Genomic DNA, 576,716 nt, shown 5'->3' on the forward strand with positions numbered 1-576,716 from the left:
GATCCCTAGGGTACTCCTCATAGAAAGCTCTTGCAGAATCCTCTCATTCTCAGAGTCTGCCACATAGGGACCTGCATCACTTGGTCACTTCCTCAAGTCCCTGTCCACCTTGTGTGGCTGGAGCAGTGCTCAGCATGATAGCACCTGTAGTCTTTATGGGGGTTCTTTCCTTCTTCCACCTTGTTCTTCCATCTACATATCATAATGGCTGCTTCCTTGCTTTGTGTCTGTGGTCAAAAGCCCCCTCATCATGGCCTCCTTACATAAAATGAAAACCTTGTGCTCATGACCTTATTTTATTTCCCACAATTCCCAAAACCATCTGACATAAATACTTTCTAGTATATTATGTCTTCGCCTACAAGTATGTAAGTTCCATGGGAATATTTTGTTTATTACTTTCCCTAGTGTCTGGCACAGAATAGAAACCAAATAAATATTTGTTGAAGGACTGGATAATGAATAAATTCTATTTGATTTTGATTCCCTGTTCTAAGTCTGCAATGACTGTCTCCTCTTATGCTTTCTCTTGTTTGGTTGCAGCCAGATGGCTGGGATTTCCAATGAGTGGGAACACACTCAGTAGTACCACAGGATTTCACAAAGTTCTTGAAAAATGGATTTTTTTTGACAGGCAGAGTTAGACAGTGAGAGAGAGAGACAGAGAGAAAGGTCTTCCTTCCATTGGTTCACCCCCCCATGGCTGCTATGGCTGGCACACTGTGCCTATCCGAAGCCAGCAACCAGGTGCTTCCTCCTGGTCTCCCATGTGGGTGCAGGGCCCAAGTACTTGGGCCATCCTCCACTGTCTTCCTGGGCCACAGCAGAGAGCTGGACTGGAAGAGGAGCAACCAGGACAGAATCTGGCACCCCAACCAGGACTAGAACCTGGGGTACTGGCACTGCAGGCAGAGGATTAGCCTAGTGAGCCACAGCACCAGCCAGAAAAAATGGAATGTAAAGATGAATTTGTTTTGGTATGAAAAAAATTGAAACCATACATGGATTTCTTTTTTGTTTTTTTTTTTGGGTGAAAAATAAACCTGCCTTTTAATTCCATTTTCTGTGAACTTTAAAAATTATTTGAGAAGCAGAGAGACAGCCTCTCTCTTTCCCTCCCTTCTCAAGTACATGGGGTTAGGAGGGTCCTACCTACCGCTTTACTCTTCAAATGCCTGCAACAGTTGTGGCTGGGCTTTGGCAGAAACTAGGACCTAAGAATTTTTTAAAAAGATTTTATTTATTTTTTTGAGAGATAGAGTTACAGACAGTGAAAGGGAGAGACAGAAAAGTCTTCTGGCTGCTGGTTCACTCCCCAGCTGGCCACAACAGCCAGAGCTGCACCAATCTGAAGCCAGGAGCCATGTGCTTTCTCCTGGTCTCCCACATGGGTGCAGGGGCCCAAAGACTTGGGCCATCCTCCACTGCTTTCCCAGGCCACAGCAAAGAGCTGGATTTCAAGAGGAACAGCTGGGACTAGAACCTGTTCCCCATGGGATGCTGCGCCGCAGCTGGAGGATTAACCTGTGTGCCATGGTGCCGGCCCCGGAAACCTAAGACTTTAATCCAGGTCTCTCATGTTAATGGCAGGTTCCTGATTATTTAGGCTGTTAGCTACTGTCTCCCAGGAAGCTGGAAGTCGAGAGCCAGAGATAAGTATAGAACCTGAGTGTTATGATATGGGACGTGGGTGTCTTAATCCTTAGCCCAAACACTCACCCCTCCATGCACATTTTGAGGTACCTTCGTATATTCCTGACTAGCTGATGTAGCAGTTGGTGGTACATGAAAAGGAGATAGGAGATTGAAAGAATGCCTAGAAAATGACCATTTTCCCACAAGGGAGTTGGAAATAATCTTCTGACTTCTTTTCTTGCTTCTTCTGTGCTCTATTTGAACTGTCATATTTCAAAGCACTGGAGACTGACCTGTGTGTCTGTGATGACTTTGTCTTAAACCTTGTCACTATCATGTATGAATCACAAGGGGAGGTACTGTGTGGTCTTCTGTGGTGATCAATAGCCCTTTGCTGGGTCATAGCATTAGAAACTCTCACTTCAGGGGACCAGTTAGTTTACTTGATCATGGATTCATGCAAACATACTGTTCTGTTCTGTAAAGTTTTAAAATCCCCATTCCTTAAAAACAAATGAATGCAAAACCCTTATTTCAATTAAGAGAAATGAAAACAAATAAGTCTTCAATTTGGACTTACCTTGTTATTAAGGTTTTCTTTTTAAAATTTTTTTTTCCCATATAGGAATATGAGGTGTGGGCATCCTTTTCTGTTGAGATGAATTTGAAAGAAGTCATTCAGCCTGATATTGGGAAGTTATTAATTGTGAAAGGCTCTTTGTAGACCCTACTGGATAACCCAGGTGAACAGGCAGGGACTGATAGAATTAACTGATAAGAATCTATAAGCACAGGGGACCAGCATTTTGGCACAGTGGGTTAATCTGCCTCCTGCAATGGCAGTATCCCCTGGCTGTTCTCCTTCTGATCAAGCTCCCTGGTAATGCACCTGGGAAAGCAGCAGAGGACGACTGAAGTACTTGGATCCTGCCATCCACATGGGAGACCTGGAAGAAGGTCCAGGCTCCTAGCTTCAGCCTGGCCCATCCCTGGCTGTTGAGACCATTTGGGGAGTGAATTAGCAGATGTAAGATCTCTCTTTCTGTCTCTCCCTCTCTCTCTGTAACTCTGCCTTTCAAATAAATAAATAAATCTTAAAAAAAATTATCAGCACATATCCAAGAACACGTGGCATTACGTATAAATATCCACCAGAGTAGCTGTTACTTCTTATTGGAGAAAAATGAGAATCCTGTGTGCCATAGTCCAGAAGGGGGCGACAAACACATTTAAGGGACGATTGATTCTTAAATGTCAAAGGGCCCTATGCGGGTAGCAGTTTGTGAGAAAATCCTCTAATTGGATGGTTTAAGAGCAGAGCCCAGCCTTTCTGTGTCCAGCAGGCCAACCCCTTTGAGAAGGTCAGGGCATTCACAGCCTGCATATTTTTCTCTCCTGTCCAGAGTGGCAGGAAGAACTTGGGCATGGGAGTCTGGCATGACTGCCTTTCAGTTCTTGGCTTTGCTGTTTATGAGCTGTGTGGCCCTGAGCATGGTATTTAACCTTGGTTTTGCTCAATATAATTTAAGATTAGTAAGCCCTCTGTCATCAGGCTTTGTGGATGAAATAACGTTCAGTGTGTTCCCTGTTGTCAGGTCTGCATAGCTCCTGTTTGTAACGAAGAAGGGAGCTGTTCTGGGTGATGCCGGCCCCTGGCTTGGCAGGGCAAGGGATGAATGGGCCAAGTACTGATGTGGCAGCCCTGCCTCTGCTCTCTTCACCGACCTTACCTGGGGACCTGTGAGCTAGAGTTTGTTGGTCATTCAGATACCACAGCTTGGCAAGCCATTACTTCCCAGGAGATGGGGATAGGCTTGTGTGCAATGTTATTTGTTTGGAAGGAGGAGAAAAGGAGATACCAAGGTAGGCTAAGGTCAATGCTCTTAAAATGGACAATAAATGTGCTACAGAGCCAGATTAGGAGGAAAAATGCATGCAAAATGAGCTAAGAATTCTTAGAGGTCTGAAGTGGAAGCTTAGTCTCCCAAATAGGACATTTTACCGCCTTGGGAAATTGGATTTGTTACCCTTTGGGACAGTGAAATTCCTGGATAACTTAGCAGGGTGTCTAGAATGTGGGCTTCCTTGAATGATGCTTTCGAGCAGCAGGGCTCTTGCAGTGGGGCCATGTTGCCATGGAAACCCAGAAGCTGGAAGTTCCTCCATGCCTCCCGGAGGATGTCAGTTACATCCAGAAACTTGGGGAGCATAATGAACACAGACACTTGTCATTTTTCTAGGCGCCATCTAACATTCTATGTATTTAAAATATGCCTGTGGAAAGAAAATCCTGTGGTTGAGCTGTTTATTTTAAGAGAATTCCCTTGTGTGGCTTTGACAGGGCAGATTTCTTCCTGTCTTTGCATTAAAGGAGAAAGTGAAGCCTTCCGGTGGTGAGTGGAAATGCAGTTAGGAGATTCACTTATGGGGGTCCATTCAGGCTGTTACATCACTGCAGTGCTTTGTGGTCCTCCTGGTCCCCTCACATCACGATTCTCAGTCCGGGTCCTGGAAAGCTATGGAACTGTGCACCCACCCTGGTTGGCCAATCAGCACGTTTGTCTTAATTGAGCAGCGCAGGAAAGAAACCTTCATTAAACAGCACTCTCTTCAAATGTCAGTTGTTGAGAAGTAAGAATCATACTTTTCTGCTTAGATCAATTTGCTATCTGAGGCCAGCTGTTAGGATCTGACTCTGAGAACACAAATCGAAAGTCTGCATAGAAAGCAGTCACGAGGAAGCTGGTTCAAGATCAGTTATTGCTGTTCATTTTCAGTTGAATGTATGTGTGATGGTTAATTTTAGGTGTTAACTTGGCTGGTTTAAGGAATACATAGAAACCTGGAGAAGTGTTGTTTTAGCATGTGAGTCTGAGTGGAGTAGGCAGGAAGACCCAGCCTCCATGCAGGTGGGCATGGGGGTCTGAAGAGACTAAATGGGTAGGCGATCTGGTCTCTCTCAGAAACAGCTGGGGCAAGCTCAGCTCCCACTTTGAAGGGCAGCTGCTAGTCTCTGGACTGCAGGACTTATGCCTCTATTCCCTTGGTGGTGTTCAGGCTCTCAGCCTTGAACTGAGACTCACACGTGGGGCTTCCCCTTGTACTGAGGCCTTTGGACTTGGAATGAGCCATGCAACTGGCATCCCAGGGTCTCCAGGCTGCAGATGACCTGTCATGGGACTTCTTGGTTGCCATAACCATGTGAACCTAACAAACATCTTTCATATACCCACATACCTATGCTATTCATTCTGTATTTCTAGACACTACAGACTAATACAATGGAGTAGGTATATGTGTATGGATTTGTTTGTTTTTACCCAAACATGCCATTTTTAGTTAGAATTTGCAGAAGAAGCACTTGGACCTCTTACCATGGACACAACTGACCATAAGATGGGAAGGCTTTTTCAGACGAGGCTGGGGATTGGTAAGGTCAGGCATGTGCCAAGAGGTGAAAGTGCATATTTCATCAAGTTTGTCTTTGTCTAACCCTTTACACAGCCACATGACAACTGAAAATCCAGCTTCCCTAACTGAGAACCAAAGACCGTGTCTCTTTGACTTCTTAGTTCAGGGCAACCTATTCTTTTTACTTTGCTTTTAAATGTCAAAATCCTAAGTAGGTCAACAGAAACTAGCATGTTGTTAGTTCTGTTAAGATTGGTTCATGAAAGTACAGCAAACCACTACATTTGGTTTTCAGGAATATTTGAAAATTGCATTTTATGGAGTGGATCTGGTTGCATCTAGTAATTATCTGCTTGTGGCAGAGAAGCTAACAGTATTGATATAGAAAGGCACAGATATTACTTGGCTTCCCTGATTGAATTGGGGGCAGTAATTACACAGATCCCCAAGTATGTATAACATGTGGCCCTGGACAAAGATTATTTTAGGAAACATCTTCTTGGTATACTTACTGGGATTGTGGTAATTAGCACAATAAAAACAGGAAAGAGCAAGCTGAGTCTGAGATCTGTCCCTACACAGCTCTTTCCTCCAATATCATATACACTGCAGATGGGGAGCTGGCAGAATCATTACACATATCAAGTGTATTAAAGCAAGAAGTGTGGCACAGTGGTCACAATTTAAGACTTCACATGGGCTTTGCACTAATTGCTAGTCTGTTCCTGGCAAAAATCACTTAAGCAGTTCTCCCACTTCATATGTTATAAGAAAGCCAAACTGAATGAACACAAGGTTTCTTTTTGTTTCTACAGGAACATAGTCTGCTATGTGGCCTGCAGGGGCTGTGCAAATATCTCTCTCCTTGATGGGCAGGAAAGGCACAATTCCCTGGTCAGCAAGAATTGTGTTACAACTTCCCAGCCCTCAACTCCCAGCCCAATGCTGAGGGCTCCAGAAGACTAGAACAGTTGCCCTACTTTTGCAGTGTCAGCAAGAGTCTAAACATCTAAAACAGCCTTTGAGATGCTGTGTCCCACATCAAAGTACCTGGGTTCAACTACTGGGTCTAATTCCTGCCTCCAGCTTTCTTGCTAACGTGCACTCTGGGAGAAAGTGGTGATGGTTTAAGTGACTGGGCTCCTGCTGCCATGTGGGAGACCTGGATTGAGCTACCAACTCTGGGCCTTGGCTCTGGCCCAGAGTAACCAAAAATGTTGCAGGACACAGGCACAAGGGGTGCACAGAAACAGGGGCAGAGGATCTGAAGCAGTTTGCAAGTGCATGGTCTCCTGAGCCTGCTTCTCAGAGGATGTTCCAGAAAAGCTTCTTTTGCCACATTTGCTCATGGGGGCCAGACCTCCACAGACAAGGAAGCTTCAAGAAACCAGTGTGAGTCAGGTTGTTTAAAAAATTATTTTTTATTCATTCATTTATTCAAAAGGGGAGAGAGAGACAGACAGACACCGATCATCTACTAATGTATTGCCCAAATATCTGCTACAGCCAAGGGCTGGGAAAGGTTGAAACCAAGAGCCCAGCACTCAATCCAGGTCTCCCACGGGGGTGGCAGTGATCCAGCTACTTGAGCCCCCTGCTGCCTCCCAGGGCATGCATTAGCAGGGATCTGGAATTGGAAGCAGAGCCAGCACAGGCACCCAGGCACTCCAGGAGTCAGAGGTTTGAATGCAGTGTATGAAAATGTGTGCTGTTTGGGCAGGAGTAGCTCTCTGGCTCCCCTTTTTCTACATTCTGGACACTCCTTTCCTCCTTGCTATAAAAGTCCTGGCAAACTGCTTCTTGGGAAGGCACCTTCTTTTCTGTAGAGAGCTACACTTTCTCACTGTCTCCTTGTCACAAGTAAGTAAAGCTTTCCACTGAGCAACTCCCACTTGAGGCTGATTATTTGGTGACACTCCAAGTGAATTGACCTCTTGTGTCCACTAACACCAGTCCTATTCATTGTGGGCATCTGGGGAGTGAACCAGTGGACAGCATCCATCCATCTCTCTCTCTAATAAACATATGAAAACTACTTAAAGGTAAGCATCTCTCTCTAGAACCAACAGCAAGGGTTGCCCAGGGAGTGCACTTCACCGGCATGCTCCCCTACACTTTCCTGCATGAGAAGTAGAGATGATGATGACCCGATGGTGGTCTCAGTGGTGTTTATAGGATTGTAAAGTTGTAAATCTGGCAAATAGGAATAGCTTACAGTCTCTTAAATTTTTTAATATACTACTTTATACAAAATTAGAACTTTGAAAAGAATACAACCTTGGTCACCTTCCCTGTGAGCACTATTAATGATCATAATTTTGTAGAGAAATTGCTCTTCTCTGGGTGGTGCCTCATCTGACTTGAGGCCCTCTGCAGCAGAGGGTAAAATTACCACAATAACAAGCCTCCTTGTGGCTCTAACCCCCGAATGGACCCTTTGAAGGATCCTGGATTGTCTGAGTCTGTTATCTCTGCAGGGAGACCAGCTGTCTTCAGAATTGCTTTTGGGGCCCCATCATGTCATTGCAAAATTGCTGTTAGTAATCTTGCCAGCATTTCCCAGATTTGTTTCAGATAAGCTTGAGCACATGCAACTCCCTGGCTTCCAGTGTTATTCAGAGACTTGGTGGAGGACTTAAAGCACTTACTTTCTTCAACTCATTTCTCATCATAATCCATCAATATCACAGTGTTTTTATTCTCCATTTCACTTTTATATGATCCTATTAGTTGAGAGAAACCCAAGTGATATTTTTCTTTACTGTGGCCTTGTCTCCTCCTTGCCTTTATTAGAACTCAGGGATTATATACCTGTCACTAAATCAGAATTCAGCCATTCGCTTAAACAATTTTCAGTGGATTTCACTAGGGTTGGAGTAAAGGTAGCTCCTTCTTCTCCATATAAATGATATTTACAACCTGTCTCTCTGTCTCTTCGGAGACCAGTGATGCTCCTCCTTGGTTATTGAGGCTGGTAGCTTGGTTATCAGGGAACTGTCCATGCAGTACTCCTGGTGTTTTGGGCTGTGTTTATCAAAGTTAAAGTGAGACTTTGGATGGAGTGGAGAATGAGTCAGGCTTTAAGCCTGAAGCAGCATGGCCCTGTCATGACTCCTGCATGTTGACTCAGCAGAAGCTTGGTTCAGGCGTGTGGCAGTCGTCATTCCCAGGTTTGGGGCTGCATGTCATTAGATTATCAGGTGAAACCAACATTCCATGCTACTGTGGAGCGGGTGATGCTGAAGGAACTCTTGGAGAAGTGGCTGCTTCAGGAGCACTGCTGCCCTACATTGCTTGTTTCTGTGGGGCCCCTCAGTAATGATATCCAGCCTAGCAAAGTGTACTTTATCCATTCGTGGTTATTTAAGTAATGCAGATTCCCCTCCCCCAATGCACTCATATAATCAAAATCCCCATTCATCTGTTTAATTTGACAAAGCACTCACTGACAGTTTGTAGCACTAGGAATGGTGAGAGGAATAGAGGTGAGACAGTTCCTTTGTATGTGGTGGCTGAGTTGAGTGGATTTGGTGAGAGACATGTTGTGACATAGTGACAGGGTCAAGGGGGAGGGAAGGAGTCAGGGCTGAGACTGGAGAAATGACCAACTGGGGGATTTTCCTCTCTAAGCAGGTGACTTCTACTGCACAAAAGCTGCTCCAGTACAATTCCTTTATAAAAGGGAACTTCAGAAAGTTTGTGGAAAGAGCATTTAGCCTAGCAGTTACGGATACCCATGGCTCTCTTCTGGAGGTCTGGGCTCAAGTCCTGCCTGTGGATCCTGACTCCAGTTAGTGCACGTGATGGCTCAAGTCAGGTCCCTGTCAACCACATGGGAGACCTAGCTTGAGTTCTAGCTCCTGGTTTTGACCTGGCAAGTCCAGCCCTGGCCATTGCAAGCAGTTAGGGAGTGAACCAGCAGATGGGAGCTCTTCTTTCTCTCAAATAAAATGAGATACCCTTGGAGCCATGTTGCTTCCTGTCTTTCCTTCACACAAGGTATCCTTTCTGTCAGGGAATGATGCTGTTTCTGGCTTCCAAACATACCAAGTTAATGCTTCTACCACCTCCCTGATATCACTCTGGGATGTGCCATCACCATCTCTAGCTTGGACTACACCAGTACTCAAGCTTACTTTCTCACTACTTCTTTCCCTGCTTCTGTTTAATTTGTGACACTATAATCAAAATAATTTATGCAACACATAAGCCAGATCATGCCACTGTTTAAAAGCCATGAAATGACAAAATTTCATTTACAGCAAAGGCCTCAAGTAATGAGCACCTACATAGTCCAGCCGTGGTGACCTCTCAGACCTGACGTCATCGTGCCCAGAGGCAGGAAATAAGTTGAGTAAAGTGTAGAGGTGGGAGAGGTAGGAATTGTAGCAGGCTGAGGATGCTGAGGAATTCATGATTCAGGCCCAAGTCTGGCAGCATCTCTTCAGTTCCTGTGGCCGCCATCTTTGAATATGGGCATTCTGTATCATGTGGTCTTTTTTTTTAATTTTTAAAGATTCATTTGTTTACTTGAGAGAGTTACAGACAGAGACAGGGAGACTCAGAGAGCTCTTCCTCCTACTGATTCACTCCCCAGATGGCTGTAAGGACCAGAACTGGGCTAAGCCAGAAGTCAGGCACTTCCTCCAGGTCTCCCATGAGGGTGCAGGGGCCCAAACACTTGGACCATCCAACTTCTCCTGCTTTCTCAGGCCATCAGCAGGGAGCTGGATTGGAAGTGGAGCAGCTGGGACTGGAACTGTCACCCCACATGGGACACTGGCACCGAAGGGGGATGCTTAACATACTATACCATAGCACCGGTCCTCTTCTTTTTGGTTATGTTAAATCTCTTGAATATTAAATGTTGGTAATAACTTTCACTGATGGTTTTCCTGCTTCCAGTTATCTGTACACTCTGTGTCCTTGCTTCCTGCTAGTGCTCACTCAGTGGCTGCCTCCATAATGTGGCCTGCTAAGACCACTGTACTTTAAATTTCATCTGCACCCTTCCCCATCCTCCTTCTGCAAGCATTCCTGGTTCCCTCCTACCTTGCTCAATATTTTCTTCCTAAGCACAGAAAATGCCCCTTTCCAGTGGCTATTTTTTCACTTACTTACTAGAATTACGGTAGTAAATAAACTCTCCCCTAGTGGCCAACTAGAAGGTAAGGTCCATGTGATTAGGAATTTTATTATATTTGTTCCCTGTTGTATCCCAAACACACTGAGCAGGGTGTAGAAGATGGGGTGCCCTCAGTACATTTGTTGAATGAATGAACCCAGCAGTTCTACGCCTTCTCTCTGTGTATTGGTCCCAGGTACTGGGAGATTTTAACTCTTTAATCTGAGAAGGAGTAGCCAATGGAATCATAAACCACTTGCTGGTTTTGCCAGAAAACTCTGGGGTGTGTTTTGTTATATTCTGTAGAATTTAGGTAAGATTGAAAAAAATGACTCTGCTGGTCCCCCACATCCTCCCCCACACCATAGAAGAAAAGAGGTGCTTCCGAATTTGGGGATAGCCAGATTCTTGACCGATAACTTGCACCACACTCTGGCCCTCTTAAAAATTCCTGGGTGTCTCATTCTCCACATGAAACAGAAGCAGTGGCAGCCTGATGTACAGGTTCAGTCTGTTCGAGATAGCTGACTCTGTCACTGAGATATGTCGGCTGAGTGCCACCTGATGCCACAGCAGTCATCTCCCTGGCATTATCAGTGCCACGAGAAAGCTGCTTTCTTGTCGGAGACTTGTGTGAGCATCCTTCTCCTGGGAACGCGAAATCGTACATCTTGTCCATTTCTTCCTGGAGAGTAATAAAAAGGTGTGCACTGGGCAGGGGTGAGTTGGGGGAGGCCAAAATGATCAGATCTCTGTTTTCTTCAACAGTGAGTCAAGATCAAGAGATAACATGAACCCCACCCTTCTTCTCTCTGAGCCTAAAACAAAGTGAATAAATTCTTGCATGTTGCAGCACACTTAGGGGGCACTCCATGGGGGATACTTTCAAACAGGAAATGCTTTCAGATTCACTCATGTTTTGGCACTGTCCAGATGCCTTTAATTATTTTTAACTCTTTGGCAACAGGAGGACAATTGGTTTTGATAGCTATCCTCTAAACCCGATTGGCTTAACTCTTTGTATCTTCTGGGAGTAATGAAAGACAGAAAAATGCATTGCTGATGGCTTTGCAATGTAAATAAAAGGAGGAGAATAAAAGAACAAGCCCTTCCTGTACTCTCACTCTGGTTTTCCCAAAAAACGTTTTTGTGATTCCTAGCAATCCTCTCAAGACAGGGAGACAAAGATTGTATTGTAGATGGAGCAGTCTTAATTAGTGAAATTGACAAGAAAATACTTATCTCTTCATACTGAATGACAGCAAAACACAACTTAGGGAATTTGTCATTTATGCAAGACTAAAAAGTGATTTTGTTGTATCATGTTTTCTCAACCTGATGAGTTTATGGACAGGTTTTTGTGTAGCTTCCTGGATCATGAATATTCTGAATTCTCAGCTTTTCTTATCAGCAAAGAAAAAGCAATTTACTCCATAGGGCCTGAGCAAACAAAGTACTTCAGACTCTTTATATTTCTCCTTTTATAGAAGCTAATTCTCTGCTTGAAAGGGAAGTTGACTATTTTTTCCTTATATATTTCTTGATCAAAGAGAGGCAATTTTATTATTATATATTGTAATTTTCTTAAGAAAAAAAAGCCATGTACTTTTGAGCTCCAAGGTGCTAAATCCTAGACACCTTTTCTATCCATATTGTGTCTCATGAAAGAATCATTTGCTAAAACAACTGTCTCTTCTAGTAGAACACAAATATTTGTCAAGCATTTTTCCATTAGAAATAGTGCACAGCTGTGCCAAGAACCAGTTCATCCTCTGTGAGTCAGCAGATTCTTCCAACAGAGTGAGAGGCATTGCTGCTGTCCCACAAGCCAGGGATATTGTGGGGAGTTATTTGCTGTGCAAAATTTGCCAAAATCCTGTTCTGATTATCTCTAAGCATATTTATCATTGAATTCTGTGTTAATTTCATGAGTAGTATCAATAAACAATATTGTTTATATGAGGGTACTTTAAAAAGTTTGTGGAAAACAAAAGGTAAGTTTATTTTGGTGCAAAAAATTTTGAAATCCATGAGTATAAGGGGTTTTCAAAAAGTTTATCGAAAGTTCATATTGTAAAAAAAAAACACAAGGATTTAAAAAATGTTTTTGCACCAAGATTTTTTTTTCTAATTTTTACTAGCCTTTTGAAGTATGTTAGTGAATCATCTTTTCCCTCACATTGCACACACCTTTGAAAATGCCTCTTTTTTTTTTTTTACAGGCTATGGATTAATTTTGGAAGACTAGAATTATTATTTTTCCAGAGAAGACATTATGGCTTCTCTGAAAAAGAACCCAACCCCCTAGCACTGATGACTGTGCTGCTAAGCCATGGGTTTCCTTACAGCCCAGATGGCTACTCTGGGTTCCTGAGAATCCCGGAAGAGGGGTGAGTGCTGGAGAGGAAGGCCAGTGCTGGGGGCCTTTCACTCCTTTCGCTGCCTGTTGATGAGGTTGAGCCTTGGACATCCAAAGCCTTGCGTAATTGGGTTCAGGTGCAAGGAACATTTTTTCAGTGTGTGTTTGCACAGATTGGCAATATCAATACATCAGCCAAAAAGTGGTAATAGCCAGAATTGGCTTCCTTATACTTTGGCTGGGTGGGAAGGTTGGACCCCAAGAACAAGGGCAGAGCCCATGGGGAAAGGCTCTGACTGTTCTGTCTGGGGGCACTGCCATGCTGCTTTTGGGGCCTGTATCCTTTGACAACAAAATTAGGACTTTTTATAGGTGAGTGGGGGTGTGAATGTGTGGTGGCTGTTCACAGTTCTGTGGATGGAGTGCTTAGTTCAACAAAGTCAAATTTCCGATGTCCATCCTTGTGTTATCTAGTCATATTTTATTTTTTATGCTCCTGCTGACTCACTGTGGATATAGATTCACTGGCAGTGCTATGTCCTGTTACATCTTATTCATGTTCACAACATCATATTGAGGCATATTACATCTTTAAGCTTATCAACTTTACTGAGGCATTCTTGATGTTCAATCAACAGCACACCTGTGAAGTGGACAAGTTAATATGTTGCATATAGGTGTCACCCAGCAAGCATTTCACAGTCAAAATCTTGTCCTTCAGTCCCAGAGGTTCCCTTGTGCTTGCTTGTAACTCTGCCTACCACATCTCTGACCCTCTAAGGATCTGCTTTTTGTTGTTGTAAATTTGTTTTCATCTTTTAGAATTTAACGTCAGCGGAATCAGGAAGTATGCACTATTTTTGGTATGGTTTCTTTTCTTTCTTTTTTTTTTAAAGATTATTTATTTATTTATTGACAGGCAGTTAGACAGTGAAAGAGAGAGAGACAGAGAGAAAGGTTCTCCTCCCAAATGGCTGCCACAGATGGTGCTGCACCAATCCGAAGCCAGGAGCCAAGTGCTTCCTCCTGGTCTCCCATGCAGGTGCAGGGCCCAAGCACTTGGGCCATCCTCCACTGCCCTCCCGGGCCACAGCAGAGAGCTGGATTGGAAGAGAAACAACTGGGACAGAATCTGGGGTGCTGGCACCACAGGTGGAGGATTAGTCTAGTGAACGCGGCATCGGCTATTTATTTATTTGAAAGTTATAGTTACAGACAGTGAAAAGGAGAGACAGAAACGTCTTCTGTCTGCTGGTTCACTCTCCAAATGGCCACAATGGCCGGAGCTGCGCCGATTCGAAGCCAGGAGCCAGGAGCTTCCTCCAGGTCTCCCACGTGGTTGCAGGGACCCAAGCACTTGGGCCATCCTCCACTGCTTTCCCAGGTCATAGCAGAGAGCTGGATCAGAAGTGGAGCAGCAGAGACTTGAACAAGTGCCCATATGGGATGCCAGCACTACAGGTGGAAGATCAACCTACTGCACCACAGCACCGGCCCCTGATATGGTTTCTTTCATTCACTCTAATCAGTATGATTTTCTCCATTTTAATTCTTGAGTACCATCCCATCATGTGGACAGCTAGCAATTTCTTTATCCTATTGCATATTTGTGTTATTTCAGTTGTTGGCTACTGCAAACAAAGCTACTATTCATATTAACACACAAGTCCTTGTGTGGTCATAAGCTTTTATTTCTCTTGGGTGAATGCCTTAAAGTGGAATGGTAAGTGTGTGATTAATTTTTTATGAAACGGGCCACTTATTTTACAAAATATTTGTGCCATTGATATTTCTGGTTGTCCTGCCTCCTTGCCAACAATCTTTTACTTTTAGAGCTTTTAGTAGGCTATACAGTGGAATCTTACTGGGGTTTTGATTTTCCATTCCCTGATGACTATTGATGTTGTGTTAATGGGTGATCTCTAATGGATATGCACTTACTTACAATCCATGAATCTATTTGGTAAAATACTTATTCAACTATCTGGCCTATTTACATTGTCTGTATTATTTTCTCTTAATTATTTTAGAGTTCTTTATGTGTTTTGTTTATAAGTTCTTCATCAGATATATACTTTGCAACTATTTTTTCCCCTATCTGGTTTGTCTTTTAATTATCTTAATGTCTTTGGAAAAGTAGAAATTCCTAATTTTAAAGAAACCTAATTTATCATTTTTATTTATATTTTGGATTGTAGTTTTTGTCTGTGTCTAAGAAATCTTTGCCTAACTCAAGGTGACAAACTTTTTCTGCATATTTTTGTTTAGAATTTTTGCAGTTTTGGTTCTACATTTTGGTTTGATAAATTTTGAGTTAATTTTAGTATAAGGTGGGAGGTTTGGGTTTAATCTCTTTCGCTCTCATTTTCCACACACACACATTCACATGTTCCAATTGTTCTTCATCTTTGTCAAAAATCAGTTAATTATATATGTATAGGTCTATTTCTAGACTCATTATTATGTTCAGCTGACTTATTTGTCTAATTTTGCTCTCTTATACTTTAGTTTTTTTGGGAGGGTAATCTGTGTCCTTTCTATTTCCCTATGAATTTTAGAACAGTTTGTCAATTTCTATTTTTAAATAGCTTGCTGGGATTTTGATTGGAAGTACATTGAATCTATAAATTCACTTAGCACTAATTGACATTTGAAGAATATGGAATATTCCATTCCAAGGCATAGTATTATCTCTCAGTTACTTAGATTTTATTTTTTTTTAGTTTGTAGTGCACAGATTTTATAGATATCTTGCTAAATTTCTCCAAAAATTTCATTTTTATGATATTGTATATTGTATCTTAATTTCAGTTTCCAGTTGATTGTTGCTAAGACATAATAATGCTCTTGATTTTTGTAAACTAACTTTTTATCCTGCAATGCTATTTAACTTACTTATGAGTTACAGGTGCTTCTGTGTAGATTCCGTAGAATTTCCTACATGAACCATAACATCTCTGGCTAATAAAGACAGAATCTACCTCAAGATGTTAATGTCATTTTCTTAATCTACTGAACTACCTAGAGCCTTCTGTATACCGGGAAGTGATCTGAAAATAGTTGTTCTCTTCTGCTTTGGTTGCTTTTCATTTCCTTAATTGCCTATTGCATCAGCTGGAAATCTTAGCACTATGGGGAAAGTGGACATCCTTACTTTGTTCCTGATTTTAGACACAGTTCTGTATTTTCAACGACAAGAATGATAGTACCTGCAGGTTTTTAGTATATTTCCTGCTCATATTGAAAACATTTCTATTCTACTTTGCTGAGAGTTTTATTAGGGTTGAATGCTGATTCTTTTTTTTTATTTTTAATTTTATTTAAATTTATTTGAGATGTAGAATTACAGAGAGTGATAGAAGGAAAGGTCTTCCATCTGCTAGTTCACTCCTCAAATGGTTGCAAGGGCTGGAGCTGGGCTGATCTGAAGCCAGGAGCCAAGAGTTTCTTCTGGGTCTCCCACATGGGTGGCAGGGACCCAAGCACTTGGACCTCCTCTAGTGCTTTCCCAGACCACTAGCAGGGAGCTGGATCAGAAGAGGAGCAGCCAGGACATGAACCAGCATCCATAGAGGATGCTGGTGCTGCAGACAGAAGTTTAGCCTACTATGCCACAGTGCTGGCCCTTAAATGCTGATTCTTGTCAAATGTTTTTTCTGTATATATTAAGTGATTTTTTAAAAGTCTGTTATATCATGAATAACAATGATATCATATATATAGATCTTGTATTCTTGGGATAAACTTCATTTGGGCATAACATGTTTTCTTGTATGACATTTTAAAAAATTCATTAATGTGGAAGGCAAGGAATGAACCAGAAAGAGAGAGAGATCTTCTATCTACTGGTTTACTCCCCCAGTGGCCACAATAGCCAGGGCTGTGCCACGCTGAAGCCAGGAGCTAGGAACTCTGTGTCTCACATATGAGTGGCAGGATTCCAAGTTCTTGGATCATCTTTTGATGTCTTCCAAGGTGCATCAGTAGGAGGATGGATTGGAAATGGAGCAGCTCGGACTCAAAATAGTGTGGGGAACCACAGGCTGGCCATCTGTGGGAACTTCCTCACTTTGCTGTTTGCATGGCCTGTTGTAACAGCTTGTGCAAAACAAGTTAAGGAAGTGCTGGCTGCTGAGCAAAACAAGTCAAGGAAGTGATAACCACAGGATGTCCTGAAGACACACAAACAACCCCGATGGAGCAAGATGAACTTTCGACCTGAGGCACTATGTGCCCTTCAACTTGATTGGACTGTGCCTGCATGGACTGCATGTGAACAGACTTGCCATTGGCTGGGAGCATCCTGCTAGGGGAACCTTGGTTATATAATGGGGATAGTATTGTGTAGGGGTGCGGGGGCTTGGCTTCTTTTCTTTCACCTTGCACCTGGATGAATAAAGTTCGATGAGAACTGAGCAAGCAGCGATCGTGTCTTTACTACACTGGACTCTCGCTGGCGAATGTCCGGCAAAATAGAATTGAAATGCTGGCACTTCAAGCAGTGGCTTTAACCTACTGTGTCACAGCACCAGCCCCTTTTTGCCTATCATTGTATGTACTTTGCTTAAATTTTTGTTAATAATTTTGAATATGCATTTATTAAGGCTATTGGTCTGCAGCTTTTGTTTTCCTTTTAATATCTCTGTGTGGTTTTGATGTCAAAGTAATGCTGAACTTGTAGAAAGTGATAGGCAGTATTTCTTTAAATTTCTGGAATAGGTTATGTAAAACTGTTATAATTTCTTCTTTGAGGTTTTCATAAAATTCATGGGCTCATCAGTTCTTGGAATTTTTTTGTGTGTGAAGGATTTTTAATTTTCCTATACATTGAGTTTCTTTAATAAATATATGGTTTTTCAAAATACATATTTCTTTTGTGAGATTTGGTAGTTGTGTCTTTCAAGGACTTTCTCTCATCTTATAGGTCATTGGTTTCCTTGACATTAGCATGTTAAAATATTCTGTTATTATCCCTTTAATGTAGGCGTGTGCAGGGTTTGAGTGATGTCACCGTTCCCCACTCTGAAATTGGTGATTTGTGTCTCCTTCCCTTTTGTATTCCCAGGCCAGTATCACCAGAGGATTATCAATTTTATTGACTTTTTTAGGGACTCTTGTAGGTTTTTCCTCTATTGTTCTTCAGTATTCATTGATTTCACCTTAAGTTTCATCATTTATTTCTTTGCTTTTGATTTATTTTTATTTTTCTAGTTTTTTTTAACATAGAATTTGTTGTCATTGAATTAAGAACTTTCTTTTTCTGAAAAAGTCAGCATTTAATGATAAATTACCCCTCAATACTGCTTTAACTGAACCCACAAATTTTTATAAAACTGAATGTTATGGTGTATTTTTAAGGTATACAACATGATATGGGATGCAGTTAATAATGAAAAGGTTGCTCTGGTGAAGCAGATTAAAATATCCATTCTGTCTTGTAGTTACTTGTGTTTTTTGTTTTACTGGCAAGAGCAATTAAAATCCATTCATTTAACATGAATCCTCAATATAGGACGCTTTTGTTACCTGTAGTCCTGGCTAGGATTTGGATGTAGTTTGAGTGTCTCCAAGGCTTCATGCATTGAAATTCAGTCCCATTGTACAGTATTAGAAGGGTGAAAACTCAGCCTGACTGTGGTGTCTGGTGGTGAGGCCTTGAGGAGATTGTTGGATCAGCAGAGCTCATTGGGGCAGGGCACCCAGGATGCGGTCCCAGTGGCTTTACCTGGAGAGAGGTCGGACACAGAGCTCCGTGCTCCCTGTCCCTTGCCCCGTGCTTCCCCAGGTGGCCTTGGGACTGACTGCAGGAAGGCATCACCAAATGGGGCCATTCGACCCTGCACCTCCATCACCTCTTTATCATGTGGCTGTGTCAGGTATTTCCTTGTCATAATGCGAAAGTGACTGGTATGTCCTCATGCTGTGCATTAGCTCTCTAGAATTGTCCATACTGGGTTTGCTGCTTTGTGTCTTCTGACCTTCATCTCTCCACCCACCCCCTTGGTGGGTCACCACTTGCACTTGGTGACCATTGTTTTACTCTCTATTTCTGCATACTTGAATTTGGATAGTTATTAATATTGCACGTGTCTTTAACTGAGATCCTGCAGTCCTTACTGTGTTTAGCTCATTTCACTTATCATGATGTCCTTTAAACTCACATATCTTGTGTCTTCTTTTCTGTAGCTGAATGGTATTTGTGTGTGTGTGTGTGTGTGTGTGTTTCTTTGTCCTTTTGTCTGCTGATGACATATAGGTTGTCTTCCTACCTTAGCTATTGTAAACAGTGCAGTACTGAACATGGGAGTATAGATATCTTTATGAAGTGACTTCTGTTCCTTTGAGTCTATACCAAGAGGAGGGATTGCCAGTCATAGGACAGTTATTTTTTTGTTTATTTGACATGTAGAATGATAGATAGTGAGAGAGAGACAGATAGAAAGGTCTTCCTTCCATTGGTTCACTCCCCAAATGGCCGCTACAGCCGGAGCTGTGCTGATCCGAAGCCAGGAGCCAGGTGCTTCCCCTTGGTCTCCCATGTGGGTGTAGGACCCAAGCACTTGGGCCATCCTCCACTGCCCTCCTGGGCCACAGCAGAGAGCTGGACTGGAAGAGGAGCAACCACGACTGGAACCTGGCATTTTTTTTGGCAGTTTTATTTTTAATATCTTTAGATACCACCATACTGTTTCCTGTAATAGTTATAATTTGAAATACTTTGTTTTCATTGTTGTTCAGTTCAAAATGATAATTTCCCATTTTGATTTATTGTTTGACTCATGAGTCATTTAAAAAGCACAATTCAGAGAGAGAACTAAATGAAAATGAGCAAATAAATACCCAGGATGGAGCTTGCTCTGGGAGTCCATATTGATCTGGACAATTGGGTAGAAACTGGTGAGAGAGAGCAGGGTACTGAGGGCCCAGGAGTGGTGGATGCTGGCAAGCTGACCTCTAGAGACAAGGCTTCACCCTGCAGGAAAAATACAGAATTGGGTCTGGAGTCCTCATATGCTGGAGCATTGCTTACTTAAGAATTTAAATGGACACATTTGAAAGTGTCAGGACCAGAGAGGCTGTTGTGAGAAGGCCCTGTTTCTGTGGAAGGGAAGGGGGTGGAAGAGCGCGACAATTCTGGGTGGGTTAGTGGTGAGAAGATGGCAGGTGGAGGAAGTTAACAGTGCTACACAGACTTCAGGATGGCTGATTTAGAAGAGAGAAATCTTACTGTGTATTGAGAGACAAGGATGCTCTGGAACTGTGGAAGCTCACGGACTGTCCAGATGTAGAAGGGGACCAGTGGCTGATCTGGAAAAGTAGAGGACTTTTGTTTTTAAATCTTAATTTTTTAAAAGATTTTATTTATTTATTTGAGAGGTAGAGATACAGACAAATGCAGAGACAGACAGAAAGATCTTCCATTTGCTGGTTCACTCCCCAAATGGCTGCAGTGGCCAAAGCTGGGCCAATCTGAAGCCAGGAGCCAGGATCTTTTTCTGGGTCTCCCACATGGGTACTGGGGCCCAAGCACATGGGCCATCTTCTACTGCTTTCCCAGGCCACACCACAGAGCTGGATCAGAAGAAGAGCAGCCAGGACACAAAACAGTGCTCACATTTGTTGCCTGTGCTTCAGGTGGAGGCTTACTATGCCACAGAGCTGGCTTGGTAGGAGACATTTTTAAAATAAAATACAATGAAATGTAGAATTCACCCAAAACAAGTACAAATGGTAAATAGAAAGTGGGAATCAATGTCAGGCTAATAACATTTCTCTACAGTGAAAACCAAGAGCCATAACACAAACACTCCAGCAGGAGTCAAGTACTACTAAATAAGCACTTGCAGATACTAAAGAATATCTTGATTCAAACTTTGAGATACATCCTGGTGAAACATTTAGATGTTAAAATTAGAGAAATCCATACTTGATGTATACTAAGCTGATCTTCTGTATATTAAGATAATCAAAAATGAATCTTGATGTGAATGGAAGGGGAGAGGGAGTGGGAAAGGGGAGGGTTGTGGGTGGGAGGGACGGTATGGGGGGGGAAGCCATTGTAATCCATAAGTCGTACTTTGGAAATTTATATGCATTAAATAAAAGTTAAAAAAAAAAAAAGGAAAAAAAAAAACAAACATACTGTGGATTGGTGGTTGAATCCTTCTGAATTTAAGTATTTAGAGAAGGTAAATTACAATAAAACTTTATTATATCAGTTCCCTAGATTTATTGAGATACAGTTGATGTAATTGTAATTGTATATGTATTGAAGGATATATGGCAGCAAGTTTGAAATACACATACATTGTGAAATGATTGACAAAATTAAACTAACATACCCATTAAAAAAAAAAAAATTAGAGAAAGATAGTGTCATCTGGGTGCACAGGCCTAGAAGACCATCCAGGCAGCAAAGAAAAGAGGGAGTCAGGTAGGCATCTGATTGCTTTCCAGCAATCTGCAGAACAAGAACAAGGAGGAACAACATTTTCAAGAAACAAAAGTAGTGGCCGAGAACTGTGTCCAGACACACTGTCCTCAAAGTGTCAGCACAGCAAAACAATTTTAAACATGCAAAAGCTCAGGACTGCTGTCTTCAGATCTTTCCCAGAAGAATCCATGAGAGAAGAGCTTTGCCTGCATTAGGAGTGGTGAAGCAGCTTTGGCAAAGGGCTGGGAAGATGATCACCATGAATCATGTGTGCTCTTCCCCTGTCCCAGGAAGGGCAAAGCTGAGTGCTGCCTGGCCTCCATCCCAGCCTCACTTGCAGAAACATGGCCTCAGTGGGCTGATCTAAGATCAGCCAGGCAGAAATGTTTTCTAGGTCATTCTTGGCTGCGGGTGAACGTCTCAATCCTTTTTTAATTTATTTTATTTTATTTCATTTTATTTTTAAGATTTATTTACTTCAGAGGCAGAGTTACAGACAGAGAGGTCTTCCATCCACTGGTTCATTCCCCAAATGACCACAATGGCTGGAGCTGAGCTGAGCTGACCCAAAGCCAGGAGCTTCTTCTGGGTTTCCTAGTCAGGTGCAGGGGCCCAAGCACTTGGGCCATCTTCCACTGCTTTCCCAGGCCATCAACAGGGAGCTGGGTCAGAAATGGGGCAGGCGGATACTTAACCTGCTACACCACAGTGCTGGCCCCACTTCTCAGTCTTGATAAAGAAATGGAAAATAGACCATTTATTTCAATAAATATTAATGTAAATATTAATATAAATAATAAATATTATTTCCCCAACTGTGGTTGCCTAAGGTCAGAGACAACCCAGAGACAGCACTGTGAAGCAGCAGGGGGCTGGAGGCTGCAGCCTGCCCATGGAAATGTGTAGAGAACTGGAGTTTGAGTCATACTGGCAGGGGCAGACTGTCTTGCACAGAGGAAACAAGCAAGGTGGAAGTTCTGATTGTCTCCAGTGGCCTTCCATTGGGTATTTGAATCCTTGTGTTGGGTGACAAAGACTGTTCAGTCCCCTTCCATTTCATGTTAAATGTGCATGTGGAGAGGGAGGGATGTTATCTTTGTTTCAAAAACTCCTAAGCCTTGGTTCCAGAAGCAGGCGATGGGCATCCTAAAGTGTTTATAAAGGTTTCCTTCTTCTGTTTACTTTCCCTGACTATTCAAGATGTGTTCCTGTACTAGCAGTAGCAGCATCATTGGCAGCTTGTTAGAAAGAAGTACAAACTTGTGGCCAGTGCTGCGGTTCACTAAGCTAATCCTCCGCCTGCTCTCTGTTGTGGTCCAGGAAGGCAGTGGAGGATGGACCAAGTGCTTGGGCCCTGCACCTGTATGGGAGACCAGGAGGAAGCACCTGGCTCCTGGCTTTGGATGGGTGCAGCATGCCAGCTGTGGTCGCCATTTTGGGGGTGAACCAATGGAAAAGGAAGGCCTTTCTCTCTGTCTCTCTCTAACTCTGCCTGTCAAAAAAAAAAAAAAAAGAAAGAAAGAAAGGAAGAAAGAAAGAAAGAAAGAAAGAAAGACAAACTTGTATATGTTTCTAAACTGAATCTCAAATTTGAATAAACACACACATTATGTGGGAATCTTATTAAAAACCTAGACTTAGGCCCCACCCTAGGCTTCTGAACCAGAGATTTTGCATATCTTGCAAGCTCTTGGGTGATTTCAGTGCTGCTGGGCCTCATGCCTCGCCCAGGTCACTTAGGCTCAGCTCCTCTCCTAAATACTTGTGAAGGAAATCTTTCTGATAGCCCCATTTTCCCTATAAACACAAGTGTCCCGTGTTTCCCTGTAGATATCTAATGAGAGCAATATAGCATTCTAGGTGGAGAGAATCTGCTCCTCTTTGGAGGACCCAGGCCTCGGTGTTGTCTGCTGTGGTTGTTCTTGGCTGGATTTCTTTTGGCTGACATTATTAGGAAGCTGCACAAGGGCTCATGAATCCCAGTTGTGCACAATTGTCTTGAACTTTTTCATGATTTCTTGCCCATTGCACAGAGGGCTGCCCCTTAATGTATTGGCAAATGTACTGTGTAACACATCAGTAGGATGAAATCCAACAAATAGTAAACTGGTGTTATTTGATTTTGATTGATCATAATCACATGGGCCTTTTAAAGATACAAGATTCATGGGCCTTACCCCAGAGATACTGAATCAGAATGGAGGTGGGACAGGAATCTGCATTTTTTTTACACAAAATTTATGGGTGATACACTGCTCTGTGTATTCCTACATCTGACAAATAATTTCCCTAGAGTTGTGTAACCTGGTGATAGGAGGTCAGGTAAAAAAATGAGCAAAGATAGTAAGAATACAAAAGATTTCGACAAATCAATTAACCAGCTGAGTCTAATGGAACACTCCATAATTGGAAAATACACATTTTTTAGAACACATAAATAGTAATTATCAAAATTGTCCATGTAGTAAGATTTAATTAAGCTTCCAAAATATAACAGAATGATTTATAAACAGATTATATTTTCTAACAATATTAGGTTTCAACAGAACACTTTTTACTTAAAATGCCCCACATGTTCAGAAATCTAAAAACTCACTACTAAATAATTTATAGGTCAAAGATGAAGCCATAATGACTATTAGAAAATGTTTAGGGAAAAATAATAAAACCACTATTGAAATTTGTGGGATGCAGAGAAGTGGTAATTCAAGGGAAGTTTAAGTGGAAAGGATAAAGAAAATGGGAAAATCTATAAACTGAGAATCTAATTTAGGAAATTTGAAAGTGAATGTCAAACTAAAGACAAAAAGAACTGCAGAAGAATATAATGCAGAGTTGGCTTTTTGAAAATATCATTTGAAAACTATTCAGAAAGATTGAATAATGATTAGAGAAGAGATAATAAGAATAAAGAAGACATACATAAATATACAACAGAAATTAAAAACTAATACAATAATATATAAATGGTACTTGCCTATGAATTTGAAATTCAAGATTATCAAAAAATATGGTTTATCAAAACTGAGCCAAAAAGAAACAAAAATCAACAAAGTTAAACCAATGGCTCTCCCATTTACATAAAAATGAAAAAAAACAACATCAACAAAAAAGTCAAGATAATTTTACATTTGAATTCTATCAAAAGTTCAAGTAATAGACAATTCTCATAGGAAAAACGTGTACCAATACTACCAGAAAAGAAAACTTTATTTTATAAGAATAATAACAAATCTACATGAAAACTACAAGAGCAATAAAATTACAGGCCAGTCTCACTCATGAACATACATGCAGATATCTTACGGTATCTGTCAAATAGGTTCGTACTCTATGAAAATGGTCGTGTGTCATGACTGATAGGAGTTATCCCAGGAACACATGGGTGCATTCACAGTAGAACACCTCTTGTTAGGTATCACCATGTTTAGAGGACTTGGACGAAAACATGTCCACAGATGCAGAGTCTCTGTACAGAGTACTTACAGGTAGTCAGTAGTGAAAACTGAGAAGATTGGTACTGGCAGGAAACTTCCTGAATCTGATAAAGGGCACTAGTCAGCAAGTAACTGTGTGTGACCTGTTCAGTGGTGGAAACCTAGAACCAGTCTCTTTAGGCTCGGACGCTAGGTAAGCAGCAGTGTTCTTCATGGGGAGGTCCTGTGCAGTGTAGCCAGGCAAGACAAGTAGAATTTATGGAGGCAGAAGAAAACTGTTGTTATTCACATGTGGTATAAACACAAATATGTGGAAACTGCAAAAAGTTCATGGAAAAATTGAGTTAAAAGATAAGTTTATTTTGGTGCAAAAAATTTTTGAAATCCATGTAGTTTTTTTTTTTTTTCATGTTTCCATGAAATCTTTGGAGACCCCTGGATATCCTACCCTAATATTCCATAAGCAGATACTTATAAACAAGAATGAATTCAAACTCTGCTACACAAATTCTAGATCTGAAAATAAATTGTACTTTACTTTTAGTATTTAAGAGGCAGCACCGTGGCTCATTTGGTTAATCTTCTGCCTGCGGCGCCGGCATCCAATATGGGTGCCGGGTTCTAATACTGGTTGCTCCTCTTCCAGTCCAGCTCTCTGCTGTGGCCCGGGAGGGCAGTGGAGGATGGCCCAGGTGCTTGGCCCCTGCACCCACATGGGAGACCAGGAGGAGGCACCTGGCTCCTGGCTTTGGATTGGCACAGTGCTGGCTGTAGCGGCCATTTGGGGGTGAACCAAGGGAGGGAAGACCTCTCTTTCTGTCTCTCTCACTGTCTAACTCTGCCTGTCAAATAAATAATTTAAAAAAGAGAGAGAAAGTGAGAGAGCTCCCCAAATGTCCCCAACAGGTGGGGCTGGGCCAAACTGAAGCTAGGAGCCAGAAACCATGTGGGTGTCGGGGACCCAGCTATTTGAGCCATCACTTGCTGCTTCTCATGGTCACATTAGCAGGAAGCTGGAATCAGGAGTGGAACCAGACATAATCCCAGGGACTCTGATAAGGGACGCAGGTGTCTTAACTGGTGTCTTAACCATTAGGCTAATGTGTGCATTAGGCCCCAGATGGTACCTCTCTGCTAGCAGCAAGGAATAGAAAAATATCATTATTTTAAAAAAATGGATTTAACAAAGTGCTAACAAAAATGTAATGAATGAAGGAATACCTGTAACAAACTTAATGTCCCTATTGAAAAAATATAAAATTCTGGGGCTGGTGCTGTGGTGTAGCAGGTGAGGCCACCATCTGTTGGCTCCAGCATCCCATGTGGGTGCTGGTTCGAGTCCCAGTTGCTCCAGTTCCAGTCCAGTTTCCTGCTGTTGCACCTGGGAAAGTAGCATATCATGGCCCAAGTGCTTGGGCCCCTGCATCTACATGGGAGACCCAGAGGAAGCTCCTGGCTTCAGATTAGCCTAGCTCCAGCCAGTGTGGCCATTTAGGGAGTGAACTAGTGGATGAAAGATATCCCCCCTCCACTCTACCTTTCAAATACATGATTAAGTCTTTTAATAATATGAAATTTTATGGAATAATATTAAAGAACATTTGAATTAATGGAGAAATATAACAAATTTTCATAGAGAGCTACAATACTTTTAAAATGTTAGTTCTTCCCCAAAGGACTCACAGACTTTTTGACTAGAGTAATAATCCTAGCAGTTTTTCTTGGAATCTGACAAGGGGAAGCTAAAATTTGGTGAGGACAATGTTAGATGGAGTCAAGAAGAAGGAAAAAATAGATAGAAAATGCTCAACTAGATATCATACCTTAATAAACTAATAATAAACTATATTATTATTTATGAGAGAGACAACTAAACCAATAGAATAGAACTTAGAATCCAAAACAGAAGAACTTGAGCTATGAGGGAGCCAGCAGTACAGACTTTCAGATAGGTACTTAAAACTGTTGCCGGCGCCGCGGCTCACTAGGCTAATCCTCCGCCTAGCGGCGCCGGCACACCGGGTTCTAGTCCCGGTCGGGGCGCCAGATTCTGTCCCGGTTGCCCCTCTTCCAGGCCAGCTCTCTGCTGTGGCCAGGGAGTGCAGTGGAGGATGGCCCAGGTGCTTGGGCCCTGCACCCCATGGGAGACCAGGAAAAGCACCTGGCTCCTGGCTCCTGCCATCGGATCAGCGCGGTGCGCCGGCCGCAGCGCGCCGGCCGCGGCGGCCATTGGAGGGTGAACCAACGGCAAAGGAAGACCTTTCTCTCTGTCTCTCTCTCTCTCACTGTCCACTCTGCCTGTCAAAAAATTAAAAAAAAAAAAAAAAAAAAAAAAACTGTTGTGTTGGGATGGTTGCTTTTACATGGAAAGTGAAGTTAGATTATTATATTTTTCAGTTCACTAAAATTAATTCTAGGTGGATTACACACTTTAACTAGAAAGGGAATCATTTTAAAATTCTAGTAAAAATGGTAAAATATTTCTGTGACTTTGAATTAGGGAAGGATTTATTAATCAAGATATAAAAAACAGACTGTGAACCTGATTAACTTGCCTGAGGTAAAATTTAGAGACCTGAACCTCAAGAGACCCTAAAGAGCCTTAGATGACAAGCTTGAAGAGAAGCTGGGAAGAATTATTTTACATAGAGACAACTAGAAAGATGTTAGTGTGCAGCACATACAAAGAACCCCCAATTCAAGAGAATTGGTAAAAGAAGCCTGTAGAGTAAACCAGTGAACCAAAGACATAAATAGCCATATTTCCAAAAGGAAACACACATGGCCAATGACATGAAAATACACCCAAACATGTTAATACCACAAAATACATATTAAATTACTACACAGCTGCGTTATGTGTAGTTTCAGAAAACTGCCAAGAAATGTGAGCTGAGAGGAAGATGGAAAATAGTGTGATGACCCGACAAAGAAATACTATAATACAACACTGAGAAATGAGTGTATTGCCCCAATGAATCCCAAAGGAAGAAGGGACAAAAGGTTCAGAAGTCATGTTGAACAGGGCTTTTATAAACTAAAAAATAAGAAAATATTTCACCAGTGCTTATGCATTAAAGCTATAGAGAAAAGCAAAGGAATGATAAATAAAAAATACCAGAATGTGGGGATGTGGTTATTTGTTGGTGGGGGGCAGAAGGATGTGATTAGAGATAATAATGGGAAATATCTATTTCTTAATTGGCATAGTGAGATCCTGGGTATTTAACTGCTGTGTTTCATATCTTACATATGCTAAGTCATTTAAATATTTGAAGGTAACATACTTAAAATGGATGATTCAGTCAAATATGTTTTTCTGTATCAAAAAACAAATACAAAAAAACAACTCTGAAGGTAATGCAAAACTGTGTGCTTGCAATTCCTAAGGCAGGTAGAATGAGTCAAAGGGTAATGTTCTTGCCTTTACCTAGAAAATAAATCCATGAAATATTTAGTGTCCAGGCTTTCAGCAGTCCACATTTTAGTTAAATCCAGTCTTCTTGCTTTTTATAATTTTTTTTCTGATCTCTGAGTCAAAATTCTTTGTCCTAATCATTTTAATTTGATTTCCTGTGAGATTTTCTTTTCTTTTTTGTTTGTTTCTTGAAAAGTTTTCTTAAGTATATTTAATGTAATATTTAATGTAATATCCAATGTAATTTTGAGATATGTATAGATGATAAAACAGTTACTGTGGTGGAGCAAATTAAGGAAAACATATCAGTTTGGCTTCTAAACAACACTCACATGGGTTTTCTGTTTGTTTACCATCTCAGAATGTTTTTCTGGCTTCCTTTATGAGACATGGACAACAGAAACACACCAGGTTTTTCAGTAGAGAGGACTTAATGGAACGTGTTACACAGGCATTTAAGAAAGCAAAATGAGAACACAGCAACAGAACCTGATACCAGCTAATGATGGGAAATGCATGGAAGATGACGGTGTTCAGAAGTGGAATCTTGGAGAGGATTCCTGCAGTCCAGGCTCAGTCTTGAGAAACATGGATGCTGTTTGGCAGCTCAAGGAGACCCCTGACAGAGCAGGGCCCATCGCTAGGGAGTACTGTTGGTTATCAAGGCGAGGCGCCTCCTGGTGCTTCTGAGGCTGCACCTGCCAGTGGGAAGTACAAGGAGAGTGCTCCTTTCTTGCCTTCAGCTCTCCAGTTTCCTTCCAGAGCCCCCATTGATGGAGCTGAAAGGAAACAGCTGGCCAAGAAAGAGAGCATTTTGTTTCCAGGATTCTAACTTCAGCATCACAAAGCCAAATAGCAGAGGGTGGGTGTGAGGCTGTAGCTTAATAACTATCACTCTGCACCCATCTTTGGGCTTCAAGTATTGGAGTGCCTCAGGGCTTCTTCCTTAGTCTGTTCTTTTTCCTGTCTGTACTCTCTGGCATTACATCCACTCTCAAGCTTTTTGTGAGTATATCATAAAACTCCCAAATGTGTTTCCCTGGCATTCACTTGAGCTCCATGCTTGTATATCCATTGAAGTAACTTGGATGCCCCCAAAGCAATTGCAGACTCACTCCTTGCAAAATGGAGTTCTTGCAATTCAGAACTCCTTTCTCTTCTCAGTGAACCTCATCACCAGTCATGTAGTTGTGCAAGCAAAACACATGCACATACTTCTTGGTTTCCTCCTTTATATTCACCCCACTGCTTATGTAACCATCAGCATTTTTGAGGTTTGGACGCAGTTCTCTCCTTTTCACCTATGTCCTTGGCTGTGGCCATGGCATGATTGCTTCTCACCTGGGCCACAGTAATCGCCTTTCAACATCTCTTCCTTCTTCTGTTACTCGTTCCTTTGACTCTTGACATAATAGCCTAAATGATCTTTAAAAAATACAAATTATATCATGTTAATCTTCCATCCTTCAAAAATTTCCATTCATGGAGCAAAAAAGACCTCTGTGACCACCTGACCTGGACTGCGCCTCTTCCCCACACCTGACACCATTCTTCCTGAGCACTGCTCTCTGGCCAGGGCAACAGGCATGGTTGGCTCCTGTCATCTTTCACATCTGAGATTGAATGTGACTTCTTTGCAGTGGTCTTTCCTTGTCGTCTGTGTACAGTAGCCTGCTTGTTTTGCTGCTGCACTCTGTAATTTCTTACTATTTATTTTGATATTAATACTTGCATTATTTTTTTTCACTTGTTTAATAGGTGGGCTCTAACATTTGTGTTTTAAGACCTTATCTTTAAACCACTGTGTCTCCAGGAGCTACCACAGTGTCTGCCACACAGTGGCTTTCAGCAAATGTGTGTTGAATTATTGAGGGCTGTGAGAGCATCTAAATTCCAGTTATTTCCATATGTATTCATCTGGGTGAATTCAAATAAAAAGCAAACTAGCATGCAAGATTAAGCTCTCTTATGTCTAGAAAGTAGCCTAGAAATGTTTGTTTTAAAGGTAGCACATCCAAGAGTGGCACCAGCAATCTCCACCTACCCAACCATTTACAGCTTCAAGTTCCTGCTGGGCCCTTCTGCATCCAGAATTGCTGATGATGACCAGCTCGCTGGCCCAGGTTGCCTCCCTGCATCTGAGCAGAGTGCTTAGTGTCCATTTGATTAAAAGGGGCCACACATCTTACCCCATGGCCAATTTTGACATTATTTTTTAAATATTTATCTATTTACTTGACAAAGTAAAAGAGAGGGAGAGATAGATACAGGGATACTTCCATCCAAAATGCCCACAACAGTCAGGGTTAGGCCAGGTTGAAATCATGAGCCATGAACTTTCCTTGGGTTTCTTGTGTATTTGGGGCTTCATCCACTGCCTCCCAGATACACTAGCAGGGAGCTGGATTGGAAGCACAGAGTAGCCAGGACTCAAGCCTGGGAGTCTTTTTCCTGATATGGGATGAGAGCATCCCAAGCAGCAGGTTAACCCACTACACTAAAAAATACCATACCTGCCATGACATGAATTTTTATCTTCTTTTCCAGCTGGCAGCTTAGAACATGGTGCAGGGGAGAAATCTTGGAATCCAAGAGATTCAACTTAGATCTGTTTTTCACACTACTCACTTTATTGACATCTCTGACTTTTAGTTTCCTCATTGTAATGTGTTATGTGTAATATTTGTATCATAGGATGTCTGTGAGGATTAACATAAGTAAAATGTGTAAAGTATCTTAAAGTGTGTGGTACAAATTTCCAGGAATTCTGTGAAGCTGACCTTGTGGTGTTCAGAATTTAGGAGAAAGCTGTCAGCACAAGCTCATTCCCTCTTCTTCCCTCTGTATCTGTATTTGCTGGATAGGAGTCATCCTCCAGCTCTGGGCTGCCTTTCCTTTCCTTCCCAGGATCCTTTCTCTGCTCTTGTCCATTTTGCTCTTGGCCAGAAGGTCCACCTCTGATTGGGGCCCATGAGAAGCACTGGTGGAGTTAGCAGGAGCCTGTATTCCTGGCTGCCTCCCTGAGAGGCTGCCAGGAGGGCCTGTGTTCCTCAGCTGGTGGTCTGAGCTCTGACAGAGACCCTGTGAAGGGCATCCTCTCTGCCTCTGGGCTGCTGTAACTGATCTTTGCTCTCACTCCTTTGAGGAAGGTGATGACTCTCTGCTTTACTCAAGGTACCGGGCTTCCTGCTGTGGGCCCCTGGTATCCTACTCACCCTGTTGTCAGTGGTCCCTTTGTTAAGCTGTCTTTGAACTGTTCTAATTTGGGTGTGTCATCTATTTCTGCCTGAATTGGCCTGATCTAAGTAGCCAGTAGTGTACTCTCAGTCCTGATCCACACTTTGTCCAGCTTGAATACACACACACACACACACACACACACACAGATGTGAGTCATATGCTTGCTTCTACCATTTCCCCTTGTGGGAACCAGGGAGCACTGCCTCACTACTGTTTCACTCTAGATGAACCTGTCTGGCCTGTGGCAGCCATCAGCCATCCCAATGGGCCCCGGCATCTCTCTGCCAATACACTCCCTGCAAAATTGTGACTGCTCTCTAGTGATTGCTCCTGTTGGCCATCCCATCAATGTCCTAATCTGAGTAGGTGCTTTCAGCTTCCCTGGTCTGGGAACAGTGCCAGCACTGTGGGTCTCTGACACCTGTAGAAGTGGCTGTCAGCTGTTGTCTCAGCTGAAACACTCCCACAAGATCTGCTCCCTTTCTCTGTTCACCTCTGCCAGGATGGGGAGCAAAGTGTTTCCTCATGTTCTGGCTGCTGCACAGCCGCCAGGTGTGTGGAAGCATCAGGACTGCCAGGCAATGGAGTGAGTGGCAAAGAGGCTAGCATGGTGGAACTGTGGTCCAGCTCTCTGGACTACATTTAGGCCAGTATTTTTGGTAAGGGCCCTGGGATGCTATTGTTTTACAAATCAAGAATCCAGCTGGAGACAGCTCTGATGCTGTGGCTCCATGCTTTGTTCATACTTCCTTACAGATCTCAAGTTGCTGATTGTTATGATGTTTGAAACAGATGTTAAACTTACAAAAGATTTTCCTTGTTACTACCAAGGCACACTTCTAGCCTCTAAAACACAGGGTGAAAGGATAAAATCTGCCTTTCCTGGTGTGACTCACTATCTTGCTTCCTTAACTTGAGTCAGAACTTTATACACTTGCCCTAAAGTCTGTCAGTCAAAGCCACACACAACTGCTGACCCTCTCCAGGCTTACCCACAATGCCCTGGGCATGGAAGGAGTGCTGTGAGTTATTACATATTTTAAGATTTATTTTATTTATTTGAAAGGCAGATTTACAGGGAGAGGTGGAGAAAGAGAACTTACATCCATTGATTCACTCCACAAATGACCCCAAGAGCTGGGGGTGGGCCAGGCACATACAGGAACCTGGAACTATATCCTTGTCTCCACATGGGTGACTGGGGCCCAGCTACTTGGGCCATCTCCTACTGCCTTCCCAGGCCCATTAGCAGAGAGCTGGATGAGAAGCAATGCAGGGCTCCAACCAGTGCTCTGATAGAGGATGCTGGTGTTGCAGGTGGTGACTTAACCTGCTGTACCACAAAGCCAGTCCCTACTTTTATCTTTAAAGCTCTGTCTTTGAAAGGACTGGTGAAGAAGAGAAGCATAATAGACAATTGCGACCATTTGAGATGGTCCTTCTTGACAATATGGATAAATAGGAGTGGGTTCAGACTGAAATTAGTGGCATCGTAACTGGTGACCTATGCTGGCAAAGGCTGTTTATTAATAACAAGTCCATGTGGAGAGAGGCTTCTGAGAAGCTGCTCGTATGTAATACTCCCTCATGTCCTGCTCAAGACCCTCTCACAAAATTCAGTAAAGATCTAAAAAGACTACTTATCGATATTACTTATGACATAAAACTAGGCCATATAGAAGGCATTTGGGTGGCAAAAATAGGATTCCGATGCTCTCAGTTGTTAGGAAAAATGGGCTAAAATTTGCAAGGAAAAATCAGAAAAACTCAGAGCTACACAGACACACACACACATGCAAAGACAGCAGCTTCTAATAGCAGGCACTATCTGATGGGAATTTCCACCAAACACAAAGCAAAGCAAACTGTTTTTGAAAAGCTCCTACCCAAGTTCAGCCTCAGGATGCAACCACGTGAAAACAGCCGGGAATACCATTTATCCTGCCTCTGCCATCTGCTTCCTCACTCTTATCCTGGGTTTGGCCAAAGCTGAAAACATAGCAGCATTCACCGGCAGTCCCTGTAAGGAGGCTGACTCCAGGTGGTCCAAGAGCCTGACAGGACTGCCTCAACCTTACATTTTTCTATCAGGAGCCCCTCACTGGAATAGCTCCAGGGTCTAGCCGGGAAGTCGGTTGAATGAAGTGTGGGGGTGGGAGAGGTGGGACTGTAGTGAGCCCAGGATGCTGAGGGAATCCTGATGTACACCCACATCTGGCAGCCTCACTCAGTTCCAGCTGCTGCCAGCTTTGACGGGAGCACTCTGTCACCCTCTGGCCTCTGCTTTCAGCTTCTGTTAAATCTCTGAGTTAGTTAACATTGGCACTGATTTTTCTTTTTTCTTTTTTGTGGTATACCATGTGCAGCATAAAGTTTACCGTTGTAACCATTTTCAAGCACATAGTGCAGTGGCATTAACTACATTCACAGTGTTAAGCAACCATTATCCCATCCATCTCTGAAGCATTTTCATGTTCTCCAACAGAAGGCCTGTCCCTGTTAACAATAACTCCCTGTGCCCCACTCCCTTTCAGCCCCTGGCAAATTGCATTCTAGTTTGTCTTTATGAACTTGAGTAACCCAGGTACCTCATCTTAGTGGAATCATAACAATAGTTGTTCTTTTGTGTCTGGCTTACTTACTTAGCATAATGTCTTCAGGATTCAGCATTGTTGCCACGTATGTTAGATTTTCACTCTTTTTAAAAAATTAAAAAAAATTTTTAAAGATTTTATTTATTTGTTTAACAGGTAGAGTTACATTCAGTGAGAGAGAGACAGGTCTTCCTTCCATTGGTTCACTCCCCAAATGGCCGCAATGGCTGGAGCTGTGCTGATTTGAAGCCAGGAGCCAGGACCCTCCTCCCGGTCTTCCATGTGGGTGCAGGGGCCCAAGCACCCAGGCCATCCTCCACTACTTTCCCAGGCCATAGCAGAGAGCTGGACTGGAAGAGGAGCAACCAGGACTAGAACCAGCGCCCATATGGGATGCTGGTGCCGCAGGTGGAAGATTAACCTAGTGTGCCACGGTGCCAACCCCTTTAAAATTTTTATTTTTCATTATGGTAAACATAAAATTTGCCATCCTAACAATTTTAAGATTTATTTGTAATTATTTGAAAGGTAGAGTTAAAGAATAGATCTTCTATCCACTGGTTCACTACCTGATGAATGGCTGTAGCTGGGCTGATCTGAAACCAGGAGCTTCTTCTGGGTTTCCCACATGGGTGCAGGTGCCCAGGCACTCAGGCCATCTTCTGCTGCTTTCCCAGGCCACAGCAGGGAGCTGAGTTGGAAGTGGAGCAGCCAGGACTAGAACCAGCTCCCATATGGGATGCTGGTACAGCAGACAGCAGCTTAACCAACTGTGCTACATCTTAACAGTTTTTTTTTTTTTTTTTTTTTTTTTTGGACAGGCATAGTGGATAGTGAGAGAGAGACAGAGAGAAAGGTCTTCCTTTTGCCGTTGGTTCACCCTCCAATGGCCGCCACGGCTGGTGCACTGCAACCTGCACACCGCGCTGATCCGAAGGCAGGAGCCAGGTGCTTCTCCTGGTCTCCCATGGGGTGCAGGGCCCAAGCACTTGGGCCATCCTCCACTGCCTTCCCTGGCCACAGCAGAGAGCTGGCCTGGAAGAGGGGCAACCGGGAAAGAATCCAGCGCCCCGACCGGGACTAGAACCCGGTGTGCCGGCACCGCTAGGTGGAGGATTAGCCTATTGAGCTGGGGTGCTGGCAACATCTTAACAGTTTTTAAAATTACAGTTCAATTGTGCTAAGTGTGTATTCACATGGTTGTACTTTTTTTTTTTCTTCGAGACACTTTTTAAGGCTAGATCAGATTTCCATGTGTATATCACATGGGTCTCCATCTGTTGTAGGCCCTTAGGATGCTGCCACCTTTTGGTAACTGTGGGTAATGCTGTGACTAACATCAAGGGGTACATGCTTGTTTCAGCCCTGTGTTTGTCCAGAACTGGAATTAATGGGTTGTCTGGCAATTCTGTGTTTAGTTTTTTGAGGATGTACTGTTTTATTCAACATTTTACATTCCCACTGGGAATGCACAGGTTTCCAATTTCTCCACATCCTCACCAACCACTTGTTACTTTCTGTTTTGTTTGTTCACGTGCTTTTATAATAGCCATCCAAATGGGTTGAAGTGGTATCTAATTATGGTTTGATTAGTTTTCCTGTAATGATCAGGGTGTTGATTAGTTTAGTTGTGTGTTTATGCTGCCTGTATATCTTCTTTGAAGAAACATCTGTTTAAATATTTTGAGAATTTTTCAACTGGGCTTTTCATTTTTAAACTATTGAGGCATAGTTCTTTGTACATTCTGGATATCAATGACAGAGCATAAGATTTTCAGCTATTTCGATCATTCTGTGTCGTCTCACATTGTTGATAATGCTGTATGATTCCTAAAAGCTTTTAGTTTTGATGAAATCCAACTAGTTTATTTTTCTTTTGTTGCATGTGCTTTTGGTGGGTATCATATCCAAGAAATCATTGCCAAATCCTAAGTAATGAAGCTTTCTCCCTGTGTTTTCTTTTAAATTTTTTTTAAATAAAGTTAGCTCTTATATTTAGATCTTTGATGAATTTTCAATTTTCTTTTCTTTTCTTTTCTTTCTTTTTCTTCTTTTTTTTTTTTTTTTGACAGGCAGAGTTAGACAATGAGAGAGACAGAGAGAAAGGTCTGCCTTCCTTTGGTTCACCCCCCAAATGGCCACTATGACTGGTGTGCTGCACCAGTCGAAAGCCAGGAGCCAGGCACTTCCTCCTGGTCTCCCATGTGGGTGCAGGGCCAAGGACTTGGGCCATCCTCCACTGCCTTCCCGGGCCACAGCAGAGAGCTGGACTGGAAGAGGAGCCATGGGGACAGAACTGGCACCCCAACCAGGACTAGAACCCAGGGTGCCAGCACTGCAGGTGGAGGATTAGCCTAGAGAGCCACGGCGCTGGCCTGATGAATTTTCTAAACATAATTTTTCGTGTGTATATTATTGGCATAAAATATGATGTGTTGGAACACATATAGATAGAAAAAGCTGCCATAGTGAAACATTAGCACCATCATCTCATATAGCTACCTTTTAAACCTTTTTATGTTATCGGCAACAGTGTATTTTCACTTATTTAAGTTTAAACATCAAAATATTTTATTAGCAATAATTGTATGTATTTATGAGGTATAAGATGGCATTTCAGCACACATATACAGTATGTATTGATCAAATCAGGGTGATTGGCATTTCCCTCTCTTTGTCATTAATTCACAATTAGTGTCTTGAAGCCTCTCTCCTTTATTTGCTCAGAAACTGTATGATAGGTTGTTGTGACCTGCAGCTACCCCATCGTGCTGTGCAGCACCAGGAGCTTATTCTTTTTGTCTAATTCTGACTTAGTACTGATCTAGTTCCCTCTGTTTCCCCACTCCAGGCTCTATCTCTATGCTCAGATTGAGTTTTTCAGCTTGTGGCTATGAGGAAGAACATGTAATATTTGTCTTTATGTATCTGGCTTATTTTACTTAACATAATATCTTCCAGCTCCATTCATTTTTTTCTGCAAATGACAGGATTTCATACTTTCTTACGGGTAAAGAATACTCCATTGTGTACATATGCCACACTTTCTCTTCCCATTCACCTATTGATGGATACCTTGGTTGATTCTGTATCTTGGCTGTTGTAAATAACACTGCAGTGAATGTGGTGGTGCAGGTCTCTGATACAGTGATGTCGTGTCTTTGGGATATTTACTCAGTAGTAGGACTGCTGGATCATTTGGCAGTTTTATTTGTGGTTTCTTAAGGAATTGCCAAAATGTTTTCTAATTTTTGTTTTTGTGGCACATGTAGCTAAAATCTTATTCATTCAGCATGAATCCTACATACAGTCGATTTGTGGCTACTCTATAAAGTATGAAGATCCAGTTAAATTCTTTCGCATGTAGAGGCTGGGGCGGTGGCACACTGGGTTAATCCTCTGCCTGTGGTGTCGGCATCCCATATGGGCACCGGGTTCTAGTCCCAGTTGCTACTTTTCCAGTCCAGTTCTCTGATGTGGCCAGGCAAGGCAGTGGAGGATTACCCAAGTGCTTGGGCCCTTGCACCCACATGGGAGACCAGGAAGAGGCACCTGGCTCCTGGCTTTGGATCAGTACAGCACTGACTGTAGTGGCCCTTTGAAGGGTGAACCAACAGAAGGAAGACCTTTCTCTTTGTCTCTCTCACTGTCTAACTCTCTCTGTCAAATAAATAAATAAAAATCTTAAAAAAAATTCTTTTGCATGTCGACTTCAGTATCCCTGATGCCATTTGTTGAAAGAATGCTATTTTTCCCACTAAATGGTCTTAACATTCAACCTTATATTTATAGAAGGATTTATTTATGGACTTTTTATTTCTATTTATTTATTTCAATTTGTAGTCAGTGTATTTCCTTTTACATTGGTCAATGTGTCTGGCTTTATATTTGCACCATTAAGTTTTATTTTTTTTTAGGATTTATTTATTTATTTGAAAGGCAGAGTTACAGAAAGGCAGAGGTAGAGAGAGAGGTCTTAAGTCCACTGGTTTACTTCCCAAATGGCTACAACTGCTGGAGCTGCTCTGATCTGAAGCCAGGAACTTATTCCTCGTTACCCACATGGGTGCAGGGGGTCAAAGGACTTGGGCCATCTTCTACTTTCCCAGGTGCATTAGCAAAGAGCTGGATTGGAAATGGAGCAGTCGGTACTCAAACTGGTAGCCATATGGGATACCAGCACTGCAGGCAGAGGCTTTACCTGTTACACCACAGTACTGGCCCCAGTAGGTCCACTTCTAAGTGAAACACACACACACATACACACACCCCTGTTAGTATCTAGACATAAAATAACAATAGATTACCACAAAGAAACAAGTCTCAGGCTACCCTGATTCTATCCACATCATTAGAATCTGAAATAACATAAGCAGTGTCTAAAGATGATTGATGAAAGAATGTATCTTTATCTAAGAACTTCAAACTGAGTAAAGTTATCTGTTGATAGCAAACAGCAGACATTTTCAGATGTGTAAGATTTCAGAAAACTTCTGTATACACAGTTGTCTCTTGTTAGCCATAGGGGATTGGTCCCAAGATCCTTGGAAGATAGCCAAGTTGGCAGATACTCATATAAATCATGCACATGATCTTATACTTTAAATCTTGCTAGATTACTTATAACCATCAGTACTGTGTAAATTCTATGTAAATAGTTGTATACTGTATTATTTAGGGACTAATGACAAAGTGAAAATTTTGTACATGTTCGGTACAGTTGTGACTATTTTTAAAGCTTAATTTTGGGGGGGGGGGCAGAGCCAAGATGGTGGAATAGTGAGGGCACACACCGATAGTCTGGTAAAATTTAGTTTAATAAAAGTGGAGTTACGGTAGCCTCAGAAAAAGGATCAGGAAAAAATTGCAGAGGAAACTCTTCCAGATCTAGTGGCTGTGACTCAGAGGACCTACTGGGAGAACAAGGTCGCCCACCATGCAGAAGCCAAGCCACGGGAGCCACAGGGTCTGCGCACCAGTGCAGGAAGGGGAGTGGATGTCACACAGACACCAGCGGGGAGAGTTGGGACGCCCAGGGCTCAGAGTCCACACATCGGCACTGGAAGGGGAGTTGAGCTCAGTAACCCGAGACATTGGTGGGGAAACAGCAGTCAGAATCTAGAGGGGAGCAGGAAAGTTCACCAGACTGACTACAGGAGAGAAGGAAAAAAGGTGGGGGGGGTACTGGTACAGAGGAGTTTCTCTCTCTGCCAACCTTGCAAAGGTTGCAAGGATGCAAGGTTTGCAAGAGTTTGCAAGAGTTTGCAAGGTTTGCAAGAGACAAAGAGCAGGCCCCACTCTGGATTTACATAACAACAGGGAAGAGCTAAGGAACTGAGTCACTATAATTCAGTAGCCTAGGCAACCCAGTGGGAGTCCAGAGGAGAAACAGAGCCTGCACAGACTCTTTGGGTAGAAGCCAGAGATCGGAAGCTAAATACCATCAATTCTGCACAGCCGTGCGGTGCGGTATTACTTACCTCCTGAATAAATAAATAAAATAAATAAGTTAATTAAAAAAAGAGAGAGATTTACCACGTATGACCTGAGGGTGTCACCTTTGCACACCCGTAACCCTGAAGAACCAAGCAGAGCTCTCAGGCCACACCCATCTCAAGCCTCCAAGGCTCCTCCAACAGCAGGCAGTCCACTTAACACAAACATAGTATAAAATAAAAAAATAAAAATAAAAATAAAAAAAAAAACGCACAGTGACAAAAGAAGAATTAACTATGCCAAGCAACAAACACAGAAATCGAGGGAACAAGATCAACGATGACACTATGATGCCTCCAAATAAACAAAACGCCCCAAGCCAAGATTATGAAGATAAGGAGATAGAAGAAATGCAAGATAAGGATTTCAAAAAATTTATGATAAGAACATTTAGAAGTTTTCAAAAGCAAATCCTTGAACTACAGAAATCCTTATTGGACAGGATTGAAAATCTCATGAAAATGAAATTTTAAGGAAGAATCAAAATGAAACACAGAAACTAGTAGAAGAGGAAAGTGTGATAGTGAAGAGAAATCAAAATGAAATGAAGAGCTCAATAGATCAAATGACAAACACATTAGAGAGCCTTAAAAACAGAATGGGTGAAGCAGAAGAGAGAATATCAGACTTAGAAGACAGAGCACAGGAAAACATACAGTCAAACCAAAGAAAAGAAGAGGAAATTAGAAATCTAAAAAATATTGTTGGGAATCTACAGGATACTATTAAAAAAAACAACATTCGAGTTCTAGGAGTTCCTGAAGGCATGGAGAGAGAGAAAGGATTAGAAGGCCTTTTTAGTGAGATACTAGCAGAGAACTTTCCAGGTTTGGAGAAGGACAGAGACATCCTAGTACAGGAAGCTCATAGAACCCCCAAACATGACCAAAAGAGATCCTCACCACGACACATGGTAATTAAACTCTCCACAGTGAAACATAAAGAAAAGATCCTAAAATGTGCAAGAGAGAAACATCAGATTACTCTCAGAGGATCTCCAATCAGACTCACAGCAGACTTCTCATCAGAAACACTACAGGCTAGGAGGGAATGGCGAGACATAGCACAGGTGCTAACAGAAAAAAATTGCCAGCCCAGAATATTATATCCTGCTAAGCTCTCATTTGTGAATGAAGGTGAAATAAAGACCTTTCATAGCAAACAGAAATTGAAAGACTTTGTGGCCACTCATCCAGCCCTGCAAAAGATACTTAAACATTTGCTACACTCAGAAACACAGAAACACGGCCATCAATATGAAAGAAGGTAAAGGAAGAAAAACCACCAGTAAAAGAGCATGGGAAGCTCAAAGCATATACTAGAAAATATCTCCGGGAAAATGGCAGGGCAAAGTCACTACGTATCAATAGTAACATTATACATTAATGGTCTTAACTCTTCAGTTAAAAGACACCGATTGGCTGATTGGCTCAAGGAACACAACCCAACTATTTGTTGCCTACAAAAAACACATCTCTCCAACAAAGATGCATGCAGACTGAAAGTGAAAGGTTGGAAAAAGATATTCCATGTCAACAGAAACCAAAAAAAAAGCAGGTGTAGCCATATTAATATCAAACAAAATAAACTTTAATACAAAAACTGTTAAGAGAGACAAAGAGGGACACTATATAATGAGTAAGGGTTCAATTCAACAGGAAGATGTAACTATTGTAAATGTATATGCACCTAATTACAGGGCACTGGTCTATTTAAAAGATATGTTAAGGGACTTAAAGGGAGATTTAGATTCCAATACAATAGTACTGGGGGACTTCAATACTCCACTCTCAGAAATAGACAGATCATCTGGACAGAAGATCAACAAGGAAACAGCAGATTTAATCAACACTATTGCCCAAATGGATCTAACAGATATCTACAGAACTTTATTTTTTCTTTTTTTGTAATATACATTTTTTTTAACTTTTATTTAATGAATATAAATTTCCAAAGTACGGCTTATGGATTACAATGACTTCCCCCCCATAACGTCCCTCCAACCTGCAACCCTCCCCTTTCCCACTCCCTCTCTCCTTCCATTCACAAGATTTTTTTTAAAAAAAATGAAATTATCAATTCCCAACTTGACTCTCACTGGGATTAAACATGACAATAGGTCTGATCTGATTTCATCATCATTTAAAAAATCTTCTATTATTTTTCACTTTATGTTTCTGTGTGGGAGCAAACTGTTGAAATCTTTACTTAATGTATGCTAAACTGATCTTCTGTATATAAAGAGAATCAAAAATGAATCTTGATGTGAATGGAAGGGGAGAGAGTGGGAAAGGGGAGGGTTGCAGGTGGGAGGGACATTGGGGGGGAAGCCATTGTAATCCATAAGTCATACTTTGGAAATTTATATTCATTAAATAAAAGTTAAAAAAAAGCTTAATTATTGAAAGGCTGAGAGACACAGAGACATCCCATCCATTGCTGCACTCTCCAACTGCTGACAATGGCCAGGATTAGGCAGAGGCCAGGAGCCCTGAATTCAATCTTGGTCTCCACTTGGGTGGTGGAAACCCAAGCACATGAGCCATCACTGCTGCCACTCAGGGTCTGTGTTGATGGGCTGCTGGAGTCAGGAGCTGGAGTCAGGCATGGAACCCATTTGCTCTGATGGGGAGTGTGGGTGTCTTAAATGCTGTACCAAACATCTGCCCACATATGTGGTTGCTTTCTTGAATATTTTCAGCCTCTGATTCTTTAAGTCCATGGGTGTGGAACTCACAGAAATGGAGGGCTGACTTTCTGTGTCTAATTTCATGAACAATTATTTGAAGACAAACTAGAGTGTCCTTAAAGATTAATCAAAATGAGTTTCTCCAAAAAGTGAAGAGATCATTCTAGCCGGGGTGAGGTGAAACCTCATTGTGGTTTTGATTTGCATTTCCCTGATTGCTAGTGACCTTGAACATTTTTTCATGTGCCTGTTGGCCATTTGGATGTCCTCTTTAAAAATGTCTATTGAGGTCCTTGGCCCATCTCTTAAGTGGGATGTTGGTTTTGTTTTTGTGGAGTTTCTTGATCTCTTTGTAGATTCTGGTTATGAACCCTTTATCTGTTGCATAGTTTGCAAATATTTTTTCCCATTCTGTCGGTTGTCTCTTCACTCTCCTGACTGTTTCTTTTGCAGTACAGAAACTTCGCAATTTGATGCAATCCCAATAGTTGATTTTGGCTTTGACTGCCTGTGCCTCCCAGGTCTTTTCCAGAAATTCTTTGCCTGTGCCAATATCTTGAAGGGTTTCTCCAATGTTCTCTAATAACTTGATGGTGTCAGGTCATAGATTTAGGTCTTTAATCCATGTTGAGTGGATTTTTGTGTAAGGTGTAAGGTAGGGGTCTTGCTTCATGCTTCTGCACGTGGAAATCCAGTTTTCCCAGCACCATTTATTGAATAGACTGTCCTTGCTCCAGGAATTGGTTTTAGATCCTTGATCAAATATAAGTTGGCTGTAGATGTTTGGGTTGATTTCTGGTGTTTCAATTCTGTTCCATTGGTCTATCCATCTGTTTCTGTACCAGTACCACACTGTTTTGATTACAACTGCCCTGTAGTATGTCCTGAAATCTGGTATTGTGATGCCTCCGGCTTTGTTTTTGTTGTACAAGATTGCTTTAGCTATTCGAGGTCTCTTGTGCCTCCATATGAATTTCAGCATCATTTTTTCTAGATCTGAGAAGAATGTCTTTGGTATCTTGATTGGGATTGCATTGAATCTATAAATTGCTTTTGGGAGAATGAACATTTTGATGATATTGATTCTTCCAATCCATGAGCATGGAAGATTTTTCCATTTCTTGGTATCCTCTTCTATTTCTTTCTTTAAGATTTTGTAATTCTCATTTTAGAGATCTTTAACATCCTTGGTTAAGTTTATTCCAAGGTATTTGATTGTTTTTGTAGCTATTGTGAATGGAATTGATCTTAGAAGTTCTTCCTCAGCCGTGGCATTGTCTGTGTATACAAAGGCTGTTGATTTTTGTGCATTGATTTTATACCCTGCTACTTTGCCAAACTCTTCTATGAGTTCCAATAGTCTCTTAGTAGAGTTCTTTGGGTCCCCTAAATAAAGAATCATATCACCTGAAAAGAGGGATAGTTTGAGTTCTTCCTTCCCAATTTGTATCCCTTTAATTTCTTTTTCTTGCCTAATAGCTCTTACTAGAACTTCCAGAACTATATTGAATAGCAGTGGTGAGTGGGCATCCCTGTCTGGTACCAGATCTCAGTGGAAATGCTTCCAGCTTTTCCCCATTCAATAGGATGTTGGCTGTGGGTTTTTCATAGATTGCTTTGATTGTATTGAGGAATGCTCCTTCCAAACCCAGTTTGCTTAGAGTTTTCATCATGAAAGGGTGTTGTATTTTATCAAATGCTTTCTCGGCGTCTATTGAGATAATCATATGGTTTTTCTTCTGCAGTCTGTTAATGTGGTGTATCACATTGATTGTTTTGCGCACATTAAATGAGGTTTCACCTCACCCCAGTTAGAATGGCTCACATACAGAAATCTACCAACAACAGATGCTGGTGAGGATGTGGGGAAAAAGGGACACTAACCCACTGTTGGTGGGAATGCAAACTGGTCAAGCCACTATGGAAGTCAGTCTGGAGATTCCTCAGAAACCTGAAGATAACCCTACCGTTCGACCCAGCCATCCCACTCCTTGGAATTTACCCAAAGGAATTTAAATTGGCAAACAAAAAAGTGGTCTGCACCCTAATGTTTATTGCAGCACAATTCACAATAGCCAAGACCTGGAACCAACCTAAATGCCCATCAACGGTAGACTGGATAAAGAAATTATGGGATATGTACTCTTTAGAATACTATACCGCAGTAAGAAACAATGAAATCCAGTCATTTGCAACAAAATGGAGGAATCTGGAACACATCATGCTGAGTGAAATAAGCCAGTCCCAAAGGGACAGATACCATATGTTCTCCCTGATCAGTGACAACTGACTGAACACCAAAAAGGAAACCTGTTGAAGTGAAATCGACACTATGAGAAATGGTCACTTGATCAGCATAGCCCTGATTGTTAATGAACAACTTAATACATTATCCCTCTTAGTAGTTTTTTTGTCTGTTCTACTTAATATGACTGGTTTAATTCTGTAATTAATACACAGTTATTCTTAAGTGTTGAAATTTAACTGAAATGTGATCCCTGTTAAACATAAGAGTGGGAATAAGAGAGGGAAGAGATGTACAATTTGGGACATGCTCAAGCTGACTTACCTCAAACGGCAGAGTTAGAAATATACCAGGGGACTCCAATTTAATCCCATCAAGGTGGCATGTACCAATGCCATCTCACTAGTCCCAGTGATCAATTTCTGTTCACAATTGATCATAATGAAAGAACTAAGAGTCAAAGGGAGCACATAAACAAGTCTAGTACCTGCGAATACTAACCGATAGAATAAATAAAGGGGAGAGTGATCCAACATGGGAAGCAAGATACTCAGCAGACTCATAGAATGGCGGATGTCCTAAACAGCACTCTGGCCTCAGAATCAGCCCTAAAGGCATTCCAATCTGGCTGAAAAGCCCATGAGAGTATTTCAGGCATGGAAAGCCAAGACACTCTGGCAAAAAAAAAAAAAAAAAAAAAAAAAAAAAAAAAAACAACACCTAAATGAAAGATCTCTGTGAGTGAGATCCCAGTGGAAAGAACGGGTCTTCAAAGAAGGAGGTACCTGTCTCTGAAGGGAGGAGAGAACCTCCACTTTGACTATGACCTTGTCTAAACAAGATAAGAGTCGGAGAACTCAAGGGGCTTCCATAGCCTTGGAAACTCATGACTGGAGCATAGGGAGATTACTGATGCCATAAACAGGAGTGTCAGTTTGTAAAGTCAACAACAGGAGTCACTGTGCACTTACTCCTCATGTAGGATCTCTGTCCTTAATGTGCTGTACATTGAGATTTAATGCTATAATGAGTACTCAAACAATATATTTCACTTTGTGTTTCTATGGGGGTGCAAACTGTTGAAATCTTTACTTAATGTATACTAAACTGATCTTCTGTTAAAAAAAAAAAGAAGAAGAAATTATCAATTCCCAACTTGACTCTCACTGGGATTAAACATGACAATAGGTCTGATCTGATTTCATCATCATTTAAAAAAATCATCTATTATTTTTCACTTTATGTTTCTGTGTGGGAGCAAACTGTTGAAATCTTTACCTAATGTATGCTAAACTGATCTTCTGTAGATAAAGAGAATCAAAAATGAATTTTGATGTGAATGGAAGGGGAGAAGGAGTGGGAGAGGGGAGGGTTGCGGGTGGGAGGGATGTTATGGGGGGGAAGCCATTGTAATCCATAAGTCGTACTTTGGAAATTTATATTCATTAAATAAAAGTTATAATTTACCTGTAAAAAAAAAGTGAAGAGATCATAGTATGGAAGTATCAGAGGAATATCTGACTTGGAGCAAAACCAGCTGGCGTCAACAGGAATCATCACACAACCAGAGGGGCCATTGAGAAAAAATGGGCTCAGTGTCTTCTGTGGAGTGCTCCAGTGTTCTCCAGTGAAACAGAGAGACGCTGCCTTACACAGCACTTTTCTGAGAAACCTGGGTCCATGTTACATGACTGCAGGCTGCGGCAGAGAGTGAGATGGTGAAAGACGGCCAGAATTGCATCTGAAATTCCTTATTTGTGCCACAAGGCTAATATTTCAAAGTAATTTTGGTGGAAAAATACAGAAAATGATAGTGCCTAGTCAAGTGCCTCTTGCATAATGTACTAAATGAGGTCAAATGTTAGTTGAACTGAAAACATTAAGTAAACATTTTTAATAAATCATGAACATTGGGCAGTTGTTCAAATACAGGATGTAAGAGAACAGACTTGTCAGCTTGTCCTAGGGAGTAACCCAAGGCTGATCGCACCTCTTTATTTGAAAATTTGAAAAGGTTGCTTAAGAATTGATTGGATTCCAAGTAGCAAGATAAAAACAGAGGATTTATAAACAGAGAGGAGGTGCCAGGGCTGTGGCACATAGGGTTAGAGCCCTGGCCTGAAGTGCTGGCATCCCATATGGGCACCGGTTCAAGTCCCGGCTGCTCCACTTCTGATCCAGCTCTCTGCTATGGCCTGGGATAGCAGTGGAAGATGGCCCAAGTCCTTAGGCCCCTGCACCCATGTGGGAGACCCAGCAGAAACTCCTGGCTCCTGGCTTTGGATTGGCACAACTTTGGCCTTTGCGGTCATCTGGGGAGTGAACCAGCAGATGGAAGACCGTTCTCTCTATCTCTACCCTCTCTCTGTAACTCTTTCTCAAATAAATAAAATAAGTCTTTAAAAAAAAGAAATAGAGAGGAAATGGTCCAGCTTTTTTTCTTACCTGGTGAAATTCGTCTGAACCCAGGATTCTGGACACAGAATGTGGACACAGTGTCAGGATTAAAGTTGGGCTGACAGCAGCACCACACACCTCCCTTGTACCAGGGAAGTTTGGAATCTGCTGTATGGCCACATCTTCCGGTGAAGGAGAGTGAAGTAATTTCTAATATTAAGACTAGATAAGATGCAGGGATTGGGCAATAGGTGGGCCATTACAAGAAGGAGTGTTTTTAATTTTTTTAACTCATTTATCGAGAGGTGGGGGGGAGGATATGCTCTCATCTGTTGGCTGACTTCCCCAAATGTCCACAGTGACATGACTGGAGCTGGGCTGGTGCTGAAGTAGGGAGCTGGGAACACAGTTCAGGTCTCCATGTGGGTGGCAGGAACCCAATCACTTGAGCCATCAAAGTTACCTTCCAAGGTCCTCATTAGCAGATGGCTGGAGTCTGGAGCTGGGGCCAGTGATTGAGCCCACATTCTCCAATGTGGTCCCCGAGTCTTAACTGCAAGGCTAAATATCCACTCTTGGAAGTTGTGGTTTTGATTTTAAAGAAGGAATATTAAAGAGAAGGTTTTATTTTTAAATTTTTATATGATCATACATTTCTGTGACATTTATTGTGAAGTTCAAAAGTACCTTACCCAAATGAGTCTGAACACACTCCATGTCTCTGGATGTGTCTGCCAAATGCTTCACACAGATCTGGGGTTTGGGTATGTCCCAGGCCCAGGAAAATGCTGGCATGAAACTGATATAGAGAATCTCGTCATGTCTCCATGACTATCAGAACTTCTTTGGCATTTTTCCCCCTGGCAAATTAAAGAACACAATTTGATTTTGATACCAGACCTCACACTCTAACACACTGCAAGGTGAAGACATTTCTGGTTTTGTAGTGTGTTGATTAAATGTTCATTCCTTGGGTCATCTCTGACTACTCCCCTGGAAGGTTGGCCCATTCAGATTACTATAGGAGATGATGATTCATATTTGAAAATTGAGTCGAGGAGTACACATTTGGCCTAATGGTTGAGTTTCACATCACATTCCCTATTGGAATACCTGAGTTTAATGCCCAGCGCTGCCCCTATCTCCAGCTTCCTGCTAATGCAGACCCTAAGAGGCCACAGTGATGGCCTGAGTGATTATATTCCTGCCACCCATGTAGAAAACCTGGATTCAGTTCCAGGTTCCTGACTTTGATTCCAGCCATATGCCATTGTGGGTATTTGGGGAGTGAACCAACAGATGGGAGCTCTATTTGTCTTTCTCACTCTCTTTACTTCTCAAATAAATAAATAAATATTATATAATTTATATGTATTTTATATTTAAAAAAGACATGAATCAAGGATTTCTGGAACAAGAAAAAATCCCCCCCATTCAACTTTTAAGGCACATGCAGATAATTCTTGGTGATCTGATTCTGGAGTTGTCCTTTCTCCTAAGCCTTCTTTGCATGGTCAGAATTGGGAATATCTATGAATGAGATTTAAATGTGGTTCCCACTGAGTGTACCACTTGAATGAATTGGTGTGTATATTTGCTGAGGTAGATTCAGCAGCTTTTGTTTAGGAAGAGAAACCCAAGAGAGCAGTGTGAAAATATTTCTTGTGTCCCTATGAGACACCAAGTGCTTTCATTTATCAGTGTTTTCTCAAAGCAATCCATGGAGGCATAGAAATGTGTATAGTTATGTGGCTCAAAAGTGGGTTTGAACCCTGGTCTTAGCCACTGCTTTGCCCCAGAGGTGTAGGCCGTAGAGGGAAACCAATGGTTTTGCTCTCCAGGCCCCACTACTCCAAGGGCAAACCCTAGTCCAGAAGACTCTGCCTTCAGTAACATTTCCATTTCCTCCTCCTGTCTCCTGGCCCAGTGCTCCTACCCTGATCCAGGAGCTCGCCTAAGGGCTCTGGAGTAAGACCATGCTAAGGGGATTCAGTCATTTTGATTTTATTACTTCATTCCATTCATCTTATTCCTTCATTAGTACTCTTTTTCATTCATCAAGGTGATGATAGCCCTTCTGAATTAAACATGGTTTCTCTTAGGAGAGAGCTCAAAGGAATCATGGAAGTCAGACAAAGTGACACAGTAGCTACTGGCAGAAGGAAGCCCACTATAGGCATTGGCAGGTGATCCCAGCATCACAGCAGAGCCATGTGGAGGCAGATTGCTGTGCACAGAAGTTATGTGATCCTACTGGGCTGAAGTTCTGCCCTGGTGGCTCAGGGTGGAGGTTGGGGTGGCCCCAGTAGCATTTAAAGAGCAGACAGGACTCCTCTAGAGAGAAAGAGGCTGATGTGAAGATGGCCTCTCGACATGAGCTGGAAGGCCACAAGGTTTGAGAGATGTCATTGTATGAAGCCTTTTCCAGATGGTGTCCAATAAGATGTCTATCCTCTGATCTGGACAGAAGTCCCAAGTTTCTTGAGCTTTCCAGTTGAGTTCAACAATCTGTTACATGCAAGATTCGATGCTAGGTACCAGATGCATTGGTTTCAAGATTCCTTCATGTTCATAGGTCAGCTTCTATATCCAGCTGCAGGATCCTCCATCTCCTTGCAGCCACTGAGAATCTGACAGGGGCGGTGTAGTGTTTGGCCACGTGGTGCTTGCACGCCTAGGGCTCTATTTCTGTTGCTCCCCTGACGGTGCTCTCACCATGGTGACTCACGGTGTCTGTTCACTATAGCTGCTGGGACAGTGTAGTTCTGTCTTCCTTTTAGCTTCCCAGCAGCAGCCACACAGTGACCATGGACTCCCTGAGCTATCTTTCAATTTTATTGCCTAACACATCCTGGACTTCCCTACTATTCAAACTCTCTCAAGTAGCCCTTTTTAAAAGAATTGTTTTAAATTTGATTTAAAGGAAGAAAGGGAGGGAGGAAAAGAGGAAGAGAGAGACATGTAGCTTCTCTTTACTAGTTCATACCCCAAATGCCCACAACAGCCAGGGCTGAGAGAGAGAGAGAGAGACAGAAATATTGATTCAGAGAGACAGATCTCTTCTCTGCTAGTTCATACACCAGATGCCTGCAACAGCCAGGACTGAGTCAGGCCAAAGCAGGAGCTGGGAACTCAACCTGGGTCTCCCATGTGAATAGCAGGGACCCAAATACTAGAGCCACCACCTGCTGCCTTCCAGGGTGTGCATTAGCAGGAAACTGGAATTGGGAGTGGAGCCAGGATGTGACCCCAGGCACTCTAGTACTGGATGTTGGTATCCCAAGTGTTGCCTTAACTGCTGTGTCAAATCAAATGCTCACCCATCTTAAATAACCTTCTAACAATTTCTTTCTCATCCCTTTTTCTTTGACTGCTTTATTTCTAGTTTTCATATTCTTTGAGTCATGATAAAAATGAAGTCCATCTATTACAGTTATTTCATATGTCTCTTAAATCTCTTTTAATCAATAGATTGGAAGACATTTTCTGTAAATGGCTGGATAATTAATATTTCTGTCTTTGAAGGCCAGATACTCTGTCACAACTACTCAAGTCTGACATTTTACCATGAATTGACATGGCTGTGCACCAGTGAAGCCTCATTTACAGAAATGGTTTGGTGGCTGGATGTGGCCCATTGACCATGGTTTGTTGATTCCTGTTTTAATCTATACATGCTCTCTTTCTCCTGTTTCCCCTGTGATGTTTGCTTGTTGAAGACATTGTGTCATTTATTGCGTGGAGTTTTCCACAGCCTGGATCCTACTGATCGCAGGACCCTCTGTGCTCTGCATTTCCTGTAAGTTTTTATGGATCTACAGGAACCATCAGACTCAGTTATGATGTTTTAACAAGAAGCCAGTTGTTTGCTCTTCTGTCACCCAGTGCATACGGTGAAGTTGACTGTCCTTTTATGATGCTGGTGATGACCATTGTGTAGATCTGTTAGTCCATTAGGATGGTGTTTGTAATTATGCTCTCCCTTCTCCTTTACTAGCATGGACCTTCCTAGAAAAGAAATTTTCCCTCATCAGCTGTCTCTTACCCGGGTATGTGTTTTCTATAGGAGAGGAAGGAACAGTGTTTGATTATTTCTCATTACTTGCCAGCTTCAAAATAGTGAATTGGTTACCCAGTATCCTCCAAAGTCAACCGGTGAGTCAGCACGTGCTGCTTGTGTGTGGGGGGAACTTACTCAAGGTGTCACTGCCATCTTCAGGGAGTCCCTCAGGGGGGTGACGGATTCTTTGCGTTCAGGTAGAAAGAGCTATTTAGCACATATTGCGTAATTCCTGCTCTGCATGGTTCTTTTCAGAGGGACACAGTGTTTAGAGAATACAACCTGGAAGAGAAGGTGCTCATGGCTGCTTTGCTGAGTCTATCTTTATTTCTAGGCTTTTGCAGTAAACAGATCTAGGAAATGGTGTTTTACAGTTAAAAATCACTGTAGGTTCATATTGATGCTTCCACTCAATAAGAGTGTAGGATCCTAAAGGTTTTATTCAGCGTTGTTTATTTTGCATGCAATAGAACACTTTCTCTGCGTGTGCTGCCACCATGTGGTGACACCCCCAGTTCAGCAGAGAGTTATGTTCACTGGCTTCATTTATCTTTCTAGTTTTAAAAGTTTAAAAGTTACTTTTGTTTTATAATTCTGTAAAACATTTATAGAGTTCCAAAGTAAAGTTGCAAACTTGAGAAGTATAGACTTTCTCCTTGATCTTGCCCTTCTGTTTCTTCTCACCATCTATTGAAAGCTATTTTTTCTACTTTAAATAAAAAAGCAAATACTTGTATATCTGCATAACATTCCCTTCTTAGAACACTCATAAGCTAAAAATACTTTTGATACATTGCCATTTCACTCAATAATATATCCTGGACACCACTTCATAGCAGATATAGAAATCTCCCCAAATCCTTGTATGTTTATTTTTATTAAGGCAGAGTGACACAAAGAAAGGTGGGGGTAGAAAGATCTTCCATCCTTGGTTCTCTCCTCAAATGCCCACAGTCACTGGGGCTCAGCCATGATGGAGTTAGGAGGCAGGACCTCCATCCAGGACTTGCTTTGGCAGTGGCCCAATTACTTTGGCCATCATCCACTGTCTCCCTGATGTATTAACAGGAAGCTGTTTCAGAAGCAAAGGAAGTACTTGATCGTAAGCACTCTTGTTTTGGGATGAAGGGACAGCTGAACAGTGTGTGTCCTAAGGGACAGCTGAACCTGCTGTGTCCCAGTTCCTGTTCCCTCCCCTCATTATTTTAGAGCTACCTGGTTCTTCATTTTGTGGGTGTGCCAAGGTTTATTCAACCACTATTTGTTGTAGGCTTTTGGCTTATTTCCAGTCTTTAATTGAGCAGGTATCTCTGCACTTAACTTATGCAATGGTTTTGTATTTTTGCTACTGTGTCATCTAGGTAGATTCCTGTAAGTTGGACTGCAAACTGAAAGGGGAGAAAAGCATGTTATTTTTCTAGATATTACCAAATTTCTCTCCATATTGGTTTTTACCACTTGGTATTTATAAAAGCAAATTTCTAAGAACATAATAGACTTTTTAAGAGTATGTTGTGAAACTTTTTGTATGTTGCCAAGTTGATAATTAAGAAATGTTACTTGGTATAGTTTTGATTTTCATGTCTTATTGTGAGTAAGACTGATGAGCCACTTAGCTGCTGAGGGGCTTGCCTTACCTCCTGGAGCACTGCTGTGTTCTCCATAAAATGGGGACAGCGCTCATTGCCACACAGGGTTGTTGTAGGGTTTCAGTGAAACCACTGGTACAGAGCACATTGTCCAGTGCTTGACCCTCAGTGAAAATTTGTGTCTTACCCTTTGTATGGTTGCATGTGCAGATGACAGTTGCAAGCTCTTTTAAAGGCAGGATCACTCCATGCAGTCAGAAAGCAGCAACAGAGAGGGCTTTCAGGGGTGGGGTTCCTGTCCTCCAGAGACAGGTGCTGTCTCCTGGAGTTGAACAAATGGAAGCTATGGCCCTGGTGCTGGGTGATGGAAGACAGGCAGCTTGAGCTGGGCCGGAGGAGGAGACCAGTCCTCCTGGGGCTTCCATGTTTCAGCTTGTGTCCTTAGAATATTTTCAGAATCCCACAAGCAAAACTAGTCCTGCGACTCACACTCACCAGACTCCTCAAAGACCAAGGTGTGAACCAGAGGCCAAGTTACTTGTGTTGTGTTGGAATTCCTTCCACCTGGATCCCTCTGCCCCACCTATCAGTGAACCTGTGAGTGGCAGGACTCACCATGGTCATCCTCAGTACCATGAGGGTCCACTCTGTGTGGAGTACAAAATCTTAGGCTGGGTTCCCACAAAGCAAGGCCAGAAACCAATCTTGCATGCAGTTAGTTTATTTTGGGATGTCAGCAGGACTAGGAGGCTGGGGACAGTAAGGGCAATTAGGTCTCAAACCCACTGGAGGGCCTCTGGGTTGCAAGTGCTTCAGAGTCATCTGCCCAAAACTGAGGAGTGTTCATTCTCTGATTTCTCTCTGTCACTTGTCATACCTTATCCCAGAGGCATTAACTCCTCCCAGCTTCTGTGTCTGTGCATATTCCAGAATGGTAGAGTGGGCTCCTCTAGGCATTCTCCAGCCAGGGCACAAGAGGTCTAGGGCAGAAGGAGGAGATGGCTATGTATAGCTCAGCTGAGGTGTTCAGAAGCCACCATCCTGGGATACCAGTTGTTATGTGAGAGGATGTGAAAGTAGGTGTGTGAGAGTCCAACACAGCCTTGACTCCATATAGCCACTTCATGAGGTAGGGAATCCTGGGATCACTTCGCCATGGAGGAGCTGAAGAGTAGAGCAAGGAGACAACTTTCTTACAGCCATGTAGCTCTAACTGGTGGGTCAGAATTTGAAGGTAGGCTTGAGTTAACCTTACAGCCTATGCTAGACTTCTGTGTTATGACATTGCACCAGAACTCTTTCCTTTGTCTTTTGAGGTCTCCCTCCAGCCCTGTCAGCCCTGGGACAATGATCCATAGGGATTTTATAGAAGTGCTCTCTCTCCCACTGGTTTCTGGTGTGGGAGAGGGAGAGGGGCTGATCAGGTGGTTATTTGTTTGGACTCCCTTCCTTCGGGTTGTGTGAGGCAGGCTCTGTTTCCAGTTGGAAGAGGGCGGCTCTTCCTGGGAGGTGCCCTTTCATGCCTCTGTTTCTGTCTTGGCCCTCATAGATACTCCCCTATTCTTGGCTCTGCAGTCCTGGGGTGGGAGGCAGTGTTACAAGTCTCATAATTTCCTTGTAACCTGCTCACTCCTTTGTAAACAGTCACTTAGGAAACATCTTCAAGTTGCCTTCATTTGAATGTTGCTTTGTCCCTGATAGATGGGGTCACCTCCCAGGTGCAGGGCCTCATGTGGGCTCTGGGTAAGTCTGTCTTATCATCATGCACCCATAACAGAGAGCAGTCTCTCCTGTGGGTGACCAAAGGCAGCTCACAGGCTCAGCCTGTCTCTCCAGCTGCAACACAATGCTGAGCGGCATCAGTACACATTGCTCACTGTCTCCCCTTATCAGTGCTCCATTTGACAGATGTCTTCCACTACACACAATTTCTCTCCAGTCTCTCCAGGATGGTAATAATTTAACAATAATAGCTTAACCATGAGCTGTGCTTTGCTTTTTTTTTTTTAAAGGCAGAGTTTGACAGTGAGAGAGAGAGAGACAGAGAGAAAGGTCTTCCTTCCATTGGTTCACCACCCAGATGGCTGCTAAGGCCGGCGCACTGAGCTGATCCAAAGCCAGGAGCCAGGTACTTCCTCCTGGTCTCCCATGTGGGTGCAGGGCCCAAGGACCTGGGCCATCCTCCACTGCCTTCTCGGGTCACAGCAGAGAGTTGGACTGGAAGAGGAGCAACCAGGACTAGAACCTGGGGTGCTGGCACCACACAGGCGGAGGATTAGCCTATTGAGCTGCGGCACTGGCCTGTGCTTTGCTTTGATGTCCAGACCCTTTTCAGCCTTCTTTGGCTGGTGTGATCCCTATTCTTTGAGGTGTTCCTGTGTGTAGCTCATCTCTTTAGTTCTGGATGGATTTTGCTCATTTTCCTCAGGGGGAGTGGACTGTTTGCAAGTACTTGGTACACAGAGAGGAGCCATGTATCAGTTCAGTTCATCAGGTGGTGATGGTGTCAGGCCGACACACTCCCTCCTTTTGCATCCCAGAGCAGCGTCCTTTCTGTCACTGGGGCTGGGCCAAGAAAAAGAGAGGAGAGAGATGCCTCAGCCTCCTCTCTGCAAATTCAGACCCTAGTTTCCTGCCTCTTGGCACCTCTTGGTTCTCAAGAGTTCCTTGCATTGATTGTGAACAAAGAAGACCAGCTCTGAATGTGAACAAACAGGTTTTTATCTAAGGTTTAAAGTCATTCTTTTGTGGCTCCCCTGCTGTGCTTCTGACTGTTTCCCTTTCTTGGGAGCATGAATGATCATTTATTAAACATAATAATAATAATAATAATAATAATCAAGTAGAGGCAGGGTATCTTAGCTGCCATTAGTTCAGACTCCAATTCAGTCTTTCCACAGCTTCACTTCATTACAACTCTGTTCGGTTGCATATTCCATAACCAGCATGTGTCATGCGGAATGCAGTCAGGCTTCAGAATCACATGTCAGTAACATGATTGTTCCTGGAACACACAGGGCCTGTGGTCTATAATTAAATAAAAAAGAAAAAAAAAACTACTTGGCTCAAAAAGCAACAGTAAGAAATTTGCTTCATTGCTTAGTACCCAGGAGCTTTGGAATAGCAAAGGCTGACTTCCTGTGCCAAGGGACATGCCCCTTTGAATGTCAGGAGTGGGAGTGACGTTCCCTGACATCCTAATGGGGTGAGCAGGGCTCATTGGGATCCCCGAAGTGCTCAGAGGGGCATGAGCCTTTGCTACTTTTACTTTCAGAAACTGCTTAGGATGATGAGAGGCATCCTCTTATTAGTGATCTGACCTCAGCCCCTGCAGCTCTCAAGCAGGAGTCCTGGTAGCTGTGTCTTGTAACTGTTGTCAAAAGTACATATCACAGGGGGCCGACCCTGTGGTGCAGCAGGTTAAGACACTTTGCATCCCTGGCATCTCATATTGGAGTGCTGGTTTGAGTCCTGGCTGCCCAGCTTCCAGTCCAACTTCCTAATAGTGCCCCTGGGAACAGCCAAAGATGATGGCCCAAGTACTTGGACCCCTGCCACATATGTGGGAGACCAGGATGGAGTAGCAGCCATTAGGGCATGAGTTAGTGGATGGAAACTCTTTGCATCTCTGTCTGTCCCTCCCTGTATCACTCTACCTTTCATATAAATAAATCTTTAAGAAAAGTATTTCAAAACATGGTATACTACAAGTGACATGCAGAGTGCCTAGCATATAGTTGGTACTCAAGAACTCATGGTTCTTGGTTTCCCGTAGGCTGGGCTGATAGTAGGCATGGAACAAAGATATATTGGTTCTGCCAATGGTCTTTTTCAATAGGAGCCTTTCCCCAGGTAGGCACAAGGCCTCTTGGCAAGCAAGGGGAGAGTGTGACTTTGTGTAGCTCCCAGCTTCTGACTGTGGGTGTTCGTAGGCAGCTGTGATTGGATGACACATGGGATGAAGTACCCAACTCGCTTTCCTTCCATGCAAAAGTCTGTTTGAATCAGCATTCATCCTCCTGGTCCTTCAGAAACCTCCAGGCTTCCTGTTCACAGAAGGGCCAGTGATTGGGTGACTCACTTTTCTCTCTCTGGTCCCCACCCCTGGTTCACTGTGACTACTGATCTCATACTGTGTGCAGTCCATCATGGCTCACCATCTCTCTTTTGTTTTGTTTTCTTTCTTCTTCCCCTCCTTTCTCTTTCCTCACACTCATTTTCTTTTTCTGTCTACCACCTCTTGTCTTCTCCTCAGTCATATATTCTTGGGACTACTTGGGTGTAGCTTTAATTGTAGTCATCATTCAATTGATTTGAAGGCTCCTTCTGATATAAGACAACCCCCCCCCCCCAAATCCAGAAGCAGACATTTTGGTACCAACACATTTTTCAAAACTTTTCATAGGTATTTTAAATAATTGATTTTAAAAATTGCTCACGGTATCCAAAGGAAAATATTCAGTGTACTCACTCTTTGTGACATCTGATAGAAAAACTCCCTGCTTGTTAGAACAAACAAAATAAGCCTGTCAATGATTTCTAGAGAACTTTGCTATTATTTTCCTTCTACACACAATGCTATAAAACATTTTTTGGTACAGCAGCTTAAAATAAGAAAAGATGTTTGAGTGGATACAGCTATCTTATTGAATCAGAAATCATTTTTCTACTCTTCAATTATTTCCGTTCTGTTGGTCTCCTCCAGTGTTGGGAAGCAGGGAGGTAAAATGCTCTTTGCTTCAACCTATTCTGATAATTTAGATAATGACAATAATTATAAGACAGGAAGAGATTTTTATAAAGTAACCCTTTCCCAACTTCTATAGAAGAGCTCAAAGAGAGCAAAAGGAAAAGAGGGCAAATTATTTCTCCAAGCTCTGTGGTGAATGTCTTACAACACCTTTTATCTAGTTGAATCCTAGAAGTTCTCTACAAAACATCCCTGCAGATGGGTTCAAGCACATAATTATCAGCACACACATTCACCTTATTGGAAGGGCTTTAAAGATGTGCCTTGGGGCCAGTGTGGTGGCACAGCCATTGTGCTGCTGCCTACAATGCTGTCATCCCATACGGGGCCAGTTTGAGTTGTGGCTGCTCCACTTGCAGTTCAGCTCCCTGATAATGTGCCTGGGAATTCAGTGGATAATGACACAAGTGCCTGAGCCCCTGCCACCCATGTGGAAGACCCAGATGAAGTTCTAGGCTCCTGGCTTATGTCTAGCCCAGCCCTGGCTGCTGTGGCCATTTGGGGAGTGAATCAGCAGATAGATTCTCTCTGTCTCTGCCTTTCTCTCTGTAATGCTGCCTTTCAAATATATAAATGAGTAAATTTTTTTTTGACAGGCAGAGTGGATAGTGAGAGAGACAGAGAGAAAGGTCTTCCTTTGCCGTTGGTTCACCCTCCAATGGCTGCCACGGCTGGCGTGCTGAGGCCAGCATACCGCGCTGATCTGAAGACAGGATCCAGGTGCTTATCCTGGTCTCCCATGGGGTGCAGGGCCCAAGCACTTGGGCCATCCTCCACTGCACTCCCTGGCCACAGCAGAGAGCTGGCCTGGAAGAGGGGCAACCGGGACAGAATCCGGCGCCCCAACTGGGACTAGAACCTGGTGTGCCAGTGCCGCAAGGCAGAGGATTAGCCTATTGAGCCACTGCGCCAGCTTAAATGAGTAAATTTTAACAAAATGAAGTTTCTTATGAGGCTGTAGGGGATTCCTTAAGGCAGAAGCATTTCTAGCTTGGGGTCTTGGAGGAGGCTGAGTTTTGGGTATTTGCCCAGCCTTTCCCATTGGGTTTCCACAACTGTGAATAGAGATGCTGGAAGAGATCACATCACTCCATGCTTCCCTTTGCTGTTGCTACTGATGGGGCAGAGCTGTCGTGGAGGTCAGGACTGGTGTAATGCAGGCCCTAAGTTGAGCCTGAGGTGCAAGACACAAACCCAGGGATGGGGCAGCCTTTACCTCCAGCTCTCTGGCAGAAGGTCATTTCCTTCAGCTGCAATTCAGCAGACAGAAGAAGCAGAAGCTTGTGTTAATATCTCATGGTAGAGGGGAGGCCAGGAACAAGGCTCCAGTCTTCCTGTGTGGGTAAGCCTAGTGCGGATAATTACATGGGCCACTTGCAAGATCACAGCTCTCCTCGGAGCCCTTGGGAAATGAGACTGCAAACAGCTGTCACCTTGTTTGCAGGGAAGTAACCCGTTGCCCTCTCCATAAGCTACATGAAAAATAGGGGAGGGGAGAACCTGTGACCAGATAGGTGGTAAGTGGAAGGGTGATACAAGAGGCAAGGAAGCTAGCAATGGTCAGAGCCCCATCCTGGGGACCTTCTCAGGATGGATCCATCTCCTCACAGAGAACACTTCCAGTACGCTGTGCTGTGAGCCTGGGTCCACCTGGCTCCACTCGGCCCCAGGAGCATGAACCACCACACTGAAGTGAGTGATGAATGGAACAACCACTGCTGGAGGGGCTCTGAAGATGTGAAGCCAAGGGGCAGGAGGCAGGAGGAGAGGGGCAGCATGGGGACAGGGAGAGTGTGGAAGGGAGAGACAATGAAATGGGAGTTAAAGGGAAGAATACAAAGAAAGGGAAGTGAAAGAAAGGCAGAGAAGTAGCACAAGAATGTAGAGAGGGAGCTTGCTTTGAGAGGTCTCAGTTGCCGGTGAGGGCCATGTCTGCCCACTGGATACAACGCCTGTAACCTGGCATACACAGACCTCTTCCCTAAATCTTTCTAAGGCTGGCTTTGGTTCCTGCAGGAGCAAGAATGCATTCTCTGACTCATAGAGACTATAACTCAGAGACCAGTGACCTCGTTAAGCTCATAAGTGGCCCCAATAAGAGGCTCTGTGCACATGAGGCTGAGCCCAGGGAGCTTGTAAAGTGGCACAGAAGGGAGCTGGTGTGGCCCCAGGGACAGCATGCTGCTGCAGATGTAGTTGGTGACTGGCAAGTCTTAGGGAAACAGCCAGAGCCCAACTCAGCTGACAGTGGCATCTGAGTCACTCTGGTTTCTTTGGAGAGGCAGGGGTACCAGGGCCTTAGGAGTTACAGCCCAGACATGGATCAGGGCCCAAGAAGGTGATGGGATAGTAAAGGACAGACTGTCTCCTGTCTTCTCATCTTTACTCAAGAAGGGCCACTTCCCTGCAATCCTTAATTCCCTGCCTGCTACCTCTCTTCTGAGCAATTTTCCTCCCAACCATTATGGGAAGGAACTGCTATCTGAACCCAGGGCTGTGTGAGACCAACACTCATCATCTCCTTGTTGGACAGGAGACATGTCCTTATGGTGGTGAACTCAGCATCACAAGGGGGATAAGGAGGGTAGGGGTGGGGATGCAGCACAGGGGCAACTTGTGGTTGTTCCACATGCTGGGTGGGTAGTGCATGTGGAGAGAGGGTGCATCCTCAGCATGGAGGTGATGAGGGTGAGAGGAGGGAGCTACAGTGGAAACCAGAATCCAAGGCACCAGCAAATAGCAGTGAGAGCCCTGAAGCTCACACATCCCATTCTCAAGGGAGGAGGCACATCTCTTGTTGAATCAAATTCATCACCTCTTCAATTTAGGACTCCACTCCGGAATCCTGAATCCACTGTGCCCCCAGGCCCGGCTCAGCTACTTGCCAGGAACGTGCCTTTCTCCTGCTACCTCTTTAGACACTGGTGGCCTCCTCCTGCAGACCCCATCAGGACTGAAATTACCTTTTTAGATCAACAGTTATCTGTTTCTATGGAAACATGTTTGGGAGGAGGAAGACAAGGCCCAGAGAAGGGCCAGTAGGTGCTGCAGGCTTGGGGAGAAATAGTATAGTGGTTTATTCAGTTTGCTCTCTGATTCATGATACAAATGAAAAACCTAACTGGAGTCATTAAGACCACATCCAGCAGCCTGGGGCCCATTTGAGGACCAACAGTGATAAAAGCTGTCTTCCTAGGAAGAGTCTGGTCATGAGTAAGCTACACCTTACCCTTGGGTTAAGTGACACTGGGAGCTGAACACAGAGAACCCAAGAAGTGGCCTTGCTGAGGCTGTCCTGTCAGCAGGTGTACGGGAGTGGTTTGCAGGGGGATGGCACATGCTTTAGTTTCATGAAGATCTGCTTTTTCCTCCCTCCTCAGTGTCTGAGTGCCCTCAAAAATGTCATTTACTCTCTTAGGTCTCCCTGTTCCTTATTTCTAAAGCAGTTCTATAACAACCCAATATATCACATGACACTTAGTATTGACAGTTATTATCAATCTATTTAATTCTCTGAGCTTCTGTATGAGCTTATTTTTAGAGAGACATTGGATAGGCCACCATATTCATGATTTTTTTTTTTTAATTTGAAGTGGCTGAGACCCAAGTTGACTTAGCTATCTTATTAAGGGCTCTCCAGGAAACTCTTTCGGAGTCCTGGAATCTCCCAAAAAATGTCATTTTCTAATACAACTTCTTTCTAGTGTCGGAATTTATTCCCTTTTTTAAAAGAATTATTTTATTTATTTTGAAAGACAGAGGAATTAGAGAGAGAAGTAGAGCCAGAGACAGGGGGAGAGAGAGAGAGAGAGAGAGAGAGAGAGAGAGATGTCTTCCATTCTGCTGGTTCACTCCCCAAATGACCACAACAGCCGGAGCTGAGCTGATCTGAAGCCAGGAGCCAGGAGCTTCTTCCAGGTCTCCTATGTGGGTGCAGGGGCCCAAGGACTTGGGCCATCTTCTACTGCTATCCCAGGCCACAGCAGAGAGCTGGATCAAAAGAGGAACAGCTGGGAATCAAACTTGTGCCCATATGGGATGCCGGTGCCCCAGGCTGGGGCTTTAACCCACTGTGCCACAGTGTCAGCCTCAAAATTTATTCCTTAAAGTAACTGTATTCTGTATACCTGAAAGAAATTCTGAGCTGCCTGATAACCATGCTGTGAAGGCAACGTTCACATCAGAAGTGGCAAAAAATGATGGCTCGGGCAAGGTCTGAAATTATAAGAACTACATTTTACATGTGCCTTAGAAAACACACATGCACAACTGAAATAAGTCTTACAAAGCAGTATTTATCTTTTCTATCTGCATTGTATCATAATATACTCATATCTTTTATTTCATTTTATTTTTTCCCAAATGCTAGTCATCAGTTACTATTTTTAATGGTCTACTAGTGGGTTACTTACCACAATTTGGACAGCATTCCCAATCTAGAGCACTACTTTGACATCTACCAAACCCCAGAACTTGATCACAGTTTACATCCCAAAATTCTCAAGAAAGAAAGAGCATGTTTAGTTTTGCTTCAGTCTGGGGTCTCTTCTTGTCCTAGCCAACAATGGCTGGAGCCTACCCATGGCAGCTCTTGCCCATGTCTGTCCATCTTTGGGCATTTTTATATTTTGGAAACTGGACAGACACTTTGGATACTGTCCATGACACCTGGGTGTTGGGAATTGAGACACAGAGCCTGAGCTAGTCAGATGGTAATGTGTACCATTTATGGTCAAGTACAGCTGGGGCCAGGGCCAAAACCACAGCCATCCATTTAGACACTTATGTGGGAGGGTTTTGTGGGGAAACAGAGGTGGTAAAAGAAAAGACAATCTGACAACTACATGACTCTCCAGGCTTGCTAGAGGCTGGACTCTACTCATGGAGTTGATCTCTGAGGTTTCCCTGTTGGAGTGGGAAATTATTTTAGGTATTGGATCATCTTTTTTAATGCTTGAATGTATGCGTTGTAGAACCTGAATTATACCAATACAGGAAGCCGAGCTTAAGACCTTCAGAAATCAGGTGGGAAATCGTTTCAACTTGAACTTACATTTTACCCCCTAAAGTTGGAGAAAGGGACTCTGAAACTGTGAGAGATGAGAGTGCTCAGCTCTTTTTTTTTATTAAATTTTTTTTGACAGGCAGAGTTAGACAGTGAGAGAGAGAGAGAAAGACAGACAGAGACAGAGAGGAAGGTCTTCCTTTTTCCATTGGTTCACCCCCTAAATGGCTGCTGCAGCTGGCACGTTGCAGCTGGCACACTGCACTGATCCAAAGCCTGGTCTCCCATGTGGGTGCAGGGCCCAAGTACCTGGGCCATCCTCCACTGCACTCCCAGGCCACAGCAGAGAGCTGGAATGGAAGAGGAGCAACCAGGACAGAAACCAGTGCCCTGACTGGGACTAGAACCCAGGGTGCCAGTGCCACAGAAGATTAGCCTAGTGAACCACAGCACCAGCCAACTCTCTTGTTATCTTGACCCACTGATGCTTAGGGTCACCCATCCCACAGCAACATCTGTGCCATGTAACAATGACCAAGTATATCCAATACAAGTTATCATAGCATCAGGACCCTAGAGGAAACAGAATGAAATACCCTAAATAGCTTTAGTGGTGGTGGTGAAAGCAGAGATAGAAGACAGTATTGGTTTCAACAAAGTAGAATGAACATAAAATGGAGTACTCTCCCACGATAGAAGGAGTGAACTGTTGAGCTACTCCAACACTTGCATGAATCTTAAGTGCATATTAATGAGTGAAAGAAGCCAATCTAAAAAGAATGCATACTATATGATTCCATTGGCGTGGCATCCTAGGAAAGGTAATACCTTAGAGAAGTCTTGGTTTAGGGAAGGGTATGATCAATGCATACATTTGTCAACTTAGAGAACTTTACAACATGAAATTATTCTTAAAATGTTACAGACATGCACAGCTTAAGACAGGAAAGGATGAGAAATAGCATAAGGATTGTGTAAGAGGTTTATGTTCATCCCAATCCTAATACAAATATTACAAGTTACATATCAATATCTCCATAGATATGAGGCTTAGGGAGGCCCAAGATGGATCTTTGAAGTAGGAGGACTTGGTCTTTGAAAAGGAAACATTCAAAGCATCTTCCATGACTTCTTCTGTGCCAATTGTAGAAACACTGAAGTCCTGAGCAGAAGAGTGAGAAGCTCAGTGGGGCCTTGTCCTCCGAGAAGATGCTGTCATGTTGGGAAGGCAAATGCATGCCCTGATTTCCTTTACATGAGTGCAACATACTTTTGGCCTTGTTGTCAGATTTTGCAATGTTTAACCCAAAAAGAAATTATTCTCCCTGTGTGTCTCTTAGATCATGGAATCTTTATTTTCATATTGTTTTAGCTGGATTTATTCCTTCTATCAAGTACCTACTTGCTGAATATGTAACTAGCATTGTCCCTTTCTTCTTACCATTATATACTAACTTCTTTATCCTAGGTTACCATGTAAACTGCTGCTGTCATTGTTCTATGAAATCTAACTATTCCCAGTCCATATCAGCTTATGGAGACAATAGGATCACAATTATCAAGTTGTTTTAGTTATCAGTCTCAGCCTCTGAGGAGTGATTGGAAGCTTTACCCCATTCTCTCTCCCAAATCTACTCCATTAGAACAGACTATCCAGGAAGTGGCTCACATATGCTTGCAAACTTAGCATTCCTGGTTCTAGATGATACTTATGTCTTCCCTCTCTCTGTGTTTGGCCTGTAGCTCCCTTCATTTCAGGAAGATTCATTGGGTGATGTCTTTGGCTGTTCCCATGCAAGAGTGCCTCCATTTAGTCTTGGATTCATTCTCAACCACCACCTGCCATAACCAGAGTAAAATCGAGCCTCTGTGTACAATGAGCTAGGGGTGCAGTTTTTACCCAATATCTTAAAGAGATTTCAGTGGTGTTATTTTATGGTTTCTACTCATTCTAAATTTAGCCTGTTTTCAGAAAGACTAGGGTCTTAGGAGATGTGGGGTGGTAGAGAGTGGAAAAGCAGCCACTTAGTAGAACTCAGGATTTTACTTTCATTTCATCATGTGGGGACTTGGATCCTCAAATACTTCAATGTCTTTCTACCCTTAAGCAAGCACTTCCTAGGAGGCTCTTGGCACTTTACCATTCTTCTAGGATATCCACACACAAGCACATACAAAGGCTCAAAATTATCTTTCCATTGTCCCATCTAGTTTTTTTTTTTAAGTTGTTTACTTTTAGTCTCAAAGTATTCCAAACTCTATTGGAAACATACTAGAAAGAGACCAGTGAGGTCTCATAGCAGTAAGGGCAAGTATACACTTGTGTAAAGAGGCTGTATGTATCTTATCTTTAAGTTGACATGTAATAACCCTCTAGAATACCCTGCATGGGTCTTTATTTTCCTGCTAATTTGGAACAGTGACCATATGAAAATCAGAGGTATGCTGGACCTGCACATTTAAATTTTTATTTGAGAGGAAGAGAGAGAGAGCTCTAATCTGCTGGTTCATTCCCCAAATGGCTGTAGTATCTAGAGCTGGACAGAACCAAAGCTGGAGCTAGAAACTCAATCCAGGTATCCCTCATGAGTGGCAGGGACCTAACTACTTAAGATATCATCTGCTGCTCTGTGAAACTATCCTTTAAAAGTGAAGGAGAAATAAAGTATTTCCCAGATAAGCAAAAACAGAATTTAACACCAGATTGCCCTTTAAAGAAATTCTAAAGGGCATCCTGCATTAGAAGTAAATCATGAAAACACATGACACTACCAAATTTTATAACAGAGCAGGTAGAATCATTATCCAGTGAACAAAATGGCAGGTCTTTGTTCTTATCTAGCAATACTAATCTTGAATGTAAATGGATTAAATTCACCAATCAAAATACTTAGGTTGGCTGAATGGAAAAAGATACATGGCCCTCACTATATCTGCCTACAAGAAACTCAATTTGCAAACAAAGACACACACAGACTGAAAGTGAAGGATTGGAAAAAGATATATCAGTCAAATGGAAACCAAAAGCTATCAGGCATAGCTATTCTTATATCAGATAAAATAGACTTTGAATCAAAAACTGCAAAAAAAGATATAGAAGGGCATTATACTTTGATAAAAAGTTTAATCCAGCAAGAAGACATAATAATCATAAATATATATATACCCAACAGAAGACCACCAGGTATATAAACAAAATACTATTAGACCTAAAGGGAGAGATAGACTTCAATACAATGATAGTGGATCGGCTGGCGCCGCGGCTCACTAGGCTAATCCTCCGCCTAGCGGCGCCGGCACACCGGGTTCTAGTCCTGGTTGGGGCGCCGGATTCTGTCCCGGTTGCCCCTCTTCCAGGCCAGCTCTCCTGTGTGGCCCGGGAGTGCAGTGGAGGATGGCCCAGGTGCTTGGGCCCTGCACCCCATGGGAGACCAGGAAAAGCACCTGGCTCCCGGCTCCTGCCATCGGATCAGCGCGGTGCGCCGGCCGCAGCGTGCCAGCCGCGGCGGCCATTGGAAGGTGAACCAATGGCAAAGGAAGACCTTTCTCTCTGTCTCTCTCTCTCTCACTGCCCACTCTGCCTGTCAAAAAAATAAAAATAAATAAAAAAAATAAAAAAAAAATGATAGTGGATGTCTTCAAAACTCCACTCTTATCAATGGACAGGTCATCCAGACAAAGACATAGAAGATGCATCAGAGTTGAAACATACTATCCAGCAAATGGATCTAAGAGACATTTCCAGGACATTTCTCTAAACAGCTACAGAATACACATTCTTCTCACTAGCACATGGAACACTTGATAGGATGTACCTTATATTAGGCCATAGATCAAGGCTCAGAAAATGTAAAAATACAGAAATCATATCATGTATCTTCTTGGACCATAAAAGAATAAAACTAGAAATCAACAAGATCAATAGAACACTCTTGAAAATTAAACAGCATGCTACTGAATGATCAATGAGTCATTGAAGAAATTAAAAAGGAAATAAACTTTCTTGAAAGACACGAAAATGAAAACACAACATATCAAAACCTGTGGAATATAGCAAAAACAGTATTAAGGAAGTTTATACCATTAAGTGTTTAAAAAAAGAAAAATATCTCAAAGATCTAATGATGCATCTTGAGGACTTAGAAAAGCAAGAACAAACCAAACCCAAAATCAGCAGGAGGCAAGAGATAATAAGGATCAGAGCAGAAATAAATGAAATTTAAACAAAAAAATACAAAAGATCAACAGTAAAAGTTCTAGCCAGACTAACAAAGAAGAGAAAAAACTCAAATAAGAGATGAAAAAGTAGACATGACAACTGACACCACTGAAATAAAAAGGATCATAAGAATAGTTGGAAAACCTTGAAGAAATGGATAAATTTCTGGGTTCATATAACCTCTCAAGGTTAAATCAAGAAGATATAGACAATCTAAACAGACCCATAACAAGCAATGAGATTGAAGCAGTAATCAAAAGTCTTCCATCAAGGAAAAGTCGGGGACCTGATGGCTTTACTATTGAATTCTGCATAACATTCAAAGAGGAAGTAATTCCAATACTCTTCAAACTATTCCAAAATATTAAATAGTACAGAGGGGGCCAGCACCGTGGCACAGTAGGTTAATCTGCCACCTGCGGGGCCGACATCCAACATGGGTGCCGGTTCTAGTCCTGGCTACTCCTCTTCCAATCTAGCTCTCTGCTGTGGCCTGGGATAGCAGTAGAAGATGGCCCAAGTCCTTGGGCCCCTTAACCCATGTGGGAGACCCAGAAAAAACTCCTGGCTCCTGGCTTCAGATCAGTGCAGCTCCGGCCGTTGCGGTCTTTTGGGGAGTAACTAATGGAACGAAGACCTTTCTCTCTGTCTCTCCCTCTCACTGTCTATAACTCTACCTCTCAAATAAAGAAATAAAACCTTTTAAAAAAATAAGCCATATGGAATTCTGCCAAACTCTTTTTCTGAGGACAACATAACTTTCATATGGAAACCAAGCAAGTAGACGGCATGAAAAGAAAACTACAGACCTATATCCTTAACAGATTCTTAATAAACAGACACATTCTCAGCAAAATGCCAGGCAGATCAAATGCAAATCAGAAAGATAAAAAAACCAAGTAGTATTTATCCCAGAAATGTGAGGGTATTACAACATTTGCAGATCAAAAAGTGTCATAAATCACATCACTAGAATGAAGAACAAAAACCATTTGGTCATCTTGGTAGATGCAGAGAAAGCATTTGATAATATTCAGCACCACTTCATGATAAAAATCCTCCATGAATTAGGTATAGAAGGAGCATTCCTCAAAATTACAAAGGCTGTATATTACAACCAACAACCAGTATCATAGTGAATTGAGAAAAATTGAAAGCATTTCTCCTCAGAGCTGGAACAAGACAAGGATGCCCACTTTTATCACTGTTATTCAACATAGTACCAGAAGTTTTAGTGAGAGCAATTAGAAAGGAGAAAGAAATAAGACATAAAAATTGGAAAATAGGAAGCCAGATTATCCATATTTCCAGATGACATGATGCTGCACATGGAGAAACCTAAACACTCTACCAAAAAGCTGATAAACCAATCAGGAAAGTTGCAGGTTACAAAATAAGCATGCAAAAAACCAGCTTTTTTGTATGCTAATAATGAATTCACAGAAATCAAGAAGGAAATCCCACTCACAATAGCCACAAAGAAAAATAAAATATTGAGGAATAAATTTAACCAAAGGAGTGAAAGATCTCCACAGTAAAAATTATCAAGCATTGATGAAAGAAATCATCCAGGACACAAAAAATGGAAAGATATTCCTTGGTCATGGATCAGAAGAATCAATATAATCAAAATGTCTATTACCTACAGCAATTTATAGATTCAGTGCAATCTCTATCAAAATATCAATGGCATTCTTTACAGAGTTAGAAAAAAAATCCTAAAATTCACATAGAATTGCAAAAGACCCCAAATAGCCAAAGTAATCCCAAGCAAGAAAAAACAAGGTGGAGGCATTGCAATACCTAATTTCAAAGCATACTACAAAACTATAGCAATTGAAACAACTTGGAACTGGCATAAAAACTACTACTAAGATCAAGGGAGCAGAATAGAGAGCCCAGAAATCAATCCATGCACATACAGCCAACTGATTTTTGACTGAAGTGGTCAGATGATACTGATAATCTCTTCAACAAATGGTGCTGACAAAACTGGGTATGTATGTATATATGTGTGTGTATATATATATATATATGGATGAAATTTGATCTGTACCTCACACCATGTACAAGATCAACTCAAAGTGGGTCAAAGACCTAAATTTAAGACCTGAGACTATGAAGTTGCAGGAAGAAAATGTAGGGGATGACTTCTTGGTCAAGACTCCAAAATGTAGGTAACAAAAGTGAAACTAAAAAATAATGGGTCTATATTGTGGCCAGTACTGTGGCATAGGCAGAAAAAGCCACCGCCTGCAGCACTGGCACCCCATATGGATGCTGGTTTGAGTCCTGGCTGCTCCACTATTTTTTCTTTTTTTAAAGATTTATTTATTTATTTGAAAGGCAGAGTTACAGAGAGAGAAGGAAAGAGAGAGAGAGGTCTTCCATCTGCTGGTTCACTCCCCAGGTGGTCACAATGCCTGGAGCTGTACCAATCCAAAGCCAGGAGCTTCTTCTGGGTCTCCCACATGGATGGCCACTCCACTTCTGATCCAGCTCTCTGCTATGGCCTGAGAAAGCAGTAAAAGATTGACCCAAGTCCTTGGGCTCCTGGGTCCTGGCTTCGGATCAGTGCAGCTCCAGCCATTGCGGCCATCTAGGTAATGTACCAGAGGATGGAAGACCTCTCTCTCTCTCTGCCTCTGCCTCTCTGTAACTCTGCCTTTCAAATAAATAAATCTAAAAAAATGGGACTTTATCAAACTCAGAAGCTTCTGCACAGCAAAGGAAATGATCAATAGAATGAAGAGACAACTAACAGAGTGGGAAAAAAAATATTTGCAAACCCACCTGACAAAGGATTAATATCCCAAACATATCAGCAACTTAAGCTCAACAACAACAACAGAAAACAACCAATCCAGTTGAGAACTGGGCAAAAGACTTCAATAGACAGTTCTCAAAGGAAGAAATACAAATGGTCAACAACTACATGAAAAAATGCTCAATATCACCAGGCTTTAGGGAAATGCAAATCAAAACCATCAAGTGAGATAATCTCACCCCTGTTAGAATGGCTAAAATCCAAAACACAAAGGGTAACAAATGTTGCTGAGGATGTGGAAAAAGGGGAACACTTATATACTCTTGGTGGGAATGTAAATTAGTGCAGCCACTGTGGAAAACAGTGTAAAGATTTCTTAAACTAGAAACAGATTTGTCATATGATCCAGCAGTCCTACTAATGGGTATATACCCAAAAGGCTTCAACAGAGCTGGTTCTGTGGCATAGTGGATTAAACTGCCATCCACAGTGCCAGCATCCTATTTGGGTGCCTGTTTGAGTCCCAGCTGCTTCACTTCTGATCCAGCTCCCATCTAATGCCCCTGGGAAGGCAGTAGAGGATGGCCTAAGTCCTTGGGCCCTCATCACCCATGTGTAAGACCTGGATAAAGCTCCAGGCTCTTGGCTTCAGCCTTTCCCAGCCCTGGCTGTTGTGACCATTTGGAGAGTGAACCAGCATATGTAGGATCTCTCTGTCTATCTCTCCTAAGTAACTGTGATTGCAAATTAAAAAAAAAAAGACTTGAATACAGTGTATCAAAGAGATAGCTGCACCGCCATGGCTATAGCAGCACTGTTCACAACAGCCAAAATTTGGAACCACCCAAGGTTTCCATCATCAGATGAATGGATAAAAAACGTGGTTTATATACACAATGGAATTGGAATATTATTTAGCTATAAAAAGAATGAAATTCTACCATTTGCAAAACAAGAGATGCAACTGGAGGACATACTGTTGAGTGAAGTAAGCTGGAACCAGAAAGACAAATACCACAAGTTCTCCCTATATTTGGGAGCTGTAATTTAAAAAGCAAACAGAAAAGAAAGATTTCTGTGTATCAGTGTTGCTGCAAATATGGTTGAATAAAACATTGTTTTATCGCTTTGTTAAGGCAATGGTTAAGAAGTTATACTATGGTCCACTGCTGTGGCTCACTTGATTAAGCCTCCTCCTGTGGCACTGGCATCCCATATGGGCATCGGGTTCTAGTCCCGGTTGCTCCTCTTCCAGTCCAGCTCTCTGCTGTGGCCCGGGAGGGCAGTGGATGATGACCCAAGTGCTTGGGCTCTGCACCCGCATGGGAGATCAGGAGGAAGCACCTGGCTCCTGGCTTCGGATCAGCACAGCGCTGGCTGTAGCGGCCATTTGGGGGTGAACCAACAGAAAGAAGACCTTTCTCTTTGTCTCTCTCACTGTGTAACTCTGTCAAAAAAAAAAAAAAAAACTTTAAACAAACCAGTAAAAGAAGTTATACTAGAGTTTTATGATCTGTGATTATTGTAAAATTTATGGTATATGGGTTAAATGATCATTTTTCCATTCAATTGTTAGTTATAGCTGTGTTCTATAATCTCACTAAACTAGGGCCTTTTTACCTTTTTACTTGTTCAACTTCTTATCTGGTGAAGTATTAAGCCTTTTTACTATAATGTAATTTTAAAATATATTACCTCAAAAACTAAAAAAGGAAGGAGGGAGGGATGGAGTCAAGAAACATCTTTATCATTGTTACAACTGTATCTACAAATCAGATTGAATGTTAAAAAACTAATTAAAACTGAAATAAATAATAAAAAGAATAGCTTGATCAAAACTATGTAATTTCTACTTCCCAACGATGGTGATTGGCAAAGATGGCTACATAAGGAGATGGAGACTTGCATTTAGGAAAGAACTCCCAATATAGTGTTCTTGGTCTGATTTTCTAATGCAGCCAGGTAATCTTGACATTTCTGATAGCTGTCATTTAAAGGCAAAGCTGTAAGCCTCTGAAACAATACACTTTCATAATTAATATTCCACTTCCAGGATTGTTTTGGCATAAAGATTGTCCCAAAGAAGAACATTTTGTTGGCTCTGAAGTAAGTAATAATTTAGTTTAATTATAGTCAGTTTTTTTTAAAGAATTTTTTTTTCAGGGCTGGTGCTGTAGCAAAGCTGGTAAAGCCACTGCCTGGAGTGAGGCATCCCATATGGGCACAGGCCAAATCCTGGCCACTCCACTTCCAATCCAGCTCCCTGATAATGTGCCTGGGAAAGCAGTGGAAGATGGCCCAAGTGCTTGGGCTCCTGTGAACCCATGTGGGAGACCCAGATGTGGCTTCTGACTTTGGATTGGCTCAGCTCCAACCATTGCAGCCATTTAGGGAGTGAGCCAGTGGATGGATGACCTCTCTTTCTGCCTCTGCCTCTGCCTCTCTGTAACTCTGCCTTTCAAATAAATAAGTAAATCTTTAAAAAATAATTTTTATGAAGTTATGAATATTTTTATAGGAACTAGAATAGAAAAATATAGGGAGGATGTCCTATAATCATATAATCAAGGGATGGTATGACTGCTACTGGGGAATATTTTATTACTTCAAAGTGTTCTGACTCTGACATTGGACATCTTTGGTGGCTCTCAACAGTTATTTAACCTTTTCTGAGACTTGTTTTCTTCATCTTAAAAATGGAAATAATAGTGAGCTAACTGAAATCATAGAGTTGTGAGCACTGAGTGAATCCATGTATGTAAAGCATAGCAATGGCCAATACTCAGCCAATTCCTCATAAGTGCTGGTTCTTAACATTACTGCCATTCTTATCATTATTATGGTCCTTATTATTTCTTCATAGTTTTATTCTTTTTTCTACATATACTTTTGTACATAGTTAAGTTCATTCTGTCTATGTAAGTTTGTGGCTGTTAATCACGTACATTAGAAAATGAACATTGCCCAAAGTTATTGCAAACCTCTGTACACATAATTAAAAAATAGTGAAGTAATAGTTTATTTAAATGCCAAACCTTAATTTACTTAACTATTGTTGGATATTTATGTTATTCATATTTTTCAGTATTACAAATAATGAGACACAAAACATCTGTGCAGAAGCTTTTGTGCAAGTGCTTAAGCTTATTTCTTTTGAATGGAAATACCAGTTCAAAAGTAAAACTTGGAATGCATCTGGTAAAATTATTTTCTAAAAAGGTTGTGACAAATCATATTTCCAAGAGCAGTGTACAATTGGGCATATTTTGCTGAACCATTGGCAGTGTATGAAATTCTTGTTAAGATTCCTTCTGCACATAGGTGAAAGGGTGTTAATTTACACAACACATTTAACTGAGCATACTATGTGTTAGACATTATGCTGGGCTCTGAGATAAAGGGGAGACATGATAGAATCACTCTCCTCTTATGGAACTCTTACCCCTTGGGCTGATACACACAAGAAAGAAACACAATTCCTTCACTGCATTCTAAGTATGATGCATGCTGTTAGGGAGAAGTAAATGCTGTTACGAGAGGTTAAGGAGGAAAACTGTCATAGTCTGGAGCGATCAGGAAGGCTTCTCTTAAGAGGGTAAAGTTTCATCTGTTGTTTATAGAGGATAGCAGGAGTACCTGAGCAAAGGGCAGGTACCAGGAAGGGAGTCCCAGGCAGTGGGAGTGAGATGTGTGAATGTTTATTATTTTTATTTATTTATTTTTTATTTTTGACAGGTAGAGTGGACAGTGAGAGAGAGAGAGACAGAGAGAAAGGTCTTCCTTTTGCCTTTGGTTCACCCTCCAATGGCCACCGTGGCCAGCGCGCTGCAGCTGGCACATCACGCTGATCCGAAGGCAGGAGCCAGGTGCTTCTCCTGGCCTCCCATGCGGGTGCAGGGCCCAAGCACTTGGGCCATCCTCCACTGCACTCCTGGGCCATAGCAGAGAGCTGGCCTGGAAGAGGGGCAACCGGGACAGAATCTGGCACCCCGACTGGGATTGGAACTCGGCGGAGGATTAGCCTATTGAGCCTCGGTGCTGGCCTGAGATGTGTGAATGTTTAGAGAGGACAGGAGCATGACTTTCTGGAAGAGCTATGAGATAGCCATTGTGGGAGATACAGAGGGAATCTGACAAGACTTGGCTGAGGGGTAGGGAGAACTCTGGGCTCAGTCCACAATGGACACTGAACAAGTCCACTTGACTGCATTGACAAAGATTCAAATTGACACAAATGAGCCCCTTTCTTAGAGAATTCCCACTAAACCCTGAAATTCTTGCAGGAATTAAACCAATTATAGAAGATTAAGAAAAATCCAAGGATCTTACAGTGTCTTGCACCAACCCTTTAGCTCTCTTGGTCTTCCTGTAGTAAAACCTAATGGATGAGGCTGGAGATTTGTACATACCTCAAAGTCATCAATACTATTGGCAATTCTGTGACACCTCATCATTCCAAATCCCATACTTTGTATCCCATTAAATGCATTTTTCAGTGATAGACTTTGTAGTGTGTGCTGTGAAGTCCAAGAGGCAATTTTTATTTAGCTCTATGTGGGAAGAGCAACACTGTGAATACACCTGGATGGTAGTGCCTTGAGGATATACTGAAAGCCCCTCACAGATGCTGAAGGCAGGTTGGATAGACACTTCTTTCCCTTGGGACTGACTCTCTTGTAGCACATTGGTGAGCTCTTTGTTCCTCTTCTGAAGAAGTCTGTGAACATGATAACATTCCTTCCCTTAAACTTCTCCCAGACAAAAACCACAAAGTTTTCAGCAAAAAACTGCTATATACCCCAGAATATTTAGGACACTGGATATCAAACCAAGAACTTGATTTGGATCCTCATACACTTAAAGGCATAGTAAACTATTCTCAATCTCAGACCAAGAGATGATTACAAGGGTTTTTGGGCCCTGCATGATACTGTGGAAATGGGATACCCATGTTTGCTTTGAAAGTTTATCCCTTTAACACCTCTCTGAAAGATAACAAACCAGATCCCCTGGACTGTGGAGAGAATGCCTGTATAGTCTTCTGACAGTTAAAAGGACTTTTATGTTCTGCTGTTGGACACTCCTAGTATCATTTCCTTTTCTTCCTTTTTGTGCATCAAAGAGAAAGAAATGCACTGGGGCTCCTTACTCAGAAACATGGAGATCAACACAGGCTCCCTTAGGTATTACAGTCAGCCATCAGATTCAGTAGCTGAGGGACTCCTTTACCTGCCTAAGAGCTGCATCAGCCACAGTGGCTTTAACTACATCCACAGAAAGGCATTCATGGGCTCTCACTAACTATGCACTTCCTGAAGCTGTAGGAGCTTTATTCAACTCTTGTCAAATGCAACAGCTTTCTGCAAGCAAATTCACTTCCTATGAGATCTCGTTCACCTTCTCATGCAAGCATACTTTGAAATGCTCATGGAAGATGGAATTGAATGATAAGTTTATTTTGGTACAACAATTTTGGAATCTGTGTTTTTTTTTATATATTCATTTTACATCAACTGTTAGAAGACTTATTATTCTTTCCTGCTGTGGTAAGCTTAATCCAACAACCATCTTTCCTGTACCTGATGATAAAGTGCCTCATGATTGCCTAACTGGCTACCAAAACCTAGAGTTTATTTACATAAACCTCCTATCTCAAACACATAATGTTTGTGGTTTAATGGTGGATCATACATGGCAGATAATGAAGGAAATATTACCCTGAATGTGCTATTAGCACCTACCTTTTTGGAGTAGTTGAAGCAACCCTGCTGCCAATGGCTACTTGAGCCCAAAAAGCAGAACTCTATGCCTAACTAGAACCTGAAAGGTAAACTAAATATTGACAACATAGCAGTTATGCCTTTGGGCATGTTCATGGTGTTGACATGCTTTGGAAACAGAATTTGTGCTCTCTAGTGGAAAGTAAATTAAAAATAGTACATTTGTTGATAATTTATTAAATTCCATTCAGCTGCTCTCTGCTTTAGCCATAATCAAATTTCTGGGCACTAAAAACTGGAATCTGATGAAGCTACAGATACAAATTGGCTGATACAGCAAAAACATCTGCCTTGAGTTCCAGTATGGCTGAAATCTTGTAGGTATTATTGATCATGCCTTTCCCAATGTTTAAATGATGTTAAACATGCCCAGTCTTGATCACCACATAAAAATTTTATGGGCCAGCATTGTGGAATAGTGGATAAAGCTGCAGCAGTGTCCCATATGGGTGCCAGTACATATCCTGGCTGCTCCACTTCTGATCGAACTCCCTGCTAATGTGCCTGGGAAAAGCAGTGGAAGATGGCTGTAGTGTCTCTCCATGTGGGAGACCCAGATGAAGCTCCTGGCTTCAGCCTGCCCCACCTGGCCATTGAGGCCATCTAATGAGTGAACCAGCAAATGGACGACCTCTCTCTCTGTGTTTCTCCCTCTGTAACTCTGACTTTCAAATAAGTAGATAAATCTTTGAAAAATTTTTTGTTTCATGTGATTGATGATTGCATTTTTGCCCGACCACAAATTTATGGTGTGGTTCCTATAATAAACCAATATTTCCAGAATCTGTGAATAAAGCCCTACCAAAAATGACACATCAGATGACTCATTGGGCAAATGATAGACTAGTAAGTTTTATGAAACAGTGTTGGAGGGGAAACATTTCAGAGGCTGTCAGAAAGGCACAGCTTTCTTGTACTACTTGTCTATAATTCAACTAGACAAGACAATCAAGACAGTTCAGGTCATTTTGACCTGCCTAATAGGCCCTTTTAGGTTTGGCAAAGGATTTCTGTCCAGCTGCCTCCCTCTCAAGGTTGTAAATATGTTTTTTTTATGAGTTATATGTTTCCCATTGGGTAGAAGCATTCCCTTCCTGGTGCGCCATTGCCTCAGCAAAACTGTTATTAGAACAGATTATTTCTACATGGAGCATTCCTTCTGAGTTACACAGTGACTGTAGAACTCACTTCACTGGCCAGGTGATACAACAAATGTGCAGTGTTTGGTACATATTACAATGCTTACATTGCAACTATAATCCCTGTTCTTCCAGATTGGCAGAGTAAATAGCATCGTCCAAATTCAAGTGACAAAATTTATGTATGCATTAAAATTGCCCAGCCAAAAGCACTGCTTTTGGTTCGATTGAAACTAAGGATCATACCTTTTGTAAAATATAAGTTGTCACTTTTTGACATTATAACTGGATGGCAGATACATTAACCTGCTCTGCTTTTGAGAGCCACTTGATTAAAGGAGACATTCTCTAGTATTTCCAGGGAATAAATAGGACTACAGATAAAAAGCCACTCCTTGGTAAAACAGTCTTTTCACAGTGAGCTCATGGGGAGATAAAGAAACCAAACATCCTGCCATTCCATTTGGTGATTGTGTCTATTGGAATGAGCATTTCTAAGATTTCCACCCAGTGTGATGGAAAGTACATATCAGGCCCTCTTCACCAACCCCTGTGCTGCCAAACTAAAAGGTTTTGATTCTTGAATGAATGTTGCTCATGTATAGAAAGCTCCTAGTCCCTGCTGGAACCCAGAAACTTGAAGCCAAACTGACCGAGAAATAAAGCAGACAACTGCAAAGTGGAGACTGCTCACCTCAGACCTCCAGACCAGTGTCTGATTAATCTCCTGATGGAGTTGGCCTTTTATGTGTTGCCTTCACTACAGTCTTAGCTTTTGCCTTCTAGTCCCTCACACTACAGTTACACTGAATTATATCTTGGCAGAGTGAGCAAATATTTGCACTGTAGCCAATATCTCCTGTTACACTTGGATAAATATTTCTGACAAAGTAGACACTGAGTTGGAAAGAGTCTATGCATGTGCTAATTAGTTAAGTAGAAGCACTATTGGATGTTTGACTTTCTGAGTTCTTCAGCTAACTGCCTTCTAAAGTCAGAATGTGGCTAGCATTGAGTCTTCAACTTTTGTTACCCACTGTGTTTATTGGAATGCTTAAGCTACTCTTGTCACTCCTTACTCAAATCTGCTTAGAAATAAAAGTTTCACCAAGGTCATATAGTGGTCAGTCAAGCTTACGATTCAGAGAAGACATCAGTATGGCAACTTTTTTGGGACCTAAGCAGGCTTGAGAGCTCTCTTCTCAAAACCTCCTTGTTGGTTGACTGTGGCCCTGTCTAGCTCTTCACTTCTTCAAACCATGAGATCCTCTCTGAGGCAAGTCCACCCCTGTGATGAGGACAACTCAGATGTGCTGGTTGATCAGTGATGCTTTCTAGAGAGAAATCTTGATCAAAATGGGGAAGTGTGAAAGAAAATGAGGTACCCAAGACTAAAGCTTTCTAAAGCAGGGTCTGGAGATGGGGAAAGGATTGTTCTCCCCTGCTAAAGTTAAATCCATAAACATAGGCAAGCAGCTAACATAGGTATTCATCAGCCTTTAATATCTCACAACTGGCAATGCCCTAGCACACTAACCAATCAGCATGGGTTTGTGATTTAGGATTTCTGCCAAGCCAGCAAGCTGCCTCTGAAATTGACTTTTTGTGGAAATTCCCTATAGGAAAAGTTCTGCTGTGCTGCCATTGGTCAATTCTAGCTGGTGGTCATGTCTTTGTCATGTCTTTATGGGGATGTTAACTTGCCTACTCTGTGGTTTTCATTCATTTTGCTTGGCTATGTACAGGCATGGAGAAAGTGCTAGGTTCATCTGTGATTGCAGTTCTGCCAGGTGACTTGGTCAAAGGAAGGAAGAGGAAGAACATTGATTGGTTCTATGAGCTAATAGTGGGCTGTGGACTCTATGGTGGATCAGGAGATGGAGGAGTTGGGTTGGCTATCATGATGGAGGTAGAGGATGGGCAACATGTGGGCTGTTGAAGAACCGGTGGGAAGGAAAGCATAGACTTTTCATTAGATGCCTGTTGTTACAGGAAAATGAGGGTATATTTGAGGCCTTTCAGGATTCTGAGTGGATTGGTAGAGGGTGTTTTACAGAAATAAAGAGGATGAAGAGGTGAAAAGCCATGGCCTTCAGTAATGGAGCCCTAAGAATGAGAGTTGTTAGGAATTGAACCAGAGAAGCAAGTAAGCTGATGTCTTTGGGAAATCATGAGTGTCCGAAGATGAGAGTGAAAAGGAGGAGAGCATGGTGCATCCATACTCTGAGCTGCATTATTCACTGTGTACACTGTCACATAGTGCACTTGAAATGTGTGATGTCTGTATATCTCAAAGGTTACCCTGGACTTAAGGGTTCCAATTTGTTTCTTGCTCTGGATTTGACTCTTGTGACTTCTCTTTTTATGACTTTCCCCATTTATCTATTAGAATTTTAGTTTTTTCTTATTTATTAGACAAGTAATATATATATTATAATATTGTTTTCTTCTATCTGTTGCAAATATTTTTTAAATTTCTAACGATAGTTTAGGGGGTTATGGTAACACAGAAATTAGGACCATGTATAGAATCTATGCATTTTTTTAGATTTGTTTATTTGAAAGGCAGAATTACAGAGAGAGAGAGAGCCAGAGCAAGGGTGAGCAAGAGAGAGAGATTTTCCATCTACTGATTAACTCACCAAACAGCTGCAATGGCTGAAGCTGGGCCAGGCTGAAGCTAGCAGCCTAGAATTTCATTGGGGTCTCCCACATTGGAAGTGGGGCAATTGGGACTTGAATCTGTATCTATATGGGATGGCAACATTGCAGACAGTGACTTAACCGATCACTGCATCACAGTACAGGCCCCAAATATGTACATTTTTAAGTATGTTATCTATGTTTTTTCCTTTATTAATTTGAAATTTAATACATACTCTAAAACCAAATATTAAATTAAAATTGGTAATATTTTTATCATATACTTTTAAAGTTTTGACAATTGTTTATTTGTTCCTCTGAATTTTCTGAGGTAGTTTTCTAGAATTTTCTTTCCATAGAGTCACCTAGGAGGATTTCATTTCCCTTTGCTATGAGCTACCAATGTGACCTCAACCAGATTACAGAATCCCTGACATTTTAACCATATGCTCTCACAAGCTGTGTGCATGGCTCCGCCGCATCCTTGCTTCTCCTTCATGGCTCTGCTCAGAGACCTTCATCAAGAATCATCTCCACTCTACTTGCCCTGGTGAACTTTGGAATCATGTCATCAAGTTCCCCTCAAAACCGGTCAGTTTTACAAGAATAAAATTAAGTCCATGCATTATTAAAATACTTAATACAGTATGTATTAAGCTTCTCTATTTCAAGAATGTTTTTTTAAATTTGAGCAATGTTTTAGAGTTTTTTTTCATATAATTGTTTATGTTTGTCTTCCTAGGGTATTTATAATTTTATTCCTTATATATTATTTATGTAATTTTTAGGAACTGATTATTCATGGATAAGTAAGTAGATTTATATGAACTCACTTTGAGGGATCAATGTTTAGAACATCATTAGGGAACTCATTAGTGTATCATGAATTCAGCATTCACAACATTCTTTTTTGTTTTAAATGTTCTTATTTTTAGTTTCGGACAAGAATGCACTGTAAAACCATAATGGATAGCTCTCGTGTACTTTCACCTTCCCCAGGGATAACATCTCACACAGCCACAGTATGTCCTATTTAATTCATATTGGTACAACTGAAGTAGACACCCGTTTGGGATTCACAATCAGTATTCCTTTAAAAAATGGAGCCCAATGCTGTGACACAGCAGGTTAAGCTGCAGCCTATGATGCCAGCATCCAATGTGAGCATTAGTTTGAGTCCCAGATACTTCACTTCTGATCTAGCTTCCTGCTGTTGCACCTGGGAAAGCAGGGGAAGATGGCCCAAGTGCTTGGACCCCTGCTACCCTGCTACCCATGTGGGAGACTCAGATAGAGTTCCTGGCTCTTGGCTTTGGCTGCTCAGCCCTGGGCATTGTGGCCATTTGGGAGTGAACCAACAGATGGAAGGTCTCCCCCCTACTTTCTCTCATTCATTCACTCATTCGCTCTGCCTTTCTTTTAAAAAATGAAATATAGTTGGATTATTGGAATAGTGGTTATATCCCGAATTCCTGGGTTCAATATAGCCAACTCCAACTCCTGACTTCAGCTTTCTGCCAATGCAGACCCTGGGAGGCAGCATTGGTTCCAGACTCCTGGCCATTGGAAACATTTGGGGAGTGAACTCAAAGATTGGAGCTTGCTCTCTCTTTCTCTCTCTCTCTCTCTCTCTCAGATAAATAAATAGTTAGAGAATAGAGTGAACTGGAAAGAGCATATCAGGAGGCATCATGAGGGGTATTTGACATGTTATGTGTATCACAGCAGTTTAGACACTACTTGAGATGGCTGCATCTCATATTAGGGTGGGGTCAAGTCCTGGCTCTGCCCTTGATTCCAGTTTTGTACTGATTTGCACACTGAGAGGCAACAAGTGATGGCTCAAGTGTTTTGAGTCCTTGCCACCCATGGGAGATAGAATTCCAGCTTCTATCTGGCCCAGCTCCAATTTTGGAGGGCATTTGGAGAGTGAACCAATGGATAGGAGCTCTGTCTGTTTCTTTGCCTTTCAAATAAAAGGAAAATAAATCAATTAATAAAAATTGTGAAAAGAAGGCTTCATGAGTTATAAGGGTATTAGGTGTGTTTATGAAAGCTTTGTTTTACTCTTGCTGGGTTAGGATATAAAATTTCAGGTCTGTGCCCAAAAAGCTCAAAAAAATATTGTGCTGGACCTTTATCAATTGTAATAAACTTTCCCAGTGTCTGCGTAGATTTAGAATGAGGGCACATCTTTGCCATTTGGAAAAGAATCAAAATTAGGACTCTTTGTTATTTAAAAGGCATGAACCCTGGGGTAGGGGGGAAGTCACTTCCTGGCCACAAACCCCTGCATCATGTCACATGCCTCACCAAGTGTTATTTAGATGTCAAGTTTCATTGTAACAGTGTTTTCCGCTTCAAATGTCTTACACACTGGGCAATTAGGATAATTATTTCAGAATATATTAATTTCAGAATTGGAGTATCAGTGAGCAATTTGGACAGAGAATTGAGTAACTGGCCAGTGTTGGGGAGGTCTTTCTGATTCTGAAATTCACATTTTTGCATTTAACCATGGTGTGATGGAACTGATGCCTTCTCTGCTTTCCGTGTGTGAGGATTCAAGGGTAAATAGTCCTTGATTTGCCCTTCTTGTGGCTCCTAGTGGGGAAGGTGTTTCTTAGGTATGAAATAATGGCACTCTGTATTTCTATTGGCATGATAAAGGGATTTGGATGGAGCATGGTGTAGGGCATCTGGGGAGAACATGTGGTGACCTCACAGGCAGGCAACAGACCCCTGTCCTGAGACTTGAAGGCCATGGAGGGATTCTTGGTGGATGAGATGTGGAAGGCAAACTGACAAGGAGAGAACGGTGTGATACACACAGCAACCAGAGGTGGTGGCATTGGAAAATATAAGGACACAGATTTTCCTTCTCTTCTTTGGTGCATTTTTTGGGTAGGGTGGGGAAATTAGTGAAGAAAATACATAATTCTTGCAGAGGCAAAATGTAAGAAAGCCCTGGAGATCAGAAGAGAAGGTGGGCTGAGGGAGGGGCTGCCCTTTGAGGCCTCTTAACAGAGCTCTGTAATTAGCATTGGGCAGGAACAAAGGCAGTTCCAGGGATGCAGAGAGCCCATAAGTCTCAAAAATCTGAAAAGTGAATCAGCTCATCATCATCAAGTACTTAATTGGGCGCCTGCCAAGTCCACACGTGGAGTTCTGTTCCTCATGGCAGAAATATATGCCACTGAGTTTGCATTCACTCTGCTGCCTCAGTCAGTTGTTTCACAGCCAGCATAAATCAATAGCAACCACCCAGGGTGCAGTGATTGTTGGAGGTTCAGTTCACAATGAAGGCAGAACAAACCCCAAACCACAGGCATACCCACTGCCTGGACCCACAGGCATTGCTGAGGCCTGGGAAGCCAGGGAGCCATTCCAGCCCTCTGAGAGGGCCCTGGGTTTGGAATAATAAATAGTTATTCACTGTTTAATCCTTCACCACCTGCATCCTCTGAAAACCTCAGGCAGTAAAGGGCAGCTTGTTTGGGGCTGGCGTGGGAGGAATTCCAATGAAGCCCTGTGCCCAGATCTGTCCACCTTGCTGTCACTGTCTCTGTGCACCCAGAGCATAGAGTATGTGGATCTAATGATTTGCCAGCTGACAGAGGGGCCCAGCCAGACACCATCTGACTATGATGGCCACTAGAGAGCCTCTTCCTCTTCACCCTCTCCTGGAACCCAACCCTCTTCAATCATGGGATTGGAAGTTTTTGTAAAGAAATACCAAAGACTTTGATTCTAGTGAGTATTGTTTTTACAGAATTGCTGGAAGAGAGCTTGCAAATGCATAGGAACTAAAAATACTAGACATACCCTCTTTTGGCAATGTATTTGGGGAAATAGGACCTCCCCCCCAGATTCTGGCAGCAGGTTGAGGACCTGGTAGAAGGAGTGCCGAGCTAGAGGTGACCAACAGCTTCCATGAGTCCTCAGTCACCAGGACTCCAGCACTGGAGGGCTTAACACTTCGCTCCTGGGAAGTTGACCCAGGCTAAGTCAGTACTGAGGAGAGGTTTCCCTGCACAGCACCTGAGGCTGCAGATGGGTACCTGGGAGCACACAGAGCATCACTGAACAGGAGTCTTCCCCTGCAGAATCTGGGAGAAGGAATGGTAGGGCCAAGTCAGAGAAATTGAAGGCTTTGGTGAGTCCCTCATCTCTGCTTGGTAATGTGCTCTTAGATTTTACTACCCAATCTTGAGTTTTTGTCATTTCCCTCTCCAAGGGTCAGCCCCATAAAGTGACATACTTGATTCTTTGCTTTGTCCTGTCTGGAGAGCCATTTCTCTAAAATGAAGTTTTTTTTGTTTTGTTTTGTTTTGTTATTTTTTTTTTTTGAGAGGCAAGGAGAGATAGAGGGAGAAAGACATCAGTCCTGTCTGATGATTCACTCCCCAAATGCCTAAAACAGGCATTACTGGGTGCAAGCTGAGAGCTGGAACTCCATCCAGGTCTCTCACCTGAGTAACAGGGACCCAACTACTTGTGCCACCTTGAGGCTTTCTAGGATGCTCATTAGCAGGAAGCTGAAATCAGGAGCAGAGCTCAGACTCAAACCCTAGTACTGCAGGGTGGGATGTGGGCATCTTGACTGATGCCTCAACCACCAGGCTACCTGTCCATCACTATGAATGGAAAATCTTAATGTAGTCTGGGGTGAGGGTTTCTTCATGAATAGCACAAATATTTTGTTTATAGCACAAATATTAGAGTCTGGGATCTTCAAAACTTCAGCTTTTGAAATCCGTAAGCCTCTGTTAGAGGCTTTAATTTGGTATCATTTTTCTCAATGAAGCAATGATGCTGCTGATTGAAGGCCATGGAAAGTATAAGGAGTGCAAATGCCTGGAGAGAAAATTTCTCCAAATACCATCCATGGCACTTATTGGACAGAAAGTAACCTTCTATCTGCTTGGATTCCCCCAAGCTGCTAACAGTGTTTTTAAATTTCTTGTAATAAGACATGAAAAAAGAAATGAGATGTAAATAGTAAAATAAAACAATTGATGATTTTCTGGTTACATGGGTACTTAGAAAATCTAAAGCAATCAATTCAAACACTATTATTGTAGTTCAAAATGTAGAACAGTTGCATGATAAAAATAATATATCTGTGTATATAAAAATCAGTATGCATTGTTGTGATTGTAGTGACCTCAAAATTTTTAGTCCTCCATTTTACTGAATATCCTATCATAAACTTGTTTCTCTGTTGTAGGGTGTTCTAAATACTATCTTCAGAGTTGATAGATTTTTTTCAATAGAATTCTTAAAATCAATGTTTTTTTTTTTCACTCAATCCATTATTGATAAGATGTGAAATACAAAAAAAAAAAAAAATCTGTCCATGATGATCTACTTTCTCTAACTGAAGGTTTTGGGCTCTCATTTTTTTCCTGTTATCTATCATATGGCATACATAATATTATCATCTTTATTTTCCTAAAAAGAATCTTGCCTATCAAAAGCTACCCTGTTACTAAATTTCCATGCAACCACCATAATGCAGTCAATACAGCAGAATCTAATGGAGCAAACTTCTTTATAGTAGAACATAACAAAATCAAGAGGAAAATGACTTGTTTGTGTCAAGTCTGACAAGGAGAAAAGATGCAGAGCTTATTCAAATGCACATGCACTCTCAAGAATGCAGTGTTTTACTGTGTAAGGGATGTGAACAAAAAAGAGCATCTACGATTAGCCAAGGATTGATTGGAAGGTGTCCATCATTTTTAGTATTCAAAGAACTGCTAATGTGCACTACCTGTAAAAGTCATTTTGTAGATGCTAAGCAAAGTGAAATATTATGATAATGGAACTTGAATTTGGCGGGTATATGGTCCTATTGACATGATTATTCATGACTGGTGAGGCTTGAAGTGGGAAGAACTCCTTTCAACAATGTTGTGGAAATATTTAGTGAGAGACATAAAGGTCTTTACATTTTTCTTGACCCAATAGTTTCAAACTCTAAGAATTTATGGCAGTGTTTTCCAGGATAGAAACTCCACATTTGCACAGATAAATTTGTTGCAGCAAAAGAAGGGTGTGGTTAGTTAATGTGTGCTCTGACAGGTCATCGATGCTCTTGGACTTGCTCATCCACAAGTCTCTCAACAACCTGGTGACGTTGGGCAAGTGACGTAACTAAACTGTGTCCCAGTTTCTTCATGTGATAATCGTGATGGGGCCTAAATTATGAGTTGTGGTAAGGATCAAATGAGTTAACAAAAGAGAGTAATTTTAAAAAGTGTAGAACATTGTAAGCACTCTCTATAACAATGATTATGAGAAAAATGTTTTTAAGATATCAACTTAACTACTCAACAATAGGAGAATTGTTTAAAAGTTATGTTACTCTGACATGATGCCGCTTCATAAAACCATTAATATGGTATTTTAATGACTCCAAGACAGAAAAACAAAGTTATGGTAGAATATTGAGCATAATGGAGGGCAAAAATTTCTGAGGTTCCTAAGGTTACAACCATGGAAAATATGCATGAAGGAGGGAAGAGGAAAAGCATCTGTTAGTGTGGGGTAGTTGGATCTGGGTAGTTTGCAGAGCAGTTCCTTTCTTCTTGTGTCACCTTTTTAATTTTAAAAAAGTAAGCTATAACATAAATGAAACCAATTCCTTCTAAACACTGCCTTTGGTTTTGGCTGCTCAGGTGTGCTAAATTGAGAACTTGGAATGAGGTCGTTCATGGAACCTCAGGGGGTGCAGATGCCAGACTCAGCAGCAATAGCAGGGGGTGCACATTGCCATGCCCTGCAAGCCCTAGTCCATTCAGTAAGTGGCTCCAGCCCACTCTGCATGGCCCTGGCCCCTGCTGTGGGAGGCAGGTGATCCCATCCAGCCAGATCATCTCTGTAAGTGAAATTCTTTGTTCCATTTTTTCTGTTGTTTTCTTTTTTTATTAAAGAGTATGGCGACTTTTTTAAAAAATACATTGATTTACATTATACATATTGTACACTATTGAGGTATAATTGGCCCACAAAAATCTGCCCATACCGAATGTGCACAAGCTGGTGAGTTTAGACCACCACTACTACTTTAATCAAGGTAATAACCTTGTCCATCACTTCTGACAGTTTCCTCCTGCACTACTGCCCCCTTTTATTTGTTTTATTGTGGTAAGGACAAGAGAGAAATGGGGCATTGTTGTTTAACAGGCATAATGGTTTCAGTTTTGCAAGAGGAATAAGTCCTAGAGAGCTTCTGTATGTCATAGTGCTTGGAGTTAACACACATGTAGCTACTTGAGGGGGACTTGGCTTTATCTGAGAAGATGCTAAGGGCCTCAGCATATGCTGCCGTTAGATGGTCCAGGGAAAACATTTGAACAGCACTTCCTGAGGAAGAATTGAGCAGTGAGGTGATTGAGTTGCTGGGAATTTGGCCAGCTCTTGCCCTTGCAGGGATGAGCCTGTACCAGAATGAGACTAGGAAAGGAGGACTAGTTTATAAGAGTATTAAAGGGGAAGATAATCTGGGATCCTTGTCCAAATGCTGGTGCCTTGGATGGTAATGGTCCTGTACTGCTATGATATTTAGATTCTGGCCTTCCAGAGATACTCAGACTCTAGGCAGAAAGGTGTGGCTTGAGGCCAGATCACTTCTTTGTTTTGCCACTAAGATGACATCTGTGCATCATAGCAATACACTGCAGTGGTGGGCCTTGTGTTTACTGCTTGATGTGTTAAGAACAAGACTCATGGGCCCAACAAGACTGATTGTATTGGCTCATTCATTTTCTTAAGTAATATTTGAGGTCAACTGTGGGTCAGACACTATTCTAGGCTCTGGAGATATGTTGAGGGCAACAACCAATCCATGCCCTCAGAAAGACAATGTTCTCTCTGTACAGATGACAATGAATAGGTTGGCAATGGCACATATCATTTCATGTGCCTGAGATGACAAAAAAAAAAAAAAATAAAGCAGGAGAGAGTGGAGAGTGACAAGTGTAAGAGGACCACTTCAGGTAGAGTGGGGGATACTTCAAGGGAGTTACATTTGGTCAATGGGCTAACTGCAATGAGGAAGTGAGATCTGAGATCTACATGAAACATAACAGGAAATTTTTTGCCTCTACATAAATATACGTAGAATCCAGACACTTCTCCCAGTCTTCACTGCCAACTCTCTGGACCAAATCACCATTAATATTTAATCCTCCATCACATCTGGTCTATTCTCAACACAGCCTCTAGGGTGTGTTTTTAGAACTCAAAAGTTGTACAGTGCAATTTTAGTGCTGAAAGTCATGAATGACTTCCCATCTCATACAGTCAAACTTCAAGTTCTTATCATAGCCTTCAAGGCCTGATGTGAGCTGTGTTTGTCTCCTGTGGCTCTGTGAACTAGGATGAGTGCTCTGCACAGTGTGGGCTAAGGCCTTTCACCCCAATTATCATCCTAAACCTGGAGGAACAAAGCCTTCTGTCACTTCCCTAGGCCCATTGTTGACTCTGGACAGCTCCCAGGAGGCTGGAGACAATGGAGACTGCAAGAGCTGAGGACTAAGAGGGATTCCTATCTCACAATCCCACTCCTAGAAAACAATGAGAGAATTTGGTCAATGGCAAGGGCTGAAATCTATTGTGTTTAGGTAACTAAAATACACATCACCAATCTGGATATTTTGACAGTGAACTTTATCTGTGCATTGAGGTTGCATTCATTTTGCTAGTTCTGACATCTGATGGAGACCAGAGATTCTTTTTTTCTAGTGGTCTGAAAAAAGAACAGGTAAAACGCAGTATTCTGGAGGCTGGGCCTGAAAGGGGCACACATCAGTTTCTACCTAATTCCAATGGCCAGAGCTGATCATAAACCCCTCCTGGATACAAAAGGATAGGCAGATATTTGCCTGTGTGCCAGGAAGAGAAAGGTTTGGAGATGATCTGGCCATGTCCTGCCACACCTGGAAGAGCTGGCTCCTGTGCATGAGCTGGGTCTCAATGTTGAGAATTCCAGGCAGGTGAAATGACATGACAGGCTGTGTTCACTCTTCTGGCAGAACTTGGGCCTTAGTCAGCACACCTAATGCTATGGCTTAAAATAATATCTCTACTCAGGCACCCCAGGCATTTTTATCTCCAATTCAGACCCCCTTCTGAACTCCACACTTGAATGTTGTTATCCAGCTGCCCACTGCAACTCTCTGTTTGGGTACTTAATGTGTCATTCAAAAGTAATACTTCTAAAATGGAACTCCTGAATTCTTCCCTGTCTCTCCAAACTTCCTCTTCTCAATGAAAAGTAATTGCATCATGCTAGATACTCAGGAAATGGCTTCTACAGTAATTTAGCTCTTTGCTAATATATCTAGCTCATCTACAAGTTCCTTTGGTTCTATCATCAAAACAGCAGCATTTTCCATAGATTTTCTTTCTCTTTGCTAATGCCACCTTTGACTTAACCACCATCATATTTTGCCTGGAGTTTTTGCAATGTCTTACTGGCAGATTTTCCAGCTTTGTTCCTTGGCTCTTGTTTCCAGACATTCAAATTTCTATGAAAATGACAGATCTCTCAGTAGAATCTTTTGAAAAAAGAAATCCCATTTTCAGAGGTCCATGGTCCCCAGAACTTTTCCAGGACCACTTCCACTCTCTTTAGAGGTACCCAGACCTGCAGGCTCTGTGTGGAAGAGATTTACACTAAGCCCTTGGTCTGAGTAGGTTGGAAGCCAGTGTCAAACAGATAAAGTCTTTCTAATTCAAGGCGTATTTTAGGAATGGTGCACATCTCGGAGCTGTCCGGATACCTGTTGTTGTCAAAGTCTACCATCAGAATGTAAAATTCACACTATACAAACTAGTGCTTAGAGTACAGAAGGTTTATTGGACAGAGTAGGTGGTCGTGAACAGAACAAGGGACATACAGAAATGAACCGGACAGTGCCCCTGCCCTGTCATCTCTTCCACATGGACAGAGAAAAATTAGGCTTGGAGAGGTCCCATCACATGCAGAGGCTCACAGAGCACAGCTGGGCTGGTCTGGCCCCCAGGGCCAGAGAGGGGCAGTGCCTCCAGTCTATGTCACATAGCTAGAAAGGGGCAGGTTGGTGATGGTAGATGAAATGATGCTTTTCCTTTGGAATAGAGAGGGAAACTCAGCCCTCTGGGGAGCCAGGGAGTGTACGTAGAGGTGGCCCAGAGAGGGGCAGGGCAGCATAGCCCTGTCTCAGTGGAGGTGGTGCAAGCTGTGGCAGTTCCCCTGATGACCTGGAAGCTGTGCATGCAGGGCAGGTGGAGCTGGCAGGTGGGCAGCAACCCAGCACAGGTGTAGCTTGGTGCTTCTACAGGTGACTAGAGCACCACAAAGCCTTGTTGCAGGTGCTGCATATGAAGGGCTTAGTGTGATGCATGGTGGCTCTGCAGCAACAGAGGACTGGTGAAGACACTGGTCCACTTAGGTAGCTGTAGCTCTAGTGAGGCTGGGACTCCCTTGACTGCACAGTGCACATGTAGAAGACCTGGCTGGCACTGGCAAACCTTGTGGTGGAGGGAGGAGTGGAAGGAGAGGCCTTGGGGGGGCAGTAAGATGGGGGTGGAGATGAGGGCCAAGGTGGGGGGACCATGGTGGCATCTTAAGTGGCAACTGAGGAGAGGAGAGAAGTTAAAATCACTTCCTTCCCTTTTTCTCACTGCTTGTTACCCATTTCTAGGCCTTATTTTTTTTAAAGATTTATTTATTTATTTGAAAGAGTTACACAGAGAGAGAAGAGGCAGAGAGAGAGAGAGAAAGAGAGAGAGAGAGATAGGTCCTCCATCTGATGGTTCACTCCCCAATTGGCTGCAACGGCTGGAGCTGCACTGATCCAAAGCCAGGAATCTCCTCCAGGTCTCCCACATGGGTACAGGGGCCCAAGGATTCGGGCCATCCTCTACTGCCTTCCCAGGCCACAGTAGAGAGCCAGATCAGAAGAGGAGCAGCCGGGACTAGAACTGGTGCCCATATGGGATGCTGGCACCCCAGGCCAGGGTGTTAATCCACTGTGCCACAGCGCCGGCCCCCTTTCTAGGCCCTCAACTGACCTTACCTCCAAAATGAAAACTGACTCCAGACCAGGTCTGCAGATTCCATAAAGATGCTCCTGGGCCACCTCCCACAAAACTCAGCAAGACTGGGGGCAACCTGTCCTTGCCCCTGAGTCCTCCACCAGGCCTGCTCAGAGCCTGAGTGATGTCCTCCCTCTTCACTTCCCTATCCTCTGTGCACCAACAGCAATCAGTTTCCAAGTCAGTTTCCTTCTTTTATCTTCTCAGCCTCCCTGTCCCACAACTGGGGACTGCCTGGCTCCTCCCCTTGGGCTATGTCTAAGCCTGGGGGATTCTCCAGACACCACCTGGAAAGCATCCCTTCTCTGCAGACATCTCTACCTGTTGATTTCACCCCTGGGATTTCCCCAGAACCCCACTAACCCAATTCCCTCCACACCTGTAGGCCTCTCCATCCTCCTACACTATGGAACCCTTCTTGCAGATCTTTGGGATGCCTCAGACACCTTCCCTCTCAGCACTCCAGGGCCCCTGTGTCCTGCTGCCTGCTTTGTTATGAGGCACTGATCTTTACTTCTCTCTGTCCTCTCCTAGTCCATGTTACACATACCAGGACAGTTGGGGTCCCTTTGCCAAACTGTACTTCAGCAGCTCCCTTTTGATAAATGGCTGGCATCTGTTTCACTTCTTTTCTACCTCCTCAGCCCCCTGCCCTGCCCCCATATGCAGTAGGCCCTTGTACCTGTTTTTGGGTCTGTTTCCCAAACGGCTTCTCTGGTCCCCTCCCTTCTGTAAGCCCCATCCACATCCAGGCATCTCTGCTCCCCAATCCTGCCACAGCATCTGAGGGCCTACTCCTACTCCCCTTAATTACCAAAGGAGCCCTGCACCTCTGCTTCCTCCCTTGGCCAGCCACGTGGATCCCACCTTCCCCTTCCTTGCCACACAGCACACTCACCCTAGTGGTTCCAGCCCACACCCCCGGCTTTAGCCCCAACTCAGGCTCCTGCATCCCTCTTAGACACCATACATGCTGCAGTGGCCTCTCAGTCTGCAGGGGCTGCCATAGTCCTGGGGCTTCCCCTGGCAAGTGCACTCTAATGCCTATTTTAAACTTGAAGGTATCCTTGGAAAGATAGAGCAGCCATGCCTCGTAAGCTAGGTTTATATTGATGGCATTGTTTTCTAGAATGGGGATTGGGACCAAGACTCAAAAGGAGTCACAGAGGTCTGTGTTACCTTGAGCTCACCCGTGCGCCCCATCACTTGAATGTCCCTTTTTTTCATTTGACTCAGAATCAAGAGCACTTTCTGGTCTTGTTTTATTCTGTGGCTGAGATAGAACAAGTTGTTCAAGTGTCTTGGGATATGTTCAATTAGATTAAGAGGCAAACAAGAAGTCACAGGTGAATGAGTGAATCAGAAGTCATTACTGGGGCCACAGGAGCAGGGTTCGTCTGAAAAAAAAGGAAAAGAGAAAGAGTAGGCCAGTAGGTCCATAGAGCACATGTGACCAAGTGGAAAATGGATGGGGAATTTTGGACATAGGGGAGAGGGATAAAACAGAGCCCTGGCCAGAAGGGAGAAATGGGGGCACAATTCTCAAAGCAATAACCCAGATCTAGACTCAGAACTCAGACTGGTGCAGCATCCATGCTTCCTTGTCAGTGAAATCCTTAAGCCCTTTAATATTGCACTCAGGTCGGTTGTTCAGAAGCAGCTAGGTGGGAGCTAGGGCCTGCAGCTGCTCATCTCCCTGTTTCAGTTGTCATCTCGGGCAGGCACCTGAGGGACAGGAGCCAAGAAAGAAAAGGCCCTTCATTTCCTGCCTGGTGTTCAGTGCTGTGCAAGCATTTTGTCATCGATTCTTTAACAGCCTGTAGGGAGAAATTATTACTCCTATTTCAAAGGAGGGGGAAATGTGATCTGGTGACATCAATTATTATCATTCATAGCCAAGGGATCTGCAGAGTTAGGGTTTACACCTGGTGTTTGTGACATCTCAGCCTGTGCTCTTGGATGTAGCACTGTCCTCTCAACCATGAATGTTGGACTGCAGGACAGGCCATATCTGAGTAATGGACAAGTGATGCTCGAGGGCAGGAACCACTTGTTTTCATTTCTGTGTTAGGAGCATCTGTTAGAGAACTTTGAAGATGCGTGGTAAAAATACATAGAACCGGGCCAGCACTGTGGCCAGTGGCTTAATGATTGCAATGCAGGCATCCCATATTGGAATATTCATTTGTATTCCAGCTGCTCTGTTTCCAATTCAGCTCCCTGCTTTCCATGCCTGGGAAGTCAGAGAATGATGGCTCAAGTACTTGAGTCCTCCACCATCCATGTTGGAGACTTGGATGGAGTTCCATGCTCCTAGCTTCAGCCTGGCCATTTGAGGAGTGAGACAGCAGATGGAAGATCTCGCTCTCACTCTTGCTCATGCTGTTAACTCTTTCTCATGCTGTCACTCTGCCTTTCAAATATGTAAACCTTTTTAAAAACTAATCACCCAAAATGGGCTATTCAACAGTTATCTTCTGTTATTTATTTATTTATTTGAAAGTCAGAGTTAGAGAAGGAGAGGCAGAGTTAGAGGTCTTCTCTCTGCTGGTTTACTCTCTAATTGGCTGCAATGGCCAGAGCTGCTCTGATTTGAAGCCAGGATCCAGGAGCTTCTTCCCAGTCTCCCAGGCAGGTACAGGGGCCCAAGTACTTGAGCCATCTTCTACTGCTTTCTCAGGCCATAGCAGAGAGCTGGATTGGAAGTGGAGCAGCCGGGACTGGAACCTGCGTCCGTATGGGATGCCAACACCGCAGGCAGCGGCTTTACCAGCTATACCACAGTGCCAGCCCCAACTGTTATCTTTTAAATAATCAAGCACATAAAGCAATCTGAGCTTCTAAGACACTAGGAAATAGAAGTTGGTGCCTCAATTTTTACCAAGAAACTTTTACTTCATTGAGCCTCCCAGTATCATCCTGCACTGTATACTTTATATATCTCCAGCCACCTGCCCCTTACGCATATACTTCAGATGGCCAGGCTTGCTTGCTTTCAGGCAAAATTACCAGGCTTGTTTTCACTATAACTAATATTTCTCTGAGCATCAACTTCCATTGTCTTGGTAACTGCGCCTCTCCTGCTGGGCTTTGTGTCCATAAAGGCACAGGAGGCTGGGGGCAAGGCTGTGGCTGGTCGTAGGAAAGCTCATTTTGTTACACTAAAGAGTCACTGTTGGGAAGGAACTAGCTGTGTGCTTTAGTATCCATGATCATCCACAAGGCATCCCTCCCCTATCTTAGAGAAAGAAAAGGAGCAGCCTACTGGAATACCAGCCTTAAAGAAGTGCTTCATGGTGCTGTGAAAATACACAGGGGAGCCCCACAGAATGCAGATCTGATCTTGACTCCAGGGCAAATGGTACTAATGTGAGCTCAATGCCATTTCACTGGGCCTGGGAAAAATGCAAAGCCCTTTGCCCTATGCCTTCTGAGCAAAGCTACTGAGCCACTATTCCTGCTTTGGAAACTGAAGATGGCCAAGCACTTTGCACCAGTATCTGAGTTCTCAGGGTCTGCAGGTCTCTTCCTTGGCTAGGTGGCTTGAGGGGAAATTACCCCACCTCCAGTCCTTTTCCCACAAGCACGTGCCATGGAAGTTGGGTTTCTCTTTTGCATCCAGCAGTGTTTCAGGGCACCATGACCTCTTCTCGGGAGAGTTCTATGCAGTTTCCTCCTCTTAACCCACAGTTTCCCCTTTCTCTAGAGACCAAGTCCCCTTTCTTCAGAAGTCAAGCCTCTATACAATATTCTCAAAATGTGTTCCCAGGACCAACAACATCAGCATCAGGTGGGAACTTGCAGGAGATGCAGATCTCTTGTACCCCAGACCTGTTGAATCAGAAACCCTGGGAGTGAATCCCAGTGAAATTCTGATGCACCTTAAGATTTGAGATCCACTATTTTCAGCCGCAAGAGAAGCTCATTTTGTTGTATTGAGGATTTCACAATAAAGAAGGAGGCTGGCATTCAGTTTTTGTGGCAAAATCTCTTTGCACCAGTCATCACCCTGCCATCCCTGCCAGCAGCATTGAGCTTTTGAACTGAGCCTCACCCTTTGATGCTCCCTCTGCTTTGTTTCTCTTTGAGAGATTCATTCTCCTCATTGTAGGTGAACTCTGACTCCTCTTCACTGTATTGGCAGGTCCTTGACAGACTGTAAACATAAGGGACTTGTCTTTGAGGCACGATGTGCAGAAGTAGTCTAGACAAGGGCAGGAGTGACAGTACCTACAGTTTGGGCCGTAACTTGTTCCCTATTTGTGGGCAGTGGAGTGAGTGTATATTCAGGGTCCATGAGGGGTTAGTCCAGAAACAGGTGGTTGCAACTCTTTAGGGTGGGAAGCAGTAATGCTGCCATATCTGGGGACTGGATCCCTGGAGCAGAGTTTTCCTGGGCAGAGGGGCACAGAGAAGATCATGGTTGACAATGCATGCTTAGGAAGGGCAGGCAGCAAGGAGTTTGGACCCAGGTGGCTGTCATGGGAAGCTGCAGAGGAGAGTGTTCTGGAAGGGCGTCCATGGCACTCATCAGCAGGCTGGACCAGCTTTCCTCTGCTGACTCTGCTAAAGCCTATAAAGGGCACTCACTGCACATCTAGCATCTCAGGGCTCTGTACAGGCAGGCATGGCATTAGTAGGACCAGGAGATGGGGTCTCCGTGAAGGAAGGAGAAGAGGCACCAGGGAGAGGTGCATGCTTTGAGAGACGCAATGGAGTGTAAGCGCTGCAGCAGGGAAGGGAAATCATTCCACTAACAGGAGCTCTGATCTTAAGTGCTGGGCATATGTCCTTCCAGAAACTGGGAACCAAGAGTTCTATGTCTGCCCGCTCCTTGTAATCCTAGCCTGCCCTTTTCTTTCCCCTACTCTCTCATATATTCTGGGTCAGATCTTGTGCTGCAGATTGCTGTAGAATGAGGAACCTCTTGTCAAGCTGAGGTTTCTGTAGAAACGAACAGACACCTTGCTTTCCAAGTCTTGCAGGGAGCATTTCTGACAATTTACCAGAAGTGGAAGTATGTTTTTTTAGGCAAGGTGTCTGCACACCTCGGAGCAAAAACATAATACACAAAACATTATGTTAGAGCAGAGCTGTTCTGTTTTATTTTTTGGATTTTTCCTTCTCCGTCATGCCTGGCTCTGCAAATAGACCTTTGAGTACATCCTGGCATCTCGTGCCAAGATAGCTTGCAGTCTGGCTGATCTCTACCCAGTGCTGGAGCTGTCTGAGCTCTACCACATACAGCCCTGAGGGTGTCTCAGAAAAGAGTAAGAGAAGGTGGAGAAAAGCACCATTGAGGGCCTTTGTTGCAATAAATGGAGAAAGTGAGGGTTAAGAAGACTCAGATAAGAACAGGGATTGTGCTGTTGAAACTTTTGGTAGTTTGGGATCAAAGCTGCAATGCGTTGTATGCTACAAAAATTTGAGGAACTATGATTCTTAATTTTTTAAAAAAGATTGATTTGTTAGAGAAAGAAAGAAGGAAGGGAAGAAGGGAGGAAGATAGATCTGTCTCTTCCATACTCAGGTTTGTTCCCCAAATGGCCTTCAATAGCCAGGTCTGAAGGAAGTCAGGATCCAGGAACTCCATCCTGGTCTCCAACATGGATAGCAAGGGCACGGGTACTTGCATCTTTATCTGCCACTTTCCCATGTGCATTAGCAGAGAGCTGGATCAGAAACAGAGCAGCCAGGATTCAAAATAGCACTTGATAGAGGATGCTGATGTCACATCCAGTGGCTTAACCTGTTGTGCCACAACACAAGCCCCAGTGACAATTGACTTTTGATTGAAATATCCAAGTAATGGTCAAGAGTGTGGTGTGAAAGTAACTGAATTTTAGAGGAAAAGTCAATATCAAAAGATACTACAGATTTTTTTATTTTTTTAAACTTTTATTTAGTAAATATAATTTTCCAAAGTCCAGTTTATGGATTACAATGGCTTTTTCCCCCCATAACTTCCCTCCCACCTGCGACCCTCCATCTCCCACTCCCTCTCCCATTCCATTCACATCAAGATTCATTTTCAATTATCTTTATATATAGAAGATCGATTTAGTATATATTAAGTAAAGATTTCATCAGTTTGCACCCACACAGAACATAAAGTGTAAAATACTGTTTGAGTACTAGTTATAGCATTAATTCACATTGGACAACACATTAAGGACAGAGATCCCACATGAGGAGTAGGTGACAGTGAGTCCTGTTGTTGACTTAACAATTTGACACTCTTGTTTATGGCGTCAGAAATCTCCCCAGGCTCTAGTCATGAGTTTCCAAGGCTATGGAAGCCTCTTGAGTTTGCTGACTTCGATCTTATATAGACAAGGTCATAGTGAAAGTGGAAGTTCTCTTCTCCCTTCAGAGAAAGGTACCTCCTTATTTGATGGCCTGTTCTTTCTACTGGGATCTCACTCGAAGAGATCTTTCATTTAGTTTTTTTTTTTTTTTTTTTTTTTTTTCCAGAGTGTCTTGGCTTTCCATGCCTAAAATACTCTTATGGGCTCCTCAGCCAGATCCGAATGCCTTAGGGGCTAGTTCTGAGGCCAGAGTGCTGTTTAGGACATCTGCCATTCTATGAGTCTGCTGTGAAGATACTACAGATTTTACAATGACTGTGTCAGAGGGCTTGAAACCAGGACACCCCATGACAATTGAGATGGTTGATAGTATCATGAGCCCAAGTTAATAGGAACAGGGCTGTAGTCAGCAAGTATTGCAGAGTGCCTTGGCCTTTATATGCAACTCCTTTGTGCCTGGGGACACTCTTCACTAGCCCACATTTGTTTAACTGTGTATGGGGCCACTTGGTGACAATCCACAGCCTCTCTTATTGCAGAACCCATTTATGGCTTCCATTTGTGATGGAAGCAGAGCTAGATAGCTGGTGCTGGGATTCTTGTTATTTGCATATTCAGTGTGTGAAGTTAGGGGAGTTTGATGTTAATTTCATTCTCCAGTGTGACTGTGGACATGATGAAAGACATATCTGTCTGGACCCAAGCAGTCTCTTTAGCAGGAATACCCAGCTGCTTCAGAGGTTCATCTGTGGACCTCTTTCTAAAACTGATGGGTGATTTATGTAGGTAACAAAAGGTCTCAAGGCCTCATTGTTGGTCATGATAGCTACACACACACACACACACACACATACACACACACACACACACTGAGGATCAGTGTCTCTCAATTAGTGTTAAATTTTGATTATTTTGGGAGGCCTTGAGCATCCATGTCATCTGGATGAAACCTGCTCATACTATGGGATGGGTTTCATGCAGGGGATGTAAGGAACTAAGCCCAAAACAGATTTTAAAAGATGATACATACCATGTGGAGAATCATCTTAGCTAGCTTAAACATTTGTGAGTTTCACATACAGGCTTGAGAGTTACATTGCCTACTGCTGCGTTTTCAGAAGGTGATAAACTACCCAAGAATGGGGGAATCAGAGTTCTTTGTCTTCAATAGGTTATCCTCATAACTCCTGGGGCCACAGCTAGTGCAGGAGTTTTGCGGTATTGATGATACAAGAAACACATGCCTTTTAAGAAAGGAGGAAGAACTTCAGTTGCGTACCATTTTCCAAGTGAGTACTGGATGTTGTGGATTTTGGGATCCACAATAGGACTGCATATTCTTTGACAGTTTTCTGACACTGTCCCATCCTGTTGAATGTGGATGGGTTTGTGACTACTTCACCAAGAGAGTAGGGCACAAGGGATTCTGTGTGACTTCTGAGGCTAGATCAAGGGAGCCAAGCAGCTTCTGCCTGGTTTTCTGGAATTCTCACCCCTGGAACCCTGAACCTCTGTGTGGTAAGTCTGACAACTTATGGTGCTGTAATGGAGAGGTCACATTTAGGTACCCTGAGCCCCCCTTCTACACCTTTGAGATAAATCTAGCCAAGCCATTTGTAACAAATCCATGCATTCAAGTCTTTCTGGCTGGATACCTAGACCTTGTAGAGTAGGTTTGAACCATCCCTCATCTGCCCAACCCAGATTTCTGACCCACTAAATCTGAGAGAATAATAAAATGATGTTCTGTGACACTGAACCTTGAGGGGGTTGTTGTGTAGCAGTAAATTAGAACAGTAGGTAAGACTAGAATTAACATAGTATCAATAGCTACATATGGTACTATTCTTGTTCTACATATGGCAAAATAGGTCAAGCCAAAGTATTTCTAGTTAGCTGGGGTGGGGATGGAGTAATAGCGCTATCATATATAAGTATACCTTTATTTGAAGACAACCATGTGTCTCTTTGAGGAAGTACTCCCCCAGAGAATTTGCAGGTTTGGGACTGTTCACCCAGGCATAACTGGCTGGTTGGTTTCAGGTGAACCATGTATGTGTCAGCATTCATGACCTCATTGGAGATCATTAAGCTGTCCAGTTCCCATTGGGACCCTGTGGACAGGAATGGTTTTGGTGTAGTAGCTTGTTAACAAGGAATTATTACCACAATAGTGCTGTAGAACATGCCTGTCCTCCCCCCAGTGGTTTAATGAAAAAGCATTGATTTAGCTCATGAGTCTAGCACAGAGATCTGAAGGAGAAGTCTCGAGGACTTTGCTGTTACCTGCAGCATCACCACTTGAGCTGTGCAGGGGGTTGTCCTGCTGCCAGGGCATCCCCATGTCAGTGCTTCAGCCACCAAGGAGGAAACTGCTGCTGCTGATGGTGCTTCTGATAGTGAGCTGAGAGTGCTAAAAGATGCTGGAGTAACAGCCACAGCTCTGCTCCAGGTGCCAGAACTGGAAGCAGGAAGAGTCCTTTCTTTCCTTTACCTATTTCTAGTGTCCTTCCTGTGACTCAGTGTTAGCCCAAAACTAACAGGAAGGAGTGACAAGGGATTCTGGGCTATGTAGTTTTTGAACTGCCTACTCTAGAATCACACAGCACAGGGAGGTGGGTGGGGAGTGGTTCCAGGGCTGAGAAACAGTAGGCAAATAACTGACACACTTGGGAATCTTAATTCTTGAAAACTTCAAGAAAATCTTTCAAAATAATGTTGACAAATCACAATAAATTAGAACTCTTTCTGATAAGAAAAATATAATATGGGGCCAACATTGTGGCACAAATGGATTAAACCACTGTCTACAACACCAGCATGCCATGTAGGAGCACCAGTTTTAGTCCCAGCTGCTCTGCTTTCATGGCCCAAGGACTTGGGCCCATGCCACCCACATGGGAGTTCCTGGCTTCTGACTTTGGCCTGGCCCAGCCCTGGCTATTGGGACCATTTGGGGAATGAACCAACCGGTGGATGATGTCCTTCTCTGTATGTCTCTCCCTCTCTGTCACTCCACTTTTCAAATACATAAATCTTTAAAAAATATATAATATGAACACAAGCCAACTTAAGAAAAAGCAAATTTTGACACCTAAAATTGAATACTCAAAAAAAAAATAGCTAGATTTATATACAGGATTAAGTGATGTCTTCAGCACTTAGTTTCTCTCCATCTCTATCTTCTCACTCTATTTTCTTTCTTTTTTGCTTTTCCATTCTTTGGCAGGATCTCTTATATGGTAACAAGACTCTCTCAGCAGATTTGGTACAATAACTTCATAGCCATGAAAATAATGAGGAAGGGGGAGAGGTGGGCATTTGGCTTAGTAGTTAAGACTCTGGTTAAGATACCAGTAAAGATGCCTGCATCCCATATCAAAGTACTTGGGTTTGATTCCTGACTCTAACAACCAATTGCAGCTCACTGCAGACCCTGCAGGATGAGGCAGGTGAAGAGATAGCAGATGATGGCTCAAATAGTTGGTTCCCTGCAACTTTGTGAGAGATCTGGGCTGAGTTGCAGGGTTCTGGGTTCTGGCTCCAGTCTGGCTCAGCCTTTTCTCTCTCTCCCTCACTCTGTTTCTCTCTCAAATAAATAAATAAATCAGATTTTACACTTAATAGAGATTCTTCCTCTCCCTTTTAGTTGTTCCACCCACATCCTTGAGCCACTACTGATTGGTTCTGAAATGCCATGTGCTAGATTGTGCTAATTCAGCCACTTAAACATAGATGGAGTTCAAGGATTGGCAACAGTGTCAACTTGGACTCAGTTCAAGTGCTATTTCCTTTGCTTTACCTCCAAAATATTAGGTAAGTGGTGCACAGCTGAGAGGAGGATGCCAGTGTGTGCCTGGGGCTCCCGTTACCTTTCTTGTTTGGCTCGAAGGAGGCACAAAGTCTTAGCAACTCATCTGGAGAAAATGTTCACTAGGTCAGGGGTCACAGGCCTTTTACTCACCCAGCCAGCCAATTCGCCATCCAGAAAAAAACCTCTACCATGATACATGGCATTGATTGCACTACTTAGCAAGAAATGACCCAAGCCTAACATCTGGACCTTGAAGTTTCTGTGCTTTAGCAGTAATCCAGCAGTAAGTTCCTCCTTTCCTGCAGTAAATAACAGAGCCTAGGGAGTTTTTATCTACATCTTCTTGGGGTCTGTCCATGGGCAGACCTGGTCATGGTTTATCACCTCTGCACCAGTTATGTCTGGGTGCCTTGTATGCCCTAATTGCATGGTTTAGGGTTCCACAGTCATCACTGGACCCATGATGATATCAGCCCAACTCAATATATATTCAGAAGCAAGGAGGGAGGGGCAATCCCACAGAAGAAAGCACTGGGTGCTGTGATCTGAAGAGACTGGGTAATAGGGAGGCAAAAGCAAGGTCTCTCTACTAATGGTTTCCTCTAACTATGGGTACAGGAGACTGAGTCTAGGTCTACTCTTCCCAACAAATTGGATTCTGGGAAAAGATACCACTGTAGTATTTTCTTTCTAAGTCTGGCTGCTATTTTGCATCACAAGGCATGGTCTGTCCTTTCCCAGTTACCATCTCTTCACTGATGCATGGTGTCAACACCCCTGAAGGCTATGCCTGCATCTCTGGCTATTGTTCCTCCATGCTTGGCAGCTGCACACTCTTCTCCAGCATCTGCTGCCATAGCAGTGTTATTCTGAGTGTGTGGAGACTTTCCCAGGTTGGTTTCTGCTCTAGCAGGGTTCTGAGTTCTTTCCAGCTTCTGTGTTTTCCAAGATGCCATCATTCTGCTTCTCTGCAGTTGGGGAGTTCTGTCTAGCCAAGAAGTATTTTTTGTTAAGTCATCCCTTCCAAATGTTTTCTCTACAACCACTATAATGAACTGACAGATGGGTGTCTCATCTTCAGGAGATATAATGAAGATTTATTTTCTAAATGGCTAGGACAAGCCAAGGTTATCATACAAAAAACCAACACACTGCGAATTGTACTTGGTTCAACTAAAGAACGTCAATTTCATTGTATATGACTTTCCCTCTGAATCTTGTTCATCCAACACCTATATCATTATGTAGACAAACATTAATTTTGAGAAGGCAAGAATTTTTATTAATTCCACCTTATGATATTTAGAATAACATTTTAAAAATGTTAATTCAGATAGGATAGTCTTTCTGGTCATTTGATTATCCTGTGTCCATCAGAAATAAATGATTTGGGTTCTTCGTTTGGGCAACCTGAAAAAAAAAGTCCATGTGTACAAGTCCATTAGGTCTCGTTCACACCTGGCTACAAACAATGGAGTTCTGGGATTAGATCTACTACTCTAGCTTTATTTAGATAAGCACATAATTCTTCCACAAAAAAATTCCACTTTTTGGATTCCTAAATGACCTGCTTGGTATTTTTTAAAATATTTTAATTTATTTATTTGAGAGATAGAGTTATAGACAGAGGGGGAGATGGAGAGAAAAGTATTCTATCTACTGGTTCACTCCCCAAATGGCCACAATCACCAGAGCTAAGCTGATCTGAAACCAGGAGCCAGGAGCTTTTTCCAGGTCTCCCATGTGGATTCAGGAGCCCAAGCACTTGGGCCATCTTCCACTGTTTTCCCAGGGCATAGGCAGAGAGCTGGTTCAGAAGAGGAGCAGCCAGGACATGAATAGGTATCCTTATGGGTTGCTGGTGCCACAGGCAGAGACAGCCTTCTGTGTCGCAGTGCCGGCCCTGACAACCTGTGAACTCTTGCTAGTAACTAATCCTGGAGCCTGCTACTTGGCTTTTGTAAAAGACTCCATTCTCTTGCCCTTGTAGCTTCTTCCTTTGCTCCTTACTAAAGGGCCATTGCATAGGAGTCTGCTTAGAGGTTGAACACAGCTGTATTCTTGTGGGTTGTTTTTCTTTCTTTCTTTTTTTTTTTTTAACATAACAGGCAAATACAACAAAATTAGTACCACAAAATATTTGGCCTCTCTGCAGGAAGTCTACACAGAAGTTGAAATGCTATTGCTTTGACTGTTGAAATCTTTACTTAATGCTAAACTGATCTTCTGTATATAAAGAGAATCAAAAATGAATCTTGATGTGAATGGAAGGGGAGAGGGAGTGGGAAAGGGGAGGGTTGCGGGTGGGAGGGATGTTATGGGGGGGAGCCATTGTAATCCATAAGCTGTACTTTGGAAATTTATATTCATTAAATAAAAGTTAAAAAAAAAGAAAAAAAAAGAAATGCTATTGCTCTGTACCCAACAATTCACACTGAATGCTGTTGTGGGAAAGTTGGCTCTATACCCAGAGTGAACAGTGGAAGCAAACCATAAAAATTAAAATGTACTACCACCAACTGACATTATGGAAATATGACACTGGCTGGCCAAAAACCACAGTGTATCAATTAGCAGGATCTTAGTGGTTGGCAGGAGAAACTCTTGATTCTGGAAACAGAATGCTACATATTTTATGCAGTTCTATAACATTTCCCTTGTATTCAGACAAGATATACAACACCTGCAGTGTGTGTTGGGAAATCTCTGATGACTGTTCAAGTTGCAGCAACTGTGTCCAGAGACTGTCAGTTATATCTGGTGAACACAAGGACTGCTCTGAATGGACCACATAGTGGATCAGTGTGCTTTTCTTCCCACAGTGCTCTGTAGACATTTCAAGGCCTTGACTCCCACCCCCACCCCCTGTCCATGCTGTGGAAGAAAAACTATCAAGAACATTGATTGCCTGATTGTTTGAAATGGGACCTCACAGGACAGGTGAACTTTGGAGTGGGCATGGTGACGAGTATGTGTGACAGTTTTCAAAGTTCCTGGTTGAGTCTGTCAGTCCCCTCAGAGTTGAGAGGTCCTGGGAAGGAGTTTATACCAACCTTGAAGCTAGCGGGAGCCCGGCCATGGGTTATTGCATGTGATGTGTGTTTGGAAAAGCCTGGCCAGAACTGAAAGTTGACTTTGGGAAAGTGCCTTTTCCTTTCTGAATTTAAGTTTCCTTGTTTGGAAAATATAATTATTGCTAGAATGAGGAATAATAAATGAAACACAGAACCCTACTTGGCATACAGTGATTGCCACTCTAACTACAGTTATTCACTTACAGTAGTGGCAAAACAAATTGGACACAGGTCTGCTTAGGAAGGTAAGATTGCATTTTGTCTCTAAAATTCAGAATGAAGATCTGCGATGCCTTTAAGAAGAATTCATGTAAAAAAAATTTTTTTTAATCTAAGGCACTGTCACTTTCACCCTGGATTGATCTGGGATTAGTCAGATCTTACTCTGTGTGGCCTTTAGAATATTCCTGGATCTGCCCGGGCCTCAGTTGCTCTGCAGTACAGTGGATGTAAGAATCCTGATTTTCTGGCAGTGCTTTAAAGATTAAATATTATAATATACATAAAGCATCTCCATAGTACTTGTACCTCTGTAGAATATATGTTACAATGTAATAATTAATACATATTAGCTTCCTTTTCTTCTTTCAGTTCCAGAAATGACCTTTCTTGGTATTTCCCCTAATTCCATGGAGACCCTTTGCTGGTTCCAGGTACCAGCTGGACCACTGTCCTGGCATATACCTGCCTTGTACCCTTACTTGAATGCCCCAGAGAAGAGAAATATGACTGAAGGTGAAGATTCGCATCACTGGCTGACCCTCACTTTCTTGCCTTTGGCTTTGATAAGAGTCCCTGAATTCCATTTCCTTTTCTTAAATCAGTGAGAATCTTCTGCATCCTGAAGGTCAACATGGAGAAGCTGGAAGAAGAGCAATGTAGAATTCAGCATTAGCTTCCTGTATCAGTTGTTGGCTTTCTACACTTGCAAGTCACCTCAGTGTGCCCTCTTGTATTACTTTTCCATTGTTGATGTAGCCACAGAGTTGGCTGCTCAAACAACACAAATGCAATGTATAGTTCTGCAGGTCAGGAGCGTGGCCCGGGTCTTGCTGGGCTAACACAAAGGAGTCCACAGGGCTGCATTCTGGGTGCTCTAGGAAATGATTCATTCCTTGTTCACTTGGTTGTCCATAGAATCTAGTTCTCTCTCTCTTTTTTAATTTTACTTTTTACAATTTGTGATCGATGTGTAATATTTGTATACCTTTATGGGGCGGAGTACAATATTTCAGTTCGGACATACAATGTAAACTGGTCAGATCTTCTTTCAGCGTCCCTACCTCCTCTTCCTTCCCCTCCATTTGTAGCTTACCAGCTCTCTCCTCTAGCTCTTCATGCAGTCTATGGTGCATGACTGTGACCTGCAGGGACCCCGCTGTGCTATGAGCACCTGCACCTGTTGCTCCTATTGGAATGTGTTTTGTACCTGTTATCCAGTCTCCCTCTGTCCTCTAACCTCCACCCCTCCCAGTCTCTAGGAATCAGCTATTTCTTCCACAAAAGAGAGAGAACATGTGGCATTTGTCTTTCTGGCTTGTTTCACTTAACCCAGTTCCTTCCATTTCACTGTGAATGTCAGGGTTTCATACTGTTTTATGGCTGAGTGATATCCCATGGGTTTATATACCACATTTTCATTATTCAGTTGGCCACCCATAGATACCTAGGTTGATTCCGTGTCTTGCTATTGTGAATAGTGCTGCAGTGAGCATGTGAGGCCATATATCTCTTCTGTGCTGACTTCATTTCTTTCAGCAATGTATGCCAAGAGTTGGGGCAGCTGACTCCTGTGGCAGGTCTATTGTTAGTTTTCTGAGGGACCTCCAAATCTTGTCCATGATGGCTGTCTAATCTGCATTCCCATCAACAGTGCAGAGGGTTCCCTTTTCTCCATATCTCACCAGCATTTATTATTTTTTCATCTTTTTAAAAATCATAGCCACTCTGAGTGGTACAAGATGATACCATTCTTTGGTATTGCAGAACCCAAGTCCCCGTTCTTTCTGGCTCTAAGCTGTGGGCAGCCCCCAGCTTCTAGAGTGCATCTCCTGCTTGTTCAAAGTCAACACATCCTTCTGTGGTCTTCAGACATAGTAGGGGCTCCTTAGGATTAGATTTGGCCCACCTATCTCATCCAGAACCATCTTCCCCTCTCAAGGTTCATACCTTAAGCACATAAGCAAATTCCCTTTGCCGTGTAAGGCAGCACATTCCTAGGCTCCAAGGTTCAGGAATGGAAATGTCATTGTGGTGTGAGTCTGCTGACCTCATCTCTAGACTGAGGGGGACAAGTAAAGGAGCAGAAAGTGCAGTCTCAGAGATGTGGTGATTTCACTGTATGTGACTTGAATGTTTCTAGGAAAAGCACAGCAAGTAAAGACTGTAGTATATTACAATGGAGATATTCAAAAAGGCAGAAGAAATATAACCCAGACTTTCTTTTTTGCTTTTTATTTATATATTTTATTTAAGTTACACAAGTTTCATATATTTCCTTTATACCATTTTAGAAACATAGTGACACTTCCCCCCATCCTCCCTCCCACCCATGCTCCAACCCTTTCTACTCCTCCCTCTCGGACTCCCACTCTTAATTTTTACAGTGATCTTTTTTATTCAGCAAATTTAATGATTGTGTAGTTAACCCTACCCTAAGTGAAAGAGTTCAACAAATAGCATGAAGACAAAACAAAACACTGTTCCTTAACAAATGAGACAAGGGCTATAAGCAAACATCACCTTTCAAAATGTCTATTTCACTCCAATATATTATATTTTAGGTACTGTCTTAGTTACCTCAGATCAGGGAGAATTATGTTATCTGTCATATTAGGACTGGCTTATTTCACTAAGTATAATGGCTTCCAATTGGGACCATCTTGTTGCAAAACACAGGATTTCACTTTTTTTTAACAGCTGAGTAGTACTCCATACTGTATATGTGCCATAATTTTTTTTATCCAGTCATCAGTTGATAGACATCTGGGTTGATTCCAAATCTTAGATACTGTGATTTGTGCTGCAATGAACATGAGGGTACAGATAACTCTTTCATATGCTGCTTTCTTTTAGAGAAACCAGACTTTCTAGTACCTAATTAGAGGTCCTGCTGGCCACCGTTTGTGTTGTTCTTTAAGGAATTTTTGACAGGTTGGTAAATTACACCCTACACAGCACTAATTGATTTTGTCGTATCTTCAACTGACTGAGATTGCCTGAGTTTCTTTCCTTCCACATTTTTTTTTCCCTATGGGCTCTGGATTTAGTTACTCTCCCAAGAAAATTGATGCAGAGCAGAGAGAATCACTTTGTTTTTCCCCCAGTCCAAGGCTTACCTGAATTAATCAGTACACAGAAAGATGAGATGGGTTATGTTAACCTAGGGTACTAACATAGTGCACTAATGTGGGCAACACAGTGGGATAATACTGCGGGAGCATACTACATAACTGTAGCTTGAGTAGTTCTTAGGATCCAAGCTCCAAAAACCTACACTTAAGGGCATGTTCTAGGATAACAACAGCCTAGGAAAAGCTGAGGTGGCACAGGCTTGGAGACCCAGTGGCAGGTCAGGAGAGAGTGACACTAGGACAGCTTTTCTCAATACTAGCTACACCTTAGGACCTCCTAAGGGGCTTTATGAACATTCAGATACCAGGCTCCCAACCTTGGAGATTCTGATTTAATTGCTGTGGGTTTTTTCTTTTGCTGCTTAAACTCCCCCAGGTGATTTGAATATTCAGGATTGGAAACCCCTGCATGAGATTGACTTCCATGATGCTAGCAACAATTGTCAAAATCCCTTTGACCAGGCATCAAAAACAGAGCATTTTCCAAACAGAAGGGCAGAAATCTGGTAGCAAAGTTGGCTGAGGCTGGGGTTTAAGGAGCAGTGGTCTCTAGGCTTAGCCTCTCTGTGTTCTTGACATCCTTCCTCTCATGTGTCCAATCAGATGGATCCTGGGTTTCATGACTTGACTAAAATGTCAAAACTGGTTTCTGTTTCCTAGGAGCATGGGTCCCGGAATGCCTCTCATTCAGTTCTAAAAGAAAGGTCTCCCACCCGCCTCTCACTGTCACACCTTTATAGGAGAAAGTGTGAAGGGCTAGGCTCACTCTAACTCTGTGATGAAGGTGGGCCCCTGCACTCCTGACTTCTTCCCCTCCCAGGGTCCTGCCTGGCTTCCGCAGTTCAAGAGTCAGCCAACTCATCTCTCCAGGTCCTGAGACTGCTTCCTCCCCACTGCCAGCCTCATGGTCCCTCCACTGGTGCCATTTGTCCTTGTCCTGGATGTGAGAGCTGATGCCTTGCACCCAGATCTGGAGGGACTGGGTTTCTATATCCCATTACTAATGTGCCCATCACTGACATTGCACCATATCCCCTGGGGAGGGGGCTAGGTTGCTGGAACAGAGTTACAAAAACTTCATGAGGATCTGAATAGCAAGGTTCCTTTTTATAATAGCCTTTCAATTATAACTCTCTATTTTCTTCTTTCCAGTTATTTTAACCTTTCTTCTTCACTGCCTGTAGAACTTGGCACAAGATCTAATAAGGTTAAGATCAGAGAAGACTGTGTGTGACCCTGTCTCCAACATTACTGCTTTCAGCCACCATGCCTGGACTGAGTGGTGATTTTTCTCTCATACTTTCTGTCTTCTGTAGTTCATACAGTAGGAAATACGTGATTTAAAAAAAAAAAAAACAGAAGCATTGAGGGGCAGAGAGACAGAACTAGAGGAAGAGTGCTCTCATGTGCTAGTTTATTCATCAGATGCTTACAATGGCCAGTGCTGGGCTGAGGCTGACGCCGGAGCCTGGAGCTGGATCCAGGCTGGGGATACCTTTTGAGGTGGCAGCAGTGTCATTCTCTTCAGGGTACCTGGTAACCTATATCCCACAGCTTTAACAGGTCACAGACAAATTGCACAAATTCCACTATACAAGGAGTGGGAAACAGTCTGCTGGAGGTGTGTTGCATGCTGGGAGGCCTAAACATCACGAGTGAGTAATGCTGTGTTCCCCAGAACAGTGTAAGAGAAGGCAGTGACTCCTGGAAATTATAGAATTTCCGTGTAATCCCTTAGCTCCTGAGTCTCTGCCACATGACATCTCCTAGTGCAAGCCTTTTAGAACAGAGGGTGTAGTGGCCGGCCAGGTGCATTGCATTTGGGTGGTGAGTGAATCCCCAAATCCCCTTCTAAGATCTGGGGCTGGAATAAGGTTGAAGAACAGCTGTTAATATTTTCATGTTGGGATTTCTTTTTCTACTAATTCCTTTTTCCAACCTCAGCATCTCATACAATAAAGTAGTCAAAACTACAGTGTCAGTCACCATAGTTGGATATCACTTTGATAACAGTGTCCACCAATAAGTATCCACCAATAAGTATCCTTGGAACCCTATCCCTTATTTACAACACAAACATGGGCCACATTTCCCAGAATGCAGCATCGGTTTCATCTACCCATGATATCACATCAATATTTTTTTAGAATTTGCATATTTTTTTGCCCTATGTGAGTTACTGGTCTGCATGAAGGAAGATGGCATCAGTGTTCAGCCTATTTCACAGAGCACCAGTTTATGTGGGAAGACTTGGATCAGTCCCCAGTTTTCTGACTGTATTTAGGTCCTTGAATCAAGTGACAAATGGTGGAAGGCACCCTTCTCTCCTGCATTGTTGAAGGTGGTCTCTCTTTCTTAACATTATGGTGGAGTTTCCCTCCAATGAGACCCTTTATAGGATTTTCTCAAGTCAGCTTTATCTACATCAAAATTAGGATCCATTATTGGAGTCCAGCACTGGTCCCTGTGACTTCATGTCCCACTCTGTTTCCATGTTTTTTAGCTGTGTTTTAGGGAGAGGTTGAAAGATTCTGCCTCCAGGAGCTGCTGTCAGCCATTACTAAGCCAGCTGTCTCCAAGGCTGCTTTTCATCCTCCTCACTTCAAACCACCTGGCTCAAATGTTGTACTCTCACACTCATCTCTCTGCTTCCATATTCTGCAGGGTGAAACTGTCATAATTTTTGTGGTTTATGTGAGCTGTGACTATTGATGATGGAAGTGCTTTTCTGCTTACAAAGGTAGTAAAGGTAAAGTGGGCTGTTTTTTCACCAATAAGATAATCTAGTTCATTCTCCACCATCCTGGGCTGATGTGAGGACTCTGACACCCCTGAAAATGACAGACATTTTAATCTGCCATTCAGATGTCCCAGGAACCCCTGGAGAACTGGGGTCTTGCAGGGCAGGAATTATTCAAGTTTCTCCTTCAATGCTCAGATACCTTGGAACCCTCCACCTGGATAGAGGTGTTTTTTGTTGAGCAGTGTGGTCTCCATGGTAGAACACGTGTTTAAACCCTCAATCTTTAGACATTTGCACAGAAGGAAATCTGGGTTGAGTAGGAATTGAGAGTTTCTATCTCCATTGAAAGAGAGAAAGGAGTAGAGTGATTCCAAGTGAGCTGATGTGATGGAGAGTTGGGGGTAGGGCAATGGTTGTGTAGCAAACAGAGGTCAGCAGGGAGCAGACAGGAGGACAAGGCAGGATATGAGGATGGAATGGCTACTGTGTGGCTGGGAATAGGATTCTGATTTGGAAGGGCTGTCAGGGCAGGGAGGTGGAAGGCCAAGAGAAGATGAGAAAGGGACTGTGCAGACAGGAGGATGCTTCTCTGCCTGCCTTGGGCACAGGTCCCTGGGTGAAAGATCCTGAGAACCAGGGAGGCTGCCAGAGGAGGGAGTCCTTTGCCATTAGGGGCTGGCCAGGCAGAGGTGACAGCTCTCTGGTCAGGATATCCTTAGGCTACTGAGTCTGTTGGGCCTCCAAGGGCTCTTTGTCACATGCTGTCCATGTTGTACAGTAAACTCCAGGACCTGCAGGGTCAATCCAGTGCACTGGGGAGTTTGTCCTAGGGAACCGTCACACCATTCTTGCAGAACCTGGGCCAGGGTGGAGCCCTGGATAACTCACATTCTGGTGCTGAACTCCCCTCCCATTCCAACCAGGAAAGATCAGATCTACCCTGTCCCCAGAGGACACCTCTTTCTGCAGCTTGAAAATAACCCAGTTGAAGGCTCCTGCCTGGGGCCTGAGGTGAGTTCTCCATTTTCTTAGGCCCCACATTGGCTGCCCACACAGATGACTTCATCTTGCAGAGCCGAGGAGCCTGGTTCCCTTGTGCAGGGAGGCTTGGATGACACAAATGCCAGATGGTATCCCCATGGAGGCCATCCTTCCATTGTGCATTTATGCACACCTCTCCCCCACCCCATCCCATCCCACCAATCTGTAATATTTAAAACACAGCAGGCCACGGAAGAATGTGCACAGGATCCAGTTCTGCCTTTGCTTCCTAAAACAAAATAAATCTGCAGAAAGAGAATCATATTTCACCAAAGTCTCTCACTAAATTAATCATAGGCAACTATAATTCATCATATGTCCAATTAGCAATTAATTATGTACAAGAGAGACAAATGTTTTATTGAGACCAAGCAACAACGTGTATCATCTGTCATGTGGCGTTTTCTCCTCACATTGTAGGGAAGGGATTTATGGGCTGCAGATTGCATGAGCTGGTTTTGCTCTGGAAAATATGAACTCACCTGGACTCACATCAGAATGACAACCTGCCGTCAGAAAGACTCTGGGTCTGGCACAAGGAGATTTTAGCTCTTGAGCATGATTCTTTCTTTTATTAATATTATTAATTAATTTATTTAAAAGCATTACAGATAGGGAGAGGCAGAGGCAGAGAAATCGTCCATCCAATGATTCACTCTCCAAATGGCTACGCTGGCCAGGACCAGGCCAAGCCAAAGCCATGAGCTTTATCCAGGTCTCTCACATGGGTGCAGGGTCCCAAGCACGTGGACCACCCTTCACTACTTTCCAGATGTATTGGTATGGAACTGGATTGGAAGTGGAGCAGCCTGCACTTGAACCAGCACCCATATGGGATGCCAGCATCACAGGTGGCAGCTTTACCTGCTGTGCCACATGCATGCCCCAAGCATGCTCCTTTCATACCCCAGAAAGAAGGCCCTGCACGTGGGATGTACATAGTCCCTGTGGAGACCTCAGGGCAGAGTCCCTTCCCTCAACACAACACTGGGGTGGGTTCTGGTGTGGGGAGGAGTTGGTGAGCAGGAAGCAGAGGCAAGGGGCACCCTTGCTTCTCTGCTGATGCAATCTGCACATTGAGAGGTGCCCCCAAGAAGGTGAGAAAATCTCTTGTTCCAAGTCAGACCTTTGCAGCTTTGTTTTCACCTGAGTGGAGTTCGGAGACAGCTGGGGAGGTGTCTCCAGCTCAGCACAGCAGGATGCCAGGGACTTCTGGGCACTGAGAATTTCACTTCTTAGGGAATCTCAGTTGCCTTCCTGGAGTCCATTCCCTTTCTGAGAGAGCCCCTCATTTCCCAGCCTTGCAGGAATCACCCTACACCAGCTTCAGCTGTGGGCTCCGAACACCTGGAGCCAATCAGTACTCCCTACCTTTAGGGCCCTGTGCTGTGTTCATGGACTATGTAGGGAGCTCAGGAACCTCAGGGAAAGCTGGGGCATGTATTCTCTTTGCTGTGCTTGAGTAGAGAACATCACTATTGTTAAATCCACTATTGCAGCCATTGCTGGTACTACTATTAGTGTGATTACAAAAAAAAATACAGTGACACTTGTAGAACTATGTTATATATAAATAAATATATATGTATACATGTTTATATATATACATATATATATATTTCCTCACTTAGTAAAACAACCCTGTGGGATAGAGATCATTACTGTTCTCATTTTAAAGAAAAAATTCGAACCAGAGAAGTTAAGTACTTGCCCAAGGTCACAGAGGTAAAGTGCTGTGGTTTGGATTTAAAACAAGGTACACATGTTCTGCTTTGCAAAACTTGTAACTGCTGAAGACCTAAGTGGAAGTCTGAAGGTAGTGGGAGGCCACGATGTGGCACTGAGACATGCACGGATGGAGAGGAAGCAAAGGTGCTGTCTTGCATGGCCGGTATCAAGTTCTTCCTGTAGCCAGAAATACCTAATTCTGCTCTTGTAAGTTACATGAATCAGTGGATTTTTCTGTATGACCTCAACCCTTGTGAGACAGGTTTCTTTGCCTTCCAACTGAACAAAACCACATGCAGAAGCTGGTTCCAGGGAGCAGAGGTTGACAGTGCTGGACACTGATGTGGCATTGACTGAGCTGATGTGTGGAGAGGGGTAATGAGAGGAAAGCCTCCACTGCAGGCAGCAGGATTAACACTACTGGTTTTGCTGCAGTGCGTTAACTGCTCAATCGCCCCCTGTTGGTTTTCAATATTCAGACCACTTATCTTTCAAGCTGTAGCATTAGGGGTCTTGGAGAAAATTAGGATGTTGAAGTTGGCCACTTGTTACAGCCTCCAGGAAGGCTTGCTCCAGTTATCTAATGATATGTACCAAACCGCTCCGAAATGCAGCGGCTTAAAACACATTTATTATGAGCGTTCACAGTATGTAGGGTGCCTGGGCTCACTCAGTGGTCAGCGCCTGGAGCCCGTCATGTTGCCGTTCACTGATGGACTAAAGAAAACTCAGCTGGGTTGGACGTGCAGACTGGTGCTCTCACAGGGCAGGAAGTTGATGGTGGTGGTCTTCTGGGAGCTCAGTTAAACTGTTGACCTGAGTGCCTTCACATGGTATCTGCAATCATGGAAGCTGATTTTTTGGGTTAAGATTTATTTATTTGAAAGGCAGAGTGACACAGAGAGGGAGAGGTAGAGAGATCATTCATTCACTGGTTCACTCCCCAAATGTCTACAACAGGCTGGAGCTAGTCCATGATGAAGCCAGGAGCCCAGAACTCCATCTGTGTCTCCCATATGGGTGGGAGGGGCCTAAGTACTTGAGCTATATACCACTGCTTTTCCAGGTACAACATGAGAGAGCTGGATTGGAAGTGGAGCAACTGGGACTCAAAACAGCAGTTTGACATGAGATTCTGGTGTTGCAGGCTTAACTCACTGAACCAAAACCCTGGGCCCTAAGCTCTGTTTTGAGAGGCCGTGTCCTGGGCCAGCACTGTGGTGTAGCAGGTAAAAGCCACTGCCTGCAATGGCAGCATCCTATATGGGCGCTGGTTTGAGTCCCAGCTGCTCCACTTCTGATCTACTATGGCCTGGGAAAGCAGTGAAAGATAGCCAAGTCCCTGGGCCCCTGCACCTGCATGGAGACCCTGTCTCCTGGCTTTGGATCACCACAGCTCGGCCATTGTGGCCAATTAGGGAGCAAATCAGCAGATGGAAGACATCTCTCTCTCTCTCTCTCTCTCTCTCTCTCTTTCTCTCTCTCTCTCCCCCTCCTTCTCTCATCTGTGCAACTTTGACTTTCAAATAAATCAATCTTAAAAAAAGGAGTGTTGTCCCAAGCATTCAAAAGGCCTGGATTTTAAGCTGAAAGCCTTCTTATCATGTTGGAAGCATTCTGTCACTTATGAGAGAATCGGATGAACCCATTAGTTTTCAGAGGAAAGAGTCACAGAAGGGCAGGCATGCTGGGAGGTACAGCTTTCTGGGAGACCAATTTGGAGACAAGCCCCAGAAGGCCTTGCAAGAAAACAGGGTGCTTACTTTGGATCTGTCTGGAAGAGAAGCAGGGAGAAAGGCTCTTTCAGTAGGAAGCCTGCAATGCAATCAGCCTTGCAAGGCTAAAAGAGCAGATCCCCAAGCTACACAGTTAGGCTAGGCTAGCATGTGGCAAAGAGGGTAACACCGGGGTGCAAGGGGATCCTGATTGCCTGTTCCCATCCCACAAGGTCCCACTGCAGCTCTTCTCTGATTGACTCTGCATTCTCTGGCCCCAGGAAGAAGCCTACAACTATGCTTCTAGGCAAGGGGAATATTCGCAGTGCCTGCCCTCCCTAGGCTTGTGCTCCACACTCTGCTGCCATGGCGTGGAGTAGAACCTGAACATTGTGGCAGAGAGTGATGGACAGAGCCCCAGCATCTAACACCAGAAGGCCATGTCCCCAGGCCCCTGGTGTTGAGAGATAGGGTTTGTCGGGGTCCCTGGCTGAGGGGCTGCTTCATGAACTGGTTGGAAGCACAAAGAGCTGAAATCCACCGAGTCTTTCAAAGAGCTTTCCCCACAAACAAGCTCCCGTTCAGCTAAATCAGTCTGTGAGGGCTCAGTTCTAGATGAACATGGAAATATTTCTTGTTTAACTTGTATTTCCTTTACTCCTAGTGAGGCCAAGTATCTTAACTTGTCTGTGAATTGCTTAGATTTTCTGCCAAAATTTTTACCTGCAATTTGTGTTTCTATTGGGTTGTCTTCCTGTTAAAAACGTATGAAATTTTGACAGAATGTAGATACTAATCCTTTCTCATATATCTGTGCTATAAATAGTTTCCCAATCCTTTATCTATTGACTTCATTAATGATATCATTTCCATTATAATATTTAATAGTTGAATCTGTCTTTTTTTTAAAAAAAGATTTATTTATTTATTTGAAAGGCAACATTAAGAGATCTATTCATAGATTCACTCTCCAAGTGGCCAAAATAGCAGGGACTGGGCTAGGCTGAAGTCAGGAGCCTGGAACACCATCTAGGTCTCCCACATGGGTGCAAGGGCCTAAGCACTTGTGCCATCATCCACTGCTTTCCAGGAGCATTAGCAGGGAGCTGCACTGGAAGTGGAACAGCCGGGACTGGTGCTCATATGGGCTCTGGCATCACAGCTGGCAGCTTAAGCTGCCGTGCCACAATGCCAGCCCCAGTCCTTTTTTCTTTTTAATACATACAACTTTTGGGTTCTTCACTTTGTTGAAATGTATACTGTGTACACTCTGGAAGTTCCAAAAGGGCCGTTTCATCAACTGAGTTGCCTCAGAGCCCAGGTCCAAGGAGCTGCTCAGAAAACACTCGTGGGGAAAGGAAAATGTTGAGCGGGCAGCTGGCCTGAGTCCACCCTTGGCATAGCTGGGAAGCAGTTTTTGTTGGCAGCTGGAAGCAAGGTTCACAAGGTAGATATGGCTCAGGAAGGTCATAGGCCTCCTCGTGTGACATCGCAGAAGTGCACTTTCCCTTGACAGAGTACATACAGAGGGTGAGATTTTGGGCTAAGTGAGGAAGGCCCTCGCTGAGGAGCCCCAGTAGATGACTTCACTCTGTTTCCTTCCTGGGTGTCCACCGATGTTCCTCCTAGCCTCTCCTTCCACGTCATTCTGCCCCCTTAGCTCCTGCTGTTCTGCTGTCTCCTTCCTTGAGTCATCTCCTTGTGGGCTCCAGATTTGGGAAGGATCTGAGGAGCAGTCTTGGGGCTTTCTCAGATAAGAGGTCAACTCCTGTTTTTGTCTCGCAAAGGCCGCCACTCCATCTTCTGCAATCAGCATTGCTCCTCTGTTGGCAGGCTTGGGATCTGTGAGGTGGGGACAACATTCACATCTTCCTTTGAAGAAGACACTGCCATGAGGAGTTAGAACTTCCCCCAGGCAGCACAGTTGTGATTCCACCTCCCCCATGCACACACACACACACACACAAACACCCAGACGTGTAAGCAGGCACACACACACACATACCCAGACACGTACACAGACACACACACACACACAGGCACGTATGCAGTCACATAGATACACAGAGACATTACACAGGTACGTACACACACCCAGACATGTACACAGGCACACACACACATACACACCCAGACATGTACACAGGCACACACACACAGACACGTATGCAGGCACATGTGCACAACTGCAGCAGGATTTTGATCTCAGGTTCCTGGCAGTTAGATTGTGTACTGAGCAATGAGCTGAACAGGAAACAAATTATATGAATATGACAATAATTATTCTTCATTAAAGTGGATAGAGTTAGTCACTACCTAGTAAGAAATAATTAAGGGGCTCATATATGGGCCTTTTTTCCTCAGTAGAGCTCCTAAAACCCTAACAGAGGGACCCAGGTAAAATCTTTCATTCTGATGTTTGGTCTTTGATCTCAGTTCCTGAAACAGAATTCCAGAGAAATAGGATTGGCTGTTCCTATATCCTTTGGATTGTCTTGGGTCATAGGAGTAACAGAGCTGACAAGGTGATTTTAAAGTTCCATTCCCTGACTCTAGGGAGGGGAGAGTTGCTGCATTCAGGTTGAGTTGACTACCAGTGGCCAATTATGTAATCAGTTGTGCTCAGTCAATGGAGCCTCCATAAAAACCAGAAACAATGGGGTTCAGAAAACTTTCAGATGGCTGAACAAGAGGAGGTCCCTGGAGGGTGGTGACCCAGAGGCAGCAGGAAGCTCCATGCCTCTTGCCATTTGCCTCGTTCTCTGCAGCTCTTCTGGCTGGGGTCCTCTGGGTCTCTGCAACATGTATTACAGGAAATGGATCAACATGAGTTAAGGACTTCCCTGAATGCTCAGAGCTGCATTCAACTTCTGGAGCCTCCTGTTCACAGCCAGTTGGTTAGAAGTTCTGGAGGCCCAAAGTTGCAGTCAGCATCTAATGGGGATAAGCAGGGATCTGACTACCTCCAAGTAGGTAATGTCAGAATTGAGCAGCATTATAGGACTCCCAGCTGGGGAATTGCATGATGTGTAGGAAAGGGAGGGGAAACCCGTATGAATTCTGGTGACCAGAGGTAAAGTATTCTGACTACTCTGTGATGTGTGAGTTTTCTTTTTTTTTTCTTTTTTTTTTTTTTTTTTTGACAGGCAGTGTGGACAGTGAGTGAGAGAGAGAGAGAGACAGAGAGAAAGGTCTTCCTTTACTGTTGGTTCACCCTCTGATGGTCACCGCGGCCAGCGTGCTGAGGCCGGCATGCTGTGCTGATCCGATGGCAGGAACCAGGTACTTCTCCTGGTCTCCCATGGGGTGCAGGGCCCAAGGACTTGGGCCATCCTCCACTGCACTCCCTGGCCACAGCAGAGAGCTGGCCTGGAAGAGGGGCAACCGGGACAAAATCCAGCGCCCCGACTGGGACTAGAACCCGCTGTGCCGGTGCCGCAAGGCGGAGGATTAGCCTAGTGAGCCACGGCACAGGTGCTTTGTTTTCTCTATTTACATCCTTGCTATGTAAGGAAATTGATAGCCATACAATCAATTGTTTGCTTTACCATTCATTAAGCTCCCACTTGGACTTAGGTCTGTGCTAGGTGCCGAATACTATATATGCATTATCTTCAGGCAAAGACAAGGCACAAGATCTACTGCAAAATGCAAAATCCCTCGGGGTAGAATATTATTAGTGTGCAAATGGAAACATTAAGAATTGTGGGAACAGAATAAGGAGAGATTAATAATAACTAAGGAAAAACACTACTACAAATAATAGTAGTACCATTACTAGGAGTCAATATGAGAGCACTTTAACATGTTTGTGGAAAAATGGAACCGGATGGTATTTATTTTCATGCCAAAAAAGGTTAACATCTCTGATAACTTCTTCATAAAGCACATTTTCCATGAACTTTCGGAAGATGATATGCCTGATTTCTGACATGTTTCTGCAGCATAATGAACATATCTCCCTATGCCATTTTCCCTGAGCTTATGAAGTCCCCTCACTTTTTTGAGTGCTTACCATCTGCCAAACACTTCAAATGCATTCTCTTAGTTAACTTTCATGACCAGTGTGGGTGCTCTCAGTACTTTTGTGTTTGCATTTTCATGAAGCTAGAACAAAAACAAAAATCACAGAGATGCAAAGGGAGTAGCTCAGTTCAAAGGGGAAGAAAATGGCCAAGCCAGCATGGAGTTTGATCCCAAGTGTGCCTGACACAAGATCCTGGTCTCTGGAGCTGTTTTCTCAGGAAGGTAACATTTGAACTGCACGTGGAAGGGTGGAGAGGGTTTTGAAATATGGGTTTAACAGCATGGTAAATGGAAAAAACAAAAGCCAATACCCTGAAGATGGTGAATACAGAAAGTATTCTATAGCTGTCCTAACGGAAATGGTAATCACCTCCAAACCACATGAAATAAACATGCCGTGCTGGCCTAGGAAGTGATAAGTCAATGGAATGAAAGGGATTCTAGACACTCCTGGATATATGGGGGTATCAGTTTGGAAAAGAATAGCCTTTAAAGTCAGTGGCTAAATGATTGATTCTAAAATAAATGACTTTAGACCATTTTGAAAAGCCAAAATAAAGTTATACCTCAACCTCACTGATTATTTAATTCTGTATATGAAAAAAAGAGATGAAATGACAACCTATAAAAAACTATGAAAATGTTTTTTAACAGATTGATGGTAGGCAAGGCATTATTAATCTAACTACAGAACTCAAAAGCCATAAGGAAAAATCTGTACATTTAAATCTATATAATTTGAACTACCTGAACAGCAAAAATTACTGAAAAAGTTATTTTAAAGAAAATATTTGCCATCAAAATACTAGAAATATGAGTCACATCCCTAATATACAACATGCTGTTAATCTATAAATCAGCACAAAATAGACATCAGTATAATAAAAGGCAAAAGATGAACAGATATTCAAGTAAAAAAAGTACAAATAGATAATGCACATTTAAAGGAAAAAGGACAACTTTATCCATGATGTAGAGTGTGGGTTCAATTAATGACAGGATTCCATGGATTCCATGGATTTCTTATCACATGGGTAATATAAAACACAAAATTGACCTGGCTGGGCTGGACCAGTGATGGTGGGTGTATGAGGGAGGGACACTGGGGAAGAGATGCATTGCACTGCATTTGGTGGTCTTCCCAGCACCTGCTCTGTCTGGGATGCTGCTCTCCTTTGCACCAAGCCCTGCGGCACTCATTTTTCACTGGGTCTTGCCCACCCTAGAAGCCAGGGACATCCGAAGGGAAGGATCAGGTCTTTTTAGTTTTATTTTTTAATGGATATTTGGAGATACAGATAGATTCACAAGCAATTCTAAGAAGTAGTAGAGACAGCCCCTGTACCCTTTACTCAGCTTGCTCCATTTGGCATCATCTTGTGATAGAAAACACCCCAGTGAGGATCATGGACAGTGATGCGGCTGAGACACAGAACATATCCACTCCCTCAAGGTCCACTCCTACTCCCACTCCTGCTCCCTCTGTAGGCCCCAGCCACCATTTGTCCGCCCTCCATTTCTGTGACTATGTTGCCTCAAGAAGATGACACAAGTAGGATCACCCAGTATGGAACTTTTGGGATTGGCCTTTTTTCACTCTGTGTAATGCCCTGGAGATTCATCTAGATTCTTATATGGATCAGCAGTGCTTTTTTATTGTTGTTGCTGGGTAGCAACAAATTGCCTTTGAGCAAATAGGTTGTTTTCAAATTTTGGACTATTATGAATAAGACTGCTCTAAGTTTTTATGTAAAGTTAAATTTTCATTTAATTAGCATAAAAGCTCAAACGTGGGATCACTGAGTTGTCTAGCAGTCACAGGTTTATTTGTTTTTAGAATCTGCCAAACCATGTTCCTTAGTGGGTGTGCCATTTTACAGTCCTGTAGTAAGTGCTCTGACTTCTCAGCATCCTTGCCAGTGGTTGGTGTTGTCACTTTTCTTTATTTTGGCCACTATAATATGGTGCAATGATACCCTGTGATTTTAATTTGCATTTCTTTAAGGACTCATTTTGTTGGGCATGTTTTCATGTACTATTTGATTTTTTGTGGGACTGCACTAACATTTTATATTATCCCATTTTGTAATACTAGTTTTTGAGTGTGCATCTTTGTATAACTTGTTCAGTGGTTACTCCAAAGATTATATATCAAACATTGTTGTCTACTTATTTCACTGTTTTACCAGTGTGAGGGAAGTCTAGGATCTTTACTTCCCTTTTAAAGAAAGATTTACTTATTTAATCAAAAGGCAGAGTGATGGTGTGTGGGGGGGTGGGGGTAGGAGGTGGGGAGAGAGAGAGAGAGAGAGAGGGAAAGCGAGCGAGAGAGTAAGAGTGAGAGATCTTTTATCCTCTGGTTTGCTCACCATGTGGCCACAACAGCCTGTGCTGAGCCAGGCTGAAGCCAGGAGCTAGGAATTCCATCCTGGTCTCCCACATAGGTGGCAGGAACACAAGCACTTGGGCCATTGTCTGCTGCTATTCCAGGCACATTAGCAGGGAGCTGAATCTGAAGTGGAGCATCTGGGACTTGAACTGTGCTCCAGTATGGGTTGCCTTCATCTCAGTGGCAGCTCAACACATTGAGCCACAATGCTCACCCCACTGTCTCTCTTTTTGTGTTTTTATTTTCCAATGCTTATAATTGCCTTAAGTATTGCATCTACTTACATTTAAAACCACATCAGTGTGTGATAATTTTTGCTTCAGGAGATAGCTTTTTGGCACAGTGGTTAAGATGCCATTTGGGATGCCCACATTCCATACTGGAGTGCTTGGGGTTGAGGTTGAGCTGTGTTTCTGATTCCAGCTTCCTGTTAATGTCCACCCTGGGAGGTAGCAAGTGATAATTCTAGTAGTTGGGTCCCTGCTTTCTTTGTGGATAACTGGGATTGAGTTCTAGGTAAGCTGACTTTGAGCTGGCCTAGCCTGCTCTGGCTGTTGTAGGAGATGGAAGATCTCAATCTCCTTCTTCCTCTCTCCCTCTCTCCTTCTCAATGTCTGTCTTTTAAACAAATTAATGTACTTAAAGCAGTAAAATCCATAAGTCTACCAACTGATGACTGGATAAATAAAATGTGATATATACACATGATGGAATATTACTCAGCCATAAGAATGAAATCATGTCTTTTGCAAAAAATGGATGAAACTGGAGACTATTATGCTTAATGAAATAAAGCAGTCCCCAAAAGATAAATATCATGTGTTCTCTGAAATGTGATAGTTAATCTGGAGTGCAAAAAACTGTATAAGAATGAAACTGTCTGTCCCTGTGGAACTGTGGTCATCAGTTCTTGTGGAACTATTGTCTATTCCTGTGGAACTTGTTGGGTATTATATTGGTGCATTAAGACTGTGAGTATAAAGTATATTGAAAGTATTTTATTGCAAAAATTAAAGGAAAAAAGAAGAAGGAAGGAGCAGGTATTTAGGGAGGGAGGGAGAAAGGAGGGAGGAAAGGATGATTATCTCCTTTTTTTTTTTTTTTTTTTGACAGGCAGAGTTAGACAGTGAGAGAGAAAGACAGAGAGAAAGGTCTTCCTTCCATTGGTTCACCCCCCAAATGGCCACTATGGCTGGCGCTGTGCAGATCCGCAGCCAGGAGCCAGGTGCTTCCTTCTGGTCTCCCATGTGGTTACAGGGCCCAAGCACTTGGACCATCCTCCAGTGCCTTCCCGGGCCACAGCAGAGAGCTGGACTGGAACAGGAGCAACCAGGACATAATCCGGTTTCCCAACCAGGACTAGAACCCAGAGTGCCGGTGCTGCAGGTGGAGGATTAGCCTAGTGAGCCATGGCGCTGGCTCAGGATGGTTATCTTCTTAGAATTGTATTTAAGAAGTACATGAAATCTGTTCTCTTCATGTTAATAAAAATTTTAAAAACTTCAACTGTCAAACACAATTCAGAAAATGCAAAAGAGGAAGGGAAGCTCATTATATTGACCGTTACTGTGTGTTGTCTTCCTTCTTGATCTTCTAGTAGTATTTCTCTAATCATTTGCTTTCAGCTTAGAGAACTTCTTTCAGCTATTCTTCCCTTAGGTCTGCTGGTGGCAGATCCTCCTTGTTTTCCTTCATTTGAGAATGTCCTGGTTTCCTGTTTATTCCAGAGGAATATTTCCAGTGGAGTGGGGTTCTGTGTTGATCCTCTTCTTTTTGCATGTGAAAAGTGGTTTGTCTTTCCCTTCTCACCTGAATGGCTTCTGGTGGTAAACCCATTGTGTTTGAGCTCCCCCTTTCCCCTGTAAGTAACCTGTACAATCTGCTGTTTTCAAGACTTTACTCCTAGTCTTCAGTTTAACACGGTTGATGGATTTGTCTTGGTTTGGATTTTTTTGAGTTTATCCTAGTTGAGGATGGCTCAGCTTCTGGAATTGTAAGTCTATGTATTTTGTGAAATTCAGGAGTTTTTCAACAGTCAGTCTTCGAAGTTCATTTCCAGGTTACTCTGTTTCTCTTTCCTTCTGGGACTGTGATAACACAAATGTTAGATGCTTCATTATACTCCCTCAGGTCCTGAGACTCTGCTTGTTATGTTTTTTTTCAGCCTCTTTTTTTCTTTTTTTTTTTTTTAACTTTTATTTAGTAAATATAATTTCCAAAGTACAGTTTATGGATTACAATGGCTTCCCCCCCCCCATAACCTCCCTCCCACCCGCAACCCTCCCATCTCCCACTCCCTCTCCCATTCCATTCACATCAAGATTCATTTTCAATTATCTTTATATATAGAAGATCGATTTAGTATATATTAAGTAAAGATTTCATCAGTTTGCACCCACACAGAACATAAAGTGTAAAATACTGTTTCAGTATTAGTTATAGCATTAATTCACATTGGACAACACATTAAGGACAGATCCCACATGAGGAGTAGGTGACAGTGAGTCCTGTTGTTGACTTAACAATTTGACACTCTTGTTTATGGAGTCAGAAATCTCCCTAGGCTCTAGTCATGAGTTTCCAAGGCTATGGAAGCCTCTTGAGTTCACCAACTCTGATCTTTTTTAGACAAGGTCATAGCCAAAGTGGAAGTTCTCTCCTCCCTTCAGAGAAAGGTACCTTCTTATTTGATGGCCCATTCTTCCTACTGGGATCTCACTCACAGAGATCTTTCATTTAGGTTTGTTTTTGTTTTTTGTTTTTGCTTTTTTTGCCAGAGGGTCTTGGCTTTCCATGCCTAAAATACTCTTATGGGCTCCTCAGCCAGATCCGAATGCCTTAAGGGCTCATTCTGAGGCCAGAGTGCTGTTTAGGACATCTGCCATTCTATGAGTCTGCTGTGTATCCCACTTCCCATGTTGGATTATTCTCTCCCTTTTTTATTCTATCAGTTATTATTCACAGACACTAGTCTTGTTTGTGTGATCCCATTGACTCTTAGACCCAGTCTGTTTTTTCATTATTCAGCTTGGATAAGTTCTTTTGTTCCATCTGCTTCTTGGATAACTTCTTCTGTTCCCTCCCTTCTGCTGCCTGGCTCTCCATTGTTTTTTTATTTCAGTTATTATATTTTTCTGTTCTAAAATGTATACTTGGTGATTCTTTATGTTTTCTCTTTGCTGAGACTTTGGGGTTTTTATTACATTATTTTCAATGTTATAATTTTGCAGTGAACCCTTTACATATTGGCTCATTACTGTGTCAAGAAATTTTAGTATTTCTGCCACCTTGGTGTTGGTATCTATTTATTGCTTGTTTTCATAGAAATTTGGATTTTCATGGCTCTTGGTATGATGAGTGGTTTTTGACTAAAAACTGGACATTTTGGATATTGTGTTATAAGGTTCTGGATCCTGTTTAAGCCTTTCATTTTCATTTGGCTTTGTACAACTCTGGCCCAGCCAGGGAAGGGCATGTATGGTATAGCTGCAGTGAAATTAGAGAAGTCCGAGTTCCCTACTCAGCCTCTGCTAATGCTGGGATGGGGCTCTGTGTTACTCTGCATGAGGCTGCAGCTTCCAACATGACTCCTCTCCGGCCCTTAGATCATGCCACCCTGGCTGGGAGGGATAAGAGCGCCCACTTCATGCTCCCTGAGTAACCTCCCTGAATGCTCTGGGCTGGGGTGGGAGATGTCCTCTTTATATCCAGTCAGGAGTAAAGTCTCAGCTGCCCACATAGACAGCACCTTAGGGCAGAGCATGGAGTGTGGTCATTACTGCCCATAGGAGTGCAGGACAGGAGCTCAGTCCTGTCTGATAACCATAGTGGGATGGGACTGTTGGGGACCTTCTGTCAGACAGAATACCAGGTTCTCTGCTCAGCCTTTCCTGCAGGGTTTGGGATGAGTCTGCAGTTGTCTCTGCGGTGTTTGGTGGCAGTAGAGCAGTTTTGTGGCATGCTTTTCTGCTTTGCTAGGCTTCCTGTTTCCTGATCCTTTAAGTAGAGAACTTTTGAAAGGTGTTTTGTTTGTTTGTTTGTTTTGTCTATGCTAATTGGCAGTTGTGGGCTACTGTCTTCTCCAGCACCAAGTCTGGGTAGATGAAGCAAAGAGAAAACCCAAGGAACTCTGTTATTCATTGGGAGCAAAAGTCTGTAGCCCATCTGCCTTCTTTTCTCCAAATTTGAGAGTCTTCTTGTGTTTTCTTTGTATGTAATGTGCAGGACTTCTAGTTGTACCTAGTGGGAGATTAGGAAAAATTATGACAGTGTCATCATGCTTTCTGCATAGTGACTTTATATTGCATTTTAACATCTGATCCACAAGGTCTCTCATTAGTCTTTTTTATGCATTTCTTGAATACTATCAGCCTGTTTCATATGTTCTGAAGGATCACTTTATCTTGTTTCAAAGAACAACCACAAAATTGGGACTTCAATTAGAATTGAGTTAAATATGTTTATATATTTATATCAATTATAGGAGGAATCATGGTTTTGTGATCCAAATACATGCAATGTTCCATTTCTTCTTATTTGATTTTATGTCCTGTAAGATCTGGTAGTTTTCTTATGTTAGGTTGAATACATTTTATTGTTAAACTTGTTCCAAAGAAATCTATTATATTTATTTTCACCATGAATTGATAACAGCCATGCATCATTTATAAGTAAGGAGGGGTTCTGAGAAATGTGCCATTAGGAGTTCTGGTCATTGCGTGAACACGGTAGAGTGTATTTACACAAATACGAGATGCATGAGCCTGCTGGCAGCAGAGCATGGCCTGCTAGTTCACAGCAAATGTTGTTTATATAATTAGAAGGAGTGCACTCTAAAATAATGATAAATAGTGCAATATAGTAAATACATACAACAGTGAGCTTGTTGTTTATTATCATTATCAAATATTATGAGCTGCCAGAAGGGGTTTCAAAAAGTCATAGACAAATTGAATTAAAGGAGAATATGAATTTTCCATGAACTCTTGGAAGCCCCCTCATACATGATTGTATATGTTATACTGGCAGTGCAGTGAGTTGATTTACACCAGTGTTACCACAAACAAGTTAGCGGTGCTATGTGGGACATTACAAAATCTACAATGTCTGTAAGTGAAGGAATTTTTCAGCTTCATTATAATCTTAGGAGTCCATTGTCATCTATGCAGCCTATTTGATGGAGATCTCTTTATGTCACACATGATTGTGTTTTCTTTCCATTTATATCTACTATAGATGCTATTTGTTTTTTTAAAAAATATTTATTTACTTATTCAAAAGGCAGAGTGACAGAGAAGGAGGGAGGGAGGGAGGGAGGGAGAAAGAGAGAAAGGTTTCCCATCTCCTGGTTTATTCCCCAAATGCCTGTGACAACCAAGGCTGTGTCACTGAAGCCAGGAGCCAGGAACTCCTTCCAGGTCTCCTACATGGGTGACAGCCCATGTACTTGGGCTATCACCTGCTGCTTTCCCAGGTGTGTTAGCAGGGAGCTGGATTAGAAGTGGAGCAGCTAGTGCTTGAACTGGCACTCCAATATGTAATGTCACACCACCCCTTATGCTACTTATTTTGTATGCATATCTTATACATGGCCATCATTAACAAATACCCCTGCCAATTTTATTGGCTTTCCATATAATTTTTGGAATTTCTAGGCAGGCAATCATATTATCATTTTAATCATTTTCTTCTAATATTCATAGTGGTGTTAGTGGTCAGACAACTGAAAAGAATGCCTGTATCAGTGTGGGAATGGTTGAATAAATGTCGATTGGTCTATAAATGGAATGCCAACTGCCTGTGGAAAGCAGTGAATTTGGTTAGATTTCATCTGTGAAGTGCAACATGAGAAAAGCAACATGAGAAAAAGCAAAATGCATCAATATGATCTCATTTTTTTCTGGAACGCTGGGAAAGTACATGTGTGCAGTTGTATATATAATATCTGTCTGTATGATTATATAAACAGAGGGGAAGCTAGGAAATGATAGCAGTCAGTCTATCTTGGCAGTGGTTGATGAGAAGAAAAAGAGATAAGCAGAAACAACATAGCCTGTCTTGCCATGAGCTGGTTCTCACCATGGAAACAGCACATATGATAGAGTCCCGTTCATGTTAAATCACACACAGATTTAAGAGAGCCCTGAAGTGATGGTCAAAGCAGCGTCAGGGTGCTGGTGCTTTCTGGCAGATTTCATATTTAATTGTCATTTTTTTTTGGTTTCTATGAATTATTCAAAATGTTTAAGGTGTATTATAGAATCCTAAAATACAAGATAGTCTTCTTTTTTTTCATGGTAGAAATTTAACACACAAAAGCAAAGTGCCATAAGGGCATCTCTGTATAAGAAATCAACCTGTCCCAAGAAGGGATAACGGGTCTGGGAAGACAGGAAAGAAGTGAGGGATGTCTGTATAGGGGGTGTGCAGGTCGCCTGGGACAGGGTGCCTGCAGCCCAGTCTGTGTCCCTCTTGACTTTCTCTTTCCTTCCACGTGCACCAGGGGCCGGCCGCTTTCCTTTCCACACCGCACATTTGCAGGACTCCTTCTCCTTCAGGCCTCACTGACTCTGCCACTCTTCCCTGCACATCCATCTTGCTCGTGGGAGTTCAGGTTCACTTCTTCCAGTGGACACAGTGGGACAGCAATAAATCAAAATAGAGTAAAAAGATGAAGATGCATTATAAACCATCTCAGTAAAAGGGATAAATGACCTGAAGAAAGTCAGGTGTAAAGAAGAAATACCACAAAGAATTCAACTTTCCCTGGACTACCACTGGGCCCTAGGGAATGCTGACAATGGAACTGCTGGATGCAGGTCTTTATCCCTGCTCCTTCCTGGTAGCAGGTGGAGCAACATCTGCTGAGCCTTGCACTGACCACCCAAAGAAAGTCAAGGGGATTTTAAGAGAGGAAAACCTCTTGACATGGTCGGGGTGCACAGGTGAGAGTCCTGTTTATCAACCCAGATTGACTTAGAGCAGCACCATTTATTCTCTCCCAGATACCAGTCTGCTGGAGTAAATGAATCTGCCTCTTACCTCAGGTGTGCATGTGACCTGGGGCACCTCAGGTGTATTCCACTGTGGCCCAGGAGGCAGCCACTAGAGGGAAAGTTTTCTTAGGGAAATAGCACACATGGGAGAGGGGGACCCCACCCAGGCCAGCACCTCTCAAGCTGTTGTTTGCAGGGCATCTGCTAACAATTCATTGGCCAAGAGCTGAGCCCCTTCAGGGCACTGGGTGTTCCCACTCCCAAGAAGGTTGGTGGTGGATGTTTTTGAATAACATTAGAAACCTGAGCTGCACTGGGTTAAACTGCTACCTGTGGCATCCTATATGAGCACTGGTTCAAATTTGGCTGTTTTTCTGATCCAGCTCCCTGTTAATCTGCCTGGAAAAGCAGTGTTGGGTGGCCAAAGCACTGGGGCTCCTGCCATCCACATGGGAGACCCAGATGGAGTTCCAGGCTCCTGGTGTCAGCCTGGCCCAGCCTTGGCTGTTGCAGCCATTTGGGGAGTGAACCAACAGATGGAAGATCTCTTTTTGTCCCCCCCCCCACCTCTAATTCTGCCTTTCAAATAAATAACTCTTAAAATAATCAAAATTCTGTGCCTGCAGAATCTTACCTGGGTGTGTCTGGCTTAAAAGGGAGAAGTCTGGATCTGCCTGTAAAATGTTAACCATCATTGTCGTGGAGCAGCAGCATAACACATGGTTGGGATTTTCTGTTATTTTCCACATTTCATACACTTATGATGTCATATTTTCATAATCAGAACACACATGACAGAGAAAATGCCATCTGAGAAGCCTTGTCCTTCTCAGCTGAGGGAAACAAGAACAAGACAGCCTCAATGGAGGAGATGAGGGCTGGGACTTCGGTTTTTAATCCCAGTGGTTTGCAAAGGAAAAGCGAATGCTGCAAAACCCGACTTGTTTCTAAGATCGTTCAATTCTGCGGTCAGGGCAGAGGCTAAAGAGCTGCTGTTTATAAGACATTGACTTTTATTCAGGGGCCAAGTGACAGGAAACTTTTGGAGGAATGAATGTCCATGCTCTGTCCTGTTAAGAAGGTGATGAGTGCCTGGGTCAAGGATGCTCACTGTCTTCTCGGATTCCTCTGCTCTCCCTGTCCCCATCTGCAAAATGCCAAGGCTGAGTGCAGTGATCGGTGAGGTCCCTTGCAGATGTCACTTCCAGTAATTCCAACATTCCTCTAGCAGCTCAGTTATCTCCAGATCTAATACTTTAAAAGACGCACCCCAAAGGAAGAGTTCTAATTCTCTCCCTGGCCTTGTGCTGATGTCTTTATGGTAGCTCACACAGAAGCACATGTGGGAGTTTCTTTTATTATTGTTTCCCAGTTGCACAAATATTAATAGGTATTGTGGAAATTTAAAAACACAAAGAGGATGGGCATTTGATGTAGCAGTTGAGACGCTCGCTGTTTGGGAGCCCTCATCCCATATAGGAAGACCTGGGGTGGAGTGCCCATTCCACTTCTGATTCTGTCTTCCCACTAGTGCACAGTAGGCATTAATGGGAGCAATCAGTGGTGGCTGAAGTGCTTGGGTCCCTGCTACCCATGTGGGAGTCCTGAATTGAGTTCTAGGCTCCTAGATTCAGCTTGACCCGGCCACTGCTATTGCATGCTTATGAGGATGAACCAGTGATGAGAGTTCTCTCTGTCTGTCTCTCTGCCTTTCAAATAAAAATGAAACATTAAAAAAATTAAGGGCTTAGCCTCCATCTACCTTAAAAAATAAAAATACAGAGAAAATAATTTACTTGTAATTCTACCACTGTTAATTTGTTAACTTTTTTTTTTTTTGACAGGCAGAGTTAGAGAGAGAGAGAGAGAGAGAGAGAGAGAGAGAAAGGTCTTCCTTCTGTTGCTTCACCCCCCGAATGGCCACCACAGTTGGCACGCTGTGCTGATCCGAAGCCAGGAGCCAGGTGCTTCTTCCTTGGTCTCCCAAGCGGGTGCAGTACCCAAGCACTTGGGCCATCCTCCACTGCCTTCCTGGGCCACAGCAGAGAGCTGGACTGGAAGGGGAACAACTGGGACAGAACTGGCACCTCAACAGGGACTAGAACCCGGAGTACTGGCACCTCAGGTGGAGGATTAGCCTAGTAAGCCACAGCGTGGGCCCACTGTTAACTTTTATAATACATTTCCAGTATTTTTCCATTGCATGTGTACCAGAACTATTTTGAACAACTATTTATTTATTTGAAAGGCAGAAAATGAGAGAGAAATAAATCTTTCATCCACTGGCTCACTCCTTAAGTGCTTGCAACTTCTGGACATGGGGCAGGCTTAAGCCAGAAACCAGTAACCTATCCTGGTCTCCTGTATTAGTGGCAGGAATTTGAACCATCATCTGCTGCTCCCAAGGTGTGTTTGCAGGGGGGTGGATCAGAAGTAGGTAGCCAGGACTCTAATAAGCACTCTAATAATCAGTTGCTGATATCTCAAGTGGTGGCTGAACCTGCTGTGCCACAATGCCCTCCCCTGAACTGACCTCATTTTTTTTTTTGCTTTATAAGTTGTGACATTTTCTGTACAATTGTCTTCTAATCTATTATTTTTAATAATTACATGAGATTTAATAATTTAAAAAATTTCCTTCATGGATTACAGTAGCAGTAACCCATTTTTGACCTTTATGTGTTTTCAGTGTGGGGAATTGATGAAGTGTTTGAACAGCCTGAGTTTGAAATACTGGATCCAAGATTCCTTACAGAGTGTGTGACTGGCCAGAGGTCCTGACACCTTTAAGACTCAAATGGAAACACAGCATCTACTATCTATGGGAGGTTTCTTGTGAAGATGAAATAATACTGGTTATGACACAGGTCAGTGTCCCAATCATGCATCCCATGCTTGCTCTCCACCCTGTCTTCTGCCTTCATCAGTGGCTTCACTTTTCACAGAGGACCCTCCAACTCTCTCTGTGGAACCAGAAAAGGAAGGCTGCAAACACTTGGCAATTAGATCATAGTATTTCTTATTTAAGTAAAAGATATGTATACATACATATACACACACACATATATACATAGACATATATATTATAAAAGGTAAATTAAGTGTGTATATATACATATATGTATATATATATTCATTCTTGTGAGGTGATTGCTCTTGTCCCCAAGCTGGGTACAATACAAAATGAGCTAACAAGGTGTTTGGGTATCCCCAGCACCAGACAACCCTGTTAAGTCATCCAGGGGCTATGAGCCCTTTGCATTTCTCTATGGAGAGGACATGCAGTAGATGAGGGGACCCAGAGCACCCATGGATCCTTGTATTAGGGACTCTTGTGTCCCTAGCTGCTCAGCCTCCAAATGACCCATCCTTTATGAACAATACCCTGTAGGGCAGCCTAGAACACATTTGAACCCTAGGGCCCTGTCCCTTAGAGGCTGGTGGTGGCATGAAGGACAAGCTGTCCCCTGTAAAGGAGGGGGCTTTACAGAAACAGCCCTGTTCTCACACAGAGCAGAGCTCAGCTGTGCTGCACATACAATGTCTCTAACAGAGCAGACGATAGGCTTAGCAAGTAACATCCTGCTTGGAACACCTGCATTCCACATTGGTGATCCTGGGTTTGTGTCCTACTGATGCAGACCCTGGGAGGCCACAGGTGCTGATTCAAGTAGTTGAGTCCCTGCCACCCACATGGGAGACTGACATTGGGTTTCAGACTGCTGGGTTTAAGCTGACCCCCCCCCCCCCGGCTGTTGTGAGCATTTGGGAAGGCAAACGATGAGTAGAAGAACTCTCTTGTGTGTCTATCCATGTCAGATACATTTTATGAAAACCTACTATGGTGCCTCATAGTGCAAGGGCTCAGTGCACCTGAGTACAAGATGGTGGTACTAGATAATGACTAAATTAAGCTAATGAACATATCCCTTAACTCACTTACCTGTCATTTTTTTTTTTTTGTAGTGAGAAAATTTAAAATCTATGATCTAAGCAATTTTCAAGTAGGAAATAATTTCTTTAAGATAATTTCTTACAAGTATAATTATCCTTTTAAGTTTGGGCAGGTTTTTTTTGAAATAATTTTTTTAAATTTTTATTTAATTAATATAAATTTCCAAAGTACAGCTTATGGATTACAATGGCTCCCCCCCCATAACGTCCTTCCCACCCGCAGCCCTCCACTTTCCCACTCCCTCTCCCCTTCCATTCACATCAAGATTCATTTTTGATTCTCTTTATATACAGAAGATCAGTTTAGCATACATTAAGTAAAGCTTTCAACAGTTTGCTCCCACACAGAAACATAAAGTGAAAAATTCTGTTTGAGTACTAGTTATAGCATTAAATCTCAATGTACAGCACACTAAGGACAAAGATCCTACATGAGGAGTAAGTGCACAGTGACTCCTGTTGTTGACTTAACAAATTGACACTCTTGTTTGTGGCCTCAATAATCACCCTAGGCTCTTGTCATGAGCTGCCAAGGCTATGGAAGCCCCCTGAGTTCACTGACTCTGATCATATTTAGACAAGGCCATGGTCAAAGTGGAAGTTCTCTCCTCCCTTCAGAGAAAGGTACCTCTTTCTTTGATGACCCATTCTTTCCACTGGGCTCTCACTCGCAGAGATCTTTCATTTAGTTTTTTTTTTTTTTTTTTTCCCCAGAGTGTCTTGGCTTTCCATGCCTGAAATACTCTCATTCTCATGGGCATTTCAGTGGGATCTGCATGCCTTAAGGGCTGATTCTGAGGCCAGAGTGCTGTTCAGGACATCTGCCATTCTAAGGGGCTGCTGTGTATCTCACTTCCCATGTTGGATCATTCTCTCCCTTTTTGATTCTATCAGCTAGTATTTGCAGACACTATTCTTGTTTATGTGATCCCTTTGTTTCTTTGTCCTATCATTATGATCAATTGTGAACAGAAATTGATCACTCAGACTAGTGAGATGGCATTGGTACATGCCACCTTGATGGGCTTGAATTGGAATCCCCTGGTATGTTTCTAACTCTACTGTTTGAGGTAAGTCAGCTTGAGCATGTCCCAAATTGCACATCTCTTCCCTCTCTTATTCCCACTCTTATATTTAACAATGATCACTTTTCAGTTAAGTTTCAGCACTTAAGAAGAATTGTGTATTGATTACAGTATTCAACCAAAAGTATTAAGTAGAACAAACAAAAAAAATACTAAGAGGGATAACATATTAAGTTGCTCATCAACAGTCAGGGTGAGGGCTGATCAAGTCACTGTTTCTCATAGTGTTCATTTCACTTTAACAGGTTTCCTTTTTGGTGCTCAGTTAGTTGTCACCTATCAAGGAGAACAAGTGGTATTTGTCCCTTTGGGATTGGCTTATTTCACTCAACATAATGTTTTCCAAATTCCTAACAGGGATCACTTTTCAGTTAAAATTTAAACACCTAAGAATAATTGTGTGTTAATTACAGAGTTCAACCAATGGTACTAGAACAAAAAATACTAAAATGGATAAAGTATTACATTGTACATCAATCGTCAGGACAAGAGCTGATCAAGTACAACAAAAACAAAGCTAGAGGCATCACAATACCAGATTTCAGGACATACTACAGGGCAGTTATAATCAAAACAGCATGGTACTGGTACAGAAACAGATGGATAGACCAATGGAACAGAATTGAAACACCAGAAATCAATCCAAACATTTACAGCCAACTCATATTTGATCAAGGATCCAAAACCAATCCCTGGAGTAAGAACAGTCTATTCAATAAATGGTGCTGGGAAAATTGGATTTCCACGTGCAGAATTATGAATCAAGACCCCTACCTTTCACCTTACACAAAAATTCACTCAACATGGATTAAATACATAAATCTATGACCTGACACCATCAAATTATTAGAGAGCATTGGAAAAACCCTGCAAGATATAGGTACCGGCAATGACTTCTTGGAAAACACCCCAGAAGCACAGGCAGTCAAAGCCAAAATTTACATTTGGGATTGCATCAAATTGAGAAGTTTCTGTACTGCAAAAGAAACAGTCAGGAAAGTGAAGAGGCAACCAACAGAATGGGAAAATATATTTGCAAACTATGCAACTGATACAGGGTTGATAACCAGAATCTACAAAGAAATCAAGAAACTCCACAAAAACAAAACCAACAACCCACTTAAGAGATGGGCCAAGGACCTCAATAGACATTGTTCAAAAGAGGAAATCCAAATGGCCAACAGACACATGAAAAAATCTTCAAGATCACTAGCAATCAGGGAAATGCAAATCAAAATCACAATGAGGTTTCACCTCACCCCAGTTAGAATGGCTCACATTCAGAAATCTACCCACAATAGATGCTGGAGAGGATGTGCATAAAAAGAGACATTAACCCACTGTTGGTGGGAATGCAAACTGGTTAAGCCACTATGGAAGTCAGTCTGGAGATTCCTCAGAAACCTGAATATAACCCTACCATTCAACCCAGCCATCCCACTCCTTGGAATTTACCCAAAGGAAATAAAATTGGCAAACAAAAAAGCTGTCTGCACATTAATGTGTATTGCAGCTCAATTCACAATAGCTAAGACCTGGAACCAACCCAAATGCCCATCAACAGTAGACTGGATAAAGAAATTATGGGACATGTACTCTAGAATACTATACAGCAGTCAAAAACAACAAAACCCGGTCATTTGCAACAAGATGGAGGAATTTGGAAAACATCATGCTGAGTGAATTAAGCCAGACCCAAAGGGACAAATATCATATGTTCTCCCTGATCAGCGACAACTAACTGAGCACCAAAGGGGAAACTTGTTGAAGTGAAATGGACACTATGAGAAAGTTTGGGCAGTTTTAAGGCTTTTAATAAATATACCCTGCTTTGCCCTCAGAATTATTTCAGAAATTTACACTCTGTTTTCATGTGTTTTTACCAAAATTAGGATAAAATACATAGCTAAATTCCAATATTATGATTCTAAAATTAATATATACATGCTTACTGAAACAGCACCCAATTTTTTAAAAAATCCAGTGCATTTTTCAACAAAATGAGCTCTGCATCATTATTTTTAGCATTCCATGGTATTGTAGTGTTTGATGTAGTCAGGTCTTTATTAATTAGGTTAGATCTATTATTTTGTTATTTGCTAAATTTTACAGTGAGTCTTGAACATACATCTTCATAAATTTGTTCAATTATACCATCAGTATAAATTTTAGAAATGAACTTGCAGAGTTAAAGGATAGTCAAGGGGCTGGTGTTATGATGCAGTCGGGTAAGCCACTACGGGCATCACGCACTGGAATGCTGGATTGAGTCCTGGCTACTCTGCCTCATCCAGCTTCCTGCTAATGTGCCAAGGGAGGCAGCAGAAGAAGGCAAAGATGGCCTAGGTGTTTGGGCCCCCCACCAGCCATGTGAGAGATCTGCATAGAGTTCCTGTCTCCTGATATAGCCTGGCACACACTTCGCTTCTGTGGCCATTTGAGGAGTGAACCAGTGGATACAAGATCTCTCTCTATCTCTCTCTCTCTCTCTGCCTTTCAAAGAAATTTTAAAAAAAATAATCTTTAAAGATTAAAAATAGGCTGGTGCCACAGCTCACTAGGCTAATCCTCTGCCTGCAGCAATGGCACCCTGGGTTCTAGTCCCGGTTGGGGTGCCCGTTCTGTCCTGGTTGTTACTCTTCTAGTCCAGCTCTCTGCTGTGGCCTGGGAAGGCAGTGGAGGATGGCCCAAGTGCTTGGGCCCTGCACCCGCTTGGGAGATCAGGAGGAAGCACCTGGCTCCTGGCTTCAGATCAGTTCAGTGTGCCAGCCATGGCGGCCATTTAGGGGTGAACCAACAGAAGGAAGACCTTTCTCTCTGTCTCTCTAACTCTGCCTGCCAAAAAAACAAACAAAAAAGAATAAAAATAAAGGATAGGCAGTCTTAGAACTTTCTGTTTTAAACCTACTCATTATCAGCTCTCTCCTAAAAAGGTTATGCTAACTTTGCCTCCCACTAGGAGTAACCGATTCTGAATGACATTGATGACATTGATTATTGTTATTTTTCGTTTTGCTTTTTTTTGGATCAAAAGGTACAATATTTAACAACACTTAAATGTTTATATTGCTATTTTTTTCTAAATTATATTTCTTAATCTGTTGATAAATTTGGTATGTTTTGTTTATAAGCCATTAACATTGGTCTCCTTGGGGATTTCCTATATTTTTTGCTTCTTTTTTAACTCAGATTCTGTTTGGTTTGCTGTGTATACTATTAATATTGCATTAATAAGTATATATTATAAATAATAGCACATATTAATATATTGCTATGTATTATATTATTTTTCATATGTATTTTAATTTCACGAGTTTTTCATGTGACTCTTACCTGTCCTTTAGATGCCAAGCTCAGAATGTTCTTTTCCCTAGATTATAGTTTTTCAAGTTATCTTAAAATTGTATTTCCTTTATTTGAATCTTGAATTTCTCTGGAATCATTTAAGTGGAAGCTGGAAGATCAGAACCTAATTTTGGGGGGCATTTAATTTAGTAATTTTATTGAAATAAAGGTGTGTCTGTTTACACTGAAAAAAAAAAAGTTCTCGTTGGCACTTTGCTGGGGACAGCACCTTTGAAATTAAGGCAGTGGTGCTGCTACGCAAACAGGCAGATTGCAGTGCCAGCCTCCTTCTCATGGAGGGATGCCTTCTCATGGCAGATGGGGAGTCCTCTGTGCTTCGCAGAAGCTCCCACTTGTGCTCGGGCTTCTTGATCCTCCTGGGAATGCCAACTCTACCCCTAGCTCTTCAAATCTGGAGGGACAGTTTCTTCATTCAACAGTTATTGAGGTTCTGACTGACTTTTTAATGTTAAAAAGGAGTATCTCAGGTGCCCTGCCCTGAGATAGTTTACCACCGAGAAGGTATCATCTCCACCAGCTCACATCCCAGTGCAGGCAATAGGTATATGACTGACAGCACTGACTGGCACTCGTCATCAGGGCCAAACTGTAATAGCTGCACACAACTGTGGGGTGCATCAGTACAAACCCCCCAAAACAGGGAAGGAAGAAACTGTATGATAAATGGAACATTCTTCCATTGGATGAATCTAGGTCTGCAGTGGAGACATGCTGAAAATGAGGGCGATCAGCAGGGCAGCATCGTGCAGAAGCACTCCGTAATTCCCTAGCTCCTTGGGTCTCTTCAATACAGTGAAGGTATCATTCAGGAACATAAAAATACAGTGTCCAGGTGAATGGCAGGAGCTTCTCTGTGGCCCCACCCCCACCCCCCCATTGTGTTGAATGGTTAATCAGAATCTAATTTCATTTTGTCCAAATTTAGCCAGTTTTCCTGTCACCAATTATAATAAATAATACATTGTTTATACATATGAGATTTGCCTGTATCGTAGGCTACGTTCCATTTTGTCTGCTTTAGAAATCTGAGCTCATGTTCTTTGCCCCGTTTTCAGTGTGTATACCCTGATTACTTGGGTTAAATCATTGAGGCTTTTAATGTGGCCTGAAATATGTGCTCTTTCATTATTCTTTCTGAACATTTCTTCTATTATCATACAAATAAATGTGATTCCAGTACAAATCAATATCCCCATTTTAATGTTGTTGAAAATTATGATGAATTTATAGATTAATGTAGGAGAAAATGACATTTTTGCAATTATGTCTTTCCTTCTAGGAACATGCAAGGTCCTAAAATTACATTCGTTAGACATGTGTCATTTCTTTCAGGTAAGTCTTGTTAAATTTATATTAGGCCATGCTATTTGTTGCATAATATCAAAATAACTTTATTCTTAATAGTGCCAGTTTGTGAGTATTGATATAAAAGCTTTTTCTTTTGTAAAGATTACTTTTTGTAACCTACAATGATCCTTAATTGTCTTCATACATTTTAAGCTGCTATTTTAATTTCTTTTTTAAATTAAAAAAAAGTAAAGGTAAACACATTTCATGTATTTCATGGATACAGATTTAGGAACACAGTGGTAATTCCCACCCTCCCCTCTCTCCCACCCATGCTCCCACTCTTCTTCCTCCTTCTTTTCTTATTTCCTCTCTTAATTTTTATAATGATATACTTTTGATAAGTGAATAGTTCAACAAAAATACGAATTACACAAACGCTGTTCCTCAACAGTAGAGACAAGGGATGTAAACAATTATCAAATCTTAAAATGTCAGTTTCACTCCTACATGTTACATTTTTGGTACACAAATGTACACAGATCTGGTAAAATATATGATATTTGTCCTTTTGGGACCAGCTTATTTCACTAAATATAATGGTTCCAGTTGCATCCACATTGTTACAAAAAGCAGGATATCATCCTTTTTATGACTGAGTAGTATTTCATAGTATATATATACAACAGTTTCTATCCAGTCATCAGTTGATAGACATCTCGGTTAATTCCTAGTAAGCAATCATACTTTCAAACCATGATAATTTGGGTCATTTTAGCTTCTAATTATACATTTTTCCCCTTTGAGGCATTAGTTAGAGGTTCTAGGACAAAAAAATTATGGTGATGCTAGGGTTGCTTCTTCCTTGATTTATTAGCATGCTGCAAAATATGAACAATATTTTCTATGGATTCTGATTTTCTTTATTGACATTTACCTATTTCTTTCCCAGAATCTACTGAGGGATTCATGCATTTTTTCTTCCTCTTATATAATGAGTTAAATAATATATATTTCTGTTAAATTATCATTGAATTTCCAGATAAAGTCTTCATTATTTTTTGACTCTGTTTTATATTATGCCACAGGATTCAATTTTATCAGACTTGGTTTATGATGTTTCAGCAATTTCACCATTTTACTCCTCCTGTTCTTTCTCCTCCTCCTCATGCATGAATAAGCATTATCAGACATAAGCTGAAAGCATAAAATATCTTATAATGTACTTACATAATTTTTACCTTTAACATTATTCTTAAGGTATATGTCATTATTTTACTTCAGGAAAATGATTTAGAATAATTAAGTGTCTAAGTCATACAATATTTCTTTGCAATAGAGCAAGAATTTTAAAGTAGTTCCAATTAATTTCTAAGCCTCTGATTTTAATCATTTTATGTATCCTTTATTTTTAGTGGAAAGATTGGTACATAGATTATTTCTTAGTGCTCTGTTTGTCAAATTTTATTATCAGGGTTGGGCTTGTCTAGTAAAACAAGTTGAAATGCCTTCAGTCTTTGCAATGTTATTAAATATTTTAAATATTAAATTAAATTTTCCCCTATATCTGAAAATATATTTACTTTATTGTTCCAGAAGTGTATATTTTCATTTTTCCTGTATCAAACTTGCTTGATTTTATACATTTTACTGGCTTTGTAAAAGAAAAACTACTCTATATATCAGTTATACTGTTGTTCTCAGTTTGCTTTGGTTTAAGAATTACATCTTAGCTTCTTGGATTAAATACCCATTTCATTAACTCTCTAAAATGATCATGAGACCAAACAAAGCTCATGTTTTTATCCTTCTTTCAGTGTCCTACTGAAAAGACCCTACTCCTGTAGCAGGGATAAATACACACAGTCAATAAAGCACAAAATATGTAAGAAATTCAGTGATCAAGGGAGCATGTAACAGTAGGGAAGGGTTAGTGAGTAGGAAGGAATGCCCTCTAGGAATTTAGAGGAAGGATTCTACCCTACCTCACACAATTGAACATGGACTACAGAGCAAATGCATTAAACCATGACATAAATGTTCTCACATGTGTCTCTTAGTACCACAAGATTTTTGACAATTCATTTGTCCAGAGAACAATATAAACAATGAGAAAAGTGAACTCAAGAAAACAGAAATTGAAAAAAAAATTAGTAAATTTTAAAGATCAGACTACCATTAAAAACATTTGAGAACAACAACAAAAATCCCACAGATAAAACAATGATCACTTAAATTAAAATTTCAGCAGAAGTAGTGGGTATTACATAACCAAACCAAACACAAGAAACAAAACACAAAGGATAGAACTGCATATCTAGCCTAATGTTTTGTTACTCCTATGCCAAATATCCTCATTCCTCTCCCCATGGGCCCTCTGCAGATTACTTATGTAACTTGATAATACTTTGCCTGTCTGACGAATGCCTCTCTGTCACAGACAGGCACTTGATGTACTTTGGTCAGCAAAAAGTGAGTGAGTGGACTTAACGAGTATGATGCTGAACCAGGACTTTGACCAGCTGTTGGGCCCCACTCTCTTCTCTTTGCTTCTCTCTGAAGACAGTCATGGAAAACCATATGGGGCTGCTCATTCAGCCCAGGGCCTATCTACAAGTAACCTGGGGCAGCTGATGCCCACATAGCACAAGGGAAATAGAATCCTTTCGTATTAGAAGCACTGAAATGTCAGGATTGTTTCTTAATCCAATGTTTGGTAGTCAGCTGGCTGATTCTGCAAGCTTGAGTAATTATTCCAAATTCGGGGGGAAGCATAAAAATGAATGAATATGAATTTTAAAGATAAAACTTAAAAGACAGGTGGGATAAGAATCCAGAACACATGGGGAAGGAGTTCAAAAGCATATTGGGATTAAATTGGAAGCACAAGAAGGGTATGATTCGATCAGGGAATGATTACATTCTATAGAAGAATAAATATTTCTGTTGTGAAATGTGTCACTTATTGTTCCTTTATTTTTTATTCAATGCAACTTTGCAGATTTCTTCTTTCAATTCCAGAACATTTTTCTTGATTACCTCTAATCCTCAAGTGTGTAGAACAATGATTGATACCAAGTTAGTTCTTCTTGAAGCATCTAAAGAAAAATGACTATTTTTCAAGATAATTCTGAGAAGTGCATGGAGATCATTCATCTCCTTTCTGTCTTATTGGTCCCTTATTCCTGGCAGAAAACCAAAGGCCCCTGCTCTGTTCTGAATGTGCACCCCCCACACACAAGTTCCTCTCATGCTTACCATGTTGGAAGTTAATTGCTGATGTTGTAATGTGAAGAGGTGGGCCCTTAGGGTGTGGTTAAGTCCTGATAGTGAGGCCCTCACAGATGTGGACCTCAGGGGTGGAGGGAGTAGGTGCTGACTTTTCCCACCCTGAGGGCACAGCAGTGAGGCATCGGCCTGCAAACCCATGGCAGCCCTCACTGGACACACCAAACCTGCGCTGCCCTCACCGGTGCTCACCATGCTCCAGCACTGTAAGGAGTGAATTTCTATTTTTTGTGAATCACCCACCCTCAGGCATTTTATTACACCAGCACAAGAAGACGAAGCTGTCCTTGGTTTTCTGAGTTGGAAGGGGTACAGGAAGAAACTTCAGAGCCTTGACTTTCTCCAGAGAAACAGGCAGGTTCTTCTTCACTCCCTGCTGCCAAGGCGGTAAAAGGGAAAGCTCTTCCAATTAACTGTGATTGAGAAATCTGTTCTTTTGCTTTCTGTAGATACGTTGTAATGCATGTTTAAAAACTAGTTATTTAAAAGTAAAAACCAAGGCATACTAGAGTTCTTGTTTCTATTATTTCAAAGTGTAGCAGAGTCTGTGCTGTGGTGTAGCGGGTCTGTGCTGTCGTGTAGTGGCACCTCCTGTAGCGTCAGCATCCCACATGGGCACCAGTTTGAGTCCTGGCTGCTCAACCTCCAATTGATTTCCTTGCTAATGTATCTGGGAAAGCAGCAGAAGATGGCCCAAGTTCTTGGACCCCTGCCACCCACGTGGGAGACCTGGATGAAGCTCCTGGGTCCTGGCTTCTGACTGCCCCAGCTCCGGCCTTTGCAGCTATTTGGGGAGTGAACAAGTGGATGGAAGACCCCTCTCTCTCTGTCTCTCTCTCTCTGTCTCTCTAACTCTGCCCTTCAAGTAAGTAAATAAATCTGTAAAAAAATAAGAAAATGCGTCATACACCATAATCTCTCAGTTGATAAGGAAAAAAAAAAGAGCACTTGATTTGTAATATAAAAACACATTTCATTTTCTCCTAAGTAGCAAACATATGAGGGCACTTCAAAAACTTCATGCAGGGGCCAGCACTATGGTGTATTGGGCTAAGCCTCTGCCTGCTGTGCCAGCATTCCATATGGGTGCTCATTCATGTCCCAGCTGTTCCTCTTCTGATACAGCTCTCTGCTGATGGCCTGGGAAAGCAGTTGAAGACAGCCTAAATGCTTGAGTGCTCAGAAATCTGTGAGTGATCAGAGCCTGTCACTCTAAGCCTCTGCCTCACAGGCAACAGTTGATGATTTGGGGAGAGAGAGCTCCAACAGTGAAATGACAGTGAAATTGCAGGCAACACAGCAATGCCTGGTCAGCCACCCCCCAAATGCCCATAAGATGAACACAGATGACCTCAAGGTAATAACCCACATGAGGTCATCCCATCCACACCCAGTGAGAATCCCTATGTTTGTGGCAGTCCCCAGGTACCCCAGGCTCTCAGGCAGCCACTAGACCCCATCCCACCTGCATGTTTGCCATTAATATAGGAGCAGACACAGAATTCAGACCCTGGATTCCAACACCTGTAGAAAGGCTTCTGCTAACCAAGGGCTGAGGATATGCTTGTGTCTTTCCAGAGAATGCAGGACAGCCCATTTGGGTACCAGCCAGACACATCAAGCCTGCAACTGACTGTCAACCAGAACCAGCTGAACAACACTGAGAGCCCATCTTGTTAGCAGATGCACCTGCCCTATCATCCTACCCTGAGGAACTGCCCATAGCCACATCCATTACTGGTTTATATTCCACTAGCTCTGGTCAACCACTCCAATGGCCCACAGTCTGTGTGTGGTCATGCCATTCCTGATGACCATTGTTCCTCATTCCTACCCCTTCTGAGCAAGCACTCCTGTGGTCTCCCATTTTGAGTGCTGGTTAGTCAACAATGGGTAAGATCCCCTGGGGGACAACCTAAGACAGGCACAGCTGCGTACGGAGGCCACAAGGAAATGGGGTCAACAATGATATGGCCAAGAATCATGCCTCCCATTGCTCAAAAATAAATGAAAAGGGGGAAATGTGGTGGAATGAGAAGGCTATGCCAAGATGGCTGCTGGCAAGTGAGCATCAGTTACTCAGAAATGGCTTTGAAGCCCACCTGGCAATGGAGCCTGTCTAGCAACAGGCTGTGATTGGATGGTTTCAGATACTGCCTTGCAACAGGTTGTGATTGGTTAGGGCATAAACTGCCCCTTGACTGGATTGGCAGCCTTGGCTATTTAAGCTGCTGCAGCAACTGAAATAAATGAGTCTGCAGGCTGCTCACCTCTGGCCTGCTTTCACCCAGCTCCCGGGGTCTGTGTGGTGACTCCGTGCCTCTTGCCCCCACCATGTTCCTCCTCTCAGAACGAATCCACAGCAACACCTTCCTACTGTTTACATGTCTCAATTGGACATAACTGTGCTTGAAATCAGACTCCTCCTTGATAAGGTGTTAAATGGAAGAATCTATGAGGAGAAAACTGAGAAGAAATTTGGGGAAATATCTAGCAAGCTAATGCTCTGGTTTTATTTTACTTTGTAAGATTTATTTTCTTTATTTGAAAGAGTGCAATGGAGGTCGGGAGAGACAGAGGAAGAGATCTCCCATCCACTGATTCACTCCCTAAATGGCTACAATGGCAGGGGCTGTACGAGGCCAGAGCCAGGAACTCAGAAACAGAGCTTCATCTGGGTCTCACATCAGCAGCAGGTACCCAAACACTTGGGCCATCTTCTGCCTTCCCAGGGGCATTAGTAGGATGCTGGATTGGAAGTGGAGCAGCTGAGTCATGAACTGGCACTCTGATATGGGATGCCTGTGTTGCAAGTGGTGGCTTATCCCACTACACCACAATGCCAGCCCTCAACTAATGCTCTGTTAAGGGCAAGGTTTTCCTTTCTGAAATTTCACTGAACTTGGATTTTATGTAGGATATATTATACTGAAATCTGAGTAATGGTCTCCAAAGATGATCAGGCCCTAATAGTTGGAACCTGTGAAGGCAGTCTTACATGGAAGAGGGAAATTCACATGTGTGATTGAATTAAGGGTCAGGTGTTGGGAAGATTGTCCTGGATGTTCCTGGTGGGTCTTCGGAAGAGAAAGGTGTAAGGAAACTCTACAACAGAGGAGGAGAAAACAATGCCATGTCAGAACAGAGATTGGAGTGGTGCATTTTGAAGGTAGAAGTTAGGGCCCAAACAAAGAAATACATGTGACACTTAGGAGGAGCAGCAAAAGGCATTAGAGAGCGTGTGGCCTCACCAGCACCTTGACTTCAATCCAGTGAGACTCACTTCAGACTTCTGGTCTCTAGAATTGTAAGATAATACATTGCTGCTGCGTTAAGCTACCAAATATATGCTGATTTCTTACAGCAGCCGTAGGAAGCTAATACTGATAGTACCTGGCAAAATTGTTGTAGTTTCTGAATTGCCCTACATATTGGAAGACTCTGCTCTGAAAAAAAAATCCACAAAATTTTGTTCAATATGTAACATTTGGTTTATTAGATTTTTTTTTTGAGAGGCACATAGAAAAAGAGAAATCTTCTATCAGCTGGTTGACTCCCTAAATGTCCACAAGGTGCTGAGCAAGACAAAGTCAGGAGCCAAGAACTCAACCCTGGTCCCCCATGGGTGGCAGGATATACACTTCTTTAAGCCATCACTACTGCTTCCCAGGGTCTCTATTTACAGGAAGCTGGAGTCAGGTGCTGAGGTCTGGGAATCCACCACAGGTATGTGATTGGAACCCCAGGTATGCTAACCCCTAGCCAAACACCAACCCTATTGAGTTTCTGTAGACCTAAATGTGCCCAAGCACTATTCATTTGTGGAAATTATTTGGGATGAAGACTAGGAATGAAATCTTTCAGTTTGTTAAGGATTGAACTGTGGCTGCCTCGAGGTTGTTGATGTTTTAACCTGGAGTGGCTGTGAATACAACCCTAATTGTAGTGGGGTCTAGTTAGATGATATAATTAAGATGATGCCACAGAGTGGGCTCTAGTCCAACTGTATTGGCATCTTTAGAAAAGGGGGATTTTTGGATATGGAGGCAGACACATACAGGGGAGGATGAGACAAAGACACAGGATGACAACGTCTGCAGATGGAGAGCACCTGAGGCTGCCCGAGCTAGGAGAGGGGCAAAGAACAAGTTCCCCTCACAGCTCTCAAGGAACCAGCCCTGCAGGCACCTTGCTCTCCACCTGAGCCTCCAGAACTGGGATAGTGCACATTACACCCCTGATGCTCCAGCCCGTGGTCTGTGGGACTTTATTTGGGGAACCCTAGGAAATGAGTACACAGCTATCACCAAGGTTTTGGGCATTGCTGCTTTTTTTTTTTTTTAAACTGTCCCATGTGCTACTGCATTCTCATGCCCTCTCATTCATTACTTCTATAGGCTACAGTCAAGCCTTCCCACTAGGAGTTGTTTAAATCAGGTTTTGTTTTATTTTTTTTTTTTTGAGTTTACAATTAAATTTCAAATGGATGAATTTCTAGGTAGCTAATTCTGTGTTTACATTGGCAAGCTGCCTTACTTACAAATCTGAGTAACTCTCTGTCCCTTGTTCTTTCTCAGCTACAATCATAAAGGCCACATTTCATGGAACATGGCATGGACAGGATTGCTTATAACCTAAATGGATTGGGATGGTCTTGAGCTTCCAGGACCCAAGGGAGAGCAGAGTTCTGCAGATAATCTGGAGATCAGGAAAGACTGGGTAGGGAGTGGGAAAGTTCTTCACCCCACCCCCAGTTCCCATTCATCTGTAAATGAGTCCAGAGGCCAGAACCCAAGTGTGCTTTTCCACTTTAAGTGTCTGAGGGCTCTCTGGACTCAGGTTGAATCTGCTGGCCCACTGAGCATTAATGTTGTTTCTGTGGCTTAAGCATAAAAATGCAAACCAAAGATTTCACTCCTTGGAGATCTTGAATACAGCTGCTTGCATAGTAGCTGAAGGGATGCAGACATCCCCAGGGTTCCTGATAGGGACTTCTCTTTGGGTTATGCATCTTGAGTCTGTTCACATGCCATTTCCTCATCAGACACCTACCTTCTAGGGAACTGGGCAGGGCAAGAGAGTGGGTGTGAAAGCACAGTGCTCAGATCTGTTTCCTCTCTGATCCGTGTTGAATGGAGTTGGGTCCCTGGACCACCAGTCAGGGTGGGGCTGCCTGCAAGGGCTGGCTTTCCTTTAGTCTTAGCTTGGAGAGTTTATATCTGACATGGGAGCTGGTGAAATGATCATGGATGCAGTGGAGCTGAGCTAGTGCATGAAGCAGAGGTGCTTCTTAATTTGGTTTCTCTGACTTGGAGAATTGTAGATCGGAATATTGTAAAGTTATTGCCACCAGTTTTAGTCACACCTATTGCTGAGAAGTGATATTTGGGGAGAGTTTCAAGAATAATTTGATGGGAATTTAGAACAGAGAAATATTCGCATCATCTTGCTGATTCTACTACTGCTCAGAAGTCAGAAAATCATAATAGCTAATCATTTTCTAAGAGTTTACTGTGTGCAGATCCTATCCTATGCATTTTTTCCTGCAATAATTCATTTAATCCACAGAAGAACCTTTTATGGTGGGTGAGAAATTGAGTGGAAGGTTCGAGTAATCACTGAGCCAGCACATCAGAAGCAAACATGTTTTAACAACTTGGCAAATAGGAAAATGATGTTCACTTGGCTTTAAATACTGGGAACTGGTTTAGAATATGTTTAGAATATGCTGAGAAAGAAGCCTGCAGAGAGTGCTCTCCCTGCCTGCTGGGGAGAATACTCCCTAGAAGTTCCTTCAGGACCTGAAACACTGTTACATGTTTCCCACACCTAGAATTCTGAGTGTGTGTGTTTGAATCTATTCATGATTAGTATTATAACAAGTTTGTTTTGCTGTTTATATGTTTTTATATTGAACCTCTTTGTGTAAATAGGATGATTGGTTGATTGAATAGTTCATTATTTGTTGATTGAACACACCTGCTGTGTACCAGACCCTGGGCTAGTCGCTGAGAACACACAGAGAACAAGATACCCATGTTCTTTGCACTAAAAATATTTATGATCTAGCTCAATTTTTACTGTGCCTCCTACAATATTGAGGCAAAAACCAACATTTAAATTACCCATAAAAAACTAAGAGGGAAAGATGGGACTATAGGAAAAACAGAATCCTTTAGGTGAAGGGGCTCCCTAAACCCCAGAAGAAGGGTCGGGTTTGCATCCCAGTGGGTTAAGCCACCACTGGGAATGCCCACATCCTATATCAGAGTGCCAGTGGAAGTCCAGGCTACTCCACTTCTAATCCAGTTCCCTAATAATCCTTGGGAAGCAGTAGATGATAGCCAAAGTAACATGGGTCTCTGCCACCCAAGTGGGAGATCTGGATGGAATTCCTGGCTCCTGGCTCAGCCAGGCCTAGTACTGGCTATTGTAGCTATTGAAAAATTGAACCAGGCCAGCACCACAGCTCACTAGGCTAATCCTCCACCTGCAGTGCCGGTACTCTGGGTTCTAGTCCCAGTTGTGGTGCTGGTTCTGTCCCAGTTGTTCCTTTTCCAGTCCAGCTCTCTGCTGTGGCCCAAGTGCTTGGGCCCTGCACCTGCATGGGAGACCAGAAGGAAGCACCTGGCTCCTGGCTTTGGATTGACGCAGCCCACCGGCTGTAGCAGCCATTTGGGGTGGGGGGTGAACCAACAGAAGGAAGACCTTTCTCCCTGTCTCTCTCTCTCACTGTCTAACTCTGCCTGTCAAAAAAAAAAAAAAAGTGAAGCAGCAGATGGAAGATCTCTCTCTCCACCCCCACCCTCTCTTTCTGGCATGCTGCCTTTCAAACAAAAATATTACAAAACAAACCCAGAATTCAGGACAAGGGGCTAACCTTGGTCTGTGCCAGTCTCAACTGTTCTTTCTTCTATTTCCTTCTCCCTCTTCAGCAGAATGAACAGGTGCCAGTAGCCCCCAGTTAGCTTGGCTGGAGGAATTCCCTAAAATCTCTACGCTGTGGGGAGCAGAGGCTGTGCCTGTCCATTGGTCACACACTTCATCCTCAGCTGTAACCATTTGTTTGCATGAATGCATGGGGTGATTTGTCTTTGTATTTTTAAATTTTTTTAAAAATGATTTTGTCTCTGTCCTCCATTGAAATAAAAAGGTCAACCAAGGATCATGAACAAATCGTGCCTGGGGTGGTGGAGAGAAAGCAAAGGGAGAGGGAGTGCTTTGTCTGTGGATCAGCCTGTTTATGGCAGAGGTAAAAAATATTGTGTTTCAAGCCAAGTTTTGTGCATTTGTCAATAAAACCAGGCTTGGAAAGGGCAGAAATCAGCCCCACTTGTCACAAAGTCCCCCATGGGTAAGAGTCCATCCCTAGCAGAGGGGCTTGCATATGGTGGTGGTCTTCATCCTAATAATAGTCCTGCTCTGGCCACCTGGAGCTGGGCCTCAGCAGACTCAGTGGTGAGGACTTAAATACAAGGTATGGCCCCAGGATGCTGCAGTATGCGAGTGAGGAGTGCACAAGGACAGGAGGGATTTGATGTAGGATGCGTTGGTGAGCAGGCTGCTTTCACAGGCAAGTGGGGAAGTCAGAGTTTCCCAGAAAGTGTGTGGAAACTTTCACATTAGTTTTCTTAGGGACGTGGGGAGCTTGCAGCTGGGCAGTGCCAGGAATTTGTAGTTCAATAGTTTAATTCTCTCTCTCTTTTTTTTAATTCTCAGAGTGGTTGGGAACAGTGGTTATTGTGAGATCAGCATCTTTGCATACAGACATGCTTCAAACAGAGCAAGTGAACTTCACGATGCAGCAGCCTCCCTTGCTTATGGAGAGCCTGGACTGTGTTTAGGCCCTGACAATGCTCTGCAGGGCTAAGCAAGGCCCTTGCAGCTCAAGGATGGAGGACAGGAGCAGCAAAAGCAGAATGTTCCCTTCAGCCATTAGGACCCAATGGGGCCTCCAGATTCTCTCAGGCTTCACCTTGTGCAGTGAAGTAAAAAGAAAAGACTGAAATGAACTGGGAAGAAGAAAGAGGACTCATTGGGTGTGAAGACAGTTGTGGAAGATGGAATTCTGTTTGGTCTAGCAGGTGAAGAAAGAGGTGCGATTGAGACTTGATGTGTCCAGGGCTCCATGACTTGGGGGCTGCGTGGTCTACTTTTGTAAAGATGTTGCAACACTGCTTATACTGCAAGATACAACAGCACCCCTGATTGTCAAATAGGCCACATCCTAGGTGGGAGGGTATGCACTCAACAGGGCACATGTGGGAAACTCTTTCCCCAACCTCTCCCACACTTTTAATATTTTCCCAAATTGCTTGATGTCAACCATGCTGTAATTTAATCTTCTTGAAATTAGCATATTTCACTTTGTTTTCTTTGCTCACTATTTTGAAGACAGGCTGGTTAAAACCTTCCCACTCACAAAATCGCTAGTCAAAATATTTTAGGAAGGAAGCACAAACATTCATTGCCTTATTAAAAATTAACACAGGCAGATAGAGAAAGACTACAACATGTGTGCTTGTCTCAGTCCTACTTGTGGTCTGTCCCTGTCCTCATCTGGCACATGAGGTCTCAACTCAATATTCTAACCCCACAAGGTTGCAGGAATACAGGAATGAGACTGAGGTTAAAATATCTTAGGGTCACACCAGGGAAGGAAGTGGAGTCAGAGCTGGAGCTGGAGATGTTTGGGTCAGACCCATGTTGCCCCTGAAGCACTGTAATAGGGCAAGAAGAAGGTGTCTGTGTTTCTTGTGCATAACATAGTGAGAAAACTTGCCTGCTCTGAACTCCAAGCAGCACTTCCCAAAGAGAGCAGAAATTGTTTTTGCATTTCTGGATACTCTGCCCTCCAGATATTTTTGAGTCTCTTGCCTATGAACTCCCTTGGATTCTTTAAGTCAGTCAGGCATCTGTGTCTGTGAGTGCTTTTTGAGTCGTTCCCCTGTGCCAGATGCTCTCTTGGGTGGCGTAACAGAGAGAATAACTTGCCTCCTGCCCTCTTCAAGGCCGCGGTCTTGTGGGGATGTGCTCCATAAGAATCTTTGGCAGTAGGGGAAGTCCTCTGATGAGGCCAGTGCCCAGTATTCTGGGGGTCCATGGGAGGGGCACCTGGTGGCCTAAATTATTCAGACACCTATGTTTGGGAGCACAGCTGTCATCCTTATCTCTAACAGTTTTCCACTCCAGGGACAACAGCCCTAGGATGGAGGAAAGCCTGGTGGAAAACAAACCTTCTTTCTCTAGCCAGGGTTGGGCAAGCTGCCTCAGGTCGCTCCTCACTTAAAAGCACAGTCTCTAAAGTGGGTCACAGCTGAGACCCATGAAGTAAAACGTTTTGTAGGGAGATCAATCATGAGAAAAAACAAGTGGTCCTTATGGTTTCACTGTAACCTACAACTTTTGATCAGAGCGGCCGTTCTCCATTTTATTTTTCATTATCTGAAGACAGCATTTAAAATAATATTTTTTTCAGAAGCAGAGTGATGGGGATAAAAGTAAGGGGAAGTGTGGGGTAGTGGAAAGATTATCCATTTGCTGGTTCACTTCTCAAATGCATGCAACCTCCAAGGCTGGGCTGGGCCAAGCCAAAGCCAGGAACCAGGCACTCCATCCAGGTCTCCCACTTGGGTTGCAGGTGTCCAATTACTTAAGCTATCACGTGCTGCTTTCTAGGGTGTACATTAGCAGGAAGCTGGATCAGAGTGGGGCTTGATCTTAGGCCCTCTGATATGTGAAATAGGCATCCCAAGTAGCAGTTTAACCCTGGGTTAACCCACTGTGCCACAGTGCCAACCTCAAGGACAACATTGTTTTTAGGTGCAGTGTTATGTCAGGCATCTCAGTAGTTTGACAGACTTTGTATCACTTAATCCTCCTAACAGGGCTCTAATTGGGTTTTAACATGTTTCCACATTGCAAAGAACCTGAGACAGACAGCAATTTGTTGACTTACTTAAGGTCACACTGCTTACCAACTTCTCAACTGAGGGGTGGAAGAGTGTGCAGGATCTCATGGGGCCAAGAGCAGGGTGAAACCTAAGACAAGCCAGAACCCACTGAAATTGACTGCAAACTGTATTCCCTACAAACACCAAGGAGGGACTGTGCTGCCATGAGTTGTAGTTGTTGAGCAAAGAGTATGATGCAGTTGTTATGAGCATAATAGCAGGATCCCTAGAGTGTAGGGAGAGGTGGCAAGAAGATGTGGAGACTTGATCCCACAAAGTCTGCTTCCATCAGAGAGATACAGACTCAGGCTTGCCCTTCTGCTGGGTCAGCAGGATGGGGAGTTCAGTGAAACTCAACAGGACAAGGGGCTTGGCCAAATATTCAGAACAGGGAGTCAATACCAGGGTACAAACCTGGGGTGTCTGGTCCTTCTGTCTGCCACAGGCCCACTAGGAATCAATCTGGCTCACCTGTTCACAGTGAGGAGTCTCTAAACAGACAGCCATGCCTACCCAGAAATTCATTTTAATCTTTTAGATGTGAAGCACAACTTGAACTTTCCATTCTGACATTGAAGCAGGCTGGGGCAGATTACAGGTGCCGGGCCCTGAACTGTTGTGAGGCAGAGCTCAGCACCCCCTTGCAGGCAATGACCTTGGCTGGCCACTGCTTGATGGTTGGGACCCCTTGTGGTTCAGTCTCCCACAGCAGGGGCTCTCCCTCTCTCAGACCCTCTGCTTTACCAAAGCCATGGCCTCAGAGCCCCTCTGGGTTCCTCACAGTGAGCCAGAAAACACAGATTTGCAGCTGTCTGTTTTATACCCTGTCAAGCTCCCCAACAAGTCTGCTCTACATCTCTAATCAATAGGCTGAGCTGCAGCACCACTTTCCAGCTGTGGTGGACCATGAGCTATGAAAGGCTCACTCCAGGACTTGGAGTCTGTCACTCAGGTGTAACCACATAGACCTAAAAATCAGGGAAAGACACCGAGACACAATGAGAAACAGGGGCTGTGTGCCTGCCTGAACCCCAAGGCTCTAGTTCTCTGCCTGCTCTGCCCCGCCTTTGTGTGGACACCAGGGAGGACCCCACAGACCCTAGTCCAGGAACATGCTGGACCTCCTGGCATTGCAGGGATGTCCCTGTGCCAAGCAGAGAATGCGCTCTAAGACTGCCTTGGAGAACTGGCCCCTCTGTCATTGGCTTGCATTGTCTTCAGATGAAATTCCTCTCTCTAGTCGCAGCTTCTCTCCACGCTCCTCTCTGCAGCAGTGAGTCCCAAATACTCACTCACCCTGTGTGTGTGCTTCAGGCCCCCCACTGCCATTGCTCACACTGTCCTGGGCTTGGAAGGCCTACACATTGCCATTTCTTGAAATTGCCCTTCCTTCAGAGAGCAGCCTTTACAATAAAACTTTCTTCTATGCCTCCCAGGAGACCAGGAACTTATTGTCTTTCCTGCTCATAAATCTCTGCAATAAACTTTTATTATGCCCCTTCTGAGAGTTGGCTTTTTTTCCCTCTAGGAGTCTCTCTCCTTAGATCAAGAGCTCCTGGAGGGCAGGGGCAACACTGATTTATTCTGCGTCCTGCCCAGGGCACTCATGGTGGTGTCCCCACACAGAAGGACCCAGCAGGTGTCTCAAGGCTGCAATGATAACCTACAGTCTGTTCTTCTCAAGCAGCTTCCCAGGCTGCAGCCAGGGCATGGGGCAAGGTCACACACGCTTGGTGTGATCTCTCACTGGTTTCATGATAGTGATCCCCCAAAACTTTCTATTTCCTCATGTGGAAGGTAGGATTATAATTACTTGATGACAGATAAGGGCAGAATCTAGATGTCCACCTACTTGATCCCAGTCCCCATATACTCCTCACTTGGACAAAAGAGCATAGGAAGGACCTATGTACCATAGAGGAAAACCCACGATACAGTGTGTACTTTTTTTTAAGATTTATTTATTTGAAGGAGTTACAGAGAGAGAGAGGCGAGAGAGAGAGAGACAGAGAGAGAGAGAGGTCTTCCCTCCACTGGTTCACTCTCCAAATAGCCACAAAGGCCAGAGCTGGGCCAATCCAAAGCCAGGAGCCAGGAGCCTCCTCTGGGTCTCCCTCATGGGTGCAGGGGCCCAAGGGCTTGGGCTGTCTTCTACTGCTTTCCCAGGCCATAGCAGATAGCTGGATCAGAAGTGGAGCAGCTGGGACTCAAATCAGCACCCATATGGGATGCTGGCACTGCAACACTTGCTATGCCACAGTGCTGGCCCCAGGAACACAGAATTTCATGAGCTTGCTGATCAACAAGGAATTCCGCTGGTCCCTCTACTCTGTTTATATTGAGCCTCATTTGTGTGCTTTGCTCTGATGCTAACCTCAATACTTTAACCATCTATGTAGTATTCTGCTGTATGATTAAACTTGGATTTAGTCAGTTCATCACTTATTAAGATGGCCCAACCACTGGGGCCATCTTCTACTGCTTTCCTAGGCTGTAGCAGAGAGCTGGATTGGAAGTGGAGCAGCCAGGACTCAAAATGGTGCCTATATGGGATGTCGGCACTGCAAATGGCAGCTTTACCTGCTACACCAGCCCCTTTGGGCTTCTTGCAGGGGTTACACTTCCACGTGCCTCTGTGGGTCCTACATATGGACTGAGCAGGGGAGCTGTCTTCTCTGTCCAAAATCAACAGTTAGAGGCAGCCTTTAGAGGTTTATTGTAAAAGGTTTTTTTCTTCAAAGTCTCTTGACTCCCCCTGGTCTTACCAAGACAAGGTGGGAGACTGTCACAGGTTCTACCTTGCTTACTTGAGTCAGGAAACAAGACCCCTCTCTCCCCCACCAAAGGAGGCTTTTCTGAGTCTGGTTTTGTTAATGCACCATTCAGTTTCTCCACCAGGTTTCCTTTCCTGTTGGACCAGCCTATTTCACTAATTCCATCTTCCTGAGTGTGCTCTTTTATCTTCCACACACTTCAGAGTTCCTCCATGCTAGTGAAATATTATGCATGCAGCTGTTTTGGGGGATTCCCCTCTTTGTAAACCCATTATTTGAATAACCTCATGGCCTAAATTAGGCAGAAACAGAGTGGAAACATTGTATACTGATGTTGGTATCAGACTTTTCCTTCTACCTTGGGAATCATTTTCTTCTGAGCATCAGTCATAAGATAGAGATGATCTTACCTACCCCAGAGGGCTGTTGAACATCAGATACCATGGAGTGTGTTCAGATCCTGCCACAGAGCCAGTGTTTGGCTCAATGGGTTAAGCTGCCTCCTACATCAGAGTGCCTGGGATGGAATCCTGTTTCAGCTCCCAGTCCAGCTTCCTGCTAATGTGCCTGGGAGGTAATTAATGATTCAAGGACTTGAGTCCTTCCCAGCTATGTGGGAGACCTGGATGGATTCCTAGCTCCTTGATTTGGCCTGTCCCAGGCTCAGCTCTTGTGGAACTTTGGACAGTGAACCAATGAATGGAAAATCTCAATTCTCTCTCTCCCTCTCCTTCCCTTTCTCCCCCCATCTCTTCCCCTCCCTCTCTCCCCCTTTCACTGTGCCTTTCAAATAAATGATGGTTTAAAAATCCTATCACAGTAATTGGTTTAAAATAGGTCTTTGGTACATGTTGGTACATTTTTAATTCTCTCTTGAAGGTTAATTCAACAAGATGCTTTCTCCATTTGACTACCTGAAACATTTCCTAGGAGGGAAGACTTGGAATTCAGGCTTGGCCAACACTAAGTTTATTACCTCATCACTTTCTGTGAGCAAGAGAAGAACAGTGTCAAGTGCAGTGCAGTTATTGAGAATGTGGGTTCTGGAGTCAGTTCTCCATAGCTGTGTTTCTGAATCTGCACAGATGTACATCCATGGTCCAGATGCCAAGCTTCTCCCTCATCCACTTGCATGTGGACATAATATTGCAGTGGTCACAATAGTATTCAGGCTGGTGCCATGGCTCAATAGGCTAATCCTCTGCCTGCAGCACTGGCACCCCAGGTTCTAGTTCTGGTCGGGGTGCTGGATTCTGTACCGGTTGCCCCTCTTCCAGGCCAGCTCTCTGCTGTGGCCAGGGAGTGCACTGGAGGATGGCCCAAGTATTTGGGCCCTGCACCCACAAGGGAGACAAAGAGAAACACCTGGCTCCTGGCTTTGGATCAGCGTGGTGCACCAGCCACAGCGCACCGGCTGCAACAGCCACTGGGGGGTGAACCAACGGCAAAAGGAAGACCTTTCTCTCTGTCTCTATCACTGTCCACTCTGCCTAACAAAATCAAGCTGACTTGCCCCAAATGGTAGAGTTAGAAACATACCAGGGGATTCCAATTCAATCCCATCAAGGTGGCACATACCAATGCCATCTCACTAGTTCAAGTGATCAATTTCTGTTCACAATTGATCATAATGAAAGTTCTAAGAGTCAAAGGGAGCACATAAACAAGTCTAGTACCTGCTAACACTAACCGATAGAATAAATAAAGGGGAGAGTGATCCAACATGGGAAGTGAGATACTCAGCAGACTCATAGAATGGCAGATGTCCTAAATAGCACTCTGGCCTCAGAATCAGCCCTAAAGCCATTCGGATCTGGCTGAAAAGCCCATGAGAGTATTTCAGGCATGGAAAGCCAAGACACTCTGGCAAAAGATCTCTGTGAGTGAGATCCCAGTGGAAAGAACAGGTCTTCAAAGAAGGAGGTACCTTTCTCTGAAGGGAGGAGAGAACCTCCACTTTGACTATGACCTTGTCTAAACAAGATAAGAGTCGGAGAACTCAGAGGGCTTCCATAGCCTTGGAAACTCATGACTGGAGCATAGGGAGATTACTGATGCCATAGACAGGAGTGTCAATTTGTAAAGTCAACAACAGGAGTCACTGTGCACTTGCTCCTCATGTAGGATCTCTGTCCTTAATGTGCTGTGCATTGAGATTTAATGCTATAACGAGTACTCAAACAGTATATTTCACTTTGTGTTTCTATGGGGGAGCAAACTGTTGAAATCTTTACTTAATGCATACTAAACTGATCTTTAAAAAAAAAGAAATTATCAATTGCCAACTTGACTCTCACTGGGATTAAACATGACAATAGGTCTGATCTGATTTCATCATCATTTAAAAAAAATCATCTATTATTTTCCACTTTATGTTGCTGTGTGGGAGCAAACTGTTGAAATCCTTACTTAATGTATACTAAGCTGATCTTCTGTATATTAAGATAATCGAAAATGAATCTTGATGTGAATGGAAGGGGAGAGGGAGTGGGAAAGGGGAGGGTTGTGGGTGGGAGGGACGGTATGGGGGGGAAGCCATTGTAATCCATAAGTCGTACTTTGGAAATTTATATTCATTAAATAAAAGTTAAAAAAAATTAAAAAAAAATAGTATTCAGTCCACATAACTCTGTAGATTAAAGAAGAACATGTGTGTGAAATGGGGGTATAGATTTGATACTACACAATAAGTGCTGCAAACTACTTATATGTTCAAGAGTCTAGAAATTACTGACAAGAATCCAGATTGGTTTGGATCAGATTGACATATTAAATCAAGGTGATAATACTTTATCTGGGGAAAATATTATTAGAGAGAAAATAAAGGAGTTTCCCTATTTAAGCTACATCAAACTTTAAAATTTAAACTCCTAAGAATAATTGTGTGCTAATTACAGAGTTCAACCAATGGTACTAGAACAAAAAATACTAAAATGGATAAAGTATTACATTGTACATCAACAGTCAGGACAAGAGCTGATCAAGTCACTGTTTCTCATAGTGTCCATCTCACTTCAACAAGTTTCCCCTTTGGTGCTCAGTTAGTTGTCGCCAATCAGGGAGAACATATGGTATTTGTCCCTTTGGGACTGGCTTAATTCACTCAGCATGATGTTTTCCAAATTCCTCCATCTTGTTGCAAATGACCAGGTTTCATTGTTTTTGACTGCTGTATAGTATTCTATAGAGTACATGTCCCATAATTTCTATAACTTAATATGTTATCCCTCTTAGTATTTTTTTTGTTTGTTCTACTTAATACTTTTGGTTGAATACTGTAATCAATACACAATTCTTCTTAAGTGCTGAAACTTAACTGAAAAGTGATTGCTGTTAAATATAAGAGTGGGAATAAGAGAGGGAAGAGATGTGCAATTTGGGACATGCTCAAGCTGACTTACCTCAAACAGTAGAGTTAGAAATATACCAGGGGATTCCAATTCAATCCCATCAAGGTGGCATGTACCAATGCCATCTCACTAGTCCCAGTGATCAATTTCTGTTCACAATTGATCATAATGATAGGACTAAGAACCAAAGGGATCACATAAACAAGAATAGTGTCTGCAAATACTAGCTGATAGAATAAAAAAGGGAGAGAATGATCCAACATGGGAAGTGAGATACACAGCAGACCCATAGAATGGCAGATGTCCTAAACAGCACTCTGACCTCAGAATAAGCCCTTAAGGCATGCGGACCCAGCTGAAAAGCCCATGAGAGTATTTCAGGCATGGAAAGCCAAGACACTCTGGGGAAAAAAAAAAAAAAAAAACTAAATGAAAGATCTCTGCGAGTGAGAGCCCAGTGGAAAGAATGGGTCATCAAAGAAAGAGGTACCTTTCTCTGAAGGGAGGAGAGAACTTCCACTTTGACCATGGCCTTGTCTAAATATGATCAGAGTCAGTGAACTCAGGGGGCTTCCATAGCCTTGGCAGCTCATGACAAGAGCCTAGGGTGATTACTGATGGTGATTACTGATGCCATAAACAAGAGTGTCAATTTGTTAAGTCAACAACAGGAGTCACTGTGCACTTACTCCTCATGTAGGATCTTTGTCCTTAGTATGCTGTACATTGAGATTTAATGCTATAACTAGTACTCAAACAGTATTTTTCACTTTATGTTTCTGTGTGGGAGCAAACTGTTGAAAGCTTTACTTAATGTATGCTAAACTGATCTTCTGTATATAAAGAGAATCAAAAATGAATCTTGATGTGAATGGAAGGGGAGAGGGAGTGGGAAAGTGGAGGGCTGCGGGTGGGAAGGACGTTATGGGGGTGGGGGGAGCCATTGTAACCCATAAGCTGTACTTTGGAAATTTATATTCATTAAATAGAAGTTAAAAAAAATTAAAAAAAAACTTTAAAAAAATTTGCCAATCTGATTCCCAGACTTGTATTTACTTTAAAAATATAAACAATTTTTAAAAATTTGAAAGGCAGAGAGAGAGAGAGAGAAATGGCGCTCTCCCACGTATGTTTTTTCTTAATGTCCCAATAGCCCCCAGCAGCCATGGCTGGGCCAAATGGAATTCAGGAACTAGGAATTCAGTCCACATCTTCCACATGAGTGGCAGGGACCCAAGTACCTGATCCATTGTCTGCTGCATCCACGAGTGTAGATTAGCAGCAATCTAGAATCGGGCAGACATGGGACTTAAACCCAGGCACTCTAATAGGGGATGCAGGCATCCCGAGGGACATCTTCACTGCTACCCAAATGCCTGCCCCTTGCATCTCCTTGTTGATCATTTCCAGTTGTCTCCTTGATCTTCCCCAGCACCTTGTAGAGTGAGCTCATCAACTCAGTGAGACAGCTCCCTTCCCTTAGACAAAGGCAAGGCTTTCCTCACTTGCCATGGTGGCCCCCTTCCTGGGCTATGGGCCCTTCTTGTCCCCCTGTCTTTTGTTCTTCAGGTGCACAGAGGAGCACAGCTCATTACTCACACAGCATCCCAGTCATATATGTGCATGTGCATTTGCCTCCACACACAAGAGCACATGAATACTCAAGAAATGCATCCGCAGATAGCCATACAAACATATGCAAAGTCAGATGCACCATGATAAACATGAATACACACAGAGAAACAACATGTGCTAGATATGACAAGCAGTACTTGGCAACACTCTGCTTGCCAGCTGCCTGCTCTCACACCAATGAGCACATGAATACCATGCACATGTGTACTCCGTTCATGTGACTGTTCTTTGTGAGCATGGAGTACACACAGTGCAGATGGGTTGTCCTTCTTGTGCTAATCACATTCTTTGTATGAGGAGCTTTCTCTAGATCCCTAGATCAGCAGGACAATCCTGTATCCTATTACAATCTGCCAAGAAGAAATAGATACGTCTATTAGTCTGCTCTTTGCTTGTTTCATCATTGTGACAGCCTCTCCTCGGTCCATATCCATCAGTTCCCTACACCACCTGTCAGCCGAGTCTCCACCACTGAGCTGCAGGTTAATAGCTCTTTAATCTCTATTTAATTGGTCATTAATAATTCCAATAGCGCTTTCCTCTGTTAATTGATTAAAAAACACTTTCAGTGGAAGTGAATAATGAAATTCATAGCAACCAACTATGGAGTGAATTTGCTTGTCATCAAGATAATCAAGAAGAAACAGCGACCAAAACACTCTGCTCCCTTTGCAGACTTCTGGAATGCTAGGACTGGCAGGGCCTTTGGAATTGTAACACATCAGTATTTCCCACATTGTGATCCACAATGATTAAGCAGTTTTCTAGGGAAAATAATATTCTGTGATCAAAAGAAGTCTGGCAGACATGACATTCAAATCCTTCCCAGGCTTTGGAGTTTTAAGTCCACATTAGAATGTTAAAAGCTATGCAACTCCATAGTTTGATAAACTTATTTACAATTGTTTAGCCAATCTTCACCCAAGCTTACTTGACAATAAAACCACATACTTTACTGAGCACCCTTTGAGTTCTCTAATGCTGCACAACAGATTGCCTCCACATTTAGTGGTTTCAGATAACAGTGAAGATGTATATTTCAAAATCCCATGTATTTCCTGTTCTGGAAGGTGGAAGATGCTGTCCCAGTTGGTGCTGTCTGGGGTGCCACTTCTCTCATGTGATTTCTTGTTTCCAGATGGCTTTCTTACAAAGGTGTGCTCAAGACAATGTTTCAGTAGGGCCAACCACAGAACCATTAGGCAGCCAAAGGCCTAACTCCTGAAAGTTGGCCAACAGCACTTCTGCATATCAGGTAAAACAAGTCACAAGGCCAGGCTGGACTCAAGGGATGTGAACACTGCTGTTCCTCTTGGTGGGAGGCCAAAGTCGCATTGCAGAGGGTCACTGAGAGTGGTACAAGGAAGTGCCATGGCCATCTTGGAGTACAATCTACTACTACACACAGAACACAGTTTAGGAAATGCTAATATAGAACAAGTCCCACATTTTCTGGGTTTGGATACTGAGATTCACAGGCATAGATTGGTTTTCCCAAGGATACATAGCTGGTAATCCACAGAGTTGAGGTTACACTCTGGTCCCCAGACTCCAGGTTTTCTTACTTTACCATGTTGTTCCAGAGGATGACTGATTGTGAATGATTTCAATGTTGTCCAAACTCTTCTTCCCTAAATTTTCAGGGTCCAAGAACCTGATGTTGGCCTTCTAAGCAAGTCTGGTTTGACTGTTAAATCAGGAATAACTCAATTCACCAAGGACTTGCTTCCTGTCTCTCCTTTCCATTTAGGATAGGTTCTGGTCAAACTTGGTGATTTTGAACAGCATGTGCAAGGTGAGCTGTCTTTCAGAAACCTCTTGTGAGATCACATAAGCAGGGTCTTTTTCTTGCCAATACTTCTGCTGTGTTTCCTGGATCTCTATTGAGTCCAGCATGTTTACAATCCACAGTCAGATCCACACCTAATCCCCCATGTCTCTTAAACCACAATCCACCCCGTGCTAGTCACATCAGTGAATTTACTTAATGCTTATCTGAAATGGCAACTTATCCCAAACATGCCTTTCATGTTATTAAAATGCTTAAAAGCAAATCCAGAAATAATAACCCCTCCATGAGTATTCCCTAAACTGATCAAGACAACCATGAAGGCCGGCGCCGAGGCTCACTAGGCTAATCCTCTGCCTTGCAGCCCCAGCACACTAAGTTCTAGTCCCAGTCGGGGTGCCAGATTCTGTCCCGATTGCCCCTCTTCCAGGCCAGCTCTCTGCTGTGGCCAGGGAGTGCAGTGGAGAATGGCCCAAGTGGTTGGGCCCTGCGCCCCATGGGAGACCAGGATGAGTACCTGGCTCCTGCCATCGGATCGGCGCAGTGCGCCAGCTGCAGCACGCCAGCTGCAGCGCGCCGGCTGCGGTGGCCATTGGAGGGTGAATCAATGGCAAAAGGAAGACCTTTCTCTGTCTCTCTCTCTCTCACTGTCCACTCTGCCTGTCAAAAAAAAAAAAAAAAAGACAACCATGAAAACCTAACCCAATTTTTATGTCTACAAATTCTGCTCAAGCTCCTTCTACTTAATTTTTATGATGACCCCTTATTTTGCATGCTCTGTGAGATTTTTATTGACTCTACTCAAAGCATGTTTGGGGCTTGGACATTTTCTACCTAAGTTCAGTCTTCTGTTCATGTATAATGTGTTTGAATTTTATTTTATTTTATTTTAATGCCAGCAATATGACTTAGTCTTGAATTCTGTGCTTTCCAATGGAGGAAGACACATCTGAATTGCTCTTTGCAGAAGCCCAAGGTCATATCTGCTGCCCCAGTGCCTGGGGAATACTTGGTGACAACAGCTTGGTCAATGTCTCCAGGACAGGGACTTCCAGCCACATTGCTTAAATATTTTCATGAACTTGACTTTAAATGTCCCAGCTTGCTTTGCTCAGGAAGGCTAATGAAAAAGACACATTAAACAAAGGTACACTTTGCAGACAGGACAGGAGACTGTGGCTTTGTATTCCTTTTGTATTAACATTTATTGTGAACAGAACCCAGCCTCTCTCTAGATGGCATTTTCTGCTCATGTGTCACAGTGTGAAAGGCTCTGAAGTCTGCATCTCCTTCCCATTCTTAGCTCATTACAAGGCGGGGTGAACAGAAGGATGAAGGGTTTTGTGGCTGTGATTTATACATGAGGAGCAGAGGTGGATGTTAAGTCCCTCGCCTGATATTTAAATCTAAGGCTACCAGGGAACTAAACAGGAGAAAGAAAATAATAGGTGACATTATAAACATAGCCAGTATCAAATAAACTGAAAGATCTTTCTGGAAATGCTGTTAAAATGCAGATCAACCCTTTGTTTATTTGGTTGATTTTCTCTGAGGCTGAGGGTGCAAGAAGCAGGAAAATAAATACATCACGTGATGCCTGTGTTTGAGAACTTCAGAGAGGCAGGTTAACTGATGAAGTTCAAGTGTCAAGGAGAAAATCCCCTTTGAGCCATTTTAGATCTCGGAAGGTGCCAATCTTCCTGGGCCCTGATATTAAAGTCCTCTTAGTGTGAAACTAGGTCCAGTTGGCAGAAGAGAGCAGCAAATGACATTTTGGAGGCTGGCCTAATCTGATGAACAATTAAATCACATTCCCCTGAAATTTGCCTTTCCAAATATTGTCTGTGCTCATGTCAAGATGGAAAGTCACTTTGTGCAAGCATGTTGGTTTAGAAATGAAATGTCCTCTAACATAAATTGAAGCAATTTCTCTGTTCATTAGGTCACCTTTCTAGAATTCTCTGAGAGTCACCTGCAGTCACAGTCTTCCCTTTAAAGCATCTGCCCTCACATCCACCCACTCCACTCCCTACCTTTCTTTCTACTTATCAACTCACCAGAATTAGTAACTCATTTTGGTGCTATTTCTGCTGTAGGGTTACCCAAGTTAATATGTATGTAACTGTGGCTGACTCATCATTCACTGGAGTTTGAAACATCAGAAGCAATGAGTTAAGGGAATGGAGGAGACAGCAAGGTCATTGCAGTCTCCTACCAAACAAGCTTTCTTTTCCCTGGGGACTGGGACCAGTTTCCTGTGAAAATGTCAGGTATCATGGAAGCGAGTTCATGAAGGAACTAACATCAAAATGCTCCAATGTGTTCTTTTAGAAGATGAGAACATTATAGGAGAGATGTATGCAGTCCTCAGAGAGGAAGGGTTGTTCAGAGGTGTGTGTGTGGTGGTGGTGGGGCAGGTAGGTTGATGCAGGAGACTGTCACAGCCTAGGTATTCACTGTAGGGACAAGAGCCACTAAGCCAACTCATCTCAAGTCAACCCTGGGAGCATTTGTGGGGAGGTTGGAAAGTTAAAATGAGGGTTCATGAATCACTGATATAAGTTTTTTTTTTAAGTCAGCTTTGCTAACACTGAAATGGAACCATCCAACTTTGTCACTAGAGTGAGCAGTCTCTTAAAGCCTAGTTTCTCTGATAGACTGCATGCTGGGGAGATACCATAACTCGTATCTGAAGCTATATCATGCATATTTTCTCCTACACAAGCAAAAGTAGAGTCAACTCCTCAGTAAGTAATAAAGTACTATATGTCTTATTTAAAAATATCTTTCTAGAGCTCCTCATTCTGGAATGTGGAATAGGTATTTCTTTCTCTATTCCTCCCACTAATGATTACTGAAAAATTTGGCTATTATTTAGAAAACAAGCATAAGAATACTGAAAGGTATAGAAATGAAGGCAGACCAACTAGGGACTTCAGCACCCAAGAAATAACACAATGGTGAATTTCCTGGTTTTCCTTTTTTCTTACATATTTCAGACTGAGAACTCAAGAAGCCAGCAATTCAGAAGTCCCAGCAAGTGTAGATAAAATAAGCCATAACCAAAGCCTGCTTTCTCTTGTCAAAGAATCAAGAAAAGCACAGCCTAGCAAGACAGAAATCACTTAATCAGCAATCATTGGATTGCACATAAAGACCCCAGTTAGTCCTATCACACCAGACAAGGCCAAGTGTGGAGCCTACACTTCCAGCTTCTTGATTCAGAAATGAAGAACCACAGCACCCTCCTTGGGATGGTGTCAAGGCCCAATAGGGAACTGAGGTTTTTCATCTTCACTTGCCTTTAGAGACCTGGCTTGTTGTCAGTGGAGACCATATAGAACTCCTGTGTGTTCACTCCAAACCTAGCCACTCATTGCGATAATGACACACCACTCCTCCTTTGTACTGGGGTAGTGTCCTAGGAGGCCTACCAGAGCATCAGACTCGACCATTACCCATTGAAGATGAGGCCACTCCCTCTGCAGTGTCACAGGCTGCTCAGGGGAGAGCCAGACCTGCAACAACAAGAAATGCCTTTTGCATCAAAGGAAGCCAAGTGGGGAACCTGAGCTTCTACAGCCATCACTTACAGGCTGACAGAAGGATGAAATAATACAGAAGTCTCAACACAGAGAGAAGGACCAGGTTTCAGTGAAAAAGGGCGCTAAGTTTGGGTTTCTCACATGGATAATAAGGGCCCACACACTTGAGCCATCACCTGCTATCTCCCAGGATGCACAATGTAAGAAGCTGGAATTGTAAGCACAGCCAGGATGTGAACCCAGATATTCCAAAATGGGACATGTGTATCTCAGGTGGCATCTTAACCACTGTGCCTAGTGCCTGCCCCTAGTGTCTGAGGTAAGGTTTCTATGCCTTCCTTGAATCAGTGTAATTATGACATCAATAGGTACTGATGTTGTGTGTATATTCACACACACACACCCATATTATTGTGTTTCTGTATATTTTTTTTTATTTTTATTTATTTATTTTTTGAAAGGCAGAGTGGACAGTGAGAGACAGAGACAGAGAGAAAGGTCTTCCTTTGCCGTTGGTTCACCCTCCAATGGCAGCTGCAGCTGGTGCGCTGCGGCAGGCACAACGCGCTGATCCGAAGCCAGGAGCCAGGTGCTTCTCCTGGTCTCCCATGCGGGTGAAGGGCCCAAGCACTTGGGCCATCCTCCACTGCACTCCCAGGCCACAGCAGAGAGCTGGCCTGGAAGAGGGGCAACTGGGACAGAATCCGGTGCCCCGACCAGGACTAGAACCCGGTGTGCCGGCGCCACAAGGCGGAGGATTAGCCTAGTGAGCCGCGGTGCCGGCCTGTGTTTCTGTATATTTATATATATACATGTAACACACACACACACACACACACATATAGTAACACCTAGAGTTCCACTATGAAACTAAATAGGAATTTTACTCAGACACCCAACAGATAAAATGTAATTCTAGGAGCCGGCGCCTGGCTCACTTGGTTAATCCTCTGCCTGCGGTGCTGGCATCTCATATGGGCACCAGATTCTAGTCCCAGTTGCTCCTCTTCCAGTCCAGCTCTCTGCTGTGGCCAGGGAGGGGCTTGGGCCCCTGCATCCCCATGGGAGACCAGGAGGAAGCACATGGCTCCTGGCTTCCGATCTGTGCAGCGCTGGCCATGGTGGCCATTTGGGGAGTGAACGAATGGAAGGAAGACCTTTCTCTCTGTCTCTCTCTCACTGTTTATAACTCTAACTGTCAAATAAAAAAATGTAATTCTAAAAGTGTTTGAAATTTAAGAATAAGAAATAAAAGCCAGCAAAAACAAACAAAATAAAAATGACAGATAAAAATTCCAACATATCAATAATGATATTGAATTAACATAATTTAAACACTATAATTAGAATGCAGAATTCGGTGTAGTGGTTTAAAAAGTATGACTTGCCAGCTCCGCAGCTCACTAGGCTAATCCTCTGCCTGCAGCACTGGCACCCCGGGTTCTAGTTCCAGTCGGGGCATCAGATTCTGTCCCGGTTGCTCCTCTTCCAGTCTAGCTCTCTGCTGTGGCCCAAGAAGGCAGTGGAGGATGGCCCAAGTGCTTAGGCCCTGCACCCACATGGGAGACCAGGAGGAAAAACCTGGCTCCTGGCTTTGGATTGGTGCAGCCCACCGGCCATAGTGGCCATTTAGGGGGGTGAACCAACAGAAGGAAGACCTTTCTCTCTGTCTCTTTCTCTCACTGTCTAACTCTGCGTGTCAAAAATAAAAATAAATAAAAAAATAAAAAGCATGACCCCCTGGGGCATGCTTTTGATCTATTGAGTAAGACACCACTGGGGATGCCTGGAATCTGGCTCTGATCAAGATTCTACCGTCCTGTTAATGTGCACCCTGGGAGGCAGCAGGTGACACTTTAGGAAACTGGGCCCCTGTCACCCACATGGATGACCTGGACTGAGTTCCCAGTCCCCTGGATTTGACCCCCAGCCTCTTTGGGCATTTGAAGAGTGAACCAGCTGATGGGAGATTTCTCTGTCTCTCTGTCTTTCTCAAATAAAAGAAATAAGTAAAGTGGCCCAATTATATGCTGTCTATAAGAAACTTACTTCAAATATAATGATAAAGGCAGTTGGAAAATAATGGATGAAAAGCGATATATAATCCAAGCATTAATCTAAGGAAAGCAGGGACAGCTATATTACACCAGATAAAGGAGGCTTCAAAGCAAAGCAAACTGCCTGGGACAGTAATGGATGTTATAAAGTGTTAGGTGTCAATACCCAGGTGACAAAGCAGTCCTAAAAAGTATGCAGCCAGCAACAAAGCTGCAAATTATGTGAAACCAAACCCAATAGAAATGAAAGAAGAGACAAATCCACAATAGTAGCTTGGGGACCTCAGTGCCCTTTCTCAACACTTGATAAAATAGAAATTCAGCAGAAAGATCCTATCACTCAATGATGCCATTGACAATAGGATCTAATTTGCATCCATGGAACACTCCACTCAGTAACAATAGAATATACTTTCTCTTCAGATGTGCACAGGACACATAGCACAGGCTATAAAACAAACTTTAACAAATTAAAAAGAATTTAAATCCTACAATGTGTTCTCTGCAACCACTGTGGAATCAGACTAAAAATCAATAACAGAAAGTTAAGAGTGTCTTCAGAAGCTTGGAAACTAAATGATATACTTAGAAATAATCCACGGGTAAAAGGAGATGTCTCAAGAGAAATCAAAAAATATAGCAAACTAAGAAACAAAACATGAGATTATGCAATACAGCTAAATCAGCAGTGAGAGAGAAACATGACTAAATGAATATATTATAGAATAAAAGCCTATCAAATCAATAATTGAAGTTTTTCTCCTGAAGAATCTAGAAAAAATACAGTAAAATAAATCAAGCAACAGAGGAAATAATGATAAGAAAAAAATCAATGAAGTTAAAAACAATGGAGAAAATCAATGTGACAAGGAGCTAGTTATTTGAAAAGGTGAATGTAACTAACTGGCATCTACAAGATAGGACAGAGAGAAAGAGAACAAATTGCCACCATCAAGATTGAAACAAAAGGTTCTTACAGACCCTGCAGACATCAAATTGATGAAAAGGTGTCACTGGCTGAATGGCAGCCGGTGGCCTCCAGAATATTAGATCTCAATTTCTGGGATGTTATCCATTTGACTTCATTTGGACCTAAACTTGGAATCTTGAGATGAGGAGCTTGTCCTAGATTTTCAGGTAAGCCCAAGTGCCGTCACATGTATCTCTATAGGAGGAAAAGAGGGTGAGAATAGGCAGATACAGAAAAGACACAGGCATGTAACTGTGAAGGCAGAGTGGAGTGACACATCTAAGAATGCCACGAGAAGCTGAGAGAGGCGAGGACTAGACTCTTCCCTACACCATAGCACAAGCACAGCACTTCTGAAGGCTTCGTTTTGGCCCAGTGAAACAGATGTTGGATTTATGGCATACAGAATTGTGAAAGAATGGAATTCTGTTTTTTAAATACACCAAGTTTATGGTAATTTGTTAAAACAGCCAAAGAAAACTAATCCACCATGGAATATTATGGGAAACTCTACACACATAAATGTGACAACTTAAATAAAATGCACTACTTACTTGAAAAGTGCAAACTTCCACACTACTGTGGGGAGCAACCCGGACTAGACTAAGTTACTGGAATTAAGACTTATTCTATGCATCTGCTCTCCCACAATATGGCGCTGAGAAGGGAAACAGCTTCTACGCAGCTGCCTCCAGTTCAACCAATAAACTGTAGGACCTGCTCCTGATTGGAGGAGAGCAGCGTACTCGGCGTGTGGGTAGCAGAGCATGGATTGGTGGAGAGGACTATAAAGGAGGAGAGAGACAACATGCACCAGAAACATCTAAGGGGAACACCTGTGCAGCCCCCGAGAGAGCTGGCCGGCGGTGTGCCGCTCCCCCGCGGAAGTGGGGAATGTGGCAGGGGGAACTGCCCTTCCACGGAGGTGGAAGGGACGGTAGCCAACCCGGGAAGAACCAGCAGCAAACCCGGGGAGGGCCGAGCAGACAAAAGAACAGCGCAGGGTCCTGTGTCGTTCCTCCACGAAGACGGGGAGCGACATAATGGTGCCGTGACTCGGATAGGAAACCTAGTAGGGAAGAAATGGGAAGAAGTGGAAAATACCAGAGAGAGAGACTAGCAAAGAGCCTAGGGAAAAGCCGGACAGAAAAGGTGCCGGAAGAAGCTATTGAAAGCCTAGGCATAGACTCGGATACGGACTGTGGGAAAGAAGTTAGGATTTAAAGTGAAAGCAAGAAGAAACTTAGACTCAGATACGGACTGCAGGTTGAAAGTGAAAGTGAAACCTATAAGAAACTTAGACTTGGATACGGACTGTGGGGAGAGGCCAGGAGAAATGAGGGAGGAATATTGTTGGAAGAAAACTTAGGGAAACATACTGGGTAGAGAAAAATGTTAGGGAGGATGAAGCCGTGAGTGCAGGCCGAGGCGGAAACGTAAGCCAGCTTGGAATTCTTCAAGTCAGCCCGGGGAGCAAAAGGCGAAAATCTGGAACCAGAGGCAGAGACGTGGGCCGCCAGGTTGGAATTCGCCAGGTTAGTCTGGGGAATTTGGACTGAATACCAGTGGTGGCAGAAACGTGAGCTACGCTGTGTGATTCGCGGAAGCCGCCACGTGCAGAGAGAGTACGGGGCGTGAATAGATAGGGAATGCGGGGCTAGCGCGAGGCCGTGGTGCAGACGCGAAGTGCGTGGAGACCGCGGAGTGTGCGCGTGAAGCCGAGCCGCGCAGAGCCGGGAGCCTGCCACAGGGCGGGCGCCGGGAAGCCGCGCAAATGAGAGAAGCAGCTGAAGCGGCTCAGAGCCGGGAAGCCGCTGAGAAGCAGCCTCAGGGCGGGCGCCGGGAAGCCGCAGGGATAAGAGAAACAGAAGTATAGAAGTAAAATGAGAGAAATAGGAATGCTGGTAGATAGAAGTAAAATAGGAGAAATAGGAATGCCCGGAGATAGAGAAAAATAAGGCCTCCCCTCAACATGGCAATGAGAGAGCTTGGATTTGGTCTGCCTGATTAGGGAGGTGGTGAGCACCTGCGGGCGGCTAGCAGCTTATGCGCCGCAGGTCACCGAAGACAGGCACGAATTAACATCAATAAGTCTCCCCACAATACCGCAATGAGAAGGCTTGGATTCGGTCTGCCTGATTAAGGCGATAAGCACCAGTAGGCAGCTTGACCAGAGTATGAGCTGCAGGTCACCGAAGATAGGCACGAACCAACACTAATAAGTCTCCCCACAAGACGGCAATGAGAGGGCTTGGATTCGGTTTGCCTGACAGGGCTTGTAAGCACCTGCAGGCAGTTCTAGCAGAGCAGAGCATGCACTGCAGGGCACCGAACTCAGGCACGCATCAGCGCCTAAAAACCTCCTCACAACATGGCGAAGAGAGGACCCGGATTCGGTTTGCCTGATTGATAGGACTTGTAAGCACCTGTGGGCAACTCTAGCAAGCAGAGCAGAGTGTGTGCCATGGGGCACCGAAGACAGGTGCGTATCAACGCCAAAAAATAAAAAGAAAGGGGGATCTGTGGGGAGCAACCTGGACTAGACTAAGTTACTGGAATTAAGACTTATTCTATGCATCTGCTCTCCCACAATATGGCACTGAGAAGGGAAACAGCTTCTACACAGCTGCCTCCAGTTCAACCAATAAACTGTAGGACCTGCTCCTGATTGGAGGAGAGCAGCGTACTCAGCGTGTGGGTAGCAGAGCACGGATTGGTGGAGAGGACTATAAAGGAGGAGAGAGACAACATGCACCAGAAACATCTAAGGGGAACACCTGTGCAGCCCCCGAGAGAGCCGGCCGGTGGTGTGCCGCTCCCCCACAGAAGTGGGGAATGTGGCAGGGGGAACCATCCTTCCACGGAGGTGGAAGGGACGGTAGCCAACCCGGGAAGAACCAGCAGCAAACCCGGGGAGGGCTGAGCAGACAAAAGAACAGCGCAGGGTCCTGTGTCGTTCCTCCACGAAGACGGGGAGCGACAACTACATCCAATATGAAATAGATAACTTGAATTACCCCCACACTCTTAACGAAATTGAATTCCTAATTATTAAGTTCTTGAAACAGAAATATCCAGAGCCAGGTGATTTCACTGGAGAATTCTACACAGCACTTCAAGGATAAGTAACACCGATTCTACACAATCTTTTCTATAAAATAGAAGAGGCAACACTTCCCAATTTTATGAAGTTAATAAAAACCAGATAAAGGCAGTACAAAAGAAGAAAACTAAAGACCCATATCTCTCATGAATACAGATGCAGCCATCCTCAGCAGTATATTAAAAATGAGATTCAACAATACATGGAAGTTACACGTTATGACAAAATGTGGCTTCTTTGGAGATGCAAGTCTGGCTCAACATTAAAATAGAAAAACAATGTAATCAGTCATATCACCTAGGAAGGAAAAAAAATAGCTATATGGTATCATCAACTGATGCAGGAAATGCATTTGACAAAATTCAGCACTTATTTGTGATAACAAAAACCAGCAAGCAGAGAAGAGGATGAAATTAACAAAGACCGGAATAAAACCTATGGTAAATACAATACTGAATGCTTTCCCCCGATGTTGTAAACAAGGCAAGGATGTCATCTTCATTGTTCTTATTTACCATAGTGCTAAAGTTCTAGACTATGCAGTAAGGCAAGAAAAGGAAATTGAAAACACATATGTAAGAATGGAGGAAACGATTTTTTTTTTCTATATAAAAATGACACAGTTGTTTTCATAGGAAGTCCCCAAGAATCTATAAAGCAATTTCTAAAGCTATTGTGAGTTTAGGAAGGTCACAGAATACAAGGAATGATCACAAAAATAATCACATTTTAATATACTAGCAATGAATATGTGGACAGCAAAATTAAAAATAAATTTCATTTACTAGACCAAGTAGTATTAGCAGAGAGACAGGAAAAATAGAGAACCCCAAAACAGACCCACATAAATAGACTCAACTAATTTATGAATAACAAAAAGCAAAGTTACAAAAGCAATTCAATAGAGGAGGAAAGCCTTTTAAACAAAATGATATTGGAGTATTGGACATCCATAGGCAAAAAAAAATTAACATTAAAAAAAGAAAATCTAAATCTCATACCATAAACAAAAGCTAGTCAAAAAGAAATGTGGAAATGCACATAAATGTAAAACTATAAAACAAAAAACAGCAAATAAGCAGAAATAATTTTCAGGATGTAGGGCTAGACAAAGAATTCTTGAAGTTGATAACCCAAGCATAAACAATAAACAGAAAATCAGTAAATCAGATTTCATCAAATTTGAATATTCTATTATGGAAAGACTGCTAAGAGAATGAAAACAAAAACGGCATGATAGAGAAAATATTTGTAAGCCACCTTATCTGAAAGGGTGCTGTCTAGAATATATAAACACTATTCAGGTCAGGCATTGGGGCTCAGTAGTTTATGCCACCATTTTGGATGCATGCATCTGATATCTGAGTGCCTAGGATCTAGTCTGACTCCACTTCTGATCCAGCTTCCTGCTAATGTACTTGGGAAACAATGTATGAAGGCCCAAGTAATTGGGCTCTTGCAACCCAAGTGGGAGACCTGGATTGAGTTGCTGGCTCCCAGCTTCGGCCCCAGCCCAGCCTGGCCATCATGTGCACTTAGGAAGTGAAACAACAGATGGGCCTATGGGATGTGGGACAATCTTTATGGATGATACTAAGTAAGCTGTTTGTTTAGTTTACTAATGTTCCTAAGTTGGTTCCTGTAGCTTTCATGTAAACTGAGTCAGATATCAAAAGCAGCGGTGCTAAAGGATAGGAAGTTAATGCAGACAAGGGAAAGTCCATCAGCAGTAGAACCAGCATAGGAAGTGTGTCCCTGTGAATAGGTCCAAATTTCCACAGAGATTGTAAATGGAGAGGAACTTAGGGGGCAGTCCCAGAGACCTCCGTTGATGGGCAGTACCTTTGCCTAGAGTCTGTGCTTTGGTCATGTAGAGTTGTTTCCCAACATTTCAACATCCACTGATTGTGAGGGTGAAGACGATGCTCTTCAGAGCACGTCCTCCTCCTGGCCAGTTGACCCATGGTCATGGGTAGGTGGCAATGTGGAGGTTACATTTATTTGTTAACTAGTTGCTGTGAGCACCTGCCTTCTGCTGCAGTAGAAATATGAGTTTATGTTGGAGAATGGCTTCCTCTCAAGAGCCTTCTAACTCTCCCATTGCTTGACTGATAGACAGAAGGACATATAGATATACAATTTTGTACCTACAGGCATTTCAGAGAGTTCCAGGAAACTGGAATTAAAAGACACTTTTATTTTGATGCAAAAAATGAACTTTTGGAAGTATCCCTCTATAAATATTACAAAAAAAAAACATGTACAGACAGTCCCTAATTTATGATGGCTTGACAGATTTTTTTGATGTTATGGCAGTGTGGAAGTAACAGGCATCCAATAGAAAATGTATTTTGAATGTTGATCATTTCGCTGGCTGGTGATATGTGGGCTGATCATCTGCCATGATGCTGGCAGGTGGCAGCTGCCCAGGGCATAGTCAGCCCCATGGGCATGAGGGGAAGCAGCTGACGCTCTGGCAGTGCCATGTGGCTAAGCTGGAGTGTTGGCAAGTTAGGTAGACTGAAAGCATTTACCCCAGCTCAGCCTCAGCCTCACAGTCTTGTGAGGGAGGGTCCTGGTGGTCATTTCTTCTTAGGGGGACTTAGGATTTAAAATGGAGACAATTAAGATAGCTTGAGATCATTCCACATGGGGTGGGGTGTTCTGAAGGCAGGCTGTTTGGGGGATAGGTCCACTGCTGAACCATCACAGCTGGTTTGGTTGGCTGTGCCCACCTCAGCTGTGGAAGACAAGTAGAGCCAAGGTAGTAGAGTCAAATGCTATCTTGTTATGTCCACCTCTGCTCAGTTGAATATTTTCCACTAAGAGTTTATTGGACTGTAACCTCAAGTATGTGAAAGTACTTTGAAGGGTACTCTTTCAGATATGTTTTATGAAAAGCACTGTATGGATTCAAAATATTTTTCACCATAGAAAACTTATCCTTTAATTCCATCATTTCTGCAAGCTCTTTGAAGGACCCTTTTATGGGTGATTTCCTGTTTCTCTGAATGCTGCCAATTCCAATGACATTTTCCATGAATTTCTATCAATACACTGAAACATGAATAATTATGTAATCTATACTCTGTAGATACTATTACATAAGCCTATTATATAACAGAAGGCCAGTATATGGATCAGGAGACAGGGCCTCACAATGGTAAGTGGCTTTTATTAGGGTGCACAACTCCAGAAAGTGGAAACATGGAGCAGGTTCTAGGTTTCCTGGATCCAAGATTCTGTGTCCAACAGACTTGACAATTTCATTTGCAGTGCCTGGCACTGAAAACATATTGTTGAGAAAGCAGATACATGTCTAGAATTATTTGGGTCATTCTCTTCCTTGTGCTGGTTTGCTGGGTCAGCCCAATAGGTGCTCTGTCTTCCTGAGGACAAAGTCCCTTGGTCACCCTTTCCCCCCTTAGGAAACTTCCTTAATTTCTCCATGCAGCTCTTTACTAGCCCTGCCTAGTAGCAAATGTTTTTATTGGAACAGTGTGAAATGTGACATTACTCATGGGTTCTGGCAGAAAATTATTGCTAGTGATAACCAACTCAACATAGCTGGGTAAAATTGCACCTCCTCCTGGGAAGCAGTAAGCTGAGGCACTGCAGGGAGTCATAACAGTCTAATGACAACTAATGGTGAGGAAACGACAGATCCGAGGCACATCAGTCAATCCAAACACAGGGAAGGCTAATGAAACACTCAGGAGACATCTGAGCACTGGAGCCGTGTTCATGGGTGTATGTCTCTGACCGGACCATTATGTTTTGTTGGACCAGGGGAATATGTGACAATTTGTATGTAAAAAGTCTCAAAAGACTGAAACATTTATAGGTAGGCAAACACACAGGCGGATATGAGGCTGTCCATCAGGTTGCAGAACTCCTAGCCTATGGTTCTTTACTGGCCAGGGATGTATTCCCTGTTTTGCATATTTGTCCAAATCAGAGATGGCTACAGTTTTTAGCTCTGGTATACATTTTATCTACCATGAATAATGAGGCAGGCAACTTAAAGTAACAAGATGCCAGATTGAGTCAACGGCCTATATGTCTTTGTGTTCTCCAGTTCAACCAATATAACTACCAATTCTGATGTCACCCTCTTGGTTTCAATCCTTTTTTCTGTTTGTAAGATTCTTTTGTTTCAAGTGTTCACCATTCAGGAAGGGTCATCATGGAAAACTTGACCCTAAGAATTTTATGGAATTTTTCCCACCTTTTATGAATAGCTTCCTCAGGAGAAGAAATGATTGGCAACAATGATGTGTGATGAAAACTCAGTGACTCTTTTGAAGCAGATTTAAGTGGTGCAGCCTTTTCTTTCTGCATTTTTCATGGACATATTGAACAAAGAGTTGGTACAGATTGGAAGCAGAATTTTGCAAGTACTCTGTATTATTATTACAAAACTTCTTTTGGGAAAAAATAGCCCACAGATCTTGATGGGATTTACTTAATAATAATCAACAGTTGCAACTTGTTTTTTCCATCAGTTTTTCTCAACACAGCATTTTTCATTCTTTCTGGAAATATACAATTGGAGTTAGAAGCTTTAGATCTGTGTTGGGATGTTTACCCAGGGGACTCCTGGAAGATGCCTATTTGAGTGTAGGAAATGATTGTAAACCACTTCGGATTAAAGAAGATGCTAAGTGTGTGTGAGACTCCATGGAAGCCTATCATAATTTCTGAGTTGATAGAAGACTCTGGAGTGTGACTGCCTGTGTTCCTGGAGTACAGTGCCAACTGGACAGGTGGTCACAGTGATGGGAACAGCAATCGTTGGATGGGAATTTCCTGGGACAATTTTATTCCTTATATTTCAAATTGTGGATCTGCTGGTTTTCATTCCAGAGCTTATTTGACACTACTTCAGCATCCTGAACACCCCAGAACAGCCGGGCTTTGTCACAGTTCACCCCAAGGGGAGTAGAAATGAGTTACATCCATGGATGTTAAGACTCAAGGGAAGACAGGATCATGACCCAGAGAAAAGGATTGCACTTATCCCAGGAATAGTGCAGAGCAGGAGAGCAGTCCTGCATCAGTGGGAAATCAAGGCAGCCGCTTCTGTGAAATCCCACTCTCACAACCATTAGTGGGTGTTGTGCCTGGAGATTGGGCAAAGGCTGCTACAGACAGAGCCTTTTCATTTTTGCCATCCCTCACTCACTTTGCACACCAACTCAGAATCATTCTATTCTGTCAACTGGTTTTATCTTTTCTTTTTTTATAGGCAGTTAGAGAGACAAAGGTCTTCCTTTTTCCGTTGGTTCACTCCCCCAAGTGGCCGCTATGGCTGGTGTGTTGTGGCTGGTGCACTGCATCGATCCGAAGCCAGGAGCCAGGTGCTTCCTCCTAGTCTCCCATGCAGGTGCAGGGCCGAAGCACTTGGGCCATCCTCTACTGCCTTCTCAGGCCACAGCAGAGAGTGTGTGGAAGAGGAGCAACAGGGAAAGAACCTGGCGCCCCAACCAGGACTAGAACCCAGGGTCCTGGTGCTGCAGGGTGGAGGAAATAGCCTAGTGAGCCACAGCACTGGCCATCAACTGGTTTTATCTTGATCCTTTTCATGAACTGCTGTTTAGCCTAAGCCCTACCAAGAATACCCTACCAAATCAGAACCACTGTGCAACTTCCTTTAAACTTGATCATGGTTTCCCTGGTCCCAGGTGTTTCTCTGCTTTCTGTTTTATTACCTACAAATTCACCCCATCATTATCAGTGATTGTATTGGGAGAAAACTAAAAAGAAATGCAGGTGAGATTTTCCATTTCCAGGAATCTGAGTTTTGGTTGTCTAGGAGGGGAGCCTCTGTTCCACTTTTCTGGAAACGGATGGTAAAATGCTTGCACCCAGTGCACCTGTAGGCTGGTAGGGCTGAAGTGAGGGCCTGAGTCTCCTTCTCCAACCAGTATCCAGATCTTTGCCACCTCTGTTTTCTTTCACTCACTGGGGTCACAGGAAAAACATGACATGTACCATGCCACAAAGGAGGGTGCTGGTTACTGAAGATGCATGGGTGTGACCTACATGTGGAATAATATTAGTGCTATCTAATACATATGCACATCAGTTATGTTCATATGTTACATGTGGAATAGTTATATGTAGAATGACCCACTATCTTGAGACTGAAAATGGAGTGTGCATTTCAGATGAGCTTATTCAATCTAATGACTTGTACCTCATATCCCTGGGAGGGATGGAGTAGTACTAACAGGGACTGTTACCCCACACCTTGTCCACAATTTGCAAGAAAACAAAGTGAGAGCTGCACAAGTGAGTTTTCCAATGAAAAAAGTCTTCGCTTAAGTAAACAAGGGCTGTGGGTTGCTGACCCATGATTCAAATGGCCAGACAGGAGGGCTCAGGAGGAACATGTTTGTTCTCTTCCCCCCACTGACAAAGAAATCCTTCCTGTGAGTTACTTGCTTAGAAAGAAGTAGCAAATTAACATTTCCATCAAATGCCAGAATCACAAGCCAATGATCAGAATCTTTCTCCTTCCCCCAAATCCCTCACTTGGGTGACTGGCCCATGCTCTGAGCAGTCTCTGCCAAAGGTAACTCAGCCCTGGAGGTCACAAATAAAAACATTGCCACTTGCTAAGGCATGTGGCTACTTCCTGGAGTCACTGGAGACCCATGATAACAGAGCACAATAACCCTGTGCTTAGAAACGCATGTGAATTTTGTTATACATTTTGCAATTTTGACAGTTTTTAAAGTAAAAATGTGTCAAAGGGTAATGTGTCTCAAGGACAGTCAGTGTTAAATCAATATTAATTAAATAGACTTATTCTTATTTAACCAAGCACTGAAGTGTGGAAAAAGGGAGCCACTGTGACCATTTTCTTTAATTTTCTTTTGCCATCCGTCAAGGAAGGTAAGACCTCCAAATCCCATACATCAGCATTTTTAAAATACAGCCAATTTTCAGCTCAGGTTGCTTACTTAATGATGTATTTACTGCATCTCGGTCATGATTTACCAGAAACAAAGCTGGGTTATTAAGCAGAAAGGGACTAGGAGGAGTGCCCATGCAGACGATGGAAGTTTTGGAGCAGGAAAAAGAGATCGGGTTTAGTTCTTTTTAGTCAACTCCGACACCTCAAAGGGTGTGGCAATGTGAAGGCTTGAGGTGACTGGCACTGTTAACCATGAAGCACAGCCAAGCACGGGCCAACTGAACTGTGGGAAATGCTGTGAGTGGATTCTGTGGGGCCTTGGCATTCCTGTTAAGGTCCTGTGTCCTTACTCCTAACTTAGCAACATGTAAAGCACATAAATGGGGAAAAGATTCCAGGTTAAAGGCCATTGTGTAAGTTAATTACACATTTTCAGGGGTGTAGATGAAGTGACCAGTAAGACTTGAACTTCACCTCTGTGGAAGATGTTACTAACAGCTGGTGGCACAGGTAGGAGGAGTGGTGAGGAGGTCTGACCCCACAGGCCCTTTATCACATACAAAGTCATTTTACCAACTCCTGAAACTTCAAATTAGGTTTTGGGTTAACCCTGGGTGATTGCTGTGCAAGGTGAAGAGGCCCCAGTCACTAAAAAAGGAAAGAAAAAATAAACTGGAATCAGATGTGAGAGCATATACCCCAACCTGCTTATGATGTAAGAGAGTGGAAGGCTCCCAGGCTCCCTTTGGAAAAATGGGCTTCTTCCTCCCAGAGTGTGTGGTTTAGGCAAGAGTGGGTGCAGGAGCAGAGAGGGGAAGCCTACAACAGTTTCCTCCTTGGTACTTGTGTTTCAGAGAATGTTTCAGGAAGTCTTGTCTTGCAACATTGGCTTTGGACAGACCAACCATTCATCAACAAGGAGCTCTGCAAAACAGTCTGAGTGGGAGGTTTGAAACTGCAGGCAGGAAGATGTTTGAGTAGGAAGTTACTTATTCTCCCTCTGTTTTCATTCTAAGGAATTAGCTACCTAGTTTTACCTATTATTCAAACAAGAAACCTGTCATTCTTAAAGTCTCAATACCTACCTAAGTCAGTTCCCAAGTCCTTTAGACTGCATGTGTTGAGTAGCTCTGCTGCTCAAATCACCTTTAGAATCTGACTTCAAGCCACCCTCACCTCTCAACTTGCATCAGTCCCATTACTGTGCTTCTGTGACTGATCCTGCCTATGCACTCCACTCTCAAACTCTGAGCCAAAATGTTACAGTGTTTCTGAGTACATCACATCCATGCTTAAGGCTTTGCAATGCCTTCCTGATACTTTACATGCCTTTCCTATGAAAAATATAAGATTCTTAACATAAATCACTAGGTCCCCAGGATCTGGCTAGTTCATCTCACTGTTAATAGTATTCTCCTTCTTAAATTTTTTTAATATTTATTTTCTTTGAAATGCAGAGTGACAGAAAGGGAGAGACATTGAGACAAAAAGATTTCCATCCCCTGGTTCACTTCCCAAATGGCCACAGTGATAGGGCTAGGCCAGGCTGAAGCCAGGAGCCTGTAACTCCATCGGGGTCTCCTGTATGGCTGGCAGAGTCCCCAGTACTTGGGCCATTTTCCGTTGCTTTCCCAAGCACATTAGCAGGAAGCTGGATCAGAAGCAGAGCAGCCAGCACTCAAACCAGTGCTCTGATAAGGGACGCCAGCTTTGTAGGCAGAGACTTAACCTGTTGCACCACAACTCCAGCCCCTCATTAGAATTTTGCTAAGTTACTTTTTTTTTCACTGTGACTTAGTCACACTTGTGAAAAAATCAAGCCCTTGAGAAGGCTGTAATTCTTTATGACCCAGACCCTGCAAATGAGTTTTTCTGCCTGTGCAAGTCTCCACCACCACCCTACCCTTTGCTAATGATGCTTTTAGTACCCTCCGGATTTCCAGTTACCGCTAAAGGAAGCATTCCCTAAGTTGCTAGTCTCATATCAAGCAGCTCATTTTTAGAGTTCTGAGCCTGTGGCACTTACCTAAAATTATATTGAGGAGCTGGTGCTGTGGTGTAGTGGGCTAAGACTCCACTTGTAGTGCCGGCATCCCATATGGGTGACTGCTCATGTCCTGGATGCTTCTTTTCTGATCCAGCTCTCTGCTATGGCCTGGGAAAGCAGTAAAAGATGGTCCAAGTGCTTGGGCCCCTGCATCCATCTGGGAGACCCAGAAGAAACTCCTGGCTCCTGGCTTTGGATTGGCCCAGCTCCTGCCATTGTGGCCATTTGGGGAGTGAACCAGCAATGGAAGACCTTTCTCTCTGCCTCTCCATCTCTGTCTGTAACTCTGCCTCTCAAATAAATAAATAAAATCTTTAAAAAATAAAATCTTTAACAATTAAAATAATAATTGTATAACTCAGTAGGTATAATTAACTTTCAAGTAGGTAGTGTAACACTTTCCCCATAGTATAAGCTAATTAAACAAATATTGATCACATAGGATTCTGTTTGCTTGGCTATCAAACTTACTGTATGAGTCCAGCATGACTCAAAAAGGAATTAATTCCTCCCTTTGCAATACAGACAAATGCAGCACATGGGTTTGTCATCAACACCTGTCATCATCCCTGCCAACAGCTGGTATTCAGTGTGACCCTGAGGTGAGGGTCAGGGCTGAGGTTGGTGTCCAGTTTGTAGGACAAGTGATGTTCTAAGCAGGTAGGTTTGACCTAAGGGGGCTTGACTTCTGTCTATGAAAGGGGTCTTCCCCAAGTCTAAGTGCTCCCCATCTGAATGGTATTGGCTAGAGGATCCTAGACTAGGCCTGTTCTCTTGCATAGCTCTCACAACTAAAGACATATCTATAGAAGGATCTTTTGAAAAAGGATGCTAATGCTGTAGTTGATTCAGTCCTTGATATATGCTTGATCAGAGAAACTATTGTGCCCCGATCGTTGGATCCCCAAACACTGCCAGAGGCTCGAACACACTGAAGGGCAAAAGCAAGGTTTATTTCGGAAGTACAAGCCATGGCAGGGACCCCATCTAACCAACCACGCAGCGGAGGGCAGAGGGAGGCCCCGAGCCATGCTCAGGAGCCTCTTTTAAAGCAGAGTTATGTCATTGAGGCGTGTGGGGTAACAGTGCATTCGCTAGGGTCTCCTCTGGTATTTCCTAATCGAACATGGTTGTTCCTGATTGGTTCAGATCCAGAGGATTTCCTTATATGGTGAACACTAGTAAGATGTTCTGTTGTAAGTTTTGGTTTCCCCAGAGTGATGCTGCTTTTACGGGAAGTCGGGCCTGCCTCCCCGAATGGAGGCACTTTTTCAAAATGTAGTTACTCCAGCCCTTCAGAACATCTTTGGGAATTATGTTTTGCCTCAGAACCTCATCACATCATTCATTGCCACAAATTGTGAGACTATAGCAGCATTGTGACATCTGTCCCTGGAAGGCATTGGCTGTGCCCATGTTCAAGGGCAAGGAACACCTTGCCCCATCTGTTACACCCGTTCCTGTCTTCAGTCCATTCTTCCACTGAGTTATTTAATCAGTTAAGAATTTAAAGTCTAATTTAAAAAGGCTTTTTAGTAACATAAAATGAATGAGATGATAATACTTGAAGCCTTATTTATGTGAATGGAGGTAGAGAGAGAGAGCACACACTTTCATCTGATGGTTCACTCCTCAAATGCTGTTAAGGTCTGGGGCCAGGCTGTGACAAAGCTAGAGGCTGGAGTTCAGTGCAGGTCCTGATGACAGGAACCCAGTTACATGAGCCACCGCAGGTGCCTCCCAGGACCGGCATCAGCAGAAAGCTGGACCTGGGAGCTAGAGCCAGGTGTGGAACCCAGGTACTCTGATGTGGAACACAGGCATCTTAACTGCTAGGCCAAATTGCCTGCCTCAGAGATAATATATTATTATTCTTTAAAGTATTTATTTCTTTATTTCAAAGGCAGAGTGACGCACAGAGAAAGATGTCTTCTATCTGCTGGTTCACTCCCCAAATAGCTGCAATGGCCAGGGCTGGACCAGGCTGAAGCCAGGAGTCTATAACTCCATGTGGGTCTCCATGTGGGTGGAAAGAGCCCACGTACTTGGGGCTCCACTGCTTTCCCAGGCACATTAACTGGGAGCTGGATTGAAAGTGGAGCAGCTGGCACTTGAATCTGTCACATGTGGGATGCAGGCATTACAGCTAGCTTAATCAGCTATGCCACAATGCCAGACCCAGAGATAATAATTTTTAAGAGCAAAAAATCAAAATGAAAGCTTGGGCCCTAATAAGTGCATGCCCTTATTAGTTAGGAACACAAACAGAGCAGCTGATGAACTGTGGCAGAGGAAAGCATAATGAGCTCTGACCTCTGACAAGTGCAGGACCAGCTGTCCATGAGAACAGAAGCCACCAGGGAAGTGAGTGTTGTCATCCTCACAAAGAAATCCTAATGGGTATAAAGCATAGGGCTGAGGAGGAGCTGGGGGGAGTGTGAGGAGGGGAGGCTCCTTCTGTGTAACATAGGAAAACAGGTGTTATTGTCCTAAGCTCTTAGAATTGTATCTATGCACTACATGGACTCTGCTCTCTCTGTATTAGTATCACATTAACATGAGAACTGATGACAGTTGTGTTGTAGTAATTATCATGCATTTGCTGTGACCCTCAGGATCTAATGTATCAGTAAATGCCTTTAAAAAGGCAAACAAAAAAACCCATGATATTACAGTTAACTCTCATAATACTATTTCTTAAACCAAAAGGTTAGCTTTTTATGAAATAATATTATTTCAGTGAAGCAATACTTATCCAAAGTTTGGCAAGCTCTTTGGTTTCACATTAGCATTCTTTTTTTCTCTATTAAATTCAAGTGAAAAAATAAATATTCTTCATTCTTGTATCTGCACTTGTGCAAAAAGACATCTGGAATGGTATGAGGCCAAAACTGGTCATGGCTTCAGGGGATACAGTGGTGGTGAGATTTTGCAAGCAGAGTGAGGATAGATGGAGGATAGCTTTTATTTTTCATTCTCTGTTTGGAGATTCTGATATTCTGCACACTGAGTGAGTACCAGCAGGAGTGATCTGAGCAGAGAGCTCACAGCCCACTTCTTATCTTTACTTTTGCACAAATGTATCACATGTATACTGATATATGCATATGTCATATTTATAAACTTTAAAAATGAATATATGACAAAATAGAATATAATAAATAAAATTAAGAGTTAATTGAATGTTTTAGGAATATGTCACAGTGTTTTAGGTACATAGAAACTTTAAATACTTTCTTTTTAATTTTTTATTTTATTGAAGCTAGGACATGGAAACTCAATCCAGGTCTCCCGCATGGGTGTCAGGAGCTGAATTACTTGCGCCACCACTGCTGCCTCCTAGGATCTGCATTGACAGAAGCTGGAGTCAGGAATTAGAGCCAGGAATTGAACCCAGGTACTCTGATGTGGGACACAGGTATCAGAATGGTTATCTTAACTGCTAGGCTAAGTGCCCACCCTCTAAGTAATTTCTTTTAAGTTGCTGATATACAGATGACTAAAATTACATAAATGCATAAATACATAATATAACAATAACACGCAAAGGCTGATGTGTTAAAATTCAAAATGGGATAAGAGCAAATCAGACTAAAATTTCAAGGATCAGATTAAAAAGAATCAAGTGGTGTGTTAAGATAAGCCAAGACAGAAATAAGAAGTGTTTACACAAAGAGAACATTAAATATTCATATAAATAAAATTATGTTTTGTTAAACTGAAATAGAATTTTTTTTAAAAAAAATGTACTAATAAATGTAAAGAAAAGACCAGATTCAAAACAGAGTTTACTGGTGAAAACCATGCTGAAAATTACTAGATGTATGACATGATGTGAAAGAGAATGGAGGCCGGCGCCACGGCTCAATAGGCTAATCCTCTGCCTGCGGCAACGGCTCACAGGGTTCTAGTCCTGGTCAGGGCACCGGATTCTGTCCTGGTCACTCTCTTCCTCTCCAGCTCTCTGCCATGGCCCAGGAGTGCAGTGGAGGATGGCCCAAGCCCTTGGGCCCTGCACCCACATTGGAGTCCAGGAGAAGCACCTGGCTCCTGGCTTTGGACCAGCACAGTGTGCTGGCTGCAGCGGCCATTTGGGGGATGAGCCAATGGAAAAAAAAAGACCTTTCTCTGTCTCTCTCTCTCTCTCTCACTGTCCACTCTGCCTGTCAAAAAAAAAAAAAAAAAGAGAGAGAGAGAGAGAGGAATGGATAAAGTGAAAAAGCAAAACTGTTGATAATGGCATTTGTGTGGGTAAATTTAACTCACGAGGAACAGGACCCTCACACCTGGAGCGTGCAGGTTGGGTGATGCCCATGCAGTCTCTTTGCATCTGGTGTAGGTCACGAATGAGAACAAGTTCTGCCTTCACACTTTTCCCATGTCCTGATTGCTCCAACAAACAAGCAGATGTAATTTTGTAAGGGAGAAAATCTTAAAAAAGAAAACAGCAAAACACTGATTGCTGCTGTGCTACTCCCGGGAAGCCTAGACTCAGATAATAATCAATACTCTCTCCAGAGGAGGAAAGAAGGAAACACGCACCAGAAACAACAAGCAGCATTCTAAAAGCCAATAGTATGTCCAGGTGTCTTCAAATGTAACAATTCTGAATTGCCAAGGAAGTGAGATCATGCCAATACCATGGCGAATCTGCTGAGTGGCTAATGATCGAGTAGCAATAATCAGTATGTGCTTAAAAAGAAATGGGCGACAGGTGGTGGAGAGCGCAGCATTGAATGAGGTAGCTGGGCAGTGTTCACGTTTTAACAGCTTATGAAGACAAGGAAGCAGCACAGCTAAGAAGGTGCCATCTCAGCTTTCTGTTATCTCTGTGGAGGTCCGTGGCAGCCTCGTTCTATACACTGAGCCCTGTTTGTTGAAGTCAGAAAGAGCTGAAGGAGGGCAATAAAGATCTCACCATGAAGGCTCCAAGTTCCATGAGAATTGAAATTTGCAAGGGTCAGAGTGTCAATACCTGGACTCCCAGACACCAGCAGCAAAGAAGGCATTGCTATGTAGGCTAGGAGGTTGTATCAACTGGTTGGTGTTTGGGTGTGAAATTGAGCCATTTGTCTCTCTCCCTCTGAACACGGTGATTACTTATGACTGGGAGACTCTTCTCCATCACTGGCTGCTGGAAATGTGCTGGTTCATTTCATCCTCAGGACGTAGACATGACTTCTGTCCCCATTTCACAGATGATGGGAGTGAGAGGACTTGTCCAGGATTACAGAATCAGAGACGGGCAGAACCACACTGCAAACTACCAATGCAAGAATTTGAAGATGTCTCTAGTCTCTTATCTCCCCTGAGGCCCAAAAGGAACAGAAACCCTATTCCTGTTTTTAACCAAAAATGAAGAGGTCCTCAGTGTCTCCTGGAGCATATTTATTGAGTGACAGTGGCCAACGTGCTGCAGGGACTGCATTCCTGGGTTTTCTTGATCCCCTCAGTTCTTCCTTCCTCATGGGGAGGGAAGCGGCCACATCTGCAGGGCACTGTGCACAGCAGGCAACTCTCAGCAGCTGCAAGGCGCTTGCTCCTTTGAAAGCAGAAGAAAGATGAAGGGCAGTTCGCTTCTTCACTTGATATCTTCCAAAGCCTTTAGGGAGTCCAGCAAATCAGCTGTGATTGGAAAACTTCCAAGGATATCATGGATGCCATGGCTCATTTCATCTCAGAGCCACAGCCCTCTGTGGTTGGCCGTTGTTTGTCCAACACTTCTCCAACCCGCTGGCTGAGAGATGGAGGTAGCCTTCTGTAGGGAAGTGAGTTTGCTTTCTGGCCTGCTGGCTGTTGAGTGGCTGCTGTGCCTGCAGACTCCCAGGCCTATGGGAGTTGCTTAGTTGCTCCATGCTCGGGTTCAATGAGGCACATCAAGGACAAGCAAGTAAGAAGTGAATTATATAGGAGAACACAGCAGAAGATGCAGCACAGGGAGATCTTCCTGAAATCTGGGTCATCATTAGCCCCTCGATCAAAACCAGTCTTGATACCACACACCCACCTCTGCCTGTAAGACAGAGCTCAGACTTCCCCTTGGCCCTCCAGAATCTGCCACTGTCCTTTCCGTTCATTCCTCTCGGAGCTCACAAGTGTTCCCTGAGCCAGGTGGGGATGCTTCAGTAATTCCTCCAGCCTCCCTGCTTTTATGCCTTTGCCTGCCATCATCCCCCATGCTTTGCCTTTGTCCAGCTTTTGCTAGGGTTGTTGTGGATGTGGGTCTCACCCTGGCAGAAGGGCAGCAGGCTTGAGACAAGAGAATCCTGTTCTGGGTCTGCACGTGCTTGTATTTCAGGGTCAGCAGTGCTGCTGAGCTGCAGTTGGCAGCAGTGAAGCAATGAGTGTCCCAGTCCCCTCACTCACATCCTCCCAAAATGAGAGCTGACCCTGGTAGCCAGGTGGATTCATGGTGCTTCCCCAGGGTGGCCTCCTTCTGTAGGTCTTAATAAGCACAGGGACCCCAAACACCTGTACAGAGAGCTTGCTTCAGTATTAAAATGCTATCCTTTTTATTAATTTTTGTTAATTGACACATAATATTTATGCATATTTATGGGTTCTAGTATGATAGATTGATACATGTATATAAAGCCTAATGATCAAGTCAGGGTGATTAGCATTTCTATCTCCTCAAACATTCATCATTTCTCTGTGTTGGAAACCTTTGGGCCTTTCTTTTTTCTAGTTAGTTCCAAATCTATCATCAATTGCTGGAGATTACAGATACTCTGCTACACTATGGAGCACCACCAGCACGAATTTCTCCCATCAGCCATTCTGGTGCCTGTTATCTAGCCTCTCTCTATCCCCTTCACCTCCCACTCCCAGTCCCCAATGACCACTGCTCTCCTCTGTGAGATACAGTCAGTTCCTCAGGTGAGTGTGAACTAGCAATGTCTTTCTGTGCCTGGCATATTTCTCTCAATATTCCCAGTTCCATCTACATTGCCACAATTGGCAGACTTTCATTCTCTGGTATGAATGCATACTACCCCATTGTTTATATATAGCATACTTTCTTGATCCTTTCATCCATTGGTGGACTCCTGGGCTGATTCTTTGTCTTGGTCACTGTAATAGTGCTGCAGTGAGCATGGCAGCATCTCCATAAATATGGCACACATCCTTTTGATATGGTGATTTCATTTCCTTTGGGCCAATATCCAATAGTGGGATTGCTGGATCGCATAGTGGTGCCTTTCCCTTTAGAGGGAGAAAATGAGTCGAGGCCCCCACGCGCTCTCATCAGTTGCCTCATTTGGAAGCCGTCCCTCCAAACTGTGCATGGTGTATTGGTTTACTGCTAGGACACCCTCATGTTTCTTTATGACACCACCTATGCATCCTGAAGAATCTGTGCTCATTATTGGCAGGTTTTTCAACTCCATGTACATTGTTTTATAGTGAAAATATTCTTCTGCAATTTGCTTTGTTTTTTCCCCTCAATACTGGGTTTGTAAGATTTATATATTCATGTTGATTTTCTCAGCTCTATTCTGTTGTCTCCAGTGCTATATTGTATTTTATTATGTGAATACATTACAATTTATTGATCTGTTCTCCTGTTTGACATTTTGCAGCCTACAAGATTTCTTTTTCCTATTACCTATTTCCTATTTTTATGTAAAGCTACTTATAACACAATTTTTCAATGATTTATAGAATACTTATGCAGCTATGGAGTTACTGGGTGGTTGAATATCTAAATCTTCAACTTTACTAGATACTCGCAAGTAGTTTCTAAAGTGGTTGTACCAATTTACATTCTCATGACCAGTATATGCATGTCCTGATAGCTCTACATCATCAAAGCTTAGAATTATCAAACATTATTTATTTTTATTTATTTGACAGATAGACAGTGAGAAAGAGACAGAAAGATCTTCTTTTCATTGGTTTACTCCCCAAATGGCCGCTACAGCTGGAGCTACACTGATCTGAAGCCAGGAGCCAGGTGCTTCCTCCTGGTCTCCCATGCGGGTGCAGGGGCCCAAGCACCTGGGCTATCCACTGCCCTCCTGGGCCACAGCAGAGAGCTGGAGTGGAAGAGGAGCAACTGGGACCAGAACCCAGTGCCCATATGGAATGCTGGCTCTGCAAGCAGAGGATGAACCAAATGAGCCATGGCACCTACAAACATTATTTTTTAATCAATTTACTGATATGGAATAATATATGTGGTTCAGACTTTAATTTCTCTATCAGTGAAATTGGTCATATTTAGTATGGCCATTTCACATTTCAGTTTCCTTCCTTTTCTGTAAATTCTCAAGAATAGTAATTCTGGTCCCTCTCTTTGCCTTCAAGCCCCTCTCTCCAATTGCCTAGGGGACTAACTCCAGCCCCCTCTCTGTTGAGTGGCCTTGGAGGCTCCTTGCTGTTTTTCCTGAGAAGTGGGAAGCACTTAAATGCCTTTCTCCATGAGTCTTGACATCAGTTCATTTGCTAGTTCTCATTCTTGTCCAGGGTCAAGGATGAATGTCAATTCCAAGTACATTCAGTTCTTAGAACAGTCAAAACCATAGAGACAGAAAAGGAGAATGGCCATCTTCATTAACTGGGGGTGGAGGTGCAGAAGTAGGAAATTAATATGTGATGGGTACAGCATTTCAGTATCATAGGATGAAATGAGTTATGGAGGTGGATGGTGGTGATTATGGTTGTGCTTAATATCACTGAATTAGACTTAAAATGGTTAAGATGTCAAATTCTATGCTATACATATTTTGCCACAAAGAAAAAGGCAAAAACAATAACAACAACAACAACACAGTAACAGTACTGTGCAGGCCATAAAAACAAGGAAAACCTGAGAAAGTGTCACAGCCAAGAGGAACCTAAGCATCCACAGTGACACTGTTACCTGTCCTCCTGGATGGGGTACAAAAACAGAAAAAGGATACCAGGTAAAATAGAAGGAAATCTGAATAAACTGTGGGCGTTAGCTTGAGAAGAAGTGTGTGAACCTGTAGACGTGCAAACTTGTACATCCATTCTCTCTGGCAGGGTGGTCACTGTGGGTCCTTGCCCCAGGAGCTTGAGTTTCCCATGTCTTGTTAGCTGAGGAATCGGAAGGGGGAGAGGCCAAGAAACAGAAGTCCCTGGTGTACCATGGGCTGAACAGTAATGCTGTTTTGTTAGGATGAAGAAGGGCTAAGGATCCATGAAGCATGAAATGATTAATCATGAAACAGACTTATAATTTAATAAACAGTTCTTTCTCACCACAATCTAAATAGAGTTGTCTGAATCAATGATTTAATACAATCTGTAATAGAAAACAGATATTTGGGACCAAGAAGAAAGAGAACAGGATGTTTTCATCAGTATGCACAGATTTTTGTCCCTTGTGTTGGCATATCTTGTGACATAACTGTGGGATAAGTGTGCAAGCCACCGGGAAGGATATATGAGGGCACTGCAGGAAGTCCATGGAGAATGGAATTTAAAACATGGTTATTTTGGTGCAATACTTGATACTTATTTTCCATGAAGTTCTAGGAGAGCCCATGCACTTCCCTTCATCACACCACCCAGGACTCCTTGAAGTTTCTCCCTTCTTGTCCTTGACCAAGAGGCTCTCGTGACTTCAGGTCAAGGTGGGAGTGTATGTCTATCAGTGTTGAATGTGCGCATTCTCACATTTGAGACACACTGCATGGTCATGGGATAATCACAGAAATTTGGTTAACAAAAGAAATAACTTTGGCTTCCTTAGCTATTAACTTGTGGGTGACTTTCTAACCTCTGGAGACTTCCCTGCACCCTGCTTTGTGATTGACAGCTGGAAGTATTCGTGATTCTGAGAAGCATCCAGCAGTATCTCAAGGCAGGGCCTGTTTCTTCTTCTATAATTAGCCACATAAGAGGGTGGCTATGCCCTGCTCCTCATGGGTGTTGCTGTACTTGGGGGAAGGTAGAGACCAGTAGGTTCACAGCTACTCAATCCTCCAGCAGACACTGGAGGATGTTCTGTGGAACATTTAGGCCACAGGACAAGTAGAAAAACAACCCCCACACACACACACTCACACAACACACACACATGCACACACCCTTCCACCCTGGCTGTAGAGGTTTGTTACAGGAGAGTGTTCTGCCCACATCATCAGGAGGCTTGGTAAAGCCTCCACCCTCCCACCTCAATAGCCAGGACTGCTGTACATCACCGAGGGTGACAAGGGGCCCAGTGTGCAGCATGCATTCAGTGGCTGCCCCTTGTCTTGGAAATCATCTCCCTGGTGGTAGGTGTCATCTAGAGGGCCAGGGCATGCACACTGGTGAGGACAAATCATGCTGTCAAAAAGGAGTATGACAGGGGTGAGATTGTTTTATTTGAAAAGAAAATCTGCCATGTTGGAGGCATCGCATGTTCTAGGGACACAGGCGAGATAAGCACCCGGGCTCTATTGCTATTAATGCTCTTAGAATAAGGAATGCAACATTGCTTTTGAGTGATAATTTGGGCCAGCAGGTGTGTCTGCACACAGATAAACAGAAAGCCTGGACAGGGGCATAGGAAGCGAGGAGGTAATTTCAAATAGAGCAAGAGAAAGACAGAGACATGACCTGGTCTGCCCTAACCCCTGAGGATGGAGACCACTGGTAAACCATGTAAATCACCAGACAGTGAGGGACCAACTTGTCCAAACATGCTTAGGAGAGCTGAATTATGTCCAGACTCTTGATTGCCAAACACTCTGCATTTCAAACCCTTTTGATAAGTTGATAAAAGCTATGGAAATTCTTCCTCATTAAATAAAAATGAAGATATTCCTACTGACAGGATATTTTGCATAAAATTTCAGAAGGCTTGAGGAGTCCTGAGAGCCACTGACATATTTCCCCACTGCTGACCTGGTCCTCAGGTCGCTGAGATGCAATGGCACTGCATGCTAGGATAAGTGAGTCCAGCTATGGTGGGGGCTTCTGGAAACATGGGCTTGGCAGGAAGCATAACGGTGAAGTCCATGGGGGCAGGCAGGGGTGGCCTTTGGGGGACACTTGGCTTCAGGGTAGTTGTCCTTTCTGCATCTTGAGGAAGTCCTCAGGGAGTTGTCCTCCCTGTTTCTGAGGGCGTCTGTTGTTCTGTGATATTCTCGCATGAAGCAAGGACATTCCCACAGTCTCTTAAGTAAGGGCACTGATCCCATCTGGGGGCTTCACTCTCATGACCTAACCACACCAAAGACCCACATCCACTTGGAGATTAGGATTCCAACACTGACATTTAGGGGGACACAACCTTTCAGCATGTAACATCTCTGTTTAATAAAAGAAAATGAGCCAGGCGCAGTGGCGCATTCTTGTAGTCCCAGCTACTTGGGAGGCTGAGGCCGGAGGATTGCTTCAGTCCAGGAGTTCTGGGCTGTCATGCGCTATGCCAATTGGGTGTCCGTATCAACATAGTGACCTCCTGGCAGTGGGGGACCACCAGGTTGCCTAAGGAGGGATGAACTGGCCCAGGTCAGGAAAAAAAAAAAGAAAATGAGACCAGCCCTGGGCCACAAATATTGGGCTGCCATGCACACAATCCCAGAGACACCATGCACAGGTTCTAATGTGAATGGTGGCTTCTGGGGTTGTCCAGGATGGGGGCCTGCACAGTGGACACTCCAGGATCACCTGCTCACAGTCATAGGCACACAGAGGCCTCTGCAGTGCTTGCTCCTAGCCTGAGCTGGAGCAGGCCTTCATGTCATCACCTAGAAATAGCCAAAGTAAAGGGTGGCTTCTCCCATGATGAGCCAAAACAAGAACTGTAAATGGATCTTTAGAAGCACAAGGAAGGGAAAGGTCTTTGGGCTAGTCCCAGTGGAATGGCAGGAGGGGAGGGGCATTGGCTTTGGGACTCGGAGCAGTGGAGATGGGTTGTCAGATGAGAAAAAGCACACAGAGCACTTGACACTAATGCAAGCTGCTGAACAGTAGATGCCAACTCCTTTCTCTTCCTAGTGCCCCTGTCAGAAAGTGGTCAGGACACACAGAGGACCTGGACCAAGGGCTTCTGAGTGAGGTCAGAAGCTCCCAGTCCCACCCTTCAATGCATTGTCATATCAAACTGCTGCAAAGCTTTCTGATGATTCTTTCCAATAAGGTTTTGCTTCCATGTGTGGAACCTGCTAGAAACCATAAGGTGGTTGACATTGACTTCTCCTTTTCCTTAGGGATTGGATCACCTTGTGTTACATTCCTGACTCTGGAAGGAAAACACCCCTCTCCAGAGACAGCACTGTGGTTTCTGTAGCTAACATACCATCAACTGCTTTTTGCTGTCACCAGGGGTAAGTACATTGACACCTGTTAGAACAGCCAAATTTGAGTTCTATTACACAAGACCTTCTGGAGACAAGAAAGACAAGTGACACTGGCCACCTGCCATGTAAAGTTTGCAGACTGTAACCTTGCCTTCCCATGGTCACCAGCAGCCCATTTGTCTAAAGGGTAATTCTGCATTACTTCTTCAATTAGATGCCCTAAACCTTCCAGTTCCCTCTCTGTTGAGGAGCATGTATTGGAATTCCAAGCTACACATCAGCATGATTGTGGAGAACAATTTAGAATAGAAATGAGTTATGAGAGTAAGTGGATTGGGTGGCTGTTTGTGACATGGGGTCACAGAGCTTCAATGTACCTTTTGATTGCTGTTTGCTCTCCATGGAATGGATTTTATGTCCATTGTCCATTGTGACCCAGAGAATAATAACAGAGAGCAGGGAGTTCCCCTAGCAGTGGCCAGGTAACCAAATGCATCCTTCCTCTGTGTCCAAAAGCCCGGAGAGCTCTTTCACCTGAATGCTTCCTGTTGAATTACCAGTGCCTTCTTCCACTGTAGAGATGTTGAGACAAGATGAAGGAATGCTGCAAGGCTGAGATTTGGAGACAACAGGACCGGCACCGTATGCTCTGGTAGCTTATACTCCACAGGTGTGGAAGTGAGCAGCCATCATACAATGGAACAGAAGTGCAGTGAGCCAGTGCCATGGCTCAATAGGCTAATCCTCTGCCTTGTGGCGCCGGCACACCAGGTTCTAGTCCCGGTCAGGGCACTGGATTCTGTCCCAGTTGCCCCTCTTCCAGGCCAGCTCTTTGCTGTGGCCCAGGAGTGCAGTGGAGGATGGCCCAAGTGCTTGGGCCCTGCGCTCCATGGGAGACCAGGAGAAGCACCTGGCTCCTGCCTTCGGATCAGCGAGGTGTGCCAGCTGCAGCGCACCAGCCCCGGGGCCATTGGAGGGTGAACCAATGGCAAAGGAAGACCTTTCTCTCTGTCTCTCTCTCACTGTCCACTCTGCCTGTCAAAAAAAAAAAAAAGTGCAGTGAGGGAACAAGACCTAAGGGTACTGAGTAGTGGGCAGCCCTGGGTTGGGAGAGGTCATGTTTAAGCTGTCATGATGGCAAGGGGATTTTCCTTGCATATCAGGTGGAGTCACGAGTCTCAGTGGGCTGGAGAGTGCTGAGAAGAGGCTGGGAGATGTTAGGACTCCCAACAGCTCCGTGCAGCTGGAATCAGCATGTGCTCCTGGTAGGACCAGCTGTAACACAGCAGGAAGCTGGTGTGTTCACCTCTTCTGCTTGGGCTGCTTTGACCTTGATGCTTGGGTCCACACTCACATGGGACCACAAAGGAAGGGAGATGAGTGTGGGGCGAGAGGAGATCACCTTACCAGCAGTCTTCAGCAGCGATGAGCCTTGCTTTGTTGGCGTGAAGCTGGCTTGGAGTTGCAGATTCAGTACAATGACATTCGACAGAGCAGGATGTACTTAGTGGTCAAAAACAGGAAGGACTTCTCAGTAGAAGGAGGGTCACCTGGACGTATTGGAAGACAGAGAAGTTTGTTCTTTGAAGGTTAAAAAGGGAAAGTAGAATTTTATCTTTTTGTATTCTATTATGTTGACAGTTGTGCTAGGGCATGATCCCAACCGTCCTGCCCACCTTCTTTATTAATTTTCTTCCTTTCTTTTAAAAAGGTACACACGCACACACAGAGAAACATACTCTTGTCCTGTGATTTAGTCTTCAACTGCCCACAGCAACAGCTGGTACTGGCAGGAACTCCCACATGGGTGGCAGAAACCCAGCTGCTGGGGCCATCACTGCTGCCTCTCAGGGTGCGCATTAGCAGGAAGCTGGAGTCAGAGCTAGAGGCAGATACTGAACACAGACACTCCACTGGGGGATGTGGGGCTCCTCACTGCTGGGCTAAATGCTGTGATTGTATTCATCTAAAATTGGTAAACTGTGACTATTGATTTCATTGACTGTTTCAAGGAGTAAGTAAATAATTACATACAAGAAAATGCCCCTCACAGGGATGGGCCATGATACAGAATCAGAAGATGTGCTTCTACTGTCCTCCTGTCCTCCCTGTTCTTGTCCTTACACTTCTTTTATCTTTGATTTATTTTAATGGCTGATGGGGAGATATCAATCTAGCTAGTACCTTTCACAAGTGAACTGTCAAATTTCTATCTACCAAAAATCCATGCGTTGAAATAGCAGTGAAAGGCACTTTCAGATGTTTCAGCTCATTTTCACCTTTGTGATTGTGGATGGTAAACCCTTGGAACTGAGATGTATTTCCTCCCCACGCCTCCCCTCCTTGTCACACATGGAGGCCCTGTTTGTTGTGAGATCTTGTTCCTTAGCCTTCTACTGAGAGGGCTGATGTCAATGTTGTAGAAAACTAACAGATGATTCCATTTGGGAATAAAAGGAGGTGTGTGTTTGGGAAAGCTCCAGAGATGTGGGACTCAGTATGTAATCATAGTATCTTCTTTTTTTAAAGATTTATTTATTGATTGATTTATTTGAAAGGCAGAGTTACAGAGAGGCAGAGGCAGAGATAAAAAGAGAGAGAGAGAGAGAGAGAGAGAGAGAGGTCTTCCCTCTTCTGGTTCACTCTCCAAATGGCCCCAGTAGCCAGAGCTGGACCAATCCGAAGCCAGGAGCCAGGAGGTTTCTTCTGGGTCTCCTACATGGGTGCAGGGGCCCAAGGACTTGGGCCATCTTCTGCTGCTTTCCCAGGCCATTGAAGAGAGCTGGATCAGAAGTGGAGCAGCTGAGTCTCAAACTGGTGCCCATATGGGATGCTGGCACTTCAGGTCAGGGCATTAACCCACTGCACCACATTACCAGCCCCTGAATGGATTCTTACCATTGGGAGTTCCTCCCAGAGAGAGCCATGGCCAGGGTGTTGGTGGTGTTCTTACAGAACAAGACTGATTATGGCACCCTCATGTGCACAAAACTCCTGTCCCTGCCCCTTGCCCTCGGTGTGAAGTCTTAAATATGTTTTCTTGGATGAGTAACACTCATGCATTCAGTTATTTCTGAGCACTCAGGACTTAAGAGCTAAGCACCAGCTTTGGCTTCCCTGAACGTTCCCTGGGGCTCTGAAGAATCTGTGTGTAAAGCTAAATCTAGCGATTGGAGCCATGAGTGCCTTGAAGAGAAAGATTTCTGAAGAGGAGTTTCATCCACCTGCCATTGTGGTCATTGTCCTTGTGGTTGGCTCATAAGTTAGACTTTGAAGAGTTGGGGTCTTCCTCAACACCTCGACACCATTGATGGGAGGTCCTTAATGTTCCAGGGAACTTGACTCAGGTGCATGGCTTCCTATACTCAAGTCTTTCTCTGAGAATGAGGCTGGCTGACCAGCTTTTGCCCATGTCTTCACTTCCTAAGTATTGGTCACATTGCCCCCTTGGCCAGTGCACCAGCTGGGGAGAAGCAGGGTCTTCACCAGCCATCTCCAAAATGGGCTGCGCAGCACATAGCCAGGGGTTGTGCAAGACCATCCATTGTGAAATTCACAGAAAGCATTAAGACTTCTGTTTCTATATTTTCAAAAAAAAAAAAGGAACATAATGAAGCTTTACTAATACCCATATATGGATTGGCACCAGTGTCTTTGCTTGTTCCATGAGAGTGACAGTGAGTGAACCTACATTGTGTTTAGCTGGCGAAACATCAGGGGAGGTGAGGTTTGACAGCATTGCCTTCTCCTTCATTCACTTTTGATGCGTCTTGATGTTTTGTTGATGTGTGTTGCTGGTTAATGGATTTATCACTTACATAGTTTTAACTAAACTAGCTTTCCCATGGTGGACAAATGGCTTGTAACATTCTTGTGATGAAACTGAAGATCAAAGAAACCAGGTGGAACATAAGCCAAAGGGAATGACCGTAAGTGGCCACATAGACACAGCTGCTCAGACATGCTCTCCTTGCCATACAGGTTAGAAAGTAAAAGGAGTGGTAACACCACGAGACTCAGAATGGGCAACCAAAGAGAAAACTGAAATTTTCCACAGGATTACTTAAGGGATCTTTAAAGATGAAGTTATCTGTGGGAGGCTTGTCCTAAATTTATATTTTGCCTTCAGGTATTAGCTAATGATAACACAACCCAAGAAAATTAGAAAAAAGTTTTAAAGATTTATTTATTCACTTAAATGGATGATTCTACCTCTCTCTCACTCTCTCTCACCCTCTCTCTCTCTCTCTCTCTCACACACATACACACACACACACAGAAAGAGGGAGAGAGACAGAAACAGCGACAGGGAGAGAAAGAGAGAGAGAGGTCCTCCATCTGCTGATTCACTCCCCAAATGGCTGTAGCAGTTGAGGCTGGACCAGGCTGAAGTCTGGATCCAGGACCTCCATCTGGGTCTCCACTTTGGTGGTAGGGACTCAGGTACTCCAGCCATCATCTCCTGCTTCTAAGGCTCATCAGCAGGAAGATGGTTTGGAAACAGTAGTTGTGACTTAAACTGGCAACCTGGTATGGGACACGGGAACACCAAGCAGTGACTTAGCCTGCTGTGCCTCAGTGCCTGTCCCAGGGAAAAATTTAAGTGGTCAATTTTGTGACTGACATTTGGCCTACTGGCTGAGAAGCCAGTTAAGGCACCTCTGTCCCATATCGGAGTGCCTGGCTTTGAGGCCTGATTTCTCTCTTGATTTCTAGATTCCTGTTAATGAACCTTGGGAGGCAGTGGTGATGGATCAGGTGTGCTGGGCCCCTGCCACCCACATGGGGCAACTGAACTGAGTTCCTGCTCCAGCTGGAGGCCACTGCAGGTATGTGGAGAGTGAACTAATAGACAGGGACTTGCTCTCTCTCTCTCTGCCTCTTTAATTGATCAGTTTTTAAAAAATGTTTTTTGTGTCTATTTTATAATCATTCTTACATATTAATATAGAAATACATGATACATGTATACATTAAGGTAAATACACATGCTTAAGAAAATGCTCAAATAACTTTAACTGAATTAGTGTGTGATCAGCACATTCTCAAATGTGCTCCAGGGAGTTGTGATGTCCAGAAGAGAAACAGTCCAGTGTCAAAGACCCTTACCACTTGCTAGTCCACTTTATCCATGAGCTGTTGTAGCTGACATTGTCGTGACATGGTGAGGGACATTGTTCCAGTCGCTGCCCTCACAGAATATCATGAAAGTGAGGTTTCATAATTGAGGAACTTCATCTGCCCTGACTAGAAAGTAGGACTTGTTATAATCTTTTGGTGCATGGATTGTTCGGGACCAAGACTTCATCCACCACTGGCTTAGGGCAGGTCTAGAGATGTGCCGAGAATCCCAGTGTGTAGAAGCTTCCAAGAAGACTCCAGACTGACTCTGAGAAGAGACTTCAGTGACATCCTGGAGATTTCAGGGCAGGTTCACTTCTCTGGAGACCACTCTGGTTGGGAGGAGGGAACAGTGAGCGGAGGGTACGTGGTAAGCCGCAAGCCAGACATAACTGCACTGAAGAGTGAGTTCAGAGCTTTAATCAGGAAGAGGCGTGGGACTCTGAATTATAGAGTGTTTTGTAACAGGTTTAGTTCAATGTGTGGGTTCAGCCATAAAACTGGTAAAATGTGAGATGCTGTCAAGAGAAAGACTGCCATTGGATCTGGTCAGCATATCTGTGTTTAAATGCCTGCTGTATATCTCTGTGTTGTAAGTAAGGTCTGCTTACTGCAATTTGAAATAGATTCAGATATGGCTAAAGTATATCTCAATAAAGCTGGTGAAATGAAATATAATGGATTGGGAGAGTTGGAAAATTCCAGGAAAATTGCAACTAGCATGAGTATTATGAACCTCCAAGTAAAGATAGAATACAAATAATCATGATTGCTTGGAAAGGTCATGGTGGACAAGGGGCAGGACGTAGCTGGTCAGAAAGAGTAATGGATTCAGGGAGATGAAAGACAGCTCATCTGATCGTGTTTATGTAATACCATCGTGGTTTACCCAAATGACCCATGTTGCTAATGTTGAAAAGATGGGGTGTCACCAGTAAGACTCCAACACTATCTCCAGAACATTTGAAAAAACCCCCACCTGTATCTTCTCAATGACCACTTCTTTTTGAGCCATTCCCCTCTATCACCGGCCCAGGTTCTAGCCCATGGAAAATGTCAAAATTCAAATTAAACACTTTTCTACTGAGTGGGTGTTGCTTTTGTACCATTGTTGAGTTGAAAAATCATTAACTGGAGCCATTGTAATCCAAGAACCATGTGTATACAGAATTATACAATATGGGTCTGTGAGAGTACTGTCACAAATAAACTAATGAATGCTCATAGCACATTTTTAATTGAGCTGAAGTCCAAGAAGACAGAGCCTATTTCACAGGCAGGGCTTCCACATCCTCTGGCTCATGGGATTGCATCACCCAGCACCTAAAGGAGACTGGTGTTGCTCTTCTCCTGCGAGGATTTGCTCTCCATGGACTCTGGTCTTCATGACCAATGTTACCCATGTCCTACTTTTATTTTAAAGATTGATTTATTTATTTGAAAGGCTAAGTTAGAGTGAGAGTGAGAGCAAGCTTCCATATACTAGTTCACTCCCAAAATGGCTGTGACAGCCAGGGCTGGGCCAGGCAGAAGCCAGAAGCCTAGAACTCCATCTGGGTCTCCCATGGTGGCTGGAACCCAGGACTTGGGCCATCTTCCACTGCCTTCCCAGGATCACTAGCAGGGAGTGGGTTCAGAAGTGGAGCAGCAGTCCTTGGGCCCCTGCACCCATGTGGGAGACCTGGAAGAAGCTTCTGGCTCCTGGCTTTAGCCTGGCCCAGTCCAGCCCCATCATTGTGGCCATCTGGGGAGTGAACCAGCAGATGGAAGACCTCTCTGTGTGTCTCTACCTCTCTCTGTAACTCTACCTTTCAAATAAAATAGATCTTAAAAAGAAGTGGAGCAACGAGGACTCTTAAGCAAGCAGTGCTTAACCTGCTGTGCCACAATTCTGGCCCCTTCATGTCCTCCCGAGGCACCAGGAGCCCACCCTGACCCTCAGTTCCAAGGTAGGAGTCCACTCAGACTTTTAGAATGAAAACCAGGAATTACACTCTTAGCCCTGTCTCAATCTTACAGTTTCTCCCTGGGAATCCTTTTGGATTCAGGATACCCTGCCAGACAGTGCCTGTGCAATGCTCCCCATTACTGATCCCAGAAAAAAGTGGTCTTGTGAGACTTATTCCCCAGGGAGATGAGCTCCTGGTGGTCTCCTCTGGGGTCTTGGTGAAGGAAAAGCTGTTTGTTCTCTGATGGAGAGTCGCAACCTCACGCAGGTGTTGGTCTTTCATTGCGGTCCCCCTCTTCCTCACAGGAGCACTCTAGACCCAGGGAAGAGCCATTCCCAGGAACCGAGCAGGAGAGGACATGATGTGTGCAGGCTCGGTGGGTGGGAGCAGTGGGCCTGCCGCTTTGTGCCCCTTCTCCGACTTCTGCCACCTCGTGAGGAGACCTGTGGGATGCTCTGAAGGAGGAAGTTGAAGAGAAAAAATGAAGCTGAGGAAATTCATGTGGGCGCCAAGGTTAGAGAAATTATGCTCTAAGACATCTCAGTCAGGGCAGGCATTGAGCCTAGCAGTTACGAAGCCGGTTAGGACGCCTGCATCCCACATCAGGGAGTCCAGGTTCCATAGCTGGCTCCGGCTCCTGACTCCAGCTTCCTGTTAGTGCAGATCCTGCAGTGGTGATGGCTCAAATGGTTGGATCCCTGCCACCCATATGGGGGGGATGAAAATCCTGGATGGGATTCTCACTTCTAAGCATTGACCTCACCTGGCATTTCAGGCTTTTGTAGTGGATGGAAGCTCTCCTCTTTCTCTTTCTGCTTGCCCCTCAAATAAATAATCAACAAAATAAAATAAAAGACTTCCCAGTCAAGGCTGAACTCATAACTCAAGGTACAGAGTGGTGAGGGTCCTTTTTCCCTGTCCCCTGGCAGTCCTGAAGCTGCGGTGGCCCTGGTAGCCAAGTGGGGCACTCCCCCACTGGTCCCTGCAGGTGCTCAGACCACAGCCCCACGGGCAGGACTAAGGTGATGCTGTGCATCGTCCCATGTTGCCTCGCTCAGTCTCCCTCCACAGCATACTCAAGTGTCATATTGATCCAGGTGACCCTGGTCACAGCTGGCATTTCCTCCCACTAAATTAATGAATAAGAGGATTTTGACGAATTGAGCAAAGTCTAGATGCTTTATCTTACACTGACATTTTGATTTTTTAAGGCGATACATCTCATAGCTGTATCCTGCAGATAGATAACTCCATTGTTCTATTCATTTGTTGGAGTGGTAGAGAAAACCATCAAACTTGCCAGCATGCTCAAGGATTAGCTTTGCAGCTCGTCATAATTCACCAGGCTCTCCTACTGGCTGCTGCAGAGAGAGAGGCAGAGAGGGGCTGAGTTAATCCCTAGGTGCTCACCTGCTTATGAGGACCAAATCCAAGGGACAGTGGTCAGTAATCTGAATGGTAGTGTCCAAATTGGTGTAGATAGTCATAACAATACCCCAAGATTCTACCCAGGAAACTGCATTATAAATGCAAGGAGCATGGTCATGGGACCATAGGACAGGTTTAAGGTGGTAACCAGAAGGCCCGTTTCTAGCTACGGTGTCATGATGCAGGGGCAGGATACACTGATGGTGGGAATATATTGTGCAGTCCACAGTTGTGGCCATGGTAGTATTGTAGTCTATACAGTGTACTGATGGAGCCAAATGATATTATCAGGACAGTTAAGAATGTCCCCAAGGCTGCAGGTTAGTATGTCTTGGGTTGTGACCAACAAAAGCCACTTTTTCAAGTGCTCCACTGGGCAGCTCCCTGGTTGGAGTACATTCCTTGTGAATGGGGCTGCATCACCTTGGGTGAAGTCAACAAGCAAGAATTCATGAGGGTTGGTTGTGAAACCACCACCTAGTCCGAGGGAGGGCTCATTTGAGTTGAAGGCCTTGGTCAGGGCTGGGCTGGGAGGGAGGGATGTGGACTTATGGGAAGTCTGGTGACAGCTCTCTGAAGCCGTGTGCTTCCGGCTCTCTGTTCACTCAGTCTTGGGTTGGCCTTGCTGGATACCGGGCTTACTGCCCTCCAGCCCTGCAGGAGAAGCTGTTCTCTCTGGAGAAGACCTTCTGGAAAGGTTGGGATGGAAGGGCAGAGGTGCTTCCTCTCTAATTCATAGTTTTATTCAAGCCTCTCTCTCTCTCTCTTTTATTTTTTTTTTACAGGCAGAGTTAGACAGTGAGAGAGAGAGAGAAAGGTCTTCCTTCTGCCGGCCCACCCCCCAAATGGCTACCACAGCTGGCACACTGCACCGATCTGAAGCCAGAAGCCAGATGCCCCCCCTGGTCTCCCATGTGGGTGCAGGGCCCAAGCACTTGGGCCATCCTCCACTGCACTCCCAGTCCACAGCAGAGAGCTGGACTGGAAAAGGAGCAACCAGGACAGAATCCGGCACCCCAACTGGGACTAGAATCTGGGGTGCCAGCGCCGCGGGTGGAGGATTATCCTAGGGAGCCATGGCACTGGCCTGTTCAAACCTCTTAACTCCTCTTACAGATCTTAACAAGCTAGGCAGTTGTGATGTATAACTGTACACGTGTGGTTTCCTGGATTAGCTCTACTTTCTCCACCCTGTTCTCTGCCATGGAAAGCTGTCCTGTATAATTTGCTATCCTTTCTCTGACTCTGGTTGCCCTGGCTTGAAATCAGAGGGTAGAGGACAACAAGGCAGGAGCACCAATCCCTGTAGACCCCTCCCTGTGAAGTTCCTGGAGGTGGCCTGGATCCCTCCCTCTAGGGCTTTGCTGCTCTCCTGGAGGGGTGCTCCCCATGGCTCTCTCCATCTGGGCTCTCATAGCTACTTTCTTCCATTTTTCTTTTGGACCTAGGAGTTATAACAGTGTCCTTACCTAACCTTAGGTCACTGCACTGTCTCTTCCTGTTCTTTCCTCCCAAATTTGAGTGTTTGTGAATAGAACTTTTGTTAATAGCACTTCCAGTAATCCAGAATGTGCTGTTTGTTTCATGTAAGGATGCTGGCTGATAGAAACTGCACCATCAAGCCAGTTCTATTCTTACTTACTCTCTCGGAATCAATGACATGCACATAACTCCCCAGAAGTCACTGCTGTTGTCTGGGACGCTGCTGTCACAGTTTGGAGTTGCTTAGTCACCAAGCATTCTGGGAGCTCTGTGATATTGTGGGAAATGCAGGGGAAGCTGGAATGCTGAGGGCACTGAACTCGACTGGCATGGGATAGGAAGAGTCCATCATCGTGTCCAGAAGTTTGCGGTGAACCTGGGCACCATGGAGAAGGGAACCAAAGGCCAAGGGCCTACCAACTGTTTCTAGAACCATCCAATTATAGGATAACAGATTAGAAGGAAACCTTCACTACTCATATACTCTAAGGACACTGCAAATATTTTTATGGTGATACACACATATAATCTAATTTATATACTTATGAAAACACATTTATATATTTATTTTTATATTTCTGTATGTATATTTATATTTACATAATAGAATATATTTATATATTCTTATTATATATTTCTACTTATGTTATACATGTATAAACATATATACATATATTTTTATGGGATTTAATAAAATTTTATTTCTAGTTATTAAGAAATGCCATCTATATCTCACCCTTTTTGTTTCTTGATTGGCCCTTGTCCACTGTAATTCTAGGCAGTCGTGCTAAGCAAGGACAGTCATCATATGATGGCCTACAGCTTCAACTTTAAAGATAGAAAAAGTCTCACCTCTGTCACATGGTAGCTTTGTGACCTCAGACCAATTACTTTGCCTCTCTGAGTCCCAGTTCTCTCTGTAACTGGGAATGCAGGAATGCTCAGTATTTGTTTGGCAGAGAGCTTGAAAGGCAGGACAGAGATTGCTTCTATAGAATGCTTAGCTCAGTCCTTAGTAGGGGAGAAGTGTAGGGTGGATGCTGGCCACGCTCTCCTCCTCAGTTCCCCCTGCCCTGCGTCAGTCACAGGAGCTTCAGCGTCCTGGGTGTCCAGCCTGCCCTAGCAGCCTTTTCCGCTCCTGTTGGTGAGAATGGAGGAAGAAGGTGAGCCCCTACAGAAGAGAGGTGGGAAGAGCCATGCAGAGCAGCAGGGCTGCATCTGAAGGGGCCTGCACTGGGCATGGGCTGGCTCTAGCACTGTGACTGCTGGGGCAGCTGAGGACTGCAGACCACCTCAGGGGCTCCAGGGCAGTGTGGCTTTCTGGGTTGGCTCTTTCCTCTTCACCAAGGAAAGCTGTCCTGTATGATTTGCTAACCTTCCTCTGGCTTTGGTTTGGAGTCACGAAGTGAAGTGACAGTATTGCCTGGCTGACTTCTCTGGCCAGGATCTGTTCTGGAGCTAAAGGCAGGGGCATCAGGCAAACCCTAGGAGGTGGAGTGGAGAGCATAGCCGAGGAGCTTGGGTAAGTCCTCCCAGTTCCGATGCCCTTTGTCCCTGAGGAGTGGGGGCATACGTACAGGGAGGAGACCTGGCTCCACCCCAGGGCCTTCATGAGGCTACGTAAGCATTTTGACGGAACAGGGAAGATGTAGATCTGTGGCTAGGTGTTTCTTTTTTAAAAAAAGATTTACTTTATTTATTTGAAAGTCAGAATTACACAGAGAGAAGGAGAGTCAGAGAGAGAGAGAGAGAGAGGGAGAGAGAGAGAGAGAATGGTCTTCCATCTGCTGGTTCACTTCCCAATTGGCCTCAACAGCTAGAGCTATGCCAATCTGAAGCCAGGAGCTTCTTCCAGGTCTCCCACATGGGTTCAGGGGTCCAAGGACTTGGGCCATCATGTACTGCTTTCTCAGGCCATAGTAGAGATCTGGATAGGACGTGCAGCAGCCGGGAATTGAACCAGCTTCCAGATGGCATGCCGGCGCTCCAGGCCAGGGCTTTCACCTGCTGCATTATAGCGCTGGTCCCAACTAAGTGTTTCTATTTGATGCTAGATGTTGTTTAAATGTCTCAGAAGCTGCCAGTGCCATAGTTCAATAGGCTAATCCTCCACTTAGCGGCACCAGCACACCGGGTTCTAGTCCCGGTCGGGGCGCCAGATTCTTTTCCGGTTGCCCCTCTTCCAGGCCAGCTCTCTGGCCTGGGAAGGCAGTGGAGGATGGCCCAAGTGCTTGGGCCCTGCACCCCATGGGAGACCAGGATAAGCACCTGGCTCCTGCCTTTGGATCAGCGCGGTGCGCCGGCCACAGCGCGCCAGCCGTGGTGGCCATTGGAGGGTGAACCAATGGAAAAGGAAGACCTTTCTCTCTGTCTCTCCCTCTCACTATCCACTCTGCCTGTCAAAAAAATAAAAAAATAAATGTCTCAGAAGCTGAGCTGTGTTCTTATTATTACATATTACTGTTAAATAATAATACCTGAAGTTTCTTGGGTGCCTATCATGTGCTGGTCATTGTGCTTTTTTCTTCTTGTGAAGAATTTAATTACATGCATGGCTTCTTAGAAATAAAGAAACATGCATAGAGAAGATAAATAAATTGCTAAAACTCACATAGCTGGTAAATATCAGAGCTAGCATTAAATCTGAGTCAGCTTCTCAGTGCGTAGACTTAGAGAATGACTTGGTGGGTAGCTCCGTTGCAGACAGCAAGACCAACCCTTGATCTTCTGCTTCTATTTCACAACAAAATATTGCAGAATGACCAGCAGAATTGGGTTTCTACCCTTAGGTTATCACTTTTCTATCTGTGTCACTTAAGTCACTTCATTTCTCTGGGTCTCAATGTTCTCATCTATAAACAATGTCCACCTCCCTCTTAAAGCAAGTGTGAACTGATGTAAGAATCCTAGCATAGAACAGACATCAGTAGACAAATATCCCCAGTGTTCTTCCATTACATCCCACTCTGAGAGCCCCTCATCCATCATTTTGGATGCCTCCAGTGACAGGGACCTCACTGCTTCCCTGGTGCTCTGAGTCTAGCCCGTTGGAGAGCATCCTTGATCACCAAGGATGCTTGTCTGAGATCGGTTCTCAGAGTTGACAAAGATCACCGCCAATCCCCGTTTCACATCCATGGCTTTTTCATCCTATAAAGTTAATGTTCATGGCCCGCTTAGTTTTTCTTCTCCAAAGTAAACACCTGCATTTCCTTCCACCCCCTCTCATGTGAGAAGCTTGAGCGTCCTCTCACCAGATGTCCCATCTCCTTGGGAGTGTTCGCCGATTTCTCCTGTGACTTTTTTTCTTTATTTCCCAAGAAGTACAAGTTCACTGCAGAGAAAAGTAAAACCATAGAGACCGAATCAATAAAGAAAAGGATGATTTCGGATGCAGTGCTTGCTCTCCTACAGCCCACCCTGGGGAGCTGGGCTCCTTTGCTGCCTTGAGTTATCGGCAGTCTGTGCTGACACATGCCTTGGTATTGTAGAGTAGCTCTTCTGCTCTAGCATCAGGTGACTAAATAGGAATCTTCTTAAGTTATCCACTGGAGATATTTGAGAAATGGAGGGAAAAAGAGCAGTGCCGAACCTCTGCAGATGTTGTTACCTTGTTTATCTGCTTTATTTGGTGCTAAAATCGCCTATTGCTGGTGCATTGCATTTCTATCATAGGAGTCTTGTACAAAGGAAGACTGGCCTCCCAGAGGTCCTGGGCAGTCAGCTAGGGCCTAAGTAAGCCAGCTTAGAACCCTGGGTGATGAGAGTCACAGCTGTTCTGTAAGGCAAGGTAATTAGTTAGTTCTTTCTGTTACCATTTCCCAGGGAGGTCTTCTCTCTAGAATTTCTTATTGGTGCCCAGAGACTTGTCTTGTTGAAGTGTGAAATGAAATGCTCCCTTCCTTACATGTTTCAGTGCTTAAAATCCCAAGTTCCGTCCCCTCTGAGTTCCCAGTCTCCAGTCCCCTCAAGGTTTTGAATACCTGGAATATCGACAGCATTTCTGAAGGTGTGCCCTTCTGTAGAAGGGAGGAGTGCCACTTGGAATGCAGAAGTTGGTTTTCAGATTCCACACCCACAGCAGGGATAATGCAGCTTACATCTGTAATTTTAGTCCACTGTTTTAGGAAAATGTGCATGGGTTATACTGGCGTCTCATCTACCTTCACGCAGGCACAGAGACACACTTGGTGGAAGGAAAACCTTGGGAAGAACTGCCTGCTTTACTCATGGCTGAATCATCTTGTTTTTTTCAATCTAACATGTGCCTCTTCTGTGCTAACTACCAGTGGTCCTGACTTGGAGTATCTGTGATACTTAGTGGCCAACTTCAGATTTGTGACTCATTTAATATTGTTTTATTCACTTAGAGGTTTTTGTTGTTGTTGTTGTTGTTTTTGGTTTTTTGGTTTTTTTGTTTGTTTGTTTTTGACAGGCAGAGTGGACAGTGAGAGAGAGAGAGACAGAGAGAAAAGTTTTCCTTTTCCCTTGATTCACCCCCCAGTGGCCACTGCAGCCTGTGCGCTGTGGCCAGCACACCAAGATGATCTGAAGCCAGGAGCCAGGTGCTCCTCCTGGTCTCCAATGTGGGTGCAGGGTCCAAGGACTTGGGCCATCCTCCTCTGCACTCCTGGGCCACAACAGAGAGCTGGACTGGAAGAGGAGCAACTGGGACAGAATCCAGCACCCCAACTGGGACTAGAATCCAGTGTGCCAGTGCTGCAGGCAGAGGATTAGCCTATTGAGCCATGGTGCCAGCCAAAAGGTTGTTTTTAAAAATTTGCATCAAAAGTTAGACCAAAAATTAAAAGTAGCATGTGAGAATTGACATATCCTTGGAACAGGCAAGGGGAGGGCAGAAGTGTGAGTACAGGAAAGGAAATACCCAGAATATAAAATCCAAGGGCCTAGGTCCATCCACTAGACTTTTAATCATTCCTCTTGTGAGTTTTTAGTTAGGTAAATAAAAACATTTGCTTGTTTAAAAAATGTGCATTTATTTTATTGGAAAGTCAGAGAAACAGAGACAGAGCAAGAGAGGCATCTTCCACACACCGGTTCACTCTTCAAATGACTGCAATAGCCAGGGCTGGGCCAGGCAGAAGCCAGGAGCTGGGAACTCACTCCAAGTCTCCCATGTTGGTGGCAGGGACCCAAGGCCTTGAGTTTGACTGTTGCCTCCCACAGTGAACAATAGCAGCAAGCTGGAATTGGAAGGGGTGCAGGACTTGAATTCAGTCACTCTGATACAGGGTGTGGATATCCCAAGTAGAATCTTAATTCCTGTGGCAGGCACAGACCCCTAGTCATTTTTTTTTTTGGTTGTGTTTTATTTTTATTTATATATTTTCAGAGATTGATTTATTTATTGAAAGACAGTGACAGAGAGTGATATATATATATATATATATGGAGAAAGAGGTGGGGGAGGGGGAGGAAGGGGGAGGGAGATATCTTCCATCTGCTAGTTCAACTCCCTCAATGGCCATAATGGCCAGGGCTGGCCCAGGCAGAAGCTGGGAGCCAGGACCTCCATCCAGGTCACTGCTTGCTTTTTAAAATTTTTTTAAAATTTAAAATGATTTTATGTGTTTATTTATTTGAAAGGCAGAGTTACAGAGAGACAGAGGTAGAGAGAGAGAGAGAGAGAGGTCTTCCATCCACTGGCTCACTGCCCAGATGGTTGCAACAGCTGGAGCTGTGCCAGTCTGAGGCCAGGGACCAGGAGCTTCTTCCAGGTCTCCCATGTGAGTGTGGAGGCCCAAGCACTTAGACCATTGTCCACTGCTCTCCCAGGCCATAGCAGAGAGCTTGATCAGAAGTGGAGCTGCTGGGACTCAAACTGGCACCCACATGGGATGCCAGCACTGCAGGCAGCAGCTTTACCTTCTATGTCACTGTGCCTGCCCCTTCTTTTAAAATTTTAATTGTATATGTTTGTGGGGCACAATGTGATAATTTGATACTTGAATTCAGTGTGTAAGGATCAAATCAGGTTAGTTAGTATTTCTGTCTCCATCACTCAATAACTTAATAACTGCATGTGTTTAGAGGGTTAAATTGGATGTTTTAAGTGGGATGCCAATTCCTTTTATATAGGACATTCCACAAAGCTGTCTTTGTTTCCTCAAGTAAAAAACCCAAAATAGCATGAAGTTTGTTGAAACTAAGCTGCCAGGAACATGAGACCAATACAAGAGTGACACGTGAGAAAATTTCTTGTGAAGACAAAGGAACCTCTAGGGAGAGAACCCCACGTGGGACCCCTTCTCAGCTTCTGACCCTGCACTGGGTCAGCCAGACACTAGAAAGCCTTCTGCTTTCTGAGTTTTCAAACCACAGTTTGTGAAGGGTTAGTCCTCTGGTCCTTGACTGTCACACTGCAAAAGCACCGCAGAAAAGCATGGGTGAGGATTTCCTTCAATCTCTGTACTGCTTCATCCAAATAAAATGTTTGGGGCTGGGGTTGTAGCCCAGCAGGTTAGATGGTACCCCCACATTGTAGCCTAGCAGGTTAGATGGTACCCCCATGTCTCATAGAGAATGCTGGTTCGAGACACAGCTGCATCACTCCCAATCCAGTTCCTGCTATTGCATCCTGGGAGGCAGCAGATGATGGTTCAAGTGTTTGCGTCCCTGCCACCCATGTCAGAGAGAGTTTTAGGCTCCTGGTTTCAGCATGCCTCATTGCTGGCTGTTGTGGGCATTTGGGGAGCAAACTGGGAGATGGAAGACTGCTCTATCTCTGTCACTCTGCCTTTCAAGTACATGAAAATAGATAAATAAGCATTTTTAAATTAAAATACAGTGTTCTCCTATGAGAGTTTTATTCTGGGTGTTGCCATGGTTCATAAAAGCTGTGTGCTTCTAGCAGGTTCCTCACCAGGCACTAGGATGGGTGGTGGGCCTGGACACCAGGCTGTATCTGGGATTTCAGAAACCTGCTCTTAGAGTTCAAATACCCTTTTCTCATCGAGACACAGAATGTTCTCTGGAAGTGGCGTGCTGCAGGACTGAGCAGACAGCAAGCCTCAGTTTGCCAGGGGTTTCCCCACTGCCTGCCTGTCTGCCTATTCCTCAGCCTCTCACCCTTTCACGACCCAGCATTGCGCTGTCCACACTGCTCCTGTTGGGTGATTCTAGCATCACCACCATGGGGGAAAGTCACGGCCGCATCCAATGGCAGAGATGGACACCAGGTGAACAGTGTTTCCATCACAGGCAGAAGACTCCATGGTCACAGGTGTGGTTCTGGAGACTTGCCATGCCCGTCCAGATGGGAGCACTCAATCAGCTGTCCCTCTTGGGGGAGAGTGGCCGGGAGAGTGACCAGCTCTTTCCTACCCACCTGTGCCTGCTGCTCTTTTTGGACCAGGAGAGGTCGTGCTAATGGTGCCAGTGCTCCACAGAGCTGGACTCTCAGGGAGAACAGCCACTTTTCTAAAGTTGAGCAGGAGCAAGGGAAGTGCATGATCAGAATAGAGCAAATTGCCATGCGCAGTCAGCACAAAACCTGAAGGATTTCTGAAAGCTCTCTTGGGTCTTTCTTTTTTTGAAGAAAGATAATAGGCTTTAAAACAAGTATGACTTTCACCAAGAACTAAGGCCACATCATCTTGTGTTGAGCTTGGAGTTCTGAGCTTTGAATGGCAGCACACCTGTCAGGGTTAGAGAGAACCAATAGTATGTGTGTGTGTTCATGAGTGTGTGTATGTGTATGTGTGTGTGTGTGTGTGTGCCTGCATGTACCCTAAGGCATTGGCTCACATAGCTATGGAGTTTGGCAAGTCAACATCTGCATTGGACAAGCTGAAGAACCAGGAGAGCTGATCAAGTGAGTTTCAGTCTGAAAGCCACAGACTCAAAACCCAATGCACTTGTTTGTTTGTTTCAGTTCAAATGGAGAAGCCAACAAAAATGGATATCCCCAGTGCAACCAACCTGAAGTGGGAGGAACACTTCTTCCTCTGGGGCTGGCTTTTCTGTGCCATTGAGGCCTTCAACGGATTGGCCATGGCCCACCCACATGCAGGAGAGCACTGGACTTGGCTCAGTCCATGGATTCAAATGTCAACCTCACCAGAAAGGTGCCCACTGAAACACTTGACCAGTACAGGCACCTGCAGCTCAGCCAAGGTGCTGCACAAAGTTAACCATTAACCCCACTTGCCTGTTTGTAAAGAGAATTTATTAATGTAGGGAGAAGGATGTACCAAAGTACACAAGAATGGGAATAAAAATGAAAATGAAGGAAATTAATGCCTTCTCCATACCCTGAGTCCAGGAGAAGAAAAAATACACTGCTTGAGACCTGATCGCTTTTGAAATGGGCTGTTTGAACCGTGAAGCGAGTCAGCGTGATATCACCTGGAGTAAATGTTTTAAAAATCACAAGAGAAACAGAAGTCGCATAAAAGAGACCAAAATTCCACATACCATAGGGCATAGAGAGAGCTCTTCCACTGTCCCATTAGATAAGGACACCCCGCCTCGCCCCAGACACTTGGCCTTGCTCCCTCTGCTCGGGGGAACTCGCACTTGGATGTCCGCTGGTCTTTGCAGTCATAGGGTGTGGGTGTTAGGGAAGGTGGCAGGCAGCTGGGGGCATTTGCATGGCCTGTGGGTCAGTGAGGGGACTGAGAAAATAGGGTTGTGGACTGCTTATTACAGGCTGTGAGTTGTTGTAGTGATGGCAGACAGGGAGGGAACAGGGAGGAGAGAGGAGATTTTACTGCCGTTTGTCAAACAGCCTAAACTGTGTGATCCTATCTAAGACCGCACAGCACAGAGCTGGCTCTGGTTGAATAGCAGGCTTGGCCCTGGGGGGATGGGGGCAGCACTGTGATATTCTAGTTTCTGAGCTAGTTTCTTCTTTTATTTTTTTAAGATTTATTTCTTTGGAAGTCAGAGTTACAGAGGCAGAGGCAGAGAGAGAGAGAGAGAGAGAGGTCTTCCATCCTCTAGTTCACTCACCAGATGACTGCAACTGCCAGAGCTGCACTGATTGGAAGCCAGGAGCCAGGAGCCTCCTCCAGGTCTCCCACATGGGTGGAGGGGCCCAAGGACTTGGACCATCTTCTACTGCTTTCCCAGGCTATAGTAGAGAGCTGGATTGTAAGTGGAGCAGCTGGGACTCGAACCAGTGCCCATATGAAATGCTGTCACTGCAGAAGGCGGCTACACCACAGCACCGGCCCCTTGAGCTAGTTTCTTAAGCCAAAATGACTTCCTTCTTTGCTTCCACAGTTTAGTGCCTCAAAGGCCATGGGAATGACCATAGAAGGATGCTGGGGAAGCTTCCTAGGGTACAGGAATCTGAGCCTCTGGGCAGGGGCCACCTGGGCCCTGGCAAATCTGGGAGCCATCACTCCTCAGGCAAGCAGGTGAAACTCAGCATCACCAGATTTCCCTTCCACTACTTTCTTCCCTGTCTTCCCCTTACTGCTGGTCTCACAGCAGAGAGGGAGAGGGAGAGGGAGAGGGAGAGGGAGAGGGAGAGGGAGAGGGAGAGGGAGAGGGAGAGGGAGAGGGAGAGGGAGAGGGGTGCTACTCTTGAGTGGACAGGTCAGAAGACACCGTCTTTGGGCTTCAAATGCAATTCACACTGTGATGTCATCAGCTACTCAGTGTGGGCCCCTCCAGGGCACAGAGCAGCCTGTTAACCTGGACTTGTTAAACCAAGGTAAGGAAGGTTTTCTTCTCTGGGCCACAAAGAGCACAGATCATAACCATATAGTCATGTTTGATACCATTATGATTCAAGAATCTTTTTATTAAGAAATATGAGAGGGCTTTGAAAAGTTCATGGAAAATGGGCTGGGTTGTGGTGCATGGGGTTCAGCCAGCATCCTGTATTGGAGTGCTTGTTCAAGTCCTGGATGCTCTGCTTCTGATCCACCTCACTGCTAATGCACCTAGGAAAACACTGGAAGATAGCCCAACTGCTTGGGCCCCTGCACCCATGTGGCAGACCTGGAAGAAGCTCCTGGCTCCTGGCTTTGGATCGGCCCAGCTGCAGCTGTTGTGGCCATTTGAGGAGTGAACCAGTGGATGGAAGACCTCTCTCTTTGTCTCTCCTTCTCTCTCTTTATAGCTCTGCCTCTCAAATAAGTAAATAAGTCTTTTAAAAACCAAAAAGAATACAACATGATGGCAAAATGAAAGAACTAAAGCTATACTTTACAAAGTTAACTGTGGAAAGATGCAAAATGCATATGACTATGCTAATACATACACATATGTATATACATATATGATGCACAACACTGTGTGTCTTGTAGATTCAGGTTTTTGTTAAAATATGAATGAAGGTGGGGCTGGCGCTGTGGCATAGCAGGTAAAGCCACTGTCTGCAATGCTGGCATCCCATATGGGTGCCGGTTTGGGTCCCAGCAGCTCCACTTCCTATCTAGCTCTCTGCCATGGCCTGGGAAAGCAATAGAAGGTGGCCCAAGTCCTTGGGCCCCTGCATCCACATGAAACCTACAAGAAACTCCTGGCTTCAGAATGGTGCAACACTGGCCATTGTGGCCATTTGGGGAGTGAACCGGTGGATGGAAGACCTCTCTCTCTCTGCCTCTGCCTTTCTGTAACTCTGCCTTTCAAATAATAAATAAATACTTTTTAAAAATATGAATAAAGGCATAGGAATAACAAATACTGAGTTCAAGCTAATGTGTTTCTCCTAAATGAAGGAACAGTACTGGGGAGACTTCAAAAGGAAAGTGTAGTTGAGTTGGCAATGTTTTATTCCTGACTAGTCATGAATGCAGATATATTCAATGTACTGTATTAATATCTGTGTGTCTTCAATGGAGCAAGTTGATACTTTATGCATTTTTAATTGACACAAAAATTATATATGCTTTTATGTAAAACATGATGTTTTGAAATATGTATACATGGTGGAATAGCTAAATTGGGCTAATTAACATAGGCATTGCCTTGGTATAGCTCAGGGGTAGAACTTTTGACTGCAGAACAAATTAACTTTTAAAAAGGAAGTCCTGGTCGCCAGTGGCTATAAGACTCTCATTCCCTTTCCCTGGGGGCAGAGATGGCTCACAGACTGTTCCCCACATTTTCCCAGAGCTACAGGGTCCATTGAAATGTGAGATGAAGCAGAACTGGGAAAACAAGCAAACCCCCACTTTACAACAGGTTAAGAGAACCTGCCTGTCATGTAGAGTGGATACCCTTCATGCTATGTGTGTGTTTGTTCTTATGTTTTATTTATTTGAAAGGCAGAGAGAGAGGGGCAGAGACAAAGAAATCTTCATCTGCTGGTTCACTCCCCCACATGCCTGCAGTAGTTGGCACTGAGCCAGGAACTTGATGGCAAGTTCCCAAGTACGAGAGCCATCATCTGCAGCCTTCCCAGGCACAATAGCAGGGAGCTGGATGTGAAGTGGAGCAGTTGGGACCCAATTCCAGACACTCCAATATGGCATGTGGACATCCCCAGCAGTGGGGGAACCTGCCGCACCACAATGCACCACAATCCCTTTCTGTTAAGCACCCCATCTCCCTCCACAGGACTTCTCCTCCTGCTTCACTCACTGCCCATGTTCTTTGTATGGATCTCTATGGAAGTTACAGCCTCTGTCAAAACTACCCCAGGCCACGGGGATAGAGTTAAACAATCTTGCAAGGAGTCATTGGAAATGGATCCTTGTGGGCTTCCCCTTCTCTACCTGAGACCAGGAGAGAAGGTCGGCCCCAAAGCTGCTCCTGTTCCCTTGCTAGTGGGACCGAGTCCAGCAGGCCACAGCAGCCAGGCCTTGAGGGGCAGCCCAGGGAAGAGAGAACCATGTCCCTGGGGGCAGTGTCTGGCCCAAGTCCCCAGCTCTCCAGGAGCTCTGTCTGAGCAGGACTTAGGCTCATAGCTGGTGAATCTTCCACTCACAGGAAAATACCAAAATGAACCTCTCATTGGTGGCAGGTGAACACTCAGCCTTCAGTACCCATCCACCTGCTGCCTGCCAGGTCACCAGGTCCCTGAGTCACTACCTGTACACCTCAGCAGCCAGCATGGGAAGCAGGGCTGGCCAGCTCCACAGCTGCAACCCAACACCTCCTCCTCTGGTCACAGACCTGCCTCTCAGAGTGGCGACTGCAGACACACTTCTCTCAGCCCAGGACACCTGAGCAGGCCATCCGCATCTCATTTTGAGTGACTGAGAAAAATGAAGGAAAAAGAGATGCTCCCAGGAGCAGGAGGAGGGAGGTCGTCTCTGCTGTCAGATGTTTCACAACACAGGTGATGGCCCGCACTTGCAGATTCTTCAAACAACACTAACCCAAACTAATGAGAATCAAAGTTCAAGGGCTTATTCCAATTCTGATGAACAATCCGCCCATTTGTAAGGATTTACTGGCTGGCTGGGGAATATTTAAAATTTGCATGTCATTTACCACTTTAGAATTTTTTTCCTGAGAACATTTAATCTTCTTTCTCCTTTCTCCGTTCTTGAAAGGGACTTGACTCGCAATTCTTAAATGAAATTATACTTGTCTGTTTCCTCCTCAGTGAAATGAAATCAACTTTAAATAACTCATCTACTCAGCCAAGTTTGAAAACTTTTGGAACAATAGCTTTCTCTCCAAGTAACTGTATTGTGATGGCGTTTTACTCCCTTCTGCCCTGTGTCATTCCATTCTATTTCAAACAGCTCGGAGCTGGTGTGTCACAGTGGGATAAGCCACTGTCTGTGATGCCAGCATCCCATGTTTGATGATCCCACATTGAGCTGTTTGGAGGCCCACCTGCTGCGTTTCCTGTCCAGCTCCCTGGAAAAGTAGTGGAAGGCGACCCAAGTACTTGGGTCCCTGCACTCACATAGACCAGCCCTGATTATTGCAGCCATTTGAGGAGTGAATCAGCAGATGACAGATTCTCTCTCTCTCTCTCTCTATCTCACTTTCAAATAAACAAACTAATGGATAAATAAATAAATCTTTAACAAAATATCTTGGTCAGGATCCACAAAATTAGCTATTGCCAAAATGATCTCCCAAAATGATTTCTCTCATCAGAGTTCTTTTGTCTCTGTCTAGAAACATCTTCAAATCAGCAAAGACATTTTAAAAATTTAACTTCCTTTATCTCTCGTCTAATATCAGGATGCTTCTAAATAGTGAATAGGGACATAAGACCTCAGAGCCGTGGACTCGCTCAGTCTTGCTGCTGTGCCGTGGAATCCGGCCCCATGGGGAGTTTTCTCACAAGTTGCCATTTGCCCCTCACTGCAGGGAGTTTCCTTCCTGTGCTCTGTGCAGCGAAGTCTGATCTGACATCTCCCAGGCTCCTTCCCAGCCACCAGTCAGGTTCATGTAGGAGGGGGCATGAGAAAGCTGAACTGCTGATGGGGGTGGGATGGGGTGGGGAGGTGGGAATCTGGACAGTTCTTCCTCTCTGCTTGGTTGTCTGCCTCTCCCATGGGGATGCCCATCTCTGAAGAAGGTGTTTGTTCTCGTGCTGGTTTCTACATTGTAGACATTGTCCCAACTCATGCTGCTCTCCCAGGCCCAACACTAGAAGAAGCTTTCTCTGGGTTCCACCTCCATCCCCTCCGTGGCTTTATCATGCATCCTGTAGCTTGGTTAGCTAGTTCCCAGGTTAAATTCTTTCCACTGACCTACCTGTCCTTCACTGTTTTCCCCATACCTGACTCTGGCTGATACGTAACTTAAGATCAGATTATATTTGTTATTCATTTGACCCATGTCTTAAACTCTAGTTCTGGAAGTGGGTGGATTTGCAGTTCCAAAATCCTGGAGGAGGGGCTGGTGTGGTGGTATAGCGGGTTAAGCCACTGCCTTCAATGGCAGCATCCTATATGGACACTGGTTCCAGCTGTAGCTGCTCCACTTCTGGTCCACCTCCCTGCTAATATGCCTCAGAAAGCAACAGAATATGGCCCAGGTGCTTGGGCCCCTGCACTCACATAGGAGACCTGGATAAAGCTGTGGCTACTGGCTTCTGCTTGACCCAGTCCTGGCCATTGTGCCCATTTGAGGAGTGAACCAGTGGATGGAAGATTCTCCCCCATCCCGTATCTCCCACTGTGACTCTGCCTTTCAAATAAAATAAAATAAATCTTTTTAAAAAAATCCTGGGGAAGAAAAAAAAAGGTATCATTGGAAAGTAAGTTCAACATTCTGCATTGTTTTCTCTTGGGGCATTGGTCAATTTGTAAGAAGTTAATAAATCAATCAGAGATTTAATAAATTAACAAAATAAGTGGAGGCTTCACTAATCGCAAGGTGAGCAGGGAAGGAGAGGAGGGAGAGAGACAGAGAGAATGAGAATGTTTTCAGGTCTGCTCAGAGGTGGGGTCTTGGTGAAGCCCCCTCCCTGACTTCTGGGAATGAGAGCACACTGGAAGGAGGCCAGCCCTCAGCAAGTCTGAGACACAATCTCAAGACGTCTTCACTCCCCACTGAACCTAAGTGCTCTTCCAAATGTGGTGGATCAGAGGAAAATTCAATTCCATCTGGAGGAACATAAATCATCCAAAGTCTGTAATTTTTAAAAATACAATAAATATGGCAGAAAAAAATGATCTGATCACCACAAACCAATAGGAAAAAGAGAAAGGGAGCAGAGTATTTTGCACTAAAAGTACAAATAATAGCATACTGCTGGATTTGGGAGTTACCAGCCTAGCACTTAACCAAAATAATAACAACACAACTCTAGTTTACATGTTCCAAGAAAACAGAAAGTCTCACTAAGGAACTGAAAAATATAAGTCTAGTGAAAATTTTAGATGGAAATAATTCCTATAGATTCAAATAGTTAAACATTGGTTTGGTTGCAACAGTTTCAATTAATACTGAATTAAAATATGTGTCCATAAAATATCTGCAGGATAGGGCTGGTGCTGTGGCACAGTGGATTAACACCCTGGCCTGAAGCACCAGCATCCCATATAGGTGCTGGTTTGAGACCCAGCTGCTCCACTTCCCATCCAGCTCTCTGCCATGGCCCGGGAAAGCAGTGAAAGATGGCCTAAGACCTTGGACCCCTGCACACATGTGGGAGACTGGGAAGAAACTCCTGGTTCCTGGCTTCAGATCAGCACAGTCCCAGCCATTGCAGCCATCTGGGGAGTGAACCATCAGATGGAAGACCTCTCTCTCTCTCTCTCTCTCTCTCTCTCTCTCTGCCTCTCCTCTCTGTGTAACTCTGACTTTCAAATAAATGAATAAATCTTTTTAAAAAATCTACAGGAGTAAATGTTTGGCCTAGCAATGAAAATGGTGGTTAAGACAACCACATCTCATATGCACACACACACACCTCAGCTCAAGTCCTGGACCTACTCAGATTCCAGTTTCCTGCTAATGTAAACCCAGGCAGGCAGCAGGTGATGGCTCAATTAGTTGGACCACTACCACCATGTGGGAGACCTGCATTGAGTTCCCAGCTGCTGGTTTTGGCCTGGCTCAGCACTTGCTGCTGTGGGCATTGTGGGGAGTGAACCAGTAGATGGAAGCCCCCCCCTTCTTAAATAAAATAATCTTATAGAAGAAATTATGCAGATTGATCACTAAGAGATGGCAAATGGCATAACCCTAAATGTATGTGAGTGAAATCTTCCAGGAAGAAAGGAGAGGAAACAGGGCAGAATGGTGCTTATGCCTTACAGGTCGAGAATTTCACAAAATCTAATGAAAACTCCCCTGAGCAAAGTCAAGAGGTTCTCGAAAGCATAAGCAGAATGAATCCAATGAAATCTACACTTAAGTTCGTTACAGTAAAACTATAATCAGAGTCAAAGTGGAAATCTTAAAAATACCCAGAGAAAAAGAAATGGCATTAACTTCAAAGGAGCAAAACTAAGACCGGCATAAACAATAAATGGTAACAAAATACCACGATCTGAAGTGAAGTATCTGCTAACATAACTTCTAAAAGTATATTTCCAAAAAGATGGTAAAATGCTTCTAAGAAAAGTAAACTTATTGTCAGTGGTCCCACATCAAAATAAAGCCTGTACCTAATAAGATTAGTAACTTGCATACATATGTATATATACAGCTATATATATATGTATATATAACATATATATATATGCAGCAAAATGATAACAGTAATAGAATATCAACAAAGATAAAATCATATTTGAAGCTTTTAGCACTTCTCATAGCGATTTAAAAAAAATGCAGAACTGGCATTGTAGTGTAAGTGAGCTCAGCCTCCAGTTATGATGCCGGCATCCCAAATGAGCACTGGTTCAAGTCCTGGCTGCTCCATTTCAACCCCTTGCTGATGCATCTGGGAAAGCAGCAGAAGGTGACTCAAGTACTTGGGACCCTGCCATTGTCTTGGAAGACCTGGATGGAGTTCTTGGCTCCTAGCTTCAGCCTGGCCCAGCCCTGGAGAGTTGGAGAGTGAAGCAGATGGAAGATCTCTCTCTCTCTATCTATCTCTCTCTCTTCCTCTATGTAACTCTTACTTATCAAATAAATCAGGCCAGCGCCACAGCTTACTAGGCTAATCTTCCACCTGTGGCACCAGCACCCCAGGTTCTAGTCCCAGTTGGGGTGCCGGTTCTGTTCCAGTTGCTCCTCTTCCAGTCTGGCTCTCTGCTGTGGCCTGGGAAGGCAGTGGAGGATGGCACAAGTGCTTGGGCCCTGCACCCGCATGGGAGACCAGGAGGAAGCACCTGGCTCCTGGCTTCGGATTGGCATAGCGCGCCAGCTGTAGTGGCCATTTGGGGGGTGAACCAGCAGAAGGAAGACTTTTCTCTGTGTCTCTCTCTGTCTCACTGTCTAACTTTGCCTGTCAAAAAAAATTTAAAAAATAAATACAAATAAATAAATCATATATATGTACATATATATAACACTAATTAGTAGAGCTGTAGAACCCTTCTTGTTCTATTATATATATGTATATATTATTATCACTACACCATAATCTCCAGAATTTATTTTTATAATGAACACATGGAGTTTTTACCAAAATAGACCGCATCATGGGCCTTAATACCACCTCTCAAATTTTAAAGATTTTTTAAAAAGATTTATTTATTTGAAAGTCAGAGTTACACAGAGAGAGGAGAGGCAGAGAGAGAGAGAGAGAAAGAGAGGTCTTCCATCCTATGGTTCACTACCCAAATGGCTGTGACAGCCAGAGCTGCACCGATCGGAAGTCAAGAGCCAGTGGTTTCTTCCAGGTCTCCCACACAGGTGCAGGGGCCCAAGAACTTGGACCGTCTTTGTTTTCTATAACCTTTCTTTGTGGCTAAATGATCTTACCTACTTGTGTGTTTTAATTCCTTGCTTATTAGCTTTGGTTATTATAGAGTTTTTCTTTGTGGTTACCATGAAACTAATAAAACATTTTTGGCTTATAAAAAGTTTGTTTGACATGTAAACATATTGGAGTTGATTATAAACATAAAAAAAACATAAATACTAATAGAGAACTCTAAAATTATACTCCTTTCCTTCTTACATTTTGAATTTTTGATGTCTAAATTTGAATATTTCTATATTGCATATTAATGTTTTAATGGAGTTATTATCCTTAACTCTTTTGCTTGTTATTCTTCATACTAAGCATATGGATTGCGGATGTTCCTTGTTTACAATATGGGAACATTCTGAATTTGTATATTTATTGACTTGTACCAGTGAGTTTTCCACATTCTAATATTTTTTTCTTACTTATTAGCATCTCTTTCTTTCAGTTTATTTTTTTTTATTTGACAGGCAGAGTTAGACAGTGAGAGAGAGAGAGACAGAGAGAAAGGTCTTCCTTCTGCTGGTTCACCCCCCAAATGGCAGCCACAGCTGGTGCTGTGCCAATCCGAAGCCAGGAGCCAGGTGCTTCCTCCTGGTCTCCCATGCGGGTGCAGGGCCCAAGCACTTGGGCCCTCCTCCACTGCCCTCCTGGGCCACAGCAAAGAGCAGGACTGGAAGAGGAGCATCCAGGACTAGAACCCAGCACCCATATGGGATGCCAGTGCCGCAGGTGGAGGATTAACTAAGTGAGCCACAGCACCAGCCCCTCTTCCTTCCAGTTTAAAAAACTTCCTTTCTTGTAGGACAGACCTAGTGACAATAACCTCTCTCACCTCTTGATTATCAAAGAATAACATTAAATATCCTCCACAACAAAATGATAACTTTGTGGGGCTAGCGCTGTAGTGCAGCAGGTTAAAGCCTTAGCCTGAAGTGCTGGAATCCCATATGGGTGCCGATTCTTTCTGATCCAGCTCTCTGCTATGGTCTGGGAAAACAGCAGAAAATGGCCCAAGTACTCAGGCCTCTGCACCCACTGGGAGACCCACAAGAAGCTCCTGGCTTCAGATAGCCTCAGCTCCTGCTGTTGCAGCCATTTGGGGAGTGAACCAGCAGGTGGAACACCTCTCTCTCTCTCTCTGTCTCTATTTCTCTCTGTAACTCCATCTTTCAAATAAATAAATAAATATAAATCATTAAAAAAAATGGGTGCTGGTGTTTGGCACCAAAAAATATGTGGTGCCCAGATCATTAGATCCCCGCAGAGACCCCCAGAGAGTCGATCACACTGAACTGCAAAAGCAAGGTTTATTCAGGAGTACAAGCCGCGACAGGGACCCCATCTAACCAACTGAGACAGCGGAGGAAGGAGTGAGGCCCTGGTCTTTGTTAGGGAGAGTTTTTAAAGGAAAAAAGGGCTACATCAGCAGGAAAAAAGAGTTACATACAGCATAGAAGCTTTGGGTACAGGGAGTTACTTTGTTCAACAATCTCTACTGTGCTGTCCTTGGTCTGCATGGACCCAGGATCCAGGGGCTCCGAGGCAGGTTGGGGAGGGGCCCTGAGACCCTGCTGGCCACTCAGCTCCAGGGGCCAGAAATCAGCCCCTTTGACAGGCGGGCTGAGATTTGGGAGGCCCCCCCATCGGGTCAGGTCTCCCCAGCTCTGCAAGCTCTGTGGGGCCGGGAGGCCCGGGCCATGCAGAGACTCTGAGGACTTCACAGACAGGGCTGGGGACGAGGGCTCCGGGGAGGCACCCTCTTCATGGCCTCCCTCCTCATCCTCTTCAAAAATCATCTAGGGTGGGACGAATCCCAGGTCCCACAGCAGCTTTGGCCAGGGAGACCCAGGGCACTCAGCAGCACAGTCTTCTTCCTCCTCTTCATCCTCTTTCTGCTCCTCCAGGCAGCTGGAGTACTGCTCGTCGTCAGAGTTGGGGTTGTCATCTTTGAAGGTCATGTTGAGTTTGGTCAGGGAAGTCCAGCGCCGGAGGGGGCCTGGCTCAGCCAGCCAGGAGCACTGGGGGCCCGAGAGGCGAGCGGCACTCCCTGACCCTGAGGCCCCCGCGGAGGAGCCCGGGCCGCAGGGCTGGGTGCTGCTCTCGCCATGACTGCCCTTCTCCTCCTTGGCATCTTGCTTGGAGTCGGGCTGGACGGTAGATCTGAGAGGACCGGTCTCCTCAGGGACAGAAGCTGAAGCCCCTGCTGGCTCCTGGGGAGCTGCAGCAGTGGGGTGGCAGCCTTTGCTCTCCTCAACGATGGTCTTGCACTTGAGGGACACTGGTGGGGGAGCGCATTCCTGAGAGCCAGGCGGCACCTGCAGGGCCAGGCTGCCATCTTCCATTGGCTTTGCTGGAAGAAGAACAGATGGGTTTTACTTCTCCGTGGCCACCATCTGGCCTGCAGGGTGCCTGCCCCAACCTGACCCTTGGGGTCCCCATCGCTCGGTGTGACGCTCAGGACACCTCCAGCCTGTGGGCCCCAGAGGGAATGGTGCATGCAGCCTGGGCCATGGGAGTGCCGAGGACACCTCTGGTTCTTCCTGCAAGGCTCCATGGGCTGGACACACTCCTTAATCCCCCCACTCACTCTCTCATCTGTGGGGACTACTGGCACCAACTCAGGACCCTGTCACCTACCCCACCTGACCTCCTGCGCCCTATAAGGCATTGGCTGAGTTACCCGCATCTGAGTCCCTCCTAAATTGTAGGAAAGGAACTGAGCCTAAGATGATGGGGGTGAGTGCTGGGGCTGTGGGAGAGACATGGAGACTCGTTCAGGCCCTCGGGGACAGGGAATGTGGTTTCTAAAGAGGTGGGAGGGGTGCCCTGTGTCCTCTGCCCCTGGGCCACTCTCCCTTTCCTGGTGAGACTGGGCTGTCACCGCTTCTGTCCCACGAGCTCCCAGGGGAGGCAGCACCTGGAAGCACAGTGGGGCCACCCCAGTGCCTGAACAGCCTGCCCCTAGGCCCCCACTGCCAGCCTCTAGAGCTGGGACAGACCCATCTCTGCTCTTCATGGGGACCCAGGATCTCAGGCCCTTGATGGCAGCAGCAGCAGGGGACGAGCACGGGGACCCCTCCCCACCAGAGCCCACAGGCCAGCGCTGCTCGTGTTGGCCCGAGGCTAGGACTGCAGAGCCCACACTCAGCTGCACTTGGGTTCTGCCACGGGGGCCTGCGGTGCCTGCCTCTGCACCCACCCTGCTCACAGGAGTGCACTAGGCCCCCACAACTGGGCTCAGGGCACCTGGGCCTTCCAGGGGTCCTCAGATGGCTGAAGGGGATCCAGTACCGGCTGGACCACCCCGCAGGAGGATTCAGGGAAGCTGCCCAAGGCCCTGCCAGGCCATGCAGTCAGAGCTTTTGAAAGCAGAGCTGCTGAGCCCGGGGAGGACAAGGAGGATGAGGAAGAGGTGAGGCCCTGGGCAGGGCTGCCACTCCCACTACTGACTCCCCCAAGGGAGAATGGGGTGGGCCCGTGTGCTGGACTCACCTTCGGGAGGCAGGAGGCACTGGAGCTTCCCCAGCTCACGCATGGAGGCCTGCAGCTGCCTGATGACCACATCCTTGCTCAATGCCCAGGCCTGCCTCAGGGTCACCTGCAGGAACCCATGGATGTGGTCCCTGGACATCTTCAGCAGGTGCTCTAGAAGTGGGGGTGGGCATCAGGCTAGGAGGAGCCCTAGGGATGGCACAGCCACCATGGCTGCTCCAACCCTTGTTCCTGCTCCAACCCCTGACCCTGGCCCTGTCCCCCACTTCCTGGCCCTGAGGCTCAGCCTCAGCTTGGACCACCCTCAGCAGGACAGGGCCTGCCTGGTCTGCACAGCAGGCTCCCTCCTGTGTCTGCTGGGGCTGGGGCAGCTCAGCCTTGCTCAGAGTCACAGGACACCAGGTCAAGAGAGCCAGGCACTGGGGAAGGAGCACATGCAGGAACTCCTGGATGTGGTCTTGGGGCATCTTCAACACGGGCTCTAGACATGGGGGTGGGTGTCAGGCTGGGAGGCACCATAGGGATGGTGCAGCCACCATGGCTGCTCCAGCCCCTGTCCCTGCACCAGACATGGGCTGCAGACCCCCTTGGATGCCCATGCGTATCAAGCACTAGAGGGGACTGACCAGGGGTCACTTTTCCTGGGGAATGACCTTGGACACTTCTCCCTGTGGACTTTGAGTTTTTGGTGTTGGGGATGAAATGGGATTCTCAATGCTCCCCAAGCCGGCCAAGGACTCAGAAAACTCGTTCCTCCCCTAGGTTCTGCTTACCGGAGCCAGGCATGGGACCCCCAACTCCTCCATCCCCAGCACCATGGCCACAGTGGGCCCTGAGGACTTACTTTGATGGATCTTGAGGATGGTGTAGGCCATCATGGTGAGTACGTGTTCACCCTCAAGGACGTAGATATCCCACATCCTAAGTGCCAGGGGGAACGGCACCTGGGGGAGAGCAGGCATTGGAGGACTGCGCCAATCAGGGCCTCAGCAGGGCCCACAGGGGGTGGGTGTGTGGTGTCATAGGGCATCCTAGATGTGGCCTAGACACCCAGAGAGAGAGCACCAAGGACTATCTAGGACCCTGGGGCCACCCAGACTGCTCTGCACACTTTGTAAGCCACACTGGAGATGCCAGACTCCCAGGGAGCAGGGGGATGGATCAGCCCTTGGGCTGCGCTGACACTAGCCTGTGCCAACGTGGGTCTATGGATCTCCTGCCTCTCACTGTAGGGCTCTGGGCCTTGCCAGGCTCTCAGGATGGGTCCTGGTGGGGCCTGTCCCCTCCTTGCTGGCCCTGAGGCTCAGCCTCAGCTTGGACCACCCTCAGCAGGACAGGGCCTACCTGGTCTGCACAGCAGGCTCCCTCCTGTGTTTGCTGGGGCTGGGGGAGCTCAGCCCTGCTCAGGGTCACAGGCCTCCAGGATAAGAGAGTCAGGCACTGGGGCAGGAGCTTCCCTGGGAAGGGGTCCCCGGGGTACTTACCCCACCCATGTAGCACTGGATGTACCAGTGGGCGGTGTAGTCCTCAAGGTACACACCCTCCTTCTCCTAAGAAGAGGCAGAGGGGGCTCAGGGCCCAGGGACCAGGCTGGACTCCCTCTAATCTGAGCCCTGTGGCAGAGCCCCTGGGTGCAGGAAGCCCAGCAGAAGGTGCATCCCCCCTCCCAGCCATGCAGGTTCCTGAAGGGGCACAGGTCCCTCATTCCACTCTGCTCTGGGGACAGCATCACCCTTCAATCTACACAAACTCTGGGGGACCAAGTGGTGGAAAACAAACCAACACCCAAGCTTCCGCGGACCCCAGTAGCCAAGGAAAGTCTTGGTGAGTACATAGCCTCCCCTGGCCCAGGAAGCAGTCAGGACCCCTTTTTGTCCTCCTCTCCCTGAGCACAGAGCCCCTGAGAGGAGAAAGGAGATGCTTTACTTACCAGGTGTTTCTCCAGGGAGGGGAGCACGCGATGCATGATATCTCCCAGGTGGTGCTGGAATCGCTCCAGTTTTGGGGAGTCTGGTGTGTAGAAAAATCTGTGTAATAGCAACCCCCCAGCCCTCACTTCAGAGTGTCTTCCCAGGAAGGCTGGAAAGCCAAAGGCTTGGGGCGGGGTCTTTCTGAATACGGAGGGTCAGGGGAGGCTCTAATAGGCAGGGAAGCCTCAGGGGAAGGGAGGTACAGCTGACAGCCCAGGGCAGGCTGCTTAAGGTGACCTCTGGGCTGACTGCAGTCACACTGGGTGCCTCAGGGCCATCTGGATACTCGGAGTGAGGAGGGGATCACCCTACAGTGGATGCTCCTTCTACAAGTTCCCGGGGTGTGGCTCAGTGGGTGGGAGTCTGGGTAGACATGTGAAGCAGTAACACCAGTAGGGACCTAAGGGTCATTTGTCAAAGACAAGGCACAGGACCTTTGGGTGATGGGAAGTGAGGCGTATGGCTTGGTACTGGGCCCTCTGCTGGCCCTGGCTTCTAAGGAACCATCCTGAGGGAGACCGCCCTATGCACGCAGCAGCCAGTGAGGGACAATGTCCCAGTCACTTGTCTGCATGCCCATCCGTGTACTTGCACGGACCACGCCCACCACACCCATCACCCACCATGCATCTCATGCTGGCTGTCCTCCATGAGCTGGACCAGGGCCCAAAAAGCATCCTCTTCACTCAGCCACATCAGCAACAGGGCCACCACGTGGCTTAGGCCCTGGCTGTAGCCCAAGTCCTATAGGAGCACACGGCACATTGGAGGGACCTCCCCGGCTGAGATGATCTCACGTGGCATGGGTGACCTCTCCTGGGAGGGCTAAGGGTTACCACCAGGCCCCACTGCTGCCCCTTGGGTGTCTGTCAGGATCTCACGGACTGGAGCACATGCCAGCTCTCAACATTCCTGGAGAATCCTGCAGGTTCTGAGTGCAGGCTGTGCAGGGTTAAGAAGAGGTATGAGCCCCACCCCAGATGTCAGAAAGGGGAAGACTGTTGTGGGAGTGCAGACTGCACACCCGTGATGGCCTCTGGAGCTCTCTGCTGCACAGGTGCCCTGCTGGGCCCCACTGCAGACATGAGGAAGAAGCACCATAGTAAGGCCTGCCTGGGCCAGAACAGAGCCCAACCCAGGAGAAGGCTTCCGTTCTGCCCCCAGAATTGAGGTTGGGGCCAAGGAGGCCATGAGCCTGAACTCTACCCCTCTGCCTCTGCCTGGTGGATTAGAGAGGCCCCCTCAACACTGGCTGAGATCTCTGTGACCAGAGTACCCTGCATGGACAGCTCTGGATATGAACATGGAACGTTATCCCAGAGTCAAGTGGGGGATGCCCCTGGGGGCAGCTCCAAGTCCAAGAAGGGCATCCAATGTCTTGGTGGAGTTGGGGCTCTCCTGCAGGGGGCATCCTGAAGGATACCTAGTCTTGAACCCGTGCTCAGACACAGACTCACAGCGAGGCACATTCGGCACTGGTGACCAGCAGAGCAGGAAAAATGAGACGACTGTATACATGCTCTGCACACAGGGGCCCACTGAGAGCTCAACCACATCGTCCATGGAACCCGGCATGGGAGACCAGTGCCACCCACCTGGCGTGACCTTCCCCACATCACAGCTCATACGTAGAGCAAGTCCCACTCACCTCCATCGAGAATCCACTGGATTCTATCAAATGTGCCTCCTGCCTACGCTACCAACACCTGGTCAGTTGGGCAGTAGAAGCACTACTGGCCACTGGTTGCCGACAACCCAGAGTGCACAGTTCTCAGTGACTGTGACGTCACAGAATCCTGCCAGCCAATCCCAAGTGGCTCTGCTGTGGCAGGGGTCAGGGTTCTCAGCCCTGGCTTCATTAAAGGTCACCAGAAGTGGGGCCTGTGTTCTCCCCAGGGCCCAGGTGAAGAGGGCAGGGCTCTGGCAGAACTGCCCCAGAACCAGGGGTGCCAGGGCCCTCTGCCACCTGCCGTAACGGTCCCAAGTCCCAGGCAACCTGCACCTCCTGCCCCTCCTTTCTTCCTCTGCCATTTTATTATAGCACCACTGTGAAGTCCTCTTTATTTGAACACAAGGTGGCACAGGGAGCCCCATCATTGCCTATTTATCTTCCTGAGGTACCCACACTTGGGGGCTGCCCCTGCAATGACCTGAACTGGGAGTCCCAGGGCTGCAGCCTCCTGTCCTACCACAGGCCCCACCCCAGCACTGCCAACATCTGCTGTCCCCTCCTGCTCTGTTCCACTCCATCTTCCCAGGAGTTGTAGAAGGTGGACCCCGGAGTCCTCCTGGGATGGGGGGAGGGGAGCAGCCCACTGAGCAGCACCTGCATAGAACCTCAAGCCAGCATGGCCCAGACTGTCCAGAGCGGGGGCCAGGGCCCTGTCCTGGACACAGACCAGGGCTTCAGGCACAGAGCACTGAGAACTCCTGGGCACCAGCCCCTGAGCCGCATGCTGGTAACACCGGGCTGCTGCTGCCCATAAGGAGAGGGACAGCACGCGTCGGGCAGGAGCAGCCACAGGCCCGCAGCTCCCCAGGGTGCTGATCACCGGGACACCCACCCCTGAGGGATGCAGGGGCTGCCAGCGGCAGCTCAGTCCTTCCAGCCCCTGGGCTGCTTGTGGTCACCACGGGCTCTGCAGAGCCCAGGGACCCCAGCAGGGTTGGCCCAGCCTCAAGGGTTCCAGCTTAGGCTGCCTTCCTGCTGCTTCCTCACTGCCTACTCCGGGGAGGGGGAGCTGTCTTCTACTGTGGGGTACGCATGTATTTCTCTGTGTGCATCACACATGTGTGCCCAAGGTGGGTGTGCTCCAGGCCTCCCCGGGACTGCAAGCTCCACGCCTGAAGCACCCGGTCCTTGTCACTGTCACCTCATGGCACACAGGCTACACTGAGATGGCACCAAGTGTCCCCCCATTTTCCCACCCCGCCTTGCTGGGCTGCTTTGGTGCAGTGGAGGTGGGCTTGCAGCGGGCATAGCCCCATGGCAAGGCAGGAATCTACACTCCTTCAAGAACTCCTGTTGCCCTCAGTTCAGTGTGCATGGGGGAGGCCGAGACAATGGCCCCAGGCTGATGGGTTCAGGAGGCGCCTGAGAATCCTGCTCTGGGTGACAAGGCAGCTGGCTGCACAGCCCCTGCCAACCTGGCCCAGCATGGACGATGCCCAGGGGGAGGGATGAACTCACCTCTGCAACGTGGCTTCTGTCCCCTACTGTCAAGTGACGATCCCACCTGTTGGCCATCTCCTCCTCTGTCAGGACCCTGGAGGTGGATGAGGAGGAACAAAAGATGCACCTGTCTCCAGCCCCTCCCTGCCCTAGGGCAGGCCCCAGGACAGGCCTCTCCTGCTCACCCCATTGTGGCCAGGGCAGTGACAACCCAACTCTCATCTGCAGCCTGCCCGGCACCACAGAGTCTGGCGTCCCCATCACCCACACATGCACCACATCACTCTCTGTTCCACTTCCTCATTGCAAGGGGCCCCTCCTGTGCCCAGGAACCCACCCAAGTGTCCCCCTCTGCTGTCCTGCCCTACCTTGACGCAGCACTCACCAACCCCTGGAGAAACTTCTCCCCAGACACGGGGGCCATGAGGCCTCCCTGCACCCCCTAAAGCCACACGGCCATGGCATTGTCCTGCCTTTCAGTTTCTTCCCAGTCCTCACTGCAGCCATCCTCACTTCATCACCTGAAGGTCACGGGCATGAACGGTTTCTCTTTAGTCTCCTGGCCCTGCAGACCTCCTAGCAAACAGTAGAATGCAAATAAATACCAATAAATTGAAAAACGTGTGTTTATCACACATTCGCTGTGGAGTTGATGGCCATTTTAGGCCACCAAGAGACCGAGGGTGATAAATGCTCATTCCCAGGCCTCCTCCTCTGCAGCTGGCCAATGAAAGAAGACCTTTCTCTCTGTCTCTCCCTCTCACTATCAGTAACTCTACCTCTCAAATACATAAATTTTTTTTTAAAGAAAATTACCTTCATCTCTAGTAAGCTTCCTCCTCTGAGTATTGAATAGTTTTGCCATGTTCTCTTGAAGCTTAGTGAGTTGCAATACAGCAGCTATTTTTAATTCTTCATCTGAGAATCTGCACATGTCAGTTGCCATCCACCTGGCCTCTGAAAACTTACTTTGTTCCTTAAGGGAGGTAGTGGTTACTTGAAAGTTCTTTTTTTTCTTATTTATTTTTTTGACTTTTATTTACCAAATATAGATTTCCAAAGCACAGCTTATGGATTACAATGGCTTCCCCCCCATAACTTCCCTCCCGCCCGCAACCCTCCCAACTCCCTCTCCCTCTCCCGTTCCATTTACATCAAGATTCATTTTCAGTTATCTTTATATACAGAAGATCGATTTAGTAAATATCAAGTAAATATTTCAACAGTTTGCACCCACACAGAACATAAAGTGTAAAATACTGTTTGAGTACTAGTTATACCATTAATTCACATTGAACAACACATTAAGGACAGAGATCCTACATGAGGAGTAAGTGCACAGTGACTCCTGTTGTTGACTTAACAAAGTGACACTCTTGTTTATGGCATCAGTAATCTCCCTAGGCTCTTGTCATGAGTTGCCAAGGCTATGGAAGCCTTTTGAGTTCACTGACTTCGATCTTATTTAGACAAGGTCACAGTCAAAGTGGAAGTTCTCTCCTCCTTTCAGAGAAGTTACCTCCTTCTTTGATGGCCTGTTCTTTCTACTGGGATCTCACTTGCAGAGATCTTTCATGGAAAGCCAAGACATTCTAGCAAAAAAAAGAAAAAAAAAAAGAGGACTTGAAAGTTCTTGATGCTTGTAGGCACACTACATCATCTTCAACTTGAGGGATTAAGTGTTTCCTCAAGCCTTCGAATTGTGGCTTTGTTTTTGACTTTCCTTCCAGAAATTCCAAGCAGTCTATTTTCAGAGCATATGGACACTTGGGCTATTTCAGCTCTAGATTGCAACATAAGTCTGCTGTTGATGTGTTTTCACTATTTTAGCACTAGAGAGTGCTTCAAGCCCAGGTTTGTCCTAATGCTGCAGTTGGTGTTTTGTTCAAAATAAATTGAGGAAGTACCTAAGTAGGGGTAGTCTATCATTGCAGTCCTGTTCCAGGTGCTGAGCCAGATGCCAACTACCATGCCATCAGTGCCAAATGGCAATCACATCTGGAGCCCGAGACCCATGCTTCCAGTCCTGAAGTGGACTCACTTCCATCATCCATCAGCGATGCTGTTTGGAATGCAAGTCTGATTAACGTGGGTCACAGGTCTCCACCTGGCACTCCTGGCACTGGGGTCAGTCCAGAAGCAGGGGCTTGGGGAAGGAAAATGTTGGGATAGGAACAGTCTCAGGTATTTTTCAGATGGGCACTGAGTCACAGGACACAATCCTGAAATCACTTTGTTTCTCAGTGGCTGTGGTCTTGTTTTGTATTCTTTCCAAGATTGATAAAGGGATGGTTGAGGCAGTACCCTTGACACCTCACTAAAGAGGACACTTGGGCTCAGTCTGAAGCCACTGGCTTGGGAGCAATGGCCTTGGGGCCCTGTCTGGCACCATGTTTCATAGTAGTGAGCCTGGTACTGTGTTTGACATCAAAGGTCTGGGTGCAATTCCTCCTCTCTCCTCCAAGCAGAAAACCAGACACACCTTTCCCTGCTACTTGGATCTGAGAGGTGGGTATGGCTGTCCTCTTTTCTTCCTGCATTCCTCAGAGTGTCTTTTCTTCTTGTTCTCATGCCAGGCACTGTGGTCACTCACCTGCTTCCTTAGCTCCTGTGCTGTGGTGTAGGAATAGCTGTTCTCATCAGTGTCTGAGTGCAGTGCTGGCAGCCAGAACATCTTAGATCTCTCCTGCTGCACCTCATAGATATTATTTGCTGTACAAACACTACTAAGTTTCAGATTATCAAAGAGGCGAGCAGTGTCAGTGTGATTGTGTCATACACAGGAAGGTTTCCCCCCATGAAGTGATCTGGACTTGTCCCTACCATTCCTTGGAGATCATCTGTAATTTCAGAGTATGAAAAAGATGTCATTATTACAAAACATGATTGTGATGTGTAATTTTGGTGGACATTCATGCTGGATAAAGGTGATTAGATAGCTTACTGAACATTATTTCAGGGTGTGTGTTGATGGTGTGTGGGGTGGAATTTCTGGATGATACAGGTGAATTCATAGGTACTGGCACCAGAGACCACAGTCTGGTCTCATTCGATCTTTTTTGTAAGATTTATTTATTTATTTGAAAGTCAGGGTGAAACAGAGAGAGAAGGAGAGGCAGAGACAGAGACAGAGAGGTCTTCCATCTGTTGATTCACTCCCCAGTTGGCCTCAATGGCCAGAGTTGCTCCAATTGAAGCCAGGAGATTCTTCTGAGTATCCCACAAGGATGCAGGGGCCCAAGAACTTAGGCCATCTTCCAGTGCTTTCCCAGGCCATAGCAGAGAATGGGATCAGAATTGGAGCAGCCGGATCTCAAACTGGCGCCCATATGAGATGCCGGAACTGCAGGCAGCAGCTTAACCTGCTTTGCCACAGCTTCGGCCCCTCATCTGATCTTATTGCTGGCTCCTACTTACTGACCAAGCTCGCATAGTATTTGCCCATCATGGGCTATCACTGTACTAGCAACTGGTTGCAGAGTATCAGTATCTTGAATTTCAGAGTCAGGATCAAAGCCATTGAAATAGGTCTCAGAGTTGCTTCCTGGGATGGGGAAGTAACTGGGCCAAAAAGATCCCAGTCTGGTCATTGGACACTGTCTGGGACCCATGGTGGCTGGCCAGGATTGGCGTATCCTTTGGTGGTCCCTAGGTTACTACCCACCCCTTCCACTGAGCACAGAGTGGTCCCAGATGCGCAGCGTCATGGGCCAGACTGCATCCACTCCCAAGTCTTGATTCCTGCCCCTGAGCAAGTATCCAGATGTGAGAGGTGTTTCCTGCTGGCTCAGTAACTCTTCAGTCCCTGACAGGCGCAGAGGAGGAGGCCTGGGAATGAGCATTTATCACCCTCGGTCTCTTGGTGGCCTAAAATGGCCATCAACTCCACAGCGAATGTGTGATAAACACACGTTTTTCAATTTATTGGTATTTATTTGCATTCTACTGTTTGCTAGGAGGTCTGCAGGGCCAGGAGACTAAAGAGAAACCGTTCATGCCCGTGACCTTCAGGTGATGAAGTGAGGATGGCTGCAGTGAGGACTGGGAAGAAACTGAAAGGCAGGACAATGCCATGGCCGTGTGGCTTTAGGGGGTGCAGGGAGGCCTCATGGCCCCCGTGTCTGGGGAGAAGTTTCTCCAGGGGTTGGTGAGTGCTGCGTCAAGGTAGGGCAGGACAGCAGAGGGGGACACTTGGGTGGGTTCCTGGGCACAGGAGGGGCCCCTTGCAATGAGGAAGTGGAACAGAGAGTGATGTGGTGCATGTGTGGGTGATGGGGACGCCAGACTCTGTGGTGCCGGGCAGGCTGCAGATGAGAGTTGGGTTGTCACTGCCCTGGCCACAATGGGGTGAGCAGGAGAGGCCTGTCCTGGGGCCTGCCCTAGGGCAGGGAGGGGCTGGAGACAGGTGCATCTTTTGTTCCTCCTCATCCACCTCCAGGGTCCTGACAGAGGAGGAGATGGCCAACAGGTGGGATCGTCACTTGACAGTAGGGGACAGAAGCCACGTTGCAGAGGTGAGTTCATCCCTCCCCCTGGGCATCGTCCATGCTGGGCCAGGTTGGCAGGGGCTGTGCAGCCAGCTGCCTTGTCACCCAGAGCAGGATTCTCAGGCGCCTCCTGAACCCATCAGCCTGGGGCCATTGTCTCGGCCTCCCCCATGCACACTGAACTGAGGGCAACAGGAGTTCTTGAAGGAGTGTAGATTCCTGCCTTGCCATGGGGCTATGCCCGCTGCAAGCCCACCTCCACTGCACCAAAGCAGCCCAGCAAGGCGGGGTGGGAAAATGGGGGGACACTTGGTGCCATCTCAGTGTAGCCTGTGTGCCATGAGGTGACAGTGACAAGGACCGGGTGCTTCAGGCGTGGAGCTTGCAGTCCCGGGGAGGCCTGGAGCACACCCACCTTGGGCACACATGTGTGATGCACACAGAGAAATACATGCGTACCCCACAGTAGAAGACAGCTCCCCCTCCCCGGAGTAGGCAGTGAGGAAGCAGCAGGAAGGCAGCCTAAGCTGGAACCCTTGAGGCTGGGCCAACCCTGCTGGGGTCCCTGGGCTCTGCAGAGCCCGTGGTGACCACAAGCAGCCCAGGGGCTGGAAGGACTGAGCTGCCGCTGGCAGCCCCTGCATCCCTCAGGGGTGGGTGTCCCGGTGATCAGCACCCTGGGGAGCTGCGGGCCTGTGGCTGCTCCTGCCCGACGCGTGCTGTCCCTCTCCTTATGGGCAGCAGCAGCCCGGTGTTACCAGCATGCGGCTCAGGGGCTGGTGCCCAGGAGTTCTCAGTGCTCTGTGCCTGAAGCCCTGGTCTGTGTCCAGGACAGGGCCCTGGCCCCCGCTCTGGACAGTCTGGGCCATGCTGGCTTGAGGTTCTATGCAGGTGCTGCTCAGTGGGCTGCTCCCCTCCCCCCATCCCAGGAGGACTCCGGGGTCCACCTTCTACAACTCCTGGGAAGATGGAGTGGAACAGAGCAGGAGGGGACAGCAGATGTTGGCAGTGCTGGGGTGGGGCCTGTGGTAGGACAGGAGGCTGCAGCCCTGGGACTCCCAGTTCAGGTCATTGCAGGGGCAGCCCCCAAGTGTGGGTACCTCAGGAAGATAAATAGGCAATGATGGGGCTCCCTGTGCCACCTTGTGTTCAAATAAAGAGGACTTCACAGTGGTGCTATAATAAAATGGCAGAGGAAGAAAGGAGGGGCAGGAGGTGCAGGTTGCCTGGGACTTGGGACCGTTACGGCAGGTGGCAGAGGGCCCTGGCACCCCTGGTTCTGGGGCAGTTCTGCCAGAGCCCTGCCCTCTTCACCTGGGCCCTGGGGAGAACACAGGCCCCACTTCTGGTGACCTTTAATGAAGCCAGGGCTGAGAACCCTGACCCCTGCCACAGCAGAGCCACTTGGGATTGGCTGGCAGGATTCTGTGACGTCACAGTCACTGAGAACTGTGCACTCTGGGTTGTCGGCAACCAGTGGCCAGTAGTGCTTCTACTGCCCAACTGACCAGGTGTTGGTAGCGTAGGCAGGAGGCACATTTGATAGAATCCAGTGGATTCTCGATGGAGGTGAGTGGGACTTGCTCTACGTATGAGCTGTGATGTGGGGAAGGTCACGCCAGGTGGGTGGCACTGGTCTCCCATGCCGGGTTCCATGGACGATGTGGTTGAGCTCTCAGTGGGCCCCTGTGTGCAGAGCATGTATACAGTCGTCTCATTTTTCCTGCTCTGCTGGTCACCAGTGCCGAATGTGCCTCGCTGTGAGTCTGTGTCTGAGCACGGGTTCAAGACTAGGTATCCTTCAGGATGCCCCCTGCAGGAGAGCCCCAACTCCACCAAGACATTGGATGCCCTTCTTGGACTTGGAGCTGCCCCCAGGGGCATCCCCCACTTGACTCTGGGATAACGTTCCATGTTCATATCCAGAGCTGTCCATGCAGGGTACTCTGGTCACAGAGATCTCAGCCAGTGTTGAGGGGGCCTCTCTAATCCACCAGGCAGAGGCAGAGGGGTAGAGTTCAGGCTCATGGCCTCCTTGGCCCCAACCTCAATTCTGGGGGCAGAACGGAAGCCTTCTCCTGGGTTGGGCTCTGTTCTGGCCCAGGCAGGCCTTACTATGGTGCTTCTTCCTCATGTCTGCAGTGGGGCCCAGCAGGGCACCTGTGCAGCAGAGAGCTCCAGAGGCCATCACGGGTGTGCAGTCTGCACTCCCACAACAGTCTTCCCCTTTCTGACATCTGGGGTGGGGCTCATACCTCTTCTTAACCCTGCACAGCCTGCACTCAGAACCTGCAGGATTCTCCAGGAATGTTGAGAGCTGGCATGTGCTCCAGTCCGTGAGATCCTGACAGACACCCAAGGGGCAGCAGTGGGGCCTGGTGGTAACCCTTAGCCCTCCCAGGAGAGGTCACCCATGCCACGTGAGATCATCTCAGCCGGGGAGGTCCCTCCAATGTGCCGTGTGCTCCTATAGGACTTGGGCTACAGCCAGGGCCTAAGCCACGTGGTGGCCCTGTTGCTGATGTGGCTGAGTGAAGAGGATGCTTTTTGGGCCCTGGTCCAGCTCATGGAGGACAGCCAGCATGAGATGCATGGTGGGTGATGGGTGTGGTGGGCGTGGTCCGTGCAAGTACACGGATGGGCATGCAGACAAGTGACTGGGACATTGTCCCTCACTGGCTGCTGCGTGCATAGGGCGGTCTCCCTCAGGATGGTTCCTTAGAAGCCAGGGCCAGCAGAGGGCCCAGTACCAAGCCATACGCCTCACTTCCCATCACCCAAAGGTCCTGTGCCTTGTCTTTGACAAATGACCCTTAGGTCCCTACTGGTGTTACTGCTTCACATGTCTACCCAGACTCCCACCCACTGAGCCACACCCCGGGAACTTGTAGAAGGAGCATCCACTGTAGGGTGATCCCCTCCTCACTCCGAGTATCCAGATGGCCCTGAGGCACCCAGTGTGACTGCAGTCAGCCCAGAGGTCACCTTAAGCAGCCTGCCCTGGGCTGTCAGCTGTACCTCCCTTCCCCTGAGGCTTCCCTGCCTATTAGAGCCTCCCCTGACCCTCCGTATTCAGAAAGACCCCGCCCCAAGCCTTTGGCTTTCCAGCCTTCCTGGGAAGACACTCTGAAGTGAGGGCTGGGGGGTTGCTATTACACAGATTTTTCTACACACCAGACTCCCCAAAACTGGAGCGATTCCAGCACCACCTGGGAGATATCATGCATCGCGTGCTCCCCTCCCTGGAGAAACACCTGGTAAGTAAAGCATCTCCTTTCTCCTCTCAGGGGCTCTGTGCTCAGGGAGAGGAGGACAAAAAGGGGTCCTGACTGCTTCCTGGGCCAGGGGAGGCTATGTACTCACCAAGACTTTCCTTGGCTACTGGGGTCCGCGGAAGCTTGGGTGTTGGTTTGTTTTCCACCACTTGGTCCCCCAGAGTTTGTGTAGATTGAAGGGTGATGCTGTCCCCAGAGCAGAGTGGAATGAGGGACCTGTGCCCCTTCAGGAACCTGCATGGCTGGGAGGGGGGATGCACCTTCTGCTGGGCTTCCTGCACCCAGGGGCTCTGCCACAGGGCTCAGATTAGAGGGAGTCCAGCCTGGTCCCTGGGCCCTGAGCCCCCTCTGCCTCTTCTTAGGAGAAGGAGGGTGTGTACCTTGAGGACTACACCGCCCACTGGTACATCCAGTGCTACATGGGTGGGGTAAGTACCCCGGGGACCCCTTCCCAGGGAAGCTCCTGCCCCAGTGCCTGACTCTCTTATCCTGGAGGCCTGTGACCCTGAGCAGGGCTGAGCTCCCCCAGCCCCAGCAAACACAGGAGGGAGCCTGCTGTGCAGACCAGGTAGGCCCTGTCCTGCTGAGGGTGGTCCAAGCTGAGGCTGAGCCTCAGGGCCAGCAAGGAGGGGACAGGCCCCACCAGGACCCATCCTGAGAGCCTGGCAAGGCCCAGAGCCCTACAGTGAGAGGCAGGAGATCCATAGACCCACGTTGGCACAGGCTAGTGTCAGCGCAGCCCAAGGGCTGATCCATCCCCCTGCTCCCTGGGAGTCTGGCATCTCCAGTGTGGCTTACAAAGTGTGCAGAGCAGTCTGGGTGGCCCCAGGGTCCTAGATAGTCCTTGGTGCTCTCTCTCTGGGTGTCTAGGCCACATCTAGGATGCCCTATGACACCACACACCCACCCCCTGTGGGCCCTGCTGAGGCCCTGATTGGCGCAGTCCTCCAATGCCTGCTCTCCCCCAGGTGCCGTTCCCCCTGGCACTTAGGATGTGGGATATCTACGTCCTTGAGGGTGAACACGTACTCACCATGATGGCCTACACCATCCTCAAGATCCATCAAAGTAAGTCCTCAGGGCCCACTGTGGCCATGGTGCTGGGGATGGAGGAGTTGGGGGTCCCATGCCTGGCTCCGGTAAGCAGAACCTAGGGGAGGAACGAGTTTTCTGAGTCCTTGGCCGGCTTGGGGAGCATTGAGAATCCCATTTCATCCCCAACACCAAAAACTCAAAGTCCACAGGGAGAAGTGTCCAAGGTCATTCCCCAGGAAAAGTGACCCCTGGTCAGTCCCCTCTAGTGCTTGATACGCATGGGCATCCAAGGGGGTCTGCAGCCCATGTCTGGTGCAGGGACAGGGGCTGGAGCAGCCATGGTGGCTGCACCATCCCTATGGTGCCTCCCAGCCTGACACCCACCCCCATGTCTAGAGCCCGTGTTGAAGATGCCCCAAGACCACATCCAGGAGTTCCTGCATGTGCTCCTTCCCCAGTGCCTGGCTCTCTTGACCTGGTGTCCTGTGACTCTGAGCAAGGCTGAGCTGCCCCAGCCCCAGCAGACACAGGAGGGAGCCTGCTGTGCAGACCAGGCAGGCCCTGTCCTGCTGAGGGTGGTCCAAGCTGAGGCTGAGCCTCAGGGCCAGGAAGTGGGGGACAGGGCCAGGGTCAGGGGTTGGAGCAGGAACAAGGGTTGGAGCAGCCATGGTGGCTGTGCCATCCCTAGGGCTCCTCCTAGCCTGATGCCCACCCCCACTTCTAGAGCACCTGCTGAAGATGTCCAGGGACCACATCCATGGGTTCCTGCAGGTGACCCTGAGGCAGGCCTGGGCATTGAGCAAGGATGTGGTCATCAGGCAGCTGCAGGCCTCCATGCGTGAGCTGGGGAAGCTCCAGTGCCTCCTGCCTCCCGAAGGTGAGTCCAGCACACGGGCCCACCCCATTCTCCCTTGGGGGAGTCAGTAGTGGGAGTGGCAGCCCTGCCCAGGGCCTCACCTCTTCCTCATCCTCCTTGTCCTCCCCGGGCTCAGCAGCTCTGCTTTCAAAAGCTCTGACTGCATGGCCTGGCAGGGCCTTGGGCAGCTTCCCTGAATCCTCCTGTGGGGTGGTCCAGCCGGTACTGGATCCCCTTCAGCCATCTGAGGACCCCTGGAAGGCCCAGGTGCCCTGAGCCCAGTTGTGGGGGCCTAGTGCACTCCTGTGAGCAGGGTGGGTGCAGAGGCAGGCACCGCAGGCCCCCGTGGCAGAATCCAAGTGCAGCTGAGTGTGGGCTCTGCAGTCCTAGCCTCGGGCCAACACGAGCAGCGCTGGCCTGTGGGCTCTGGTGGGGAGGGGTCCCCGTGCTCGTCCCCTGCTGCTGCTGCCATCAAGGGCCTGAGATCCTGGGTCCCCATGAAGAGCAGAGATGGGTCTGTCCCAGCTCTAGAGGCTGGCAGTGGGGGCCTAGGGGCAGGCTGTTCAGGCACTGGGGTGGCCCCACTGTGCTTCCAGGTGCTGCCTCCCCTGGGAGCTCGTGGGACAGAAGCGGTGACAGCCCAGTCTCACCAGGAAAGGGAGAGTGGCCCAGGGGCAGAGGACACAGGGCACCCCTCCCACCTCTTTAGAAACCACATTCCCTGTCCCCGAGGGCCTGAACGAGTCTCCATGTCTCTCCCACAGCCCCAGCACTCACCCCCATCATCTTAGGCTCAGTTCCTTTCCTACAATTTAGGAGGGACTCAGATGCGGGTAACTCAGCCAATGCCTTATAGGGCGCAGGAGGTCAGGTGGGGTAGGTGACAGGGTCCTGAGTTGGTGCCAGTAGTCCCCACAGATGAGAGAGTGAGTGGGGGGATTAAGGAGTGTGTCCAGCCCATGGAGCCTTGCAGGAAGAACCAGAGGTGTCCTCGGCACTCCCATGGCCCAGGCTGCACGCACCATTCCCTCTGGGGCCCACAGGCTGGAGGTGTCCTGAGCGTCACACCGAGCGATGGGGACCCCAAGGGTCAGGTTGGGGCAGGCACCCTGCAGGCCAGATGGTGGCCACGGAGAAGTAAAACCCATCTGTTCTTCTTCCAGCAAAGCCAATGGAAGATGGCAGCCTGGCCCTGCAGGTGCCGCCTGGCTCTCAGGAATGCGCTCCCCCACCAGTGTCCCTCAAGTGCAAGACCATTGTTGAGGAGAGCAAAGGCTGCCACCCCACTGCTGCAGCTCCCCAGGAGCCAGCAGGGGCTTCAGCTTCTGTCCCTGAGGAGACCGGTCCTCTCAGATCTACCGTCCAGCCCGACTCCAAGCAAGATGCCAAGGAGGAGAAGGGCAGTCATGGCGAGAGCAGCACCCAGCCCTGCGGCCCGGGCTCCTCCGCGGGGGCCTCAGGGTCAGGGAGTGCCGCTCGCCTCTCGGGCCCCCAGTGCTCCTGGCTGGCTGAGCCAGGCCCCCTCCGGCGCTGGACTTCCCTGACCAAACTCAACATGACCTTCAAAGATGACAACCCCAACTCTGACGACGAGCAGTACTCCAGCTGCCTGGAGGAGCAGAAAGAGGATGAAGAGGAGGAAGAAGACTGTGCTGCTGAGTGCCCTGGGTCTCCCTGGCCAAAGCTGCTGTGGGGCCTGGGATTCGTCCCACCTGAGATGATTTTTGAAGAGGATGAGGAGGGAGTCCATGAAGAGGGCACCTCCCCGGAGCCCCCGTCCCCAGCCCTGTCTGTGAAGTCCTCAGAGTCTCTGCATGGCCCGGGCCTCCCGGCCCCACAGAGCTTGCAGAGCAGGGGAGACCTGACCCGATGGGGGGGCCTCCCAAATCTCAGCCCGCCTGTCAAAGGGGCTGATTTCTGGCCCCTGGAGCTGGGTGGCCAGCAGGGTCTCAGGGCCCCTCCCCAACCTGCCTCGGAGCCCCTGGATCCCGGGTGCATGCAGGCTGTGCCGGCCCTGGGAGCAGGGCTGAAGACTCCCTCCCTGCATGGGAGCCCCATGCACTCTGGGGACAGTCACGGGCTGGAGCCTGCAGGAGCCAGCCCTGTGCTTGGAGACCAGGCCTGTGTGCCCTCCCTGGCTGGAGGCCTCCTTGCTGCCCACTCAATGGAGCAGCTGGATGTGTGTGGGTGCCTGGAGGGGAAGAAGAGCCCAGCAGGTGTCCAGCTCAGACGGGCCAGAAGCCTAGCTTCTTTATGCACGGCGGCCTCCACAATGGAGGAGGCTCCTCTCTAGAGCTCCTCTCCCCTACCCTGAGCAGCCTCACCCTAGCTCATCTCGGGCCAGAAGCCTAGCTTGTCTATGCCCGGTGGCCTCCCCAGTTGATAAGGCTCCTCTCTGGAGCTCCTCTACACCTTCCTGAGTGGCCTCATCCTGCCTCATATCGGGCCAAGGATCCAGATGTTGGGAGAAGAGACTCCTGGCTCAGAGGCTCCTGGCCTGGAGCCTCCACAGGGAAGGAGTCTGGAACCCTGCCTTGGGCAGAGATAGCATCCCAGTTCTCCAAGGGTCGCAACACTTGTAGCATCTTCCTCAACCCACACGAGCTCTAAAAGGTGACTAGGCCCTGTTCATCAGAAGCCACCTGGGTCATCCCAATGGGGCAGGTTAGGCCATAGCCATTTTTCCCTGGATATGGAAGGCCCAGGATTCTCTAGGTGTTGTGTCTGGTTTGGAGCTGACCACTCTGTACTCTGTTCTCGAATGAGCCATGGCTGTGTCAGTGACAGGACCCCAAGGGCTCAGAATCACTGGTCCTCACAGGGTGCTTTTTGCAGAATCATGCTGAGGCCAGAAGGTGATGAGATAGACTGTGACAACTGCCTCATCTCTCCAGGCTGGAGAACCACAGCCATGGGCCAGTCCTGTGCCTGCCTCCGTTCCAAGGCTGGTCCTTCTTGTTCCTGGGAACCGTAAGATCATGTTTTGGAGTCTTCACCTGCTTCTTCTCCTCATCTGGGGGAAGATGTGAGCTACAGGATGAGCTTGCAGGCAAGGCTGCTACAGTGCAGGCAAAGTGGATGGGAAGGCCCCTGTCCAGGTCAAGCCTGTCCTGTGCTCCCTGCTCTGCCCTGGCTTGCTGGGTGGACCACAGTGTACTCAGCAATGTGCAGGCAGTCCACCTGTCCAGGCGCATGCCCTAAACAGTGTTACTAATGGGAACACACACATAGAGACTTTCCTGGTGCCTATGGCCTCCAACCATCCTCCCCTGGACAGCCATGTGCAGGGTGACCTGCAGGCATCCATCTCCATTGAAAGCCACCTGCCTTTGGTGACAGTCCTTTGCCCTCTCGTGGAATGTATATTTCACAAACCTGGTTCCCTTAAGAAGACTTTCTCCATTGTATCACTTTGCTTTCCTGTCAAAGGTCTGATAACTGTATTCGTGAAGGTCTCTTCTGGGGTTACCATTCTGACTCTCACCAGTCCCACATTGCCATGATTGGCTGTCTCATAAGTTAGTGAAGCTGTGACACGTCAGTCCTCCAGTGTGTTCATCTTCAATTATGGGCGGTGGGATGTTCGGGGTATCTTCATCCCCACACACATTTTAAAATCAGTTTGGTAATTGTAAAACATCTTGATAGGATTTTTTAAAAAGATGTATTTATTTCACAGAGTTATACAGAGAAGGAGAGGCAGAGAGAGAGAGAGAGAGAGAGAGAGGTCTTCCATCTGCTGGTTCACTCCCCAATTGGCCACAACAGCTGGAACTGTGTTGATCTGAAGCCAGGAGCCCTGACCTTCATCTGATTCTCCCATATGGATGGTAGGGGCCCAAGCAATTGGACCATCTTCTACTGCTTTCCCAGGCCATAGTAGAGAGCTAGATTGGAAGTGGAGCAGCCAGGACTCAAACCAGCACCTGTATGGAATGCCAGCATCCACTACGTCACAGCGCTGGCCCCGTTGATAGGATTTTGATTGAGACTGTGTTGGTCTATCAAGTGAAGAAATACAGATATCTTGGCTAGATTGAGTCTTCCAATCCATGACCATAGAATGTGTCTCCAAATGTTCTTCCTTGAGACTTTTTTAGGAGCTTCGTGGTGATCCTCATAGAGATCTTGCATATTTTGTTGGAAGTATACCCAGATGTTTCTTTTGGGAGGTAATGTGAATTATAAGATGTTGTTAATTTCAAATCCATCTAGTTAACTGTGAGTAGCTAGGAAAGCAATTGATTACTGAAGATCAAAGTTTACTGTGCAAACGTTATGACTGATCATTAATTCCTGGAGGCTTATTCTTTGCTGATCCTTTTGGAATTTCTACATAAATAATCAGATCATCTCTGAATAAAGTCTTATGTTTTCATTGCTAAATGCAGTGCCTTGTGTTTCTAGTTCTTGTCTTAACTGCCTTTTCTAGGTCCTCCTGTAGGATGTGGGGATGGAGTGACAAGGAGGGATGTCCTTGTCCTTTTCCTGGTCAGAGTGGGAAAGCTTCCTGTTTACCCCCATTATGACTGCTGTCAGGTGAGTTTCATTGAAGGCGTTATTTACCAAGTTGAGGGAATTCCCCTGTACTCTAATGTGCTAGGAATTTATTATTATTATTATTATTATTATTATTATTTACCTTGGATGGTATTACATTTGTCAACTGATTTTTCTGTGTCCTTGCATATGGTCCATGGTCTGGTTATGCATCCCCTTCTGTCTGTTGATATGTGGGATTGCCTCGATGCCTTTTGGATTGCTTAACCAGTCTTACATGTTTTGGATGAATCCCTCTTGGCTGAGAGGTGCCATTCTTTCCATCCTTTGTTGGATTTGACTCCAGCTGCCTGGCTTCTTTCTCAGACCTTCCAGAGCAGATCACTCATGTTGATTGGGAGCTCTTGGAAGCCTCTTGATTTTGGGATTCAGAAAGAGAGGAAGCTCTTCCACCCACTGGTTCATTCCCTTGATGGCTGCAGTGGCCAGGGCTGGGCTAGGCCAAAGCCAGGAGCCAGGAGTTTCATCTGGGTATCCCACAGAGCTATCTTCCACTGCTTATCCTGATCCAGATCCTGCACTGGAAGTAGAGCAGCCAGGATATGAACCAAACCAGTGCCCACCACAATGTCAGCCCCAGAAACTCTTAGTTGTTTAAAACAAATATCATTGTGTATATTTAGGATATAGAGTGCTTTGAGACTCATAAAGGCTTTATATATGTGGTATAACATGCATAGTAGCTACAGGTACCTTGGGGAGGCGTGTTAACACAGTTTGTCACAGTGATCCACTTATGGATATGTATGACCAGAACAACTTGGATTGAGGCGTTCAGCAAAAATCCCAAATGTGCTACAATATAACCACAGCCCACATGTTGTACTTGACATCTCCAGACTTGGTCATCCTACCTTGTACCCTTTGACCTATGCCTCATTTCTCACCTGCCCCCATTCATCCTTAGTGACCACTATTTTACTCATGACATCTGTAGATTTGACTTCCTGTTCTTTCAGACTTCCTGTATAAGTGAGATCATGCAGTAGTTTTCTTCTTGCATCTGTGTTATTTCACCTAACACAATATTTCTTGGCTTCATCCACTTTGTGACAAATGGCAGGATCTTCTCTTTTAGAAAGGCTGAGTGATATCCCTACGCCTATTTATAACACCTATGGCTATTTACTTACCTATTGATTCTACAGCTCTGCTATTGGGAATACCACTGCAGTAAATATTGGAGTGCAGATATCTTTGAGGGAGTGAGTTCATGTCCTCAGGGTATAGATCCAGGAGACTGAATGGCTGGGTCATATGGTATTTCTGTTTTTAGTTTCTTTAGGAACTTCCCTGTTCCTCTGGGGCAGCTAGAGGAAGTGGGGAAAAGATAGTACTTGCTAGGTTTGAAAATAAAACCCTTTGTCCAGGCAGCAAAATACCCTCAAGGTGAGAAATGACCTTAATAGAAAGCTCTAATGAGTGATGGTAACACCTTTTGTTGAAGCGATAAGGGCTACTGCTATGATGCAGTAGGCTTCCCATATGGGTACCGGTTTGAGTCCTGGCTGCTCTATTTCTGATCCAGCTCCCTGTTAACGCACTTGAGAAAGCAAAGGAAGAGGACCCAAGTGCATGGATCCCTGCACTCACGTGGGAGATCTGGAAAAAACTCGTTCCTGGTTTCACATTGGCCCAGCTCTGGCCATCGAGGCCATTTGGGGAGTGAATCGGTGGATGGAAGAAGACCTTTCTCTGTCTCTTCCTCTCTGTGTCTCTAACTCTGCCTCTCAAATAAATACAAATGCTGTTTTAAAAAGTTAAAAAAAGACAAGGTGGTGTTTAGTGATCTTGTAAGACTTCCCAAAGAACACCTAATAATTGTAACTGTGCTGTGTCCCCTAACATGCCAATGGGAATCGAAGGCTCTTTCAAAAACTACTGTGAGGCACTGTGGTGTAGCAGGTTAAGCTGCTGCTTGCAGTGCCAGCATCCCATATGGGTGCTGGTTCAAGTCCTGGCTGCTCCACTTCTGATCCAGCTCTCTGCTATAGCCTGGGAAAGCAGTGGGAGATGGCCCAAGTCCTTGGGCCCCTGCACCCATGTGGGAGACCTGGAAGAAGCTCCTAGCTCCTGGTTTTGGATCAGCACAGCTCCGGCCATTGCAGCCAACTGGGGAGTGAACCATCAGATGGAAGACCTCTCTCTCTGCCTCTCTGCTTTCTGCGTAACTCTGATTTTTGAATAAATAAACCTTAAAAAAACAAACTATGAGTGTAGTTTTTTTAGATGTAATTGTTATATATTAATGTTAGCCATCACAAAACACACCAAACACCAGAGTAAGGGAAAGAATTTATTGGGGTAAACCAGCAGACCGGAGGGAAGGGGTGAAGAGGGAAAAGGGAGAGGTGAGTATAAGAGAGAGAGAGAGAGAGACAAAGGAGAGGAGACAGTGAGGAGAGAAGATAGAGCAGAGAGAAGAGCCAAGAGAGTCAAGAGAGAGCCATGTGTTCAGGAACAGGTCCTTTTAAAACTTTGCTGGAGGGCAGGCAGGGAAGCAGGAGCAGCAAATCCGATTAGGTTGGGGGTGGAGCTTGGCACAGGTAGTTTGGGCCATGTGGCCACCTGGCTTCCAGCAATGGCGGTGGGAACCAGGGTATAGAATGTAAATCAAGGTGTAGATCGCACCACAGATAAGACTGCGCCAGTTTCCTAACATTAGTGAATTCATGTCGTGTACCTAGGTAACACACGGAGTTGTTAAAATAGTTATACTCAAGAAAGTCCTGATAGTTCGAACTAAAGGGCATTGTGCTTGCTCAAATTTCAAAATAAAGGTCTCTTAATTCTCAACATCCTGTAGCTAGTTAGAAGACTGAAAATCTATTAACTGCAAGAAGGGTCCATACAGCTGAGGAAAATGTCCATCTTCTATAATATGGTAGAGAAAGAACTCTCAGATGAGAGTCAGGAACGGGTCACAGCAGAGTCATGGGATGAAAGGGAGGGTGTGGGATGACCTGTGGCAGCAGAGTGGGGTCCTCCCCATTACTACTTCTCCTTCAGAGCTGCATGTCCACTCTGCCCTCCTCAACCTGCTCTTGGTTCACCAGGGTTTGGATCGGAGACCACTGGCTGTGATCATGGTTCTCCAGAACATGCAGCTGACACCCAGACACTTCTTTGCCACTGCAGGCCTGGAGTTGCTAGAATCTGCAGCCAGGACCCCCTGGCCCTCACTCACTCCCGTGTTCCCATCCTTTCACCCATTTCCCCAGAGCAGTGAGCTCAGAGGCTGCTGCCTGAATGAAAACTGAATAACCTGCGAAAGGAAAACGGGTTAACATTTCAAAAATTGCATTGCCGATTTTTCAATTCTTGTTTTGTATCTGCCAAAGTATTTTTAAAGTTAATATATGAGTTCATTCACTTTATATACTTTCAAATAGAGTTCTAGAGCTTCACTGAGAACACATTCTCTTTGATTGTGAATCAAGAACTTCTCCACTGGGGGCCAGGGCTGTGGCACAGTAGGCTGTCTCCACCTATGGCACAGGCGCCCTGTACCAGTGCCGGGTCACTCATCCCAGCTGCTCCTCTTCTGGTCCAGCTCTCTGCTATGGCCTGGAAAAGCACTGGAAGATGGCCCAAGTCCTTGGGCCCCTGTATCCATGTGAGAGACCCCAAAGAAGCTCGTGGCTCCTGGTTTAGGATTGGCTCAGCTCCGGCCAGTTGGGGAGTGACCCAGCAGATGGAAGACCTTTCTCTCTGTCTCTCCCTCTCTCTGTCTGAAACTAATCCTCTCAAATAAATAAAATATATATATAAAAAAAAACTTCAGGCCAGCACCGCGGCTCACTAGGCTAATCCTCCGCCTTGCGGCGTCGGCACACCGGATTCTAGTCCTGGCCGGGGTGCCGGATTCTGTCCCGGTTGCCCCTCTTCCAGGTCAGCTCTCTCTGTGGCCAGGGAGTGCAGTGGAGGATGGCCCAAGTGCTTGGGCCCTGCACCCCATGGGAGACCAGGATGAGTACCTGGCTCCTGCCATTGGATCAGCGCGGTGCGCCGGCCACAGCACGCTGGCCGCGGCGGCCACTGGAGGGTGAACCAACGGCAAAAGGAAGACCTTTCTTTCTGTCTCTCTCTCTCACTGTCCACTCTGCCTTTCAAAAAATAAAAAATAAATAAAAACTTCTCCACTGAAGACTCCCTCTGAAAACCATTTTCCAGGAGCATGAATAGCATCATATGTGTATATATATATATATGTATATATAAATATATTTTGTTCTAAAGTATTTACTTATTTGAAAGGCAGAATGACAGAGGGATACACACACACACAGAGAGAGAAAGAGAGACAGAGACAGAGAGGGAGAGAGAGGTCTTTCTTCCACTGGTTTACTTTCCAATTGCCCACAACAGCCCATTCTAGTGTTGTGGAGCACACAGATTAAAAACACAGCAAGACTTTTGGGTAGAATTAGGAGTCTTTATTAGCCAGCTGGAGACTGCCCTCTCACAGAGCTAGTCTGGAGAAGACAGCAGTGAGTTGCAGTGGTGGGGAGTTTTTAAAGGAAAAAATCTACTTTTTATCAGACATTTGATTATGCGCTTGAGCTTGTGCAAGAAAAAAGCAGGCATACAGAAGTGAGAAGCAGCTAGCCAATCAGCCAGGTTTTTGTAACCTTATTGAAAAATATAATGATTCAATTATTCAGTTGTTCCTGGTCGGGGTCAAGCATGGCGTCACTGATCTTGGTGCCACCTGTGTTATCTTGCGGCTGCAGCCAGGAGTAGGGAGGAGAAACCACAGTCTAGCGGCCTTGGCCATTATCAAGCAAGCAGAGGTACAGAAGCTAGAAATGGGCCAGTTACAAATTAACATTTATTTGTATGAAGAATAGGCCTTGTTTTAAAATAACCAAGCAAGGGGCTGGCACCATGGCCCACTTAGTTAATCCTCCACCTGCAGTGCCAGCATCCCATATGGGCACCAGGTTCTAGTCCCGGTTGCTCCTCTTCCAGTCCAGCTCTCTGCTGTGGCCTGGGAGGGCAGTGGAGAATGGCCCAAGTGCTTGGGCCCTGCACCCCCATGGGAGACCAGGAGGAAGCACCTGGCTCCTGGCTTCGGATTGGCACAGCGTGCAGCTGTGGTGGCCATTTGGTGGGTGAACCAATGGAAGGAAGACTTTTCTCTCGGTATCTCTCTCTCTCTCAGTAACTCTGCCTGTCAAATTAAAAAAAAAAAAAACTTTAAAATAAACAAGCAAAATAACCTATTGTCTATAACCATCCGGGTGTGCTATCCTTTGTAGACAAGTTAAACTTTGAGTCCCTTGTCATACTAGGCCAAGAAAACTACTAGGGTCACCCACAAGGGAGGCAGGGGCCCAGGTATCTAGGCCATCATCTGTGCTTTCACAGGTGCATTAGCAGGAAGCTGGATCAGGAGTGGAGCACCTGGAACTTGAACAAGGACTCCAGTAATGGATGCCAGCATTGCAAATGGTGGCTTAGCGTGCTATACCACAGTGCCAGCCCTGGAAGTCTTATTTAAATATGAGCTAGGGCAGTTGATTGTACTAATTGCCCGTGCAGATTCTGGAAGATCTTGTTTGTTTTAGAAAATTTCGATCATATTCCAATCAGATTTCAGGTTTCCATAATATGTATTAAATCCATGACTTCTGCTTGCTTTCCTAAATGGTTTAATCCTACTTCTCCATGATTAAGAACGTGTGGTAGCAAGTTCACCTGACAAAACAAAACAACGAAACAAAAATCATTTCTCAAATGCCTTGAATTGAAAACATAAATCCACTTACTCTGTTCTACCTCTGTTTATTTTGAGAGAATTATTCTCTCTGTGGGCTAATTAGAAACGTGATTGGGTTTGTTGCTGCGATCTGTGCTTGCCCTGGGCCATACTCTCACTGATTTCACTGAGTACTTAACTTTAACAAGAGTGGAGAAGACAGCAATGCTTACTTTCCACTCCGGTCTCAGTCTCTCTCCTGCAGTCCATGGTTTAGATGAAATGGTGGAGTGAGTACTCAGGCGGGTGTTATTTTGTGGACTCAATTACCTCCAGTGTTTCTTGTTTGAAAACCTCTGTTAAGTTCACACAATTAAGTGCATAATTAAGATGCGAGAAAGGCTCATGGAATCTTTCTTTCCTGACCCAGAAGCATGAAAAGACCATGCAGGCGTCTTGTCTTCTTTTATCATACCCCAAACTGCTCTTTGGTGATATTCTACATAGCTCAATAACTCCCCTGCCCACCTCCCCAGCAATCTCTTAGCATTGGGAATTAGCAGTGTCTTGGGTTATTTGTCTTCAAGTGATCCTTTCTAACCTTTAAGGACTTTATCCCAAAAACTTCTGTAAGCCCTAAAGTCTCCAATAAAGGGAAAATGAATTGCTGTCAAAATGGGTGGTAGTCATTCTGAGTACCTTGTCAAATCTACATTTTTTTGGACAGGCAGAGTTAGACAGTGAGAGAGAGAGAGAGATACAGAGAGAAAGGTCTTCCTTCCATTGGTTCACCCCCCAAATGGCTGCCACAGCTGCACGCTGTGCCAATCCGAAGCCAGGAGCTAGGTGCTTCCTCCTGGTCTCCCATGGGGGTGCAGGGCCCAAGCACTTGGGCCATCCTCCACTGCCTTCCTGGGCCACAGCAGAGAGCTGGACTGGAAGAGGAGCAACTGGGACAGAATCTGGCACCCCAACCAGGACTAGAACCTGGAGTGCCAGCGCTGCAGGTGGAGGATTAGCCTAGTGAGCTGCAGCGCTAGCCAAATCTACATTCTAACAAACAGATTTGTACCATGGCCAGAGATATTCCATGCTTCCACAGCAGCTCAAGTGAGAAAGATTTTCAAGGCATAAAACAAATCGATGGAAGCCTCAAATGCGATTTCTATGGAAGTTTACTTTTCCCTATAGCTAGAACAATAGAAATTAGAATTAATCCAGGTAAATAGGTCTGCTAGGGAAAAATCTGGTTCCTGTGCCCCGTCACTACTGCTGCATAAGGAATCACCCTAAAACTGAGTAGCTTAACCTCTGAAATTTGCTCACAATTTTGTAGGTCAGAAATATGAAAGGGTTCATGGCTTAGGTTCTGCTGTGCAGGTGCAGTCGAACATTGACTCAGTCTGGAAGCTTCTGAGAGCCTGGCGGATGGTCAGCTGTTGTGGCTTTCGGCTCGGAGCTCATCTGTGCTACTTGACGTGCAGCACCTATTGTGGTCTCTCCTTCATGGTGGTCTTGAGGTGGCTGGAAGTCCTAGGCCGTAACTCAGGGCTCCCAAGTCAGCCTCCCAGCACATGGGATGGAGGCTGCCCCATCTCTCGGGACTTAGCCTTGGAAGCCACACAGTGTCCCTTTCAACACATTCCTGAGGTATGAGCCTCAGTACCACCTGCCTAGAATCAAGAGAATGGGACTTAGCCTGGATCTCTTGATGATGGGCCGTGTTAAGGTCAGAGAAGAGGATGCTGAAGGGAATATTAGAACCACATTTGAGGGGCCCGGCACTGTGGTATAGTGGGTAAAGCCACCACCTGAAGTGCCAGCATCCCATAAAGGTGCTGGTTCTAGTCCCAGCTACTCCACTTCTCATGCAGCTCTCTGCTGTGGCCTGGGAAAGCAGGAGATGATGGCCCAAGTCCTTGGGCTCCTGAACCTGCATGGAAGACCCAGAAAAAGCTCCTGGCTCCTAGCTTTGGATCGGCCTAGGTCTGGCCATTGCAGCCAACTGGGGAGTGAACCAGAGGATGGGAGACCTCTCTCTCTCTGTGCCTCTCCTTCTCTCTGTGTAATTCTTTCAAATAAAATAAATAATTTTTTAAAAAACCACATTTGAGAAATAGCATCTAACTCAAAGACAGTACAAAATTACAATCATCAGGAAAGCCAAGAGACCCATAAAAACCACTGTCACGCCACAGCATCACTGATGGAGGCAGCTGGACTCCCCAGGCAAAGCCGCAGCTAAGCAGGGCACCTTGTGGCTGAGGGTTCCCTGCGGGTGATCTCCCTCTCAGCAAGTGCAGGTCAGGAACTGTCCCTGTCTTCCATCGTCCTCGAAGTTCTCGCCAAGACAACTGAAGTCAAGTCTGGACAAAGAGAAGAAAGGCACTAATTGTATCCCAGTAGATGCACAGAAAATACTAAGTTTAACACCTAAAACCAGAGTCAAGATGATGTCTCCTAGAACCTAGACATATGGGGAAGAACTGGCTGTGTCCATCAGTGAGTGGCCGTGGACAGTTCACTCTGAATAGAGCGAGGAAAGGCAGAGCAGTGGGTGATGTCACCCCAGGCCCTCATTTGTATTTTGTTTTTGGAAACTTTCAATTCTAAGGAGCAATCATCTCTCTCTGAAGAGCTTCAGCTCACCCCCACACACACACCTGTACTGGGGAGGGTACCTCATTTATAAAGCATTACCATCTTCCTGGGCTGGATCACAGTTCAGGCCAGAGAGACATATTCTAAGAGGACTTTCATTCATTTTAAAACTGGAGGTGAGGTACGATCTTCATAGATCAAAAGGGAAATAAACTAAAGTCTTTTTGAGTGAGACACTGTTCTGGATGCCCTGCTATCTCATCTTAACTTCAAACACTCCTGGCATGTTAATAGCATTATTCCTTTCCACACGTGATGACAGGCTCATCTTTAAAGGACAGGTTCTGAGCCAAGTTCTCATAGTTAGGGCTCCTTGAGTCATAATTTTAAAGGTGTGAAAGTCCAGATAGCCACATGCACTTCCGTGACGTGCAGAGGAAATTATTCACCAACAATATTTGTCTCCCCTCCACCCTTGGTCTTCTTTAAAATGCTATTTTAATTTCCTCTAACTCTTGGAGTAAAATATGAAAAGAAAATTTTAAAGAGCCTGGGGCATGGGACACTGTAGACATTTCCCTTTGTCATCACACTGAGAACAATGCCTGCAGTCAAAGGTGGACAGAGTCTTAAGACAGCCTGCATGAGCCAGGGCCCTGGCACATTTCTAAGACTTGGGCTGAGACACAGAGGGGAAGGACCGCGGGCCCTTTACTCCTGTGCAGAGAAAGCAAGTGGCAGTACATCACAAGAAGGGCTCACCCAGAGCTCAGCGGATGGCATCATTTCAGGTCTGAGATGCCAGAGGAGAGAAAAAAAAAGTGTCCCAGGAATCCCTGAGTCTCTTCTCATTTATAGATACATAGTGAGAACCAATTAAACTCTCAAAAAATAGCATTACATGTCGGGGAACGGGACAGCCTGGCCAGCTGTGCCGCTCCCGACAAGAAGTTTAGTGCTGGGCTTTTTCCACCCTGCCCGTAGCTAATTGCAAGATCCTGTTTTGACTTTAAGCATCCTGTTATTGCATGTTTCCCACACTTAGTTGGTAACATGTTTTCCGTGAATGATATATATATAAATAGGTGGACGGTGGGCGGGAGTGAATGAATGAACGCTGGAAAAAGACGGAGGAGTGAATGAACGCTGGTAAAAGACGGAGAGTGAATGAACGCTGGTAAAAGACGGAGTTGTGAATGAACGCCGGTAACAGGCGGAGTTGTGAATGAATGCCGGAAACAGGCGGGAGTTATGAATGAACGCCGGTAACAGGCGGGAGCTATGAATGAATGCGAGTAGTAAGCAGGAGTGGTGAATGAAGGAGTTGTGAATGAACGCCGGTAACAGGCGGAGTTGTGAATGAATGCCGGAAACAGGCGGGAGTTATGAATGAACGCCGGTAACAGGCGGGAGCTATGAATGAATGCGAGTAGTAAGCAGGAGTGGTGAATGAAGGAGTTGTGAATGAATGAGTTGTGAATGAATGCCGGTAACAGGGCGGGCGTTCGCGACATGTAACGCGAGTCTGCTGAAAAATAAAGTGAAAGCTGAAAAGCCGATAAACGCGTCTGGTGTCTCCGAGGTCTCGCCGGCGTTAACCTATCCGGAAGGTGTACGCCTGCAACTGGTGCCGTGACTCGGATCACTGCGACGCGGAAAGAAGGAAGAAAAAAATCCAATCTGGACTCCAGAAAGACGGACAAGAACAATAGAGTGGCAAGATGATCGTGATCCTACTCCTACTAATAATGACACCACTGTCACCGACGATGGCCAAGCTGGATGAGTATTGGGGTCTCTTGAGAGCCCTACCTCTCCCTCTCCAGTTGTGTATTTGCCTGAGAAGGACTTCTCTATGGCTGTTCAACACAGGAGAGACTTTGGAGTCACCGTGGTTGTCGTTGCAGTAATTGCGGCGTTATCAGCTGGTTAGGCCGCTATTGGCATGGCCGTGAGCCAAACCTCCACACTGTCCATACTTGATAGCATCACAAGATCTACCGCCCAGGCACTTGATTGCAAGATTAGGCCTGGTTGGCATACCCTGTGTTACTGGATCTACTGCAGTTTGTGTTACAACCACTTTTCATTTGCCGCTAATCAGTCCCGTCTTTTGGGTAGCATGTTAATAACAGGATCAATTATTGTTCGGATCTTGCAAGGGCTGTTAATACGCAGCTAACATTCAATAACCAGTACCCCATGCAAAATGGACAGATTCAGGTGTGGCTGAATCTGCTGGAATGGTAGTCAAAGACGGGTAAGTTCTGAGAGGTCTTCAAGGCAACCTAAGACAGGGCATGAACGCTCCCTCCACACCTCATGTTCATGTGCCAATGACGGGTAAGCCTGATAGATGCTCTTGGTCACCTAAGACAGGCACAGTACCACTCCATTTTGCAAAGAAATAAGGGGGAGATGTCGGGGAACGGGACAGCCTGGCCAGCTGTGACCCTCCCGACATGTACGAGCACAAGAAGTTTAGTGCTGGGCTTTTTCCACCCTGCCCCTTGCTAATTGCAAGATCCTGTTTTGACTTTAAGCATCCTGTTATTGCATGTTTCCCACACTTAGTTGGTAACATGTTTTCCGTGAATGATATATATAAATAGGTGGACGGTGGGCGGGAGTGAATGAATGAACGCTGGTAAAAGACGGAGGAATGAATGAACGCTGGTAAAAGACGGGTGAATGAATGAACGCTGGTAAAAGACGGAGGAATGAATGAATGCTGGTAAAAGACGGAGTGAATGAATGAACGCTGGTAAAAGACGGAGAGTGAATGAACGCTGGTAAAAGACGGAGAGTGAATGAACGCTGGTAAAAGACGGAGAGTGAATGAATGCTGGTAAAAGACGGAGGAATGAATGAAGGCTGGTAAAAGACGGAGGAATGAATGAACGCCGGTAACAGGCGGAGTTGTGAATGAACGCCGGTAACAGGCGGAGTTGTGAATGAACGCCGGAAACAGGCGGGAGTTATGAATGAACGCCGGTAACAGGCGGGAGCTATGAATGAATGCGAGTAGTAAGCAGGAGTGGTGAATGAAGGAGTTGTGAATGAATGAGTTGTGAATGAATGCCGGTAACAGGGCGGGCGTTCGCGACATGTAACGCGAGTCTGCTGAAAAATAAAGTGAAAGCTGAAAAGCCGATAAACGCGTCTGGTGTCTCCGAGGTCTCGCCGGCGTTAACCTATCCGGAAGGTGTACGCCTGCAATTACACTCAGTACTGGCCATTATTCCTTAATCTTTCCATGTATCCAGAAAATGTGCACTGAGCCCCACCCTTGTGTGCAGCCCTGGGGCTGTGTAATGACCCAGAGTCTAGGTGAGAAGGTGCTGGAGGGTCAGTTGCCGAGTCAGTGCCTGCCAGGTAGATGGGGTCTTCAGATCTGCAGGAGGCCTGTGCGGGGCTGGGGTCCATGGCCGGGAATGTACATGACCCACCAGCTACTTGGAGCATCCATCCCCAGCAGCGTGGCCTCAGGGAAGCCACGCCTGAGATTCCGAAGACTTGGATCCTTCACACTTGCACTTATGAATTCTTAAACAAATGTGGGTGAAAGGACCCATGTGGGGTCAGGATTGGTGTCTCTGGTAGATTAATAGTCAATTAGGGATCTGTTGGAACCTGGGTTAGTGATCAATTTGTTGTGGAGTGAGAGTGTTCTAGATGTAAGTCTTAGCCATTCTGTGACTTGCTCAGGGTTCACTCTCTTTGGGCATAGCACTGGTGTATTGCAAAGGTGAGAGGCGGGTCTGAGCTGGACTCTTAAAATCTGGGGAGCCTAGCCATTTCTGACAGTAAGACAGCTTTAGTGGCATACACTCTGACCTCTGGACCAGAGTCAAGAAACACTTGCCATTTCTTACTTCATGTGCTGTGAGGAATAAGATGAAAATACCCCCAAAGGCAAAAGAATGACAACAGCCACTTTTTATCCTGTAGTGGGGGGATGACAACCCTGGATGTGTCCGGTGACATGGGGATAATGAATGCACTGTCTCTAGCTAGGGTCCTTTGGCTGTAAGATGCAATAGAGCCCATTGCCTTGGGTGTTTGGAGCCAAGCCTGGAGTGGGCACAGCATGGGCACTGGCAAGTCCCTGTGAAGCCCCGGTGGTTCTGCAACAACTCCTGTGCAGTCAGAGATATCAGTTCGTCCATATGCTTGGCATGCTGCTACATGGACAAACCAATGAAATGAATGAAATGGTCCACGAGTCAGCCATGCTTCCTTTCAAAATGCCCCATCCAGGACCGGCCACCTGATCACAAGATGAGAGGATGAGACTGAAATTCAGAGAAGCCCTCTGTAATTGTAAGAGCCACAAGAAAGACAGCATCTACTCTGCAGTGCCTGATTCCTGAACAATGACAGCACTGCAGAGAGGGACAAGGTGAGACTGCACCCTGACCAGGGCGCCATACACTTTCTACCCCGCCTGATGTGCAAAACTTGCAACATTACCTCAAGCATCATTTCGAGTGTCTTTGGCTAGTGAGTGTGTCATGAATCAAATTTTGAAGATCACAGATGCAAGTGATCTGTACAAATGGGACAAGCATAGGACAACAGGGAATTGTGGGAACTTTGGTCAACTGGAGAAGACCCGTTAGTCTAATTTCCAACAATTTGACATTCAGTTCTAGTAAACTGATACCATATTAAACTCAGGGGCAATATTACCAAATGTTTCAAGGTGTGAGGAAAGTTGGGTATCCAAAATTTAAATGGAACATCCTATTTTTAAATGTTATTGTGTAATTTTGTTGAAAGCGTTGTGTGGACAGAATCCTGCACTTGTGCAATGCTGTGCCTGTGCCGGGGATATCATTTGCAACCTGGAGGTTTGCAAAGGTAATGGTTATGGATGGCGGCTTTCCATCTCTCTCTAAGCTAATCTGATTCTCTGTGGGACTCTAGGTCTGCTGGTAAGAATAGCAACATGGTGAATTTTATGCACAGCAAATGAGATTGTGGATAGATGACCCAACCGTAAACTCCTTAGATACTAGAATAATGTGACAGAGTATCTTCCCTGGAGATAACTCTGTGTGAATGTGACACTTCATTCCTGAGGCTGCAGGGACCAACACATCTTGCAAGATCTAAGGGGTCCACAGATCTTTGCTTCAGAATCATATTCAAGTATGGTCAAATCTATGATGTTCTCCATGCTCTTGCTGTAATCTGATCGAATCCTCCTGTGCCAGTGGCCAGGACTGTAACTGCAGTGGACAGAGATGATGATTGACTATAGACAGGCACTTCCTCAGTCTGGAGAGGACCAAACAGAAGCTCCTTGCAGGGACAGCAGTGTAGGAGGCAACTGTCAGACGTGGCCCGCAGCCGCCCCTGAAGATTCTTGTAACTACAGGCTCTACAGAGAAGCTCTTTATTCCAACTCATTTCAGCCCAGTCCTTGGGGAGAAAATGCCTCTACATATTTCATGGGCAGTTCAACCCTTCTCAGAGCCTCCATGGGAAGCTTAAATTCCTTTCTCCATGTCTCATTAATTCCCAAAATGTACTTTGCTCCACTTGATGGAAAATGTCTTTGTTGGAAAAGGAAACACACTGCTGTGCAGAATGTGGGATGCAAAACATTGCCCCAGCATCTGTCCAAGGGCAGCCAAGAGCTCCAGGAATGGCCAGGAGGGAGCATGGGCCATAGCAGAGCAGTGCCTCCCTGCTGCTCAGTGCTTGGTGGTCCAAACCAAGCTGGGTGCCTGGCTGGACACCCTCCTAAAGAGAGATCCTTGCATTCACCATGGGTATAAGTTGCAGCTGTGGACATCTCAAGTGTGGATCCTGAAAGTCTCCTTCCTATGGGGCCCAGGAAAGAGGAGCATGCACTTGTACGCAGGTGCACACACACACACATATACACACACACACAGAGCCAGAGCCAGAGCCAAAGCTACACAGCACTGCCTGTTCAAAGCTCTGCCTGGGCCTGTGTTGGGCAGAAATACCCAACATAGTTGACATGGGTGCGGCCCACGGCTGGCTTCATCACTTGAGAGTGTACAGTTATCACTCCTCTCCTGTGTTCTTCTCCTCTCAAAAGTGCTGGTTCAGGCCGAGCTGGAGGTGACTTGGACCTGGATGAGTGTAATGGTAGGGACTGTGGGAAGTGCTCATATTTATTTTGAAGACAGACGATGGATATTTTGATGGCTGGATGAAATAAATAGAAGCAAAGGAGACTGGGAAGTTCTCTGGACTGTTTTGTGTTGAGCAAGTGGGACAGACGGATTGCATTTAGGGGGTGGGGAGCTGAAGTGGGAAGGATTGGGGATGCGGGGACCAGGGCATCCAGGAGTTTAGCTTTGGCCTGGTGAAGCTGGAGGTGCCTGTTAGATCCTGGAGCAGAGGTGTCATGTAGGCAGTCAAAGGTGTGGTTTTGGAGATCAGGAGGATGTTTAGGCCAGAGACTTCAACTTCAGAGGAATCAGCTGTTTGGAATTAAAAACCATGAGTCCAGATGAGCTATGTCAAGCAAGGCATGTGGGCAGAGAAGTGCTCTGACGTCAGATGCTGGGAGCAGAGACTAGTAAAAGAACCACGAAGGAAATCCAGCGAGAAGGCATGAAACCAGGAGAGCAAGCAGTGTTTCCCAGAGGCCAAAGACGGAGTGATTGACAGTGCCCAGCACAGCCAGGGAACACTGAGCACAGCCACTGAGGCTTAAGCAGAGGGGGCAGAGATGCATAGCCAAGAAAGAATACCCAGGGGAGCAAGGACCACAGGGCCATGGTCTGTCTGAGCCCTCGCAGCAAGTGTTACAAGGGATATTCTGCTTGTAGACCGAGCACCCCCAAGTCCCTGTGGACCCTGAGTTTCAGGTCTCTGCTGGCCAGGCGGGTGGCTTGTGTGGAGTCTCATGTGCATTGATGAGTTTCAGTCACTCACTGATCCACTGAGCAGTGTTTGTCTAATCACAAGTAATCCACATAGAATTGACCCCGATACAGGGACTGAATTCAGAAGTAAAACTGGTATCCCATCCAACGAGCATCCAAGAGCAATTGAAATCTTGATGGAGGGCTCTTTAAGAAGTGGGAAGTGGGCCAGTGCTGTGGCATAGTGGGTAAAGCCACCACCTGCAGTGTTGGCATCCCATATGGGCACCAGTTTGAGTCCTGGCTGCTCCACTTCTGATCCAGCTCTTTGCTATGACCTGGGAAAGCAGTACAAGATGGCCCAGGTCCTTGGGCCCCTGCACCCATGTGGGAGACCAGGAACAAGCTCCTGGTTCCTGGCTTCAGATTGGTGCAGCTCTGGCCTTTGCAGCCATCTGGGGAGTGAACCAGCAGATGAAGACTTTTCTCTCTCTCTCTCTCTCTATGCATCTCTGTAACTCTGCCTTTCAAATAAATAAATGAATCTTTAAAAAAAAGTAGCAAGTGTGGATTACTCACTCACCCAAAATGAAAATTCTGAAACCTCTTTTCTGCATCTCTCTCCTCTGCTTTCACTTCTAAGGCACTGAGGTGGCCTCCCGGTCTGTCCTCTGCCCGCCACAGAGTCCCATAAACTCTTGGCAAACACAATCTAGGATGGCTCTTCACGCTGTCCCCATCTATCTCTGCCTCCTCAGGTTTATGGATTTATGGCCCATTGTTTTTATTTATTTTTCTAGCGTGCAGAGCTTCCTGCCATTTCTAAACACAGCCATGCTAGCGGTCCTGCATTTTTCTTCTCCACCATTATTGAGATCAATAAAGCAAAGGCCAGAGAGCTGGCCAGGCAAATGCAGAGATCTCCTTAGCAGGCGAGAGAAAAGGAAGCCAACACCTGGTTATTTGGCCCCATGGTGCGCCTGTTTGTCCCACAGGGGGCTGGGCATCTGCCTTGCCCTTCCCTCTTGGGTCAGATGTCCACCTAGGGATCATGCAGTGGGTGTCCTGAGTGTGCCCCTCCCTGAGTGCTCATGGACATCTCCAGCCCTGCAAAGCATGGTCCATTCTCTGAACCAAACCCCTGCTTGGAAATCATGCTCTGTCTCTGCTTTGATCCATTTCCTCTTCTTCTGTTTTTCCCCTTCGAGGACTTGCCAAAAACAAAACCAGCCATCCCACCTGCCTGTCACCTTGACAAGAAGCAACAAATTAGATTTCTCAGAAAGTATGTAGTAAGAGCGAGAGAAGAGCACCAAGCCAGCTTCAGGTCAAGCTGTCTCCATTCCTGCCCAGGTAGGTCTTCCTCAAAATCATCTTTTTTCACTGCGGTGCCTGGCATGCTGCCCCAGAAAATGGCAAGAAAGGAATGGGGGGGGGGGGGCCTGGAGACCTCAGGGCTCAGCCCTGGGCAGCTCCTGCAGTGGAGTGTGCATTGGGGCACGAGGAGCAACACAGGGTGCCTGCTGCCTCTGCCCTGCGCCACCTGTTGATGGGATCAGGAGCAGCAGGATTAATATCCAGGGCATGGCAGGGCTGAAGCCAGCTCTCACCTGGACTCAAGGACGTAAGGGGTAGGGTCCCTTCCTGTTGCCCACTTAGTCACCAGGCGGAACATGGCAGCATGCAGGGTGGGCATCAGAAGAGCCACACAAGCAGCAGTGAATGTTTGTTTAGTATCTCCTTAAACACACGGCCCCATATCCCTTGCACAGAAAATGACAACATTTCCATGGTTACAGGGGCCCATATTCTCAGAAGAACAATCTGAGATGTCCCAAAATGAGTGATCAGAAAGAGAAATAGAAACCTGGGCATGCTGGGTGATGTGGCACAAGAGTAGGGAGCAAAAGAATCGGAAGCTTGTCTTTCAGAGGATGATCCAGGAAAGCTGATCTTAAAGTGACACTCACTCAGACGGGGCCAGACCCCCACCAACAAGGAAAGCTGCCAGAGAACCACAGCCGAATAGACTGCGTATTCACAATGTTTGAAGACGTTTGCCTTCTGACCAGGAAGGACACCCTGGTTCCCCCTTTCTACATCCTGCACTATCCCCCGACCTTGCTATACAAGGCCTGGGGAACTGCTTCTCCCAGGAGGGGAAATAGTTTCTCCTGAATACGCTCCCTTTATGGTTCAAAAGTGAATAAGAACTTTCCTTTGAGTAGCTCCTGCTTGAAGCTGATTATCTGGCCACACACCGTCTTTTTGTTTGTTTGTTTGTTTTTTGTTTTTTAAGATTTATTTGAATGGCAGAGCTACAGAGAGGGAGAGGGAGGGAGAGAAAGGAAGAGAGAGAAAGAGAGAGAGAATGGTCTTCCATCCTCTGGTTCACTCCCCAGAAGGCTGCAATGACCAGAGCTGTGCTGATCTGAAGCCAGGATCCAAGAGCTTCTTCCAGGTCTCCCACATGGGTGCCAAGGCCAAGGACTTGGGGTCATCTTCTACTGCTTTCCCAGGCCATAGCAGAGAGTCAGATCAAAAGTGGAGCAGCTGGGAGTCGAACCAGTGCCCATATGGGATGCTGGCACTGCAGGTGGTAGCTTTACCTGCTACGCCACAGCACTGGCCCCAGGAACACAGAATTTCAAGAGCTTGCTGATCAACAAGGAATTCTGCTGATCACTCCACTCTGTTTATATTGAGCCTCATTTATGTGCTTTGCCCTGATGCTAACCTCAGTACTTTAACCATCTGTGTAGTATTCCACAGTGTGATTATGCTTGGATTTATTCAGCTCATTACTTATTAATGGACACCTAGATCATTGCTCTGTTGGTGTTGCTACCTTTACAAACAATGCTATAATATACATATAACTTCCCAACTTGCTCCCTTATTTCCTAGGATAGATTTTTAATATCTGGGAATATCAAGTCATAGGTGAAAATATTTAAAGCATTTAAAATTTTAATAGCTAGATATTGCAAAGTTGCAACCTAGACATTTCATAGCAGTTTAGTTTCATCAACTAGTCAGTGAAAGACGTTCATTATACCTAGCAACAGCAGGCATTATAAATCTTTCACAGTTTTACTTTCTGACATGTGACAATCAGTATCTAATTACTGGAATTAGTACTTACTTATTTATAAATAATGTGCTCTGAGTTTTCACAGTTTATTCATTCTTGTGACATCATTTTATGGAAGTTTTAAGATTTTTGATGCTTTTCCTTATTGAATTGAAATTGAATTGGTATGGGTATTTTTTTATTTGCAAGAATGTTTTGTGTATTAAGAATAGGAATTCATGGTTTCTAAATCTGTCCTTTGTGCTCTGTGTTGTGTAGACTCTTTCTGAAGCAGAAATCCTGTCTATTTCGCAAACTGCAGTTTTTCCACAAATGTGCACAGTGCCTGGCCCAGAGTGGGCGCTCGATGAATATGTGTCAAAAGACAAGTGGGCACACAGGGGCCTGGAGGTTATGAACACGAAGGCTCTGGCCTCACTGGCTGCCTGTTCAGCATTGACTAGGACTCGCTGAGGTTTGCTTCCTTGTCCACTGGAACCCCAAGAGTATGTCCTGTGCTTTCCTCGTACAAAGTCAAGTCCTCCTTGGTAGAATCCCAATCTCTTCCTGGTGCACTTCTCTCGGATTGTTGGTGAACCTCCTGCTACATCTACTGAGTAGGCGTAATGATCACCCAAGGAAGGGTCTTCAGTGATGAAATGTAGTTATGTGCACATTCCAGCTTTGTTCTCTTAGTATTGATCTGAACACAAATGAAATATTTCATCTCATTTCTTTGGGGTTTATCTCATCATCCGTGGCCTCCTGTAGTTATTTGTATTTTGGTTCATTCAGGTGAGATAGCCTCTTTGTAGGGAGGGAAAAATCTTCAAAAGTGATTCAACCTGAATGAAATCTAATAATGATTATTCTATTATTATTAAACTCATAAACACCAACAAAGACCATAATGCACACAATTGTCATGCAGCATTTTTTTCAGTGGAAGAACTCAATATTTAGAAGTAATCCTACTTCTCCCTCACATTCCTGGATAATAATTTGAATTGTTATCATCTATCCAGAGACATGCCTCATGGCTCATTTTGGTTCTCATAGAAACAGAGTGATGTCTTCCACCTGATACCTGGAATTTAGCAGTGCATCTCTGGTATAATTTGTCAAGCAGTGGTGTTGCTTTCTACTGTACAGCATCCACAGTGGAGAAACCAAAGCATTATCGTCCCCACTGGAAGTAATTTGCAAAACACACATAGTGACTGTGTGTGAAGAGGCAAAGAGTGAATAAATTTCATTTTATTTGAAAGGCATGGAGACAGAGACAGAGGTATTGTTCATCTACTGGTTAATTCCCCAAATGGCTGAAAGAGCCAGGTCAGGCCAGATGCAGGTCGGCAGCCAAGAACTCAATCCAGGTCTTCCAAGGATGGGCAGTAAGTAACCAAATATATGAGCCATCATCTTCCTCTGCCTCCCAGGGTGCACATTAGCAGAAAGCTGGATCAGAAGTAAAGCTGGTACTTGAAACAGGTACTTCATCATGGGATGTGGGTGTCTGGAGCATCGCCTTAACCATTGCACCAAAGTCCTGCCCCATGAATGAATAAATTTCTAGTGATGCACTTCTCCCAAGCAAGGTGGGTGTATTGCTGATGAGGAAGAGATTTGATAGCTTTATTTTACACAAACTATACTTATCAGCAGATGGGAGAAGTAAAAATTTTGGGAATTCCAAAAACCTAAAAACCAATAAAAATACACCATAGAAGAGGTCATGTACCTTTAAAAAGATTCCAGGAATCCCAAGATGTGTGTAGAATAACACAGGATAAAGGAAAAGAGAGATTTTCTGCCTTGTTACATCTTGGTCCTGACTGACGTGTGGAGGCGCAGATGTTACGTGTAGAATGGTACCCAGAAAGCATGTGGCAATGGTGCTCACTGCTGTTCAGTGGAGCTCAGGAACCACACTTGTAGCTTATACTGCCTGCAGAGCACTTCAGATTGTTAGGTACAGAAAACAATTTCTTGTGCCTTGAAGTTTAAATTGCAGAGTACGCACATAGTCAATAAGTGTCTAGGGAGTTCATGAATCTTAGGAGCCCCTTTGTCAGGGAGAGGGCCCTAGCATGTGACAGCAAGGGACACCCTCCACAGGATTAACAGGACCAGTGCTCAAAATCACGGCTCTGAGCACTGTAAACTTCAGGTTCCTTGGCTGGAATAGTCTTTTCCATTGCCAAGTGAATCAGTGCACATCAAAGACCCCCATCAAAGGAGAGAGAGAATGGTGGGGGAGGGTGCTGCCACAGTCCATGGTGTGTATTGCAGGAGAGGCAGGAGGCCTGGATACTCCCTGTAGCTCTCAGGGTAAGGACAACAAATCCTTCTATGACTCTCCCACCCTCCCCCCTGGTCTCCCAGGAATACTCCTCACTACCTGCCCATGAGTTGGCTGTGTTTTAAAAGACTAGAGCTCTTTCTTCCTTGAACCAAGAAAAAACATAAACCCAGGAACCTCAGAACTACAGCCCAACTTCTCAGCAAGACCAGGAGATACACCACCTGTTAGGTGAGGAATCCCATGGCCAGAGGCTTGCTCAGCATGGATATATTGAGGAGAAATGAGTGTCAGGGTCTCTGGAAAAGCTGCCTGGCTGAAGGAGATAATTTTCCAGCCAGGAACCTGATTCTCAGTTCTGGTCTCTCCCCTGGGAGGAGGTACCCAAGCAGTTGCCCTGTCACCTATGCCTCCTGGAGTGCATGTTAGCAGGGAGCTAGAATCAGAAGCACAGCCAGGAGCCAAACACAAGCACTGTGTGTGATATGGGATGCAGGTGTCCCAGGTGGCTTCTGAACTGCTACCCAAAACGCATGGTGCTGCCTCCGACTACTAATCTTGCCACCTCTCATTTGGAAAATATTTTTCAAGCTGATATTAAGGTGCAGAGGGAGGCAATGGGAAAACCTGCAGTCATGGCATATTTATAATTTAGGGAGACCCATGCATTATGCAAAACTTTTCTGTTCTTTCCAAGCCAAAGATGATGAGTGACAACAGAAGGCTTCCCTGTGGTTCTGCTGGAGAAGGGGAAATGGAATCATCTAGGACAGCTGACAGAGAGGGACTCAGGGCCCATCCCCAAGCTTCTGCCACTTGTGTTCCTAGCTGATCCCTGAGCACCTTCTCCTCTACTTTGAGGGGAGCCAGGTGCAAGGTGAACATGGCGAGCTGGACCCTGGGGTGAGAGTGGAAAATGACAATCTGTTATCTTTACTTATCACTCAAGGACCAGCTAACAAATAGCACATTGTTGTTTGAAGATCATGAAGCTTAGTCCTGATTGGCAGTTCTAATCACAGCCGTCAAGCAAGGGGATGGAGACAGCATGAAAAGACATCCTTGGAAAAATTTGGAAAACCTACAGGGAGAAAAGTCAGTCTTGGAAAACCAAAGGGAAAAAGGGTGGGCAGATAAAAGGTGGCTGGGGGATTTTGTTATCCAAGCTTCCAGGCACCTGGTTCATTTGTGGTTGTATGGGTTATAGATTCAGGTAACCAAGAGATCTAGTCCTTTTATTTTGTAATATTTTATTTATTTATTTGAAAGACAGAGTCACAGATAGAAAGAGAGGGAGACATCTTCCATCTGCTGGTTCTCTCCCCAAAAGGCCACAGCAGCTGGAGATGGACCGATCCGAAGCCAGGAGTCAGGAGCTTCTTCCGGGTATCCCACATGGGTTCAGGGGCCCGAGCGCTTAGGCCATCTTCTGCTGCATTCTCAAGCCATAAGCATAGAGCTGGATTGGAGGAAGAGCAGCCAGAGAATGAACTGATGCCCATATGGGATGCTGGCACAGCATCCACAGCGCTGGCCCCTAAAGTAAATCTCTTAAAAAATCAAGCCTTTCCCAGGATGTCTCCCTACTTTGAAGTGATGCATGACTGCATCCTGCATTTGTTATTGGTCTCCCATTCTCTCTAAGTTTTATGCACCAACTCTACCCTCTTGAAACTTGTGTCCATTTCAGTAACTCAAGCTTAAGTCTTAGTGCCAACCTCTATTTCATGGTTTCACATTACAGGGTACACTAAAGGGGCATACGAGTGAGCATATCCCAAAGTAAGTTCTCTGTCCACTGTCTCAAATCAGCTCTATGCTCACGTTCTATATCTGGGTTAATGACACCACCATACACTCGGTTGTCATAATGAGAATTCTCAGAGCTGTTATCTATTGCTCCCTCTCTCACACCTTCCACAGTCAATGTTTGAACCAAACCTTGACTATTCATCTTACAAAATATTTCTCAAATCTTCTTTAATCCATCCTTAATGTCAAAGCTGCAACTCAATCCCTTATCATCTCTCCCTGGACTATTTCAATAATTTTTTTCCTCTAATTTTATGCCTGTCTCTGAATTTTTTTATGTAAAGATATATTTAAAATAAATTTAAAATATACTTGGGTCCATGCCACCTGCCTGGGAGACCCAGATTGGATTCCTGGCCCTGGCTTCAGCCAAGGTATTGTGTGCATCTGAGGAGTCAATCAGCAAATGGAGGATCTATCCCTCTTTTTACCTTTCAGATTTTTTTTTTTAAAGAGGAAAGTAGGGGCTACCTGCAGGGCCGGCATCCTATATGGATGCCTGTTCAAGACCCGGCTGATCCACTTCTGATCCAGCTCTCTTCTATGGCCTGGGAAAGCAGTAGAAGATGCCCCAACTCCTTGGGCCCCTGCACCCACGTGGGACACCTGGAGGAAGCTCCTGGCTCCTGGCTTCAGATTGGCGCATCTCTGGCCATTGTGGCCAATTGGGGAGTGAACCAGTGGAAGGAAAACCTCTCTCTCTCTCTCCTTCTCTCTGTGTAACTTTAACTTTCAAATAAATAAATAAATATTTTTTTAAAAAAGAAGAAAGTAGATACTCATTTTATTTTAAAAAAATGTTCAATGAAATAGAAGTGCTAAACCTGATTTGATCATCACAGGTAGTGAATTATCACATTGTCCCTGTAAATATGTACAATTAAAATAACAATAAACACAAAATAATAAAACAAAATAACAAAAGAACTGTTGGATCAGAGAATGTGTAGACATTTCCAAATGCATAGGTCAGAGAATTCACTCTTTCCAATGCTGTCAGTTGATTTAAGAGTATTTTCTTAATAACTCCCTGCAGATATATAAATATTGATTATTCCACAACCATTCAACATTTTATATCTTTCTGGGTTAAATCCAATTTAATTATGATTCATTATACTTTGTATAATTGATGTAAAAAAGCTGCACATAATCTGTATAATTTGATAAATTCCACAGGTGTATCTCTTTTGGAATGATCACAACTGTCAAGGCAACAAATATTTCCATCACTCCCCAAAATATCCTCATGCCCTTTGTCATCCCTCCCTGATGGTTCTCACAGCCTTGCCTCTCCATTCCCAGTGATCACTTAGCTGCGTTTTCTAGAACCATATATAAATGGAAACTACAATGTATAATGTTTTGCCTGGCTTCTTTCACTCAACATAATTGCTGTAAAAACATTGTCCAGCAAAAAACAGTCCATTGCTTTTTGTTTTTAAGGTGTATTTGTTTATTTGAAAGGCAGAATTATAGAGAGAGGGAAAGAAGGGGGCAAAATGGGGAGGAGAGAGAGAGAGAGATGTTCTATCCACCTGTTCACTCCCCAAATGGCCACAATGATTGGGGTTGGAACAGGCTGAAGCCAGGAGCCAGGATCTCCATCCAAATTGTCCCTGTTGGTGGCAGGGACCCAAGTATTTGGTCCACCTGCTCTGCTGCTTTCCCAGGTACATTAGCAGGGAGATGGATCGGAAGCAGAGCAGTCAGGACTCCAACCAGTGCTCCAATATAGGACAATGAACTGCAAGAAGGGGCTTAACCCATTGTGCAAAAACACCAGTCCTAGTCTGAACCTTTTTATTCCTGTGAACCATGCCTTTATACGGGCATACAGCGATTTATCTATTTATTAGTTGATGAACATTGAGATTATTTCTGGTTTTGGGCTATTTCAAGTGAAGTTGTATGAACATTCAGATATAAATTCTTATATGTGTTCATTTCTCTTGGGTATAGATCGACTAGATTATAAATTTGTATATGTTAGCTTTTTAGGAAACTGTGGAAATATTTTCCATAATGTTTATTCCATTTTTACATTTTCACTGCTCTCTATAGGAGTTCCAGTTGCTCAACATTTTGGCCAACACTTGGTAGAATAGGTCATTTTAATTTTATTTTTATCTGTTCTGGTATGTGTGAGAGTTTATCACATTGCAGTTTTAATCCTCAGTTTTATATTGATTAATATTGTGCAGCATCTTTTAATGTGTTCATTTGTCATCATACATGTCTTTGTCTTTTCTCAATTTTCTTATCATGTTGCTTGATTCTTATTATTGAGCTTTGATACTTCTTTCTATATTCTGGATACAAGTCACTTATCACACATGTGATTTGCAAGTATTTCTTCCTGCTCAGTACTGGACACTTTATTCTGTGAAAAGATTCTTTTGAAGAGCCCAAGTTCTTACCTTTTTTTATGTCTTTCAGTTTTTTTTTTTTTTTCTTTTGGTCACAGATTGGTTTTATGACATCTGCATCCATCTCCTGGAGCTGCTATAAAAAAACAGGTTGAGTGGCTTGGAATAACCACTGTTACTGTCCCACAGGGCTGGAGATGACAAGTCGGAGATCAAGACTTGAGTTCCTTCTGATGGCTATGAGGGCAGCCTGTCTGTATCTCTCTCCCGGTGTCTACGGGGCTGCTGGCCTTCCTTCCTGGGCCTACTATGGCCACTAGACCCACAGCTCCCAGTTTCTGCACCACACTGTGTTCTCTGTGTCTTTATTCATAGTCTTCCCTCTGTAAGTGTCTGTCTCTGTGTCCGTATTTCCCCTTTTATAAAGGCAACAGTCATATTGTATCAGGTCCCACCCAGTGACCTTATTTGATTGTGTGTATATTCCCAAATAAACATATTCAGAGGCCCTGAGGGCAAGGATTCCAGCCTCTTGTGATTTTTCTTTGGTGAGGGTGGCTGTATGCATAGTGCACAATTCAATTCATAGCAGTGCTGTAATTGAGGTACTTTGGCCTAGCCCAACATCGTAAAGATTTGTTTTGACTTTTTTCCTTCCAGAATTTTTACAGTTTTTTTTTTTAAATCAGATGTATTATCCATTTGATTATTATAGATGGTGGGAGATATTAACTATAGCTCTTTCTTTATTTTTAAAATATTTATTTACTTAATTTGAAAGAGCAAGAGATCAACTTTGCAACCACTGGCTCATTTCACAAGTGCCCACAACAGCTGGGGCTGGCCAGGCCAAAGCCAGGATCCCAGAACTCCATCCAGATCTCTCACACAGGTGGCAGGGATCCAAGTACGTGGGTTGTCACCTGGAGCCTCCCAGGTGCACACTGTTGGGAAGTTGGCTCGGAATCCCAGCAGGGCCTTGAACTCAGATACTCCTAGACAGGGTGTGGGCTATCCCGGGGTTCACCCCTGGGCCACATGGCACATTTGGGCTTGTGGTCATCCATTTGTTTCTCTACTGCTCTTTGAAAAGAGTATCTTTTCCATTGTTTTGTCTTTGCACCATTATCAAAGGCCAGTTCTCCACGTTTGTATGAGTCGATTTCCAGACTTCTTTTTGTGTATATTTATAGCAATGTCACACTCTGTTCAAAATTGCACCTGCCCTTTCAAAACAGACACAATCTTCCATTTCCTCTTATTTCCTCTGGAATTCCAAAGGATGCAATTTTAGATCATTTTGTCTTCTGTGTTTATTAAAATTTCTCTCCAATTTTCTGTGCCTTTATTACTGTTTTTCATTGTTCATAATTTCATTTAATTCAATCTTAATTATTTACCTCCTCCATTTTCACTGAGTTAATGTTAAAGTCAGATATTGCATTTTCTAATTTTAATTACTCAGTCTGAAAATCCAGTTGATTATCTTCTCTATTTTCTTTAACCATAGTTTGCATTTTATCTTCAAACTTATATTCTTGTTTATTATTGTTATTATCACTTTTAATTTATTTAAAAGACAGAGAGAGGGAGCCAGACAGACAGAGAGAATTCCCATTTGCTGGTTCACTTACCAAATCCTCACATTAGCTGGGGCTGGGCCAGGCTCAACTTGGGAACCAGGAATTCAATCTGGGTTTACCACATGGGTGGTAGGATCCAATGTTCTTGAACTGAATTATCTACCGCATTGTAATTTTATTGGAATCAGGAGCAGAGTCGAGACTCAAAAACTAATACGGGATGCAGAAGTCTTACACAACACCTTAACTGCTAGGTCAGATGCCCACCCCTTGAGCATTACATCCTCAATGAATGTTCCAGTATCAGGCATTCTGGCAGACCCGATTTGGTGTGTTGATTCTTCTGCCCGTCACTCACGGTGAATTATTGTCATTATCTGTTTTTGTTTGTTTTCATGTTTAATCAAGAGATCTTATCCCATGAAACTTGATTGAAATTCTTGACATCAATTTTGAATTTTCTTAGCTCTATGGAGAATTGCCATTTCTTCAGTCACTACTGTTGATTAATTAGAACATGATGATGCTATATTCAACCAAGAAGTTTTAAGTCTTCAGTGATTAGGTTCATTGGGACATCTAGTTCCACAGAGTACCTGAAATGCAAGTCTCTGGGATTTTGTATTTTACATAGCAATGACTCCATATGCATAACCTTGTGTGGCTGGGATGCAGTCAGATCCTACTGACTACCCATGGGTGTTAGCACCCCCTCTTCCTTCTCAACTCTCAAGCTTAATCTTGAGGCTACTTCAGATACCCTAGAAATATTAACTTTGAGATTTGTATAATACTAGTATTAATACATTAATATTTTCAAAATTATGATTAGCCCTTAAGATTTGTATTTTATTTATTTTTAAAGTTTATTTATTTACTTTAATTAAGTTGAAAGGAAGAGTGACAGAGAAAGAAGCATAGATAGGGAGGAGAGAGAGAGAGAGAGGGAGAGAGAATTTTTCCGGTTCATTCCCTAATGCCCACAGAGCTAGGGGTGGCCAGGCCAAAGCCAGGAGCCAGGATTTCTATCCAGGTCTCCCATGTGGGTGGCAGCAGTGAAAGCATTTTAGCTTCATCTGCTGCCCCCAGGGCGCACTTCATAGGAAACTGGAATCAGAAGTGTGAGCAGGACTGAAACCAGACACTGCGATATAGCAGGCTGGCATCTCCGTGGTGGCTTCACACATGTGTCACAATGCTCGCCCCTAAATTTTTTATTTTAGAGTCATATTGAGTTTAACATGGCTGAAATTTTTGCTTTACCTCTGTGTTATCTTCCACTGAACATTATCTTCAAAGGCCTTCCCAGCAAACATTAAATAAATACACTTTTATTTTGTAGAGATCTATTGCTTTATGTTTTAAAAGTTTAACTGTCCAGGTAATGAAGGACAGTAGAGCTTTTTGTGTCACGTGAGACCAAGCAAATGCCTGCTTGCAGCCTGCAAGGGAAAGAAAGGGCTGCAGAGACCTTGCCCCCTGCACTCCTCCTCACCTCCTGCTGGTTCCCTCCCCCACCTAAATTCAGACAAGGACCTGCTCCGAGATGATGGCTCTCTACTCATCAGAAGACACTGCCACTTTCTGCCCGCTCAATCCACTTCCTCTAAATACCTACACATTTAAAAATTACATTGCAATTTTTGTTAGTTCTAAACGCTTAAAAAATAGGCTAAGTACAAAATCCCCCACCCCACCAAACCTAAAGGATTATGAGAAAGGAACTCTCAACAGCTGCTGAAGTCAAACTTTGAACAAACCAATATTTGTCTAGGAGATGCTGTAAATTTGATGCACCAGCATTTTAATGAACCATCTCACTTAAATTATTATTATAACTGAGTAGGCTTTTTACAGGCAAATTGCCCTGTGACCTAAATCCTCAACTATCTCCGGGGTACATGAATAGTCTTTGAATTATGCCTCAAGAAACGATTTGGCTAAGTCTGATCACTACCGTTTCCCCAGGAACATTCCTCTGTCCCTGGAGCCTTGGTGAGAAGGGGGCTCCCACCCTCTGGTTCTGAATACAACCTCACTGCTACCTCTGCCAGTGGAGGCTCCAGCATCAGGCTCTGAGGGGACCATCTCCTTCGATATTTGAAGCATCAAGCATTTTTTGCATACCAATTGCCTAACAGATTCATAGTCATAATAATGAAAACTGCCCATATGTTGATAACAGTTTTATGAAAGATCCCCTAAATCAAGTGGGTTGAATTACTTTATGGGAATTTGCTAGCAATTGTTTTGAATGATGCCTACTTTGATTACATGGGCTTTTTTATTTGCTCAAAGAAGAATTAGGAGTTGCTCATTTAGTTCAATTCAGCTCATGCTTCCCCAGCTATGAAGGCAAATGTCTAGACCTTGAGGCTCTGGATCTAGTCTGAGAACAGTGTGGGGGGAGTCTGTGTCTCACTGGTTCACCTAAAATGGCTATTGCTGCTGGTCCTGGGGTCATTGCTCCTTGTCCTGCCCCTGGTTGCCTGGGCACTTGGGAGGGGGCTTTGCTGTCTGGGGGCTCTGGGTATGGCCTCCCCTTTGGCCTAGACAGAAATTGTGTTTTCTAAACTTGTCTCTATTCAAACTTAAAGAAAAGTCTGCCTCTTTAATTTTAACTTTCACCTGTTACATCTGTTACTCATGTTACTGATGCTGGTTGCTTGTGTCTTGGTTCAGGCTTTTTTGCAGGAGCTTCTTTTGTTGGGCTCAACTTGTCCAGTTTCACCCCATGATCTGTTTGCACCTTTAGGCAAGGCTAACCTTCTCTAAGATACAAATGCACTGTGGCTCCTGATTTCTGGAAAAAAAAAAAAAAAAGTCAGAGGCTCATGCCATGTGGAGGACCTCCTGGGACATGACCAGTGCGATCCTCCCCTGCCCTCTGCTTTGCAGCTCATCCCCTCAACCCATGCTCCCATGATTCCAAGCTGCTTCTGTGCCTGTGATGTCCTTGAATTTCTGTGAAAAGGGTGCACGCTAGAGTCGCTCCCCAGTGGCAAGCGTGTGTCAAGCCTCAGGCAAACAGTGCATTTTGGAGAACATCCTCTCACGTGAGCTCTCCTTTGCCTCCTAGTGAACCGTGCAGGCCTCATCAATGCAGCCCCAGCACCACAGTTGTCTTACACTCTCTAGTGCCTGTCCCCTAGTGCTTGGCAAAGGCAGGTGCTCAGCCAGTCTGAATTCCCATACCTACTGTGATACCTACTGGCCATGACATCTTGGGGAAATGGTGTGCTCTCAGCCCGACTCACGTTCCTCTTCCGTATATTAGGGATACCAACAGCATGTAACTTGTAGAGGTGACATTCGGATAACAATAGATGGCAGATAAGTGCTGAGAATGTCTTGAAACATACTAAGGACCCATTAAGTGTTGCATTTTGTTAGTATCAAGAGCGTTTTTGAGGGACTGGCATTGTGTGCATTGGGTTAAGCTGCTGCCTGTGACACCAGCATCCCATATGAGCACTGGTTCGAGTCATAGCTGCTCCACTTCCAATCCAGCTCCCTGCTAATGCAGGGAGTGTTTGGTGCCTGCCACCCATATAGGAGACCCAAATTCAGTTCAATCTCCTGACTTCTGTGTGTGTGTGTGTGAGTGAGTGTGTCCCTCTCTGTAACTCTGCTTTCAAATAAATAAATAAATAAAATCTTTAAAAAAAAAGAGAGAGAGAGAAAATCTCTCTCTGGCCCTCCCTCTCTCTGTAACTCTGCCTTTCAAATAAATAAAATTAATCTTTTTTGTTAAATAAAGGTTGTTGAATGAATTGAGCACACACTGTATGTGGGATATCAATGATTAGCATATGACTGGAGAGTTTTTACATCATAGAGAATATAGCAATTTATCCAGTTAATTCTTACAACAAAATTATGAGGTAGGTACTGTTCTTATTTTCATTTACATAGAGAGAGGTGAGGCCTAGAGACAGCTAAATAAAATTGTCCTAAGTTATAAAATGAATATATGGGTGAACTGGGATTTGATTCCAAGCAATCTGACTTAATCATGACTCTGAACCCTCCCAGAATATACTGTGTTGCTTCTCCATGCATATTCATTGAATGGATGAAAAGAACATGTAGCCGGCCTCTCTAGAGATGACAAGGCTCTACATATACGTGGTGTGAGGAATCATGGAAATGCCCTGACTGAGATCTCCGGCATTTTATGATTTCTGGAGTCATGGACGTGGAGCTAGGGCTGGACTGTACCATGGCTGGAAAGATGTGAGTTTTAGTGAATTTCCTTGGGTGGGGCTTTGGTTCCTGGAACAGAAGCCTGGGGTGATGAAGAAGGCATCAGGAGGCAGTATAGGGCCGGGCATCCAGCCCCTGGCATGGGCAGGCCTTGCTTCTCATCCTGCTGCTGCAACAGCTCAGCTGACTCATTCGTTCAATGAGTTTTGCATCCCTTAAATGTTCCAAGAACTGCTACTTCTTCCCTTACATAAAATGGTGATGGTACCTCCTACCTTGAAGGATGTTTGAGAGGATTTTCTGGGACATTCGGGAAGGTACAGCCCAGGGACCTTCTATGGGTGCCTTTCTCACCTCATACCAGATTGTTCTCAGCCAAGGGCCAGAGTACAGGTTTGGTACACAGGCAGGAGTCAGAAAACCACCTATGGACCCCAGGAGCAGCCAGGGGTGGGACCTCAAGCTGAGGTCCAGGGAAAGTTCAGGGCGAGTCAGTGGAGGAAGGCAGAGTTCAGAGGAAAGTCAGGAAGCCAAGGGTCTGAGGCTGTGCATGTTGGGAATAAGCTAAGGATAGGGCAGGGTGTGTTGCTAATCATGACCGTGATTGCTAGTTAATGCTTGAAGCTCATCCGGGTGGCTGGCTGGAGTCCGAGAACAGTGCTGTTAGAGAGGAAGATATTGGGGCTGGCACAGTGGCATGGAGGGTAAAGCCACCATCTGCAGTGCCAGCATCCCATATGGGTGCCCGTTCAAGTCCCACTGCTCCACTTCTGCTCCAGCTCTCTGCTATGACCTGGGAAAGCAGTAGAATATGGCCCAAGTCTTTGGGCCCTTGCACTGGTGTGGGAGACCTAGAGGAGGCTCCTGGCTCCTGGTTTCAGATCGACACAGCTCCAGGCATTACAACTCGATTGGGGTGTGAACCAATAGATGAAAGACCTCTCTCTCTGCCTCTCCTTCTCTCTCTGTGCAAAAAAAAAAAAAAAAAAAAAAAGGAAGGAAGATATTTTCTTCATCCTGGTCTTTGATGGGCCTCCTTGTCCCGCTGCTACTTCTTCCAATTCCCAGGGTGCAGGTGGAAATCAGCAACCACTGAGCCACACTCTGACTCACGCAGACTTAGCCCATCCAGGGGCTGAGCATAGGAGGTGTTTCTCACTGTCCTCCTTTCCTCCCCAGGACCAGAAGGGAAGTGACCTGTACAAGGACATCTCATCTACAGACTTACATCTACATCAGATGCCCTGCCCGCTGGTGTAGACCAGGATTCTTCAACCTTCACACTATTGACGTGTGGACCACCTGCTTCTTCAAGGTGCAGAAGCTCCCACGTGCATGCTCAGGTACATAGCAGTACCCTGGCTCCTGTGCTTAGTGATCCCATCATTAAAATCACCCCAATGCTTCCAGACATTGCCAAGTGGCCCCCAGAGTGTGAAATGTTCTCACCCACACTGAAAACCATGACTCCAGACAGAGATGGGGAGGGACAAGTCATGCTCTCTAACTTACCTTCATCAAAGGCTAAGCTGAGGTTTTAGCTTACATTTTTGCTCTTCCTTTTAACAACTCACAAGTTGTTGTCAATGCAGATGAGGGTCCTCCCAGAGAGCTCAGAGGGTGGCTTAGGGCGAGTGCGTAGGTCACAGGTGGATCAAACCTCTGTCACACATGTGTGTCTTCCTGCTGGGTTAATTCCCACTCTCAGAGTTGGAGAATTATCAAAGGGGTGCTAAATCCCACCACTGGCTTGATATTTGGGGCTAAAGTTCAAGGGAAGGCCTTGTTGGGTCTACTTGAATACCCAATGATCAGATGAGCCACGGAGTACAAAGGCAGGTGCTGACACCCCAGCGGGCTGGCAGCCTCATCTCAGCAGTGGCTGGCAGGTAGACCAGTTGGCTGTGGTCCCAGGCCATGTTTGTTTTAGAATTAGAGACAAGATACTTTTGTGTGTTTCTGTGTATATGTGATGTGTGTGTGTGTATGTGTGTGTGTGTGTGTGTGTAGAAATTTTCTGCAGGGCTTCTGCCTGCAGCCAAAAGCCAATCCCAGGCTTGCAAAGTTTGGACTGAGCTTTCCAGAGGCTGTTTGTCAATCCTGGGTCATGTTCCTGGCTGAGCGTCACCCACAGGCACCGTGCCCTGGACAGGACCAATGCACAGAGCATAGAGGCCTCATTTGCAGCTCTGCAGAGGCAGCAGCCTTTAGGCTAATTAATAAATCATCAACACATTTGTGGTGTGAAAAATGAAATATTTATGCTCGCCAGAGTAATATTTCTGTCTTGCAGCCCCATGCTCTGTTGAAGCCTGATGGAGGCTGAAGTAAATACCAGCTGGTGTAGAATGAGTGGAATATAATTACTCTCTACTAAGTTAAGTGAATATTAAAACACAGAAGTCACAGGCACTGGCGCTTGTCCGTCCCTGGCTCCACTGCCCGGGAAAGGCCGTCCTGACCTGATGTTTGGCTCTGTGGCAACATACAGCCAGGATCTCAGTGAAGGCTTTGGTTTTCAGTGATGGGGAAGTAGCCGGGACAGGCTGCCGAGAAAGGCAGGGTGTCGCCCACCTGTCAGGACAGTGGGGAGACCTTCCTGATGCCTGAGAGACTGTGTAGTGTCATGAAAAAGATGTGGATTTGGGGCCAGAGAGGCCAAGGTCTGTGTCTGACCTTGGAAATGTATAAGCCACGTGATCTTGGTCAAGGTCCTTCACTTCTCTATGGCTCACTTGCCACTGCATGGGGTGACCAGAGAACTGTGTTGCAGAAATTCGTGGGCAGAGTTGTTCATAGGGAGGGGGAAATAGAGATGATGAGCAAGCAAAGGGACACTTGGGAGGGTCCGGAATTGGCTGGAGATTTCTGTGACCAGAGGGTCAGTGGGGACTCAGGTTGTGGATCTGAACCAAAGCCTGCAACAGATTGGAGTCCAGAGGGACAGCTGCCTGATGAAGGGAGTGGAGGAGATATGAGCTAGGTGCAGGCCTGGAACCAAATGGCCCTAACAGCAGGTCTGAGCCAGCCCAAAGCCAAGAGTAGGCTCCATCCTGGTCTCCCACATGGGTGGCAGAGACCCAAATATTTGGGCCACCATGTGTGCCCTTCCCAAATGCATTAGCAGAGCAGCTGGGACTTGAACAGGTGCTCCAATATGAGATGTTGGTGTCTCAAGCTTAACACATTGCAACACAACTCTGGTCCCATCTTTTTACTTTTGAAAATAAGTACAGACACACACACCCCACAGTCTGTCCTCTGGGTCTGTGATTTCCACATCTGTGCATTCAACTAACTGCAAATCAAAAATCCTCAGAAAAAAAAAAAGTAGTGTCTATAATGAACACGTACAGATTTTTTCCCTCCTCATTATCCCCTAAAAAGTACAGTATATCAGTGATTTACATAGGGTTTAAATTGTACTATAATTAATCTAGAGATGATTTTTTAATAGAGATTTATTGACTTATTTGGAAGTCAGAATTACAGAGAGAGAGGGAGAGGGAGAGAGGGAGGGAGGCGGGGAGAGACAGAGAGATCTTCCACTGGTTCACTTCCCAGATGGCCACAACAGCCAGGGCTGGGCCAGGCTGAAGCCAGGAGCCAAGAGCCTCTTCCAGGTCTCCACATGGGTGGCAGAAGCTCAAGCATTTGGGCCATCTTCCACTGTTTTGCCCATGCCAGCAGCAGAGAGCTGGATCAGAAATGGAGCAGCTGGACTTGAACAGTACCCACGTAGGGATGCTGACATTACAGGCAGCAGCTTTACCTGCTATGCCACAACACCAGCCCCCAGAGATGATTGTAAAGCATGTGGGAAGATGTACATTGGTTATAGGCAAATGCTTCTCCACATAATATAAGGGATTGGAGGGGCTAGAACTGTGGCATAGTGGGTAAAGCTGCCGCCTGCGGTGCTGGCATTCCATATAGGTGCCTGTTCAAGTCCCGACTGTTCCACTTCCCATCCAGCTTCCTGCTAGTGCACCTGGGAAGGCAGCAGAAGATGGCCCAAGTCCTTGGGCCCCTGCACCCATGTGGGAGACCTGGAAGAAGCTCTTGGCTCCAGGCTTCAGATCTGCATAGCTCTGGCTATTCCAGCTATCTGGGGAGTAAACCATCAGCTGGAAGATTCTCTCTCTCTCTCTCTCTCTCTGCCTCTGCCTCTGCCTCTGCCTCTGCCTCTCTGTAATTCTGCCCTTCAAGTAAATAAATATTTTTAAAAAATAAGGGATTGGAACACCCACAAATTTTGGTGTCTGTGATGATCCTGAATGAATGTCTCCTGAATACCCTGGAATAACTGTATGTGCTTATATACTTATGGAGAGAGAGAAGAGAGTGAGAGAGAAAATGAGAGTTCTTAGAATTACAATCTACCTCACTATTCAGAGCCTTCCCACATCATAACTTGAAAATAATCTTGGAATTGGATATACAGACAATAGACATGCTTTAAGATCAGAGCAGGAGCTCTACATTGTGGGCTAATGGTTACACCGCTGCCTGCAACACCGGCATCTCATATGGGTGCCACTCCTGTCCCGGCTGCTTCACTTCTAATCCAGCTCACTGCTAATGCGCCTGGGCAAAAAGCAGCAGAAGATGTCCCAAGTGCCTGGGTCACTGTCACTCATGTGGGAGATTCAGGTGAAGCACGTGGCTCCTGGCTTCAGCCAATGGCTCAGACCATTGTGGCTACTTGGGGAGTGAGCCAGGGGATGGAAGATCTCTGTCTCTCCCTCTGTCTCTGTAACTCTAATTTTCAAATAAGCAAATAAATCATAAAAAAAAGAGTAACTTCTGGCCTCAGAATCAGCCCTTAAGGCATGCGGATCCAGCTGAAAAGCCCATGAGAGTATTTCGGGCATGGAAAGCCAAGACACTCTGGCAAAAAAAAAAAAAAAAACCCTACATGAAAGATCTCCGCGAGTGAGATCCCAGTGGAAAGAATGGGTCATCAAAGAAGGAGGTACCTTTCTCTGAAGGGAGGAGAGAACTTCCACTTTGACTGTGACCTTGTCTAAATATGATCAGAGTCGGTGAACTCAGGGGGCTTCCATAGCCTTGGCAGCTCCTGACAAGAGCCTAGGGTGATTACTGAGGCCATAAACAAGAGTGTCAATTTGTTAAGTCAACAACAGGAGTCACTGTGCACTTACTCCTCATGTAGGATCTTTGTCCTTAGTGTGCTGTACATTGAGATTTAATGCTATAACTAGTACTCAAACAGTATTTTTCACTTTATGTTTCTGTGTGGGAGCAAACTGTTTAAATCTTTACTTAATGTATGCCAAACTGATCTTCTGTATATAAAGAGAATCAAAAATGAATCTTGATGTGAATGGAAGGGGAGAGGGAGTGGGAAAGGGGAGGGTTGCAGGTGGGAGGGACGTTATGGGGGGGGGGGGAGCCATTGTAATCCATAGCTGTACTTTGGAAATTTATATTCATTAAATAAAAGTTAAAGAAAAAAGAGTAGCTTCAGGTTTACAGACATCAAGTCATTGGCTAAGGTTCTAGTATCCTCCAGGACTCATGGAATGACCCATGCACAATCTCCATTCTTCGAAATCTCCACCCGGCTCTGTCTGTTCCTCTCTGAACTCTTCGCTGTCATTCCTTCCCATGGCGAGGCCTCATAAGCAGTCAGGTGCTTCTTGCTCAGGCCTGTTAGGTTCTGGAAGGCTCTCCCTTGCTAGAGCCACTCTTTCCCATTCCCTGGGGCCCCACTTTGAGGGCCCCTTGTCATCTCCATGTGGAATCATTCTGACGACAGTGCTGCCCAGTGTCCAGGGTATCAGGGACAAAGTGTCCTGCAGAGGACAGATGGAGTATAAAATACACTCCTGTCTCTTACAGGGTCCCACAGGCCTCCAAAGTCCCTGCCCTCTCAGAACAGAAAGTCACCTTGAGACACAACATGACAATTTGGGGTCAGCATTTGGTGCCGCCACATGGGATGCTCACAAGGCATGTTGGAGCACCTGGCTGGTAACACAGCTCCTCTGCTTCTGACCCAGCCTCCTGCCAAAGAACACCCTGGGAGGCAGCAAGTGATGGCTCCAGTATTTGGGTTCCTGTCACCCACGTGGGAGACCTGGATGGTGTTCCGGGCTCCCAGTTTAGACCTGGTGCAGCCCTGGCTGCTGCAGGCATTTGTAGGGCTCTCCAAATAAAATCAAAATAACATTATAAAAGATACAACATGACATCTGTGAAACAATTATAGATCCAAAAGAATGCATACTTGACTCTATGAATTTATAGATGGTAGTTGTTCTAGGAAGAAAAGAAAAAATACATTTTTACATAGCACTTAATATGCAAAATTATTATTCTATCAATGTTACACAAAAGATCTCACTTAATCTTTACAGACATGTTGTCTGTAGGCATTTTACAGTTGAGAACATAGTTTCAAGGAGAAGAGTTTGCCTTTAGGCTGAATGCAGGGAAATGAAGGTGGAAGGATTAACAGCCATGTCTGTGGTCTTCCATTTCCATGTCTACTGCATCTTTCTTCTATCACAGTTATACTTTTCTTCTAATCCCTCCCCCATCATTTCTCCCTCCCCTTCTTCATTTTCAATGTGTTGCACATGTGTGAAAATATCATTAACTGCCTTCCATTGATTGTATTCAAGGTGGAACTGTCTCCGCTGAAAATAATTATATGTCCAAGGGTCCTCACAGATGACACATAAGTGGAGAGGATGCACTCAGGGTAGCTTTGTGGGGTCTAGCTTTCCTCTCCCCTCACTGTAAGGAAGACTGCGCCTGTCTCGGGGGTGCTGATGGGGAGCTCAAACACAGGACCTCAGTCTTGGAAGACGTGGAGAACCTGCTGTCCCTGCACTGAACCGCCTGACTTTGTACTTGTTCAAATAATTCATCTTCAAGGCTTTGATACCTGTACTGGAATAGAATTCCTTACTTCCTAAGTGATACAAGGGATGCAGTCTGACTTTAACAAATTTATTCATTTATTTATTTGAAATGAAAAATCACAGGGAGAAGGAAAGGTGAAAACAGAGCTAGGTGGGGCCAGCGCTGTGGTGTAGCGGGTTAAAGCCCTGTCCGGCAGCGCCAGCATCCCATGTGGGTACCGATTCTAGTACCGACTTCTGATCAGGCTCTCTGCTATGGCCTGGGAAAGCAGCAGAGGATGGCAGAAGTCCCTGGGACCCTGCACCCACATGGGAGACCTGGAAGAAGCTCCTGGCTCCTGGCTTCGGAGGATCGGGTCAGCTCTGGCCTTGTGGCCACCTGGGGAGTGAGCCAGCAGATAGAAGACCTCTCTGTATTTCCCTCTGTCTCTAACTCTCTGTGTAACTCTGTCTTTCATTAAATAAATCTTTTTTAAAAAAGAAAGAAACAGGGCTAGAGCTAGACGTAGACATTTGTAGAAAATCTTCCATCTCCTGGTTCACTCCACAACTGCCTTAAATGGCCAGGTCTGAGCCAGCCTGAAGTCAGTTTCCAGGAACCTCACTTGGGTCTCCAACATGGCTGGCTGGGGCTGAGGTACTTGGCCCATCCCCCGCTGCCTTCCCAGGAAGAACATTAGCAGGAATCTGGATCCAAAGTGAAGTTGCTGGGACTTGAAAAGCCATTCTGACATGGGATGCTGACAGCAGCTTAACCACAATGTCGGCCCCCTATGTTTTTATTTTTTGAAGAAGACCTTAACTTCCATTCTCCACTTAGAGGAAAGCCTGCCTAGAGGAGTTTGCTGTGCAATGTGCCCACACTCACCCTGAGCTTGTGCTTATGGACATCTAGGCTCAGCACATTACTGCAGCACTCCATCTACTTCTGAGCAGCATGCTCTTTCCATGCGTGTGAAGATGTGACCCATGATTGTATTATTGAAAGCCTTTAGCTATTTCCTAGTCATTGTCCCCTACACATCTGCAAACTATTCATTTTCAGATGGAATAGGGACACCCCTGCCCATGTCTTTGCAATGGTTTGGATGTGTCTCCCAAAAATTTATGTTTTGGAAAACTGAATCCTCAAGTTCTTTGGTGAATGGGGACTCTGGGAGGTAACTAGGATCCAATGAGGTCGTGGTGATGGAGCCCTGTGACAGCCTTGGGTGGCTTTGTAAGAGGAGGGGAGGCCAGAGCCAGTAGCTTGCTCTGTCTCACCATGTGAAGCCCTTTCCTTGGTGACTTGAAGGAGCTCCTCTTACACGTACCGGTTATTAATGCTTTTTTGTATTAAGTGGGCTAGAGCCATGTTCTTTCAGCCTTATCTGCTACTTAACCAAATCAGGAAAGAGAATGCGTGAAATTTACAGAGGCTGAGAAATGCTTCCAGCACCACTAACAAAGCCTGGTCTCCATGCCTCCTATGAGTCCTGCAGGGACTTGGGACATTAAGGGAGGAAGCCCATCCTTGCTTTGAGGGAGCTCAGCCTGGATACAGATGACAAAGCATGCACACAAGGCCTTTGTGTTAGCCCTTGATAGGAACCAAGTGCATGGCAGTAGCACATTTCCTTCATGTACATTTGTCTATGTCTATTGAACGTCAAGACAAAAAATTAGCACAAGAACAGCAAAGCAGCTCTTATTTCGCCAAATGTAATGACAGTGATATGGGAGACACATCTGAGGACATACAGAGAGTGCCCCTTCTTCTGATTCCTGGTCTTGGAGAGACAGATCAGCCCAGCTGTCAGCAGTACTGGGTCCCTCCCTGCAGGTCCCTGGGTCAAAGCACACACCACAGGCTCTTGAGATGTAGAGGGAGTCTCCACCTCAAACACAGTGAGTTTCTGCTTTCCACCCTCACTAGGGAGATACCTCACTTTGCAGGCCCTGGGGAAATGGGAGATGCTGGGATGGAAAGAGCACAGCAGTGTTGTCAGTAGCCACCTGCTACCTGGAAGGAAAAGCAAAGGTGCGGGGGAGAAGAGGGGATAAATGCTCCCTACTTCTCTGTTAAATAATGGAAAATTCCTCTAAGTCCTTCATTTAAAAAAATTATTTAGGGACCAATGTGGTGTAGCAAGTAAAACTGCTGCCTGCAATGCCGGCATCCCATATGGATACTAATTTGTGTCCCTGCTAATAGCTTGAGAAAAGCAGTGGAAGATGGCCTAAGTGCTTGGGCCCCTGCACTCACATGGGAGACCTGGAAGAAGCTCCTGGCTCCTGGCTTCAGATGTTCCCAGTTCCAGATGTTGTGGCTATCTAGGGAGTGAACCAGCAGATGGAAGATCTCTCTCTCCCCACCACCCTGTGTGTGTGTGTGTCCTCTCTGTCGATAACTCTGTTTCTCAAAAAAAAATACATCTTTTAAAAGAAGGAGTTACAGAAGAGAAGCAGAGACACACACAGAGAGAAAGAGAGAGAGAGAGAGATCGTCTATCTGTTGGTTCATTTTCCAAATGGTTGCAACAGCTAGGGCTCAGCCACACCAAAGCCAGGTGCCTGGAACTCCATCCTGCTCTCTCATTGTGGGTGGCAGGGGCACAAGTACTTGGGCTATTTTTGGCTGCTTTATTTTTTTAAAGATTTATTTATTTATTTGAAAATCAGAGTTACACAGAGAGAGCTGAGGCAGAGAGACAGATCTTCCACCCACTGGTTTACTCCTCAATTGGCCTCAATGGCCAGAGCTGCCCAATCTGAAGCCAGGAGACAGGAGCCAGGAGCTTCTTCCGGGTCTCTCATGTGGGTGCAGGGGCCCAAGGATTTGGGCCATCTTCTACTGCTTTCCCAGGCCATAGCAGAGAGCTGGATCAGAAGTGGAGCAGCTGGGACTAGAACCTGTGCCCATATGGGATGCCAGCAGTTAAGGCAGCAGCTGTACCTGCTATGCCATAGTGCCAGCCCCTGGCTGCTCTCTAAAACATGTTATTAGAGGGCTGTATCAGAAATAAGTAGCCGGAGCTCATATGGGATCTGGCATCGCGGCTTAACCCTCTGTGCCATGATGCTGGCACTCCCCCCATATGCCCTTAGACACATTCCACTTTTTATCTCCCACACTGTCTTGTTTTCAAATGTTTGACAGTGTGTGTCTATTTTTCACACCATCTCTGCTCTATTCAAGTATGATTTCTTCCTCCACCCTTTGCACTAATCATTAATATCGATGTGCTGGAGCTTCCTTATGGCCAATGTCCTCACATTTCTGTCTGTGCCTTACCCCATGCTGTCCTGATTCAACCTTCCAGGGCAGGTGTGTTCCATAGCCACAGGAATTTAGGAGAAAGCAGAGGGCCCTTGTTCCTTTGTTTTGTTCACACATGGCTCCTCTTCCATTCAATCAATGTCCACTCTCCTGCCCACACCCTACAAGATCCTCTCCCTCGATTCAGCACTTCTTCCAGGGATTGTTGGTACATCCTCTCTCTGTACCCTTCTCCCAGCTCCCTCTGGCTGTCTGAAACATTGCTGCTCCCAGGAGTACCCTCCCAGCTACCCCTTCTTTCCCTACCTCCTGGAAATGCATGATTTCAGTGGTCAGTTGTGTAATAACAATTCCAAAAATGAGGCGGTTGCACACGTACATGCACATCTGCACCTGTGTTTACCATGCTGCGTGTGTTTTCTATCTAGCTGTCATGCTGCCATTTTAAACTCAACATGACCAAATACTATCTTTCTTTCTATATTTGTCTCAGTTAATATCATTAACATCTGTTCAATTAAGCATTTAGGCATCATTTACAATGCAGCTCTACCTATTTTATAAATCATGTGATTTATCATTATTTGATTAAAGTCTCTGCGAGGCTCTGGATTAGCCAAAGACCTTGTAAAAATCCTCAGAATGTTCATCTTGTCTCCTTTTCTCACAGACTTGAGACCCTTTATTTTATATGTTGGCTTGACCGGAGCACAGTACCAGACATTTGGTCAAAGGTTATCCTAGATGTTATGGCGAAGATAGTTTTTTTGGCTGAGATTTTGGTGAACTTTGGGTAAAGCAGATTGTTCTACATTAATGTGTGTGTGCCCTGTCTCATCAGAGGAAAGCCTTAACAGAACAAACACTCATCTCCACTGAGCAGAGGAGATTCTACCAGTATCGTTTTTGTAGTTGAACCACAACTTTTCCTGGGGTCTCTTGCCTGCTAGCCTGCTCCACAGCCAAGAGAGTCCATTTCCACCTATGCATAGTTCTTTTCATAAAATACATTTTGAATGACCTTTGGAAGAGCCCCTTGTATGTATGGCTTTCAAATTGTTTAGCATCGGAATAAGCATCTTTTAATTCCATTGTCTATGAACTTGATTTTTCTAAAGGTTTATTTATTTTATTTGAAAGCCAGAGTTATAGCAAAAGAAAAAGAGAGAAAGAGAGAGAAAGGAGACACAGAGACACAGGTCTTCCACCTGCTGGTTCACTCCTTAAATGGCTGCAACAGGGTAGGATGAGGTTGAAGCCAGGAGGCAGGAGCCAAAAGCTAGGAGCCAGGAGCCTCTTCTGGGCCTTTCATATGACTGGCAAGGGCCCAAGCACTTGGACCATCTTCTGTTACTTTCCCAGGCACATTAGCAGGGAGCTGGATCAGAAGTGCAGCAGCCAGGACTCCAACTGGTGCTCATATGGGATGCCAGCATCACAGGTGGTGGCTTTACCTGCTATGCCACCCCCCAGTCCAATTGTTTTGTTTTGTTTTGACTTCTTTATTTACTTATTCAAAAGGCAGAGTAACAGGCCAGCGCCCTGGCTCACTAGGCTAATCCTCCGCCTGCGGCACCGGCACCCTGGGTTCTAATCCCAGTCGGGGTGCCAGATTCTGTCCCGGTTGCTCCTCTTCCAGTCCAGCTCTCTGCTATGGCCTGGGAGTGCAGTGGAGGATGGCCCAAGTGCTTGGGCCCTGCACCCTATGGGAGACCAGGAGAAGCACCTGGCTCCTGGCTTTGGATCGGCCACTGGGGAGTGAACCAACAGAAAAAGGAAGATCTTTGTCTCTCTGTTCACTCTGCCTGTCAAAAAAAAAAAAAAAAAAAAAAAAAAAGCAGAGTGACAGAGAAAGAGAGAGAAACAGAGACAGGAAACAGAGGTATCTTTAATCCACCAGTTAACTCCCCAAATGACTGCAATGACTGAGGCTGAGCCAGGCCGAGGCCAGGAGCCTTTAACTCCATCCAAGTCTTCCAGGTGGTTTCCTGCTGCTTTCCCAGGCACATTAGCAGGGAGCTGATTGGAAGTGGAACATCTGGGACTAGAACCTGCACTCCAGTATGTGAGGCCAGCAATTCAAGTAGTGGTTTAACTTGCTGTGCTAGAATGCTGGCCCAGTCCATAAACTTTTTGAAGTAGTTGTATGTGAGTGTGTGTGTGTGTGTATCATGGTTTTGAAATATATATCCTGTTTGCTCTGTTTCTGTGGAGAACCCTGACATAGGATCCTATATTTTCAAATGAGATCATTCACCTGTGTGTTTTTTTTTAAAGATGAAAAGAAGACATTCAAGTTAACAGCCAAACAAAAACAAGTAAACAGGTGCCAGCACTGTGGCATAGCAGGTTAAGCCTCTGCCTGCAGCACTGGTATCCCATATTGGTGCTGGTTCATGTCCTGGCTACTCCTCTTCTGATCCAGCTCTCTGCTGATGGCCTGGGAAAAGAGTGGAAGATGGCCCAGTGCTTGGACCCTCTACCTCCTGTACCCACATGGGAGATCCAGAAGGAGCTCCTGGATCTTGGCTTCAGATGGACCCAGCTCTGGCCATTGCGGCCATTTGGGGAGTGAACCTGTGAATGGAAGACCTCTCTCTGTTGCTCCCTCTATCTGTCTGTTAATTCTGCCTCTCAAATAAATCTTAAAACAACAGAAAAAAAAAAAAACAAGTGAACAGATAAAACAATGACAAAAAATCTATTCAAACTCACCACCAATGTTAAGTCTGTGGTCCAACCTCTCCCACCCGCACCCTACCCACCCGCAGTGCCTTTGTACTCTACTTTGTGCTGCATTTTTGCCTTGGAATATTTGTCCATTTTTCCTGCCCAACTTTTCTCAGCTTCTCCGGTGGTTTAGGTATGAACTTCTCCGTGCCCCATAACCCTGCTTCCCTATCTTTCTTTTGGCGGTTTCCACATTGAATGGCAACAATTTATGTCCATTTTCCTCAAAAGATTTAAACACCTTGAAGACTGGAGCTCACAGCCCTTGCCACCTGACAGGTCTTAGATCATTCTTTCTGGAACAGAATACCTTGAACCTGTAGCTGATGTCTCCCGATTTAATTCTTCCTGGATTCAGAAGGTATACTTAATTCTCAAGAGGAGATCACATCACACACTCTTCCCCTCTGAGTCACTGTCTCATTAACCCCTCCTACGCTGCAGGGCTGGCTCAACTCCAAGCAGGAAGCCCAGGAGACAACGAGGCTGACCCCTAGGGACTCCCAACCCTTGAGAGCAAGAACTCAGGTTGAGTGCAGGCAGGAGGTGACCGCAGGGCACGCTGCAGCTGCTTGCTCTGTGCAAGTAACCAGCATGCAGATTGTCACCCTAAGACCATCCTCATCTGGGGCTAAGCCTTGCAGAAATGGGAACCGCTTTAATCATGGGCTAGGGTTCTCCTGGGGGGTCAGGGCTGTGTTCTTCTCCTAGTGAATGGAAAAACAGTAAGTAGATAGAACGAGGCCTATTTCTCGGTGACTGTCAATCAATATTGCCTAGAGTTGAATGGTGTTGAGGGAAGCGTCTCAGCCTTGGAGGCTGGCTTACTTGAACTAAGGAGGGGTAAATGTGAATGAAGAGTGTTGTTCCTCCTACACCATTTTGGCAGAGCATTTCATCACACACCTCATGACGGGTCACGTGATTCAGCGTGAGCCGCATTCATCTCCATTTGCACTTTAGCACTCACTATATGATACTGGGCAGTCTTTTGCCTCTCTGCTTTCAACTTCCTCGTCCGTAAATCAGGTCTCATAAACTGCTTCTCCATCACATTGTCGAGAGGCATAAATGAATTAAAATATGTCCAAGTGCCCATTGCCAAAAGTCACTCAATAAAGTGCTTGTTGAATCTGCGCCCTTCACACCCTCTTTATTACAGGCAATCACGGTTCTTTTTTCCCCATTCTGTGTACTGTCAGCCTTGCCAAAACACTCAGACTGTATAAACCTTGTGGTAATAAAGAAAAACAGCAAGCTAATTTGGGGAGCTTCCAGTAGCAAAACTGTCTATTAAAATTTTGAAAATGGTATAAAAACTATATGGCCACAGTAGTTTCTCTGTGTTTGACTTGGGAACTGGAGGTGAATCTCATATTTCTAGTTCTCAGCTTTCACTGTTTGCTTCCAGAAAAGACAATTTAAGTGCTGGTTATTAGTGCTGTCAAAGCTCAGAAGTGAAGCAAATCTTGCTCAAATGACTGACAGCTACAAATTAATTTTACTTTCTTTAAACAACTAACCAGCCTGATGTTCATGCGACTGACAGGCCTCATGGAGTGTCCTCTTGGCCCAGTGCACCACGATTTGTAGTACAAATTGCTGTGTTTCCATTCAGCTGCTTCTCTCTCTCTCCCTCTCTCTCCCCCCCTCAAATGAATTGATTTATTTAGTTGAGAAGCAGATAGACAAGACAAAGACAGAGACAGAGAAAACTCCCACTTACCAATTCACTCCCCAGATACCTGAAACAGCTGGAACTGGATGAGGCTGAAACCAGGAGCCTGGAACTCCATCCAAGTCTCCCACATGGGTGGCAGGGATCCAATGTTGGAGCCATCACTGCTGTCACCTGGGGTCTGCATTAGCAGGAAGCTGGAGCCAGGAGCCAGAGCCAGGAGCCAGAGCCAGGCATCTAACCCAGGCACTCAGTTACCGGACACTAGCATCTTAACCAGCTTCTTATCAGGTTGGCCCAACACCTGCCTGCACTCAGCTTCTAAATAGGAAGACACTGTAGTTTGTTAAGTTACACCTGGGTGATTGAAAAGTGCAGGTAAGAATCCCACCTGTTGAGGAATAGGCTTGTTAGATGTTTATAACAGAAACAGCGTTACATTCATAATGAACTAACTGATAATATCTGTGATCTCTTAGCATAATGCATACAGAAGCACTGACCAAACACCATTTTAAGTGTCAAGGATGAAAAGAAAAAATGCTAAGCAATCTCTTCTTATAAAGTTTCCAGAGGTTAAGAGCAAGAAAGACACAAATAAGGACTGTTGGGGGTTTCAAAAAGTTCATGGGGAATGACATTAAAAGGTAAGTTTATTTTTTGGTGCCAAAACATTTGAAATCCATGCATATGATGGGTCATCAAAAAAGTTCATGGAAAATGTGAATTTTGGAAAATCTTTGTGCAGATTTCAAAATTTTTGGATCAAGGAACACTTATCTCCTAATTTTATTTTTCCTAATTTTAATTTATCTATTTTTATTCACATGATTTTATTTATTTGAAATGCAGAGAAACCAATAAACACTTTTTTCCCCTTTGCTTTCTTATTTTATCCCAGAGAGAGAAAGAGGGAGTGGGGGGAGAGAGCGAGGGAGTGAGCTCCCATCTGCTGGCTCACTCCCCAGATGCCTATGGTGCCCCCATCAATGTAGCTGAGACCAAGTCCTGGAGCTTGGACCTCAGTCTGGTCTCCTGAGTGGGTGGCAGGAGCCCAGTGACTTAGGCCATCACTGCTGCCTCCCAGGGTCTGCAGTAGCAAGAACCTGGAATTAGGAGCCACATACAGGAATTGAACCAACACTCTGATGTGGGATGCAGAAGTCCCAGCAAACATCTTAACCACTAGCCCAAATGCCCACGCCTCTACCAAGATGTATCATCATATTATAGGCAGTTGAGACATAAAAGAGAGGCCAGTCATTTTTATGGGCAGAGAGTGAGGTGGGGGAATAATTCCTTTAAGAGGTGCCTTACCTGCTGCTATTATACACAGTGATGTCCACAGCCTTCCTTGTATGGCTCAGTGGATTTTTGCATACAAGGACAACTAGGTAATTATTATCCAGACCAAGACATTGGCTGTGATATTTTCATCTCCCAAGAAAGTGTCATTGTGTCCTCTCCCAGTCATTCTTCTGCACCTCCTGAGGTAACCACTATTTTATTACCATGGGTTAATAAGGCCTGCTTTCTAATTTCACATTTATAGATGCTTATGGTATATTCTGATTTGTAAATATTTTCTTCAGCCCAACACTTGTCTGTGAGTGCCATCCATGCACTCTGTGTTCCTGTGACTCCCTTCATGGCTAGGAGATATTCCATTATAGAAGGATGAGTTCAGATCTTTTCCAGGTGGGCAGTGGAGAGAGATGCAGCTAAAATGTAAGCGTAGTGTATTGGGGGGTGCAGTAAACTGTGGTTGCATTATAGGGATTTGGGAATTGACTCAGGAGATTGGACTGAAGAAATGATTGGAGTTATGGAGGGAAAGAGTTGGTATGTAGTGCAAGAAATTTGAACTCTGTTTTGTAGATTATCCCTAGGGGCTGCTGTTTATGGCACAGCAGGTTAAGTCAAAACTTGCTATGCTGGCATCCCATATCTGAGTACCAGTTCATGTTCCAGGTCCTTTGCTTCTGATCCAGCTCCGTGCTGATGCATCTGGGAAAGCAGTGGAAGATGCGCTACTATTTGGGGCTCTGCTGCCCATGTGGGAGACCCAGATGGAGGTCCTGGTTCCTGGCTTTGGCCTGGCCCAGCTCCAACTGTTGCAGCATTTGAGGAATGAACAGCAATTGGAAGATCTCCCTCTCTCTCTCTCTCTCTGTCTCTCTCTCTCACACACACACTCTCTCTCTCTCTCTTTTCTCCCTCTCTCTCTGTCACTCTGCCTTTCAAACAAATAAAACAAATCTTAAAAAAAAAAAAACACTAAGAAGGATCAGCGTTGTGGCACAGCAGGTTAAAGCCCTGGCCTGCAGTGCTGGCATCCCATATGGGTGCTGGTTCGAGTCCTGGCTGCTCCACTTCCAATCCAGCTCTCTGCTATGGCCTGGGAAAGCAGTAGAAGATGGCCGAAGTCCATTGAGCCCCTGCACCTGTGTGGGAGACCTGGAAGAAGCTCCTGACTCCTGGCTTCAGATCAGCTGAGCTCTGGCTGTTTTAGTCGTTTGGAGAGTGAACCAATGGATGGAAGACCTCTCTCTCTCTCTGGCTCTACCTCTTTCTGTAACTCAGTATTTCAAATAAATAAAATAAATCTTAAAAAAAAAAACCACTCCGAGAGTATTATGATCAGACTAAGTGTTAGACCTATTATTCAGTTGTAAAAATGACACATGTGTTGGGGTGAGGCGAATCCAGAATCAGGGCCCTCATCGCAGCCCAGGAGGCTTGACTGGGGACACGGGAAAGAGAGAAGTGGAATAATCAGAGGCAGCCATGTGTTTGGAGGCGGACAAGAAAGAGAGGGAGGAGCCAAGGAAAGGAGTCAATTTTGGGGCTTAAAAACCTGAGCTGTAAGCATGAGTGTGTGACCTGGTGGGTAAGACACTGCTGGCCCACATCAGAGTGCCTGGGTTTGAGCTTTGACTGCAGCTCCCAACTCCAGCTTCCTGTTAATAGAGACCCTGGGAGACCGTGATAATGACCCAAGCAGTGGGGTTCCTAACACCCACAGGTGAGTCCTGGATTGAGTTTCCAGCTCCTAGCTTTGGCCTCAGCACAGCCCCAGACATTGTAGGCATTTGGGGGAGTGAATCAGTTGGATAGGCGATCTCTCTGTGTCTATCTCTACCTCTTTGTCTCTCTGCCTAACAGACAATCATACAAGCCGAGATGCAGAATGCAAGACAGGAAGCAGTCAGTGACTGAGAGATGAGCCCCCACCATTAATGTTCATTTGACTCTGGGATGTGAGAGGGAGCCAGGGTGCCCAGATTCTTTCTGCAGGTCCCCCACACCCTGACCTGAGCTGGGGTTAGCAGCAGAGCCCCTAGGAGATGGACAAAACACCTCAAGGAATTATGCACATTTAATTTACATCTGGGTCTGAATTCCCCTGCCTACCTTCCTGTCACTTTGCCATTTCAAAGAATAGCATACCAGGGCTTTTTATTCCAGCCCTGTGGTGGTGCCCTTTTTGAGAGAATAAATCCCAAGTAGTGTTTCCAAGAGCCAGTGACATTTGCCATGTTTGAAAAGGCCTCATTTTGAAGAATGATTATTGATTCTTTTTCACATTTCAGATCCCTCCCTTTGATGCTGCCTTTTACTGGCCCTGGTGAGCGGCCCTCAGCTGTGTGCCTGGCTCCTTGACACAGCAGTTCACCCACAAAGAACACACTGTTCTTCCAAGTGGCACTCACCCCAAGCCTCTCCCTAAGAACAGTTACTGCTTCTCTGAATATCTCATCACACAGAGGAGCTCCTCCAAGACTCACCCCCGTGGCTGAAGACATGCAGATACGTTGTTCATCAATGAACGCAGGTGATGATGGGAGTATGCAGGGAGAGGGATGAGAGACATCGGAGAGCTTCAATAGGATGGGGGTAGCAATTCTGGGATCACATCCATTCTGCAAGTTGTAGCAAGAAGTAGCATTAGAAGGGGGGATGGGTAGAAGGGCACAGTAAGCCAGGAGAAAACAGTAATGTTTTGTAATTGCACAAAATTGGTACCTCAGGGATAAATGTTAAAGAGAACTCCTGGGCATGGCTGGTGTCCCTGCTGCAGCCAAAGGATCTGGTTTCTGGTTCTAGAATCTTGAGATCACCTTGTGAGTGTTAGAAGTGAAGCCTCACATCCAATGGCAGTGATGGTTTTGTGAGTCCAAGGAGAAGAGGATAAGGCAAGAGCACGCGGTAAGTCCAGATATATGCTCCACATATTTGGCCTGGGTTATTTATTCTGTTGCATGTGTCCCTTGCAATGTCCTTGCCTTAAAGGCATTGGTAAGAATAGACAGAGCCCTGCTCATCAATGAACTTAGGGATCTGGAAAGTATTTCTACTGAATAGTAATTTAAGTCCTTCTTGGAAAAGTGGGACTGGCATTGAAATATATGACAGAATATACACATATTCAGTGTGCATACATGCAATCCATGTGGACTTACATATAGTTGAGTAGTTGAGTAGTTACCATTTGGAAGACAAAGTCTAAAACTGTGAATTAAGAAGCTCATTTGATGACTAGAATGAGGTAATTACTATCCCACCTCCTCCTATAGACCAACCCTCTGCAAGGAGTATGGGTGCTTTTGTTTGAGACCTGAAGATCCCAACTTGTGCTCTCCATGATGCTACTGTCCTGCCAGCACCAGCATCTCTAAAGAGAGTCTGTGAGATCAAATTGGCACCAGGTGGTTGAAACGTGTCCACAAAGGATGGACACGCCTATGCATTGCATTTCCTGCCTTCTCTGGATGGACGCATCCCAGTGCCATCCTGGACACTGATATCTCTTCAGAGTGCAACGTCTGCATTGTAGGAGTTTATACACCCCCTTGAGTACTGAGGAATCCGCTGCCTCCTTCTGAACGACGTAACTGGGCAAGACCAAAGCAGGATAACAAGACTAGTGATTTAAATAACTTTAGTCAGATAATAGGATGGGTCTATTTTTCTCCTTTAACAAGTTACATTGTTCCACTTCCTATTTAACATTGGAAATAATTGCACTTATGCTTTTGCATCAGCTTCTATGCTGCCTTCTTATTGATTGTCCTGTGTTGACAATTTTCAGTTTAATATGATAGTTCTCAATGATTATGTGCATAATAATCACATGAGAAATGAGCTTAAACTGCAGTGATCCACACCTGGGTCCAAATCCACCCAAACAGACTCTCCAGGAAATGTAAATTCATCATCATCATGATCAGTTCTGATCCTGACGCTCACCACTGGTTAATCAACCTGAGTCCTCTTCAGGTTTACCCTGATTTCAGTTGTGGACTCAAACATACCCTGTGACCAAGCTAAGTTCTTCCATCCTCAAATTCTGGTTGCTTCTGCATGATGTTAACAGCTTTGTCTGCTTCCAACATGTTGGTCAGCTCTGTTGTCTTGGGTCATCAGAGGGTCAATTTTCTAGCCTATTGCTCAGTGAAGAGCAGGCTGTGGCATGTATCAGGCCTCCCATCCACAGGGGAAGAGGTAAGGAATCTACAGGTGGTGACTCCATGGTCCCAAATGTCCTTTACAAGGGCGTGAAGCTAAGGGACCAACATTTCAGGCAGTCAACAAGAACAAATGTTGAAAACAAGCAACTATCTCAAATGAGCAATTGGTACTGTTTCAGAAACAGTCACTGGATTTCAAATGTGTCAAAGTTGGATGCACAGAGAAATCTCTTTGGTAAGAAGGAGAATAAGTACCAGCCCATGAAATTGTGTGTTGGACACAGGGCTGCCCCTGGCTTCACAGCTTTGGGGTCCTGCTCACCCAGTGCAAATGTTTCCACTTCTTGGAGCACTTCAAGATCTTAAGAGCCTTCTGAAAATCTTAGGATGTTCTTTCTTAAAAAAAAAAAAAAGACAGCATGTTAGGGCAGGTGTCTGGCTTGATGGTCAAGATATCAGCCAGGATGCTCATGTCCCGTATTGGAGTACCTACCTCCACCTCTCCAGCTACTGACTGCAGCTGATTGCCAATGCAGATGCTGGGAAGCAGCAATGGTCACTCAATTAATTGAGTTCATGATACCCACATGGGGGACCTGAATTGAGTTCCTGGCTCTCAGCTTCAGCCTTTGCTCAGTCATTGTGGGCATTCTCTCTCTCTCTCTCTCTCTCTCTCTCTCTCTCTCTCTCTCTCCCTCCCTCCCTCATTGGTCTTGCTCTCTCTCTCTCTTCCTCTCAAATATATGAAAATTTGAAAACAGGGTAATGTTAATTGCTATAATAAAATATAACATTTCAGTGCTTTGAGATGATAGAAATACATTTCTTACTCATAAAACAGTATAATGTGGATATTCCTGGTCAACAGGTGACTTTCTCCTGGCAATGATAATGGAACCCAGGATGCTTCCATCTCATGGTTTCACCTTCCCCTAGGGTCTGCAACCAGTTGGCAGACGAGGAACTAGAGGATGAAGCAAGCAAACCCTATTCTTAACTGCCTCACATCCAAAGAAACATGCAGCACTTTGCTCATTTACTTTTTTTCAGTGTTCTTTTTTTTTTTTTTTAAGTAGACAAAGAGATCTCCCATCTGTTGGTTCATTCCCCAAATACCTGCAATGGCACAGCTGGAGCTTAAGCAGGGAACCAGGAACATGATCCAGCTCTCCCACATGGGCAGCGGGAATCCAACTGCTTGAGCCATCACTCCTGCCTGGATGTACACTAGCAGGAAGCTGGTAAGGGAGCTGGATCCAGAACTTGAACCCAGGCTCTCTGATACAAGAGGTCATTGTCCAAGAGGCAGCCTAGCTGGAGTGTGTAACAACTGCCCATCATTTATTTTTGACAAAACCTGGTCACATGGCCTTACCTGGATTTAAGGTGTCAGGAAGTGACAGCTAAAATCCCTGCTTAGACATGTGGTTTGCACTACCAACTCAAAAGCAAAGCTGGAGTTTTATTCCTTGTGCTGCAGTCTGAAAGTATGTGTTCCTCTGAAATTCCTATGTTGAAACCTGATCTCAGGGTGGTGGTATTAAGAGGTAGGACCTCTGGAGGTGGGTGAGAGATTAGGGCTCTTATTAAAGAGCCAGGTGGGGGGGGGTTGTGTGCCCCTCCATCTGCTAGCACCTTGATCTTGGACTTCCCAGCATCCAGGGTGATGAATGATGCATTTATGCTGTTTACAAACCGTCCAATCTATGGTATTTTTGTTATAGCAGCCCAGATGGACTCAGACACCTTGTTAGGTGGATCCTCAGCATGAAAGTCCCTCGCATATGTATATGGTGCTGTATGTGTGCTCCACAGTGAGGAGCATGTGGCCAAGATGGATTTGTTCTAGGACATATCTGCCTGAGTGAACCTTGCCTTGAGCTAGTCCTCATTTATCTAGTCTTCCCTCCCATCTTCTGTGTGAAATTATTATACAAAATTAATTCACTTAGTAACAATGGCTGAATCCAATAACACTGAATTTTTAACCTGCTGTTTCCTAAACAGTTTCCCAGAAATTGCATTCTACAGGGCCCGGTGCTCCTCCTTTCAGTTCAATGTAATTCTCAACAATGTGTAAGCAGAAATGAGAGGTTGTTAAACAGATTTTTAAAAACATGGCTTTATTGTGCAACATAAAGCAGAAGCCACATCTGAGATGGGTATGCTGAAGAAGCTGGCTTCTGTGGAGGTAGATATGCACACAGCCTCGCAGGCTGTAGAGTTTTGGGCAAGCCAAGGTTGTACAGGCTTTGTGCTTAGAACTGAAATCAGTGTGATGTCCAGACCAGGAAGTTACTGGAATGTTCTCTTTCCAGCATTGGCTGATGATCAGATGATGCTGGGGTTGCGATTGTGAGAGCCTGGTGGGCATCCCTCAGTGGGAGAGTCCCCATCTATTGTAAATGGTGTAATAGGGGATCGGAGTTGGGCTGTCCTTGGGAAGTCAGCAGCTCTCCTGGGAGCAGCTCTGTGGTGCTGCATCTTGAATCACATCTAGCTCTTGGGTGGCTTTCAAGAGACAGCAGATGGCCTTTCTATGCCACAGCAGAGTCAGAACACCCTCACTCAGCTTTGGGGCAGAGCTGATCTGCCATCGATGTTGGCTGCACTAAGATATCAGTCGTCTTGGTTTTAGTGACATGTACATGGCATCTTTTGTGGACAAAGTCAGATCTATATTATACACCATGAGCACTGGCAAATTTCTATGGGGTGCTTATTATGTGCTTGGCACTTTAATAGGTACAAGAGTAATTCAAAGGGTTTGTAGAAATGAAATTAAAAGGTGAGTTCCTTTTAGTGCCAACAAAATTTGAAATCTATGCATAGTTTTTTCATAGAATGCATTTCCCATGAATTTTTTGAAGATCCTTCATATACATGGATTTCAACTTTTCCCCACAATTTATTTATTTACTTGAAATGCAGAGTGACAGAAAGCAAGAGGAAGAGAGAGAGAAAGAGAGAGAAAGAGAGAGAGAGAGAGAGAGAGAGAGAGAAACATTCCACCTGTTGGTTCACTCCCCCCAAAAGGCTACAACAGAAAGGTCTAGTCCAGGTTGAAGCCAGGAGCCAAGAACTCCATCTGAGTCACGCATGTGGGAAGCAGGGACTCAAGTACTTGGGCCATCAATGCCTGCTTTCCAGGGAGCTCAATAAGAAGCAGAGTAGCCAGGACTCAAACAGGCACTCCGCCATGGGATGTCGTCAGTCCATGCAATAGTTTAGCCTGCTGCCCCTGGATTTCAACTTTTAGTGCTGAAACAAACTCATCTTTTCATTCTCTTTTCCATGGACTTTTTGAAGTGCTCTCATAATTGTGAGCACGACACAATCTAACTTATATTTTACAATAACTGTATGTGAGGGTAATATGTTATCTCCATATTTCAGAAAAGAAAATATGGAGGCATAAAGATGATAATTAGCTTCTTGATCAAGATCCTAAGAGAGAGAAATAGCAAAGCTATATCTTCCTCAGTGCTTGTTGGGCCCAGACATCTGAGGCCCACCCTGGAGGTGAAAAAATGTTGGCATCTCATACATGGATTCTCACTTATTCGCCCAACTCATAACTATTTATGGAACAGGTACTGGACCAAATGTTCAGAATAGAGTAGTAAACAATAAAGACAAGTTTTTCCTTCTGTATGAAAAGGCAACATGGGTAGGCATGACTGGAATTCACTTAAAATTACATAAATAACTATTTCAATGCATTTATGATCAGAGTCATGGATTAGCAGAGGGACATGGGGTGGCCCAGGACATCAGAGGTATCTGAAAAGGGGGCCCTGGAACTGGGACCTAAAGCTGGGCATGCATTAGCCTCACAAGGGAAGCGAGGAGGACATCAGTGAAGAAGCAGTGTGTGTGCAGGGGCCCAGAGATGCCTGCAAGGTAGAGGCTCAGCAACACGGAGCTCCATGTCACTGGACCACAGAGGGCCAGGCAGAGGGAGCAGGGAGCAGGGCTGAGCCCAGGAAGAGCCCCAGAATCCATAGGGATAATGGAGAGAAGCAGAGACCAGTTCCCAGACTACACACGTTGTCAGAGATCTTGCAAGGCTGAAGGCAGCCAAGGGCTCTGGGTTTGCTTATTTGTTTCAAAATCACTTTGAATGTAACCAGTGAGAGTGCATGAGCACTTTGCAACAGGGCATTTTCCCTTTGCCTCAGTGATCCTCTCTTATTGAATGTAAGGGAGAAGGAAGTGCTCAAAATATCCTCAGTAGTCAGGAAATCAATTATGCCAGATTTTCCAGAATATAGCTAGAAAATATAATATTGTTGAATATTAAATACACTGGATATAGGTGCTAGAACAATTTGGTTTCTTTAAGATTTATTTATTTGAAAGTCAGAGTTACAGAGGGTGGGGAGAGAGAGAGAGAGAGAGAGCGAGAGAGAGAGAGAGCATGCTATCTTCCATTCACTCCCCAGATGGCCTCAATAGCTAGGGCTGGGCCAGGCTAAAGCCAGGAGTTGGGAGCCCCATTTATGTCTCCTATGTGGGTGTCAGGGGCCCAACTACCTGGGTCATCTTCTGCTGCTTTCCCAGGAGCATCAGAGCTAGACCAGAAGTGGAACAGCTGGGACTCGAACTGGCTTCCATATGGGATACCGGCATTGCACCATAACACTGGCTCCCTACTTGTATTTTTTATTTAAGCAACTACTTTTTAAAAATTAACTTTTAAAAATAATTTTAAACAATTTTAGCAAGAATATGAAATTCCACATACTTATGTGTTGAATCATTATGCATATACATTGTGCAATGTTCCATCAAAAAAAGATACATATCCTTTCAAGTATTTAACATTTCTTTGTAGTGTAAATATCCACAACTTTATTTTCTAGTTTTTTAAAAAATATTTATTTATTTGAAAGGAAGAGTTACAAAGAGGCAGAGGCAGACTGTCAGGAGTGTAGCAATGGCATGGAGGCCGTGCTGGTCCCAATAAGGCTTTTAATTATGCAGTAGGGAAATCACACATTGAATTTGCATAACACAACACACTGGAAAGACCAACCACCCAAAGTTCCCAAGGGACCTCCAGTGTTATCAGGACTTGCCTTAGCCACAGAGGGCAGAGTTGTACAGCCTCTGCAGGGGTGGTGCTCAGCCAGAAAGCACAGGTCTCTAAGGGTGATTACAGTCCCAGGGTCTGGCTAGTGTTTTGGCTTCAAAGGGGCAGAGTCTCCACTCAGAGAGAGCAAGGTCTCAAGGCCTGGCGAGCACAGGGCTGGCTGGGAGAACTCTCACAGTAAGATCTGAATGCGGTGGGTTAACATGGAGCTTCTGTGAGGTTGCACTCAGAAAAATCTGTTCCCAGAGTCCCCACTGGCCTCCTCAGTCTGTGTTTTTATATATTTTTGAACAGTCAGTGTAGGGTCCTGAGGAAGGAATGTGTAGGCCATGGTTGGTTTGTATCAAGTCCATGTAGATCTCCTGCATTTGGCTTGTCTCTTGCTTATTTTTGTTAATGTTATGGTGAAGTTGTTTAATTTTAGCTCCTACACACACACACACACACAAACATAGGTCTTCCATGTGCTAGCTCACTCCCTAAATGGCTGCAATGTTTGGAGCTTTGCCGATCCGAAGCCAGGAGCCCGGAGCTTCTTCCAGGTCTCCCACACAGATGCAGGGACCTAAGGACTTGGGCCATCTTCTACTGCTTTTCTAGGCCATAGCAGAGAGCTGGATCAGAAGTGGAGCAGTCAGGTCTCGAACCGGTGCCTTATGGGATGCCGGCACTGCAGGCAGCAGTTTTACCCACCACGACACAGCACTGGTCCCTCTAGGTTTTTTTTTTTTTTTTTACAGAGAAATACATAGTACATGAACATTATCTATAGTCACCTAGTGTGCAATAGAAACAGAACTTCTAACTCCCACCCCGCTATAGCTTAGTGTCTGTCAATCAACCTTCCCCCAATCTTCCCTCCCCCAATCCTCCCCAGCCTCTCATAACCACCATCATATTTTTAACTTGTATATTATCACCTACACATTAGATCCCACATATGGGTGAGACCATGCAGTATTTGTCTTTAATTAAGGTGTTTTTTTTTTGTTTTGTTTTTTTAACAGAAGACATAGTTAACAAGACCAGCAGACACGGATGCCTGTAAAAGACTGTCTTCGGAACTAGAGCTTATAGCAGGCAAAATGAGAGCATTGGATTTGGTAACCAATGAACAAAGGCACTGGTACAAAGCCCCTGTTGAGACTATTAGAACAGCATTCACAAAATGAATAGGTCACATCACATAAAAGACAATTCTTATTGTCATTCCACAAAAGAGAAAAACTAAGCAGGCCATTCAGCTTGAATTAGTGTTATCAGTCATGGAAAAAGACAACAGATTGCAAAACAATAAGCTGACTTAGTGCTTATGATCATCGCCTTGTTCATTGGAATTAAGTTTGCTGACATGAAAGGCGATGGTTAGGTCTATTTCTGGGGAAGGAACACATGGTGCTCCCTCTAACAGCATGGAATCACAATGGGCCACTTAAATCTGAATGGTGCTTTGATACCTGCCTGTGATTTCAGTTGTGTGATCTCCTTTAATCCTTTCAAAATTATATTAGTCAAAAAAGATGAACCTTCTTCATCAAAGAGAACTAGAAGCACAGAGGGATTTAGGCAACCCCAAAGGTCAGACAGTAGACAAGAGCACAGGATTCAAATTTCGATCTTCTTCTGACTTAAAAACAGCCATGTTGGGGCCGGCACTGTGGCATAGTGGATGAGGCTGCCGCCTGCAGTGCTAGCATCCTATATGGGGGCTGGTTCCAGTCCTGGCTGCTCCACCTCCAATCCAGCTCTCTGCTATAGCCTGGGAAACAGTGGAAGATGACCCAAGTCCTTGGGCCTCTGCACCCTCGTGGAAGACTGGAATGAAGCTCCTGGCTCCTGGCTTCATCCTGGTCCAGCCCTGGCCATTGCAGCCAGTTGGGGGATGAACCAGTGGGTGGAAGACCTCTCTCTCTCTCTCTGACTCTGCCTCTCTGTAACTCTGCCTTTCAAATAAATAAATGCATCCTTAAAAAAAAAAAAAAAAAAAAAAAAACAAAAAAAACAACCATGTTTCTACTCTGTTACAGTCATTCAGCCCTGCTTACTAATTTGATCTTCCCCTGACTTAAAAATAGCCATACCTCTGTGGCTTCACAGTTGTCTTACTCTGTTTATTCAACCAAATTTAAAATAGTCAAGGTTACAAGACAGATCATAACTTGGGCTGATGATCCACATATATAATTAATGAAGCATTCATGTTTATACTCTGTAATGTGTTCCTTCCGAACAATAAAAGCCAAATGAAGCAACAGAAAAGTAGGAAAATGGGGAAAAGTGACAATTGGAAGAAATAGAAATGGAAACTTTCAGAAATATATCAAAAATATGTTCTGTCATAGTAAGAATTCAAATAATGAAACATGGCATGGTACATCATTATCAGTTTTATCAGTTTGATAAAGACCAGGATGTTCGGTAATATTCAATGTTCAATCTTTACGTAGTATTTGAATTTTATGTGATGCTTTATTTTGTTAATTAGAATACAGCAGAGACAACAATTTGTCTTCCATTGACTAAAAAGCAGTGCATAAAGTATTTTCTATCAACCAAGACCAAGAACTTGTCCCAGAAGAGAGTGAGGTTTTGACCTCAGCTCTCACTTCTACCAGAGAAGAGTTGTTTGCATATGAAGACTTTCAATATGGGTTCATAACCAAAGACTTCCCAGGATACCCTGATAGGGAGCCAGGACAAAGAACCACAGGTAGGCCGGTGCCACAGCTTGCTATACTAATCCCCAGGTTCTAGTCCCGGCCAGGGCACTGGCTTCTGTCCCAGTTGTTCCTCTTCCAGTCCAGCTCTCTGCTGTGGCCCGGGAGTGCAGTGGAGGATGGCCCAGGTCCTTGGGCCCTGCACCCACATGGGAGACCAGGAAGAAGCACCTAGCTCCTGGCTTCGGATCAGTGCAGCACACCAGCTGTGACGCACTGGCCGTGGCAGCCACTTGGGGGGTGAAACAATGGAAAAAGGAAGACCTTTCTCTCTGTCTCTCTCTCTCTCTCTCTCTCTCACTAACTCTGCCTGTCAAAACAAAACAAAACAAAATAACCACAGGTCTACCCCACCAGCCCCACTGGACATGAGAAGGGCAACAAGCCACTTCCCTCCAGGTTGTTCATGCTACTGTCAATTTCTTCTCCTATCTTAAAAAAGAAGTGATGTTCTCTTTGGAAAGTGTCTATATAGACTTGTTATCATTAATAAGATGACATTTATACAATAAAAGAGTTCTTTTAAAAATTTCATTTTGTTCTTTCAAGGAAGAAGAGGAGGGAGGAAGGAGAAAGAAAAAAAATCAGATTAAGAGAAAATAAAGGTGTTGGAAAATCTCTGTTGCTTTGGAAAGATCCCAGACACTGTGGGAAGCTGTTTTGGATGTAAATTTCCTTTCCCTCTAAGTAGCTATGTGACCACATATACTTTGCATAATGTAATTTGCATAAACTATATCAATACTTTGGAGCTTCTATGAGAATGAAAAAAAAAAAAAAACAAAACTCAAAGGCCCCTATGGCTTCTCCTGTTTGCTTAGCATCCATTCTCCTGTTTCTGGGAAGAGGCTCTTGATTGACTTCCCAAACCCTGAGATCAGAAGTTGGAAGCTCACACTAAGCTCTTCCCATTGGTCCACACTGTTGTGACTCAACGCACCCTTATTTTTCCTTTGCTATCTCTAGAAACAAGAAACAAGAGGCCAGAGGTTTTACAGTGAGGAAGAGGCCCAGGTTTCAAACACCAGCACCCAGTCTGTCCGCTCCATCCTTCATGGTCCTACCTGTTTCTCTGATCCCCGCAGTTTATATCTGATAACTTGGGTAGCCAATGAGACTCTCCCTTGGATTCCAGCCCAATTTTCCTAGGGAATAAAAAAAATGGGTCAGACCCCTCCCCTCTTAGACCACGGAGCTTTGGTGGGAGCCGCACAGGAATATCACCACTAAGGCACCCACTACTCTCACAGAGATGCGGGGAGGGGCATGTTCAGGGAAGAAGATGCAAGGAAAATGAAGAGGTAGGTGCTCATCAGAGAGAGCCGCCTGCCAGTGGAGTGGTAGGAAGGGCAGAAGAAGAAGCACACCAGGATCACTTCCAAGAACAATGGAGAGTGGCTAGGAGTGACAATGGCTGCCCTGCGATCAGTTCCAGGAGGATTGACAGGAGTCTGTGTTAAACCAGGAGGCAGTCCTAAGTAACGCTGACAAGAGTGGCTTATGTGAATTGATAAGAAGACATCAGAATGACTGCATCCCATGATACAAGAGTGCCAGGAAGTGAAGCAGATGGAATGTGTGTGCGAAGATTTGACATCACATTTTCCTTTGTAAAGAATGACCATGGACATAGACCAATAACAGCTAGACCTTTTAATCCCTGTGCTCTATTGCCTGATGCTGGTGAGAGAATAGGCCATGGGCTGGCATGGGAAAAAGGGTTGCATTTCATGCACTTTAGTGAATCAGGAACTTTTGTATGCTCATAATATTAAATTCACATGGCAGTGCAGCAGATTAAGCCTGCAATGCTGGCATGCCACATAGGTGCCTGTTTGAGTCCCAGATGTTCCACTTCCAATCCAGCTCCCTGCTAATGTGCCTGGAAAGGCAGTGGAAGATGGTCCAAGTTCTTAGGCCCTTGCACCCATGCCAGAGACCCAGATGAAGCTCCTGGCTCCCGGCTTTGGCCCAACCCAGTCATGGCCATTGTGGCCATTTGTTGAATCAACCAATGGATGAAAGATCTCTCTCTCATTCTCTGTTTCTCTCTCTCTCACTCTGTCTCTCTCTGTTTATATTTGCACTATCTTGGCCTCTCAACTAAAGAAAGAACCTGGCGGAAGAATGGAAAGGGAAAGGCAAGCACACAATAGTCAGTGCTTTGTCGCTCCCCGTCTTCATGGAGGAACGACACAGGACCCTGCGCTGTTCTTTTGTCTGCTCGGCCCTCCCTGGGTTTGCTGCTGGTTCTTCCCGGGTTGGCTACCATCCCTTCCACCTCTGTGGAAGGGTGGTTCCCCCTAGCCACTTTCCCCACTTCCGCGGGGGAGCGGCACACCGCCGGCTGGCTCTCTCGGGGGCTGCTCAGGTGTTCCTTCAGATAGATGTTCCTCTTAGATGTTCCTGGTGCATGTTGTCTCTCTCCTCCTTTATAGTCCTCTTCCACCAATCCCAACTCTGCTACCCACATGCCGAGTACGCTGCTCTCCTGCAATCAGGAGCAGCTCCTGCAGCTTGTCAAGTTGGTGAGAGGCAGCTGGGTAGAAGCTGTTTGCTCCTCTCCCAGCGCCATATTGTGGGAAAGCAGATGTATAGAATAAGTCTTAATTCCAGTAACTTAGTCTAGTCCGAGTTGCTCCCAGTTGCTCCCCACAGTGCTTGTTGTACAGCACGCACACAAAACCCTGACGCTCTGCAGAGTGAATTGTCATTGAGTTGGCATTTGCCTGGGGATCAGAGACAAAAGTACCCACGCTGCCTGGGTGAAATTGACTAGCTGGGTCAAATAGCTTATTTGGCGATTTCACTGACACCTTAGCTCTCCCCACAGGAGGAACTGTGGATGTTGTGGTTAAAAGCACAGACTCCAGAGCTTGGGTTCACTCCTTACCAGTTGTGTTATCTCAGGTAGGTTATTTAAACTATTAAAGGTTCTGGCTGGAAGATTTGCTAGAAAGATCCACACAGGAGGTACTTCACATCCTACCTAATAGATGTTTTTTTCTTTTTTTAACAGGCAGAGTGGACAATGAGAGAGAGACAGAGAGAAAGGTCTTCCTTTGCCGTTGGTTCACCCTCCAATGGCTGCTGTGGCCAGTGCACCGCACTGATCCGAAGCCAGGAGCCAGGTGCTTCTCCTGGTCTCCCATGGGGTACAGGGCCCAAGCACTTGGGCCATCCTCCACTGCACTCCCGGGCCATAGCAGGGAGCTGGCCTGGCAGAGGGGCAACCGGGACAGAATCCGACTCCCCGACCAGGACTAGAACCCGGTGTGCTGGTCCTGCAGGCAGAGGATTAGCCTAGTGAGCTGTGGCACCGGCCCCTAGTAGATGTTTAATGGGTAACTATTGTGCAGAGCGATTCAAGACCCCAGGTATCCAGATATTAGTGTTTTTAACTTAGGTAATTTTTTATATGTTTGATTGGTTTCATTGTGTCATGCCATCGACTGGTGGTCTTCTAAAAATTGCATTTATTTATTTTTATTTAATTTGAAAGACCTAGAGGTGGAGGATGGTCTTCATTCTGTGGGTTCATTCCCCAAATGTCCACAACATCCAGCACCGGGCAAAGCAGGAGCCAGGAGACCCACCTGTCTCTGCCATGTGGGTGGCAGGAACCTAGACACATAAGCATGACCTGCTGCCTCACAGGGTGAGTTTTAGCAGGAAGTTGGAATTGGGAGTGGAGCCAAGACCTGAACCAGGCACACTGGTATGGAATGTGGGCATCTCAAGTGGCATCTTAACTGCCATGCCAGACACCATCACATCAACTGTGGTTTTTTAAAAGGGTTTATTTATGTTTTCTTTGAAAGGCAGAGTAACAGAGACGGAGGAAGAGACACAGAGGGAAAGAAATCTTCCATCTGCTGGTTTATTTCCTAAATGGCTGCAACAGCAGGAGGTGGGTCAGGCCAAAGTCAGGAGCATGGAGACTGGGTCTCCCATGTGGATGGCAGAGGCCCAGGGACTTGGGCCATCTGCCACTGCTTTCCAAGCAGGCACATTAGCGGGGAGTGGAGCAGCTGGGACTCAAACCAGTGTTCCAGTAAGGGATATGGGATGCCACTGCTGCAGGCGGTGACTTAGCCCATATCACCACAATGTCCACCCCTCGGTTGTAGTTTTGATGGGAGACTGAAAGAAACTGAAGGACAGGCTCTCATGTGCTCATTAGTAAGACACTATAAGTAACTGGAAATTGCAAAGAAAATGAAAATTAAACTATGTTTACCATAGTTCTAATTTTTACATGTTTAATTATATTCTGATTATTATCTGCCACTTGGTCATCCAAAATAGCACAGCTCAGGACGAGCATTGTGTTGTGGCAGGTTAAGCCACCACTTGCAATATCAGCATTCCATAGTAGAGTGCTGGTTCAAGTCCTGGTTGCTCTGCCTCAAATCCAACTCCCTGCTAATGTACCAGGGAAGGTAGCCGATGATGGTCCAAGTCCTTGGGCCCCAGCCACCGTGTGGTTTACCTGTTAGAGTTCCAGTCTCCCGGCTTCGTACTGGCTCAGACCTAGCTGTTGCAGTCATTTGAGTAGTGAACCAGTAGATGGACCCTCTCTCTCTCTCTCCCCTCCCCTCTCCCCACATACACACACTTTTGCTTTTCCAATAAATAAATAAATAAATCTCAAAACAGCTGTGGTCTCTGAGAAGGAGAGTGTCTCCTACAGCATCCAACAGCCTTTCCTTGGTGGGTGAGGTCCACATTTCTGAAACCTCTTGGGACAAGGCTTACTGGTTGCAATATTCTCACCAATATCACAGAGCAGATTCAATGTTCTTGAGAGAAGGAGTGAATAAGGGATGTTGTGTCCCCCAACACCCCGAATTGTGTGGAGGAGAAACATCATTCCCGTGGCTATCAGGAAAATCACCACACCCCAACTGGGCTACAGACGCTACTCTCTGGTCCTGTTGGGCTGTATCGTGAAGACCATGGCTGCACGGGCTTGTAGGTGCCATGAGGGGATGTGTGGCATGTTCTCCCCTGCAGGGCTGGAGGATGTGAGGTTAGTGAGACCATTTGGTCTGGCCCTGCCAAGGCAAGTCCAGGCAGGACTCAAAGTTCCATGAATCTACAGCAGGCCTTTTAAGTGGATACTGTTGTATGGCCCGGGAATGATGCTGTAAATATCTACATGGCCCTTATTGGGGGAAAAAGGTTCCCCAAACCTGCTTATTAGCTGGTCACTGCTATCAGCTGTGTGGGGTGTTCTTTCAGTGGTGAGTTTGCCTGTAGGTAGGTGCATAGTGACACAATTTGAACACATGCGCTTAAAAAGATGAGATTATTCCACGTGAACCATCCTGCAAGATTCCTTCTTTTCACTCAAAAGTGTATCTTAAGGTCTTTGTAATGGGTAGAGAGGCCCATATATATATTTTAATGATTTTACAATAATCCATTTTATGGCTATCAAATAATTAAGTGAAGCACTTTTCTACAGGCAATGTTTAGGTTGCTTCCTCATTTTGGCTATTATAATCAGTGAAGCAGTAAACATTCTTGTATATGAATTTTAATATACTGGTGTAATTGCCTTTACATTTTGATTAATGGACACGTTCTTTCTAAAACCTGTCACCAACTGGCATGTCCTCCAACAGTCTGTGAGAGCACCCATTATTCTAAACCCTCACTGGCACTTCCTGTCATCCTGCATTTATTTAAGACTTCCACTCTGACAACCCAACAATGTAACATTTAATCTTAATTTAAAAATGCATTTTCTTGTCTACTTGTGAAGATACACATTCATGTATTTATTTGTCATTGCATAGCCCCATCTTTGACGTTTGTACATTTTATGATTTGTCTTTTTTTCTTGCTGATTTTCAGCACTTTGTTTCTTTGTTTTTAAAGATTTGTATTGTTTATTTGAGAGAGTTAAAGAGAGAGAGAGGGAGGGAGAGGGAGGAAGGGAGGGAGAGACAGAGAGAAAGGTGTTTCATCTGCTGGTTCACTCCTCCAATGGCTGCAATGGCTGGAGCTGGGACAATCACAAGCCAGGAGCCAAGAGCTTCCTCTGGGTCTCCCATGTGGGCACAGGGACCCAAGGACTTGGGCCATCCTCCACAGTTTTCCCATGCCATAGCAGAGAGCTGGATGGGAAGAGGAGCAGCCGGGACTTGAACCAGCACCCTCTATGCCACAGCGTCGGCCCCAATACTTTGTTTCATACACCAATCCATTTTACACACACACACACACACACACACGTATGTGTGTGTATTTTTTTAGCTTTTGTCATATAAAAATGTTAATTTCTATAGCCAATTGTGTCCCTCCTTTGCCTTAGTTTTGCATGTTTGGCAATTTGTTCAAGTATTCTTTTACTCTGTTGTGAAGGTATTTGTCTATGTTCTGTCACAATTTTCATTTTCATGGCAGATGTTTAATTCATATGCAACTTCTTTGGAGCTATGCTATCTAATTTTTATTGCTTTTGTATAATCTCTACATGTAAAGTGTTTAAGATTTATTTATTAATTCATTTGAAATGCAATGTGACACAGCGAGAGGGAGAGGCAGAGAGATAGATCTTGCATCTGCTGATTCACTCCCCAAATGGCTGCAACAGCCAGGACTGGGCCGAGAACTCCATCCTGTTCTCCCACATAGGTGGCAGGGGCTCAAGTAGTTGGGTCACATTTCACTGTCTCCCCAGCTGAATCAGAAGTAGAAAAGGGGCTGGCACTGTGGCTTAGTGGGTAAAGCCACCACCTGCAGTGCTGGTTCGAGTCCCGGCTGCTCCACTTCTGATCCAGCTCTCTGCTATGGCCTAGGAAAGCAGTGGAAGATGGCCCAAGTACTTTTGCCCATATGCTGTGTGAGAGTCCCAGAAGGTCCAGCCTCCTGGCTTTGGATTGGCTCAGCTCCAACCATTGCAGCCATTTAGGGAGTGAACCAGAGGATGTAAGACCTCTCTCTCTGCCTCCTCTCTCCCTCTCTCTCTCTCTCTCTGCTTCTCTATAACTCTGCCTTTCAAAATAAATAAATAAATCTGTGAAAAAAAAAGAAGTAGCGAAGCTGGGACTGGAATTGGCACTTTTATGGGAAGCTGGATCACAAGCAGTGGCTTAACTTGCTGTACCACAAAGCCACTGGCCTCAGACACTGGCTTTTGTAGACCTAATCTCCAGGTTTCCTGCTTTGTGTCTTTTAATCCTTTATTTCTTTGACTATTTAAGCTTTATGTCGGACTATTTTTAAAGGTTTAACTTCTAAATCAATAAAATAATCTTTACCCACGGCAATTCTGCCGTCCAACTTTGTATTGTTATTCTAACAGTTAATCTTAATAATTGCACTTTTGTTTTCTGCTTTTCTGAGAATCCTTTCATCTATATGGAAATATGAGCACAAAATAGGTAAAGTCCCTCTGCGGTCCATATAACGGATTCCCTTGGTGTTGCTACTCCTTTCTGTTTATTTTGATTTTCTCCTTTGATTTCTCCCTTTCATGATCTTACATTTTTTCAGTAGCACTTTTTTCCTTCAGTGTTGGTGATTTCTTTTGCTTGCTCATTTGCATGCATCAAGGAGCTTAGAGATTCAGAATGATTACTGTGCAGGGGACACATGTGACACTACCGTCATAGCAGTGACTGCTGAGGCCACTGTGTCCAGCATTCAGGAAGGTATGAGCAGGCAAGTTTCCTCACAGAGGCACCTAGGGAGCTACTGCAGACCACGTGTTGGCTGCCCAGTGCTCACAGTGAGCCCCCAGCCATCCCACTACAGCGCCACCTGGCAGAACTCCGGTCATCTGAAGAGAGACATCCTGCGGACATTATCCAGTTGGAAAATGGCAACAACAGAAGGGTTGAGAGCAAGGAGTTGCAGCAGCCATCCTGTAGCCCTCTAATTAATGACGCAGTAAAACAGTCTCACACTGGGATCCTTGCTGCTGCTTTCTGTGACTTGGTTTTAAAAGGATTCTTTTGGACAAACAACACTTGAGATGCCTCCCTGTTGTTTTTATAGGTTTTATACATAGTTTTATCAGGTTCAGGGATCAGTGTTATTCCATTAACTTAATATTCTCTAGAATCACTCCACATTTTTTCACTTCAATGGCAGTTTTTTATTTTAAATATTTACTTATGTATTTGAAAGTGAGAGTTACACAGAGAGAGGAGAAGCAGAGAGACAGAGAGGTCTTCCATCCAATGGTTCACTCCCATTTGGCCACAAAAGCCAGAGCTGGGCCAATCCAAAGCCAAGAACCAGGAGCTTCTTCCAGGTCTTTTATGATGGTGCAGGGGCCCAAGGACTTGGGCCATCTTCCACTGCTTTCCCAGGCCATAGCAGAGAGCTGGATTGGAAGTGGAGCAGTTGGGTCTCGAACCAGCACCCATATGGGATGCCGGCACTTCAGGCCAAGGTGTTAACCTGCTGCACCACAGGTGCTGGCTCTTTGATGGCAGTTTGTAATATTTTAACACAACTGCCAGATTTCTCCTACATTAGTAATTTCATAAGTTTTATAAGAGCTGGAAGAAAACAAAAAGGAATTCTGAATGAGAACTCACATTTTCTTCTTTCTTTCATTTTTTAAATTTGTTTATTTATAATTTATTTATTTGAAAGAGTTACAAAGAGAGGTAGACAGAGAGAGAGAGAGAGAGAGAGAGAGGTCTTCCATCCATTGGTTCACTCCCCAAAACAGCTGGAGCTGGGCCGATCTGAAGCCAGGAGCCAGGAGCTTCTTCCGAATCTCCCACATGGGTGCATGGGCCCAGTTACTGTGGCCACCCTCCACGGCTTTCCCAGGCCATTAGCTGGGAGCTGGATGGGAAGTGAAGCAGCTGGACTAGAACCAGCACCCATATGGGATGCCAGTGCTGCAGGCTGGGGCTTTAACCCTCTATGCCATAGCACCGGCCCCTTTCTTTTCATTTTTTAAATTCACAAAGTACCCCATTCTCATCCTGGGTAGAATTGTTTTGACAGAGTCTTTTGATGTGAAGACTTATTCCTCAGTTCAGTGGGTTTTTTCTTTCTTTTTTGTTTATTCATCTGTTTCAGGTTTTTTTTTTTTTTTAAACTCTTGAATATGTGTCTTTAAGGATAAATACAGATAAGTACTCTGTCTTCATGGATTCTATTCATGATCTGAGACTCAGTCCATATCCTTTTCTGCTAATTTCTGATTTGTTACAAACTAGATTCATTCAGTGTTTTTTTAAATATATATTTATTGATTTGAAAGTCAGAGTTACACAGAGAGAGGAGGAGAGGCAGAGAGAGAGAGAGAGAGAGAGAGAGAGAGAGAGAGAAAGAGAGAGAAAGAGAATATCTGCTGGTTCACTCTCTAATTGGCTGCAATGGCCAGAGCTGTGCTGATCTGAAGCCATGAGCCAGGAGGTTCTTCCAGGTCTCCCATGCAGGTGCAGGGGCCCAAGGACTTGGGCCATCTTCTACCGCTTTCCCAGGCCATAGCAGAGAGCTGGATTGGATGAGGAGCAGCTGGGACTCAAACCCGTGCCCACATATAATGTCGGCACTGCAGGCAGTGGCTTTACCTGCTACACCACAGCGCCGGTCCCTCAGTGTTTTCTATAGTTTCCAGCCTGACACCTGCTGCCTTCATAGCCTTCCGTTTTTTTTTTGGGGGGGGGTATTCTGCATTTTCATTTGAAGGCAGTATTTTCTAACTGTTCATTTTTCCCTGTGCACAGTGAAACTCAGATCTTGAGTAAAGCAAAATGTTTCCTGAGGGGTTTTTTTTTTTTTTTTTTTTTGGGAGTTCTTAGAATATATTTGTTTTAGAGGAAAAAAACATTTGATTGTTTTCTCACGTTTCTCATAATCACATGTGTTGCTTTTCTGTTTGCTGTCACTAAAGGGTCTCTATGTTTATCTGATAGGGAGACTGAAGATGGGTGTGACTACCTGTGTAGGTGTGCAGATACAGTTACCCCTTGCTATGGTTTGAATGTGCTTTGTCTGCAGCAAAACTCACGTTGAGGCTTATGTCCCTGACAAAATGTTACTGAGGCAGTGGGGCCTTGAAGAAAAGAGATTAGGTCTTTAAGACAGATTAATGCAGTCCCCTGGGCTTCTAGCTCTTGTGACTCCAGCTTAGGGCTCTCCAGAGAGGGTGGTTATATGGAGTGTGGGCTCCTTGGTTCACACTATGGCTTCCTCTCTCACCGTGGGATTTCTGGCAGTGCCTTGCTCTCATCTGCAAGGCTGGGTGAGTGAAAGGAGCATGTTGAGCCTTGTGGAACTTTTTCTTTGAGGCTGGCACCTGTAGTAGTTTGAGCAAGCAAGGGTGATGGAACGGTGTCTCTGTGTTTTGTGTTGCTGTGACAGATTACCTGAGTCACTGATAAAGAAACAGAAGGTTGATTTAGCTCACTGGCGAGGACCTCATGCTGGGTCCTAATGTGGCAGATTTTATCTCATGGGCAGGCATGTGTGGAAGAAATCACATGGTAAGAGAGGAAGCAAGAGAGGGAACCAGGGGAGCAACCTCCTACATAATAACCCACTCTGGCAAGCACTAACCTAGAACCACAAGAGGTAGAACTATTTGAATGTTTCTGGGCCTAGTCATCACTCTTAAAGGCTCCGCCACCCCAATACCATTGTTGCATCAGAGAATTAAGCCTACACCTCAGTTTTGGTGTGGAAAAATCACACTGAAATCATAGCAAGTGGTAAATGTATCTGCACACCTGTACACAGGTGCACCGGAGAGCTTTGCCTCTCTGCTGAAGCCTGCTCTGGCTTTTCTCCTTTTTGGGGGGTGTAAATTAGCTGAGGCATGTCTGGAATAGAGCCTGTTTTGTAAAAAGACAGATCCTTTCTTGGGAGGTGCCTGCCAGGACACAGCCCCTCGTTCCTCTGGTGTGGCAGCCACAAGGGCAGCTCCGCTGTGCCGGTTACCACTGGCCCTGGCGGGGCCACAGCTGCACTCAGCCAAAGGTTGCCTTCGGCTCTTCTCTCAGAACTCAGCACTGAAACTGAGATTCTGCTGGACGCTCTCCACCCGCCCCTGTGCATGGGCAGCTCTGCAACACTGGGCTGATCCTTTATTTTATGCTGAGCTTTCACTCCATCCTTCGGACTCTTAAGGTGTTCCTTAGCTTCAGGCGCCAGGCTTCCTTAGTTTCAAGTAGTGGTATGTGCTTCTCCCAATTTAATATTTCATTATTCATTTCAGTGGAGTTGTTAAAAGGATGTTAAGTGCACAGCTTTAAAATTGCCCTGTGAACCGAAAGCCCTACTGATTCTGTGTGCATCCACGTCAGTCGTGCTGTCTTCTTACCTGGGTTTGCATTTGTTTTTGTGTTGTTTGGATGCTTTGAAAATCCTTCTCTGATCACCTAGTGCCCTGTAAATCTCCCCTCTGTATTCCTTATGTCATTTTATTGAATTTTCATCTCTGTCTTTCATTTGCTTAAGGCGTTCTCCTCTTGTTTCACTCAGGATATGTCCTCTGTGTTATTGAGAATGCCATGCTCTTTGATCTCTTGTTCTCATCATGCTGTTGACAATTCCTCTCTTAGGAGTTGTTGGGTGAAGGGTGATGCTCTTTTTGTCTTTTTGCCATTCATAATGAAACAATTTTGAAAGAAAGCGAGGTAATTAAGTTTTAAACTTACATAATTAAAATATTTCCTTAGGCGCCAGCTCTGTGGTATAGTACATTAATCCTCTGCCTATGGCTCCAAGCATCCTACATAGGTGCTGGTTCAAGTCCTGGCTGTCCCACTTCCTATCCAGATCCCTAATGCACCTGGGAAAGCAGTGGAAGATGGTACAAGTGTTTGGGCCCCTGGATCCATGTGTGGGAACCTGGAGGAAGCTCCTGGCTTCACATTGGCCTGGCTCCAGGTGTTGTGGCCATCTGGGAAGTGAACCAGTGGATTGACTTCTCCTTGTGTGTCTCCCTCTCTCTCTCTAACTGCCTTTCAAATAAATAAATAAATCTTTAAAAATTTTATCTATTAAGAGAAAAATTGATTTTATTGTATTAGAATGTTCTGATATAGAAATACTACATAAAACAGTCACAAATCAAATTCAATGAGATACTGAAAAGTTACTATGTCAAGAACAGGTGGCCGGTGCCATGGCTTAATAGGCTAATCCTCCACCTAGCGGCGTTGGCACACTGGGTTCTAGTCCCGGTCGGGGTGCCGGATTCTGTCCTGGTTGCCCCTCTTCCAGGCCAGCTCTCTGCTGTGGCCCGGGAGTGCAGTGGAGGATGGCCCAAGTCCTTGGGCCCTGCACCCCATGGGAGACCAGGAGAAGCACCTGGCTCCTGCCTTCGGATAGGCGTGGTGCACCGGCCACAGCGCACCGGCCATGGCGGCCATTGGAGGGTGAACCAATGGCAAAGGAAGACCTTTCTCTCTGTCTCTCTCTCTCACTGTCCACTCTGCCTGTCAAAAAAAAAAAAAAAAAAACAGAACAGGTAATATTTATCAGGATCCATAATGTTCATTTGACATTTGACAATAAATCAGTGTTATCACACTTTCATAAAACAAAGGAGAAAAATCATGTGATGACTATCACATATGTAAACAAAGCATTTTTGATAACATTCTATACTCACGTCAAAACATAGCAAACGGGCATTTACAAAAACTTCTGCAGTAAAAATATTTATTTTTATTATACTTAAAGATTTATTTCTACTTATTTGATAAACAGAGACACAGACAGGACAGAGGCGAGACACAGAGGGAAAGGTATCTTCTATCTACTGGTTTGCTCCCCAAAATGACCACAAGGGCCAGGGCCTGTCCATGCCAAAACCAGGAGCCCAGAGCTCTGCCCAGGTCTCCCCTTGTGGGTGGCAGTGGCCCAGGTACCTGGGGTATCTTCTGCTCCTTTCCCAGGTGCTAACACTTGAACCAGTGCTCTAATGGAATGCTGATGTTGCAAGCAGTAACTTAATCTGCTGTGCCACAGTGCAAGTCTCAATCAAATAATTATCTACTCAAACCACCTTGTATGTTTCAGTTGTCATCTGTACTACATCTTCTTGCCTTAAAAGGTAACAATTTATAGTGCTTGCTTTAAAAAGTATATGGATTTTTAAAGAAGTTAACAGAAAAAATAGCCAATTATTTATCATTTCAAGTGTTCTTATTTGCAAAGGCTCAGGTTTCTCTCTGATATTTTCTACAGGCTGAAAGAATGTCTGTGACATTTCTTGTGCTATAGTCCTATCAGCAGTAAATTCAAATTGTTTCCCTTCATCCAAACATATCTATTTTGCTCTCATTTATTAAAATGTCTTTGCTGCTATGGAATTCTGGGTCAACAACTATCTTTTTCTTTCTTTCTTTCTTTCTTTCTTTCTTTCTTTCTTTCTTTCTTTCTTTCTTTTTTTTTTTTTGACAGGCAGAGTGGACAGTGAGAGAGAGAGAGAGAGACACAGAGAAAGGTCTTTCTTTTCCTATTTGTTCACCCCCTCAATGGCCACTGTGGCTAGCACACTGCGGCTGGCGCGCTGCGGCCAGTGCACCTCGCTGATCCGAAGCCAGGAGCCAGGTGCTTTTCCTGATCTCCCATGCGGGTGCAGGGCCCAAGGACTTGGGCCATCCTCCACTGTACTCCCAGGCCACAGCAGAGAGCTGGACTGGAAGAGGAGCAACCGGGACAGAATCCGGCACCCTGACTGGGACTAGAACCTGGGGTGCAGGTGCCGCAGGTGGAAGATTAACATATTGAGCCATGGTGCTGGCCTTTTTATTTCTTCTATTTATCTTGTTGCATGAGAGATTTCTCTGATTTTTTCAGATAAATCAGATAAACAGAAGTATATATTTATGGCATACAACATGAAGTCCTTGAAATATGTCTACATTGTGAAATGGTTCAATCAAACTAAATAATACAAGTGTTACTTTACATAGTCGAGAACACTTAAAATCAGCCTTTTCTGAACATTCTCAAGTGTAAAATACATTGTTATTAACTACAGTCACTTTGTTGTAATATAGATCTCCTGAGCCAGTCTATCTTGTTCAGCTGAAATTCCTCATCTTTTGCCCAGTATCTCCGTGGCTTTCTTCTCCCATAACAGAACGCTGACAGTTTAACAACCTTTAACAGAGGTCATCCCACTGTTCTCTGATCACCACAGTTTTGAGTCGGAAGTCAACCGCCCTTCAAGTTATTACTTTCCTGCATGTAATGCAGTGATACAACCTGGTTACTCTCACAGTTGTGCTCTTTGTATTGTTTTTTGCAATTTGATTATGATACGCCAAGGTAGGGTGCTCCACAAAGGTATGATGTTCAGGGTTTCCTGGGATGCTTGAATCTAATTGTTTTTGAACAAATTTGGGAATAATTCTTTCAATATTTGTACCCTCCTTTCTCTCGTCCCCTCTTCTGGGACTCTAGTTGTTTGTTTGTTTGTTTGTTTTTGACTCTTATAAATTGTCTCTTGGGGCCTTAAATTCCATTTGACCTATTGTTTTAATTTTTTTATATTGCAAGAAGCATATTGATCTATTTTTGTGTTCACTGATTCATTTCTGTCCTTGCTATGCCATAATTAAACCCATATGTTGATAAGCATGTTTTAATTAATAGATTTTACAGATCTGGAATATCAAATTTGTTGTTTTTGTTAATATTTTGGTGATATTGCTATCTTTACTGTGTTTTATTGGTTTATTTTCCTGTGTATTCTTTTTTTGTTTTTTTTGACAGAGTGGACAGGACAGTGAGAGAGAGAGACAGAGAGAAAGGTCTTCCTTTGCCATTGGTTCACCCTCCAATGGCCGCCGCGGCCGGCGCACCATGCTGATCCGAAGGCAGGAGCCAGGTGCTTCCTCCTGGTCTCCCATGGGGTGCAGGGCCCAAGCACTTGGGCCATCCTCCACTGCACTCCCTGGCCACAGCAGAGAGCTGGCCTGGAAGAGGGGCAACCGGGACAGAATCTGGTGCCCCAACTGGGACTAGAACCTGGTGTGCCGGCGCTGCAAGGCGGAGAATTAGCCTAGTGAGCCGTGGTGCCAGCTCCTGTGTATTCTTATAATATGCTCTTAAATACCCTTTTCTGATATTTCTAGCACCTAATAATTTCCAGGGTGGCAGATGTTATTTATCTTTTAAATTTTAAAATTAAAAAGTAATCCTACAACTGTAACAAGAAAGATTATTTAGGAAAAGCACTTTCATGTTGCCTTCTATTTTACATGTGTGGATTGGTATATAACAGAATACTGAAATGAAAATTCTTACCAAAACACTGATACACTAAAGATGCTGTTTATAAAGTGAAGTTTACCAGATCAAAAAGCAGGATTTTAAAGTAAGTCATCAGGAATTGATGTTTTCTGGCTTGTGTTGCCTTGAACGATGAATCTGCCTCAGACCTAGCTTGGGCTCCTGCACCCGTGAGGGAGACCCAGAAAAAGCTCCTGGCTCCTGGCTTTGGATTGGCCTGGTACTGGCTGTTGTGGCCATCTGAGGAGGGAACCATTGGATGAAAAACCTCTTTCTCTGTCTCTCCCTCTCTCTGTCTGTAACTCTGCCTATCAAATAAATAAATGAATCTTTCAAAAAATAAACTGAAACTAAACATTTGAGACAGTCACAAGCAACCTTTGCAGGTCAGAGACCCCAAAGACACCTGATATAGTGGAAGCTCTAGAAAGAACTTTGATGTTCTTTTTGTTCTCCTGTCTTCCAGGAATGACTAATAAAGAGAGAAGAATCCTGGGACTCCATTCTTCAAATAACCAATGTTACTTCTGGAAATTATTGTTATTTTTATTATTTCAATAATAATATTATTATTTATTATTTCAGAGGCACAGAGAGAGAGAGAGCGAATGAAAGAGAGAGAGAGAGAGAGAGAGAGCGAGCTAGCGTCCATCTGTTGGTTCATTCACTAAGTTTCCACAACAGCTGAGGCTGGGCCAGGCTAAAGCTGGGAGCCAGGAATTCAATCCTGGTCTTCCACATGGGTGACAGGGGCCCAGCCATTTCAGCCATCATCCTCTGCCTCCCAGTCTGCATTAGAGCATGAAATTAGAATCACAAACTCAAACCTAGCACTCCAACATGGAATATGGGTATCATAACTGGTATCCTAATTACTATGTCAAATACCTGTCCTAGAAACTGTGATTGATTTATTACACACACACAGAGAGAGAGAGAGCTCCTCCACTGGATCACTCCCCAAATGCCCACAGTGCTACATGTACAGGTCTGGGCCAGGGCAGATGCTGGGATCCAGAAACTCAGTCCAAGTCTCCTGCATCCTGCATAGGTGGCAGGAACCCAGTAACTTGAGTTGTCATAACTAATTCCCAGCAATCAGCAAGAAGCTGGAGTCAGGAATTAGAACTGGAAATTGAAGCCAGAAATTCTGATGTGAGATGCAGACATTTTAACCTTTAGGCTAAAGATTCACCCCTCTTAAAATTTTGAAACTTGACATCCTAACTAGGAATTGTGTCTTTGTGAAGTGAAGAAACAAGACATTAATGTTCTTAAGAGTGAAGCAGTCTGCCATGGGCCTAACCAATATGAAGATACAGTGAGGATCATAAACTGATTAATTCTTTTTATAGATTACTACAATCTGTGCCTGTGCAATGCCCGGACCTTATGCACATTCGCAAAGAGAAGAGGGAGCAATCGATTTTGTCTGAGGATCCTGGACAACAGCAGCAAGAGTGTGACATTTCCAGTGAGGCTTGGCCAAATTTAATAATGAAGCAAGCAAGCACTGGGAGCAGAAACATACCATCTTTGAAATCCCAGTGTGTGATAGGCAACAAAGAGAATTAAGGAACCTGCAGACAGTACGGTTTGGATGAGGACAAAGGTGAACTTGCAAAACGGGCCTGAAGCCAGTATAATCAAAATACTGGGAACCAAGAAATAATGAGGTAGGAGAATGCTATGAAGTTTCTACTATTGGGGACTTTTAGGAAAATATTTGTGTTTTAGGATAGTCATCCTGTCAGCACACTGCAGGAAAAGTTGCGAGGCAGAAGCGTGTTTGTAGACCACTGGGTGTGCAGCAGGGGTAAGGAAGAGGTGGTGCAAGTGGGGTTGCGAGCCGGGGGCCAGCAGATGAGTGAGGCATAGCTGTGAGCAGTGCTCAGGTCTGCAGCTGGATCCTGAGACTGCAGTGCAACACCGATTGCAGGAGGAGCTTTCCGGTCCATGGTGGCGGACAATGAGCTGACTCTGATGTCGGTGGCAACTCACCTGTAAACTCTCTGAATGCAGGTGTTCCAAAGGCAATGAGAGATTTTCTTGGCTCGGGAGCTAAGAGTTGTAGAGAAAAAAAAAGGCATTTTCAAGTGTAATTTCAATGATGGACACAGAGAGACAGGGAGGGAGAGAGCGGGCTGGTTACACAGGTGCCACTTTCAAATGGATGAGCTGAAAGAAGGGGAGATGCAGAGACAATGTGAACATAGGCAGAGGGGGGAAAATTACTTAGAGGCACCTTCTGCAGCTCCTGCAGTGCTGAAGAGCAGCACTGATGGGGAACGGCTGAAACAAAGTCTGCTTCCTTGTCTCTGTGCCCTTTGGCCAACTTTAATTAATTTAGATCTCAAGATAACACTCGGCAATTGTGTAAGAAAAATTGGATAGATAAAACGAAATGCAAATAACCTTTTTGCAGATGATCTGCAATGGAGTTGCGAATGCTTTCTCTTGGCCTGTGCTATTTCCTTTCTAAACTACTTTCTTTGTTTTGTCTTAAAGACAGAGGTGAGAACAGCTGACCAATCATGGAGCACTTCAGCACTGTTTTCTTGTCATTTGTGGTCATTTAAGTTTGCACTTGTTTGTCAACTGATAAACATGGGGTGGGAGAAGGGGCGGTAGCTTGGAAGTGGAACATTGGAATTTGAGTACCAGTTTAACTGCTTCTTAGATGTATGACTTTGGTCAATATTTTTTTAAGATTCCTTTTATTTGAAAGGTAGAGTTAGAGAGAGAGAGAGAGAGAGAGAGAGAGAGAGATAAATTTCTATTCTATCTGCTGGTTCACTCCCCAAATGGCCAGAGCTGGGCCAGGCCAAAGCCAACAGCCAGAAACTTCTTCCAGGTCTTCCACATGGGTGCAGGGGCCCAAGCACCAGGGCCATCTGCTGCTGCTTTCCCAAACACATCAGTGGGGAGCTAGATCAGAAGTAGAGCAGCCTGGACTTGAACCAGCGCCCATATGGGATGCTGGTGTCATAGGCAGTGGCTGGAGCTAGGCCGATCCAAAGCTAGGAGCCAGGAGTTTCTCCCCTTTTCCACTGCTTTCCCAGGACATAGCAGAAAGCTGGATCAGAAGTGGAATAGCTGGGACTAGAACTGGCACCCATATGAGGTGCCTGCACTGCAGGTGGAGGCTTAGCCACTGTGTCACAGCACCTACCCCTATATTTATTAATTATTTGACAAACACACATAGACTGGAGGAGACAGGGAAAGCTCCCACCTGCTGATTCACTCCCCAAATGAGCGTAACATCCAGGACTGGGGGGTCACAGCATTGCATTTTGTGTGTGTGTGTGTGAGAGAGAGAGAGAGAGAGAGAGAGACAGAGAGAGAGAGAGAGAGAAGAGAGAGAAGGGGGGTGTTGGAGATAAATACATATTGTTTATCTAAAGCTACCTCATTCATTTAAAAAGCCATTTTCAAGTCACCTCAGTGTTGTTTAATAAACTAATCATTTGGTTTAATTCAAGGTTCCAACTCCTTACCAGAACTGATTTTTCCTTTGGTGGAGGTTTCATCTGGCCTCCAGGGAGGTTGGCAAGGGAATTCTACTTCCCATGAGGGTTCCTGTTCCTCTTGGCAGGTTCCTGTGACATCTGGTGATGAGCACCATGCTGCCTGGACACGGGGCACCTGGCTAGCACCAGTCATTCAAGTTCATGGCTTATGAAATCAAAGGCCTATTCTTATAGCATGGTTCCCTGATGCTGCTAACTCATGTGACGTTCCCTTGTATTTCTATTTGTACAGTGTGAGGCTCACAGCTGGGGAAGGGACAGGAGACACCCTCCTCATCTGCTTCTTCTTCCTGGGGGCATCACCCCAGCAGCACTTCCTACACACCAGGGCACTTTCTTCCTGAAGCAGCAGCTGGAGCCGCTTTGCAGTTTCTCAGACACTTGCAGAGCCAACATTCTTCTGTGTGTCTCAGAGGCACCAGCACCCACCAGATACTGTCTCCTTGGAGGATTGGCCTGGGCCCCTGAGTCCTGCCCTCTGGGCTCAAGCACCAACACCGGGTAAGTTTTAACTCTGCTTGGCCCCTTCTTTAAAACTTCTAAATCTGCATAACTCTAATGTTTCACTTTGTTCCCTGATCTAGTGTGGGCACTGCTTCCTCATGTTCTACCTCAGTGACGCATCATTCAAGATGTTGTATCTGCTCCACGATTCCATATGCTTAACATCCTCTGTTAATTTACTTTCATGAGGACACTGCCAAAAGCTCATGGAAAACGGAAGTGAAAGATGCGTGTAGCAGTGGTCAGTTGGCACCTGGCCCAGCTGACACCTGCATTCCCACATTAGAGCACTTAGATTTGAGCACTGACTCAGCTCCTGACTCCCGCTTCCTGGAGCTCAAGTGGTTGGGTTACTGCCACTCATGGGGAGACCTGGATTGGGATCCAGCTCTAGATTTTGGCCCTGGCCATTGTAGCTATTTGGGGAATGAAGCAAAGGACAAGAACATCTCTCTCTTTCTCTCTCTCCCTCCCTGCCCCCCAACAAATAGATAACAATTTAACATAAGGTCATTTTATTTTGGTGCACAAAGTTTTTGAAATCCATGCATACAATGGGGATCTTCAACAAGTTCATGGACAATGCACGTTGTGAAAACTGTGCATAGATAATTTCCCTCTCCTGACTGATCAAGCTCCACTGAATTGGCATGGCTACCATGGAGTGCACTAACTTAGATGTTTGTTGGCAGGACAGTGATCCTGTGACAGGAGTGGTGACTGTGTGCATGCCTGTCTATCTGAACACAAACAAGCTCAGGTGCGATTGGTGCACATACCTGTACTCAGCAGAGTGCCCTCCAGCCCAGAGAAAGGGGGAACAGGGCACTGCTCAGGACCCAGATAGACAGGGAGGATAAGTAAGTTCCAGACTAAAACAGTTACACACACCCCTGCACAGCAGACTTCTGAAACCTGAACTCAATGTGTGGCCCCTGAGCCAAAAGCATCAGCATCACCTGGGAGCTTGTTAGACACAAACATGCAGGCTGCACCTCCAGTCTGCTGAATTAGGGTCTGTGTCTAACCAGGGGTGCTTTTCATGCACACTAAATGTTGGCAAAGACTGTACTAGAAATGGTGCAGCACAGGGATGGAACAAATGCCGGAGGAAGCAAAACTCATGCATTGAATCTGTATCCATTTCCAATCCCTGCCACTCACCTGTTTCCCATTTCCTTTGCCCTCTGAAATACCCACCATGATACAGCAGTTCTGAATCCCACAGGTGGAAAAGCACGTGTTGGGAGTTTGGCCTTGTGGGTTCAGTGTGTGTGTGTTAGACCAGGTGAGGCAGCAGGAACACCTGGAGGAGCATAAGTTTCAGGGGTTTTCAAAAAGTCTGCAGAAAATGTGAGTTATGAAGAAATTTCAAACATTTTGCATTGAAAGAAAGTCATCGTTTAATTTCATTTTCCACAAAATTTCTGTACATCGTATACGGTGGTGGATAATCATTTCTGTTTTGATTTGTTTAAAGTAAAGGCAACACCTAAAAGACTCTATGTGTGAATTCAAAAGGATCATGGAAACATGGAATTACAAGATAAGCTTATTTCTGTATGAAACATTTTACAATCCATGCGTGGGTTTTTCATAATGCACATTTTCCAGGAACTTTTTGCTGGGCCCCTCTAAGTGTGGATTTCAAATTTTGTGCACCAAGGTAAATAGATCTTCCAGCTCAATTCTCCATGAACTTTTGGAAGTGCCCTCAAATCCTCCACGTTCTGTTTTCATTCTTTTATGGGAGTTACTTAGGTGATGGCAACAAGAAACAATTGTATTTCTGGTTGATGGAGTTGCCTACAGATGTGGTGAGGGGATGGACACACTCCCTCAGGGAAGGTTTTCCTATCAGGATCCAAAGGGGTACATGGCCATCTAGGTGGCAAACAGTCATTGAAAGTATCACCCTACGCATAGGCTGCAAATGTCTCCCTCAAGAAGACTTAGAGATGGGACTTTAATTGTGAAAAGAAGCTAAACTTCCAGCTTCCGTTATACAGTAGCATGGGATAGAGAGATTACCAACAAATGTTGACCTCTCTCATGCCTCAGTGAGGCTGCACACCTGGGCTGACCTTGGACTAGAGTGCCTCCAGACCTGGGAGCAAGGAGGAGCTAGCAGCAAATCAGATGCAGCGTGTGTCCCCGGTGGTACTTCCCTGAGAGCCCTCAGAGGCACCGAGCTGCAAAGAAAGTGGTGAGGGAGTTTGGATTCCTGCCAAAGATTTCAGTATCTTACTATGTGTAACTTTGTGGTCTGTAAGAAAATTCTGCAGCAGAGAAAAACATATCCTTGACAGTGGGTGAGAAAATAGATCTTATTTTAAAAATATTATTGGGTGTTTGTTTTTAGGAAGATAAAGAGGACCATGGAATAAGAAAATGACACAGAAGGAAAAAATAGGTGACCTAAAACAAAACACAGGGGCTGCACTGTGGTGTAGCAGGGAAAGCTACCACCTGCAGTGCTGGCATTTGATATGGGCTCCGGTTCGAGTCCTGGCTGCTCTACTTCTGATCCAACTCTCTGTTATGGCCTGGGAAGCACTGGAAGATGACTCAGGTGCTTTGGGTCCTGCAACTGCGTGGGAGACCCAGAGGAGGCTTCTGGCTCCTGGCTTCAGGTCAGTCCAGCCTGGTCATTGTGGCCATTTGGAGAGTGAACTAATGGATAGAAGACTTCTCTCTCTCTCTGCCTCTTCCTCTCTGTAATTCTGCCTTTCAAATATATAAATAAATCTGAAAAACAACAACAATAATAACAAAAAGAAGCCAAAGTTCTAAGATAAAATAAAATAAGCTACATTTTAAAAGCCTTCCATAAAACTCCCCAAAAAAGCTATGTCATATTTAAAATTGGCATCCAGCCCAAAAACTAATAAACTTGATGGTGCAGAAAATTGAATTAATGCTAAAAGAAATGTTTGAGATATTACTAAAGAAATCAAAAGAAGGGGCCGCAGATGATAGTGAGGAGGCAAAGATTTATTGGGGGTGTGGGGAGAAGAGAGAGAGAATATGAATAAATGGAAAAGGCAAATATAGTAAAGCACTTATAAATTGAAATTTAGGCACTGCTAGAAAAGATTTTCCTCCTTTACAAAAATAATCAGAATGAATGGAGAAAAGGACTATAATAAACAAGAATTTTGAGTTGACAAAAAAAGAATATCCCAATCTTAAAAAAGATGAAAATATGGGACTAAGGCCTTTAATGCCTGATATTTCATGATTGGGAATAAATTTTTTCCCTACCTCAAATAATATCTCCAAATAAATTCTATAAATTTCAATGTAAAATAAAAAGTCACACAAGATAGCTCAGTCACATGGAAGTAAATATTTGCCATGTGCACAGAGGAGAATTTTCTCATCTTATAGACAACAAAAGAATGCTCCATCAAACAAGATGGACAGATGTCACTAAGTTCAAACTAAAAGGTGCAGAAATCAGAATGTGTCTAATCTCCCAAAGGCAAAAGTCAACACTGAGATGATGTTCCAGTGGACACCATGGTGAGATTGTAAGCACCGTTCCCAAGGGCATCTGGTCCACCCTGGAGGGGTGCAGGTGCCTTGTCTGGCCTGATAGACTAGACAGTGAGATGGATCCTGAAGGGACCTACACCACTGAATGTCACTGATTGCCATGCAGTGGATCAGGATACCTTGGCGTTACCCCCTTCATCTTTCTCCCACAAGGAAGTAACTCTTGCAGTTCTTGGTTCATTTGTTACACTGCCCTTAAATTAATGTGCTTTTTGCCCTATTATGCTTAACTACTAAGCCCTACTGGTACAGAAATTCACCAAAATTCAAATTACTTCCCGAAGGAAATGAAGAACCAAACAGCCAAGGAAACTAGCTTGAGGAAAAGACAGGAAGAGCTGGCAAGGCTGGCAGATCTGCTGATTATCATTTGTCCTGAGATGGCCTTAGAATACAGATTGGAGGGGGGTGGCTCATGGGTTCAGACGCCTCTTCTTTTTCTTTCCTGGTTTATTCAACTTTCATTTCTTTCTTTCTACATTTCCTTTTCTCTTTCTCTTGTTTGTCTGTTGCTTGCTTCCCCCTGCCACCACACACACACGTTTTCTCTTTTTTCCTGAGTAAAATGAATGGGCCAGGGCTTTGGAATGAGACAGAGCCCTCCAGTGCGGTGTTACAACCACTTACTGGCTTCAAAACTTTCAAGTGTTTATGAAATGCAATTTTCTCTTCTGTAAAATGGAGATAAGAATATTTAGTGACCCAGGTTTTTCCAGACTGAAATGGAACAATGCGTGTAATGTGTCTGCACTGGGAGGGGCAGGCAGTTTAAGCCCTCTTTTCCCTCTGTCTCCCTTCCCTCTCCTGCTCAGTACTGAGCTGGGCATTTCTGGGGTCCCAGGCTAGACCCACCATAACACTCTCCTTGCATGAAGCCGATCTAGGAAATGCCTGTTATACTTCAGAAGCAGAGCATATAATCAGGGCAATTCTGTACTGGTCTCTCTCTACCCCCACAAACACCATTCCCCAGCCCAAATCTCAACCTCCCACCCCTAACATCTGTGATGTTGTCACCATCACCTCTTTAGAGTGGAGATGGTCAGAGGGCAAGATTTGTAGATTCCAGGGAGCTCCAGCACATGGACTGGCAAAGGAGGAGGTTGCTCAGCATCGTTCACAAAGAAGTCAGGGGCTCTTCCGTTGGAACTCTGTGCCTGGATATCTCCCGCAGGGTCTACCAGCAACAATCATTTCTCCATAACTCTCCAGATGCTGCGTCCTTCATTCCTGCCTAGAGTGGCCAATGGTTAATGAACCTGCCTTGCAGATACCCCTGGGAACATTCGGGCTGCATTTCTAAGTGGAGTGTCCCAGTTTCCTCTCACTGCAGCAAGCGCTGTCATCCTCTCAGCTTGGAAGCAGACACTGCCGGCACCCACTGGCACAGGGGCCAGGAGACCACAAATTATATATAGGTTGTAACGTGCCTGGGAGAGGGAGGACAGGGGGCTAGCCCAAGCCAAGCACACAGTAAGAGAACTTTTCTTTGAGTCATAAAAAACACTTGGGTGCTCTTTCATTATTCAGCCTGAGGGTTGATTCTGCATCTGCTAGGGTCTGGAATGATAAAGACAAAGACGACACAGTAGTGGAAGGAGGCACTCTAGGGAGAGATAGCTGTGCAACGACCAGGTGCTCTTAGCGTACATAGTTGCTGTGGCAGAAGTCTTAGGGTGTCTTGATGGTGTATTGGGGAGACATCAGTTGGGATGGGGAGGAGGTGACACAAGAGCTCATCCTGAGTGGTCTTGCTGCATTTGCCTGGTGCTCTGAGAGGTGTCTATGAGACCCCATGGTAACCATCAGGCTTTCTCAAGCTTGGTGATAAACCGGCCCAAACACCAAATGGCTTTTCAGAATCCTGAGAAGTTTCCCACGCAATGTCTTATTCAACCAGAGGGACAGGCTCCAATTTCAACTGCATTTTCTCAGCAAGTCCTATAGTTCCAACTTAGGAGAAGCATTGAAGTAGTTTCATAGAATCCTGATATCTTCTCCATCTCACTCCTCTGCTGAAGTCCCTTGTAGAAGGCCCAGTGTGGGTGGAACCTACAAATCATTCAAGGAAATGCAGCAAGGCGGTTGGGAGACCTTGGCATCCCAGGAGTAGCTCAGCTTGTCACGTCAAGTCCATCTTACTAAATGGCCATAAAAATAGATGGTGGGGGGGCAGTGCTGTGGCATAGTGGGAAAAGCCGCAGCATGCAGTGCCAGCATCCCATATGGGTGCCAGTTCGAGTCCCGGCTGCTCCACTTCCCATCTGGAAAGAAGCTCCTGACTTCTGGCTTCAGATAGGTACAGCTCTGGCCGTTGTGGCCAACTGGAGAGTGAACCAGCAGATGGAAGACCTCTCTCTCTCTCTCTCTGCCTGTCCTTCTCTCTCTGTGCAACTCTGACTTCCAAATAAACAAATAAATCTTAAAAAAAAAAAAAAAACAGATGGTGGGAATCAAAGAGGAATCTGAGCTGGTCCACAGGTTCTCTTTGCCGCACTCCCATGCCATTGTCCTCTAAGGACCACTTTTTTCTTTCCCAGGCAATGTCTTACCTATGACTTTTCAACAGGGCGTCTGTGTAAGTCCTTCCTGTGCAGCAGCATGTCTCACCAGTGGGTGCGATGCTTGGGAGTTTATCCCCCTAAAGAAAGGGTTTCAGTGCCTTCAGCATTACCACGGTCAATTACGTTTGAATTAAAACTGTAGAGTAAAATCTGGGAAGAGTCAGCTGCAGTTAATGCACACAGTTTGGCATTTTGTGCTTCAAAACACTTGCACACAAACACACTACAGTGGGCACAATGGTTCCCTTAGTAACTATTTGAGGACTTTGGAGCCACATTTTGGTAGAGAGGAGTCACTTGATCTCCAGGATTGCATGTTAGACAATAAATTTCCATATTGTCATGCACACTGATTCCAGCGAGAAAAAAAAAACTCTCCCGTGTTGATGAGTGTGGTCCTCTTGACCTTGGCACCTCCCTGGCCCCCAGTCTGGAAGCTCAATTAATGAACAGCCTTCTGAAGTTTTGTAATAGGAGTGCCTTCAATTTTGTGTTTAAAAGACTCAGTGCGTATGATTGCTTGTCAATAAGATGGCAGTTTAACAAAACTAGAGTTCAAGGAGGAAGAGAGTCCCTACCATCTACAGGTAACCCTGTGGAATGTGCATAGATGCTCAAAGGTAATTAGCATGCAAATTCAATTCTGAACAAAAGTACACAAATAACCATGTCACTGAGGACCTATCTACAGTGGCTTTTTTTGGTGCCAGAGTTTGACCTGCAATCCTCTCTAATGAGGTGATAATGAGCTGTGAAGGCCCAGAGGAGCTGTTGGGAACAATCCTTGTAAGGTGAGGGGAGTACATTGCTACATGCACAGGCAGTCCTGGATTGTAGCAATGAAGTCACCAGCATCAGCTGCCGTCCTTTCTTTTAGAAAGAAAATGTGTGGCTGGAAATAACACTGACTGAGGCTTCTGGGCTTTTCAGATTGCCAGTGATTCTCAAGGAATGAGAGGGATGTTAAGAAGAATAGACCTGTAAGAAGATATTCTAAGAATGTGCACCTGCATCTTCCCACCTACCCATAGAGGCTTCTGACTTTAAACACCAGACCTAGACCCAGTTCTCAGCCTCAAGATTAATCCTAAACATTGGCACAAGGAAACCAGGAGTTCTTGCCCTACTTTCTATATTCATCCCATGTTCTGATGAGTCTGCAACTCTGATCACTGAATTCAAGACGTAAATGCCTGCCTCACCGTTGAGAAATCAAAACTTGTTCTAAAGTTTCCTTCCTTGCCATGATTGATTTGAATTCTTTTCCTAGACCCTAGGGAAAAACTAAGACCTGGCCACTTCTTTTCAAGGCCCAGCTGAGAATGCCTGGTGTAGACCACACACAATGAATACAGACACAATGGAGGCCAAAGCCCAGGAGACTACAGGGCAAGGAAGCCAGAAGAAGAGGAGCTGAGCTCACTGTGAGAGGACACAGCCTCTCAGAACAAAGGCAAAGAGGAAGAGCCAGGAGTTGGAAATAAACTCACGTTGGGGAATTACCCTGAAGGCAGTAGAATATGTGAGGGAATGTCAAGAGTTTGTGGAAAATGGAGTTAAAAGTTAAGTTCATTTTGGTGCAAAATATTTGCTTTTATCGTACTTTATTTGAAAGTCACAGGCAGGTAGATCTTCCATCACTTCATTCACTTCTGAAATGTGTTTAACAGTTGGGGTTACTCAAGGGCAAAACTGGAAATGGTGAACACAATCCAAATCTCCCACATGGGTGGCAGGCACATAAATATGTGACCTGTCACCTGCTGCCTCCCACAATGCACATTAACAGGAACCTGGATTAGAAGCAGAGGAGCCAGGACCCGAATAAGTCCAGTATAGGATGTGGGCCTCCCAAGCAGCGTCTTACACACTGAGTGCCAAATGCCCACTCCCAAAATATTTGAAATCTGTGCATGCCAGGGGTCTTCAAGAACATAGAAAACTGCGTATTATAAAAATCCCATGATTGGATTGCAAAATTGTTTTGCAACAAAATAAATTTCCTTTGAATTCCATCTTTCCTTGAACTTTTTGAGGTAGTCTCCTATGTATGTTGCAAATCCAGAACAGCTTAGTTGAAGATTTAACATAAGTGTGGACATTGATGGGATCCTTAGAGAGCAGGTCCACACACCTGCTGTAGCTGACATCAGTTGGAAGTTATCTCCTCTGTGGTTTGCTTTTGCTTTGATGTGTTAGGGGAGACTGAAACAGTGTACATGTATGGATTGGATAGCGCTTGTCTGTCTTGGACTTCCAAGACCTCTATGTTCTGGCTCTCTGGCTCCTGCTTGCCACTTAGAATCTTTATGTACTCCCTGTGCTAAGTTGGAAAGAGAAGTATGGACACAATGAGAACCAATAACCAGGGACAGGGCCTGGTCTGTAGGATTCAGATGGAGCCAGGCTGTCTGGGGTGGTGGACTTGCACAGTATGTCTGAAGGAAGGGGAGGAGGGTGGCCAGGAGAAGGGTGGTGGGTGTTTCCCAGTCAGAAGGCATGGCCTCTGCCGATGTCCTGAGTGGCATGGCAGCTGGCTCAGTGTGTCCTGGGTCAGTCTCCCTCCAAGAGGCCCCACCTTGCTGCAGCTCTGTCCTGATGTTGGCTGCTAGAGAAGAGGAAGGAAAGAAATAACTTTATATGTTTGCAGAGGTACCCAACCTGTTCAGGGAGAGCCGGGCTGGGCAACAGGGAAAACACATTCATTTCTGAGGGATCCCATGTTCTTTTTTCCCATCAACTTCAGTCAACGCTTCTGAATTGGAAAGGAAAGAGAATATTTGGCAGTTTGGGAATTTCCCGGAGGTCAAGCCGACCTCTGATCCTAGACAGAAAGAACTGCCAACCTCGGTGTCAAAGGGAGTTGCTCTAGGAACAAGTTACAAATGTATATGGAGAGAGAGGAAGTGAGAGGGGAAGAAAAAAGTTCCATTTCTTCAGTAGTGAATGACTTAGAACTCACTGTGTATTTATTCAGCTGTGCATAGCAATTACCAAACTGCTAAATGGTCAAGAATTTCCATAAAGTAAACATGAATACCTGATATTTATGTTTAAAAGCCTCCCCTTTCAAACCATTGTAATTTAGCCCCTGGCATGGGGATTGCCCGCTGACATCAGGGTTTGACTGATGGGAGGGATCAACCACTGTATTTTGTTCCCATCAGAATCACATTATCAACCTGTAATTTCCCCATATTAGAAAATAGCACTTGATTTCCAAATAATGAGCAGTTGGAATAGGCTTTCCCTACCACTGCCCAGGGCAACTGCCCTTTACAAGCCACCTCGTACAGAAGCAGAGACTGAGACTTGCTTCCTCCAGCCAGCCAGAGACACGACCCTGGGCTACATGCAGCCAAGCTGTCCCTGTCTGGAAGTCCTTCTGGCCCCTGCTTTCACCCCCATAGGCTCCTGTCTGATGAGTATTTCCAAGTCTCCTCTGCAGGACTGACACCTTCCCTGAGGACAGACGTGTTTCCCTCTGCAGGTTTCAAGACACAGTGGATTGCACATAGAAATGTCTCTACAGGAACATGGATCAAACAAACTCTTTTCAGAGAAGTCATGCCTATGTATGATAATCTATTTCAAGAGCCTACTGCCACTTCCAACCTGGGGTTCCATGTCCAGGGGAAAGGCAGTAACCTTCTGTGGCCATGATTCCCTAGAAACCACTGCATTCAAGATTGGATTGCTCCAGCTGCACAACCCACTCAAAAGAAAGGGCACAGGCAAAGATGGAGGGACAAGGACTTGTAGCCCTTCAAGACCAGAGAGACCAAGATCACAACACAGAGACCGATGGTTGCGAAGAAGCTTGGTTCCATTACTTGATACACATCATTTCTCAGTGGGGCTGGTGTGAGGGATGTTATTCTATGGGAGAAAGGTGGGAACTCAACACTCCATGTGCAGATATGCAGAGCTTTGTTGTGTCCAGAGATGCCCACTTTCAGCAGGACAATGAAAACCAAGGACTGTACTGAATAGGTGGGCAGTCTTCCAGAAAAGGAAACTGATCTACTAGGACTCTCTCTCTCTCTCTCTCTCAATCTCTCCTAATTTCCAATGATATCTCTAGAAATACTTGGGAAATTCTAGCTCTCTTCATTTGCTTTCTCCCTTCCCCTGTGGGTTAGACATAGAACCCTTGATCAGGGACTGTCTAGTGTCTACCTCAAGCTAGCTGCCCTCTGATGAGTGTGAGATAGTGTGAACTTTCCTTAGGGATCCCCTAGTAGCTCCTCCCTGCAGTGACCTGACAGGGCTCTGATAATCTGAAAATCTTTTCCAAAGTGACTTTTCCACTGTGACCTTCGGCATTTGCCATTTAATAAGATCCACATGTGATTTTTCAAAATGGATACTTTTCTTCCCAGAGTGGTGTTGGGTTGAGGATGTCATTCAAGGACTATCCTCCATGTCTTGTTGGTCTTCTGCCCAGTTCCAACAAGATCACATAAAGATTCAATCCACTCTTTGTCTACGCATGTGGAATGACCACAGATATGGAGAGAGGGAACTAACAGTAACTGACAGCAAGGGCTCTCTGCTCCCAGAGGAGGATGAGGGAGAGGCCACGGGATAATGCCTTTGCAGAGAGTGGCTCACCCACTGCGGCCATTTAAGGATGAATAAACAAAATCCCAAGTGCAACTGGTTCATTTTACAGGGCACTGTGTAGTGCGAGGCTGATGGTTTGCTTTTCCTACTGCAGCGTGATGTTCTATCTCACTCTTCCTCTTCAGAAAGCCTGTGGGTTTAGCACTGGCTCTCAGGTTTTGTTCTGCCCAGTGCTGTCTGGAAACTGTGCACAGAAACTCAGCTGGTCTCATCAAGCTGACAACCAATGCTGCAAAGGTCCCAAGGACTGAAGATTCTGGAGGACGAACTTTTGCCACTTGACCTGGCGTCCTGGGAGATGCTTGAGTGATTGATCTCCCTACTGGGCCTGGGAGGGCTGGCTGCAGAGTGCAAAGCTAGTGGTCCCTTGGGGGCATTGGGCCAAGAGAGTGCCCTTCACAGAACACATGGCTACACTAGCCTTGCATGAAAAGAACAGTGATATCAACTGGAACCAGAAATTAAATAAAAATTGGCACACAACCCCCAAATTTTACAGTAAGGTTTTCTCTTAATCTCCAGCAGGGCTTTAAGATCTCTTTTGTTTCATCATATTCACCGGGAAAAAGCTAGAGCCATAGCTTAGTCTGGTCTGTCACCTATATTTGCCTTTTAAAGAAACTCTCACACTTGATAAAATATAAGGTTATTTTAATTAGTTTTTCTATTAAAAAGCATTCGCAGGCATAGCCTGGTATAAAATCTAATGGAATCAGAGCTTGTAAATGCTCAGTTAAAGATGTAGGTGAATAGGATGGTCCCGTCAGTGAGTGCTCTGGAAATTTGCTCATGGAAATTAGATTTTTGATGCTGCTTCATTTCCCAGGTGCCACGTTATCATCTCTTCAGCTACATTTTCCATTGGCTTATTGCTGCAGATGTAGCCTCAATGTCAAAACGTTTGGGGAAAGCAGTATCATCTTGCAAACAGACTCCAAGAATTGCTCACTGCACCTGGGGAGGGGACACCATATCTGGGCTTCAACCCCATCACACCCAGGCATCTGTGGGCTGGCTGGCCCCTACCTAGGTCACGATGGATTTAGAAAACACATAGAATTCAGGCTCAAAAGCTGCCTGTGGCTGGGGAGGATGGACTGGCAGAGGCAGCTCTGAAATTGTCAGTGCATAATTGCGTGTCTGCCAGGTTATCATTATTCACTCGGGGCCGCACAAGGATCACATTAATACACTGACAGCAGACTCCATAGGGGAACAGCTGGGTACAAAGTCATCCTTGTCTAGGAAAAATTCAAATCTCAGTCAGGTTGGGGGACAGAAGCAAATCTCCCCAAAGATCATCTCCTTTCTTTCTCTGCTGAATGCCCCTTTGGTCAGCTCAGTGACCATATAGCAATGGTGCAGGGCAATTTCTCTTTTGGGAATCCATTCAAAAAGAGCCCCGGCATGTTGAACCATGTCAAGGTGGGCAACTGAGGGTTCTATTTAGTTGACAGGCATTTGAGAAGGTGAAAGAGAGGGAAGGAGGGAGGGGGGAGGGAGGGTGGGAGGGAGGAAGGAGGGAGAGAGAGAGAGAAAGAGAGAGGGGGGGAGAGAGAGACTCTGTCATCTGTAATTTTGAAGTTAAACTTGGGATCAGTAATGCTCTGATGTCCGCTTAGCAGGACAGTGAAGATGCTGGCACCTGAGCAGTCAAAAGAGTTGACTTTGAATATGATGCTGTAGAAGCAGATGTTTTCTTCAGACAAATCCTACAGCGACTATGCCTGGAGTTTGTTGAGAGAGGACACAGGATGAAACAGCAAGGCAGTGAAACCAACAGGATTGCTCTTACAATAGAACAAGCATGAAGAGAGAAGGGATGTGGGTTGGGATACTGAGAAATACAAGGGTAAAGTTGCTTTTACTCTCTCCTAGAAAATTCTAGACTGAAAAGTGGGGTGATGAAGACCCAGAAGACAAGGAAGTGGGGCTGCCAGCAAAGCATACAACCTCTGGAGGAAACTCAGGGCCCATACTATCTGCAAGGAAAGGAAGAGATGACAAAGACTAGACTAGGTTTTCTTGGCCCTCACCAACAGAGCTGTCCTGAACATCAGCATACTTATAAGGAAGTCCTGTGCAGGTGTCAGAGGGCCTTGGCAACTTGATAGAGAAGAGAGGTGGAAGAGTCTGTAGTGTGTCTAGGGTTAACTGTCCACTACAGACCACTATAGAAAAGCCATAGGCTTTTACATACATAGCTCTGGGGCTGGAACCATATAACCTGGGTTCATATCCTGGCCTTGCCAATAGACACCACTATGGATAACAGTGGAAAAGGTCACCACCTGTGGCAGGCATGGGGCTATGCTGCTCAGCTGCCCCTTCAAGAACAGACTCACTGTTCCGTGGAGCGGAGTGTGGGCAGCTGACTCCCTCCCACTGTTAGTAGGGTCCACTCAGCTTTCATGGAGAGGTCCTGCTACTCTTGGGGCAGCCTTACAAGTGACTAAGCATGGTGGTGGAAGACATTCCCTAGTGAGGCATTTCTTTCAAAAGAGAGACTTTTCTAATGGGCTATCTTTGCTCTGCTCCCCACTGAGTTAGCAAGTCTTCACTCTGGCCTGATGGTACCCCTTGATCAATGCTACTTCCTGTTCTGTTCTTTCACAGGAGTTGTGCCTCATAACTCTTTTTACTCCTTATTCCATCTAGCAACTGCTTCCCAGAGAACCCAACCAGTGCCACAGCCCCATGCCTCAGTTTCCTCTTCTGTAAATTGAGCACAGTACATCTCAAAAGCAATTTATTGCTGTCATCAGAATTACAAAGATCATCATGTAAAACACTTATGGCAGTGACTTCCTTGCCATGCTATCTGTGGAATAAAGATGGGCAATGTCTACATTATACTGTTTTCTCTAAACAAAGATCTCCACTGTAGCTCCCTGAAATTCTGATTGTTTGGACATGTGCTGGTATTCAGGAACTTGGTCCTAGAAATTGGGGCTAAAAAAGATATTATATTAGGAAGACTCCTCCTTCTTGAGGTCCCCCTCACTCAAAGACTCTCAATCTGGGTATCATTTATTTATGAGCTGAGCACAACTACCCAGTTGAGGAGAACTCAGTTGTCTGGATAGAGGGAGCCTGGGATTCTGGAATGAGGACTAAGAAGCTCTGGGGATGTCTCAGCAGCCTTGGCTTCTAGAATACACCCAGGAGTTTCAGGACACAATGAGGGGCACCGTGAGATACCCCATGTGCTGATGTTCAACAGAATTTCCCACTGGTTTTTGAGACAAGTGGCTCTCAGAGATGTAGGATGACCTGATTGGAAAGAGCTGAAATTCTATAATGGTTCTGAGATCCAAAATAGTGAGTATAAAGAGGCATCCATGCTGTCAAGAGGAATGTCAGAGACTGCACCCATGTCTGAGGGACCCTGGGAAAATCTTCCCCCAGAAGCTGTCAGCCCGAGTAGTAGTCTTAGTGATGGACACAAAGGCAAGAGCCGAAGAATACTAGGAACAGTCTGGGAACTTGCCTTGGGTTCTAGTCTATATTCCATGGTGGATGTGGATGAAAATTAAGTTTTCCTTTCTGTCCCTCTCTTATTCCTTCTTCTTTCCAATTTAAACTCCTCCCCTTGCCCTTTACTTTCCCGGGAGTCCATCACTTATGTATTTAAGAAGCTGTGCTGACATCCTGCTAGGCTCTGGAGTTAAACAGAGAAATAAGATACAGTCAATGCTGTCAATGGTTGATAGTCTAAGAAACATTGACAAAAATATATGTTGAAACACCGTTTGGGCAATTAGAGAAGACTTCACAGCGTATGTTAATGTGTGGGCTGAATCTTAAAGAAAATTCCAGGCAGCATGGAGCTGAGTAATGGTGGTGTCAGGGATGCATGAGTGAATTCACTCTGAAGCAAAGTGAACAGTTGTGGTCTGAATATGTCTCTCAAAAGCTCATAGTGGGGGTGGGGGACACTGTGGCATAGTGGATAAAGCCCCAGCCTGCAGTTCAGGCATCCCATATAGGCACTGATTCAAGTCCTGGCTATTCCTCTTCTGATCCAGCTCTCTGCTCATGACCTGGGAAAGCAGTGGAAGATGGCCCAAGTCCTTGGGCCCCTGCACCCATGTGGAAGACCCAGAAGAAGCTCCTTTGGGAGGTAATCAGAGTTACATATGGTCATGAGCGTGGAGCCCCCAGGATGGCATCTGTCACTTTGTAAGAAGGTGAGAACAGACCCAGGCTAGCTCACTTGCTCTGTCCTCTCCCACATTATGATGCAGCAAGAGGGTGCTCAGCAGATGTCGGCACTTGATGTTGCACTACCCAGCCTTCAGAACTATGTGCAAAAACATCTCTATGCAGTCTCAAGGATTTTGCAGCAGGAATAGACTAGAACGGGGTCATGGGATGGCAGGGGTGCAAGCAAAGTGAACAGCATGGGCAGAGAGAGTTGTAAAATGTCATGACCTTGGGACAGTCTCACCCAGTGCAGGGCAGGCGTCTAGTGAGCCAGCAGTCTCTGAGAGGCACATGCCTTTCTTCAGAGCTGTCGCACAGTGGCCTGGACTCCTTGTCATGCCTGGAAGTTCAGGAAGAGCAAACTATCCTCACCATTATCTTCACCCTGTCAGATGGGGGCAGGACGAGAGCCTTGAGTCATCAGCATCTTTACTGGACTCCTGAAGCATGTTTATACATCGTGGTTTACACTGGCCTTATGCAGTTAACTCTCCAAAGGGAATGAGATGCAAGATCTCTCTCTCTCTTTTTCCTCTTAATAGACACACACATTTGAACCATTAAACAGCCATTAATTTGTCTGTGACTCAAAAATAATGGAAATGTGGCCAAATGGGCCACAAATTAGGGAACACTAAAAACAAAAAACAAAACAAAAAACCCCATGGAATTCCAAGAATTGAAAAATTTTAAATATGCAATTAAAAACACTGGCACTGGTGAAATTCTGGGGCACCTGTGCTTTGAGCAACATCTTTGGCAGTGTCTTGGGCTGTACATGGCTGAATTGTTCTTTCCTTCTCGCTTGTCATCCACCTTGGCCTTGATTCATCACACACTTGCTAAGTCCTTCAGCTCCTCCAGATTTAACACAGTTGTAAATTGGTGTAGAATAACTGAAATTATTTAGCATGCTTAATTTGTATTTCATTCACTTCTGTCACTGCACACCTAGCCTTGTCCTGCTGCCCCAGCCTCATTGTATGTCTACTGTCTGGGAGAGTTCTTGTTATGTGTGCAGTGTTACCTGTCTCTAACTCACCAAGGCTACCAGGATGCTGGGTCCCACCTGCATGGTGGAGGAGTTTCCAATACTCAGTGAAAAGCTGTCACTTGTGGGTGTAGACTGTCACTCCCACTGGATTACTGGAGAACAAGTTCAGTTTCTACTCAATCTAAATGCACTGATGAGCATTCAATGAGGTGATTTGTGTTTTCAGGCAGTCAGATACTTGCTTGGATGTTGCTGCTATTCATTTCCACATTGATCATATCTGTTTTTTTCCCAAGAATTACCAAGGAAGGAGGAAAACATCCTGCATCTATCAGCATTCACACAAGATATGTAAAAAGTTCATGGAAAAATTGAAATAAAAGATACATTCATATTTTGCTACAAAAACTTTTTTTAATTTCCATGCATAGTTTTCTCATAAGATTCATTTTCCAAGAACCCTCATATGTAGTGCAGTTCTTTTCTTACGTGCTGCTCTACACATCTCTAGTTCTGACTCGGTCTTGCTCATGCACTTGCTCATCTTTTTCTACACACATACACACACACACACACACACACACACACACCCTCTTTCCTTCCTCTATATTCACCATGGTGCATCCCTGCATCGTAAGTAAAAAAACAAAAAACAAACAAAAAAAACCACAACAACAAAAAACCACAAAAGTCAAAAACACTTACAGCCTCCTGTCTCCTGAGCAGACTAATACATCTGTTTCAATACACAAGATGCCAAGCAAGATTACAGAAGAAGTTTTCCAGGTATGCTGGAGAGTGAATCTTCTATCTCCTACAGATGCTGAGCCCAGTTGCTCAACAAGCAATAAGTGGGGTATTTTTTTTTAAGAGAAGGACAGACAGAGACCTTCTATCCACTGGTTCACTCCCCCAGTGGCTTCAATGGTCAGAGCTAGGCCAATCTGAAGCCAGGAGCCTGGATCTTCTCCCAGTCTCCCATTTGGGTGCAGGGGCCCAGGGACTTGAGCCATCTTCTGCTGCTTTCCCAGGCCATAGCAGAGAGCTGGATCAGAAGTAGAGCAGCCGGGACTCGAACCGGCTCCCATATGGGATGATGGCACTGCAGGTTGTGGCTTAACCTGTGGTGCCACAGTGTCAGCCAGGGTAATCAGTTGCTTTTAGCTATTACTACCAAAGAAACTGCTGGCCAATCCCATTTAAATAGAAAATGTCCACCAAGTGTCCCTGTGGCTACCACACTAGGCGAGTGACCCTGGGAAATTAAATTAATGTTATTTGCCTGGGTTTATAAAATGGGATGATAAATAGACTAATTGTAGGACCTTTATGAGAGTGAAATGAAAATAGGCACCCATTCCCCCCTTATTTTTTTAAGATTTATCTATATTTGAGAGGCAGAGTTACAAAGAGGCAGAGGCAGAGAGAGAGACAGAGAGAGAGAGGTCTTTCATCTGGTGGTTCACTCCCCAGATGGCTGCAATGGCCGCAGCTGTGCCAGTCTGAAGCCAGGAGCCAGGAGCAGCTTCCTGGTCTCCCACATGGGTACAGGGGCCCAAGGATTTCGGCCACCATTCTACTGCTTTCCAAGGTCATAGCAGAGAGCTGCATCGGAAGTGGAGCAGCCAGGACTCGAACTGGTACCTATATGTGATGTTGGTGCTGCAGGCAGTGCCTGCCCCAGCACCGATCCTGTGTACAGGTAGTGCTATATGTTATGATTTTTGTTTCTGAGCTTCAAAGATTGCTGAGTTTACAGTTACAGGAAAAACAGAATCAACATGTTTCACAATTTACATTGCAGATCTGCTGCTCTTTTAACAATGTGGTAATATTTTCAAGTGCAGGAATGTTGGCCCCTCTGGGTTTGTATGGGCATTAGGTTGAGGTGGTGAGGAGGGTTTTCCATTTCCCTAAGACAGCACAAGTGAGCCATGGGCCATGTTCAACCTAATGCGTTGAGCAATCTGTCCTGTGCTTTACTCTTTTACAAAATGAAATGTGAATGCTTGAAAGATCATTTACATGTGGCCTACTAGTTATTTAAGAAAACAACCATTAAACATGTTGAGTTAATTAACAGTGTGCACACGATTAACAATGCTTTTTCAACACTAGACATTAATGGAGTAGATGCCAAATAAATGTAATCCTGCACTTGAGTTAGAATTTCTTTGTTAATTATATTCATTTACAAATTTAAAACAATAATCACATTCATTTGAATAAAACAAGGGATTTTAAAGCGGAAATAAGCAAGGGGGTCTTGGCTCTAGGGACAGACTGTAATGGATTAACCTTATTTTCCATCCCCAACAGAGGCCAGAGTAATTACGGACAAGAAATGACCCGCTACACTCAGGGCTGTCCACAACGGACTCATCCAACCCTTCCATAAGCATAACTTGTTTTCAGGCTAACTTGCCTGCTAGCATCCAACAGAATGGAATAATTCTGCAGCTGTGACTCATGTGCCCTTCCCTGGATCCGAGTCCTGCGTTGATCCCAGGATACAACACACACTCTAAATGAGACACGTGGACACTTCATGTGAACCCTCTCCAGGCAGCCCTAGGCTATCTGGCCTCAGGTCACAGAACCCATACCCACGGCAACATTTCACCATCTCAGGACTGTTCCAAGATCATCGGAGTCTTTTTACACGGTGGTGACCCAGACACCACGGCAACTGGGGCATCTGAGGTCATATGAGCCTGCAGTGTCTACTGAGCCACTGGCTTAGGAAACAGTCCCACTAAAAGCAGCCCAATCCAGGGTAAACTTGGACAGATCAGTTCCAACACTTGGGAGCTGAGTGGTCTTGGGGAAGATTACATGCCTCAATGTTTCTAAACTTGTAAAATGGGAATAGTATGCTATTATCTACTTCATAGAGCTATTTTGAGTATTGAAAAGAGATAATCCCTTGAATGTTAATTCCTTGCATTCGTTCTGAATGTGTTTCAGCCCTCAGAATGCAGACAGCTGCAGTGGGTTTATTTAATGTGGAAGGGAGCAAGGAAGGAAAGAAAGGAAGAGAGGGGGACATTTAAATGCTTTTGTTGACTGTCTCATGGATCTTCCCCCAATAGCAAGAGAGGCTCTCGCTAAAGACAAGAAGTCAAAGAGAAGCAAACAGTGCTAGTTACCACTGAAATCTGGGTTTGGCTCCCAGAGCATTAGCACGGAAAGGAAGCTGTGGCCAGGTGGGGAATTGGCGTTGATCACCTATATCAAACTTGGCCTCGCATTTGGTGTTTTATTCAGACATTTTCTCTTTCTCATGGTTGCTGGGTTTCAAGGCTCTAATATGAACCCATGTCTCTGACTCCATCTCCGATACAGAGCTCCAGAGACTGACATCTAGAGTGAGTCTAGTCCCTGTCAAGTCTCCTTTTGCATTTTGGGTCTGTTTGCTTCCTGAGAGATGCCTCCTCCACGTGTATCCCTATATCACAAGGCTCCAGGGGGAGGTTGTTTGACTGCTTGTCCTGGGCAAAAACATCAGAAGTGTCCTTGAGTAGACCTCTGTGTGCCAGGGGCCCCCAGACTTAAAACAGTGCATTCACTTCCTTTTTGCTTTATGCTTTTCTGTTCAGACTGTAGCAGCCTTTAGGGTCTCTGTCCACACTGGAAATATTTCAGGCTTCAAGCTCAAAATGAAGCATAAATCACTCTCCGCAAAAGAAAACAATTTGAGCTTCTAGGTCCAAAATGTTTTTTTTTTTTTAACAAACCCTGAATATAAAAAAAGAGAAGCAAGATTTCCAGAAATTTCATGTCTCCTGACTTTGCTCTCCCTCTTGCTCTGTTTGCTTAATGCCCCCTTGCCGTTTCTCATCCTTACAGCCTGGGGAGTTAACAGGAATGATTCAACATGATCCTGACAATCACCTTCTCTGTGAACCTCCTCCGAATGTGGTCATGGGGCTTTCCTTCTGGGGTTTCCACCACTCTCCTCACACTGGGCATTAAGTACCTCTCAGAGCCTCTGACCCCCTAGTCCATTGAGTTCCTCCAAGCAGGCTCTCTATCTTCATCTTTATACCCTAATGCCTTCTTAACCATGCCCGCAATAAGATTGGCTCACACAAATAAATGGCTACACACAGCTGGATTAATGAATCTGGTTTATATGCTGAGGTGCCATGGACTCCACACAGCTTCAGCCATGCAGGCAAGACACTGTTGGAGAAATCCCAGTGTGACCTCATTAGGATGGGCACAGATGAGGCTCATTAGTATGTCCCATCCACACTCCAAGAAGGGAATGAGATCTGTTTTGAGCAGCCAGTTAACCCGGCTCCCATCATTGAGTTCATCTGTAGCCACGGGCATGGGGAGAAAGGTCAGCAATTAGCCCATGATTTGATCAATGTGGGAGCTCATCTTGACAATGCAGACAAAAGGAACCACCTGTTCATCAGCAGCCTTTTCTTTGGCTCTCATTAAGTTGCTGTCTAAAACTGAAAATTTCCTTTTGTTCTTATTTTCTGCTTCTCAGCATTAAACCCTGCTGTGGAGCAGTACTTCTCAAACCCCCATGTGTCTAAGAATCAACCAGGGATGTTGTTAAAATGCACTTCTCATGCAGGAAGCCCGAGGTAGGGCCTGGGATTTGGAGACTGTAGCAGTTCCTAGGTCATGCGCTGTTGCTGCTGGCCCTAAAAAGACACTTAGAATAACAAGGACTGAGAGATGCAGCTCTCAGCCTCAGCTCTGCCCTTGAATCATCTGGAGAGTTCTAATCAGTGTCCATTCCCAGTCCACACCTTGGTCAATTTACATCAAAATCTGGATGAGAGCAAGTGTATTTTTGTAAAGATTTATTTATTTATTCAAAAGTCAGAGTTACACAGAGACAGGAGAGGCAGAGAGAGTGAGAGAGGTCTTCCATCCGATGATTCACTCTCCAGTTGGTCACAATGGCTGGAGCTGTGCCTATCTGAAGCCAGGAGCCAGGATCTTCTTCTGAACTCTCACATGGGTGCAGGGGCCCAAGGACTTGGGCCATCTTCCACTGCTTTCCCAGGCCACAGCAGAGAGCCGGATGGGAAGTAGAGCAGCCAGATCTTGAATGGGCACCCGTATAAGATGCCAGCACTGCAGGTGGCGGCTTTACCTGCCACACTACAGCGCCAGCCTCAAGACCAAGTGTATTTTTAACATACCAATGGGCAGCCAAGGTTGAGAACCATTGGCTTACACCACAAAGTTCCTCCAAATATAGTTACTGGAACTATGGCCTCAGCATCACCTGGAAACTTGTCTCAATTGCAAATTCTCAGTAAACAGATGCATACTTTGTGGGCTAAGTAATGAACAGAAAATGATTCAGCAAGGAAAAGGAGGGAAGTATTGCCACATGCCACAGCATGAATGCACCTCACACATGATTACCATGACTTGATCAGGACATAGTGTATACATATTTATTTTTATATTTATGCACATATTATATATGTACACACACATATATTACATTTACCCCAGAAATATTACAATTGTTATGTCAATAAAATGTTTTAAATGTCTAAGGAAGTGAAATAATAATTACCTTGTCACTGGGAGTGACTGCAAATAGGCACACAGGATCTCTGTTAGTTGATGGAAGTGTCCTAGAACTAGACTGCATGGATGGTTGTATAAGTAGGTGAAGTTCAAAAAAACAACCCACTGGGACCAGCTCTGTGGCATAGCAGGTAAATTTGCCGCCTGTAGTGCCGGCATCCCACATGGGTGCCAGTTCCAGCCCTGGCTGCTCCACTGTTGATCCAGCTCTCTGCTATGGCCTGGGAAAGCAGTGGAAGATGGCCCAAGTCCTTGGGCTCCTGCACCCATGTGAGAGACCTGGAAGAAGCTCCTGGCTTCAGATCGGTGCAGCTCCAGCCATTGCAGCCAATTGGGGGATGAACCAGTGGATAGAAGACCTTTCTCTCTCTCTCTGTCTCTCTCTCTCTGTCTCTCTCTCTCTCCCTGTCCTTCTCTCTCTGTGTAACTCTCACTTTCAAATAAATAAATAAATAAATATTTTTTAAAACTATTGAATTGTACATTTAAAATGGTTGAAATTTATGGTATGGGAAGCACATTTCAATGAAGCTATTACAATATTTACATATATATATATATATATATATATCTTGATGAAAAAACTTGCAAATTCTCTGGCTTCACCCAGACCTAGTAAATCTGGAACACAACCCAGCACTGAGAATTTATGAAGCCTTGCAGGTAACTCTGAGTTGCACTCATGTTTGGGAGGTCTTGGCCAGGGGTGGGAAGGTCTTGAGAAGTGGCTGCTGCTGTGACAGGAGCAATGGTCAGAGTTTTATGGCAGAACCACAAGAAAGTGGCTCTAGGTCATTGTCAAATGAAAGCAGAGCAACATTCTTGTATTTTACTCCACTGCGTTGGAGTAAAACAACTCTTGCTGATTTGCCAGAGAAGTTGACATTCCATATGTCAGTCTTCCCTCCTGATGGTCATCTGAAGCTAGGACAAGTATGTATCTTCTCCCAACCTCAGTGACCTAATCTGTGAGTGGGGATAAAAACACATGTCTATCAGGTTTGGTGTTCAGATAGAGTTGGAGGACAAACATGATGACTTTTAACAATAGTGGACTCAATGAGGCAACTGCACAATGGACACTGAGGAGAGAACCAATATAGGTCCATTTTTCCTTCTTATAAACTGGCCAGCCACTCATGAGAAGACCATTCTGGAATTTTCTGTTGTCCTGGGGCATCTCTGTGCTGCTATAGATAGAGGCTTATTATTCCAGCAAATGCACATTCTGCTGAATCTTTCCTTGCCTCAGGGTCTTATTTAAGACTGCTTATTTTCAAAATCATACATATCTGCTAAGTTGGAAAAAGCTTCAGGTCAATACCCTGGATTCAGTTTCATCCTTTTGTTACTGCAAGAACAGAAACCATGTTCTGATAAAGAAACTGCCACCCTTGAAAGTGCTGCTCCTATCCTTAACCTTGAGGCCAAGGAATTACTCTTCACACTCTGAAGAAATGTCATGAGAGAGGAATACATTCATGTTCTCTGAAGCCACCAGGAGGTAAGCCAAGAGAATTTGAGTTCAGCCCCAATGAGACAACAAGAAGCAAACAGAAACAGCCTTCAGTGGAATATATTTTAGGGTGACATATAGCATTTTACAGCAATTGAAGCTCAAGTCAAGATGTAATCAACTAATCATTGGTAATTATTGATAATTGAGATGTGAATCAAGCTAATTTCCAGGCAAACAGCCTTTCAGAAGTTCCCACTGAATTGCAGGCAAAGGTGTGTATGACGAGAAGCATCTGGACCTGGGGGGAGAGTGAGACAAGCAAGTGATGGTAAGTTCTCAGTGGTCTCCTGGTGCCTCTGTCCACCCTAAGCCAAGCACAAGAAGACAAAAGCTCTCTCTTCTTCCCTGCAGCCTTTTTATGTCCTTGAAAGACATGCACTTCAATTGGCTTTGTCTTCCAGCTGATCGGTTCATAGACCATGATTCAAATAGAAAAGGCTTCATCCAAGCCAGTGTAATTTGTCTGCCATCTACGTGGCATTATATACTTCCCAAAGGTAGTGTCTGTGTCTTGTCCAATGATGTGTTCTACACAGACAGGATTGCACATTGCAGCATAGCACTGTGCGTTTAATGTGTTCATGAACAGTTAATACCCACACTGCTCCTGTGAGGTGGGCATTTGTCTCCAGACTTTACTAGGAAATACATGGTAGAATTGAGGGCATACACCATGCATTTCAAATACCAAAGGGTACATTCTGTATTTGGTTCCCATACATATCATCCCAGTTTATATTTATTGAAGCAAGCAACATGATTGCTGTACTTGAATGTGACCTTAGGGTTCAACCTCCAGGTTCTGGGTCACCTGTGACAATAGAGGGCTATAAGCCTTGTAAGTTCATGAAGTGACAAGGGAAAAAAACCTATGCTCCTTCTTGCTGTTTTCTGAGGCAGCCCTGATTGTTTGAGCCAAATCCACCTGTGCTGAAATCTCTGCGTCCAGTTCTGCCAGTAAGCTCTTTTAAACAGCTTGCTCATCCTCTCTATAACAGTAAAAATCTGGTACAACAAGTGAAGAATTGCTTAAAATTCCAATTAAGCCAAGTCTTACCAAAGCCTTTTCCATTATCTCAGTAAGCTGCTTTCTACATTAAAAGGCTCCTCTTAATTAATTCTTCTTGCTGATCTGTGGACATGCAATACTTTATTATGACCTATGAATTCAAATGCAACAAAATAAAGTGTAGATAAGCAGTATGTTGAGCTCCCACCTTCAAATCACAACAGGGTCAGATTGCCCTATTGCTGGTCATGACTACTTTTCACACCAAAAGAAAGCACCTCTCAACAGAGATTTGGAGAAGGCTCAGTGAAGGGTTCTTTGAGATCTTTGATATGAATAACGGCATCTCCAGGGAGCTACTTGGACATCTGAGGCAGGAAGTGCAGGGGGATGACAGATGATTGTCTATTGCCACACTTCTTTAGCAGCACTGAATGCACGTGGTGTTAATAAATGCATGGTGATGATGACTTCTGCATGGTGGTAACAGGTGGCAGGGCTCTGACATCTTACCTTCAGTTGCTTATCTGCCAAGGGTCCCCTTGTGTAGAGCCCACATGCTTCTTTCCTTGCGTTTGCTCTGTGCTGCCAGTCCTAAGGCCCCAGAGTCAGAGACTTGATCTCTCTTAAATGCAGGCTAAGATAAAGATACTGAGCTGTGAATTCCCTGTCCAGCTTGCCCCAGGGTGTTCAATGCCAAGTTAGGGGCTGAGAAAGCAGAGTTGCCTCTGCTGGGCATACAGCTCTTCACCTGGTTCTCTGTGGACTAAATGTTCTCTTATCCTGTGATGGGCATTGAGCTGTGGGAGGCAGGCACTGTGAACAGGTGACTGAATGTAGGGTTGAAGTTGGTTAGAGTCACATTCATTTCTGCAGGATGACAACCTTGGTTGCGATAAAGAGGACATTCTGAAGGCAGTTCTAAATGCTTCCCTTGAATGGCATGAAAAGCAGATAAGGTGAGACGGCTTCTCAGGATGCTAACAGCCTCCCAAGAAGCCTGATTTATGGTTTTGCACTCGTGAATTTTAGGGTTTTACCTCCTCCCTCTCTCTAAAAGCCATTTCTTTATCTCCCTCCCTACCGACATATGATTTAAGGTTCAGTCAGGTGTCTTTTCTCACAGAGAATATTCTAGCAGCCTCTTATTTCATCTGCTGCTCTACCAACTCCATGAAGCACCCTGAGCTATCTCTTTAAAACACAAAACTAACCATGTCAGCCCATTTGAGGAAATCCCAACATGGTCTTCCAATTCCTCTTTGGGATGAAGACCACAGACCCTTGTCATAGAGCTGTGAGGGCTAAGGAAATGTCACTCAGCCAGAGGCAGGCACTCCCTCAGCCACTCCCTGGCTCTTACACTCCCTTGTCCATCTGCTCCTCCAGTCTGTGGCTTTTCCTTAATGCCTATCAGCTTCCCCCACATCTCTGTGGCTTCTGACTCCTAAAATGTCGTCAATGAATTCATCTGTTGCACCACCACCCACCAAGGACTGCTTTAGGTCAGGCAAATATTCTGGACCCTTAAAATACAGCCATGAATGAGAGTGCTAGCCCTCTCATGGAGCTCATAGACAATGAGAGAGGCCTCCCTGTCAAGCAGAGAGCTGAAGAGGTAAGGGGACCAGTCTTCCAGTATTGGATGAAAAGGCACACCACGCAGAAGAGCCAGAGTCTTTCCTGAGGCTAAGACACACTCACAGTTTTCAGGGAGCAGCTAGGGATCAGCCCTGCTGCAGGAAGAAGCTGGGGGAGGGTGCACTGTGCACAAATGTCAGAGGTCCAGATTTTACTCTCAATAAGACAAAAGCTATTGGGGGAATTTAAACAAAGCAGCAGGACTCAAGTGAGGTTTTCAAGGATTGTGGATGGAGAACAAGTGGATTATAATGGGGCAAGGATGGATGGGGGGAGAGCACTGGGACACTGCAGGCTGAGGCTGGTCAAAAATGCAGGGGCTAAGTGATAACAATCTGGATGTATTTTCAAGGTAATGATAACTGGATTTACTGATAGACTGAATGGGTGGTATAGAAAGGGAGAAAAATTAGGAAATGAGGAATGATGGCCCCAGAAGTCATGGGTGCTGGTTCCCTTCTAGCTCCCTACTAACAGCCTGGGAAAAAGCAGTGGAAGGTGGTCCAGGTGCTTGGGCCCTTGAACTCACATGGGAGACCCAGAAGAAGCTCCTGGCTCCTAGCTTCCACCTGGCCCAGCCCTAGCCTTTGTGGGGTAATCTAGCAGATGGAAGATCTCTCCCTCTCTCTTTCCTCTCTCTGTAATTTTGTCTTTCAAATAAATAAATACATCTTTAAAAAATAATTTACTTATTTCTGATCCATCAGCTCCCTACTGATGCACCTGGGAAAGCAGTGGAAGATGGTCCAGGTCCTGGGCCTTTGCACTCAACATGGGAGTCCTGGAAGAAGCTCCTGGCTCCTGGCTTCACCCTGCTCCAACCCTGACTGTAGTGGTCATTTGGGGAGTGAACCAGTGGATGGAAGCTCCCTCTCTTTGTGTCTCTCCCTCTCTTTCTGTAGCTCCATCTTTCTTTCTTTCTTTTACTTTCTTTCTTTCTTTCTTTCTTTCTTTTTTTTTTGACAGGCAGAGTGGACAGTGAGAGAGAGAGACAGAGAGAAAGGTCTTCCTTTGCCATTGGTTCACCCTCCAATGGCCGCCACGGCCAGTGCACTGCGGCCGGCGCACCGCGCTGATCCAATGGCAGGAGCCAGATACTTAACCTGGTCTCCCATGGGGTGCAGGGCCCAAGCACTTGGGCCATCCTCCACTGCACTCCCTGGCCACAGCAGAGAGCTGGCCTGGAAGAGGGGCAACCAGGTGTCGCTCCCTGTCTTCGTGGAGGAGCGACACTAAGTCCTGCCTAGGCTTCATATCCGAGTCACGGCACCATTATGTCACTCCCCATCTTCGTGGAGGAGTGACACTAAGTCCTGCCTAGGCTTCATATCCGAGTCACGGCACCATTATGTCGCTCCCCCTCTTCGTGGAGGAACGACACAGGACCCTGCGCTGTTCTTTCGTCTGCTCGGCCCTCCCCGGGTTTGCTGCTGGTTCTTCCCGGGTTGGCTACCGTCCCTTCCACCTCCGTGGAAGGGCGGTTCCCCTTGCCACATTCCCCACTTCTGTGGGGGAGCGGCACACCGCCAGCCGGCTCTCTCGGGGGCTGCACAGGTGTTCCCCTTAGATGTTCCTGGTGCATGCCGTCTCTCTCCTCCTTTATAGTCTTCCTCCGCCAATCCCAACTCTGCTGCCCACACACCGAGTACGCCGCTCTCCTCCAATCAGGAGCAGCTCCTGCTGTTTATTGGCTGAACTGGAGGCAGCTGTGTAGAAGCTGTTTTCTCCTCTCCCAGCGCCATATTGTGGGAGAGCAGATGCACAGAACAAGTCTTAATTCCAGTAACTTAGTCTAGTCCGAGTTGCTCCCCACAGATCCCCCTTTCTTTTTATTTTTTGGCGTTGATACGCGCCTGTCTTCGGTGTCCCGCGGCACACACTCTGCTCTGCTTGCTAGAGTTGCCACAGGTTCTTACAAGTCCTGTCAATCAGGCAAACTGAATCTGGGTCCTCTCTTCGCCATGTTGTGAGGAGGTTTTTAGGCGCTGATGCGTGCCTGTGTTCGGTGCCCCGCAGCACATGCTCTGCTCTGCCTGCAGGTGCTTACAAGCCCTATCAGGCAAACCGAATCCAAGCCTTCTCAGCGCCATATTGTGGGGAGGCTTATTGGTGTTGATTCGTGCCTATCTTCGGTGACCTGCAGCTCATACTCTGGTCGAGCCGCCTGTTGGTGCTTACCGCCTTACTGATCAGGCAGACCAAATGTAAGCCTTCTCATTGCGGTATTGTGGGAAGGCCTTAGTGATGTTAATTCGTGCCTGTCTTCGGTGACCTGCGGCGCACAAGCTGCTAGCCGCCCACAGGTGCTCACCACCTTCCTAATCAGGCAGACCGAATCCAAGCTCTGTCATTGCCATGTTGAGGGGAGGCTTTATTTTTCTCTATATCTCCGGGCATTCCTATCTCTCCCATTTTACGTCTGTCTACCAACATTCCTATTTCTCTCATTTTACTTTTAAACTTCTGTTTCTCTTATCCCTGCGGCTTCCCGGCTCTGAGCCGCTTCAGCCCGCGCCTCTCTCATCTGCGTGGCTTCCCGGCTTCGCGCCTGCACCACAGCCTCGCACCAGCCCAGCATTCCCTATCTACTGTGCCCCGCACGCTCTCTCTGCACGTGGCAGCCTCCGCAAGTCACACAGCGTAGCTTACGTCTCCGCCACTAGCATTCAATCTAAGTTCCCCGGGCTAACCTGGCGAATTCAACCCAGCTCACGTTTCCGCCCCACAATTTGGCTTCCTGTCCTTTGCTCCCCGGGCTAATCAGACGGATCCCAACCTGGCTTACGTTTCCGCTTCTGGTTTTAACTTTTCACCCCTTATTCCCGGGCTAACTTGAGAATCCCAAAGTAGCTTTCGTCTCCGCCTCGGCCTGCCCCCCGCGGCTTCAATTTCCCTAACATTTCTCTCTACCCGGTATATTTCCCCAAGCTTTCCTCCAACAATACTCCTCCCTCATTTCTTCTGGCTTCTCCCCACAGTCCGTATCCGAGTCTGTTTGTTCTAGCTTTCACTTTCGACCTTAGAAATTTCTCCCAGCTTCCCCCTGTAGTCCGTATCTGAGTCTATGCCTAGGCTTTCAATAGCTTCTTCCGGCAACTTTTTCGTCCGGCTTTTCCCTAGGCTGTTTGCTAGTCTCTCTCTCTGATATTTTCCCACTTCTTCCCGTTTCTTCCCTCCTAAGTTTCCTATCCGAGTCACGGCACCATTATGTCGCTCCCCGTCTTCATGGAGGAGCGACACTAAGTCCTGCCTAGGCTTCATATCCGAGTCACGGCACCATTATGTCGCTCCCCGTCTTCGTGGAGGAGCGACACTAAGTCCTGCCTAGGCTTCATATCCGAGTCACGGCACCATTATGTCGCTCCCCCTCTTCGTGGAGGAACGACACAGGACCCTGCGCTGTTCTTTCGTCTGCTCAGCCCTCCCCGGGTTTGCTGCTGGTTCTTCCCGGGTTGGCTACCGTCCCTTCCACCTCCGTGGAAGGGCAGTTCCCCCTGCCACATTCCCCACTTCCGCGGGGGAGCGGCACACCGCCGGCCGGCTCTCTCGGGGGCTGCACAGGTGTTCCCCTTAGATGTTCCTGGTGCATGCCGTCTCTCTCCTCCTTTATAGTCCTCCTCTGCCAATCCCAACTCTGCTGCCCACACACCGAGTACGCTGCTCTCCTCCAATCAGGAGCAGCTCCTGCTGTTTATTGGCTGAACTGGAGGCAGCTGTGTAGAAGCTGTTTTCTCCTCTCCCAGCGCCATATTGTGGGAGAGCAGATGCACAGAACAAGTCTTAATTCCAGTAACTTAGTCTAGTCCGAGTTGCTCCCCACACCAGGACAGAATCTGGCACCCCGACCGGGACTAGAACCCAGTGTGCCGGCCCCGCAAGGCGGAGGATTAGCCTAGTGAGCCACGGTGCCAGCCCCATCTTTCAAATAAATAATATAAACCTTTAAGAAATTATTTGAGAAGCAGCAAAATAGACACAGAGATAGAATGAGAGAGATGGCACAGTTATCTCCCCAAATTTGATTCACTCCCGAAATGCCAGCAATGGCAGGGGCAAAGGCAGGAGATGGGAACTCAGTTCAGGTCTCCCACATGGGTGGCAGGGACTCTACAGCTTGAGCCAGCACCTGCCACCTCGAAGGTTGTGCATTAACATGCAGCTGACACTGGAAGCAGAGTCAGGGCTCAAATCCAGGCACTCTGAAATGGGATACGGGCATCTCTAATGGTGTTTTTGCTGCCATGACAAATGCCCTCCTTGAGAGAACAAATTCCAACAAATTTGCCCAAGTTCTCATTTCTAATTATTTACTTTTGATATATCCCTAAAATTAGGCTCAATAATAGATTCTCCTGCATTAGTCTTTTACTTATTACTTGCAAGAGGATTTTTTTCCCTTTAATTTCAAGATTAAAGTAGATTCTCTGCTGTCTTAGTGTGTCTTCACAGCTTTTCGCTTACTTCTATAATTAATTTATGGTGAATTTCTTCCTATGTAACTTTTAAATTTTAGTGACATTAAATTTATTAAGAGTTTTCTTTACAGTTTCTGCCTTGCCTTTAGCGCCATTTTAAGTTCTCAGAGCCTAAAAATTAACATCTATTTGACATTACCTGATTTTATTCATGATTTTATTTGCCACTTATTTAAATCTATAATCTAGCAGACTTTTTTTGTTTAAATTGTGGAGTAGGCATCAAAATTATGGTTTTTAATGACTTACTTTTTTTTAATATTAAAAATAAGCAAGCTATTCCACTTTTGATTTAAATTTTTGTCATGTATGCCAAATACATATCTTTGAGTATGTTTTTGAATGCTTATCAATTGCTTAATGCTAAAAACAGATATCTTTTCCATTTTTAGTGAATTGTTATCATGTATATCATCTAACACCTTCTGAAATATTTTTTGGTTTCTTTTTATTCCTTATTACTTTATTTTCCAGCATGAATTACTATATATTATATTACCTAATTGTCCCAAAGTTTTGAAAATCAGTTTTATACTATATCATTAATTGAGAAGTTGGCATTGGTTTCTTGCACTTCTTTTTGTTTGTTTGTTTGTTTACTTTGGGTCTACTACGTGCGTGGTAGGGGCCCAAGCATTTGGACCACTTTCTATTGCTTTCTCAGGCCATTAGCAGGGAGCTGGATCAGAAGTGGAGCAGCTGGGACTGGAACCAGAGCTGATGTAGGATGCTGGCATCACAGGGCAGCTTAATCCACAGCACCACAGTGCTGACCCCTGGTTCTTATCCCCTGATGGTATAAATAGCATTGGATAAAATTCCAGTAAAGAATGATTCGAATCATATCATTCTGGAGGACATCTTTGACAGCTTTAATCATTTTCTACCACAGTGAATGGCCTATTTGCCTCTTTTAACTTTTTTGAATCAATTGGGATAATTTAAATTTTCCTAAGTAATCATTAACTTACCAATGGACTACATGTTTTCAAGCTTGCAATGGTAATAATTCATTCATTCATAACTCTATGTAAATAGCCTATCTTGAATGTATAACACTGTGCATTTTTCTGTTCTTATTTTTTTCAATTTTAGTACTGGCATAGATGTATCTACATTATCATTCTCTTCTAAGAATCAGGTCCTTGATTTCTCAATTTTGTTGACTCTTTTTTTTTTTTTTTTTTGACAGGCAGAGTGGACAGTGAGAGAGAGAGAGAGACAGAGAGAAAGGTCTTCCTTTGCCGTTGGTTCACCCTCCAATGGCCACCATGGACAGCGCGCTGCAGCCCACACACTGCGCTGATCCGATGGCAAGAGCCAGGTACTTATCCTGGTCTCCCATGGGGTGCAGGGCCCAAGCACTTGGGCCATCCTCCACTGCACTCCCTGGCCACAGCAGAGAGCTGGCCTGGAAGAGGGGAAAGCAGGACAGAATCCGGCGCCCTGGCCGGGACTAGAACCTGGTGTGCCGGTGCCGCAAGGTGGAGGATTAGCCTAGTGAGCCGAGGCACCGGCAACTCTTTTTTTATTATAAAGATTTATTTACTTATTTGAAAGTCAGAACTACACAGAGAGAGGCGAGGGAGAGAGAGAGAGAGAGAGAGAGGTCTTCCATCCACTGGTTCACTGGTTCACTCCTCAATTGGCTGCAACGGCTGTAGCTGTGCCGATCTGAGGCCAGGAGCTTCTTTCAGGTCTCCCACATGGGTGCAGGGGCCCAAGGCCCTGGGCCACCTTCTACTGCTTTCCCAGGCCATAGCAGAGAGCTGGAGCAGCAGTGGAGCAGCAAGAACTAGAACCAGTGCCCATATGGGATGAAGGCACTGCAGGCAGTTGCTTCACCCACTACGCCACTGCACCAGTCCCAATTTTGTTGACTCTTATGCTAATTTTTTTCTGCTTTTATTTTCACTACATTTTCAATGGCTTTTTAAAGAAAGTTTTATTATTCTCTGTGCTTCTGGAGTTAAATTTTTGGTTCATCAGTATTTTTATATATTTTAAAGAATAAATTAATAAATTTATGAATTTTGTGAGTGTAGGTTTGTGTGAGATCATCTTTGAACTTAATATTAATGAATTTTGAAAAAGGATTTTGATAAATTACCATTAAATGTTAATTTTGGCTTTTATTCCAATCATCAAAAGTAAAAGTTAAGACATAAGCATGGGGCCAGTGCTGTGGCATATGCAGTAAAGCAGCCGCCTGAAGTGCCGACATCCATATGGGTGCTAGTTCTAGTCCCAGCTTTCCCACTTCCGATCCAGTTCTCTACTATGGCCTGAGAAAGCAGTAGAAGATGGCCCAAGTCCTTGGACCCCTGTACCCACTTGGGAGACCTGGAGGAGGTTCTAGCCGTTGTGGCCATCTGGGAGTGAACCAGTGAATGGAAGACCTCTCTCTTTGCCTCTGCTTCATTATAACTCTGCCTTTCAAATAAAATAAATAAATAAATGAATCTAAAGAGATAAATAAATAAATCTTAAAAAATATAAATAAATCTAAAAAAATAAGCGTTTGTAAAGTTTTGATTAATTTTGTGTCATTTTGTTTTTGCACATTTGTCATTTTACAATTATTAGTGGTGATTTAATAAAGGATATTATTTACTATTAAGTATTTGATTTGTTTGCAATATAATTAATCAATTGTGACTTGTAGAATTGGCTATTCCTGGAGTTAACAAGATTTTCTCTTCTTTTAATACTGTTTATAATCTGTACATGCAAATGTCCCATTAGAATTTTAAAAATCTGCTTTCTGTAGGTACATAATTGATATATGTCTACTAATCAAACATTAATTAAGGAGGTGTCCCATGTACAAGGATATTTCAAAATGTACATGGAAAAATAGAATTAAAACATGTTTATTTTGGCACAGAAAGTTTCTACACTAAATAAATGTTATTTATTCTCAAAAAGCTCATGAAAATGCATGTTATTAAGAAGCTTTGCATGGATTTCAAAAAAAAAATTTGCACCAGTATAAAGTTATCATTTGCAAAGCCAGCGCCGTGGCTCACTAGGCTAATCCTCCACGTTGCAGCATTGGCACACCGGGTTCTAGTCCCGGTTGGGGCGCCCAGATTCTGTCCCGCTTGCCCCTCTTCCAGGCCAGCTCTCTGCTGTGGCCAGGGAGTGCAGTGGAGGATGGCCCAAGTGCCCCCATGGGAGACCAGGATAAGTACCTGGCTCCTGCCATCGGATCAGCACGGTCCGCCAGCCGCAGCGCGCCAGCCGCAGCGCGCCAGCCGCAGCGGCCATTGGAGGGTGAACCAACGGCAAAAGAAGACCTTTCTCTCTGTCTCTCTCTCTCTCTCACTGTCCACTCTCCTGTCAAAAAAAATAAAATAAAAAATAAAAAATTAAAAAATTAAAAATAAAATAAAGTTATCGTTTGCATCTATCTTTCCATGAACTTTTTGAAGTGCTCTCCTAAATTTCAGCAATTCTTGTCTTCTCAATGTACTGAAGACTGCAATTTGTGCTTTGGACTCTCACTATAATTATGCAATTATCAATTTCTCCTTGAGTTTCTCACAGCTTTTTTTCTGTATGTTATTCAGTGATTTATTATTCAGTTCATGAGTGTTATGTCTTCATTGTGTGCATTATTTCTTCTAAAATATAAAATACAGTCAGTATATTTTTAAGATTTTTTGAAAGGCAGAGTTATAAAGAAAAAGAGAGAGAGAGATATTCCATTCACTGGTTCACACCCCAAATGGCTGCAATGGCCAGGGCTGGGCCAGGCCAAAGCCAGGAACCAGGAGCCAGGAGCTTCTTATGGGTCTCCCGCATGGGTGCAGGGACCCAAGTACTTGAGCCATCCATCTTCTACTGCTTTCCCAGGTACATTAGCAGGGAGCTGGATTGAAAGTGGAGCAGGTGGAAGTCCAACCAGCGCCCATATGGGATGCCAGCACTGCAAGCTGGGGCTTAACACACTATGCCACACCACAAGCCTTGAATCCATCAATGTATTTTAATACTTTCACCCTTCTATTATCTTTTGTCTGGTATTCACTGTTTTGCAACTCCTCTCTGCGTATTCATTTGTCTGATCTGCTGTTCTTCTCTTCTGGTAGTTTGTGCTTCAGACCCGTCTGCATGCAAGTACCTAACATTCCAGTTTTCTTTTGTGTGCTGACCTTATGGGAGACATCACAGTTTAATAATTTGAGTTCATCTGATGTCTGAAATGTTTTGGCTTGCTTTAGTTCTCTTACAATTTATTGCTGTACCTTTTTTTTCTTCTTCTATTTTGTTGCTCTAAGTGATTTGGAATTTGTAGCTTTCATTGGTAAACTAGAAGCTCTACTGAGGCATGCCACCTAATTAAATAAAAATCAATCTTATCCAGTCAATGAGTGAATGCCAGGGGATGGGAGCATGATATTGGCAAGTTCTGCCTTCTAGAACTCCTTTATGATCAGCCATGGTCACTACAAATGCTCCTTACAGTAGCAGGGGGATGATGGTTTCCAAGCTCAATCTCACTTAGTTCACTTTCTTCTGCCCATTCCATCCTATCTCGTGTGCCTGATGATGTAGGATAATCATGATGTCATCCTCTTAATAAAATATATAAAGCTGGCCGGCGCCATGGCTCACTAGGCTAATCCTCCATCTTGCGGCGCCGGCACACTGGGTTCTAGTCCCGGTCGGGGCGCCGGATTCTGTCCCACTTGCCCCTCTTCCAGGCCAGCTCTCTGCTGTGGCCAGGGAGTGCAGGGGAGGATGGCCCAAGTGCTTGGGCCCTGCACCCCATGGGAGACCAGGATAAGTACCTGGCTCCTGCCATCGGATCAGTGCGGTGTGCTGGCTGCAGCGTGCCGGCCACAGTGGCCATTGGAGGGTGAACCAATGGCAAAGGAAGACCTTTCTCTCTGTCTCTCTCTCTCTCTCACTGTCCACTCTGCCTGTCAAAAAAAAAAAAATATATATATATATATATGTAAAGCCACATGAAGTTGGGAGCAGTGGTTAAGCTGCCGCATGGGAGCCCCACATCTTGCTGCAGTACCTGAGTTCCAGATCTATTCTCCATTCCAACCCCCTCTGAATGTGAATGTGCACACTTGGAGGCAGCAGGTGTTCATTCAAGTATCTGGATCCCTGCTACCCATGTGGGAGATGGGATTGAGTTCCAGCTCACAGTTTTGGTCTGGCCCAGTCATGGCTGTTCCTGGCATTTGGGAATAAACCAGAACAGGAAACCTCTGTGTCTCCCAGCCTTTCAAATAAATAAAATAAATGTAAAAATTAGGGAGGGCAGTAATGGGACTGGCACTGTGGTACAATGGGTGAAGCTGCTGCCTGTGATGCCTGCATTCCAAGTAGATACCAATTGGAGTCCCAGCTCCCTGCTCTTGAGCCTGGGAAATCAGTAAAAGATGGCCCAAGTACTGTTAAAATTCAAAAAAAAAATTTTTTTTTTGACAGGCAGAGTGGACAGTGAGAGAGAGAGAGAGACAGAGAGAAAGGTCTTCCTTTGCCGTTGGTTCACCCTCCAATGGCCACCGTGGCCGGCACGCTGTGGCCAGCACACCACACCTATCCGATGGCAGGAGCCAGGTACTTATCCTGGTCTCCCATGGGGTGCAGGGCCCAAGCACTTGGGCCATCCTCCACTGCACTCCCTGGCCACAGCAGAGAGCTGGCCTGGAAGAGGGGCAACCAGGACAGAATCCGGCGCCCTGACCGGGACTAGAACCTGGTGTGCCGGCGCCGCAAGGTGGAGGATTAGCCTAGTGAGCCGCGGCGCTGGCAATGGCCCAAGTACTTAAGGCCCTGCCACCTATATGACAGATCTGGATGAAGCTCCTGCCTCCTGGCTTCAGTCAGGCCCTACCCAGCTGTTGCAGCCATTTGGGGAGTGATGGAAGAGCTTTCTCTCTCTCTCTTTTTTCTCTCTTCCTTTCTCCTTTTCTCTCTCTCTCCCTCCCTCCCTCTCTCTCTCTCTCTCTCCCTCTCTCTCCCCCTCTGTCTGTAACTCTGCATTTCTAATAAATAAATGAATCTTTTTGGAAAATGAAAAAGTAGAGTACAATAGACATCTCTGTACATTTTACCTGTATTGCCCACTGGTAGCATTTACTACATTTGCTGCCCAAAATGCATAACTTTAATCCAATCATGAGGAAATAGAAAAACCCAAACTGAGTGCAATTCTACAAAATGTATACTCTTCAAAAATACCAATGTTAGGAAACACAGCAAAGGGGCAGGAACTAATCCAGGTCCAGGGAGATTTGAAGGACCTGGAAATTGGGGCAAAACATAAGGCTGGATGGGACAGCACAAAAGCAAACCATTTCCATGAGGGGCTACATGGTAAATATTTTAGACAACCTGGTCCATGCAGTCTCTCTGACAGCTTCTCAGCTCCAGGGTTTGGTGTGTAAGCTAACAGACATGTTTTGCCTATCCAATAAAACTCCTTATGAAAATGCATGGTAGGTGGGCTGGAGTTGGTAGACCCTTGCTCTAAGCTTTATTGGGCCAACTGAACAAATTAGAATGTGGATGGAGGATTAGAAGATGTTTGTATTTTATTTGATCAGTGTTAGGTTTCCTACTACTGATATCCGTGTGACGATACTGCAAGAGAAGGCATGTCCTTTAGAGGTCATACACCCACATGTGCATGTGTGCGTGGGCAGATCTCCAGCCCTGGGGATGCTCCCATCCCTTACAGAAAATAGAGCAGTCTTTGCACGTCGCCTCCTGCATGCTTTACATCATATCTAGATTACTTATCATGATCGTACAATGTAAATGCTCGGTGAAGAGTTAACAAAATGTACAATTTAGGGAATAATTAAAAGTCTGTGCACACCCAGTTTCTTTTTTTTTAATCTTTTGAATGTTTGAGGTGCAGATATGGAACCTACAGATACAGAGTTTTGAGTGTGCAGGGAAAATTATAGAAATACGAGAAGGTGAATAGATAGATAGATGATAGACTATCTTATCTGTGTCTTTATCTTATCTATATCTTTTCTCTTGTGGGCCCAGTCTCTAACCCAGAGACAGAACTTTCATTCCATCTCCTCTAAATGGAGCCAGTTTCTCTTCTTCTCTTTCTCTTCCATAGCTTTGGCATTTTTTGAAGAATCAAGATGTTCTTTCTGTAATACATCCCCCAATTTGTGCTTGTCTCGTGATGAGCTCTGGGCTGAGCACTAAGTACTGTAGAAGCAATCTTCTGTCCCATTCAGTCCATCCCATCAAAAGGCTCACGAAGGCAATTTATTCCCCTGTAGGTGAGGTTAACGTTGATAATGTGGTGAACACGGGCTCTCCAGACTTCTTCACTGTAAAGGAAACTCGGTTCATCTTTCTTGATTGTTTCCAAATGTATGCAGTCTTCATGGTGAAATCTGACGTCTTTCTCCCTTCCTAGGAGCCACTGTATGTCTTGCATTTCCTAGCCTTACAAAGAAGAACCACCTACATTATATTGATGACCTTCCAGCACAATAGGTCCCAGTGAAATCCCCTTCCTAGAATCAGCATTTGTTTCCACTACATTAAAAGTCTTTCAATTACATTTGCACACAAGGGTGCAAAATGAGGCTGGGCCCCTCAATCATGTGGGTGGGCCCCTTGCAGGGGCCAGTATGCTTAAGAACAGGCTCTTCTATTTAAAGGTTATTATGCAAATACCGAGGCAGTACCTTTGATGCATGGACCTTTCAGGACTTCTGTGATTTGCATGGCTGTAGTTGGAAGGTTTTATTAAAAGCTATCCATTATAATAACCTACATTTTAAAAAAATGAATGTGAGTTTTAAGATATGGAGGTAGCAGCTACAAAGCTAATTAAGAATTCAGAAAATCAAAAACACTAAGCTTAAGGCTTTGAATGTTGCAAGTGATTTTTAAAACCAAAAAAGGTACCATTCAGTGATGGATGGAATCACCAAGGGATACCTTTTGCCTAGGTGCACACCATGGGGGCATTGATCAGGAAACTGGAATCCCAGGGCCTTATGTTTGTATAGATCTCCTTACACACATGCTAAAACAGGCCATTGGGTATACTTTAACAACTGAACCTCTTGACATAGAGATTGGCATATGACGGCTTGGATTCCTAGTGAAATGACTGAGTAATTGAACAGAAAGAAGAGAATGAGGGAGTGTCCTGAACCCAGGCAGGGTAATGGGATTAGCAGTGTGCACACATTCTTTGCTGAGAATTAGGCAACATGACATGCCCACCTGTGATGGAAAATGCCAGGCCCCGCACAGAGCAGGTGGATTAAGAGAATTCTGTAGCTTGACACATTGGAGCTGAAACAGGAAGTCATCTGGGCACCCTTCAGCTTGATGGATGGGACTGGGTGGTACATTTTGGCTTTGAAAACAAATATACCCAGGAGAAAGAAAGGGAGGCAACTGGTAAAAGGGAATCAACTGAGAAGCCAGTGTCCTCCCAATTACCTTCGAAAGAGATAAAGATTTATTGAAGGATGTTTGTTCAGGGTGATCAATGGTTGCACGTCCGTCTCCGGGTACCCCGCAGAAAGTTTTCAGTTTTATATGGTGAATGGAGAACACCAATTTCTCTCTCCTTTCAGAGGCCACACTTGACTGCAGGTGCAGAGAGCAAGCACACCTGGCTCGGGCCCTCCATCACTATCTTTCCTGGAGGCATGCACTTCCCAGGGGGAGTGCTGGTGGTCAGTCCTCAGCCTGGCAGAGCAGTCTTTCCAAAAGGACTCTGAGGGAAAGGGAAGGTGCCAAGGACCCAGAGGAGCAGCCTGGAGGAGTGCTCATCGGGCTGGGAGCTCCACGGGGCAGAGTCATGGCTGAGCAAAGGGGAACCCCTGCAGCCGCCACCAGAGGATCAGCACTTCAAGCTGGACCTAAGCTGTCAGCCAGAGGCAGCATTAAGTGTGACTCTTCCTTTGGCTTCCATTGGCCAAGCTGGGCCCGAGTAGTCTCCATCCAGAGAGCTCTGCTCATTCTGCCAATGCCCATTTCCCTTCCCATCACCCTCAGGGGCCCAACTCAACTTTGGGCAGCAACCCTGACTGTGGGTCTGAGAGGAGGCAGGGATGATTCGGGCCACAATAGATGATGAACATGGTAAAGATATTACAGCACCGCATCTGCTGAGGGCAGAAGATTTTCCTACTCCCCAGGGAGCCTCCCCCACAGCCCCAATCCTGTCTGCTCCTCCTCCTTAACTCTGTTCCTTAGAGAGCTCACAGCCCTGTAAAAGCCAGCCTGGGGAGCTGCAGCCATTCCCCGTGTATATGATCTGCTGCTAACCCAATTTTCCATCTGAGTTAACAAGACCAAGTGAGGTGAAGCAATTTGACCTTGATCCCCAGTGAGCCAGTAACTGAGTCTACATTCAGATGAGAACTCACCTCTCTCTTGCCTGGGCCACTCATGGCTGCCACTCTGTCCCGGAGCCTTTCAGCTGCACTTAGATGCGGTCTAGATTAATACCCACTTGCGTGCCAGATGGATGACTGCTGGCCCATTCCAGCTGCCAGGCCGCATTCCAGAGCCCTTTACCCCTCTGCAGCCAGCCACCATCCATCCTCCAGCCAGCCAATCAAGCAATCAATTAACTTGTGGAAATTAGTAAAAGAAAAATTTCTAAAGGGCATTCGTGTCCCCAGTGGTTCCTTTTAGCCCTCCTATCACTGAGGACCATCTGAGAGCTTTAAAAAAGAAAAAAATAAGGGGGGAGAGGTGCACGAAGAGGAGGAATAAGAACTTCAGCAGAACCGTTTTCCTCATTGCCTGGGACTGATGACTTTCTAACCTCTTATTGTGTTCTTTCTGTTAAAAATTCATTTCTTGCTAAAAAGAAGCAATGCTATCTATAATCTGATGCATGAAAGTTTTCCCCATTACTAATGAAACCAATTTTTAGAACTAACATTCAACTTGGCAGTTTTAATTATGGACATATTTCCAAATCTGATTAGAGTACTCTAGATGTATGGGGCTGTGGCTTTCTGCTTTATTCCAGGAGGATGAATACCTGCTCTGGTTTGCCAGCAATGCTCACTTGGCATCACGGCACTGAGGAGCACTGGCTTGGTGAAGGACACAGATCATTCAGACAGATGAGGACCTTGCCTTGAAGGACTTGAGAGACTCAGAGGCACAGAGATGAGATGCACTGGTGTGCTGCAGACCACCAGGGACTTCAAGCAGCAGGGTAGGGGGCAGTGGGCATACTGCAGGGTAGGGAGGATGGGGAACGAGTTGAGCCCCAGGGAGAGCACCCACCATAGGGTGGTCGCTCCATGGAGGATCTGCTTTAAACCACCCCTTGCAGTCCAACTCCAGATGTGGGGACACTGGCAAGGATGAGGGGCATGTGACATGGAGGAGCATTTTAGCTTTTTCCACCAATGGAGACCGCACTGTCTGATAGGGATTCCATTGGCTCACAAAGCAGAATTGATTCAGTCTCCAGGAAGTTCTTGGAAATTGTGTTTTATGAAAAAAGAAAAGAGCTATGCATGGCTTTCAAAAAATTTTGCACCAAAATAAACTTAATTTTATTTCCATTTTCCTCTTTTTGAAGTACTTTCATGGATCCACAGTGCCCTGTGTGCATATGTCTTAATGTTTCCATCTTCACAACAACCCCATAATACAAACAGTTGTTAACTCCACTACAAGAGGGGACTGAAGATCAGAAGAGTTAGAGAAGTTGTACAAAGGTATCTTGATGGTAAAAAGGCCGGGGCCAGTGCTGTGGTATAGTGGGTAAAGCCACCACCTTCAGTGCCGGCATCTCATATGGGCACCAGTTTGATTCCTGGCTGCTCCAATTCCCATTCAGCCCTCTGTTATGGTCTGAGAAAGCAGTAGAAGATGGCCCAAATCCTTGGGCCCTGAACCCATGTGGGAAACCCGGAGGAAGCTCCTGGCTCCTGATGAGCACAGCTCTAGCCCTTGCGGCCATTTGGGGAGTGAACCAGCAGAAGGAAGACCTCTCTCTCTCTCTGCCTCTCCTTCTCTGTGTAACTCTTTCAAATAAATAAACAAATAAATCTTTAAAAAAAGTCAGAGTCAGGATTTGAACCCAGGCAATTTGACTCGGCATCTAAATTCCTAACATCTATATCACACTGCTTCTCTGAGCAGGGTGAGTTGACTGGAAGATGTGGGACTTACCTCAGTGGTAAGAGCCATAGTCCAAGTACTGTTTCAGATAGACGCTTGTCTTGAAGAAGAACAGGAGCACAGCAGTCCCCAGGAGATGGGTGATGCATAGTCACAGGGTGGCAGCCCTGTGAGTTTGGTAGAAAACCCTTGGCAGAGACTAGATTTAAAGGGACAAGGACACCCTTAGGAAGAGCAATGTGGCAGTGACTGGGCAGGATGTTAGGCCTCCATAAAGTGCAAAGAGCCAGAGAACAAAGAGAGAAATGGGGCAGGCAGGCAGATACCCTGTAACTGCAGACATGTCTTAGGATTTTCACATGTCTACGATCTACCCAGGATAACCTGCCAAGCAGCGTTAGGGCAGCAAAACTAATCCAGTCCCCTTCTGCAAATGCTCTTGCCTACTGAAACCTAGGCAGCTTTTCTCAGTCCCAGCACAGTCTGAGGGAGAAGATCCCAGGCCTCAAGGTTCAAAGGGAACATGATTGCTTCTGTAAGAAGCCAACATGAGGGGGCAAGGTAGTCACCAATGCGAGCCATCTGTTCCAAGGAAGGGTGAACAGGTGGCAGGTGAGTGGCCCTGGCAAGAGGCTGAGATGGAATCCAGTATCTGGAGTGGCTGTTCAAGTAGAGCATTAGCAGACAAGTGGCAGATGGGTGACATCTGGTGTCCTGAGTATTACAGGTGGGCAGCCAAACTGCATCTGTTGATTACCAGAAGTATAGGTGGAAGTGCAGCTAGCAACAGGTGACAGTGGTCTACATGAAGTCCAGAAAATCACCAGTGAGGTCAGAGATCAGCAGAGGCACCGGTGGAAAGAAGAACAGCATATCGACAGGATGACCAACATTCAGATAGCACCCTAGAATCCCACCAAGTACAGGTACCTTTGATGCACAAATTCTCCACTAGCCAAGTTCAAGTGTTGAATAGTGTTGGAAGGGCAGTGATTCTAGTATCAAGAATCCAGATGTATATTGAGTTCTATTGAATAGATATGCCTGGAATTGTATGGGCTTGGTGGGAGAGGGATTCTTGATACCAAGCTTGTCATAATAGTGCTCCCCAAATAAGTGCTACATGGACTTTGCTAACAGGTTCTCAGACCTACAGGCAGGTCAGAGAGGCTGTAATGTATTGATCCACTAGTCACAATGGACACATGCAGTTCTAGCTCCCCATGTATCTGTTCTCCATACCACAAGAGGCCTCACTCAGCCCAGGATGTGCCCAACCTGATTGAAAATAACTACACACCAGACTTGGGAGACTTCTGCAGAGCCCCCACTTGGTAGTTCCAGTTCATAAGACCCACCATTCCATACAGGGCTCAGAAAAATCCCTTTAAGGGAGGATGACCAACCTAAGACCCAAAAGGGTCTTCTGATTTTGCCATACACAACAACAAAAGGAATCAAAGCAGGAACCTTGCCCTGGGCTCCACCCCATATACATACACATTCTGTACCCTTAGGAATGTGGCTTCCCTACCACAGTTGTCTCTAGTCAAGGAACACAATGAGTACTTCCTTTGATCTAGGGTGCCCAAGCCAATCTTTTCTTCCAAGGTAGGTTGAGCCAGTCCTTGCCCTCTTCCTCCACTAGGCCAGCCTTGGCCTGTACTGTGCTTGCTCCTCAGCTTCTTTTGCACCTCTGGAGTTGTAGACAACCCTGGGGAACTCTGCAGACCTGTACAAAAGGACAGTGTGAGCAAAGCAAGCACTGGGTGCCATGAACCGAGAACCCTTAGCTAACTGCGTGGTTTCACACTGCATGGCTAAGCCTTGCTCCTGCTCAAGCTCTTTGACTTGTCTTATGGCCTCCTGTCACTCTTTTACTCTTTCTGTCATCTTTCAGCTCCAAATGGGTCAATGCCCTCCTCAGACATGGTCTTAGCAACTTGCTTTTCTACCTGCCTCAAATGATCTTCCCTCTCCTCTTACTGGGAGCTTCATTTGCATCCTTTCAATTTCAGCTCAACCATCACTTCCTTCCCTGCCCCCTGGTTAGGCAGATGCTCATTCTGAGAGCAGCACGGCCTGCACTTGTAGTAGTTGTAATCATATGTCCATTTGTGTGGCTGAGTGATTAGTATTCAATGCTTTCCTTAGGCTATGACTTCACTAATTTCATTCATTCCAACACTCAATACAGGATGTGATATTTAGAGATACTTCCTTAGGATATTTGTTGAATGAATGAGTGCATAAATCAATGCCTTTGGTGAACACATTAGCATCCCCAAGCAGAACCCATCTTTCCATAAATGCACAAAGGGGATGGTGAAATCAACCTGCTGAAACTGTTTTGGTGAGGACTCGGTTATAAAGAATCTGTATTTGGCCTTACCCAAAGTCTGGAACACAGGATAGCACTACATACCTGTGAGTTCCTTTGTTGTCTCACTCCCAACACCCAAGAGTGGTGAGGCTTCCCTCTCCTGCCTGGGACCATCATCTGCAGTTCCCCTTGAAATATAGAGTGCACATAGTGCTAAGAGTATTGACTTGCTGTCAGATCGATGTGTACAGTGGCCATAGCAACTCTTTATCTCTCTTAAGCCTCATTTTTCTCATTGGTAAAGTAGAGTTTTTCATAATATATCCTCATAAGGCTGTCACTGATAATCCATTGAAAAAATGCTTAGAACAATCCTTGACACAGTTTCAGGAATTGACAATGTTGTCACTATGTTGATGTCCCTCACAGTGGCCCAATTAGAAACTCATGGAAAAGGAATCTATGAAAGCTGGCCCAGAGTTTGCCATAGCCTAAATATTCTCAGAGGATTCTCTATAATTGAACCAGCTACATAGCCGTCCCTCTGGCTGGGAGAGAGTTTTTGCAAAGCCAGGGAACATCACCACGCTGTTTTGGGTAGAAGATTGCCTTTTGTAAGTTGGCTTCTCGGCCTTGTCAATTCAGCAAAATGCATTTCACTGAGACTTGAAAATGCTCTCTTGATCATATTTCCACTTATCCTTTCTGAATGCAGCTCTCTTTGAATCCTGTTAAGATTGGCAGGTGCATTTCTCAATTCGCAAAGGACATCCCAGAGGATAAAGGAAAATTCTATTCGCTGTAGTTGGTGGTGTATTAGTTAGAAAAGAGTTCATAGGAGACCAGCTTGAGTTCTAGGTGGACAAGGGGAAAATTGCAAAGGATGAACCAGATTGGTATGCAAAGAAAGAAAGAAACTAACTTTGCCACCAAGGACAGACTGAGCCTGGTTTCTTGAATAGAGGCAGGACTACCTTACTAGGGATAAGAGGAATTAGGGAGGAGCCAGGCTAAAATTCAGGTGTCCCAAGAAGTTTTTCCAAATAGGACATTACAAAGTGGAGACTGGACTACATTTAGGGAGCCCAAGAGCAACTTCTCCTCAGGCAGAGCATGTGCTGAGTCAGCCTGCAAGTCCGCCGATACCTATGCAGCTGCCAGAACAGGGAGAATTGCTCAAAGAAATGGGCAAAAAATGTAGGCCAGAACAGCGAGAGGCCAAGTAGGTCACTGAAATGCTTTGGAGAGACTCCTACCCATAGCTCTGCCCTCCGTGTGCATTTAACTTCACGTGATCCCTACAGGTGTGAGGTGAGAATTAGGACAATTAATGCCCCCACCGCCCCTGCTCAGCAGTACAGGTTCAAGCTCAGGCCTGCCACAGTAGAAATGAACTTGTCAAGGCTTTGCCTTATTTTGGGGTGTGGTCACCTGCCCATCAAAGTGCTGGGATGTGTTTCTGCAGCTCTGATACTGTGGCGAGAGAAGGCTCTAGTGGTTCTTCGGTGTTACGTGGGGTCAGAGGAACAGGTGGGAGCAGATGAACCACATGCTATGGAGTGGATGACAGGCAGTGCATGCAGTTATTTCTGCTGCACACATACATGCATGGAAGAAGCTGCAGCTACTGGGCACTCATTTAGGAGTCCGTGTTGTCTCCTCACCCCATTATCAACAGAAGAGCTGGCAGAGCCCTCTTCATCTCCAAGGAAAATGTCTCTTTCCTATTCACATTTTCTTCTCCTTCTCCTTGTCCTTTGTTTACTCACTCTTCCATTGTCATGGCTGCAGACTGAAATCACAGAGACCAGAGCTCCAGACCTGTATGTGCTGTTTGCTAAGTTCATAGACTCTGGGTCTGTTTCCTCCTCTAGAGAACCAATCATGTCCTCCATAGGGCTGTCACGGGCATTTAATATCATTATGGCAGTAAATGCCTTGAACATGACTGGTAAGAGTGTGGCTGAATACTATCAATTCTCCTTGTCCTTCCATATTCCAGTGCCCACTGGGCTTATCCCAGGTTTGCTTCAGTTTTGTGCTAATCACAGAGAACTTTTCAACCTACCATTTCTCCAAGTTTGAATTTTAATTCAGAATCTTTCTTTAAAGATGTATTTTACCATTTAGTTAAAAGGTAGAGTTAGAGAGAGAGAGAAAGAGAGAGAGAGAGAGAGATCTTCCACTTACTGGTTCACTCCCCAAATGGCCACAATGGCTGGGGCTGTGCCATGTAGAAGCCAGGAGGCAGGAACTTCATCCAGGTCTTCCACATGGGTGGCAGGAACCCAAGCACTTGGGCCATCTTCCACTGCCTTCCCAGGTACATTAGCAGAGCTCAATTCAGAATGCCCAAGGATGCGCAAAGCTCTCGCTACTGCTGTGGCCTAACTTGTTTTTCCTCAGCATGTTCCCTGCTTGAATGCTGGAGGGTCCCTTCCTCCCAGATTCAGAACTGACTGTCACCAGCAGTTTGGCTTCTCTTTTTCTATCAGCCTCATGTTGGAAGAAGGGGCTTTGGGAATGCCATGGCTTGTCTCAGCAAGAGATGTGCATGTCCAAGTGGAATATCAATTAAAAATTTCCCTCTAGTTGACAAGTATATTGATTTTGTTACAGTTCCAAACATGATCCTGTGTAATTTAACCACTGATTGTACACTACCACAGTGAGACCCAGCCAGAAGTGACTTCCATTCATATGGACTTTGGGCTGGAATCCTCTTGTCCTTGGAGCTGGGAAGAGAGACTGTATGCTTGGACTGCAATGATAGGGACTTCGAAAATCCAGTGTTGCAGTTGGCAGGGGAATGGGTCCCTGGGCTGCCCAGGGCAGGGTGTTCACATCATAGAGAGTAATTATGTTGACAAAAAGGCAAAGTGTAAGGGCATCTTGTAATTACCAATAGAGGCATTTGGATAATGACAACCAGTTTTTCTGGAGCTTAGGGACTCATACCCTAGTGGGGCAGCAGTGTTTCAATGTCTCTGATGTCTCAAGATGGCAAGTCACAGTGAATGAGAAAGTGACATGCGAGGATATTCGATGCAGTCTACTATAGGAATAAAAACTGAGGTGGTTTAAATAGTGTGGTTTAAATGCCAGTTTTAGCATTTCATTCATAACCTGGTGACTTTGCATTAGCTATTTAAGCAGACTGTGTCTCCAATTCCTCCTCTCTAAAATGAATCAAACAATACCTACCTCACATACTTAGGAAGTGTGTATACATGTCCAGCAGGTAACAGACACACAGTAGATGCTACTTGGCTCAAACTATGATCATCATTTGCACAGTCTCCTAACTAGTGCCCCTGCTTCCATTCTGATCTCAGAGGAGTTCTTTAAAAACATAGGCCAGAATGTACAGTTGCTCAAACATTTCTGACAACTTCACATCACACTTGGACTAAAATCCCGCAGGTCACAGGCCTGTAATCTCAGACTCCACCTTCTTACACTTTCAGTCTCCTACTGTGCTCTCACTGTGCTCCCTGCTTGGTTCTCTGAGCATGTCAAACTTGATGCCCTGGAGATTTGCACACCTGGCACATGGGGTTGCTCATCTTTCCAGTTTCTATTCCGTAACTTAAAAGAGACCTTTCTTGACTGCTGTCTTGGATTGGGTCTCCTAGAAGCAGAAACTGAAGGGGAGTTTGGGAGAACACAATTTATTCAAGGAGTGAACCTAGGAAAAACCTATACAGGGAGGGCAGCACAGAGGGGCAGAGAAAACAGAGAGCAAGGATATGGTCTCAGGCAGAATCCGGCCTTGGGCTGATCCATGGCCTCGGGTAGAGCCTAAAGCACACCTCATAGGTGGCCTGCTTGAAATAAGTTGCCAGGATTTTCTGTACTGTATCAGTCTGTCACAGGCTTCTCTGCAAATATGCTGTTATCAGCCATGGGCTGAAAAGATTGCAGGTTTAAGCCACTGGCCACAGACATCCTTTATGCATTGACTTGTATGTAGGATGTAGAGAGCTGTCAGCTCACTGCACAAGCACCTAGCTTCCAGTGGCCAGCTGCACAGAGCATCACCTAAACCTATTTCACCTCTCTGGGTTGCATGTGTTCTTGCTTAATATTTTTCTTGCTTAATTATGTATTGATTTTCTGTCTCCTTGGCTAGAGCAGTGACCTTGTCTGTTTTGCTCCTGCTTGCATCTCTAGAACCTAGAACAAATGCTGGTTCAATGAGTGGATGTGGATCTCCATGCACATTCTCCTTCTGAAACAGAAACAAAGTTTATGCTCCGATAAAAGATGTATCCCGTGAACATCGAAGACTGATTTGTTCTTGTCACTGAAATCTGTTGTTCCAGGTTCCTTTGTTTCCTGTGCTAGTTGTCTCTTCCATCAGTGAAAAATTGGCTGATTTTTGATTAAAACAAAAAAGTATTCCAGAGAATCTTGCTTATAAACTGTGTTTTCTAAAGCAATGATATCCACCACCAGGGAGGCCACGATAGCTTTCAGCATTTAGCCTGAAATATTGACAGAACAGATTTGGAGAAAGAGAAGAGAAAAGCTGTCCCCAGAAGCTCTTCTGCTCAGCTCGCTCAGTGCAACTCCCCCCAGTGATATTCCCCAACCACTTAATTGCTACAGGGACCAGACTTCAAGAACTCAGTGTTTTCTACAGATGAAATAATTTCACCCTCCCCTCCCTAGATTTTCAAGTACATCAAAGCACAATCTGTTCTCTGTGTTGATGCTGAGTTTGGTTTCTCCCTCCTTGTCTCTGGGGTAAAGGAGATGATGGCCAAACATTGGCATGGTACAGAGGTAAGAGAGTGATGAGATGTGTACCTCTGTCTCACTCTGTGTCTGCACACACCTCCCTGTTCCCCGCTGAATGGTGAGGGAGGCCAGCAGCTCTGGAAGCAGCCTTTCTGAGAGTCCCAGCTTCCCCTGGGCCTTCTGGCTAAGAACAATGCTTAAGACTGAGAAATGCTGGGCCTTTTAAACGTTGAGGCAGAGGGAAGAGAAAACAAGGTAATCTGGCTGCAGCTAGGAATGTGTAAGGGAGTCCTGAGGCCTGGCCATTCTAAGATAAGATAATTCTATGCTATTTGAAGCACTTACAAACAACCAAGCATTGTGCTAAACAATTTCAAACATTATGGAATCCTTCAAAAATGCTGCAAGAAACAATTCTTTGTGAGATACACAGCAAGGAAGCAGACATCGAAAGAGGGGAATCATTTACTACTCCTAGTTGTGTACCCATTCATTGCTTTTTCCTGTCCAGTTTCCATTTACCTTTCTTCTTGGTGTGATACTTTGATCCGCTTTTGGAAATCTCCTCCCCTTACTTTCAGTGGCTGGATCTGGGAGGAGACATCCACATTTCCTGAACTACATCAAAGACGGTTCCATTGCCTTGACCCTCATGTGGGTTCAGGGATGGGCACACAGCTCAAGCCAGGAAGAGTGAGGCTCAACTCCTGGATTTTACTGCAAACATTTTATTCCTTCTGAGGTTGCTTAAGTAAGATATGTGTAACTGATAGTGACGGATGTAGCTTTCCACCACAAGGGGGGAGCTTGGTGACAAAAAGCTACAGTGAAGAAGCTAAGGGCATGAGAGAGACATGGTGTCATCTGAGTGCTTCTGTTCCACTGTAATCATTGGGTTTTCAGGGAGCCCATACGTTTCCCATATTCCTTAAAACAGTTCCAAGTGGATTCCTCCCTCTAATAAGTCAGTGCGTCTTATAGAATTAAATAAGTAATGGTTGACCTTGGCTTTAACTGGAGATTTGCTGATCCCTGTCCCTGCTCCCGTAATACGTGGGCACATAGCTGGAAAGTAGACACACTCCAAAGACATGGCAAGGGCAAGAAACTGAATAATTAATCTACTTTACTTTCTGAACTTTTGGTTATTTTAAACACAGTTCTCATCTGCCTGGCCAAAGAACCAGCCTGGAACAGGAAGAATGAGAGCCAAGGATACCTATTAAAATGCTAAAGAAATCTGAGCTTGGGATCAGGCAGCACAGGACTCAAATTTCAGCTCTGACATTATGTATCAAGTGATGTTGCAGAATCTCTGAACCTCTCCCTACCTTAGTTTTCTCATCCATAACTCCTGATGATAAAACTTATCTCAGAGATCTGTTCAGAGAAATAAGTAAGAGCACTCCATAAACACAAGCTCCCAACCCCAAGCAGGCTACAGTGTCTCTCCACCCATGAGCACTAAATCGAATCAACTTGGTTTAGGACAGTGGGTTAGGGTCCTTTTTCCCCAGGTCCATCTTCAATTAGCGATGTCTGGTTTTAGGGGAACTAAGTGAAGCAAGCTTGGGACCATTCTCTAAATTTTTTAAAATGTGTACTTTACAGAGTCTCAGAAAAGAGAAAAGCATCTAAACAAAACCAAGCCACCTGATAGAAAAATTTCATTTCAGTCAGACAGCTGCTTGTGTCTTTGACACCTCATCAAATAACTGATTGGGCTGATTTTTCTCTTCCCTCTAAATAAAGGTTGCCTGCATTGATCAACCCAAGGAAGTTTCTTGACAACTTCTAATAATAACTAGGCCATTCTTCATCTCCATGGCATCCCACTGTCAGCAAGTAGAACATGGCCCTTGAATGGGGAATAGGTGTGTCCAAGGTCATCCACTCTCTGTGGAGTCCCTTAAAGTCAGTGACACACGGTAATGAAAAATCTAGTTGCATTAGGAAATAAATAATGACGTGGAGAAATTCCAGAAAGCTTTGTTTCCTGAATAAAGCAGTCATATCTTTCTCATACCCCTGGTACGTGTGGCCTTCAGGGCTATTCACAAGGCCATGTGCCTTGTAGTGAGGGGATGGATGGGGAGAACACCAGGTTCCAGTCTTGGCTGCTGTTCATTAGAGTCCATTTATTCAGAGGGCATTGATAGAGAGCTCAGTGAGTGTCAGGAAGTGATGGATGCTGGGATATAGATACACAGACTCCGATTCTTGCAGAACTCAAAATCAAATGCACTGGGCACAGCAGGTTAAATTGCCACTTTTGATGCTCACATCCTGTATCAGAGTGCTTGACTGCATCGTGGCTGCTCTGCCTCTGATCCAGCTCCGTGCTAGTGTGCCTGGAAAAGCAGTGGAAGATGGCTCAAACACTTGAGCCCCTGCCACACATGTGGGAAACCTGGATGGAGTTCCTGGCCCTTGGCTTCAGCCTTGGCTGTTGTGGCCATTTTTGCAGTGAGCCAATGGGTGGAAGATCTCTGTCTCTGCTCCTTCTCTCACACACCCCCCCCCCCAAACAAATAAAAAGATCCTTTTTAAACAACCAGTTTGGAGAAGACAGACAAAGATTAGTGAAATGTGTAGTGTTATATGTTGGAAAATGACAAGTACTGTGAAGAAAATATTAAAGCAAAGGAGTGCAGAGGAAGGACTGATGTCAGAGAACAGGAGGTAAGGACTTGCTATAGTTTGAATACATCCATACACTTTCAGCTGTTGGAACGTTGATTCCCACTGCAGCAGGATTCGGAGGTGTTTAGGTCATGAACGGGCCTCTCATGAATGACAGATGCTGCTCTCATGGGAGTGAGTCAGTTAGTGCAGAGTGGTTGTTATCAAAGTAAGGTCAGCTCCCTCAGTACTCTCTTGCCATCCACAGCATCACTGTGATGCGGCAGGAAGGCCCTCACCAGAGACCACACCATGCCAGCACTATGCTCATGGCCTTCCCAGCCTCTAGAATCACAATCCACATATACTTCTACTCTTCATAAGTTCCCCAGACACTGGGTACATGTAGCTATAGGAAACTAATATATAATATATATATATATATAACATATAACAACATATAGCTACAGGAAACTAACCAGGATGGATTGTGATTTGAAATAAGGTTCTTACTGTGGGCCTGGAGGAATGAGGAGAAACAAAGAAAATTGGTGCAGATCTCTGTGAGAAGAGTGTTTCTCTGCAGCAGAGGTATACTGGGCCTGTTTGAGGACAGCTAGGAGCAATTGAGTGGTGGGGTCAGAGGGTGGAGACAAGCAGTGAGGTTAGAAAGCAGGCAAGATGGGATGGAGCTGGGTGGAGATCCCACTCCCAAAAAGCCTCCCAGAGAGAAGGGAAACCACTGGAAAATTCTGAGAAGCTTTTTAAAAGATTTATTTATGTATTGGAGAGGGAGAACAACAGAGAAAGAGGGAAATTCAGAGGTTTTCCTTCTGCTGGTTCATTCCCCAAATGGCTGCAGCATCCAAGTCTGGGTCAGGCTGAAGTCTCCCACATGGGTTGCAGGGCCCAAGTTCTTGGGCCATCTTCCACTGCCTTCTCGGCGCATTAACAGGGACCTGGGTAAGAAGTGGAGCAGCCAGGACTCAAATCAGCATTCCAAAATGGGCAGTTCTTAGTTACATTTGATGAGTCCCTCTGCTGCTGCTATTCTGAGCCTAGAGCCAGGCAAGACAGACCAGGTAAGTGGTTATCATGATGCAGGGGACTCAAGGGGGTGGTTTATACCAGAAGTGCAGCAATACAGAGGGTATGAAAAGGCCAGCTTACAGAGAACAATGGTACAGATTGTGCCCAGACTTCACCCAGGGACTGCGTAAGGGAGTAGCCTCCTAAAGACTATTGGTGACATGGACAGTATCTCAGCTTAAGGGAGCCTGGAATCAGAGACCTAAGTAGAAATTCATGGCTGGGAAGATAATTCCTCCAGCCCTGAAGGTGAGGCAAAAAGCAAATGAGGAGGGTGGTAGAACATCAGGAGAGGGACAGGATTGGCCAGGCCAGTGGTGGCTGCTGAGGGTGGTTGTGTTTCTGAGCCCCCTTAGAAGCTAGCCACGCTACAGGAGGAAAAATGCAAAGCCTCCAGGAGCCCCAACCAGTGAAGGAGGGAGCCAGCCAGAAGGGGAACACCTCCCAGAAACAAGGCAGAGAGTCTGAAAGAGAACCCTGTCTACGGGCTGTCCTGTGTGTGCAGCGGGTGGAGGTGCCTGGCGGTTCAGGTGGGGACGTGTTACGGGGATGATGGATGTACACAGACAGCCTCATCCAGGGTTCCCTTTGTGCAAAATCAGACTGAATGTATGAAGTGGCTCCTTCTCTTCCTGGGGATGACATTGATTGAATGAGAGCCTCCCAAATTCCACCGCAGGAAATGAGCAACAGCTCCCTGCAAGGGTGATTTCCTGCCTCCCTGACCTCACCACCCACCAGTGCTGGCCGGGGAGGAAGATGGCTCTTCCTTCACGCTGGCATTCTCCTGGGGGCACTGGGCGTCTCACAGACAGGCATGGAGTCTGGGATCCAGCCATCAGCAAGGCTCACTTTGCTAATGTTCCAGATCTTTCGGGCCAGAGTGCACACCTTTGTAGAGTCCTGAATGAGAATCTGACAAGGGCATCACCTGTTTCCTTATGAGCAAGTCAGTGCCAAATATTCTCGTGTTAAATACAGTCTGCTCTTGGCCGCCACCATGGCTCACTTGGTTAATCCTCCACCTGCAGTGTCGGCACCCCTGGTTCTAGTCCCAGTTGAGGCATCGGATTTTGTCCTGGCTGCTCCTCTTCCAGTCCAGCTCTCTGTTGTGGCCCAGGAAGGCAGTGGAGGATGGCTCAAGTACTTGGGCCCTGCACCTGCATGGGAGACCAGCAGGAAGCACCTGGCTCTTGGCTTCTGATCGGCGTAGCACACTGGCCACAGCACGCCGGCCTCAGCAGTCATTTGGGGGGTGAACCAATGGAAAAGGAAGACCTTTCTCTCTCTCTCTTTCTCTCTCTCTCTCTCTCTCTCTCACTGTCTAACTCTGCCTGTCCAGAAAAAAAAATACAGTCTGCTCTCAATGGCTTTCAAAACACTCCTGGAGTCAGGGTCTTGAAGATGATTGAATGAGTGGACTGAGGATGGTTAAGTGACATGCCAATGGTCACTTGGGTCCACCCTAAGTTTCTGATCTCATCATTTCCACACCCTCTTATCACCCCACTGACTTCAGTGCAGGAAAGAGCTACTCAAAACCTTACTTACTCACTCATATGTTTGAATACCGAGCTACATCTACCTAGACATTCTTACTGCTTTTTTTTTTAAAGACATATTATTTATTTGAAAGGCAGAGTTACCAAAAGAGAAAGATCTTCCATCTGCTGGTTCTCTCCTCAAATGGCTGCAACAGCCAGGGCTGGGCCAGGCAGAAACCAGGAGCCAGGAATTCCTTCCAGGTTTCCCACATGGGTGCAGGGGCCCAAAGACTTGGGCCATCAACTGCCACTTTCCCAGGCACACTAGCAGGGAGCTGAATAGGAAGTGGAGCAGCCAGGATTCAAACCACTGCCTATATGGGATGCTGGCATCATAGGAAATGGCTTTACTTGCTACACCACAGCACCAATCCCAGAGTGGGTTTGTAATCATGGGAGTGAGTTGACCATCTCCCCTTTTTTGTCCCTCATCTCTCGCACTGTCCTTCACTCTCTCTGCTCTCTCCCACATGACGGCCTCCACCATGTGTCCATGTAGTTGGAAGACTCTCACCAGATGTCAGCCCATTGATCCTAAACTCCTCAGCCTCACGAACTGAAAGCCAAGGCATTCCTGCTCATTACACATTTCCCACTCTCCAGTATTCCACCAGAGCAGCACAAAAAGGACCAAGACAATCAGCAAGGCCATGACAAGGGTTACCAGCCCAGGGCTGGCAGGGCTCAGGCATGGGTGGAGGTGACTTGGCTGGAGGACTTTCTCTTCACTTGGCCTTCATCAACATTCCACACCACCTCCTGGCTGCCAGTCCAGCCTCTGCTCCAGCATGTGTGGAGGGGCAGGCTGCCTGGTGTATCGTCGGGCAGATGGACTGCAAATTTTCTGTGCAGCTTCCCTTCCCATCTCCTGAGAAGCCCATTCCTTCTAGACAATCCTGTCTTGCTCCAGTGGCTTTAAGAATCATTATTTCTCTTGAGCTTTCCACTGAAAAAGACAAGGAGAGAGGTCTAATCCTAGACTCGGACTGTGGCTACTAATGAATGTATTACTACTATTTGGGGTCCTTAAACCTTTTATATTGGTGCTCCGGGGACTGTCTCCCCAATTGCTGGTGTCAGTTTTCAAAGAAATTATAATACCTACTGATGAATGTGCCGTAAAGAAAGCTTGTTCTAAGTATATGTGTATTTGTCCCCACGTACTTCTCACACACAGAGTCTCAGCTTTAAGAGGCTTGTGAGAAAGAATGGTGTTTACTTTCCACAATGGAGGCCCATTTGAAATGTCACAGACTTAGAAAACAAGCAGATTTGCAAAAGCCAAGCTCATTCTAAATATAAAATAATACTTTTTAAAAAACCGCCTTTGTTGTTTTGCTGAAGGCGGCTCACCTGCTCATTTGTCAAATTTGTGGTTCTGTTGTCAATGAAATGAAACAGGCAGAGAAGAGAGCAAGGGAAATACTTGTTTCAATGGGAAAAACAAGGGTCTCTGCCTAACATGATTTCCAGTGCTCCATCTCCTGGACAGCATGCAACTCTCCAAGATCTGAATCGCTCTAGGGGGCTCCTTTGGATATATCACATGTTGAAGATTATGTAACTACAGGAGGACTTTAAAGACATGAAAATGAGCAGTTGTCACAAACCCATCAGTCTGCCCTAGGTGTAGGACCATCATGAGCCCTCCTCTGTTTGCACTGCTTTGAGAGAAACAGCCTCACAAGTCCAATCAAAGGATGGACTCAGACTCCAGAAGCACAGAGAAAGTGAGACTTTATTACTGATCTTGCAGGACTGGGCGCTGGATGGTTTATAGCAAGCTGTTGATTCCCTAGCACACAGGTCCCTCCCCCAGTTGCTCATTGGCTGAGTGGCTGTGGGGTTACTATCTTCCTGGCACTGGCTTCAGCTGTTTTGGCCACTAACATCCTGTTTGGCTAAGAACTTTCAAGTGGATGTCACCTAGCTGTTATACCAGCTAGCCACCTGTCTGCAAGCTCTTATTCTAGCTAGTTGTCTACTCAGAGCTAAACACCTTCCTCTGAAAATGAACCAAATGTTTGCTTCTCACACCTTGCTGTCTACATTTCAACTTCTTGCCCCTCAAAACTTGTGCACTCAGCACTTTGGACCACATCTTAGATTCTGCCAAACCATCTTGTTTCTAGCGTATCCAGGTTGTCTCTCACCACATTATTTCCATCTCCTGCCCCACCTAGAAATCTCTGTATAAGTTACATCTTTGTTCAACATTTCTTGAACCCAGCAAGCTACCTTGTGGTCTTCCTGCTGTTTCTGTCTGGTCTCATTGAGCTTCTTCTATCCTTGTCAATCAATGTCAAAGAGTGGCAAAAGTAACAGTGTCACAAAATGTCTCATCTTTATATATCTCCAAGTATTGACTCTTCAGGCACATGGAATCCTGGGAATTTCTTTTTGCAAATATATAGACACTGAGTCAGAGAGCTATTTCACCCCCAAAATGTACCCTTCAGGAAATTCAAGTTAAAAAAAAAATCTTAGTGCACTGGGCAGCACTTACTTATGGATCAGCTGTACTGAGGAAGCTCACACAGGACTTTAGGAGAAACGCCATGCTAGAAACAAATCAACATGAAAGCAGTGACTCCATTTAATTCAACACACACTTACTCATCCCACACTGGGAGCCAGGAACTGTAGATGCAGTTTTGAGGATACACCAAGAGCTGCAGGATGAGGTCTGCTCCCTGGGGACCTACAGCTGGTCCCTGCCTACATCTCTGGAGGCAGTAGATAAGGAGGTAACAGCATACTACACTTGGGGAAAATGCTAGTACCTGGTAGATTTTATTTCCTGATAGTGAGGCCAAACTGGATTATTTTGCATCTAGTCTCCATACACTATGCATAGTTCTTTTTCTTTTTCTTTTGACAGGCAGGGTGGACAGTGAGAGAGAGAGACAGAGAGAAAGGTCTTCCTTTGCCGTTGGTTCACCCTCCAATGGCCACCGTGGCTGGCGTGCTGCGGCCGGCACACCACGCTGATCCGATGGCAGGAGCCAGGTACTTATCCTGGTCTCCCATGGGGTGCAGGGCCCAAGCATTTGGGCCATCCTCCACTGCACTCCCTGGCCACAGCAGAGAGCTGGCCTGGAAGAGGGGCAACCAGGACAGAATCCGGTGCCCCAACCAGGACTAGAACCCAGTGTGTCAGCGCCACAAGGTGGAGGATTAGCCTAGTGAGCCGCGGCGCTGGCTACACTATCCATAGTTCTGAGTCCTGGTGAGGCCCATAGGAAGTTCAGAAGTCTGTACCACACAACAGTCCAACAGAGGGTGTGAACATTCTCAGGTTGCTCTGTCTTTCTCCTCAAGATATCTCTTTCCTTATGAAACACCTGAGCTTTTCACTGGTTTTCTTCTTTTCTTTCTAAAATGATGGTGTTGGCATCCTATGTACTTTTTCCTGGACTCCTCCTCTCTCTCAGTGTCACTCAGCATATTCTGGCCTGTTTCAGACACAGGGTCAGACTTGGCCTAGACCTTAATCACCATGTTCCTCTGTGGTGCAGAGGAAGGCCATGATCTGTCTCCTGCTGCCCTTGGAGATCCTCCCAGCACATCAGATACCCACATATTTGACACCTCTTGTATTCTTGCCATGAAGAAACTTGATTGGAATACCATCATTGCTTTTATGAGTATGATAAGCATCTGAGCACAACAAGGAACATGTGCAGCCTTTTCTCAAGTAGTGACTTTGGACCTAGAGTCATGGACTAGGGAGGGAAGCTGGACATTAACAAAAGGTTGCCAATATTGTGTTTTGTCAAGTCAAGTGATTTTTTTATTTAAAAAAAGGGGGGGGGAGAGTCCCATATAACTATAGACTGTGTATATAATGGTGGTTCCATGATGTTATAATGCAGCTGAGAAGTTCCTATTGCCTAGTGATGTCATAGCCCCCATAACATCATAGCCCAAGGAGTTATTCATGTGCTTGCATAATAATGGTGTAGGGGTACTGCTGTAAACTAACTTACTGCACTGCCAGTTGTGTAAAATTATAATATTTACAATATGTACAGTACATAAGACTTGAAAGTGATAATAAGTGATAATTTTACTGGTTTTCATGTATTTAGCTTAACTATTATGCTTTTTGTTGTTATCTAAGCACTCTCCTCCTACTTTTATATAAAACTTGTTACTGTAAAACAGGGTGCCATGCTATGCCAGTGGCAACCTCCGCACATCTTGTGTTTGCCATCTCTCAGTTGCATCCAGGGACCACGTGAAGGAACTGACCTATACCATCTAGGTTCATGTAAGCACACTCTATCATGTTCAGTCAATGACACAGTTGCCAAACGGTGCATTTCTCAGAATGCATTTCTGTTTTTACCCATCATAAGACTGTACCCACACCATCTATCATCACCATAATTTTATGAGAAAGGATGTTTAAAAAAACCAGGAAGGCTGCCATTTCAAAATAAAGAACAGTCTTTCCACGACTACATGATATGAAGAGCTCCCTATATTTCATTATTTTACCAAGGGATGGTGTGGGCACTCAGCCTGAACCAGAGGGCTGCCATGCACCAATTACTACATCTGCATTCTCAACGTGGACTACTGCTTCTTTCCCAGCATGTCCCTGCCTCCAGCAGCATCTGTGTGCTATATATCCTGGGGCCATAGTGCACTTTTAACCAATATTTGTGAATAAATGGATGTAAAAATACAGATGATTTATAGGCAATAATATCTACAGAGTTAAAAATTATCTCCAACAATTCTTTAGCTTGGCGACTATTGATCTGGAGGCAGGAAAGTTTCATTTTTCAAGGGTACGTGGCTAAGGGAAGCATTGCCTGCTCTTGTGTGATCCAGAGAATGTGTCTTGCATGACATGGTCTCCTGAGTCTTGCATTTCCCCTGCCTTCCAGCAGGTCTTAAATCCCAGTGCCCTGGCCCTGGAATCTTGAATCCTCCTAACACAGACAGGATACCACAAATAAACCTCAGTGCCTCCCCTGCCCACAGCTCTGAAAGTTTAGCAGTGTCTGAAGTCAGACTAAGCCCATGCACACCACAGTTCCAAGATTTATTTAGTAAAAGACTAAATGGCAGTCCTCCCTCTCAACTGCTAATTGATAAGGCTAACTCCAGTCATCCCATTTTCTAATGCTTCTACTGCATTTCCTGATAAAATTCCCCAAGATTCAACTCCTAAAGTAGCTTTCTCCAGCTCAAAAAATTTTAATGACTTTATGTTAAGCCCAGAAAAAGACCCAAGTCCTTAGACTAGCATTAAAAGCATTCTTCTGGGGGCCAGCGCTGTGGCATAGCGGGTAAAACCACTGTCAGCAGTGCTGGCATCCCGTATGGGTGCTGGTTCAAGTGTCAGCTGCTCCACTTCCGATGCAGCTCTCTGCATGTTAGTATTTGTATGTTACTTCCTCTACAGGCTCACCAGCTGTGTGTCTTCCCTATACCAGCACAAAATATTGCAAATATTACCTAAAATGACTGCTGTTGGAGGCATAAATAAGGTAGCAGGCAAAGATACATGAAGACACAAGTGTATCCAGTGACTTACATTGTGATATGCCCCAGTACTTAGCATTGGTGGTCATCACTGGTGGTCACTGCATAGACATTGGATAAAGAAATGACAGACAGCAGGAGGACAAAATGAAAGGGAGGGAGGAAAAAACAAGGAAGGGAGAGACGAGCCCAAAGGGAGTCAAGATTTAAATCATGTGGCAGACCTGTCAGGTAATTTTTCTCTCTCAGACCACAGGGCAGAGGTGTGGGTGACTAATGTATGTGTGCAAGAGTGATTTAGACGCCGAGACTCAGCTCTGATCAAGGAAAGGAGAAACGAAGTCTCATGTCCCAGGCAGTGGGGAGCCCTGTCCTCCGCAGAGAAGAACTGAGTGATACAGAGGCAGCAGGGCCAAGGACCTGGTGCAAGTCAAATGCAGAAGTGCTGACGGCATCCTGTTCCCCATGCATCTCAGCTCTGTGTCCAGCCCTGCCTCAGAAGCCAGCTCTGCACCAGTGTGGGTCCCGGGCCACTATCAGACACTTGTCTGCCCTTGTATAACTTGCATAAGCCTGGACCTTGAGCAACACACAGCTTTAATGCCCTGGGAACACTCTGTCTTGGAGCCTGGTTGATGCTGGAAGATGGTCAAGCAGTATGGAGAGGCTGAGTGGAAGACAGGCACCTGCTGAGGCCAGCAGAGCTATCATACTGCAGCCAGTGAGTGAGGCATTGTTTGTTCAGCCTGGCTGAGTGTGCACACAGTGGGAGACCCAGCCAACAGAAGGAGGAGCAGAGGCACTCCTGGTGAAGCCCAAAGGGGCTTCAGAATCAGGAGAGATAATAAATGATCATTATTCTTTTGGAGCAGTATTGGGAGGGAGAGAAGGAGAGTTGTTACATAACAATAGAGAGCTCAGACAACAAGAGCAAACTTGGAAATGTGTGATTACTTTTTTTTAATGTAGGTTGTATAACCTGGGCTGTGATCCTAGCTCTTAGCTGAATATCCTCCAGGAATTTACTGGTCTTCTACTAAGGCCATGGCCAAAACAGGTATCAGGAAGTGCACACTACACCTGCTATGGAAACAGCTCTAATCTTCCTTCTGGGAAATTTGCATCTCCACTCTCTTAGGTGAGCAGAGATAAAGAAATATCCTCCAAACAAAGAAATCTTAAAATTTCCTTTGGAGATGGATGCTCCTGGATGGGAAGGAACAAGCCTTCGAGGGGATCTCACCACTCTGTTTCCATTTTGCTTTTATATTGCTGCTGGCACATCTTCATATCATAAAAGTATATCTCCACACACTTACAACAAAAGTTTTAAATTTCCTTTATAGATTGATGACTCTGAATGAAGAGGTAGCATGGTTTATTTATCTCATTCTAGCCTCTCTATTTTCATTTTGCTATTGTATTGCTTTTGGCAATTCTACATATCATAAAAGGATATTTGTAGCTGCTTGCCTGAAGCTTGCTAATATCTTTTCAAACTTGCCTAAAACATAATTAATATTACACAAGACAGTCATCATGGCTTGGGATCCAAATTAGGGACACCTAATTTGTCTGGTGCCCCAGAGCTCAACCAGGTAAAGCAACTTAGGGTGCTGAGACTATGCACGTGTAGGCAGCCATACTTAGTAAATAAAAATGCACCCCATACCATTAAATTTGGAGGTCAGATAAATAATCAATGATTTTTAGTGTCTCTCTGGTACAACATTTAGATATACTTAATTAGAGTCATATTTAACTGGATACCTGGTATTTTATCTGATAGCCCCAATATAGACCACAACAAGGGATGGGCAGTCCAGGTATGTTCCCTACAGTCAAACATTCTCTTTTTTTTAAAAAAAAATATTTATTTATTTATTATTTGAAAGGCAGAGGCAGAGAGAGAGAGAGAGAGGTCTTCCATCCACTGGTTCATTCCCCAAATGGCCACAATGCCTCGAATTGGATCGATCCGAAGCCAGGAACCAGGAGCTTCCTCCAGGTCTCCCCCATGGGTGCAGGGGCCCAAGGCCTTAGGCCATCTTCTATTGCTTTCTCAGGCCATAGCAGAGAGCTGGATCAGAAGTGGAGCAGCCAGGACTAGAACTGGCGCCCATAAGGGATGCTTGCACTGCAGGTGGTGGCTTTACCTGCTATACCATAGCATATTTACTTATTTGAAAGAGTTACACAGAGAGAGAAGTCACTTATGACCAATAATTCACGAATATTGTTTCATGTCACTGACATAACATCCTGGAGAGATGTGAGTGCTGTCAGTTTGTTGGAGATGACACAGATATTCAGAGAAGAACTTGTCTAGGTCACAGAGCTGTTAAGTGGAGGCTGCACTCTCTGACCCAAATCTCCCAGGGTCCCAAGCCTAAGTCCCCAGAGTTCCACCTCATGCCGATCTCTAGCGAGGCAGGTGAGGAGGGCAGGGGGTACAAGGAGGCCTTGAAATCCTTGCTATTTTCCTTACACTCTCGTGCCTCTTGTGTATCTCCTCCTTGCATGGCATTTGAGAGGCCTGTTGACAACTATGTACTTTATCGAGGACAAATGAAGGTAAGAGAGAGGTACAATGTGGGAAAGACATAAACTGTGCCTCTTTTTGAATCTCTGAAGGCAGAATAAATCCTTACAGAGTGACTGGAACAGGCCCCTAGCCACTGGCTCTTGTCACATACAGATGGTAGCAGATTCCTCTTCCATGGGAAGGGAAGCACGGGGATTGCTTGGCAGTAGATGTGTGGTTAAGCACTCCTGCTTTGCTCACTCAGAGCCTAAGTGGAACGAAGTCTATCATCACATGGAAGAGGCCCTTGGCACAAAGTAGAAACAGCAGGGCTCCTCGTTGGAGAGCACAGATGAAGTTCTGGAGTTGCCAAGGAAGGAACAGAGGGAGAGGAGAATGAGGACAAGGCCAAGGTCCAGTAAGTGATGGGCACCAGTGCTCTGTGGTCCTGACCTGTGCCACTTGGCAGCGAAGAGGAGCCTCAGCATGCAACAGAGAGGGACATGATTCCAGAAAAGTAGGGAAATATTTTCTCAGCCCTGCAGAGATTTTCTTTCCTAGAAGGAGCTGGCCAAGACTTAGATTCCAGATGTTGTCAGATTGGCTTCTGTGTGGAGAAAGATGGCCGCCTCTTAGGAAGGATGCGTGCCTTAGTCCATCTGAGCTGCTATAATTAAATATCACAGAGTGGCGTATAAACAACAGAAATGTTCTGCTCACAGTTCTGGAGGCTTGAAAGCCCTATGGCCAAAGCCCTAGGCAGTTTTCTGTCTACTGAGGGTCTCTTCTCTCCGTGATGTCTACCTATGGTGTCGCAGTCACATAGTGGAAAGCAAAGGTGTTGAAGGAGATGAATGCTGCGTTGTCACATGGCAGAAAAAGAAGTCACCTGGCTCCCCAGAACCCTGCATGAAGTACTCATGCACTCGTGAGGACAGAGCCCTCATGCCCTAATCACCTCCCCAAAACCTACATCTTAGCTGCACCACAAGAGGGTGAAGTTTCAATGCATGGATTTGGGAGGAGACACCTTCCAACCATAGCCCTTTCCAAAGACCACACTTCTTCAAACCATCAAATTGGGCCAGATGATTTCAACATAGGAGTTTTGGGAGGACACAGACATCCAGACCACAGCATCAAATACTTCCCAACTTGGTTACAATTTTGCTTTCCTTCTCTTCTCATACTGAGAACTGAGAATAAACCAGTCAGCATTTTATCCTTGAATTTGACCTAAATCATTTTCTGGAAGGACACTGACATGAAGGGAAAACAATGGCCCAAAGCTGCACTGTGCAAATGATTCACAAAAGGCTCATGTCCCTGTTGAAACATGTGGCCCTGCTCCTGGGAGCCCTGATACAGGAAAGTGTCATATCACGCTGCCAGTCACCCATAGATGTCTCTTAGGGTGGCTTCTTTCTAGGGTCCACACTTCCATCCCCTCCAGGATTAGGGCTCTAGGGAAAGACTCACAGGAGGAAAAACAGTGAATTCACTCAAAGCACTTCTGCTTAAATATGGATTTCCTTCCTGTAATCATGGAACTACCTCTTCAGTTTCTGGAATCATGAATTTGAATGGTGCATTTCTGGGAAGGGAGCTGGTAGATTTCAGTCAATTTTCAAAGAAATCCATAAGCCCCAAATATTCTACTTTATTGACTGAAATGTCACATATGAAGAAGTATTTGATGTGTTAACTGGAATAGAAACCATCTCTTATATTTTAGGGTAATTTGCAAGGGGCAGGTGGATCCATATATCTTGAGTAGCAACTGCTTGTTGGGTAAATGTTGTTCTAGAATCTGACAGATTTTAACCCCTGGAACCTTCATCTCCCACCCACCCCTACCTTGCCGATGGGTTGTGGGTTTCAGTCCCCCTGGCTCCTGTGTAAGTTGACCTGCACTGAGTGGAAGAGGATGGACACGTTAGCCACGGTCAGCCAGAGTCGATCACAGCAAGAGCATCCAGCTAGGTCTGCCTGATTCCAAAGCTGTGCTTCCTGTCACCTCTCCTTTCCTTCCCAGTCACAGGAAGCCCATTTGCTTCTTAGCTGTTGGACTGGTGCCTGCCATGTCCTTACCACTTGAACTCCTCTCTGGACTGCCTTCATGTGCCCTGGAATCCATTTGTCTATCCTTGCCCCAGTCTGGATGGAGAATTAACTGGCCCCTATCCAAGATGCCTTACTAAGTTGATGGATGAGTCCCAGTCTGTTCCCCCTTAGTGGGGTGATGCTGATGTGCAGGGCCCCAGACTCCTGACTCTGACAATGGTGGCTAGATGGCTATCTTGTCCTTTTTCCATGGACTTTCTTTCCTTGGGTCATTTCTCTGTTCCTTCGCTGGTGCTTTTTCAGACCATCTGTTTTATCACTGTCTCACCACTGACTTTTGAAAGAACACAAAGACAGGTGACTTCAGCTACTGGAAAACAGATGGAGGGACAGAAGGTGTGTGTGTGTGTGTGTGTGTGTGTGTGTAGGGTGAAGGAGAGCAATAGTCTAACATAAGAATCACCACTGTCCAAATTATATTTTTTCATTCATATATGTGACAAAAACACTGCACATAGCTACTGAACATATTCCCGAGTGTTTCTGGAGAGTTGCAGGCCCACTGTAGTTGCTGAATAGCTGTTGTGTGGTTATGGGGGAGTCAAAAGGACATAGACATTGGAGAATAAAACACTTAAGTATCTATTCTGGATCTGTAACTTCCAAGCTCCAAGAGTTCGAGCTAATGCTATTGTCTGTGCAATAGACATAAAGTTATGCCCCACACAGAGCAGCAAGCAACAGGTGCAAAGCAGCTGCAGCAGGGTGTGGTGAGCTCCTGGGCCAGGAGAGCCCCTTTTGCTTCTGCTTCTCCCACTCCTTCAAGGACACAGAGCCTCTGGGCAGGGTGAGGTTTTCCAGCCTCCTTGGTCTTGCAATTTCTCTGAGTGATTGATAGGCATTGCATGAAGATTTTATCACTTGGTGGAGGGTGAAAGTCACTCAATGATTAGCTGGGATCCTCCATTAAAACCCACTGCCCAAGACATTCTCTAATTACCCACAAATTCCTGTTGGGCTTTATAGTGTAATTGCTATTCATGGTCCAATTAAGGGGCAATTGCAAGCTGAGGGGAAAATGTGCTTTATTGCTTCAATTTTGAAATGCGTGTATCTCACATCCTCAATCTACTCCTGGCCTAAAGAGTTCCACAGTGAGTGCTGCCCATGCTGCTGCAATGGGGCTTGGGGACTGCCTTCCACTGCCAGAATCCTGGGGAGGAGCTCTTTGGCGGATAGCGGAACTTCTAACCAACCAGTCCTGGAAATTGTCTATAGCAAGACAGCAGAGGGACCCACAAGGGGACCTGTTCTTTCTCAAGGTGGACACGTTTAAGACTTTGAAGAGAAATAATCAGATCTTTTCAGAGCTACCTGGATGGTTACAGCCCTGCAAGGGTGAAACCAGGCCTCCCCTAAGGTAAGGCTCCTGCCAACACAGGAGAAACACCAATTCTGCTACTGCTCCTACTACACCATTATACTATCCTGGGCAAGTGCATGATGAAGGGACCAATCTGTTGATTGTTGCAACAAAACTTGGCAGAGCTTAATGAAGGATTAAGCAATATTCAATAAGTTTCTCTACTGAGTACTTCTGGGAGCATTCAGCTCTTTAATTTGCATTGTAAATCTCAAAAGGGGGTCGTGAAGCGTCCAGGAGCACAGTGGCCAAGAGTGCAGACTTTGAAGTCAGAGACACCTGGGTGCAAACATCTGATTCAGCTCTGCCAGGCCTCTTGACTCCCTGTATATAAAATAGGGTTTCCTTCAGAGATTTATGTGTGAGGATTAAATGAGACAATATATGAAAATCGCTTACCAGAGTATGTGCACTCAAAAATTGGATGAAAGTTAACTTATCATTATTCTTATTTTTATTTTTACTACACTTGATCTTAGCCAAAAGGCCAAGAAGTGATTCTTATTTTTAAAAAGAAATGGGGTCATATTGTTCCATGGTAGCTGTTCAGAGCCTCCTTTCTGAAAAATTGGAGAATCCTATGGAGAGGACCAACACCTCTCCAGAAGATTCCTCTAGGAAAACCCACAGGTGCTAAAGTAGGAACTGAGGGTGGATGCTAGGTAGAGAAGAGCAGATTCCATTGCATTTTGTATGCAATTCACATTTCTCAATGGACACATAAGGACCCTGGTGGGAGGGGTTGTTGGTTTACCATGAATAGATCAATCAAATGTGCCTGAGGAAGACAATTTCCTGAGGAAAAGCAAGGAAAATCCCCAAGAGGACTGGGATTTGTGTGAAATTCAGAATATACCCAAGTAGGGGTAGAATAGAAACATGGGGTGGTGATCCAGCATCTACTGGGGATCAGATTACACCCTTGATCAACTGGGAACTGTCACATTGTCCGAAAGGATGGGAGCTGTTGACCAGTCATTGCTCTAAGGGACATTGTGGTAGATGCTATGTCTGAGGTTCTCAGGGTGATCCCAATTCCCACCTTCAACAAGGGCCCTGGGAGGTGGAACCAGCACTGATCTCCAAGCACTGCCAAGCTTGCAGGGGATGGCCAAAGGCTTCCACCAGCTGCAGAAGCACTCCCTGAGGCTTTGCCTACATGCAGGAGGATGTGCTTGGTGTTCCTTTATCTGTCAGAAGCCAGGGGTCTCATCCTTGAGAAACAGATGGCTAAGCTGCTTTCCTCTATTTCATCAAAGAGCCTGTTACCTGTAAAACAGAATACGTCAAAGACGTCAAGTTTCCTGTGAGCTTGGTCCCATGGTTGCCAGGTTCCATTGGTGAATCACTGTCTGTCCACACGCTGGTCCATTTGTCTCTGTTGCAGATTTTCCCAGAGACATGCGGGGGTGGAACTCACAGATTTTCTCATTTGTGTTGATTCTGCATGCATAACAATGATCTGTCAGCTTTCATTTCCTTTAATGACTTTCTGGATGGGAAATGCTCCCTTGTGGAGTCCGTTTCTCATGCAGGCTTGACTTCACAAGTAGAACTAGTCTGCCATAGTGCTGGCCTAAAAAAAAATCCTCCCTCCCCTTTTACAGGCTGGCAGGAACCCCCAGTCCAAAGAAAGAAGGTAGCAGGGGTAAAGAGTCAGACAAAGATATTACTTAGAGATCTGCCACTAAGTGTCTGGCATTGGACAAGTCACTTAAATGCTGAATGCCTCAGTCTCCTCGTCTGTAAGATGTAGATACTGCCTACAAACCCTGTGTGACTGTGGTCAGGATTATGTTACAGTAATACTAGAGCTCTTCAAAAAGCCTGTAGAAATGCACATCATGGGAAACCTATGTATGGATTTCAATTTTTTTTTGCACCAAAATAAACATCTTCTTGTTCCATTTTTCCACCAAGTTTTTGAATTATGTGTCAGATGGTCTCTTTCACCTGAGTTCTCCAGAGATGGACAAATATCAGGAAATGCAAACATCCCAAAAGCATAAAGGACACGTGAAACCATCTATTGTGCTTATTTGTTTGCATTTCTCTCTCACCTCTAGATCACGGGTTTCTTGTGGGCAAGAGCTGTGTCTCATTTTCATCCGAGTCCCTGGTAATCAGTAATGTGTAAACAATTGTGAGACAAATGTAAATGCCAGCTCTATGCAGAGGCTGGATCAAGGCCAGTGGCTCCTACTGCAGGAGCTATCCAGCCTAGAGTGGATGGAGCCTTCAGGGGAAAGGCATGAGCCCCAGGGGAAAGGCATTAATCCTATGGTACCTGAGGCCCTGAAAGGAGAACAACACAGCTCTGGGAAGATGGAAGCCCATCCAGGAGGCTGTGAGAGAAGGTGGGAGCTGATCACCAAAGGAACTGGACCAGGACCAGCAGTACTGTGCTCATCAGGCACCGAGGGTAAGAAGAGGGCAGGACACTGAGCAGGCTCCTGAGTGCTTACATGATCTTGTCTGGCATAAAGCCCTTCACAGAGAATGAGTCTGCCAGGGTTTACACTCTCCTTTGCACCTCAAGGGACTCATAGCACAGGAAGTTGCTATCCTCTGAACAGGTCCTGCAGCTACTTGGCTGAGGTGTAAGGACAGGAGGCCTGGCAGGGTCACACAGTACACACACACACACACACAAACACACTCACTCACACAAATGCACCATTGTTACAATGGGAGGAGCCATGCACCATGCATCGACCCCCCCCAATCACACTCCTGGAAGTAGAGGTGGGCGGGAGTGGGACTGCAGACTTCCAGCCACTCTCACCTGAAATGTTCAACACGGCAAGGAAAGCTTCCTTGGCTGGAGGGATGGGACGTCTTTCTGATTCTATAGGAGGATACTGGAAAGCAAGAGGTAGAGGAGGAGATGGGAACTAGAAGTGGGAGTGAGGAGTAAAGAGAGGGCAGGGAAGGAGAAGGGGACCCACTACAAGTCACACAGCCTCCAACATGAAGCCCCAGCCTAGTGCTAAATGGCTGTTGGTTTCCAATGCCCAATGAAGAGGAATGCGTCTTAAGTTCTTGTTAATGTTCTGCCCAGGGAATGCCTGAGCAGTGGGGGTGGGGTGCTTGTATGCATCACAAGACCCTGTCTTGTGCAGCTTCGTCATGGGAGGCTGGATGGCAATCAAGTCATTGCCATGTTGGCTCCCATTAGGCTTGATGGAGATTATTATTCTCCAGCTACTGAATCAACCCAGGTGGCCACCTTTCCTCTGATGAGCTATGCAGCCTTGCCTGGCAAATCCCCTTCAATGAGTGATGCATTAAGGGCATTGTTGGGAAGGGAGTTACCCTGGTAGGCTCACGCAGGCCTTCTGCAGGGCCCCAGGCAGGTACACCTCAGTCCCTGCAACTCCTCCTGTGATGGTCCCACAGGAGCAGCCAGACACCGCTATCCAGTTATTGGGCCACATTCTATACAGGGAAATCGAGGGTAATAAAAATAGCACCTCACATTTGAAAAATGCTTTACAGTTCCCTAAGTGCTTTTCATGCCTCTCAACTGACTCAGTCCTCAGAATACCCTTCTGTGTGCATCTGGGAAATATCCAATTGGACAGAAAAGCATTCTGCATGGCCGAGTCTCCTGCCTGACATCCTGTAGCAGCTTCTCCAAAGCCTGCCTCAGTGGTTTTTCTTCCGAGGGACACAGCTCTAGGAGACAGGGAAAGAGGCACTCTGTGGCTGTCCATTGTCCTCCACGTGCAATCGACAGATGCACTGTGCTCAAGTTAACCCTCAACCTCTCGCTCACCTCCAGCCTCACTCTTCTACTCTGCCTCACCTCCCCCTGGCTCCCCTCCACCGGCTCCCTGGTGCTCTCTGCAGAAGGCAGCAAGGTAACCAAAAGGTGTTTTCCTTAAAGCACAAATACAAGCATGTTCCGTTGCTACCCATGGCTCCGAGGACAACGTCCAAGATCTGGCCTGGCCTGCCTCCTGGATGCTCTGTGTGTCTGGGCTCCTTACCTGGGTCCTTTACAGATCCAGAGGCCTCTCCCTCCTGGGCCCTCACTCAGGTGCTTGCTTTCCCGGCACTATCGTGATTATAATTATTGCAATAATGATAATAACAGCAAGAATCAGGAAGGTGACGATGAGTATATTTCATTGATGGTTTTACTATCAGTTATTTAATTTACATATATGTTTAAACATCCAGGCATAGGCACAGAATGTCTGTTAAAATACAGGCACCTGCCCACTGAGCAGATCTCAGTTCCAATGTTACTTTTCAGAGAGGCCTTCCCCACAAGCCTCCCTAAAATTATCTCCCCTCCACTGCCACTTGTCACTCTTTGTCCTGTCACTATATTTTGTCACAGCTCATTTTCTGTACGTATCTGCATGGGATTGTCCTGTCTGCAGTGCCCCTGCCATTGACAGAGTGCAAGCTACTTGAGAATAATGACAGGGTGTCAGGTGTGCTGGCTAATTTCATGTGTCAATTTGACTGGGTTAAGGGATATCCAGATAGTTGGTAAACCATTGTATCTGCGTGTGTCTGTCTGTGGGGATGTTTCTGGAAGAGATCAGCATTTGAATGGGGAGAAGGCAAAAAAAAATAGCCCTTACCTATGTGGGTGGGCACCAGCCTACCTGTCCAGGACCCAAACAGAGTAAAAAGGAAGAAGAAAGGAATTTGCTCTGTTTGAGCTGGGGCGTTCATCTTCACCTGGCCTTGGACACTTGTGCTCCTGGTTCTTGGGCCTTTAGATGTGGACTGAACTGCAACCCCAGTTTCAGTGGCTTTCATCACATCACAGGATATCTTAGGCTCCATAATTATGTTACCATTCCCTCGTAAGAAATCAATCTATCTATTATCTATCTATCTATCTATCTATCTATCATCCATCATCTACCATCTGTCATTTATCTATGTATTCATCATCTATCCATCTTATTTAGTTCTGTTTCTCTGGAGGACTGCCTCATATGTCACACTGGTGTACTCAGTGGCCCCATGCCTAGAAAATGCCTTTGGTCATGGCATTGAATGACTCAGGACGACTTGGATGATGAGTTAACTTGCCTGATGTCATTAAATGGTAGAGCTAAGAGTGGATGTGGGGTTTCCTGACCCTAAAACCAGCATCTAATCTCAGTGTCACAGAGAATTTATTTTCTGTTGTCCCCACATCAGTTTGACTCAGCACACAAGAGTTCACTTGCTCATCAAATCTATCAGAGGACCCTGCCCTAGGACTTACCCTGTCTGTACACTCCCCATTCCTGTCTCTCTAAACTACAAGCCACTTGTCATCAGGGATGGCCAATACTAGTTCTTGGCATGGTAACTGCAATCAAGAAGGTCCTGACATTGTGGAGTAAGTGTGAAGAAAAGTAAGCTCACTTGGGCTTAGCATCACTTTAGACCAGTGCTGCACAAAGTGAGGTCACTGGGAGTTTGTTATAAATGCAGATTCTCTGGCCCATCCAGACATACTGAGAGAGAAATTCCGGGGATTGAACCCAACGCTCTGTGTTGTGATCCTGACACATGCTAAACTTTGAGAATCATGGTTTTAAATCAAGGACTGACATCACTAAACAGATTTAACACAGATTCTCTCAGGCCATGAAGTGGTGCTGTCTCAGCACTGCAGGTGGAATAAGGTGCAGTCACCAAGCCCCTGCTTGAACAATCAGCCACTGCTTGCCCTGCTACTTGGTGCATGCATGCAAGCCCTTCATGTGTGGTGTTCTGCTGCTTCCCATGGGAATCTTGGCTGAGTCTGTGACTTGACTTAGTGCTCTGCTAGGAAGGTGAAGCTGCCCCTACTCTCTCAGGTGCTGTCTAATGCCCTGTTTTGCTTCTTTTGGTCTTCTGCCCCTGTTAAACTGGATTAATACTACTACCCAGGCTCCTGATGGAGAACTACCACCCTTCTTCAATGCCAGTCCAGAATGGAATGGCCCTCTGGGGATGCAGGGCTAGTGGCTGACTTTCTTCATAGTCAGGCACACAGACAAGTTTTGCCCTGAGCTCTGTCTCCACCTGTGCCTGGGTACTCTCCCAAAATGTCAGGCCTGACAATCAGCCTGTGGAGGGGCCAGGTTTTCAGGGTGCAAGTCACTCTTCACTGTGCCTTTATCCTGGCCCCTAGCAGCAAGAGACACCTTCCCTCTGAAATCCATCCATTTCATCCTTGAAAATCTCAGGCCATTAGGATGCCTTCTTAGCACAGCACAACCTATCCCTCTAGAAGGTCTGCCCATGGCTTCTGCCCCTACTGGCCCACGTAGCTTCCCTTCCCTGTAATCCCCTGCTCCAAGGACACACTGATGACTCCCCAGGTACCACCATCACCCTGGGGATGCTTCAAGCACTATCTGCTTTGATCATCACTCACTATGAATGTTAAGCATGTTTAATGAAATGGAGACAAAAGGCTCAAGTCACACAGTTTTACCCAGCCAGGCTGCCGTGTTTCCAGCTTGGGGAAACATGATGAGAGACGGGACAGGTCTGTGTTGGGGACTGTCTGGAGCAACCCAGAAGCTTAGCTCTGAGCACAAGAACATTCCTACTTTGGATCACTTAATTGTATTTTTAGAATACACCCTGTGGGATTACAAGCTTGGAAAGCACATGAACCTTCTCACAGCCTTGCAGATGTGTTACAGGGCCATGGGACAGAAAGCTGACAAAGGAAGGGGGCATGATGAAAATGAAGGCAATTTTTCAGGCTAGAACAGCTAGGCTTGGGACAAGGTCTCTGCTGCAGTTCTTCATCCGTGTATGTGTGTGTGTGACTTCCTAGAGGTTCCAGCCTATCTCCTCCAGCCACAGGAGATGTCAGTCTCTCCTGAGTGGCACCATTGTCGAAAGAAATCATGAGCAACACCCTCCCCTTGTGTTTCATTAGATTTGGAGCTCATCATTGCTTCTGTGCATCATACTGAAGTGTAGACCCTTGAATAACTCTGGGATATCAACGTGAGTTCTAGAATCAGACAAAAAGTAGTGCTAAATCTCTGTCGCCCACTAACTCTAGAACAGTGAAAAAATCACCTTATCTCCTTGCATTTCAAATTTCCCCAGTTCTAAAATGAGTGGGGGCAGGCATTTGGTCTGGTGGTTAAGATAATGGATGGAATGCTGGCTTTCCATCAGATTGCCTGAGTTTGAGTCCCAGCTCTATGCCCGATTCCATCTTCCTGCTAATGCACAGTCTTGGTGGCAGCAGATGATGGCTTAGCTAGTCGGGTTCCTGCCTCCCATGTGGGAGAGATCTGGACAGAGTGTCTGACTCCTGACCTCAGCCTCAGTCCAGGGATGCTGCAGACAATTAGGGGTCAAACTGGTGGATGGGAGTTGATTCCCCCCTCTGTCTTTCTCTGTGTCCCAGATATATAAATGATGAAATAAATCTTTTTGAAATAAGGTAGGTATAAGAATAAAACCACAGACCTCTTTGAAAGATGAAGATAAGTAATTCATGTGAGGTAATAGCAAATACTGACATTAGTATTAAATGACTTTCCTAGCCTAACTCCTTTTTCTGGGTCCTCCATCACTGCCTCCCAGGTTCACAATGCTCTTACCTGATGCTTCACTCACATGATCCAGTTTCACACTAGCTTCACATTTTTTTAAAGATGTATTGATTTATTTATTTTATGTCTTTTTTTAACTTTTATTTAATGAATATAAATTTCCAAAGTACGGCTTATGGATTACAATGGCTTCCCCCCCATAACGTCCCTCCCACCCGCAACCCTCCCCTTTCCCATTCCCTCTCCCCTTCCATTCACATGAGGATTCATTTTCAATTCTCTTTATATACAGAAGATCAGTTTAGCATACATTAAGTAAAGATTTCAACAGTTTGCTCCCACACAGAAACATAAAGTGAAAAATAATAGATGATTTTTTAAATGATGATGAAATCAGATCAGACCTATTGTCATGTTTAATCCCAGCGAGAGTCAAGTTGGGAATTGCTAATTTCTTCTTTTTTTTTTTTAACAGAAGATCAGTTTAGTATACATTAAGTAAAGATGTATTGATTTATTTGAAAGGCATATAAATAAAGTTAAAGGGAGAGATAGGGAGGGAGGGGAAAAGGGAGGGACAGAGAGAGAGAGAGAGAGAGAGAAATCTTCCATCTGCTGGTTCACTCCCCAAATGGCCCCTGGGGCTAGGCCAGGCCAAATCCAGGATCCTGGAAGTGCTTCGGGTGTCTCCCATGTCGGCAGCAGAGGCCCAAGCACTTAGGTCATTTTCTACAGTCTTCTAAGGCACATTAGCTGGGAACTGGATTGGAAGTGAAGCAGACAGAACTAGAACCAAAACTCATATTGGATGCTGGCATCGCAGGTGACAGTTTAACCTGCTCAACCACAATACCAGCTCCTGGTTTCACATTCTTATATCATTTTGTGCTACACCCATTCTTGATGGTTGTTCCCAGGTGCAGATTTCCTGCTTTATTTTAACTTTCTTTTGTGCCTTGAAATTCCACCTTCTCTACCCAACACTTTGGGGCTCTTCTTGCCTTGAAACCCTAGACCTGACTTGACCCATGAACCATTGGATTTTGCTTGCAATGTCTCAATTCAGCGTTGAGAAAGGTTTAAGGGTTCAAGTAGAAAAAAGCCAATGGATGGGATCTAAAATGCTTTTCTACTATGGAATATGCATGCTGTCATATTTTCAGTCTCAAGAATGAAGCAAGAAGGCTGGGCCTTGTGGCACAGCAGGTTAAGGCACCACTTCCCGTAAGGGTGCCCACATTCTGTACCAGAGTGCTTGGAATGGAGCACTTCCTATCCAGCTTCTAGCTAACGTGCATCCTGGAAGGCAGCAAGTGATAGTACAAGTACTTGGGTCCTTAATACCTAGGTGGGAGACAATGATGGAGTTTCTAGTTCCTAGCTTTAGTATGGTCCAGCCCCAAGATACTGTGGGCATTTTGGGAGTAAGTGCATGGAAAAATCTCTCTCTCTCTCTTCCCTCTTTTTCTCTCTTTTCCTGTCACTCTACTTTTCAAATAAATAAAAAGGAATAAATAAACATTAATGAAATAATGAGGCATGATGCTATTTTGCTAAAGATAGGTAGGGAAGTCTGCTTCTCCTGGCTTCCCACAATAACTCTGGGTTTGACCAAACCAACTGGCTAGGTGAGGGCCGAGACATAAGAAGGCATCCACAAAAAATGTAGGCTAGACCTTGGAGCCTCTGAAGAAGACTAATGAATCAGGGAACTGAGTGAGGAATGAATGGGCACCACTGAGCTCCAGAGCAGGTGGCAATGTGTTCACAGGTGGCCAGGCTCTGGGGATGGAAAGGAATGCTCTCAGCTGGGTTTCTCCCCAGCTTCTCTTTGTGGGTGCTCATGACTCATTCCCACAACAATGTACACCTTGACCCTGAACTCTGGACTCTTGCCAACTCTTCATGACTTAGCCTGGTCTTTTCACCCTTTAAGGGCTATAACAGGCTGAGAAACTCAGATATCCCTGGTGCTGGGCCATCTAGAGATGGGTGATACGCAGTGGTCCAATCAGTTCAGAGGGACTGGGCGACAGACCTGGACCTGAGGACAAGCTCCACTACATATCAGCTGAATGACTTGGCAGTGAGTTTTTGGAGACCATGAACCTGTTTCCATGAGGTAGGTCACATTCTTATGTGTACAATGTTAGATCAAATGATAGAACAAATGAAAATCTTCTAGCATAGTCTGACACGTAATAGGATTATTAAAAGTTTGTATCATCAACCTATTTCTAGCTATGGTGTTGGAATAGGAGTAGAATCCAAGTTATTATATGTTGTACTCTCACAAATCATCTGTTAGGGCCCCACTCCATGAAAAGACATTGCATTCAGCTCTGTGGGCAATAAAAAGAAACAAAGATGGATTTACAAGCTTCAGCAATTCATGAACAGCTAGGAGAGATAAGGGAAATGATGGCTATAGAAGTATAGTGAGTCCCACACAAAGACATCTAAAACTGCTGTGCCTTTGGAGGAGAAAAGGTGACTCACTTTTACCAAGTGTCTGCTTTGTCCTAGGAATTATGTTAAGAGCTTTCAACCCTTATTTCCTCTAATCCTCCTAGCTACATCGTTGAGTAGCTCCTAACCCCATTCAGTAGTTGTGGGGCTGGTGTTGGACACAGCATTTAAACTGCTGCCTTGGGTATATGTATTATATATTGGAGTGTATGGTTCACATCTCAGCCTTCCATTCCTGATTGTTTCCTGCTTTGTGCCTGGGAGGCAGTGGATGATGGACTTGGTTCCCTGCTTGGGGACTTGGTTCCCTGCTACCCATATGAGAGAACTGTATGGAGTTCCTGGCTGTTGGCTTTGGTCTAGGTCAGCCTTGAATGCTAGCTGCTGTTGGCATTCGAAGAGTGAACCCATAGTTGGAAGATATCTCTCTTTGTCACTCTGCCTTTCAAATACATAAATAAATCTTGATAGAAATAATTGTGAAAACTGAAGCTCAGAAGAGTCAAATGACTTTCCATGGCAGGGGTGGGAGAACTCTGCTATTGCTGTAATTTTTCATTGGATAAAAGGAAAACTAAAAAGTAATTCTGCAAAAGACAGGTGGGCATCATGAACATTTTATTGTGGCAATGGTAACTGTGGAAACAGAAGCCTAGCTTCTCTTATTGGTGCTGAATGTAGATAGCATGGGCTGGGCTGTACAAGGAAGCTCATGCGTGATCTCTGATGACTACAATGGGAAAGCATCCAATGAAGATTCATTAGAAAGTACCCAGAATATCTTCATGAGAAAAGGGGCTGTGGGTACTTCCTAAATTGTGGCCTCAGAAAGTAGACCATGAATAACAACAGAAGTAAATAATTTTTAGAACATTCAGAAGAATAACAAAAAAGAACTTGGTTGACAAACATAATTGTTGGATCCATTAGATAAAAGGAAGGGAGCAATAACATTTACCTGGAATTTATCAGGTATGCCATAATTTTGCAAAGTGCATTTGCACACAATGATTGGGCATTCAATGGGAGAATATTTTGAGGGGGTGACATTGGACCTAGAGAAACAAAAACAGTATCCAGAGTGGAATGAGGATGCAGTCAGAGAGCTGCCAGGAGTGGCCGTATTGACAGAACTTGCACACAAAGGAGGCCCACAGAGAAGAAAGCAGAATTGAGGATGGGGTGGAAAGACAGGAAGACAAAGGGCTGATGAAATCCAGGTGCAAGTCAGGCCCATCCTTGGGTTGCATGGTTTCATATACCACTACATTGTGTCTAAGCTTTAGCTGGCTTGACCCAGAATGTTCTTTATTTACAACTCAAAGAGTCCTGACAACTGTGAAAATGAGCTCCTGCTGTATCTTTAGATAACAGAAATGTCAGGCACATTATAGATGTCGAAAGATATTACTGGGGTGATTGAATGGTTTGCGTGATCCTTATAAGCAATTGTAAGCAATAATTCAGAAATGGAAGTGGAACCCATGTCTCTTGATTTCTAGTTCATTGTTCCTTTAATTACTTTACTAACAATATAAGAAAAGACTTGTACTTCTGGTATACAAGCAAGTATGTCTCTCTCTCTGTCAAATTATCTTTCTACTTTTCATTATTTAAAACATTCTACAGGTAATGCATGCAGACTTTTACATTAGAACAGATCCACCCACCACAATCCTGTTTCATTCTCAATCACAGCTTGATAAATACCCTAAGAGACCTGCTGTCTTTTATATAAAGTTAATTACCAATTTGACAATCATCTTTGAGCAAAAAATCTTTTAATTTCTTCACACCAATCCAAGGAGGAGGGACAGTCAGTGAGATTCAGATGAAATGGGTTGGGCTGTACTAGTGATTTCTGACATGGAACGATGCGTATGTGGGGTTTCATCACTATTCTCTCCACTTGTGCATGTTTCATGCATATGAACTGTGCAACAATACAATTTCATTATAAAGTCAGTGTGTGTGCAGGATAAAGAATTGGAAAACACAAGAAAGGCAAAGTAAGAAAATGAAAACATAATCATCTCACTACTAAGAGTTTACAGTTGAGTGTGTATACTTTTGTTTCATATTATATCAGGTATATGCACAGACATACATCAACACTCACAAATAATTCATTTGTGTCTTTTATTTAAACAAAATTAGGCCAAAATATTCATGTCTTTAATTAACTGGATTTGTCCTTATCTTATTATTGGGGAGGAGCCATTCTACTTTTCTAGGCTTCCATGTGAATATTCAATATTTTCATATCAATAACGTCCATTCAAATTTCTCCAACCATCTTTAACTACACATTTATTTGTCTGTAAGCACCCAACAGAGGACCTGTCATGGCATCTAGTTTTTATGTTCTTTAAAAATCATGGAGGAAAAATCAGCTTTACTGTGATAAATTACATACTTTTTAATTCACTTATTTAGAGTGCAAAGTTCAGTGTTTATTGGTATCTTCATAGAATTATACAATCATCACAATCTTATTTAGGAATATTTTTATCACTCTCCAAATTACCAGTCATTCCCCTCTCCCCACCTGATCCTTCACATTCCAAGGCTACTTCCCTTCTCTAGACTTTGTTTATTCTGAACATTTCATATAAGCCAAATAACTCAATATGTGGTCTTTTGTGACTGGCTTTTTCTTTTAGCATAACATTTGCAAGGATTGTCCATGTTGCAAACTGTTTTGGTGTTTCATTTCTTTTTAATGTAATCCATTTTGTGAGTATACAGTAGCCCCCCTTTATCTGTGATTCTGCTTTCCATAATTTCAGTTAATTCTGGTTACTGGGGCTAAAAACATCAAATGAACAATGCATAGGTTTTTTTTGTTTTGTTTTGTTTTGTTTTATTTTTTACAGGTAGAGTGGACAGTGAGAGAGAGAGACAGAGAGAAAGGTCTTCCTTTGCCATTGGTTCACCCTCCAATGGCCACCAGGGCCAGCGTGCTGCGGCCGGTGCACCGCGCTGACCCGATGGCAGGAGCCAGGTACTTATCCTGGTCTCCCATGGGGTGCAGGGCCCAAGGACTTGGGCCATCCTCCACTGCACTCCCTGGCCACAGCAGAGAGCTGGCCTGGAAGAGGGGCAACCGGGACAGAATCTGGTGCCCCGACTGGGACTAGAACCCGGTGTACCGGTGCCACAAGGTGGAGGATTAGCTTAGTGAGCCGCGGCACCGGCCAATGCATAGGTCTTAAACTGGGCATTGTTCTGAGTAGCCTGATGAAATCTCATGCCATCCCACTTCGTCCTCCCTGGATACAAGCCATGCTTTGTCCAGAACATCCACCTCTCTATGTTGTCTGCTACTGGTCACTTACTGGCCACATAAGGTCAACTGCCATGGCATCACAGTGCTTCTGCTCAAGCTATTCTATGTCATTTAATAATGGTCCCACAGTGCCAGAAAGTAGTGATGTTAATAATCTGGATACACCAAAGAGGAGCTATAAATACATCCTTTAGTAAAAAAAGTGTAAGTTCTTGACTTAATATGGAAATTAAAAACATTCTTGATGACATTGCTTTTTCTTTTTTTTGACAGGCAGAGTGGACACTGAGAGAGACAGAGACATACATACATAAACACTCACAAATAATTCATTTGTGTCTTTTATTTAAACAAAATTAGGCCAAAATAGTCATGTCTTTAATTAACTGGATTTGTTCATTGGTTCACCCCCCATTGGCCACTGTGGCTGGCGCACCACACTGATTGGAAGCCGGGAGCCAGGTGCTTCTCCTGGTCTCCCATGCAGGGGCAGGGCCCAAGGACTTGGGCCATCCTCCACTGCACTCCAGGGCCACAGCAGAGAGCTGGACTGGAAGAGGGGCAACTGGGACATAATCCAGTGCACTGACTGGGACTAGAACCCAGGGTGCCGGCCCCACAGGCAGAGGATTAGCCTATTGAGCTGTGGTGCCAGCCGACATTGCTAAGATCTCTAATGAGTTATTGTTAATCTCTTACTGTGTCTAATCTATACATTAAACTTTATCATGGGTATGTACATAAAAGAAGAAACATAATATATATAGGGTTCAGTAGTATCTGCATTTTTTAAAGAAAAATATTTATTTATTTGAAAGGCAGAAAGAGAGAAGAGAGGAGAGAAAGGGAGAGAGAGATATATCTTCCATCTGCTGGATCACTCCCAAAATGGCTATAATGGCTGAGTCTTGGTCAGGCCAAAGACAGGAGCCAAGAGCTTCTTCTGGGTCTCTGACAAGGTTTTAGGGGCCCAAGCACTTGGGCCATCTTCTGCTGCTTTCCCAGGTGCATTAGCAGGGAGCTGGATTGGAAGTGGAGCAGCTAAGACTTGAACTGGCATGCATATAGGATGCTGGCACTGCAGGTGGAGGTTTAACCTTCTAAGACACAGTGCCAGCCCCAATATCTGCAGTTTCAAGAATGCATCAGTGTTCCAGGGTCTCCTTTGGATTGAGGGGATGCCTGTGCCACATTCTTTTTATCCATTAATTAGATTAAAGAATTTGAGTTGTTTCCACTTTTTAGGCTTTATGAATGATGCTGCTATGAACACTTGTGCTCAGGTTTCTGTGTGGATACACATACTCATTTCTCTTGTTAATGACATGAACTTGTTGGGTATATGGTAACCCTCAGCATTCTGAGAGCTGTCCAAACATGGAATCTATGTGAGTGAAATACACAGTATGTGAATTATATTTCAGATCAATACACTCTACCATTACGTAATTGTGAGAAAGAGATGCATACTTCAAAGAAGTAATAGTCTATAAACCTGTAGCTTTGGCTCTTGTTTGTTGGCAAGAGAGTTTCAGCATGTTCAGCAGTATACATTTCTGTCCTCCCTGATACACCCATAGAAATATTTTTTCTAATTTATGTGCTTTTTTTTTTCTAAGTAAAAACAGGCAACTCTGAAACCCAACTGGATTTATAAAAACCAAGGCATCTGTATCATAGTATTTGATCAGAGCCATTTGCTCCATGCCATGTCAAAACCAATCCCTTCACAATGCACTCCCTCCCTGGGAAAACATTCTAAACCATAATGATCGTGACTGTGAACTTTGATCCGTATCTATGCAATGGGAAAAAAAGAAGGACCAATTAGTTCTATTATTAAAATGGTCCATGAAATCCATGTGATGAGCTAGAGCTTAAAAACCAAATTGGTGTCAAAAGCTGAACAAATACTGGATTTACTATCCTCCCATAAACAAGTAGAAAACTAGACACAGTATATATGAAATAGCTATTTCACCAAGGCAAGGCAGGATTGTGATATCTGAGTGAAGAGGAAACTGAAAGTGAGGTGAGCCCTGTAATCACCCCTAGACTTCTTTCTTTTTTAAAAAAAACAAATTTATTATTTATTTTTATTTCTTTAAAAGGCAGAATGACAGAGAGAGGGAGATAGAGAAATCTTCCATCTGTCGGTTCACTTCCCTAATGCCTGCCACAGCCAAGGCTGGGCCAAGTTAGGAGCCAGGATCTCCATGCAGGTCCCCCATGTGATCATCCAGATTTCTGAGCTACTTTCTAGAGAATGGCAGAGGAAGGGAAGGAGAACACAGGCCTGGACCCTCACTGAGTTGAGGACACAGAGATCCGAGTTCCTGGATCCAGTGGCAGTCAGAATTTCCAGATGAATACCATAGGGGAAGAAGGCAGACAGAGAAAAAGCAACACAATATTTAGAGGTTTCCCTTTGAGTCTGTATGTATACACAGGGCTGCTCCCTCCTCCACCCCCAACCTTCCAAGGACAGGCAAAGAGATCTGTAAAGAACACAATTCTCAGAACCCATGTGGTGAAAAGATATTTTCTAGTTCCAACTGACATGAGTGGATTATCTGGGACATTCAGTAAATAACTCAGTGTGGAACGTTACTAGTAGGGCTAAACTATTTTTAAATAAGCTGAAGGAAAATGCCCAACATCATTTTAACAACAATGGCTTTATTGGTTCAGTTGTTCTTAACACAGTTACCAATGAAACCTGACATGAATGCCCCACATTCTCCTCAATCCTTGTCTCTCAGAGGTCTCCAGAATGACAAAAGCCACTTTTAAACAAACCCTGTGTGAGAGGAAGAGGGCAAGGCAGAGAGGCATGTGCAGTCAGGGCCCATGGAAAGTGGCTTTTATCTCACTCAACAGTTGGATTGTTCTCCTGGAAGCAGGGTGTCTGAGTGCCCAGGAAGCTAGCATGGTGAGACCTAATCCAAGCAGACAGAAAGTCAGACACTCTTTTTGCTCTGGAAGTAAAAGGGATTGCTCCAGAACTAACATGCTCATTAACACTCAACTTCATAAGGCTTCCTCCTCTGCTCCAGCTGAGCAGAAACATGGATTGATTACAGCCTTGGGCTGTCAGACAACATCACGGTGAATTTAGCAAATATGGTGGAGAAGGGAGCTCTAGGACTCTGTTCATCCAGAAAAGTAAGTAATCAGATTAAAAAAAAAAAAAAACTGTCAAAATTGATTTTTTCAGAACTTTGGAATTTATCAAAAACTTACCATGACCAGGGGAAATTTAACAAAAAAGAAATGGGTGTGTTATAGCAAGAGAGCACTGTGCCATGGTCAATCATGTGCCTGCCATCTGCTGCTCTCCAGACTATCAGCAGCCCTGTAAATGAGATTCTGAACTCTGTGTGCAAGTCACAAGTGCCAGAGGGAGCAAAACAGAACTTCTTCGCAGACAACTGTGGTTGTGTGCTTCAGCCTGTCTGGGGCTCCCTCAAAGACTTTCACAAGGGCTAGCACTGATTTTCCCTATGCAAATGCCCAGTTCCGGGTCCACAGAGGTGGCTTTGGAGGAGCTATTACAGGAAATGCATTAGCTTGTAGTAGCCTATGGCAAGACAGAGCAGTCAGAACAAGCAGCAGACAACACACACACACACACACACACACAAACCCTTAGGAATAAAAGGCTGGGAAATGAAATATGTAGGTGAATAGGGGCTTTCAAAAGTGTTTTTATACACTGGAGAGTTAAGAATGCCAAGGACTTTCTCATGAAAGAACGCATGCTCACTCAACGTCTGAGAAGGCATTAAGCTTCTACCTTTGGATCAGCCTCAGGCTCCACATAAGCGCAAAGTCAAAGTGAAAGCAGAGTTTCAAATGTCCTCCCTGGGTATTGAGTAAGAGAACAGAGAAAATCTACAAAGATCAGGCAGCATTCCTCCCCTTTCCTTGGCTCCAGGTGTATTACACTCTATCAAAACACTAGCCCACTGAATAACAGAATGTAACTGAAATGTGAGTGGCTAAATAGAACACGAAACAGATTTTATATAGAGGTTTGCAAGAACCATTAATAAACACATAACACCACCGTCAAATAGGAACACAAATCTGGGTGAAGAGAAGAATATAATTTGGACATAATTTGTCATATTAAATATTCAGGAAGTCCAGCTTTCTATAACAATAAAAGACATGCAACACACACACACACACACACACACATCCCAAAGAGGGGGAAAGGAGCTCATAAAAGCTGTGCCCATGGACTTACTAGACAAAAGCTATATTAAGGGGCTGGCACTGTGGCTCAGTGGGTTAATGCCCTAGCCAAAAGCATTGGCATCCCACATGGGCACCAGTTCTAGTCCCGGCTGCTCCTCTCCTGATCCAGCTCTCTGCTGTGGCCTGGGGAAGCAGTGGAAGATGGCCCAAGTCCTTGGACCCCTGCACCCACGTGGGAGACCCGGAAGAAAGCTTCTGGCTCCTGGCTCCTGGCTTCAGATTGGTGCAGCTCCGGCCATTGCGGTCATCTGGGGAGTGAACCATCGGATGGAAGACTCTCTCTCTCTCTGCCTCTCCTCTTTCTGTTAAACTCTGACTTTCAAATAAATAAATAAATAAATGTTTTTTAAAAATCTACATTTAAATATTTTAAAGAGCTAAATAAAACCATGGATAAAGAATTGAAGGAAAGCAAAACATCTCACCAAACAGTGACTATCAGTAAGGAGATAGGAACTGTTGGAAAGAACCAAATAGAAATTCTGGAGCTATAAAGTACAGTAACAAGTCACTAGTGTGGTTCATGTAAAATTTGAGCAAGAAGAAGAAAATCTAGTAAACTTACAGATAGGTTTATTGAAGTTATTTAGTATAGGGAGTAGAAAGAGAGAGGAATGAGGAAAAATGAACAGAATGTAAGAGACTTGTGAGACACCATCAGACACAAAAACATGTTAGTGATAGCCCCAGAGGGAGAGGAGAGAAAGAGGAAGGAAAAATCTTTGAAGAAATGGTGGCTAAACATTTGATAAAAGCACAAATCTACATATCTAAGAAACTCAGTGAACTGAAAACAAAATGAACTCAACGTTATTCACATATTATAGACAACTTGTCAAAACTGAAGACAGAGAGATTCCTAGAAGTGGCAACAAAGAAGTAATTTGTCATAAGACAGAATCACTCAGTAAGGTTAACAGTTCACCCCTCTCCAGAAGCCGGGAAGTAGGGATGGTAGCATAAATTTTACTTGGGGAAAAAGTCAATCAAGAATTCTATGTCCAACAAAACTGTCCTTCAGAAATGAAGGAGATGAGCAAGTATTGTGGCACAGTAGGTCAAGCCACCCCCACATCACAAACATCCCATATTAGAGCATCGGTTCGAGTCCCAGTTATTCCACTTCCAATCTAGCTCCATAAAATGCACCTAGGAAGGCAGTGGAAGTTGGCCCAGGTGCCTGGGGTCCTGCTATCCATGTTAGAGACTCAGATGTTGCTCCTGGTTCCTGACTTCAGCATGGCCTAGCACTGGCCATGGTGCCATTTGGGGAGTAAACCAGTAGATGGAAGATCTCTCTCTCTCTCTCTCTCTCTGGTACTCTGCTTTCAAATAAATAAAAACAAATCTTTAAAAATAATGAGGGAGAAATCAAAACACTTCATGCTTTAAAAAGAAAACTATAAGTTCATTACTAGCAGAAATGGATAAGAAGAAATGCAATGGGGTATACTAGGTTGAAATGAAAATATATTAGGTAGAAGCAAGTTTTACAAAGGAAAAAGGACATCAGTAAAGTGTATAAAGAGGTAAAGAAAAGCCAAAGTTTTTGCATTTTTTGGTTCATATATCCTATATTTTTATCCTGTATGACTTACAAACAAAAGCATAAAACAACAATTATTAATCTGTAATAATGAACATCCAATATCTAAAGATATAATTGGAATAATACCAGCATAAGGGAGATAGATGATGCTATAAAGAGGTTGAAGTTTGCTTACTACTCCTGAAAGCAAACTGGTATAAATTCAAACATGGTTTATATGAATATATATATATATATATATATATATATATATATAAACTGTAATCACCATGGTAGCTGTGGGAGGGGAGTAAATGTACAAAGAGAATTCAGAAGGGAATCAAAATGGTACATTAAAAAGAAATTAATCATAGAGAAAAGCAGTAATGGAGAGAGATAGGAGTATAGACAAATCAAGGGATATGCAATCTACAGATTCAGTGCAGTTCCTCTAAAGTCTCAAAAAAGACATAAGAAACATAACAATGAATAGCAAAATTGCAGAAGCAAGTCTTTCTCTGTCAGTAACTATTTTAAGTGTAAATGCCTTCAACTTTCCATTTAAAGGTTGGACATAGGCAAAATGCATGAAAAAGCATCCAACTATATGTTCTCCAAAATACTTATATTTTAGATGCAAAGACACAGCAATGCAGTGAAATGATAGAGAAAAATAAGAAAACAGTAAACAAAAGAAAGATGGGGTAGCTATACTAACATCATACAGGTTAGACATAAAAATTGTTATGTGACAATGAAGGGCATTATATATTGATGAAAAGGTCATTCCACCAAGAGTATGTAACAAGTATAAAACATATTCAGTTAAAAACAAAGCACTGAAATATATGAAATTAAAATTGACTAAATTGGAGGAATAAAAAAACCACTTGTCATAATGGATGGTACCTCTAGACTGAAAATAAAAAAAGATATCAAAAACTATAACAGCACTATAAGCGAACTAGATATTACAGATATATAGAGAATACTCAACCAATCCATAGCAGAGCAGATATTTTTCCAACTGTATACACATCCAGTGTATACATATAAAACATTATTCAAACCAGATTATATATTAGGCCACAGTACAAGTTTCAATACATTTTAAATTATGAAAATCATACAAAATATCTTCACACATATTGAGTATACAAAAGTATCATTTTGTAAAGATGATGGTAGTCCACAAAGCAATCAACAGATTCAATGCAATTCCTATGAAAATCTCCATGCCCTTATTTATTTATTTAATAAGTGGAAATATTTTTCCAAATCTTGAAAAAGAAAAATATTGGAAAATTTGCATTTCATAATTTAAAACTTAGCACAAGTCTATAGTATTCCAATATGGTACTGGCATTATGATAGACATGTAGATCAATGAAACAGAGTTTAGAAACATCATACATCTAATATCTATATTAAATAATTTTTAACAAAAATGCCAAGACAACTCAATAGGACAGAAATTGATATCCATACAAATGAATCTGTACCCTTCTTTACCTTACTCCATACAAAAATGAACTCAAAATTGAAAAGACTTAATTATAAGAGATAAAACTAAAGAAAACCTTACAATAACATATATTAATAAATTCTCCTGACCATGGATGTGGTGATGGGCTGTTACTTAGCACACCAAAAGCACAAATAATGCAAGAAAATCAGATAATTTAGATTTTGTAGAAACTGGAAACCTTTGTTTAATAAAAGACATCAAGAAAGTAAAACAGACAACCTAAAAATGTGAGAACTTATTCACAAATTATGTATCTAAGTGATTAGGGTCCCGAATATGTAGAAAAATGAAAAACCAAAAGACTTCTTCAATTCACCAACGAAGATAAGCAATCCAATTTAAATAAAAATGGGAAAAGACTTCAATAGACAATTCTTCAAACACAATATACAAATGTCCTGCCAGCACATGAAAAGACACTCAACATCATTGATCATTAAGGAAATGCAAATCAAAATTGCAATAAAATACCACTTTACATCCCCTAAGATTGTTATAATTTTTTTAAAAAGTGGATAATAACACATGTTGGAATGAATGTAGGTAAACTGAAACTCATCCGAGGGAATCATTCAAAAACTGTTGGAAACAAGGAATTGAAAGAAATTTTATTTGGACACAAAAACACTTTAAAATTATGCATTTTTTCATAATAGGTATTTCTTTTTTATAGATTTATTTATTTATTTATTTATTTGAAAGTCAGAGTTACAGGGAGAGAGGGAGAGCTTCCATCTGCTGGTTCACACCCCAGATGGCCACAACAGCCAGGACTGGGCCAGGCCAAAGCCAGGAGTCAGGAGCTTCATCCAAATATCCCCTGTGGGTGGCAGGAGCCCAAGAACTTGGGCCATCATCTGCTGCTTTTTCCAGGCCATTGGCAGGGAGCTGGATTGGAAGTGGAGCAGCTGGGACTCAACAGTAACCATATGGGATTCAGCATTGTGGGCAGTGGCCCTACCTGTCATTCTACAACACTGGCCCCCAAATAGGTATTTTCCATGAGCTTCCTGAAAATCCTTGGTGCAATGCTGCTGGGAATGTTTACCAATGTGTCTACTGTGAATAAATGAATTTGATGTTTTCTTAAAAACTTAAATATAGAGTTACCATATTACCCAGCAAATCCAATCTTAGGTATATATCCAAAAGAATTGAAAACAAGTACTTAAATAAAAAGTTCTTTGTGAATATTCACAATATCACTAGTCACAATAGCCAAAAGGTATAAAAACCCAAATGTTCTTTCAATTTGATTTTTTTTAAAGTGGTATATATTTTGGAGGCAGCTTTGACCAATCAGGAATGAAGTACTGACAGATGATGCTAAGACATGGATAAACTTTGAGTTATGCCGAGTACAAGAAGCCAGTCACAAAATGTTACCTATTTTATGTTTCCATATGTATATGTCTTATTTCAGGCTGCTATAACAAATAACTCCAGACTTATGGCATAAAGAAAAAAAAGTATTTAACCCTCATAGTTCTGGAGCCTGGGAGGTCCTGATTTGCACATGGCTGTCTTCTGTTGTGTCTTCACACACTGGAGATGAGGGAGACAGAATCCCTCCCATCACATAGACTTTAATCCCATTTGTGGGGGATTCACCCCCACAAACATCCAAAGGCCTCACCATTAGTATGTTCCTTCCAAATCTACATGCTGGAAATCACTGAGATTAGGAGTTAGGCATTCAACACATGGGATGACAGGGAGGGGATAAAAATCATTCAATCCACAACAATATTGAAGACCCTGAATAGGAAAATCCCTAGGCTTCATGAGTATGGCATTTCTTTTTGGTACAGTGGAAATGTTTTGGAACTAAATACGGATAGGCATCGAACAACACTGCATATACTAAGGGCCACTGGATTGTGTACATTAAACTGGTGATGTTCATGTCAAGTAAATTTATTTCCATCGAAAACACAGTCACACTGTCTTTCCTTCAACTCATAGCCTCCAACTGTTCAATAAGAATTTATTTATTTCTGCATCTATTTGGTCTAAAGCACAAGGAAAAACATAAAATGCTCTGCATTCATAATATAATATAATTACATCTATATGAATATTTATATAAAACCAGTGAGATGATAGAGTTTCCTTCAGCATATTCACACATGACTTCATTCAACAGGAATAGATGTTGGTTACACATTTTCTTCTGAGTAAAATGCACAAAAATGGACTGACACTGTGCCATAGTATGTTAAGCCTCTGTCTGCATCATCAGCGTCCTATATAAGAACCAGTTCATGTCTCGGCTGCTCCACTTCCAATCCAGCTCCCTGCTAGTGGCCTGGGAAAGCACTGGAAGATGGCCCAAGTGCATGGGCCCCTGCATCTATGTGGAAAACCTGGAAGAAGCTCCAGGCTCCTGGTTTTGGATAGACCCATTGTGGCCATTTGGGAGTGAACCGGTGGATGGAAGACCTCTTTCTCTTGGTCTCTCCCTTCCACTGTCTGTAACTCTGCCTTTCAAATAAATAAAATTGATCTTTTTTAAAAAGGCACAGATATTTCCTAATATCATCTTTTTTTTTAGGGTTCCTCATGTCTACAAGATCCAGTTTGGGCTTCTTCCTGTACATGTTAACATCTGGTCTGTGCTTCCCTGCTTGTCACCTGTCATCCATCCATCACTGCTCTGCTTCAGCCACATAACTCCACGGTAGCTGGGGACGTGTCAGAGTCATGAGTGTTCTTCTGCCTCCACTGTAAATTCTCAGGTCTCCACTGTAAATCCTGTGGTGGTTGGGGTTTGGTCAAGCCTTGAATCCTTTAGGAATCCTGTTCACATCCCACCACCAAGCAGGGACTCCTACTTCTCTAGTTTCCAGATCCTTGTTTCCCAAAGGACAATGTCTGAGCCAGCAGCCTCAGCACTGGGTGAGAGCTTGTTACACAAGCAAAGTCTCAGACCCATCCCAGACCTACTGCATTGTGACCTGCATTTTAGCCAGAGCCCCTGAGAATCTGTCAGCACGATGGCATGTGGGAGGCACATAGCACAGACCTGCATACTCACACGGGCTCTTTCTCCCTCTTCTGTGTTGGGAACCTCCAGCTTGTTAAGCTCCTTGAAGGTGGGCCACCTGCTTCATTCACCATTGCAACCCCACGTGTGCAGTTCTGGACTCACACCTTTCTCAGAATGCAGTTTTAGAATTCATGGAGAAAGACAGAGTTTCCTTTAACCCCCACCCCCCCACCCCATGAAAGGGTTCCTTTCTCTGACCTGTGAGTAAACTACCTTGAATGTTTCTCACCACAGCTATCTGTAGATTTCCTATATGGGGATTTAGACAGCATCGTGAAGCTAATAAAGCTAACAGAGTAATGAGAAGCAAATGGCAAGAGAAGCCAAGCCTCTCCCAGGTTCCCAGAGCAGAGGATAACTTGACAGCTCAACGTCCCCTGTTTGCCAAAAGACATCCACAGCCCATTTCTCACTATGGAAAGTGGCCCATTGGGTACGTGTCACTGTATCTGGGTGACAGGGGTCCGCGTGGGAATGTAGGGTTCAACGTGTTTGCTGCTGGGCTTGGCAGACAATGAATGACAGGAGGTGGCAGGAGGATTTCCCCATTCGAGGGCTCCCTCTGCCCCCGCCTTCACAAACTGTGTTCAAGCCTGAATAAAGACACAGTACTGCAAATGTTCTGGAACTGTAGGCTCAGTTCCTTCTTCCTTCTCTTCCCACCTCTCCTGTTCTACTCAAGAAAAAATTCTATCATCCCAATTAAAAAGATGGTTGTCATCAAAAGCACCCCATCCAGTGATAATAGAGGCTTGCACACGTCGCTGTGACTACATGAAGGCTTATGTGAAGGGGAAGACTGGGCAAGTAGTCAAAGATGGCAGGAAGAAAGGAGGAGGAGGTGGGGAGTGGGGCAGGCAGGCAGGGAAGGTTGTGCAAGCGGAGGGGCAGGAGTCTTGGTAACTTGCACAGCTGTAGGGATTCTATTCTCGGTGTGCTCTTTCCCACACTCCTGGGGTATGAGCCACAGCAAGGCTTAGGTTTCCTGTCTTGACCTAGCAGGCAGACACACACAGGGGAAATGCAGGCTTCATGAACCAGTGTAGGATCTCGCCGATCTGTGTCACAGTCAACCTCACATTTAGATTCTCTCTGACTTTCTCACAGTGCTTGCTTTCTGGAGAAGCCACGCTGGGGCAGTGGATAGTCTTGTCTCCTTTCCTCCAGTGCTCGGAGGAAAGCTGTAGTGCTTTGCTCTGTGATGTCCAGAGATCCTCTTCTCAGATTCAGGAAGTCCTCTTCTGTTCACATTTTACTAAGAGTTTTTAACATGAGGGAAGGCAGAATCCTATCAACGGCTCTTGAGGTGTTTGTGTTTTTTTTCTATTAATATATTAAGATTTACATGAAATGACTTTTCTACTGAACTTTGCATTCACAGGATAAATTTTTATACATGATGTATTGTCTTTTTCATGTATTTATAGATTTTGTGTACTACCACTTTTATAGAACATTTAAAAATTTATATACTGAAAACATCCCTCTGTGTGTGTACATTTCTGTGAATCTTGACAAGCGGATGGAGTTAAGTAGCCAACACCACAAGTTAAAATGAAACAGGCAGTGTTCAAACTTCGGACTTTCTCATAATGCTATTTTAACAATTTGTTTGAAATCATATTCCGATTCCATCCACACATTCTAAGCAGTGCCTATGCCCATCACGTCTGGATTGACACTTTCCTCTCCATGCTCCTGGCAAAGCATTTGCTTAACAAACCAGATCACTGTCCTGCAGAGCACCTGCAAACTGGACTTGTGAATTACAATCCAGAGATGCTGCTGCTCAAAACACTATTCTGTCTCCTGTATCTTTGCTAAATATGATCTTGAGACTTGCTAAATATAATCTGATGCAGCATTGATTGGGTGGAGCCAAAGCTAATTAATACACAAATTTATATACCACATCAGGAGATATGTAATGTTTGCTTGCCAGTTTTTGTAATGGTATCAGTGGTTGATGATCTGTGCTTAGTAATATTAATGCATTAGGTGGTCCCAAATGATGCTGTCCTAGTTCTATCTATCTATCTATCTATCTATTAGTTAGAGTATTTCTATAAGCAGAAATCATGCCTCATCTAGGTTTTGGTGACCTGGAAGGATGAAAAGATGTGATAAAATGCTTCATTTGGGGCCATACTATGGCACAGAACATTAAGCCTCAGTCTGCAATGCCAGCATCCCATAGGGGCACCAGTTCAAGTCCTGGCTGTTCCACTTCTGATCCAGCTCCCTGCTAATGCACCTGGGAAAGCCACAGAGTTGGGTCCCTGCAACCATGTGGGTAACCTGGAAGAAGCTCCTGGTCCATCCTGGCCATTGCAGCCATTTGGGTAAGAGAACCAGCAATGGAAAAATATCTCTCTCTCTGTGTGTAACTCTGTCAAAATAAATAATATCTTTAAAAAATGCTTGATTCTTTCACTATCTTTTCAAGTTTCCCATGGTGATCAAAGTGTTTTATTTTTCTTTCAATTCAGTTTTGCATCCTTTAGTCTTATATCTGTTTGTTGTGTTTAAATTCATTGCTGGGATCAGTTTAATGATGCTCAAATTTCAACGCTTCTTTCCAATAAAAATCCTACTTGGATTGACTTCAAAGTTGGTCAAGCAAGACCTTGTTATTCTTTGATAAGTTCTCATTTTCTGGTATAACAATATATTTTAAAACCACCTGACATATTTCCTGCCCCTGCTTTGAAATAAGTCATGCTGAAGAGAGCTCTGCTTCCCTTTAGTGAAAAATAACATTTCAAGACTGCATCTGTGTCCTGTGGGAATTCTTTCTTACTGGTGATCATGTTGTATTAGCAAGGTATTTTCTTGTTTTTTTTTTTTTTTTAACTTTTATTTAATGAATATAAATTTCCAAAGTACAGCTATGGATTACAATGGCTTCCCCCCCATAACTTCCCTCCCACCCACAACCCTCCCCTTTCCCTCTCCCTCCCCCTTCCATTCACATCAAGATTCATTTTCAATTCTCTTTATATACAGAAGATCAGTTTAGCATACATTAAGTAAAGATTTCAATAGTTTGCACCCACATAGAAACACAAAGTGAAAAATACTGTTTGAGTACTAGTTGGAGCATTAAATCACAATGTACAGCACATTAAGGACAGAGATCCTACATGAGGAGTAAGTGCACAGTGACTCCTGTTGTTGACTTAACAAATTGACACTCTTGTTTATGGCATCAGTAGTCACCCTAGGCTCTTGTCATGAGTCGCCAAGGCTATGGAAGCCTTTTGAGTTCACCAACTCAACTCTGATCATATTTAGACAAGGTTGTAGTCAAAGTGGAAGTTCTCTCCTCCCTTCAGAGAAAGGTACCTCCTTCTTTGATGACCTGTTCTTTTCACTGGGATCTCACTCACGGAGATCTTTCATGTAGGGTATTTTTTTTTTTTTTTTGCCAGAGTGTTTTGGCTTTCCATAGCAAGGTATTTTCAAAGAACAAAGCCAGAACACACACACACACACTTCAAAAGTTTGTGGAAAAATGGGTGGGAAATATCATTATGCTCTTAAATCTGTATATATGAAACACATGAAATTTTCCACCTTATATAAATCAAAAGAATTAAAATAAAAAAAAGCCAATATGCATTTTCCATGTACTTAAAAAACTTTATCTTATTTATTTGAAAGGCAAAGTGACAGAGAGAGGGGAAAAAGTGGAGAGGGGGAGAGAGAGAGAGAAAGAGAGAGAGAATCTTCCATCCACTGCTTTACTCTGCACGTGGTCACAACAGCTGGGGCTGGACCAGGCTGAAGCCAGGAAGCTGGAACTCCATCTGGGTCTGCCATATGAATGGTTTGGGTCCAAGCACTTGAACTACATTCTGTTGCTTTCCTAGGTGCATTAGCAGGGAGCTGGATTGGAAATGGAGCAGCCAGGGCTGGCTCCAACTGGGCCTCTGCTATAGGATGCCAGCATCACAAGTGGCAGCTGTTAACCTGTTGGTCCAAGAACTGTTTGAAGTACCGCATCTATATGGTTTGAATTCCAGTACTCCAGGACACAGGGACTGATGATAAAATCTGGGTAGTATAGGATGAATCATTTGAATTCCAAAATACACATACTCCACAGTCTTTTTTTTTTTAAATATTTTATTTATTTATTTGACAGGTAGAGTTACAGACAGTGAGAAGGAGAGAAAGAAAGGTCTTCCTTCCATTGGTTCACTCCCCAAATGGCCGCAATGGCCGGAGCTGCGCCGATCTGAAGCCAGGTGCCAGAAGCCTCCCCCTGGTCTCCCATGAGAGTACAGGGGCCCATGGATTTGGGCCATCCTCCACCAGCCTCCCAGGCCATAGCAGAGAGCTGGACTGGAAGAGGAGCAATTGGGCCCAAAACCGGTGCCCACATGGGATGCTGGTGCTGCAGCCAGAGGATTAACCTAGTGTGCCACAGCACCGGCCCCTGCTTCTAGTCTATTGATATTTCAAATATCCATGCAAAGTATGCCTAGAGCATTTGACTTTTCATATTTCTGTCTGTGTACTTTTGGCATCAATTCCTAGAAGAGAATTTCTGGGTCAAAGGGTAAATGAGCAAATAATCTTCCTAGAAATTACCATTGATATCTACACAGGCATTTAATTAATTTGTATTTACCCCAAAGATTCATGAGAATGCCTAATTCTCACAGTTTTGTGAGTAAGGAATACTGTAAAACATTGCTGTTGTGAGTTTAACAGGAGAGAAATGGTTTCTTATTACAGTTATACCTTTTGTCCCTCTTATTGTGAGTGGATGTGAACACAATTTCAAAGGATTATGAGTTATAGGCATTGTGACTCACATGATGTTTTCTATGAATGGTATGTTCATGTTTTTATGAACTTCATATTCTCGGTCCATTAGTCTTCAGAAGATACTCTAAGTTGCTCTCTATTTTATGTCTTTGCTATATTAGAATTATTGCTTTTATGATACAGCTGCAAAAAATTTTCCAAATTTTTTTTGCTTTACTTAACATTTTTTTTACCATCATACACTACATATGAGTAATAGCAAAATGGTTCAGACTCCCTGATGACAGGGGAATTCCCCACATATTTTTCTTTTCTTTTTTGTGTGTGTGTGTGTTTTTTTTATTTATAGCTATGGGTTCCTTTTTAATTTTTTTTTACTTTTCTTGAAGATCATATTTATTTATTTGACATAAGAGTTACACACAGAGGGGACTTGAGGGAGGGAGGGAGGGAGTGTGTGTGTTTGGAGAGAAGTCTTCCAGCTGCTGATCCACTACCCAATTGGCTGCAATGGGCAGAGCTGAGAGTATCTGAAGCCAGGAGCCAGGAGCCTCGCCGGGATCTCCTCATGGGTGCAGAGGCACAAGGACTTGGGTGTCTTCTGCTGCCTTCCCAGACCCCAGCAGAGAGCTGCATCAGAAGTGGAGCAGCCGTACTCGAACCAGCGCCCATATGGAGTGGCGTCACTGCGGGCCTTGGCTTTACCTGCTACCTCACAGTGCCGACCCTCCCGGAAGCCATTCACCGTGGGATCCAGCTGTCTGCTAACAGGCCTGGGAAAGCAGGAGACGGCCCAAGAACTTAGGCCCCTGAACCCAGAATGGAGCAGCAGCTAAAATCCCTGGCTTCTGCTTCAGCCACTGGCTTCTGTCCCAGTCCTGGCCTTTGTAGCCATCTCGGGGGTGAACCTCCTCATGGACGATCACTCAGAGAGATAGAGAGAGTGCGAGAGAGTGCTGGTGAGGCCCCCTGTACTGCCTCTCTCCCCAAGTGGCTTCAATGAATGGCCAGCGCTGGGCCAGGCAGAAGCCAGGAGGCAGGAGGCAGGAGGAAGGGTCAGGAGGCAGGAACTCCAATTAGGACTCCCATGAGACATGGAGGTGGGGTCCAGAGAACGTGGGCTATCAGCGTCTGTGTCCCTGTGTCACCGCCTGGAGAGGAGGGACTGGAAGCGGCCCTGGGGCTTCAGACGCTGGATGCAGCAGTGTGCAGATGCATCCTGGGGTGCCATGGTGATGGCCTGTGGGGAGTGCGAGTGCGCCTGGCGCTGTGACCCGGAAGTGCACCCGCACGCCTGACACCGACTGCCCCGCGGTGCTCTGCTGGGAGTCAGCGCCACGTCTACTCCTGCCTGAGAGCCCGTGCAAGCCCTGAGGAGAGGAGCCTTCTTCGACGCTGCTGGCCGAACCTGAGCCTGAGGGAGACCCAGCGGCCCCCGGGTCAGGCTGGCATCAGGAGAGGCTGCATGTCTGAGGCTGTCGCGCCATTTCCCAGGCGCGTTTCTATTCTTCGGCCCCTTGGGGAAGCAACGGCCTTCGCAGACCTCTGTCCCGCCGGCAGACCGCCCCCGCCCCCCAGAGGTGAGTGATGCATGGCTGTTGCAGTGTCCCACTGGGGGTCTTGGCTGCAGGCGTGCCTGTTGCTCTTGGGTCTTGAAGGCATGGGTGGAGTTGCGGTCATGCAGTGTGGACTGTCTGGAAGGGTCCCCAGGGTGTGAGCAGCTGTGCGAGAGCAGAGGTGGCTCAGTCTCCTCCCGGAACGGCCTTGTGTTCTTGTCTGTTTGCTTTTCGAGGGCCCAGCCGCCCTGCTCTAGACCTGTGAGTGTTGTCGGGAGGAATGAGAGTGAAAGTGCGTGTCTGTGTCCTGGTCTAGGAGGACAGTTTCGGGTTCCTGGCATTGGGTGTGATGTTAGCGCTCTGTGGGTTTTTCATGAAAGAGCCTTGTCAGGCCGAGGTGTACCTTCCGTTCCTAATTTGATGATTTTTTTTTAACTTTTATTTAATGAATGTAAATTTCCAAAGTACGGCTTATGGATTACAATGGCTTTCCCCCCCATAATGTCCCTCCCACCCGCAACCCTCCCCTTTCCCATTCCCTCTCCCCTTCCATTCACATGAGGATTCATTTTCAATTCTCTTTATATACAGAAGATCAGTTTAGCATACATTAAGTAAAGATTTCAACAGTTTGCTCCCACACAGAAACATAAAGTGAAAAATAATAGATGATTTTTTAAATGATTTGTTTTTTAGTATCGCAAAAGTCACGGGAGTTTTTGTGGAATAGGTTTTCCGTGTCTGTTGGGATACTTTGTGGGTTTTCCCCATGTTTGGTCTGTTCTGTGATAGATTGATTTTGTATGGTAGGCATCCTTGCATTTCTGGAGTAACTCTCAGTTGCACACAGTGTGCTAAGCTTTGGTTGTGCTTCTGGATGGTGTCTGGTGAGGCATGTGACACATTCACGACGGATATTTGTGTGCCATTTTCTTTATGATGTGTGCTTGTTTGGGATGTTGGGATAATGCTGGTCTGGTGGAATGAAATGGAAGGCTTTTCCTCTTCATCCCCTTTTTGAGAGGGTGTGCGAATCATGGATTTTAATCATCTTTTAAGTGGAGTTCTCACCTGTGGAGCCTTCTGGTCCTGGACTTTTCTTCTTGTTCTTTTTGTTTGTTTCTGTTTCCCTGCAACTACAGTCTCTTTTCAAATTATAAGTGTATTCAGAGTTTCTTGTTTTACTGTATTCAGTTTTAGTGGTTTGCATCTTTCTGAGAATCAATCCACTCTATCTAGGTTGACCAAATTCCTGTGCCTGGTTTTTCCCTAGTATTTTTGGTTTATTATTTTGGCAAGGTTGGTACTGATGTCCTCTCTGTCATTTCTGTTGTCAAGTCATTTGAGTCTGTTCTTTTTCCCCCTGTTCCCCACATATTTTTCTATTACATTTTCAACTTATATTTTTGAAGTCATTATAGAGTCACAGAAAACTGCTCAATGAGCACAAAGAGGTCCCATGTGTTTTTTTCCCAATTCCTCCCAATGGCAACATCTTACATGACTGTAGCACAGTAACCAAACAATGAAATTAACGTCAGCACAACCCATGCCTAACCTAGAGTTCACTAGGCTCATAAGTACTCATTTGTGTATGTTTCAGTGTAATTTTCTAACCTGTGTAGATTTCTTCAGCAACAATACAATTAGGCAACAGATTTATTTTTAGCCTCTTGAATAGTCCATTCATCTACCCCTTTATTTTTATTTTTTTATGATTTATTTTATTTATTTGAAAGGCAGAGTTACAGAGAGGAGTGGGGAGAGACAGAGCTCTTCCATCCAAAGCTGGGAGCCAGGAGTTTCTTTCTAGTCTCCAATGGGACAATGGCCCAAACATTTGGACCATCTTCCCCTACTTTCCCAGGTGCATTAGCAGGAAGCTGCATCAGAAGTGGAGCAGGGCCGGCGCCGTGGCACACCAGGTTCTAGTCCCGGTCGGGGCACCAGATTCTGTCCCGGTTGCTCCTCTTCCAGGCCATCTCTCTGCTGTGGCCTGGGAGTGCAGTGGAGGATGGCCCAAGTGCTTGGGCCCTGCACCCCATGGGAGACCAGGAGAAGCACCTGGCTCTCGCCTTTGGATCAGCGTGGTGTGCTGGCCACAGCACGCTGGCCATGGCGGCCATTGGAGGGTGAGCCAAAGTCAAAGGAAGACCTTTCTCTCTGTCTCTCTCTCTCACTGTGCACTCTGTCAAAAAAAAAAAAAATCCTGGAGCAGACAGGATTAGAACCAGGACCCATGGCTGCTCAAGCAGAAATGGTACTTGCTATATCACAGTGCTGGCCCAACTAGTCCCTAATCTTTCCCTTTATAGTCATCCCTATTCCTACTTCACATGTTTTGTCTCTAGCTGCTGATTCTTCATGTCTATGATACCATTTCAAGATTGTTACTTATGTAAATGGAATCCCACAGGCTATAAGCTTTTCATCATTTTATTTTATTTTTTAGATTTTATTTATTTGAGATAGAGTTACAGACAGAAGGAGAAACAGAGAAAGGTCTTCCACCCACTGTTTCACTCCCTAAATGGCCACAATGGCCAGAGCTGGGCTGATCCAAAGCCAGGAGCCTGGAGCTATCTCTGAGTCTTCCAAGCAGGTGCAGGGGCCCAAGCACTTGGGCCATCTTCCATTGCTTTCCTAAGCCATAGCAGAGAGCTGGATTGGGAAAGCAGCCGGGTCATGAACCAGTGCCCATCTGGGATGCTGGCAGCACAGGTGGAGGCTTAACCTACTATGTCAGAGCACAGTCCAGAAATGACCTTTTCAAATTAACTTTTTTCACTAGCCATAGTGCCCTTGAGGTCTATGTGCAGTCTGCCCCCTTTCTATTACTGCATAGTATTCCAAGGTGTAAGTGTAGCATGGTTTAGCTATTCACCCTCCAAAGGGCATTTGGGTCTTTTCCAATATTAGGTTATCACAAATAAACTGTTTTGAACATTCCTTAACTAGCAAGAGTGACCTTGTAGATGTGATTTCAAGGTTAAAGACCTTGGGGCCTACGCAGTGGTGGCACAGTGGGTTAAGCTGCCACCTGTGATGTCAGCATCCCATATTGGAGTGTTGGTTCCAGTCCGGGTTGTCCTGCTTCTGATCCAGCTCCCTGGCAAACTGCCTGGGAGATGGCATGTGATAGTCCAAGATCTCAGGCCCCTTTCCCCCATGTGGGAGACCTGGGTGAAGTTACAGACTCCTGTTTTCAGCCTAACCCCTCCTAGCCCCAGCTGTTGTGGCCATGTGGGGAGTAAACCAGTGGATGGAAGATCTCTCTCTCTCTCTCTCTCTCCCTCTCTCTCTCTCTCTCTGCCACTTCACTTATCAAACAAATAAATAAAGTTTGTTTTAAAAAATAATTAAAGATCTTGGTCAGGATATTATCCTGGATAATCCATTTCTTATCACTTGAGTCCTCAGAAGCAAAGAATCTTTTCTGGGTATGGTGAGAGAGAGAGAGACAGACAGATGCTAGGGATAAAAGAAGAGTTGGAGAGAGATGACATTATTGGCATTGAAGATGGTTTAATGGAGTCATAATCCAAGAAAGACAGGTACCTCTCCTTGTTGGAAGAGTTAAGGAAATGAATTCTTACCTAGAGTCTCCAGAAAGAGCCCTACTGCCATTTCTTGTTAGCCTGTGTGACCATTCACTGTGTTGGTCTGTGTGACCACTCTGGACCCATGACCACTAAACACTTCAAAACAATAAGCCTGCGGCATTTGAGTTTCTTAAGTTTGTTTTGGCAGAAATAGAAAACTAATGGAGCATATTTATAAAGTAAATATAAACTTATTATATGACCCAGTAATCACACCCCCATGTTGTGTTTTCCCATCCCATCATGTCTATAAAATGTCCATCTGTGTCTGTTACATGAGATACTCAACACTTTATGATAAAACAGGACTTGTGTTTTTGTTCAACTGCCAGCTAACATAGGTGTTTGGAGCATGTTTAAGATAGGCGAGGCTGAGCTAGGCTATTCTGTGGGGTAAATATATTAAATGCATCTTCAATATGGAATTTTCAACTTATTATGGGTTTATCCAGAGGTAACATCATAACCCAAACAGCATCTGTAGTCTGAGTCCTTTGTGAGATATAAATTTTGCGGATTATTTCTCGGAGTATGTAGTTTGTCTTTCTAATCTTTTAACAGGGCCAATTGCAGACAAATGTTTTATTCTAATGAAGCCCATTTTAACAATATTTCCTTTTACAGTCATGCTTTTGGGGTGTATAGGATGTTTTCTTCTTGCCATGTGTCCTGAAGAATTTCTCCTATGTTTTCCTATAGAAGACTTTTTATTTTATGTTTTCTATTTAAATTTCTGATGCACTTGATTTAATTTGTATATAGGATGTGAGTTTAGGTTAAGGTTGTTTTTCTTTTTCTTTTTCTTTTCTTTTTTTTTTTTTTTTTTTTTTTTGGCCTATGTCTGTCCAATTGTTCCAGCACCATTTGTTAAAAGGATGTCTTTCTGCCCTGAATTATTGTTTCTCCTTTGTCAAAAATCAGTTAGCCATGTTTCTGAGGAGCTATTTCTTGGATCTCTATTCTGTTGCATTCATCTGTGTGTCTCCCTTTGCCAATACTATTCCATGCTGTCTTGATTTCCGTGGCTATATAACAAATTCTAAAACCAAGTAGACTGATGCTTTCCATTTTATTCTTCTTTTGAAGGAACCATGTGGGACAGGTACTTGGCCTAGCTGATAAGTCACTGCATGCCCTCATCCCACACAGGAGTGCCTGAGATGGAGTCACAACTCCACTCATGAGGCGCACCATGGAAGGCAGCAGGTCACAGCTCAAGAGTTCAGTTCACTGTCACCTACGTGAGAACCTTGAACTGAATTCCTGCTTACTGGCTTTGGCTGGGTCACTCCCTGATATTTGGGACATTTCAGGAGTGAACCAGCAAAATGGTAAATCTCTCTCTCTCTCTCCCCCTCATCCTCTCTTTCTCCTCTCCCTTTCCCTCTCCCCCTCTCTCTCTTTCTCCAATTTTGTAAACATGGAAAAAGGAGCAATGAGTGAATTCCAGCCTAATCAGACAGTAAAATGTGTCCTAAAAATTCTATGATTAAAATTGTGAGGTACTGGCAGGCCAATGATACAATAGGAAATCTGTAAGTAGAAACAATTGCACATGGAAATCAAGTATATGATACAGGAATAATTTCCAAAATACAGAGAAAAGATTAAAATTTAAATTAGCAGCTTGGGTACAGCTGCATATCAGGTTTTCAAATGTATCTCAAATTTTAAATGAAATCATACACCTACCAGAAAAATATATGGATAAATCCATCATAATCTGCAAGTTGGGAAATCTTACTATGTTACTCAAAATCCAGAAGCAGCAGATAAGGAATAAAGATAGATACATTTTTATATTTTTAAAAGATGTGTGATAAGAAACAAATACTACATGTAAGTTAAAGGGCACATTTCATATGGAAAATAAAGAGTCATACTAATAAGGCAAACAAATCTGAATTTTCTTAAAATAGAGATTCAAAAATAGAAAAGAAAAAAGCCATCAACTTTGCTGAAACAGAGGCTAAAGAAATAAACAGAATTCACAGGAAAAGAAATGCAAATGACTTATAATCATATGAAAAGATGCTCAAGCTTGTTTATACAGTGAGGGAAATGTAAATTAAAATTATAATGAGATATTATTTTCAACCACCAAAATGGCAAAAAAAAAAATCCTTCTAGTTGCCCAATATAGCCTGGTATGAATCTGTGTGGAGTAGGCACTCTCCTATAGCACCAGCAGAAAGCAAAGGGCTCATTCTCTTTGGAGGGGGACTTTGGTGATACCTAGAAAATTACATAGGCCCATTTAACCTTGGACCCAGCAATTCTACTTCTAGAATCTCTCCTGAATGTACACACTATAGTAATTACAATTTTATAGCTTAAAGACTTGATCTTGTTATTGAATAGCCAAATAAAAAAGCAATCTACCATAATCTCACAAATTAGCTTTTAAAAATATTTTAATACCTTCTTTTCTCATTATTTCAAATTCAGAATAAAACAAGTATCACTCCTAAGGGTGTATGTAGCTAGTGTACTTCTTAATATCTCTGTCCCACATCAACCCACAAATACAGACATTTTGAGAATTCTTAGACTGCACGTGGGAATCTATCATCGTAGGGCAAGAGAAGGAATGATCTGGGTTATGCACCAGAGAAAAGTACTGTAACCAGTGAGCTGAGGACCATGGGTATAACTGAGATTACAGGGTGGCTGAAGAACATCCACACAGCCTTTCTGAAGTGGAGGGAAAAGGAAGTATGCCCTTCTGTTAAAAGAAAAATGTATTTTTGGTCTCCATTATCAAGCATGGCTCTTATCCAAAATCAACTGAATATATTTAAATCTTATTTTGGTTGTGTGTTGTCCTAAGCATTAGTTTGGGTCATAAAAAGTTAATGCTAGGATTATGGAACCTACCTCCTTACTATATAGATGACTACAACCTGAACTTGGGCAAGTGAAGCCCTGGGGTGCAGCACTTAAGGAACCGGTGCTCACAGTATTATGAAGGTGCAGGGCCAGCCCCAAGGTGAGTGCTTTCTGTACTTCTGTGCCTTGAGCACTTTATTCATCTTGCCTTAGGGTGAGCTCTAAAATGGATGCCCACAGAGACAAAAGGCTTGCTCAGCTCATAGCTCATATGGTTAACTGGTGACAGCAGAATTAACACAAGTTCTCTAAAGAAGTCTGGAGTCTGCCACCTCCACTCTTGCCCCTGTTCTAAGGAAAAGCCTGTAAGACAGAGTGGTCAGCCCCTCAGTCTGCATCAGACCAAGGGCTCCTACTGGGTATTGGCAGAGTGACCAACAAGAGCACACTGAGACTTCATCTGCAGCAAGACTGTCACTCCATTCATGTAGTAGGAAAATGTCCATCAGATGAGTCAAGTAAACCACAAGAATGTGTCATCTACATTGACAGCCAAGAAACTTTTTAAAGTTCTAATGAAATTATTATGAACAGTGACTTTGCTAGTGAACAAACCATTCTTCTCATTGATTGAAACACATGGAAAATCTCCTGGGAAGAAAGTACTTTCATCTTTGAATATGGCCTTTGTTATGAATTTAAAAGAAATAGTTGTGCATTTTCAAGAATATGCTAAAACTGGGAGTTTTCAAGCAAATAGATACAGCAATCCTTATTTACCCAAGAGAAATGAAAACTTGTGTTCACACAAAAAAAAATCTGTATATGAATATTTATAGGGACTTTATTCTTAATCACAAAAAGTCTGAAAGTAACAGAACTGCCCTTCAGGGAATGAACGGACAAGCAGATTCTGGCACATTGATATACTGGAATACCACACAGAAACAAAAACATTGAACTACTAATGCTTTATGAGACAACTTGGATGAATCTCAAGTGCAACACACAAAGTGGAAGAAGACTGACCCAAAAGATGACATTGCAGTACAGAAAAAAATTCATAGGGGGAGAAGATAGACCAGTGATCACCAGGATTGGAAGTTGAGGGAAGGATTGACCACAAAGAGACTGGGGAAGTTCTTGCATTGATAGAACCATTTCTTACATCTGGTCTATAGTGTTAGTCAATGGGCTGAATGTATTGGTCAAATGTCACAGAATAACAAGGATACCTTTCATTGTAGAGCACATTTTGATAACTTCTTTAGTATAATTGCTTTCTTTTGTTGTTCTGCATATTTCATTTTAGACATCTAAAACTAAATACAGTGAGAGGTAGGTATTTGGCACACTATTTAAGAAGGTACTTGGAATGCCTACATTCCATCTTGAAGTGTGCCAGCTTGGGTCCTGGCTCCACATGCAATTCCAGCTTCCTGCTATTTCAGACCCTGGGAGGCAGTGGTGGCTTAAGGACTTGGGTCCCTGACACCCGTGTGGGAGACCTGGGTTGGGTTCCTAGCTCCTGGCTTCAGTCTATCCCAGCACTGGTGGTTTTTGTGGATATTTGTACAGTGAAACAATAGGTTCTCTGTCTTTTGAACAAATAATTTAAAAAAAATAAAATTTACTGTGAGAAGAGCTCCATGAAATTCACTAGACTTTCAAAAAAGTCCATGAGGAAAAAAAAAAAAAAAACAGTAATAATCTCTGTAAAATGAGGCATTGTCCTTGGCTGCTACCTTTGGTGGTGCTGAGCTCCACCTTCCACTCCTGTCAACTTTGCTCAAGCTAAGCCATTTCTTAAGAGATGCACAGAGGAGGAACATGATGTGCATATGTGTGTGCATGCATGTCGAGGTGGATTTGTTCTGAGAGGAGAAGTGTGGTGGGGGCAAGAGGCACGGAGTCACCACATAGACCCTGGAAGTCGGGTGAAACCAGGCCAGAGGAGAGCAACTTGCACACTCGTTTATTTCAGTTGGTGCAGCAGCTTATATAACCGAGGCAGCCAATGCAGTCAAGGGGTGGTTTAGGCCCTAACCAATCATTTCTTGTTGCCAGGAAGACTCCTTTGTCAGGTGGGTTTTGAAGCCATTCCTGAGTAACTGACACTTGCTTGCCAGTGGCCATCTTGGCATGGCCTTCTTATTCCACCACATTTCCCCCTTTTTGTTTATTTTTGAGCAACAGAATGCATGATTCTGGGCCATACCATTGTTGTCCCCATTTCCATGTGGTCTCCTCATGCAGCTGTGCCTGTCTTAGGTTGTCCCCCAGGGGATCTTACCCGTCATTGACTAACCAGAGCTCAAAACAGGAGACCACAGGAGTGCTTGCTCAGATGGGGGTAGGAATGAGGAACGATGGTAATCAGGAATAGCGTGACTGCACACAGGCTATTGGCTGTTTGAATGGCTGACCAGAGCTATAAAGCAGTAGTGGATGTTGCTATGGGCAGTTCCTCAGGGTAGGATGATAGGGCAGCAGCTTGACAATCAGTAGCAGGTGTGTCCACTAATAAGGCAGACTCTTAAGTCTTGTTCAGCTAGTTCTGGTTGATGGTCAGTTGCAGGCTTGATGTTTCTGCCTGGTACCCAAATGGGCTGTCCCCAATTCTCTGGAAGGACACAAGCATATACTCGGCCCTTGGTTAGCAGAAGCCTCTTTACGGGCGTTGGAATCCAGGGCCTGAATTCTGCATCCACTCATACATTAATGGCAAACATGCAGGTGGGATGGGGTCTAGTGGCTGCCCTGAGAGCCTTGGGTGACCAAGGACTGCCACAAATATGGGAATCCTCACTGGGTGCAGATGGGATGACCTCGCATGAGTTATCACCTCAAGGTCATCTAAGTTCATCCCATGGATATTTGGGAGGTGGCTGACTAGGCATTGCTGCATTGTCTGCTGTGATGTCATTTTCACTGTCAGATCTCTCTCCCTAAGTCAACTGTTGCCTGTGAGGCAGAGGCCTGGAGTGACAGGCTCTTATCACTCACAGATTCATTATGTTTGGTAATCTCCGTGGGCTTCTGAGAGGGGGGTATCTTTCCCATGTTTGAGCACTTAAGACTGATGTGCCATGCCAATTCTAGCCAAAGGAAAGACACCCACAGCACTTCTGCCATAACAAAACAAATTCATAGCACCTCAGTGGCTGATGGCATTATGCAGGGATTCCCTACGTTAGACGGACTGTGGTGTATCAGATTGTAAGTATGTCCTCTGCTTAGTGGGGGACCTCCTTGATTCATTAGGTCAAGGCTGTATGCCCACACGGTGTCTCCAGAGAGTCACCTCTCTCGAGTGAGGGAAGACGACTTGGTTCTGAATTCTGAGATGATCAGTCCCTTATGTGAATTTGCTGGACGAACCAAAAGTAAAAGGAGGAATCGAGAAATGGTGTTACGATTCTGGGTGGTGTGTGTCTAACCTGGGGTCACTTCAACCGAGTATATATGGGATGTCAGCACTGCAGGTGGAAGTTTTACCCACTATGCCACAGCACTGGGCCCTCCAGTCTTTTGAGTTACTGTAAGTGAGAAAATTAACTGAAAACATGCAGTCTGCCTTGCATAACCATGTATTAATGGTGTGTGAGACAATGCCACAGCTGAGAAAGAACTTCTAGGATCAGTCCCATTGATAATAGCTACAAAAAAAAATCAAATATCTTGGAATAAATTTAACCAAGGATGTCAAAGGTCTCTACAATGAGAATTACAAAACATTAAAGAAAGAAATAGAAGAAGATACAAAAGAAAAAAAAAGGAAAAATCTTACATGTTCATGGATTGGAAGAATCAATATCATCAAAATGTCCATTCTTCCAAAAGCAATTTACAGATTCAATGCAACACCAATCAAAATACCAAAGACATTCTTCTCAGATTTAGAAAAAATAGTGCTGAGGGGCCAGCGCCATGGCTTACTTGGTTAATCCTCAGCCTGCAGTGCTGGCATCCCATATGGGCACCGGGTTCTAGTCCCAGTTGCTCCTCTTCCAGTCCAGCTCTCTGCTGTGGCCCAGGAAGGCAGTGGAGGATGGCCCAAGTGCTTGGGCACCTGCACCAGTATGGGAGACCAGGAGGAAGTGCCTGGCTCCTGGCTTTGGATCAGCATAGCTCCAGCTGTAGCGGCTATTTGTGGGGTGAACCAACAGAAGGAAGATCTTTCTCTCTCTCTCTCTCTCTCTCTCTCTCTCTAACTCTATCTGTGAAATAAAAAAAAATGATGCTGAAATTCATATGGCAGCACAGGAGACCTCAAATAGCTAAAGCTGGGGCATCACAATACCAGATTTCAAGACATACTGCAGGACAGTTATAATCAAAACAGCCTGATACTAGTACAAAAACAGATACAAAGGCCAATGGAACAAAACAGAAACACCAGAAATCAATCCAAACATCTACAACCAACTTATATCTGATCAAGAAGCTAAAACCAATCCCTGGAGCAAGGACAGTCTCTTCAACAAATGGTGCTGGGAAAACTGGATTTCCACATGCAGAAGTATGAAGCAAGACCCCTACCTTACACCTTACACAAAAATCCACTCAACATGGGCTAAAGATCTAAATCTATGACCTGACACCATCAAATTATTAGAGAACACTGGAGAAACGCTGCAAGACATTGGCATAGGCAAAGAGTTCTTGTAAAAGACCCCAGAGGTACAGGCAGTCAAAGCCAAAATTAACAAATGGGATTAATTCAAATCAGAAGTTTCTATATGGCAAAAGAAACAGTCAGGAAAATGAAGAGGCAATTGACAGAGTGGGAAAAATTATTTGCAATCTATATAACTGATAAAGGGTTGATAACCAGAATCTACAAAGAGATCAAGAAACTCCACAACAACAAAACCAACAACCCAGTTAAGAGATGGGCCAAGGACTTAAACAGACATTTTGCAAAAGAGGAAATCCAAATGGCACAAATGGAAATCAAAACAGGCACATGAAAAAATGTTCAGGATCACTAGTCGTCAGGGAAATGCAAATCAAAACCACAATGAGGTTTCACCTCACCCCAGTTAAAATGGCTTTCATACAGAAATCAACAAACAACAAATGCTGGAGAGGATGTGGGGAAAAAGGTACCCTAATCCACTGTTGGTGGGAATGCAAACTGATAAAGCCACTATGAAAGACAGTTTGGAGGTACCTCAGAAACCTGAACATAGTCCTACCATACAATCCAGCCATGCTACTCCTCAGAATTTATCCAAGAGAAATGTAATCAGCAAATAAAAGAGCTATCTGGATCTCCATATTTTTTGCAGCTCAATTCACAATAGCTAGGACATGGATTCAACCTAAATGCCCATCAATAGAATACTGGTTAAAGAAATCATGGGATATGGACTCTATGGAATACTACACAGCTGTAAAAAATGAAATCCAGTCATTTGCAACAAAATGGATGAATCTGGAAAACATCATACTTAGTGAAATAAGCCAGTACCTAAGGGACAAATATCACATGTTCCCCCTGATCTGTGACAACAGACCACCTCAAAGAAAATCTGTAGAAGTTAAATTTACACTATGAGAAGCAGTGACTTGAACAGCCCTTGTCTTGACTGTTGAGGAACAGTTTATTATTTTTTTACCAGTTTCTTTTTCTACTTAATACTATTGGTTGAATTCTTTATTTAACACAGAATTATTCATAGTTGTTTAAATCCAATTGAAAATAGATCCTAGTAAAAAGTAAGAATGGGAATAAGAGAGGGAAGAGATGTACAGCTTGGCACACAATCCCACAGACTTACCCCTAAGAGTAAAGCTAAAAAGTTGCCATGGGACTCCAAATCCCATCAAGCTGGGTGGTACTAATGCCATCTTACATGTTAAAGTGATCATATTAAGTGTTTAATTAATTGAAATAGATAGGATTAAGTGTCAAAGGGATCACATAAATAAGCTAATTGTCTGGTAAAAACAAAAGATACAATTAAAAAGAAGAGAATGATCCAACACAGCAGACTCATAGAATGACAAATCCCCTGGCTGGTGCCATGGCTCACTGGGCTAATCCTCCACCTGCGGCGCCAGCACTCCGGGTTCTAGTCCCTGTTGGGGTGCCAGTTCTGTCCTAGTTGCTCCACTTCCAATCCAGCTCTCTGCTGTGGCCTGGGAAGGCAGTGGAGGATGGCCCACATACTTAGGCCCTACACCTGCAAGGGAGACCAGGAGGAAGCACCTGGCTCCTGGCTTCAGATTGGCACAGCATGCCAGCTGTGGTGGCCATTTGGGGGGTGAACCAACGGAAGGAAGACCTTTCTCTCTCTCTTTCTCTCTCTCTAACTGCCTGTCCAAAAAAAAAAAAAAAAATGACAAATGCCCTGAGCAGAACTCTGACCTCAGAATCAGCCCTTAAGGCATTTGGATCTGGCTTTCCATTTCAGGCATGGCAAGCCAAGACACTGGCAAAAAAATGATCTATGTGAAAGACCTCTGTGAGTGAGATCCCAGTGGGAAGAAGGGGCTATCAAAGAAGGATGTACTTTTCTCTGAAAGGAGAAAAGAACTTCCACTGTGCTTATGGCCCTGTCTAAATAGCTTTCATAGCCTTGGCAGCTTGTGACAAGAGCCTTGGGTGATTACTGATGCCATAAATAAGAGTGTCAATTGTTAAATCAACAACAGGAGTCACTGTGCACTTACACCTCATGTAGGATCTCCATCCTTAATGAGTTGTACCAAGAGAATTAACTGTAAAACCTGTCTTCAAACAGTACTTTATACTTTGCATGTCTTTGTGGGTGCAAACTGTTGAAACCGTTACTTAGTATAGAGTTGGCCTTCTGTATATAAAGATAAGTAAAAATGAATCTTAATGAAGAATGGGCTGGGAAAGGGAGTGGGAGTAGGATGGGAAGGGGGTGGGAGGGTGGGTATGGGGAGAAGAATCGCCATATTCCTAAAGCTGTACCTATGAAATTTGTGTTCATTGAATAAAAGTTTTCTAAAAAAAAATAACAAACAGGCAGGGGTCTTTCTTCATGATTCTGCTCATGGAAATCCAATTTTCCCAGCACCATTTATTGAATAGACTGTCCTTATTCCAGGGATTGGTTTTAGATCCTTGATCAAATATAAGTTGGCTGTAGATGTTTGGATTGATTTCTGGTGTTTCAATTCTGTTCCATTGGTCTATCCATCTGTTTCTGTACCAGTACCATGCTGTTTTGATTACAACTGCCCTGTAGTATGTCCTGAAATCTGGTATTGTGATGCTTCCAGCTTTGTTTTTGTTGTACAAGATTGCTTTAGCTATTCGAGGTCTGCTGTGTCTCCATATGAATTTCAGCATCATTTTTTCCATATATAAGAAGAATGTCTTTGGTATATTGATTAGTATTGCATTGAATCTGTAAATTGCTTTTGGGAGAATGGACATTTTGATGATATTGATTCTTCCAATCCATGAGCATGGAAGATTTTTCCATTTTTTGGTATCCTCTTCTATTTCTTTCTTTAAGGTTTTGTAATTCTCATCGTAGAGATCTTTAACATCCTTGGTTAAGTTTATTCCAAGGTATTTGATTGTTTTTGTAGCTATTGTGAATGGGATTGATCTTAGAAGTTCTTCCTCAGCCATGGCTTTGCCTGTGTATACAAAGGCTGTTGATTTTTGTACATTGATTTTATATCCTGCTACTTTGCCAAACTCTTCCATGAGTTCCAATAGTCTCTTAGTAGAGTTCTTTGGGTCCCCTAAATAAAGAATCATATCATCTGCAAAGAGGGATAGTTTGAGTTCTTCCTTCCCAATTTGTATCCCTTTAATTTCTTTTTCTTGCCTAATAGCTCTGGCTAAAACTTCCAGAACTATAGTGAATAGTAGTGGTGAGAGTGGGCATCCCTGTCTGGTACCAGATCTCAGTGGAAATGCTTCCAACTTTTCCCCATTCAATAGGATGTTGGCTGTGGGTTTTTCATAAATTGCTTTGATTGTACTGAAGAATGTTCCTTCAATACCCAGTTTGCTTAGAGTTTTCATCATGAAAGGGTGTTATTTTTTTATCAAATGCTTTCTCTGCATCTATTGAGATAAAAAGTTTTTCTTCTGCAGTCTGTTAACGTGGTGAATCATGTTGATTGTTTTGCAAACATTGAACCATCTCTGCATACCAGGGATAAATCCCACTTGGTCTGGGTGGATGATCTTTCTGATGTGTTGTTGCATTCTATTGGCCAGAATTTTATTGAGGATTTTTGCATCTATGTTCATCAGGGATATTGGTCTATAATTCTCTTTCAATGCTGCATCTTTTTCTGGCTTAGGAATTAAGGTGATACTGGCTTCATAGAAAGAATTTGGGAAGATTCCCTCTTTTTCGATTGCTCTGAATTGTGCAGAATCATGAAGCAAGACCCCTACCTTTCACCTTACACAAAAATTCACTCAACATGGATTAAAGACTTAAATCTATGACCTGACACCATCAAATTATTAGAGAGCATTGGAGAAACCATGCAAGATATAGGTACCAGCAAAGACTTCCTAGAAAAGACCCTGTAGGCACAGGCATTCAAACCAAAATTAACTATTGGGATTGCATCAAATTGAGAAGTTTCTGTACTTCAAAAGAAACAGTCAGGAAAGTGAAGAGACAACCGACAGAATGGGAAAAAGTATTTGCAAACTACACAACAGATAAAGGGTTGATAACCAGAATCTACAAAGAAATCAAGAAATTCTACAACGTCAAAACAAACAACCCACTTAAGAGATGGGCCAAGGACCTCAATAGACATTTTTCAAAAGAGGAAATCCAAATGGCCAACAGACACATGAAAAGAATGTTCAAGATCACTAGCAATCAGGGAAATGCAAATCAAAACCACAGTGAGGTTTCACCTCACCCCAGTTAGAATGGCTCACATTCAGAAATCTACCAACAATAGATGCTGGAGAGGATGTGGGGAAAAAGGGACAATAACCCACTGTTGGTGGGAATGCAAACTGGTTAAGCCTCTATGGAAGTCATTCTGGAGATTCCTCAGAAACCTGAATATAACCCTACCATACAACCCAGCCATCCCACTCCTTGGAATTTACCCAAAGGAAATTAAATTGGCAAACAAAAAAGCTGTCTGCACCTTAATGTTTTTTTTTTTAATTAAAAAAATTTTTTTTGACAGGCAGAGACAGTGAGAGAGAGAGAGACAGAGATAAAGGTCTTCCTCAGCCATTGGTTCACCCTCCAATGGCCACCATGGCCGGAGCGCTGTGGCCGGCTCACTGCGCTGATCCGATGGCAGAAGCCAGGTACTTATCCTGGTCTCCCATGGGGTGCAGGGCCCAAGCACTTGGGCCATCCTCCACTGCACTCCCTGGCCACAGCAGAGAGCTGGCCTGGAAGAGGGGCAACCGGGACAGAATCTGCGCCCTGACCGGGACTAGAACCTGGTGTGCCGGCGCCACAAGGTGGAGGATTAGCCTAGTGAGCCATGGCGCCGGCCCACCTTGATGTTTATTGCAGCTCAATTCACAATAGCTAAGCCCTGGAACCAACCCAAATGCCCTTCAACAGTAGACTGGATAAAGAAAATATGGGACATGTACTCTATAGAATACTATACAGCAGTCAAAAACAATGAAATCCGGTCACTTGCAACAAAATGGAGGAATCTGGAAAACATTATGCTGAGTGAATTAAGCCAGTCCAAAAGGGACAAATATCATATGTTCTCCCTGATCGGCGATAACTAACTGAACACCAAAGGGAAAACTTGTTGAAGTGAAATGGAAACTTGAGAAACAGTGATTTGATCAGCTTTTGTCCTGACTGTTGATGTACAATCTAATACTTTATCCATTTTAGTATTTTCATTTTGTTTTGTTCTAGTACTACTGGTTGAACTCTGTAATTAACACACAATTATTCTTAGGTGTTGAAATATTAACTGAAAAGTGATACCTGTTAAATATAAGAGTGGGAATAAGAGAAGGAGGAGATGTACAATTTGGGACATGCTCAATTGGACTTGCCCCAAATGGTGGAGTTAGAAATGTGCCAGGGGATTGCAATACAATCCCATCAAGGTGGCATGCACCAATGCCATCTCACTAGTCCAAGTGATCAATTTCAATTCAGAATTGATCACACTGATAGGTCTAAGAGTCAAAGGGATCACATAAATAAGACTAGTGTCTGCTAATGCTAACTGATAGAATCAAAAAGGGAGAGAATGATCCAACATGGAAAGCAGGATACACAGCAGACTCATAGAATGGCAGATGTCCTAAACAGCACTCTGGCCTCAGAATCAGCCCTTAAGGCATTCGGATCTGGCTGATGAGCCCATGAGAGTATTTTAGGCATGGAAAGCCAAGACACTCTGGAAAAAAAAAAAAAAAAGAAGATCTAAATGAAAGATCTCTGTGAGTGAGATCCCAGTGGAAAGAATGGGGCCATCAAAGAAGGAGGTACCTTTCTCTGAAGGGAGGAGAGAACTTCACTTTGACTATGACCCTGTCGGAATAAGATTGAAGTTGGTGAACTCAAAAGGCCTCCACAGCCTTGGCGACTCATGATTAGAGCCTAGGGAGATTACTGACACCATAAACAAGAGTGTCAAATTGTTGAGTCAACAACAGGAGTCACTGTGTACTTACTTCTCAAGTGGGATCTGTCCTTAATGTGTTGTCCAATGTGAAGTAATGCTATAACTAGTACTGAAACAGTATTTTACACTTTGTGTTTCTGTGTGGGTGCAAACTGATGAAATCTTTACTTAATATATACTAAATCAATCTTCTGTATATAAAGATAATTGAAAATGAATCTTGATGTGAATGGAATGAGAGAGGGAGAGGGAGATGGGAGGGGTGTGAGTGGAAGGGAAATTATGGGGGTAGGGGAGCCATTGTAATCCATAAATTGTACTTTGGAAATTTATATTTACTAAATAAAAAAGAAAGAAAATTCCATTTTCAAAAAAAATAAATAAAAAATAGGTCGGCACCTTGGCTCACTAGGCTGGCTAATCCTCTGCCTGTTGCGCTGATACTCCAGGGTCTAGTCCCAGTTGGGGTGCCAGTTCTGTCCCGGTTGTTCCTCTTCCAGGCCAGCTCTCTGCTGTGGCCCAGGAAGGCAGTGGAGGATGGCCCAAGTGCTTGGGCCCTGCACCTGCATGGGAGACCAGGAGGAAGCACCTCACTCCTGGCTTCAGATAGGCACATCGCACCAGCCATTTCGGCCATTTGTGGGGTGAACCGACAGGACGACCTTTTTCTTTGTCTCTCTCTCTCACTAACACTGCCTGTCAAAAATAAATAAATAAATAAATAAATAAATAAATAAATAAATAAATTCTTTCAAAAAATGGTGAGTGAGCCATTTAGTATTTTGTGTTTTAGCTATCACATATTTTATCTAAGTTGACACCTTCTCAGAGACAGGCTGGGCCATGCTTACTTCTAAGTGAATGGACACCAATGAAAGGAATGCAGCAGCCTCCATGACACAAATCTCCTGTGTATTCATTTCCTTCTGAGTAGGGACCCAGTTTTCTTTCTTTCAGTCCTCACCAGATACCATGACCATACAAATAGAAGTTATTTAATAAACCAAAGTTGCACATTTAACATTGGACTCTTATATTTTATGTAACAATTGTTTCAATATCGATGCTTATTTACGGGATTCTCAGTGACATTTTAGTTAGATATGAATTAAAGGTAATTCTATGACTCATGGGATTTTTGAGCTGGAGAAATATATTTCCATGCTGTGCAGTGAAGTTGAAGATTAAGGAAAGGACCCTTCCTTTATCCAAGCTTTCCCAAGTTGGAGTCAAGACATTCAAGATTTAAATGCCAAGAAAAATGTCTTTATATATCTTTGGTAATATGTTGAGACCAAAATGAGCCAAAGGAAGTTAGGAAAAAGGAACCAAATTATGAGAAGGAAGTCTTGAGCCATTCAGGAGCCTGGGGTAGACTGAAGCTCTTTCAAGCAGACAGGTATCCACAGGTAAAATGAGCTCTGAGCTTATCACCAGCAGAGGGCGCTGGCACAGGCTGCACAGCCTTTTCCCACAGAGCTTGGGGAGATGATTCAGCCTTGCATGGTACATTGGATCAACAACCTCAAGGGAACTTAGCAGTTCTCAGAATCTCTGATCCTCAGGAGCTTGACTCTTGTTTATTTGCCTTGTCTAAAGTAATCTAATTAATGTTGGATGCAATCAGATTTTCATTCTCTCCCTTAAGGAGCAGAGTATAATTAACCATTCCACAGTTTTTGGTGCATTAGCCTAGGTAAAGCTCTTATTATTTATTTATTTGAATTTTTTATCCTTTCCCTCTTATTTCCATAGTCTGCTCTCATTTCTCTCTCCACATAAGGCAAAATCCATCCACCCACCCATCCATATGTGTGTGTGAATTATACATGCATGCCTTCACACATAGATTTCTATTTATGTGAAAAAATATATCCTGGTAAGATAGACATTTGTCTTATAAAATATATACTATTGCTTTATATGCATGCCTTTTTATTTTACACTAATGATACTGAATAACGTATTGCATTCTGCTTCTTACTTTCTTGATTCAGCATTCAATCTTCATTATCTACTCATCTTGTTACATTTGGTGTGTTGCTTCCAATCATGGCCTAGTCATCCATGATGTGAACTGCATCACATTTTACCTATCCAGTGTGTACCTTCACAAACACAATGAAGATCCTTATAAGGCTTTAACATGTCCATTAGTGAAGCTTCTCTTGAGAACAGAACAAATTGTGTGTGTGTGTGTGTGTGTGTGTGTGTGAATGGGAAAAAGAGAGGGATAGTGAGATGAAAAGTTAGCTGTTACAGATGTGGAGGTTGGAATGTTCCCACAGCTGCAGGCTGAGACAGAGGCCGGATACCCAGGAGAGCCAATGGTGTACCTGCAGATACAAAGCTGGCAGGTTCAAGACCCAGGAAGAGTTGATGTCTCAGTTCTAATCCAAATCTTAAAACAAAAGCCTGGGCCCTAGTTCAGAGGACATCAAACAGGGAAAACGCTCTGCTACTCAAGGATGGGTCATCCTTTTGATTCTACTGAAGGGTTCAACTGACTGGATGGGACCCACCACACTAGGGAGAGCCATGTGTGTTACTCAGCCTATGGATTCAAATGTTAATCTCATCCAGAAACACGCAGCATAATATTTGATTGGATATCTGGGAAAACGTAAAATTGACCATTGACCAGTTTAGTTGACACTAGAGTTAACCACCCTACAGCATAAAACTAGGAGTGTAAATGTTGGATCATGAAGCACAAGTGTATACTTAACTAGATTATACAATATCAGCCAATTCTCCCGCTTGATAGAACCCGTCTATTTGTACTCACAATGAATCAGTGTTCTTCATCCCTGGATTCTTAGCACCTGCTAACACTTGACATCATCTAGCTCTCTGACTCTGCCAATGCACAAGGTATAAAAAGATATCTCATGGTGTTTACATTTGCATTTCTCAGATTATGAATGATTTTGAGCAGCTTGTCACATGTGTACTATCTGGCTTCCTCTTTTATAACTGTTGTCTTAGTATGTTTAAATCTCTAATGTGTCTAAGGTTATCATCATTTTTCACTAAGCATGATTTTTCTTTTCTCAGTTTTCTTGTTCAGTCTTTTCCTGTAGTCTATCTTGTTAGCTTTCCAAAGAATAAACATTAGGCTTCGTTAATATTCTCTCTCACTTTTGTGGTTTATTTCCAAATTTTCCTCTTCTACTACTCTCCCTTTTACATTCTCCTTGAGAAATGATGGCTTATTTTACCCTGGATTTTCCTAAAAGCACAGCGCCAAGCCTGACACATAGCAGATGCACAATGCAAATTTGTTGAATGACACAATAAGAAAATACATCACTTTTGGCTGGCGCTGCAGCTTGCTAGGCTAATCCTCCGCCTGCAGCGGCAGCACTCCTAGTTCTAGTCCTGGTTGGGGCGCCGGCTTCTGTCCCAGTTGCTCCTCTTCCAGTCCAGCTCTCTGCTGTGGCTCGGGAAGGCAGTGGAGGATGGCCCAAGTGCTTGGGCCCTGTACCTGCACGGGAGACCAGGAGAAAGTATCTGGCTCCTGGCTTCGGATGGGTGCAGCGCGCTGGCCGTAGTGGCCATTTGTGGGGTGAACCAGCAGAAGGAAGACCTTTCTCTTTCTCTCTCTCTCTTTCTCACTGTCTAACTCTGCCTCTCAAAACACAAAACATATATATATATATATATATATATATATATATATATATATAAACTTTTCAGGCATAGAACTTCATTTTGTATTTTATATTGAGTTTTCCTCAAAGTAATGAGAGTTTAATGACATATATAGCCAGAGGAGAGAAATGGGCCAGGCTAAAGGGATGAGAAGTTTGTGCTTAACCAGTTTCTCTGCTAAGGTTTGGCCACTTCCATGGACTGCAAACTTGCTTAATGATGTGAGGAGTGAGGATGGGAGCTCTCTATTCCAAAAGTAATATCAAAGGGGAAGCACCTAGAGTTCTAGAAGTAGAGTTACAGAGGCTGCTTACCAGAAATATAATCACCAGCAATGCTGTGAAGGGTTTTGTGTGGACGAGTACTATATAACATTTGCATGGCACAAATCATGAGGTCACCAACCCAGATTATTAGAATTATAGGGGAAAAATAGCCTAACCTGGAAACAACAACTACTAAAATAAGCTTTCCTGTGTACTAATAATAACTAGGTAAGTGAATATGAAAAATTGGCCAACAAGCATGGCTGTAGCTTCTCTCATTGGTGGACTAGTGCAGCAAGCTGGTGGACAGAGGCATTGCCAGTGGTCATTTTTTTTAATGATGACTTTCTCAAAGGCACCAAGTGAAAAAGTAAGTCTCTTTCCAGCAAAATACCCTAAAGGGGAGTCAACAAACCAAAGAGTATGAAAGCTGAAATTATATATAAAGAAAACATTCTGACATATTTCTTTGTGTCAAAGGCTTCAACAAAAAACCTGGAATGCAATTATATATTTTGAAAAATATAGATTAAAAACCCCGAAGCACTTCATAAAAGCTTTATGAAACAAACAAAATACTTAGTAATTAATTTCCCAATAACTACATAGAATGTGTTACATTTACTGTAGGACTTATGGCTTTTGTGATCTAATATTTAAGGATAGCATGTTGTGTCCAAGTGGATGAAAAATATATGGGAAACACTCATAAAGAAAATGTTTGTAAGTGTAATAGTTGATCTATTGCTTTTGGCACTCAAGAGAATACCTATCATACTAAAAACCATTTCTGTTCGGCCACTTTATATAAGATTGGAAAGAGAATATTCAATCACTTTAACAAATTTGTATGAGCAGCTTATTTCCTGCTAAAAACAATCCATTCATCAGGAGTTGCTATCTTCCCAAGGCAAACTACATCCTATACCATTTGTAAGGCAATGCATTTTTCTAGAATGTCATTGGAAGGCATTCATAGACCTGTGATTACATTATCCAAGTTTGCATTACTTCAACAAAAAAGGAGATTTATTCTTCAATTTATCAAATTCATAACACTAGAATATCAGCCGATAATTATCAAAGACCTGACCTTTCTAGATGTCTCAGACCTCCACTGTACATTCACAGTTCCGAAGCAGGTGTATTGGCCATGGGAAACTGATAGGCATTCCTATAGTTAGAGTGCTAACTTTGAAAACTCTAAGTTCTTGTTTTCTTTTAAAAGTTTCAGAATCAAATCAAATTTGGTAAGATTTTGACACTTCAATCCAATTACTGTAACGCTGCACCAGTTCTTAAGAAAGAACCCACACCTACTTATCTAAACAATGCATTCAAAGGGTCTTTTAAAAATTCATGAAAAATGCATACAGTGAAAAATTATGCATGTATTTTAAAAACTTGCACCCAAATAGATTTACCTTTTAATTCTGATTTTCCATGAACTTTTTTGAAGTATCTTCACACAACTTATTTTTGTTCTGAATTAATAGGATGACATATCCTGACAAGTCACAATCTAAAGAGAAAATTGAAAGCAGAGTCAGTAAAAGATAAAAAAATAACAAATTACTTTCCCTAGAAGAGGGTAGTAGAACAAGGAATGAACTCCCATGGAACGCATCATTTTTTGTAGCACAAAACTGTAAATGTCCATTTCAGACCCCCTAAAGTTGAATGAAAAACAGCTAATACCCTGATTCTTTACCCGATTATAACTGGAAGAAAATGGTTATTACCTCACCTCCCTCTCCAAACACATTCACACACACACACACACACACACACACACCAACTGAAAAGTGACTGGGGCCATATTGAGATGCAGCCTTAATTTGAACACACTAAATAATTAACTGCAGAACCTGACACATCCTTGACCTTGAGATCGGGGATTTTAACTCCTAGTGACCACATCCTCAGCAAAAATCAGGTTCTGATAGTCTTGCCATGGTTAAATTAGTAGGATGCACAACACCTATGAAAGCAACAGAAAAAAATGTGCTGGGATCTTGGTAGTTATGGCCTAATTCTGCTACTACAGTGTCAGTGCTTTGGAAACAAATATGTACTTTGTCAGTAGTGATAAATTCCTTGGAAGTGACATGTATTTGGAATTGTGATGTCTTATTTTTGCGGATCCATAAAGAGAAAATGCAAACTCACTTGTCACAGGTAGGAAAGGTCAAACAGAGTAAGACCTTGTCTAATAGAAATAAAACAGGAGCTAAGCCACATAGCCAGTAATTTTGTTTGCGGAAAATGCTAGAGCCGCCCAAAGAGGAGCACTGCTACATATTCCTTATCTTAAAAGAACCATGTAGGACAGGGCATGCCACAGAGCAGTTAAGATCCCTGCCCCACATTAGACCCCCTCGGTTAGATTCCTGGCTCTGGAAATGGCTCCTTTTTCTTGCAAGCAGACTGCTGGAGGCAGTGTAGTGATGGCTCAAGTGATTGGGTTCTTGCCATCCACGTGAGACTTGGATTTCATTCCCGGCTCTCTCCTAGCTTTGGGCTTCAGGCCAGCACTGGCCATTGTGGGTATCTGGGGAGTGAACCAGTGGAAGAGAGCACCCTTTCTCTTGTTCACACACACACAAAACCTGTCCCTTTCTCTTTATCTCTTTCTGTTTCTCTGACTCTCAAATTTAAAGAGAGTCCTTTAAAGTCAAGAACAACAAAAGCAAACCCTACAAAGAAAATATTGTATTGAAATTTCCTTTTTTAAAAAAATGAAAATATGACAAATTTCAGCGTATTTGTAGTCACTAGAATGTGGAAAGAATGTGGCAGCCAATTAGACTCTGTCCCATGAGTGTGTGGTCTGCCCTATATATAAAACTGCCTACCTTGATGTTTCAGGATGGTTCAGTCTCTTCCAGGTAAACCACAAGTCAACGCACTAATTCACACGTGAGATCAGTGAGCAGGAACTCCATGGGCTGTACTGTGGCATCGACCACCAGCATATGAACAGAAAGTGCCGATGATAATAATTCAAAATATTTTGTCTACAGTTCAACTTCCAATGCTATTAGAAGACTTCTGCTTTGGTCAGCTGCCTTTGCACAAGGAATTCCTCCATGGACTATATTGTCCTGGCAACAGGTGAAAAACAGGCAACCTGTTAACATAGGCCTACAAGAGTAAGGGTCAGGTTCAATTGTGAAGTTGAGAGGAGCTGGTGCCCAGGACATCTGACCTTTTGTCTTCTCACAGTGATCAGATAATAAAAGAGATACAGTGAATTTTACCCTAACATGAAAACATCGGAAACATGTTTATCTTTTGTCTATTTATCGTTTCTTCACAACCATACACTAAAAATACTAGTGAGATTCATATTTGTCCTGACCTATAGATGTTTCTAGGAGAACTGAGCAAGATGTGTTGCCACAAAGATATCTAAACTAGTGGCTTGGGTAAGGTACCTTTTACTTGAGTGTTACATTAAAATGCAAAGACCTTAAGAACAAAAAATACTACAAATTGAATTTCTTTTTTTTTTTTTTTTTGGCAGGCAGAGTGTGGACAGTGAGAGAGAGAGACAGAGAGAAAGGTCTTCCTTTGCCATTTGTTCACCCTCTGATGGCCGCCGCGGCTGGCGCGCTAGGGCAGGAGCACCGCGCTGATCCGATGGCAGGAGCCAGGTACTTATCCTGGTCTCCCATGGGGTGCAGGGCCCAAGCACTTGGGCCATCCTCCACTGCACTCCCTGGCCACAGCAAAGAGCTGGCCTGGAAGAGGGGCAAGCGGGACAGAATCCGGCGCCCCAACCGGGATTAGAACCCGGTGTGCCGGTGCCGCAAGGCGGAGGATTAGCCTAGTGAGCCGCAGTGCCGGCTACAAATTGAATTTCAAAAGTAGAAATGGCATATAGTAGAAATACTGATTATTAAGAACCTGAGTAGATGTATTCTGGCCCAGAATACCAGAAGTATTCATTAGAAAAACAGTGAGCATCAGAAATCCCTATAGCATAACTAGAGAAAGAAACACAGAATGCTAGTTGTTAGAAGTGTTCTTGAAAAATCCTCCTCACCTGCCTATCTTGCACAGAGGGTAAAATCTGGAAACCACTAGCGAGTCTTCTGCAACCCTGTGAAATATCCTGCAAGTGATGACCCTGAAATCCAAAGAGGCTCACTTCTCCTTAACTTTTCACTAAGTCCTCTTCTTTAACACATCTGTTTGTGGTAGCATTGGCCACCTGGTATTCAGAACTAAAGCCTCTTTTGTGTGCACCTTGCAATGTTTGTCAAGAACAGCTTCAAAGCTGAAATGCCCCATGTACCCCTCAATGATGTGTCAATCTTTCAGTGAGGCCGTAAGGTGTCCAGGAAGCCAAAGATGAACCAGGGTATGTTTTCTTTCTTTTCTAACCTTTTATTGAAATACTGTATACATACCAAGAAATGCACATAAGTGTATAAATAAATGAGTTTTGCATCCTCTGTTCACACTCATAACCAACATCCAAATTAAAAACAACATATTCTGGTAACCCAAGAGTCCTCACTCTCCCTGCCTCTCCCTTTCTTTAACATAGAAAAGAAAAATATTTTGTCATTTAACTAGTATGATCCAGTGAAGCAATATTCATAACTACATACTGAATGATACAACACACACACACACTCTTTATATTGTGTCTATACTAGCTACAACAAATAAAAGAAAACATGTAGTGATTTGTCTTTTGGGGTCTGGCTTATTTCACTTAATATAATGATCTCCAGTTGCTTCCATTTTGTTGTGAATGTCAGGATTTCATTCTTGTCATAGCTGAGTAACAGTCCATCATCAAGATACACTTTTTTTTTTATAGAATCACAATTACTAGGAGTTCACCCATGTGAGAAGAAACACGAGATGGGCTATGAAGACATGAGGTATCATAATCAACACTATTGGGTCTTAAGGTAGCTGAAGATGGACCAGGGTAGCCACCATGGCCCACACCCTGGAGCAATGGAAATTTTCTGTGGAAAAAAGCATAGAATTTAGAGCAGAAAAAGTGTCACAATTTTCTTCATCTACTTCTTGAAAATATTTTATTAGATTTATATCTGAGTATTTCATTTTTTCTGGGGTGCTAATGTAAATGTTAATGTATTTTTAATTTAAAATTCCACTTGCTCATTTCAATTTCACTGGTTTCCAGAGAAGCTTTTATTCTTTCTTTTCTTCTGCTCACTTTGTATTTAATTTTCTCTTCTTCTAATATCCCAAGGTAGAAATTCAGATGATTGATTTTAGATTTTTCTTCATTTCTAATATATGCATTCAATACCATAAATTTCCACCTAAGTGCTGCTTATGCTGAACACCACAAAGTCTGACAAGCTGTATTTTCACTCACATTTTCTTAAAAATACTTTTAAAATTTCCCTTGGAATTTCCTCTTTGATCCATGTCTTATTTATAGGTGTGTGGTTTACTTTAACAATTTTGAGACTTTCTACCTGTTTTCCTACCATGATTTATATTTTAGTTTCATTATGATCTGAGAACAGACATTGTGTTTGTTTAATTGTATTTAATCCTTTTAAACTGCAGGCGTATTTTATGGTCCAGGATATTGTCTCTCTTGATGAATGTCCCATAGAAGCTTAAGAATTGTATTTGACTGCTGGATGACATAGTCTATACATATTAGTTATATCCAGTTGATTGAAGGTGCTGTTGGTATCAATGATTTCTTTACTGACTTTCTGACAGCTAGATCTGTCCACTTCTGATAGACAGCTTTCAAAGCATCCAGCTATAACAGTGGATATTCACCCATTTCTCCTTACAGGTCTGTTTTGGCTCCAGATGTTCTAACACAATGTGCCATACACATTAAGGACTGCTAAGGCTTCTTAGAGAATTGATCCCTTTATCACTATGGCAATTTACTCTTTCTCATGAGAACTTTTCTTGTTTTGAAGTCTGCTATGCCTGAAAATAACATGGCTAATCAAATGTTCTTTCAATCAGTGATCATAGCATGAATGTTTTTATTCATCCCTTGACTTTTTTTTTTGAAAAGACTTATTTATTTATTTATTTATTTGAAAGGCAGAGTTACAGAGAGGCAGAGGCAGAGGGAGAGAGAGAAAGACAGAGAGTCTTCCATCCATTGGTTCACTAACCAGATGGCTACAATGGCCAGAGCTGCGCCAATCTGAAGCCAGGAGCCAGGAGCTTCTTCCAGGTCCCCATGTGGGTGCAGGGGCCCAAGAATTTGGGCCACCTTCCACTGCTTTCCCAGGCCACATCAGAGTTGGATCAGAAAAGGAGCAGCTGGGACTCAAACCGGCATCCATATGGGATGCCGGTACTGCAGGTGGTGGCTTTACCCGCTGTGCCACAGCGCTGGTCCCCATCCCTTGATTTTTTATCTATACGCATCTTTATATTTAAAAAGAGCTTTTTGCAGATAACATATAGTAGGATATTGTTTTTCAATTCACTGTAGCACTCTTTCAATTGATATGTTTAAATGATTGATGATTAAAGTGATTCTTGGTATTGGTGGATTAATACTACAGTATTTGCGTCCATGTTATATTTGATATCCATTTTCAATGTTCACAACTTTTCTATTCCTTTTCTTCCTTTTATTATTTCAATTCAGCACTTTATATAATTCTATTTTCTTTCCTTAGAGTGTCAGCTATACATATTTTTAGTGGTTGACCTACAGTTTGCAATACACCTTTACAACTTATCCAGTTCCACTAACAAACAATAATACATAGCTTCATAGGTAGTAAAAGAATCTTATAACAGCAAAATATTCTTAATTTCTCCCTCCTATTCCTTATACCATTACTGCTATTTAGTTTTCTTATAAATAAGCATACACATAGATAGATATATAGATATGTATAACTGATACATTGTTGCCTATAAGCACCATAAGTGTGTGTATCTATATATAAACATATATATATATGTGTGTGTGTGTGTGTGTATACATATATATATCCTCAATACAGGGTTGTATGTAAGCACAGCTAGATACTTCAAAAAATTATTGGAAAATGGTATTAAAGGATAATTTTATTTGGGTGCAAACAATCTTCACATCCATGAATAACTTTCTTATATATGCACTTCCATGAATTTTTGAAAACCCCTTTTATTTTAATTGAAGATTTTGTAGTTACTATTATTTCCAACAAATTGCTATCTGCCACATCATTTAAGAATAAATATATTTTGGCTTGTTTTCTTTATTCTCTCATGCTTTTCCTTTCCTTATGCACACTTAAATTTTTGCTCTGTATTTTTCCTCTTCTCTGAAGAATGCCTTTAAACATATCTTGCAAAGCAGGTCTATTGGCAGCAAATTCCTCAAATATCCGTCTGTATGAGAAACTCTATTTCTCTCTCACTTTTGAAGGATAATATTGCAGGTACAGAATTCTAACCCTGTGCATTCTCCCTCTCTCCTTTGTTTCCCACCACACTTTAATATTTTACTCCATAATCTTTTTGTGCATGTGGTTTCTGAGAAGTCACATGTGATTTCTGAGAAGTCACATGTGATTTTTATCTTGACTCCTCTGAAGGTAAGTTCTTTCAAGATGCTCTTCTTATTTTTAGAATGTTCTGGTTTGATTAGCATATGTCTAGATGCCACTTGTTTGTTTTTGGGATTTACAATGCTTGATGCTCTGAGATTCCTGGGTTTGTGGTTTGGTACCTGGTGTTTATTAAAGGAAATTCTTAGTCATTGTTTCTTCAAACAAGTCCTCTGTTCATTTTCTTCTTCTCATCCTCACACTCTCACCATGCATATGTGATGCTTCTTGCAGTTGCCTCATAGTTACCAGAGATTTTGTTTCTTCTGTCTTTCTTTTTTCCCCTTTGCTTTTTGGTTTTGGAAATTTCTAATGAGAACTCCTCAAGCTCCAAGAGTTTTTCCTCAGCCATATCCAGTTTACAAGTAAGTTGATAACACATGTTCTTCACTGCTGCTACAGTGGTTTTGATCTCTAAATAGCACTCTGGCCTCAGAATCAGCCTTTAAGGCATTTCTTTTCCATTCTTGATTACAATTTCTGTCTCCCTGTTTGCATTACCTACCTATTCTTGTATGTTATCTACTTTTTCCATTAGAGCCCCTGGCATACTTGTCATAGTCACTTTAGATGTGCAGTCTTGGGATGAGCATTTGGCCTACAGGTTAGGATGCCAGTTAAGAGACCCATGTTCCATATCAGAGCACCTGGATTTAATTCCTGACTCTAGCTTCCTGCCAGTGCAGACTCTGTGAGGCAGTGTTAATGCACAGTGACTGGGTTCTTGCCATGCAACTGACAAGATCTGGATGGGGTTCCATGTTCCCAGTTTAAGCATGGCCAAGCCCATGGCATTGAAATGTTTGAGGAGTTGGAGAGTTAACCAGCAAATGGGAGTTCTCTCTGTCTCTCTGTCTCTCTCTCTCTGTGTGTGTGTCTCTCTCAGTGCATTTTTAGTAAATACATTAAAATTGAAAGAAAATTCTTGGTATCATCTTTATATCTCTGCCACATTTGAGTTGAGTATTGGTGCTTACTCTGCTTCATACTGTATGCCTCATAAGTTTTCATTGAGAGTTGGACACGATGAAGTGGGTAAAAGGCATTGTGGCAAAAAGAGGCCCATGATTAGGGCTGTCTTCTACACAGCCAGTGCTCCTGTCTATAAGCATCACAAAAGCTTACCAGGAGTTTTGCAATTGAGATTTTTGTTTTCACTCCCTCAGATTATACCAAATGCAAAGGGTACAGCCATTGACTATGTCCTTCTCCCAAGTGCAAGTCTAGATGAGGCTGTAGTTGAGTATTTCTCTTCTCCCAGCTCAGTTGACTCTATTAAAACCCCAGTAGATTAGTTTCTGGTAGCAGTTCCTCTTGAGTGCAGGCCTAGTTTAGAAGGATAGAATGCCTATTTCTCAATAGTTCCTTTACCCCTGGCCCTGCCAGAAGCACACAGGAGTATTTCTGTGTTGTTGAGTTCCTGGTTCCAGTTCCTGGAGGTAAAACTCACAAAAGGATGGGGACCGCTCAATAATTGAGCTCCTCCTGAGATTTTATCTCACAGGCTGGTGCACACTGAGCCTCCAGCAATTCATCAATTAAAGTTCCTGTAGCAGTTCCTCAAGGTTGCTGCTGGGGACTTCTGGCTCCAGTATCACCATTATCTGTATCTGCCTGTGGGTTTCCCAATGTCCAGGGCAGAGATTTATCCTGTGATCTCACCTCACTAATGAATCTAAGAGGAGCTGTTGATTTTTCGGTTTGTTCAGCTTTTTGCCTGTTAGGGCACAATGGCAATTTCTACACTCCTTACACACTGGCCCAGACATGGGCCATAAATAACTGTGATTTTTCTATCCAGAGCTCTCTTTGTTGAGAGTCCAGGGCTGACATCAGTTTTGTGTTCCCTGGCAATCCCTCCTTGAGATTTCTTGGCCTCTCACAAACATCTTGCACCTGGACGGTACACAGAACATGAGCTCTGCCAGGCAGATAATAAGGCAGAACAAACAGTACCTGTAAATAGCACACTTGTCCCAGCCTGGACCCTCCTACGCCCCAGCCTGTTTGCACTGTCTGACTTATTTGCATGCCTTACTATCTTACTATTGTCATTTTATTTAGGTATGTGAACAAATACCAGCTTCTTAAAGGGGGCAGCTTGGTTGAAATGGGAGTACAGAGTTCTGTCTGCTCGGTCCGTTTTCATCACTTTGATAATATAATGTGCATAATATATGTGTCCCTGACTTCTGAGAGCTTGGTTTCTGACTTCATGCTGGGGAAAATGTGATGTGCATTTCATACAAACAGTTCTTTTGGGCCTTGTTCTGTTCGCCAGCTAGAAATAGGAAATACCATGCTCTCTGGCAAATGTGGAAAGTTGGTAGTACAGTGGCACTGGGCACAGCCCCATCAGCCTGGCCATCATAGGAGAAATCATGTGCATTTTGTGTATCTGTTTATTCTGTGTTCCTCACTGAAATATAAGTCCCATGAGGACAGGGACTTTAGCTTGTGAACCACTTGACCGCCAGGCCTAGCAGACTGCCTGAACCAGCCTGCGAGGGCTCTTTCTAATTCTTCTATAGTTCTAATAGTTTTCCATGTGCTCTCTACCCGAGCTCTTCCAGGCCTCTCGGCAAACACCTGTCAAATAAGTGAGTGAATCCATGAATGAATATATCCGTGAATAGGTGGATAAATTAAAATAAAATACTGCAAATTGTATTTGCATGAATATTTTTAAGCTTCAGAAAAAGACTAAAGTACTACTTGGCATGTCACACAGCTGTGTTGGAATTTCTTTCTTCCCAATGATTTATTTAACAGATCATCAGTTTCCAAATGGAGTAATCAGATAATGACTACACGTAAAGGCATTGATTCACTCATGAAGAAGCCTGCACTTTCAAAAGAGTGTGCACAGGACAGGAAAAGGGGGAGGTGGGAGGAGGAATTATTATGATGCAAAAGAATTCACCAAACTTTTCCAGAGATCACCTTAAAAATTCTGCGTAACTGGTTTCTGTTTTAGATTTTATTGATCTCCAATATCCATATTTAAGGTACTTTTCTCCCGTAAGAAGAAAAAAAAAACTATGCTATTTTCTAAGATTCCTTTTAATTGTGTAACAGACTGTAGCTCTCAAATGCTACCATTTGTGACAGCTTTAAGAGAAGACTTCACAAGGGTCTGGAGACAGCAGATTGAGGAATCATCAGTTACTTCTGGTTGACAAAAAAAAAATACTGTGCATGTCTAAAAGGGGCTTAAGGTTAATTGATATTTGGCAAAATGAAGACTACTTAATATATTTTTCTTGCCACAAATCTAGTACACTGGATTGACTTTTTGATCCACATATCAGTACAAGTCTGCCTATTACCTCTCTGCTCACACATCTCAGTTTAAATGTCCAATCCTAAAGCAGAAACTAAGATGAATGAGGAAGCCAGAGGGTCACAGGACTTAGAATTTATTTTTAGTATAAAGTACTTAAAATACAAGATATATAAAACAGAAAACCTGAGGTAAAGGGGTAGAAATACCCACATGGACACAAAAGTTACCATGGGCAAACATTGGAGAGTACTAATTTATTTTTTAATTATTTATTTATTTATTGGAAAGATAGAATTACAGAGAGAGGGAGGGAGAGGGAGAGACATAAAGAGAGAGAGAGTGAGAGAATCTCCCATCTGCTGGTTCACTCCTCCAATATGCTGTAACAGCCAGGGCTGAGCCAGGCTGAAGCCAGGAGCCTGAAACTCCATCTGGGTCCCCCTCATGGGTGTCATGGGCCCAAGGACTTGGACCATCTTCCACTGCTTTCCAGGTGTATTATCAGGGAGCTGGATTGGAAGTGGAGCAGCCACAGTGCGAACTGTAATGCTAGCATATGCAATGCCAGCATCACAGGTGGCAGCTTCACACACTGCACCACAATGTTGGCCCTGAAAGTACTAATTTCTATAATGTATTTATGCTTATTGCTAAGCAAACATATTTTAGCTTTTCTTATATGTATACTTTTGCATCTTATTTATTAAATCAACTTACGGAAGGATTATCAAACCCAAACAGTTAGTGGTTTAAACAACACATGGGAAGCAGGCTGTGTTAAGTGGTCATTTAATTGATCCTTGTTGCTGAGAATGTAGAATTTGTCTTTCCTTTAAACTCTTGTTAATGTTTCATTGCACATTTTGGAGACAGTTTGTTTCTGAATTAAGTATAATATTCTAACTCTACAATCCATCCAATAGAATAATGGATCAAAGATTCAGGGCAATTTTTAAAATTTCCATTCCTTAAATGTCTGTCCCATGCATTTTGACCTTCTATACCAGAAATGCAAATCAGGCCTGAATCCATCATGGCAAAGAGGTCGCCACCTGACCTTGACCTCACGCCTGTCCGCAGCAGATGAGACTGCGTCAACCCAAGGAAACCTTCTTCTTTTGTTCTAGGACATTTTTCTTTGTGAAACAAAAACTGTGTTAGACTTCTTCTCTGCAATGTATGCGGGGTCTGAACCAGAGGAGGTGCTGAGGTTGGCTGGGATCACGTCACATTCAAGCCACAAACATGAGGGTGAGGACACAGAAATACAGCAATTGTGAACCTTGCAGCCCCAGCCAGGTTGCCTGGAGACAGGAGGCCGCGTGGTCCCAGGAACAGGGAGGGCTTGAGCTAACTCAGGCAAGCCCAGAGTGGGTACACACCCTACAAGAACTGGCTGCAGTGCACCCTCTCACAGTCAACTGCTTCCTGAAGCTGAGTGCATTTCTGCTCCTTATAACCCAAGATCCCTGACAAAGCATATGTATAGTGCCAAAAGTGACAGTTTTTTATGCCTAACTGGTTCCAAATTCTCAAGAGCCTCCAGAGAAGCCACGGGTATTGGATACATGATTACTGCTTAAGGATGACATCAGTTTAAGAGCCATTTATTCATATGTGTTCTATAAACACACACATATGCATGTATGCATGCATATATACATATATGGAGACATATACACATATGCATGCATCATGAGCATCACTTTCTGATGGAAGGACCCAAGCAAGATCTGAAGACCGATGTTATGACCTGTAGGCAACACTCAGAGTATTCCTTTAATGTCCATAGCGAGAAGCATAGAAAAAAAAAAGAAAATCTGCAACTGAACCTTGAAAAGTAGTGTGAAAGACAGTGGAAGACACTTAACCACAGATTTGTAACCCATCCTGGAGAGACTGACAATTAACTTCCTGGGAAATGGTCAGGCAGGTGGATGTCCTGACATTAACTAACAAAGCATTATAACACACCCTTATCAGGTTAGCCATGGTATTTCTGCATGTGACCTGGCGGATGGGTGACTGTGAGGAGAGAGGGGACACACCTGTTGTCATTGCACCATGTCAGGTTGGTGCTTGGCCTGCCTACAGCCCCTCTGTCAGCCAATCACAGGGCTGGGTCATGTCCTTCCCATGCTTCTGTCCAATGCACATGGCTTTCGATTTCCACCAAACCAGAGACCAGCAAGTGCTCCTGTACATACAGCGCTAACTTAGCCTAAGCCAGACACATTGCATAGGGCTTGTTTTTCTGTACTATAGGATTGAAGCATATTCTTCAGGCAGCTTGCAGTTATCCCTTCAACTCACACTCTCCCAAATTTCCTAGCCAGATTTGGGCCTGGGACAGAACAATCACTCAGATGAAGGGCTCAAGGACTAAGATGGATGGAACGGAAGTGGCTTGAACCACACAAACCTTAGGCCAGGCTCCGGATGGAAGGGACAGAAGCTAAGTGCAGGGGGGAAAGACAAGAACTTCCAAATGACTTTGCCTTGTTCAGGGGCCCCTCTCTGTCCCCACCTCTGCCAGCTCCTGGTCAAATCCTTCCTCCGTCACGTCTCAGAATCTGCTGAACTGCCTTCAGAGTATCATGGCTGAGACGCACCCATTCATCTGCCTCTGAATTCAAGGGAAGATTCACATTACTGATTTTTCTTACCATGAAACTTTTATTTTCAGGAACAAGTAAATTGATGTTCATCTTCAATTCCCCACATAATCTCATTCTGTGTTGATGTGTTCTGTAAGTTACACAGCTCCACTGTGGGCCAGAAGAGATGTAGTTACTGAAATGTAATATAAAAACCAGGAAAGAAAAACTAGTGCCACGCTCTCTCACCTCATTTCCAAAGGGTCACCCTGGAATTTATCCTCCTCAGTCGCTTCTCGGCTTTATCTCACCTAGGGGCAAATCGTCAAAGGTGCTGTTCGGAGATACCAGAATTAATTTTCTATCAATAATAACATTCCACTTTATTATATTTATGTATTAATTCATTCAATTGTTGAACAAACATTTATTGAGTCACCTTTATGTACTGGGCACTGAGCCCAGTTGCTTAAGGGAAAAGATACAGAGTTAGTAAGATACAGATGCTGTCTCCTGTTGGGAGAAGGAAAACAAACACTCAGAGGCAGTGAGCCTGGGCTGCAGGTGGAACCCGGAGCACCAGGATGGGCAGGCTCATTCTCTTCCAAGGGGAGCACAGGAAGCTCGGTAGAGATGGAGTGTCGGGTTTGGGGTTTGCAGAGGGAACAAGAAGGACCCATGGAAAGCCCATGTTTCCACCAAAGCGAGGGAGATGGGGCTTCTCCATTCTATCAATGCCACAAAGCTCGGTGCCAGAGCCTGGGTGAGGGTGGGGAGCAGCAAGGTAACTGGGGGAGAAAAGCCACACCCGTGGAAGTGAAACACCAGGGGCTCATTGCGGGGGACCATGAGCATCGTGGCAAGTTCTTCACTTAGCCCACACAGATCTAAAGGAGGCCACAGGGCTGGCGGTGCTGAGTGTTCCTGGGCCAGTGTTCTCTGCCAGTGGCAGAAGTTAAATGGCAGATCTGGCAAGTTATAGGAGGGGACTCTGGGTTCCTGATCTGAAGGCAATAATAAGGATTGGGAGATAAGAGTCTGTCATGCCGCTTTTGAACTAGGAGCCTGGACAAATGAATTATCCCTCTTCTCTTCTGTTTCCTTGTTTGAATCTTCATTGTGAATTTGGCTGCCTTGATTAGGTAAACATCGCAGTGACCTCTCTTGTGCGCTACCCTTGAGGAGATAAAGTAACCTGTGATTCTTGCTGAGTCTCCCACCCCTTTCCCAGGCACCGCGCCTTCACCAGTTTCAACCCTGAGCTTTGCAGCTGCAAAAGCTGAATCTCGGTGTCTGAAGAATTAGACCTGGTGTCTGGCTCAGTGAGTGTCCACCCTCTGCCCAGCTGTCGGTGTGTGTTTTTAAGCAATGCAGGCCGTTTGGGGGATGTTGGAGTAGTGAGAAGCTGAGCGGAGAACCACCAAGTTATTCTCTCACAGTCGGGTTCCCAGAATGGGTTCCAGTGGGTCCAAACTCCCCACGGCCCTGCCTGTGCCAGTCCTGGCTGCCCACAGCCATTGGCTGGCAGCTTCCTTCTATCTCCAAAGCCCACAGTGCAGCCGTCCGATCTCTCCTAAGACCATGGCATCGCCTTGTCTGTCCTTGTAGTCAAAAGTGCTGCTGCTTTCCTCTAAGGACACTTGCAGTGACAGTCAGAACCCACCCACATAATCCAGGGCATTCTTCTGTCTCAAAACTCAACTTCATCAGCATCCTCAAAGGGCAGGGATTAGGACCTGGGCATCTTTGGGGGCCGTCATTCAACTCGTCACTGTGTGTTTACTGAGTAAAACCAGGGAAGCCCCAGAGCACAGCCAGGACTAGGCTGAGTGGGTCAGACACTCAGAGCCCACAATTTCAGGAGACCCTCCCTCGGCAAGATGTGCAGGCTCAGGATCTCCCAAGACGGAGCACCTGTTTAAAGTTCCTGCGCTCTGTGTCTAGCTCACCTCTACCTTAGTTGGAGAGCCTCTGTCTTGGAGTGGATCAGTGCCCCCACCTGGCAAAGCAGTGGTAAAGCAAAGATGGCAGGCAGCCAGAGAGCAGGCTGGAGACCATCCCATGGAGGTCCTGCTGAGTCCAGCTGCTTTTGCATGAGTTTGCATGCCTGTGTGTGTGTGTGTGTGTGTGTGTGTGTTGGGAGGCAGTGGGTGGGAACAGAGCAGCAGACAGGGAGGACAGCTTACTGAACGGCTTCCCACAAGTTCAGGTGTCACACCCCACCCTGGTGAGACCCATGAGAACAGCAGGTTTTTCTCAGATACAGTCAGGCTAGTGGAGGCCTTGCCTTTCTCTGGGAATGTGACTGTGGGCCACAGTGAACCACCAAGGACCAGAGGAGCAGCCCTCTAGAAGGTACATGTGCTTGGGAATGCAGGATGGGAAATGCAAGGGCTAGCAGCCCTGGGACTTCCTGGGGAACAGGAAGTGCAGGTGCTGTGCACCCTTCACCTGCATCCACAGCACGGTCCCGGGGCCCATTTGGACCATGATGCTCCTTTCCTCCCGCCTGGCATCAGCAGCACTGGACAGCTGCTTGTGTGGCTTTCTTCTGAGCTTCCTGCTGGTGGTGGGAAATCCAGTGAGCACAGCATCCTCTTCAACAGGCCTGCCTGTCTCCTCCCTGGGGAAGACACACCCCGTGTCTTCCTCCACCCTCCTTGTCCTCTCCCTCACACACTCCCAGCCAAGAGGACAGTGACTCACACTAATTATACAGTAGCAGGGAAAAAAGAAAACCACAGTTTTTTTTTTTTTTTCAACAGCAGCTGGGACTTTCTATTTATTTGCCCACTATTTATAACTCCCTTAGACAAGGAGCCCTTATCTCCTCCTCCCACTCCACTCCCCCAAATGAAATTTCTCTAGGGCGGATCCAGTTTTATCTAAATTGGCCGGACAGAAGAGCACAGCCTATATAATCCATATGGAGCCAGATAAGGCTTTCTCCTTGTACTTGATATAAAAATAACCAACAAGCAAAATGAGCATGGATAGGGAAAATTAATTTACTTCCCCACCTAATTAGTAGATGCAAGATAAATGTATCTGCTTAGTGCCCCAATTATAATAATACTTAGCAGTTATGTGAATCTCTTCATCATCAAAAATACCATCCTCTACTGACACTAAATAATTAATTTCCAGGCCTGGTGTGAGTATCTTATCTGAAAGGGGAAGGACTGTGAGGTTGGAGGGGAGCAGGAGATGCGGGTATCACTGGGCAAAAGCTGCTCCACAAGCTCCGGGTCCCTGGCCTCAGGTCCTGGGTGCTCAGGAATGATCTGTCTGGACTGCTGGCCCAGTGACAGGGGGAAGTTGAGTTCTTGGTCTCAGAGCTGTGAACATCTGACCATGTTGCCAACCTGCTCCTTCAGCACTGAATGGGACCTGTGCTGGTGCAGAGGGGGTGGAGTCCGGGAACCACACTGGAGGAGGGCTAAAAGCAGATGAATGAGCTCCTGTGGGCACCTGAAGGCTGTTCATGAACTGGCTGCCCCGCTCCTGACTCGGGGTTCAGTGGCTCAGCCCTGCCGGTTCTGTTTGTGCTGCAGTGGGATCCAGCTCCTGGCATCACTCACATCAGCTCAGAAGTCCTGATAAGGACTGTGACTCCCACACTCATTGGATAGCAGAAACTTCTTTGCCTCCAAACTCTGTGGGCTTCTACTTCCTGCTCCTTTAGATTGAATGCTTGAAACAGGCAAGATTTCAGCTTCAGGTCGAGTGAAACCTGATGCCCCACCCTCCTGAGGGCTGGGTTGCGGTCTGCTTGCTATCCTAGAAGGACCTCTTCTCCTGCTCACTCCTTCCAGCACCTTCCTCAGCCTGCTCTTCTCTAGCTAGGAACTCTCGGCTAAAGTGGAGTCTGACCCAGGCCAGGACCTGGCTACGGACAAAGGAGAAGGTCAAGTCCTGCAGCTCCTGAGGCCCTGTCACTCTCAGATATCAGAACCATATTAGCATAGGAAGGAGGAGGAGGAGGAGAGGGGGAGGAAGAGGAAGAACAACTCACTAACTCAATGCAACATCCTTTAATAGATATTCAACAGTTTGTCTAAAGAATTAAAATGTTGAAATCAATTGCTAAGGGCTTAATTTTTGTGACTTTTAGAAAAAGAGAAACACGCAGTCCAGCAATAGAGTATCCACAACTGTGAGCTATTGCTTATCTTTGCAGCCAAGGGTAGGAGGAGGGGAGATCATACAAAATAATTACTGCTAGCCGGCGCCGTGGCTCAATAGGCTAATCCTCCACCTTGCGGCGCCGGCACACCGGGTTCTAGTCCCGGTCGGGGCGCCGGATTCTGTCCCGGTTGCCCCTCTTCCAGGCCAGCCCTCTGCTATGGCCAGGGAGTGCAGTGGAGGATGGCCCAGGTGCTTGGGCCCTGCACCCCATGGGAGACCAGGAAAAGCACCTGGCTCCTGGCTCCTGCCAGGATCAGCGCGGTGCGCCGGCTGCAGCGGCGGCCATTGGAGGGTGAACCAACGGCAAAAAGGAAGACCTTTCTCTCTGTCTCTCTCTCACTGTCCACTCTGCCTGTCAAAAAAAAAAAAAAAAAAAAAAAAAAAAAAAAAAATTACTGCTTAATTTGCAGCTTTATTGTGTTTTATTTTTATTTTTCTCTACTTTTATAAACATAATAGGTACAGTTTAAATTTAAAAATTGTTGAAGCTTAAAGCTACTGGAATGGGATAAGAATCATAACTTCTAATTATATAGCTTTGAGGCAATATAATTATGCAACTTTTTAAAAAAAATAAAGCAATGGATCTCTTTCTCTTTTATCATTTTCTTAATATTGGACTTTATCCTTCAACAAGGAAAAAACCTAACTTCTAGATCTTCACCAATCATCACTCTACAGCTCAGTTACAAATGCATTTCTCCAGAAGGGCATTCAGGCCAGAAGCTAAGATGCTGGTTGGGACACCTACATCCCTCAGGAATGCTTGGGTTTGTGTTCTGGATTTGCTCACAATTCCAGCTTCCTGCTAATGCACACCCCAAGAGGCAGTAGTGATGGTTCAAATAGTTAAGTCCCTGCACCCACTCAGGAAACCTGGACTGAATTACCAACTTCTGGCTTTGGCCTGGCCCAGCCCAGAATGTTGCAGGTAATTTGGAAGTGAACCAGGGAATGAGAGTCATTTTCTTTGTCTGTATCTCTCTGTCTCTCTCTCTCTCAACTTCTAAAATAAGTATTAGAGAAATCCCACTTGTCTGGTTGAGACATGTGCATTCACCTGAAGGGGGAGGTAATGAGACACATGTGTTTGCCACATCTCAAAATATGGCTGTGGGTTAGGGACACTTATCCCCATTGCACAGGTCAAAATCTAAACTCAAAGCTTCTGTCTGATGCAGCTAGCCACTGCCCGGCTCTGTTTGCCACCCAGTGGACCAGTTCAGAGCATTGGCCCAGGATGGAGATGATGACAGAACATGTCCCTGGCAAAGGAGACACCACACAGTGTGCCTCTGAAGAGATCACTGAGGCCCTAGACCATGGCAGAAGCATCCACCGGCTCCACAGGAGACCCTGGCCCACAGTGACAGTTTCAAGGGGTTCAGTTTTCACTGGGTACCAAAGGGCAACTACTGGGCTTCTGTGTCAATGACTGATCTGTGGGCGCCATCTTCTACAGACGAACAGACACAGGAGAGAGCTTGGTCTGCCTGGGATGTTGCAGGATAAATTCCATCTGCATTCAGATGACTGCTTCACTCGAGACCGTGTCCAAATCCGGCCATCTCCAACTCTGCACTTCAGTCCTCAGTGTCGGATTCCTCGTCTTCAGAATGAGAGAAGGGAAGCCTGAAAGAACGCCTCAGATTCATAGTTCTGTATGCATGTGCTTGAGGGTCTTGAAATGAAACCTTTACAAGTACAAGGGCACTTCAGAAAGTGTGCAGGAAAATGGAACTAAGGTTTGTTTTGGTGAAATTTTACTTTAATGCGTGCATAGTTTTTTCATGATGTACACTTTCCACTTTGAAGATCTCTCATATAGCTCATGCATACTGTATAATTACAGTTGTATTTTGCAAGTTAACTGCTATTGTTAGAAAAAAAGATGCTATTTCCTGGGCAGTCATTGATTGATTATTAAATGATGTGAGATAAAACAAAGTGAATAATTATCATAGATAGAGTGACCAAAAATGGCAATCAATAATGATGTTTAAAGTTGAAAGATCTGAGTTTTTCTTGGAGGATGTGCATATGTTATTTTTATAATAAAAATAGCCACTCTACATACTACTTCCCCAATATGTACTATGTGTTTCGCATTTTAAAATCTTCATTGTTCATTATTATCATTATTACCATAATTCCCTTACACAGAAGAATAAAACAAAGCTGCAATGGGAAATGCTAAGTCCCAATCCCAACAGTTCATAAGTCCAACCTGACCCTGAAGGCCTTGTGCTTTTCCCTGCGCTCTCTGCTCCTGTAAAATCTCAGAAACGCAATTGTCCACTGTCACCCATTCTCACGGTTGTGTGGCAAATTACCTTCTCGCTAACATAGCCCTATAAAGCAGGTGGCACCATTTTTGGTGGTGGACACCCCTGCCCATCTTTGTGCCTGCAGTGTCCAATCTGTCTCCCACACAGCAGCTCCTGAGATTCTTAGCCTGTCTTCTTGGGAGAGCACACACAAGGCATCCATCAGAAACACTTCCAATTGCCACTGCACACTCATACCCTCAAAAAGGAAACCTCGACCCAAGTTCTTCCAATACCACTTGCTCAAGTGTAGTCCAGTTTTTGCGAGATTCTACACAATGCTCTCTGTCCCTGGCTCTAGCACCTTAAAGGTTAACCACAAGAATACCCTCCTTTTTAGAAACCTAAGTCTGCTTCACAGTGACATATGCTATATTGTCAAAAGGCCGCAGGCCTTTCTCTCCCCAAACTTTCAAAACAGAAGGTCTCCCTCCAAAATAGAAGTATATGTTACACTGTTCTCATAAAAGACGGAGACAAGAGGAGTCTCAGAGCCACAAACGTTCTATTTCCAAGTTCAGAGCAAACAAAAATATGTCAGCCCAGAGGGGATGGATTTGGAGGGAAGGGGGAGCCAGCCATGCAAACTTTATTCTATGTTTAAATCCTGACATATGGGCTATTGCTATTTTAGGATGATAAATACTGACTTCCATATTTTGATGATTAATGATATAAGAAGAGGAGCTAAGCTACATTTGAAGGTCCCAGCAGGCTGTCCCAGGATCAGTAGCTTGGGGACCCTGTCCCGATTTTGTACACCAGACCTGAAGGAAGCAGCTGGCCTGAGAAAGGTCACTTGCTAATAAAAGAGAATGGATGGGGTCGAAGCCAGGGCACTTGTTTGTCCTAAGGAATGTCATTGTCTAGGATCTATGTTGAACAACTCAGAGCATCTCTACTCCTCATCTCCCCAACTAAAATTGCAGGTTACAGGGGTGGGCGGGCACTTGGACCCAGCAGGTAAGATGCCACTTGGGATGCCTGCATCCCACATGAGAATGCCTGGGTTTGCATCCTAAGTCTGCTCACAATTCCCACTTCCCCATTGATAATGCACACCCTGGGAGGCAGCAGGTGCAGGCTCTGGTACTTGAGTCCCCACCACATTGAGTTTCTGGACTGTATCTCTTTCTCTTTCTCTGACTCTTAAATAAATATAATAAATAATTTTTAAAGTACAGATTGCAGTTCTACAATGATTCCTGCCTGTTCTGAAGCCCAGGCCCTTTATCATTATATATATATTATATATGATATAGACTTTATATATCATATATATATATATATATATTGCACATTTTGTCTCAAGAATGTTAACCTGGTGGTTCACATACTTAGGTGTTTGAAACATATATCTTTTCTTGAATTTTCTCCCTAGCTAGTGATGACACATTGGGGGCTTAGAACTGGACACAGAATATTCAATGCCGGGTTATCCACCCTGTGTTTCTCAGAGACCTGTCTGGATTTCCAGTCTCCCATGGGTCATGATTTTAGCCTGGAGAGGGAAGCAACAAAACCATGCTTCTTTGCCAACTGCTTTCCCGGCTACACTGACCTCATCAAGTGAATTGGGAAGTTTCCTCTTCTTCCACTATCTAGAAAGTTTGCTTCACATTCCTGCCATTTACTTCATAAATATTTGGTATATTTCACCTATCAGAACTAAGTTGTTGGGAAGATTTGATTTCTTTGATAAGCTGGGGAATACTGATTATTTGTGCCTCTTCATGCCAGGAATTTATCTCATCAGATTCTCAGTTACTCATAGAAAATTGTACTTAGTGCCCACCTGCTGCCTTTCCAAAGTGTCTATGGGTTCCTTGGTGATGGTTTTCAGGTCTAATCATGGAGTTTAGGTCAAATATCCTCTTTGGTTTGTTTAATACCTTGAAGAGGTTATCAGTTAATTTAGGATGTTCAGAGAACTGTTGTCTTTGCTGATTTTTGGTATAATGGTTATATTTTCAATTCTAATATATTTGCTTTTGTACTCACTATGTCTTTCCTTCTTCTCTTTTTAGTTGAATTTTATGTGTTCTTTTTAGTGTCTTGAAATAAATCCTAACTTACAGTCTATATACTTAAGGTTATAAATTTGCCTTTCATTACGTATTTAAACATGTGATATTTCTGTCATTGTAAGGGTGCAGAAATTTCTCCTCTATCTCCTTAGGGTCTCCAACCAGATTTTTTTTCATATGTACAAGTAAATAGTCTCAAGAAAATGAAGACCTAAACGATCAGTTTCAAACCAAATGACTTACATAGTAAGCTGGACAAAGAGTAGTGAATTGTGAAAATGTGACAAGTACTGGGGCTGGGGCTAGGGTAGTTCACCATGGAGAACTGGCCGGTAGGATAAAGGTCAATTTAACAAAGTTTGTTTGCACAGCTTTTCCTTGAACTCCACTTCCCATCCCTGATAAAAATGTTTCTTTCCATTTGGCATGGGGAGGGCATTTTCCACATGGGAATTTCACCTCCTGCTTTCAGCAGCAGAAGCAAAGTCTGAGTGATCTTCTTGCATCTGTTGTTTTTCCAGTGCCTTTAACTCAAAATAGTTAATATGTCAGTGCAGCGTATTTTAAGGTAGTGTGTTCTGAACTCCTTCATTGTCATTTAGTTTATTATGTGTTTTTTTATTCTAATTTCCATTTTGTGTGTCTTCTTTTATTCAGGTATCATTTACAAGTGATACTACTTAATTCCTAAACATATGGGATGTGCCAGTTGTCACTCTTCTACTGAATTCTGCCACAATTCCTCTATGGCCAGAGAAATATTTTGTATTGCCTTTTTTCTGATATTTGTATTTACATTTCTTTTCTACTGTAGCACCTCACTGCATCTAAACCTTGTTTTTTTATTAAGGACTTTGAAAATTTCCATCATTCAAATTTTTCCTTTATTCCAGCAAAATTTTGTAAGTAGCCAATGCTCTTTAGATGCATGGTTTTAACTATTTAAATCAAGAATCTTGCCAGTGTTTTATCTTCTTGTTCCACTCAGTAACACTGAAATATGCATATCATTCGCATAGATCATGGCTTTGGTTTTTGTTTGTTTTAATTTGTCAATATTTTTCTTTGCATATTTTGATGCCATATAAGTTCAGTTTTGTCCCCCAGAAAGATAAACTGAAGTTCTGATGCCAGGTGACTTTATTTGAAAAGAGGATCTTTGCAGGTAAAACTGAGTTAAAATGAGGTCACACTGGATTGGGGTGAGCCCTTGTTCAGTAGGATTGTCCTCACACTAACAGAAAACAAAGAATAGGAGAACGCTCTGTGCAGACACACAGAGTGGTAGGTAGTGAGAGAGCCAGAGACTGCAGTGATGCAGTTGTAAGCCAAGGAATGCCAAGGACCCATGGACACCACCAGATGATGGGAAGAGGTGAGGAAGGATTCTGCCCAGTGTCTCAGGAGAGTTGGCTTTGCTGATACTTTGATTTGAGGCTTCTCTCCTTCAGAACTGTCAGCAAATTTCTGTTGTTTTAAGCTCCTCACCTTGTTACAACAACCCTTGAAAATTAACAAAGAAATCCTATTACAGATAAACAGAAGTTTAAAGTTTGTGGTGAGCAGAGGGTTAAGTCGCCCAGTTGCTCAGCTGCTGATCCAGCTCCCTGCTAATGCACCTGGGAAAGTGGCAGCAGATGGCCCAGGTGCTTGAGTCCTTGCTACCCACAAGGGAAAACCACATGGAGTTCTTGGTTCCTGGATTCAGCTTGGCCCAGCTGTGGCAGATGTGGCTGTTTGGGGGAGTGAACTAGCAAATGGAAGAGTGTGCTCTCTCTCTCTCTCTCTATAATTATATTTGAAATAATCATTTTTCTTTTTAAAAAGATCAATGTTTGTGTAATTTCCTGGTAATTTAAATTTTTATCTTTACTGCATCTCCTGTTTACCTATATTTTTGCCTACACACCTATTTGAGTATTAACATCAACACCCCTCCTTCTTTTTAGTACTTTTGTGATGCATCTCTTTGCACTTTCATTTGCATATTCCTGTCTCTTACATTATATACTTTTTAATCAAAATAAGGCCAATAACCTGTCATTTAATTGGTCTATTTCATTTTTCTAACATCCAGGGACAATTTCTGTATTTAAAACTATGCTTTTTTTTTTTTTAAATTTGCTCTCCATTTTCCCCACGCCTTATCTCCTGTTTCTCTTCCTTTTTCATTTTGTTTTAGGAATTAGCATTATTACTTACCAGTTCCCTCATTCACTTGTTGTTAGCTTGTTCCTCGAGAAAATCTGACATAAACTCTTGACTAATTAAAGCCTAATGCAGTCAGTACTTGTATCATTTTTTAGACAGCTGAGGACAGCAGCCGTCACACCTGTGTTTAATTACCTCCTATCACACAGGCTGCTGAACTGTTAGACTTCTAGAGAGTTTAACCCCTACAACATGTTATTATTGTATCTACATTTAGTATTCATCCAAATGTATATAGATACTTTTTATTGATCCCTGTTAAAAATAAAAGTGGGAATAAGAGAGGGAGGAAATGTACAAGTCAGTACACGTTCCCTCAGACCTACCCTTAAGGGTAGAGCTAGAAACTTGCCATGGGACTCCAAATCCCATTAAGTTGGCAGGTGCCAATGCCATCTTACTAGTTAAAGTGATCAGTTTAAGTTCATAACTGATCATAAAGATAGGTTTAAGTGTCAAAGGGATCACATAAATAAGATGAAGTGTCTGCTAATAAAAATATATAGAATTAAAAAGGAAAGAATGATCCAACACGCGAAGCAGGATACCCAGCAGACTCAGAATGATAAAAGCCCTAAACAGCACTCTGGCCTCAGAATGAGCCCTTAAGGCATTCAGATCTGGCTAAAAATCCCATGAGAGTATTTTAGGCATGGAAATCCAAGACACTGTGGCAAAAAAAAAAAAAAAAATGACCTATATGAAAGATCTCTGTGAGTGAGATCCCAGCAGAAAGAATGGGCCATCAAAGAAGGAGGTACTTCTCTGAAGGGAGAGAACTTCCACTTTGATTATGGCCTTGTCTAGATAAGGTCAGAGTCTGTAGACTCAGGAGGCTTCCATAGCCTTAGCAGCTCATGACAAGAGCCTTGGGTGGTCACTGACATTATAAATAAGAGTGTCAATTGTTAAATCAACAACAGGAGTCACTGTGCACTTGCTCCCTATGTAGGACCCCTGCCCTTAATGTCTTGTACTATGAGAATTACTGATAAAACTAGTCTTCCGACAGTACTTTATAATTTGTGTGTCTGTTTTTGTGTTGAAATATTTACTTAGTATAGAGTTGATCTTCTTTATATAAAGATAATTAAAAATGAATCTTAATGAAGAATGTGATGGGGGAGGGAGTAGGAGGTGGGATGGTTTTCAGGTAGGAGGGTGGGTATGGGCGGAAGAACCCCTATAATTCAAAAGTTGTACTTATGAAATTTATATTTATTAAATAAAAGCTTTCTATAGAAAAACAAACAAAAAAGCTTTTTACTCCTTTCTTTTTCAATTTGATTATGTATGGGGCTGCTTGTGATAAAGCCTCCCAGTTGGGTGTGTGTGTGTGTGTGTACGTGTGTGTGAGAGAGAGAGAGAGAAAATCTTTATTTTTTGGGTTCATATTTGAATGTCAGTTTCATTCAACATAGAAATCTATTTTTTTTGTTTATAAGTGACATATAAACATTTATGGAGAATCATGTGATGTTCCAATATGTTTACATAGTAAAATGTCCAATCATGGTAAACATAGCTATCTCCTCAAACATTGAGTATTTCCTTAGGATGGAAACATTCAAAATCCATATTCTGGTTTTCTAAGATAAGCACACAGCACATTATCCTTAGCTACAGCCACCCTACTGTGCAAGAGGAAACCAGAATTTCTTACTCCTGTCTAACAGTGCCATGGTACATGTTCATCAGCCATTCCTCACCTCTCCCAACCCCCACTCCTCCAGGCTGATAATCAGCACCTGACAGGGGACGTATGTGATATCAAGACTTTGAGATTTCACATGGGTGATGAGATCATGCAGTGCTTGTCTTTCTGGGCTTGGCTTATTTCATTTTATATGACTCCCAATTTGACATACATTGTTGCAAGTGACAGAATTTCATCCATTTTTAATAGCTGAGTATAGGCACCATAGTTTCTTTGCCCATTCATCATTTGATGGACATTAGGTTGTCTCCATTTCTTGGCTGTTGTGAATAGTGCTGAAACAGACATGCTAGGACAGATGTCTCTTCAGCAGAGTGATCTTGCTCCCTTGGATAGCTACCCAGCAGTGGGGCAGCTGGATAATATGGTAGGTGAGAAATGTCTGCACTGCTTGCCACAATAGGTTGTGCTAATCCATATTCCAAACAAAGCTGTGCAAGTATTCCTTTTCCTCCACATCCTCACCAAAACTTGGGGCTTTTTTGTCCTTTAAAAAAACATAATAGCCATTCTGACTGGAGTGATGTGACATCTCATGATGGTTTTGATTTGCAATTTCCAGTTGATTAGCAAAGCTGAGCCTTTTTTTCCATGTACTCATTAGCCATTTTTATGTCTTCCTTTGAGAAATGTCTTTGTAAATCTACTGCCTGGTTTTCAACTGGATTATTTGGTTTTTGGCATTCAGTAGTTTTACTTCATTACATATTCTGGCTATTAACCCTTGTCATATATGTAACTTGGAAATACCTTCTCCTATTCTGTTTTTTATCTGTTCATTTGCTTGATTTTTTTCCTTGCTATGTAGAAGTTCTTTAGTTTGATGAAATGCAGTTTGTCTATTTTTGCTTTTGTTTGCTTTTCAAGTCTAACACAAGAAGTCCTTACCATTGGAATGTGCTGAAACACTTCCTTTATGTTTTCTTCTATTACTTTTACAACTCTAGGTCTTACATCTTGGTCTTTACATATATATTTTGAGATTATTTTTGTACCTGATGACAAATGGGGGCCTAGTTCCATTCTTCTGCAAGTGGATATTCAATTTCCCCAGTACCATCTGTTGAAAAGACTGTCCTTTCTCCAGGGTGTGTTCTCAGCAACTTTATCAAGGACCAGTTGGCTGTACATGTGTGAGTTTAGTTCTAGGGTTTCTGTTCTGTTCATTGCTCCGTGTGTTTTGGCTTTGCGCTAATACCATGATGTTTGAATTATTATAGCTTTATAATATAAAATTAGGTAGTATAATGCCTCATCCTGTTTATCTAAAGATCACTTGGGCTATTTAGAATTTTTTTTTTGTCTCACAAAATTTTAGTAGAGTCTTTTCTAGTTGTGCAAAAATAATTTTCTGTTTTGATAGGGATTGCAATGAGTCTGTAAGGTGCTTCATGTAGTAAGAACATTTTAGCAATACTGATTTTTTCAATCTATGAACACAAGATGTATTTTCATTTCTTGTGTCCTCTTCAATTTCTTTCAACAAATACATAGATTTCATTGTTTCATTTATTCCTAAATGCTTTTTGTAGCTATTGGGAATGGAACTGCCCTTGTGATTTGCTTTTCAGATAATTCACTGTTGAGGTATAACATGACAGATTTTGGGGTACTGATTATATAATCTGCCACTTTGTTGAATTTGTTTATTCTATTTTTGAGTGGGTGGAATTTGGGGGGTTTCTATATGTAACATAATGTCAACTGAAACCAATGCTCAGGCTAGGACTTCTAGTGCTGTAATAAAAGTGGTGAAAGTGAGCATTCTGGTCTTGTTCCAGATTCTAGAGAAAAAAACCTTCTACTTTTCCTTAATAAGAATGATGCTAATTGTTCACTTGTTACATGTGGCCTGTTATGTTGTGATGTGTTTTTATATACCTATTTTGAAGTTTATCCAATTCCTTTTCTGCATCTATTGAGATGACCATTTGATTTTTCACCTTCATTCTGTTGATGAGGTATGTCACATTTATTGATTACCATATGGTAAACCATCCTTATGTACCTGGGATGGATTCTACTTCTTCATGGAGATTAGTCTTTGTCATGTGCTGCTTGATTCAGTGTGTTCTGTTTTGTTGAGGATCAGTGCATCTGTGTTCATCAAGGGCACTGGCTTATAGCTTTATTTGTTGTTGCTGTTGTGACCCTGTCTGGTTTTGGTTTCACAGTAAGGCTTGCCTTGGAGAATGAGATTTGAAGAATTCCTTCTTCTATTAGAATTAGTAGAATTAATATAAATTCTTCTTTAAATGATGGTAATTTGACAATTAAGTCATCTGGGTTTTCTTTGCTACAGGACTCTTTATATTATTCCAATTTGAAGGTTTTCTTTTTAACTGACACATAAGCATTTATGGAGAACCACATTTGATCCCATTCATCTACTTAAGTATTCGGTATTCTCGTAATTCAATTATCGGCAAGGTGTGTGTCTCTAGATGTCTGTCCGTTCCTTTAGGTTTTCAAATGTGTTGCCATACAACTGTTCATAACAATCTATAATACTGCTTGATATCTCTGTGGAGTCAGATATAGTCTTTCTTTGCATCTTTGATTTGCTTATTTGGCCCTTGTCTCATATTAATCTAGCTAATGGTTTGTCAATTTTGTTTATATTTTCAAAGAACCAGCTCTTCATTTCATTGATTTTTTTGGTATTTTGCCTGCACTTCATTTATTTCTGCTCTGAGTTTGATTATTGCCTTCCTTGTACTAATTTTGGGTTTGATTTCTTCTTGGCTTCCTAATTCCTCGAGATTCAGAAGTGAGTTGTTTAGTTGAGGTTTTTCCTCTTATTTAAGTAAACATCAATTGGTACCACTTCCCTCTTATGGCTGCCTTTGATGCATCCCATAGGTTTTGGTGTGCTGTTTTCATTTTCATTCATTTCAAGAGATGTTTTAATTTCTTCTTTGACTGATTGGTTGTGCAAGATTAAGCTAATTTCTATGTATTTATGCTATTTTAAATGGTTTTTTGTGGCTTCTCATTTTATTGCATTATGGTCATTATATTCAATGTAATTTATGTTTTTAAAATGCTGCTGATATTTGTCTGGTGATCTACACATGATCTGTTCTGAAGACTGCTCCTTGCAGTGCTGAGAAGAACGTGTGTTCTTCTGCTGTTGGATGGAATATGCCATAGAGGCCCTTGAGGGCCAATCTGACGAGGATGCAATTCATCACTGAAGTTTTCTATGTTGAGTTTTTGTTTGGATGACCTGTCCATTTCTGAAAGTGGAATGTAAAAGTCTCCTGCTATTACTGGACTGCAAGCTATCTTTGCCTTTAGGACTAATAATGTATGTTTTCTATACTTGGGTGCTTCTGTCTTTCCATTGGAGAACTTAATCCATTCACATGTAAGGTAATTATTGACTGGTAAGTCTTATCAGTGCCATTTTCATACTTTTTTATGGTTTTATTGTTCTTTTGTTTTGCCCCTCTCTCTCTCTCTCTCTCTTCTTTTCTTCTTCTTCTCCCCTGCTCCTACAATATTCCTTTGTGGTTAAAGTGATTTTCTATGGTAGTGTATTATAATTTCTTGTTATTATTTTCAATAAATCTATTAGAGACTTTTGCTTTGTGATTACCATGAAGCTTCTTTAAAAATCTTTTGTTTCCTCATGCTGTGGCACAGCGGGTTAAAGCGTTGGCCTGAAGCGCCACCATCCCATATGGGTGCCAGTTCAAATCCCGGCTGCTCCACTTCTGATCTAGCTCCCTGCTATGGCCTGGGAAAGCAGTAGAAGATGGCCCAAGTCCTTGGGCTCCTGCATCCATGTGGAAGATCCAGAAGAAGCTCCTGGCTCCTGGCTTCAGATTGGCGCAGCTCTGGCCATTGCGGCCATCTGTGGAGTGAACCAGCGGATGAAAGACCTCTCTGTGTGTCTCAACCGCTCTCTGTAACTCTTTCAAATAAATAAAATAAATCTTTAAAAAAGATCTTTTGTTCATAAGAGGTGATTGTTTAAAAAGATTTATTTTATTTGAAATATAGACATAAAAAGAGAGGTAGAGAGCGAGCACGCTCTTCCATTTGCTTGTTCACTCCCCCAAATGACCACAATAGCCAGGGGTGAGCCAGGCTGAATCCAGAGGCCAGGAGCTCCATCCAGGTCTCTCACTGGGTGTCAGGGGCCCAAGCACTTGGGCCATCTTGTGCTGCTTTCCCAAGTGTATTAGCAGGGAGCTGCCTTGGAAGGGGAACAGGCAGGAATTGAACTAATGCTCACATGGAATGCAAGCCTCACATGCAGCAACTTAACCAGCTGTGCCACAACACCAGCCCTGAAGCTATTTTGAAATGAAAGAAACTTGACGTTGATGCTAATGTTAAGAAAATAAACAAAAAAGCAGGTAATACTAATAAAACCATATACTTGCACTCCACTTCTTCACTCATGTTGAATTATTAATGTCTCATTTTATACCTTTGTATATTTTCTCTTGACATTAACTATCTTTTAATTTTAACCCTTATATTAAAAGTCTAAATATTGCACACACCCTGTTACTACACTGAAGCACCCTGAATTGATATATTTAGCTTCTGTTATCAATGACTTGCTCCCTATAGCACGTCTTGCAATACAGGTCTGGCAGTGAGAAATTCTTTCAGTCTTTTTGTCTTTATCTCTCCTTTCTATAAAGTACAGCTTTCTCAGGCACAGTACTCCTGGTAACCTTTTTTCTTCAGTACTGTGAAAATCTCACCCCACCCTCAGGTTTCTGCTGAGAAGTCTGAAATCAGGTGAACTGTATTATTTGTACCTTTTCCCCTGTAGCTTTGGGGAGAAAAATCTCTTTATCACTGATCTTGAAAAACTTGATTAAAATCTATCTCGGGATAGATTTGGTTTAGGTCAGATCTGACTGGTGACATGTGACCTTTATGTACCTGGATAGTTGTATTCTTTTCTCTAGACTTGAGAAATTTTGTTATTATTTCTTTGGATATGCTTCTCAACTTTTTAGATGTACAAATCCTTCCTGAACCCAAATTACTTTGATATTTGCTCTTTTCATGCTACCTCAAAGTTCCCATAAGCTTTCTTTATTTCTCTTGGTTATTTTTTTTCTTTTTTCCCTTCAGATTGTCTATTTTTAAACAGCCTTCCTTCAAATTCACTGGTTCTTTTTTTGTTTGATCTAGTCTGTTACTGATGTCTCCTATTATGATTTAATTCCCTTCTCAGTTGAAGGATTTCTGTTTGATTTTTAATAGATGCTTCCATCTTTCTGTCAGGTCTCTCTGTTAGAGCATTAAATCATTTTTCTGTGTCTTCTGGAAGTTCATCAAGTTTCCTTAAAATAGGTGTGTTAAATTCTTCATGTGAGCATTTAGAAAAGTCAGGTGCTAGGTGGTTGGTTTCTGGTATTTTATTTTGTTCATTAGGTAAAGTCACGGATCCCTGTGATTTCTTATGTCTTGTTGGTATATACTGCCATCTGCCTACTTAAGGCTTAGTTATTTTTCCCAGTTTTTCCAATCTGGTTTCATTTGTGGCTATCCTTCCATAAATTCTAAGTGGCCTGCTTATTTTCTTGGCGCCTATGGGCACTACACCACATTAGCACTAGATGGCAGCCTAATTCAAAGTTTACTGTGTGTCCACTGCCTATCCACCATTACTGCCTCAGTCCCAGGGCATGCCCTGAGTCTGCACTTCATTCAAATCTGCACTTAATATGCTAGTCACAATGAACTGGGAAGCACCCAAAAATGGCTGATCCGTTCTTATGAGTCTTCCCCTGTTGCAGAGGTAGGCCCAACACCCAAGCCTGGTGTCACCCATGTCACAATGCTAGCTCACACCCAGAATCCACAGCAAACTGGACCAGTACAGCACAGGGTTTAGGACCAAGGCCCACACTGCTTTTTCTGATGCAGAGATTGGTTCCCAGCCTGATACTACTGTAAACAGCCATAGCAGATACTGGTTGCATGTAAGTCCTATCAACTGGAGTCATAGGACTCTGCTCAGCATTAGGGTAGGTCCAGAGTCTCCACTCACAGGTATTTGCCTGGGGACAGTGACAGTTAGGAAATGCCTGAAGTTGGGTCCTGAGACAGGTTATGACTCCTTGCTGCCTGCCCAAGAATGCAGGAAGGGTGCCAAAGGCAGCCACTCAGCTGGGTCATAGTTGAGTTTCACAGTCATCAGGCCTTGTGCAATCACCAGTTGAAGCTGGTGATGATACATCCAGAAATGACTGCATCCCATGAGAACATGGATCTTCACCTGATATCAGGGCAAGCCAACAGACTCCATCCATAGGCACCGGCCTTGCATTCCAAGCTCTTTGGGGGGGACTGGGTACATGAATAACTGTCTAAATTGCTGTCTCTGCAAGGAGATTCTTGCTCAAGCATCTTATTCAGTCACCACCTTACTCCACCTTCCTAGAATTCTAAGTTAACTGGTTTTTATTTTCTCTCTACACTTTCAACTTATGATTCTGCATTATCCTCTTTTGCATTATTTATGCTGAGAAATTTTCTGTTAGCCTTACTGTTGCCCCATTAATGAAAAGACTGCTATTGAAAAGATCAGTCTTTCCCATGGTTTCAGGGTGGAGTGAGGGGAATCCAGGGGGCATGGCTAAGGCAGTGAAATGCTGTGTACTATAGCAGTGGTGCTTACTATACATTATGCATTTGTTATAACTCAAAACTATACAAAGGGAAAACCCTAATTTAAACTATGGGCTTTTGGTCATAAAAATGTATTGACATCTACCCACTGTTGTATCACATGTTCTACAGAAATGCAAAATGTTAATCACAGGAGAACTGGAGGAAGGGAAGGGTAGTAAATGGGAACCTTGTACCTTCTGTATGATTTTTCTGTAAACATAAATTTGCTCCAAAAAATATTTTGAGTGCACAAAATACTTGAACAGACACTCCAGTAAAGATGATATAAAGATGCTAAATAAATACACAAAATATGTTCACTGATATTAGCCATTAGGTAAATGCAAAATAAAACAATATAGACTTATAAAAATGTCTTTAAAAAAGATGTCTACTGTTCTATCTTGAAATAAGAAAAAGAAGAATCTGAAAACACTCAGAATAATGTGACCCCATCTTTTTTTTTTTAACTTTTATTTAATGAATATAAATTTCCAAAGTATAGCTTATGGGTTACATTGGCTTCCCCCCATAACGTCCCTCCCACCTGCAACCCTCCCCTTTCCCACATCCTCTCCCCTTCCATTCACATCAAGATTCATTTTCGATTCTCTTTATATACAGAAGATCAGTTTAGCATACATTAAGTAAAGATTTCAACAGTTTGCTCCCACACAGAAACATAAAGTGAAAAAATACTGTTTGAGTACTAGATATAGCATTAAATCTCAATGTACAGCACACTAAGGACAGAGATCCTACATGAGGAGTAAGTGCACAGTGACTCCTATTGTTGACTTAACAAATTGACACTCTTGTTTATGGCCTCAGTAATCACCCTAGGCTCTTGTCATGAGCTGCCAAGGCTATGGAAGCCCCCTGAGTTCACCGACTCTGATCATATTTAGACAAGGCCATGTTCAAAGTGGAAGTTCTCTCCTCCCTTCAGAGAAAGGTACCTCCTTCTTTGATGACCCGTTCTTTACACTGGGATCTCACTCGCGGAGATCTTTCATTTAGGCTTTTTTTTTTCCCCAGAGTGTCTTGGCTTTCCATGCCTGAAATACCCTCATGGGCTTTTCAGCTGGATCCGCATGCCTTAAGGGCTGATTATGAGGCCAGAGTGCTGTTTAGGACAACTGCCATTCTATGGGTCTGCTGTGTATCTCACTTCCCATGTTGGATCGTTCTCTCCCTTTTTTATTCTATCAGTTAGTATTTGCAGACACTAGTCTTGTTTATATGATCCCTTTGACTCAGTCCTATCATTACGATCAATTGTGAACAGAAATTGATCACTGGTGACCCCATCTTTTTAAAAATCTGTATAATTTATATTAATGTTATATAAGAATATACTTATAAGAATACACAATAAATTCAGCATTATCTCTGAATAGTAAATTTAAAAAATGTCTTTAGAAGAAAACATTACTGACAATGGCAAGATCTAACAAAGATGTGGAGCAACTGCCAATATCATACATTGCTGATGAGCAGGTGAATGCAAAATGTTACAGCCCCTTTGAAAACAGTTGGGCGGCTGGCGCCGCGGCTCACTAGGCTAATCCTCTGCCTTGCGGTGCCAGAACACTGGGTTCTAGTCCTGGTTGGGGTGCCAGATTCTGTCCCACTTGCCCCTCTTCCAGGCCAGCTCGCTGCTGTGGCCCGGGAGTGCAGTGGAGGATGGCCCAAGTCCTTGGGCCCTGCACCCCATGGGAGACCAGGATAAGTACCTGGCTCCTGCCATCAGATCAGCGCAGTGCGCCGGCCGCAGCGCACTGGCCACGGCAGCCATTGGAGGGTGAACCAACGGCAAAAGGAAGACCTTTCTCTCTGTCTCTCTCTCTCACTGTCTACTCTGTCAAAAAAAGAAAATGAAAAAGAAAAAGAAAGAAAGAAAGAAAACAGTTGGGCAGTAGCCAGTGCCACGGCTCACTAGGCTAATCCTCTGCCTTGCGGTGCCAGCACACCAGGTTCTAGTCCTGGTCAGGGCGCCGGATTCTGTCCCAGTTGCCCCTCTACCAGGCCAGCTCTCTGCTGTGGACAGGGAGTGCAGTGGAGGATGGCCTAAGTCCTTGCGCCCTGCACCCCATGGGAGACCAGGATAAGTACCTGGCTCTTGCCATTGGATCAGCATGGTGCACCGGCCATTGGAGGGTGAACCAACGGCAAAGGAAGACCTTTCTCTCTCTCTGTCTCTCTCACTGTCCACTCTGCCTGTCAAAAAAAAAAAGAAGAAAAAAAGAAAAGAAAAGAAAAGAAATGAAAAGAAAAGAATATAGTTGGGCAGTATTTACAAGGATAAACACACACAGTATGTTCCCACAGCTCCCGTTCTAGGTACCAACTCTATGACAGTTTCTAAACATTTTTTAAACACACCATTCACGTGTCTCTTTACAGTGCTTTGGTGATTATTTCCCCATGAAATTTAATAGTACAGATGGACTGTGCAACAGTTTATGTACCTATACTTGGCGCTTTATGTATAGGAGGAGTAGGATATTATTTGCCTCCTAAAACCAATTTTCCACCTTGGGGTTATCCCTTTCTTTGAGAATATGTGTTCTAGAAAAACACAAACCCATGTTTGTACAAAAAAAATCAGTTCATGGAGAGTTATATTAGTTCTATTTATAATTCCCAAATAATGCAAATGCTCTTCCATGGATTAAAAAGAAGTTAGGGTACATCTGATACAATAGAAGACGATTCAACAAGTAAAAGGAACAAGCCACTGATATCCAACATGTATTAATCTCAAGATACTATGCTGAGTGAACTAAATAAGACACAAGACTGAATCACGTATGAGTCTCTCTAGTGATCTCAAAAAGACAGAGTCACTGAGACAGAGGACAGAACACTAAGTGCCTGGGATTAGAAGTGGAGTTACATGGACATCCACCAAGGACAGTCAGTTCGGGGTCAAGATTATTCTGCTTCCTTACCATGTTGGTGGCTTCTGGAATCTATGCCTCAATCTGTACACCACAAATCTTATCATAGAGAAACGAAGAAAACATTTTCAACTGATGAAAATAAAAAGGATTCCACACAAATAAATCCAAGACCAAGCATTGTTAACAGGTCTAATCAACAAAAGATATTCACAGAAGTTTTTGAGACAAAAGGAAATATCACTGGGAAATTCAGGTGTAGAAAAAAATGAAAAATCATTGGGCATGGAATGAATATCTGTAAAATAATTTCTACTTTCTACTTATTTTCAATTTAAAATTTTAATTCACTTTAATTGCTTTTCTTTTACTTACTGTCATCTTAATTTAAGTATCATTTTTACTTTAATTTTATTTAATCATTTTAATTAATTTTAAAACATCAAAGATATCTGACATTCAAAGGTAGAAGCCATATTAATGTAAATGTGTTTATAGTATGTAAAAAAATAAAATATATGAAAATAATATCACAAAGGATGGTGGGGGTTTTGGGAATACCTAAGACCCCTGCTCTAGAGTGCAGTAGATATGTTATTTTAAGGTAGACTTAGATACATTAAAAATATACATTTTAAATATTTGAGTAACTCTTAATATACCTTAAGTGGTATAAGTACTGAGTCAACAGAGCACATGAAATCCTCAAACAACCCAAGAGAAGTTCAAAAAAGAGGAAAAAGGAAAAATAACAAATGGCAAAAACAGCAGCAGGAGAGTAGATATGAAGCCAACCACACCAGTAATCACATTGATGGTGATTAGAATATGTGAGTTATTTAAAAGAAGAGATTGTGAAGTTGAATATAAGGAAAAACCCAAGTACTGCTATCTGTAGAAAGTCTAGTTTAAGTTGCACACAAAAAAGTTTAAAGTAAAAGGATGAAAAAATATACACCATGGCAACAGGAACAAAAGGCAAGCTAAAGCATCTACGGGGATTCAAGGAAAGCTTATTTAAAACCAAGGACAGAGATGAACATAAAGGTATAAAAAAACCTTAATTCTCTAAGAAGACATATTAACCCTAAAGGTATGTGCACCTAATAGAGGTGTAAACGACACAAACAAAAGCTGGGAGAACCAACATGAGAGAGAGAAAAAGCAGCAGGACCTCAGTGGGAAAACTGCTGGGACCCGAGTGAAGGCTGTGGCTGAGTTACGAATACTGGCCCCACACTGACTTAATGGTTTGGATCAGGGCACCACGGGTGTATGAAATAGCAGCATTAGGAGAAGGGAAGTGAAAGTTATGCAGAGAGAACATTTGCAGCTCTTCTGTAATTCTGAGATGATTTCAAAATGAATCTAAGAATCTAGTAATATTCTACCCTGGGCAAAAAAGGGCCCCTAGGAGGATGGCCTGTTTTGTCTTCCTGTTTTGCATTATCTCCAACCATTTGTCAAACCTCCTGGCTTCAGTATTTGAAGATTACAGAAATCCTTCCCTCACTCTGAGTTCCTTTTTAGTAACTTCCCAGTTGGGGTAAATTCCATTTGCCAAAACTTTAACCCAGCTGCATCTAGTTGGGCTGCTGCAAACGTGAATCCTAAGTCTCACCAATTTAAAAATAAAAAGTCAGCCTTGCAATGGTTTGTTACATTTGTCATGGGATTTAGGTGTCGCACAAAATGGAGTGACTCTTTTTCCTCTTAAATCTTCTAATAGCCATTCCCTTTGTAATCCATCACACACGCCACACATGAGACACAAGTCTCATTAAAACAATTTTGTTTTGTACTACTGTGGGACGCCGTGTGACTTATGGCTTAAATGGTGTACATGTATTTACATACTGTCTTGTATACTTTATTGCATGTGTATGCTTTTTGCTTGACTTGTGATTTATCCTACAATTAACATTTCTAAAACGCATGCAGACAAATTCAGTGGCCTTTCTCTGTCTCTGTTTTTGAGTCCATCAGGGTCCTAAACCCCATCTTTGTATGGCTGTAGAAAAGAGTTCTTTCAGCATGAACCTTATTCTCTCAAGAAGGTACCAGATTGAAGGAACCCATGATCAAAAGGCTGTGGAAAACTAGTGCACTTTTATATTCATTTCTTAGAGATTTTAAAGCACACTGAAGACCACAAAAAATCAACAGAAAATATGATTATTTAACAGAGACACTCAACTTATTTTCTTCTTAACTGGGGAAGCCACTTTGGAGAATACACAATAAGGACCAGACTGCAAAGGTACTATTTTAGGCTGGCTTGTAGAACTCGGCAGCCAGTCCAGGTCTGAAGGAAGATTTATGAGCCTGAGCTACACAGACAGATTAGATGATTATATATGTACATAGTGACAGAAGAAGAGAGGAAGGGGCAGGCATTTGGTGCAGCACTTACAAGGCTGGCTGCTTCTGATTCTAGCAGCTGGCTAACGTGCACCCTGGGAGGCAGCAGGCAGTAGCTCAAGTAGTTGGGTTCCTGTTGGTTCATGGTAGACCCAAGTCGGAAACTGAGTTCCTGGACTTGGCCTGGCCCAACCCTTGCTACTGGGGGCATTTGGGAAGCTAAATCAGTGAATGGAAGATATCTCTGTCTCTCTCTCAAGAAAAAATTAATTAAAAAAAAGGAAGAGAGAGAGAAAGAGATGGAACCAAGTTGAGGGTATGCAAGGAAAGGAGAGAGGGAGGAAGCAATATTTGGGCATATCCCACAAGTATTGTATCAAATGGGAAGCTTGAGAGGTTAGTAGAGGAGAGCCCAGTATTTTAGGTAGTCTTAAGGATGACACCAGGCAAAAAGAAAGGCAAAGGCAGTATTCAATATTTGTATTCCACTCTGAGGCACTTCACACATATGCTTTCTTTTCTCTATTTCTGAAGCATTCCATGGTTACTATTGTAATGCTTCCCACAATTCCTTATGAATGATTATTTACCAGTATCTCTCTTGTGAGTGCTCCAAATGGTAACAACAATATCACATTTGTGATTATATCATGGATACCTAGTAATGGCCTAGCACAGAGCTGGCAATCAATAAAAAAGACTTAAACTCAATGAAAGTTATCCAAGCACTTTATCTAGAATTCAGTCTTACAGCAAAGGAGCCTAAAGTTTATGGACTCAATTGTTTCATTTATTTATTTGATTTGGCACAGAGAGAGACAGCAACAGAACTTCCAACCACTGGTTCACTCATCAAAGGACAAAACAGCTGTGTCCAGGCTGAGCCCAGAGCCAAGAAACAGGAACCTGACCTGGTTGCCCACTTGTGCAGTAGGAACCCAGTGACTTGGAGCCAACATGGCTGTGTTGTTTTGGTGTCACTAGATTCTGTGAAGACAGAACTGAATTGCAGATTTCTGAATCTATATCCACTGATCTAGACTTTTTTTTGTTTGCATTGTCCTAGTATATTTTGATATCAGGGTTGTTTCCTTTATGAATTAAGTCACTTTTCTCCACTTCTTCTGAGTTTTAGATCACTTTCTGTTGTGTGAAGATTTGTTTTCGTGGGCTCGTTTTTATAATCAATGAGATCTGAGACTTCACTTGGGTCGTTTTGGAACAAACTTATCAGCTATTTTCCACGTTATTTACTTAGGCTTTCTATGTCATATTTTATAACTTTAGTAATTTGGATTTCAATGTTTTATAAAAACTATAAAATTTCATATTAATAAATGTTACTTGTATTTTATTATCAAATCAGCATTTCTTCTGAAATTACTGTTTCATCACCTTTCCTTTTTCATTATTTTCTAAAAAAGATTTATTTATTCATTTATTTGAAAGGGAGAACAACAGAGAGAGGAGGGAGAGACACAAAGAAAGAACTCTTGCATTCATTGGTTCACTCCCCAAATGTCTGAAATAGGCAGGGCTGTGCCAAGCCAAAGCTGGAAGCCAAGAACTCTCATCTTGATCTCTCACACAGTGACAAGGACCCAAGCACTTGGGTCATCTTCTGCTGCTTTCCCAGATGCATTAGCTGAAAGGTGAATTAGAAGCAGAGCAGCCAGGACTCAGACCAATGCTCTGATATGGGATGTTGGCATCCCAAGTGTTGGCTTAACCCACCGCAATGAGACCTGACCCCAAAATTAAACTTTCAGGCCAGCGCTGTGGCTCAATAGGCTAATCCTCCACCTGCGGCATTGGCACACTGGGTTCTAGTCCTGGTTGGGGCACCGGATTCTGTCCCATTGCCCCTCTTCCAGACCAGCTCTCTGCTGTAGCCAGGGAGGGCAGTGGAGGAGAGCCCAAGTGCTTGGGCCCTGCACCTGCATGGGAGACCAGGAGAAGCACTTGGCTCCTGGCTTTGGATCAGCATGGTACGACGGCTGCAGTGCGCTGGCGACAGCGGCCATTGGAGGGTGAACCAATAGTAAAGGAAGACCTTTCTCTCTGTCTCTCTCTCACTGTCCACTCTTCCTGTCAAAAAAAAAAAAATTAAACTTATAAACACAAAAAATGGTTAAGTACTAGGAACTTTACTGTAAGAAAACACTAAATTGATTGAGCAAATCAGAAAAACAAACCAAAACAAATCCTTTCAGTAGAAACCAAATTCTGCTGACTATATATCACTGAATGAAACATTTCCTAATAAGTAATATCTGCAAAGAACCAGATTCAAGATGACATCCAACAATAAAGGCCTTTCTGCAAATATCAGGAACCAAATCAGGGTGGTTACTGGCATTGCTGCTACACAATATTCTCATAGATAATTAGCTTATACAATATAACAACAAAAATAATTACATTCTTTTTAAAAATGATTTATTTATTTGAAAGGCAGAGTGACAGAGAGAGGGAGATGGAGAAACAGAGTTCATTTGCTGGTTCACAAACCAAATTGTCACAAAAGCCAGGGCTGGATCAGGAACCAGGACCTTCATCTGGGTCTCCCACACAGGTGGCAGGGACCCAAGCATCAGGCCATCTTCTGCTGCCTTCCCTGGGGCATTTGCAGTGGAGCATGGACCGCTGTGGCGTAATGGGTGGAGCCGCCGCCTGCAATGCCAGCATCTCATGTGCGCACTGGTTTGGGTCCTGGCTGCTCCACTTCTGATCCAGCTCTCTGCTGTGGCTTGGGAAAGCAGTGGAGGAAGGCCCAAGGCCTTGGGACCCTGCACCTGCGTGGGAGACCCGGAAGAAGATCCTGGCTTTGGATTGGCATGGTCTGGCCACTGCGGAAATTGGGGAGTGAAACAACAGATGGAAGACCTCTCTTTCTTTCTCTCTCTCTGCCTCTCCTTCTCTCTGTGTAACTCTGCCTTTCAAATAAATAGATAAATCTTAAAAAAAAAAATGGAGCAGCCGAGACTTGAACTGGTGTTTCGAAATGGGATACCATCATCACGAGTTGCAGTTTAGCCTGGTGTGCCACAACACCAGCTGTCATGATATTTTCATCAGAATTGGTTTTGGAATATCCTCTACTTGCCAATATTCATTCTCACACCGTAACATCATTAAAATGCCATATCTATCTTCACTGTAGAGATGAGAAAAGACACGGCACGATTTGCCCTCAGTCTGGCAGTCCTAGCTTCAAACAAGAGCTCTGTAGAGAACTCACTCTGTGACTTTTGGATAGGGTGAATGAGCTAAATAAATAAATAAATAAATACCAGGCACACATGAGAGGAACAGTCACTGGTAAACAGTATAAGCAAGTAATGAGTGACAAGGTTCATCTTTGCCAATAATTGAAGATGCATTATTTCACGATTTTATTCATTTGTGGAACTGGCAAAATATAACTCAGATAAATATCTCATACTAGGAAGAATAAGCACAACATTTTCTCCTGTGTGACAATGGATGCTACATGCTACATAGCCCATAATGCTACATAATCACCATGGTCTTCAGCCATGCACCAATGGCATTTTGGGTGTTGGCTGCTCCACTGTCTCCTCTGCCAGCCTCCTGGAGGAAAAGCAAGGCTTACAGAAGGATGCTCCTTCATAAGGAAGCAGCTCTAAAAGGCCCTGAATCAAGATGAGTGGGAAACCTTCCCAGTTAGCATGTTTTGGATTTTTAAAAAAAGCAAAAAAAAAAGGGAAAGGAAATGAGAACAGAACACTTCAAGGAGTAGAAATGGCAGTATGCATCGGGAAGTATAAATAGTTTTTTTTTTTAAGCTCTGGATAGTATTTTTAGAACTGTCCATTATTTTGGAAAACAACTATTCCATAAAGCATATTCCTACATATGTGTTATTTGTAATTATGAGACCGAGGAACTCATTTGCTGTTTTGATAATAGTGGAATGGTTAAGTTATAGTTGATCCACTAAATGATTGGTATATGCAACTATTAAAATTATTTTTCCTCAAACCATGTAAGAGCATTGGTATAAATTAATTTTAACTGAAAAAAAGAACAGGTGCAAAAGGGAATGAACACTATGATTATAACACAATCTTTGCACATGAACATGGAGTGTGAAACAATTTAGCAATGATGCCCTTGGAGCTAGGGCTTCTGGAAGTTTGCACAAGACTGACATGCAACGAGCATGAGTGCCCTGCACAGATGTCAATCTGTTTTCCTACCAGCCCATGACTACTAATGTCAAAGAGCACTGCCTCCATCGCTGGCACTGTGGCAAAATGCTGATGATGCCAGAACCACACAGAGGTGGTGCCTTCACTCGAAGCCACATCCAGCCATTACCCAGGAGACCAGGAAACCAGTAGAGAGCAGTGCAAGCCGACCAGAGGGTGCAGGAGCAGAAACCGGAGCAAAGACAAAGAAATGAAGAACCAAGTTCAATCAACAGTTCAATTAAAAAAATGAAACAGTGCCAACACAAGGCCCAGAAGGGAATCTCTATTGGTGACAAATCCAGATGGCACAAAGTTTTGCATTAGTGACTCTGATTAAGATTAATATCAGTTCCTTGGTGACAATGGGTCTGGAACACAGGGGCAAAATCTACAGATAGATGCAAACAGAGAGAAATCTTTGGAGACTCAATTTCTTGGACTGCAAGGACTTCTTGTGTGGTTTGTGTGTGTGTGTGTGTGTGTGTGTGTGTGATTTGAACTAGATAGCAGAGGATGGCTAACCACGAACATGCTGAGTATAGGTCTTCTTTTAAGCAGTAGAACATGAAAAGTCAAAATGGAGATTTGATAAAGAAAGAGTTCCATTTTGGCATGAATGCACATGTGCCCCCATTTTTTATTTTTAAGTTGGTAAAAGATGGGGATGTTCATTACAAAAGTTTGTATGTAAACATTCTAGCATACCAAAGTTTCACCCCACTTACCTAGGGCTCTACCAAAAAAAAAAAAAATACAAAATGTAGTGACTTAAAATATTACACCTATTTTCTCCAAAAAATTATAATTTGAATAGGGTTTGAGAAAGGTTGAGTCTCATAAGTATCACCTGAAGTGGCTCCAGGACTGAAGACTACAGGGACAACCATTATGGTACTGTGAATTAAGCCACCACTTGGGACATCTGCATCCCATATGGTAGTGCCTGCTTCAAGTTCTGCCTGTTCCACACTTCTGACACAGCTTTCTGCAAATGCACTTGGGAAGGAACCTGGGCCCCTGCCACCCATGTGGAAGATTCAGATGGAGCACCTGGTCCCTGGCTTGTGCCTGACCCAGGGACATTTGGGGAGTGAACCAGCTAATGGAAGTTATTTCTCTCTCTGACTTTGCCTCTCTCTGTCACTCAGCCTTTCAAATGAACAAATAAATAAGGAAACTTTTTCAAAAAGGGCTAAGGACTGCAAGCATGTGACACCTGTTCATACACACACTGGCAATCGGTGAGCACTGCAGCACGTGGCCTCCTCTCCATGTGGTCTTTCCCCAGGAAGATAGGAAAGCATGCCTGATTCAAGGGATGTGCAAGAACTTATCTCCTGAGGGAGAAGTGTTAGTGCCACACTGTAGAGAGAATGTGATATCAGAAGGATGCTGGTGCTTCCCTCTCTGGAAAATACCATAGGCCACAGCACATTCTCTGGCCACAGTAATCCCACCTCTCTCATATCCAGCATACACTCATCCTACATACACTCGTGTGTCTCGCCCAAGACCCTCATGTCTCATCTCCAAAAGACATCATTCCAAATTCAGGTTCTTAGCATCCAAATCATGTCCAAGTGTCAGTGGAGCTCCTGAAGTGAAACTCCCCCAGGACAGCTGCTCAAGTTCAGTGTCTGGAGAGCTGAACACTCACAGGGCAAGTTCTGTTGTTGCTCCCCGTCTTCGTGGAGGAACGACACAGGACCCTGCGCTGTTCTTTCGTCTGCTCAGCCCTCCCCGGGTTTGCTGCTGGTTCTTCCCGGGTTGGCTACCGACCCTTCCACCTCCGTGGAAGGGCGGTTCCCCCTGCCACATTCCCCACTTCCGCGGGGGAGTGGCACACCGCCAGCCAGCTCTCTCGGGGGCTGCACAGGTGTTCCTTCAGATAGATGTTCCTGGTGCATGTTGTCTCTCTCCTCCTTTATAGTCCTCTTCCACCAATCCCAACTCTGCTACCCACACACCGAGTACGCTGCTCTCCTCCAATCAGGAGCAGGTCCTGCTGTTTATTGGTTGAACTGGAGGCAGCTGGTAGAAGCTGTTTCCTCCTCTCTCAGCGCCATATTGTGGGAGAGCAGATGCATAGAATAAGTCTTAATTCCAGTAACTTAGTCTAGTCCGAGTTGCTCCCCACAGATCCCCCTTTCTGTTTATTTTTGGCGTTGATATGCGCCTGTCTTCAGTGCCCCGCGGCACACACTCTGCTCTGCTTGCTAGAGTTGCCCACAGGTGCTTACAAGCCCTACCAATCAGGCAAACCGAATCCAAGCCTTCTCATTGCCGTATTGTGGGGAGACTTATTGGTGTTGATTCGTGCCTATCTTCGGTGACCTGCAGCTCATACTCTGGTCAAGCTGCCTGCTGGTGCTTATCGCCTTACTAATCAGGCAGACCGAATCCAAGCCTTCTCATTGCGGTATTGTGGGGAGACTTATTGATGTTAATTCGTGCCTGTCTTCGGTGACCTGCGGCGCATAAGCTGCTAGCCGCCCGCAGGTGCTCACCATCTCCCTAATCAGGCAGCCGAATCCAAGCTCTCTCATTGCCATGTTGAGGGGAGGCCTTATTTTTCTCTATTTCTCTATCTCCGGACATTCCTATCTCTCCTATTTTACTTCTATCTACCAGCATTCCTATTTCTCTCATTTTACTTCTAAACTTCTGTTTCTCTTATCCCTGCGGCTTCCTGGCACCCGCCCCAAGGCTGCTTCTCGGCGGCTTCCCGGCTCTGAGCCGCTTCAGCCCGCGCTTCTCTCATCTGCGTGGCTTCCCGGCTTCGTGTGCGCACTCCGTGGTCTCTGCGCCCCTTCGCACCCACACCACAGCCTCGCACTAGCCCCATGTTCCCTATCTATTCAAGCCCCATGCTCTCTTTGCACGCGGTGGCTTCCACGAGTCACACAGCGTAGCTTACGTTTCCGCCACCACCGATATTCAATCTAAGTTCCCCGGGCTAACCTGGCGAATTCAACCTACCTCACGCATCTGCGCCTTTCGGTCTGGCTTCCCGTCCTTTGCTCCCCGGGCTAATCTGACGGATTCCAACCTGGCCCACGTTTCCGCCTCTGGTTTAACTTTTCTCCTTTTGCTCCCCGGGCTGACTTAAAGAATTCCAAGCTGGCTTACGTTTCCGCCTCGGCCTGCCCCCGCAGCTTCAATTTCCCTAACATTTTTCTCTACCCAGTATGTTTCCCTAAGTTTTCTTCCAACAATATTCCTCCCTCATTTCTCCTGGCTTCTCCCCACAGTCCGTATCCGAGTCTGTTTGTTCTAGCTTTCACTTTCGCTTTCGACCTTAGAGATTTCTCCCAGCTTCCCCCCGTAGTCTGTATCCGAGTCTATGCCTAGGCTTTCAATAGCTTCTTCCGGCACCTTTTTCGTCTGGCTTTTCCCTAGGCTCTTTGCTAGTCTCTCTCTCTGATATTTTCCAACTTCTTCCCGTTTCTTCCCTCCTAGGTTTCCTATCCCTCCTAGGTTTCCGATCTGAGTCACGGCACCATTATGTCACTCCCCATCTTCGTGGAGGAACAACACTAAACCCTGCCTAGGCTTCATATCCGAGTCACGGCACCATTATGTTGCTCCCTGTCTTCGTGGAGGAACGACACAGGACCCTGCGCTGTTCTTTTGTCTGCTCGGCCCTCCCCGGGTTTGCTGCTGGTTCTTCCCAGGTTGGCTACCGACCCTTCCACCTCCATGGAAGGGCGGTTCCCCCTGCCACATTCCCCACTTCCGTGGGGGAGCGGCACACCGCCAGCCGGCTCTCTCGGGGGCTGCACAGGTGTTCCTTCAGATAGATGTTCCTGGTGCATGTTGTCTCTCTCCTCCTTTATAGTCCTCTTCCACCAATCCCAACTCTGCTACCCACACGCCGAGTATGCTGCCCTCCAATCAGGAGCAGGTCCTGCTGTTTATTGGTTGAACTGGAGGCAGCTGTGTAGAAGCTGTTTCTCCCTTCTCAGCGCCATATTGTGGGAGAGCAGATGCATAGAATAAGTCTTAATTCCAGTAACTTAGTCTAGTCCAAGTTGCTCCCCACATCTGTAACCCTTGCATGGAACACGCATTGATTAACTGCTACAGTGCCCCGTTCAAAGATGAGAATGGGAGACACACCATGGTGACTGCTCTGCTGCAGTGCTGAAACGCAAATGAACAGTGGTGCTGGTTACTACCTGGGAATTATTCTCTGTGCTTCTCATTCCCACCCCCTTTTACCCCCTGAGACAGCCTCCCCCCACCCCCATAAGAAGTGGCTGGCCTGTGTAGCTGTGTCCTACCTCAAACTTTCTCCACAGTAGTAATCTGCATATCCAAAGGCCTACTTTCATCTTGTCTTATCTATGTCTCTTTCTAATTCTTTTTAAACTCAGTGGATATTTTATGAATTAATTTATAATCAGCTGTAACAGACAAAAGAGCACAGCCACGAGTCTATTCAAGAACAGCTTTTCTCTACCTTGGAGTTTCCGTCTAAGTCGGCACCGTGGCATGGCCCTGACAGGGCCCTTTGTTGAGTGGAAAGGATCGGGAAGGCATAGCCTTTGTCTGAGGGAATGGCTCTCTGCATCACTACCTTAGATCTTTCTGAGGTCTTAATTAAGCATCTTACAGTCCCACCTGGAATTTATGACTGCTTGTGAGCCCTTTCTTAATTGTGGAACGGGAGTGCTCATAATGAGGAAGTTTTATTTTCAAACCCAGTTAAGTTCTGGCTCCTTTATAGTTAGCAGTCATTTCTTCAGCGTGTCCCTCTCTTCTTACATTTTATTAAAGCAGGTAAAAGAAGGCAGGTAAAACCTTCAATGCTCTGCCCAGAAACCTTTTTGGCTAAACCATCCAGTTCATTAGACACATTTCCCACTTAGCACTATGTGACACACGACACCGCTGCTAAGCTTACTGAACTAAAGGAGCACCTTTCCCTCCATTTCAAGAGCATTTTATTCCCTTCTATTTTATTTCAGTTTGTGCCAATTAGGCTTCCCCTAGGTCCTTCCACTGCTGCCTGTCACTTAGTTACAGAGCTGTATCGCGGTTTGGGGCTTTGTTGAGGGCTATCTCCATTGGCCAGTAACCGATATCTGCACTAAGTCAGTGCTGCAGGACAGAGCAATGCGGAAGCTGGAGCCTTAAAACAACCCCAAGTAATTGGGTCATGAATCTGCAATCTTTGCAGGGCTCAGCAGAGGCTGTTTCCACTCAGTGTCACTGAGCGGCTTGAGGCAGGAAGGCTGGGGCCTAACCACACCCTTGCTCACTCCTACATCCGGTATTCCATGCTGATGTCACTTGGGGGCCTCAGTTTTTCTGGGTGGTATCTCCCAGCATGTTGCTGACTTCTCCCAGAACAAACAGCCCAGGGGTGGAGAAAGGACCAGACAGAATTTGTTTCACCTTCTATCGCTTGTGCCTTATTGTCCCACATTGTCACTTCTGCCAGTTGCAGCAGTGACAAGGTTTCACTCAGGTTTAAGGACAGGAAACATAAAGTAAACCTTCCTATTCAGGAGTGTTACCCTCTCCATGTAAGAGGAGTGTGTGAGATGGAATAGATATGAGTGCACTTTAATGGAAAAGTGGAATTAAAGATAAATGTTAAGGGCAGGTACTTGGTACAACAGTTAAGACACTGGTTGGGATGCCTACATCCCATATCCAAGAGCCTGGGTTTGAGCTTAGCACTACTCCTGATTCCAGCAGCTGGAAGATCTCTGTTAATCTCTGTCTCTCTGACTTTCATTTAAATAAATTTTAATAAAATTCAACAAATTCAGCTTGATGAAAACAATTAAAATTCATGCATAACTTTTTCCCAATATGTGTTTCTCCTGAATTTTCAAGATCCCTTTGTGTATGGATTTCCACACATACACTATAAATATGACTATGCTGCTCAATGAGGGGACATAGTCTGAAAAGTGTATCATCAGGGGATTTCACTGCTGTAGAAATATCATATAATGTACTTACCCAAGGGCAGTACAATGTTATGTCACTAGGTGACACCATCCTACAAGACCACTGCTGTATGTGAGGCACAATTTACATGCTCTATAGGTGTTTCTCACTCTCTCCCTCAAAAATTAGAAAGGAATCATACAAGACATGAGGAACAGAGTCATAAAGCTTTCAGTGAGTGAGAACTCTGTAAAAGGTACTACCCAGATTGTTTTCGTATTTTCTCAAAGTTAATCCATTCACCAACCTTATGATATTGGCATTGATATCATCAGACTATTTACAAAGCTTACAAAATCTTAGAACTTTGACTAAGGTCACACACACATATATATACCTGCATATATAAATAACTTCATATGTATAAATGAGCACAAATTGTGTGTATGTGTAGAATAATGGGTAAAATTACTGTATAATTAAAATAGAGATGAAAATATTGTTGTGGTTAGAAAAAAGCACATATGCCTAGGACATTATTATTATTGGAAAGCTAAGGAGTTAGCAAATTAATTTCCTTCCAAAGTGAATGATCTTGCTATGACTTTGGTTATCACATCACACAGAAATGCCTATGTTGATTCATACAACAATTGCTATTGAGAGAGCAAAGGTCAAATTGTGTACTTTCCTTGACAAATCCATTCATCCCCAGGGAAGAGTTCTCTATCTTTTCTCAGCCATGTTTCAAAATAGGACTTGTTCCACTTCTACTTAAATAAATACCATGACTTGCTCTGATTTTGCTCTATGGTCAGGGGCAATTGAATGGTCAGGGCACATTTTCAAAGGTCCTCTCTTATAGGGAATGCAACAGTGCAGCTAACTTATTTTACTTTTAAGTTGACATAATTAAGGAATAGTGAAAAGAGCATGCACTTTGGAATTAGATCAAGGTTATAATGTGAACCACTTTTGTAAACTTCATCTCTATATAAATTATCATATATAATCTGATCATATCAATGTCAATATAAAAAGGCTAGTCTGTGGATTCAGTGCAATAAAAAGTGAAAAAAGTTAAATAAAAAGTTAAATAATGTTTTTTACAGAATTGTCACTCACTGCAAGTTAGCTTCATGGACCCTTTCCTCATTTCTTTTCTGTTTTCCTCCCTTATCCTAGAAAGGTAACTATGATTGGGTTTTCCACCTTTGGGTGCACATATTAGTTTTGGATTTGCTTCCATAAGGAAGCTAGGACGTGGGCTGATAAACAGACAGTATAATCTAAGAAATGATGTCATGGGTAAGTGGAGAATGGTGTGAAGGAATTGGCATCGTGCAGACCGAGGCTGGCTGAAGAATCTAGCTGCCAGCAGACTCCTAATCCCTGTATCAAGCACAGATTTGAGGAGGCCTTACTGCTTGGCTCCACTTCATACAAAGGAAAAGCTAAACAAGCTTGTTTTTGATAATAAAATGACAAGAAAGGAAAGGGGTCCGGTAGTCCAGTAGTTAAATCTCTTCATATGCAACACACATTTCACAAGTAAAGCATGTGTAATTTATACACTTCTCTGTTTTCCCTGTAGGAAGACAGATTCTCATCATGTCTTTCTACTCGTAGGGCACCCAAAGGGTTTTGTTTATAAAAATCAATAAGCTCGAAGCTTTTTTTTTCTTAAGCTAATCTGTTTCATCTTTCACCCTGTCTGCTGAAAAAAAAAAATCCTGTGTCTTCCAGGAGGACTTGGATTTTCTCAATTCCATGTGGTCCATTATTAGCTGGCCAAGATTCAAGGTCAGCCATTGAGGGTGCAGAGAGGCAGCGGTCCATCACCCTGATGGAGGCCCTTACTCTAGGTACACGGGCATGGTCCATCTTGGGTTGTGTGACAGGTAATCAATCCATCACGTCTCACTGAGTATTGCATTGTTTCAATCCTGTGGCATTGTCAGCAGGTGAATGGAGCCTCTCCCTCTCTGCTCCTCCTCTACAAGGGCTAGGGTGGTTCAGGGTCTTAGGGCTGTGAAGTCAGGCTGAGTGGAGCACTAGAATCATTTTCTGTAAAGTGGCCAATTTCTGCCAGGGGTTATGTAACCCAATTACTTCTGCAAATATTCAGGGTATAGGAGATAAACCCACATTGATTTCCTAATTCAATCACACCGATTTCCATTGTATAAATAAATATTTAAGGGTTCTCTACGGCTTTTGATTAATTCCATGTCTCTTTATTATGTTATTAATTTCTTCTATCTCTTTTTTTTAAAGTCACTGACTTGTCGTACTCTGTCTTTTTATTATTCTTAAAATTTCATTTATTTATTTGAAAGGCAGAATGACAAAGAGAAAGGGAGGGAAGGGGAAAGACAGAGAGAGAGAGAGAGAGAGAGAGAGAGAATCTTTCATCTGCTGGTTCACTCCCCTTAAGCCCGCAAATGTTCCAAAGCCAGGAGCCAGGAACTGCATCTGGGTCTCCCATGTGGGTAGCAGGGTCTCAAGTACTTGAGCCATCATCCATTGCCTTTCCAGCCAGGCACATTAGCAGGAAGCTTTATTGGAAATGGAGAAACCAGGACTCAAACCCATTCTCTGATGTGGGATGCAGGCGTCCAAAGTGGTGGCTTAACTCACTGCACCACAATGCCTAGTCCTAGTCTACCTTTGTAAATCAAAAGTTCATGTGATTTAGAAATGTCTTCCATTGCGCATACTTTAAGGTCATACAGTATTCCCTATTTAATCAGTCTGACATTAGGGTTCTCCCCATCAACAGAACCAATAGGAGATTGGAGAGAGAAATTCCTGAAGCGATTATTAGAAGGCACGGATCATGTGCAGTGAGGCTGAGAAGTATGCCCACCTGCTATCTGAAGCTGGGGACCATGGGGGCAAACAATGCAATCCAGAGGCCCAAGACTCAGCCAGATGATGACACAGATCCCAGACTGAGTCTGAAAGGGCAGGAGATCCACGTCCCGGCTCAACCAGTCAGACAGAAGGTGGATCCAACATGCCTTCACATACTTGATCTCTTCAGATCCTCCATGGATGAAGTGAGGCCCGCCTAGGGTAAGCCACCTGCCTTACAGGGTCCACCACATTAACTGCTAATCTCTTTCAGAAACACCCCCACAGACACTCCCAGAAGTAATGCTGAACCAGCTATCTGGGCATCCCATGGCCCAGCTAGGTTGATGCAGAAAATTAACCATCACACCTGATTTTTTTATCTACTACCTTTGCTATTGGTTTTAAGTAATGGTTTCCATTGTAATGTCTTCACCAGTTCAACAGTTCTCTGTAAGTAAGTGTATAAGAAGCTCCTGGCCCTGGCTTCGGATTGGTGCAGAGCTGGCCATAGAGGCCATTTGGGGAGTGAACCAATGAAAGGAAGACCTTTCTCTCTGTCTCTCTATCTATAACTGTACATGTAGAAGAAAAGAAAAGAAAAGAAAAGAAAAGAGAAGAGAAGGGAAGGGAAGGGAAGGGAAGGGAAGGGAAGGGAAGGGAAGGGAAGGGAAGGGAAGGGAAGGGAAGGGAAGATGTTCTAAGTACCTGGGCCCCAGCACCCTCATGGGAGACCCAGAAGAAGCTCCTGGCTCCTGGCTTCAGATCAGCGTAGCTCCGGCCATTGCGGCCATTTGGGGAGTGAACCAGTGGATGAAAGACTCTCTCTCTCTCTCTGCCTTTCCTTCTCTCTCTGTGTAACTCTTTCAAATAAATAAATAAATCTTAAAAAAGTACAACTTTGTGAAAGTAATACATATTTATTTCCTCAAATAAATTTATTTCATTGTTCAGATTCACAAAATCATGTGCAATTTCTATTGAATCCCAATTCTAGCTAGTCAAACATTTTATTATTCAGTATATCTAAACTTATTTTGGTCTACTTATCTGTTCTGTCACCTCTGAGAGGTGTCATAAACCCTCTGCCTAAGTTTGTAGCTTAGTCAGAGTGCTCTCTATATCTAATCATTTCTCTTTATATATTTCAAGGTGCATTTTTGGGTGCATAAATATCATTGACTATAATATTTCCTGGTGGATTATCCTTTTCATCAATGTGAAAAATTGTGTTATTTGCCTTTAGAGCTTTTCATTTTGAGTTCTACTCAATCTGGCTTGCTTTATTTTGATTGCTCTTAAAGAAAATCTATTTTAATAGATGAATGCTACTCATTCGTGTGAATGGTTATTCATATATTTTGTTTACATTTCTCATCCTATTTGGTGACTTCTATTTATCCTGAGTTCACTTTATACCCCAACACACAATTTTAAAAATTTTGATGTATTTGATTATAAATTACATTTCCTTCCTGAGTATTTTTGTCATTGTTTTTCCTCTAAGGATCTGGAACTTACTTATTTTACTTTTATTTCTCAGGTGCTTACATTTAAAAGGTTAACACGTGTACTTAGTTATGTTAATAAAATAAACAATGTGTTACTGTCTTTAATCCACATCCACATTGCCTCTCACCACCCTCTCAATTCCTTATCCAACAAGAGAAATAAACAACACTATTTATTTATTTAATTTTTCTCTGCTGGTGTGAGGTGTTGCACTGGTTGAGCATAGTTTCAGATGATACAGGTCTTAAAAAGACCTATGATTGTTTCTGAGGTTATTTTTCTATTGAGCTGGAATGCTTGGGCTCCCTCTGAGTCTGTGCTGTGTTGGAGGGGTGACCCAGGATGATGGGCCACCTTGCTCTCTGGGTTTCTGGCATAGCCCCACCGTTTTCATCCAAGTGTCCCAAAGTACACTCCTGCCCTGAGCCAGCACACTTCATGGCTTTGCACAGTACCCATAGGAGGGATGAACTGCTCTACAGTGTCACAAGCTGGCCTGGCCATATGCCCTAACAGATCACAGCACCTGGGGACACTGGGCCCTGTACTTCCACCACCTTCCATGTTAACACTTAGAGAATGTTTGGAAATATTTTAGCGGGTTTGTTGTCTTCTTGTTTTTTTGTCTGTGGTTTCATTTTGTTAGGGGTATCTATTTTATAGATTTCAAACATTACTTAGTTCACTTTCTGCAAAAAATATCCTTTTATGTTTCTAGTGGCTTTTTGCATTTAAGAAATTTTTTTTTCCTTACATTTTATTGTGGGCATATTGGCTATTAGTGTCATTGTTTTGGTTTAGTTAGTCGTTTTTTTTTTTTTTTAATTTTATTTTTACCTAATATTGTCTACTATGTGATACCACTTGGGGCTAGAATAAGATGGTGGTTGCCATCTTGGGATAAAAAAATTCCTTTTATGCTACATGTCTCTAGATTGTCACATTCATAGGGTTAAACTTAGTCATTTTTTTTTATCTTTTATTTAATGAATATAAATTTCCAAAGTACGACTCATGGGTTACAATGGCTTCCCCCCCCCATACCGTCCCTCCCACCTACAACCCTCCCCTTTCCCACTCCCTCTCCCCTTCCATTCACATCAAGATTCATTTTTGATTATCTTAATATACAGAAGATCAGCTTAGTATACCTTAAGTAAGGATTTCAACAGTTTGCTCCCACACAGAAACATAAAGTGAAAAATAATAGATGATTTTTTTTAAATGATGATGAAATCAGATCAGACCTATTGTCATGTTTAATCCCAGTGAGAGTCAAGTTGGGAATTGATAATTTCTTTTTTTTTTTTTTTTACAGAAGATCAGTTTAGTGTACATTAAGTAAAGATTTCAATCGTTTGCACCCCCATAGAAACACAAAGTGAAATATACTGTTTGAGTACTCGTTATAGCATTAAGCCTCAGTGTACAGCACGTTAAGGACAGAGATCCTACATGAGGAGTAAGTGCACAGTGACTCCTGTTGTTGACTTTACAAATTGACACTCCTGTTTATGGCATCAGTAATCTCCCTATGCACCAGTCATGAGTTTCCAAGGCTATGGAAGCCCCTTGAGTTCTCCGACTCTTATCTTGTTTAGACACGGTCATAGTCAAAGTGGAGGTTCTCTCCTCCCTTCAGAGAAAGGCACCTCCCTCTTTGAAGACCTGTTCTTTCCACTGGGATCTCACTCACAGAGATCTTTTTGCCAGAGTGTCTTGGCTTTCCATGCCTGAAATACTCTCATGGGCTTTTCAGCCAGATCCGAATGCCTTTAGGGCTGATTCTGAGGCCAGAGTGCTATTTAGGACATCCGCCATTCTATGAGTCTGCTGAGTATCTCACTTCCCATGTTGGATCACTCTCCCCTTTATTTATTCTATCGGTTAGTGTTAGCAGATACTAGACTTGTTTATGTGCTCCCTTTGATTCTTAGTCCTTTCATTATGATCAATTGTGAACTGAAATTGATCACTTGGAATAGTGAGATGGCATTGGCACATGCCACCTTGATGGGATTGAATTGGAATACCCTGGTATGTTTCCAACTCTATCAATTGGGGCAAGTCAGCCCGAGCATGCCCCAAATTATACATCTCTTCCCTCTCTTATCCCCACTCTTATGTTTAACAGGGATCACATTTCAGTTAATTTTCAACACTTAAGAATAACTGTGTGATAATTACAGAATTAAATCAGTCATATTAAGTAGAACAGACAAAAAAAATACTATGAGGGATAATGTATTAAGTTGTCCATTAGCAGTCAGGGCTATGCTGATCAAGTCACCATTTCTCATAGTGTCCATTTCACTTCAGGAGGTTTCCTTTTTGGTGTTCAGTCAGTTGTCACCGATCAGGGAGAACATATGGTATTTGTCCCTTTGGGACTGGCTTACTTCACTCAGCATGATGTGTTCCAGATTCCTCCATTTTGTTGCAAATGACTGGATTTCGTTGTTTCTTACTGCGGTATAGTATTCTAAAGAATACATATCCCATAATTTCTTTATCCAGTCTACCATTGATGGGCATTTAGGTTGGTTCCAGGTCTTGGCTATTGTGAATTGTGCTGCAATAAACATTAGGGTGCAGACCGCTTTTTTGTTTATCAATTTAAACTCCTTTGGGTAAATTCCAAGGAGTGGGATGGCTGGGTCGAACGGTAGGGTTATATTCAGGTTTCTGAGGAATCTCCAGACTGATTTCCATAGTGGCTTGACCAGTTTGCATTCCCACCAACAGTGGGTTAGTGTCCCTTTTTCCCCACATCCTCGCCAGCATCTGTTGTTGGTAGATTTCTGTATGTGAGCCATTCTAACCGGGGTGAGGTGAAACCTCATTGTGCTTTTGATTTGCATTTCCCTGATTGCTAGTGACCTTGAACATTTTTTCATGTGCCTGTTGGCCATTTGGATGTCCTCTTTTGAAAAACGTCTATTGAAGTCCTTGGCCCATCTCTTAAGTGGGTTGTTGGTTTTGTTTTTGTGGAGTTTCTTGATCTCTTTGTAGATTCTGGTTATTAACCCTTTATCTGTTGCATAGTTTGCAAATATTTTTTCCCATTCTGTCGGTTGTCTCTTCACTCTCCTGACTGTTTCTTTTGCAGTACAGAAACTTCTCAATTTGATGCAATCCCAATAGTTGATTTTGGCTTTGACTGTCTGTGCCTCCCGGGTCTTTTCCAGAAATTCTTTGCCTGTGCCAATATCTTGAAGGGTTTCTCCAATGTTCTCTAATAACTTAATGGTGTCAGGACGTAGATTTAGGTCTTTAATCCACATTGAGTGGATTTTTGTGTAAGGTGTAAGGTAGGGGTCTTGCTTCATGCTTCTGCATGTGGAAATCCAGTTTTCCCAGCACCATTTATTGAATAGACTGTCCTTGCTCCAGGAATTAGTTTTAGATCCTTGATCAAATATAAGTTGGCTGTAGATGTTTGGATTGATTTCTGGTGTTTCAATTCTGTTCCATTGGTCTATCCATCTGTTTCTGTACCAGTACCATGCTGTTTTGATTACAACTGCCCTGTAGTATGTCCTGAAGTCTGGTATTGTGATGCCTCCGGCTTTGTTTTTGTTGTACAAGATTGCTTTAGCTATTCGAGGTCTCTTGTGCCTCCATATGAATTTCAGCATCATTTTTTTTAGATCTGCGAAGAATGTCTTTGGTATCTTGATTGGGATTGCATTGAATCTATAAATTGCTTTTGGGAGAATGGACATTTTGATGATGTTGATTCTTCCAATCCATGAGCATGGAAGATTTTTCCATTTTTTGGTATCCTCTTCTATTTCTTTCTTTAAGGTTTTGTAATTTTCATCGTAGAGATCTTTAACATCCTTGGTTAAGTTTATTCCAAGGTATTTGATTGTTTTTGTAGCTATTGTGAATGGGATTGATCTTAGCAGTTCTTTCTCAGTCATGGCATTGTCTGTGTATACAAAGGCTGTTGATTTTTGTGCATTGATTTTATATCCTGCCACTTTGCCAAACTCCTCTATGAGTTCCAATAGTCTCTTAGTAGAGTTCTTTGGATCCTCTAAGTACAGAATCATATCGTCTGCAAAGAGGGATAGTTTGACTTCTTCCTTCTTGATTTGTATTCCTTTGATTTCTTTTTCTTGTCTGATGGCTCTGGCTAAAACTTCCAGAACTATGTTAAATAGCAGTGGTGAGAGTGGGCATCCCTGCCTGGTGCCAGATTTCAGTGGAAATGCTTCCAACTTTTCCCCATTCAATAGGATGCTGGCTGTGGGTTTTTTATAAATTGCTTTGATTATATTGAGGAATGTTCCTTCTATACCCAATTTGCTTAGAGTTTTCATCATGAAAGGGTGTTGAATTTTATCAAATGCTTTCTCTGCATCAATTGAGATAATCATATGGTTTTTCTTCTGCAGTCTGTTCATGTGGTGAATCACATTGATTGATTTGCGAATGTTGAACCATCCCTGCATACCAGGGATGAATCCCACTTGGTCTGGGTGGATGATTTTCCTGATGTGTTGTTGTATTCTATTGGCCAGAATTTTATTGAGGATTTTTGCGTCTATGTTCATCAGGGATATTGGTTTGTAATTTTCTTTCAGTGCTGCATCTTTCTCTGGCTTAGGGATTAAGGTGATGCTGGCTTCATAGAAAGAATTTGGGAGGATTCCCTCTTTTTCGATTGTTCTGAATAGTTTGAGAAGAAATGGGATTAGTTCTTCTTTAAATGTCTGGTAGAATTCAGCAGTGAATCCATCTGGTCCTGGGCTTTTCTTTGTTGGGAGGGCCTTTATTACTGTTTCAATTTCTGTTTCAGTTATGGGTCTATTTAGGTTTTCGATGTCTTCCTGGTTCAATTTAGGTAGGTTGCATGTGTCCAGGAATCTATCCATTTCTGATAGGTTTTCCTGTTTGCTGGCATACAGGTCCTTGTAGTAATTTCTGATGATTCTTTTTATTTCTGTGGTGTCTGTTGTTACGTTTCCTTTTTCATCTCTGATTTTATTGATTTGGGTCTTTTCTCTTCTTTTTTTAGTTAGTTGGGCCAATGGGGTGTCAATTTTGTTTATTTTTTCAAAAAACCAGCTTCTCGCTTGGCTGATTTTTTGTAATGTTTTTTTGGATTCAATCCTGTTAATTTCTTCTCTGGTTTTAATTATTTCTCTTCTCCTACTAGATTTGGGTTTGGTTTGCTGCAGTTTTTCTAGGTCCTTGAGGTGCGCTGAAAGCTCATTTATTTGGTACCTTTCCAATTTCTTGATATAGGCACCTATTGCTATAAATTTGCCTCTCAATACTGCTTTTGCTGTATCCCATAAGTTTTGATATGTTGTGTTGTTGTCTTCATTTACTTCCAGAAAGTTTTTGATTTCTCTTTTGATTTCTTGAATGACCCAGTGTTCATTCAGGAGCATGTTGTTCAGTCTCCATGTGTTTGCATACTTTCTGGGGTTTCCTGAGTTGCTAATTTCCAGCTTCATCCCGCTGTGGTCTGAGAAGCTGCATGGTATGATTCTAATTCTTTTAAATTTGCTGAGACTTGCTTTATGGCCTAGTATGTGATCAATCCTAGAGAAGGTTCCATGCGCTGCTGAGAAGAATGTGAAGTCTGTAGATATAGGGTTGAAAGTTCTGTAGATATCTGTTAGATCCATTTGGGCAATAGTGTCAATTAAATCTGCTGTTTCCTTGTTGATCTTCTGTCCGGATGATCTGTCTGTTTCTGAGAGTGGAGTATTGAAGTCCCCCAGTACTATTGTATTGGAATCTAAATCTCCCTTTAAGTCCCTTAGCATATCTTTTAAATAGACCGGTGCCCTGTAATTAGGTGCATATACATTTATAATAGTTACATCTTCCTGTTGAATTGAACCCTTAATCATTATATAGTGTCCCTCTTTGTCTCTCTTAACAGTTTTTGTATTAAAGTTTATTTTGTCTGATATTAATATGGCTACACCTGCTTTTTTTTGGTTTCTGTTGGCATGGAATATCTTTTTCCAACCTTTCACTTTCAGTCTGCATGCCTCTTTGTTAGAGAGATGTGTTTCTTGTAGGCAACAAATAGTTGGGTTGTGTTCTGTGAGCCAGTCAGCCAAACGGTGTCTTTTAACTGAAGAATTCAGACCATTAATGTTCAATGTGACTATTGATACGTAGTGACTTTGCCCTGCCATTTTCCCGGAAATATTTTCTAGTATATGCTTTGAGCTTCCCATGCTCTTTTACTGGTAGGTGTTCTTCCTTTCCCTTCTTTCATATTGATGGCCGTGTTTCTGTGTTTCTGAGTGTAGCACATCTTTAAGTATCTTTTGCAGGGCTGGAAGAGTGGCCACAAAGTCTTTCAATTTCTGTTTGCTATGAAAGGTCTTTATTTCACCTTCATTCACAAATGAGAGCTTGGCAGGATATAATATTCTGGGCTGGCAGTTGTTCTCTCTTAGCACCTGTGCTATGTCTCGCCATTCCCTCCTAGCTTGTAGGGTTTCTGATGAGAAGTCAGCTGTGAGTCTGATTGGAGATCCTCTGAGAGTAATCTGACGTTTCTCTCTTGCACATCTTAGGATCTTTTCTTTATGTTTCACTGTGGTAAGTTTAATTACCACGTGTCGTGGTGAGGATCTCTTTTGGTCATGTTTATTGGGGGTTCTATGAGCTTCCTGTAGTAGGATATCTCTGTCCTTCTCCAAACCTGGAAAGTTCTCTGCTAGTATCTCACTAAAAAGGCCTTCCAATCCTTTCTCTCTCTCCATGCCTTCAGGAACTCCTAGAACTCGAATGTTGGTTTTTTTAATAGTATCCTGTAGATTCCCAACAATATTTTTTAGATTTCTAATTTCCTCTTCTTTTCTTTGGTTTGACTGTATGTTTTCCTGTGCTCTATCTTCTAAGTCCGATATTCTCTCTTCTGCTTCACCCATTCTGTTTTTAAGGCTTTCTAATGTGTTTGTCATTTGATCTATTGAGCTCTTCATTTCATTTTGATTTCTCTTCACTATTACACTTTCCTGTTCTACTAGTTTCTGAGTTTCATTTTGACTCTTCCTTAAAATTTCATTTTCACGAGAGAGATTTTCAATCTTGTCCATTAAGGATTTCTGTAGTTCAAGGATTTGCTTTTGAAAACTTCTAAATGTTCTTATCATAAATTTTTTGAAATCCGTATCTTGCATTTCTTCTATCTCATCATCTTCATAATCTTGGCTTGGGGTGTTTTGCTTATTTGGAGGCATCATAGTGTCATCGTTGATCTTGTTCCCTCTATTTCTGTGTTTGTTACTCGGAATAGTTAATTCTTCTTGCGTCACTGTGCGTTTTTTTTTTTTTTTTAATACTGTGTCCGTGTTAAGTGGACTGCCTGCTGTTGGAGGAGCCTTGGAGGCTTGAGATGGGTGCGGCCTGAGAGCTCTGCCTGGTTCTTCCTGGTTAAGGGTGTGCAAAGGTGACACCCTCAGGTTATGCATGGTAAATCTCTCTCTTTTTATTTATTTATTTATTTATTTATTTATTTATTTATTTTATTTATTCAGGGGGTAAGTAACACCGCAGGGCAGGGCTGTGCGGAATTGATGGTATTTAGCTTCCAGTCTTTGGCTCCTCTGGACTCCCACTGGGTTGCCTAGGCTACTGAATTGTAGTGACTCAGTTCCTTAGCTCTCCCCCATTGATATGTAAATCCAGAGAGGAGGCCTGCTCTTTGTCTCTTGGGAATTCTTCAAGCCTTGCAGCCTTGTAACCTTTGCATGGTTAGGGGGAAGAGAAACCCCGAAGCTTTTTTTTTTTTCCTTCTTTCCGGTAGTGAGTTTGCTGCACTTTCCAGCCCCCCTCTAGATTCTGACCCCCGTTTCCCCACCAATGTCTCGGGTTATTGAGCTCACCTCCCCTTCCAGCGCCGATGTGTGGACTCGGAGCCCTGAGCGTCCCAAGTCTCCCCGCTGTTGTCTGTGTGGCATGCACTCCCCTTGGAGCACTGGCGCGCAGACCCTGGGGCTTCTGCGGCTCGGTCCCGCGACTTGGCTTCCGCGCGGTGGGCGACCTTGTTCTCCCAGTAGGTCCTCCGATTCACGGCTGCTCCATCCAGAAGGGTTTCCCCTGCAATTTTTTTTTTTTTGGTTCTTTTTTCTGCGGCTACCGTAACTCCCCTTTTATTAAACTAAATTTTCCCGGACTATTGGTGCGTGCCCTCACTATTCCGCCATCTTGGCTCCGCCCCCCCAAAACTTAGTCATTTTTTTTAATCTTCTTAAAACATTTGTATTTGTCCCTCTCTGTCATCCTTTTTTTCCTCCTAAATATCTTAATTTATTTTTTTAAAGATTTACTTGACAAAGTTACACAGAGAGAGAAGGAGAGGCAGAGAAAGAGAGAGAGAGAGAGGTAGGTCTCCCATCTGTAGGCTCCCTCCCTAATTGGCCACAATGGCAGGAGCTACTGATCTAAAGTCAGGAGCCAGGAGCCTCCTCTGGGTCTCCCACATGGGTGCAGGGGCCCAAGAACTTGGGCCATCTTCTACTGCTTTCCCAGGCCATAGCAGAGAGCTGGATCAGAAGTAAAGCAGCCGGGACTAGAACCGGCGCCCAAATGGGATGCTGGCACTACCAGCATCAGCTTTCCCACTACCCCACAGTGCCAGCCCCCATCTCTGTCATTCTTAATGTTTTATTTTCTCTTCATTCCCACAATGAACTTGTTAGGATTCTACTAGTTTTACTATTCTGGATGGAGGAGTGTTTTACTACTTGTCATACCAACCTTTTGATAGCCATTTTACTTCTCATTCTTCTTTAATTCCCTCCTTTTCAGTTCTGCTATTGCTTAGTTTTCCTGGATTTTGTTAATGTATTCCTCTATTTGCTTTTTAATAATAAAAATACCATTGCAAATTTCCCATCACTACACATTTTACTGTCATGTGTATTTTGCAATGCAGTTTTCCCCTCCTCTGATAGTCTTCATTTCAATTCTGAAAATAATTTTTGCTTCAGAGATTATTTAGGAAGTGTCTTGCTTGTCATGATATTAATTTTTGCTTAATTTTATGGTTGACATTTTAGTTTATAAATTTATAAATAATGAAAGATTTAATAAGTCAACTTTTAAGAAACTTGATTATGAGTCAATTTTTAACTTATCTTTGTATAATCTATTTTAGTAGATAATCCAAGTCATCCTTATACATGTGCATTTATTATCTACTTAATTTATCCATTCTGAAAAACTGTATGAGCAACTTCCTTTATAACTTCACATCATCAAGGTCTATATTCTGCAATTTTTACTTCACTTGCATCCATCTGTTAATAATTCTTTATACATAATAACACTCTTTTTCTCCTATTATGTGTTCTGTTTTGGGTTTAATCTTGGCCTTAGTCATTCACCCTATTTTCATTTCATTACATTCCTTGATTTATCTTTGCTAGGTTGTGTACTTGGAAAGTTTCTCTGATGGTTTTCATTGGGCACACTCCCAGAAAAAAACATCAAACTGTGCATTTGCATGTGTACTTATGCCTAGCACTCTGCAAACAAGCACCACAAGAGTGAATTTTAATTCATTCTTAAAGTATGGCTAAAATATTGGGTTTTATTTCTTCCATAATAATCTCCTTTTGCAATTCATTAAACTCTGTACTCCTTATTGTAATTTGATTCTTGCATTATCCTAATTTTTGCTAGCTCAGACTATTTTCTCTTTAAGTGCCTATTAATTTTGAAGTTCTGTATTTTTACATTACCACAAATGTTATCCTTTGAACATAAAATGTTAATTTCCCTTGCTTAATCAGTTAATATAATATTAAGCAATAATTATACACTTCCAATAAAAAGTTTGCACAGCCATTCTTATTCCCCCAACTTTACACAAATGAAATGGCTCACAGGACTTTAAATTTCAGGTTTCTCATCATAAGGCTTGAAGTTTTTCCTAAATAATTAGAAACCTTTATTTCCAAGTTCATGTTTTATGTCTCCTCTTTTAACAATCTTTGATTAAATTTTTACAAACTATCAGTTCTACTGTTGTTATTTGTGCACATCACAAATATGTATTTATAAATACACTTGCACAATTGTATACACATATGTATTTTAAGTTTCTTTGCTTATCATTTTTCTTCTCTTTGTCATCCTATATTTAATATGGTCAATTTAATTAAACTGCTATTTGAGAAGAGTATATCCACATGTCTTTGTATTTTTCTTTAGAAAATAAAACTACATAATATGCCCTGTAAATTCTTGAATGAAAGCAACCACAGACACACACAAACATACGCACACACACACACACCTGCACACACCCTCCTTGTCTTGACAGATGAATGATATCTGGGCTGGGTGTAGATTTTGGTCTCACATATATTTCCTTCTGTAGTTCATGCACACTGTTGCACATCACCCTCACACTTGGAAAATCTGTTCATTCTGCCTTAAAACTGGTAGTAAATTTTTCCTACTTGATGCTGATTATTTATTCTAATCTCTGTCTTCCATTTACCATTCTAAATAATTCTAATTGATTCTATATTAGTGTTCCCTAATCTCACTTTCACACACCACCGCTTCAGGAATTTCATTTCTCTGGGCAGTGAATTACAACTATTTGATCTTCCAAACTGGGAGGCTAGTATGTTTCTCTGCAGAAATCACTTTGCTTTAGTTTTTATTCTGTAATTTAAAACCTGAGCTCGCTACACTACTGCAGCACACTCATTTATTGTTAGAATCTTTCAGATACAAAGGGGGAAAGCTGAGGGGTTCAAAGATTTTTAAGTTTGTCATCTTTCCAACACCTTCTTCTGCTCCGTCCTTTGGGGGTCACCAGACATCTCACCCTCCCTGTTATCCTTAGTAAGTCTGCAGAATTAATTTAGATATTATATGCTTACATAGCCTTGGACCTACTTAGGCTAAAGAAATAACTACCTTTTTCTGGTTATGAATTACACATACAGACTCTCTTATGAATTCCTTGCCAATCACTGGTTCTTTATCTCTGAGTATTTAACAGAAACAATCTTTTGCACAAATAAACAATGTGGAGCATTCCATTAAAATGTTTATGCAATATTATATTGCTGCAACTATGGTGGCTATAACTTCTTATGTGCGCATCATTGACTAATACTTGGACAAATTAGTTCATAACACCAATATATTTCAACCGACAGAACTCAAAAATCCTCTTTTCTTGCACAGGCCATGTACACAAAGCATTGTTTATTCAAGCTTTCTCCACTGTAGTATTAACTGTACTCTGCAACATTTGCCAATTTAGTCCAATTAATAGAGTTATTTATTTTGAGTGACTAAATAGCCAGTTTAATCAACCACAGAAACTATCAATGAGCAAGAGGGAATCTTTCCAAGAAGAGAAGAAAATTTTTTAAAAAGCTGCAAAGAAATCATGGAGCTCATTTTCTGGTCTGATTTGTCTTACTAGAGGCCTTGTCAAAGTACCATCTCTGCTCCCACCAAATCCCCTCAACCTCATCGGCCAGCTCTCCCTTTACCTGACGCTACTCACATGGAACACATGACTTCCATGGCACCACGGTGGCCAGGGGCAGAACAAGACACCCACAGACATCTTCACGTCCTTCACCTTCCTCAGACCTCCCAAGACTTAAATTTGCTATGACTCAAAACCTGGTCTTCCTTGAAAAATGGAATCCTGAATGGGCGGAGTCTTGTGCACAGGCAGAATATGTAAAAGAGCTTACTCAATGGAGGGGAAGAGGAATTCCTAGACACGCTGTAAGAAAGTCCTGGAAAACCAGACTTTGCATCACATAGGGTCTCACTCTCCAAATGAAACTGTGACATAGAGATAGTGGGGTTGGTGGTCTGAGCAGTGTGGGCATCAGAAAAATCCATGCCTTGCTTCCAGGATGGCTGTAGGCCAAGGTGTCCAAGAGGATGTGTACATACTAGTCCCTGGAATGTGTGACTGGGTTACTGCGTGCACAGGAAGAATTAAGGTTGCAGGTGGAATTCAGGTTGTTAATCAGCTGCCTTTGAAATAGAGAAATGATATTGCATTGTCCAGGTGGGTCTAATTTAATCACAAGTATCCTGCTAAGTGGGAAAGGGAGACAGAGAGAGAAAGAGACTCAGGATGGAGATGACAATGGAAGCAAAGGTCAGAGTAACTCTGTGTAAGAAAGGCTCTGTCTACTGTTGTTGGCTTTGACAACACAGGCAGGGGCCAAGAGCCAAGCTCTTCGGGCAACCCCTACAAAGTTAGAACACGGAGAAACAAATTCTCCCTAGGGCCTCCAGAAATGAAGGTAACCTTGATGACACGTTGACTCCAGCCCATGGAGACCTCTGAGCCCATAAACTGCGTTTGTGTTGTTTGTGTTGTGATGAGCTGCAGCAGTAATCACAGGAAACTCACACAAAAGCAAAATCCCTTCCAGCCGGAAAATCACAGCCTCTTCCCCATCACTTTATTTATTTATTTATTTAGTTTAACTTTTATTTAATGAATATAAATTTCCAAAACACAGCTTACGGATTACAATGGCTTCCCCCCCCATCACTTCCCTCCCACCCGCAACCCTCCCCTCTCCCGCTCCCTCTCCCCTTCCATTCACATCAAGATTCATTTTCAATTATCTTTATATACATAAGATCAGTTTAGCATATATTAAGTAAAGCTTTCAACAGTTTGCACACACACAGAAACACAAAGTGAAAGATAGTATTTGAGTACTAGTTGTAGCATTAAATCACAATGTATAGCATATTAATGACAGAGATCCTACATGAGGAGTAAGTGCACAGTGACTGCTGTTGTTGACTTAACAAATTGACACTCTTCTTTATGGTGTCAGTAATCTCCTTAGGCTCTTGTCATGAGTTGCCAAGGCTATGGAGGCCTTTTGAGTTCACCGACTCTTATCTTATTTAGACAAGGTCATAGTCAAAGTGGAAGTTCTCTCCTCCCTTCAGAGAAAGGTACCTCCTTCTTTGATGACCTGTTCTTTCCACTGGGATTTCACTCCCAGAGATTTTTCATTTCTTTCATTTAGGTCCTTCCTTCCTTCCTTCCTTCTTTTTTTTTTTTTCCACAGTGTCTTGGCTTTCCATGCCTAAAATACCCTCATGGGCTTTTCAGCCAGATCTGAATGCCTTAAGGGCTGATTCTGAGGCCAGAGTGCTGTTTAGGACATCTGCCATTCTATGAGTCTGCTGTGTATCCCGCTTCCCATGTTGGATCATTTTCTCCCTTTTTGATTCTATCAGTTAGTATTTGCAGACACTAGTCTTGTTTATGTGATCCCTTTGACTCTTAGTCCTTTCATTATGATCAATTGTGAACAGAAATTGATCACTTGGACTAGTGACATGGCATTGGTACATGCCACCTTGATGGGATTGCATTGGAATCCCCTGGCACGTTTCTAACTCTACCATTTGGGGCAAGTCTGATTGAGCATGTCCCAAATTGTACATCCCTTCCCTCTCTTATTCCCATTGTTACATTTAACAGGGATCACTTTTCAGTTAAGTTTCAACACTTAAGAATAATTGTGTATTTTTAAAGCCTCTTATCTGTTTTTCTCATCTCTTACTTCCCCTCACTTCTTCCCTCTGACTTTCCTCCAAGTTCTGCTCTGGAAATGATCCTTAAATTTTCCGGCAAGTAACTCCTCCCTCTCTTAACTCCTTTCTCTCCCATTCTCCACCTCTGCATCATACTCCTCCACTGTGCCTTTTACTTTACCCCGATGTTTAGTCATCTTCCATATTTCCTGTTTTCCATAAACTCCTTCTTAGAGAGCAGTGTGCAAAGAAGGCTGTGCAAGTATATCCACATTCTACTGTTGTACACGTTTCCTTTTAAAAAGAAATTTCTCAAGTTACACTTTAGTAATTTCCTTGAGAAATCAGTGAATGTAAATAGCACTGCAGCAAAGATCTGCAGGACTGAGGAAAAAGCATGACTCCCTGTTACCCAGCTGTATGAACGCATGAGTTCTGCTGCGATTGGCTCCTAGCTACCAACACTTAACTTTCCTGGAACGTGCTACTCCAGGGGTGGCTGTTTGGCTCACTGGCTAATACACTGCTTGGGATGTCCTGGGTCCAGGTCCTGGCTCTGCTTCCAATTCTAGCTCCCTGCTAATGCAGACTGTAGGAGATAGCAGGTGATGGCTCAGGTACTTGGGTCCCTTCCTTCCAGGAGGGAGATATGGATGGTGTTCCAAGCTCTTGGCATTGGCTGGCCCAGCCCCAGCTATTGCAGGTATCTGGGGGGAGTAAATCAGCACATGGAAGATCTCTGTTCCTCATCTGTCTCTGTTTTTCTCTGTCTTTAAATAAATAAGAATGAATAAATTTTTGAAAAAATTTTAAGTGCTACTCCATAAATGGGTTATGCTATTAGAGTTCCTAAAATACCAGGATTTCTACCCAAAGGTATAAGTCTGTTCTGAACAACTGAATACATGGATTGAAATTCTGCAAGTTTCTTTTAATTTAAAAAAAATACTAAATATGAAGATTCTACAAGAAGGAAAACAAGGGAGATTAAAAAACCCAAAATATGCTAAAATTGTTGTTGACTACTGAGAAACAGCAGTGGAGCTTAGCTTTGATTCTGAATTATTAGGAAAATGTGAAACAACATTTGGGCTGGGGAAAGGGTCCATCTAGGTACAAGAGGTATGAGAAGTGCTTGTCCCCTTCCTCGACCCCCCTGGGGGTGCTAACTCCCAGGAAGCTGAACTTCAGACTTAGCATGTTTCTGAGACTGCTCTCAGCAAAGCACTGACATGGCACATTCTGCAGCTAATTATAAACAACAGCAATGGCTAAAATCTTAGCTCCTATTTTGCCACCCCAGCTCTAGGTGGAGTAAGGGCCAGAAGGAAACATAGGGAGGATTTCATCCACAATCAAAAAAGCAGAGTGTGAGACCCTCTCACAGGAGATCATGAGGAGATGAGCAAGGCAAGGTGGAGACATTCCAGAAGGGAGCTGAGCTGTGTAATGGGTAGTCAGGGGCTGAGGGACAGTAGGAACTGCTGTTACGGGAAGGTCTCCCTAACTCTGTGGTTTATGAGTCACATTATCTTAGGGTGGCATAATGGAATCCCACAGGGGAGGTTTCAAGGGACCACTGGGAATGGGGGAGAAACAGAACTGGAAGTCTAGCAAAGCAAGGCATGAGGAATTTCTGGTTTTTAGCTTTGGCCTTGAAGATAAAGCCATGCATATGCAGCATCACTTGCTTGTACAGAAAAATCTAACCTCCTTTTCACAATCCTTGCCCCAAATGTTGCTCCAGCTTCATCCTATACCAGTCACACCCTGTTTAACCCATCAATCCTATCAGCCCCCTTTGTGTGCTAAAGCTTGGCAATCTTAAATCACACCCTGATTCATTTGTTTCTCAACAAATGTAAGCTCTACAAAATGTAAGCTCTTTGAAGGTAGGCACCTTGCCTATCTTGGTCACCTCTGTGTAACCCATGCTTGCTATGCTACAGTAACCAACATATTGCATATTTGTTGAATGAATGCATGATCAAAGACCCGCCATATGGCACTTACATGGCCAAGGGATAAAAATAAAAACAAGGTATACTCAAAATCTTGCATATAGAATTTTACTGCAACATCTTAGAGAAATATATTGTGGATTGTGTTTAAAATTCAACAATAAAGTCTGTGAATATGAAATTTTCTCTTCACAATAATGTAAACATTCCTTTACAGTCTCTTCATTTTCCAAATGAATCTGTTTGATGATTCCCACAGATGTTTATGAGTTTCCCTGCTCCCTCTCCACTTGCTTCTTTGCACAGTCCTGAAATTGTGAAGTGGCAACTTGAGCTCCACCTGGGCGTCACACATGTCTATATTCATCACGGCAGTGAGTAAACCATACCACCAAATATCAAGCAGGCAGATACCGTATTCAACTCAGAGAGTAGGCTTTTGGGGAAAAAATGGGCCTTAGGAAATTCACACTCCAAAGGAAACTGGCAGTCAGACCTGCATCTCTGAGTACAGCTGTGTAGAAAGGATCTAGTGTTGCACGACTCATAAGAGTTCCTTCAAATGTATCCTGGCAGTATAGTGTCCCTCTGAGGCCACCATCTAACAGAACTAAGACCCATGCTGAGGCCATGCTCTATTCTAACTGGGGCAGAGTCCTCAGAGCTGGGCCTGCATCTCCTCACACGCAGCAGTTATTACACAGTCATTATCCAGAGGGGAAGCCCACGGAGCACCCAGACAGCACCTGTTCATTAAGGAATAAGGAACGAGAGAATGAGGAAGAGGAGGAAAGAAATAAGGGGAGAGGGAAATGATGGTGTATATCCACATGTAAAAGTGAAACAAAAGACAATGAAAGGAGAGAGAATAAAATATAAAATGAAAAATGCACAAGGAAGATGAAGAGGTGTTTAAGAGACAGCAATGCAAATGAATGCAGAGAGATGTCTCAGGAGTCCTGGTTCTCCACACACACACCCTACTGCTAGTTGATGCCCAAGGTCGCTTTCTGTCTCTCTGTCACTTCCAAAGAGAGCTTAGGGATTTACTCAGAGTGCTCAGATCTTAGCCCCACACATCTCAGATAAGGGATTGGATGAACAGCTAACAGGTGACTGAGATAATGGCCAGCCTTGACATCTCAGTTCTTTTCCAGGAATCATAAGACCATCCTCAGACACAAGAAGAAGCTTGTTAGGTAAATCCTGACCAGGAATTTCACCAGTGAGAGTAGCAAGTGCCCAGCTCCTTCAAGGGAGGCAAATGTTTACTGGGGGCAGGGGAGGAGGAGACATCTGACAGATAACTTGAGGGGCTACTCATTCTATCACTGATCACAGGCCACCCTTTCTGTGGGGTATCATGAGAGGAGTAATGTCTTCAACAGGCCATCACAACCACAAGGGAGTCCTACCTAGGTAAGCAGGCCAGGCTTCTGCTGTCGTAAGCCAGGCATCTTGTGTGAAAGAGCACACTGGACACTGCATGGATGCAGGGACCATCACAGGCAGTCAGCCTTCCCGAACAGTCCCCCACCTCTCGGTCACTGTCTTTCCCACCACCTCCTCTTCTGCCCACCTCAAGCGTATTGCTAGGAGTTGATTGCCAGCCATATGGTGACCAAGGAAGAAGCTTCTTTTTTATATCCATTATGATTGGAAGGATGATGTGACTTATTATCCAAACTTGGGCACTTCTGAGAGAGAGAAACAGTGACATTAATGATTGACTTAGGACAGCAGGTGTAAACACGACCATTCCAGGCAGGCCAGGATGCATCATCAATCTGCTTAAAGTGCTTCCTACACTCAACACAGGGGAGTGGGCAAAGGGTTGGTTGGCACTAAAACTAATACAGACCAACCAAAGTCTTTTTCTAGAGAGCATAGGACTGGTACTAAGGAGAATTATCCTCTTTCCTGAGGATATAGCTGTTCAATGCCAACCTGCAGTGACCATACTTTCTCCAATATGTCCTGGAGGGACTAGGGGCTGGGGAGGGGGAGACAAGGGGACAGAGCAGAACAGCCAGGAACAACACATGACCTGCACAAATGGCTACAAAATTCCTGCATCCCTCCTCCAGGATGCCCTTTGGAGAAGAGGAGGGGGTGGTGGAAGATATCACAGGGTCTGAGACTGTATCCCAGAGAGACTGACTTTATACCCACTCAAACTCACTCTAACCTAGAGTTTGAACACCAGTGACCTCCTGTGTAACCTGAACCCTCTCCCACATGCACCTCTTTAACACTGAACTATAATGTACTGAGGGCCTGTTATGCTCCGATTCCTGGCATAAAGTCATGCACAGAAACGAAGCATCTAGAACTCTGGTTTCTAATTGGGAAGGCAGAAAATGAGCACATGAATAGATAATTCTGGATAGCAAAATGCATTAAGATAAATTGGGGCAATGCATTCGAAAGTTGTCGCTCCCCCTCTTCATGGAGGAACGACACTAAACCCTGCCTAGGCTTCATATCCGAGTCACGGCACCATTATGTCACTCCCCGTCTTCGTGGAGGAATGACACAGGATCCTGCGCTGTTCTTTCGTCTGCTCGGCCCTCCCCGGGTTTGCTGCTGGTTCTTCCCGGGTTGGCTACCGTCCCTTCCACCTCCGTGGAGGGGTGGGCCCCCCTAGCCACTTTCCCCACTTCCGCGGGGGAGCGGCACACTGCCGGCCGGCTCTCTCGGGGGCTGCACAGGTGTTCCTTCAGATAGATGTTCCTGGTGCATGTTGTCTCTCTCCTCCTTTATAGTTCTCTTCCACCAATCCCAACTCTGCTACCCACACGCGGAGTACGCTGCTCTCCTCCAATCAGGAGCAGGTCCTGCTGTTTATTGGTTGAACTGGAGGCAGCTGTGTAGAAGCTGTTTCCTCCTCTCCCAGCGCCATATTGTGGGAGAGCAGATGCATAGAATAAGTCTTAATTCCAGTAACTTAGTCTAGTCCGAGTTGCTCCCCACAGAAAGTGATGACCGAGAGCATTTTCTCTGGCTGAGATGGAGATGACATTTGAATTGACCACCTTCCTGATGAGTGGTATTTTAATTAGCTCAGTTGTAGTAAAGGAATTCTACACCTTACCAGAGACTGATGTGGTGTCTTCCTCTCTAATTCTGATTCTCTTCCTGTGGGTCTTAGTAACATCACTACCAATTCACCTCCCAACCAGAAATCTTCCATTCCTCCCTTCCCTCTTCCACAATCTTTTTCTGCTGAACGCTTTCAAGCCTACATTCAAAATATCTCAGTGGCCCTCAACATCTGTTGCTGGAACAGGCAACTAAAGCACCTAGGTGTGTGCTCTGCCCACTGTGAATCCCCAAGGGCGGGAGGCATGTCAACTCTTCCCTCAGGAGTCTTACTCTGGTACCTGTCACAGTAAGCACCAACAAAAGCTTTGCTGACCCGAAGAACATGCCTAACCATGGCAATTACCTTATTTGGTTTCCTAGAGGATAAAAGGGAAGCCATTGATGAATGAATGACAGCCAGCCTACCATCTTCACGTCCAATCATGCTGAACCAACTGTTCCCTATGCATTCCCTGTTCTTTCATAATCCAGTGTCCTTTAACATCTCTCATATTGAATTCCTAGTTCATCTAAGGAATAAAACAAATTCTCATCTCAAGGATGCAGCCAAAATGTGATCCTTCTTAGTGAAGGCCCCTTGAGTCCATAACTGAGTTTCTCTGTCACTACACAACATAGCATCTGTTTGTGCATTGTAATTCCCTCCTTGCAATGCTATCTCCTTCACTGCGAACTGCTTTGTGCAAGAAGTTCGATTCCTCACAATGCTAGCCGCCTGATATCTTTGGCGCTAAAGTAGAATTTCGGTAAATGTTAGTGGAGAAGAAAGTGTGAAGCTTTTTCTGCTTCCTTTCCAAAAATAAAGATTATAGATATTGATCTGTGATTTCAATAAGTCATTTTTGACTGGAGAAGCACTAATTATTAAGATCTAATAGAACCAAAATGATTAGCCATGTGGTATGTCCAAGGGTCCCTTGAAAATTTTCAGTGGTACAGAGCCTTCATACATAGAGAGAATGGTTATACTTTTCCCATCATCATTTGAGATCAAAGAAATGAGGAAGGGTCAAAGAAGGTCATAATTAGCTTGTGGTAATAAATACACACACACATACACACTCGCACACACAACTGCTGACCTTAATTTATTCTGGAACTGTTTAATATAAAATATCAAATAATTCTTATATTGCCCAAACTAGTTCAAAGTAGATTAAAAATATTATTATTAGTTTGCTTACATCATGTTAGGAAGTGAATGCAACTTTCATTGTCAAATATGATGCTGGAGGCAAAAAAGCAGCTATGTCATAAGAGTCTAATCTGATTCACAAAAATCAACACAAAATTACTTTTCCAAACTTATCATGATCAAGCTACTGCCATATTTGTCTACCTTGATCAAATGACTTATTTAACAAATTGAAATTAACTTTGACCCAACTATAATAGATTAATTTAATATCCTCTATACCAGCTTACTCATGTCCAAAGTAGAAATATAAACTCATTGACACCTATTTTGTTTTTCTTTTTAAATGAAGAATTAGTGAGTTGCTACACAGTCCTATAAAATAGTGCCTGAACTTAATAAATGCTAAGAAGTGTTAGCACTCATTATTGGTAGCAGTTTAGTTATTGTCATAAACTAATATGTCTCGTACATTATTTTAATTATTTTACATATATTGTCTTTTTTTTTTATTTGACAGAGACAGTGAGAGAGAGAGACAGAGAGAAAGGTCTTCCTTCCATTGGTTCACTTCCCAAATGGCCGCTGTGGTCGGCGCTGTTCAGATCCAAAGCCAGGAGCCAGATGCTTCCTCCTGGTCTCCCATGCAGGTGCAGGGACCCAAGCACTTGAGCCATCCTCCACTGCCCTGCCGGGCCACAGCAGAGAGCTGGACTGGAAGAGGAGCAACCAGGACAGAATCTGGCACCCCAACCAGGACTAGAACCCGGTGCCCATATGGGATGCTGGCACCACAGGCAGAGGATTAACCAAATGAGCCACGATGCCGACCCCATATATTGTCTTTCAATAGCATATGCCTCTTTTTATAAAATGGAAATTATGGCTAAAGGTCTTAATTTTCCTAAAATCTCGTAGCTATAAAATGCTAAAACTTCATTCAATCCATATAATTCTCTTTGCAAGTTCATGCTTGAACAGCCAGAGCAGAAAAGATAAAGTTTTATTTGCTTTACTCTCTAGTAACTAATATAAAATAGTACTAGTTCTTTCAATTAATAGAAATAGAATAAAATATATGTATTACATATTTTATGTATATGGTTTACATGTTTAGCTCTTATTGTGTATAACATAATCATTACAATAAATAAAAGATTAAATTATAGTTGTAAAAGTATGTAAATAGATATTACATTATGTACATTATACATCATCTAAAAATAAAAAGTGAAAAATGACATGAAGATGAAATAAGCAATGTTTATATGTTAAAGTTTATTTCTCAGAGGCCAGCGCTGTGGTGCAGCAGGTTAAAGCCCCAGCCTGCAGCGCCGGCATCCCAAAAGGGCACCAGTTCGAGTCCTGGCTGCTCCACTTCTGATCCAGCTCTCTGCTACGGCCTGGGAAAGTAGTAAAAGATGGTTCAAGTCCTTGAACCCCTGCACCCGTGTGGGAGTCCTGGAAGAAGCTCCTGGCTACTGGCTTCAGATCAGCTCAGCTCTGGTCATTGCAACCATCTGGGGAGTGAACCAGCAGTTGGAAGACCTCTCTCTCTCTCTCTGGCTCTACCTCTCTCTGTAACTCAATATTTCAAATAAATAAAATAAATCTTTAAGTGTATTTCCCAAATTTACTGTACAACTGTTTCCTTCCTCAAAAGTAAATATTCTATTACTAATGAAATTTCAATAAGAAAAATGTGTTTGAACAGTCAACATTTTTATTAATACTTGTTTCACTCTAGGTGATGTAGAGATTCAAAACTGGTGCCAAGTTCGATTTATTTTGATCGCTTATTTTATGCCTGCAGTATCTGAAAAAGACGGCTCATAGAGACTTGAGAATCCAGATGAAGAAGGTCATCACTGGCTGTGCATAATTAATCACAGCATCGTTTCTCACCTCAATTACGCAGTGGTATTTGCAGAAATTGGAGTTGTGCATTTCCATGATTCCTGAAGTCAATCAGCAGTTTCTACACGCTAATGAGAAGATATTTCATTTGGATATTTTAACAAATTGGTTCAACGCCCATTGAAATACTATATTTAGAAAAATTCCAGACACATAAAAATTCCAATTCTATGTAGTGTGTATATGCCCATATGCAGGCAAAATAAATTGTATCTCATTCATTTGATTGATTTATTAAGTGTGCTTGGTTATTTTATGCATTTGGGTTATTAGCAAAGTCCATCTTCAAGTAATATGCCACATCATACTCTCAGAAACTTACAGTCATACATTTCCACTTCCATTTCTGCTATTGTAATTATATGTTTTAATTTTACATGTCACACACATGATACTGTATTTCCTGTGCTTTAAATAGAAAATCATCTTATGAACATATTTCACAAAATAATAAGAAATATTTTATATTATCTACATATGTGATCATTTCTGGTGATTTTCATTGTTTTTATCTAGATCTGATTTCCATCTCATGTACTTTTCTTGTGTCATAGGACTATTATTTCTTATAGCACAAGTCTGATGGTGATAAATTCTTTCATTTCTATGTTGCTGAAAAAAGTGTTTTACTTTCATTATTGCAAATATCATAATTGGGTAAATATTAGATGGACAGTTTTGAGTTTTCTGTTTTGTTTCTTTCAGTACTTTCAGTATTTCTCCACTGTCTCCTATCTTACATGGTTTCTAAGAAGTCTAATGTGTTTTTCTTTTTTAAATCCATGTTTATATATTCTGTAGGACATCTTCAACTAATTAAATCACTAAGTTATAAATGTGAAACTCAGGCTTATAACTCTTCTAGAAGTAAATATATGTGCAAATCTTGTGACCCAGGATTTTTGCTTTTCTTCCTTCCTTTTTTTTTTTTTTTATAATTTTTGTACCACTTCTGGTTCGATACCAAAAAATAAGACACAGACTAAGAGGAAATATTAGAAAACAAATCTGTGTACCCAGGAATTGGATAGACAGCTATAACATCTAAATGAAACAAGTAGAAGGGGCTTGAGCTGTGGTGCAGCGGATAAAGTCACCCCAGTGGTGCTGGCATCCTTCATTATCAGCAGTATGAGTCCAGGCTGCTCCCTTTCCAATCCAGCTCCTTGCTAAAATGCCTGGGAAAGCAGCAGAGAGCCCTTGCACTCAAGTGGGAGACCAGGAAGAAGCTCCTGGATCCTGGCTTCAAACCGGCCCAGCTCTGGCTATTGTAGCCATCTGGGGAGTGAACCAGTGGATAGAAGCTCTCTCTCTCTCTCTCTCTCTCTTTGACTCTCTCTCTCTGTCTCTGCCTCTCAAATAAATAAATAAATCTTAAACAACAACAACAACAACAAAAAAGTAGAAAAGCAACTTTAAAAACTGGCCAAATGTTTGAGTAGAAATATTACCAAAGACAAATGTAACAAATAAGCAAGAGACAAGGTTAACAGCATCAATAAACATTATGGAAATACAGAGAAAGATTTCTACTATACACACGGGCACTAGAAATGCTAAAATTGAAAGGACATCTCAATACTGGTTATTTTCAGTGATGTGGAGTAACTGCTACTATTGGATGCTGTTGTTAGAATCTGATTTGATAATATCTTATAAAGTTAAATATGCATTTGCAATTTACACTCAGTAACTCTACCTCCAAGTGTTGATCCAAAAGACACAAGAGATTATTTCCACAGAAAAGTCTGAATGAAAAAGTTTATAGAGGCATTATAAAAAACAATTCCAAACTGAAAATATTTGGCTGATAGAAGAGTAAGTCACTGGTGGGATAGCTACATGATGGAAAGAAAAGGGCTAATGACCAGGACCCTAAGTATCACCTTCCAGGCATTCTTTAAGTGAAATAAGCTAAGCACAAAAGACTACACTTTATGTAATTACTTCTCACACTCAATTATAGAAAATTTGAACGTATGTGACAGAAAGTAGTTTAGGCATTGACTGGGTCTAGGAAGGGGCAGGTTGTTCATGGCAGAGAAGCATAAGAAAAATTGGGGGAGCAATGAAAATGTTTAATGCATTGACTTCGGTGATGGGCATACCCCATTTGCACTGTGAAAGCTTACCAGATCTGATAAGTAAAATTTATGTATTTTGTTGTTATACAAAGATAAAACTTTTTTAATAAAAGATGAAACCTAAGAATAAAGGCAAATACACAAATATACACACATTCACCAAAATAAGTGTCTATCTCACAGTTAAATGCTGAATTCCTAGCACAAACACCATCCAATGTGATCCTCTAAACATTCAATTATAAGAATAGTGAATCATGCCTAATTAAGTTTTAGAGTAATATAATGATGACTTAACACTAACATACCTGTCACAGTGTTTCACTTCCCACAAAATCCAGAAAGGAACACCATAGGATATTCTCATTACATTCTGAAAGAAATAGGATCTAATTCTGCATTTATGAAGATAGAAGGGATGAAGGGACTATTCAAGTATCCACTCAAGTGAAACAATTACATGTGTTTCCATTAATGTCAGTAATAAGACAAAACAATTAATTCTTTTCAACAATTATATTGAGTATGTGTTGATAGAATAAAAATAAAAGAAGACATAAACATTATTAAAATGTTGCAAATGTGATTATTTAGTCATAATTTGATTTCATACCAAGAAAATTTAAGGTAATCAAGCAAAAATTAATGTAACCACTGTGGAAGATTCTAGAAGGTGCTAGGCAGCATTTCAACACATGTGAATTGGGAGTTTTCTCATATTCTGGAAACAATTAGCAAAAAATAATAAGAGGAAAAATATTAGGTATGATGCTAACAAAAGACTTCTATAGTCCTAAATAGAAGCACACAGAAATCATTAATCTTACTGAAATATGTCAAAGAAGTGCCACACATGACAGATATAAAATGTTCCGTGGTTAAAAGACTTAATATTAAAAAAAAGCCTATTTATTTTTGAACAGTTTTATATTTATAGAAAAGAGTTCCCATGTACCCTACATCTAACTTCCTCCATTGTTAATATCTTACATTAGTATAATACACTTAAAATCAGTGCTTAAAGATGTCAATTTCCTACTTATTGTTTGACAAACCATCTGAGTTCTAATAAACAGAATGCTTTTTTGGGAGATTCAACAATTGGTTATCAAATGTATTTAGAAAAGAAATCATACAAAATAACCGAGATTTTTTTTTAAAAGAAGAGCAAGAAATCGTGATCTTAAAATCATTTTAAAAATCACTAAAACACTGGTATAAGAACATTATGATTTACCATTATAGTGTTCATGTATGTAAATAACAATAGTTCAGTTTAAGAGAAAAGAGAATTCAGAAAACAAAAATAAGTAAAAATTATTATAACTAATATAATTCCCCTCAATGAATCTATATCCATGTAGTATTTAAGGAAAAACTACAATTAAAATTAATGAAAAGGCATCAATCTGTTACCCTGAAAGTTCCCTATCTTGTTATTATATTTCCACCAAAATAACTCTGAAATAAAAAGGATTTTACCCACTCGGTTCTCACTTTGACAATTAGTAGCTAAGTAAATACCATTTTGACTCATTTATATGTGGTCAAAAACAAAATCCTAGTAAGGTTAAAGTGGATATATAACAAAAGGAAATGAGTAAAACACATAACATGCATATTAACAGTTTTTATGTTAGTAGTACCTAAAAAAATGACAGGCAAATAGTCCAGCAGTTATGTCTGTGCCCTACATCAGAGTGCCTGGGTTTGATTCCTAGTTCTGACTCCCATTTTCCGCTTCCAGCTAATTTGGGTCCTGGGAGGCAGCAATGATGGCTCAAGCAGTTTGGTTCCCAGCACCCAAGTGGGAGACCTGGATTGAGTTTCTGACTCCTGGCTTCAGTCACCCAGCCAGGGCCATTACAGCCATGTGGAGAGTGTACCAGCTTGTGGTAACTTTCTCTATCTGCCAATCTGCCTATTTCACTACAGCTCTCAAATAAATAAATACACAATTTTTAAAAACTTAAAACAATTTAACAATATGTAATTATATATAACTATAAGTACTATATAAAACCAATAGTTTTTAAAACAATTCCAGATACATGCTTTTATATTTAAAGATGATAAATCATTTTACAAAGTATTTAAAATCATTTAACATTTTTATAGGGGAGCAGCACTGTGGTACAGTAGGTTAATTCTCTGCTTGTGGCACTGGCATCCCATATGGGCACTGGTTCTAGTCCCAGCTGCTCTTCCAATCCAGCTCTCTGCTATGGTCTGGGAAAGCAGTGGAAGATGGCCCAAATCCTCGGGCCCCTGCACCCACATGGGAGACCTGGAAGAAGCCCCTGGCTCCTGGCTTCAGATCAGCTCACCTCCAGCCATTGCAGCCATCTGGTGAGTGAACCACCAGTGTATGGAAGACCTCTCTCATTGCCTCTTCCTCTGTCTGTAACTCTACCTCTTAAATAAATAAATAAAATCCTTAAATAATTTTTTAGAAATCATTTTAAAAGCAACTTATCAGAAAATATGCAATAGGATATTGTGGGCATTTGATATATTTTATCAGACTGATCAAATATGGGTGGAATTTAGAGAAAATTTCCAAAATATATAGTTGTATAAAATGTCAAATATCTCAATTATCATAAAAGAAATATAATTTTCCAGCTGTTGAGAGATCTAAAATTTCTGCCTATTAAAAATGCAGAATAATATCAGAAAGAAATTAATTGATTACAGTGATAAATATATACTTCTAAAGTTACATGCAGGAAATATACAATGAGAGAATAATTTGAAATTATGAACGAAATGATATAAATTAATTTGTTGATTTCAAAATCAAATTAGAAATGTCCAAAAAGGAAGAAAGTGTGAATGAAGAGCTTACCGAATAAAGGAAAGAAAATGAAATAAAGAGGTGTTATCATTTCAGCAACGAAGACAAAATGGCATGGTGCCCCAAGGTGAATGCATCTATACATTACAAGCAGCACTGAGCCAATGCATGCAAAGATCTAATAACAGAAAAACAAAGAAGTAAAAAAGGTGAGAAAGAAATAGATACAGGAAGCAGGTAAAGATGATCACAGATAGGCATGAGCTATGGGCAGGCATTAGGAAGTGCATAGGTAGGAGATGGATAGATGGATAAGGAGGAGATAGAAGATGATAGGTGGATAGACAGATGACAGATATTAAGAGGCAGATGAGGGGCCGGCACTGTGGCACAGCGGGTTAAAGCCCTGGCCTGAAGTGCCAGCATCCCATATGGGCACCGGTTCTAGTCCTGGCTGCTCCTCCTCCAATACAGCTCTCTGCTACGGCCTGGAATAACAGAAGAAGGTGGCCCAGTCCTTGGGCCCCTGCACCCATGTGGAAGAACCAGAAGAAGCTCCTGGCTTCTGGCTTCAGATCGGCTCAGCTCTGACCATTGCGGCCATCTGGGGAGTGAACCAGCAGATGGAAGACCTCTCTCTCTCTTTCTCCACTTCTCTCTGTAACTCTTTCAAGTAAATAAAATAAATCTTTTTAAAAAAGAAATAAATGATAGATAAGTATATAGATAATAGATAGGAAATAGGTTATAGATAGGAGACAGAAGAAAGATGATAGATATGAAGTGAGATAACTAAGAGATATATAAGATGATAGGTAGATATAAACAGATATAGAGTTAAATATCGCTGATAAAAAATAGCCCTCAAGAAAAAAAAATGAAAGTAGCCAGAAAAAAAAGATAAGAGATGGTTAGGCTAAGTTCAGAGATATAATCCAAAGATGACAACAAATTTCTCATTGTCTCTAAAAATCTCTAAACAATATAAAAGAAAATAATCTCATCGCAAAATTCCATTTGAAAGGAAAATGATACCAGGTGAAAATAAAGATTTACATAAAGGACAAAAGAAAACCAGAAATGGTTACTATGAAGATAAACCTAGAAGAAATTTTCTCATTAAGGTTGTGATTATAAAAGTAAACTGAAAGTATGTCACTGTAAAAACTAAAAAAAAAAATAATAACAAAAGAGAGGAAGGAGAGTGGAGGCAGGGCACATGGGCTGGAGGGAGGGGTGGGTGGGAATTATCACTATGTCTTTAATCTGTACATATGAAATTCTTGAAATGTGTTCACTTTATATAAATACATTTTTAATTCACTATTTAACCAAGTGTTATAATAAGGCAGTATTGTGCTAATAACATATGAAAATAGATTGAATATTAAAAATGGGAAAGGAGCAGAGAGTAAGGAAATGGAAATATATTGCAGCTAAGTGTTTTTTAAAAGATCTACTTATTTATTTATCTGAAAGACAGAGTTACAAAGAGTGGCGGTATTGGGCAAGCAGGAAAAAAGAGAGAGGGGTGGTATGGGGGACACCTCCCATCTATTGATTCACCCCCTTCATGAGCAAAGCCAGGGCCAGGACCTCCATCTGGGTCTCCCATGTGGGCAGCAGGGGCTCAAGTACTTGGCTGTTTTCTACTGTCTTCCAGGTGCATTAGCAGAAACCTGGATGGGAAGCGGAGCAGCCAGGACATGAACTGGTGCTCCAGTATGGCATTCTGGCATTGCAAGTTGCAGCTTCACCTGCTATGCCGCAGAGCTGGCCCTGCAATCTAGTCTTCATACTCTGTATGAAAAGGTTGACAGTAATAAAGGAAAGATATATGCTGGAAACTCAGAGTAGCCAATAAAATAACAATAGAAAGAATTACAAGTCATCCAACAAGGAGATAAATAGAATCATAAATAATGTGCCTTTTATCCAAAATAAGGAGAAAGAGGAAACAGAGTGGGGGAAAGAAAAACAGATGGGACATTTGAAAATGAATGATATGGCAAATTTACACTGAAACAAATCATTAAACACATTTGATATTAATGCAGCTTTCCCCCACAAACAGAAAGCAGCACATACAAGATTGGAAAAAACAAGATCAAAATATAAGCTGACTACAAAAGAACTTTAAAATACTGACCCAAATAGTTCAAAAGTAAAGGGTCAAAAAATATGCCATGCTAAACAGAAGAAATAAAAGGAAGCTAGCTGTATTAATATTGGGTAGATTTCACAGAAAAGAATTTTATCAGAGATAAATAAACTTCAATATGTTTCAGGAGTCAATTCATCAAATATATATGTATATATATATTATATATATTCATATAAAACTAAATACTTACACACCTAATAAAAGTGATCCAAAAGATGCGAAGCACAAAAGCCAATGTAAATATAAAGACAGACAAATCCACAAGTGTAGTCAGAGCCTCCGTACCCTTCTGTTGACAATGGATGGAACAGCTGGAAGAAACTGAGTGTGGAAGACCAGGGCAGCCACACCAAGAGTCTGTCCTAGGTGCATCTGTCTGACACTCCAGCCCACAACAGCAATGCATGATTTGTTTCCAGGCACACGGAACCTTTACCAAGATGGGACACACTCTTGGCCACAAAACTAGTCTCAAGACAATTAAAATGACCAAAGTCATGCAAAATGTGTTCTCTGAACATAGTGAAATTATATTTGAAAACAGTAACAAACAATAAAATCCCCACATAGCTGAAAATGAAGGTCTAATTCCCCTCTAAGTAGTGAATGGGTGGAAATGGAAATTCAAAGGGAAATTAGAGACTACTCCAAACTTACTGCGATGAGAATTTGATAAATCAGAATGTATGAGGTGTTGCAGGAGCTACTGTCATGGTATAGTGGGTTAGGCCTCTGCCTGTGGTGCCAGCATCCCATATAGGTGCCAGTTAAAGTCCAAGCTAGACCCCTGCAACCTGTGGGAGACCCAGATGAAGCTTCTGGCTCCTGGCTTCAGCTTGACCTAGCCCTGGCTGTTGCAGCCATCTGGGGAGTGAACCAGTGGATAGAAGATCTCTTTCTTTCTCTGTCTCTCTCTCCCTTTCTGTAATTCTTTCAGATAAATCTTTAATACTAAAAAAAAAAATAAGAAGAAAAAACAAAAGAAAAAGGATAGGATATTGCCAATGCGGTGGTTAAAGGGAAATTTGTAGCACTAAACATTTACATTAGAAATGAAGAAAGAGGGGCTGGTGCTGTGGCGTAGCAGGTAAAGCTGCTGCCTGCAGTGCCAGCATCCCATATGGGCGCTGGTTCAAGTCCCGGCTGCTCCACTTCCTATCCAGCTCTCAGATATGGCCTGGGAAAGCAGTGGGAAATGGCCCAAGTCCTTGGGCCCCTGCACCCACATGGGAGACCTGGAAGAAGCTCCTGGCTCCTGGCTTCTGATTGGCGCAGCTCCAGCAGTTGTAGCTAACTGGGGAGTGAACCAACAGAGGGAAGACCTCTCTCTCTCTGTCTCTCCTTCTCTCTGTGTGTAACTCTTTCAAATAAATAAATAAATCTTTGAAAGAGCTCAAACCAATGACCTCAACTTCTACTTTAGGAAACTAGAATAAGAAGGGGCTGGGGTTGTGGTAGCCACCACTGGCAATGCCAGCATCCTATATGAGCATATATGCCCTGGCTGTTCCACTTCCAATCCAGCTCCCTGTTTTGTGGCCTGGGAAAAGCAGTGGAAGATGGACCAAGTGTTTGGGCTCTTGCCACCCATGTGAGAGATCCAGATGAAGCTCCTGGCTCCTGGCTTCTGCCTGGCCCAATTCAGGCTATTGCAGCCATCTGGGGAGTGAACCAGCAGATGGAAGATCTCTCTCTCTCTCTCTCTCTCTCTCTCTCTCTCTGATTTCAAAATAAATAAAAATAAACAAATAAATACATACTTTTAAAAAAGAAAAGAAACTGAAGTCCAAAATAAGTTGAAGAAACTTTGGCAGTTTCTTAAAAAGTTACATATTCATACATATTTACCACATGATCCAGCATTACAAGAGCCATCACTTGCTCCCACCCAGAGTCTGCTTTAATAGGAAACAGGATTCAGGATCCAATCATTCTGACATGACAAATAGGTATCTGAACCACTAGGCCAAATCCTCCCCTAACAGTATTGGAAACATACGCTTTATTAATGAAAGCATCCATAGAAGCTTGGTTTGAAATAACCAGGAAATAGGAACAACCCAAATGTCCACTCATAAGCTAAAAGATAAGAAGTATATAAATATTCATGTAATGGAATACCATGTAAGAAAATACATGCAATAAAATGAATTATTAAAACAAGTTGTAAAGCTTAGATAAATCCAAAATAATTATGCTGAAGGGACAGAGCCCAAAACACCCCTACCCTCCAGAAAATCCCCACCTACTGTATTATTCCATTTACAGGACGTGTAACAAATGCTAAATGCATAAGGAAACAGTGACAGAAAATAGATCAATGCTAGATATAAATGGTGACAGAAGGTGTAAGTATTTGAGTGTGTCTGGGAAGGTTAACGGGGAACTCCAGAAGCCCCCAGAGGTGCTGACATGTTCAAGACTGTGACTGGGGTAGTTGGTTTCACAGGTGCACACATGTTGTACTCTATCAAATACAGCACTATCAACAGGGACATTTTTTCATATGTCAATTAAGACTCAAAGGGCACGTTATACATATTATAACAACTAGAAAACAGGGAAACATCTTCAAGACATGAAGGAAGCAAAAGTATTTTGAAGAGACAACATAAAACAATAAGCTTTGGACAGAGTAAAGAATAAGTAGGTAAAAGCCTCAGAGTGTAAGGAGATATCACAAAACATACACAGTAACCACAAAAAGTTTATAAAAAATGGAATTAAAAGATAAATGTATGTTGGTTTTGAAATGTATTTTGGAATTAAAAGATAAATTTATTTTGAAATCCATGCCTCATTTTTTATATAATTCATTTTCCATGAACCATTTGTGTGAAAATAACTTAATTTTTTTTAACTTTTACGTAGTAGATGTAAATTTCCAAAGTACAGTTTGTAGATTACAATGGCTTTTACCCCCACAACTTCCCTCCTACCCACAAGCTTCCCATTTCCCACTCCCTCTTCCATTCAATTCACATCAAGATTCATTTTCAATTATCTTTATATACAGAAGATCAATTTAGTATATATTAAGAAAAGATTTCATCAGTTTGCCCCCCACAGCACACAGAGTGCCAAATACTGTTTGAGCACTAGTCATATCATTAATTCACATTGAACTACACATTAAGGACAGAGATCCTACATGAGGAGTAAGTGCACAGTGACTGCTGTTGTTGACTTAACAAATTGACACTCTTGTTTAAGGCATCAGCAATCTTCCCAGGCTCTAGTCATGAGTTGCCAAGGCCATGGAAGCCCCCTGAGCTCGCTGTCTTTGATCTTATTTTGACAAGGCCATAGTCAAAGTGGAAGTTCTCTCCTCCCTTCAGAGAAAGGTACCTCCTTCTCTGATGGCCCGTTCTTTCCACTGGGATCTCACTCGCAGAAATCTTTCATTTAGTTTTTTTTTTTTTTTTTTTGACAGAGTGTCTTGGTTTTCCATGCCTAAAATACTCTCATGGGCTCTTCAGCCAGATCTGAATGCCTTAAGGGCTGATTCTGAGCCCATTCTATTAGTCTGCTGTGTATCCTGCTTCCCATGTTGGATCATTCTCTCCCTTTTTTATTCTATCAGTTAGCGTTTGTAGACACTAGTCTTGTTTATGTGATCCCTTTGACTCTTAGTCCTTTCATTATGATCAACTGTGAACAGAAATTGATCACTTGGACTAGTGAGATGGCATTGGTACATGCCACCTTGATGGGATTGAATTGGAATCCCCTGGCACATTTCTAACTCTACCATTTGGGGCAAGTCAGCTTGAGCATGTCCCAAATTGTACATCCCCTCCCTCTCTTATTCCCACTCTTATATTTAACAGAGATCACTTTTCAGTTAACTTTAAACACCTAAGAATAATTGTGTGTTAATTACATAGCTCAACCAATGGTATTAAGTAGAACAAACAAAAATACTAAAAGGGATAAAGTATTAAATTGTACATTGACAGTGATGATAAGGGCTGATCAAGTCCTTGTTTCTCCTAGTGTCCATTTCACTTCACCAGGTTTCCTATTTGATGCTCGGTTAGTTGTCACCAATCAGAGAGAACATATGATATTTGTCCCTTTGGGACTGGCTTATTTCACTCAGCATGATGTGTTCCAAATTCCGCCATTTTGTTGCAAATGACCGGATTTGATTGTTTTTGACTGTTGTATAGTATTCTATAGGGTACATGTACCATAATTTCTTTATCCAATCTACTGTTGATGGGCATTTGAGTTGGTTCCAGGTCTTAGCTATTGTGAATTGAGCTGCAATAAACATTAGTGTGCAGACAGCTTTTTTGTTTGCCAATTTAATTTCCTTTGGGTAAATTCCAAGGAGTGGGATGGCTGGGTTGAATGGTAGGGTTATATTCAGATTTCTGAGGAATCTCCAGACTGATTTCCATAGAGGCTTAACCAGTTTGCATTCCCACCAACAGTGGGTTAGTGTCCCTTTTTCCCTACATCCTCTCCAGCATCTGTTGTTGGTAGATTTCTGAATGTGAGCCGTTCTCACTGGGGTGAGGTGAAACCTCATTGCGGTTTTGATTTGCATTTCCCTGATTGCTAGTGATCCTGAACATTTTTTTATGTGTCTGTTGGCCATTTGGATTTCCTCTTTTGAAAAATGTCTATTGAGGTCCTTGGCCCATCTCTTAAGTGGGTTGTTTGTTTTGATGTTGTGGAGTTTCTTGATCTCTTTGTAGATTCTGGTTATTAACCCTTTATCTGTTGCATAGTTTGCAAATATTTTTTTTCCCATTCTGTCGGTTGTCTCTTCACTTTCCTGACTGTTTCTAAATTATTAGAGAACACTGGAGAAACCCTGCAAGATATAGGCACAGGCAAAGACTTCTTGGAAAGACCCTGGAAGCACAGGCAGTCAAAGCCAAAATTAACATTTGGGATTGCATCAAATTGAGAAGTTTCTGTACTGCAAAATAACTTACTTTCTAAAAAAATCATTTGCATGGCAGAGAGAGAGATATGCACAGATAGTGAGCTCCCACCGTGCCCAAGCTGGGAGCCAGGAATTTAACCCAGATCTCACGTGTGTGTGGCAGGGACCCAACTGCTTGAACTGTCACCTGCTGCCTCCTATTGTCTGCCTCAGCGGGAAGCTGGAATCAGGAGCCAGGACTCAAGCCCAGACACTCTAACACGGGATGTGGCTCTCTCAGGTGCTAGAAATACCCACCCCTATATTTAACTTTTAATGCCATTTTCCATGAACTTTTTGAAGCACCATCCTCTAGTGAACAAACAGACATATCTAAAATCTATAAAGAATTCCTTAAACTCTTTAAGAAAAACTGACCATATAACAAAAATGGTGGCAAGAGGTAATTTTACCGATTCTGTGATGGCCATATAAGCTACTGCTGGAGCCATGCAGCCTGCAGATGACAAGTCTGCCTTCCTTGAAGCTTAATGGGAAAAACACAGAAATAAAATCACACAAAGGCACCGGAGAAAGAAAAGAAATGTGCCATATCTGGAAGGGACTTCAAAATTTGGAAAACAAAATAATACAACCAGAGGGAAGGGCAAAGTTGTGTGGGCAGCTAAAACTCTTAACAGTTAAGAGGATGTCTCTGTCCTACAAAGCCAAGGACAGATTGGAGTAACCACAGCCACTACTACTTGATTAGGAAAACCTACCCTCTCCCCCAACCAAAAAGAAAGCCAGAGGAGGGAGCACTTTTTCAAACAAAAAGCTAAAAAGAGCAGTTTAAATGTTGCATGAACCAAACCTTCAACCCGAGGTAGAGAACAGACTCAAAGCCATACTGGTAGAAATTTTTAGAAACTTAACTCTTGGTGCTGGCACCATGGCTCACTTGGTTAATCCTCTGCCTACAGTGCCAGCATCCCATATGGGCACTGGGTTCTAGTCCCAGTTGCTCCTCTTCCAGTCCAGCTCTCTGCTGTGGCCTGGGAGGGCAGTGGAGGATGGTCCAAGTGCTTGGGCCCCTGCACCCCCATGGGAGACCAGGAGGAAGCACCTGGCTCCTGGTTTCAGATTGGCAGAGCGCCGGCCGTGGTGGCCATTTGGGGGGTGAACCAACAGAAAGACTTTTCTCTCTCTCTCTCTCTCTCTCTCTCTAACTCTACCTGTCAAATAAAAATAAAATAAAATAAAATGAATTCTTATTGCAGCCAACAAACCAAGAAACAGAGTCATCAATTGGGGTACAACAACCTAGTTAATATTCCTCAGGGGAAAATCTAAAATCCAGCATTTCCATATTAGTACAGGATACCATGAAAACAAAATGCAAAAAAGACCAATGAATGGTGACCTATTCTCAAAAGACAAAACAATCCGACCAGCACCGTGGCTCACTTGGCTAATCCTCTGCCTCCAACACTGATACCCCAGGTTCTAGTCCCGGTTGGGGTGCCGGATTCTGTCCTGGTTGCTCCTCTTCCAGTCTAGCTCTCTGCTGTGGCCCGGGAAGGCAGTAGAGGATGGCCCAAGTGCTTGGGCCCTGCACCCACATGGAGTGAACCAACAGAAGGAAGACCTTTCTGTCTCTTTCTCTATCTAACTCTGCCTGTCAAATAAAAAAAAAAAAAGACAAAACAATCAGCTGAAACTTTCAGATCCCAAGATGATTTCAATACTGAAATTAGTAAACAAAGGTAACCAATTAGCTATGATAGTTATATTTCATAGATAAAGGAGAATGTGCTCATACAAGTAAAAAGTTATGAAATGTAATCAGAAAATGGAAACTACACAAAGAATCTGAGAGGGCATTCTACAATAAAAATGCAGTATCTAACATTAGGGACACACTGTGTGTTTACATCAGAATAGAGATAAGGAGGACTAAGTGACCCTGAAGACAGGGCAATAGCAACTATCAAATATCAGGAATGGGGGGAGATTTACAGGAGGGAGAGATGGAGGCAGAAGTGTATACACACACACACACACAAAGAGGAGAGAGAGAAGAGGGAGAGGAAGCTCAGAATAAAAAAAAAGTTGGAGATAAAGTTTTCTAAATGTTTCAAGTTTTTTTTTAACTTTTATTTATCAAATATAAATTTCCAAAATACAGCTTATGGATTACAGTGGCTTTTTGCCCCCCATAACTTCCCTCCCACCCACAACCCTCCCAACTCCCATTCCCTCTCCCATTCCATTCACATCAAGATTCATTCTTTCTTTCTTTCTTTCTTTCTTTCTTTCTTTCTTTCTTTCTTTCTTTCTTTTTTTTGACAGGCAGAGTGGACAGTGAGAGAGAGAGAGAGACAGAGAGAAAGGTCTTCCTTTACCGTTGGTTCACCCTCCAATGGCCGTGGCCAGTGCACTGTGGCCGGCACACCGCGCTGATCCAATGGCAGGAGCCAGGTACTTATCCTGGCCTCCCATGGGGTGCAGGGCCCAAGTACTTGGGCCATCCTCCACTGCACTCCCAGGCCACAGCAGAGAGCTGGCCTGGAAAAGAGGCAACCGGGACAGAATCCGGCACCCTGAATGGGACTAGAACCCAGTGTGCCAGCACCGCAAGGCAGAGGATTAGCCTAGTGAGCCGCGGCGCCAGCCAAGATTCATTTTCAATTATCTTTATATACAGAAGATCAATTTAGTAAATATTAAGTAAAGATTTTGACAGTTTGCACCCACACAGAACATAAATTGTAAAATACTGTTTGAGTACTAGTTATAGCATTAATTCACATTGAGCAACACATTAAGGACAGAGATCCTACGTGAGGAGTAAGTGCACAGTGACACCTGTTGTTGACTTAACACATTGATACTCTTGTTTATGGCGTCAGTAATCTCCCTAAGCTTTTGTCATGAGTTGCCAAGGCTATGGAAGCCTTTTGAGTTCACCGACTTTGATATTATTTAGTAAATGTTTCAAGTTTTATTAACATCTAATGAATTGTTTAATTCCATCTGTGATGTGTGATTGATGCCTATTTTTAAGTCATCTTCCTTCTGTGTCCTACATCTGGACAAGCAAACAAGAAAGTCCAGGTGTGCTCTCTTTTTGCACCAGGGGAGAGTTCAATCCATGCAGGATCACTCATCCTGGCCTTAATCCCTCAACACAGTAAAATACCCAAACCAGTCCCTTGCCTTGCTCTTTCATGTCATTTCATATCTGCTTGGGAAACCTGCCCTACTCTCTCCAGAGAGTAGCATTAGATGAGTAATAAATTCAAACTCCATTGGTGTGTGTTTGGCATTATCAGACTTCATACATGCACTAGTTTTGTTTTGTTTTCAGATGGGGACTTCATTCCACTTCTGTGCGGTAACCCAAACATAGCACCGTGCATTTACAGAATTAATAAGCTCATTTAAACCCACACAATTTAAACCCTATCCCTCCCTCTCTTGCTCTTTCTCTCTCTCTCTCTCTCTCTCTCTCACACACACACACACACACACACACGTACATACACACACACACACACTCCTAGGAATACCAGTTAACATGCTGAAACAAAAAAAAGGGAAAATTTTAAAGACATTCAGAGAAAAATAACACAGTGCATATGGAGAATACTGGTTTGGATGACCACAATGGAGTTCAGAAGTCAGTGTCAAAACATTTTTAAATTTATGAGAGAAAAATAATATCAACACAGAATCCTACCACTTTAAGAGTAACTATAAAATACGCACATTTTCAGAGGAAAAGGTAACTAAGAAAATCCACTGGCACTGGATCCCAGCTAGAACAACTACCACAACTTTAATAAGGTGTGCACCATCAACATTTAGTCTTTAGAATACCAGGGTGGTGCTAAACTCCCTACAAAGCACAGGACAGTCACAAACAAAGAATACCCATCCAAAATGCCAGTGGCAGAAACACTGGGTATCACTAAGTTGAAACCTTTGTGATGGTAGAGTGGTGGTATGAGCAATGACAGATCAATTATGCTAAATATTAGGCTTAGTATCCCACTAATCTCTATGTATGCTTTCACTGTCATGCAGTTAAAAATAGTTTCCAATGTATTCAACATGACAAGTGGCTTCTATGGAAACCCTACTCCCCATATCATACTCAAGGATGGGAGACTGAATGTGGTCTCCCTAGGATCCACAGCAATGCATAGATTTCAGCTCTTGCCACTCTCATTCTACATTGTTCTAGAAATTATATCCAGTGCTATCACATTGAAATAAGCTCTATTCACAGTGGAAAACAGATGTAAGGCTGTTTTTATTTGCATGCACAATCCATATATGGAATGTTTTAAGAAACACAAAGTGACCAGAACTAAAAATAGAGATCAGCAAGGTCTCTGAGTTCCAAATCAGTATATAAAAATCAAGGTTAACTACATATGTGAGCAATGAATAATCCAAGTGTAAAATTAAGAAAACAATTCTGTTCATGACAGCACTGAAAAAAACAATATATAAGAAAAATTAATACAGTAACTGTGGGACATTGGTTCCAGGACTTGCTGAGAATACTGAAACCGTGGCTGCTGAAGTCCTTCAGTACAATGGCACAGTCTTTGAATATAACCTATGCATGTCCTCTTGTATACTCTGTCATGTCTAGATCTTATATTACCCAATACAATGTAAATGCTTTGTAAATAGTTCTTAGACCATGCTGTTTAGGGAATAATATAAAGGAAAAACATTGGACATATTCAGTACAGGTGCAATTTTGTTTCGTCAAATATTTTCAGGCCTCGATTGATTCAAAACAGCAGAATCCACAGAAGTTGGAGGGCTGACATGGAAAACTAAAAACATGACCAAAGGAACATAAGAAAGACAAGAATAAACTAAGAGCCACTCCATGTTTATGGGTTGGGAGACTCAATATTGTCCAAATGCCATTTTACCAAAAATGATCAAAGGATTCAAACAATCCCTAACCAAATCCAGAACTTTTTTCTTTTTCTGGAAAACATGGGCAATTTGTTGTAAAATTCATTTAGAAATGCAAAGAACCTAAATAGGCAAAATAGGCAAAGCAGCTTAGGAAAAAAGGAACAGTTCTATGCATATAATAGATCCTACTAAAATGTGTTCTAAATTGATACTGAATTTGGATGCATGCATATGAATAGTCTTTCATAACAAAGAAACTAAAAATAAAACAAATTCATGTTAAAATTCTCCAATTCCATAAATGTTTTCTGGGAATCTGCTACATGCCAGTTCTTCCAGGTGCTGGAGTTATAGCTATGAACCACACAGACTAGGAGATGGTTAATAAGCAAATAAATACCCACTATGTCAGAGAGTAAGAGCAACAGGGAAAATAAAGCAGTGCAAGAGAGACTGGACATTATTTAAAGTAATCACCTGGGAAAGGTTCTCTCACAGAGAAATATTTGAGCAGAGAGTTAATGACAATGGGAAAAGGAGCCATTCAAGTGCAAGTACAAGGAATATTCAACAATTTCAGAGCAAGTGCCTATTTATGGCAAAATTATGCATGGGCTCCAAAAAAACTCTTTGCACCAGCATTAACTTCTCTGGGCATTCCATTGCTCCAAGAACGTTTTGAAGGACTCATGTCTATATGGGGAGAAGAAGCATCCCAGGCAATAGAATAGCAAACAGCCAAACGCCAGAGGTGAGCCTGCCCCTGGGGAAGGACTGCCCTGACTCTGGAAGGAAGCAGGGAACAATGGTAGGACGAAGCAGAGGAGCACATCACGAGCCTTCTGAACTAGGGCTGAATCACCCTCTGAGAACAGGTTTTAGGTGAAAGAAAATGCACTCCAGAAACTCTGTTGTGTCTGTCATCTAGAAGCCAAAACCCAAAAATTTCCACTGTGCTTTGTTTTATGGAAAACATATTAATTGATGTAGGATCCTCAATTTGGGTCTTTATCACTGGGAAATCAGTAGTTTATTTATTCTAAAGACAGAGTTACAGAGAGAGGAGAGGGAGCAGAAATGGGTGAGGGAGGAAGAGAGAGAGCGACTTTTCACCTGCTAGCTCACTCCCCAAATGACCACAACAGCTGGTGCTGGGCCAGGTCGAAGCCAGGAGCCTGTAACCCCATCCAGATCTTCCACATGGGGGACAGCAGCCCAGGCACTTGGGCCATCCTCTGTTGCTTTTCTAGGTGTGTTAGCAGGGAGCTGGATCAGAAGTGGAGCATGTGGAACTCAGACCAACACGCATCTGGGATGCCAGCACTACAGGCAGAGGCTTAACCAGCTCTGCCACATACTGCTCTCCTCCCTTTCTCAACAGTCCACTCCCACCACTGCTTAGAGGAATAGGCCTAATTAATAATGCATCACAGATCTGCCCCTTGCATGGTCATTGGGGCTCTGTACAGAAACACAGGACAAAGGCAATCTCCATCAGAATATAGTACAATCATGTGTTGCTTAATGATGGGGATACATGCTGAGCAATGCATTATCAGGCATTTCTTCATTTTTCTTTCATCATAGAGAATAATCACATGAATGTTGATGGGATAGGCCAACCACATAGAGTGATCTTCTGATGCAATAAAGAGATGTGGTAACCACAAGATGCATGAAGCTGCAGCAAGCCCAACACAGCATGCTGTTTTAAACATTCCTTTGTAAGTCAAAGGAGTACACTCTAAAACAGTGTATGGCATAGTACATAAATCAGTAACATGGTCACAGATTTTCATTATCAGTATTATGCACTGTAGGGACAGGTAGTTGGCATAGCATTTCAGATGTCACTTGAAATGTGCACTGTGAGAAGCAATGGGTGATGGCTCAAGTGGTTGGGTTCCTGCCACCTACATGGGAGAGGCAGATTGGTTCCCAGCTCTTTCCTTTAGCTTGACCCAGCCTTGATGTTCCACACATTTGGGGAATGAACTAAAGGAGGAGATAGCTCCCCTCTCTCAAATAGAATGTTAAAAATTGTATATACTGTACACAATTGTGCTGTACAACTGGCAGTGCAGTAGGTTTAGCTATACTGGCATCATCATCATCAACATACACACATGAGTAATGGGTTGCACTACTATGCTACAATGGCTAAGACACCAACAGGTGATCTGAATTTTCAAGCTCCATTATAAGCTTGGGAAATACTGGTACATAATGTGGGACTAGAATTGCTTCAGACATGAGCAAGAAACTCAAGTCAGTACAACATGACACAGGGAACATACCTTGTTTTACATATGTGTGTGTGAGAGAGAGAGAGAGATAGAGAGGAAAAGAGAGAGAGAGCTGGCAATCACTGGGTCACTCCTCAGTGCCTGCAATAACCAGGGGGCTGATGCCAGGAACTGTAAACTCAACCCAGATCTCCCACCCTAGTCCCAGGAACCAACTACTTGTGTCATCACTGCTGCCTTCCAGAATCTGCACTGGCAGAAAGTTGGAGTTAGATGCTAGAGCCAGGTATCAAACCCAGGAATTCCAATGTAGCACATGGGCATCCTAGCTGATGCCTTAACTCAAAGGCCAAATGCTTGCCCTTATTTTTTTAAGTCAGTATTTATTCAGTTATTTATTTATTTGAAAGGCAGAATGTCAGAGAAAGAGAAAGAGATATCTTCCACCCCCTGGCTCATTTCCTGAATTCCTACAATGAACAAGGCTAACTGGTGGAAGTCAGGAGCCAGGAACTCAAGCTGGGTCTCCTACATGGGTGACAGGGACCTAAGTACATGGGCCATCATCTGCTTCCTCCCAGGGTGTACACAAGTAGAGAGCAAAGCCAGGACTTAAACCCAGGTACTCTGACATGGGATGTTGGCATCTCAATCAGAGGCTTAACCCATTGCACCACAATGCCTGCTCAAGGAGCATTTATTCTTGAGAAGTTTCTTCAGTCTTCAAAAAGAGTAAAAATTAAGACCCATTCTTTAGCAGGGAATTGCCTTGTGTAGAAATGAGGCATGTCACTGCTTCCATGGGCTTCCTCTGGCATCCAAATTAAGTGGATGCCAAGAGGAAAACAAGAGAATGGTAGAAATACAGACCCACTCCCTGATAAGCAGCACAGCCCCCTGACTCAGGGAATCTGCTTCATGATTTGAGTTGGGTTTTCTGTTTCCTGTGACTTCAAACATTCCAGCTTATCCAGGCTCAACCGAGGAAATTACAGGCTGACTCTGACACAGAGTCTTGGTTACAAGACGTCTCTCTGGTGCAGTCTTCCAGGGCACTGCCCAACACACTCAATTAGTAAAACAAAGTACAAGTGATAAACCATGTCCAAAGCCAATGTTGACAAGACCACAGGGAAACCAGAACAGTTGCACATTGTTTTTGGCACAGCAAATTGGTTCAATCTTTCTAAGGAGAAATCTGTTGCTCTATAATAAAACCTTTAAAACTGTTCACAGTTTTGACCCTGAAATCCTACTTGTGATTATATCCCAAAGAAAAGCTCCTGAATAAAATAAATAAAATTTTAGGTACTCCAAGCAATGCAACTGAAAACAGGAAAAAGAAATTGGTAAATAATCCAATTATTTGTGGGGAAGCAGGTAAATCAACATAAAGGAATACTATGTTGACTTTCCAAATAACACCAATATTGGAACTATGTCCATTTTGGAATGAATATAAAATAAAGCTAAATGAAAACAGTGGAAAACAAAATGGTAAGAACATGGTATTCCCTAGGATATCAGTCTCTCTCTGTGTTTTCTTAAATTACCAAATCAAATCATCTTCCACGGATGTAGAGGCGGTTGTTTTTCTACAAACACACACATGAGCCGCTACTGCCCAACAGAAGGCACAGCAACAGCAATCTGCAGCAGCCCCTGTGCCAGGCACCGAGCTAAGCAATGGAGACACAAAGGCGAAAAAGGACAATTGTGTGTCTTCATGAACTCCCCACAAAGCCTGGGCTAAACCAGATCCACAGGAAGTCACATCAATGAATAAGGAGTTCACCAGTGGGTAGCAATGGGTGTTACGATGGTACCTGTATCACCAAGTAGACACAGTGGCATTCTTCTATGGACCAAATACTGGTATGCTCCCCAATTTTATAAATTGAAGCTATATCAACAAATACACCCCCATAATGCCATGGGATTTGGAAGTGAGGCTCTGGGGAGGAAAGGAGGTCTAGATAAGCTCATGAAAATGAGGCTCCCACAATGGAATTTGTGTCCTTGTAAGAAGAGAGGAAGGTCAGAGCTTGCTCACTCTTTCTATCCAACTTGAGGACAGAGTAAGTAAAGAAGGCAGCTCACACCAGTTAAACCTGCCTTGCCTGCACCTTTCTCTTGGATTTCCCAGCTTCCAGAAGAGTGAGAATCAATTTCTATTGTTTAGGGAGCCCCATCAATGATATTTTGTAATAACAGCCAAAGCACTAAGACAGGGTTCTTTGAGGTGGACAGCAAAGAAATGCTCTGGAAAATGAAAAGAAGGCTTTTGAAGAGCCAGGAGAGAGATATTATGTAGAGCTGTCAATCACATGATAAACTGAAGGTGAGAAGGATTTAGCATGGTCCAGGCTGACAAAAGGGGCTAGAGAGGCTGACACCTGTGCACACAATGGCCTTCCTAAAGGGGTCAGGAACCAGATCACCCAAGAACTTCTCTGCCACCATACAGAATGGGATTGATATGAAATGTAATAGGAGCCAAGAAGCTGATTTAATCTGAGGAGGGACATGCTCAGATGCAATTGTTTAGGGAACTGTTCTTGTTGCTGTGTAAGCAGTGAATGAATTATAAACAGGTCCAAGTTTGGCTGCAGAAAGAACAATGAAGAAGCCTCTGTAGCATCCGAGTGGTGGCTTAGACCAGTGCAGCAGCAATGGGCTCAGAACAGCCACATAACATCTGGAGGTGGCATCTACAGGACACAAACGGATTCCTGATGGGAGCAGAGAGCAGCACTGCCAGAGCAGGGTCCCAGAAGTGGAGACACATTTCCTGTTCCCTCACTGCAGGTGCACAGCATGGGATCTAGAGGACATCACTAATGGAAGAACCGGTGTGACCTCCAAGTGGAATCCACAGGCAGACAACCTGTATCCAGAACTGTACTCAGAACTCTTGGTGAAGACTTGAATTAAGAGATGGCAATTCTCCTGGCTCTTTATCTGACTGTCCTGCTGGCATCCAATAATCTCTGTGTGTGGGAGAGAATTAGCATCTGTGATCACCTTGCCTCCAACAGCTGCATCTGGGCAATCTCCTGAGTTTTTGTACAGCTGGATTTTTCCTTTGCTTCTAAGAATACCCATGTCTGATGAGCTTGCCATTTGAAGCCCAGCTTTGCTCATCTTGTGATGTCTTCCCCAACCTCAGGTCTTCTCTAGGAAGCAGCAGTCACTCTCATTTCCTATCAAGAGAACTTGTATCTATTGGTAACCCCCATCACATTTTTAACAATGGTCTGTGGACCACCTCCACCCACCTCTTTCATGTCTGTATTTCCAGACACTGACAAGTGACTGATTTATGTAAGGCATTAGATGTTCGGTACCTATTTGTGGAATGAATGGATGCATGCAAATCTATTTACTCATAGGTGTTGCTCCCCGTCTTCGTGGAGGAACGACACAGGACCCTGCGCTGTTCTTTCGTCTGCTTGGCCCTCCCCAGGTTTGCTGCTGGTTCTTCCCAGGTTGGCTACTATCCCTTCCACCTCCGTGGAAGGGTGGTTCCCCCTGGCCACTTTCCCCACTTCCGCGGGGGAGTGGCACACCACCGGCCGGCTCTCTCGGGGGCTGCACAGGTGTTCCTTCAGATAGATGTTCCCCTTAGATGTTCTTCATGCATGTTGTCTCTCTCCTCCTTTATAGTCCTCTTCCGCCAATCCCAACTCGGCTGCCCACACGCCGAGTACGCTGCTCTCCTCCAATCAGGAGCAAGTCCTACAGTTTATTGGTTGAACTGGAGGCAGCTGTGTAGAAGCTGTTTTCTCCTCTCCCAGCGCCATATTGTGGGAGAGCAGATGCATAGAATAAGTCTTAATTCCAGTAACTTAGTCTAGTCCGAGTTGCTCCCCACAATAGGAAAGGGCTCCAGGGAGAGATGATACATCACATCTGGAGCCACCCATTCAACAGCAATGGAACATCCTGGGGATGCAGCTGCTTAAGGAAGACTTGGAAGAGGCTCTCATTGCAGACATTCTGTACAGATTCCTTATGCTGTGTTCTGTGGATCCCAGCATACCTGTCGGGGCTTGCTCAAAGAACTGGGACCTCCATGGTGGGAATGCCCTGAAATAGCTGGACTCCCATTGCACAGAAAAACCCACCTGGGCCAGTAATCGGTGAAGCTGAAGGAAGACCCAGGACAAGGTAAGGTGGTTTCAGTTCTTGCAAGGAACCTAGCTTATCAGCAACAAGGTATGAGCGACAGCAGCATCGCTGCTCTTCCTGTCTGCCCCAAAAGCTCCTGGGGATTTTGCTGGAGCCCACCCTAACTGGAAATAGATGAAAGGATTCTGGGAAGTGTAGTTCAGCCTAACCAAGTTGACAAAGACCCTACACCCAGCAGTGTTGATGCTGGGGTGAATGAAAGGGGCCCAGATGTTCTGATTTTTTTTTCTTACTTTTTTCGGAAGCTGGATTTGAGGCATCAAAACAATGTTGGGTTCTTGAGATAGTCCCATGAACACATGGCTTGTTAATTCTGGGCCTTCTGTTATTCTAATAAAGGACACTCACATTCTGAGTCTCAGCTGTCACAGCCTCTATTACTGCACTCAAGCTACAGAGAGGCAGGCTGAAGGTCAAGAGGGACAGAGCCCTTCCTTCTAAGAGGGAAGAATTGAGAGCCTGCTGCTGGCTCTTGCTTGGAGGACCGCCTGGGCTCAAAGCCCAGTGGAGCACAGGAACAGCAAGTCCAATGTCAGCACTGGAGGTTGCTTCACTGTGTGCTCACTGAGGATGGCTATCGACAGCTGATAAGTACATAGATGGCTGACTGGGTGAATATTTAAGGACTGGACAACTGATGATGCCGACAGTACAAAAACAAAATAATTGCTCAAAATTGTCTCTATTCTTAGTGTTCAGAGTTCTGCCTGAGTATTGTCAGAGACAGAACCACATGTGATAAGCAGGGTCCTTAGAACATTCTGACAATACTCACAGTAATAAGTTTCATAGGGCTATTCCCCATCATGCCCTTCAATTTAATCAAGTGGCATCACACAAAGCACAGTTTAATAAAGTGGTTTACAAGGGCCCAGGATGAGGAAGTGGAACTGGGACAACATTATGATATATTGAATGGCATGTTTCGGTTTTCCTGATGCTGCATTTGACTCCCTGTCCTTCCCCAGCCAAGCCTCCAAGAAGGTTTATCAGAGTTTCATAAAGTTTTAAAAGTCGAACACTTAGAGGACACAGGACATCAGGCAATCAATCAATAAGGATTTACTGGGGCAGAAAACACCCACCTGTAGCCAGGTGCCAGCTAAGGAGCTCCAGGCTGTGGAGGGGACAGGCTGAGAGGGACAAGGCAGGGGGCAGGGGTTGGTGAAGCCCAGCTGGAGGTCACTGAACCTGTTAGGGACAAATGGGGGAAAAGGGGAAATGCTGACTCACTCAGAACAATATAGGACATTCTGCAGTAATGAGCAACCCCCATATCTCAGGTGCTTTGAACAATGAAATTTTTACCTTGTTTCCTACTTGCCCATAAGGATCCTTCCTATAACTCTAATGTTCCCAGGTATTCAGAGCCCTGGGATGACAGAGCTACCTTCTAGAATGGTGCTAGTTGCCGTGTCAGAGGAAGAGAAATTGCTGTTCTCAAACTGAAGATTGAGTGTTCTGGGCTCAGATGCTGTATACCCCATCAGCTTCGAACTCACTGGTCAGAGCTGCTCAGAGCTTCAACCAACTTTGGGTCCGTCACCCACACGTGCCAAGAGAGAGAGGTGACTACCTGTGGGCAGCAGTGAGGACCAGCCTGGGCAGTACATATATACTATATGTACATATATATATATTTTATATATGTATATTTTATATATGTACATATATGTAGTACATATATAAAAGAACATTAAGTATTAGATGGAAGATGAATTTAAAAGATAAATTTATTTTTCGTGCAAAAAAAAAATGAAATCCATGCATTCAGGGAACATTCAAAAAGTTCACGCAAAATGTGTATTATGAAAAAAGTATTCATGGACTTCAAGTTTTTTGCACCAAAATAAGTTTATCCATTTTCCACAAAATTTTTAAGTATCCTCATGTATCTCAAATAAGAAAAATCATATTTTTAAACAAGAAGCCAATTTCAAGTGAACATTTTCAGTTGGCAGGGGCCACCCGGCTGATGACTGGAGACCGTTGGTCAATGCTGGTCCCTGGGAATTTCTGCCTCCAGCAGACACAATGAGCGCATCCTTGAACCTGGCCAGTCTGCTGATTCTCATCACTTCCCCCACATTTCCTTCAGAGGAGGGTGAAGAGTCCCTGGCTTCCTCCTGCCTCACTCTCATTTGGACTTTTTCTTATCTCTGCAGTAATTGAAGAAAGTTAACCTGGGATCAGAGGACATAAAGAGATAATGCCTGGAGCTTAATTCAACCTGCATTTTAACAAGCTGCCTTCTGGTTTCACAGGATACACCCCACAGAGGCCATTACAGAAGCCTGCTCCCCTGCCTCGCTTTGTCCCCGCTGAGCCTCTCATCTGTGCACCTGCAGGAGCTGTCCTGCCCCAGTTCCCAGGGCAGTCAGGTGGCGGGTGCTGCCTTACGCTCCCTGAGGACTGACCTAGAACACTGAGTCCCAGGGCTGCCTGACTCCAGGCACAGAATGGCACTCCAGGGCCGGCCAACCTGGTATTTCCACTGTCATCTGTGGGCATTTACTCCACCCTAATCACACCCGGCATCTTTGAAGTTCTCTGCAAGCTAGCTCAGGTTACTCATATGACCATGGGACTTTTCCTGAATACTTCTTTCTGGAATATGCATAACTTCCCTCCTGTCCTTGCCCAAATTAAAATTCTATTCAGCTGTCTTTGTCTGCTGATCACAGGAACTATTTCCCCAGGGAAACTGCCTCCATGCTGCTGGTTCCTATGTCCTCCCTGTCCTTTTTGTAAGCCCAACCCAAGTAGCTTACTTTGTCCTGGAAGAGCAGAGGCAGGTGGCCTTCTCACACCGCCCTAGCTCTTGAACAGACCACCCAGCTGTCCAGACAAATGGCACATGCTCCCTGTATGGCACAACATGGCCTGAAAACAGCCGGTCTCTAACCCTCCACCCTCTTCCCAAACTCTGGAGCCTTGGACTTCCAACACCAGAACCGACAGAGCTGGGGGTGACTTGACTAGATGGAAGCCATTCTCAGGTCGACACTCACAGATGCGTTTCTCCTGAGTCTGGGGTGACTTTCTGGGGAACAGAGGTTTTCTGCCCAAATTCCACACATCCTCCAATGGAGAGAAATCTGGCAACAGGTGAGTTGTCACTCTTCAGATGTTGAACTCCCTGGTAGCACTGAGTTCCTGAGGACACAGACCTGTCCCCAAATGGTGTGTGGGAGCCACGTCTGGCAGAGCACCCCACAGCTGGGGCCAAAAGAGCTTGGCTGCACTGAGGAGCAAAAGGGAGCTCCCACTCCCCACTGTGGCTGTGGCTCCCAGGACTGCACCTTCCGTGGAGGGAGAGATCCTGGGCTTCACTGTGACAGTGTGTGCAGTGGGGCCCTCCACTGTCATTCAGGTCCCTGTGTCTGGGACAATGACTTCTGTCTCAGACCTGATGTAAGATTCCGTCCATCACTCTGTGTATGTGGGGGACAAGTGCCACCTGACCACTGAATCCCAGGTTTCCTCCCTAAGCTCTGGTTATTGGTTGCCCCTGCCTCATCCTGTACCCACCTGTGGGCTCTCTCCTCACCATGTCCCTCTAAGTCCCCAGTGTCACCTTTCTCTGGAGCTATTCCCAATCCCTATGTAACAAAATTATTTTTCAGCACTAATCATGATAATAACAACAGCCAGAAATAAAAAAAAGAAAAACATATCAAATTTCAATTAGCTGTGAATTGGGGGAGATAAATATAAAATAGCTGTGTCACTATTTTAAATTTCAAACACAGGAGCTGAAACTTCTATCTGCTTATCAAAGTTTTCACATCCCATTTAAATAGAGGTGCATGAAGGACCACAGGGGTGGGAGACAGCAGCTGTTCAAACAGTTCCAAACTCCAAAATCTCACTCTTGACATGACCATGTGTAGCTGAGTCCATATACATCAGGGACCACATACGTAATGGATGCTCCTCCATAGGCTGATGTCCTTTAATCTACTGTTCGTAAGTCATAAAAACTCACCAGTAACTAGAACAACTGCTTAGAGCTCAGATAAAAAATGTGGGGAAGGAAATTACTATGGAAACTGTTTAGAACTGGCAAACTCTAGATTACAGGCTGACAGTGCACCCCTAAGAAGTTCGGATGTCAAAGCTTGCACCCCAGTGCCTTGGAATGTGAGTGCATTTGCAGACAGGGTCTTTAAGAAGTGACTGAGTAAAAGGAGACCCCTGTGGAAGGCCCTAGGCTGATCTGATGGTGTCCTTAAAAGAAGAAACATGGACACATGGAGAGGAGTGTACTCACAGAGGTAGGATCTTGCGTTGACACAAAGGGGACAGCTACCTCCAAGCCAGGGAGAGAGGCTGCAGAGGAAAGCAACCCTGTCTACAACACCTTTTATTTGTTTAAAATTTTATTTATTTACATATGCTATTTGAAAAGCAGGGAGATACACACATATGCAGAGAGAGAGAGACAGAGACAGAGATCTCCTGTGTACTGGTTCACTGCCCAAATGCCCACAACCACCCAGGTCCACACTGAGCCAGACAAAGCCAGGAGCCAGGAACTCAATCCAAGTCTCTCATGTGGGTGGCAAGGACCCAAGGAATCAAGGCGTCACTGGCTGCCTCACAGGGGGTTGCATTCATAGGAAGCTGGAATCAGGAGCAGAGCCCAGACTTGAACCCCAGCACTGCAATATGGGATGCAGCTGTCTCAAGTAGCACCTTGATCACTATGCCAATTGCCCATGCCATGACTTCCAGCTCCCAGAGCTGTGAGCCGTAAATTCCGACTGTTTAAGCCACCCAGCCTGTGGTGTTTTGTGATGGAAGCCTGGATGATCTAATCCAAATAACAAGATTGATTTTCAGAAAGCTGCAATACTCTTTTTAATTCTTTACAGGCACCGCAGCCTGGAGATGGATTCTGCCACCACTTCCCCATCAGCTGCTGCTGCTCCTCACCTAATGTAGCTAAGCCTCTGCTGTCCGTCAGACTGTCCAGGGGTCTCCAGCCAGAACTGACAGCTCTGGTACCAGGCAGCACCTTCCCCCTAGCAACAGGGAAATGATATGGCTGCTTCGTACAGACACAGAGGCCAAAACATCCCAATAGACACCTGTGCAGGGATCAGAGTGCATACAGAAGCCATTCTATGGGTGATGCCCCCGCAGCAGTCTCAGAGCCATAGGCAGTCACTGCACACTGCAGCTGCCCTTAGGAGCTGACAGAAGCAAGGCAGACTGGTCTGTAGCATTGTTCTGCACACAGAGCCTTACTGGCATGGCCACATGGCCACATGCCCTAACTGTGATCACAGGGACTGCCCTCATTCAACCCTGGGTCAGGAGCTGTGATACCAGGAGACCTTCAGACACTAACAGGCCTTTCCAGAAACCTGCCCCAGCCTAGAGGTACAAGATGCCCTGCAGAGATGACCCCCAAAGCTCAGGACAATGAAACCCTAAGGTCAGAGAAAGGAGCAGGGGACCCAGACAGCAGGCTTGGCAGAACCTTCATCCAGACACTTGTCTCTATCCACTGCCCTTTAGCGTAGCACTGGCTCCTCATCTACCCGAGGATGGACTCTCAGGGTGCACCTGTGTAAAGACACTGTCCTTATTCCCCTGGGAAGACATGGCAAGAGGGGAGGGAGGCCACTGAATGAGAGTGTGGAGCTGGGGTCATTTCCTAAGGAAGAAAAGCATGTAGAGGAGAGGCCAAGCCCAGGGAAGCATGCCTAGGGGAAAGAGTCAGTCAAAACTGCTGACCCCAGGAAGCCTGAGTGGGGTAAAAGGCACTGGACAGATAGGCTAAGGCAGCTTTCCCAGGGGCTGCTGGCTGGAGCACAGGGTGGGGGAGGGCTCACGCCCTCTATGACTCTCCCTCCCCCTCCCCACAATGACTCAGTCAAGCACAGCCCCACCCACCGGCTCAGTCCCTTCACCAGGACCCAGCTCAGAGCTCCCCTCTTACTCTTAGGTTCACTCTCCTCACTCACTCTCCTGGGCTGCAGTGGTAATCACTGCATTTACAGTCTGGGTCATGATGCTGCCCTCCTGGGGATCCCACTGCTGAGCTCAGCACCTTCTGGCTGGGAACTGCTGGAGAGAGGCAAACACCCTAAAGGGCACCCAGACAGCATTCAATTATAGATCAGTAGAAACCCTCCCGCTGCGTGTGCTCCTCCAGATCATCAGCAGAGAAGCTGGGGTGGGGCTGGCAGATGCAAGAAAGAGGGCATCAGCCTCTGTCGATGCTTTCTATTGGGAGTGTCGCTCCCACTCCCCACAACCTCTGCATCGACATGATGCTTCTGCAACAGTGCATAGAGGTAGCATGGCAAAGGGAGCCGTGACCTCTACCAGGAGAATGGTTCTGTTGCTGACACTGGGTTTAGATCATCGTGGCAATCAGAAGCAGACACACATTCTGATCATGTTAGTATTAAAAAGACTTCCTTCTGCTATGCACCAAGGGACGATGTTGCCACTGCTCCAGCCTTCATACTCTGTCGCTCCCCCTCTTCGTGGAGGAACGACACAGGATCCTGCGCTGTTCTTTCATCTGCTTGGCCCTTCCCGGGTTTGCTGCTGGTTCTTCCCGGGTTGGCTACTGACCCTTCCACCTCTGTGGAAGGGCAGTTCCCCCTGGCCACATTCCCCACTTCCGCAGGGGAGCGGCACACCGCCGGCCAGCTCTCTCGGGGGCTGCACAGGTGTTCCCCTTAGATGTTCCCCTTAGATGTTCCTGGTGCATGCCGTCTCTCTCCTCCTTTATAGTCCTCTTCCGCCAATCCCAACTCGGCTGCCCACATGCCGAGTACGCTGCTCTCCTCCAATCAGGAGCAAGTCCTACAGTTTATTGGCTGAACTGGAGGCAGCTGTGTAGAAGCTGTTTTCTTCTCTCCCAGCGCCATATTGTGGGAGAGCAGATGCATAGAATAAGTCTTAATTCCAGTAACTCAGTCCAGTCCGGGTTGCTCCCCACAATACTCCTGCTACTGCCTACCATGCACATGAGCAAACAGAGCTGACCACCGTTCTGAGAGCAGACCCATCAAACTGGCATTTTCCCCCTAACCTGTGGACTCAGGGGAGCCGGGCTGGTGGTGTGTCTCAGCAGAGTTAAGCCACCACCTGCCTGCCACGCCAGTCTCCCAAACATTGGAGTGCTGGTTTGAGTGCCAACTGCCCCCATCCAGCCCCCTGCTAATGCACCTGGGAAAGCACCAGAAGATGGCAAAAATTCTTGGGCCCCTGCCATACATGTGGAAGATCTGGTTCCTGGCTTTGGCCTGGCCCAGCCTCTCTGCCACTGCAGCCATCTGGGGAATGAACCAGCAGATGGAAGACCTCTCTCTCTCTTTCTCTCTCTCTCTCTCTTACAAATAAAGAAAACAGATCTTAACAAAGGAGGGAGAGGCAGAGGGAGAGGGAGAGTGAGGAGTCCCTTGGGCAAACCTCTGGCACATAGAAATCCCTCAGAGAAACAAAAACAAATTAGAGCCAGAGAGGCCTGCTGGGACCGGAGCTCTGGCCATGATAGCAAGTGCAGCTCCTCAGTGAATACAGCGGTTTTCAAACCTTGCAAAGTGTCCATTTACTTCTAGAGGATTTCACATGACTTTTTCCTATCAGGGACCGTCAAGGATTCTGTTCTATGGGTACTGTGGGTTTCCGTCTCCTCAGCAGGGCATCTGTGGTTGGCAAAAAGAAACAAAAAGCATGAAAACCAAGGATCTGAGGAGGTTAAATGACTCAGAAATAAGGAAAGGAGACCCTGTTTCTAACTCTGGCTCCCTCACTAGGTTACTGGGGGGCCCTGGGTATTCCTTGGCACTGTAACAAAGTAATACCAACACTTAGACACCAGACACTGATTTTCTCAGTGTAGGAAGTCCCAGACCAAGGTCCTGCAACTCAGTTCCAGTAGAGGGCTCCGCTCTTGATTTGCCCTTTGGCCCCAATCGCACTGTGGCTTCAAGTGGGAGGGCGGGCACAGGTAAGTGGGAAGGGGAAGAGAGCATGCTCTGGATCCTCTTCTCACAAAAGACTAAGTCTAGCGCCCCACCTCTATGGCCTCATTTAACCTAAACTACTCCCCACGTGGCCCCCTCTCTAAGTATGGCCACACTAGGGATTAGGGCATTGACATAAGGATTTGGGGGTGAAAAAAACATTGAATTAATATTTTGGACATTGTCTCTATCTCTCTTAGCTTCAAAGAAATGGGAAAATCAATACTTGCCTTATTTAAATCACCAGCAGGCAGAAAAAAACATCATCAAAAGGACCACAGAAATGCATAGTCTAACACCAACCAAAGAAATTGTCATAGCTAGGATGCCAACTTCAGAATACCAAAGTTAATGTACTTTGAGGACTCAAACTTCAGACTGATGGCAAACAGAGCATGAGAATGCAGCATCAGGAATGCAGACTTTGGAGACTGGGGTCTAAGTCAGAATCTGCTAGCTATACAGTGCTACCATCACTACATTTGGCATCAGGAAAACAGCTATCTGCTCACGATAGAGTGTTAAGGTCACACGACTGGAGTGGTCAGACCTCTAGATCCAGCACCTTGGATTTTCTGTTTCATATGGTGTGGGTGGCACTGTTCCCAGCCTAGACATGGTAGATGGCCAGACAGACCCAAGCAAAACCAATACTGCCCATTATCTCTTTAGCATGATGATTGGATCAATAGTGGACATGAAGCCTAACTTGATCCAACATTCAATGATAAAGGGACTCTCCCTGATTCTAGTACTTGTGGGTATCTGAGAGAGATTGGTTCCAGGACCTTCCATGGATAGCAAATGTCCATGTTGAAGTCCCTTATGTAAAGCTACTTATTATTTGCACATAATCTACATGCTCACCTCACAGACAGTCAGCTCTCTCTATCTGAAACTTCCAAAACTGTGGATTCAACCAACTGCAGATTGAGAATATCCAGGGGAAAACTGTATCTGTGCTGGACACGTGCAGGCTTTCTTTCTTATCATTATTCCCCAAGCCATGTAGCAAAACACCTCTTTACATAGCATTTACATTTTATTAGGTATTATAAATAATCTAGAGATGATTTAAAGTATACGGGAAGATTATGTAGGTTATATGCAAATCCTATACTCTTATATTTAAGAGACTTGAGCATCCATGGAGTTTAGTATCTGCAGGGGTCCCAGGACCAATCCCCCATGGAGTCTGAGGGATGAGTGTGCTTTAAATAATCTGAAGATAGCTTGTAATGCCTCATACAATGCAAAGCTGTGTAAACAATTGGGCTGCTGTATTGTTTAGTTAAGAATGACAAGGGAAGAAAGTCTGTACATATTCAGTGCATACAAAATTTTTTCTACAGTTGGCTGAGTCACAGATGTGGAATCTATAGATACAGAGCTGGCTGCCCCCTTGGAACTGTGGAGGCTGCCTCGTCACTTTCAGTGGAGAACCTGCCGGGTGTGGGGGCGATGCAAAGGGAGGTAGAGCTGGGAGGTAAGGAGGAATGTCTTCCCAGTGACCTCCTAGGAGTTCACGGAGCAGCCATTCTGAGTCCATTTTCAGTTACACCAACCAATGTGTTGCTTTCCATCATTTTGTTTATTTTTTGGCTTTAAAGATATTTTGAGTTGGATTCCTCTTAATTGCAACAGAAAAAGAAACAATGCACAAAGAACAGGACCCAGGAGTAGGCTGTTGGAAGTGACAGCCCCAAATATGGAATTGATTGTGCTACTGGAAGATCACGGGATCCCTGCATCTGCGGCCAGGAGGATGTCCATTCATATCACACTGATGTGCCTCTTACAGGTTCACTTACATCCTGAGACTCCTGCTCCATACCTAAGAGGCTAATGCGCTCAGTGACTCCTGAGAAAAATACAAATAAACTACAAGACAGTAGCCTCTGGCAGTTTTGTATCCCTTTAGAGAAGCAACCGAAACAGAAACTGTTGAAGGAGGGTATAAGAACACTGATGCCTAACCCCTAGTGAAAGCTTTATCTGCAAGTCGTTCTGCAAAGAGAAGAACCGAGAGGGAGCCCCACACAAGTCAGTGGTTCAGTTCTTGGTTCCCAAGAGGACTTGTGGCCTCCATCCTCATGAGGCCCTTCCCATGCGACAGTCATTTGCTGAAGAGACACTTGCAAGGCAGGCCTTTCTCAAAATCCCAGCTGTGAATGTTGTGTCCTCACTTCTCTAGCAGTGCCTGAAGACAGGTGCCTGTCACTGCATGGCCTACTCTGAGCCCAGTGGAAACAGGCCAGGACAAATGCAGGGAGCCCATTCGCAGGAATTCAGCCAGGAGCCTACTGGGTAATTATGGTGAAAAGACCTGAAATATCTCCCTTGTGCCACAGACATTCAAGCTAAATCACACAGGAATTACTATGGAGATACATGAAATAAGTTTGTTGCAGCATCCAATAGGAGAAGGAAAAGGAATTGTACACACACAAAAACAAAGTTGTACAAAACTGCACATAAAAAGCAATGTAAGTCAAATTTTTAAAAAGATTTATTTTATTTATTTGAAAGGCAGAGTGATACAGAGAGACAGAGACAGGAAGAAAGAGATCTTCCATCCACTGGTTCACTCCTCAAATGGGCACAATGGGCAGGTCTAGGCCAGATCAAAGCCAGGAACCAGGAACTCCACTGGGGTCTCCCACATGGGTGCAAGGGTCCAAGCACTTGGGCTATCTTCCGCTGCTTTCTTAGGTGCATTTGCAGGGAGCTGGATGGGAAGTGGGGCAGCTGGGACTCAAACTGGAGCTCTGATATGGGATCCAGCATCACAGGTAGCAGCTTAAACCACTGCACCACAATGCTGGCCCAAAGTAAAACTTCTTAAATGTTTACTCATTTATTATTTATTTGAGATGGAGAGAGAGAATATGCTCCTAACCATTGGTGGTTCACTCCCCAAATGTCTGCAAAGGCTGGGAGCTGGGGACTCAATCCAGCTCTCCCAAGGGTGGCAGGAACCCAATTACTACAATTACCAGGGCCATAACGGCTGCCTTCTAGGGTCTGTATTGGCAAGGAGCTGCAGTCAGGAGTTGGAGCCAGGTACCAAGCTCAGGTATTCTAATGAGGGATGTGGATGTCTTAACCAACATCTTAACCACTAGGCTAAACAGACACCCAGATTATGGTCATTCCGAGGACAAATCAGATTAAAAACTCAGACCCTATGGAGAGAGATTTTTTTGAAGAGTTTACCATTGAGGCACAATGACTGGCATCCTTCCCAATTTTACCATCTGAGATGTAGTTGAAGTGGGAAGCTGCCTTTCAGGGTAACTAAGCAGAGCTTGTTGGAACCCTGATCTTTGGGCACTGATGACTGCCTGTGTTTGGGGGTTTCTACCTCTTCTGTTGCTTCTTCTGTTCCAAGATGGGGTGCAGCAGACTCAAGTGTGCACCACGCCTCAGCCCAACTCTAGGGAAGGGCCAGCAGAGAGGATTCCCAAGAGTGCTCAGGGCCTGAGTGCTTGCTGGGCCTTGCACCTCTAGGCATGGACTGTGCTCGGCTTCATCGAAGAGCTGAGGGCAGGAGCTGCCCGGAAAACTCTGCTTCTCTTCTCCCTCACTACTTCACCAACCTCACATCACACCACGGGTAAGGTCAGGAGCCTGTGCGTCTTTCCTTGTGATACACACAAGGCCGAACCACCTGCATTTTTTCCAGAATTCTGATCTGTGCTTTTGCATGTTCCGAATCCATGTATCTTTGAGAGATAGTGAATTTGCAACCACGAGCTTTCGGAGCTGAAGGGATCTGGAAGAATCATCAGGTTCAAGTGCACTTCCCTTTCACTTTGGTTCAGTTTTGGGGGACTGAACCAGCTTTCTCCACAGATGCAGAGTGGTCCTGACTCCAAGTGCTTTGGTTACTAGCTGGGGGCAGTTTGTACCACATTGCCCTGGCTTCTTTCTTGTAACTATCAGTCATGCTCAGGTTCCCCTACTCAGGACAGGATCTTGCCAGCAGAAAATAGTTCCAGAGAAGTCCAACAGGGGTCAGTGCACCCTTTGATGCTGCCCCTTCCCTGTCTTCCATGCAGGGAAGATGAATGTACAGTGGGCGGGGAGATGCTTCCAGACCCTCAGAAGCAAACATTCCAGCCCAGCCAGCCACCAGGAGACCCCTTCTGTTACCATGGAAACAACCATGGGAAGCCCGGGAGTAGATGGTACCCTCTAACTCGGTTTAAATGCAAATTCTGCCAATAATTAAGAGGCAAACCACAGTAAGAACATTACCGGAGATGTATAGTCGCTGGAAAGGTAATAAATGCCTGCCTCAAAATGGATATGATGAAAAATTTGACAGTTTGTCTCAGCAAGAAATTTTGTCTTTAGAAAACCTCAACAGTTTCTATCTTCACCCTCCAGTTTTGGAAATTGTCATTCCAAGGTTTTCGTGGGCTTTTTTTTCTTTCTTTCTTTCCAGTACGAAAGATCCAGGCTTGCAATGGTTCTGAAATGCTTCTCATTAGCAGGTGTCTCTTCTCTTTCCCCGGAGCTCTCACTGGAGCCTTCCATGGGCCAGAGTTCCATTGACATTTCAGCTTCAATTTTCCTGTTGTTGTTGAAGAATCAATTGGTTTGAAGGGGAGATTTTTCTCTTCTGTTCATTTCCTTCAACTTGCTCCTTGCAGGGAACATGCATGTGGGCTCCTCAATTACTAGACCCTGGGTGATCAGCCCTGTCCTCGAGGGTGTCTCCACCCACCCCACCTTGCCGCCACAGGCCACTGGTACTTTCCCAGGTAATTGGAAGGCTTCGTCTCAATAATCCTCAATAATCGCAAGCGAATGCCGGAGAGGGGGTCCAATCAGGGCATATTTTGGCTGAGAATTAATACTTCCATGACTTGCAGCCCTCCAGATGAATGGTGGGAATTAGGTCTGAAATGGCAGCAGCCTAGGCCCACTTGAAAGAGTCAGCAGCTCCTTAATTAGGGTTTCATTGCTTTTGGACGCCTACCCACCTAATGAGGGCCACTTGGCTCTGAGTGGGAGGGACCAGGATTGCCAGGGGTACAGCTTTCCACAGAGGGACTCCCACCCCCACACCACTCTGTTCCTGGTGCCACACAGGTGTGAGCCTGGCCTCCCCTCCAGCCTCTCCCAATGAAAGCCTTGTCTGGATGTGCCTCCTATTATTAAATCCACATTTTCAATTTCCTATTTTGAAATTGGGCACTTCAGTCACAGAGTCCACTTGAAGAAGGCTTTTAGAGGTGAGTAAGACAGCCAGGAGGGGGAGAAGAACTCTTTTATTTTTTTTTTAAACTCTCCCCTTAGAAATTTCATGACTTACATCTGCATAAAGAAAATTAAGGTTGGGCATTTTGTTTCAAGGTTAAGCTGTGAGTTAAAGACACCCACATCCCCGAATGGGTTCAAGTCCTGGCTCTGCTCCTCCTTCCAGCTTCCTGCTAATGCATAGTCTTGGAGGCAGCAGATGATGGATCAGGTAACTGAGTTCTTGCTACCTACTTGAAAGACCTGGCTCGAGTCCTTCCAAGCTCCCAGCTTCAGCCTTACCCATCTCTGGGTGTTGTTTGGGGAATGAACCAGTGAACAGGAGCTCTCTGTCTTTCTCTGTCTCCCTGCCTTTCAAATAAATAAATATCTAAATAAAAATTTAAGCACAAATAAGCAAAATTATAAAGGACTCCTCCTAAGAGCCAAAAACTAGAAAAGATGTTGCAATTTATCTAGCTCATGATTTCTTAGGTTTGGGCCCAAATGTTAGTGCCAAGGCCATCATAAACACCATAAAAAGTAGGATGGTGCCTATTCCTGACATCAGAACCTAAAAGGGATCCATAACATGAAGATGATAAGTTGAACTACTGCTATATTGTGACATCGAGTGCCCATTTATAACCTGCCGGATGAGTGAAGAACTACACCTGTGTCATTAAGGCTGCCCTAGTCTTCTGAAGCCACATTTCCCTCTAGTTTCTTTTCATCTCCACTTTCCTTTATGGGGTGGAACAATCATTGAAAGAACAGAAAGAAGGAAAGCATCATGGCAAAGAAGCAATGCTGGAGATAGGGGATTTGTTTTGGCAGATCCACAATGCTCGTGAAAATACTCCCACCCACAGAACAGCTCGCCTGCCATGACCTGGAGCCCAACTTGGCTTCTACTTCAGTGTCATCATCTATCTGTCCTTTCAGTTGATGGTTTGCTTTGTGTGCCAAATAAAATAGCACAGGTAGAGGTCTGAGTCCAGCACGCTGTGGATGCTGTATACTCACTTGAGACCCATCCACCTCTTCCTCTGCCTTGACAGCCTAAAATCACCCCCTGAACATCATCAGAAACAAGTGTTTGGGATGGACTGCTATTTGGCCTACGCAGACCCTCTGGTGGCTCCATTTAAAAGAGGATTTATATTTTTAAGACAAAATTAATTTTCAATTACCTCTATGTGAAGATAAACTGGTGAAAAGAATTCCAAAGAGATGGCAGAATAAGATGAATGACAATGAATCTGCGTCCCTAATGCTTCTCATTATTACTATTAAACCATCTAGTTCAAGGGGTTTTTAACACAATAGCAGCACAGCAATTACAGGGAATAACAAGAGGCTCCCAGGAATGGAAGGCATGTGAAATCTCTTCTGCTCAGCCATGCCACTGTCACAGCACTGGGAGCTCTTTCTGTGTTCAGCCACGACTGCTATCTGGGAGTAGTGATTGTCTCCCTCACCTGACAGGTTGCACAGGCAACTGAGGGTTTAGGAGACCATCTAGGAACACCTGCTCCCTAAGGGAAGGTGTCAGGAGCACCTGTGAACCAGCCACAGTCCCAGTAGCACCCCACACATGGACAGAGGAGTGAAAGGACTCAAACCTCTACCTGTTCTACTTTCTGTTTCTGGGACAAGGTAGACATGGTGTCTGCCTTAAGAAAATATGGCCTTGCCATTGACTTCTCCTTCAGAACTAGAACTAGGGCCATGCCATTTGGGAATGAGCTTTGTTTTTTTGTTTTGTTTTGTTTTGTTTGACAGGCAGAGTTAGACCGTGAGAGAGAGAGAGACAGAGAGAGAAAGGTCTTCCTTTTTCCTCTGGTTCACCCCCCAAATGGCCACTATGGCCCACGCACTGCGCCAATCTGAATCCAGGAGCCAGGTGCTTCTCTTGGTCTCCCATGCAGGTGCAGGGCCCAAGCACTTAGGCCATCCTCCACTGCCTTCCCAGGCAACAGCAGAGAGCTGGATTGGAGGAGGAGCAACTAGTACAGAATCCAGTGCCCAGACCAGGACTGGAACCCTGGATGACGGTGCCACAGGTGGAGGATTAGCCTAGTGAGCCACGGTGCCAGCCAGGAATGAGCTTTCAAAGTCACTCCATAAGACAACCAGGGAAGAATGAAGATGAGCATACTACACAAAGTACAAAATCCAGGTGCTCTTGAACATAATATGAAAGCATAATACCACAGCCCATCAAGTAAAAACAAGGTTGGACTAGTAAAATCTAATTCTGCAGAGAACCAAAGTGATGGCACCAAAGATAAACCCAAGAAAAGTTACCCACAGACAGTCCCCAGCACCCTGAAGCTCCCATTCTTTGTGTTCCCAGCAATGTGAACAGGCCTCCATTGGAGCACTATTAGCCTAGGGGTGTGTGTGTCTATTTCCTATGGAGATCCTGAATGGTCAAGACTATGCCACAGCTACCTTTGCAGCTCCAGTGTCTGACAGCACCTCCAATGGGTAGAAGTGTTTGAAGACTGTTTAACTGAATGAATGAGAAAATTCCCAAGTAAATGAATGACTGGATTAGGAAATTGTCGCTCCCCCTCTTCGTGGAGGAGCAACACAAGACCCTGCGCTGTTCTTTCGTCTGCTCGGCCCTCCCCGGGTTTGCTGCTGGTTCTTCCCGGGTTGGCTACTATCCCTTCCACCTCCGTGGAAGGGCAGTTCCCCCTGGCCACATTCCCCACTTCCGCAGGGGAGCGGCACACCGCCGGCCGGCTCTCTGGGGGGCTGCACAGGTGTTCCTTCAGCTAGATGTTCCCCCTTAGATGTTCCTGGTGCATGCCGTCTCTCTCTTCCTTTATAGTCCTCCTCCGCCAATCCCAACTCGGCTGCCCACACGCCGAGTACGCTGCTCTCCTCCAATCAGTAGCAAGTCCTACAGTTTGTTGGTTGAACTGGAGGCAGCTGTGCGGAAGCTGTTTAATTCTCTCCCAGCGCCATATTGTGGGAGAGCAGATGCATAGAATAAGTCTTAATTCCAGTAACTCAGTCCAGTCCGGGCTGCTCCCCACAGAAATGAGTGACAAGACAAAACATGGAGACACGGCCCCCAGGTGGTCAGTATTCCCAGGAGTGGGCACCCATCATTACAGGTCTAATAGAAGAAAACTGCAGAACTGGGAAGAAAATATTAAAGAGATCTGAGACAAGAAGTTGAGAATGATGGAGTTAATAATAAAATATGCCATGGGGTATCCTGGTTGGGGGTTGGGGGTAGGAGAGCTTTCAATTTCAAAGATAAAGAAGACTCCTAAAAGCTTTCAAGCCACAAAGAAAAAAATCTTATATGCCATCCTTCAAAAAGACCCTTTGACTCACATGAATAAAACCCTGAGTGTTTCTGATTCAAAGAAAAGGACAATGGAGCAGCTGGTGTTCAAGACTGTCTTTGTTTTGCCATAACTTGGTATCCCTGGGAGGAGCAGTCCCACCCCATTGGACTTCGTCTTCAAACGCTCCAGCCAATATGGACGAGAACCAGCTGTCTCTGCCTCTGTGGGAGAATGTGGCCCCAAGGCACCTTGCCACAGCTCAGGAGCTCTGGGCGCCGATGGAGCTGCCAACTGTCTTGGGGAGCCACAGGATCCACAGCCATGCAGAGAAGAGCTAACAGCACAGATCTAAACTGCTCTCTTTGAAAGGTAGGTTGATAAGACAGGCCCTTAGCTGGAGTCAAGGAACTTAGAACTCAGAGTGTTCCCATCCTTTCCTGATGAGTGTGGCTCCTTGTGCCTAAGCTGTTTGTTCAAACAGTACGGTGTGTGCAGAATCCCTGTCTGGAATTTTAGTCCATTATGGGCAGAGGTTGCCTATGTGATCATGTCCTGATAAAAAAATTCTCAGTGTTGAGTCTCCAATGAGATTTCCTGGCTGCCAACATCTCACACTTGTTGCTGGAGGAATTAAGCATGTCCTGTCTGTGTCTAAAGGCAGAAGCTTCTGGAAGCTTGAGCTTCCCTGGATTTCACCCCACCTGCTTCTTCCCTTTGTTGATTGTGTTAAACATCCTTTTGTGGTGGTAAATTATAGCCACAAGTAGGATGATGTGGAGTCCTGTCACTCCTCCCAGTGAATTCAACCCAGGAGTCTCTGCTCTTTATACTCTATCACTACGCCATATGGACTGTCCTAATTGTCTCTATCCAGGCAAATGTAATAACCCTTCAGAGTAATTGTCTCTATGAAATTCTACAGGCAGACAAGCTGGAGTACAACATGGTCAAAGCCAGTGGAACGAGGAAAAGGCACCCTCTGGGTCCCAGGACGGTCACACAGACATCTTGGGCAAGGGAAAGGTCTGCAGATGATTTCCAAACGCTTCACCTACACGTCAAGCAGGTTCCCGGCACTCCTCCTGAGCACCCCAGTATCCTGCCAGGTTCTTGCCCGTTCCTGCTGGGATGACAAAGAGCTTTATAGACTCTGTGAAACATAGCATTTTTTTTTCCAGCTGTGCCATCTGCTTGTTTTTCTTTTCACAGGCAGTCAGCAGAAAGATTCATCTGTTGAGATGCAGACAAAGCTGTGTGCTAAGCATCTCTTCACATATTGGGCAAAGGGTTAGTGTAGAAGGAGGTTTGCAAAAACATTCTTGGACACATGAGAAAAGATTAAGATTAAGCCTTAGGAAGCCTCCTACCTGCACTATCACAGAAACGGGGACTTCTCTACTGGGCTCGCTTGCTCTTGTTCTGAGAGCAAAGGAGTGACTCCCATGGAATTCCCAGCACCAGGACATGGTTGACTCCATGCCTCTAAGAGTCAATATCAAGTTCTCTGCCAAGAAGAAAATGCTGTAGGCACTGGGACAAGAATAAGGTATCCAACTCATGCAATCAACTGGCTATTATAATCTGTTACTGAGTGAGCTCAGCTGCCACTGATATCTGCTTAACAATGAGGAGAGAGAGCCATTTTTGCTTAGAAATCTAATATTATAGATTCAAGAGACTGTCTTTTTATGCCCCTGGCTCTGCCTGAATATCTGAACTACTTCTGAAATATTCAACATATTTATCAGGATATATAATAAAAGGCACTTAATAAGGTTAACTGCTTTTCTATAGGTTTCCAAAGCAGATAGTTCTTTTTCTAAAATATGCTCAATTGATATTAAGTATTACTGAACATTTAGTGCACCTGCAGGCACTCTGCTGGGCCTAGATAGACAGTTCTCCAAAGAATGGAGATTCTGGAAGGGTTACAGAAGTCAAGTGGAATGATCATGGCTTGACCCTGGATCCACTGGGTTGCAAAACCGCAGAATTTCTCAACTTTGGCACCACTGACTTTGGGGGCCAGGTCATTCTTTGTGGTGGGGGCTGCCATGTGCATTTTTAGGATGTGTAGCAGCATCCCTAGCCTCTACTCCCTCAATGCCAATAACACTCCTCTAGTTATAACACCAAAAGAGAGCTTCAGACATCACCAAACACCCTTGGAAAGTGGTGGGAAATCCACCTCTCCCCACCTCCTACTCTGTTGAGAACTCCTACCCTGTAGCAAGCTACCTTTGGGGATTTTCTACTAGCACAGTTCAGGGACCCACAAGTCAGTTTCAGCACCACCCCAGTGCTTATTAAAACTGCAGGATCTCATGGCATGTGGTAGTCCTCTTGAATCACATCTCCGATCTGATCTGTGTGTGCATGAGAGTTTGAGAAGCACTCTTCCACCTTATTTGTATCTTATGGTCATGGTTGGTCCCTACAGATTTTCCTGGACCACTTCAGTTTCTGGATGTGAGATTCCTAAGAGTCCACAGATTGAATCACATTATAAATGAGATTCTATCCTTCTTTTTTTTCTCTTGACAAAAGATCATTAGTTTTTTTTAACCTCCTTTTGGTTGCCACAATATTTCCCTATAAGTCACCTCCCTGAGATAGAACAAGGAGTATGCTGGACTTCCACAATTCACCCATCTGTTAATTCTTGCCAAGGAAGTGTGCTGGCCAGAGCATTAGAGATCTGGGGTGTCCAACAGCCTGTTGCAATCTGCTTTCTGTAATGCTCATAGGCATCTCCAACTGTTGGACATAAACATTTCTCTGCTTTTCTCTGTCCTCAGTCAATGTCCACAGCTCTTACAGTTCTGAGAACACAGCCTGGGCTCTCTGTATCTGCACAGGATCGATAGTGTAGGAACCGACCACTATGTGGGAAGGGGATCCGGACTTCCAGTCTCTCTGTGGATCTACTTAAAATGCACAAGGGCTAGCCAATAACGTCGAGGTTAATGACTGTCTGATTCACAAGGAGAAAGGCTTAGTCTATCACAGGAGGCTCTATAAGAAGAGTATTTAGGAGGGAATAGGTTTAGAAGTCAGGGTTATTCCCTTTTCCTTACCAAACAGTTTAAGCATGGGAAATTCATTGTCCATTGATGTAAGAATGTCTTTTTCGAAGCAGAACGTACGTAGAGAGAAGGGAACAGTGCTGTCAGATGAAAGGCCAATGTAATCATTCCAAGAGGGTTAAGGATGAAGTCTACAGGAGGCGGTCTTTAGAACGCAATTCATTCTTATAAAAATGAATATTTTCAGGCACTACTCACAGTGGAAGAACTTCCTTCCCCTACCATCTCCACCGATTTCCTTGTCCAGAGAACTGAGGCCAGAATCTACTCTCTCCCTGCCACCAGCAGAAACTGCATGGAAAATAAACCCTGAGGCTCTGGAACTTACAGGACATGAGAGGACCGGATGACAATGCAGAGAATTCCTGTCATGAAAAGACAGGGCTATGGCATGCCCAGATCCCTGGAGACAGAGCACCAGACAGGGGGAACCAGCAGGAAGAGAAGGATGGGAACTCCAGTGAAGGATGGAGCAACATTTCAAGAAATGATAGAGAGGATTTTGCCCCCATGGGCAGTTCAAGGCAGAGAAGAGACAGGCCAGGAGTCCTGAGCTTCCTACACATGCACACAAAGACATTTACAGAACAGAATCTCATAAACATAGAAGCTTTTAAAATTAACTGATGAACCCCCAAGTCGACAAAGTCCATTAGAAGAATCAATAAGCTCACCATTTGGGAGTGGGTGCTTAACCTAGTGGTTAAGGCATCCATGAGTCATGTCGCAGTGCCTGAGTTTGATTTCTTGGCTCCAGCTCTTGGCTACAATTTCCAGCCAATGCAGACCCTGGGAGACAATGTTGATGGCTCAAGTAATTGGGATTTTGCTATCCATGTAGGAGATCTCAATAGCATTCCTGGCTCCTAAAACTGGCCCCAGCTGAACATTTGGGGACTGAAACACTGTGTTAGCTTGCTTGCTCGCTCACTCTTTCTCTCTCTCTGCCTCTCAAATAAATCAATAAAATTTAAAATATAATAATATCACCATTTTTCAACTGCTGATTAAGACTGGTGAAGATTTTATGACTCTTCATCAAAATTCTTTTTTTTTTAAGCAAACTTTTATTTAGTAAATATAAATTTGAAAGTCCAACTTTTGGATTATAGTGGTTTTTTCCCCCATAACCACCCTCACACCTGCGAACCATCCCATCTCCTACTACTTCTCCCATCCCACTCTTCATTAAGATTCATTTTTAATTATCTTTATATACAGAAGATCAACTTAGTATATACTAAGTAATGATTTCAACAGACTGCACCCACATAGACACACAAAGTATAAAGTGCTGCTTGAATACTAGTTTTACCATTAATTTGCATAGTACAACACATTAAGGACGGAGATACTACATGGGGAGTAAGTGCATAGTGACTCCTGTTGTTGATTTAACAATTGACAGTCTTGCTTATGACATCAGTAATCACCCGAGGCTCTTGTCATGAGCTGCCAAGGCTATGGAAGCCTCTTGAGTTCACAAACTTTGACCTTATTTAGACAAGGCCATAATCAAAGTGGAAGTTCTCTCCTCCCTTCAGAGAAAGGTACCTCCTTCTTTGATGGCCCATTCTTTCCACTGGGACCTCACTCACAGAGATCTTCATTTAGGTCATTTTTTGCCACAGTGTCTTGACTTTCCATGCTTGAGAAACTCTCATGGGATTTTAGCCAGCTCTGAATGCCTTAAGGGATGATTCTGAGGCCAGAGTGCTGTTTAGGGTTTTCTTCATCAAAATTCTAAAGAAATGATGCTGTAATTTCTTAGGAAGACCCAATGTAATATGTGCATGTACAATTGAGCAACATCGAATTTTATTCAGATGGATAACAACTAGCCAAGGACATCCTTTAATCAAAATATATTGAGTGCCTGCATACCAGATTCTGCACTGAGCCCTAAAAATGCAAAGAGGAGACCATCATATCCTCATCCTGTGGGGATGTGGTAAGTCATCTGGGAGAAGCTATATTGGTTCTGTGTCTTCTGTTTGTTTGAACATAATCATGCTCACTGCCATACTAGGAGTAAGGTTGATTCACGGCCCAGGTTTAGTTCAAGGTAGTATGTTTTAGCAAAGAGTGTGTGTATGTATTCATAGTTATGTATGTGCATGTAGATTTATATTGTTTATAGGCAGAGATATATATTTGAATATATATAATATATATATTATATGATGGAAGAAGAATCTTTCCGAAGTTCACAGAGGAGTGGGTGTTTGGTACACTGGTTAAGACACCACTTGGTGTCTGGCTTCAGAACCTGCTAGCTCCATTTTCCATCTGGCTTCCTGCTAATATGCACCCTGGTAAGCAGCACGCGATGGCTCAAGTACTTGAGTCTCTGCCACCCACAGGGGAGATCAGCTTGTGTTGGGACTAGCCTAGCCAAGTCCCAGCTATTGCAAGCATCTGGGGAGTGAGTGAGTGAATGCAAGATCTCTTTCTGTCTATCTCTGTATCTCTGTCTGTGTGTCTATCTCCCTTTCAAATAAAAAATTATGGTCATGGAAAATGTGTATTATGAAAAAACTATGAGTGGATTTCAATTTTTTGCACTAAAATAAATGTATCTTTTAATTGTATTTTCCACAAACATTCTGAAGTACCATTATGTATGCACACACAAATATACATATTTACTCATTTGTGTGCTCTTCCATTATTTTATCACCTATACACATGTATATACACTCACACACACACTCACACACACAAGAACATAAAATAAGTTGGTGGGTGCATGTATGAATCTACATGCACAGATTTCAAATTTTTCTACCAAAATAAACTTTTATTTTCCATGAACTTATTGATGTACTCTCATATCTACACCCCCTTCCATATTGTACCATCTCCTGATTCAGCTTCCTCTTATTTTTTTAAAACATTTCTTTTTTATTTGAAAAGAAGAGCAACAGAGAGGGAGAGACACAGAGTGTTCCATCTGCTTGGTCACTTCCCAAATGGGCTCAATAGCCAGGGCTGAGCCAGGCCAAAGTCAGGAGCCAGGAGCTCCATTTGGGTTTCTCATGTAGGTGGCAGGGGCCCAAGCACCTGGGCCATGACTCACTGCCTTCCCAGGTGCATTAACAGGGAACTGGATTAGAAGCAGTATAGGCGGAGCTTGAACCAACTTTCTGACATAGGATGCTGCCGTCCAAGCTGCAGTGTAACCCTGGGTCACAGCGCTGCCCCATCCCCAATGATTTTCACACCCACATCCTGTGATGAGTCACTGGGGCACTGACCATTCTGGTGGGAGAGGCGACCTGAAGGGTAAATTTCATCCCACCCCTTGGCAAGGTGTCTGTACTCAGGGACCACATCTGGGATCTTAATTGCATCTTGAGAGCTTTAGGAAGTTTGGAAGCACAGCAACTGCCAAAAGAAATTCTAGTTTTTGTTTGTTTGTTTTAGTTAAGTAAGGGCTCTCTGTCTGCTGGGTCTCAAGAACTTCCCTAAATTGGGCATCAGTAGTCGAGACCAAGGAAGATTCCATCACTGCTCCTGAAGCCAAGTGGTGTGGTGATGACACTTCCTGGGACGAGATCCTCTGGTGGCTGCAGGGCAGCATTTCCTAATGGTCAGGCAAAGGAAGATGGCTGCAGGGCTGTGACCCAGCCTCGTCAGGGGTACATGCCCACCAGGCACTCAGAGATCAGCCTAGGAGGAGCCCTATGGGCTTGAAGGAGGGCTAACAGGAGGCAAAGGTAGGATGCAAGTTCTGCACCTGCCCCTCACAAGAGGAGACATTTACAGCTGGGGGCTGTGATCCCTCTAACTGACTGCAAGGATAGCTACCCCAATATTGGCAAAGGCACACTTCAAGTTCTCTGATCCTGAACAATATTGATAAGAGTAGAGTGTTTAGCTGGTATCACTAGCCCCAGTCCCTGCAATTCAGCTCTGGTGTCCTCAGACAGCCCATGTCCTCCATTTCATCTCACTCTGGTCTCTGCCCCAGCCTTCCATCCAGGTTCCTGGCTCCCCCACTGCAATGTACATAGTGCTGGGATCCTGCCTACATACTAGGGTCTGTCAGTTGCTTTTGCATCAATCATTGGATCATACCCCTTAGGATGGCCCCTCTCATCTTTTCCCTTTGCCTCAAACTCCGGTACCATTGCATAGTAACTGAAGTTCTCATGCAGCTCCCGAGTATTGTCCCTACCTGGTAGGCCCAAACCAAATCAAGTTTTCCGAGCCTATCAGGCACCTGTAGTCTTTAAACTGGACTTTAATGGACAGGTGGAGGTGTGGTTGGGGGGGTGAGAAGAAGGGCCTCTGGGCAGAGGGAGCAGCCTGCACAACAGCACAGAGGATCAGAGAGGGTGTGGGCGATGGAGGCAGCAGCCAGTGATGCAGAGGAGATGGATTGCAGAGTTCATGGGGAAGTAGTGGGGGAGGCATCTATAATGCATAGTGATGACCTCATAAAGTGAGCTGGGACACTTCTGAGAGTAAAGCAGCTAAATCCATGATGGAATGGTTATCAGTGGCCAAACACGAAGAACTTGAGAATGTCCATGCGACTAGTAAGCTGAGTGAAGTGAAATCTACCCAAACTGCAATGCAGCCCAATGCTTTAATACTGTTCTACTGGGGCCAGTGCTGTGGCATCATGGGTTACATGCCTGCCTACAGCGCTGGCATCCCAAATGGGTGCTGGTTCAAGTCCTAGCTGCTCCACTAGGAGGATGGCCTAAATGCTTGGGCCCCTATACCCATGTGGGAGACCAAGAAGAAGCTTTGGCTCCTGCATTAGGCCTGTCTGAACCCTGGCCATTGCAGCCATTTGGAGAGTAAACTGGTGGATGGAAAAGTCTGTCTCTCCTTCTTTCTCTGTAAGTCTACCTTTGAAATAAATAAATAAAATCTTTTTTTTAAAGCCTAATCTTTAAAAAAAATCCTGTCCTTTCTGGGAAAGTCTACATGATTTTGTTTCAGGTAGCGCTGAATCTGTTCATCTTCCAAAGTCTAGAGTGTCTGTCCAGTCAAGGAAGATGCTGTGATGCTGGACAAACTGGCAGAAGAAAGATTCCATTCCTCAGAGAACAGTCTTAGATTCTGATGCGTGCTGTGCTAATCTCTCCAATCTGGAAAAAGTTCAAGTAACACTTTTCTCTTTCTTTGAGAACTGTCATGGGCTATCTAATGTCAACTAAGTGCCCTTGTTACGCTGAAGCCGTCTGCTGGGCCTGCCATGGACTCCCTGCGTGGCGGCTTCGTGTGAAGTGACACCAAGCTGTCCAGCTGCATTGGCAACGACCCGGCAGGCAGGGCCAGGCTGGGTTGCACTGCACTGGGGTCCTCATGCCAGGGCCATCGTCCTGTCTACAGGGGGGCCCTGGCGAGAAACACCCGCCCTCACACACTTGCACTTGCAAGGTTGTAAATCCTAGCCAGGCTATTCAATATTCATGTAATTACCCCAGAAAGCACATCTGACATTTCATAAAGATGGCAGAATACTTAGCATTTGTCTCTCCCTCCCTGCTCCTGAAGCAGACATGGAAAAATATTCCCCAGAGACCCCTCCTGTCTGAAATGGCAACAGTTATTGAATCCATAAATTTGATGGATCCAAGTCTCCCCTCCTCATCCCGTGTGTGCTTTAGAAGTGGAAGTGACACTGAATAAATGTGGTGGCCTGCTGTTCTTCCTCATGCAGGGCAGTCAGTTCCCAGAAATCCCCTGCCTCCTGCCAGCTCTGCCTGCGGCTCTGGCCTTTCATGTTTGGTCAGCGTCCCCAATGTGAGTTGCACAAACCCACAAACGCTGCCTGGACCAGGGCTTCAGTGTGAAGGCCCCAGACACCCAGACAGCCCAAACGCTGATTATAGCATGGTGCTCAGGCCCCAGAGCCACGGAACACTGATTCAATTTCCTAAGGACCCTGGAGGCTCTGTAGAGCCACTGAGAGGACGCTGGGGCCTTGCACACAACCCTCCTTACCTTCCACTCCCTGCACAGGCTCAAGAAGGCAATCTGCAGCTCTCCTGCCACTCACAGGAGAGCAGATTACGCAGAAGAAACACACCTTATACTGGGCGTGCCTGTCTTCTGTGAACCGGGGCTGTGGACAGGGCATCCATATGAGAAAAGCCCAGCTCATGGTTGCCCAGTGGCGTCAGAAGCCGGCTTGTTCCTGCCCCTCTCCCCAGCTGAGGAAGCGGTATCTTATGCTCCACGCCTGACACCAACCCTCTCTGCCACCAACAGGCTACTGAAGGTGACAAGTGCTTGTCCACAGCCCAAGTGATTTTCCAGAAAGAAGTAACAGAAGTAGCTTTCCAAGCATGAAGCCATCAAGTTGGCAGATCAGAGACTTCTCAGAACTTAGCTTCAGACTAAGTGTGAATTGAATTCTTATCACACAAAATATGTACACATAGGTCTGTGTCTAATAATGTGATGCATCTGAGGATGATTGGATGTGTGCTCACGTATGTGTATGTTGACGTACACACAAGGATACGGATGTAGTTCCAAAAGTCCATGGAAAATGGAACTAGAGGCTAAATTTATTTTGGTGTAAAAACTTTCAAAATCCAGTTTTTCATGATATGCATTTCCATGAACACCCCTTATAAGCATGGATTTCAAAGTTTTTTGGCACCAAAATAAGCTTACCTTTTAATTCCATTTTCCATGGACTTTCTGAAGTACCTGGAACATGTATTTTATATGAATGATTGTGACTGTCCGTGGGTGCACATGAAATCACTGTGTTCACTGTCACGTGAGGCCTTGTATGTGCCTATATGCATGCAAAGAGGTACACGTGTACATTCGGGCATTTCTATGAAGAAAGCTTAAATTTGTCTATGACTAAATGTGTAGCAGGCACTGTGTTTTTACAATTATTACTTCAGTCTATATACACATCAGCTTTGAAAATCTGGAATTATTTTCATTATACTGGTGTGGAAAGTGAGTATCAAGGAGGTGGAATGGTTTGTCCAGGACCGCACAGGTAGCTGTTTTTACAGCTGCAGAACCGAACATTAGATGTGGCAGCAGCCACTTTGGCAAGGCCACCCCGATTCATCATGGACATTGCAGTGGCCCAGAGAGCCACAGGATTAGGATTAGGCCAGGGGTGCCAAGGAGCAAGCTCCAGGGAGAACAGTCCTGTCACTCCTATCCCTGCAGCTTGAACAGCTGTCATCAAACTGTAAGCGAATCACTAATCATAAAATGGGAACTGCCATGTCTCCTGCCCTAAGCGGCTGATAGAAGAAAGCGAGATAAGATAACAATGTCTGGCATGAGGCCAGACAGACACAGCATTCTAAAAGCAATGTCCTCTTTGTTTCTGAGACACTGAAAATTGCAGCAATGCTACCCAGTGGGCAGGAGGCTACTCTCCTATGAATCTTCTTTCTTTGTGACTGGTACATTTTGTATGTGCGACTCCACTTCCACCCTGCATCTCCCTCTCTGGCCAAGCTTCTGCAGCCATGTTGGCACCATGAGACCTGCCTTTACTTAGAGGTACAAATGATTGGAAGGGAGATTCTTAACATGGCACTCAAACTGCAGTGACGAACTCGGGAGATTCAGGGTCCAGGAATCTCAATTGGGAGGAAGAGGGGCTTGTTGGTCTCTGTGGAACATTCAAATGGAGAGCCCAGCTTGAGCAAGGCTAAGGCATTCCTGGGCATGCTGGGGCAGAGGAGATGGTAAAGGAAGACAAAAGAGACCAAGAAAAGACTGCCACGGGGGTGGTGGCATTTGGCACAGTGGCTCAGCCACTCTTTGGAAGGCCCCTATCCCAAGCTGGAGTGCCTGGGTTCAGGTCCTGGCTCTGCTCCCAATTCCAATCTCCTGCTAATGTGCACCCTGGCAGGCAGCATATGATGGCTCAAGTACTTGAGTCCCTGCCATGCACATGAGAGACCTGGGTGTGCTCTAGGATCCTGGCTTCAGCCTGGCCCAGCCTTGGATGTTGTGGCCATTTAGGGAGTGAACCTGCAGATTGAAAATCTCTTTTCCTCTCTCTAGCTTAAGTTAGTTAATTGACTGATTAATATTATTCAGTTTGCAATAATCCAGCCAGTATACTTAAGAAACAAACCTGCAGCTGGGAGAAGCAGAATCAGAAGGCGTTCAGTCCCTGGAGAATAAGCAATGACCTTGACTCTTGATGTCTCGTTCCTGGATTCATTCCCCCCAGGATTTCACTATCCCTCCTCACTTGGGACTCCTCTTGGCAACTACCACATTCTTCCAAAAACCTGTTCCAAAACAGGTTCTAGACCAAGTCTCTGCTCCTTGCTACTCAGTGAGGCCTCAATAAAAAATGCTCAGCTACCTCTGAGGCACCAAGAGTTCTAGAACATTCCTTACCCCTGCTTCTGCTGCCAGTGCAGACACACCAGTCCTGGCATCCCTGTGGTCTGATCCCACCTAGTGTCCATTCTTAGTGAGAAATAGGCTCTAGGAAAACTTGAGAGGTCAAGGTATCCCAATAGCACTAAGCAAGCAATAGTGCCACAGAAATGTATTGTACACTTAAGGATCCCAGATTCAAAATAGCCTCAAATTCAGCCAGCCTTAGTTCTTCTAAAGATGTAATATCCACCACCTTCTTCTGAAAAGAAATCAGGCATACAAACATCATCAGTGACATGTGACATGCATGTATAGCCATGATAGAGAGAGAGAGAGAGAGAGAGAGAGAGAATTTTCTGTTAGTTAGTTCCCTCTTCAGATGCCTGCAACAGTTGGGACCTGGCCAGGAAGCCTGGAAACTGGAACTCCACCTGAGGCTCTTAAGTGGGTGGCAGGGACCCAGCAACTTGAGCCATCACTGCTGCCTCTCAGAGTGCACATTAGCAGGAAGCTGGAATTGGGAGTGGAGCCGAGACCTGTGCTTAGGCACCGGCATACGAGAAGCAGGCACTCCTGGCAGTGTCTCTGCTGCTGCGCCAAACTCCCTGTTCTTTAAAATTTAAATACATTGGTTCAAAGTGTATGCTTTTCCATTCTGAAGTTTGATATTTCCCCATAGATCTATAATTATCTAGAGAGAGAAATGTGGGTCTGGTCTATGGAACTCATCTTTTGGGGTGAAGATGAGCTGCAAACACATTCTCCTCCTTTCCACTATTCACAGAAATGGTGTTCCTGGGATCCTCCCCAGCATGTGCTCACGGCCAGTCTCTGGGCTCAGCACCCCCTTGTCCCTTGGGGTTCCCACTGGGGCATCCCACTCCTCTGGATCCTGCCATCTCCTCTCCCTCTGGACAAATGCAGATCTGACAGGGAGATGCTGGCTCGTGCTACTCCCTGCTCTGTGCACGTCCCCTACTTCAGAGCTGAAGAGAAACCATGAGGATGCAGCACTATGTGCATGTCCACAATATCTGCTCGTTCTGCAGGGTCCCATGGCTTATAACTCACTTCCCAGTCACATGAACAGTGGACACGTTTAAGGTTAATAACCCAGCAGCTTAGAAAACAGCTGGAGTTTGAAATCAAGCAACTATGAATGGGAAGTCTGTGAAGCCACCTTGATTGTGGTGCTCGGGAGCATCCGCAGCAACCAACTCACCCTTCAGCACCTGTGCAACCAGGAAGGATTTATGTCCTCTGGCTAATTTGCACTTTGGAAAACGTGGCTCCAAGTCTTCTCACTTCAGCGGGTGGCTCTCAGTTTTTTAAAATGATGCACATCATGACTCAACTTGTTGCAGGTGCCGAAGGTGAGCTGGAGTCTTGCTGGGATGCAGGAGTTTGAATAAACTGCTCTGAAAGAGTAGACTGAAACAGATAACAAATTGAAGCCATGCTGGTCTGCAACAAAGATACAAATCAAGCGCTTCCTTTGCCAAGCACAATTAAAAGTAGCAGCTTTTTGATGACACTACAAGTGATATGTCATCAGCTTTCTCGTTTCTTCCTCATTTTAAGATGCTGTGAAATGTGAGCTCTCCTCTCCACCCCCTTTCAATCTTGATCACACCTTTCCTGTCTACAAGAGGGGTCCTGATTTAATGCAGCCACCTCGATATGATATTGAGAATAAAAACCCCACATTGAATTGTATTAGACTTACTCTTTATATTCCTGGATGTGGGATGCTCATCTGCTCTTTCTTACTGCAGAATTCTATGTTGAATTTTACTTCCCTATTTAATTTCCTACTTTTCCCCTCTGGAAATAATTTTTGTAATTTTTAAAATGATGCCTAGTAGGTCCAATACTTTTTAGAAACCTGTTATGATAGACCAGAATGGAAGTTGTGTGTATCCATCCTCACCTTTCTCTCTGATCCTGTAACGATATGTATACACATGTGTGCAAGCACATACACACATCTATACATGGATGTGTTCATGTTGTATTGTTTTACAGAAGCATGAACATACTATTCACAAGCCTCAGAACCTTGATATTTTTCACTCAGGGATGCCTTGAGGTCATCCCAGCTCTTACCCACACACATGTACCTCATGCTTCTTTTTTAACACTGGCACAAAATTCATTCGTGAAATGCCCTGTGGCTTCATCCACTGCCCACCTTCCGGTGGCTGCTACTCTCTTTGCCCTGGATTCTGTATTTCATGGAAGTGGGGCCCAGGGAACATTTGTTGAGGAAAAGAATGGAGAAAAATGTGAACAAAGAAGACAAGGAGAAAGCAAGGGAGTGGGGGGATGGAGGGAGGAGAAGAAAGAGAAAAAGAAAGATATCAAGTTGAAAAGAAGAAAGGAAAGATGAAAATTTGTTAAGGATCCTTTAGAAACAAGAGTGATTATTTTTTATATCTCCCAAGAAAGTGTTGTTGGTCCCCGAGTCCATCACAAATTCCATGTTTTGGGAAGGGGTGGGGACCCTGCGATGATGAATAGTCTTCTCTCTTCTCACTTCTTTTTTCAAAAGGTCTATTTGGATTTAAAGCCTTGATCTTTCACTCGTGAGTTGGTTCACCTTAGAAAGCTGGTCTAGGACTTCTGGGCTTGTTCCCCCCAGCTGTAATATGGGGCTATCAGCTGGGAAATTGATGACCTGGTAGAGAAACACTGGCTCTTTGCACTCAGGTCAGAAGGGACACATCTTCCTGCTCCTGTCTTCTGGGCTGGGCCGAGTCATTGGACCCCACCTGCCTTCCTGAAGTGATTTACCCTGAGGATGCAAGAAATAGAGGAGCTGGAGCCAAGTGAACACTGGCTGTCTCCTCACAGTCAGATTGAGAAAATGTGAATCGTGGGACTTCTTGGCTCATCACCGTGTGTTGTGAGCACCCCAGAACATTATGCTTTGAGTAACTGCTTTAGGGTCTGCTTGTCTCTGGATTCTGTAAACCAGTTTGCCCTGACAACTAATTAAGAAAGGATCATTAGTGTTTGTATAGAACACAAACAGAAACTAAGTATGTCTGTGTGTGTGTACAGAGCTTCAGAAGGTCAAGAACAAAGAGTCCACTTGAAAGCAGTGCTCAGGTAGAGAAGGGTGTGCAAAGCAGAAGAAGAGAATCACCCTTTTCTGAGCACACCTCTGTGAGCAGAACTCGCCAACCCAATTGCCACACTCAGTACCTCCAGCCAAGTGTCTGGAATCCGCAGCTGGTGGCTCAAATCGGTACCTTCCACGGTCGTTCCTCTGAGCCACTTCCCTGCTGTAACAGGGTCTCCTCAGCCCTGTGGCCCTGCCTCTCCCACCCCACATCGTCTTCATCTGGATTCTGTGGAATGGCCTAGCTCCTCCTACACTCCAGTTCTGGCGCCTTTGCTGCCATTACTCACACGTGCTTTCTCTTCTGGCCTGCATCCTCGTGTTCTAGCCACAAGTCTCAAGGCATTTTCCATGCCTCCTTTCAGCACTCTTATTTAATTTTCTCACTGACTCTTGTCTTCCCTGCTCTTCCTTGCAGGTACCATGGGGAAACTGGACAGCAGCTGCTCAGCCCCAGCTCTCAGCAATTCCCACCCAAGTAGCTGAGAGAGGCTTGTATCCATCTCCAGCCCAGCATGTGCTCCCTCTAAACTAGTCTCCACAACTTATCCAGGGTGAAGCCACAACAGACAGTGGTTAGAAATGCATGCTTCAGACTCATACTAGAGAGCTAGATATTTATATATAATGATAATATTTTATTAATAGTAAACATTCCATATACTTATATATTGATCATATAATAAGTATATTTTCATATTTTTTCCTATTACTGTCATCATCTTTATCACCATCACCACTGCTGACCTCCTGAGCCCAGAACCAGCTCTCCTCCTGGTAACTGGTGAGAGATTACCCTGAACCTCTATGGCTTAATACACCACATCACTAGGAAGGAGATGCTCTTGGTCCAAGTTCCCACCCACAAGAGCCACACTGGTGCCTCAGTCCCAGAGACTGACCATTGCACCAGGCACCAACAGAGTTGCACAGCAGTGGTTGACTATTGGCTTGCGAAATATGGCATAGAGGACCTTCTGGGCAAGTCAGAAATCCCATGTCCATGAGTGAAGGAGGAAGCAAGAAAGTGTCAGTGATGACATCAAGGAGCTCAGATGTGGGACACCCAGGTCAACTGCCCAAACCTTCCCAGTGTTTGCCATGCGTCAGACACTCTTGTGGTTCAAGCTACTGTTTCAGAGATGATACTTGGTCTGCAAAACTTCATGAATCCTTCCCCCTAGGATGGGTAAAATTTGAGGTAAAACAAGACCCAGGGGAAAGTTTTGAACTCGTATAATATATCACTGAGTTTGCTGTTTGCCACAAACACTTGACTCAATAGAACTGATTCTGTATGCTTCCTTTTTGCCCTGGGCATAGAATGTGCATGAGAAAGACAAGGGCTCTGCTCTCACGGTCTTGCCCTTTGGCAAGAGATAGATTGGAACTAGGTAAAGGTATAAAGAAGTAATTGCACTTTGGAGAATGTTAACATCTACAGAAAAACATATGACTGGTTAATAAGATGTAGAACAAAGGGGAGGGAGAGAAGGGAGGGGGAGATGTGTGTGTGTGTGTGCATGTGTGTGAGAGAGAGAGAGAGAGAGAGAGAGAGAGAGAGATGGGAATTGCTCAGAAGGTAGAGGGAGATACAAGCAGCCTTTAGGAAGGTGAAAACAGTTGCAACCCAAATCTTGTGTGCTGGGGAGAAAGACACACACATCAAGGCAGTGTAGATGAACAGATGACAAAGGTGATGCATGCTGGCACCAAACAGGACCTCAGAAAAAGGATGGGTGTTATTATGTAAGAATCTACCAGGTGTTGTCAAGGGTGACCCAGGGTCAGAGCATCTGCATTCAAGGGGAAAAAGAGCCCAATGATAAGTCAAAGCACCTCCTCCCAGGGGACACCCTTTGAGCAAACTGGCAGCGACCATCCCCTTGCATTCAGAAACCCTGCCGCCTGGGCTGCCAGGCTCCATGAGTCTGCAGCTGGCTGGAAACCAAGAGGCCCTTCCTACACTAAGGCACAGCGGTCTATTCCGCTCTCTTGTCAGGTCATAAATAAAGGGGTATTGATCTCAGAAGATCGGCGACGCTGGCTTTGGTGTGAGCAAAATGCCTGAGGACAGACGATTCTACCTGCACAGGAGAAAAGACTAGAGGCAAGCCGGCCCCTCCGTGGGTCAGGGAGTGCTCTGGAGAGCAGCGGCCAACAGCCTCAGTGTGCTCCAGGAAGCTCCATGAAAACGGCACAGTCAGAACATCTGGGGAGGTCGGAGCCGAGGCAGGGCACTGAGAGCATTTGTTCTTCCTAATTGTGCCCCTGCGGGCTTCACAGATCAGAGAGGAGGTGCCAGGGCCAGGCAGCGCAGGGAGCACAGGTTAACAGGGGCACATTCCCAAGTGGGTCCCAGAAAACCAATTAGGAGAGGCCAGCGGGCAACCCACCTGGCCTTCCACCTCTTGTCCCTGGGCCTTCCCAGGGTGTAAGGAAGGCCTCCCTCTGTCTGGGGGCTGAGCCACAGGCAGCTGTGAGTGCAAGGATGCTCCCCAGAATTCCTGGCTGAGATTCTAGGGGAGCAATTGCTCAAAGTGCATCCATGCGATTTTTCTTCTGGAGAAAAGGTTCACAGACATCATTTTTATTCCAAAAGAATCTGTGACCCCTGAGTCACACTGACACCTGCCTTCAGAGCCTCCCTCTCTATGCCCTTGGATTCCAACAGCCAAGAACTGCCTCTCAGGGTAGGGGCTTTCTAGCAAAGGGTACAGGAAGTGAAGGGGGGGAAAAGAGCCTGCTCCTGGGCCCAGCACTGGGTCAGTTGCCCCCACCAAGCTGCACGCTGGGCTGACAGTCACCAGTTCACAGCCAAGGCCACCAGTAGCTGAGCCAGTTGCCCAGCATGGACACAGCCTGTGGCAGATCTGGACCCAGGGTCATCAGATTCCCAACAGTGATTTTTTTCCATCTTATTGCAGTGACTGTTTTGAATAACCTGCTCAGAGGAATCGGGGCTCAGGGTAAGACTACATCAACCCAACAGGTCCAGCTAGGCCACCCCAGGAGGCCCCCATGAACTTTGAAACACCTTTGTGCAAACAGGGTATGAATTCAGTTCAGCACCCTCTTCCACCAGGCAAAAATGGGCAACTCCAGTGGCTCCAGGAGAAGGGCTCCCAGGAAACCAGAGAGTCCCTGAGCATGCTGATCTTTGAAGGCTTCAGTAACTGAATCTCACAGTCCTGAGACTTGGACTGCCCTCTCCCTATAGGCCTCTTCCAGCCCTGAGGTCCTAGATTGGGTTCCCATTTGTCATGGGCCCTTTTAGAACCCTAAGCACCTGAATGGGTCACTGCATAATGTCACTGCTGATGTTATCTTTCAACAAAGCACAGTTCCCATCCCATTCAAATCCTGATTCCTGGATGAGAGATTTGGCAGAATTGGCAAACAACCTACCTAATGTTATATCATTTTTTGGTGCCTACATGGGGCCATGCTGGAAGTGAGATCTCACTTCGACCTACCCAGTGGGAAGGATGTCTTCCTTTTTGGCCCCGTGTCAAGCCTAGAGCATCTTATCTCACAGTTAGGGGTCCTCCCTGCCTCGTTAGCAAGGTACTGTGGAAAGCGCAGGGCATTGAATCAGATCCGTCTATACTGGATGGATCTCTCTGAGGCTGAGTACATGTGACCTTGGGTGGATGTCTCAGGTTCTCTGACTCTCAGTCTCTTCCTATGGAGAATGGGGCCAACAGTATCTATTGAACAGGGCAGCTGTGAGGACTCAGTAGCTTGAGCAGACAGAACACACAGCAGGTGCTCAGAGCGCAGTGTGCATTTCTTCCTATGCTCCAGCGTTCCCTGTGACTGTGGCTAAGGCAGTAGGGCCAGGCTGGAAGAGTCACATACAATGCACTGCTGGCCCCAGGTGGAATCCCCTGCCCTCGGGCTGCTCACGTGCTTCTCCCTTGCCAGTTGCTCTGTAAGAGGAGCCAATTTCACACTTCCAGATAGATCCACACTCCAAATTGTGTTTGCTTTAAAATAATGAATAGTGGCATTATTATCCCCTCTGCTCTCCAGGGCACTCCATGCTGAATGTATTCCTCTCATGCCGGCACAGCTTCACTGCGGCAGATAAATGGGCCAGTGCCTGAGCTGAAATGCATGGAGGAAAGGGAGACCCACCCCCTTGTGACTCTCATCTCCCTCCATGGGACCTACCCATGAGGTCGCCAGCCAGGAAAGCAGGCAAATGTCACAGAAGGCTCCAGGAGCACTGGACAGACATGAAAGGAGGGGACAGCCAGGCATCTGTCATCCCTCTGCTTCTTCCTGACTGTTAAGTGACAGTCCACAGTGGGCTGAGCTGTTGAGGAAGCAAGCAAGGAACTGAGCGCAAAGAAAAGATTGCCTGTGCATTGAACACCAGGTAAACCCAGGCTGCTCAGATGAGAAGATGTATGTGGCTCATTTCCAGCAGCATTGGCCAGGTGGTCTCTGCCCACAGCAGTCAGAAGCCAGAGGAGACCTGGCTCAGCAGGAACAAGATGCCACATCTGTTTTTTCCCCTGAAGGTGAGGACGAGGTGCAGCTCACTAAGAGGCTTCTGTTGCATTTAGGAGAGGAAGCCGACCCCCTCTTCCAACTCCCCTTGGGGGGATGGGGGCAGGGAATCACTTGCCAGTCACAGGTAGGACAACCCTGACTGGTGTGCATTCTCAAGTGCTGGTTATCAGCTAGCAAACGTGTCACTGTTTTGGATGCTGACTACTTAGCCACGCTGCAAGGAGGAGGATGGTGAGGATAAGGAAGATGGTGAGGATGGCTCTGAGCCCATCATGGGGACATGATACAGAAAGACCATTCAGTTAACGCCTCTAATGGGCATTATGGATGCTATACAAATACAGCACACACAGCACCAGACAGCTAACTTGACCAGTTGAAGGAAGGAAATATGTCTTGTAACTTTAAATGTGTTCTCAGCACAGGTGCTTGGCACAAGGTAAAGGTGCTGCTTGGAACAACCACATCCCATATGGAGTGCCTGGGTTCAAGTTCTGGCTCTGCCTATTTCTGCTTCCTGAGAATGCAGACCCTGGGGAACAGCAGGTGATGGCTCAAGTAACTGAGTCCCTGACACCCACACACACGGAGACCTGTATTTAGGTCATGGCTCCTGGCTTCCTACTAGCCCAGACCCAGCTATTATAGGCATTTGGGGAGTGTCAACAGATCTCTTTCTGCCTCTCCCTCTCCCTCCTCCTCCTCCTCCCTGCCCCTCCTCCTCCCTCTCCCTCTCCTCCTCCCTCTCCCTCTTCCTCTCTCTGACTTTCAAATAAATAAAAATGAATAAATACAAATTTTATAAAAGTATTTGTTCTCCTCCTATAATATTTTCTACATGAATATGCATTATTTTTAAATCAAAATTATGGGGGCTGGTGCCGTGGCTCACTTGGTTAATCCTCCACCTCCAGCGCTGGCATCCCATATGGGGCCAGGTTCTAGTCCCGTTTGCTCTTCTTCCAGTCCAGCTCTCTGCTGTGGCCCGGGAGGGCAGTGGAGGATGGCCCGAGTGCTTGGGCCCCTGAACCCACATGGGAGACCAGGAAGAAGCACCTGGATCCTGGCTTCAGATAGGTGCAGCGCCAGCTGTAGCAGCCATTTGGGAGTGAACCTATGGAAGGAAGACCTTTCTATCTCTCTCTCTCATTGTCTATAACTCTACCTGTCAAAAAAATCAATTATATTGTACAATTTTATCTTTATTTTTATTAAAAGCATTATTTTGCTTAAAGGAAGCATTTAACATATGTCATTTCTGTCACCTTCTTTCAAGTTCAACTTGATTTTAATGTATCTGGGGTCTCTAAAATAGAAGTCCCAGGGCATGAATTTGGTACAGTAGTTAAGACTCTGCTTGGGACACCCACATGTGTACTAGACTTCCTGGGTTTGGTCCTGCCTCAGCTTGATTCCAGCTGCCTCCTGGGAGCCAGCACGTATTGGGATCCTGCCACCCACAAGAACACTCAGATTGAGTTCCAGCCTCTTTTAGTCTGGCCCAGCCCTAGCTGTCGTGGGCATGTGGGAAGTGAACCAGCAGATGGAAGATCTCTCTCTGCCTTGTCTCTGTGTCTATCTTTCTAATAAAAAACATTTACTTACAAAAAATAGAAGTCTCTTAGTCCTCTCTCAATGGCCCCATGCAAGCATGTCTCTCCCTTCTTCTCCCCCAGGTCATTGCCTAGCATCCGTTCTATGCAACAAATTCTTCCCATCTCTAGCATTCCTCTCTGCTTCTTCTCAAGTGTGGGACCTTCTCAGAACTGTGTGTGAAGTGCTGAAACCTGGGTCACATTTTAAGGTGGAGCAGGTCAGGGCAGGTGACTGCCTTCAGTCCCAGAGGGCACTCTGCACTTGTTCACTGTAGCTGTAAAGAACTGTGAGAGGGCTGACGCTGTGGTGTAGCAAGGTAAAGCCGCTGCCTGCAGTGCCCACATCCCATATGGGCGTCAGTTTGATTCCTGGCTGCTTCTCTTCCAATCCAGCTCTCTGCTATGGCCTGGGAAAGAGTCGAAGATGGCCCAAGCCCTTGGGCCCCTGCACCTGTGTGGGAGATCTGGAAGAAGCTCCTGGCTCCTGGATTTGGCACAACTCCAGCCATTATGGCCACCTGGGGAGTGAACTAGTGGATGGAAGACCTTTCTCTCTCTGCCTCTCTCTGCATCCGCCTCTCTGTAACTCTGCCTTCAAATAAATAAATAAATCTTAAAAAAAAAAAAAAACTGTGAGGAATACGGTGTTGTTTTGCCTGGCTTTGTTCTCTACACATGTATTTCCCAGGAGGCCCTTACAAGGAGAGAGGACTTGTCAATGGCATCTATAGCTGATATGATTGTTCCTGGATCCTCTTGCAAAAATACCAGCTGAATATCTTCGAATAGACACAACATCAAAGGTGGCAACATCTACAACACAATAACAGCTTGCATCTGTTCAAAATCCCCAGTGAAAGCACCATCCATGGAGCTGAGGGACCCTGAGGGTGCAGCCTGAGTTTCTACTGCTGTCCGCCTTGATTGTCTTCTATCCCCTGTGACACAGCAGTGGAAGCAGAGCTGTACCCAACTAAGGAGGCTGCCACCAGGACATGTCCTTGGGCTGCTTGTCTTTCACTTGCTTTCCCGGGGTGGTGGCTCCAGGATTGTGAGGTACTCCTGGATGGCAGTGTCCCCACTCAGGCACTGAGATGTCTCTGTGTGAGCTGTGTCCCTAAGTCTCCCTGAATCCACTGTTCTGAAACTTGAGGCATCCTGAGGCTCACCAGAGCACCTGCTCACACAGACCCCCTCCCCGCACGCCCACCCCGGGAGTAGATCTGGGTGGGCTATGGGAAGTTGCCGCTCTTGCACATCCCTAGGTAACCCTGATGCTGCTGGCCCAGACCATGCTTTCAGAAGCCAGGCTGGAGCTCCCTTCTCAGGACAGTTCTTCTCACGCTCTCCAAGAACACACAGGGCTAATCTCCAGTCTCCACTCAGACTTGTCCTGTTGTCTTATTTCCAGGGACTTTGGCCTGCCCTTGCACCAGCTCCCTCCAAACTGCTCTTTGCTTGTCCCAGTTCTATGGCCTTGGACCTCTCCCAAACACTCCTTTCCTCCCTATAAATAACACGAGCATCGGCGGAGAAGCTGGAATGGAGCAGGTAGCTTTATGTGTTGGGCTGGGCCAGGTGGGGGGGCTCTCCTCTGAGAGTGGCTTCACTGCAATCTCATCTAAGCCAAGAGCTGGGGTTTGCATCCCCACAATCTGTTTCACTCATTCTCCAATCTTTAACTCTGTTTCCCAGAGAGGTGGTCCTGTGTAGACTGCCAATCAAACATCTCCCTTTTCTTTCAATCCAAGAGAGAATCAGAATAGCCTTTGGGGAATGCCATCACGTAGAGGGAAACAGTGAGATTTGGGCAAGAGTGAGATGATGTAGCCCAAGTGTATTATCCTGCCACCAGCAGAAGGTGTTTCTGAATTCCAACAGCTGAAGACTAAGGGGGAAGGGGGGCAGGAGAGACTCAGTTGTGTGTCTGATTCAACTTGAATCCCCCACTTAAGAGCAATGCCTCTCAGCTGAGCACTTGTGGCACCCAGAGGTGCCTGGAAACCATGGTCCTAGAAATCTGTATGAATGACAATAATGACACCTGGCATTATCATTGCCTCAGGACTCAGCAGGGTCTGAAAATGCTTGGATACAGCCACCCACCCACCCCAGCAAAAACACCAGCTGGAATCTTCTGCCCAGTCCTGCCCTAGGTTCTGCAGCCTGGAGTGAAAAGGCAGAAAAAAACGGCTCAAAGGACAGTGGAGGATTGCACTGTGCACAAGTGTCCTGGAAGAAAAGAGCTGGCACTCTCAAATTAGACACTTTTAGGAAAACTTAACAACAGGGCTATTTGCAACAATGTAGCCAAGTTCAAGAACAGCAATACCCAGGTTGATGCAATATCCTGTTCGGTCAGTATCTAAGATGAGCCTTTAGGCTTCCATAGGTATAACAAAGAGGGACAGTTGGAGGATGGTGAGTTTCTGAAAGGAGCTGTGGCCTTTGATAAAGGATGCAACCAGCCTGCAATCATGCCACTGGAGGGTGGGGCCCCAGTGGCCCTTCTCTCCAGTCTTCCACGGGGTCTCTCCATTGGACAGATGGAAACCAAAACCAGCCAGCAAAGGAGCCCAGCAATGCAACCTATGAAGTTCAGATTCCTGGGGCAAACGGTAAGGTCAGGGGTGGTGGGAAGCAGAGTCAGAGGGACAAACAGAAAGGCCCAGCACACTTCCCAGACTGAAACGGCATTTGAGAGGGAGGCAGCCCCGAGGGTGCAAATTTAATCCTAGATGGGAAGACAGGGAGCCGTGAATAAATAAAAAGAAAAAGAAAAATTCAAGAGATCCTAAACACAGCTGTGATCCTAAATTGAAGGACCACAAGACATGGAATGATGACTTGAACTTGTCCTTAGAACAGGAGCCTCACTCCCATATTCAGTATTGGAAAGTAAGAGAGGGGCACATTAATGAAACAGGTGGAGGGGGAATCTCAAGGGTTCAGAAGATGTTAATATTTTCTGAGTAACTAACAAGCACCTAACATGTAATGTATTTGAGTGAAACCGACATTTTGAGACTCGATGACTGTTCACAGCCCTTGCCTCTCCAGTTGGGAAACACTGTCTTTTCTTATTATTTGTTGAACTCCTTATTTAGTGTAGCATATAAAGTAAACTGAAAGAGATCTTTGTCAAAATTAAGAATGGGAATAGGAGAGGGAAGAGGAAGAAGGGCAGGACCGTGGGTGGGAGGGAGGGTGGGGAGGGAAGTATCACTATGTTCCTAAATCTGTATACATGAAATGCAAGAAATCAGTATACCTTAAATAAAATTTTTAAAAAATATTTTCTGAGTATGGAAGGAAGGGGGAGAGTTTCAATAGGGATAAGGTCAATGCATGGAGGATGCAGTGTGAACAAAGGTCTGTGAAATGCCAGGAACCATGCACCACACAGGGTGTGAGGAGGGCAAGGCGGCAGGATTTGTATGAGAAAGTCGGTTGTTGCCAGAGTGAGAAGGCCTTTGAGAGGCTGACAGAGGACAGGCTTTGTGGTGCCTGTGCTGGGGCATGTGTGAGACGGGTGTGACTGACTCAGGCAGAGGTTTGTTGTGGCACCAGACCTGTCAGATCACTCAGGCAGAGCACGGATTGGAGGACACTGAGAAGCTGGATGGGGCAGGTGGGTTAAGAGATGAACAGAAGAGAGAACAAATGACTATGGACACTGGCACGCGGGGAAGGGAAGGCTGCAAAGGTTAGGAGGATATCACACGGGGGCAGTGCTGTGGCTTAGTAGGCTAAGGCTCAGCCTGAAGCCATGGCATCCTATATGGGCACCGGTTCGTGTCCTGGGTGTTCCTCTTCCAATCCAGCTCTCTGCATTTGGCCTAGGAAAGCAGTAGAAGATGGCCCAAGAGTTTAGGTTCCTGTATTTACATGGGAGACCTGGAAGAAACTCCTGTTTCCTGGCTCCTGGCTTCAGATCGGCCCAGCTCTGGCCAGCTGTTGTGGCCATTTGAGGAGTGAACCAGTGGATGGAAAACCTTTCTCACTGTCTCTCCGTCTCTCTGTCTGTAACTCTATCTCTCAAATAAATAACATCTTTAAAAATTATATCTTAAAAATGTTTAAAAAAGAGGATATCACCAAAGCTCATGGGCATCTGATCAGTGTGGAGGAAGCCATGGGAACCAGTTTTTCCTCTGAGATTGTGATCTTGCCTTTCTTTCTCTGAAGATGTTTATGCCATTCATCACAATTACTTGTGGTAGGGAGGGGAGATAACTCAGTTGTAGAATCAAGTTGCTAAAGGATGTCCAGGTTGCAATGCCAAGTTTGGTAGCTGGAAGCATGGATTGGATGTGCAAAGCCACCATGAGATGATGGGCTTTTAGAGAGTGAAAACTGAGGCAAGGACATTGGAAAGCAGAGCCATTTAAGACAGTGGCACTTCTGATAAAGCAGCTCTGGCTGGGGGAGGGTCTACAGATTGTCTGCTGGGTAATGAGGAGCACTGGGGAGGGCCTGGAGATGGGACACTCCAGCAGTGAAGAAGATTTAGAACTAGGGTGTATCCAGCAGACTCATAGAATGGCGGATGTCCTAAACAGCACTCTGGCCTCAGAATCAGCCATTAAGGCATTCGGATCCAGCTGAAAAGCCCATGAGAGTATTTCAGGCATGGAAAGCCAAGACACTCTGGGGGAAAAAAAAAAAAAAAAACCAACCAACCACCTAAATGAAAGGTCTCTGTGAGTGAGATCCCAGGGGAAAGAACAGGTCATCAAAGAAGGAGGTACCTTTCTCTGAAGGGAGGAGAGAACCTCCACTTTGACTATGACCTTGTCTAAATAAGATAAGAGTCGGAGAACTCAAAAGGCTTCCATAGCCTTGGAAACTCATGACTGGAGCATAGGGAGATTACTGATGCCATAAACAGGAGTGTCAATTTGTAAAGTCAACAACAGGAGTCACTGTGCACTTGCTCCTCATGTAGGATCTCTGTCCTTAATGTGCTATACATTGAGATTTAACGCTATAACAAGTACTCAAACAGTATTTTTCACTTTGTGTTTCTATGGGGGTGCAAACTGTTGAAATCTTTACTTAATGTACACTAAACTGATCTTCTGTATATATAGAAAATTGAAAATGAATCGTGATATGAATGGAAGGGGAGAGAGAGCGGGAAAGGGGAGGGTTGTGGGTGGGAGGGAAGTCACAGGGGGGGAAGCCACTGTAATCCATAAGCTGTACTTTGGAAATCTATATTCATTAAATAAAAGTTAAAAAAAAAAAACTAGGGTGTATTGCCTAGTTCTAAAATCAGCTTTTTGGCTAAGATCAAGTGTGGAACCAGGGTGCTGGCAGCACCCTGGGTGGATACTGAAGAGCTCTGGGGGAAAAGAGAGGAAAACAGGCAAGTGTCCCTGGTTTCAGGATAAAGAACATGAAGGACCAGGCCCTTGCAAGCTTGAGTCTGTGCACCTTTCTGTTCCCTTGACTTCACGGGTGTACTAGTTCCTTACAACCACACACCTAGAGGCTTAAAACAACAAAAATGTGTGATCTTATAATCCTAGGGGTCAAAAGTCTGAAACAGATATGGAGCCAAAATCAAGGGGGGGCGGCGCTGTGGCATAGCAGGTTAAGCCGCTGCCTGCAGTGCCAGCATCCCACGTGGGTGCTGGTTTGAGACCCAGATGCTCTACTTTCCATCCAGCTCTCTGCTGTGGCCTGAGAAAGCCTTAGAAGATGGCCCAAGTCCTTGGGCCCCTGCGCCCATGTAGGAAACCCAGAAGAAACTCCTGGCTCCTAGCTTTGTATTGGTGCAGCTCCGCCGTTGTGGCAAATTGGAGAGTGAACCAGTGGATGGAAGATATCTCTCTCTCTCTCTCTCTCTCTCTCTCTGCCTCTCCTTCTCTCTCTGTGTAACTCTGACTTTCAAGTAAATAAATCTTTTAAACAAAAACAAGGTGTTGGCAGGGCTGAGCGCCCTCTGCAGGTGCCAGAGGTGAACCCATGTCTCAGCCTTTTCCAGTGTAGAGGTTGCTGGCAGTCCTTGGCTCGTGGTCCTCCACTTTAGTTTCCAAGCCAACAGATTGATGGCTTCAGTTTTGTCTCTGATTCTGACTTCCTACTTTCTTCATTCTCTTGCTTGCAATCATGTTTGCTCCACCTGGAAAGCCCAGGAGAACCTCCCTTTCTCAAGACCCTTGATACACTAAGTCCCACTTGCAATGTAGAGTAACATGTTCACCACAAGCTCAGAGAATTAGGACACGGACACTTTTGGGGTGCCATTATTCTGCCTCTTATAAGGAATACGTGTTACACTATTTTCAATGCCCTAGAATATCCCAGACATTCTTTAAAATAGCACCTCCTCAGGAATCATTCACTGACTTTCTGGGCCGAATTATTCCCTCTCACACAGGAGGGGATCTCGCCCTCAAGAGATCACCAGGGGACCAGAGCTTTGGCATAGTGGATTAAAGCCCCAGCATGACATGCCAGCATACCATATGAGTGCTGGTTCGAGTCCTAGCTGCTCCTCTTCCAATCCAGCTCTGTTATGCCCTGGGAGAGCAGTAGAAGATGGCCAGGTACTTAGGTCCCTGCATCTACATGAGAGACACAGAAGAAGCTCCTGGCTCCTGATTTTGGATCAGCTCAGCTCCAGCCATTGTGGTCATCTGGGGAGTGAACCAGTGGATGGAAGACCTCTCTCTCTCCTTTTCTCTCTCTAACTCTTTTAAAATCTTTTAAGAGAGATCATCAGGCTAACTCTTCCATCACTGTACTCTCCCCTCTGAGAGTAAGAACAAAAGAAAACTGGTCAAGAAATTTCCATGTGCACAAGGACCAGAACTTCTGGATTTTAGGATGGACAGCCTCTTGTTTGCTTAAGGAAGGCAAGAAGGAAAGGGGAAATAGAGAAGAAAATGGGGAGAGGGGCAAGAAATAGGAAGAAAAGTGAAAGTGATGATTCAGCCTACTTGAGTCAGGGTTGTTCTATGTCTTCTTGGTTCAACTTCCAGACAATGCAGAGTAACAGATATCGCAGTCTATACTTTGCCTAGCAGCCGACTGAGACTCAGAGAAGAGAGTGGTCTGTTCTGTGTCTGAGCTGGAGAACCATGGGGCTGTGAGCTGTCCACAGCCTGCCAGACTTTTCCACCATGCTCGCCACCATCATCTCTAGGCTTTTTCACCCTAGCCATGCAGGACACTGTGCTGCGATGTGAACATGTCCAGCATTCCCATCACAGCACCTTCATGCTGGTTGTTCCTCCACCTACAAAATTCTTCCCTCCACACAACCGCATCACCTGCTCCATAGCAATGTCTCCTCTCCAATGAAGTCTTGTCTGATCACTCTTTCTTTTCCTTCCTTCTTTCCTTCCTTCCTTCCAGAGAGAGAGGGAGAGACAGAGTGAGAGAGGTCATCCATCGACTGGTTCACTCCCCAAATTTCTGCAAGAGCCAGAGCTGGGCTGATCCAAAGCCAAGTGCCAGGAGTTTCTTCTGCATCTCCCATATGGATGCAGGGGCCCAAGCACTTGGGCCATCTTCTGCTGCTTTCTCAGGTGCATTAGCAAGGAGCTGCTTTAGAAGTGGTGCTGCCAAGGCTTGACCTGCTCCCTGTAACCACTTTTTCTAGAACAGATTTCCCTCCAGCCCATTCTCAAGCTCCTGACATCAGTGTGTTTTCATCATTACCCTTGTCACCAACTAAATCAAACAGGTTCTATTTTCTTAATAGAAAGGTTCAGGAAGGCAGGGACTTGATCTCACTTGCATTCTACCCATGCATCAAGAGCCTTAACAAATGTATGACATAAAATAGATGCTCTTGGCCGGTGCCGCGGCTCAATAGTCTAATTCTCCGCCTAGTGGCACCAGCACACCGGGTTCTAGTCCCAGTCGGGGTGCCGGATTCTGTCCTGGTTGCCCCTCTTCCAGGCCAGCTCTCTGCTGTGGCCAGGGAGTGCAGTGGAGGATGGCCCAAGTGCTTGGGCACTGCACCCCATGGGAGACCAGGATAAGCACCTGGCTCCTGCCTTCGGATCAGCGTGGTGCGCCGGCCGCAGTGTGCCAGCCATGCCGGCCATTGGAGGGTGAACCAACGGCAAAGGAAGACCTTTCTCTCTCTCTCACTATCCACTCTGCCTATCAAAAAAAAAAATAGATGCTCTTAACAAATATCTATTGAATGAATGAATGAATGGGGTTGAGAGAGAGACAGCCATAACAGAGGAAAATGTGGAGGGGGATGGAAGGAAGGCTATTGAGGTTAAATGGATTTGGGGCTGATTCTCCAAGTCAAATTTGTTCTGAAGAGCCCCTCTGCACCAGGACAGGAGTGCCAGTGGAGCTAACGTGTGCGTCCTTCACAGAACATTAAGGACACC

The 576,716-nt window shown here is 44.2% G+C and overlaps 1 pseudogene; it reads right to left on the reverse strand.

The window, feature by feature from the left end:
* Nucleotides 1–383,293: 383,293 nt before the first annotated feature.
* On the reverse strand, nucleotides 383,294–383,392 carry LOC149122082 (U2 spliceosomal RNA; annotated as a pseudogene).
* Nucleotides 383,393–576,716: the final 193,324 nt, after the last annotated feature.

The sequence above is a fragment of the Oryctolagus cuniculus genome, chromosome 15 (genome assembly GCF_051225735.1).
Source record: "Oryctolagus cuniculus isolate XC-2025 breed Fujian yellow rabbit chromosome 15, ASM5122573v1, whole genome shotgun sequence".
Classification (NCBI taxonomy): domain Eukaryota; kingdom Metazoa; phylum Chordata; class Mammalia; order Lagomorpha; family Leporidae; genus Oryctolagus; species Oryctolagus cuniculus.